At 46.2% G+C, this 512,849-nt stretch overlaps 6 protein-coding genes, 2 non-coding genes and 6 pseudogenes across 15 annotated transcripts in view; 7 read left to right on the top strand and 7 right to left on the bottom strand.

Annotated features, from left to right (window-relative positions):
• The window catches only part of SNRPC (small nuclear ribonucleoprotein polypeptide C), an 18,093-nt gene extending 8,627 nt beyond the window's left edge, over positions 1-9,466 (bottom strand). The window contains exons 1-3 of the mRNA XM_003278822.4: positions 9,327-9,466; positions 8,928-8,970; positions 3,869-3,977 (exon numbers count right to left, since the gene is read on the bottom strand). Of these exons, the coding sequence (XP_003278870.1) occupies positions 3,869-3,977; positions 8,928-8,970; positions 9,327-9,334 (160 nt within the window). The 5' untranslated portion in view covers positions 9,335-9,466. The remainder of the gene's footprint in view (positions 1-3,868; positions 3,978-8,927; positions 8,971-9,326) is intronic.
• A 13,971-nt stretch (positions 9,467-23,437) lies between these two features.
• On the bottom strand, positions 23,438-23,943 carry LOC100582233 (annotated as a pseudogene).
• Positions 23,944-53,984: 30,041 nt separating this feature from the next.
• On the bottom strand, positions 53,985-59,320 carry LOC101176502 (annotated as a pseudogene).
• Positions 59,321-73,544: 14,224 nt separating this feature from the next.
• Positions 73,545-196,756, top strand: ILRUN (inflammation and lipid regulator with UBA-like and NBR1-like domains). 3 transcript variants are annotated; one of them, XM_030803316.1, is made up of 5 exons: positions 73,562-73,962; positions 116,514-116,668; positions 124,611-124,808; positions 164,408-164,736; positions 196,234-196,756. In XM_030803316.1, the coding sequence occupies exons 1-5, from the start codon at positions 73,805-73,807 to the stop codon at positions 196,252-196,254; spliced, it is 861 nt and encodes a 286-aa protein (XP_030659176.1). In that variant the 5' UTR covers positions 73,562-73,804; the 3' UTR covers positions 196,255-196,756. The 3 variants fall into 3 exon arrangements, with proteins under 3 accessions (XP_030659177.1, XP_030659176.1, XP_030659175.1); XM_030803315.1 differs by lacking the exon at positions 196,234-196,756 and adding an exon at positions 182,231-185,550; XM_030803317.1 differs by lacking the exons at positions 124,611-124,808; positions 196,234-196,756 and adding an exon at positions 182,231-185,550 and having other exon boundaries at positions 73,545-73,962.
• LOC115832715 lies at positions 77,566-77,671 on the bottom strand. The gene has a single exon (XR_004028224.1). It is a non-coding gene; the product is annotated as a small nucleolar RNA U13 (small nucleolar RNA).
• Positions 87,689-87,793, bottom strand: LOC115832700. The gene has a single exon (XR_004028212.1). It is a non-coding gene; the product is annotated as a small nucleolar RNA U13 (small nucleolar RNA).
• LOC100581897 lies at positions 154,046-154,874 on the bottom strand (annotated as a pseudogene).
• On the top strand, positions 196,193-196,756 carry LOC101178335 (annotated as a pseudogene).
• A 19,778-nt stretch (positions 196,757-216,534) lies between these two features.
• On the top strand, positions 216,535-235,092 carry SPDEF (SAM pointed domain containing ETS transcription factor). Of its 2 annotated transcripts, XM_003278818.4 has the most exons (6): positions 216,539-216,939; positions 228,389-228,853; positions 231,704-231,901; positions 233,319-233,366; positions 233,485-233,631; positions 234,435-235,092. In XM_003278818.4, exons 2-6 carry the CDS (start codon positions 228,418-228,420, stop codon positions 234,611-234,613), a joined length of 1,008 nt encoding a protein of 335 aa, XP_003278866.1. In that variant the 5' UTR covers positions 216,539-216,939; positions 228,389-228,417; the 3' UTR covers positions 234,614-235,092. The 2 variants fall into 2 exon arrangements, with proteins under 2 accessions (XP_003278867.1, XP_003278866.1); XM_003278819.4 differs by lacking the exon at positions 233,319-233,366 and having other exon boundaries at positions 216,535-216,939.
• Positions 235,093-236,633: 1,541 nt separating this feature from the next.
• Positions 236,634-306,919, bottom strand: PACSIN1 (protein kinase C and casein kinase substrate in neurons 1). 2 transcript variants are annotated; one of them, XM_003278816.4, is made up of 10 exons: positions 306,641-306,919; positions 246,432-246,557; positions 245,307-245,463; positions 243,919-244,154; positions 243,244-243,399; positions 242,955-243,130; positions 242,434-242,554; positions 242,210-242,337; positions 241,013-241,200; positions 236,634-240,432 (listed from the first exon to the last, which is right to left on the bottom strand). In XM_003278816.4, the coding sequence occupies exons 2-10, from the start codon at positions 246,492-246,494 to the stop codon at positions 240,323-240,325; spliced, it is 1,335 nt and encodes a 444-aa protein (XP_003278864.1). In that variant the 5' UTR covers positions 246,495-246,557; positions 306,641-306,919; the 3' UTR covers positions 236,634-240,322. The 2 variants fall into 2 exon arrangements, with proteins under 2 accessions (XP_003278864.1, XP_003278865.1); XM_003278817.4 differs by lacking the exon at positions 306,641-306,919 and adding an exon at positions 257,811-258,040.
• A 39,290-nt stretch (positions 306,920-346,209) lies between these two features.
• RPS10 (ribosomal protein S10) lies at positions 346,210-355,088 on the top strand. 2 transcript variants are annotated; one of them, XM_030803314.1, is made up of 6 exons: positions 346,210-346,297; positions 347,109-347,258; positions 347,441-347,612; positions 350,748-350,825; positions 354,124-354,179; positions 354,994-355,088. In XM_030803314.1, the coding sequence occupies exons 2-6, from the start codon at positions 347,109-347,111 to the stop codon at positions 355,033-355,035; spliced, it is 498 nt and encodes a 165-aa protein (XP_030659174.1). In that variant the 5' UTR covers positions 346,210-346,297; the 3' UTR covers positions 355,036-355,088. The 2 variants fall into 2 exon arrangements, with proteins under 2 accessions (XP_030659174.1, XP_004087157.1); XM_004087109.3 differs by having other exon boundaries at positions 346,260-346,533.
• Positions 355,089-381,532: 26,444 nt separating this feature from the next.
• On the top strand, positions 381,533-498,500 carry NUDT3 (nudix hydrolase 3). The gene is made up of 5 exons (XM_003278814.4): positions 381,533-382,345; positions 433,594-433,704; positions 480,786-480,830; positions 484,347-484,431; positions 489,220-498,500. Exons 1-5 carry the CDS (start codon positions 382,247-382,249, stop codon positions 489,396-489,398), a joined length of 519 nt encoding a protein of 172 aa, XP_003278862.1. The 5' UTR covers positions 381,533-382,246; the 3' UTR covers positions 489,399-498,500.
• Positions 481,254-482,301, top strand: LOC101177995 (annotated as a pseudogene). Its single transcript, XR_177775.3, has one exon. The product of XR_177775.3 is annotated as a 40S ribosomal protein SA pseudogene (transcript).
• A 12,517-nt stretch (positions 498,501-511,017) lies between the features above and the next one.
• LOC100606970 lies at positions 511,018-511,576 on the top strand (annotated as a pseudogene). Its single transcript, XR_004027907.1, has one exon. The product of XR_004027907.1 is annotated as a 60S ribosomal protein L35 pseudogene (transcript).
• The last annotated feature ends 1,273 nt before the right edge of the window (positions 511,577-512,849 follow it).

Raw genomic sequence — 512,849 nt, 5'->3', positions numbered from 1 at the left:
GTTCAAGACCAGCCTGGGCAACAAAGTGAGACACCATCTCTATAAAAAATTTTACAAAATTAACCTGGCATAGTGGCGTGCACCTGTAGCCCTACCTACTCAGGAGGCCAAGACCAGAGGATCACCTGAGCCCAGAAATTTGAGGCTGCAGTGAGCTTTAATTGCACCATAGCACTCCAGTCTGGGCAATAGAGTGAGACTCCGTTTTTTTTTTTTTTTTTTTTTGAGACGGAGTCTCACTCTGTCGCCCAGGCTGAAGTGCAGTGGCTCGGTCTCGGCTCACTGCAAGCTCCACCTCCCGGGTTCACACCATTCTCCCGCCTCAGCCTCCAGAGTAGCTGGGACTACAGGCACCCACCACCATGCCCAGCTAATTTTTTTGTGTGTGTTTTTAGTAGAGTCGGGGTTTCACTGTGTTAGCCAGGATGGTCTCGATCTCCTGACCTCATGATCCGCCTGCCTCGGCCTCCCAAAGTGCTGCGATTACAGGCGTGAGCCACCGCGCCTGGCCGAGACTCAGTTTAAAAAAAAAAAATTGTGACTGGGCATGGTGGCTCACGCCTGTAATCCCAGCACTTTGGGAGGCCGAAGCAGGAGAATACTTGAGGTCACGAGTTCAAGACCAGCCTGGCCAACATGGTGAAACCTCATTTCTACCAAAAATACAAAAAAAATTAGCCAGGTGTGGTTGCGTGCACCTGTAGTCCCAGCTACTCGGGAGGCTGAGGCAGGAGACTCGCTTGAACCCAGGAGGCAGAGGCTGCAGTGAGCTGAGATCACGCCACTGCACTCCAAACTGGGCAACGGAGCAAGACTCAATCTCAATAAATTAAATAAATAAATAAACAAAATAAATTTTAAAAACTGGGACAATGTCTGAGGTTTGCTCCATAATAATCCAGGAAGGAGAAAGGGAGTAGATGACAATATTCAGTGGCTGTCTTGGCCAGAAACAATTTTGCCTCCCAGGGGCACTGTACAATGCCTGGAGATATTTTTAGTAGTCACAACTGGAGGTTGGTACTGGCATCTAGTTGGCAGATGCCAGGGATGCTGTCAAACATCCTGCAATGCACAGAAAGACCCCCACAGCAAAAGATTATCCAGCCTTAAATGCCAACAGTATCAAGGTTGAGAAACTTAGAATAAATGGAACAAGAGTGCTACAGCTGAGCAATGAGAAATGAAGGGTGAGGAAATTCAGAATGGGAGGTTCATTAAGCTTGTCTATTTTTTTTTTCTATTTTTTTTTTTTTTTTGAGACGGAGTCTCGCTCTGTCGCCCAGGCTGGAGTGCAGTGGCGTGATCTCGGCTCACTGCAAGCTCTGCCTCCCGGGTTCACCCCATTCTCCTGCCTCAGCCTCTCCAAGTAGCTGGGACTACAGGCGCCCGCCACCACGCCCGGCTAATTTTTTGTATATTTTTAGTACAGACGGGGTTTCACTGTGTTAGCCAGGATGGTCTCGATCTCCTGACCTCGTGATCCGCCCACCTTGGCCTCCCAAAGTGCTGGGATTACAGGCGTGAGCCACCGCGCCCGGCTTTTTTTTTTTCAGAGTCTCGCTCTGTTGCCCAGGCTGGAATGTAGTGGCGAGATCCCTGTTCACTGCAACCTCCACCTCCCAGGTTCAAGCGATTCTCCTGCCTCAGCCTCCCAAGTAGCTGGGATTACAGGCATGCGCCACCACATCCAGGTAATTTTGTATTTTTAGTAGAGACAGGGTTTCTCCATGTTGGTCAGGCTGGTCTCAAACTGCTTATCTCAGGTGATCCACCCACCTCGGCCTCCCAAAGTGCTGGGATTACAGGCATGAGCCACCACGCCAGGCCCCCGCTTCTCTATTTTATTTGAAAATTTCCATAATAGTTTTGCCTTTTTATTATTTACTAATTATTATTATTTTTTTGAGACGGAGTCTCACTCTGTAGCCCAGGTTGGAATGCAGTGCAGTGGCGCAATCTTAGCTCACTGCAACCTCCGCTTCCTGGGTTTGAGCGATTCTCCTGCCTCAGTCTCCCAAGTAGCTGGGGCTATAGGCATGTGCCACCATGCCCGTCTGAATTTTTTGTTTTTTGTTTTGCTGTTGTTTTTGTTTTTGAGATGGAGTTTCCCTCTTGTTGCGCAGGCTGGAATGCAATGGCGCGATCTCGGCTCAATGCAACCTCCGCCTCCCAGGTTCAAGCAATTCTCCTGCCTCAGCCTCCCACATAGCTGGGATTACAGACATGCACCACCACGCCCGGCTAATTTTGTATTTTTAGTAGAGATGGGGTTTCTCCATGTTGAGGCTGGTTTTGAACTCCTGACCTCAGGTGATCCACCCGCCTCACCCTCCCAAAGTGCTGGGATTACAGGCGTGAGCCACCACGCCCGGCCAATTTTTCCTATTTTTAGTAGAGATGGGGTTTCGCCATGTTGGCCAGGCTGGTCTCGAACTCCTGACCTCAGAGGATCCGCTCACCTCCTCCTCCCAAAGTGCTGGGATTATAAGCGTAAAGTAAGCCACCATGCCCGGCCAGTTTTGCCTTTTTATTATTTTTTAATTTTTAAAAAAATTTTTGGCCAGGCATGGTGGCTCACGCCTGTAATCCCAGCACTTTGGGAGGCTGAGGCGGGTGGATCATGAGGTCAGGAGTTCGAGACCAGCCTGGTCAAGATGGTGAAACCCTGTCTCTACTAAAAATACAAAAATTGGCCAGGCACGGTGGCACGTGCCTGTAATCCCAGCTACTCGGGAGGCTGAGGCAGGAGAATCGCTTGAACCTGGGAGATGGAGGTTGCAGTGAGCCAAGATCACACCACTGCACTCCAGCCTGGCGACAGGGTGAGACTCTGCCTCAAAAAAATAAATAAATAAAAATAAATAAAAAATAAATAATTTTAATTTTTTTTTGAAACAGTCTCACGCTGTCACCCAGGCTGGAGTGCAGTAGTGCAATCTCAGCTCACTGCAACCTCCACCTTCTGGGTTCAAGCGATTCTCCTGCCTTAGCCTCCTGAGTAGCTGGGATTAGAAGCAGGTACCACCACGCCCTGCTAATTTTTATATTTTCAGTAGAGATGGGGTTTCACCATGTTGGCCAGGATGGTCTCCAACTCCTGGCCTCAAGTGATCTGCCTGCCTCGGCCTCCCAAAGTACTGGGATTACAGGCATCAGCCACTGCACCTGGCCTACTGCTTTTTTAAAAAGGCACATCACAAAGCCCCTATTTGCTTGCCAGCTTGGAGTACAATGAATGATTAAGAAAGGCCATGATTCAAATATACCAGGATGATCTAAAGTAAAAATGCAATATCTCCTTCTGTTAGTGTCCTGGACCCAACAAGCCAGAACAAAATGTTCCTAACAAAAAGAGCATGGGAGGTACAACAGGGGTCCAAAACATATCCAGACTATTTTGTTACATCAAGTAGTTTCTTTTTGACTAGTACTCTGTCAGGACTACAAATAAGAAATCTAAATACAGTCTCAAACTATTTGGGGAAAACCACAAACCCACTCCTCACCTGCTCCTATTAGAATAGGAACATACTTCTAAAACCTATGGATTACTACAAAGGGGCTTTATAGAAATTTGCTACAAAATCTGGTCTGTGCCAATAGATAAATATTAAGCATCTCCACTCTTCTCTGCTTCACTTCCCTATCTAACCTTATTGCTGTCTCTGATTGCTCTATCCTCAATAATAAATATTAATGTGTTCTTATATCCTTGGGAAACCAATGACCTTCTACTTCTTTCATTCGACATATCCAAATGTTCCTATTTATCATTCAGAATGAGTTGCCTCTGTGAAAAACACCAGAGACGGACAAGAAAGAATAGGACCATTTTACCACAGCAGAACAAGAGACTGAAACATACTTGTTTTGTCAATCAGGCTCTGAGCCTGCTCTTCCATCCATTTCTGATAATAGTCTTTCACATTCTCTTTGTGTTTCCTTCCACTGCAATGTGTCTTTCTCACAGATGGCTGTAAAATAAAAAGATCATATCAGATGTAGAAACAAATGTCCAACACTAAAAATTTAATAAAATTTTACCTTTATATAAGTAGCGTGTCTAGTATCAGCAGCATTAGCTGGCTGCTACAGTATTACTTAAAAACATTATCCAGCAACACACTCTGATAATTTTTTTACTATATTATCTAGACTAGAGGTCTAGTCCAAACTATGCCCCATTGGCCAGCCACTGGCTTTTGTGTTTAAAAAAAAAAAAAAAAAAAAAAAGTATTGGAACACAACCACATTTATCTCTATCTTTTTTTTTTTTTTTTTTTTCTAACAGCGTCCTGCTCTGTTGCCCAGGCTGGAATACAATAGCACGATCTCGGCTCACTGCAGCCTCAACCATCCGGGCTCAAGCAATCATCCCACCTCAGCCTCCTGAGTTGCTGGGACTAGAGACACAAGCCACTATGACCAGCCAACTTTTTAATTTTTTGTAGAGATGACATCTCACAATGTTGCCCACGCTGGTCTCAAACCTCTAGGCTCAAGTGATCCTCTCACCTTCGTCTCCCAAAGTGCTGTGAGATTACAGGTGTGAGACACAGAGCCCAGCACATTTATTTATATATTGGCTACAGCTTCTCTCTACAAGGAAAAGTTGAGTAACTGCAGCAAAGGTGGTGGTCCCAGCTACTTGGGAGGCTAAAATGGGAAGTATGTTTGAGCCCAGGAGATCAAGGCTACAGTGAGCCAAGATCACTCCACTACACTCCAGCCTTGGTGACAAAGCAAAATCCTATCTCCAAAAAAAAAAAAAAACTGTTCCTGGCTGGGCGCAGTAGCTCAAGCCTATAATCCCAGCACTTTGGGAGGCCGAGGTGGGTGGATCACAAGGTCAGATCGAGACCATCCTGGCTAACACGGTGAAACCTCGTCTCCACTAAAAATACAAAAAAGTAGCCAGACATGGTGGTGGGATCTGTAGTCCCAGCTACTCAGGAAGCTGAGGCAGGAGAATGGCGTGAACCCAGGAGGCGGAGCTTGCAGTGAGCCAAGATCGTGCCATTGCACTCCAACCTGGGCGACACAGAGATACTACGTCTCAAAAAAAAAAAAAAAAAATTGTTCCTTGTCCTCCCAACCACTGCTTACATTAATACAATGATGCCTTAAGCCTAATAACAAAATCATGACTAGCAGCCGGTTGCGGTGGCTCACACCTATAATCCCAACACTTTGGGAGGCCAAAGCTTGTCGATCACCTGATGTCAGGAGTTCAAGACCACCCTGGCCAACAAGGCGAAACCCTGTCTCTACTAAAAATACAAAAATTAGCTGGGCATGATGGCACGTGCCTGTAATCCCAGCTACTCGGGAGGCTGAGGCAGGAGAATCACTTGAATCTGGGAGGTGGATGTTGCAGTGAACTGAGATCACGCTACTTCACTCCAGCCTGGGCGACACAGCGAGACTCCATCTCAAAAAAAAAGACTAAAAATCAACCAAAGTCCAAAAATTACAGCACTGAATGTTTTTACACATTTCTTTCTTTTTTTTGTTTTTTTGCTTTCTTTTGAGACGGAGTCTCACTCTGTCACCCAGGCTGCAGTGCAGTGGCGAGATCTCACCTTACTGCAACCTCTGCCTCTCAAGCGATTCTCCTGCCTCAGTCTCCTAAGCACTTAGGACTATAGGCACGTGTCACCACACCCAGCTAATTTTTTTGTTTGTATTTTTAGTAGAGATGGGGTTTCACTGCATTGGCCAGGCTGGTCTTGAACTCCTGATCTCGTGATCTGCCCACCTTGGCCTCCCAGTGCTGAGATTACAGGTGTAAGCCACCACACCCGGCTGTTTTTACACATTTCTAAGTCCACTACAGGGATCTGTAAAATCAATCAGCACAGAAATTTTCCGTTTTTGCAAGACATCATTTTAGAAGGAACAAGCGTTCATGACATTTCTCATGAAAAGATATTTATAATATAAAGAAATACTTTTCAGTTCTCTGAATTCTGGCATTAGCAAGAAGGTGAATAATAGGTATATTAAACTATAATGCCAAAAAAGGGCAGAAAGGCACAGCGCCCCCATTAACAACTTCCAAAAATTATGTCGAGGGGTTTTACCTAGAGAGGGGTAAAAAAAGGACTAGGGATCTATAAGCAAGAACTGACTAGCTACTAAAAATACCAATTTATCAGAGCACTCTGCTCCAGGACAATGTATGATAATACACAGAACTTGGCCGGGCACAGTGACTCACTCCCAGCACTTTGGGAGGCCAAGGTGGGACCATTTTTTCATAGTAAAACCCCATCTGTACTAAAAACACAAAAACTAGCCAGGTGTGGTGGTGCAGGCCTGTAATCCCAGCTACTCGAGAGACTGAGACAGGGCAATTGCTTGAGCCCGGGACGCGGAGGCTGCAGTGAAACAAGATTGCGCCATTGCACTCCTGCCCGGGAAATAAAGCAAGATTCCATCTCAAAAAAAAAAAAAAAGATAATATACAGAACTATAATAACGTCTTCAAGAGGAACCACCCAACTTAAATGTTCCACATCTCTATTAATGCTATACTACATCTGACCAGATGTTAGAAAGAATTTCAAATAAAGTGACAATAGAAAAGTCACTGGCCAGTTTCTTCCAGCTACTATTCAAGATGATCAAGAGTTATAATTTAGACCAGCCTGGGAAACACAGTGAGGCCTCAGCTGTAAAAAGAGTTGTGATTTAATCAGATTTCTACAGAGGCAGCAAAGCACAGAGCTGCAGTGTTCAAGGTATGCTTCACAGACAGCCATCTAAGGGTCTCTGAGACTCACTCACGAGGTCTGCAAGATCAAAGTGTTTTCATAATACTACTAAGCCATTACTTTCCTTTTTCACTGTATTGACATTTTCACTGACGATGCCAAACTCCTGGTACTTTAGAATGAATCAAGGCAATGGCACCCTACTGTATTAGTGATCACTGTATTCTTCAACGTATGTACTCACAGGGGGAAAAAAAAGCCAGTTTCACTGAGTGTCCTTAATGAAGCAACAAAATTATTAATTTTTATTAAATCTCAACCTGTAAGTTCAAGTCTTTTTAATATTCTGCGTGACAAAATGGGAAGTATAGACAAAGCACTTGTGTTGCACGCCAAAATATGATGCTCTTTCAAGGAAAGGCAGGCATATAATTGTTCAAATTGTGAGTTCTACTAGCTGCCTCTCTTGAAGTCCTGGGCTCAAGCAATCCTCCTTCCTCGGCATCCCGAAGTGCTGGGATTACAGGCATGAGCCACCATATCCAGCTCAGCTGCCTCTTTGATGGAACACCATTTTTATTTGAGAGTGACTGAGACACAAACCGTATATTCAGACTTCTCAAAAATGAATGGAGTGAGCCTGTCACTTCAAGAAGAGCAATGGAAAGTATTGCCAACGATAGAGTTTGAGCTATTAAGCAAAAATCAGAATTTTGGAAAATCTTATTTGCCACCACAAGCTTGACAGCTTCCCAATACTTAAAGGTGGTTCTGATTAGATTGTGACATTAATTAACGTGGGTTTTCTCTTTTTTTTTTTTTTTTTTGAGACGGAGTCTCGCTCTGTCGCCCAGGCTGGAGTGCAGTGGCGCGATCTCGGCTCACTGCAAGCTCTGCCTCACAGGTTCACGCCATTCTCCTGCCTCAGCCTCCCGAGTAGCTGGGACTACAGTCGCCCGCCACCGCACCCGGCTAATTTTTTGTATTTTTAGTAGAGACGGAGTTTCATCGTGGTCTCGATCTCCTGACTTCGTGATCTGCCCACCTCGGCGTCCCAAGGGTTTTCATTACATAATCAAATGTGTCTACATTTGAAGCCTGGCACTAACTCAAGTCCATCAACATTTTCCAAATAACCAATGCACATTACAAAATCATGCATGGTAAAAGATCCACTCAAGGCCGGGCGCGGTGGCTCACGCCTGTAATCTCAGCACTTTGGGAGGCCGAGGCGGGTGGATCATGAGGTCAGGAGATCGAGACCATCCTGGCGAACACTGTGAAACCTAAAAATACAAAAAAAAAAAAACTAACCGGGCGCGGTGGCGGGCCCCTGTAGTCCCAGCTACTCGGGAGGCTGAGGCAGGAGAATGGCGTGAACCCGGGAGGCGGAGCTTGCAGTGAGCCGAGATAGCGCCACGGCACTCCGGCCTGGACGAAAGAGCGAGACTCCGTCTCAAAAAAAAAAAAAAAAGAAAGAAAAGAAAAGATCCACTCAAGTGCTCTTAAGATAGACCACTAAATGTTTTTTTTAAGAAACGGAGTTGGCTGGGCATGGTGGCTCACGCCTGTAATCCCAACACTTTGGGAGGCCGAGGCGGACAGATCACCTGAGGTCAGGAGTTCGAGACAGCCTGACCAACATGGAGAAACCCCAACTCTACTAAAAATTCAAAATTAGCCGGGCTTGGTGGCCCATGCCTGTAATCTCAGCTACTCGGGAGGCTGAGGCAGGAGAATCGCTTAAACACGGGAGGTGCAGGTTGCAGTGAGCCGAGATTGCGCCACTGCACTCCAGCCTGGGCAACAAAAGCGAAACTCCGTTTCAAAAAAAAAAGAAAAGCACTAACAAAACATTCTACTTTAACTGTTGTTATTATTTGATAGGCAGTTTTTTTTGTTTTGTTGTACAGGCTGGAGTGCAGTGCCTGATCATGCCTCACTGCAGCCTGGACCTCAAGCGATTCTCTCACCTCATCCTCTTGCGTAGCTGGGACTACAGGCACACCACCATGCCTGACTTGTTAAGCAGTTTTTAATCAAAGTTACTGTAAGGGTGGGAAAATAACCTCCAATTATTTTCTCCAAAGAGTAGACCTTAAACCTCAGCAGGTGGGAAAGCACAACTTGCATCTTTAAAAAAACACAAAACTCATTTAATTATTACACATAAGGCTTTTTGAAACTATGAATAGATATGCCACTTACAGAGTCATGGGTGAGGTATGTATCGCAGTAGTCACAATAAAACCTGAAAAGAGGTGAAAAGAAGAGAAAAAGAAGATGACAACCAGCTAGATGCCCATCCACGGAAACGCTGTTCATGGAAGATAAAAACAAAAAAACAAACAAAAAGCCAGACCTCCTCACGACTCAAGAGCGTCAAAGCGTCGACACATAAACCAAGCTTTTTTTGTTGCCTTACGCGGGATCCATCTACACTCTAAAATAGGGTGTCTAGCGCTCTCCATCGCCCTACCTCCGTCCACCCGTCCCAGATACTCTCCTGTCCCTCGAGGTTTCAGAAACCAGAACCCGCTCTCCGCTCCTGCATGGGGGCCACAACTAGTGACTACGATCACCCTCAGATTTCGGGGCCCCACTCACTTGGGCATGTTGCTCTGCAGGCCGTTGGCCACTCCGTTAAGTGACGCCCGGAAATGACGCGCACAGCCAGCGACGACACCGCGGAACCCCACGAGACTAGCGTGAAGACTTCCGAAGCCCTCGCCTCCAGCAGCCGAGCGAGGGGCGGGGCTTTTCCTTTTCTTCCTTTCATTTATAGGATGGCGGGAAGGAGGAGTACTACGGGTCGCTACGAGGTTCAATCCAAGCTCATTTAATCTTATTTCTCGATGCTTCCGGAAGAGCATATTTAATCTTTCTTTTTTTTTTTTTCTGAGACGGAGTCTCGCTCTGTCACCCAGGCTGGAGTGCAGTGGCGCAATCTCGGCTCACTGCAAGCTCCGCCTCCCGGGTTCACGCCATTCTCCTGCCTCAGCCTCTCCGAGTAGCTGGGACTACAGGCGCCCGCCACCACGCCCGGCTAATTTTTTGTATTTTTTTTAGTAGAGATGGGGTTTCACCGTGGTCTCGATCTCCTGACCTCGTGATCCGCCCGCCTCGGCCTCCCAAAGTGCTGGGATTACAAGCGTGAGCCACCGCGCCCGGCCGAGCATATTTAATCTTTCTATAAATATTTAATGATTCTCTGCTACGCGCCTGGGGCTGCTATAAATGCTGAAAAAACAGCAGTGAACAAAACAGATAAAAATTCTTGTCCTCGTGGAGTTGAGATTCTAGTGGAACAAGACAGATATTAAAACCAACAGGAGCCGGCGCCGTGGCTCGCGCCTGGAATCTCAGGTACTCCGGAAGCTGAGACGGGAGGATCACGTGAGCCCAGGAGTTGGAGCCCAGCCCTGGGCAACATAGCGAAACTCTTGTCTCTACAAAAAATTTAAAAACTAGCCAGACGTTGGCCCGGCGCGGTAGGTCACGCCTGTAATCCCAGCACTTTGGGAGGCCGAGGCGGGCGGATTGAGGTCAGGAGTTCGAGATCCGCCCGGCCAACCTGGTGAAACCCCGTCTCTACTAAAAATACAAAAATTAGCTGGGCGTGGTGGCGGGCCCCTGTAGTCCCAGCTACTCGGGAGGCTGAGGCAGGAGAATGGCTTGAACCCGGGAGGCGGAGGTTGCAGTGAGCCGAGATCGCACCATTGCACTCCAACCTGGGCGACAGAACGAGACTCTGTATCAAAAAAAAAAAAAAAAAAAAAATTGGACGTGGTAGCGCGCGCCTGTGGTCTCAGCTACTCGGGAGACTGAGATGGGAGGATCGCTTGAACCCAGGAGGTCGTGGCTATAGTGAGTCGTGATCGCGCCACTGCACTCCAGGCTGGGTGACAGAGTGGTACCCTGTCTCAAAAAAATGGTAAATATTTATAGTAGTGGGTTAGGTGGAGCAAAGTGAAGCAGGGAGGAGGGGAGTCCAACTTTACAGAGGATAGAGAAAGGTTATCTCGTCTTTCTTAAATTTATTTTTTGTTTTTGTTTTGTTTTTTGAGACGGAGTATCACTCTGTCTGTCAGGCTGGAGTGCAGTGGCGTGATCTCGGTTCACTGCAAGCTCCGCCTCCCGGGTTCACACCATTCTCCTGCTTCAGCCTCCTGAGTAGCTGGGACTACAAGCGCCCGCCACCACGCCTGGCTAATTTTTTTTATTTTTAGTAGAGACGGAGTTTCACCGTGTTAACCTGGATGGTCTTCAACTCCTGACCTCAAGTAATCTGCCCGCCTCGGCCTCCCAAAGTGCTGGGATTACAGGCGTGAGCCACTGCGCCCGGCAGGTAATAATTCTTGTAGGGTTCAAGGAAGAATTACATGTGAAGATCCTTGTAAGTGTTTAATACAATATACACACTAACCCTTCCACTAAAGGTAATTATTACATAGGAGGAAACTGATAGAAGTAACTTGTCCACAGATATCATATGTTCTAGCAACAAGGCCAAACTTCCAGCCTGGTCTATCAGACTCCAAAATGGCCTTCCTCCTTTTAGAAAAGGGAAATATTAATAAGCATTGGGACCTGAGGAGAGGGAGTTTTTGTTCTTCTACCCTATGTTCTCTGATGGTAGAATTGCAACCAAATAATAATAATTGCTAGTTTATTTGAATGTTTACTATGTCATAGGTTCTTTAAATGCATTGATTTACTTAATCCGTTCAACAACCCTATTTATTCACATTTCAGATGAGGACACTGACCTTTAGAAAGAGTAAATACCAATAGATTACTTCCTGGTCCTAAGGGGAAAGTTAACTGTGCCCAGGCTCTTACCACCATAACACCGTGGTAAATCTTAACATAATTAATGGCAGAACAGCCGGGCGCGGTGGCTCACGCTTGTAATCCCAGCACTTTGGGAGGCCGAGGCGGGCGGATCACGAGGTCAGGAGATCGAGACCACGGTGAAACCCCATCTCTACTAAAAATACAAAAAATTAGCCGGGCATGGTGGCGGGCGCCTGTAGTCCCAGCTACTCAGAGAGGCTGAGGCAGGAGAATGGCGTGAACCCAGGAGGCGGAGCTTGCAGTGAGCCGAGATTGCGCCACTGCACTCCAGCCTGGGCGACAGAGCGAGACTCCGTCTCAAAAAAAAAAAAAAAAAAAAAAAAAAAATTAATGGCAGAACAACCAGATATTATGTGTCTCCTGCTGGGATGGACAACATTAAGTAGCTACCATTAACTATGACATATTCTTTTTTTTTTTTTTTTTTGAAAGAGGGTCTCACCCTGTTGCCCAGGCTGGAATGCAGTGGTTCTATCACAGCTCACTTCAGCCTCAACCTCCCGGGATCAAGCAATCCTTCCTCTTCAGCCTTCCAAGTAGCTGGGACTACAGGCACCTGCCACCATACCCTTGTTAATTTTTTTAATTTTTTGTAGAAAAAGGGTCTCAAACTCCTGCCTTGAAGCAATTCTTCCACCTCAGCCTCCCAAAGTTCTGGGATTACATGTGTAAGCCTCTATACCCAACAACTATAACATATTATAAAAAATGTTTACTACCCACAAAAATTAAAAATAATTTTTAAAAAATGTTTAACTTAGATCTAATCAAGTTAACAGGATAGGCTATAGGATCAGCTAAAGGAAAGCAAAAGGCAGCAAACAAATTCTGGCAGTATGATGTTGTAAGGACAACTGGCCTCTTCACCAATTTAGGAAAAGGTATTTTTCTAAATTTAAATATTAAGAGACATAACAACCAGATGTAGTGTATCATCTACATCTAGATCCTAGTTTGGACAAACCAGCTATAAAGGACATTTTGCAGAAAATGCCTGGGTCTTGATGTTGCATTTCCAGAAACCCACCTTTGTCCAGGTACCTTCAGTTGATTTTCCTCAAGGGAATGGATTCATCAGTTATGTTGCTTATTTTGTTTTTGTTTTTGTTTTTTTCTGAGACACGTTCTCACTGTGTCACCCAGGCTGGAGTGCAGTGGCACTATCTCAGCTCACTGCAACCTCCGCTTCCTGGGTTCAAGAAATTCTCATGCCTCAACCTCCCAAGTAGCTGGGATTACAGGTGTGTGCCACCATGCCCGGCTCATTTTTTTGTATTTTTAGTAGAGACAGGGTTTCACGTTGGCCAGGTTGGTCTCGAACTCCTGACCTCAAATGATCTGCCAGCCTCAGCTTCCCAAAGTGCTGGGATTACAGGCATGAGCCACCATGCTCGGCCCATCAGTTATGTTTTGATTTCCTCCTGATTTCCCGCTGTGCTGACCCTGGCCTTTTTTGCTTTCAAGTCTATTCTTCACTTTTCCCCTGCTCTTTTCAAAATGGCAGTGGAAGCCAGGTTCAGTAGCTCACACTGGTAATCCCAGCTACTCAGGAGGCTGAGGTAGAAGGATCACTTGAGCCCAGAGTTGGAGGCTACAGTGAGCTATGGTCTGGCCACTGCACTCCAGCCTGGGCAATGGAGCGAGACTCCATTTCTATTTAAAAAAAAAAAAAACGGTCAGGCACGGTGGCACGCACGCCTGTAATCCCAACACTTTGGGAGGCCGAGGCAGGCAGATCATGAGGTCAAGAGATTACGACCATCCTGGCCAACATGATGAAACCCCATTTCTACTAAAAATACAAAAATTAGCTGGGCATGGTGGTGCGCGCCTGTAGTCCCAGCTACTCGGGAGGCTGAGGCAGGAGAATGCCTTGAACCCAGGAGGTGGAGGTTCCAGTGAGCTGAGATCACGCCACTGCACTCCAGCCTGGCAACAGAGTGAGACTCCGACTCAAATTTAAAAAAAAAAAAAGTCAGTAGTGGACTGACTCCATGAAGGCTGCATGGGCTGGACTCCTATGCTGGTTGACTTCCAAGCTGAATTGCTGGGCTCCATCAATTGGAGGCATTTTCTGGAGATTGGAAAGATCGAGGAAAAAGCCAGAGTATCTCCTACCCTGACACCACCTCCAAGCCAGAGTATCCATCCTCTCCCCACGCCCCAACATCAGGCTGTCTCCTACAACCTACTTGGATCTAACTTGTAGCAGTTGATCCTAGACCCTGAGCTCTGGTAGCACAGTGTTATCCTTCTGTCCCTCTAGTGTAAGGGTGGCAGTAGCTTCTTGCTGTCACTCATCTCTGTCTGGGCTATTTGACTATTCTGTTTGGCTTTTTGTCTCTGCCAACACCTGTATAAACCATTTATCTGGATTAAGTTCCCTATGTTTTAAAGACTTAGAATGGTTTTCCAGGTTGGGCCTTGACATATATGTATATATACGTATATATATATGCTCAGAGTGACCTTATCTCCAAGTCCCAAGGGGTATCTCCATCATGTCCTGCCCATAGGCCCTGTTATCTTGTAAAGCAGTGCTTTTCACACTTTTTCTCTGAATGTCCAAGGCCACTGAGAGAGTTCATTTGTCACCCTCATTCCTCTAGGTCTATAGCCAAAATCCCAAGTGCCCACCTGAGCTTGAAATGCCCTTGAACTCTTGTGCTCTTGTGTGGTGTCTTAAAAACTCACAATGTTAGTAATCCACTTCATAAAACATCTATGTTGTTCTTAAGGTATTTAACATTTAAAATGTATTTTATTTACTTATATTTGAATAGGTAGTATATACACATGGTAGAAAATTAGAAAACCACAAAAATGTTTCCCAGCCACACCCTTGTTCCAAGTTTCTTTCTCTTTCTTTCTTTTTTTTTTTTCTTTTGAGACGGAGCCTCGCTCTGTCCCCCAGGCTGGAGTACAGTGGTGCGATCTCGGTTCACTGCAACCTCCACCTCCCAGGTTCACGCCATTCTCCTGCCTCAGCCTCCGGAGTAGCTGGGACTACAGGCGCCCGCCACCTTGCCCAGCTAATTTTTGTATTTTAGTAGAGATAGGGTTTCACTGTGTTAGCCAGGGTGGTCTCAATCTCCTGACCTCGTGATTCACCCAACTTAGCCTCCCAAAGTGCTGGGATTACAGGTGTGAGCCACCATGCCTGGCCTCTTTTTTTTTTTTTTTTTATAGAGACAGAGTCTCACTCTGTAGCCCAGGCTGGAGTGCAATGGTGCGCTCTTGGATCACTGCAACCTCAGCCTCCCGGGTTCAAGTGATTCTCCTGCCTCAGCCTCGCCAGTAGCTGGGACTACAGGTGTGCACTGCCACGCCCAGCTAATTTTTGTATTTTTAGTAGAGACGGGGTTTCACCATGTTGGCCAGGCTGATCTTGAACTCCTGGCCTCAAGTGATCCACCTGCCTTGGCCTCCTAAAGTGCTGGGATTACAGGCGTAAGCCACTGCACCCAGCCCCTTGTTCCCAGTTTCTTACATATCTTTCCAGAAAAAGATTATCCATATGCAAACAAAAATATGTTTCCTGGTTCTGTTTTACAGATGCATAGTATTTCGTTGTGTAGATGTACCTCCATATATTAATCAGTCCTTTATTGATGAATGCTTAAATTGTTTCCTGTCTCTTTCTAATTTAGTGATGCTGCAGTACATCATTAATTCACAGACATGCAATATGTTTATACGATAAAGTTTGGGCTGGGCACTGTGGCTCAGACCTGTAATCCCAGCACTTTGGGAGGCCGAGGCAGGTGGATCACCTGAAATCAGGAGTTCAAGACCAGCCTGACCAACATGGTGAAACCCTGTCTCTACTAAAAGTAGAAAAATTAGCCAGGTGTGGTGGCACGCACCTGTAATCCCAGCTACTTGGGAGACTGAGGCAGGAGAATTGCTTGGAGCCAGGAGGTGCAGGTTGCAGTGAGGGGAGACGGCACCATTGCACTCCAGCCTAGGTGACAGAGTGAGACTCTGTCTCAAAAAAAAAAAAAAAAAAAAAAGATTGGCTGGGTGTGGTGGCTCAGACTTGTAATCCCAGCACTTTGGGAGGCCAAGGTGGGTGGATCACTTGAGGTCAGAAGTTCGCAACCAGCCTGGCCAACATGGTGAAACCATGAAAACATAGTGAAATATTCTCTACTAAAAATAGAAAAATTAGCCAGGCATGGTGGCACACACCTGTAATCCCAGCTACTTGGGAAGCTGAGGCAGGAGAATCACTTGAACCCGGGAGGCAGAGGTTGCAGTGAGCCAAGACCGTGCCATTGCACTCTAGCGTGGGCAACGAGCAAAACTCCATCTCAAAAAAAGAAAGAAAAAAGAAGATAAGCCTTCCTTCCTTCCTTCCTTTCTCTTTCTCTTTCTCTTTCTCTTTCCCTCTGTGGCCCAGGCTGCAATCTACTCAGCTCGCTGCTGCCCGCGCCGCGGACTGCCTGGGACTGCCGCCGCACACCGCCGCTGCCTGCTTTTTCTCCTTTGGCTGCAGGCGCGCGGTCGCCATGTTGGCCGCGCTGCTCGCCAGCTCCTGACGCCGAGTGCTCTGCCCGCCTCAGCCTCCTGAGCCCCTGCCCGGCCACCGCCCCGTCTGGGAAGTGAGGAACGCCTCTGCCCGGCCGCCCCGTCCGGGAAGAAGTGAGGAGCGCCTCCGCCCGGCCACCCCGTCCGGGAAGAAGTGAGGAGCGCCTCTGCCCGGCCGCCCCGTCCGGGAAGAAGTGAGGAGCGCCTCTGCCCGGCTGCCCCGTCTGGGAAGTGAGGAGAACCTCTGCCCGGCCACCCATCGTCTGGGAGGTGAGGAGCGCCTCTGCCCGGCCACCCCGTCTGGGAAGTGAGGAGCGCCTCTGCCCGGCCGCTCCGTCTGGGAAGTGAGGAGCGCCTCTGCCCGGCCGTCCCGTCTGGGAAGTGAGGAGCGCCTCTGCCCGGCCACCCACCGTCTGGGAAGTGAGGAGCGCCTCTGCCCGGCCACCCACCGTCTGGGAAGTGAGGAGCGCCTCTGCCCGGCCACCCACCGTCTGGGAAGTGAGGAGCGCCTCTGCCCGGCCACCCACCGTCTGGGAAGTGAGGAGCGCCTCTGCCCGGCCGCCCCGTCTGGGAAGTGAGGAGCGCCTCTGCCCGGCCACCCACCGTCTGGGAAGTGAGGAGCGCCTCTGCCCGGCCACCCATCGTCTGGGAAGTGAGGAGCGCCTCTGCCCGGCCACCCATCGTCTGGGAAGTGAGGAGCGCCTCTGCCCGGCCACCCCGTCTGGGAAGTGAGGAGCGCCTCTGCCCGGCCACCACCGTCTGGGAAGTGAGGAGCGCCTCTGCCCGGCCACCCACCGTCTGGGAAGTGAGGAGCGCCTCTGCCCGGCCACCTATCGTCTGGGAGGTGAGGAGCGCCTCTGCCCGGCCGCCCCGTCCGGGAAGAAGTGAGGAGCGCCTCTGCCCGGCCGCCCCGTCCGGGAAGAAGTGAGGAGCGCCTCTGCCCGGCCGCCCCGTCTGGGAAGAAGTGAGGAGTGCCTCTGCCCGGCCGCCCCGTCTGGGAAGTGAGGACCGCCTCTGCCCGGCCGCCCCGTCCGGGAAGAAGTGAGGAGCGCCTCTGCCCGGCCGCCCCGTCCGGGAAGAAGTGAGGAGCGCCTCTGCCCGGCCGCCCCGTCTGAGAAGTGAGAAGCGCCTCTGCCCGCCCACCCACCGTCTGGGAAGTGAGGAGCGCCTCTGCCCGGCCACCCACCGTCTGGGAAGTGAGGAGCGCCTCTGCCCGGCCACCCACCGTCTGGGAAGTGAGGAGCGCCTCTGCCCGGCCACCCACCGTCTGGGAAGTGAGGAGCGCCTCTGCCCGGCCACCTCATCTGTGAAATGAGGAGCGCCTCTGCCTGGCCACCTATCGTCTAGGAGGTGAGGAGCCCTCTGCCCGGCCGCCCCATCCGGGAAGAAGTGAGGAGCGCCTCTGCCCGGCCGCCCCGTCCGGGAAGAAGTGAGGAGCGCCTCTGCCCGGCCGCCCCGTCCGGGAAGAAGTGAGGAGCGCCTCTGCCCGGCCGCCCCGTCCGGGAAGAAGTGAGGAGCGCCTCTGCCCGGCCGCCCCGTCCGGGAAGAAGTGAGGAGCGCCTCTGCCCGGCCGCCCCGTCCGGGAAGAAGTGAGGAGCGCCTCTGCCCGGCCGCCCCGTCCGGGAAGAAGTGAGGAGCGCCTCTGCCCGGCCACCCACCGTCTGGGAAGTGAGGAGCGCCTCTGCCCGGCCACCCACCGTCTGGGAAGTGAGGAGCGCCTCTGCCCGGCCACCCGTCTGGGAAGTGAGGAGCGCCTCTGCCCGGCCGCCCTGTCTGGGAAGTGAGGAGCGCCTCTGCCCGGCCGCCCCGTCTGGGAAGTGAGGAGAGCCTCTGCCCGGCCGCCCCGTCTGGGAAGTGAGGAGCGCCTCTGCCCGGCCACCCACCGTCTGGGAAGTGAGGAGCGCCTCTGCCCGGCCACCCCGTCTGGGAAGTGAGGAGCGCCTCTGCCCGGCCGCCCCGTCTGGGAAGTGAGGAGCGCCTCTGCCCGGCCGCCCCGTCTGGGAAGTGAGGAGCGCCTCTGCCCGGCCGCCCCGTCTAGGAAGTGAGGAGAGCCTCTGCCCGGCCACCCATTGTCTGGGAAGTGAGGAGCGCCTCTGCCCGGCGCCCCGTCTGGGAAGTGAGGAGCGCCTCTGCCCGGCCACCACCGTCTGGGAAGTGAGGAGCGCCTCTGCCCGCCCCCCGTCTGGGAAGTGAGGAGCGCCTCTGCCCGGCCGCCCCATCCGGGAAGTGAGGAGCGCCTCTGCCCGGCCGCCCCGTCTGGGAAGTGAGGAGGCCTCTGCCCGGCCACCCTTGTCTGGGAAGTGAGGAGCGCCTCTGCCCGGCCGCCCCGTCTGGGAAGTGAGGAGCGCCTCTGCCCGGCCGCCCCGTCTGGGAAGTGAGGAGCGCCTCTGCCCGGCCACCCCCGTCTGGGAAGTGAGGAGCGCCTCTGCCCGGCCGCCCCGTCAGGGAAGTGAGGAGCGCCTCTGCCCGGCCACCCACGTCTGGGAAGTGAGGAGCGCCTCTGCCCGGCCACCCACCGTCTGGGAAGTGAGGAGCGCCTCTGCCCGGCCACCCCGTCTGGGAAGTGAGGAGCGCCTCTGCCCGGCCGCCCCATCTGTGAAATGAGGAGCGCCTCTGCCCGGCCACCTATCGTCTGGGAGGTGAGGAGCGCCTCTGCCCGGCCGCCCCGTCCGGGAAGAAGTGAGGAGCGCCTCTGCCCGGCCGCCCCGTCGGAAGAAGTGAGGAGCGCCTCTGCCCGGCCGCCCCGTCCGGGAGAGGCCCCGCCGCCCCGTCCGGGAAGAAGTGAGGAGCGCCTCTGCCCGGCCGCCCCGTCTGGGAAGTGAGGAGCGCCTCTGCCCGGCCGCCCCGTCCAGGAAGAAGTGAGGAGCGCCTCTGCCCGGCCGCCCCGTCTGGGAAGTGAGGAGCGCCTCGGCCCGGCCGCCCCGTCTGGGAAGTGAGGAGCGCCTCTGCCCGGCCGCCCCGTCTGGGAAGTGAGGAGCGCCTCTGCCCGGCCGCCCCGTCTGGGAAGTGAGGAGCGCCTCTGCCCGGCCACCCATCGTCTGGGAAGTGAGGAGCGCCTCTGCCCGGCCACCCATTGTCTGGGAAGTGAGGGGCGCCTCTGCCCGGCCACCTATCGTCTGGGAAGAAGTGAGGAGCGTCTCTGCCTGGCCGCCCCATCTGGGAAGTGAGGAGCGCCTCTGCCGGCCGCCCCGTGTCTGGGAAGAAGTGAGGAGCGCCTCTGCCTGGCCGCTCCGTCTGGGAGGTCTACAATGGAGGCCAGAAGCAATGTGGGGGCTGGACGTGGTGGCTCACGCCTGTGGTCCCAGCACTCTGGGGGGCGAGGCGGGTTGATCACTTCGGGCTAGGAGTTCGAGACCAGTCTGGCCAACTTGGCGAAACATGAAAAATACAACAGACAAACCAACCAACCAACTCAGTGACAACAAAACAGGTCTACCCTGGAGTCATACTCTAATTTTTTCTATTTTCCTCCCTTTCTGATCCTTTATCCCACTTTCTTTTTCTTCCTCTTCCTTCTCCCTCTTCTTTGTCAAATAGAGGATTGAGTTATTATCACTGATCCACATAAAGTCCCTCTCTACCTTATTTTAACTCCCACCCCCCATTTCTATTCCCCGACTTCCCATGTGTAACCTTCCTAATATGTTTGATACGCATCTTTTTGTTTGTATGTATTTTTAGAAAATGTTTATTGTTTTTGTGTGCAAAAAAAAAATTAAAAAAAAAAAAAAAAAAACCTGCTTAGGTAAATAGGATATAGAGGCTCAGAAAGCTGGGACATTGAAGGGTAGATTTATCCTCAGGTGTGATTGACCTAGGGCCTGAAATAATGTCACTCGGTCTCTCTCCTTTTCTCATCTCTGCTTGTCTGCTTCTCTTTGCACACTGGCCCCATCGTCCCACGTTGCAACCTGGTTTCCTCCACACAGATGGGACAGCCTCATTTATCTCCAAACTTCCATTCTTCTAGCACATAATGCCAGAAGCCAGGGAAGGACCTAAATGGGCACACTTATACATCAAGAGTCCTCCTTAGTTGGGGATGAGTGGAAAACTGTGATTGCCAGTTCCACTTAAACCTCAGGGAGAGAAGGAGGAATACCCAAAACTTGGGGGAGTACTGTTGTCAAAGAAGAAGTATAAAAACGCATCCTGGGCCCAAAATGGTATGTACGGCTGCAACCACTGGTCTTGCCTAACCCAGTCTGCAAAGCCTAACTCAAAGGAGGTACCAGTTTAAGGTGGTAATTTCCATTGTCACCACCAGAAGACTTGGTCCTTAGTTCCATAGTAACCTACACTTTCCTCAACTCTCTTAATCTTTCCACAATGCTGAAACACAAAAAGTAATACTCAGTTATTCAACAAATGTTTACCGAGCATTCTCTTTGTGTTCAGGTCTCTGTTGGCCACCATTAATAGGAAAATGAGTAACACGCTGCACCCATCATCAAGTTTAGTGTGGGACATAAGCATTTAAACAAAGAATTACAGCCTTTTATGGTAAGGACTATGATAAGACAACTTTATCAAAAGGCAGTAGCACAATGGTCATGAGCACAGCCTCTAAGTCTGCCTGTGTTTGAATCCCAGTATCACCACAAGCTGCTGCTTTGATCTTGGGGAAGTTGCTTAACCTCTTTGTGTCTCAGCTTTCTCATCTGTAAAATGGAGATGATAATAGTACCTCCTTCAGAGAGTCATGGCTGTGAGGGCTGATTAAGATCATTCTCATAAAGCACTTGGCCGGGTGTGGTGGCTCATGCCTGTAATACCAGCACTTTGGGAGGCCAAGACAGGCAGATCAGGAGGTCAAGAGATCGAGACCATCCTGACTAACACGGTGAAACCCCGTCTCTACTAAAAATAAAAAAAATTAGCCGGGCGTGGTGGTGGGTGCCTGTAGTCCCAGCTACTCAAGAGGCTGAGGCAGGAGAATAGCATGAACCTGGGAGGCGGAGCTTGCAGTGAGCCGAGATGGTGCCACTGCACTCCAGCCTGGGTGACAGAGCGAGACTCTGTCTCAAAAAACAAAACAAAAACTAATAAAGCACTTAGCACTGCATGGTAAGCATGCAGTAATTGGTGGATAGTGTTGGGACTGTCAATAAGTACCCAAAACCTAGGTCTCTTGAATTCCAAATCCAGGAATCCCTCCAAGCCTCTTCAGGGTCACACAGGGGATGAGCTGTGGACTTGGAGAGGCATTTTTCTTCTCCCAATAAGATACTTCAGCTTCATTTTTTTGTTTTGTTTGTTTTTACAACTTGTTTCTACTCCATCATATCAGCTTCACTTTGTAGCCATCGTTGGCTGGTGACTCCTCCATCTGTTAGGCACTCTTCAGAATCTACAATTCTTAGTTCCATTGCCAAACCTCAGGGCCCTGAAGTGCAGGGGAGAGGCTGAATTCCAAAGACAGACTTGCCTCTGTACTCTGAGTGATACTTCCAGAGCTGTTGATCTGTTGATGGATGCCTCACTGAGAAAGATCATACCATTGTGGCCTTCCCTGCTAACTTTTCATTTTGAACTGAGAGCTTGTGGCCATAAGTGGACTCAGAAGGCTAAAACTGGATCTTTCTATTTGGAAACAACAGCGGGATGTAGAGTTGTAAAAGCTCACGCCAGGCCTCCCAGGTAGGTGTAAACATAGCTGTGGCTAGGAACTCATGACTGTGGCTGGCAATCTTCATCCCACTCTACCCTGCAAGTGAAATCGCTTGGGAGGTGACCTAGCTGCTGCTTTCCAAGGCCATGAGTATCTGGAGACAAAGCTTTCTCCACCTAGCCTGGGCAAATGAGAACAACACTAAGACTACGATGAGGATGCCCATCTGGCACCTACAAGGTGGTGGCAGACACCATCCATCTTTGCCTGGCTATGTGGGAAGGAAATAATTATTCATTAGTTCTGCTGTTACTGTCCTGGCTCCCTCACAGTAAACAAAGGGCTCACTACTGGGAATAGAAAAGGCCAAAGTCCCAGGGCCTGGGGAACATGTTCTTTGTTGAACGTCTTTGTTAATCTAAAGCTGTTGGACCAACAGGTTGTGGTGTTAGGCGGAAGCTGGGCAGGGACTAATCACTAAGGCAGAAGAACGGGTTTGGCAGGGTAGTTTTGAGTAGCAGCTTACTGGAAAGGTGTTATTACTCACTTTTTTATTTTTTGAGACAAGTTCTCAATCTGTCACCCAGGCTGGAGTGCAGTGGTACGATCTCAGCTCACTGCAACTTCTGCCTCCCAAGTAGTTGGGACTACAGATGCATGCCACCATACCTTTTGTATTTTTTTAAGAGACTGGGTTTCACAATATTGCCCAGGCTAGTCTTGAACTTCTGGGCTCAATCTATCTGCCCACTTCAGCCTCTCAAAGTGTTGAGATTACAGGCATGAACCACCCCGCCGGCCCTATGACTCACTCTTGAAATGTCTTTTCTTAGATAGATATGATCTTTGGTCAGGGACTATTCTATTAGTGCAGGAAGCTTTCAGTCTGACTCTAGGGGTGCCAAGCTGGAAACAGGAACATGAGTGGCCTCTATATGGCTTCATACTCCAGCAGAACCCGAGGTTGTGGTTGGGAATGAGACACGTACAAACACACACACACACCCACACACATACGCCATTCTCTGCCCTATGGCGTGTTATCTTTTAGTGGCTTGGCTTTTACTGGGAGAGAAGGGAAACTAATATTTATTAAGCACCTAGTTTGTGTCAGCACTAGGCAATGTGCTTTCATTATGTTATCTGATGGGATTTGATTTTGAAGCTTTTTTTACTGATAAGAAACAGACTGAAAGAGATGATATAATCTGAACAAGATTGCATAGTTAATACGTGGGAAAAAGAGAATTTGAGCTCAAATAGAGTCCAGTACTTACCCACTTTCTGTTGAACACACTGCCTGTACACCTGAGACCTCCACAGTCCAGGCCCAAGTGCAACCTGCCCCAAGTAACTCCTTTGCTGCAATGGCTGAAGCTCATTTTTTTCAGATAGAGACTTCAAATCACCAACATGTAGACCCAGCTGGAACGCCTTCCACATAAAAGGGATAGCTCCCCTAAAAGGTATATCTTTTATGTCTTTTTTTTAACATTTTTTAAGATGGGATTTTTATGTTGCCCAGGCTGATCTTGAACTCCTAGCCTCAAGTGATCCTCCTGCCTCAGCCTCCCAAAGTGCTAGGATTATAGGAGTGAGCCACCACACCTGGCAAGTGTATCTTATTGTATGTAAATTATACCCCCATTAAACCTGACTTTTTTTTTTTTTTTTTTTTTTGGCTATAAGTTTGTTCAACGCAAAAGAATCCTCTCCAATTTTACTGAGGTAGCTGACCACGTCCACAACCAAATCCGCCTCTAAACTGGAATTCGGTTGCTGACCCAGCCCCAGACTCGGCTTTCTTGTCGGCACCAGGTGGCACAGCACTCCGTCTAGGTATCTCTGTCAGCTTCCCCTCTTGTGAGTCTCGCATGTTACTCACCCTCCAGACCTTTAGGCCGAGGCCTGCCAGTCTCTGGATGGCTACGGAGTAGGGTGACAGGCACAATCTCCGGGGGCAGATAAAGGTAATTGCGGAGATACTGGATACCCTCATTGGTAAGGTACCAGTAGAAATGTCTCCAGGCAAACTGTTCCTTCACGTAGCCTCGGGACTTGAGAGACTGCATGGCCTTCATGACACGAAGGTTGGGCACATTCTTGTCTGCCAGCTTTGGGTGCTTAGGCATGTGGACATCCTTCTTGGCCACCATGACTCCCTTCTTAAAAAGGAGTTCATAAATGGCAATCCGGTCCTTCTTAGGCATCAACATCTCTGCGGCTGCAGGGGCCAGGGCCAGGGCTGGAAAAGCTAAACCTGACTTTTTATTTTTATTCATGTACTGATTTAGAGGCAGGGTCTCATTCTGTTGCCCAGGCTGGGGTATAGTGGCATGATCATGGTTCACTGTAACCTTGAACTCCTGGGCTCAAGCAATCGTCCCGCCTCAGCCTCCCTAGGAGCAGCAGCTGGAACTACAGTCACACCACCACGTTTGTTTTTGTTTTTTGTTTTTAGGATTTTTTTCTCTTTTTTTGAGACATGATCTCACTGTGTTGCCCAAGCTGGAGTGCAGTGGTGGGATCGCAGCTCACTGCAGCCTCAACTGCCTGGGATCAAGGAATTCCCCTACCTCAGCCTCCTGGGTACCTGGGACCACAGACGTGTCACCATGCCCAGCTAGTTTTTTTTATTATTTGTAGAGAGGAGGTCTCACTGTGTTATCCAGGCTTGTCTTGAACTCCTGAGCTCAAGCAGTCCTCCTGCCTTGGCTTCCCAAAGTGCTGGGATTACAGGAGTGAGCTACCACTCCTGGCTGGACATCCAGCTAATTTCTGAATTTTGGGGATTATAGGCATGAGCCACCATCCCAGCCTATTTATTTAAGTGTAGTCAAAGCAGTGAGGAAGGAGTAAAGAGTAGAACAGCCAGGTGCGGTGGGTCACACCTGTAATTCCAGCATTCTGGGAAACTGACATAGGAGGATCACTTGAGCCCAGGAGTCACCAGCCTGGGCAACATAGGGAGATCTCTTCTCTACCAAAAAAAAAAAAAAAACAGTAAACAAGGAGTTTGATCTGTAACTTAGTGGGAGCAATCGATTAAGGTAACTCACTACCTTGGGACTAGCCTGACTTTTTTTTTTTTTTTTTTTGATATGGTGTTTCGCTCTTGTTGCCCAGGCTGGAATGCAATGGCGCGATCTCAGCTCACGGCAACCTCTGCCTCTCGGGTTCAAGCGATTCTCCTGCTTCAGCCTCCCAAATAGCTGGGATTACAGGTGTGTGCCACCATGCCTGGCTAATTTTGTATTTTTAGTAGAGACTGGGTTTCTCCATGTTGGTCAGCTTGTCTCCAACTCCTGACCTCAGGTGATCGGCCTGCCTTGGCCTCCCAAAGTTCTGGGATTACAGGCGTGAGCCACCGAACCCAGCCGGGACTAGCCTGACTTTTTTTTTTTTTTTTTTTTTTTGAGACGGAGTCTCGCTCTGTCACCCAGGCTGGAGTGCAGTGGCGCGATCTCAGCTCACTGCAAACTCCGCCTCCCGGGTTCACGCCATTCTCCTGCCTCAGCCTCTTGGGTAGCTGGGACTACAGGCGCCTGCCACCACGCCCGGCTAATTTTTTATATTTTTAGTAGAGACGGGATTTCACTGTGTTAGCCAGGATGGTCTTGATCTCCTGACTTTGTGATCCGCCCGCCTCGGCCTCCCAAAGTGCTGGGATTACAGGCATGAGCCACCATGCCGGGTCTAGCCTGACTTTTTAAAAGATGTTGGATATATTATATAAGAGCTCCTACAAAATAACAATAAAATTACCATCAACTCAATAGAAAAATACAAATGAAAAGGAAATGTATATATAAATGTCCTTTACACATCTGAAAAAATACTCATCCTCACTACAAGATGAATTTAAAAATTACTGAGATACCATTTATCACTTACTGGATTAGTAAAAATCAAAAAAATTGATATCACTTTGAATAGCCATGACTATAGGTAAATAGGAACCGTCATACATGTGTAAATTGAAACAGTTCCTGTTGAAGACAGTGTGACAGTGTCTACGAAAATTCCCTGTATATATACCTGGTAACTCACCAATTCCATTTCTAGGAATTTATCCTACAGTTATAGTTACAGGATTGCAAAATGATGTGTATACAAGATTACTCACTGAAGCACTCTTTGGAAAAAAGAGCAAAAGTCTGTAAACTTAAATCCCCATCAACAAGGGCCTGGTTAAATACATTATGGGACATGCATATAGCAGAATAGTACACACCTATAGGAAACAATGAGAAGTATCTGTGTATACTGACATGAAGAACTCTCAAAGATATATTAATTGAAGAAAGCAAGGTGCAGATCAGTGTTTATAGTAGATACCATTTATATTAAAAAGAGAGATACTATTTATATTATTTTATAAATGCATTACAAATCTCAAAGGATCACAGAGCTTTGGGAAGCCAAGGTGGGAGCATCACTTGAACCCAGGAGTTTGAGACCAGCTTGGGCAACATAGGGAGACCTTGGCCGGGCGCGGTGGCTCACGCTTGTAATCCCAGCACTTTGGGAGGCCGAGGCGGGCGGATCACAAGGTCAGGAGATCGAGACCACGGTGAAACCCCGTCTCTACTAAAAATACAAAAAATTAGCCGGGCGTGGTGGCGGGCGCCTGTAGTCCCAGCTACTCGGAGAGGCTGAGGCAGGAGAATGGCGTGAACCCAGGAGGCGGAGCTTGCAGTGAGCCGAGATTGCGCCCGCCACTGCACTCCAGCCTGGGTGACAGAGCGAGACTCCGTCTCAAAAAAAAAAAAAAAAAAAAAACAACAAAAAAACAAAACATAGGGAGACCTTCATCTCTACAAAAAAGTTTTGGGTTTTTTTTTTTTGAGACAGTCTTGCTCTGTTGCCCAGGCTAGAGTTCAGTGGCATGATCACAGCTCATTGCAACCTCTGCCTCCTGGATTCAAGTGATTCTCCCACCTCAGCCTCCCAAATAGCTGGGATTACAAGCACGTGCCACTATGTCCAGCTAATTTTTTTTTTTTTTTTTTAGTAGAGACTGGGTTTCGCCATGTTGGCCAGGCTGGTCTGGAACTCCTGGCCTCAAGTGACCCATCTCCTCAGCCTCCTAAAGTGCTAGGCTTATAGGTGTAAGCCACTGCACCCAGCCCAAAAAAGTTTTTTGTTTTTTGTTTTTAATTAGCTAGGCATGGTGGCACATACATGTAGTCCCAGCCACTTGGGAGGCAGAGGTGGGAGAATCACTTGAGCCCAGGAGTTCAAGATTACAGTGAGCTATGATTGGACCACTGTACTCCATCCTGACCCTGATCCAGTGAGACCCTGTCTCAAAAAAAAAAAAAAACTCTCCAAGGAGCTAAGAAACTAGAAATAGTGGTTATCTGTTGTGAAGGGTAGAGGTGGGAGGGATATATTTCACTCTATACTTTTTCAAAAGTTTGATGTTTAAACTATGAATTTTAAAAATTAAGTTAATCATTGTTAAACAATAAAGAAAGGAAATAAAAAGAAAATGACATGGTGGGAGGGGCCCACCACATGTCATGGCTGCCATTGTGGGACCATTTCTCAGAACCACACCTTACAGGCCCAGCGTGGTAGCTCACGCCTGTAATCCTAGCACTTCGGGAGGCCGAGGCAGGGGGATCACTTGAGGTTAGGAGTTCAAGACCAGCCTGGCTAACATGGCGAAACCCCATCCCTACTAAAAATACAAAAATTAGCCGGGCATGGTGGTGCACACCTGTAGTCCCAGCTACTTGGGAGGCTGAGGCAGACGAACCACTTGAACCCAGCAGGTGGAGGTTGCAGTGAGCTGAGATGATGCCACTGCACTTTAACCTGGGTGACAGAGCCAGATTCTGTCTCAAAAAAAAAAAAAAAAAAAAAGCCACACCCTACAAACTGCCTTCTTCGTCAGACAGGCTCATCATTGGAAGAAGTGACATGCAGTCTCCCAGACTGGCAACCTTGTACTCACTCCCAGACTGGCAACCTTGTACTCACTCCCAGACTAGCAACCTTGTACTTACTGCCTGCTCTTCCCAAATCCTTGCAATTGTGCAATGGGGCAGGGCTGCTTTGTTGGGTCAGCAGAGTGCAGGTAATTCAACTTGGTTGATGACTCTAATCTAGGCTGTGTCAGTGACACGTGAGGATTATTCTGCTTGGGAAAGGAGGCAGTGAAATCAACCTTAGATTTAAGTCCCGAGAACCCCAGGCTCTTGTTCCTAACCTTCTTGGATGTCCTTTAAAATCCTTCATTTGCTCACCAAAGAAGTCTGTTGGGACTTCTCGACCCCTGAGTTTAAAGAAGTGGGTGCTTGTTTGATTCGACACTAATGTGAAGTACTAGGGACCTGTAATCTGAGGGTAAGCAAAGATTTCTTAGGACATAGAAAACAACAGTCATCTGAAAATTGGATAAATTAAACTTCATCAGAATCTATTAATAAAACTTCAGCTCATGACATAGACTCAGAAAATATTCATAAACAAAGGAGTTGGATCCAGAATATATTTTTTAAACTCTTACAAATCAATGAAAAAAAAAACATAAAAAGTTTTTAATGGGAAAAGACTTGAACAGGCCGGGTGGAGTGACTCATATCTGTAATCCCACCATTTAGGGAAGCCAAGGAGGAAGTATTACTTGAGCCCAGGAGTTTGAGATCAGCCCAGGCAACATGGTGAGACACCATCTCTACAAAATAAAAACAGATGGGAGGATCGTTTGAGCCGCAGAGGTTAAGGCTGCAGTGAGCTGCGATTGCGCCACTGCATTCCAGCCTGGGCAACTGAGCAAGACTCTGTCTCAAAAATAAAAAATAAATAAAAAGACTTGAACACTTCACAAAAGAAAATATGCAAAAGGCCAAAAAGCCCATTTAAAAAGCGCTTGAAAAGAATATTAATCATTATGGAAGTGCAAAGCAAAACCACAAAGAGATATTATCACAACCATAATGGCTACAATTTTAAAAATAGAAAGTAGGGGCTGGGCGTGGTGGCTCACGCCTATAATCCCAGCACTTTGGGAGGCCGAGGCAGGTGGATCACCTGAGATCAGGGGTTCAAGACCAGCCTGGCCAACATGGCAAAACTCCGTCTCTACTAAAAATACAAAAAGTTAGCCGGGCATAGTGGTGCGCATCTGTAATCCCAGCTACCAGTAGGGACTGAGGCAGAATTGCTTGAACCCAGGAGGCAGAGGTTGCAGTGAGCCGATATTGCGCCACTGCACTCCAGCCTGGGCGACAGAGCAAGACTCATTAAAAAAAAAAAAAAAAAAAAAAGTAGGGCTGGGCATGGTGGCCACTAGCTGTGTCTGGGCTGTCAACTGGGAATGAACACTAGGGAAATTGCTGAGGTAATGGAAATTATGGAAGTGTCCTATATGTTGATAAGAGTATGGATTACATGAAGGTAGGCATTTGTCAAAACCCATCAAATTGTGCACTTAAGATTTGTGCAAGCAGGCCAGGCCTGGTGGCTCATACCTGTAATCCCAGCACTTTGGTTGGCCTAGGCAGGCAGATCACCTGAGGTCAGGAGTTTGAGACCAGCCTGGCCAGCATGGTGAAACCCCATCTCTACTAAAAAAATTGGCTGGGCGCAGTGGCTCACACCTGTAATCCCAGCACTTTGGAAGGCCAAGGTGGGAGGATCACGAGGTCAGCAGTTTGAGACCAGCCTGGCCAACATGGTGAAACCCCGTCTCTACTAAAAAATACAAAAATGAGCCAGGCATGGTGGCATGCGCCTGTAGTCTCAGCTACTCAGGAGGCTGAGGCAGGAGAATTGCTGGAACCAGGGAGGTAGAGGTTGCAGTGGGCCAAGATCAAGCCACTGCACTCCAGCCTGGGCAACAGAGTGAGACTCCGTCTCAAAAAAAAAAAAAAAAAATTAGCGGGGCATGGTGGTGGGCACCTGTAATCCCAGCTACTTGGGAGGCTGAGGCAGGCGAATCACTTGAACCTGGGAGGCAGAGGTTGCAGTGAGCCAAGATTGCGCCACTACACTCCAGCCTGAGCAACAGAGCAAGACAGAGCAAGACTCTGTCTCCGGAAAAAAAAAAAAAAAAAAAAATTGTGCTGGTGTGGTAGCTCAAGCCTGTAATTTCAACATTTTGGGAGGCTGAGGAAGGAGGCTTGAGCCCAGGAGTTCCAGACCAGCCTAGGCAACATAGTGAGACCCTGTCTCTACAAAAAAAAAAAAAATGTTTTAAAAATTAGCCAGGTGTGCTAGTGCATGTCTGTAGTCCCAGCTACTCAGGAGGCTGACCAGGGAGGGTCACTTGAGCACAGGAGGTTGAGGCTACAGTAAGTTGTGATCATGCCACTGCTTTCCATCCTAGATGACAGAGCAAGACCCTGACTCAAAAATAACCAAACCAAACCAAAATAAAATGTTACTGGAAAAAGGGTCCAGGTCCAGACCACAAGAGGTCTGGATCATGCACAGAAAGGGTTCAAGGTGAGTTGCAGAATGCAGTTAGAAGAGATGGTTTATTGACAACTACTGAGTTACAGCATACAATGCCCTCAGAAAGCAGGAAGAGGAACTTCTGGTTTTAAACTTTTTTTTTTTTTTTTTTTTGAGAAAGAGTCTCACTCTGTCACCCAGGCTGGAGTGCAGTGGCACGATCTTGGCTCACTGCAACCTCCGCCTCCCAGGTTCAAGCGATTCTCCCACCTCAGCCTCCTGAGTAGCTGGGATTACAGGCACCCGCCATCATGACCGGCTAATTTTGGTATTTTTGTGGAGATGAGGTTTCACCATGTTGGCCAGGCTGGTCTTGAACTCCTGACCTCAGGAGATCCTCCCACCTCAGCCTCCCAAAGTGCTGGGATTACAGGTGTGAGCCACTGTATCCGGCCTAAACTTTTTTTTCTTTTTTTGGGACAGGGTTTTGCTCTGTCACCCAATCTGGAGTGTAGTGGTGCAATCACAGCTCACAGCAGCCTTGGCCTCCCAGGTCCAAGCAGTCTTCCCCCCTTAGCCTCCTGAGTGGCTAGGACTACAGGGCACATGCCGTCAATGCAGGAATTTTTTTCTTTTTCAGATGGAGTCTCACTCTGTTGCCCAGGCTGGAGTACAGTGGTGCCATCTCAACTCACTGCAACACCCCCCTCCCAGGTGCAAGCAATTCTCCTGCCTCAGCCTCTCAAGTAGCTGGGATTAGAGGTGCCCACCACCCTGCCTGGCTAATTTTTTTGTATTTTAGTAGAGACGGGGGTTTCACCATATTGGCCAGGCTGGTTTCAAACTCCTGACCTCAAGTGATCTGCCCCTCTCGGGCTCCTTAAGTGCTAGGATTACAGGCATGAGCCATTGCACCCGGCCTAGGAACTTTTTCTGGGTCACTCTGTAAGCCGGGGACCTCTGGCCGGCGATGCCCTGGCCAAGCCTTGCTTGGGCACGCTCCCTGCTGCAGGAGACAGCCCGCTCATTTGGCCCACCCAGGCCAGGTCTGGCTTGCACACTGGTTCCCAACTTCTTGTCATGCGCCCAAGAAGAATGAGGATGCGCTGACAATCAAAGAGTGAGCAAGGCGGGGAGTTTTATTGAGTGATGAAACAGCTTTCAATGGAGAGGGGATGTGGGGGTGGTCCCCCTACCCAAAGGCAGGAAAATCCCCGTGTAGCTGGGTCTGGGGCATTTTATGGACTTAGAATGGGAAGTGCATGCTGATTGGTTTGTGAGCATGCAAAAAAGGTTAAAGTGAAGACACCACTCAAAGGTGGGCGTGACAGTGTAGAAAACCAATTAGGAAAGGGTGGGTATATGTAAAATAGGTGAAGGGTGGAGGTCAATCAGAGGAAGGCACACCAAACTGGAAGACAAGCTCTCAATTTGGTCTGAGGATTTAACTTGTAGCTTGGCTTTCAGACTTTAAACTCTTCAGGTTGGAGGTGGGGTTTCACTGGGTATCTGCCCCTATCTGCCTAGGCATTTGGCTGCCTCTTGTCGCTATCACCACTGCACCTGGCTAATTTTTTTTTTTTTTTGTAAAGACGGGGTCTTGCCATTTTGCCTAAGCTGGTCTTGAACTCCTGGGCTCAAGAGAGCCTCCTGCCTTGGCCTCCCAAAGTGCTAAGATTACAGGTGTAAGCTACTGTGCCCGACCTATAATTTTATTTATTTATTTATTTATTTATTTATTTTGAGACAGAGTCTCACTTTGTTGCCCAGGCTGGAGTGCAGTGGTACGATCTTGGCTCACTGCAACCTCTGCCTCCCAGGTTCAAGCAATTCTCCTGCCTCAGCCTCCTGAGTAGCTGAGGATTACAGGCACCCTCCAGCATGCCCAGCTAATTTCTGTATTTTTAGTAGAGATAGGGTTTCACCATGTTGGCCAGGCTGGTCTCGAACTCCTGATCTCAGGTGATCCGCCTGCCTTGGCCTCCCAAAGTGCTTGGATTACAGGTGTCACCCACCATACCAGGCCTATAATAATAATAATTATTATTATTGTTATTGAGATGGAGCCTTGCTCTGTCGCCCAGACTCGAGTGCAGTGGCGTGATCTTGGCTCACTGCAACCTCCACCTCCCGGGTTCATGCGATTCTCCTGCCTCAGCTTCCTGAGTGGCTGGGATTACAGGCGCCTGCCACCACGCCCGGCTAATTTGTATTTTTAGTAGAGACAGGGTTTCACCATTTGGTCAGGCTGGTCTTGAACTCCTGACCTCATGATCCACCCACCTCGGCCTCCCAAAGTGCTGGGATTACAGGCATCAGTCACCATAACCAGCGGATGGAGTCAGTTTTTAAAGTGGTGTCACCTTGGCTCTCCTATGCTCCTGTTTCCCTAACATAATCCAAAAAACTAAAAAGATTTCTCCACTTCATGTCCATCTGCCCCCACAAAAAGGCCCTGTAAATAAATATTGACTATAGTTGGTAGATTAGGCTTGAGTAAATGAGAAGACATACTGAAGGTAATGGAAACCAGTGTTCCTATTGTTGGAAAAGGAAGTTACAAAAATGGGGAGAAGGAAAGTACTATGTGACGCTGGATTAGACTTGGAGGTATCAATATGAACTCTTGGCTTTATACAAATTTCCTGGCTTTGTCCACTGACAGAGCCTACAGAAGCAGCCACAGAGCATACCTAGCTCCCAGATCTTGGTTTCTGAATTCCATTCTCCAACAAAAGGAACCAGGGCTTCTGGGAGAACAGACTGCTGCAGAGAAAGTGTAAGATGAATCTGAAATACCTTCTTATGCTACAAAGTAAGAAAATGCTCAAAGAATGTTGGAGATATATCAAAAGAACAAAGAAGCCAGTTTAAGGGGCTCCTGCTCGCCAAATCTGGGACAATCTGGCCATCAAAAATAAAAGACAATCCAAGGCCAGGTGCAGTGGCTCATGCATGTAATTCTAGCACTTTGGGAGGCCGAGGCGGGCAGATCACCTGAGGTCAGGAGTTCGTGACCAGCCTGGCCAACTTGGTGAAACCCTGTCTCTACAAAAATACAAAAATTAGCCAGGCATGGTGGCGGTTGCCTGTAATCCCAGCTACTCGGGAGGCTGAGGCAGGAGAATTGCTTTAACCCAGGAGGCAGAGGTTGCAGGGAGGCAGAGGTTGCAGTGAGCCAAGATTGCGCCATTGCACTCCAGCCTGGGTGACAGAGCAAGACTCCGTCTCAAAATGAATAAATAAATAAACAAAATTAAAAAAAGACAAGTCCCTGCAGTGGTTCATACCTATAATCCTAGCACTTTGGGAGGCCAAGGTAGGAGAATCACTTGTGCCCATGAGTTCAAGATGAGCTCTGTGGCAACATAGCGAGATTTGCTCTGAACAAAAATTTTAAAAAGTTGACTGGGTGTGGTGGCACATACCTGTAGTCCTAGCTACTCACGGCAGTTTGGGAGCTGGGTGAGATGGGGGATGACTTGAGCCAAAGAGGTCAAGACTGCAGTGAGCCATGATTGTGTCACTGCACTCCAGCCTGGGTGGCAGAGCGAGAACCCTGCCTCAAAAAAGTGAAAAATAAGGCCGGGCGCAGTGGCTCACGCCTGTAATCCCAGCACTTTGGGAGGCTGAGGTGGGTGGATCACGAGGTCAAGAGATGAAGACCATCCTAGCTAACCTGGTGAAACCCATCTCTACTAAAAATACAAAAATTAGCTGGGCGTGGTGGTGTGTGCCTGTAGTCCCAGCTACTCGGGAGGCTGAGGCAGCAGAATCGCTTGAACCCAGGAGGCGGAGGTTGCAGTGAGCTGAGATCACACTACTGCACTCCAGACTGGCAACAGAGTGAAACTCTGTTTCAAAAAAATAAATAAATAAATAAATATAAAAATCAATAAAAGATGGTAGTGAATTACAACCCAATTAATAAAATATAGATTTACAAATCTATTATGATATAAATAAATTAATAAGTAAATAAATGGCGAAAAAGGAAAAGATCTTCCTTATGGTAGACTTACATCTACTAACTATAGAAAAAACAATGGAGTTAGAAAATCATCATGGAGGCCGGATTTGGTGGCTCATGTCTGTAATCCCACCACTTTGGGAGGCCAAGGCAGGCAGATCACCTGAGGCCAGGAGTTCGAGACCAGCCCGGCCAACATGGTGAAACCTCCGTCTCTACTGAAAGTACAAAAATTAGCCGGGCCTGATGGCACACACCTGTAGTCCCAGCTACTCGGGAGGCTGAGGCTCGAGAATCACTTGAACTGGGGAGGCAGAGATTGCAGTGAGCTGAGATCGCTCCACCGTACTCCAGTCTGGGTGACAGAGTCAGACTCTGCCTCAAAAAAAACAAAAAAGAAAAAATAATCATGGATGCTAAAACTTGAGGGTTAAATCATAATGAGGAACAGCCTCAAGGACTATCCCCACAAATTACTTATTTAATTATATAGAGGAAATTAATAACTTTACAGAGAGCAATCTGGTAGCTCTACCATTAATCAAGTGATTAAAATCAACTATCAATTTTAGAACAAACCAACTTTATATACCTCCTGAAATGATATTATAGTCCTGTATAACCGCATAATTTGAACCTAAGGATGAGGAAACATTAGCCAAACAAAAATCGAGTGACATTCTGCAAAATAAATAGCTGTACCTTTTTGTGGCAGGGTCTTGCTCGGTTGCCCATGCTGAGTGCAGTGGTATGATCATGGTTCACCGCAGCCTTTACCTCCTTGGCTCAAGCAGTTCTCCTACCTCAGCCTCCTGAGTAGCTGGGTCTACAGGTGCTCACCATCACGCCCAGGTTTTTTTTTAGAGACGGGGGTCTCACTATGTTGCAGGTGGATCTTGAGTATTTTTAGTAGAGACAGGGGTTTCACCACATTGGCCAGGAACTCCTAGCCTCAGGTGATCCTCTCTCCTCAGCCTCCCAAAGTATTGTGATTACAGGAATGAGGCACCACACCTGGCCAATAGCTGTACTTTCCAAAAATGTCCAAGTCAAGAAAGACAAAGTAAGGCTAGAGAACTGTTCCAGATTAGATTAAAAACACATGATCCTGAATTGAAAAAATATGATCCTGAATTGAAGATTATCTTGAGAACAGAAATGGGTTAAATGAATGCTATTTAGACAATTGCCAAAATTTGATTATGGACTATATTCGTTTCCTACAGCTGCTATGTTGAATTACCACAAATTTGGTGGCTTAAAATAACACACATTTATTTTCTTATAACTCTGAAGGTCAGGAGGATGAAGCCAGTTTCACTGGGCTGAAATCATGATGTTAACAGGGTTGAACTCCCTGTGGACTGGTAAATCACACATTGTCTCCAGTTTACTCTTTTTTTTTTTTTTTTTTTTTTTTGAGACAGAGTCTCGCTCTGTCGCCCAGGCTGGAGTGCAGTGGCGCAATCTCGGCTCACTGCAAGCTCCACCTCCCGGGTTCACACCATTCTCCTGCCTCAGCCTCTCTGAGTAGCTGGGACTACAGGCGCCCGCCACCGCGCCCGGCTAATTTTTTGTATTTTTTAGTAGAGACAGGGTTTCACCGTGGTCTCGATCTCCTGACCTCGTGATCCGCCCGCCTCGGCCTCCCAAAGTGCTGGGATTACAAGCGTGAGCCACCGCGCCCGGCCTCCAGTTTACTCTTTTTGAGACGGAGTTTCACTCTTGTTGCCTAGGCTGGAGTGCAGTGGCATGATCTTGGCTCACTGCAACCTCCGCCTCCCGGGTTCAATTGATTCTCCTGCCTCAGCCTCCCAAGTAGCTGGGATTACCGACATGTGCCACCACATCCAGCTAATTTTGTATTGTTAGTAGAGGTGGGTTTTCACCATGTGGATCATGCTGGTCTCTAACTCCTGACCTCAGGTGATCCACGTGCCTCAGCCTCCCAAAGTGCTGGGATTACAGGTGTGAGCCACTGTGCCCAGCCACCAGTTTACTCTTGAATAATTCAGAAATACATACAAAATGGGGCACAATATAAACACGTGGGAAATCTAGGTAAAGGTACCATTTTTGCGACTCATCTGTAAGTTTGAGATTATGTTAAAATTTAAATGGATCAAAAGAATAAATATTACCAATAATACAGGCAGGGATATAAGCATGAATTTTCATGTCAGTTCTAAAGTCAGTGGGATGAGTTCCTAACTAGAGTCAGAAAACTCTGTTAAATAATAATACTTCTTTGCATTTGGAGGATGCTTATTTTCCAAATCATTTCACAGCTATTGCCTTATTTGCTTCTTGCAATAACCACAGGAAGTCAGAAGAGCAGATATTTTTATTCCTATTGGACAAATGAAAAAAAATGAAGCATGAAAGAGTTAATTGAATCACCTAAGATTCCACACACATAAGTGGCAGAGTTCGAGATTAGAAACTCTCTTCTGATTCTCCTATGCTAGGTTTAAGAGTAGTCAAGAGTGGTTATAGGTACAGCTTAAGACAGACCTGTACTGAAATCCACTTGAGTCCTGGCTACAATTTGTCTAGCTCTATTACTCAGGGTAGGCAAGGTTATGTAGTGGTGACAAATAAACCCTGAAATATCAACAGCTTAACAGAACAAAAGTTTATTTGTTGTTCCCATTTACAGTGTAATGTGGGCCCATCAGCTTTTTCTTTTTTTTGGACAGGGTCTCACTCTGTAGCTCAGGCTGGAATGCAGTGGCATGATCACAGCTCACTGCAGCCTCAACCCCTCAGGCTCAGGCAATCCTCCCACCTCAGCCTCCCAAATAGCTGGAACCACAGGTGCACACCACCTCAGCTGGCTAATTTTTGTATTTTTTGTAGAGATAGGGTCTCTCTGTGTTGACCAGGCTAGACAGTCAGCTCTCTTGAGTGGCTCTCCTCCAAGCAGTTACTCAGGGATTTAGGCTCTGTGCTTAGGAGGAGTGGCTGGGTTGGATCCTTTGTTTCCAGCTGTGCAGATAAGGAAGAGAAAGTGAAACTTGGTGTGGAATGTTTTAAACCTGGAAATGGGGCATAGCACATCTAAAATCTTTGGACCTGAATTCAGTCACAGGGGTCCACCTCCAAGCATGGAGTTCTGGGAAATGTAGTCTTTCTGTGTGCTCGGGGGAAAATAAAACAGTTCAGGCCAGGCGCAGTGGCTCATGCTTGTAATCCCAGCACTTTGGGAGGCCAAGGTGGGCGGATCACCTGAGGTCAGGAGTTTGAGACCAGCCTGGCTAACATGGTGAAACCCCATTTCTACTAAAAATACAAAAAAATTTGCTGGGTGTGGTGGCGCGTGCCTATAATCCCAGCTATTTGGGAGGCTGAGGCAGGAGAATCGCTTGAATCCAGGAGGCGGATGTTGCAGTGAGCTGAGATTGCACCATTGCACTCCAGCTTGGGCAACAACAGTGAAACTCCATCTCAAAAAACAAAACAAAACAAAACAACCCAGTTCAGTGCATACCTAAGTTTGACTCTGCCATACTAGCTATTGTAAACTTGAGTAATTTATTTAATCTCCTAAATATTCTCATTCATCAAATGCAGACAATAATACCACAGACAGTAGTTGTATTGAATGAAGGACAAAATGTACATGGCATGTATAGCACAGTGCCTGGCGCTGTAAATCATAAACGGGAGTTATTGGTTTCTGTTTGTTTGTTATTATTAAGACAGGCTCTCCCTCTGCCACACAGGCTGGAGTACAGTGGCACAATCACAGCTAACTGCAGCCTTGACCTCCCTGGCTCAAGTGATCCTCCCACCTCAGCCTCCTGAGCAGCTGGGACTCCAGGCACACTCCACTATGCCCAGCTAATTTTTTTTTTTTTTTTTTTTGAGACGGAGTCTCGCTCTGTCGCCCAGGCTGGAGTGCAGTGGTGCAATCTCGGTTCACTGCAAGCTCCGCCTCCCGGGTTCACGCCATTCTCCTGCCTCAGCCTCTCTGAGTAGCTGGGACTACAGGCGCCCGCCACCACGCCCGGCTAATTTTTTGTATTTTTTTAGTAGAGACGGGGTTTCACCGTGGTCTCGATCTCCTGACCTTGTGATCCGCCCACCTCGGCCTCCCAAAGTGCTGGGATTACAAGCGTGAGCCACTGCGCCCGGCCATGCCCAGCTAATTTTATTTATTTATGTATTTATTTATTTCTGTGGTGACAGGGTCTCACTATGTTGCCCAGGCTGGTCGTGAACTCCTGGGTTCAAGCCATTCTCCTGCCTCAGCCTCCCAAAATGGGGGAATTCAGGCATAAGCCACTGGGCCCGGCCAGTTATTAGTATTATAGAATTTCTCATGTCTCTTACAGTCCTGGTTATGTCAATTCCCTGGCCAGTAGTGGAGATGCCAAACTTTTCCACGTAGTATCCATTTGTTCCTTGCTCTCTGCCCACAATATAATGTACGTTGGTTTCATCAAAAAGAAAGATTAAGGACTTGGAGCAGGGCCCACTTGGCAGGATGTAATGTGAAGAGCAGTGGGTTACAAGTGTCATTTTGCAAGACATGCCCTAATGCAGAGGCTTGGGAACAGTGGAGGCACCCATGAACCCCCCAGGGGTGGCTGAGATGGCCCTTCTTGTTGTTCTTGACAACAGGTGTTGGCAGACTTCCAACAAAGCTGCCAAGGAGTCTATTCTCTCTGGAATTTAAAGGGAGAGGACAGGGTGGTGTCCACAGGAGGTGAGGGGCAGCAGCTGTCCAGAGCTTACAGCTTTCTCCATACTCAATGGCACTGTAATTTAAGTGGCTCAACTAAGGCCTGTCCAAAAAGGCCCACATAGGAACACCCTGCACCTCCCGAAAAACGGAACATGGAGATTCATGAGCAGGATGTAGGGTGGACTCCCTACAAAGAGTCATGCATGACCGTTTATTTTCTGCTGGGTAGAAATGTCCCTTTCAGTTTGGAAATGGAGACTGAGAGCCAGAATTTGGGAACCGAAGCCCTCATAGACTTTATCCCATTTCTGACACACAGACAAACCATGATTTGGCCCCTCAACACAGAAGGCTGCTTAACTTTCTAGTTCGTGACCAGAGTTGAGAAGTTCAGCACATTTGGCAAACAATGTAATTCATGCTGGTGTAGCCAAATTAATCCTCTTTTAGGTTAGTAGATGTCTAAGTTTTCTTTGTTTTACATACTAGCAGATTTGGGCTGGGCACAGTGGCTCGCGCCTGTAATTCCAGCACTTTGGGAGGCCGAGGCAGGCGGATCACGAGATCAAGACCATCCTGGCCAACATGGTAAAACCCCTTCTCTACTAAAAATACAAAAGTTAGCTGGGCATGGTGGCGTACACCTGTAGTCCCAGCTACTCGGGAGGCTGAGGCAGAAGAATCGCTTGAACCCCGGAAGCAGAAAAACTAGCAGATTTGGGAACACAGTAAAGTAAAAACTCAAGACTCTAGATCCATTTTTAAAAATTTATTTATTTATTTATTTATTTATTTTTGAGATGGAGTCTCGCTCTTGTCGCCCCGGCTGGAGTGCAATGGCACCATATCAGCTCACTGCAACCTCTGCCCCCCAGTTCAAGTGATTCTTCCACCTCGGCCTCCCTAGTAGCTGGGATTATAAGCACCTGCCGCCACACCTGGCTAATTTTTCTATTTTTTTTTTTTTTTTTTTTGACACTGAGTCTTACTTTGTTGCCCAGACTGGAGTGCAGTGGCATGATATCTTGGCTCACTGCAACCTCTGCCCCCCAGGTTCAAGCGATTCTCCCACCTCAGCCTCCTGAGTAGCTAAGACTACAGGCACGCGCCACCAGGCCCAGCCAATTTTTGTATTTTTAGTAGAGACGGGGTTTCACCATATTGGCCAGGCTGGCCTCGAACTCCTGACCTCAAGTGATCCACCCGCCTCGGCCTCCAAAAGTGTTGCGATTACAGTACAAGCATGAGCCACTGCTCTCAGCCTTAATTTTTATGTCTAAGAAAAAAAATTTTTTTTTTTTGAGACGGAGTTTCATTCTGTCGCCCAGGCTGGAGTGCAGTGGCAGGATCTCAGCTCACTGCAAGCTCTGCCTCCTGGGTTCACGCCATTCTCCTGCCTCAGCCTCTCTGAGTAGCTGGGACTACAGGCGCCCGCCACCGCGCCCGGCTAATTTTTTGTATTTTTAGTAGAGACGGGGTTTCACCGTGGTCTCGATCTCCTGACCTCGTGATCCACCCGCCTCGGCCTCCCAAAGTGCTGGGTTACAGGCGTGAGCCACCGCGCCCGGCCTAGAAAAAATTTTTTTTTCCATAGAGACAGTGTCTTGCTATGTTGCCCGGGCTAGTCTCAAACTCCCGGGCTCAAGCTATCTGCCTGCCTCTGCCTCCCAAAATGCTGGGATTACAGGCATGAGCCACAGTGCCCAGACTGCCTAGCACTGTTTTTATATGAATAGTGTGTTTATTTGGAATGGCTTGCTGCATAGGTAGACTAAAGCTGTCTCCAAGTCACCCCATGGTGCCACTGCTACCACTCATGACCAGGCATGAAAATAAATGTGTGGAGAGCACTGGAAATCAAAGGTTGTGCTGGGCACGGTGGCTCACAGCTGTAATCTCAGCACTTTGGGAGGCCAAGGTGGATGGATCACTAGAGACCCGCCTGGGCAACATGGTGAAACCCCATCTACTAAAAATACAAAATTAGCTGGACGTGGTGGCGCATGCCTGTAATCCCAGTTACACCAGAGGCTGAGGCATGAGAATCTCTTGAGCTTGGGAGGAAGAAGTTGCAGTGAGCCGAGATCGTGTCACTGCCCTCCAGCCTGGGTGACAGAGAGACACTCTGCTAAAAAAAATAATAATAATAAAATAAAAAATTAAAAATTAAATCAAAAGTTGTGGCACACTGCAGTTACCACCAGCATTTTCTGAAGAGTCAAGAAGCGATATAGCAGAAGTTGAGAGTACAAGGAAAGCGAGAAAAGTTAAGAAGAAAGAGGACTAACTTGCCAAAAGCAAATCTACATTTAAAGGCACTGAATCCCTCTCTACTGGTTCTGGGGAGATTGGCTAAAGAAACCCTGTTGTTAAAAAGGCTTTTCTGGGAGAAGTGTGCAACATGCGGCCATGAATCAATGACCCAACTTCACATTCTAAGACCTTCTAGTTCCATTTATGTAACTCTGAAAGTTTCCTTTTTTTTTTTGAGACAGAGTCTCACTCGGTCGCCCAGGCTGGAGTGCAGTGGCGTGATCTCGGCTCACTGCAAGCTCCGCCTCCTGGGTTCAAGTGATTCTCCTGCTTCAGCCTCCCGAGTAGCTGGGACTACAGGCGCGTGCCACTATCCCTGGCTAATTTTTTGTATTTTTAGTAGAGACGGGGTTTCACCGTGTTAGCCAGGATGGTCTTGATCTCCTGATCTCGTGATCAGCCCACCTCGGCCTCCCAAACTGCTGGGATTATAGGCATGAGCCATCGCACCCCGGCCTCCTATGAACATTTCTTAATAGTGACTCTCCTGATCTATCCATTAGGGCCAATGACCCAGACTACCTCACAGGGTTGTTGTGAGGTTCAAATGAGATAAGGATGTGAGTGTATAATAAGTGCTTTGGTTTAGTTTGGTATTTTAATTTCAGTTTACCTAAAAGCTTCTGAGCTTCTTGGAATTTCCAATAAAAAGTTTAGGGAAACTGACAATCATTTCAAATCCAACTTATTCCTTTCTAACCTCCCCTTCTTCTTCCCAACATATATCCCTGTCTAGAAAGTCCCTATAAGTTCCCTCTTATAATACAAACATCCCTGGTGAAAAGACAAGAGCTGACTTGTTTCCAGATAACACCTTAATGGTTCATATATGCTTGAGTTAAGAGCTGGAATGGTGTATGAGTTGGGCCCTTGAGAGGGAAGGGAGGACCCCCTGGAGGCTTAAACTCTGTAAAGAGATACAGAAAGCTGATGGCAGACTAAGCAGAAAGCAAACTTGGTCGGCTTCCCAATTTTTCTGAGGGAAAAACCTGACAGAACAGGGCCATATTTCAACAATTTTGTTGTATGTGCCAATTCCTATCTAAAGGGTTAGAATTGTTTATTTTCCTCTCTTGTAAGATATACATAATTTACAGATGTAAATGTATAAATTATTTTTAGGCTGGACATGGTGGCTCACCCCTGTAATTCCAGCACTCCGGGAGACTGAGACAAAAGGATCCCTTGAGCCCAGGAGTTTGAGACCAGCCTGGGCAATGTAGGGAGACCCCGTTTCTATAAAAAATACAAAAGTTAGCCGGGTATGATGGAGTGAACCTGTAATCCCAACTACTTGGGAGGCTGAGGTGGGAGGATAGCTTGAGCCCAGGAGGTCGAGGCAGCAGTGAACCAAGATCATGCCACTACACTCCAGCCTGGGTGGACAGAGTGAGACTCTATCTCAAAATAATAAATAAAATTTTTTTAAAAATCAAAATCCAAAAGAAAAAAAAAAGAAAGAAAGAAAAAAAGAAAAGAAAGCAAAGCAAGGGTGGATGATAATAGTCCCTCCCTAAAACTAACTCCCTCCTTGCTCAGGAATCAAAACCTAATTTTATAAGACTGATGAAAAGCCACAAGAATAGGATTATGGGAGGGGCCTGAACTCTGCTAAAATACAGGCACAGTTTCTATGAGCCCTTACTGCTCAGGGGTCATGTGGCCAGAGGTCACAAGATCTGTGACTTTCCCAATTGCTCCTATAGATAACATCACTATTGTAGAGCCTAAGATTTTTTTTTTTTTGAAATGTTTTTCAGACTGAACCTATCCAGAATTGTGATTCATAACTCACCAGATCCTGTGGCCCCCCATCCAGGGGTACACTCAGCACATGAGGACGCCTGTGATTCTGACCCTATGAGTTCATCCCCAACCAGTCAGCAATACCCAATCCCTAACCCCCTGCCCACCAAATTGTCTGGGAGACTAATTTGAGTGATAACTCCAGTTCTCTTGTGTGGGCCAGCCACGTATCAATAAAACTCTTTCTCTACTGCAATGCCATGGTCTCAGTGGATTGATTTTGTCTGTACACTGGGGCAGGAAGAACCCATCAGGTGATTACAATAGTATTTTGATGAACTGCTTTTCTTAGTTTTAATATAGTCCAACCTATCAATTATTCTTTTTATACTTGGTATTTTTTGTGTCCTGTTTAAGAAAACTTTGGCCTATTCTCACTTTTTTTTTTTTTTTTTTTTTTTTTTTTGAGACAGAGTTTCACTCTTGTTGCCTAGGCTGGAGTGCAATGGCACGATCTTGGCTCACTGCAACCTCTGCCTCCCAGGTTCAAGCAATTCTCCTGCCTCAGCCTCCCGAGTAGCTGGGATTACAGGCCTGGGCCACCACGCCTGGCTAATTTTGTATTTTTAGTAAAGACGTGGTTTCTCCATGTTGGTCAGGCCAGTCTCGAACTCCCAACCTCAGGTGATCTGCCCGCCTTGGCCTCCCAAAGTGCTGGGATTATAGGCATGAACCGCCATGCCCAGCCTATTCTCACTTTTTTAAAAATAGAAAATTATTATTTTCCAAGGTAAATTGTACTTTGGTAGACCGAGGTGAAACAATTGCCTGAAGCCAGGGCAACATAGTGAGACAAAAAATAGTTCTACAAAAAATTTAAAAAATTAGTCAGATGTGGTGGCATGGGCCTCTGGTCCTAGCTACTTGGAAGGCTGAATTGGCAGGATCACTTGAGTCTGGTGGTTGAGACTGCAGTGAGCCATGATCATGCCACTGTATTTCAGCCTGGGTGACAGAGGGAGATCCTGGCAAAAAAACACAAAAACAAAACAAAACAAAACAAAAAAATGTAAAAAATGTAGGGCATGGCCTGGTGCCTCGATACCTGTAATCCCAGCACTTTGGGAGGCCGAGGTGGGAGGATCACCTGATCCCAGATGTTTGAGACCAGCCTGGGTAACATAGTGAGACCTTATGTCTTCTTACAAAAAATAAAAACTCATAGACTTATAGATTATCAAAAAGAAGAAAAATAATCACCTATAATGCAACATCCAGAGACAGAAGCTTTATAAACATTTTGGTGCATATTCTAGTATTTATAAATGTTTATACACATACTTTATTTTTTCTCAAAAAAAAAAAAAACAAAAAAACATGACCTCTAATCCCCAGCACTTTGGGAGACCAAGGTGGGAGGATCACTTGAGGCCAGAAGTTCAAGAACATCCTGGGCAACAAAGTGAGACCTTGTGTCTACAAAAATAAAAATGGAAAATTTGCCAGGTACAGTGGTGTGCACTTGTGGTCCAAGCTACTCAGGAAGCTGAAATGGGAAGACTGCTGGAACATAGGAATTAGTGGCTGCAATAAGTTGTGATCACACCACTGCACTCCAGCCTGGTAGACAGAACAAGACTCTGTCTCTTAAAAAGAAAAAAGAAAAAAAAAAAAAGGATGATACTGTCCTTGCTTTCAGCAAACTTTTTTTTAAATTTTTAATTTAATTTTTTAAAAATGTTTATTTAGAGACAGAGTCTCATTCTGTCACCCAGGCTGGAGTGCAGTGGCGTGATCTTGGCTCACTGAAACCTCTGCCTCCCAGGTTAGCAATTCTCCTGCCTCAGCCTCCCAGGGAGCTGGGACTACAGGTACCCGCCACCACATCTGGCTAATTTTTGTATTTTTAGTAGAGAGGGGTTTTTGCCATGTTGGCCAGGTTGGTCTCGAACTCCTGACCTCAGGTGATCTGCCCTCCTTGGCCTCCCAAAGTGCTGGGATTACAGGCGTGAACCTCTGCGCCCAGCCAATTTTTTTTTTTTTTTTTTTTTTTTAAATAATAGACACAATCTCACTATACTGCCCAGGCTGTTCTCGAACTCTTGGGCTCAAGTGATCCTCCCACCTCAGCCTTCCAAAGTGTTGGGATTATAAGCATGAGCCACTAGACCTGGCCTAGTTAATTGTTTAAAACTTAACATTTTATCTAAAAATACTTATCTTCATAAATTTCAATGGTTGTATAATATTCCATTATAGGGATATACCAAAAGTGTCAGGCCAGGCACTGTGGCTCACACCTGTAATCCCAGCACTTTGGGAAGCCAAGGTGGGTGGATCACCTGAGGTCAGTAGTTCAAGACCAGCCTGACCAACATGGCAAAACCTCGTCTCTACTAAAAAATACAAAAAATTAGCCGGGCCTGGTGGTGGCGTGGGCCTATAATCCTAGCAACTCGGGAGGCTGAGGCAGGAGAATCGCTTGAATCCAGGAGATGGAGGTTGCAGTGAGCCAAGATCGCACCACTGCACTCCAGACTGGGCAACAGAGAGAGACTCCATCTCAAAACAAAACAAAACAGAAACAAAAACAAGAAATGCAGAAGTGTCCTTTTTAACTAGTAGATTTTACATAGTAAAATGTAAACAAGCAACATCAGTAACACTAAATGGAACTCTTTAGGAGTTTCCTTTAATTGAGGATCATTTGAGAAATCCACCAAGCCAGTTGTATATAGCGTCGGAATTTTAGGCTCAGTTATACTTCTGACTCCATGGCCATGGGAAAGTCACCTAATGTCGCTCTACCCTGGAATTCTCCATGTTAGAGAGGAGGTCTCAGAGCAAATAATCATTGAGGTTTGTTCCAACTCTGAATGTCTGAGGATTCACCCATAACTGAGGCTGTTGCAATGTGTCTTTTCCTTCTGTAGTGTTTTCGCTGACTCACTTGTGACCCAAATGCTCCATCAGGTCAGAGGAAACATGTATACATAAGAAAAACCCTTGGGAAACTCGGTGGCAAGGTAATCATGTCCTTGGAGCAGAATAAGTGCGAGGGATAAACAGCACAGCTTTGCTTAAAACCAGCTGCCCTTGTGTGACCTGAAGGGGCTTCCCTAGGGAGGAGCTAAGAGGTGAAGCTTTGCTTTTTGTAAGAAGAAAAGTGATTTGAAGAATTAAGGACTTTCAGGAGGGAAAATCACTGCTATGTTTAACTCTCAAAAGTTGAGGAGGCCAGACTTAGTGGCTCATGCCTGTGATGCCAACAATTTGGGATGCCAAGGTGAGAGGATCGCTTGAAGTCAGGAGTTCAAGACGAGCCGGGACACATAGTGAGGCCTTGTCTTTACTAAAAACAAACACAAAAACAGAAAAAAAAATCCACCAGCGGCAGGGGGTGGTGGTGGGGGGGGGAAGAATCCCAAATTAAAAAACATGCCATAAAAGGTACAAGGGTAAGGCATTGCAAAGACCTATTATTAAGGGGGTTGAGGGCCGCACACAGTGGCTCATGCCTGTAATTCCACTTTGGGAGGCAGATCACTTGAGCCTAGGAGTTTCAGCCCACAGTGAGCTGTGATCGCGCCACTGCACTCTAACCTGGATTGCAGAGTGAGATTCCATTTCAAAAAAAAAAAAAAAAGGAGTTGAGCAGAGGAAATACTAGGTGAACTCCACTCAGAAATGTCACCTTGAATTACCAGGATGATAGTCAAGGGTCTGTCTGATTTGGAAAGTGAGGGTCAGAAATCTGAATTTTGGTTGGTGTTTATTTGCTCACCACATTGCTGTGGACCAATCACCTCTTTGAGTCTGTGTCTCCATCTGTACCATCTGTAAAATGAAAAAATGATAGTATCACATAAGCTTGTCGAGATAATTATGGAGATAAGCGGCTTGAGGCAAGTAAAGTTCTTAGCCAGTCCTGGCATGTGGTAAGCGCTAAGGTTTTTTTTCTTTTGCAGTTAAAAACATTGAGGCCAGATACAGTGGCTCATACCTGTAATCCCAACACTTAGGGAGTTCGAGGTGGAAGGATTGCTTGAGCCTAGGAGTTCAAGACCAGCCTGGACAACACAAAGAGACCCCCGTCTCTAAAAAATAAATAAATAAAAATTATTTTAAAATTAAAATAAAATATCGAGATAAAATTCATAATCCAGACCAGGTGCGGTGGCTCAAGCCTGTAATCCCAGCACTTTGGGAGGCTGAGGTGGGCGGATCACGAGGTCAGGAGATCGAGACCATCCTGGCCAACATGGTGAAACCCCGTCTCTCTTAAAAATATAAAAATTAGCTGGGCGTGGTGGTGCGTGCCTGTAATCCCAGCTACTGGGGAGGCTGAGGCAGGAGAATTGCTTGAACCAGGGAGTCGGAGGTTGCAGTGAGCTGAGATTGTACCACTGCACTCCAGCCTGGGGACAGAGTGACACTCTGTCTCAAAAAAGAAAAAAAAAATTCATACACCATAAAGTTCATCCTTTAAAACTGTGCAACTTAGTGATTTTTCATATATTCACAAGACTATGCAACCATCACCACTAACTAATTCCAGAACTACCCAATTTTCATCACCCCAAAAAAGACTCTGGGCCCATTAACAGTCATTCTTCATTACCTTTGTTACCCCTAGCCCCTGGCAACCACTAATCTACTTTCTATCTTCATGAATTTCCCTATTCTGTATATTTCATATAAATGGAATCTACAACATGTGGTCTTTTGTAATGGGCATCTTCCATTACCATCAAATACTGGATATTGTTGTTGTAGTTATTCCTATTTCCTATATATTATTAAAAAAAAAATAGAGGCCAGGCGCGGTGGCTCATGCCTGTAATCCCAGCACTTTGGGAGGCCGAGGTGGACAAATTACAAGGTCAGGAGTTCGAGACAAGCCTGGCCAACATGGTGAAACGCCATCTCTACTAAAAACATAAAAAATTAACTGGGAGTAGTGGCGGGTGCCTGTAGTCCCAGCTACTTAGGAGGCTGAGGCAGGAGAATCATTGAACCGGGGAGGCAAAGGTCGCAGTGAGCCGACATCGCACCACTGCACTCCAGCCTGGGCGACAGACAGAGACTCCATCTCAAAAAAAAAAAAACAAAAAACAAAAAACAAAAAAAAAAGTTGGGCCGGGCGCGGTGGCTCACGTTTGTAATCCCAGCACTTTGGGAGGCCGAAGTGGGTGAATCACCTGAGGTCAGGAGTTCGAGACCAGCTTGGCCAATGTGGTAAAACCCGTCTCAACCAAAAATACAAAAATTAGCCGAGCATGGCAGTGGATGCCTGTAATCCTAGCTACTTGGGTGGCTGTGGCAGGAGAATCGCTTGAACCCAGGAGGTGGAGGCTGCCATCAGCTAAGATCACGACACTGCACTCCAGCCTGGGAGAGAGTGAAACTCCGTCTCAAAAAAAAAAAAAATTACTTTACTTTTTTTTTTTTTTGAGACAGTCTCACTGTCGCCCAGGCTGAAGTGCAGTGGAATGATGTTGGCTCACTGCAGCCTCAACCTCCCCGACTTCAGCAATCCTCCCATCTCAGCCTCCTGAGTAGCTGGGACTACAGAGACAGGTGCCGCCACAGCCTGCTAATTTTTGTGTTTTTTTTTTTATAGTGAATCCTCATTTTTTTTTATTAATTTTTTTTGCACACAAAACAATAAACATTTTCTAAAAATACATACAAACAAAAAGATGCATATCAAACATATTAGGAAGGTTGCACATGGGAAGACGGGGAATAGAAATGGGGAGTGGGAATTAAAGAAAATAAATGAGAGAGGGACTTTGTATGGATCAAATAACTCAATCCTCTATTTGACAAAGAAGAAGGAAGAGGAAGAAAAAGAAAGTGGGATAAAGGATCAGAAAGGGAGGAAAATAGAAAAAATTAGAGTATGACTCCAGGGTAGACCTGTTTTGTTGTTGCTGGGTTGGTTGGTTGGTTTGTCTGTTGTATTTTTCATATGTTTCGCCATGTTGGCCAGGCTGGTCTCGAACTCCTAGCCTCAAGTGATCAACATGCCTCGGCCTCCCAGAGTGCTGGGACTACAGGCGTGAGCCACCACGTTCAGCCCCCATATTGCTTCTGGCCTCCGTGGTAGACCTCCCAGATGGGGCGGCCGGGCAGAGGCGCTCCTCACTTCCCAGACGGGGCGGCCGGGCAGAGACGCTCCTCACTTCCTAGATGGGGTGGTGGCCGGGCAGAGGGGCTCCTCACTTCCCGGAAGGGGCGGCCGGGCAGAGGCGCTCCTCACATCCTAGACAATGGGCGGCCGGGCAGAGGAGCTCCTCACTTCCCAGACGGGGCGGCCGGGCAGAGGCGCTCCTCACTTCCCAGACGATGGGCGGCCGGGCAGAGGAGCTCCTCACTTCCTAGACGGGGTGGCGGCTGGGCAGAGGAGCTCCTCACCTCCCAGACGGGGCGGCCGGGCAGAGGCGTTCCTCACATCCCAGACGATGGGCGGCCAGGCAGAGACGCTCCCCACCTCCCAGACGGGGCGGCGGACGAGCAGAGGCTGCAATCCCAGCACCCTGGGAGGCCAAGGCAGGCGGCTGGGAGGCGGAGACTGCAGCAAGCCAAGACCACGCCACCGCACTCCAGCCCGGGCAACACCGAGCACCGAGTGAGCGAGACTCCGTCTGCAGTCCCAGCACCTCGGGAGGCCGAGGCGGGCAGAGCACTCGGGGTCAGGAGCTGGAGACCAGCCCGGCCAAGATGGCGAAACCGCGCCTCCAGCCAAAGGAGAAAAAGCAGTCAGCGGTGGTGGCGCGCGTCGGCAATCCCAGGTAGCCCGCAGGCCGGGGCAGGAGAATCACGGGAGCCGGAGGCAGGGAGTCTGCAGCGAGCCGATGAGATTCCAGCCTGGGCCACAGAGGGAAGAAAAGAAAAGAAAAAAGAAAAAGAGAGGAAGGAAGGAAGGAAGGAAGGAAGGAAGGAAGGAAGGAAGGGAGGGCGGGCGGGCGGGCGGGCAGGCAGGCAGGCAAATTTTTGTATTTTTGGTAGTGACAGGGTTTTGCCATGCTGCAGAGGCTGGTCTCAAAAAAAAAAAAAAAATTCATACGCCATAAAGTTCATCCTTTAAAACTATACAACTTAGGGCTCAAGCCATCCACCTGCCTCGGCCTCCCAAAGTGCTAGGATTATAGGCGTGAACCACCGTGCCTGGCCCCTACAAATCAAATAGCATAAACTTCAAATGATATAATAGATAAAAAACCTGCTTGTAAGGAAGAAATTGCTACGGAAATGTAAGAATTAATTTATCCATTGGGGAATTCACTCTTTTGTGGGACTGGAGAGGTGCCCGCAGGAACTCTCCAGAGGGAAGATAAAACCATACAATTCAGAAATATGACAGGACTGAAAATATCCTACTATTATTCAAAAATAAATTACCCATTTTAAAAATGTTCAGTTGACTTTTCTCCAAAAGCTTTTTATTTGCTAGACTAAGTTCTCTTTGTCATGAGACCTGCCACTACCCTGTCCAAGTCGACAGTTTCCCCCAAACCTTGGAGCCATGCTGGGTCTGGATGTGAAACACAGAGGCAGAGCCATGGAGGACGGTAAAAGGAGGCCACCAGCCCCTCCCTCAGGCCCAGCCACCAACTGTGGTCTTTGACGTGCCCCAAAGACACACACTGAATCCATCAATAGATCTTCCGGAGGCAGATATAACATTTGATTTCTAGTCTTAATTTTGCTCTTTTGTAATATGGAAAGAGCAGAGTTAATTTTTATTTCGTGTGTGGGTTATGACTCACTGGGGATTTGTCCATGCAAATGGTCCTGCCCAAATGTAGATAATAATTTAACAACAATCAAAACCCTCAGGATTATTAGCTCAGACTCTAAATGAAAAACTCTTCATTCATGGAAGTAATTATTCTCCTTTGCATTGACTTCCAGAGAATTTCTTAAAGACTTGAGAAGAGTCTTCTCAGTTTGCTGTTTGATTTATCCTTCTCATCACAAGTCATGGATATGTATGACTCTCAGAAGCAAAAGAAGATTAGGAAAGATTGTTGAACTGCCTTTTCGGCATACAGCCTGTTTGATGCTAGGCAATTTTACCTCCCTGCTCAGTACTGCCCTCTCCTTATATTCTTAAAATTTTGAAATATTTGAAGAGGAAGTAGGATATGGTTGTTAAGAGATGAAACTCTTGTTCTGGGAGTTACCAGGGAGAAAAATAAATAAAGTTAATAAGTAAAAGATTTTTAAAAATAAAAAAGAGAAAAATTATTGTTATTATTATCGTAAAAACAGGGTCTCACCATGTTGCCCAGGTTGGTCTCAAACTCTTGAGCTCAGTGATCCACCTGCCTCAGTCCCCCAAAGTGCTGGCATTACAGGTGTGAGCCACTGCACCCGGCCCAAAAAGAGAAAAATTAAAAAAAAAAAAAAATAATAAAAAGAAAAGATCAGACTCTGAAGCCAGACCATCTTCAAATCCCAGGATCACCACTTACTAGATTTGTGACATTGAGCAAGTTTCTAATCTCTGTACTTCAGTTTTCTCATCTGTAAAACAGAGATAATCATAGTAACTGTAGGGTTGTAGGGTTGTTGAAATGATTACATTAGTTAATACACATAAAGAATCTAACAGTGCCTGTCACATAGTAAGCATTTTCTGCTTATATACATATATACATATACATATACATATGTATGAAGAATAATATAACAAAATCTGAGTCTTTACACATAAATCCTAACATTAAGCCATATGTGCTTTAGCTATTTTTTAAATAACTAAAATATGGCCAGGTATGGTGGCTCATGCCTGTAATCCCAGCACTTTGGGAGGCCGAGGTGGGTAGATCACCTGAGGTCAGGAGTTCAAGACCAGCCTGGTCAACATGGTGAAACCCTGTCTCTACTAAAAATACAAAAATTAGCTGGGCTTGGTGGTGGATACCTGTAATCCCAGCTACTCTGAAGGCTGAGGAAGGAAAACCGTTTGAACCTGGGAGGCGGAGATTGCATTGCAGTGAACCAAAATCGCACCATTGCACTCCAGCCTGTGTGACAGAGCAAGACTCTGTCTCAAAAAAAAAAAAAAGGAAATAAAATATTACAGAAACAATTACACCCTTCTAGTATCCCTCTTTTATTACATTTCTTCTTTTCTTTCCTGAGATAACCATTATCCTGAATATTGATTATCCTGAATGTATGATTTATTATGAATCTATTACTTATCTTTTTTTTGAGACAGAGACAAAGCAGTGTCATGGGTGTGTGCATATGTCCAAACTCATCAGAGTGTACATATTGAATATATGCAGGTTTTTGTATATCAGTTACACCTCCATAAAGCTATTAAAAAATAATGGTATCGCCACTGCACTCCAGCCTGGTGACAGAGCGAGACTCCATCTCAAAAAAAAAAAAAGGTATCATATTGAGGGATCCTTTTGCCACCACTCTTTTCACTCAACTTTATTGTATTTACTCATGTTGCCACATGTAGCTACTTCAGCCAATTTAATTGGTGTAGGTGTTTCATTCATGACTATATCACAATTTATCTTTCTTGACTATATCACATTTTCTATACTATTGGACATTTAGAGTGCTTCCTATTGTTTGCTCTCATAAGCATTGTTGCAGTGTACATATTTTTAATTTAAAATAAAAATTTTTTTGAGACAGGGTCTTGTCCTGTCACCCAGGCTGGAGTGTAGTGGTGCAACCACAGCTCACTGCAGCCTAAACCTCCTGGGCTCAAACGATTATCCTACTTCAGCCTCCTGAGTAGCTGGGACTACAGGTGCACACCACTATGCCTGGCTAATTTTTTTATTATTATTTTTTTTTGTAGAGGGGGGTCTCACTATGTTACCCAGGCTGGTCTCAAACTCCTGGGATCAAATGGTCTTCCAGCCTTAGCCTTCCAAAGTTCTGGCATTAGAAGGGTGAGCCACCACACCTAGTTGCAATATACATTCTTATATGTCTTCTTGGGTACACGTGTGAGAGTTTTCTAGAGCATATACCTAGAAATAGAATTGCTGGGATGTAGGGAAAAACGCCTCTTCAACTTTCCTAAATACTGCCAAATTGTGGCTGTGCTTAGTGGTTGTCCCAATTTTCACTTTCCCAGTAGAAAATGAGCAGTTCTCTGTCTCTCCACTGTTAGCAATACTCATTAATGTCGTCAGTTTCTTCATCTGTCAAAGGGAAATCAATATCTATTTCTAAGGGTCTTCTATAAACAAATGGAATATCTGGTGAGATGTTGTTGCCCCCCCCCACCGCCGCCACTATGTTAGACATCATGCTAAGTGCTTTGCATACATTCTCTTATTTAAGTCTCTTTTTTTTTTTCTTTCCGAGATGGAGTCTTACTCTGTCACCCAGGCTGGAGTGCAATGGCATGATCTTGGCTCACCTCCGCCTCCTGGGTTCAAGCGATTCTCCTGCTCAGCCTCCTGAGTAGCTGGGATTACAGGCACCTGCCACCATGCGTGGCTAATTTTTGTATTTTTAGTAGAGATGGGGTTTCACTATGTTGGCCAGGCTGATCTCGAACTCCTGACCTCAAATGATCCGCCTACCTCAGCCTCCCAAAGTGCTAGGATTACAGGCGTGAGCCACCACGCCTGGCCTAAGTCTCATGTTAACTATAGAAGGCAGCTATTAGGAAACAAGACTTAAAAGGAGTAATTAATTTATCTGATGTCACATGACTGGTAGGTGACAGGGCAGGATTTGAACTCAAGTCTGTTGGACTTCAAGGGCCCTTTTGTTGCCCCAGTGCTGAGCTGCATACATAATCTGCAGAAATAGCACTACATCAACTTTTTGTTTTTGTTTTTTTTTGGAGAGAAGCAAGAATATTATTAATATTATACTTTAATTTTACATCAACAATGACACTGTGTAACCAGTAGCACAAGCAAGTGGTAGTGGAGAGAGAAGATGGTCTGGCTTCCTGTTCCTTAACTAGCCTTGACTTTAACAGCAGAGCCCAAGCAACCTAGGAGCGCCTCACCTAGCCTCTTAATGAAGTGGGAAGAGGTGGGAATTGGAAGTCAGAGGCTCAGAACTTAAAGGAGGTTGATGGCAAGCCTGGGGAGAGGCCTGGAAATGAGGGAGGGGCTTTGGGCTGTGAGGAATCCCCTAGCGTAGGTCTTTGGCAGAGAACATGCCCCTGGCCCTGCCCAGGATGGATTCCTTGGCAGTGTCATATGGGTGCTCCTTGGAGGGGATCTCCAGGCTGACTGGAATGGGGCACTGGTGGGTATCCAAGGCGTGCCGCACCATCTCTGTAATGTACTGGTTGATGAGGATGATGCCAGTGTCGTCCCATTTAGAAACTGCCGGAAAGTGTCTTTGATCTCACTGATGGTTGTATGCTTCTCCACCACCAGGAAATTGGGGTGGTAGTTCTTGTTAAGCTCCCCTATGCCGCCCCGCAGGAAAACAGTCACCATGTCCTGGTCTCCGAACTGTCTTTTTAGATGAGGAGTTGAGAACTGGAATGTACTTTTGTGTACATGAAAGTTATAGAGCTTGGCCGGGCACAGTGACTCACGCCTGTATTCCCAGCACTTTGGGAGGCCGAGGCGGGCAGATCACCTGAGGTCAGGAGTTTGAGACCAGCCTGTCCAACATGGTAAAACCCCGTCTCTACTAAAAATATAAAAATTAGCTGGGCGTGGTGGTGCATGCCTGTAGTCTCAGCTACTTGGGAGGCTGAGGCAGGAGAATCACTTGAACCCAGGAGGCGGAGGTTGCAATAAGCCCAGATTGTGCCACTGCACTCCAGCCTGGGTGACAGAGCTACAGCCAATCTAAAAAAAAAAAAAAAAGTTATAGAGCTCAACTAACAGTCTGGCTCTATGTTAATAGGGAGAGGTTGGGAGTGAGTGGGAGGTGTAGACAAAACAAGGTTGGCTGTCAGTTGATAATATTGAAGCTGGGTGACGCATACATGGGAGTGCATATACTATTCTATTCACTTTTTTGTTTGTTTCTTTGATACAGGGCCTTGTTCTGTTCACCTGGGCTGTAGAGCAGTGGTGTGATCACAGCTTGCTGCAGCATCAACTTCCCAGGTTCAAGCGATCCTCCCATCTCAGCCTCCTGAGTGGCTGGAACTACAGCTGCACACCACCACACCCAGCTAATTTTTTTTTCCTGTAAAGTTCTATTGAGTTAGTAAATTTTCCTTTTTCTTTTTTGTACAGATGAGGTTTCACCATGTTGCCCAAGCCAGTCTTGAACTTCTGGCCTCAAGAAATCTGCCTGTCTTGGCCGCTCAAAGTGCTGGGATTACAGGCATAAGCCATTGCACCCAGCCTACTTTTTTTTATTTTAAATAGAGTTTCTCTCTGTGCTCAGGCTGGAGTGCAATAGCATGATCATAGCTCACTGAAACTTTGAACTCCCAGGCTCAAATCGTCCGCCCGCATCAGCCTCCTGAGTACCTAGGATTATAGACATGTACCACCACAACTGGGTAATTTTTTAATTTTTTTTTTTTTTTGGTAGAGAAAGGGTCTTTCAGCCAGGTGCGGTGGTTCACGCCTGTAATCCCAGCACTTTTGGAGACCGAGGCAGGCGGATCACCTGTGGTCAGGAGTTTGAGACCAGCCTGGCCAACATGGTGAAACTCCACTTCTACTAAAAATACAAAAATCAGCTGGATGTGGTGGTGCACACCTGTAATCCCAGCTACTTGGGAGGCTGAGGCAGGAGAACCACTTGAACCCCGGAGGCGAAGGTTGCAATGAGCCCAGATTGCGCCACTGTACTCCAGCCTGGGAAACAAGTGCTAAACTCTGTCTCAAAATAAATAAATAAATAAATAAATATTTCCATAATAAAAAGCGAAAAAAATTTCCATAATAAAATAAAATTTCCATAATAAAATAAATAAATAAATAAATAAAATAATTTCCATAATAAAAAGGGAAAATATATTTTTAAAATATATATTTTTAAAATATATATTTTTAAAATATAATTTTTTAAAAGGTCTGGCATCATGTTTAATTTTTTTTTTTTTGAGACGGAGTCTCGCTCTGTCGCCCAGGCTGGAGTGCAATGGCGCAATCTCAGCTCACTGCAAGCTCCGCCTCCTGGGTTCATGCCATTCTCCTGCCTCAGCCTCTCCAAGTAGCTGGGACTACAGGCGCCCGCCACCACGCCCGGCTAATTTTTTGTGTTTTTAGTAGAGACGGGGTTTCACTGTGGTCTCAATCTCCTGACCTCGTGATCCGCCCGCCTCGGCCTCCCAAAGTGCTGGGATTACAAGCGTGAGCCACCTTGCCCAGCCTTAATTATATATTTGCAGATTTAGGTATTGAATGAATTTGGGTCTCTGATGTGAAAATCGAAACTTAGTAATACAACATCTTTATAAAACACTTTATAGTTGGCAAAGTATTTCCAGACTTTATCTCACAACTACTCTCAGAGGTAGATGGAGAGTACCTCTGAGATGATAATACTCCATTTCAGAGAAAAGAAAAGAGAAGTTCAAAGCAGTAGATCTGGGACCTTAACCCAGTTTTTAAACATGGAATTCAGTGATCTGCTCCTTTTATTCAAAACGGTTAAAGCCCTGTGCTTTTTCTGATTACAAAAATAAGCCTGGGAAACAGTGAGAACGTATCTCTACTTAAAAACAAACAAAAAATGTGGCTAGGCATGGTGGTCTGCCCCTGTAGTCCTAGCTACTCATGGGGTTGAGATGGGAGGATCTCTTGAGCCCAAGTGTTTGAGGTTACACTGAACTGTGATCATGCCACTGCACTCCGGCCTGGGTGACGGAATGAGACCCTGTCTCTAAAATAATAATATATGTATATAATTTTAAAACAATTTAAACAAATTACAAAGAAGAAAAATGTGACCTCACCACACAGAGATAGTATTGTTAACATTTTGTATATTATTCTTCAAAATTTTGTTTTTAATTTGTTTTTTTTTTTCTAGATGGAGTCTCTCTGTTGCCCGTGCAATTCTTCTGCCTCAGCCTCCCAAGTAGCTGGGAATACAGGTGCACACCCCCATGCTGAGCTAAGTTTTGTTTTGGACAGAGTCTTGCACTGTTGCCAGGCTGCAGTGCAGTGGCAAAATCTCGGCTCAATGCAACCTCTGCCTCCTGGGTTCAAGCGATTCTCCTGCCTTCGCTTCCCAAGTAGCGGGGACTACAGGCACAGGCCACCATGCCCAGCTAATTTTTTTTATTTTTAGTAGAGACAGGGTTTCACCATGTTGGCCAGGATGGTCTCTATCTCTCGCCCTCATGATCTGCCTGCCTTGGCCTCCCAAAGTGCTGGGATTACAGGTGTGAGCCACCATGCCCGGCCTGTTTTAAATTTCTTTTTACAAAAATAAACATATGACATAGTTTTGTAATCTTCTTTGTCTCTTGAACAATTGTAGTTTAAACATGTGCCCATGTCAATAAATTCAGATCTGCATTTATTATATGGCACTCTTGTAACTAATTTAACTGATCTCCTTTTGTTAAGCATTTAGATGGTTTCCAATTTTTCAAAATTATGAACAATAGCAAAGTAAACTTTCTTGTATCTTGGCTCATTCATTATTTCCTTAGGATTCATGACTGGGAGTGGAAAATCTGGGCCACAGCATTTAGAAGAATTTTGCTACATAATGCCACCAATCTCAGAAATTTATGGATTTATATTCTTAACCATCCAGTTGGGTTTTTTCCCCACCAATTGATTGTTGCTTTTATTGAGACAAACGGAATTCAAACACACCAGTGAAAATATAGAGTTTAATTTGCTGACTTGTAATCAAGTTGAACCGTTGAGCAAACCATTAATAAACAATTAACTGTGTTTGCCTAAAGTAATGATCTTCTGCTGGGCTCAGTGGTTTATGCCTGTAATCCCAGCACTTTGGGAAGCTGAGGCAGGAGGATCGCTTGAGCTCAGGAGTTCAAAACTAGCCTGGACAACAAAGTGAGACCTTGTCTCTACCAAAAATCAAAAAATTAGCTGGACATGGTAGCACGCACCTGTGGTTCCAGCTACTTGAGTCCAGGAGGTGGAGGCTGCAGTGAGCTGAGATCATGCCATTGCACCTCAGCCTGGGCGACAGAGTAAAAGCTTGTTTCAAAAAAAGAAAGAAAGAAAGAAAAGAGAAGAAAAGAAGTGGTAATGACCTTCAAGCTTTAAGGTGCATTAGAATCACATGGTGATTCCTGGGCTCTATTTCAGACACACTGACTTATACTGTAGGGGTCTGGGACCCAAGAATGTGCTTTTTTTTTCTTTTTCGAGACAGAGCCTTGCTCTGTTACTCAGGCTGGAGTGTAGTGGCACACTCTCGGCTCACTGCAACCTTCGCCTCCCAGGTTCAAATGATTCTCGTGCATCAGCCTCCCAAGTAGCTGGGATTACAGGTGCCCGCAACCGTGGCTCATTATTTTAATTTTAATTTTTAGTAGAGACGGGTTTTCAACCATATTAGCCAGGCTGGTCTCGAGCTCCTGGTCTCAAATGATCCACCCACCTCGGCCTCCCAAAGTGCTGGGATTATAGGCATGATCCATTGTGTCCGGCCAAGAATGAGTTTATTTATTTATTTATTTATTTTTGAGACGGAGTTTCACTCTTGTTGCCCAGGCTGGAGTGCAGTGGTGCGATCTCAGTTCACTGCAAGCTCCGACTCCTGGGTTCAGGCTATTCCCCTTCCTCAGCCTCCTGAGTAGCTGGTACTACAGGTGCCCGCCACCACACCTGAGTAATTTTTTTTTTTGTATTTTTAGTAGAGACGGCTTTCACCATGTTAGCTAGGACAGTCTTGATCTCCTGACCTCATGATCCGCCCACCTCAGCCTCCCAAAGTACTGGGATTACAGATGTGAGCCACCACGCCCGGCCAAGAATGGGCATTTTTAACAAGACCCACCTGCTCCCAAGTGACTGTGATTTAGGGAATTAGACTCTTGAGATACTAGCTTAAGGATACACACAAGGATAGGTCAATAGTGTGCTGATTATGGACCTGTTTAGCTTTTGGCCACATGAGGTCTGATGAGAGAAAGGAAATATTCACTTATTCTCTCTAGTGTTGGCCTCTTCCACCTCATTCTGTCTCTGTCTCTCGGACACACAGACACACACAGAGACACACAGACACACACACACACACTCTTGTGGAGGAAATGAGCATTTTACTTTTGGGGATGCCTTTACAGCAGGCTGCTATTGTCAGTTACAAAGAGTTGCTTTCTAGCGATTCCTGTTTAGGGCTTTCTGTTTTGTTCTGATTTGCTTTCTTTTTCAAGCAGGCATCTTCGATGTTCCTGACCAGTTAAGCACCTGACAGTCACTTGATTTTTCGTTTTCTGTAGAAACTCACTTTAAATCATCCCAGAAGTTCTGCAGTGTGAGATTCGAGGAGATTGGAGGCAAATGAGTCCAGTGAAATTCTACGGGGCCTCTGAGAGGAGGCCCCTGGGTTGTCATCACTTGTTAGCATGGTCCTTCAAAATTCAAACTGGCTTTCCAGGCATTTTCCTTTCCAGGATAGCTCCCCTTTGCCTAGCTTTAGGAAACAGCTTTTAATTTTCTCCTTGAAGGTCTATTTTTGACACAAAGGCTTCATTTTTCATAGAACCCTGCAGCTTTTCTATGTTTGGAGGCCTGGCAAAGGCGTCAGACATGTGACCCTCCTAGGCAGGTCTGCCCTTGAAAAATGTATGCTAAGGGGAGGGCTGAGGCCTTCCTTGCTCCCTGAGGCCTTGCCCCTACCCAGATGCCTGCCTGGGCCCACTGCCGAGGGCCCCAGCCAACTGTCACATGTCCAGCCAGAGCAGCACTACCCACGCATGTAGAGCCAACCTGTGTTTCATCTTTCCAGCGTCAAGTTCATGCAGACAATTTATTTTTCTGATAAGTGACTTCTATTACTGGGAAAGGACCAGATGACTGCCATTTATCCTTTAAAAAAAAAATATATATATATATATATATATATAAAATTATTCATTCACAGACATTTTCCATTTATGCCAAATGTTTATCTCTACCACATGCAGTATACTTCATGTTAACAGAACCAAAGGGCCAGGTAAAAAACAACTTTGTTGAAATATAATTTACATACAACAATGTTCACCCATTTAAAGTGTACAGTTTGGCAGGGCGTGGTGGCTCATGCCTGTAATCCCAGCACTTTGGGAGGCCGAGGTGGGTGGATCACTTGAAGACAGGAATTCTAGACCAGCCTGGCCAACATGGCAAAATCCCATCTGTACTAAAAATACAAAAATTAGCCAGGCGTGGTGGTGTGCACCTGTAATCCCAGCTACTTAGGAGGCTGAGCCTGGACAGTCGCTTCAACCTGGGAGGTGGAGGTTGCAGTAAGCCAAGATTGCACCACTGCACTCCAGCCTGGGTGACAGAGGGAGACTCTGTCTCAAAAAAAAAAAAATGTACAGTTTGATGAGATTTGATAAATGCATATACCCATGTAACTGTTACTACAATTAAGATATAGAACAATTCCATTAACCCAACCCAAAAGATCTACTCATGCCCCTTCCCAGTCAATTCTCTGGGCCCCCTCCAAGCTTCCCTGCACCACAAGGCACCATTGGGGTCACTTCATCACTATAGCTCAGTTTTACCTATTCTTGAACTTCATATAAGTGGAATTACACAGTATATATTCCTTTGTGTCTGGCTTTTTTTGCTCAATATGTTTCTGAAATTCATCCGTGTTGCTGTACCTATCAATAGTTTACTCCTTTCGATTACTGAGTAGTATTCCATCGTATGGGCATATTACAATTTGTTTATCCATTTGCTTGTTGATGAACATTTAGGTTGTTTCCATTACTTGAATACTGCAAATAAAACTGGTATGAATGGGCCAGGCGCGATGGCTCACACCTGTAATCCCAGCACTTTGGGAGGCCAAGGCGGGCAGATCACCTGAGGTCAGGAGTTCAAGACCAGCCTGGCCAACATGGTGAAACCCCATCTCTACTAAAAATGCAAGATTAGCCGGGTGTGGTAGCACATGCCCATAGTTCCAGCTACTTGGGAGGCTGAGGCAGAAGAATTGCTTGAACCCAGGGGGCGGAGGTTGCACTGAGCTGAGTTCGCACCACTGCACTCCAGCCTGGACAACAGAGCAAGACTCCATCTCAGAAAAAAAAAAAAAAAACCTGCTATGAATGTTCATGTATAAGTATTTGTATGGACATATCCTTTCATTTATTTTGAGTAAATAGATAGGAGCAGAATATCTGGGTTTTACAGTAAGCATAAGTATATGCTTAACTTTTAAAGAAATGGGGCATCAAAGCATGATGTAGACTGATTAAAAAGGAAATAAAAAGAAATGGGACAGTTAAAAACATCTCATTTTTTGTTATCAATTCTATATTATATGTCAAGAATGTCAACTCCTATTATATGTCAAGAATTGCAGCTTTCTATTCTTGTGGTTCATTTGGAAAGAGAACTGTTTTGAGTCAGAAGTCTGGGCCAGGACCCCTTGACCTCAGGAGTTCAAGACCTGCCTGGGCAACATAGTGAGACCCCATCTTAAAAAAAAAAAAGAGTCAGAAATCTGGGGCTTGGCCCAAGTAGCTTAGTTCTAGACCTGGATTTTGGAAAGAGGGTCATTTAGCTTTTTCAGAGCTTCAATTCCCTAATCTTTAAATTAAGGCTAATAATTTCTTATGACAATCAGAAATTGGAAGTAGTCTCAAACTTCATCAACAGGTCACTGGTCAAGGGAAATGTATCCTTAAATTGGAATACTATACAATCATTAAAAATAATAATGGAGCTGGGTGCAGTGGCTCATGCCTGTAATCCCAGCACTTTGGGAAGCTGAGGCAGGAGGACTGTTTGAGCCTAGGAGTTAAAGACCAGTTTGAGCAACATAGTGAGATCTCATCTTTACAAAAAATTAAAAAATTAGCTGAGCTTGGTGGAGTGTGCCTGTAGTCCCAACTACTCTAGAGGCTGAGGTGGGAGGATGGCTTGAGCCCAGGAGGTTAAGGCTGCAGTGAGCCATGATTGTGCCACTGCACTCCAGCCTGGGTTCCGAGACCCTGTCTCAAAAACAAAAACCAGAAAATAAACAAACAAAATTAAAATAAATATAAATAATGACATGCATATATATTTACTGATGTGGAAAGCTGTTGTCAGCATACTCTTAGTGAAAAAAAAGCAGCCTAGAAAGGCAGAGTATGATCCCATTTAGTCACATTATACAAATGGAGAAACAGATGAAAAACATATTTACTCAAATATTAACAGTGGTTATCTCTGAGTAGTGGGATTTAGGATGATTTTTACTTTCTTTTTTTACAATTTCTATATTGCTTAATTTTAGTTGCAACAAGCATGTATGAGTCTTTCAAAAATAATAAAGCTATTAAAAAATAAGCCAGTGTAATTTGTTTTTCCTGAGAATGAGATAAGAGAATATATGGATATATTGAAGAACTGTAAGGTATTACTAGTGACATGGCCAAAGAAAATAAAACATTGAAAAAATAAGGAAGGCCAGGCATGGCAGCTCACGCCTATAATCCCAGCACTTTGGGAGGCCTAGGTGGGTGGATCACTTTAGGTCAGGAGTTCGAGACCAGCCTGACCAACATGGAGAAACCCTGCCTCTACTAAAAATACAAAAATTAGCTGGGAGTGGTGGCACATGCCTGTAATACCAGCTACTCAGGAGGCTGAGGCAGCAGAATCACTTGAACCCAGGAGATGGAGGTTGCAGTGGGCCGAGATTGCACCATTGCATTCCAGCCTGGGCAACAAGGGTGAAATTCCATCTCAAAAAAAAAAAAAAGAAAAAATAAGGAAAAAAGTAAACTGTCAAGTGTTACATAAATTTAAGGTATTGGCATTTTTTTGTTTTGTTTTGTTTTGTTTGATTTTGTTTTTTGAAACAGAGTCTCACTCTGTTGCCCAGGCTGGATAGTAGTAGCACTATCTTGGCTCACCGCAACCGCAACCTCCACCTCCTGGGTCCAAGCGATTCTCCTGCCTCAGCCTCCTGAGTAGCTGGTATTACAGGCACATGCCACCACTCCCAGCTAATTTTTGTATTTTTAGTGGAGATGGGGTTTCGCCATGTTGGCCAGGCTGGCCTTGGCCTCCCAAAGTGCTGGGATTACAGGCGTGAGCCACTGTGCCTGGCCAAGGTATTGGTATTAATATTAGTATTTATTAGCTTAGTCTCCTCTAAAAGGATCTTGAAAATCGACAAAGTAATCCCATAAAAGAAAGTAATGATGGCTCCTTACAAACACAAGTAGGCTGAACACAGTGAAGATGTAAAATCCTTAGGATTGAAAGAGGCCGGGTGCAGTGGCTCATGTCTATAATCCCAACACTTTGGGAGGCTGAGGTAGGAGGATTGCTTGAGGCCAGGAGTTCAAGGCCAACCTGGCCAACATAGCAAGACTCTGTCTCTAATATAAAAATAATAAAAATTTGAACACGGTATTTAAACTTTTAATTTCTATTTCCTGATCTGCAAATTGGAGTAATAATAATAATGATCTCATTTTGTTGTGAAAATGAAATGAACCAAAGTACTTAATGTGATGGACTCTGACACATTGGAGATTCATTAAATATTTGTTCCCTTTTTTCTCCTTTTCTTTCTTAACTTTACCTGAGATGCAGACAGCAAGATGTTGTACACATTGGAACCCAGTTGGTAAAAAAAGAGTGAAGAGAATGATTATAATAGAATGGGAGAGGCTGTGGGTTTTTGTTTTTGTTTTTTTAACTTGAGGGAGAGATAAGGAGTTCATGTTTACTGGGAGGATGTTTGACTTGGCAAACTAAAGGGGCCAAGAAGAGAAGGGGGAAAAAAAAAAGAAAGGAAGAATGGACTACTTCTGGATGTATCTAGGCCAAGGGACGTGAGATAAAGACAGTCAGGTTTTCGTCTGCATTCTCCCATTCACCACAGTAGGAAAAAAGAGACCCAGGGTCTCAGATGCTTTGTCCAGAAGAAAAAATAGTACAATAGGATGGTGCCTCCCATTTGAGTATCTCTTGAGTAGGGTAGTAGGGTAGAAGAACTGGAAAAATCCCGAATGTGGGGGTCTGGTCCTTTCCCATCATGCTTTGGGAGGATATTGAAAGTGGAGGGCTGCTCTTCAACCTCACCTATTCACTTCCCAGAGAAAATATACCCCCCCAGGTAGAACTTAGATTGCATTTCCTTTTCCTGGAGTGACTTCTAGGTATGTTTTTGTGTTCAGTACAGAAAACACGAAGCAGCAAAAAGAGCCAGGTCTTGACTGGGCACAGTGGCTCACTCCTGCAATCCCAGCACTTTGGGAGGCCGAGGCAGATGGATCACCTGAGGTCAGGAGTTCGAGACCAGCCTGGACAACATAGTGAAACCCTATCTCTACTAAAAATACAAAAATTAGCCAGGTGTGGTGGCGGGTGCCTGTAATCCCAGCTACTCGGGAGGCTGAGGCAAGAGAGTCGCTTGAACCCGGGAGGCAGAGGTTGCAGTGAACCAAGATCACACCACTGCACTCCAGCCTAGGCAGCAGAGTGAGACTCTGTCTCAAAATAAGTAAATAAGTAAATAAGAACCAGGGTCTTCGAGCGGTTCAAAGCTTCTAAATGACTTTGTCATAATGCATTCCCTTACTAGCCTGTTCCTCAAACTCTGTGGAGAATCATCCAGGCCTCCTGGGTCATCTGGAAGGCATCTCTGGGCACCCCAACCTACCCTTTACTCTTCCTCCCAAGTCCTACAGCCTCGTTGTCTACTTCCCATTTGGCACTTGAACATATGCAGCTTTGCACAGTTGCCTGCCTTTATATAGTTATTTATAGAAATGTATGTCCTTGTCTCTCCCAATGTCATATAAAACTTTAATATTTTACATTTACAAGTGCTTATGCCTACCTCATTTAAACCTCCATTCCTGGGAAACAAACACAGAATGGAAATTTTGGCTTGTGCTAGTCGTAGCCATACATTACATTCCAAACTTTTTTTTTTTTTTTGAGATGGAGTCTCACTCTGTTGCCAGGCTGGAATGCAGAGGCACGACCTCGGCTCACTGCAACCTCCAACTCCCTGGTTCAAGCGATTCTCCTGCCTCAGCCTCCTGAGTAGCTGGGATTACAGGCATGTGCCACCATGCCCAGCTAATTTTTGGATTTTTAGTAGAGACGGGGTTTCACCATGTTGGTGAGGATGGTCTGGATTTCCTGACCTCGTGATCCACCCGCCTTGGCCTCCCACAGTGCTGGGATTACAGGTGTGAGCCACTGCGCCCCGCCCAAATTCCAAACATCTTTTTGGTTTTGTTTGACTTATTCTTTTGAAATTTTTACAGCATTCCCTGTATAAAGATGAGGAAACTAAGGTCTAGAGTGAAGCTGTATAATTTGGTCACAGTCACACAGCAAAAGAATAAGGGTTCTCAGGCCGGGCGCGGTGGCTCACGCTTATAATCCCAGCACTTTGGGAGGCCGAGGCGGGCGGATCACGAGGTCAGGAGTTCGAGACCACGGTGAAACCCCGTCTCTACTAAAAATACAAAAAATTAGCCGGGCGTGGTGGCGGGCGCCTGTAGTCCCAGCTACTTGGAGAGGCTGAGGCAGGAGAATGGCGTGAATCCGGGAGGCGGAGCTTGCAGTGAGCCGAGATCGTGCCACTGCACTCCAGCCTGGGCGACAGAGCGAGACTCCATCTCAAAAAAAAAAAAAAAAAAGAATAAGGGTTCTCTTTCCGGGCCACTGTCCCCAACTCAGCCTTTCTCATAGTAAGCCCGCAGCCATTTGCTTGCTCAACTGAATACCCCATCTGATTGTTAGCTGCTTCCTTGGCTTTGCAGCTTTTGAGGTTTCTCCCTTGACAGGGAAACTAATAAAGAATTAAAATGAACTGATGTTTGAAAAGCTCCCCAGGCCATCCAATTTTCTTTTCTTCAAAATGAAGTGTCTCTTTATGTTTTATTATATGATCATTAAAAAAGTACAGTAAAAAAGTATCAAAATATCCATCATTTTCCATACCTAGAGATTGTCATTGTTATACCTTGGAGTATATCCTTCCAGACATCTCTCTCACACTTATTCATGAACCTTAGAAACTGAATCATATGTAATACTACTGCTTTGTTAGATCTTTTTTTTTTTTTTAAGACAGAGTTTTGCTCTTGTTGCCAGGCTGCAGTGCAATGGCACGATCTTGGCTCATTGCAACCTCCATCTCCCAGGTTCAAGTGATTCTCTTGCCTCAGCCTCCTGAGTAGCTGGGATTACAGGCGCACGCCACCACGCCCTGCTACTTTTGTATTTTTAGTTGAGATGGGGTTTCACCATATTAGTCAGTCTGGTCTCGAACTCCTGACCTCAGGTGATCTGCCTGCCTTGGCCTCCTAAAGTGCTGGGATTATGGGCATGAGCCACTGCGCCCGGCTGGGTATCTTTTATCATTTAACAATACATTGTGAGGCTGAGTACGGTGGCTGATGCCTATAATACCAGCACTCTGGGAGGCTGAGGCAGCAGGACTGCTCAAGCCCAGGAATTCCAGGCTGGAGTGAGTTATTTTGCCACTGCATTTCAGTCTTGGTGGAAAAGCAAGACCCCAACTGTTTAAAAAAATTGACATGTAATTCTTGCTTCCCAAATAAAAGCTTTAAAGATCATCCATGTTAACAGAGATAATAGAGATAATTCTGTCTCATTATTCTTTATTTTTTTTTTTTTTGAGATAGAGTCTCAGTCTGTCTCCCAGGCTGGAGTGCAGTGGCACAATCTTGGCTCACTGCAACCTCTACCTCCCGGGTTCAAGCGATCCTCCTACCTCAGCCTCCCGAGTAGCTGGAATTACAGGTGCGCAGCACCACACCCAGCTAATTTTTGTATTTTTAGTAGAGACGAGGTTTTGCCATGTGGGCCAGGCTGGTCTCAAACTGCTGACCTCAGGTGATCTGCCTGCCTTGGCCTCCTACAGTGCTGGCATTACAGGCGTGAGCCACTGCGCTCGGCCTCTGTCTCATGATTCTTAGTGGACTAGCCAGTTAAAACTTTTTAAATATTTATTTTATTTTATTTTGAGATAGGGTCTTGCTCCATTGCTCCAGGCTGGAGTGCAGTGGCACAATCTCTGCTCACTGCAGCCTTGACCTCCTCTGTTCAAGAGAACCTCCCACCTCAACCTCCCGAGTAGCTGGGATTACAGGCGTGCACACCGCCCCCAGTTAGTTGTTCTTATGTTTTATTTTTGTCTCGCTATGTTGACAGGGCTGGTCTTGAGCTCCTGAGCTCAAGTGATCCTACTGTCTTGGCATCCCAAAGTGCTGGGATTATAGGCGTGAGCCACCTTGCCCGGTCCTATTTATGTATTTGGAGATGGAGTCTCCCTCTGTTGCCCAGGCTGGAATGTAATAGTAGGTTCTCAGCTCACTACAATCTCCGCCTCCTGGGTTCAAGTGATTTTCCTGCTTCAGCCTCCTGAGTAGCTGGAATTACAGGCATGCACCACCACACCTGGTTAATTTTTGTATTTTTAGTAGAGACTAGGTTTCACCATCTTGGCCAGGCTGGTCTCAAACTCCTAACCTCAGGTGATCTGCCTGCCTGGGTCTTCCAAAGTGCTGGGATTACAGGCGTGAGCCACTGCACGTGGCCATATTTATTTATTTAAATACAGGAAAGTATAAAAAAGAAAAGTAAAATTATTATTAATAATTATCTATTAATATTTCCAATATTTTGCTATGTGGATAAGTTCATATAGTACACTAAATGACATACTGTTTTATTCACTTAACGTAGCAGAGGCAAATCGTATGGTAAAAATTCTTCAATACATGCTTATTGTCAAAACTTGGAAAATGTAAAACAAACAAACAAACAGGGCCAGGTGCAGTGGCTCACACCTGTAATACCAGCACTTTGGGAGGTCGAGGCAGGAGGATAGCTGAACCCAGGAGTTCAAGACCAGCCTGAAGAACATGGCAAAACCTTGTCTTTACAAAAAATACAAAAATTAGCTGGGTGTGGTGGCATGCACCTGTAGTCTCTGCTACTCTGGAGGCTGAGGTGGTAGGATTGCTTGAGCCCAGGAGGTGGAGGTTGCAGTGAGCCGAGATTGCACTGTTGCACACTGCACACTCCAGCCTGGGCAACAGAGCTAGATGAAAAGAAAAAAAGAAAGAGACAGAAAAAGAGAGAGAGAGAGAGAAACAAAAGAGAGATAGAGAGAGAGGGAAAGAAGAAGGAAGGCAGGCAGGCAGGCAGGCGGGCAGGCGGGCAGGCGGGCGGGCGGGCCGGGCGCAGAGGCTCTGTAATCCCAGCACCTTGGGAGGTCGAGGCGGGCGGCAGATCACTTGAGATCAGGAATTGGAGACCAGCCTGGCCAACATGGCGAAACCCACCTCTACAAAAAATATAAAAAGATTAGCCAGGCATGGTGGCTAACGCCTGTAATCCCAGCTACTCAGGAGGCTGAGTGAGGCAGGAGAATCGCTTGAACCTGGGAGGCGGAGGTTGCAGTGAGTGCAGATCTTGTGCCATTGCACTCCAGCCTTGGCAACAGAATGAGACTCTGTCTCAGAAAAAAATAAAAAATAAAATAATAGTAAATAATAATAAGGCCGGGGCTGGTGGCTCACGTCTGTAATCCTAGCACTTTGGGAGGACGATGCCGGTGGATCACCGGAGGTCGGGAGTTCGAGACCAGCCTGGCCAACATGGTGAAACCCTGTTTCTACCAAAAATACAAAAAATTTAGCCAGGCATGGCGGCAGGCGCCTATAATCACAGTTACTCTGGAGGCTGAGGCGGGAGAATCGCTTGAACCTGGGAGGCAGAGGTTGCAGTGAGCCCAGATCGGGCCACTGCTCTCCAGCCTGGGCAACGGAGCGAGACTCTGTCTCAAAATAAATACATAAAAATAACATTTATTATTATTTTTTGAGACAGTCTCGCTCTGTCACCCAGGCTGAAGTGCAATGGCAGGATCTCAGCTCACTGTGACCTCCGCCTTTTGGGTTCAAGCGATGATTCTCCTGCTGCAGCCTCTTGAGTAGCTGGGATTACAGGCGCCTGCCACCATGCCTGGCTAATTTTTTTTTTTTTTTTTTTTTTTGAGAGCGAGTTTCGCTCTTGTTGCCCAGGCTGGAGTGCAATGGCGCAATCTCAGCTCATTGCAACCTCTGCCTTCTGGGTTCAAGCAATTCTCCTGCCTCAGCCTCCTAAATAGCTGGGATTACAGGCATGCACCACCACGCCAGGCTAATTTTGTATTTTTAGTTGAGACGGAGTTTCTCCATGTTGGTCGGGCTGGTCTCGAACTCCCGACCCCAAGTGATCTGCCCGCCTCGGCCTCCCAAAGTACTGGGATTACAGGCGTGAGCCACCACGCCTGACCAATTTTTTGTATTTTTAGTAGAGATGGGGTTTCACCATGTTGGCCAGGCTGGTCTCGAACTCCTGACTTCAGGTGATTCATCCGCCTCAACCTCCCTAAGTGCTAGGATTACAGGCATGAGCCACCATGCTTGGCCAATAGCTATATACTTTTACCTCACCAATAACATTTTAAAAAAATCATTGAAAATTTTATCCTTAAAAAAAAAAGACTTCTTTCATGGGGACAAAAAATAAAAATAAAAATAAAAAAATAAAAAGGGCCAGGCACGGTGGCTCACGCTTGTAATCCCAGCACTTTGGGAGGCCGAGGCGGGCGGATCACGAGGTCAGGAGATCAAGACCACGGTGAAACCCCGTCTCTACTAAAAAATACAAAAAATTAGCCGGGCGTGGTGGCGGGCACCTGTAGTCCCAGCCACTCAGGAGGCTGAGGCAGGAGAATGGCGTGAACCCGGGAGGCGGAGCTTGCAGTGAGCCGAGATTGCGCCACTGCACTCCAGCCTGGGCGACACAGCGAGACTCCGTCTCAAAAAAAAAAAAAATATATATATATATATAAAAAAAATAAAAAATAACTACCAAGTTAATACATACTCACTGTAAACATTCAAGCAGTATAGAAACTTAACATAAAAGTAAACATTCTCAATAGTTTGGGTTGCCAGAGTTAGCAAATAAAAATAGAGGACACCTAGTTAATGTATGGGACGTATTTATACTAAAAATACCTTGTTTATGTAAAAATGTAAAAATATGTAAGAATGATAATGTATCTTTGTTTTAATTTGCATTTCTTAATTATTCATGAAGTTTAAAATATGTTCATTCATTTTCAAGCCTTTAATATTTTTTTTTTTTTTTTTTTTTTTTTTTTTTGAGACAGAGTCTCGCTGTCTCCCAGGCTGGAGTGCAGTGGCGCGGTCTCGGCTCACTGCAGGCTCCGCCCCCCGGGGGTTCCCGCCATTCTCCTGCCTCAGCCTCCGGAGTAGCTGGGACTACAGGCGCTCGCCACATCGCCCGGCTAATTTTTTTGTATTTTTAGTAGAGACGGGGTTTCACTGTGTTAGCCAGGATGGTCTCGATCTCCTGACCTCGTGATCCGCCCGCCTCGGCCTCCCAGAGTGCTGGGATTACAGGCGTGAGCCACCGCGCCCGGCCTGCCTTTAATATTTTTAAGAGACAGAGTCTTCGCTGGGCAAGGTGACTCATGCCTGTAATCCCAGCACTTTGGGAGGCCGATGGCAGATCACTTGAAGTCAGGAGTTTCAGACCAGCCTGGCCAACATTGGTGAAAATCCGTCACTACCAAAAAACACAAAAATTAGCTGGGCATGGTGGTGCACACATGTAGTCCCTGCTACTTTCGAGGCTGAGGCGTGAGAATTGCTTGCACCTGGGAGGCAGAGGTTGCAGTGAGCCGAGATCTCGCCACTGCACTCCAGCCTGGGCGACAGAGTAAGACTCTGCCTAAAAAAAAAAAGGGAGACTGAGTCTTGCTCAGATGCCTAGGCTCCAGTGCAGTGGCACGATCACAGCTCACTGCAGCCTCAAACTCCTAGGCGCAAGCTATCTTCCTGCTTCAACCACCTGGAGCAGGTGGGACTACAGGTGCCTACCAGTTAACCCAGCTATTTTTAAAAATTTTTGGTAGAGATAGGGTCTTGCTAAACTGCCTGCCCAGGCTGGTCTCAAACTATTGGCCTCAAGTGATCCTCCCATTATTGATCTTTTTATTTTTATTGTAAATTTTATTTTACAATAAAATAAAATTTTATGGATCTTTTTATTTTTATATGTAAATTTTTTTAATTTTTTTTTTTTTTTTGAGACAGCATCTCCTGTCACCCAGGCTAGAGTGCAGTGGCAGGAACATGGCTCACTGTAGCCTCAACCTCCTGGGCTCAAATGATCCTCCCTCCTCAGCCTCCCATGTAGCTGGGACCATGGGTGAGCAATACCATGTGTGATCAGTTTTTAAATTTTTTGTGGCGTGGTGGTCCCACCATGTTGCTTATGCTGGTCTCGAATTCCTGGGCTCAAGCTATCCTCCCACCTCCTCATTGACCTTAATAGCTTTTTACTTATTACATAAAAATATTAGGGCACAGTGGCTCATGCCTGTAATCCCAACACTTTGGAAGGCCAAGGCAGGAGGATCTCTCAAGCCCAGAAGTTTGAGATCAGCCCGGGCAACACAGTGAGACCCTGTCTCTAAAGAAAGTTGAAAAAAAAAAAACCATTAGCCGGGCATGGTGGCACCCACCTGCAGTTTCGCCTTCCTGGGGGGCTGAGGTGGGAGGACTGCTTGATCCCAGGAGTTCAAGTCTGCAGTGAGCCGTAATCCTGCCATTGCACTCCAGCATGGGCAACAGGACAAGATCTTGTCTCAAAAAAAAAAAAAAATTGAATTATGTAGAGCGTTTAGGTGTGGGCTAAGACCTTAGTACTGTATGGGATTGACTGAGAGTTTTGAATTTTTCCCTGAATCAGCATTCTGATGGAGTCACCAGGTTCCAATAATATCTTCTTTTGGATCCTTGGTCAACACAATTTTCATCCATGGATACTGCAAGTTAAAACACATTCTAGAAGTCTATGGTCCTAACATCAAATTAGTTCTTGGGTCAAATTTTTAATTTTTGTGTAAGGCCCCAATTGAACTTAATGTAGAAAGGGAATGTAGCAGGGTATAGTGAATGGAGTGCTAAACTGGGAGTTTGGAACCCCCTTTCCAGCTGTGTAATCTTGGGTGAGTCATTTCCCCTCTCTCCATTTCAATGTCTTCATCTGTAGAATGGGGAGGTTGGACTCGACAGTCTCAGTTTCTTTCAGTTATTACATTGAGATTTTTATAATCTTTCTGTCTCTATTGCATTATCCAAAAGATTGGGACAAAACATGTTCACCTCTCAGTCCCAAATATGCATGGCTCCAGAACCTAGGCTTTTTTTTTTTTTTTTTTTTTTTTGAGACGGAGTCTCGCTCCATCGCCCAGGCTGGAGTGCAGTGGCGCAATCTCGGCTCGCTGCAAGCTCCGCCTCCCGGGTTCACGCCATTCTCCTGCCTCAGCCTCCCGAGTAGCTGGGACTACAGGCGCCCGCCACCACGCCCGGCTAATTTTTTGTATTTTTAGTAGAGACGGGGTTTCATCGTGGTCTCGATCTCCTAACCTCGTGATCCGCCCTCCACCGCGCCCGGCCAGAACCTAGGCTTTTTAAGCCACTGTAGTTTACTCTCTTTTGGTAGTGGGACAGAGGAGGTAGAATGCGTTCCCTTTCCAAAACATCCTGGCCCCCGACACATTACTACTTATTCCAGCTGTTACTGAAATTGTGGAAAACACACTTCATAAGGAACCAGAAATCTGGGTTCTAGTTTTGCTGCTCTGTATTTTTTGGACAACGCACGTAAGCTTACTTCCCTTATTTGCAAAACAGGGGGCTACTTGAAGGCAGAAGACCGTTTCTCACTCATCCCCCCCCAACCCCTCCCCGCCTTGGATCTAGCAGTGCTGGGCAATTCGCGATGTTTCAAAAACATTTTCTAACAGAAGAGGGTAGACAAGATAGTCTCTACGCTTCCTTTCTCATTCTTTGACAGACCTTGACCAGGAAGGTGTACAATATATACAGAAATACTTTGTCTTCTATTTTAAACACAGAACAACGCATGCGAAATTCTCATGACTTTATTTTGATAGGGTTGTTCCTGACGGAGTGGGTGGAAGGTTATGGATGTTTGTATCGAGACCTTTTTTATCTTCCGGAGACACGATGCTACCGTTGCATAACACAAACAGCACCGATAAAGTGTAGTAATAGGAAAGAGTGCCAGGGAATCAAGACTTTAAGGCAGCATCCCTTTGGGAAAGCGGCTCTTCAAACACGTCCTTCAAGCGCGAGTGGCAGACTCCTTGCTGGGAGGACTGAGTGCACTTTGCTACTTGACCTTGCCACTGTCTCTGCCTCTCCCGGGACTTCAGTTTCCTCACCTGCAAACTGGTAGAATTGTCATAAACGAAAGTCCCTCAACTTCTCCCGCAGCCCCAGGCTTTAACGGCTCTCCTTGAGGGTGGGGACGGGGCGGAGTAATGGTCTGGCCAGAAGCCTCCCCCGCCCCCCATGGCTGGACCATGTCTTTCCTCCTTCCTACTTTTCGCTCCATCGCCCCGCCGCGGTGAGGTCACGCGGGGACGTCACGAGTTTGTGACGACACTAAGAGGCGGGCCTCCGGGAGAGGAAGGGGCGGGGCCTAGGCGGGCGACGCTTGCGCAGTGGGCGCGGCGCGGGAGGAGGCGGAGGCGGCGGGGTGGCGAGAGGCGAGAGGCGGCAGAGGCGGCGGAGCTGGGGGGGGTGGGAGGGGGGGAGAGAGAGTGAGTGGCAGAGTGAGTTTACCCCTATGAGACTCTGAGAGGCCCGGGGCCTACCTCAAAGGAGCGGGGTCACGACGCTAGCTAGCAGCGGGCCCCCTCCAGGTCCCCGGGCCCGGCGGCGCGGCGGCGGCTCGGTTGTGAAGAGGCGGGGAAGCGGGTGTCCGGTCCCCGCCATGGAGGGCATGGACGTGGACCTGGACCCGGAGCTGATGCAGAAGTTCAGCTGCCTGGGCACCACCGACAAGGACGTGCTCATCTCCGAGTTTCAGAGGCTGCTCGGCTTCCAGCTCAATCCTGCCGGTTGCGCCTTCTTCCTGGACATGACCAACTGGTGAGCCGGCCCTGCCGTGCCAGCGCTGGCAGCGGCCTCGGGGCCCCGAGGGGAAGGGAAGGGACACTTGAGCTTGGCGGCAGGGCGAGCCAGGCGGGTACTGAGGGCCACCCCTTCCCGGGACGGGGAGGACGAGTCGGGGAGCCCCGGGGGCATAGGGAGAATTTGGGGGCTGAGCAGGGCTAAAGGAGAGTTAGGGGCCACGGAGGCAGGAGGGGCGGAAGGGAGATGGTGGGGGCGAGCTCCTAAGGTTTTTCTAGGATTAGGGGCCAAGGGACGTGGGATGAGGGGAAAAGACTTCGGCATCCAGGCATAGTGGGTAGACTTGGGAGGAAAAGGGTTATGGTATTGGCTGAGAGTAAAAAGCACAGGAGATCTGGGTTTGGGGAGTGGGGAGAAAGGTTGGGGTTTGGAGTGAGGGGCTGAGGATGCCAGGATTGGGCGGAAACTATAGGGGAGGATTAGGTGCTGTGGAACAACCTGAGCACTGGAGAAGCTTGGGAGTTAGGAGCTGAGAACAGATTAATTTATGTGTCTGTCTCTTTCCATCTGACGATAGATAGGGAAAAGGGGGTGATATTATGGGGGAAGACAAGGGGGTATGGTGAGGGAGATGACTTTCTTAAGAGTTATGCCAGGGAGGAGTAGGATCTACTAGTAAATCGACACATGGAGGACCCGGAGTGTTAGACTTGGGACAGGGCCTGGGAACCACCTTAGGAAAAGTGGGGGAAATGAGATGATCCTGGGGGAAGGAACTTTCTGAAGGGACAGGACTCCTGGCAGAGGGTTCATCTGGGGCCACCAGAATGCTGGGAATGGAGAGGGGCTTCTGTGAAAGAAAGCTAAGTTGACAGATGTTTGGGAAAATGGAGAACTTAGGCTGGGAGCCAAGTTCTTTTGGCTTCACCTCGTAGAAGACTGAATTGGGGCAGAAGACTACCCTACGTAAAGGAGTGTTTCTTGGCTTTGGAAGTAGCAGTTGCTGTTGTTGATAAGCAAGGCTTCCCCTTGTACTCTGAATAGAGGTTGTTGGATTCACTCAGAGGCAGAGTTGGAGTGGAGACGATTAGACTTTCTTTGAAAGGATTTCAGGTGAAGCAACTAATATTTCTTTGGGCAAAAGGCAAAAGGTTCAGTGCCCTTTGCTCTGTTGGGCATTCAGTCTCCTGACATGTGGAATCTTGTTTCTCTTGGCATCACTTGCACACCCAACCTCTCTTTTATTCCTTATCCACTGAATGCCTCAAGCAACGCTGGAAAAGAGGCTGTAAGTCTGCTTTTTATCCCACTCCTAACCTAGTTCTACCCTGGATGATGCTCATCTATTAGTAGGAGCCTTGTAGCCGTGGCTGCACCAAAGGTAATGTGTAAATTTTTTTTTTTTTGAGACGGAGTCTCACTCTGTCGCTCAGGCTGGAGTGCAGTGATGCAACCTCGGTTCACTGCAACCTCTGCCTCCCCAGCAGCAATTCTCCTGTTCAAGCAATTCTCCTGTTCAAGCAATTCTCCTGTCTCAGCCTCCCCACCAGCTGGGACTACAGGCGCACACCACCTCACCCGGCTAATTTTTTTGTATTTTTAGTAGAGATGGGGTTTCACCATATTGGTCAGGCTGATCTTGAACTCCTGACCTCGGGTGATCCACCCGCCTTGGCCTCCCAAAGTGCTGGGAACAGGTGTGAGCCACTATGCCCCGCCATTTTTTTTTTTTTTTTTTTTTTTCTGTGCATCATCTTTGATGGGTCCTACTATTTTATCTTTAAGGTCAATTATTACAGCAAGAGCAGGTTTAAATTTTTAGATGTTTATAAAACTCTTTGACTGGATGCAGGAGATAGTCTTTAGAATTAATCATTTGTAATCTCCATTTGTATCTGTTACTTCTGATGATCTCAAGCAGGGAATATAGCCTACTGTAGTTTTCTGACAGCTAACCTGTGGTGTTTAGTCAGAGAGACATGGGTTATTGAACACACTGAGAAGAGCTATTACTCTGGTGAAATTTAGAAGTAAAGTTATATCTTGAAGAGAGTTGTTCTCTTGCTTGACTGCTTCCCACCTCTGGCTCTTTTTCTTCCTTGTTTACTCTAGTTCAGCATAGGTAACTTGGCATATTGTTGCTGCTAGTTTGGTAGGAGACGATCATTATTTCTCCCAACCCCTTGTGAATTGGACCATTTAAACACTACCCTAATAAGTTTTAAGTTCTTTAGAGTCAGTCTTTATTAGTATAATTATTATGGCTACAAAAGCAGTGTAATGAATTTTATATGTTTCAGGTATGTATTTAATGTCTAAGATTTTTCTTAGTTGTTGTGGAAAGTGAATAGGTGAGGCCCAGTGTGGATAAGAAAAAAATAACTTAAAAGGCTGCACGCCTATAATCCCAGCACTTTGGGAGGCCAGGTGAGGCAGGAGGATCACTTGAGTCCAGGAGTTTGAGACCAGCCTGGGTGACATAGTGAGATCCTGTCTCTACAAAAAATACAACAAAATGAGCCGGGCATAATGATGTGCGCCTGTAGTCCCAGCTACTTGGGAGGCTGAAGTGGGAGGATCACCCTTGGGAAGCTGAGGCTGCAGTGAGCTGAAATCGCACCATTGCACTCTAGCCTGGGTGACAGAGTGGTGAGATGCTGTCTCAAAAAAAAAAATTAAAAATATAGTTGGATTATGAAGCTTCTATTTGAGGGAGGCTGAGGCAGGAGAATGACGTGAACCCAGGAGCTTGCAGTGAGCCGAGATTGTGCCACTGCACTCCAGCCTGGGCAACAGACTGAGACTGTCTCAAAAAAATAAATAAATAAATAAATAAATAAAACTTCTATCTGAGTTTTTATATAAAAAACTTAAGCTCAAAGCCATGGAGTAGCATATATGTTGATGACATGTTATTTCTGTATAAAAACAAGTTACATATATGAGCAAAGGAGTGAGCTGTTAAGAAAATGTGTTCTGGGCCAGGTGTGGTGGTGCGTGCGTGTAGTCCCAGCTACCTGGGTGCCTGAGGTAGGGAGATCACCTGAGCCCAGGAGGTCGAGGCTGCAGTGAGCCGTGATCATGCCACTGCACTCCAGCCTGGGCGACAGAATGAGACTCTGTCTGGAAAAAAAAATGTGTTCTGGCTTTAGAGAAATTGAGAAGTTGGAAGTCAGTAGCTTCTTAGAAATCCATGCAGTTAAGTGATAATTCAACTTTAAGTCACATTACCATATTTTTTGGCCATATAAGGCATGTTCTTTATTTTCTTTGATTATAAAATGAAAAATCATTTGTGAACTAAAAGCAGGCAGGCTTTTCATTTTTTTCTTTCCTATGAAAGATAGCGCCATAATCTAATACTGTATTTTTTGATTCCTATGTTTACCTAATTCATCTTGACAGATTTTTTTATTTTTTTGAGACAGGGTCTCATTCTGTCTCCCAGGCTGAAGTGCGGTGGCACAACCATGACTCACTACAGCCTCAACCTCCCAGATTCAAGCAATCCTCCCACCTCAGCCTCTTGAGTAGCTGGGACTACAGATGCGTGCCACCATGACTGGCTAATTTTTTTATTTTTTTACTTTTTATTTAATTTAATATTTTTCCTTTTTCTCATGTCAGGTGGGTAATGTGCACATGTTATATAACAAGATTCAAGGTTGGCATGTCTCATAGATGCATGTAAACACCCAATCATCATGCATATGAATTACAAAAGGATCAATTTAAAAATTTTTTTAGAGATGAGTCGCACTGTGTTGCCAGACCTAGTCTTGAACTCTTGGGCTTACCTGGCCTTAGTCTCCCAAAGTGTTGGGATTATAGACATGAGCTACTGTGTCCAGCCAAGATTTTTTTTTCAAACAAACATCCATCATAATTAATAAAATCTAGGTAAATACATATACACATAATGTGCATGCATGCATACTTAATCACAGTATTTGTATGTGTTGCTCAAGTAAAAATCTGAAGTCTAGACTTGTTGTTTTAAGCATCATTTAATTTCTAACTGGGCAACTGTTGACATAGTCATAATACAGGTTGACAAAAAAATCTGTCAACTTGCTCTGATGATTAACCTGTTGAATTGAAGATGATTAATCTTCCTGTGACTTCGTAAGTGCCAGCTTTGGGTTGTAATAAATACCATTCAGTTGTCTATTCAAAAATAGTGTGGTAAATTAAAAATCATGATTGAAAAGCGAAGACCCTGAGTCTTCTAAAATTAAACCTGTCTGAGTGCAGTAGCTCACGCCTATAATCCCAGCACTTTGGGAGGCCAGGGCAGTAGGATTGCTTGAACCCAGGAGTTTGAGACCAGCATAGGCAAGATAGGGAGACCTCCATCTCTACAAAAATAAAAAAATAGCTGGGCATGGTGGCGCTTACCTGTAGTCCCAGCTAAGTGGGAGGCTGAGGTGGGAAGATCAGTTGAGCCTGGGAGGTGAAGGGTGCAGTGAGCTGTGATTGTGCTGCTGCACTCCTGCCCGGGTAGCAGAGTGAGACCCTGTCTCAAAAATAAAATAAAAATAAAACCTAAGTTGGAAAGGTTATGCTTTTGTGATCAAAGGTAAGAATTTATTTTGTCATTGTTGAAAAACTGACTAAATGGAATGTTTTGGCCTTGTAAGTCTTCTACCCTGTTAACACATATTTTTTTTTTGGTCTTAGGTTGACAAAATTGTGTAGATATTTCTTTTTTTTTTTGAGACAGTCTTGCTCTGTCGCCCAGGCTGGAGTGCAGTGGTGAGATCTTGGCTTACTGCAACCTCTGCCTCCCAGGTTCAAGAGGTTCTCCTGCCTCAGCCTCCCGAGTAGCTGGGACTATGGGCGCCCACCACCACACCTGGCTAATTTTTGTATTTTTGGTAGAGACAGGGTTTCACCATGTTTGGCCAGGTTGGTCTCGAACCCCTGACCTCAAATGATCCACCCACCTTGGCCTCCCAAAGTGCTAGGATTATAGGCGTGGGCCACTGCACCTGGCCTCTATTTGTTAAATTTAGAACCAAATATTGTTTTCAGTTGAGCATGTTTGTAGGATTTATACCTGAGCTGGCAGCCATGCTGCTGGAGAATGATGGAACTGTCTGTTAACAGAGGTAGTCAATTTTCAGTTCCTAAGTGAGTATGTAAAGTGAATAAATGATATGGTGAAAGTAAACCCAATATCTAAAACCAAATTGAAATGACTCGTAGATTAATATCTGCAGTGTTCTATAGGTGGAATGTCTTTCAGAGATACTATTGGGCTGTGAATACAGAACTTGGAATTCTAAAACTGGAAACTGACAAGAGATTCTTTAGTTTAGGCCAGGCACGGTGGCTCACGCCTATAATCCCAGCACTTTGGGAGGCCGAGGTGAGCGGATCATGAGGTCAGGAGATTGAGACCATCCTGGCTAACATGGTGGAACGCCGTCTCTACTAAAAATACAAAAAAAAATTAGCCAGGCGTGGTGACGGGCACCTGTAGTCCCAGCTACTCGGGAGGCTGAGGCAGGAGAATGGCGTGAACCCAGGAGGTGGAGCTTGCGGTGAGCTGAGATCACGCCACTGCACTCCAGCCTAGTTTATTCCAAGTGTTCTGCAGGTTTGCATCCAGCCCTTCTAAGATAGCCATCTGTCCTATTCTTGTATCCCTACGGGCAGAGATTTGCATGATACCTTATTATAATGTTTAATTACTTTCTGGTTAGAATTATGTTAAATTCTACATACTTGCTACAATTTAAGCCTTTTTTGTTTGTGTATGTCCTCCTTGGAGATGGAGGATATCTAATAAACACTCTGTTAAGAGGTCAGAAAGCTTCTATTAATTGAAAGTACTGGAAGTTTTCAACTATGTAAAATTTAAACATGTTCAATTTAATGGGTTCATATTTTTTGATGTAGTCTGATTGCCTTTTTTTTATGGGAAACCAAGATTCAGAGGAGAGCTTACCTCACTTTTTAAGTATTTGTGGTAAAATATATATAACAAAATTTAACCTTTTAATCAATTTATTTATTTATTTATTTTTAATTTTTTTTGAGACAGTTTCACTCTGTCGCCCAGGCTGGAGTGCAGTGGCACAATCTTGGCTCACTGCAACCTCTGCCTCCTGGGTTCATGCGATTCTTGTGCCTCAGCCTCCCAAGTAACTGGGATTACAGGTGTGGGCCACCACGCCTGGCTAATTTTTGTAGTATTAGTAGAGTCAAGGTTTTGCCATGTTGGCCAGGCTGGTCTCAAACTCCTGACCTCAGGTGATCTGCCTGCCTCGGCCTCCCAAAGTGCTGGGATTACAGGTGTGAGCCACCATGCCCGGCCCGAATTTTAATCATTTTAAGGTGTACAGTTGAGTGTTACATTAGGTGTTCATTGTAAGTTGTTGTTTAGCATTAGTGATAAGAGTCAAATAACTCTTCTAGATTTTTATACATTAACTTAGGAGTTAGTACTGGCCTTATTTCTCAGTATAGCAGTAGATAAAATATCTTTTAATAGCATATAGACAATGTTTCTCTACCTCCTATTAGGCTAGTGCTGTGCAGTTGTGGTATTGCAACATCCTAGGTTGCCTGCAGGTATCTTCAGGGAGCAGTGTGTATGTTTTGGAATTCTACTTGCATCCACCATGGATGGAACAGATGTTTTCTAGAAAAGTAACTTGGGAAAAATATTTCTGTAAAATATGATGTCCTATTAACTTTCTCAACATTGTCAGAAACACCCTACTAGATAAAGATATAATCACAAATCAATGAAATTAGAATCTAAATATGAAAATCAGTTGTACCTCTTACCTGATCACATATTACCTTCTTTGCCTTGTTAATCCATTTCTCAGTCACCCGTGCTAAATGAGTTTCTCATCTACGCTGTGGTTTATATGTATAAATCTAGGAAAAAGTTCCTTTATGATGGAGATAATACTTCTATTAATACTGGTTTCCTTAAATAAATGTGTGTCAAACAGTAGTTTTAGGAAGAGGTTAAGGAAGGGCTACATAGCAGCGATAGAGTATTATGTACTCTATTGCATTTTTTAAAAGGTTTTTATTTTTGATTTGGAATATTGTTGATTTTTAAAATAAGATTGTGAAATTGATACGATGTAAAATTAACTATTTTATTTTTATTTATTTAATTTTAATTTTTTTAGCGACGTCTCACCATGTTGCCCAGGCTGGAGTGCAATGGCTATTTACAGGCATGATCATGTAGCACACTACAGCCTTGAACTCTGAGGCTCAAGTGATTCTCCCACCTCAGCAACCTGAGTAGTTGGGATTACATGTGTGCAGTACTGTGCCTGGCAAAATTGACTGTTTTAAAGTGAACAATTCAGTGGTGTTTAGCGCATTCACAGTGTTGTGCAACCACCACCTCTCTCTTTCTTTCTAAACTTTTTCATAACCCCAGAATGAAACTTTACACCCATTAAGCCGGCGTAAAGGACTATTCTCTCCTCAGCCATTGGCAACCAGCAGTCTGAGTTCTGTCTCTATGTATGTACCTATTCTGGATCTTTTCTTTTCTTTTCTTTTTTGAGACGGAGTTTCACTCTTGTTGCCCAGGCTGGAGTGAAATGACATGATCTTGGCTCACTGTAACCTCTGCCTCCCAGGTTCAAGTGATTCTCCTGCCTCAGCCTCCCGTGGATATTTCATGTAAATAGAATTGTACGATATTTGTCCTTTTGTGTCTGCATCTTGTTGTTGTTGTTGTTGTTGTCGTCCAGGCTGGAGTACAGTGGCGTGATCTCGGCTCACTACAACCTCTGCCTCCCTGGTTCAAGCGATTCTCCTACCTTAGCGTCCCAAGTAGCTGGGATTACAGGCGTGCAAGATCACGCCTTGCTAATTTTTGTATTTTTTGTATAGACAGGGTTTCGCCATGTTGGCCAGGCTGGTCTTGAACTTCTGACCTCAAGTGATCCATCTGCCTTGGCCTCCCAAAGTGCTGGGATTACAGACATGAGCCACTGTGCCTAGCCTTTTTTTTTGGTTTCTTTTAATGAAGCCTATAAGTTTCTTGCCATGGCATCTTTCATTTAGCATAATGTTTTCAGGGTTCATCCATGTTGTAGTATGTATCAGTACTTCATTTTTTTTTTTTTTTTTTTTTTTTTCTTGAGACAGGGTCTCATTCTGTTGCCCAGGCTGGAGTGCACTGGCGCTATCATGGCTAACCTTAGCTTCGACTCCTGAGCTCAATCCATCCTCCCACCTCAGTCTGCCAAGGAGCTGGGATATAGGCATGAGCCACCATGTCCAGTCAATTTTTGTGTTTTTTGTACAGACAGGATTTTGCCATGTTGCCCAGGCTTGTTTAGAACTCCTGGGCTTAACGGATCCACCTGCACTGGCCTCCCAAAGTTTTGGGATTACAGGCATGAGCCACCCCCCAACCTCCACCCCGGCCTCACTCTTTTTTTATGGCTTGATAGTATTCCATTGTATATGCATATCACAATTTGTTTTATCTATTCATTCATTGGTAGACATTTGGGGTGTTTCTGTCTTTTGACTATTCTGAGTAGTAAAGTTTTGAATATGTGCATGTACCTGTATTTGTTTGAGTACCTTTTTTTTAGTTCCTTTGGGTATGTATCTAGGAATGGAAATTTTGGGTCATATGGTCATTCTGTTTTTGAGGAATCACCAAACTCTTTTCCACAGTGGCTGAACCATTTTACATTCCCAACCGCAATGTATGAGTTGGTCCCAATTTCTCCACATCCTTGCCAACACTTGTTATTTTTCTTTCTTCTTTTAAACTTCCAGTTTAATGGAATATATATATTTTTTTTTTATATATATATATATATATATATTTTTTTTTTTTTTTTTTTTTGGAGATGGAGTCTTGCTCTGTTGCCCAGGCTGGAGTGCAGTGGCGTGATCTCGGCTCACTGCAACCTCCACCTCCTGGGTTCAAGCGATTCTCCTGCCCCAGCCTCCCGAGTAGCTGGGACTACAGGTGTGTGCCACCATGCCCTGCTAATTGTTTTTGTATTTTTAGTGGAGACGGGGTTTCACCTTATTGACCAGGCTGGTCTCAAATTCCTGACCTTAGGTGACCCACCCGCTTTGGCCTCCCAAAGTGCTTGGATTACAGGCGTGAGCCACCACGCCCAGCCAATATTTTTCTTTTTAAAACTATGGCCATCCTAGTGGGTATGGATTGGTACCTTATTATGATTTTGATTCTTATTTTTCTAATTACTAATTATATGAACATATTTTTATGTGCTTGTTGGCCATTTGTGTATCTTCTTTGGAGAAATAACCATTTAGGTCCTTTGCCCATTTTCTTTCCCCTACCCCCTGAGGAATTTTGTTGATGGCTCTAGTTTATTCCCTCCCAAAGACCAATAGCAACCAGATGAAGTGAAGTTAACTTCAGGATTTTATTGTCTTCATAATAAAATAAAAGATGACATTTAGAACTGTATCACTTGGTCCTTTCTCGTCTTATCTCCTCCCAGTTCAAAATGCTTGCATGTCTTAAAAGCTAGCATTCTTTTACATCTGCAGTTGGGTTCTGTGAACTCTAGCCTCAGCACAATCTTCTTTATAGTTTTAACCTTTTTCTGGGAAATTGGCTTAGTCTGCCCACCATAGCTACCCTGCTTCCTGTCATAATGCTGCTTTCTCTGGGCATTCAGAGAATTCTTGCCTTTCTTATACTGTGTCACTTTGTGGGGTTGGTGTTTGCCATACTTCTAATAGAAAGTCTGGTGGCTTTTAGGAATGTTCATTATGTTTGCTGGAGCACTGTCAGCACAAAAAGGCTTTGCCCATTTTTAAATTGGGTTGTCTTTTTGTTGTTCAGTTGTAAGAAGTCTTTTTTTTTTTTTTTTTTTTTGAGACGGAGTCTCACTCTGTTGCCCAGGCCGGAGTGCAGTGGCGCAATCTCACCTCACCGCAAGCTCCGCCTCCTGGGTTCACGCCATTCTCCTACCTCAGCCTCCCGAGTAGCTGGGACTACAGGCGCCTGCCACCATGCCCGGCTAATTTTTTTGTATTTTTGTAGAGACAGGGTTTCACTGTGTTAGCCAGGATGGTCTCGATCTCCTGACCTCATGATCCGCCCGCCTTGGCCTCCCAAAGTGCTGGGATTACAGGCGTGAGCCACCGCACCTGGCCTGTAAGAAGTCTTTATATATTCTAGATATGAAACCCTTATTGGGTATATAAATTGCACTATTTTCTCCCATTCTGTAGGCTGTCTTTTCACTCTCTTGACAATGTCCTGTGAGTCACAAATGTTTCTAATGTGCTGAGGTCCATATCAATTCTTTTTTTCTTCACTTGTGTTTTTGATGTCATATCTTAGAATTCATTACCAAATCCAAGGTCATGAAGATTTATCCCTTTGTTTTCTTCTAAGAGTTAGTTTTTATATTTAGGTTGTTGGTCCATTTTGTATATGGATATCCATTTTGTATAATTAATTTTTGTATATGGTATGAGGTGGGAACCAGCTTGATTCTGTGGAGCTTAATTTTGATCATGTTTCTGCTCTGGGATGGGCTTCTCATTAGCTCTGTATTAAATATATCCTTTACTTTTAGTAAATATATATTTTATTCTCTTCAGCCATCACTAAAAGTTGGGCCAGAAAAAAAGTGTGCAGGATTTTCTGGTTGGGGCAGAAAACTTATGAATATTCTATTGACATTCAAAACTAGATGTGTTTAAAAGGTCAGTTTGCCAGGTGTGGTGGTGCATGCTTGTAGTCTTAGCTACTTGGGATGCTGAGGCGGGAGGATTGCTTGAGCCCAGGAGTTCTGGGCTGTAGTGCGCTATGGCATTTGGGTGTCCGTACTAAGTTCGGTATCAGTATGGTGATCTCCCGGGAGCGGGAGACCACCAGGTTGCCTAAGGAGGAGGTGAGCCAGCCCAGGTCAGAAATGGAGCAGGTCAAAAGTCCCGTGCTGATCAATAGTGGGATTATATCTGTGAATAGCCACTGCACTCCATAGCAAGACGCAGTCTTTAAAAAAATGAAAAATCAAAAAAATTAAAAAATAAAAATAATAAAAGGTCAATTTATCCTTTTCCTTACTCCAGCCAGTTTTTGGTCTCCCAGAAATTAGACTTGAACTGAGTTATCTTTAAGGCCCTCTCTTTCCTGGACACCCCAGTTCATTTGCCAAATCCAGTTAATTTCCACCTGGATTTGGCAGTGTACTTCCCAAATGTCTCTTTTTTTCCATTCCCACTGCCACCGCTTTAGTTTGCAGATTATGTTACCAGTTTAACAGAGTAACATAGGCATAGTCCAAGTCGGGTTTTCTACACGTGGCTTTCTTCCTTCCAGTCTATTTTGTGGACATACCACTGCTAGATCAATCTTTCTAAATCACAGCTTCAATATAGACCCTTCTTAGAAACCTCTAACAGGGCCTTGTTGCTTACCAGATACAGAACAGCAAGCTTTAGCTTGACATTCATTCAGGACCCTGCAAAGACTGGTCCCAGTTTACCTACTTCTACCTTGCCTGGCATATCTTTGTAGTGAATATTCTGCTTTTCTCTGCTCTGTTCAAACTAGGCTGCTGCTCATTCCCACATAAACTTTTGCTCTCCCAATTTTAAACTTATTTCTCCTACTTAGAATGCTATTCTTTCCTTTCTACCTGAAGAAGTCCTATCGTTTTTCTGAAATTGACATACTGATCCTGTTCTTAGCCGTGTACTCTTCTTTGAACTCCACTCTTTCCTTTTTTATAGTGTTTATTATGTATAGAAACACACTTTTAAGAGGACAGTGCCCCCTAATAGCCTTTGTTTCTCCCTAAGCCTCTTATGCACTGCTTTGTACATAGGTGCTCAGTAAACATTTGTTGAAGTAATATGTAAGGGTAGATGGGAGAAAAGGCTTAATTTTTTTCTTATGCCTATGTTACTCAGTAATTTAGATGTGAATGGACAAAAATATTTTGTAAGCTCTCTAAAGTTCTCTTAGATCATTGCCATTGTGTTTCCATTGAGGAAAAACTTTAAAAAGTCATATAAGCGCATATTAAGTTCAAATAGTTTAGAATAGTTTAAACAGGGGTTGCAAACTAAAATATGTTTAGGTGCCAGATGGGTAACAATTGAAGGTGTGTGAACTGGAAAGCCTTGCCTTTTTTTTTTTTGAGACGGAGTCTCGCTCTGTCGCCCAGGCTGGAGTGCAGTGGCGCGATCTCGGCTCACTGCAAGCTCCGCCTCCTGGGTTCACGCCATTCTCCTGCCTCAGCCTCTCCGAGTAGCTGGGACTACAGGCGCCCGCCACCACGCCCGGCTAATTTTTTTTTTTTTGTATTTTTAGTAGAGACGGGGTTTCACCGTGGTCTCGATCTCCTGACCTCGTGATCCGCCCGCCTCGGCCTCCCGAAGTGCTGGGATTACAAGCGTGAGCCACCGCGCCTGGCCAGCCTTGCCTTTATAAAGAGCATGTTTGATACTTGCCTTAAATATTGCCCTGCTAGAATGGGGGCCCAGTGTTAGATTTTTCTATTTTTTTCAAGAGAAGTCAAAAATATAGGTTTTTATAGGAAATGTCCTGGTTTTGTTGTTTTTTTGGGGGGTGGGGTACAGAGTCTCGCTCTGTCACCCAGGCTGGAGTGCATTGGCAGGATCGCTGCTCGCTGCAACCTCCGCTCCCCCATATGCCTCCCTGGGCTCTAAGTGATCCTCCCACCTCAGCCTCCCAAGTGGCTGGGACCACAGGCACCTGCCACCATGGCCGGTTATGTTTTTGCATTTTTAGTAGAGACAGGGTCTTGCCGTGTTGCGCAGGCTGGTCTCAAACTCCAGAGCTCAAACTGTCTGCCCACCTTGTCCTCCCAAAGTGCTGGGATTACAGGCATGAGCCACTGTGACCGGCTGAAATATCCTGATTTTTAAATGTTGGCAATTAATTCAAGTATTTTAAAAACACTGAAGACCAAATATAAAGCACGTCTGTAGGCAGAATGTAGCCCTTGGGCTACTCATTTGTAACCCCTGTACTAAAGATGAGAAGCATAAACCCCTCCTGTTTCCAGATATAGCCACTGCTAACAATTTCTTCTGACCTTTCTGTGCATTATATTCGGAGCTGAGATTGCCCCATTGCACAGAATTTTCTGTGCCATATATATATATATATATATATATATATATGCGTATATATAACATAGAATTTTCTATGCATGTATATGTATGTAAAATTATATATATAAACTTTTTAAACAGCTGTGGTTATTGCTGTTGATTGTCTTTACTCTTCAGAGTGGTAGATAACAAGGCCCTTATACCCACATTGTTTGAGTGGGAACTGAATTTAGTTGTCAAAGTACTTGGATAGGCTGATCATGTATACATATATATACACATACACATATATACAAATACACATAAACACACATATGTGTATATTTATATGTGTGTGTGTATATATATATATATATATTTTTTTTTTGAGACAGGGTCAAAAAGGTAGGTTTTTATAGGCAAGGTCCTGATTTTGTTTTTTTTTTGTTGAGGTAACAGGTCTTGCTCTGTCACCCAGGCTGGAGTGCAGTGACACGATCATGGCTCACTGCAGCCTCGACTTCCTCGGCTCCAGCAATCCTCCCATCTCAACCTCCCGAATAGCTGGGACTACAGATGTGTGCCACCATGCCTGGCTAATTTTTAAAATTTTTTGTAGAGATGGGGTCTCCCTGTGTTGCTCTGACTGGATTTTTTTTTTAACTTTATTTTTTTTTCACATCAGAGAAATAATGTGCCAATGTCATAACAAGGTTTGAGGGAGGGCACATGTCTCACGTAAGTGTGAACACCCAATCATCACGCTTATGAACTACAAAAGGATAGACATTTTAAAGAATTAACAATGTGCTGGGTGTGGTGGCTCATGTCTGTAATCTCAGCACTTTGGGAGGCTGAGGCAGGCAAATTGTGTGAGTCTAGGAGTTTGAGACTAGCCTAGGCCACATAGGGAGACCCCAACTCTACGAAAAATACAAAAATTAGCTGGGTATGGTGGCATGCACTTGTAGTCCCAGCTACTTGGGAGGCTGAGATGAGAGGATCACTTCAGAAGACGGAGATTGGCCGGGCACGGTGGCTCACCCCTGTAATCCCAGCACTTTGGGAGGCTGAGGTGGGCGGATCACAAGGTCAGGAGATCGAGACCATCCTGGCTAACATGTTGAAACCCTGTCTCTACTAAAAATACAAAAAAATTAGCTGGGCCTGGTGACGGGCACCTGTAGTCCCAGCTACTCAGGAGGCTGAGGCAGGAGAATGGCGTGAACCCGGGAGGTGGAGCTTGCAGTGAGCCAAGATCGTGCCACTGCACTCCAGCCTGGGCGACAGAGCGAGACTCCGTCTCAAAAAAAAAAAAAAAAAAAAAAAGACGGAGGTTGCAGTGAGCTGAGATTACCCCATTGCACTCCAGCTTGGGTGACAGAGCAAGACCCTGTCTTAAAACAGACAAGGCTGGGCGTGGTGGCTCATGCCTGTCATCCCAGCACTTTGGGAGGCCAAGGTGGGCAGATCATGAGGTCAGGAGTTCGAGACCAGCCTGGCCAACATGGTGAAACCTCGTCTCTAGAAAAAATAAAAAATAAATTAAAAAAAGTAAAATAAAAATATAAGAATTAGTGGGGCTTGGTGGCGCGCACCTGTAATCCCAGCTACTCGGGAGGCTGAGTCAGGAGAATCGCTTGAACCTGGGAGGCAGAGTTGCAGTGAGCCGAGGTTGCACCACCGCACTCTAGCCTGGAAGACAGAGCAAGACTCTGTCTCAAAAAAAAAAAAAAAAAAAAAAAACAAAACTGTAGTGATGGGCTTTGGTCATTTGAAATATAGTAAAATCCTTTCTCATTAAGCAACAAATTCTTATCCAATAATTATGTATAATTTTATTAAAACTTAGTTTTGCTTTGTTAAGAAGTAAACTATCTAGTAGTAAGCTCATCTGACAATATCATTTACAATATTGTTTGAGAACAAGAAACCCAAAATGCAACAGGACTAAAACTGAAAAGGTTTAACTCTTTATTTTTATTTTTTTTATTTTTAAAATGAGACAGGGTCTTGCTATGTTGGCAGGCTGGTCTCAAACTCCTGAGCTCAAGCAATTCTCCTGCCTTGGCCTCCCAAAGTGCTGGGATTTCAGGCGTGAGCCGCCACACCCGGTGAAAGGGTTTAACTCTTTCTAAATCACCTTGTGCAGAGAAGATGAATACGTTTTTCACTTGTTGGAAGGGTAATTGATTTAGTAAATGGTGTTCTCATTTGCCAAAGTTAATGTTTGTTTTGGGAGGGAGAGCAGTTTATCCCCAAATATAGAGGATCAGCCCCACTATGTACTGAGGTTTAAAAAACCCACCTTTTAAAATGAATGGTTGTGCTTTTTTTAGTGTGTTTTGAGCCTGAGGTCTGTCAAGTGTTTCTGAGGGTTCACACTTGAATTATTGTGCTTGAGGTCAGTGATTCATAAGAGGTCAGCCTCTTATGAAGCAACTACCTTCTAATGGTTGATTGAATGATACATGATGTGCTTCTAAAGTGCTTTCTGGTCAGCATTTTATTTTCTAAAGTAAATTTTATTTTTTACTTTTTTTTTTTTTTAACCCTTTCGTAACAGGCCTTGAGAAGAATGGAAACCACTGGCTGGGTGTTGGGGTTTGCATACAACTGTGACAGGGAAGCCCTACCTTATTTTTAAATTTTTAAAATGATTGTATTTTGTTATGACATAAACAGCACTTGTCCTTCAAGTTGCCTGCTTGGGTCTCTTCCAGGTGTGCTTTTTCTTTCTTTCCTGTTCTAAAGCCTTTTAAAATAAACTTCCACTCCTGCTGTGAAGAAAAAAAAATGTTAGGATCTGAATGTTGGCAAAAAGTTAAAAAAATAGAAAGAAAGAAAAATATAAAAATAAAAAATAGGCCGGTCGCGATGGCTCACACCTTTGGGAGGCCGAGGCGGGCAGATCACTTGAGGTCAGGAGTTCGAGACCAGCCTGGCCAACATGGTGAAACCCCGTCTCTACTAAAAATACAAAATTTAGCCAGGTGCTTATAATCCCAGCTACTCAGGAGGCTGAGGCAGGAGAATCACTTGAGCCTAGGAGGCAGAGGTTTCAGTGAGCTGAGATGGCGCCACTGCACTCCAGCCTGGGCAGCAGAGCAAGACTCTGTCTCCAAAAAAAAAAAAAAAAAAAAAAAAGACATGATTTATGTATGTTCATTGCAGATAGATTAGAAAGAACTGGTAAACAAAACAAATAAAAAAAAAAGCAATAATAATGGGACCCAGAGATAAAAATGTTAACCTTTTGATATATGTATATTCTAATAACATATTTTGTGTGTGTGTTGTACCTGTGATTGCTTTATAAAAGTGGGGCATTTACTATATTCTAGATACTGTTTTAAGTGATTTATATTTAATATATAATTTAATACAATAATTCTAGGAAATGAATATTGTTATCCTCATTTTTTACAAAAGGAAAAGAGAGAGAGGTTAAATAACCTAAAGTCACATGGGTGGAAATGGAATTCAAACATAAGTAGCCTGTGCTTCCGATTACTGTGTTTCACACATTGTATGAGTTTCCTAGTGTTGCTTAAGAAACAACACAAACTGGGTGGCTTAAACCTACAGAAATTAACTTCCTTATAGTTTGAGAAACTAGAAGTTCCAAATTGAGAGTGTTAGCAGGTCCATCATCCCTCTGAAGTTTCTAGGGCAGCATCCCTTCTTGCCTCTTTTTAGCTTTTGGTGGCTCCTTCCAATCTTTGGCCTTCCTTGGCTTGTAGCTGTATCACTCTAGTGTCTGCCTTATTAGTCAGATGGCTTTCCTTGTGTGTCTCCAAATCTCCTTCCCCTTATAAGGATACCAGTCAGTTGGATTTAAGGCCCACCCTAATCTTGTATGACCTCATCTTAACTGATTACATCTGCAAAGACCCTGTTTCCAAATAAGGTCACATTCTGAGGTTCTGGAAGGACGTGAATTTTGGGGAGATACTGTTTAACCTATTGCCCACCTTGTTGTGTAATCTGTTCTTCACTGAATGATATAACCATTTTCCCAGTCTTAATAAATACAATTCAACACTTACCTTTAAAGGTTTTGTAGTATTCTATTACATAGATATGATTAATAATCTTTTTGTTGGATATCTAGATTGTTTAAAATTTTTTTTCAATATAAATTCAGTATTGAACATTTCTTGTAGTTAAATCTTTGCTTGCATCCCTATTTCCTTACAATTTATTCCTAGAATTAGATTGCTGGGCTGAGGATTGCTGGGCTAAATATAAACATGGCTTTTAATGCTCTTAATACTTAATTGCCAAATTGTCTTACACCTCATAAAGATTGGATGCATTTGTATTTCTGCCATTACCGTAACGAGTGAGTATTTCTTTGACCATCTCATCAGTGTAGCGCATAATATATTTTTTTTCCAATTTCATAGGTAAAAAATGTGATCCTGTTTTAATTTGTATTTTGCCATTTCTTTTTTTTTCTTCCTCCCAACTTTTATTTTAGATTCGGAGGTACACGTGCAGGTTTGTTATATGGATAAATTGCGGGTCATGGGGTTGGTGTACAGATTGTTACCCAGGTAATAAGCATAGTACCTGACAAGTAGTTTTTCGATCCTCACCCTCCCACCCTGTTTTGTCATTTCTCATGAGTACTTTCATGTGCTAAAGGTCTGTTTTATTTATCTTATGAATTTACTGAACTTGCACTTTTGTCTTTTTTCCATGAAGAGCTTTACCTTCTTGGGAAATGAAATTTCTTTTTTTTTTTTTTTTTTTTGAGACGGAGTCTGGAGTGCAGTGGTGTGATCTAGGCTCACTGCAAGCTCTGCCTCCCGAGTTCTCGCCATTCTGCCTCAGCCTCCCGAGTAGCTGGGACTACAGGTGCCCGCCACCACACCCAGCTAATTTTTTGTATTTTTGTATTTTTAGTAGAGATGGGGTTTCACCGTGTTAGCCAGGATGGTCTCGATCTCCTGACCTCGTGATCCACCTGCCTCGGCCTCCCAAAGTGCTGGGATTACAGGCATGAGCCACCTCGCCTGGCCGAAATTTCTTTTTTTATACTCAATTGTAAAAGTAATAATGCTGGATATAAAAACCCAACAAATTCAGAATGAAGCCCTATCGGATAGTACTATGCTCATTTTCTGAGTGATGAAATCATTTGTATACCAAACCCCAGTGACATGCAATTTACCCATGTAACAAACCTGCACATGTTTGTACTCCCTGAACCTAAAATAAAAGTTGAAAAATAAAAATAAATTAGAGCCGGGTGCGGTGGCTCATGCCTGATATCCCAGCACTTTGGGAGGCCAAGGCGGGTGGATCACCCGAGGTCAGGAGTTCAAGACCAGCTTGACCAACATGGTGAAACCCCGTCTCTACTAAAAAATACAAAAATTAGCCGGGCGTGGTGGTGGGCACCTGTAATCCCAGCTACTCGGAAGGCTGAAGCAGGAGAATCTCTTGAACTCAGGAGGCGGAGGTTGCAGTGAGCCGAGATTGCAGCACTGCACTCCAGCCTGGGTGACAGAGCAAGACTCCATCTCAAAAAAAAAAAAAAAAAAAATTAAATGTGAAATTAGGTAATATTAAATATGTCAATTCTCAGGCCGGACACAGTGGTGCATACCTGTAATCGCAACACTTTTCTTTTTTTTTTTTTTTTTTTTGAGACAGGATCTCACTGTTGCTCACGCTGGAGTGCAGTGGTGTGATCACAGCTCACTGCAGCCTCGACCTCCTGGGCTTAAGTGATCCTTTGACCTCAGCCTGTCAAGTAGCTGGGATTAAAGGCACGTGCCACCACACCTGGCTAATTTTTGTGTTTTTTGTACTTTTTGTACATAGGGGGTTTGTCATATTGTCCAGACTGGCCTCGAACTCCTGGGTGCAAGCAATCTTCCCACCTCAGCATCCCAAAGTTTTGGGATTACAGGCATGAGCCGTGGTGACCGGCCCTGTTTCGTTTTTAATAAATGGCATTATACTTTGGGGAACAACAACAACAAAAAACAGTAAAGCTGCTTGTAATACTAAAAGCTAATAACTTGTCAGTGTGTGTTCATATACATACATATATAGCTACTCATATGCCTATTATATATTTCAAATTGGAATATAACCATGTATACATACTGCGTTATAGCCTACTTTTTAACTTATAGTTATCTTTCCATATCTGTTTTTCATGACTCTTAGTGTCCCATTATTTGAGTATTCTGTAACTTCATCAGTCATTTATTGATTTTTTTCACTATTATAAATATTTCTGTTCACTTGCTTAATTATTTTCATCTCTCTCTCAATTCTTTTTTTTTTCCTTTGAGACAGAGTCTCCGTCTGTCACCCAGGCTGGAGTGCAGTGGCGTGATCTCGGCTCACTGCAGCCTCTGCCTCCTGGGTTCAAGTAACTTTCCTGCTTCATCCTCCCTGGTACCTGGGATTACAGGCATACACCACCATGCCTGGCTAATTTTTGTATTTTTAGTAAAGATGGGGTTTCGCCATCTTGGCTAGGCTGGTCTTGAATTCCTGACCTTAGGTGATCTGCCCACCTCGGCCTCCCAAAGTGCTAGGATTACAGACGTGAGCCACTGTGCCCAGCCTTCAATTCTTTTTTTTTTTTTTTATTGTGACATAAAACCCATGTATTTATTTAGGGCAAATTCTGAGAAGCAGAATTGGCAGGTCAAGGTATGCCCTTTTGAAGGTTCTTGATAAACATTGCCAGATTGCCTCCAAGAAGTATGTACCAATTAATTTTAACAGGCAGTAGAAAGCCTGATTTTGGATAATTATGTTTTTATCTTTACCAGGTAGATTTATCTGATAGGTAAAAGGTGTTACTTGTTTTATTTTGTGTTTCCTTGATTGCTGGTGAAGTCTTAATTCTTTTGTATGTGTGATGGCTATATTTTATATATGTATGGAAATTTTTATTTTCAAAGAAAGTATGTTTAGCTGGGCAAGGTGGTGTGCACCTGTAGTCCCAGCTACTTGGGAGGCTGAGGCAGTTGGATCACTTGAGCCCAGGAGGTCGAGGCTGCAGTAAGCTGAGATCGTGCCACTGCACTGGAGCCTGGGTGACAAAGTGAGACCTTGTCTTTAAAAAAATCTCTCTCTCTCTTTCCATATCTATTTCTCTCTCTCTCCATATACATATATGGAGAGAGAGAAAGGGTCTTGCTCGGTTGCCCAGGCTAGAGTGCAGTCCTAGAATCATGGCTCACTGCAGCCTCAACCTCCCAGACTCAAATGATCCTCCTGCCTTATCCTCCCTAGTAGCTGGGACTACAGGAATGTGCTGCCACGCCCAGCATTTTTTTTTGTAGAGACAATGTCTTGCTATGTTACCCAGGCTGGTCTGGAACTCCTGGGTGATCCTCCACCTCAGCCTCTCAACATGCCCCATGGGGTTACTGGGATGAGCCACCTGTGCCCAGCTCTATATATACTGTTCTCAAACTTGATTTTTAAATTTCACAGTATGTTATGGACAGCATGTTTTTTGTTTTCTGTTTTTGTTTTTTGAATGGATGCATTGTATGTCCATTGTGGTTGGTCATATTTTATTTAACCACTATTTTGTTGATGGACAAGAGTTTTGCTACACTCTTAACCAACTGAAGAGTTATCTGTATCTTTACCTTGTTGCTGGCCTGGTGGGTTAAAATGTATTCATTTTAATTTGTTTTTCTGTAATTATGAATGAGGTTGGATATCTCTCCATATCTTTATTGGCCTTTTGTATTTTTCTGTGACTTGTGTATTTTCCTCTCTACCTTTCTCAGATTGTCGTTCTTTTCTTCATTGATTTATGTGAGCTGTTTGCATATTAAGGAAAATAGCTTATTAGATTCTTTTTTTTTTTTTTTTTTTTGAGACAGAGTCTTTCTCTGTCCCCCAGGCTGGAGTGCAGTGGCGCGATCTCGGCTCACTGCAAGCTCCACCTCCCGGGTTCACGCCATTCTCCTGCCTCAGCCTCCCGAGTAGCTGGGACTACAGGCGCCCGCCAACATGCCCGGCTAATTTTTTGTATGTTTAGTAGAGACGGGGTTTCACCGTGTTAGCCAGGATTGTCTAGATCTCCTGACCTCGTGATCCTCCCGCCTCGGCCTCCCAAAGTGCTGGGATTACAGGCTTGAGCCACCGCGCCTGGCTAGATTCTTTTTTTTTTTTTTTTTTGAGACGGAGTCTCGCTCTGTCGCCCAGGCTGGAGTGCAGTGGCGCAATCTTGGCTCACTGCAAGCTCCGCCTCCCGGGTTCACGCCATTTTCCTGCCTCAGCCTCTCCGAGTAGCTGGGACTACAGGCGCCTGCCACCACGGCCGGCTAATTTTTTGTATTTTTAGTAGAGACGGGGTTTCACCGTGGTCTCGATCTCCTGACCTCGTGATCCACCCGCCTCGGCCTCCCAAAGTGCTGGGATTACAAGCGTGAGCCACCGCGCCCGGCCAATAGCTTATTAGATTCTTACGGTTCCTCCAGTTTGTCTCACTTGGTTTATAATGTTTTTTACTACGTGGCACTTTTTGGGTGAATTTTTATGACATTGACTCCAGCAGTCTTTTCCTTTTTGATTTCTGCTTTAAAGTGCGGCGGCGGTGTGTGGGGGAGGGGCGGTGGGAGGGGGAGAAATCTTTCCTTATTATATAAAATTCACTTCTGTTTTATTTATGACTGCACAGTTTACTTATAAATATTCTATGTAGCTGAATTTTTTTCAATGTTAGTACCCTAACATGTTTTCCAGATGATTAGTCAGTTTTCCCATTCATTGAAAAATGTACATTTCCCTGATGATTTGAAATGCCATCTTTATCATATATCAAATGCTTATATATATTTGGGCTTGTTTTGCACCTTTTTTGTTGTTGTTTTGCTTTTTATTTTTTTGAGATGGAGTCTCACTTTGTCACCCAGGCTGGAGTGCAGTGGCACCATCTCAGCTCACTGCAACCTCTGCCTCCCAGGTTCATGTGATTCTCCTGCCTTAGCTTCCTGAGTAGCTGGAATGACAGGTACCCACTACCACGCCTGGCTGATTTTTGCATTTTTAGTAGAGACAGAGTTTCACCATGTTAGCCAGGCTGGTTTTGAACTCTTAACCTCAGGTGATTAGCCCACCTGGGCCTCCGAAAGTGCTGGGATTACTTGTGTGAGCCACTGCACTTGGCCTGTTTTTGCACTTTTTCTTGAGTTGCATTGGTGCGCATGTCCAGTTTTTCAGGGCCTCAGTCAGAGTTTAATTAAAAAAATTTTTTTGTGTGTATGTGTGTGGAGATGGGGGTCTCACCAACTTGCTCATGCTGGTTGTGAACTGCTGGGCTCAACTGATCCTCCTGCATGGCCTCCCAAAGTGCTGGGCTTACAGGTGTAAGCTACTGTACCCAGCTGAAAGTCAGAGTTTTAATGTGTACTTAAAGGTGTTTTTAAAGGGGAAGTACATTTCCTTATTTAATTTTCATTTTATCCAGATTACAAATGTATGGTTTAAAGACTAAAGTAGTTCTGTTGGCTTGTTAAAAGCAACAAGGGGTTCTAGACCTTTTTCTTCCTTCCTTGACTCCCCAGAGGCAATTCTGTTTCATCCTTTCAACTGATTTTTGGGTTTTTACCTCTCTCTCAAATTTTTTTAACCTTTAATCATTATCTGTTGACTTTACACAGGGAGATAAGGATTTTGCTTTGTGATAGCCAATGTAGTGGTGAAGAGCAAAGTTCAAAGCCTCTGCTGTGGGACATATGGCAAGTTACTGTCTCTGTGCCTCAGTTTTCTCATATATAACATAAGGGCACCAGTTGTTAAATGGGAATTAGGTAAATTGATAGTATAAAGATTTGGGGGCCGGGCGCGGTGGCTCACGCCTGTAATCCCAGCACTTTGGGAGGCTGAGGCAGGCAAATCACCTGAGGTCAGAAGTTCGAGATCAGCCTGGTCAACATGGTGAAAGCCCGTCTTTACTAAAAATACAAAAATTAGCTGGGCGTGGTGGTGTGTGCCTGTAATCCCAGCTACTCCGGAGGCTGAGGCAGGAGAATTGCTTGAACCCGGGAGGCGGAGGTTGCGGTGAGTCATGATCGCACCATTGCCCTCCAGCGTGGGCGACAGAGCAAGACTCTGTTTCAAAAAAATAAATAAATAAAAAGATTTGGACCTCTGCCTGACCCATAGTAATTGTTAGTTTCATTCACCTCATTTCCTGTTCTCCCATTTTAGTTATTTGTAATTTGGCTAAATGAATTTTCATTTGTGTGTGTGTGTGTATGTGGTTGTTACTGTTCTTGAGACAGGATTTCTCTGTCACCCAGTGGCACGATCACAGCTCACTGTAGCCTTGACCTCCTGGGCACAAATGATCCTCTCACCTAAGCCACTCTAGTACCTGGAACTACAGGCATGTGCCACCACACTCAGCATTGCACTGTGTTGCCCAGGCTAGTCTTGAACCCCTGAGCTCAAACCATCCTCTTGCCTTGGGCTCCCAAAGTGCTGGCATTACAGGCTTGAGTCACCAATCTTACTGTTTATCTCATTATAATGTTTAAATGTTTATCAACACTTGAGCCATTAGTGTGCTTGGATTACTTTTCTTTCTCAGCACAATATTTTGCTGCCCTGAGGGTGATAATTGTCTTGATTTTTGGTTTGTTCAGTCTTTTTTTTACTATCCTCAAACTCCTTACTGACTATATATATATAAAATTTATTCTCAGTAGTAGGTTCTGACACTGTAGGTGTTCTGTCGGTTTTATCTTTTTGAAGAATTCTTTTCTAGAACGTTGGACCTACTCTGATCTGGACTGGTTGAGCTCTAGGTCTGCACACATCTCACCCCTGGGGTTTCTTTTAACCCTTCTTTGTTGGAACCTCTGTTTCCTGGACCCCAGTTTTTTTTTTTTTTTGAGACGGAGTCTTGCTCTGTCGCCCAGGCTGGAGTGCAGTGGCATGATCTCGGCTCACTGCAAGCTCCGCCTCCAGGGTTCACGCCATTCTCCTGCCTCAGCCTCCCGAGTAGCTGGGACTACAGGCGCCTGCCACTACGCCCGGCTAATTTTTTTGTATTTTTAGTAGAGACGGGGTTTCACCGTGTTAGCCAGGATGATCTCGATCTCCTGACCTCGTGATCCACCTGTCTCGGCCTCCCAAAGTGCTGGGATTACAGGTGTGAGCCACCGCACCCGGCCCCTGGACCCCATTTTTTTAAAGCTTCCTGAAAGTGCAAGAGAGATAAAATTGGAAACTTTTGCATTCTGAAATTTTTCTTGCCTTGATTCTTAGCTGATATCCCAGGTTTTGCTGGGGAGCAGTTTTTTAAGGTTGAGAATATTTTTCTCAGGTTTTGAAGGCACTGATCCTTTGTCTTGTGTTTTCAGTGGTAATGTTGAAATATTCTGATTCTTTTTTCTTTGAATGAATCCTGTTTTCTCCCCTCTCTGAAAACTTTTGGTAACTTTGCTGTGTCCCTAGTGTCCTGAAATTTGATGGTGATGCATTTCAGCATTCATTTTCTTATATTTTGTTCAGCTTTGGTGTGCCCTTTCAGTCTGGAAACTCCCTTCTCTTGTTATTGGAAAATTTCTTGAATTGATCCTTTAATTTCCTCTCCTTCCCTTTCTCTGTTCTCCTTTATTGGAGCTCCTGTTTTTCAGATATTGGACTTTCTGGTCTGGTTCTGTAATTATGTTTTCTTTTTACCTTTTGACAAAATGTTTGCTTTGTTTTCTGGGTGATCTCAGCCTTGTTTCCTTCAAGTTGCGTTTTTTTATTTATTTACTTTAGTTTTGTTTATTTCATATTAGATGCTTTACCATAAATATATTGTGGTTCTTGACTACATACACCTATTTAAAAAAATTTTTTTTTAAAGAGACAGGTTTTCTCTTTGTTGCCCAGACTGGTCATGAACTCCTGGGCTCATGAGATCCTCCCACCTCAGCCTCCCAAAATGCTGGGATTAGAGGTGAGCCACCACACCCGGCCCATAACATACTCCTATTTACGAGTGGAATACAAAAAGAGGATTTGGGTTGGGCACAGTGGCTCACACCTGTAATCCCAGCACTTTGAGAGGCGAGTGGATCACTTGAGGTCAGGAGTTCGAGACCAGCCTGGGCAATGTGGCAAAACCCCCATCTCTACTAAAATTACAAAAATTAGCCATGTGTGGTGGCGCACAGCTGTAGTTCCAGGTACTCGGGAGGCTGAGGCAGGAGAACCCAGGAGGCGAAGTTTGAAATGAGCTGACATTGTGCCACTGCACTCCAGCCTGAACGACAGAGCGAGACTCCATCTCAAAAAAAAAGGGGTGGAAGCTATGGGCATGACTATGACTATAGGGTGTAACTGTGGGCTTGACAGCCCCACCCATTTCCTCCAGGGTGGGGCAGTCCCTGAGCTATGCAGTGTTGTGACTACATTAGGGGATCTGAGACCTAACTAGTGGGTTTAAGCAGATGTATAACCTCTCCTGTTTTTGTACATGTGTTTATTCCTGAACTATTTTGGGATACTCATTGTTAACCAGGTTGCTACTCTACTTTTCCCACTGCTGGCTAAGGAAGATTCAACTTTTTCAGGTTGGCTAAGTCATTTTCCACTTATCTGCTTCCCAGTTCCCTTAAGTTGCCTCACTTGTTCATTTTGTCCTAGTGAATTCACGCCTTTTTCCCCCATCCCTGTATTTTAGGAGGGCTTAGGAAGGGAGCTGAGGCTAATGCAATGCATTCAGCCTTCAGTCTTTAACTGGAAACTGAAAGGAAGTACTGGATTTGCATCTAAAAGTTTTTATTCTGCCTTTCATTCTTATGATTTATATGGTTTTTTGGATATGATGTAACATTTTGGTATGCCAGTTGAATGATCCATTAAGTTTTAACAGTGTTATTGCGACATATATTATACAGATAACTTTCTTTCTCCAAATAGAATGAAAGGCTAAAGAACAAACTGTAGATGGTTATCTCTGGTTAATGGGATTAGTTGTTTTTCAGTTTCTTTGTGCTTTTACTTTATTTTTGCTTTTTTTGGGACAGGGTCTTGATCCTCACCCAGGCTTTAGCGCAGTGGCGCGATCACGGATCACTGCAGTCTCAACCTCCCAGACTCAGTTGATACCCCCACGTCAGCCTCCTGAGTAGCTGGGACTATAGGTGCATGCCAGCACACCTGGCTACTTTGTGTATTTTTTGTTGCCCAGGCTGGTTTTGAACTCCTGGGCTTAAGTGATCTGCCCACCTCAGCCTCCCAAAGTGGTGGGATTACATGCCTGGACCCCGGCCTCTGTGCTTTCACTTTAATTCATAAGTTTTTCTATATTGAATATGCATTACTTGTATAATTGGGAAAAATAGTATTTCAGTAGAGAAAAAATTGCTAGTTAATCAAATCCTTGGATGAAAGTTGGCTTTAGGGATCAGTGTGCTCCTCTGTTACTTAATCCTAAATATCTCAAGAGTTGTGCTGTGTCTTTTACCTCTTCTAGGTAATCTGCAATTAGAAGCACTAATTTTAGGGGGTATGTATATCATTTCTCCTTAACTTTTTTTTCTTTTCTTTTTTTTTTTTTTGAGACGGGGTCTCACTCTGTCACCCAGGCTAGAGTGCAGTGGCTCACTGCTACCTCTGCCTCCCGGGTTCAAGTGATTCTCCCACCTCAGCCTCCTGAGTAGCTGGGACTACAGGCACATGCCACCACACCTGGCTAATTTTTGTATTTTTTTTTTTAGTAGAGACAGGGTTTCACCATGTTGGCCAAGCTGGTCTTGAACTCCTGACTTCAAGTGATCTGCCTGCCTCAGCCTTCCAAAGTGCTGGGATTACAGTTGTGAGCCACTGCACCCGGCCCTATCCTCATCTTTTAATTTTGAAGATTTTCAAACCAAAGAAAAGTTGAGATACTAACACGGTGATTCTGTATACTCTTCACATAGATTCGCTGGTTATCACCATTTTGCCACATTTGCTTTATCTTTTAAGTACCTTTACTGAAGTATAATTTGCATACCATAAGTTAACCCATTTTAAATGTATAATTCAATGATTTTTAGTAAGTTTATCCGTCTGCAACCATCACCCCAATCCAGTTTTAGAACACTTTCATTACTCCGGTAAGATTTTTTTCTGCCTATTTACAGTTAATCCATACCCACCCCCCAGCCTTAGGCAACCACTAATCTTTTTTGTTTCTAAAGATTTGCATTTTTGGCCAGGCGGGGTGGCTCATGCCCATAATCCCAGCACTTTGGGAGGCCGAGGTGGGTGGGTTGCCCGAGGTCAGAAGTTTGAGACCAGCCTGGCCAACATGGTGAAACCCTGTCTCTACTAAAAATACAAAAAATTAGCTGAGCGTGGTGGTGGGTGCCTGTAATCCCAGCTACTTGGGAGACTGAGGCAGGAGAATCGCTTGAACCCGGGAGGCAGAGGTTTCAGTGAGCCGAGATTGCGCCATTACACTCCAGCCTGGGCAACAAGAGCGAAACTCCGTCTCAAAAAAAAAAAAAAAAAAGACTTACCTTTTCTCCACATTTTTTTTAAGTGGAAATCATGTACTATGTAGTCATGTATCTGGCTTGTTTCACTTAGCACAGTGTTTATGATGTTCATTTGTGCTTTAGCATATATCAGTATATCATTCATTTTCATTGTTGAGATGTGGTATGGATATACCACATTTTGTTTACTTATTTATGTTATGTTAATTAGTTTTGTATCATCTAGGTGTGTTAACTCTGAAGTCAGATGACTCAGTAGTAAATTTTATGTATGTTTGAATTTATGGTTAATTTTGAGGCCTTCACACGCAATTATTCGTGTAATTAATATTTAATACACAGGCAGTAATAAAAGTAACAACCACATTGATGGTTCCGGAGACCAATGTACAAGTCGTGTGGTTGTGGAAGTCTTTTGGCTGGCAATTGGTGGGAGGGATGTTTGTCGCTGTTTCTCTTGGGCAGAGCCTCCACAACAGCTGCCTTGTCAAAAGAAGGCCTCAGGCTGGGCATGGTGGCTCACGCCTTTAATTCCAGCCCTTTGGGAGGCCAAGATGGGAGGATCACTTGAGCCCAGGAGTTTGAGACCAGCCTGGGCAATAAAGTGAGACCCTTTCTCTACCAAAAAAAAAAAAAAAAAAAAAAAAGCTGGGTGTGATGGTACATACCTTTAGTCCCAGCTACCCGCAGGCTGAGGCAGGAGGATCACTCGAGCCCAGGAAGTTGAGGCTGCAGTGAACCATAATCATGCCACTGCCTTCCAGCCTGGGCAACAGAATGAGACTGTCTCATAAAAACAAAAGACTCATGCCTGTAATCCCAGCACTTTGGGAGGCCGAGACAGGTGGATCACCTGAGGTCAGGAATTCAAGACCAGCCTGGCCAACATGGTGAAACCTTGCCTCTACTAAAAATACAAAAAATTAGCCAGATGTGGTGGCGGGCACCTGTAATCCCAGCTACTCACGAGGCTGAGGCAGGAAAATCATTTGAATTCGGGAGACGGAGGTTGCAGTGAGCCAAGATTACACCATTGCACTCCAGCCTGGCGACAAGAGCGAAACTCCATCTCCAAAAAAAAAAAAAAAACAAAAAACAAAAAATTAGCCAGGCATTAATTTTTTTAAATAGTAGTCCCAGCTACTTGGGAGGCTGAGATGAGAGGATTGCTTGAGTGCAGGAGTTCTAGGCTGCAAAGAGCTAAAATCCTGCCACTGCACTCCAGCTTGGGCGACAGAGTGAGACTGTCTCCAAAAAAAGAAAAGAAGGTTTCAGAGTTCTTATAGGTAGCCTCTGAAGGCGCCTTGGATAAGGCTGGGTCTTGACTGTTTTTGTGATCTTTTGTAGATGGGCCTATTATTGTTATTTTAGCCACTTTTTACTTTTTATCAGTTTATTTTAGGTCTTGGGTGGCACCATGTAACAAGTAAAGTAGGTGTTATCATCTCAGTCTATTATGCATGTGTTAATCGATTTGAGGGGTGAACATCACTGTGGGCTGAATGTTACTTGATGTGAGGGACTATTTTGAGACATTAGGATCACAGATCATTATATCAATGTATAAGTTGATGTACATTTGCATTTTTACTTACTGACTCTATTATGAATAAAGCTGCCGTGAACATTTCACTTGTGAGACTGTGTGGACATATTTTTAAATTTATCTTGGGTAGATACATAGGAAGGGAATTGTTAATTTGTATGGTAAAGTTATGTGTAGCTTTTTAAGAATCTGCTAAACTGTTTTCCAAAGTAATTACCATTCTACATTCTTAGCAGCATTGTATGAGAGTTCTCTCAAGCTTTTATACTTTTTTTTTCCTGAACCATTTGAGATAACTTGCAAGGATTGTGAGATTTCACCTTTAAGCCCTTCAGCAAATATATCCTGGGAGAACAAGAGCATCATTCTACATGACTACAGTACCATTGTCACTCTGAAGGAATTTAACATGGAAACAGAAGTTTTATCTAATATATAGCCCATCTCTAAATTTGTCCCCCGAATGCCCTTTACAACCTTCCTTTTTTTAATGCAGGATCTTCTCAGGGATCTTATGTTATCTTTGGTTATCGTGTCTCTTTAGACTTCTATCTAGAACAGTTCCCTCGCCTTTCATGGGTATTCTATGACACTGACATTTTTAGAGTTCATGCCAGTCGGAGTGTCCTATGTTGTTGGTCAGTCGTGATTAGAATCGGATTATTTTGTTGGAAATAATACATAGATGATGCTGTGTCTTCTATTGCATCACATCAGGAGGCATATTATGTTAGTTTGTCCTATTATTGACTATGCTAAAATTGAATATTTGGTTAAGATAGTGTCCACCTGTTTTTCTCCTCTATAATTAATAAGTAATCTGTGGGGATGACTCTCAGACTGGGACTATCCTGTTTTCCCAATGGTCTTTCTCTCTACTATTTTAGTATCTATTGATGATCCTTGACTGAGTTGATACTGCATAGGTGGTTGCAAAAAGGTTATTATCTAATTTTGTTGTTCCATCTTCATTTATTGTTTGGCATTCTTCTGTAAATATATTAATTTTTAAATACAACATATCAAATTAGAGTCATGAAAGGAATTCATGGTGAATAAAGCCAAATTTTGGTCGTGTTTTTGTTTAACATTGTGAGCCTAAGTGTATTTGCCTTACCTTCAGCCATACAGGATCCAAAGAAGGGGTATTGAGAAAGATCTCCTTGACCTTTGTAAAGCTTGAACTACATAAACACCTTCATTCACTATGTTTACATTATTTGGGGATGTGTGCTGCTTTTCTGTCTTTGAGAGACCAAACTTTCTTTAAGGAAGAAGCAGAATAAACTATAGATAGATTTTTTTTCTCTCAGTTTTTAGTATCTTTTTCTTTGTAAACCAGATTGGATAGTTTTTTTCATGTATATTTGGGTGGCTTTATGATTTCTTGATGGAGGGGAAGGCTAGTAATTTTACGGGTGATAATTATGCAGTGTCATGTAAAGAAGCTATTTTTAAAAGTCCTTTTATTCTGGAATGCATAAGAAATGCCATAGTTGGATGGGCTGTCTTAAACCTGCTTGGTTGTCATCTGAAGAGTTGGTTTCCCAGAACATGAAAACATTAACAGAATACGTGAGATTGTTTGCAAGTACAACAGGACTTTTACAGGATATATTCTTTAAGTGTTGTATCCCTTGTTTGTGCTGATTAGTTATTAAAAATGATAGCATTCTCTTACATATCCCATATTTATACTGTCATTAGCTTGTAAAAGAAAAGGAGGCCTGTTACTCTGAGGCCTGTGAATTATCATAAAGTTTGTTTTTATTCTTTTTCCAGGTTCCATCTAGTTTTAGCCCCCTATTTGTAAGTATATAGCTTTTTTTTTTTTTTTTTTTTTCGAGATGGAGTTTCGCTCTGATCGCCCAGGCTGGAGTGCAGGGGCGCGATCTTGGCTCACTGCAACCTCTGCCTCCCGGGTTCAAGCGATTCTCCTGCCTCAACCTGGCAAGTAGCTGGGATTACAGGCATGCAACACCACGCCTGGCTAATTTTGTATTTTTAAGTAGAGATGGGGTTTCTCCATGTTGGTCAGGCTGGTCTCGAACTCCCGACCTGAGGTGATCCACCTGCCTTGGCCTCCCAAAGTGCTGGGATTACAGGCATGAGCCACCATGCCCGGCCAAGTATATAGCTTTTTAAAGGTACCTATATACCAGAAAGCAGCCAAATATGTCCACAGAGTACTTGGAGATACTGGCTGCAGAATGAGTAGAGTTGGGGGTCAGAGTTTAAATGCCATGTGGCATTCTTTGGTAGTATTAGGTAACATGACATTGTCTTTGCCCATCATATATTAGAATTTGGCTAAGGTTTATTTACCTTTTTGCTCTTGCGGAGAGAATAAGATAGCATAGGGCTATAGATTTTCTCTTAGATGTATATCCTAGGGTGCATTTTTCTGGGTGAAGTATGTTGATGGTATGGCCAGCATTTTTTTTTTTTTTTTTTTTTAAGCAGAGATGAAACTAAAGGTACTTTGGAGCACACTGTCAGGAAATCTCAAAGGCAAGAATTATTAGACAGTTGTAAAGTATTTTAATCAAAGGTGTATGCAAAAGTGTGGCATTTCTTTTTAAAGCCTGTGCATTTTTCACTGTATGCAGAAACAAGAGGATGGAATGTTGGTTCATAATTTTGGTTTTTTGGCAATTTCTTCCTTTTTAATAAATGAAGGCTGGGTGTAGTGGCTCATGCCTGTAATCCCAGCACTTTGGGAAGCTAAGGTTGGAGGATTGCTTGAGGCCAGGAGTTCGAAACTAGCCTGTGAAATGTAACAAGACCCTATCTCTATTATAATTAAAAAATGTATTAAAAAAATCAAAAACAGCTGGTCATGGTGGCTCACGCCTACTATAATCCCAACACTTTGGGAGGCTGAGGTGGGAGGATTACTTGAGGCCCAGCGTTTGAGACCTGTGTGGGCAACATAATGAGACCCCCATATCTCTCCTTCTCTCTCTGTCTCTTTTTTTGAGACAGCGTCTTGTCGCCCAGGGTGGAGTGCAGTGGTACAATAACAGCTTGCTGCATTCTTGACCTTGTGGGGTCAGGCGTTCCGAGTAGCTGGGACTACAGGTGTGTGCCACCAAGTCTGGCTAATGTTTTTATTTTTTTGTAGAAAAGGGGTCTCCCTGTGTTGCCCAGGCTGGTCTTGAACTCCTGGGCTCCAATGATCCTCCTGTCTCAGCCTCCCAGAGTGCTGGGATTATAGGCGGTGAGCTACCATGCCTAGCTTGAGACCCGCATCTCTACCAAAAAAAAAAAAGATAATAAGATGAACCAGATGTTGTGGTGTGCACCTGTACTTCTACTTGGGAGGTTGAGGCAGGACGATTGCCTAAGTCCAGGAGTTCGAACCTGCAGTGAGCTGTGAGTGTGCCACTGCACTCTCCAGCCTGGGTGACAGCACAAGATCCTGTCTATCTCAAAAAACAAAACAAAACAAAAAATTGCTGGTATTTTTTAGAAAATAGCTCTCTGACCAGGATGAGATACATTTGACTGCTACTGGTTTATGGTAAGTTCCCTGTTAGGTAACAAACTTTTGAAAGCCATACTTCATTATAGATTTATCTGATCATTTCGTAACTGCTATTTTAAACCATTTCCTAAAGTTTCATGAGGAACAATAAACCATAGACATTTTGTCTATAAAGATAGCTTTTTCTCAATCACATTTTGTTTGTCATTCTGGGACTTTTTGGGTATCATATATTTTCATGTCTCTCCTGGGCCAGTGTTCCAGCATTTTCAAAAATTAGTTAACACTGAACCTAGTGATTGTTTCCCATTTCGGGAAGTATCCATGACAGTTTAATTCAGGGGGCAACAAGAATGGGAGTTATTTCTAAATATGTATCTTTGATGGCAAATTGAGTTCTTGGAAGCAGAGTTATTATGAAGGAAATGACTCAGCAAAAAAACAGCACCATTTTGATCCCGGTGCTGTGCCATGCCCCTGTAATCGTAGCTACTCAGGAGGCTGAGGCTAGAGGAACCCTTGAACAGGAGTTTGAGACCAGCCTGGGCAACATAACAAGACCCTGTCGCCAAAAAACCCACAAAACCCCACCATTTTCATTGCAGTCTTTATTCTGCTTTCATATTCATAGTTTTTTCTTGTTATGATAAACATTTTCAAATATACAGTAAAGTAGAATAATACAATGTGTAACCATTATATTAGTTTTTGGTGCTGTGATACATTACCACAAACTATGTGACTTAAAAACACACACATTTATGATTTTAGCAGTTCTGGAGGTCACAAGTTCAAATGGTCTCTGCACTAAAATCATGGCGTCGTTGGCACTCTGTTCCTTTTGAAGAACCTTTTCTTGCCTTTTCCTGCTTCCAGAGGCCACAGGCATTCCTTAGCTCATGGCCCTGTTTCTCCTTCTTCAAAGCTGAGTCCTTCTTACACTGCTGTTTCTCGGTTCTCTCTTTAAATTCCCTCTTCCACTCTTAAGGAAGTGATTGCATTGGTTTCATCTGGATAATTCTGGATAATCTCCCTATTTTAAGGTCAGCTGATTAACACCCTTAATTCCTCTTTGCGATATAACAACATATTCATAGGTTCCAGGGACTGGGACATTATTAGGATGATGAAAATGTTCTGAAACATGATATTCTAAACATGGCGATGGTTGTACAATTCTGTAAATTTACTAAAAATCATTGAATTGTACAATTGAAATGGGTGGATTTTATGCTGCATAAATTATACCTCAGTAAAATTGCTTTTTAAAGAGACCTTAGCTGGACGGGGTGGCTCATGCCTATATTCCCAGCACTTTGGGAGGCCAAGGCAGGAGGATTGCTTGGAGTTCAAAACCAGTCTGGGCAACATAGTGAGACCCTGTCTCTCTCTCTCTCTTTTTTTTTAAGTTTAAAATTTTAAAGACAAAAATTTTAGAAACCTTTAGGTGCTCTCCTTTCATTTTAGGAGTAAATCCAAATTTCATTTTCTTTTTTGAGACAGGGTCTCATGCTGTCACCCAGGCTGGGGTACAGTGGTATGACAATAGCTCACTGCAGCCTCAACTTCCTGGGCTCAAGTGATCTTTCCACTTCAGCCTTCTGAGTAGCTGGGACTATAGGCACGGGCCACTATACCCAGATAATTTTTCAATTTTTTTGTAGAGACGGAGTCTCACTTTTTTTCGCAGGCTGGTCTTGAACTCCTGGCATTAAGTACTCCTCTTGCCTCAGCCACCCAAAGTGCTGGGATTCCAGGCATGAGCCGTCATGATCCTTTAGTGGTAAAACATACTTAACATTTCCTATCTTAACTCTTTTTTTTTTTTGAGACAGGATCTCACTCTGTCACCCAGGCTGGTGTGGAGTGGCATCATTAGGGATCACTGTAGCCTTGAACTCCTGGGCTCAAGGGAACCTCCCACTGCAGCCTCCCAAGTAGCTGTGACTATAGGTGCACACCACCCTGTGTAGTCCCAGCTTGGCTAATTTTTAATTTTCTTTTAAATTTTATAGAGACCAGGTCTCTCTCTGTTGCCCAGGCTGGACCAATCTTGGGCTCAAGCAGTCTTCCTGCCTTGGCCTCCCAAAGTGCTGGGATTACAGGCGTGAGCCACGATGCCTGGCCCGTCTTACCCATTTTTAAGTGTACTGTTCCGTAGGGTGTTAAGTATATTTACATCATTTTGCAACCAATCTCCAGGATTCTTTCATCTTGCAAAACAGAAACTATGTACTCATTAAACAACTACCCACTTTCCATATAAGTATTTGACCTTTGTGACGGACTTATTTCACTTAGCATAAAATCTTCAAGTTTCATCCATAATGTTATGTGTTTCAGAATTTTCTTCCTTTTTAAGGCTAAATAATATCCCATTACATGTATAAATCACATACTGTTTATTTGTTCGTTGGTCAGTGGACACTTGGGTTGCTTTCACCATTTGACTGTTATGAATAATGCTGCTCTGAACATGCATATTCTTTTTTAGAACTGCTTTCAGTTCTCTTAGATACCCAGAAGTGGAATTGCTGGATCTGAGTAAGTTTTAACTTCATGCTCCAGCTTCTCTTCTATGTCTTTTTCTTTTTTTTTTTTTTTTGAGACGGAGTCTTGCTCTGTCGCCCGGGCTGGAGTGCAGTGGCATGATCTCGGCTCACTGAAAGCTCTGCCTCCCGGGTTCATGCCATTCTCCTGCCTCAGCCTCCCGAGTAGCTGGGACTACAGGTGCCCGTCACCACACCCAGCTAATTTTTTATATTTTTAATAGAGACGGGGTTTCGCTGTTTTAGCCAAGATGGTCTCGATCTCCTGACCTTGTGATCCGCCCGCCTCGGCCTCCCAAACTGTTGGGATTACAGGCGTGAGCCACCGCGCCCGGCCTCTTCTATATCTTTTAATTGGCTTTGTACTTTCCATTCAAACTCTCCCTAGAAGCCATTATACAATTTTGAACTAATTTGGACCTATTATGTCGAAAATAACAAACTTACTTCAAACTAGATAATGATAAAAGGGTTTATTTAAGGATATTTTTATGTTACACAGAACCCAAAGACAGAAATGTGTTTGTGCTTCAGGAACAACTAGACTCAAGGACTTGAAATACCTTTAGGTTTCTTTCTCTGTGTGTTTTATCTAGATATTTGCAGTGGTCTTTTATCTCTGTTGAAGAGAGCCATGACTGTCCAGAGCTCTCAAATGCATAGTTTATAGACCAGATACTATGAGAGAAACTTTCTTAGTTCCAGTTCTAAATTTCTCTGTACCCCCACCTCCATGAGCCACCGTGCCCGGCCCTCACAGAACATTTTAAAGAGTTGTAGAGTGTATAGCCTTGTGCCTACCACCTAGATTCCACAATGGTTAACATTTTTGCCATATTTGCTTTCTTTATGTAAGATTTTTAAAAAATCATTTGAAAGTTGTAGACATTATACGACCCTTGATCTTTAAATGTTTCTGCATGTATCTTTTTTTTTGTTTCTGCATGTATCTTTTAAAAACAAGGATATTCTCATACATAACTATGTACTATTACCTAATACAATAATAAAACAATGCCACCACTTCCTTTCTTTTTTGTGGCAGAGTACTTAATTTTTATTTTCTACTTGGAAAATGGTATAGCTGCTGAAGACACAAGGACCAGTTCTAAAAAGTAAAAAAATTAATGGATCAATAAATAGCCAGGAAAAGAAGAGAGGAGAAACAATTTTAGACGCCATAGGGCTCTAAGAAGTGGGTAAAATGTTGATATTAACTTTGTCCCTCCTCTGAATGTAATTTTCCACAAATTCTTTTTACTAGTTGTCTTCACATATTAAAGAGTATCTACGAGTACATTTTTAGGTTGACAGTATTGACCGTTGCCTTTGCCCAACTCCAATTCCCTATTTGCAGTCATCTTTCTGTTTCAATGAAAGTCTTAGTTTCTTTCCAGGCTTTAAAATTCATAGTAGTTACAAGTATGTAATGTTTGGCCCCTCTTTTTGGTATTCCATGTTAGAATCCTCTCACATTGATGTTGGAAGGCCCTGGTTAAGAACATCTATTTTGCCGAGCCTTATTTCCGACCAAATTACCTTTTTGGTTATTCAGAGATAGTAAAGTCTTCTTGATTCTTGGTGGGTACATGGCTTTAGTAGCAATATTATTGGCATACCCCAGATGAGGAAAACCTCTTGTGGTTCGGGATAACTATCTCTTGAAGCCCTAAGATGCTGTTGTTCATGCCTGATAATGTGGGTTCATTATTCTGTTTCCCATTTTAATTTGTGTCCAAATAAGGTTGGTAGTTTTCTTTTTCTCATAAATAATTTGTGTTCTTTTGAGTTTCTCACTTGTTCAGAGAATGGAAAGAAAAGGTATCTAGTTTTTTTTTTTTCCTTGAGAATCTCAGCTAATGGCATTCCTTCTCTATTTCTGATTTTCTTTATTTTTTTGATAGGGTCTCACTCTGTTGCCCAGGCTGGAGTGCAGTGGCGCAATCTCAGCTCACTGCAGCCTCACCCTCTTGGGATCAAGTGATCTCCCACTTCAGCCCCCTGAATGGCTGGGACTGTAGGTGTACGCCACCATGCCTGGCTGATTTTTTTTTTTTTTTTTTTTTTTTTTGAAGAGATGGGGTTTCGCCATGTTACCTAGGCTAGTCTCGAACTTCTAGGCTGAAGTGATCTACCTGCCTCTGCGCCTCCCAGAGTTCTGGGATTATAGGCATGAGCCACCACACCTGGCCTGGTTTTAGCTGTTTTCTACTGCCATATTTTTGAATGTTTCTGGCCTCATATAAATATATAGATGATTTTTCTTCCTAAGACTGCCTTATGGGCCGGGCGTGGTGGGTCACACCTGTAATCCCAGCACTTTGGGAGGCCGAAGCGGGTGAATCACCTGAGGTTGGGAGTTCGAGACCAGCCTGACCAACATGGAGAAACCCCGTCTCTACTAAAAATACAAAATTAGCCGAGCGTGGTGGCGCATGCCTGTAATCCCAGCTACTCCAGAGGCTGAGGCAGGAGAATCGCTTGAACCCGGGAGGTGGAGGTTGCAGTGAGCCGAGATAGCACCACTGCACTCCAGCCTGGGGACAGAGTGAGACTCCGCTAAAAAAAAAAAAAAAAAAAAAAAAAAAACGAAAAAACAACGACTGCCTTATGTATGTGTATATACAACAAAAATAACTGTTCTATGTTTGTGAATATATGCAAGATCAATTCTTTAAAGAATTCAGTTTAATGGGGGTTACAATTCATTTATAGAATTCATAATGGTAATTAGTATGTTAAGAAAATCAGATGTTCAGAGTGTTATATAATTGGAAAATTCTGGGTAGGTTAAAACTTTTGAATAGGTGTGGCTCTAAATTCTAATAATTACCTAGCCTAGAGCAAATTAACCTCACCTGTCAGTGCCTCAGTAGTCTCATCTATAAAATGAAGGTTGGACAGAGTTGTATTTTATCAGGAAACTTGTCAGTGTTACCAAATTCTTCTCCAGTTCAGGTTAACTTCATTGTCTGTGCAGTTGAAACTGTGCTGTGTACCAAGCCCATCTTTCACCCTAAGCAGGAAAAGCTGCTTTGGGCCCATAGCCTCTGTGTGAGAGGCATTTGGAGTTACCTTTGTTTGAATGTCCCTGGTTAGCTATAGCCTATAAACACTGAAGGCAAGGGCCATGCCTGTCTTGCAATCTGCTGTATCCCTAATGCTCCAGGCCAGGTGCCTGGCACAAGGGTAAATGCTCGTTCATTAAATATTTGTTGAATGAATGACTGCCAACCAGGACATTTGCATACATTGCCTCTGCAATCTTCACAGCCAACATTATAATGAGATAGGTAGTATCAACCCAGTTTTGCAGAAGAGTAAAACTGATGGGGAAAGGCTTTAAGGCTGCTTGTTCAAAACCTCACAGCCAAGAGTTGGAGCTGACTCTAAAGATCACAGTCTTTTTTTTTCTTGAGTTGGAGTCTTGCCCTGTTGCCCAGGCTGGAGTGCAGTGGCGCAATCTCAGCTCACTGCAAACTCTGCCTTCCGAGGTTCAAGCAATTCTCCTGACTCAGCCTCCCAAGTAGCTGGGATTACAGGCACCCACCACCATGCCCAGCTAATTTTTGTATTTTTAGTAGAGACAAGGTTTCCCCATGTTGGCCAGGCTGGTCTCCAACTCCTGACCTCAGGCAATCTGCCCGCCTTGGCCTCCCAAAGTGCTGGGATTATAGGTGTGAGCCACTGTGTCCGGCCTAAAGACCATACTCTTTAAAAAAAAAAAAAAAAGAAAAATTATTTCATTGTAATAAAATCTGCATGACATGAAATTTACCATTTTAACCATTTTAAGTATACAGTTCTGTGGCATTAACTATATTGGCAGTGTGCGACTATTACCATCATCCATCTTTTTTTTTTTTTTTTTTTTTTTTGAGACAGAGTCTCACTCTGTTGCCCAGGTCAGAGTGAGTGCAGTGGCACAATTTCGGCTCATTGCAACCTCCGCCTCCTGGGTTCAAGCAATTCGCCTATCTCATCCTCCCAAGTAGCTCATTACAGGCATGCGCTACGCCCAGCTAATTTTTGTATTTTTTGTAGAGACGAGGTTTCACCATGTTGGCCAGGCTGGTCTTGAACTCCTGACCTCAAGTGATCTGCCCGCCTCTGCCTCCCAAAGTGTTGGGATTACAGGCATGAGTCACCACATCTGGCACCAGCATCCATCTTAATCTGTGCTTTTTTTCACTGTTAACGTTGCCTCTGTTTGTTCTTCAGGGTACTTTTAACCATCTGAAATTAGATTTAAAACTTTTTTGAGCAGAAACACTGAAGGAATCTGGAGGTTTAAACTTTCAGACTGCACTGAATGCTGGGTCAGTGTTTTCCCTTTCCCATCATCTCAGCCAGCTCCATTTCATGAAGAATTTCTTGTTGGCTAATAATAGCTGAGTATGTTGTTTTGAACAAGAATACCTGCTATCATGTCTACTTTCTGACACTGAATTGGAGCTGTTTGGTCTATGCCTGCTGTTGCTCAGCCTAGTGGGCCAGTAATTTAAATGCTCTGAACTCTGAGAAGCTGTGTACCCCACATTTGTAGCTGTGTACCTGCTTGATGGATTAGATCACTTGGGCTAAAGTCCACTTTCTGCCTTGTACTTGGGAAATGAATTTGCTTTGTCATCCTCTCCAGCTTCCTGCCAGGATTCCAGTTCGCTGCTTTCAGTTTCAGTTTGGGGTTTAAAAATGTTTCTTAATCTTTCTCTGGCTGAATTACCTGTATAATACACATACAAATAAGCTTTGACTGTGGGATAAGTTGGAAATGTGTGAAAGGAGATTTGAGGGTAGGAATGGATCTGCCTAAGTTGGGTAGCTTGACTTTCCCACTTACTAGTGTCCCTACTGCAGTGGTCTTGAAGTCCTGTCCTGATGGCAGAGCCAAAGGGTGAAATATGACACAGGCTGGGGATGAGAATTGGCAATTGTCCTGAGTGCACAAATAGTTTCTTCCCTCCAAAACATATTTTGCAGCCAAGTGAACAGAAAACAATTCAGCAGGCTACTTACTGAAGACCTGCTGCAAAAAAATTCTCTTTTCAAAAAGGTAGACATACAGCTTTTCCAAAATGTTTTCAAAAGAGCAAATTGCAAACTAGGCTTATTTTTCTCCCATATTCTCCCTGATCCCTAAGTGTAATGCTAATTCCAGATATACTTCTAAGCCTGTTTGTGGATGGTAGGGGCTGGATTTCCCCAAGTTTGACCAGTCACAAACATCCTTCACTTTAGATCACTGTCAGCTAGGCAGGAAACTGCTGAGAAGACTCAAGTCCAAGCTTTGTATTGAATAGTCAAGCAAACAGGTGCAGTTTGGCCCCAGCCCAGCTCTCTTTATGTAAATATTATCAAGCACATATACCATAGGCAGGCCATTGGTATTGTAATTTCAGTCATTACTGACTAATATGACAGGCCACCATTGCATGAGGCTTGACCTCAGGTACCTGCTCTAAATATAGCCTTCCTTTCTGGCAGCTGCAAGCACCTGGAGGAGCAGGCAGGCCCCCAGCAGAAAATTGTTTGCTGTTATTAGCATTTCTGTTGATCAGTTGTATACTGTCAGAGCTTGTTTCATGCTATGTTTATGTATAATTAAAAACAACTCAGTGGATTCGTTGGTTTATGGTTGGATTATGTTTAGAAACATGCAGTTTGGATTGTTATATAGTGTGGGAAGTGGAGATGATGTCATTGGTTTGAGTAAGACCAGAAGAGAAGCAGTTAATGTAATTACCAATAATTTCCTTGATCTCTGTAATGAACACAGCTTACTGAAACCCTTTAGTGGCCCTTGGTTTCTGGCACTGATAACCAAGCTGACAATCACGCGCTTCTGCTCAATTGGGAACTCTGGCTTATGTGCTTGGTAGTTCCTTCTGATGAAAGGGGATTTGTGAGTAATTAAAAAGAACACCAACATTTACAAAATGATACTTCCAAAAAAGAAACTACAAATGGCTCTTTTTTGTTTTGTTTTGTTTTTTTGAGACGGAGTCTGGCACTGTTGCCCGGGCTGGAGTGCAATGGTGCTATCTCGGCTCACTGCAACCTCCACCTCCCGGGTTCAAGCGATTCTACTGCCTCAGCCTCCCAAGTAGCTGGGATTACAGGCGCCCGCCACTGTGCCTGGCTAATTTTTTGTACTTTTTTTAGTAGAGACGGGTTTCACTATGTTGGCCAGGCTGATCTTGAACTCCTGACCCCGTGATCTGCCCACCTCGGCCTTCCAAAGTACTGGGATTACAGGCGTGAGCCACTGAGCCCAGCCTTTACAAATGGCTCTTAAACCTGTAAAAAGATACTCAGCCTCTCAAGATCTCACTGAGATGTATTTTTTTTAACCTGTTAGATGGGAAAATCCAAAATGTTAGAGAAACACCACTGATGAGCAAGTGGGGAAAATAGGCATACTCTTATGTTCTTGGTGGGACCACTAGCGTACAACTTTTGTTGAGGGAAGTTTGGATATATTTATTAAAACCACAAACTCTGGCACAGCAGTATCACTTAATAGGAATTTATCTCACAGATTGTATACACTTGCATGTATACAAAACTGTGTGCTTAAGCTTACTTATGGAAGAGTTAATGACTGGAAACAAACTCAAAAGTCGACTGGTTAAATGATCCATCTGTATAGTGGTTACAGCTGTAAAAAACAATGAGGATGCTCTTTATATACTAACAGATGTTTTCAAGATATAGTATTAAGAGAATAAAGCAAAGGGCATTGTATATTATGCTACCATTTGTATAAAAAAGGGGGAAAATAAGATTGTATATCATGTTTGCTTGAATGTGTATAAGAAAGTTCTGGAAGGATATTTAAGAAAGTAATATGAACAGTTATATCTGTGTGTATGTTGGGGAAAAAGAACATGGTTTTCTGTATTATGTGCACATATTAACTTTATTTTAAAAAGTGAAGCTTCTGGCTGGGCTCAGTGGCTCATGCCTATAATCCTAACACTTTGGGAAGCTGAGATGGATGGATCGCTTGAGCTCAGGAGTTCAAGACTAGCCTGGGCAACATGGCGAAACCCTGTCTCTCTCTTTTTTAATATTAAAAAATAATAATACAAAATAAAAAGTAGTGCTTCTTTGAATTCCGTAGTTATAGAGCTCTCTTTTAATTGATTTCTTTACCCATTCTTGTTTTCCTGTGGGTAACAAGGGAGATTTCCTCATACTGTTGCTGATGGTACTAATGTTTGTTACTTTCTATGTGGGAAGAAAGTGATACACAAATTTGTTGGTCCTGGTGTTTTTCCTATTGTTCCTTAGCCAGAATAGAAGGCTTTAAAGACTTGTATACCAGGAGCCTCAGGTTCTGTGACAAACCCTAAGAATCAGGCTTTTTCCTTTTGTTTAACAATTAGAATAATATCATCTGGACAGTACTGAAGTCTGTTGCCTTTTCTCTTTTTCTGTAGGAACCTACAAGCAGCAATCGGCGCCTATTATGACTTTGAGAGCCCAAACATCAGTGTGCCCTCTATGTCCTTTGTTGAAGATGTCACCATAGGAGAAGGGGAGTCAATACCTCCAGATACTCAGTTTGTAAAAACATGGCGGATCCAGAATTCTGGTAAGTACATAATGGGCAATCCTCGCTTGCCTAGTTTTCATTTTCTTAATAGTTAAATAAGAAGGAAATGTTTTAGCTTATGTATGTGATTGTGTAACTACGAGCTTTCTCTTACACATGATATGTAGCATTTTCTTGTACTGATGTGATGACCAAACATTAGTGAAATATCTCCTGCTCTAAAGTAGGAAGAAGAATTTATGTCTCATGCTTCTAAGCCAACTATAACTTAATAGCATCTAAACACAATCCAATATTGGTTTTGTTACTAGGAACTAGACTTGTATATGATGGGGTATTGTCTCTACCTGTACAGTTTTACTTCATCACTTTATTTCTGCTCTAATTAATCTTCCAGTCATTTCCAGCAGGCTAGAGGAGGTATATCCTTGAATAGAACAAGGTAGTTGGAAAGAGCTGTGAGCATCTGCTCTTTTGAAAGCTCTTTTTTTTTTTTTTCAACCACAAGGATGATTGTCTCTGAAATTTCATTAGGATATCTGAGACATTAATACCACTTTGAAAAATAGGGTAGGAAATATGGGAATTTGCTCAAAATGGGAGACAGAGAAATTGTTGGTTAAAGAAAAAAATACAGATCGGGTGTGGTAGCTCACACACAGAATCCCAGCACTTTTTTTTTTTGAGACAGCATCTCGCTCTGTTGCCCAGTTTGGAGTGCAGTGTTGTGATCATGGCTCACTATAGCCTTAACCTCTTAGGCTCAGGCGATCCTCCTGCCTCAGCCTCTCCCAAGTATCTGGGTCTGCAGGCGTGCACTACTGTGCCGAGCTAATTTTTTAATTGTAGAGATGGAGTCTTCCTGTGTTGCCCAGGCTGATCTCGAACTCTTAGGCTCAAGCTATCCTCTCACTTGGATAGCTGAGATTACATATGTGTACACTGCACATGGCCTCCCAGCACTTTGACAGGTCAAGGCAGGAGGATCACTTGAGCCCAGGAGTTTAAGACCAGCTTTGGCAATGTAGTGAGATCCTGTCTCTACAAACACTGAAAAGAAAAAAATACAAGAAAAACATTGTTTTGATGTACTGCAGCCTCTTTTAAGACAAACTAGAAATAAGTTAACCATAGGCTGAGCGTGGTGGCTCCTGCCTGTAATCCCAGCTTTGGGAGGCCGAGGTGGGAGGATCACTTGAGATGAGGAGTTGGAGACCAGTTGGGCCACCATGATGAAACCCCATCTAAAAATACAAAAATTAGCTGGGTATGGTGTTGGGCACCTTTAATCCCAGCTACTTGGGAGGCTGAGGCAGGAGAATTGTTTGAACCCAGGAGGTGGAGGTTGCAGTGAGCTGAAATCATGCCACTGCACTCCAGGCTGGGTGACAGAGTGAGACTCCATCTCAAAAAAAAATTAAATAAAAATAAATAAGTAAGTTAACCATAGTTCTTTGAAAATAGTGTGTATGTGTCTAAATTTCTTTCTTTCTTTCTCTTTCTTCCTCTTTCTTTCTTTCTCTTTCTTCCTCTTTCTTCCTCTTTCTTTCTTTCTCTCCCTCTCTCTTTCTTTCTTTTCTTTCTTTCTTTTCTTTTTCTTTCTTTCTCTTTCTTTCTCTCTCCTTCCTTCCTTCCTTCCTTCCTTCCTTCCTTCCGTCCGTCCGTCCGTCCGTCCTTCCTTCCTTCCTTCCTACCTTTCTTTTTTATGTAAGACAAGGTCTCACTCTGTCACCCAGGCTGGGAGTGCTGTGGCGCAATCTTGGCCTCCTGGGCTCAAATGATCCTCTTGCCTTGGCCTCCTGAGTAGTTGGGATTACAGATGTGAGCCGCTGCACCATGCCTGGCTAATTTTTTAAAGTTTTTGTAGAAATAGGGTTTCATTGTGTTGCTCAGGCTGTTCTCAGACTCCTGGGCTCACACGATCCTCCCACCTTGGCCTTCTAAAATGCTGGGATTACAGGCATGAACCACTGCACCTGGCCTTAAATTATTTTCTAGTGACTTTTGGGGGCAGGGGTTGGGTTTTGTATTTCATGTCACATCTAATGACAATTTATGTTGACTGGTTGAGGGTGTTTTAACTTTCTTATTATTAATGAGAACTTCAGAGAAAAATTCTGAGAGATGGAAAACTAGGCTAAAAATATGTGTTTGTGGGGGTGCCCTATCTAGCAAGTTAATTTTATATGAGATGATTTAAAACTCTGAGGACTCAAATAAACCTATAAAAGTGACCTTTTATTGATTTGGTTTACTTTTCAGTTCTTTACAATTCAGTTCTTTATGATAGGGAAAGACTGGCTAGACCAGCCTTTTATGTAAGAATGTACCAAATTGAATTGTTATTCTTAGTTTTTCTGGCATATTTAGAAGTAACTCTCCTTTGGAGGAAAGTTCAGTGTGTCATTGACCAAACACATAGTTTGGACTGACCCAATGTTGTGGATGACTCAGGACACCTGTGGCTTTGTAAAATTTAATTTGCCCCCTTTCGTTTTTAGTTATAACAGTTAGTTATAACAGTTAGTTTGGGAGGTACATGGTAACAGAGGAAAATAGCCATATTTTCTATTTTTCTTGAAATTCTTACTTGTTCAAAGTCTAATTTACTTTACTTTGCCTAATTTCTTCCTCACCTTGCTTGATTTTGCCTGCTTTTAAGAAAATATCAAGACAGTTTCTTCATTTTATAATAGCTTTTATTCGTCATGTTTTTATTCTGAATTTAAAACCTGCTGTGTTACTGATCAAAAATGCTTTCAGAGGCTGGGTGCAGTGGCTCACACCTGTAATCCCAGCACTTTGGGAGGCCAAGGTGGGCAGATCACTTGAGGTCAAGAGTTCAAGACCAGCCTGGCCAACATGGCAAAACCTCGTCTACTAAAAATACAAAAAATTAGCTGGGCATGGTGTTGCACGCCTGTAGTCCCAGCTACTCTGTGGGCTGAGGCACAAGAATCACTTGAACCCAGGAGGCAGAGGTTGTAGTGAGCCAAGATCGTGCCGCTGCACTCCAGACTGGGCAACAGAGCCAGACTCCGTCTCAAAAAAAAAAAAAAGTTTTTTGGAATCTACCAATGAGATATATATATATATAATTTTTTTTTAATAAATGAGGTTTGTTTGGAAAGTGTGACTCATTCAAGTTTTATTTGTTTATTTTAAAGCGAAGTCAGTACCTTGTTTACTTATAGTGAAAACAGTGAAAATGGCCTGGCTTTCTGTGAGCTCTTCAATGTTTTTAAATACTGAAAGTTGTTAGAGTACTGTTGAAATGTTTTAAATACCATGTTGTGGCAGACTAACCATTTTATATTTCAAAAAACCTCTTGATATATCTACTTACTAGACTGTTACTTGGGTTAATGGGGAGCTTGGGAAGGTTGATATGTAGTAGTTAGAATGTCAGATCAGAACCCTCAAAGCCTACCTTTGATGTTGACTTACAAAAATCTCTCTTGGTGGGCCTGACTGCTTTTCCCCTCTGCATTTGCTTTGTAACCTCAGTTTAAAACAGCTTCTGAATCTCTTTCCTTGTGTGAAAGGGCATTCTTGTGCCTGAACAGGTCTTGAAAGGTTAGGTAGCAGTTGCTAGAGATTTTATCTTTCAAGGTGCTTTGCATAAATAGGTTTTCTCTTCTGGAAGTTGTCCACCCAGCTGTAGAGTAGTTTTAATCTATAAATTGGATGTTTTCCATTTGGTTAAGGAGAATCTGGCCACCCATAACTGAGTATCAGGCATGTTATTTGAGAGAGGAAGAACATGCATGTGCACAGGTTCTTTGGCATCATCCTAGTCTGGCCTGAGTTATTTCTGTAAATAGAGTAGTAACATAGTAGGGCAGGCCTTGGCAATTTTTCCTCTGGCTGTCTTACTCTCATTCATAACCTCCCTAAGAAATAAGCACTCACTGAAAGAGCTACATAAATAATAATTTTCATGGCACTTTTGTCTTGTCATGTTTTAGGTGTGCTGGACATGCAGATATACCACAGATGAGATTGATAGGAATTGCATATAGTTGTTCCAGTAGCTTTCCTGAAGAAGGTGAATGTCGCACACTGTTTAAAATTAAATTCCTGGCCAGGCGTGGTGGCTCAACCCTGTAATCTACTTTGGGAGGCTGAGGCGGGCAGATCACCTGAGGTCAGGAGTTCAAGACCAGCTTGGCCAACATGGTGAAACCCCATCTCTACTAAAAACCCCATCTCTACTAAAACTACAAAAAAATTAGCCAGGCATGGTGGTGGGCGCCTGTAATCCCACCTATTCGGGAGGCTAAGGCGGGAGAATTGCATGAACCTGGGAGTTGGAGGTTGCAGTGAGCCGAGACCACGCCACTGCACTCCAGCCTGGGTGGCAGAGACTCCGTCTCATAAATAAATAAATAAAATTAAACTCCTAATATTTTTTAAGTCCTTAGATTTAGATTTGCAAAAACAGAACTGAGATATTTAATAACATAGATGCAAAATTCTAGGATTCAGACTTCTGTCACTGTAGAAGCACTGGAAGCTTAGTAAACCTGAGCAGGAAACTTTGGGAGTTAAAATGAAAATTTAAAACTGTCTCTCTAAAAATATGAGTAGACAGAATTCTCTTTACCAGCACCTAGAGCTTCTCAGTTGTTATACTACCATGCTTTGTTGTACAATTGTAGTGAATATTAAGCTGTGCATGTTATGATAACCCTAGTGTTTCTCTGACTTTGGTGAAATTTTTGTGATTGTCATATGAGAGGGTATCTTGGGCATATTGATCCAGAGTCGTCTTTAATTTTTGAACTTCATAGAAGTGAATATAAAGGGATGGGAAAAGAACTTGAGAAAGAACAATTATTTCCCCCATTTTTCTTTTAGTGCATTAAAATAGTTAGCTTTCTACCTTTCTCTTCAGTATGATTCTAGAGAAGATAATTTTGCTTCTTTCATTCAACACATTTTATTATGTTCCAGTCACTTTATTAGGTACAAGGGAGAAATGGTCACAAGATTGATGAAGGTTTCTGCTTTCATGGAGCTTAATATGAAATGCAGTGTCCACACTTATAAGGGTTAAAAAGGAGATCATCATTAAGGTTTGTCTTCTGCATTGCTATTTGGATATTCCTTACTGTCTCCAGACTATTTCTATAATTGTATATACTTACTAAGTCCCAGGATTTCTGGGACTGTTGGACTTTTGATTTTTGTGATGCTTGCTACCATCTCAAAATTGTAACATGACAGGGTTTTTTTTGTTTTTGTTTTTACTTTATTTAAAAAAATAAAGTGATATTTCATATCTGGAGAATTACAGCCTTAATTATATACTTGATTGTGATACTTAACTAGGAACGTCATAAAACACAGATTAGTCTTTCTTTTCTTCTAGATAGAAATCTATCCCCCATTAATCCACTTTGCAACTGAGACTTAATTTGGAGCCCAGTTCTATTATACTTCTCGAATTCAGATTTCAAGTATGCTTAGTGTAGTCCAGACAACTCGCTGGTATTTCCCTTCCTTCTGTGTCAAACATCAATATCTTTGACCTTTTCAGAGTTACTTGACCTAACAATTGTGACTATAAGAATTACATGTATCATTGATAACGCTCAGAAGGCAGGTGATTGGTTTTTCACTTCATAGCCAATGAACACTTCAGAGTTGTTGGTGGATAACTCTTCTAGCCCAGAGGTTCTTTAAATACTCCACTGAGAAGTAATAGGTATCTGGAGTACCAAGAAGGGCAGGACCCTAGCCAAATGCCAATGTTTAATGTTACCCATTTAATGTTTTACTGACTAACTCAGTTTCTCTGGAATATAGCAGCACTCCTTTTGCACAGCTACGATGACCCGATCATCTCAGCTGCTTGTGGTTGTGCCTAGGAGAGCTAAGTCTTTTTCACATCCAGGCTTGGTTTACCTTATTTTCTTATAAGTTCAAAAAACAGACACATTCTTGGGTTTTCATATAAACAGACATTATCTTGTTGCAGGTGTATGTGTATGTGTATGTGTGTGTATGTGTGTATCTTAAAGAATAGCTGTCAATTCAGCCCCATGACAGTAGTATAATTTTTCTCGTGGATTTTGGTCTTTAAGGAGACTGACATTTTGTAAGGTGCTTCATGTTAGCTACTATTCTGCTTGTTGTAAGACAAATAGGCTTTTGCCAGACCTCAGAAATGAAAAAGATAAATTGCGTGTATTGTCAGTATATCATCCACAACCTTTCCACCAGCAGTGGTTGCCCTTTATAGGGTTAACTTAGGACATTTTGTTGGCAAATTTTTTTAAAAGAAGATATGCTAAAACATAGTGGTCACTGCTTTAGCTGCTACACCTTAAGACCCAAGGAGCACAGAGGGTGCCATTCATAATGGAGCTGAGATCCCAGGAGTAGAACCCTGGTTGCCTTTCTCTGTCTGGTTTCTTTCCAATAGTGAGCCATCAGGTATGTCAAAACTGGGCACTTACAGAGCAAGGAACTGAGGCATCTTAGAGTACTGGTAGGAGATAAATGACAAGCACCCTCTGTTCTAAGAGTCCTACCATGTTCAACTTTTCACAGTGGTTTATTTTTATAATGAATGTATATAGTCCAAAAAAAAAGATATATAGAGGTTTCTGTCTACAGTTAAAAGGGAGTATATCAATTGCTGCATATTGGGGAGACTTCACAGGAAAAATCACATCTAGTCACTGTGTGGCTACCTATACCACTTGACTAGTGGGAACTAGTCAACACATAGATTTCTCATGAATTAGTTACATGAAAATAGGTACACAAGAGTGGGTACCGGCTGGGCGCCGTGGCTCATGCCTGTAATCCCAGCACTTTGGGAGGCCGAGGCGGGCAGATCACCTGAGGTCAGGAGTTCACGATCAGCCTGGCCAACATGGTGAAACCCCATGTATACTAAAAATGCAAAAATTAGGCCAGGTGCGGTGGCTCACACCTGTAATCCCAGCACTTTGGGAGGCTGAGGTGGGCGGATCATGAGGTCAGCAGTTCAAGACCAGCCTGGCCAACATGGTGAAACCCCATCTCTTGTAAAAATACAATAATTAGCCAGGCGTGGTGATGGGTGCCTGTAATCCTAGCTACTCAGCAGGCTGAAGCAGGAGAATTGCGTAAACCTGGAAGGCGGAGGTTGCAGTGAGCCAGAGATTGTACCATTGTACTCCAGTCCAGGTGACTCTTTACTCTAAAGAGTTACAGGTTAAATTTAACCTGTAACTCTATAAAAATCTATCTCCCTTTGACAGGTCTGATCGACCCTCCTTCCCATCCTTTCTGCAAGTACCTCCAACTGGTGCCATTGTTCCTGCGACCACAGTTCATTGATGTTATCAGGGGAGATCACCCCATTGTTTATATTTTCACCACCACCCAAGGTCTAAACTTTTACTGCCTTTTATATTCATGTGGTCTCTTGAGCTCTTGAGTATTTTATAGTTATGGACCCCAGAAGAAAAGTCATACCTCAGGCAAAAAGCAATTTTAAATTGAGAATAATACCATTGAAATTACTCCTTGTGTGTTTCATCCTCTTGTTTCTGTGGAAAAACTGGCAACAATCAGATATACTGTGAAAATGGACATATGTTACCTTTTAGTAGAGAGAGCTGTCCCCTAAACATGGCCCTGTGCTTCATCTCCATGGCTCTTCATGGACATCATTCTTAGGTTCTGCAGATTCAGTGTGACGTGTGGCCTTCCCTGGAGTCACCTGAAATACTCGTTGTCTTGAGGAACTGCCTTGCTTTTGCCTTATGTGCTTCTTCATAGGGTTAGACTATTGGTCAGAGGTTGTTGGTTCTGATAATTCCTTTTGATCAGTTGTGTGAGACAATATATGGCTCAGGTGTATGTGGTTAGGTTTATGTATGTATGTGAGAAAAAGAAAGGCCTCTTCTACAGTTTCATAATAAACTGCACCCAGCATAGGACCATTGATTGCCTAACATTTTTTTCTTTTGCTTGAACTCAGGGGCAGAGGCCTGGCCTCCAGGGGTTTGTCTTAAATATGTCGGGGGAGACCAATTTGGACATGTGAACATGGTGATGGTGAGATCGCTAGAGCCCCAAGAGATTGCAGATGTCAGCGTCCAGATGTGCAGCCCCAGCAGAGCAGGAATGTATCAGGGACAGTGGCGGATGTGCACTGCTACAGGACTCTACTATGGAGGTGAGTATGTCCTTGTGCAGCCCAGGGTAAAGGAACTAAGGTAACATCTTATAACATCCCCAGTGTTGCTCACAGAGCCTGTCAAATTGCATAACAGGGCATGGCCTCTTTTTAACAGTCACCCCATGCAGGTAAATGATTTGCATTTTATGACAAATTGATTTAGTCTAGTGCCCTTTCTTTTATCCTAGGAATATAATTTAGTGACCTGTATGAGGTATTATATTTTGCATTCTAAATAAATGTTTATTAGTGCTGTTGTTTTTATTATATAAGCTGGTAGATGCTGTAAGAATACTAAAGGCAGTCCTTGTTCTCAAAGTCTCTAGACACAAGTCATATAAAACAGATAATGCACAAAATGTGCATACTTCTTCCAACCTACTTGTCAAACTGCCAATATATCTCACTCCCTTCTCTTTATTGCCAAACTTTTTGAGCAGTGATCTATACTCACTGTCTCTTCTTTCGCGTTTTCCATTCACTCTTCAACCCAATTTATCCTTTATCCACTCCCCACTCCAATGAAAGTTAATCAGGGACTACCCTGTTTCCAAATCCGATAGCCTCTTTACAGTCTTCATACCAGCTGACCTTTTAATGATCATTTGGCACCATACTACACATGTTTTTTGAAATATGTACTTTCTTAGACTCATAGGACATCTCTCCTGTTTCTCTTCCTCTTCTCTGTTCTTTGTCTGTCTCTGTCTATTCTCAACTTTACCCTGGGATTCCTAGATTCTCAGTTGGGCCCCATTCATGGTTGGTGACCTCATCCACCTATGTGGCTTCAGCTGTCGCCAGTATACTATACACAGTGATGCTCAAATTAATATCTATAGCTGTGGCCTCTTTTCAGAACCCCACACCCATGTTTTAACTCGTTATGGGCAGAACTTTTAACATCTCCCGGACACAATTTATTATCTGCTGGGCATGGTGGCACACGCCTATAATCGCAGCACTTTGGGACGCTGAATTGGGAGAATTGCATGAACCCAGAGGCTTGAGATCAGCCTGGGCAAAACAGAGAGACCCTGTCTCTACAAAAAATAAAATTAGCCAGGCGTGGTGGGGTGAGCCTGTTGTCCCAGCTACTTGGGAGGCTGAGGTGGGAGAGTTGCTTGAGCCTAGGAGGTCGAGGTTGCAGTAAACCATGATCATACCACTGCACTCCAGTCTGAATTACAGAGTAAGTCCCTGTCTCAAAAAAACAAAACAAAACAAAAAAACCAACCTTATATCCTTCTCATTGGCACCCCCCTGAGATAATCGGGTCAGAAACCTGGGAGCCATCATTTGTTCTGTCATTCCTAATCAGAAACTGATTCCTATTGGTTCCACTATATCCTATGTCCTGGAGATCAAAAACAAATAAATAGTAAATAGTACTTGCCTTCAGGGAGCTCTTAACTGGACTCATGGCCTGTAGGCCAGTGGGACCTTTGGAGTTATTTCTAGACGTCCTAGAATTAATGATCTCATATATGTTTTTGGAGCCAGTGGCAACTTTAGAAATGTTAATATTAGAAAGAGTCTCATAGTGGTTATGTGACATCATTCTTTGCCTAAAGCCTTTGTACCTACTGTAATGAAGCTAAACTCCTTGGCACAGGATATAAAGCTCACGATCTGGCCTGGCCTCATTTTCACTCCCATCTTCGGTCATCCCCTAAGTCCCCCACAGTCAGTCCCCAAAGATGCCATATGCTTTTACTTCTCCATGCCCTTGCTCATTTCTCTCATTGCCTGAAATATCCTTTTATTTCATCAAACTCCTGCTCATCCTCAAGGCCCTGCCTGAGTCACCTTTCCTCCTTGCTTCCTCCCCCTTGCCTACTCTCCCCACTACCCTAAGAAAATTCATCCCTCCCCCTTCATTAATATCATGCACATGCTTGTTATTATATTTAACACATTGTATATTAGGTATTTGTTTTGCTTATCCTTTTATGCTACGAAATTGTGAACAATTTGTTGAATAATTGAATAATTACATATCAAAGTGCAGAGAGGTTATTTGTGCCTTCCCTGTAGGACTCCATTTTCAGGCAGTGTCTGCTAAGAATCCCCTTGACCTGGGATTGGAAGTTGTTTCTCCCACTGCTGGGCTCCTTTATATTAGCTCTTCACCTCTCACTCCTTTGTTTCTTCTCTTGGCACTTTACGTCTTTCTACCCATTTAATTTGATAAATGTCTCATGTCATCTTTAAAACTGAAGGTGACACATGTCTGGTTTATCTTTGTAACTCTCAAAAATGTTGAGCTTAATGCAGAATGGAGAATGGCTACTTAGTAAATTTTTTAAATACGTGCTACCATTTTTAAGGAGAGAAGAAGACAATATACATGACTTAAAAATAAAAAAAATCCCTTTGATTAAAAAATACTACTTCTCAATGTTCCCTAGTGGTTAAGAACACTAGTCTTGTTTTATGTGTGTGTGTTTTTAGTGTTAAATTTAAAATAATTATCACCGTGTGGGACATTACATTTTATACTCATAGCAACTCTCTCAAATTCAAAAGTAGTTGGAATATAAATATGGGGGGACTTTAAAAAGATCTTGGAAAAATGGAATTAAAAAACTAAAGGCCGGGTGCAGTGGCTCGAGCCTGTAATACCAGCACTCTGGGAGGCCGAGGTGGGCATATCACTTGAGGTCAGGAGTTCAAGACCAGCCTGGCCAACCTAGTGAAATCCTGTCTCTACTGAAAATACAAAAAATAGCCGGGCGGGTGGCTCACGCCTGTAATCCCAGCTACTCGGGAGGCTGAGGCAGGAGAATTGTTTGAACCTGGGAGGTGGAGGTTGCCGTGAGCCGAGATCGTGCCACTGCACTCCAGCCTGGGCAACAGAGTGAAGGCTTCATATATAAAAAAAAAAAAAAAAAAGATAAAAATAAGATATATAAACTTTATTTCTCAACATAAGCTTCATCAAGTTCAAGACACTTTTGTAAGTAATGATAACAGCCATTTAGTACATCCCAAAAGAACTGAGAGTCCTAGGAATTTAACCATGTAAATGCAGGTTTTTTTTACATTATTAACTGAAGAAAACTGGGTGTCCATTAAAGATTTTTAAGACTAGGAAACGAAAAGAAGGTAGAAGAAGCCAAATCAGGACTGTAAGGTGGATGCCTAATGATTTCCCATGGAAACTGTTAGAAAATTGCCTTTGCTTGATGAGAGGAATGAGCAGGAGCATTGTCATAGTGGAGTAGATCTTTTTCTGCTAAAGCTTTGGCTGACTTTCTTAAAACTAGCATGCGCACACACACACACACACACACACACACACACGCACACACACACTTTTTTTTTTTTTTTTTTTTGAGATGGAACCTTGCTCTTGTCGCCCAGGCTGGAGTACAGTGACATGATCTTGGCTCACTGCAACCTCCGCCTCGCGGGTTCAAGTGATTCTCCTGCCTCAGCCTCCCAAGTAGCTGGGATTACAGGCGCTCACCACCACACCTGGGTAATATTTTGTATTTTTAGTAGAGGCAGGGTTTCACCATGTTGGCCAGGCTGTTCTTGAACTCCTGACCTCAGGTGATCTGCCCATCTTGGCCTCCCAAAGTGCTGGGATTACAGATGTGAGCCACTGCGCCCAGCCTCTCTCTTTCTTTCTTTCTTTCTTTTTTTTTTTTTTAACTTGGTCACCTAGGCTGGAGTGCAGTGGAATGATCATAGCTCACTGCAGCCTCAAAGTCCTGGGCTCAAGTGATCCTCTTGCCTCAACCTCCCAAGTAGCTGGGACTACAGGCATGTGCCACCATGCCTTTTTTTTTGGTAGAGACGGGATCTCCCTGTGTTGCCCAGGTTGGTCTCAATTCCTGGACTCAAGTGGTCCTCCTGCCTCAGCCTCCTAAAGTGTTGGGATTACAGGCGTGAGCCACTGTGCCCAGCTCTCAGAACACTATTATTATTCTTTGGCCCTCTAGAAAGTTGACAAGCAAAATATCCTGTGGAGCCAAAAAAAAATTGTTGCCATGACCTTTGCTCTTGACTGGTCCACTTTTGCTTTGACTGGCCCACTTCCACCTCTTGGTAGCCATTGCGTTGATTGTGCTTTGTCTTTAAGATCACAGTGGTAAAGCCGTGTTTCATCTCCTGTTACAGTTATTTGAGAAATACTTCAGGATCTTGATCCCACTTGCTTAAGATTTCCATTGAAAGCTCTGCCCTTGTCTGCAGCTAATCTGGGTTTAACAGTTTTGGCACCCATTGATTGGAAAGTTTGCTCAACTTTAATTTTTTAGCCAGAACTGTGTAAGCTAAATCAGTTGAGATGTCTGTGGTGTTGGCTGTTGTTTCTGCTATTAATCATTGGCTCTTGTTCAGTTAGAGCATACACAAGATTAATTGTTTCCCCCAAAATTAATGTGGATGGTCCGCTGCTATGGGCATCTCCAGCGTCGTATTGTACCTTCTTAAAACAGGTTATCCATTTGTAAACTGCTGATATCTTTGGGGCATTGTCCCCATAAACTTTTTGTAAAGCATCAATGATCTTCCATAGTGGATTCAAACGTCACTATGAATTGGATGTTTGCCCTTGCTTCAATTTTAGCAAAATTCATATTGCTCTCATAGGGGTTTTTTTTAAACTGATGTCTTGTCCTTAGTGCCTCAAACTAGGTGCTGTTCAGATTTGTTATAATAAGCTAGTATGAGTTTATTTTGATGCAAAAAAATGTTGAAATCTATGCATAGTTTTTTCATAATACTCGTTTTCCATAAATTTTTTCTTTTTCTTTTTTTTTTTAATTTAATTTTGTGCTTACCCACCATGAACTTTTTGAAGATGCGTTGTATACTAGCCTTGGGGCAAAAACATTAAAATTTTAACTTAAAACCCCTAATTTTAACTTAACCCTTTATTGGTCTTAATAGTCTGTAAGTCGTTTCTCAGGACTTTGTGGAATCTATTGCCTTCAAGGGATTTTAATAATTCATCTGATTTTGTAGTTTTCAAGCATTTTTGTTAAGCTATGGAACCTTTTCCTTGACAGAAGTATATATGAATGCCTCCTTGTAAAATGGGAAAGGATAAAAATGAAATGTTTCGTTGAATTGGGGGCCCCCTTGGCTTATGTTTCCCAGCCCTTGTGTGTCTGGGATGACCGCTGGAGCTCTGTGGGGTATAGTTTGCCCACCTTTATCTGCCCCAGCGAACAGTTTAATTCCATTTTATAAAGCACTGTGTTTCATTGAATCCAAATTATTATTGGTTGTAAAACATACCCTAGTATCAGTAACAGAAAGAGAATAGATTATATATACAACCATAGCCATGAGCACATGGAAAAAAATAAACTTCCATAATAACCATGATTGGCTCACTCGGTTATTGAGTGTAATATAGTGGGTTAAGAGTGTGAACTGTGGGACTCTGTTGCCTAGGCACAAACTTGGACAAATTAGGTAACTTCTCTGGACCTCATCTTTCTGTTTTAACAACAAAAGATTGCTTTTTAGAGGTTTCTGTTTTTGGTGGAGTGGTTGTTTCTATAATTTTTTTTTTTTTTTTTTTTTTTTTTTGAGATGGAGTCTTGCTCTGTCGCCCAGGCTGGAGTGCAGTGGCGTGATCTCGGCTCACTGCAACCTCTGCCTCCCAGGTTCAAGCGATTCTCTTGCCTCAGGCTCCTGAGTAGCTGGGATTACAGGCACGTGCCACCATACCCGGCTAATTTTTGTCTTCTTAAGTAGAGGTGGGGTTTCACCATGTTGGCTAGGCTGGTTTTGAACTCTTGACCTCGTGATACGCCTGCCTCAGCCTCCCAAAGTGCTGGGATTACAGGCATGAGCTACCGTGCCCGGCTGCTTCTGTAATCTTTAGATGGTCTTCTTGAGAAAGAATCCACTCCCTTTAATTAATTCATTCATTCATTTGAGACGACGGAGTCTCGCTCTGTCACCAGGCTGGAGTGCAATGGCGTGATCTCAGCTCACTGCAACCTCTGCCTCCCGGATTCAAGCGATTCTCCTGCTTCAGCCTCCCAAATAGCTGGGACTACAGGTGTGTGCCACCACACCCAGCTAATTTTTGTATTTTTAGTAGAGACAGGGTTGCACCATGTTGGCTAGGGTAGTCTCAATCTCTTGACCTTGTGATCCGCCCACCTCGGCCTCCCAAAGTGCTAGGATTACAGACATGAGCCACCGCACCCGGCCCACTCCCTTTATTCTTATAATAACTCTTAGATTGTTTCAGTTCACGTTTCCTCTTAGAAAGAATTTTTGCTCTATTCAGTCATTTACAGGTCTCCTCCACCCTGTTTCAGCTTGGTTGTGCTCTCTCAGAGTTTCTCAGTGGGTGTGTTTTTGGCATGTGGTGTGGACACTTCTTCACTGTGTGGGGCATATTACAAGACCTCTGGCCTCCTCCCACTAAAGATCCGTGGCTTCATCTATTTATCTTGATAACAAACACTGTCCCCCACCACACAAATTTCTAGCTCGCTTGGTCCAAGACTAATAAGTGTCTGATTTTTGGCAGATTTATTTTCAAGCCCTAGCATTTTTCTTTTTTTTCCTCGACTTTGATACCCCTTCCCCCTCCACCCCACCAAAGGATTAGCTTCTTAGCTTTTATCTAAGCAGCAAATACTAACAAATAGTGGAAAGTACTAACAAATTCTAGTACTTACTATTTGCCAGGTATTATTTTGGGCTTTTTGCATATGTTACCTTGTGAAATATTAGCTGCATTTTATGGATGAGAAAACTAAAGACCAGAGAGGCTTAAGGTCTAGTAAAAGTTGTAAATTAGTTACGAATTATAGTTATAAATTAACAAAAGTAATTTTATTATCTTTGTCATTAATTTGGCTGTCACTACTATATGGGGTTCAGAAGGAAACTGGTTCTAGGGTGTTAATACTTGTTAGAGTTTAGTGAGGGTGGGGTATATGGTCCCAAAATCCTCTCTCTACTTCCAGAGTGAGTGGGCATTGAGGTGGAGTTGAGATTGACAGGGCTATTCTTAGGTAGTTGGGTGTCAGTTTTCCCCAGAGAGTTCCTGCCTGCTAGAAGATACTCAGTTCTATAGGACGTTGGACTCTGGGCAAAGGGTAAGCAGCATGAGTGATTGTCCCTGTTTTAGCCTGGATGCCAATAGTAATATGCTTCATCTCCTACTGACAGAGTGCCGCCTTCCAGATTTCCAAAGGGGAGATTTACCCTGTACCATGATGGTTTCCTCTGACTCTCAGAGTCCTAGTTGTGAAGTAAGCTAAGTCAAGTGATAGTCTGGTTATCTCGTACTTATGGGGGATTCCACTACTTGAAGTAGTTCTTGTTAAATACCTCATATGGGTCCCTAGGGACATTTCACATGTCGAGTAAATAACCTATGCATTATTCATTTGGTTTCTCAGAGTTTAGAAATGAAGCTCCCCTTATGAAGGTCCCAAACTACAATATATCCCACATGTTAGGAAACTTATTGGGTGCTCTATGTAAACTACACTGTTTATTTCCCAAAACCTTTGTGAATTCTTCCTTTACTTTCTCCATTTTATAGCATGTCCTCCCTCGTATTACCTCCCAGGTAATATGAGACTTTCCTTATTTCTTGCTTGTGTTTTAGTAACATCATGTTATAAAAGAAGCTTTGGTTTCATACAAACTTCTTCATACTAGAATCCATGTCTTCTACTCACATGCTATTCTGCCTGACATTTCTCCCAGTTACCTTGCCCTTTTGCCTATTAACCCCACCTTTAGAACATTGTTCTTTTATGTTGAACTCAAAAAGGCTTCATCTGCTTCTAGAAGATCCTCCATAAGATGCTTACTGTTTCAATTCTAATCTCTAGAATTCTCTAATACCAGAAATATGAGTAGCCCTTGAAAATAAGATTCCATTTTTGTTTTTTTTCTTTTTTGAGAGAGGGTCTTGCTTTGTCACCCAGGCTGGAATGCAGTGGTGTGATCACGGCTTACTACAGCCTCGACCTCCTAGGCTCAAGCAATCCTCCCATCTGAGCCTCCCAAGTAGCTGGGACCACAGGCATGGGTTTTTGTTTTTGGTTTTGTTTCGTAGAGATGAGGTTTTGCCAAGTTGCCCAGGCTGGTCTTGAACTCCTAGGCTCAAGCGATCCTCCCACTTCAGCCTCCCAAAGTGCTGGGATTACAGGCATGAGCCACAGCAACCTGCCAAATTTCATTTTTGATAAGAGAAATGCTAGGCCTAAGCTGTGACTCATATGGAAAATGTTTTAGAAGGAATGTTTCAAAATATAAATGAGATCTGTAATTCTAAAGTATTATGTTATGAGATATAGGCTATTTCAGCTTTGAAGAAGGAAACCTGCCATCAGTTGCACTGCCACCAGGTGCTGGTGATTGTTTGGTGGTCATTTCCAGATAGTTCTGTGTGAGTCAAAGTCAGTATGAAGACCCAGCATGGTGGGTCATGCCTGTAGTCCCAGCACTTTGGGAGGCCGAGGCAGGTGGATTGCCTGAGCCCAGGAGCCCAAGACCAGCCTGGGCAACATGGTGAAACTCCATCTCTACCAAAAGTACAAAAAATTAGCCGGGCATGGTGGCACGCACCTGTAATCCCAGCTACTTGAGAGGCTGAGGTGGGAGGACTGCTTGAGCCTGGGAGGCGGAGGTTGCAGTGAGCCGAGATCACTCCACTCCACTCCAACCTGGGTGGCAGAGTGAGACCCAGTTTCAACAACAACAACAACAGCAACAACAGCAGCAATGTGAAATGACTGTACTGTTCAGATTAACCTCTAAAATGCATATATGTGGGTCTTGAACCTTCTATGGGCCATCAAAAATTTGAAAATCAGATGAAACAGTGATCCTTTGTAAAGTGTAGTAATTAACAAGATATTGAATGTCCAGGCAGTAAAGCATCAAATGTTTTCACTGCCTAGTCACTCGGCTGTGAGTAGTGTTAATGTGGGCTGTTAGTGCTAATGATGTTTGCTTTAAAATTAATTTTCTTACTCCTCAACATACCATACACATGTATAGAAAAGGATTTGGTAGAGGGCAAAAATATAATTTGAAAGCTGCACCTTTTTTTACTCATAGTAGCCAGCGCCCTTCTGTTAAACAGAAGCTTCTTTAGTCTGAAATGTTGGATTCCAGAAATTCTGAATTCAAGAGAGTAGTGATATTTCCTTAAAGAATTTTTAAAACCAAGTACAGTTCTGTAGTAAAATACTAGCATACTTACTGTTAAAAGAAAAATAAATAGTTGTAAAACTATTGACTATTTTAAAGATTACATATTTCAGCATAATTTGTATCTTAATATAATCCTTAACTTTTTTATATATATGCATTAGTAAGGACTATAGCTTAGGCCAGATCTAGTTAAAGTGTTTTACTTATTTAGGGAATATAGCCCTGTCAGAGTATAACATTTGCAAACAGAACTTACTGCACTTCCCCATTTCTGAAGTGACAGTAATTTTAATATGCATCCTTGGTTTAACGATTACTTTCCTTGTAGGGGAGAGAGGAGGTAGAGCCACTGCCATATTAAATGAAAACATTAGATGGTCCATCTTGATTTCAGAGATATTAAACATTAATAAAAAGATAATACTTAAAAATTAGATATGTATGTTTTCTCTTTACAAAAAAAATATGTTGACATATATGCTGAAACCATTTCAGGTAAGAAATTCTTAAGAAGGTTTCACTGAATTGTTGTGTGATGGGAGTTTTTAGTAAGTGCCATTGTGTACACTTGCCCCTAGATCAGACTAGAACATGTTTCTTATAAATAAGGAAGTAAGCATAATTGACTTTTATTCAAATTATCAGTATATGCTATAAAACTAATATGTGGTTATTTTTTTAACATAATGATGATTGGTATCTTAAACAGTGTATAGGGCTTTTAAACTTTTATCTAATAGCTTAGTTTTTGATGCAGTTTATAGTCCTTAATTACTGTTCAGAATGTAGTCATAACTTCATTCTTAGAAACCTCACATTAGTCTGGGGATCTTTGAAGAGGATAATCTCCTATTGAAAAGCAGATTGCATTCTGTTCCTGTAATGATGGTTTGACACCAGCCTTATAATGATGTAATGGGTTTTACCTTGAAATGGCAAGGATATTTTTCGGTTAGAAATTAATTAGTTTGTTCTGTAATTTTTATTTTGAAAAAAAAATCTTTCTTTAGCTTTTTATTTTTCTCCTTTTATTGTTAAAGAGCTTATACTTTCCTTTATTTACAAAGGGAATGTCAGTGTTGGACATTCAGCCCCAAGAAAGAATGTTGTGAGCCTACCGGCCTCTGAATTTTTATTTTATTTTATTTTACTTATTATTTTGATATAGAGTGTCTCACTCTATCACCCAGGCTGGACAGTGTCAGGATCATAGCTCACTGTAGCCTTGAACTCCTGGGCTCAAGCAGTCCTCGCACCTCAGTCTCACAAGTAGCTGGGACTACCTACCTGGCTAATATTTTTAAAACCTTTTTTGTGGAGCTGGGGTCTCACTGCATTGCCAGGGTTGGTCTATAATTCCTGGCCTCAAGCAATTCTTCCTCTTTGCCTCCTGAAGTGCTGGGAATACAGATGTGAACCACTACGTCCAGTCTGGATTTTGCTTTGTAGTAACTAATGTCCTTCCAGTTTCTTAAGATTTCCAAGCCCAGCGTGGTGACTCACACCTGTAATCCCAGCACTTTGGGAGGCTGAGGCGGGTGGATCACCAGAGGTCAGGAGTTCAAGACCAGCCTGTCCAATATGGTGAAACCCCACCTCTACAAAAATACAAAAATTAGCTGAGCATGATGGCGGGTACCTGTAATCCCAGCTACCCGGGAGGCCGAGGCAGGAGAATCACTTGAACCCAGGAGGCCAGGAGGCAGAGGTTGCAGTGAGGCAAGATCGCGCCATTGCATTGTAGCCTGGACAATGCAACAGAGCGAGACTCTGTCTCAAAAAAAAAAAAAAATAAGATTTCTAAGAGTTTCTTTTCTTTCTTTCTCTTTCTTTCTTTCTCTCTCTCTCTCCTTTCTCTCTCTTCTTTCTTTCTTTCTTTCTTTCTTTCTTTCTTTCTTTCTTTCTTTCTTTTCTTTTCTTTTCTTTTCTTTTCTTTCTTTTTTTTTTTTTTTTCTTTTTTCTTTTGAGACAGGGTCTCACTGTGGTTGCCCAGGCTGGAGGACTGCAGTGGCAGGATCCTGGCTCACTGTAGCCTTGACCTCCTAGGCTCAGGTGATTCTCCCAACTCAACCTCTCAAGTAGCTGGGATTACAGGCATGCGCCATTACACTCGGCTAATTTGTATTTTGATTAGAGATGGGGTTTTGCTATGTTGCCCAGGGTGGTCTCAAACTCCTAGACTCATGCAATCCATCTGCCTCGGCCTCCGAGAGTGCTGGGATTACAGACGTGAGCCAAGCCACCGTGCCCAGCCAGATTTCTAAGAGTTTTGCTTATAGTTTGTTTTGACATGATCTTGAAAACAATTTAATTCTAAAGTGGGTTTGGTTTTGGCTCAGTAGATTTCACAGTCATTTTTACTTTTTATTTTCATAATTTCTCTTATATATTTAGAAATCAGAAGTGATCGTGAAAGTAAATTTTATTTCTGACCTGAGCCTTATTTGAGGACTTTAAAAAATATTTAATAATACATTTTATTTAACTGAATATAGCCAAAATATTTTTTCAACATGTGACTCTAGCTACATCCCAAGTACTCAATAGCCACCTATGGCTAGTGGCCAGCTCTTTTGGACAGTGCAGCTCTGTGGATGCTGGCTGATATGTTGTACCATTTTTTTTCTGTAAGAAATTTTATAGAATTGGTGTTATTCTTCTTCTAAAGAATTTCCAGCAAAACCATTCAAACCTGGAGGTGTTTAAGTTTTCAATTACTAGTTCAACTTATTTTCATAGTTATAGGTCTATTCAGGTAATCTATTTCATCTTGAGTGATGTGGGAAAATTTCAAGGAGTTGATCCTTTTCATCTAAGTTGAATTTATGTTCATAGAGTTGTTTGTAGTATCCTCTTATTATCCTTTTAACATCTATGTTTGATGATAATCCCGTCTTTCATTCTTGATATTTTGTCTCTTCTCTTTTTCTTTCTTTTGATAGATTTCCCAATTTTATTGGTCTTTGCAAAGAATTAGCTTCTGGTTTCATTGGTTTTTCTCTATTCTGTGTTCAATTTTATGTATTTCTGCTCTTAATTTTATTAATTCCTTCTTGATTTATTTTCTAGTTTCTTAAGGTAGAAACTGAGATTATTGCTTTGAGACCTTTCTTCATTTATAATATGTGTTTAGTACTATAAATTTTCCTCTAAGTGTTGCTTTTAGTTGAATCCCACAACTTCTGAAATGTATTTTTTTAATTTTTAGACACTGCAGTGAATGCAGAAATGTATTTTTATTTTCATTCAGCTCAAAATATCTTCTAATTTCCCTTGAGACTTCCTGTTTGACCTATAGATTATGCAGAAGTGTGTTGTTTAATTTTCAAACATTTGGAAATTTTTATCTTGTTTAGTTTCTTTTTTAAAATATATTTTTAATTTTTATTTTTATTTTGTAGAGATGGAGTCTTGCTAGCTTGTCCAGGCTGGTTTCATTCCTGGGCTCAAGCGATCCTTTTGCCTCTGCCTCCCAAAGTGCTAGGATTACAGGCATGTGCTCCCAGCTTTGTTAATAGTTTCTAGTTTAATTCCATTGTGGTCAGAGAATATCCTTTGTATGATTTCATTCCCTCCCTCCCTCCCTCCCTCCCTCTCTCCGTCTGTGTCTCCCTCCCTTCCCTTCCCTTTTCTTGCTATTCTCTTCTTTTTCCTTTTCTTTCCTTTCTTTTCCCTTTCTTTTCCCTTTCCCTTTCTGACAGGCTCTCACTCTGCCCAGCTTCCCAAGTAGCTGGGACTACAGGTGCGCACCACCATGCCTGTCTTGTTTTTTACTTTTTATTTTTTGTAGGGACAGGGTCTTATTTTGTTTCCCAGGTTGGTCTCAAACTACTGGCTTCAAGGAGTCCTCCCACCTTGGCCTCCCAAAGTGCTGGGATTATAGACTTGAGCTACCACACTGGCTGATTTGATTTTTTGTTTAATTTATTAAGGTATTTATGACCCAGGAGATGTTGTCTATCCTGGTGAATATTCCATGTGTACTTCAAAAGCATGTGTATTTCGCTTTGTTGAATTGAGTGTTCTATAAATGTCAGTTCGATCCAGTTGGTTGATTTTGTTGTTCAGTTCCTTTATATCTGTTGATTTTTGTTGTTGTTTACTAGTTCTGTTACTGAGAAGGGAGTGTTGAAAGGTCCAACTACAGTTGTGGATTTGTGTTGTTACTTTTTTTCTCCTTTCAGTTATCAGTTTTTAATTTATGTATTTTGAAGCTCTGTTGTGAGGTACATAACATATTAGGATTATCTTTTAGGTGAATTACTCATTTATTAATGTGTAATATCCCTTTTCTTCCCTGATAATTTTCTTTGTTCTGAGGACTACTTTGATACTAGTAGAGCCACTTTAACTTTCTTTTGACTAGTGTTTACAAGGTCTTTATCTTTTAGCTTTCAACCTACATGTATCATTTTATTTGGAGTTTCTTATAGATAGCATGTAGTTGGATCTTTTTTTCCTCCATTCTAACAATCTGTGTTTTCTAATTGGTGTGTTTAGACCATTCACATTTAATGTAATTATTGAAATGTTTGAATTTAGTTTTACCACTTTATTATATGTTTTGTTCTCTTAGTTGAAGACTTAAATCAGTCACATTGCTAAACTTATTAGTTACTTGTGATTAAATTGTTTTAAAAATGTATTTGCTCTGGCCGAGCGCAGTGGCTCACGCCTGTAATCCCAACACTTTGGGAGGCTGAGGCGGGCAGATCCACAAGGTCAGGAGATCGAGACCATCCTGGCTAACACAGTGAAACCCCGTCTCTACTAAAAATACAAAAAAAAAAAAAAAATTAGCCGGGTGTGATAGTGGGCGCCTGTAGTCCCAGCTACTCGGGAGGCTGAGGCAAGAGAATGGCATGGACCCAGGAGGCAGCCTGGGTGACAGAGCAAGACTCCATCTCAAAAAAAAAAAAAAAAAAATTATTTGCTCTGATAAAAAGAAATACATGATTTATTATAGAAAATAAAGTCTAAAGAGAAAAGGAAACATTTGTTGTGCCATCGAAATATAAACGCTTTTATTTTATTTTATTTTGAGAGGAAGTCTCGCTCTGTCACCCAGGCTGGAGTGCAGTGGTGTGATCTTGGCTCACTGCAACCTCCGCCTCCCAGGTTCACGCTATTCTCTTGCCTCAGCCTCCCTAGTAGCTGGGACTATAGGTGTGTGCCACCACGCTTAACTAATTTTTGTATTTTGAGTAGAGACGGGGTTTCACCATGTTGGCCAGGCTGGTCTCAAACTCCTGACCTCAAGTGATCTACCCACTTCAGCCTCCCAAAATGCTGAGATTACAGGTGTGAGCCACCGCGCCTGGCCTAAACACTATTAATGTATGCATTTCCACATAGTTTTTTAAAATCTATGTATTAAAAGCAAAAAACTTTTTTGTTGTTTAAATGTGGTATTGTGCCACATATTCTTATGTAACCTACTTTTTTCTCCCATTCACTAGTTTTAGAACTTCTTCCCCTTAACATTAAATACTTTAAAAACACAGTTTTTAGTAATTCCATACCATTCCACTAGATTACTATTAACTAAACTATAAACTATTATGGATTTTTTTTAATTGAGGTAAAATCCACATAATAATAAATCATTTTAAAGCATTCAGTTTAGTGTTACTTAGTACATTTATGGTGTTGTGCAACCGTTATCTGTATTTGATTCCAATGTATTTTATAACCCCAAAAGGAAACCTCATACCTGTTAAGCAGTCGCTCCCCTTTCCTGCCTTCCTGCAGCCCCTGGCAGCCACTAATGTTCTTTCTGTTTCTCTGAGTAGATACTTCTTTTTGCTGGGATAGGGCAAGATATATAAATAGTGAGCAAATAATAAAATGTATTAGGCTGTGCATGGTGGCTCACTCCTTGAAACTGTCTCTATCAAAAAATAGAAAAATTAGCTGGGCGTGGTGGTACATGCCTGTAATTCCTGCTACTCGAAAGGCTGAGGCATGAGAATGGCTTGAACCCAGGAGGCGGAGGTGGTTGCGGTGAGCCAACATCGCGCCACTGCCCTCCAGCCTGGGTGACAGAGTGAGTCCTTGTCTCAAAAAAAGGGGGGGGAATGGGGGACTGAGAAACACTGCTGAAGTTCATAGTCCAGGAGTGTAGGTTCACCAAAGGACTGAAACCTAATCACACCTTACCATTATATTACTACTGGCTTCTTTACTACAGTTTCTTTTAGCCAGTACATCCTGTCTACCTTTCAGCAGGGCATACTAAAAAGCAAGAAACACGGTTTGGAGAAATTGAATAGCATCAGAATCAGTTTTGGCAGGCGTGTTGGAATTATTAGGCCAGGAATTTTTTAAGAAACTATAAATAGTATGCTAAGTTCTTCAATGGAAAAAGTAGACAACATGCAAGAACAGATGGATAATGTAAGCAGGGAGATGGAAATTCTAAGAAAGAATCAAAATGCTAGAGATAAACTAACAAATGAAAAATGACTTTGATGAGCTTGTTAGTGACTGGACACAACTGGAGGAATAATCTCTGAGCTTGTGGATATGTCAATAGAAATTCCAAAACTGAAAAAGAAAGAAAAGGCCGAATAAAAATAGAACAAGCCAGGTACAGTGATGTGTGCCTGTAGTCCCAGTTATTTGGGAGGCTGAGGCAGGAACATTCCTTGAGCCCAGGAGTTCAAGTCCAGCCTGGGCAACATAGTGAGACCTCCTTGCTTAAAAAAACAAACCCAGGGTCGGGCGCTGTGGCTCACGCCGTAATCCCAGCACTTTGGGAGGCCAAGGCGGGCGGATCACGAGGTCAAGAGATCGAAACCATCCTGGCCAACATGGTGCAACCCCATCTCTCTTAAAAATACAAAAATTAGCTGGGCATGGTGGTACATGCCTGTAGTCCCAGCTACTTGGGAGGCTGAGAGAGGAGAATCGCTTGAACTCAGGAGGCGGAGGTTGCAGTGAGCTGAGATCGCGCCACTGCGCTCCGTACTGGCGACAGAGTGAGACTCTGTTTCAAAAACAAAACAAAAAAAACCCCAGAATACAGTAGCCTCCCCACCACCCTATCTGGTGGATAGGAAAGTTTCACTTTCCATGGTTTCAGTTACCCATAGTCAACCACAGTCTGAAAATACCAGATGGAAAATTCCAGAAATAAATAATTCTTAAGTTTTAAATTGCATTCCATTCTCAGGGGCGTTCCATCTTGCCCAGGATATGAATCATCCCTTTGTCTAGCATATCCACGTGTATGCACTATTCACTTGTTAGTCACTTAGTAGCCATCTTGGTTATCAGATCAACTGTTGGGATATTGCAGTGCTTGTGTCGAAGTAACCCCTATTTTACTTAATGCCCCAAAATGCAAGAGTAGTGATACTAGCATAGTGTTGAAATTGTTCTATTTTATTGTCAGTTATTGTTAACCTCTTACTGGGCCTAATTTATAAGTCAAAATTTATCATAGGTATGTATATATAGGGAAGAACATCGTATATATAGGATTTAGTACTTTCCATACTTTCAGGCATCCATTGGGAGTCTCGGAACTTATTTTCCATGGATAAGGAAGGACTGCTGTATCCATGAGCTGTGGGACAACTACAAAAGGCATAACATACACACATAATGGGAATAACAGAAGGAGGATAGAGAAAGGAACAGAAACAATATTTGAAGCAATATGGCTGAAAATTTCTCCAAATTAATGTCAGACATCAAATCACAGATCCAGGAAGCTCAGAGAACACCAAGCAGGATAATGCCCAGAAAATGACATCTAGCATATCATACTCAAACTGCAGAAAATCAAAGATAAAGAAAAATTTTGAAAGAAGCCAAAGGGAAAAAATATCTTACCTATGGAGGAGCAACAGTAAGAATTACATATGATTTCTCCTCAGAAATGCAATCAAGAAGAGAGTGGAATGAAATATTTTAAATATTGAGGCTAGGCACAGTGGTTCATACCTATAATGCCAGCACTTTGGGAGTCTGAGGCAGAAGGATCACTTGAGCCCAGGAGTTCAAGACCAGCATGGCCAACATAGGATAATTAAGAAATATTATGAGCAACTCTATGCCCACAAACTTGATAACCTAGATATAATGGAATAATTCCTTGAAATACACAGTTTGCCATAGCTTGCTCAAGAAAACATAGACAACTTTAATAGGCTTTTGTCTGTTAAAGAAACTGGATCAATAATTAACAAACTTCTGCAACAGAAAGCACTAGGTCCAAATGAGTTTTCTGGTGAATTCTACCAAGAATTAATGAAGAATTATACTCCTTCTCTTTTTATATTCCTTCCAAGTAGCTGGGACTACAGGCATGTGTCACCACACCTGGCTAGTTTTCTTTTGGTAGAGACAGCATTCCGCCATATTGTCCAGGCTGGTCTTGAACTCCTGGGTCAAGCAGTCTTCCTGTCTTGGCCTCCCAAAGTCATGGGATTATAGGTGTGAGCCACCACACCCAGCCTATACTAACTCTCTACAATTTCCTTCAGAAGATAGAAGCAAATGGAATACTTCCTGACTCCTTCTATGAGGCCAACATTACCCTAATACCCAAACCAGACAAAGATTACAGGAAAATTATAAAACTGTTTCTCATGAACTTAGATGCACATATCGTCAACAAAATATTAGCAGATTGAATTTCAAAAATGTGTAAAAAGGTGGGCTGGGCGCGGTGGCTCACACCTGTAATCCCAGCACTTTGGGAGGCCAAGGTGGGCGGATCACGAGGTCAGGAGATCGAGACCATCCTGGCTAACATGGTGAAACCCCGTCTCTACTAAAAATACAAAAAATTAGCCAGGCGTGGTGGCGGGCGCCTGTAATCCCAGCTACTCGGGAGGCTGAGGCAGGAGAATGGCGTGAACCCGGGAGGCGGAGGTTGCAGTGAGCCGAGATCGCGCCACTGCACTCCAGCCTGGGCGACAGAGTAAGACTCCATCCCCCCCAAAAAAAAAAGTGTAAAAAGGCCAGGCTCAGTGACTCATGCCTATAATCTTAACACTTTAGCGGGCTGAGGTGGGTGGGTCACCTGAGGTCAGGAGTTCAAGACTAGCCTGGCCAACATGTGAAACCTCATCTCTACTAAAAGTACAAAAATTAGCGGGGCACAGTGGTGTGTGCCTGTAGTCCCAGCTACTTGGGAGGCTGAGGCAGGAGAATCGTTTGAACCCGGGAGGTGGAGGTTGCAGTGAGTCGAGATTGTGCCACTGCACTCCAACCTGAGTGACAGAAACAATATTTGGAGTGAGACTCCATCTCAAAAAAAAAAAAAAAAAAAAGTATATGCAGGCACAGGGGCGGTGGCTCACGCCTGTAATCCCAGCACTTCGGGAGACTGAGGCAGGTGGATCACTTGAGGTCAGGAGTTCAAGTCCAGCCTGGCTGACATGGTGAAACCCTGTCTCTACTAAAAATACAAAAATTAGCCGGGTATGGTGGTGCATGTCTGTAATCCTAGCTACTCGGGAGGCTGAGGAAGGAGAATAGCTTGAACCAGGGAGGCGGAGGTTGTGGTGAGCCGAGATCACGCCATTGCACTCCAGCCTGGGCAACAAGAGCGAAACTCTGTCTCAAAACAAAAAAAAAAAAAAAAAAAAAGTTTAAAAAATGGGCCAAAGACCTGAACAGACATCTCATCAAAGAAAATGCACAGATGGCATGGCATATAAAAACTTATGAGAAATATTCACCATTATATGTTTTCAGGACAAGTTAAAGCGACTATGAGATATCACTATATACCTATTAAGATGGCCATAATTGCGAACACCAACAATACCAAATGCTGGCAGGAATGTGGAGCAACAGGAACTCTCATTCACTGCTGGTGGGAATGCAAAATGGTACAGCCACATTCTCTTACCCTCCTATCAGCAGCTGTGCTCCTTGGTATTTACCCAAAGATGTTGAAAACTTATATTCATACAAAAGCCTGCACACAGATGTTTATAGCAACTTTATCTATAATTGCCAAAATTTGGATGCAATGAAGAAGACCTTTAGTTGGTGAGTGGACAAATAAACTGTGGTACACCTGGACAGTGGAGTATAACTCAGCGCTAAAAAGAAATGAGCCATTAAGGCACATGGAAGAACCTTAAATGCGTATTACCAAGTGAAAGAAACTGATCTGAAAAGGCTACATAACTGTCGGATTCCAACTCTATGACATTTTGGAAAAGATAAAACTACGGAGACAGTAAAAGCATCAGTGGTTGTCAGAACTGGGGGCAGGGAGAGATGAATAGGCAGAATACAGAATTTTAGGGCAGTGAAAGTATTCTGAATACCTTTTTTTTTTTTTTTTTTTTTTTTTTTTTTTTTTTTGAGACGGAGTTTTGCTCTGTTGCCCAGGCTGGAGTGCAGTGGCGTGATCTCGGCTCACTGCAACCTCACCCTCCCGGGTTCAAGCAATTCCCCTTTCTCAGCCTCCCGAGTAGCTGGAATTACAAGTGCGTGCCACCATGCCTGGCTTATTTTTGTATTTTTAGTAGAGATGGGGTTTCACCATGTTGGTCAGGATGGTCTGGAACTCCTGACCTCGTGATCTGCCCACCTCGGCCTCTAAAGTGCTAGGATTACAGGCGTGAGCCCCCACACCCCGCCTGATATATTAATATAATGGGGGATACATGTCATTGTACTTTTGTCCAAACCCATAGAATGTAGGACATAGAGTGAATCCTAACATAAACTATTGACTTTTGGTGATAATGGTGTGTCAGTGTCGGTTCATCGATTGTAACAAATAATACCACTGGGTGCCGTATGTTGATAGGTTGTGCATATGTGGGGGAAATATCTCTTGGTTTTGCTGTGAACCTAAAACTGCTATAAAAAAAACACGATTGGGCAAAGTGGCTCATGCCTGTAATTCCAGCCCTTTGAGAGGCTGAGGCAGGAGGACCGCTTGAGGCCTAGGAGTTTGAGACAAGCCTGGGCAATATATTGGAAGACCCCCATCTCTACAAAAAAATTTAAAAATTAGCTAAGCGTGGTGACATGCACCTGTAGTCCTAGCTACTTTGTGGGCAAAGGTGAGAAGATTGCTTGAGCTCAGGAGGTCAAGACTACAGTGAGCTGTGATAGGACCATTGCACTCCAGCCTGGGCAACAAAGAGAGACCCTGTCTTGGAAAAGAGAAAAAAAAGAATCTGTTAAAAAATGCCTCCTGGCCGGGTGCAGTGGCTCACACCTGTAATCCCAGCATTTCGGGAGGCCGAGGCAGGCGGATCACGGGGTCAGGAGATTGAGACCATCCTAGCTAACATGGTGAAACCCCGTCTCTACTAAAAATACAATTAGCCAGGCGTGGTGGCGGGCACCTTTAGTCCCAGCTACTCGGGAGGCTGAGGCAGGAGTATGGCATGAACCCAGGAGGTGGAGGTTGCAGTGAGCCAAGATCGCGCCACTGCACTCCAGCCTGGGCAACAGAGCGAGACTCTTCTCTCAAAAAAAAAAAAAGCCTTTCAATAAGAAAAAATAATGAACAGTAAGAAATAATAACCTTTGAGGTAGGATAGGGTGGAAGGACTTTCCCAAATATGGGAAACTTTACCAAATTCAGTCTTTTAACTAAATTAGATTCATGTTTGGTGATTGGGAGAAGGTACTTCATTTCTAAACTGAAAGAAGGTGTGCAAAAGCATAAACACTGGTTAAGCATGACTAGTACACTTTGGGCATTCTGTGGGAAAGAATGGGAGATAGATTGGAGATTACAATACTTTTTGATGAAGATTAGCACCCACTGGTCATCTGTAAGAGAGTCGAGTAGCTAACCATCACAGATCAAGGTGTACAACTTCAGCATATCTGACCGAGAGAACATGTGTATACTCTGCACATCAGATGTGGGTGAGTGGTTTGACTGCCTTTTGTAGGATTGAGATGTCCAGATGGCCATGAGGGAGTTCTAAGTACCCCTATGAGAGACGTTGATAGACCTACTCAGTTTGGTGCTGAATTAATGCCCCCAAAGCTCTGTGCTCACATTTGAACCAGGAAAATACCTTGGCCCATGAAGGGCGTGTGGTGGAGATGAGAAGGAAGGGATGTTTGGTAAAGTTGGATAAGACCAAAGAAATGAAGAAGATAGTGGGAAGAAATAGGAAAAAAAGGGGGGAAGGGGGGAGGAGGGAAAAAGAAGAAACATTAAGGTAGTTCTGCTTTGTTGCTATATTCAACTCCGACTTCTGTCAGTGAATTTGATGACTAAAGTGCTAGTGTAGTTCTCTTTGGAGAGAATGTTGTTGGGGAGAGGTTACTATGTTATTTGTTCTGCTGGTTCTTGCACTGGTCCAGCTAGGTTTGTGATATCGATGGGGAGCAGTTTCCTTGAAGCCAGAAACAAAGCCTATCCTCTTTCAGGAGGAGAGGGAAGAGAGAGCAGAGTTAACACAATGTGTTATCTAAGATCTCTAGGAAGCAAAAGCTTTCACCAAGAGTAACTAGTTACCATCAGTAATGATGTTTTATACTTTTTGTTCTTAATTGTATCCAAGATAGGGTTTGAGTTTCTTTTAAAAGACCAATGAGGCTTATATCTTATTTTAATTGTTCAAAACTAACACATTAGCTCTGTAGAAGTTAAACCTCACCTTGGAAGATGTACCAGAGGAATGGGTGGTTGTTGTTTTTAAATGTTTGGAATTTAAAGTTGAATTAGGTGGCCGGGCACGGTGGCTCACACCTGTAATCCTAGGACTTTGGGAGGCCCAGGCAGGCAGATCACCTGAGGTCAGGAGTTCGAGATCAGCCTGGTAAACATGGTGAAACCCCATCTTTACTAAAAAAAAAAAAAAAAAAATTGCCAGGTGTGGTGGCGCATGCCTGCAATCCCAGCTACTTGGGAGCCTAAAGGCAGGAGAATTGCTTGAACCTGGGAGGCGGAGGTTGCAGTGAGCCGAGATCACGCTATTGTGCTCCAGCCTGGGCAACAAGAGTGAAACTTCATCAAAAAAAAAAAAAAAAAAAAGTGTAAATCAGGTAATTAGTTGGTAGTCTAGAATTTGACTTTCTGGTTATAGAATTAATAAATACCTAGAAGTATTTCTTCAATATCTTATTCTAAATTTTGCCCTTTGATGAAAATCTCACAGATATCAAGATGTACCAAGTATGTCCCAATTATACTGGTTGGTAAATTCACCACAATTGGTGAAGGAGGCTGGGCACGGTGGCTCATACCTGTAATCCCAGCACTTTGGGAGGCCAAGGTGGGCTGATCACTTGAGGTCAGGAGTTCAAGACCAGCCTGGCCAACATGGTGAAACCGCGTCTCTACTAAAAATACAAAAATTAGCTGGGCGTGGTGACAGGCACCTGTACTCCCAGCTACTTGGGAGGCTGAGGCACGAGAATCGCTTGAACCCAGGAAGCAGAGGTTGCAGTGAGCCGAGATTGTGACACTGCACTCCAGCCTGGGCAACAGAGTGAGACTCAAAAAAACAAAAACAAAAAGAAGTATTGGAGGAGTAAGAGTACCAGCCATTTGTCTTCCTATTTGCATATAAAATGGACAATATTTAAATTTTAAGCCTTTTTATCCAATGTTATATTTAAGTGCTTTTCAACATTAATGCCAAAATGATTTTATGCCAGCTGCATAGATTTGCCTCTTAATGTACTGTAGCTATCATTTTGATTTCCTGCATATCCTTAAACACAATTGTACTTTGAAATTTAAATTAGTAATTTAAGTTCTTAAGTGTAGTTTCCTACTATATTACGTTTTTTTGTGGTAGTGCTATTACCCACTCAGATTATGCTTTTTTTCGTAGGCTATAGAAGTTTAAATTATTAGGATAATATTTCCATCTTTTCTTCCAGGAAGTGTTTTCTCCATGAGTATTAGTTATTTTCTGATTAGTGGAAGTCTCAAAACTGACCAGGGGTGGGGTGGGAGTGTTGCAACATGTCATCACTAAGCACTAGACCAGGAGTGAAAAATATCTGACTTCTAATTCTAATTCTGCCACATAATAAATTACTGATTGGCCTTCAAGACATAACAGAATCAGTAGGCCTCTGATGTTTTTGTTTTGATTAATTGTGGTAAAATAACACATGCAATTTATTGTAACCATTTTTAAGTGTACAGTTCACTGGCGATAAGTATATTCACAAGCATCACCAGTATTCACCTCTAGAATTCCTTTCATCTTGCAAAACTGAAACTCTGTACCTATTCATAATTCTCCATTCCCCTTCACCCCAGGCATTGGAAACTGCCATTCTGCTGTCTCTGATTTTGACTACCTTAGGTACCTCACATACGTGGAATTATATAGTATCTGTCCATTTGGGATTACTTTATTTCACTTAACATTATCAAGGTTCGTCCATATTATATATAGCATGTATCAGAATTTCCTTCCTTTTAAAGGCTGAATAATATTTTGGTGTATATATATATATATATATACTACATTTTGTTCATTGATCTTTTACTGGACACTTGGGTTACTTCCGCCTTTTGGCTATTGTGAGTAATGCTGCTATGAATGAACATGGGTGTACAAATATCTCTTTGAGACCCTGTTTTCATATCTTTAGTTTATATACCTAGAAGTAGAGTTACTGGATCATTTGTCAATTCTATGTTCAATTTTTTGTGGAATCGTATTGTTTTCCATAGCAGCTGCACCATTTACATTCCTAACAGCACACAAGGGTTCTAATTTCTCCATGTCCTCACCAACATTTGGCATTTTCTGATGTCTCTAGTAAGCAAAAGCTTTCACCAAGGGCAACTAAGGATTTTTTTTTTTTTAGTAGTAGCCATCATAATAGGTGTGAGGTGGTATCTCATTGTGGTTTGATTTGCATTTCCCCGGTGATTAGTAATGTTGAGTATCTTTTTAAGTGCTAATTGGCCATTTGTATTTTTATAGAAATGTGTATTCAAGTCCTTTGCCCATTTTGAAATCAGGTTGTGTTTTCTGTTGAGTTGTAGGAGTTCTTTATATATTTGAGATATTAACCCCTTATGACATATGTGATCTGTACATATTTTCTCTCATCCCATGGGTAGCCTTTTCACTCTGTTGATTGTGTCATTTGGTGCACAGTTTTTAATTTTGATGTCTAATTTATTAGCTTTTGGTGTCATATCCAAGAAACCATTGCCAAATCCAATGTGATGAAGCTTTTCCCCTATGCTTTTTTCTAGGAGTTTTATAGTTTTAGCTCATATGTTTAGGTCTTTGATCCATTTTGAGTTAATTTTTGTATATGGCATAAGGTAAGGGTCCAACTTTATTCTTTTGCATGTGGATATGCAGTTTTCTCAGCATCATTTTTTGAGAAGACTGTCCTTTTACCATTGAATTGTTTTGGCACCCTTGTTGAAATCATTTGGCCACATACACAAGGTTTGTTTCTGAGCACTTTCTTCTATTCCATTGGTCTTATATATCTGTCTTTCTGCCAATACCACACTAGTGTTTTTTTTTTTTTTGAGCTGGAGTCTTGCTCTGTCACCAGGCTGGAGTGCGGTGGCACAATCTTGGCTCACTGCAACCTCTGCCCCCTGGGTTCAAGTGATTCTCCTGCCCCAGCCTTCTGAGTACCTGGGACCACAGGGGTACGCCACCATGCCCGGCTAATTTTTTGTATTTTTAGTAGAGACGGGAGTTTCACCATGTTTAGCCAGGCTGGTCTCGGAACTTCTAACCTCAACTGATCTGCCCGCCTCGGCCTCCCAAAGCGCTGGGATTACAGGCATGAGCCACCGTGCCGGGCCACTTGGTGATAAGTTTTGACATCAGGAATAAGTTAGTCTTCTTTTTCAAAATTATTTTCACTGTTCAAAATTTTTTAGCTCTTAGTGATGCTAAGATTAAAGGATTCAGGTGGTAACAGCCTGATCCCTCCATTGCAGAGGTCCTACCCATCAATCGATATTTTGCATAATTGTTTCATCAATTTGTGATGATTGGCTAAATCATTTCATTAGAAGTTACAAAGTACTAATTCCTTCTACTTTTATTAGCTAGAATTCTTTTGAAGTGGGGGAATCCTTTTCTTCCTCAACAGTGACTTATCTTGAAATTTAATTTCTACCAAAAAGGCTGGTTAAATGCTTAATTCTTTACCTTTAATTTTCAATTGTTAGAGTAAGAAGGTGCTTTTGTTGCTTTCAATGAAATTAATGAAGAAGAAGAATTAAAGATTTGGTTTGATTTCCCCCTTTTTGTAGGTGTCATTATAAACTCTTAGATTCTATATATGAAACCTGTTTTAGTTCATTGCAGATAGTGGCTAAGGAATATGTATTTTTAACTCAGAAACCACATGATCTTGATGGAGGTGGTTGGTCTGCAGAGCAGACTCCTATAAAGTAGTGTTATGGATTTTAAAACAGTTACTGTTTTGTTGTGTATGTCTTCCCTACCAAAGATGGTGTCCATTAGCAAGTTAGTGTCCGGTCTTATCAAAGGTAGATGTTATCAACATAATTTATCATTATTTTAAAATGTATCATTATTTTTGGGACAGGGCCTCACTTAGTCATCCAGGCTGGAGTGCAGTGGCACAATCGTAGCTTACTGCAGCCTCAAACTTACGGGCTCAAGCAGTCCTCCCACCTCAGCCTCCTGAGTAGCTGGGACTACAGGCATGTGCCATGATGCCCAGCTAATTTTTAAATGTTTTTTGTAGAGACAGGGTGTAGCTGTGTTGCTACATTTGTGGGCTCAAGTGATCCTTCTGCCTTAGCCTCCTAAGAGGCTGCAGACTACAGGCATGAACCATTGTGCTCTGCAATAATTTATATTTAAATTAGCAATATTAAATGTTAACACATCTTAGTAAGGAGGTATTTTCTGCCTTCAATTTACTGTCGTTGTTATAGTTCTCCAGGTTAAATTAGACATACCCGATCCTCAGACATTACCCTTAACAGTGACTCTAACTTCCAACAGGGCAACACAGTAAGCAGTTTTTTAATGCTACTTATGGTGCTAAGTACTTTCGCATTAATAATGTGCTCCTTATTGAGCACCTGCCTTGTGCCAGTCACCATCCTAGGGAATTTACTTATCTCCATTTTTACGGTGTCCCACCTTGACCTAATTTTATTTTTTGAATATGTGAAACATTTTATGATTCCTAAGTCAAAACTTATTTTACATAATATGTTTAGATGGATATAATATATATCCATCCCTGCTCCCTTCAGCTAGTCCCATCCTCCTGCTATAGGGTACTCATTTTTATTCATTGTTTTTTTCTTTTAGCAAACACTAGCAAATGTATATAAATTTGCCCCTTTTCTAACACAAACTTATAACTACAGATATTGATCTGCATCTTACTTTTTTTTTTTTTTTGAAACAGAGTCTTGCTCTGTCGCCTAGGCTGGAGTGCAGTGGTGCGATCTTGGCTCACAGCAACCTCTGCCTCCCAGATTCAAACGATTCTCCTGCCTCAGCCTCCCAAGTAGCTGGGACTACAGGCCCGCACCACCGTGCTCGACTAATTTTTGTATTTTTAGTAGAGACGGGGTTTCACCATCTTGGCCAGGCTGATCTTGAACTCCTAACCTCAGGTGATCCACCTGCCTCAGCCTCCCAAAGTACTACAGGCGTGAACCACTGTGCCTGGCCACTTTTTTTCACTTAATATGTGTATCCTAGAGAGCACTCTTAAAAGGTAATAGAGGCCAGATGTGGTGGCTCATGCCTGTCTTCCCAGCACTTTGTAAGGCTGAGGCAGGAGGATCACTTCAGCCCAGGAGTTGAAGACCAGCCTGGGCAACAAAGAGAGACCCCATTTCTACAAAAAGTAAAAAATTAGTCAGGCATGGTGGCAAGTGCCTACGTGTAGTCCCAGCTACTCAAGAGTTTGAGGGGGGAGGATCACTTGAGCCCAGGAGGTCAAGGCTGCAGTGAGCCATGATTATGCCACTGCACTCCATCCAGCCTGAGTGACAGAGTGAGACTCTCTGTCTCAAAAACAAGTTAATGGAAATCTTCATTTCTTCTGTGATATAGAAGAAATGAAGATCCTTCTATATATATATTCTGTGTACCTACTGATGAACATTTGAGTTGTTTTAAATTTCTTGCTGTTAACAAATAATGCGTATTCTTAATTCTCCTCTTCTAGCTTCTTCCTCATCTCTCTGCCCTCCATTGTAGCAAAACTTCTTTGCAAATGTACCAATAATAATTGTCTCCACCTCCTGATCTCTTACTCTCACAAATTCTATGTAGCTGTCTATCCCCATTACTCTGCTGAAACTGACTGCTTTTTTCAAGCTCTCCAGTGACCTTTGTTTTGCTACATCCAATGGTTTGTCCTTAGTACTCTACTGACTTGACTTATTAGCAGCACTGGACCCAGCTGGTGACTCTGTCCTCTGTCCTCTTGAAACACTTGTCACTAGGCTTCTAGAGCACCATAGACTCCTGGTTTTCCTTTATTGTCAGGGCTGTTCCTTCTCTATCATATTTTCTGATGCCCTTATTATTGAATGAATACATCTCTTCTCCTTCCTTATGGTATCAGCTGATGGCTGAGCCAGGTGAGCCCATTTCAGGGGAGGGCAGTCATGCAAAAGGGAAGACTGTAAGGAAAGGGGTGATGGGGTCTCTGCATCTATGAGCTGGAATGAGGAAGAGGAAGAGAGGAAGGCATCTAGGTTCAGAGATCATCAGGAACAAGCCTGTAGTCTGACAAAATCAGATTGTTGATGTGATGCAGTGAGTGAAGGCACTTCAGAGGAACTGTGGAATGCCATGGAACAGGAAGGAGGAGGGAAGCATCTTTTGTAGGGCTTGGGTTCTAGCTAAAGGATTCTGAGGAAGCTTTAAGGGATGCTTGGTGGGACAGGGGTCAGTTCTGGATTGGTTGCTGTTTCTGAGACAGGATTAGGTGAAACAGGAATAATTAGGGTTTTGGTGTTGACATGAAGCAAGGGCAGTTTAGCAATTGGGTATTCTCAGTAATAGATGGCTATAGCAAACTAGGTCTGGAAGCATTATTGGTACTAAGGCAGTAGCCACACAGAGAGGGTCATTAGGACATTTTACTGCTGCTGCATGACCTTGGGAGAAATAATATTTCCTCTTAACTTTGTACTTGTCTTTATCTGTGTCTGTCCTCCCAGTCCGATTATGGGAGAGTTGCTTTTTCCTTTTTCATTCTGAACAGATTTTCATTTTTCAGCCCCAGCCAGGTTTTTACTGTTAATTCCATGGCACTGATTTCCTGGATTTGGGAAGCAAGGATCCTTGTTTCCTAAGATTTGAGGGAAATAAGTGATTAAATGATTGCTGTACTCCTCCCTCCCCATGTTTAAGGGAAAATCTCATATTTTTGAAATAGGGCATAATGTGGAAAAATTGTGAAATAGGAATAGTTTCTTTGTTGTTTCCCCTTCAGTTCTCCTTTCAGTGCCTTTCTTAGGCTTCTCTTCTCTCCTGTGTGAACTTGTTCCCATTGGTTGATCTGATTTGTTGCTCTGATGATTAGATTTAAGGTAGCTTAATACGTTTTTTGAGGGGCATTTGCATTTTAAAAGGAAATTCCTGGGTATAATACTAAATACTAAGGAACAAGTTTCTAATGTACATTTGAGTTAAGAGGTGGTAGGGAATGAGAATGGGTAGGGATGCAGAGTTTCAGTAGAGGTTGTCCTTCAGCGGTACTCTGCTGCTGGTGGGGTCTAAGCCTCGGAAATCAGGAGGTCACTGAGAAGCTGATGAACTGGAGCCTATCTCTACCCTTTTCCCCTTTAGGTGCTGAGGTGTAGGTGGCATGTTGACAGATGTGGTGAAAGAATCTGAGTGCCCAGACATGTGTCAGGGGAGCATGGCTACTGTGCTGAGTAAATTATGTGGCAGTGCAGACTAGAAGTTGAGACTAGACAGATCAGCACTGGGACAACTGGAAGTTCCTTCTTTTCACAATGGTATGCACACACTGCTGCCTTAGCAGTTCTAAGAGACACACACACAGATGTTGAGACCTGCTCATAATACTGACTTTTTTTTTTTTTTCAATTTGAGAGCACATACTGTTTATTAACTGACTAGATTAGAAAAATAATCATGATAGATGCCTTAGTTCATTCTTCTAATAAACGTGTTGATCTGGTCCACCCTGTTGCCACCATCTCCACCTTCTACAAGATGGGTATTTTTTTCTTCATTCCACTTCATGCAGAAGATAATTTGAAGGGCCACAGGAAGTTATTTGCTTCTTTGAAGCATTTTCCAACAGTATAGATCTCATGATCAGATCCTCCATGCATGTGATGCCATATTTACCGAGAGGTCGAGCAATCAAAGTGTTGTCTGTCAGAGCAATTCACTTATTATTGATTTTGCCATAACCATGCTTGTAGATTAGTTCATTTACTGACTTCAGATTTGGGTACTCCTATGCAATATATGGTTCTGCAATCCTCAGCATGTTAATTGAAGCCTTGTTGAGCTTCACAAAAGTTCCATTAAAGATTGATGAAGGAAAAGAAGCTGCAACACCTTTCAGACCTTTGGGTTCACACCATTGATACCTCTGATCCTGATGATAAACGCCAGTTTAGGTACATAGAAGTTGCTAGCTTTTCTTGCCATCCTTGCCATTTGAATTTCAGTTCTGTGCATCTGCCTGTATTCCTTGTGATAGTGCTTTGATTTTTCATAGATAAGCTTCCTCCTTGCCTTTCAAAGCATATCTTTTGGGCAAACTTCTTTCTCAGGCGATTGATCTTCAGCTCTGCAAAATTCCTTCGCTTTTTCTTAAGGGTTTCTGGCACAGCAGGAACCTTCTTCTCTTCGACACCCTCCATGGTTCCAGCCTGAAAAGAGCGTAATACTGACTTTTGCACTGCCTACTGTTGAGGCACGTTTCAGTCCACTTTCAAGCCTTTCTCACTGAAGCTAGACAGTACATACCCAGCTTTTCTATAGAGATGAAATATAAGCCTGTAGCTTATAGCTCAGCAGCTGACTGCAGCCAGACCCCTTTTGTTTCTTAATCCTTAGGGGGATGTGAAGTTCCTGTTCTGCTTTGAAGATGGGTTGATCTTCCTAAAGATTTGAACCCACAACCTTCAAATCTGGAAGTGGCCTCCACCATAATCTTCATGTTGACCTTCACCAGGCTTTGCCTCCTGACGCCAGGACATTCATGTCTCACAACTCCCAGGCACAAGGAGTGGTGGTTGCTCTAAAGATCAGAAGTGTCCAAGAGTTTAGTCTCAGCTATACCTTTAACCACTGGGAGGTGTCCATGTATGTTAGGTTTTTGAAAGTGGTCCCTTCCCAAGTCCCCTGACCTTTCCCCTTGGGAAGCCCAGAACCAAGTGGAAGCCTATTGATGAAGCAGTTTATTGTTTGGCTTAAGTGGTTTCTCTTTACAACTGCTGGTCAGACACAGGCTCTGGGATTAGTCAAGCAGCCTCAGCCCAACATCCACATCAAGATGATGGTGGTTCGGTTGTACAGTCGTTGATGTAACCCTAGTTTCAAGACCGTTAACTGATCTGTAATGCTCTACTGGGAAAGGGAGTGTTTCCCTGCAGATAGGACTGGCTTCTGTCTTCAGCTGATAAAACGGTGTTTTTGAGGCTTCTGAAGGACTTGGGCGCATGATGGTTTCCTTTTTGCCCTGCTCAACGTTGTTCTACCCCTTGCTAGATATGAAAACACTGTCTTTTGCTAGTCAGTTCTCTCCATAGAGAGTGGTCTGCATCAGCTCTATTGCAGTTTTTGCTTTTGTTTTTGTTTAAGATGGAGTCTAGCTCTGTGTCCCAGGCTGGAGTGTAGTGGCATGATCTCGGCTCAGTGCAACCTGCCCCTCCCAGGTTCAAGTGATTCTCCTGCCTCAGCCGCCCCAGTAGCTGGGATTCCAGGTGTGTGCCACCATGCCTGGCTAATTTTTGTATTTTTAGTAGAGACAGCGTTTCGCCATGTTGGCCGGGCTGGTCTTGAACTCCTGACCTTAGGCGATCCACCCACCTCAGCCTCCCAAAGTTCTGGGACTACAGGCGTGAACCACCATGCCTGGCCTCTATTGCAGTTTTACCTGTTAATTTCTGAAATATGATTTTCTAATACTGTACCAATTTATTTTAGTAGACTTTATATTTTGTAATAATTAGTTTTACAGAGAAGTTGCAAATATAGAGTTTTATGTACCCAGTTTTTCCTATTGTTATCACCTTACATTATCATAGTAGTACACTTGTTAAAGACATCAACATTGGTATATTACTATTAATTAAACTCCAGACTTTATTTGGATTTCACCAATTTTTTCACTAATGACCTCTTTCTATTCCAGAATCCAATCTAGGCTACCACATTACACTTAGTTGTCATGTGTCCCAATCTCTTCTAGTCCGTGACAATTTCTCAGTCTTTCAGTGTTTTTCATGACTCTTGACTGTCTTAAGGAATACTGGCAAGTATCCTGTAGAATGACACGTAATCTGAGCTTGTCTGATGTTTTCCTCATGATTAGACTGATGTTACAGGCTTTAGGAAGAATACCACAGAGGTAAAGCACCCTATCAAGGGTACTTGATATTCATCAAATATCACTGGTGATGCTAACCTTGATCACTTGGTTAAGTAGTATGTTTGCCAGGTTTTTCTATTGTAGAGTTACTGTTTTTCCTTCTCCCTATTCAATTTTTTGGAAGCGAATCACAAGGCTAGCCCACTCTTAAGGAGGGAATGGGAGATGTATAGAATTAAGCTCTACCTCTTGGAAACAGGGAGTATCTACATATATTGTTTGGAATTCCTCTGTTAGGAAGTTTGTCTCTTCTCTCTGACTTATATGTATAACACTGTGGATCCATGAAAATATATATATATATATATTATTATATATATATATATATATATATATATTTTTTTTTTTTTTTTTTTTTTTTGAGATGGAGTCTCGCTCTGTCGCCCAGGCTGGAGGGCAGTGGCGCTGTCTCTTCTCACTACAAGCTCTGCTTCCTGGGTTCACGCCATTCTCCTGCCTCAGCCTCCCGAGTAGCTGGGACTACAGGTGCCCACCACCATGCCCGGCTAATTTTTTGTGTATTTAGTAGTGACGGAGTTTCACCGTTTTAGCCAGGATGGTCTCGATCTCCTGACCTGGCGATCCACCTGCCTTGGCCTCCCACAGTGCAAGGATTATAGGCGTGAGCCACCGCACCCAGCCAGGATTCATGTATGTTTATTTTATACTTTGGATTGTGACTTAAAACTATGTTATTTATTATGTTGCTCGAATTGTTCCAGCTTTGGCCAGTGGGAGTTCTTTCTGGTTGGTTTATATGTCCCTGTGACATGCCCTTATCCTTTTGTTCTTTGACCACTTTCTTTCTGGTACTATAGGATGTTTCAGATTCATCTTGTATTTTCCATGCGCTAGCTGCAGAATCAGCCATTTATCCAAGGAGCTCTTGTCCCTTTTATTGGAGAATCCTATATAGAAACCAAAATCTGGGCACTGGGTACGTTCATTGCTACTGGGGTGTCATAACTTCTAGTCCTTCTTGGCAAACAGAGCTAGATAATACATGTATGCACACCAACTTTTGTATATGGACATATCTACAACTGATTCTGTATTTCTTCATCTATTATAACCAGGAACTTATATTGTCATCTCTGACTTTAATTCAATACCACAGCATTCATTTTTAGAATGCCTTCCTTTCTTGCTTATATCTATAATATCTTCAAAAGTGAGAAACCTTGTTCCCACTATCTAACATCGTTTACTTATTTGTTCAGCCCCAGTATACATGGACAGCAGTTTCAGAATTATATCCCATCAGAAACAGATTTACCAGTTGGGAATGTTGCACTGATTTTTACTATTTGATTTTACTGGAGAAATTGTGGATGTGTATATGCTGATTATGATGTGATTTGACCTCTGATGCTAGCTTTTACATGTATGCAGACATTTTTTATCTGACCATAATCTTTGATGTCTTTGTATGTCAGTATGAATCGTTAAGATTATGGATGTGAGCTCCAAGTTAAACATTTTCCTTTTATTCTCTTACACTTATTTTAAAAATTTGTTTGATTGGTTTTGGATTTTTTTTGTTGTTGTTATTTTTTTTTTTTTGAGACAGGGTCTCACTCTGTCACCCAGGCCAGAGTGCAGTGATGCGATCTCGGCTCACTGCGACCTCCACCTCCTCCTAGGTTCCAGTGATTCTCATGCCTCAGCATGCTAGGTAGCTGAGACTACAGGTGCACACCACCGCATGTGACAAATTTTGGGGGTTTTGTTTTTTGTTTTTTGTTTTTTTTCTTGACACAGAGTCCCTCACTGTCGCCCAGGCTGGAGTGCAGTGGCGCGATCTCGGCTCACTGCAAGCTCCGCCTCCCGGGTTCACGCCATTCTCCTGCCTCAGCCTCCTGAGTAGCTGGGACTACAGGCACCCGCCATCACGCCCGGCTAATTTTTTTGTATTTTTAGTAGAGATGGGGTTTCACTGTGTTAGCCAGGGCGGTCTTGATCTCCTGACCTCGTGATCCACCCACCTCAGCCTCCCAAAATGCTGAGATTACAGGCGTGAACCACCGCACCCAGCCAAATTTTTGTATTTTTAGTAGGGATGGGGTTTCACCATGTTGTCCAGGCTGGTCTGGAACTCCTGACCTTAAGTGATCCACCTGCTTTGGCCTCCCAAAGTGCTGGCATTACAGGCATTTGCCACTGTACCTGGCCTCTTTTACACTTACAGTCCAAGATTAAGAAATAAGAAAGCTATGTTCTGTCTTTAGTAATTTATGATGTATTTTTACAAAAGGAAGTTTATACTATAATAATGAAGTTTTGTCATCTGTAAAGGGACAAGTTGAATGAGATAACATTTACAGTACTTTCTAGCTCTAATGTTCTGTCTCTGGTGCTTTTTATTTTTATTATTATTATTTTTTGAGACAGGGTCTCACTCTGTTGCCCAGGCTGAAGCGCAGTGGTACAAACTCGACCTCCCAGGCTCAGGCTATCCTCCCACCTCAGCCTCCCAAGTAGCTGGGTCTACAAGCATGTGCCACCATGCCTGGCTAATTTTTGTATTTTTTGTGGAAACAGTGTTTCACCATGTTGCCTAGGCTGGTGTTGCCATAGGCTGGTCGCAAACTCCTGAGCTGAAGCAGTCTGCTCACCTTGGCTTCCCAAAGTGCTGGGATTACAGATGTGAGTGGCCGTGACTGGCCTCAGGTGCTTTAAAAGAAAATCTCCTTAAGGCCAGACATTTTAAAATCAGGGTCTCTATTTGCTTACTAAGTCCTCATTGTGTTCTCATGGCACGTGATTTTACCTCCTTGGCTACTTCTCTGGGACATTTGGTGGTCCATTCTTCCTATTGGTGCCAAAGATCATATGTCTGTGGGTAAAGATACTATGGCTTGGGAAATGGGACTGACTTAACCATAGCTTTAGTTCCCTGGGTACTTGGGTTCCCACGTTCCTGTTAGGTGTGAGTTTTTAAAGCTATACTAAAAGCTGGGTGTTCTCAGTCTGCTTTATCTTGAATTATGACCTCGAGCCCATCACTTTTACCTCTAGACTTCAGATTTTTTAAATCTAGAAAATGAAGCAGTTTCATTGGATGATCTCTTCCACTGTGGTTTTATTATAACAGATGGTAAAGTATCTGGCTAGCAGCTAGTTCTTATCTCAGTAATCAAGGCATTCTGGTAAGAATTGGGAATGGTCATTGTCTATGAAACAAGCTTATTAGGCCATCTTTACCTTTACTTTTTCATTTGTTTGATTAAAAATAATACAGTTGGCAGGGGGTGAACGTGTTCTGGAATATAAGGTCTAGAAGTGGTACAGGATGACTGAGATTGTACCTTGTAGAAGGTGTATTTTGCTGTTCATGATGACCCATTGCAGCAGTAACTTAGGAGGGTCAGAACTGATACTTATTGTTGGTGTTTATAAATCAGTGGCTTCTCAAATGACTTTCCTTTTATAGCTACTATGTAGAATCTATGTACAGAGCTGAGCAATAGCCAATGCAAAGAGAGGGGGAGGTGGCTTAAGTATGATAAGTTGTGGTGAGTCATACTAAAGACATTTTTGGCCAGTGCAGTGGCTTATGCCTGTAATCCCAATACTTGGAGAGGCTGAACCAGGAGGATCACTTGAGCCCAGGAGTTTGACAACCTTGGCAACATAGTGAGACCTCATCTCTACTAAAAATTTAATTAAAAAAAAAAAAAAAGACATCAGAAAGAAAGAAAGAAAGGAAACGAGAGGGAAGGAGAGGGGGAGGGGGAAAGAAGTCTCACTGTGTTGCCCAGAATGGTCTCAAACTCCTGGGCTCAAGTGATCCTCCTGCCTCAACCACCCAGGGTGCTGGAATTACAGGTGCTAGCCACTGCACCCAGCCTAAAGACGCTTTAATTCTAAAGAGAGAAAAGGGGTGGTGGTAAGTCATTAGTCTTATTTATGGATAACAGCTTTCAGAATAGCTTTCTCATAAGCATTTAGTTTCCTGAGCTAAGAGAATGAAGCATATGACCTGTAGCTTAGTAGCTGTGTGCCAAATCTATCATGTACTTACAAAAGAATTTATTTTTAAAACAGATGGGTGGTAGACAAGAAGTAGGAGTAAAAGTACAGGTTGAGTATCCCTTATCTGAAATGCTTGAGACCAGAAGTGTTTCAGACTTTAGATTTTTTTGGATTTTTGAATATTTGCGTTATATCAGTTCATCATCCCTAATCCAAAAATTCAAAATCTGAAATGATTCAATGAGCTTTTCTTTTGAGTGTCAGATTGGTGGTCAGAAAGTTTTGGATTTTCAAATTAGGAATACTCAGCCTGTATTGTAGGGCTTATCTGTTTGGGAAAAACAAATAGTAGAGTGAAGGAATGCTGTCTTGTGTTAGAAAGCTAAGATAGGAGAGCATGGAATGATTCTCCCTCAGGCTGCCTGCTATTGGATTGACCCACTTCATTGGATTGATTTATGAGATTGAGCTTTGAACACAGGTCCTCTGACCCACTATTCCTGGCACTGTCCCAGATTTTCAAGGGAAGTGGCACACTACATGTGCAGTGTTAAGAGGTTTAACTTTTATGATGCTAGTTTACATGGGGATTTATATTTTCTTTCTTCTTTTTTTTTTTTTTTTTGAGACGGAGTCTTGCTCAGTCGCCCAGGCTGGAGTGCAGTGGCGCGATCTCGGCTCACTGCAAGCTCCGCCTCCCGGGTTCACGCCATTCTCCTGCCTCAACCTCTCTGTTAGCCAGGATGGTCTCGATCTCCTGACCTTGTGATCCACCTGCCTTGGCCTCCCAAAGTGCTGGGATTACAGGCATGAGCCACCACGCCCGGCCATATTTTCTTTAATGATAAGTGTATCTGGAATGAATGCACATTCCTGTGAGTCATACTAGTGCTGCTGGTGGTTTTAATTTCCTCTTAGAGGAGAAAGAAGTTGCTAATTCCAGGAGTGAACAGCAGATGTCACTGCATCTCCACTTACTAGGGTCTGACTCTTAGCTGTTTGGATACAACCAGTTCTTTTTTTTTTTTTTTTTTTTTTTTTTGAGACGGAGTCTCGCTGTATCGCCCAGGCTGGAGTGCAGTGGCGCAATCTCGGCTCACTGCAAACTCCGCCTCCCGGGTTCACGCCATTCTCCTGCCTCAGCCTCTCCGAGTAGCTGGGACTACAGGTGCCCGCCACCATGCCCAGCTAATTTTTTGTATTTTTAGTAGAGACGGGGTTTCACTAATACAGCTCCCAAACCTCTAAGTTTTTATGGTTGTATGACACTTTAAGATTCCACCCCCCCGCCGCCCGCTGCTTTTTTTTTTTTTGAGATAGGCTCCTACTCTGTCATCCAGGCTGGAGTGCAGGGGCGCGATCTCAGCTCACTACATAACAACCTCCGCCTCCCAGGTTCAAGCGATTCTCCCATCTCAGCCTCCCAAGTAGCCAAGACTACAGGCATGCACCACCACATCCAGCTAATTTTTGTATTTTTAGTAGAGACAGGGTTTCGCCATGTTGGCCAGGCTAGTCTTGAACTCCTGACCTCAAGGGATCCATCCACCTCAGCCTCCCAAAGTGTTGGGATTACAGGCATGAGCTACCGTGACCAGCCAGGCTGCCTTCTTTTGATATACAGCCCAAATTAAAAATTTAGAATAAACACAGACTAAGAGAGTTTTCCTTAGTTTCCTTCACTACTTGTTTTTAGTGTTTGTTCTAGGATTATATTATCTCTATTTCTAGGTAGCTAACTGATGGAATGCATTTGCCTTTTTCTATCAACCATTCAACAGTTATTTAGGAGCCTAGACAATTTTTCGTATTTGTGTTCAGTAGGGTTCACACAGTTAAAAGCTTCTTGGCCTTTCTGTATTTTGCTTTTTGAAAACCTTCCAGCAGGAATGTATGTATCACTGTTCTCTGGAGTGAGGTGCTGAACATCAAAGGTTCAGGAACCGCTACTTTCTTTTTTTATTTGAACCCTTAGCTTTGGCACTTGAGCAAATCAAGAGCCTGAACTGTGACCAAATGTCCTATGGTGCATCTATTTAAAAATACATTTATGGTTTAATTGTGGGTAGGTGGTAGAGTTTCCCTCAATAGTCGTGTACTGCATAATGAAATTTTGGTCAGTGATGGTAGTCCCATAAAGTTACAATGGAGCTGAAAAATTCTCATTACCTAGTGACACTGTAGCTTCCATAACATTGTAGTTTGTTTTTTAATGAATTTGGTGTAACCTAAGTGCACAGTGTTTATGAAGTCTACGTTAGTGTTTAGTAATATCCACATTCACTCACTCACTCACCCAGATCAACTGCCAGGCTTGAAAGCTCCATAGTAAGTTCCCTAGACAGGTATATCATTTTTTATCTTTCATATCATATATTTTACTATTCTATGTTTAGCTATTTTTTAAATTTTTAAATTTTTTTTTTTTTTTTTTTTTGAGATGGAGTCTTGCTCTGTCAACTAGGCTAGAGTGCAGTGGCACAATCTCGGCTCCACCTCCCAGGCTCAAGCAATTCTCCTGCCTCAGCCTCCTGAGTAGCTGGGATTATAGGCACCCGCCACTATGCCCAGCTAATTTTTTAATTTTCAGTAGAGACGGCGTTTCACTATGTTGGCCAGGCTGGTCTCGAACTTCTGACCTCAAGTGATCTGCCTGCCTCAGCCTCCCAAAGTGTTGGAATTACAGGCATGAGCCACCACCCATGACTGTAATTTTTTTTTTTTTTTTTTAAGACAGGGTCGTGCTATGTTGCCTGGGCTGGAGTGCATTGGTGTAATCACAGTTCACTGCAGCCTCTACCTCCTGGGCTCAAGTGATCCTCCCATCTCTGTCCCCCAAGTAGCTGGGACTACAGGCGAGCACCACCACGGCCAGTAAATTTTTAAATTTTTGGTAGAGACACGGTCTCCCTGTGTCACCCAGGCCGGTCTCAAACTCCTGGTCTGAAGTGATCCTCCTGCCTAGACCTCCCAGAGTGCCCAGGATTACAGACATGAAATCTGGCCTGGCCTTAGATACGTTTAGATACACATATACTTACTGTTGTATTACAGTTGTCTACAGTATTCAGTACAGTAACAGTACAGTAACATGCTGTAGAGATTTGTAGCCTAAGCTCAATAGGCTATACCATATAGCCTAGGTGTGTAGTAGGCTCTACCATCTAGGTTTGTACACTCTATGATGTTCACACAGTGATAAATTGCCTAATGATACATTTCTCAGAACATATCTTCTTCATTAAGCAATGCATGACTGTATGACAGAAAAGCAAAGCAGGTGTTAAATTGGGTATTTTAGAAAGTCTGAGGCATGCCAAATTCTTGGTGTCTTTTGGTCAAATAGATTGAGAAAATAGCCAGGGTGATAGTATCTTCCATTTTGTCTAGATAAGTGCTAGTCCTGGCATAATTATTAATAGGTCCCTCTTTTCACTCTCATTTGTCCTAGTTTGGACAACATATAGTCATTCTAAATTGCCCCCAAAGGGAAGAGCGTTGATAAAATTGTAATTCTCATAATTGTAAAATACATGTAAAATAAAGTGAAAAACCACAAAGAGATACTAATTCTAGGAAGAGTAACTTTTGATTTCTATCTATTGATCGTTCTCTGGAATAATGATTTCCAAAGATGACGGTGCATTGGCATCAACTGGTAAGCTTTTTATAAATAGAGTTTCATGGATCTCACCACAGACCTCTGCTGAATTTATACTAGAATTTGAATTTGACATTACCAAAAATGTAGCTATGCATGCAGTGCAAATGTACCAGACAGCTTTGTTAGCAAGCTTTTAAAACTAGCATATAGAAGAATGTTTCATTCTGTGGTTTGGATATTGTTTGGGGTTTTTGGTGGTGGCTATCTTGGGCCTTTAAGGGTAAGCCTGGCATTGAAATGAGTTACCTTTTTGTTTCAGATGTCATCTGGGTGATTCTCAGTGTGGAGGTGGGTGGACTTTTAGGAGTAACGCAGCAGCTGTCATCTTTTGAAACGGAGTTCAACACACAGCCGCATCGTAAGGTAGAAGGAAACTTCAACCCTTTTGCCTCTCCCCAAAAGAACCGACAATCAGATGAAAACAACTTAAAAGACCCTGGGGGCTCCGAGTTCGACTCGATCAGCAAAAACACATGGGCTTCTGCTCCTGACCAAACTGAGCAAGACCAGAATAGACTGTCACAGAACTCTGTAAATCTGTCTCCCAGCAGTCATGCAAACAACTTATCAGTAGTGACTTACAGTAAGGTAGGTGCCCTTGGAGAAGAGAAGGGGTAGGTGGTGGGCCTTGGGACTTGTGATACCCCTTCATGGCAAACCTAGAATCCTAGACTGCCGCTCCCCAGAGGAGGTTCTTTAAGACTGCTCAGCTCTCCTGCCAACAACAACAATGCAAAAGCTTACCCCTTCTCTGCTTTCCCCACCCCCATCTTCATGTCGTGTGGATGTTGTTTCATCCACATTTATAATTTACTCCTGTCTCTCTGCTATGGTTGGGTGTTGAAAGAGTGAAGTTCTTTACCTTTAGTATTTTAAAAAAAGAAAGAATGTTGCTCAGTTATTTATTCTAAATATTGTTGTTGGGCTTTGCTTTATTTACCCTGTTGACATGTCTTGTTGATGTCTTTTCAGTCCTTTATGGCCCACCGACTTCCTTATCCACAACCCAGAGAGGCCTCAGTGATATTTTGACTTTTCAAATGTGGTGAATAAGTGAGAGAATTGTTTGTTGAGTTAACTTTGATTTTAAATATTCTGATTGTTGTGAGGCACTCTTCTAGGTGTTTAATTTCTTGATCTGTTTTCTTCTATGCCAGTTGATTAAACAGTATCTTCCACAGTTTGCTAAGGTGATGATGGTTCCTGGTTGTTGGTTTTGGTCGGTTGAATAAAGCCCTGATGCTGGGAGTTCACTGTTGTAGGTGGTTCATGTGGTTGAGTCCTGTGAGCATTCCTGTGTATTCTTCTCTGAATAATAATGCTGCATAGTAAGCTTAGCATCCTACTCATATTACCACATAAACTGTTATGTCTATCCTGGCTTCAATTCATGTTGGCGTTCACCTTAAATTTTAAAAATAAAGTTTATGTTTATTTGAGGGGCAAGTGACTATGTTGTAAGAATGATATTTTTCTGACCAGTAGTTTTATTTTATTTTTATTTATTTTTTCCAAGATGGAACCTTGCTCTGTCACCCAGGCTGGAGTGCAGTGACACAATCTTGGCTGACTGCAACCTCCGCCTCCCAGGCTCAAGAAATTCTCCTACCTCAGCCTCCTGAGTAGCTGAGATTACAGGCGCCCACCACCATGCCTGGCTAATGTTTGTATTTTTAGTAGAGACAGAGTTTCACTGTGTTGGCTAGGCTGGTCTCGAACTCCTGACCTCAAGTGATCCTCCCGCCTTGGCCTACCAAAGTGCTGCTGGGATTACAGGTGTGAGTCACCGCGCCCGGCCCTCCTTTTTTGTTGTTGTTGGTTTTGTTTTTTTGTTTTGGAGACGGAGTTTCGCTCTTCTTGCCCAGGCTGGAGTGCAGTGGCGCAGTCTCGGCTTACTGCAACCTCTGCCTCCTAGGTTCAAGCGATTCTCCTGCCTGAGCCTCCCGAGTAGCTGGGATTACAGACATGTGCCACCACACCCAGCTAATTTTGTATTGTTAGTAGAGATGGGGTTTCACCACGTTGGTCATGCTGGTCTCTAACTCTTGACCTCAGGTGATCCACTCGCCTTGGCCTCCCAAAGTGTTGGGATTACAGGCATGAGCCACCGTGCCTGGCCTGACCAGTAGTTTAAATGTGGTCTAGATCAAGAGACAAATTAAGAAACCTGGTGATGTGAGTCCTCTTTCAGGTGGTCTAGTAGGAAAGACTTCATTCAGTAGTAATAGCATAAATGAAGGATTAGAGTCCTCTTTCACGTGGTCTAGTAGGAAAGACTTCATTCAGTAGTAATAGCATAAATGGAGGATTAATTTATTGGTTGATTGGATGTTCATTACAAAGGATTTTGTGGATTAGTGTTAATTGTATAGGATATAAGAGAAGTAAATTGGCAAGAGAGTAAATTGCCTGTATTTGAGGAAAGACGTTTCACATCTTAACACTCTTAATAAATAAAATATTTTCTTCTAAGCTCCTGTTTCTCTAGTATTTTTTCTTGAATTTAACCCTCCAGAGTCTGTGACTGTTCGGGGTGGTAAATGGGCCAGCCCTGGGCTAAGCATGCTTTGTTAGAATGAGAACTTGAGTCTGTTGGGTTTAATGGGAAGATGAACATTAAGGCAAAACAACCAATTGCTCCCGTGCTTTCTCTAATGGAAGCTGCCTCACCCAAATACGAGCTTTCTGGCTTGGCCATCACTGCAGTTTTAGGAGAGGGCTGCTGTTCTTGGCCAGGGCACTGTACTTGTCTTCCTGAATTGAGAGCCCATTAATTGTTTTCCTCCCCTTTAGGGGCTGATGCTTTTTAACCACCTCTGTGATGGTTGCACACAGTCATCACAGATGGTTGGGAATGGTGGGCTGGTGTTTTCTGCCAGCTTTAATTAAGGTCCTACCAGGGGTTGCTTCTTTTGGAAGGTCTGCACTATGGTGAGGTTATTGACTTATTTCTTGGAGTTGATGAACTCCTAGTGTTAATATGTTATCTAATTTTTTTCCTGGACTTTGTAGGATCATTTAGAAGTAGCATTTGCAAGAACTGTAGAGAAAAGCTTCCCATTAGAGATAATATCCAAAAAGACTGTTGACTATAATGCGTTGAAAATGTGTAACTTAGATGCCAAAGGGAAATTGGGGTCTCCTTTTTTTCCTAATCTAAGCAGAATATTAGAAAGCATTTATATGAAGCATCGAGCAGGTTCCCTGAAGGCATTTCTGTCTAAAGTTGAGTCAACTCCACTCTAGCTCTCAGGGCTCCTTAGAATAGGGTGTAGGAGGTAGTCATCAGTAAATATTCATACATCTGTGCACTGTTCAGAGCAGTGTACATCGTACATTAGGAGACTTGAAGAATAAAAGGATCCCTACCCACTAGGAGCCCGCAGTACAGTAGGGGAAATGAAACATGCACAAAGCAATTAGAGAGCAGTTCAGTCAAAATGAAGTATGAATTTGGTCAATAGAGAGCAATACAGTCCAAATATATAATTTGTGTTTTGGGTTTTGTGTGTGTGTATATGTATTGTTTTTTTGAGATGGAGTCTCACTCTGCCACCCAAACTGGAGTGCAGTGGCACAATCTCAGCTCACTGCAGCCTTGACTTCCTGGGCTCAAGCGATCCTTCATCTCAGCCTCCCGGGTAGCTGGGACTACAGGCTCACGACACTACAGTCGGCTAATTTTTAATTTTTTTTTGTAGAGATGGGGTCTCCCTATGTTGCCCAGGCTGGTCTTGAACTCTTGGACTCAAGTGATCCTCTTACCTTGGCCTCCCAAAGTGCTGAGATTATAGATGCAAGCCACTGCTCCCAGCCTGTATTGTATGTAATGGCTGGAAGGGTGCAATAAGAGAGAAGCAGAGATGAAATGGAGATGGAGTTGAAGGAAAGGGCTTTGCAGAGGATGGGTGAGATTTGGAAAGATGGACAGACAGCAAGGACATGGAGAACAATTGAAGTGCCAAGGGCAGAGTGAGAGTAAGGGGCCTGTGGTCACGAGATATGGGTGATGGACAGTGGGAGATAGGTTCAGTTGGTTGCAGTGTGTTTTTTTGACGAGTAGGGATGGAATAATTATACAAATGACGCTGAAAAGAATTAGTTATGTGGAGGACATCTGTCATAAATATGAGTGGACATCTATCATAAATCTTTGCGAAAGGTGAGCCTTAAATGCAGAGATAATCCTAAACATTTATATTTGGCTTGAGAATATGTAATTTATTTATTTATAAAGGCAGGCATGCTTGAGGTTCTGAAGTGTATACCTGACAAAGTGATGAGATCAGGTATATATCAGAATTATTTTTTTTTAACTATTTGTATGGGCTGGGCATGCTGCCAAGTACTTTACATGTATCATCTCATTTTTAGATGAGGAAACAAAAGCTCAGGGAGCTAAGTAACTTGCCTAGTATCACACGGCCAGTGAGAGGCAGAGCTGGAATTCAAGTCTAGGTGCCACATTACTAGGAGGTGTTTCATGGTAGGTGAACCTGAGCTTTCCCTAGATCCTTCTGTTGGGCTGGAGGTTGTGTTGAGGGAAAGCTTGTATTGAGTTGATGACCAGTAGTATCAGGGTGTGAATGAGGCAGAGTTTAAATAAGATACACAGCCCTTATATAACCTGATCATTGACTATGGCATCTTTCGAAGAGCTCCAGTGTTTGCTGGGTTTTAAAGTAGTGACTTCTTTTTCTGGTTGATAAAAAAGATAAAGTATTTTTACACTCAAAGTACACAAGCCATGTGGTGTTTATAGTAAATTAGCACCCTTTTATTTGTGAATGAGTGGAGAGGAAGAAAGAGACCTCTGGGGCTCTGGAATTGGGAATTATTTTCAGTTCAGCCCAGGTGCCATTTTGATGTTGTTGTTGTTTGTTTGTTTGTTTTTTGAGACAGGAGTCGCGCTCTGTTGCCCAGGCTGGAGTGCAGTGGCACGATCTCGGCTCACTGCAGCCTTTGCCTCCTGAGTTCAAGCGATTCTCCTGCCTCAGTCTCACGAGTAGCTGGGATTACAGGCACGCACCACCATGCCCAGCTAAATTTTTGTATTTTTAGTAGAGATAGGGTTTCACCATGTTGGCCAGGCTGGTCTTGAACTCCTGACCTCAAGTGGTCTGCCCACCTCGGCCTCCCAAAGTGCTGGGATTACAGACGTGAGCCACCGTGCCTGGCTCAGGTGCCATCTTTATTGGCTAGGGAGGAGGAGTGCCTGAGGTGCTAGTGTCAGGGATCACTGAGTTGGCAATAGATCTGATTAACTCCAGAGAGATCCCTGCTTGCCATCAAGGCTGGAAAAGAACGTGATGCTCTGGAAGCCTATGATCACAGTTTTAGTAGGCAGGTAGTTTCCTGCTGCCTCCATAGTTACAGTTTAACTTGCTAAGGTTGGTAGGATGAAGGTAAAAGATTGCTTCAGGCACCTGCACTATGAGGGCTGGGTGGATATGTCAACAGAGTGGCACATCTGTCAGTGCCAGGAAACGGACACCCTGGAGTCCTTCCCAGCTGTTCTTGAATCGTAAGCTCCCTGAACTCAGTGCTCCGTCCCTGGGGGAAACGCCTGCCCTAGCTGCATCCCACAATGCAAAGGGGTTTCTCCTTGTGGGAGAGCTGTCAGAAGGAGTCAGAAAAGTAAATATATGCAGACTCGCCTCAAAGATTCATAAATCTGGCTCCCTGCTTTTGTTAGAAATTGGCTGGCCTGATTGTCAGCTCAGTTGTGGCTGAACTGTCTGTCCCAGGTGAACAGTGAGATCAAGTACTGGTGAAGGCTAGAAAGTGTTTTAATTATCCCTTTTTATGTGATTAGCTGAAGAGCATCTGATGATCAAGTCAGGGTAGGATAGGTGCTCACTCTGTTGACTCAAGGCTAACCTTGCTGTGAATTCTAGCACTCTGACTCATCTCTGGGGGGCCAGAGTAGCTTCTGTTTGGACAGTGCGAAACTGATGAAAAACAATTCACAGAGATGTGGAAAGAGAAAAAAAAGTCCTGTTAAAGTTACGTACGCCTTTTTCTTATAAGCCAGTAATTTTTAAAATTTCACTGTTTTCTAAGAAGGCCTTTACAGAGCAATAAGACCCCAAATGGTCTGATTCAGGACAGCTGGGAATAAGAGTGTGGCTGGCAGAATTGAGGGGCTGTTCTTTAGGACAGCTACATGCTTTGCTTTCTTTCACTAAAGGAGTAATGATTTACACTGGGAGCTGAAGAGGACCCCAAATTCACTTATTTTGTTACTTGAAATATGGCTCTTATATTGTGTTTGTTCTTTCTTTTAAAAAAAGAAGTGTTTGAGGCTGGTATATGTCATATATTCCCACTTTAAACTGGATTACAGTCTGAGCCACTGTTATTACTTCCATCAAATGCTGGTTCAGAAGGAGAAACTTATTATTATCTTTGTGGGGAGGTTCATCCCGCTCCTCCAGAGCCATCCCTGCCAAGTGCCATCTGCTCGCGCGCTCGTGCTTGCTGGCTTGCTTATGTGCTTATTCTCTTCCCCCACCCCCACCCCTTTCCTCTCTTGACAGTCATCCTGTAGAGCATTTTGTATCTGGAGCTAGCAGGAGTCAGTCTGCTTCTGTTACATCAGAAATCAGCTTTTTCTCACCTGCTGCTATCTATGTTGACTAAGGCATAGAAGAGTTCTTTTCTCTCCATCCAGGTGAGGGTTTAGAAACAGTAGTGGGGGGTACTGGAGGAGGTTTGGAAAAGGCAGATCTTTTGTTCTGTGGGCCTGGCGATGTAATGGCTTGTGATCTATTATCTACTTTGAAATGGCCAAAAAGTTTAACATAATAATAAGGGAAGGGTTTGGGGTGACTTCATGGAATTGGGACCAACATTTGCCCAGGCAGTTTGACCAGAAGGCAGGTAGTTGGTGTCCTCAACTGGGCTAGTGCTTATGTGAGGCATTAAGAGAGCACCAGTGTAACCTTCCCACTGCCATGAAACCCTAGAGTTGTCTTCATTCTCACATGAAGATCCTCTCCATGAAAGGTTTAAAGATGGTTCAAAGAGAAGCTAGATGGAAAATCGGTGTCACTTGGCCCTCTGGCGAGGAACAGGTAGTAAGAACACACTATTCTCACTCCAATGAAAGTACGTTAATCAGAGCTGTAAAACTATCATTGATTGAGCACTTATGCGCCAGGCACTGTGCTGAGGACTTTTTTAAATTTAATTTTTATTATTAAAATTTATCAACCTACATAGTTTAAGGAACCAAGTAGTTCTACAAAGCTTATGGCAAAAAACTCCAGTCACCTCCCTGCTTCCCAGCCTCCAGTTTTTATTCCCCAGAGACAATAGGCTCAGTGCTTGACATGCATTACTTCATGTAGTCCACAAACAGTACCATGATAAAAGTATTGTTATTATCACTCCTTTACAGTTACTGAGACTGGTTCAGTGATTTGCCCAAGGTCACGTACCAGGATGATAAGACCAAGATACCAACAAAAGCAGTTATTTTTGACTTCTAAGCATGCTGTATTCGCTTAACATCGCACTGCATTGCTTCCCAATTGCAGTGTTCAAGTGCACATGTTTATTAGCTGGGCTGACATCTGTGGGCTTTCTTTTTTTTTTTTTTTTTTTTTTTTTTGCGACAGAGTCTCGCTCTGTCACCCAGGCTGGAGTGCAGTGGCGCGATCTCGGCTCGCTGCAAGCTCTGCCTCCCGGGTTCACACCATTCTCCTGCCTCAGCCTCTCTGAGTAGCTGGGACTACAGGCGCCCGCCACCACGTCCCCTTTTTAGTAAAGACTGGGTTTCACCATGGTCTCGATCTCCTGACCTCGTGATCCGCCTGCCTCGGCCTCCCAAAGTGCTGGGATTACAAGCGTGAGCCACTGCGCCCGGCCATCTGTGGGCTTTCTGTAATGTACAGCTACATTTTAAATGAGGATCAAGGCTATTGTTGACCAAATATTATGTGACTTTTTTACTATTAAACCTCTTCCCTCCACAAGCTATTGCTTTCTCTCTAGCCTCCAAGAAGGGAAAAGATTCCCTAGAAACCTTCGTAGTCACTTGGATTTAGGTTTTTGTTGGCATTGAAATTTTCATTAACTCACTCTTGTTACAGCAGCATCTGTACTTTTTGATGTCACACACAGAAAAACCAAACCTGTCTATATTCCTTGATAGTGGCCACAAGATACAGTCTCTGGGGTCTTATTTTTCTGGGACAAATTAAAAATCTCCCTTTGAATTTACTGAGTATTTTAGAATAGAACATACATAGGGGCTGTCCTACAGTTCCTTTAAAATCGAGTTTTGTTTCTGTAAAGCCTGTCTGGAGAAAGAATATTTTAGGCAGAGGACAACCAGTACAAGCCCTGAAGTGGAAGTTTGCCTGGTGTGTTCAAGGGATAGCAAGGAGGCCAGTGCCTGGAGCAGAGCCACAAGAGACAGAGTAGAAGAAGATGAAGTCAGGGGGCAGAGACCAGATCGTGGAGCGTTTTGCAGGCCCTTATAAAGCTTTGGGCTTTTGCTCTGAGGGAAAAGGGGAGCCTTAAAAGGTTTTCAATAGAGGGGTGATATATGTAACTTAATGCTATAAAAGGAGCACTCTAGCTCTTGTGTGGTAAATACAGGGCAAGGGTAGGAATAGGAGACCAACAGGGAAGCTAATGCCGTCATCCAGGCAAAGAGTAAGAGTGGTTCAGATCAGGTTGGTGGCAGCAGAGGTAAGAGAAGTGGTCCATGTCCGGATCTATATTGTGTAGCTAGAGCTAACAGGATTTGCTAATAGGTTGGAAGGGGATGTAAGAGAAAATAAAGGATAACACCAGGATTTTTGGCCTGAGCAATTAGAGGGATGGAGCTACCATCAATGGAGAGGGGAAAGGATGTGGTAGAAGTGGGGAGAGAACAGGGTTCCATTTTGGATGTGCTGGATATTTATATAAACATCTAAATGGAGGTGTCAAGTGGGCTGTTGCATATCCAAGTTGGATATCGAGTGTAGGAGAGAAGTCTAGGTGGAGATATAAATTTGAGAGTTATGTCACATGGATGGCATCTAATGCTATAAGACTGAATGTGATTCCCTAAATGATGAGAGGAGGTCAGGGTTTCTTAGCTGACTGATTAAGACTGTTGACATTTTGGGCCAGTTAAGTCTTTTTTTTTTTTAAAAAGACAAGGGTATATGTGTCTTAGGCATTGTACAGTGGTTAGCAGCATGCCTGGCCTTTTACCCACTAGATGCTAATAGTACCGCCCTCCCTCCCCACAGTGTAACAACCAGAAATGTTTCTTGACATGCCAGATGTCTCCTGGGGGGCAAAATTCCCCCACTGGTGAACCTCTGGCATAGTTAGAGGTCCAAGGACTGAGTTTAACACTGTCTGTCTAACATGTAAACCATTTCATACTATCCACAGTACCTTTACTGCTTTTATTCTTATTCTTCATTCACAACACACTTGTGACTTTCGTAGTTATAATCCTTGTTTGAAAAAATAATAGGGAAGTATTATAAGTAACTTGCACACATTCACACAGCAAATTGAAGGTGGGCTGCAGACTGGAACCCAGGGATCCAGTTTGAGTCTAATGTTCTAGACCACACTACAGTGAGGTTGCTGGCAAGTGAAGTTTGTTGGCTATTCTCTGAAGGTAGTTTATGCACTTAGTGTCAGGTCGTAGAGACCTCTTCGTTCATTTGTGGGAACTGCAAAAGAATGTGTGGCCGGTAAGAAGCAACACAGAGCAACCAAGGGACCTGTCCCAGTTGGCTGGCAGATTAGCACACTCTGTACCAGAAGGGACTTGCCAGGAGACTCTGGGCTTAATATTTTGATGATTCTCTTTTGAAAACCCAGAAGAGCCAGTAAAGTCCTCGCAGCCTTGCTGGTGTTTACATTGGCATGAATGTTGTGTGTATTTTTTAAATAAATTAAGCAAACATAACTATGGGCCTTAGAAAATGTCTTTTGTTGTTTGTAACATTACTATCTGACTGAGAATAAAAAGTATCTCCAGGAACTTTCCTTTTTGTTCCTCAGTAGCTTCAAAGCTGTCCAGCTCCATTTTATTTGCTTTGGGCTCTGAGCATTGTTTGAGGTTGTTCTGATGCTGTGCACTCTTGTGCCTGAAGCAGAGCTAATGTTCCCAAGATTGCCAGCATGTTTTATTTTGGTTATAAGGGCTCATTCTCTTCCCCATACTCTGAATTCAGCATTTTAATTTCTGATGAAAGTTCTCAAAGTAGGACTTGTGAAATTTATAGGTTCAAACAGATAAAGTATAATTCAAAAGTGTAAGAATGGCTCCTGGTATAGATGCTCAGGTTTCAAATGACTTGTTCTCAGCTAAGTCTGCTTTAATTGTGTTCCAGCAGGACCAGAACAAAATGTAAGGTTAAGAACTGTTGTATCTCAGGAAAAATGGGAGCTTCCTTAGAGCTGGGATGTTCCCCTGCAAAGGTTTGAGGGTCTTGAACTTTTTGCTGTGATTTCACTGCCTAAGGGCCAGTTAAAGCTGTTTGTTTTACACAGTCAATAGTATTGACTGATATTGTACAGTCAATAATTCTGACTGATATTATTCAGTCAGTAAGTGAGGTCTCCTGGGTGCTCAGCCACTAATCCCTATCTTCAAAGAATTTACTGTCTGATAACATAGATGTGACTAATCCATAGGAAAGAATAAGAGCCAGTAAAGATCAAGTATGTTGAATTCTAGTTGACTTTTAAGTGATAATAGGAATTTGGGGACGGCCAAAGCAATAAGACTGGAGTAATCAGGAAAGTGATCCCTTGATGGAGGATAGATTCAGACTGAATTGGAGGGAAGAAGAACCCCATGCAGGAAGGCTCAGAGGCAATCACAGGCAGGGTGTGTTCACAGGACACTGGCCAGCTTGACCGAGGTGAGTGAGGTGTGCTTAAAGAGGGTGGGGTGCATTTTGGAGGAAGACCTTTAAAAGCCAAGCAAAGGAGAGTTCACATTTAATATGAAAGGAGAGAGTGCCAGCAATGCTTTTGAGTAGGGGAGTTTCAAGACAAAACCAAATATAGCTGAAAGGAACCAAGAAGGAGACAACTTACTCTCTTCCCTTAATCCACCAGCCATTATGTGAGCTGATGTCTGTCAATTAATTATAAGACACACAGGCAAGATGATGGCTTGTAAGGAAAGGGTAGTTGACAGAAAGTTACAGGAGCTTGAATGGAAATTCTGAGAGAAAGTTGGACCAGCAGCCTTATCCTGTGTCCTAGCAGGGTGGCTACCTGACTAGGAACTTGAATTAGCTTCTCTCATGTTGGTGTCCTCCCCAGTGAGACTCTTACTGGTTCTTTCTTCCTGTTTAGAAATCTCCTCTACCCTAGGAGATGACCATGAAAGAGTTCTGTATAACAGCATCCCACTTGGATTCTAGCACACCTGCTGTTACATCAGATCTTTGGAGCTAGAATTCTGAATAACAAATAGCTTTTTTCTGAAATCTTTACTAAAAGGGGAAGTCAGATTCAGCTAGGATCCTCTACCTCCATGTAGAAATTTTGAATAATGCATTTTCATTCACAATTATGTTTGAGTTTTATTCTTCATGGTTTTTAAAAAATTTGTAAGAGGAGTAGGGGGTGAGTGAAGGCTGTGGGAGTTGCCTTTTTCCATGGGGGACTTTGGGTGGACAGGAGGATGGATGACAGGGAGGATGTGTGGAGGAAGGAGGGATGGAAGTATGGATGATAGAGGAAGGATGGAGGGATGGATGATGAAGGGTTGGATGAATGGGTGAAGGGAGGATAAATGGGTAGATGAGAAGTTCCTCAACAGGACTGTTGAGGTTAGTTAAGAGCAACAGAAAAACTATTACAGAGGCAGATATAAAAAGTTGTTTTTACAGAGCTTTAAAAATACATTCAGCACACTAATAACTGAGTTAAATGTTTTGGCACAATCAGAAGGCCTGGTTGAACTGAGCTTGCCCTGTCATCAGCCCTTGAGTGTAAAAGTAGGGTTTTTTCCTATTCTTTGGCTGGTTCTCACGCTCATTCTCAGCCAGTGCATCCGATACATCTTTGAATTTTGGGAAACTGTCACATGAAAGAGACTTGAACAGGCCAAGTGCGGTGGCTCACACCTGTAATCCCAGCACTTTTGGGAGGCTGAGGTGGGTGGATCACCTGAGGTCAGGAGTTCTAGACCAGCCTGGCCAACGTGGTGAAATCCCATCTCTACTAAAAATACAAAAACTAGCTGGGCATGGTGGTGCCTGTAGTCCTGGCTACTTGGGAGGCTGAGGCAGGAGAATTGCTTGAACCCAGGAGGTAGAGGTTGCAGTGAGTCAAGATCACGCCTCTGCACTCCAGCCTGAGCAGGAGAATCGCTTGAACCCAGGAGGTGGAGGTTGCACCTGTGCACTCCAGCCTGGGCGACAGAGCGAGACCAATGTTAAATCATCTTACAGAAGTCCTTCTCTTGTGCTGACGGGCCCTGCTGTGCCACCGGCAAGCCTCCCAGAGTAGTCAGAAGGCATTAAGGAAAGGGCCCTGGTTTGTACATTACTAAGAGAGTGCCCATTGCCCTGCTCATTACTCCAGTACAGACTTAATTTTATTTCTAGTTAATGAGAGACTAATGGGTTTGATCAGGGCCTACTCAGTTTCTGGCCCTTGGCAGCCAGGCCAGGCCTGTGAGCAGGGCCTCACCACACAATGTTTGCAGTACAGAATCACGACAGAACTTAGTACTAAACCCTGTATTCTTCTGTGTTTGCATTCAGTGTACATAAATGATACAAAAGGAGCACTAGGCGGAAGAAGCACTGACCAGGGCTGACCCAGGAAATGAGGAGGAGGAGGGTCCTCATGGTGTTATCCAATAATGCCATCAGTATACACCAAGAGAGCATATTATTTCTCAGCCATACAACAAACTTGCTTGTCTTTTTATTAACCTATGTGAACCTTCTTATTTATTTAAATCAAATCGCAAATAAAAGCAAAATAAAGACAGGTATGTGAAAGTCTTGTGTTGTGGTAATTTATCTAAACAGGCTTTCATATACAGAAAGAGTAATGCAAAAATCTCTCAGTGAGACATCCTTTTTTCATTAGGAATTTCAGCCTTCTTTTTTTTCCTGGAATGTTAAAAACGGGCTGACTCACCAGTCAGTGTATTTCATAATTCATTCATTCATTTTACTGATACCTGAGTCTACTGTGTGCAAGGCAGAAATAAGTATCAGGAACAGCTTCTGTCCTCATAGAAGGACAGCCTACTCTTCTGATAGCACTGCCCTGCCTGCTGATGAAAATAGGTGAATACAGTTAAAAAAAAAATCTAACTGAAATAGAACGATTGCCTGTTTTTTAGTACTTTGGCATACAGTTGATGTTTTCTATCAGCGACAGTTTTTTAGTACTCCTTTTTGGAAAGGTTATTTTGACTTCTGTATAATTTTAGGAAGGACTCTAAGATATTTCAGGTTTACCCTCACATAAGATAAGTGATAACCACATCACTGGCTAGGAATGATTGTTGCTATTCGACAGACACAACTATAAATGATTGTGTAAAACAAATCAGAGAAACAGTTATTTTTAGGTTTGCTTTGAGGACAGGATTCTAAGTACTAGATCTTAAATTTTCCTTTTAGGAGATTGATAAGGATGAGACTGAGCTCATCTTTATGTCTGTAAATGTTCTCTAACAATATTTTAGGGCTGAGCACAGTGGCTCATGCCTGTAATTACAGCACTTAGCCAAAGTGGGAAGATGACTTGAGGCCAGGAGTTCAAGATCAGCCTGGGCAACGTAGTGAGGACCACCCCCCGACCCCCAGAACAAAATTTTTTTTTAATTTTAGGAAATCAGCCAGATAATGGCTTGCTTGCAGTAGTTATTATTGCATTGTGGAAATGCAGTTCAGGACTTGGCCCAACTACTGTAATCAATCAGCTGGCCTAAGGCAAAAGTCTCTTCCCCATCACTAGTGAGCAGGAGGCGTTGCTGCCTTAGCTAATGACTGTGGAGCCTCTGCGCTTTAAGAAGGCTTGCCTGCTCTCTAGCCAGGTTGAACTTAGGTCCCCGTGCTCGAACCTATGATAGCTGGTCAGTGAAAGCTTAGGGAAAGCTGAGGCAAAACAAGCAACACCTCAGCCCCTATGGACCTGAACAGTTTCATATCCCCTAGCAGATGTGGGACAGTTCAATGTAGCCTTTGGAAACCCATTTCTGTGTAAGTGGTGTATGCCCTGGGCAACTGGCCTTTAGACCTGGAGTCAGATACCAGAGTTTTTTTCTGGGTTTGAGTATTTATACCCTCCATTAGCATGGATAAATCAGTCTTGCTGCTAGTCCCTATGTGATAGGACATGATTCTTCCTAGAGGGGAGTGGCTTTCTGCTCACTGGGTTTTATAATCAGGATGATGGCTTCGATTTTTGCTTGGGTCTGAGTTGAATTCAGGGTTCTGTGGTACCATCTAATGCGTATGCCCCTTGATCTGTTTTCCTTAGTAGTAGTGGTACAAGTATAAGAGAAGATATTTCATTGATTCCAGGTTAGCTAAAATATTTGGCATCTGTTTTTACTACAGATAAAAGTTGAAGAGTTGCTAGGCCCCAGAAGAGAGTGAATGTTATCTGTATTGCCAAATCCTACTTTTAGGCTGGGATTGTCGTTGGCTACCAGAGCCTGTTACACCAGGTCTTAGAACTCCAGTGAAATCTGAAATGTGGATGGGCCTCCCATTTTGAAAGTACCTCCATCCAGAAGGTACTGCCATGGTCTTCCTGCTTGGCCTACAGCCATAGGACTCCCCAGACAAGCTGTTCTTGGAATCTCTGCCATGCTTTTCCTCTACACCTGGTGTTATGTTGCCTGGGTTCTGTGATCCACATGAGACACCTATGATACTGTGTGGGGGGAGTCTAGATCGTAAAATAGCTTCCAAATAGAGTTGGCACCCTCTCTCTTCCTTGAAGTGATGGTAATTAATTTGGGGGTAAGAAAAATAGAGCTTGTTCATCACACTTTTTCTGTTCCAATTAAACAACAACAACTCTAATATGTAGTTCACTGGGTAAAAGAGAATTAGGTAGCATTTTTCTTCGTAAAAGGCTTGGAACATCAGTAAATAGAGGATCAACAATAACCATGATCTAAACTAGTTAAATGCCACACTGAATGGTCTGAGGGCCAGGGCACTCGAAGGAAATCTGAAAATGCACACGTCTTTATTCCTGTTTCTTCCTATTGCATAGAACCTGCTTTATTTATCCGTTACATGGGAATGTACAACAGCTTTTTGACAAAGTATTCTTCAAGTATTCTAGACAAATCATAAGGCCAGTACTTGCTTTATAAAGGCCCACATGAAGTGTGTAGAGCTTTGGACTGGAAAGCAGTTGAATTTAGGGTAAAGAGGTAAATATTTCATAGGAAGCAAATGCTGTTTGTTTTTTGAGTTTTCTTTTTTCTTTATTAAATTTATCATTTTTTTCCTAACCCTCAGAACCTGTGACTTTGTTTTATTTTTAAGAGAGAAGGTCTTACTCTGTCTCGCAGGCTGAAGTACAGTGGCACAATCATAGCTCACTGCAGCCTCGACCTCCTGGGCTCAAGTGATCCTCTGGCCTCAGCCTCCTGAGTATCTGGGACTACAGCCATGTGTCGCCATGTCCAGCTAATTGAAAAAAAAATTTTGCGTGTGGAGATGGAGTCACACTGTGTTACCCACACTGATCTCCCAACTCCTCACCTCAAGCAGTTCTCCCGCCTGGGCCTCCCAAAGTGCTGGGATAATAGACATAAGCGACCATACCTAGCCAGGTTTTCTTTTTGCTGTGCATTTTTTTTTCCTGCACAGAGACCTTTGAGCATTGTATTGGTTCTAAACCTTAAGGGAATTAAAGCTTTTGTTGCTTTCCTTGGGTAGTTCTAGATGAATGATTGTTGTTGGGAACTGCTGAGTCAGAGCAGCTTGTTTTAAGTTGCTTTACTTTCTATTAGGTTGGTGTAAAAGTTAACTGCATTTTTTTGCCATTAAAAGTAATGGCAAAGGCCAGGTGCAGTGGCTCATGCCTGTAATCCCAGCGTTTGACTCTGTCTTGAAAAAAAATAAAAATAAAAAAATTAATGGCAAAAACTGCAGTTACTTTTGCATGCATGAACTTGATACCTCTGATGTATGTGACCCCCCTACCAGGCCTTGCAAAATGGAATCTGAGAGCCCTTTGCTGCCCCAGCCCACACTTGCTTGAGTGGGTGGATGCTGTGGCTGCTGAGATGGTTGGAGCCATAGCTCGTCTGCTAGAGGCATGGTTGGTTCGGGCTGACAGCCATGTGGCATTTTGGCAAATGCCAGCTGCTTCCCTCACCAGTGCTGCTCCCTTAATCAGACTGCCTCACCTCTCTGAGCTTGGAGACCATACTTGTCTCCTTGGATCTTTGCGAGGGTTAAAGAGAACATGTTAGGTGCTACTGCAGCACCTGGCACGTAGTGGATGCCCCATTGGTATTGGCCTATCCATTCCCCAGATCATCTCCTGAGGATTTTTTGTTTAGTTTAGTGATACCACCAAGCAGCTAGAGATGTACTTCTGGTTTTGGGAGGCTTTATATGGAAAAACAAAAAGCAGGGATTGGGGAGGAAGCACACGTCATGGTCCAGCATGTTCATGGTTTGTGTAGCTGCCTTTGATGTTGGCACATCTTGGTGTGTCTTTCTTATAAGGGGAAGCAAGACTGTGAAGCTTCTTCCACTCAGCCAAGCAGCATAGAAAGTGCCTTTGGCAAGTTGGAATAAACCTTATCATGTGGCAAAGGAGAGCTAGCGTGGGAAGAAGGAATACTGCAGTCCATCAAATTTGGTTTTGAATCTTGGCTCTGCCTCTTACCACGTGGTTTTTTTAAAAAGATTGAGACAGGATTGGCCAGGCGCAGTGGCTCACGCCTGTAATCCCAGCACTTTGGGAGGCCAAGACGGGCGGATCACGAGGTCAGGAGATCGAGACCATCCTGGCTAACACGATGAAACCCCGTCTCTACTAAAATTAGCCGGGCGTGTTGGCAGGCGCCTGTAGTCCCAGCTACTGGGGAGGCTGAGGCAGGAGAATGGCATGAACCCGGGAGGCGGAGCTTGCAGTGAACTGAGATCGCGCCACTGCACTCCAGCCTGGGCGACAGAGCGAAACACCATCTCCAAAAAAAAAAAAAAAAAATTGAGACAGGATTTCACTCTGTTGCCCAGCCTGGAGTGGTGCAGTGGCGTAATCATGGCTTATTGCAGCTTCAACCTTCCAGGTTCAAGTGATCTTCCCACCTCAGCCTCCCAAGTAGCTGGAACCATAGACGTGTGCCACCATGCCTGGCTAATTTTTTTTAAAAAATTTTATAGGGATGGGTTCTGACTATGTTGTCCAGGCTAGTCTCGAGCTCCTGGGGTCAAGTGATCCTCCTGCCTTGGCCTTATGAGGTCCTGGGATTACAGGCGTGAGCCACCGCACTTGGCCTAACCACATAACCTTGAACAAGTCTTATTCTCTGCAGTAAAATGGGTGTCAGTGAAATAGGTGTTATAATACTCACCTGGCTTTTAGGGAAGAGGTGAGGATTAAAGGCAATGTAGGATAAGCCCCTAGTACTGTGCCTGGGACCTAGGTGCTAAGTAAATAGTTGCTATTTCTGTGTTTTTGCTGATATATGTGTCGTTAGCTAGCAGTAGCCTTACATCTGAAGTTAAGGTGCATAGAATGGCATATAAGGATCTTTAGCAGAGTGGTTGAGACATTTTTGTCAAGAAGGAAATAGGAAAGCTTTGTGGCCTGGGTGGAGGAAGGTTGGCATTGACTGATCTACCATCTGAAAGATGGGGGAGTTATCTCTCTACCCTCCCCTCTCTTTGGATGATGTGATTCAGTGAAAAACTTAGCAACTTGAAATGTACTGATCTTTGGCCTGCCGAGGTTTCGTGTGGCAAAGACGCTCAGGCCTTGTCTATGGATTGGGGCTTCGTTGTGGCTCACTGGGAACCATAGATCTTGCTCTTGGTTTGGTTGTCAAGTTGCACTGCTATGTGTACCATCACTGACTATCTTCACTCTCTTCCAGGGGCTCCATGGGCCTTACCCCTTCGGCCAGTCTTAAACGGGTGTCAGCAAGAAGAAAAATTAACAAAAGACAGAAGGCCTGACTTTGGGGGGTTAGGGCAAGGGGTTCCTCTGGATTGCAGACCACATCGCACAGACCCCTGGCTCTGACCCCCCTCTCATCCCGGAAGAAGAGGAAGAAGCAGAACAGACTAGTTTTGAGTAAACTCAGTATGCATGTGTGAATGCTGAATCACAGGAATGGTGTTGAGGCTACCAAGAAGAAATCCATGCAGCCACTTTGGGTTTTGTTATAGGCATCAGTCTAACAAGTCATTAGGTCACTCGGGAAGGGGGAAAAAGTTTAAAATGGGGGAAAAAAAGCCATCTTTTTAAACAAAAATTATTTTGCCTACAGAAAGGTTGTAGTTTTGAGTACATGTTAATTTTTTTTCCCTCTTTCCCCACTTTTATTTTTTTAAATAAGGGATAACATATTCTTTATAGAATAGTGCTTGCTCTGGAAGAGATTCAGGTGAAAAGTTGGCGTGGCATGTTTGAGGACTCTGCGGATCAGTGCTACAGGAGTACATCTGCCGTGCCACATGACTCCAGAAGTCTCTGACCCCATTTGTTTTTAATGGCATCAGCCAATGAGTTATCACCCTTTTCCTCCTCTTTTCTCTTTAATCTTCTGTTGATTTACACCTTTGACATTTGTATTTGTCAACCCTGTGGCTTGTTAGCATCAGAACCTCTCTGAAGACCAAACTTCCCTGTGTGGCCAGCAGAAGAAGCCTTGAGGATAGATCTCGGGTGACGTGGGATTTTCTAAGCCTGAGAGGTGTCCTTCTGCACACCGTTGTAACAATTAAAATTGCTTTTCTTCCATGTTTTTCTTGGCAGAGAGAAATGCCATCATGCTTACTGCTCTTTTGGATTCTTCATGCAGTGGCTTCCCATTTGCTGTGGGAACAGTGCCTCTGTGTTGGTTATATGTATGCACCACGTGTGCACACACGGGTGTTGGTGCAACTCGCCAGCAGGTGTGCAGCAGGCAAGCTTGAAGGTGGCCCATGCTTCTCTGTTGTCACACAACTCCTTTCCCTGTTTCTCTTCAGTTGTCCTCTGTGATATTTTCACAGCCTGTTAGTGGAGGCTGATCTGTAGAGGTATGAAAATACAGCCCCAAAGGGGGAATTTGTCCTGGGGAAGGGCCAGCCACTGACTACTTGATCTTGGAGACCACATTTAGATGGAAATGAGAGGACCTCCACAGCCCCGCCTCCCTGCCAGGATGCTAGGTTATTGGCTGGGAGGTGGGCAAGTGGCAGCCCAGCTGAAGCAAAAGGCTGATTGGCTGGCTGCTCACTCAGGCAGGTGGCCCCCCTGACATCCTGTAGATTCTGAGCAGGTTGAGATGTGGATATCTCCATGGGAAGCTTGAACCAGGCTAGAACAGCTGTCTGCCAAAGATACAAGAATATGCAAAGTCCCTCTTCTCACCCCCCTCCTTCCCTCAAGTCTTAGTTGGTTTGAGAGCCAGGGATATGGATCCAGGGTGCTGTTGCAGGGTCACCTGCCTGTTACCACACCCCCATCCAGCTGGGTGGTGGGTGAGGGTGTGAGACAGGCAGGGAGACCAGGTGATGAGTGGCTGCAAGGAGTCATATAGCCTGGGTGTGGGTGAGGGTCTGCCTGCCTGTTTCTGTCTGGGTGTCTGAGTTCCAAAAAATGTGTGTTGTTTGTTCCTCCTCATCCTCTATTGAGACTTGTTTTTCTAGAGCTTGATTGTGGGAGAAAAGCTTGTGTGAAATTCCCCCCTCACCTCCCCACCCCCCAAAAAATAAAAGGGGTCATAAACTTTATTCCACTGGAGAAGCCCAGGGGGTGGGTGGAGCCAGCCTGCTGAGAAGCGTGGTGCAGGTGGGTCTGGGACTTCACTAGAGCTTGCTCTGGAGCACCTATTTTCTGTGCACATGGGAGTGCTCCACTCCCTAGCAGAGCAGAGGGAAGTCTCTGCCAGGTGCCCACGCCATAGGCCTCAGGATGGCTTTTTGTCTGAGGGCCTCATTAGGCCCAGACTGCTGCTGCTGGTACCAGTCTCCTGAGACACTGCCTCCCTGTAGCCCATGCATGCCCAGCTGTTCTTACTGCTTAGTAGCCTTGAAGCAGCACATCTCCACTGTCCCTGGCAGGATTGTGGGAGGCTTCACAACCCCTGCTTTCCTGACTTCCTCATCTGCCCAACACTGGGTGCCCCTTCCCAGTTTCCCAGCAGGGGCTTCATGGGCCACCATCAGTGGGTCTGGGCCTGCCAGAGTCGTCTTGCTCTTCCTCTTGCTTCTAGGCAACCACACTTGGCAAGTTAAATGTCCCAAGCACCTTGTCTCCCTTCCCAAGAACAAACCATTTCTGTGCACATCCTTGGAGGCGAGGTGAGCTCCTTGCAGAGGGCCAGAGTAAGTGCAAGTCATGGAGTGCAGGCAGAGGGGTCCATGGCTTCCCCAGCCCAGGGAGGGTATCAGTATCATTCATTCTCTCTCCCCTCACTGGTATGGGTTCAGAGCAATGCCTAGAGCCCCTCTCTGCTCCCCTGCCTAGTGGGGTGGTAGTGGCTACCTCTCAGCCCCAATAGTCCCTGCTCCTCTTAGAATTTTCACCAAGTGGCAGGCCACCTCTGGACAGGACCACCTGCATCTGGCACCCAGGAGGTGAGGCAGACACCATGGTTAGGTGATAGGGTCTGAACCCAGTTGGGGAGACAGAGGGGTTCAGACTTGGGAAGAATCTGTCAGTGTGCATGGGGTGAGGTGTGTGTGTGTGGATGGATGTGCACGTGTGCATGCCTTTTTTCTTTTTGCCATGAGGACAGTTGAATTTGGGGCATTTTTCTACAAGAAGCAGTCAGCCTTCTCTCCCCCATAAGGACTGGCTGTAACCTTAAGCCCATCAAAGTTACTTCCAGCCTGGAGAGAACCTCACCAAACAGCTGGTGTGGCTTGAGGGTGGCCATGGTGGGAAATGGGCATGAGAATAAATACCTCCCCAAATTCAATCTGAGCCCAGCAGGAGAGGTTGGTAGGGTTGCCAGGGCTTAGAAGTGCAAGCTGATTACTCACCCCACCCCGCCTTGCCGCACCTTTCCCTTGTTTCTTTGGGTGAATGCAGGAGCAGCAGTGGCTGCCCTTCCCACCTGGACAGTGGTGTGTGTAGAAAGCCAGCTGAATGTTTATGGTGGGGCCTCATGGTGCCTAGGAGGAGATAAAGATGAGGAGGTTTTTCCTTATTGTATAAATGAATATTTGTATGATTAAATTAACACACACACCAAAAAAAAAAGCTGCTTTCATGTGTGTTGGTGAGTTTTATTGCACCCTCAAGCCTCCTGTAAACTTGTGTGGCCCCATAATGGCTCTGTGATGTGTACTGTTTGGTCTCTGGGCCTTTCTCTTTTGCAGATGGGAAAACTGAGACCCTGAGGTTCATTATATGTTTGGGAAATTAGTCCTGGGTTTATAATGGGATCTCCTGCCCTTTCTGGTGCCCAGTGACCAGGAAGGTAAGGAAACTGCCTCCAAATGACCTGTATCTCCAGCACAAAGAAATACCAGCCAAGTTAGCTGATCAGCCAGCAAGCATTGTTTGGTTCCCTGCCCCAAGGGCCTGAATGCAAGACTCTTCTTTCTCAGGGAGCAGCCTGATACAGAGCCCAGAGTGAAAGAGCCTGGGAGACTGGCCCAGAGACCCCTGGGCTGAGTGCCCTCACCCGTGACAGTGTACCTGCATCCTGCTTCCTTCCAGGTGCCCACAGCTGTTTGTTCTCTGCAGGGGAGCCCACCCCCCACTTCACCTGGGTCTTCTGGCAGCTTCAGACCCACTCCTAGGCCTTCCCCAACACCCCCACTGCTGAACAGTTATTTGCTTGGCAGAATCTGTTTGTCTTTGGGGCTGTAACCTGTCAAGGAGTCACCAGGCCCTGGGAGAAAGGAGCTAGTTTGATGGTAGCTCCTGGCCTGAGCCATTCCCACGGGGGCTGGGTGACAGGGAGGGGGCTCTCAGCTGAGTCTGGGAGATGGCAGGGAAGCAATTGCAGTGGTCCGGGCCCAGCCCTTCTGGCAAAGCAAACAGGCACTGTCAAGTCTCCTCTGTGCCTCAGCTCAGGTTGTATCTGGATGCTTCCCACCCTGTTCCTGAGAAGGCCCCTCCCTCAGGCCCTTCTCACGCAGGTTCCTGAGCAGGCCACCTGCTTGCTGTGACCTAGCCATTTCCCCGACATCACCTGGTGCCCAGCCCTGTCTTGTTGCCAAGAGAACAGGCATTGAGGGCACTCATGGCAGCCCCAGCTTTTGGAAATGGGGAAGGAACAGGCAAGACTGCTTAGAGATAGGAGAGAATATATGTGAGTTTGGTGGTCAAGGGTGTTCAGAGAATGGATTCTGGCCAGTGAGCATGACTGACTGAAGATGTATTAGTATAGAAACCAGAACCTGAAACTTAAAAAATACATATATATATGTATCCTTTTTAGCCCTTAGTTCTGAGACACTGTGATCTGGGGAAATGCTTTCCAATCTTCAATGTGTGAAAATGCAGATTCTGATTTAACAGGTCTTAGGGAAGGGAGCAAGATGCTGCATTTCTAGCAAGCTCCTATGGATGCTGCTGGTCCTCCAACCTCAGGGAGGTCCAACCCTCACCCCACCCCCCAGAATCCACCCCGCCTGTGGGATGCTAGCCAGGGGTGTGTTGGCCAGGCCAACTAGGACTTGAAGGAGCCAAAGTCATCGGGAACAGTATTGTTTAAAATGTGGGCAGTGGTTCCCCAGCATTTCCCAGGGTTGATTCAGGCTGTGATTTTTGGCTTAACCACGATTTCTGGTGTGCTGCCCTTCTGTCACAAACAACAAATGTCTGAATATCCACTGTAATTGTGGCAATATTGTCTGACCATTATTGGCCAATTCCTATTCAACAATGTATTTATATGAATCACCTCATTTAATCCACAGCCGTCCAGATGAGGCAATCAAGAGCAGATAAGCCTGGTGCCCAGTTTGTGAGCAACTAACACCTCTAAGTGTCTGGAGTCCTTACAAGTGGCAGTAAAGCTGCTTTGGGGAGCATGGAGTAGGAGACCTTAACTTAGTCCAAGGGTGTCTGGGAGACTTCTCTGAGGAAATGACACTGAAGCTGAGACCTGAAGAATAGGAGGATGGGACAGGGCTGGAGGAAACAGCCTGCAGGAAGATGGGAGAGGGCAGTGTACTGGAGAGGCTGAAAGGAGATCAGTGTCTCAGAGAATAGGGGCTTCCCAGTTATTGCCCCAGCCCGGCCTGGGAGAGCTCTGCCACCCTTACCTCTTGGCACTTTGTTAATTCATTCATTTACTGAACATCATTTATGTGCTAGGCACTATTCCAGGTGCTTGGGATATAGCAGTAACCAAAAAAGAAAAACCCCTGCCATCATGGAGCTGTGTTCTAGTTGTAGTAGACAGACAAGGAACACAAATGTAGTGTGTCAGGACGTGACAGGTACTATGGAGAAAAAGGATAGGAGTTCTGATGAGGAAGAGAGGATAACTATTTCATACAGGACAGTCAGGGAAGCCTTAACTAACACGCAGAGACTAAGCCTTGTGAATACCTGGAGTAGGAACGAACCTCCAGGCAGAGCGCAGCAGGTGCAGAGGTCCTGGGTAGGGGCAGGAGATGAGGTCAGAGCGCTGAAGAGGTCAGATTGTGTGGGGCCTTGAGGTGACTGAAGTGGCCTTGGCTTTCACCCTGGGTGAGATGGGAGCCATTGCAGGTTTGTGAGCGGAGGGAGGAGCACATCTGGAATCCCCCTAGCTGCCGTGTTGAGGATAAACTGTAGGGGAAAGGGTAGATGCAGATGAACTAGTAAGGTCGTTCCTGGGGAGTGACAGCGAAGGATGTGAGAAGTGGTTGGATCCTCATTACCTTCTGAAAGTGGAGCCAACAGTATTTGCTGATGGATTAGATATAGAAGATGAGCAGAGAGAGAGAAACAACCCCTGAGATTTGGGCTCAAGCAACTAAGATCTACTTACTAGATTGACAAGTTACTGTTAGCTAAGAGGCAGGACCACATGGACATGGGGAGCAGACTTGAGGGGAGAAATCAGGAATTCTTTTTGGACTTGTTCAGTGTGAGATGCTCAGCAGGCATCCAAGGAATGGGCCAGGCTGGCAGCGTGGATATACAAGGCTGCAGCTCAGGGGCGAGGTGGGGGAGTCCTCAGAGGGAGATGGAATTTAAAGCCTCAGCACTGGTTATCAAAGGAGTGAAACGTTGGACCTTATCTGTTGCTCCCTTAAAGCCTACTTTTTGCCCCAACTCCTTCTGCAAGGATCTCTGACCAGGAAGACCCCTCCTCAGACTCAGAGCTCTGTTGGCTGCAGTTGACCTCTCTTCTGTCCTTTTCCTTAGACTCTTGTGCCCCCACCCACTCCCTGCTGGTCACAGCAGACGGTTATGGAGTAGATGAGAGAATGGATGGTGTCCAGGCCAGGGGTGACACCGCCCAGGAACCAGGCTGCAAGCGCATGGAGGAGTGGAACCAGAGCCCCAGTAGGGCCTAGTTTAATTCCTGTGGTCCTTCCTCCCAAGCTCCAGTCTGGGGCTCTGGAGCCAAATCCTAGAAATTCCTCCTGCTGTGCTGTGAGGGAGAAGCCTGAGAAAAGAGGAGGACTGTGTCTGCCTTGGGGCCTAAGGAAAGAAGCCCTGCAGGGGCCATGTTCACCTGCACCAAGCCCCAGCCCTGGTCAACAATCAAGACACCCTGAATCCCTGATGGGCTGGGGTGCCACGGTTCAGTGCCTCTGAGCAGCCAAGGCATCCTCCTCTGCACCCTATTCCCGCCTCAGTCATGGGGCAGTGGGACACAGCAAGAGCCAAGGAGGAATTTCAGCCGAGCTGTGAGGAAATCATTGTCTCAGGCTATGGCTGCCCTAAGCCACGTTGTGGGAGCATGAGTGGTCCTTGGGGTGCTAGGAACATGGCTGCCTCAGCTGGTGGGGGGCGGGGGGGGGGGGGTGTGTGTTTATGGCCAGCAGAGGGCGCCATGGGGCCCAGACCTCACCTGAAAAGGATGAACACTGCCCTGGCCTGGCCTCCCCTGCAAGGGTTTCCCAAATTCCCACTCCTCAAGGACAAATGTTGCCCTGCCCTCCACCCAGGTGGGTGAGCTTCAGTTTGAATCTAGGCTCTGCTGCTTACCAGCCATGTGACTGTGGTCAGTTTACGTAGGCTTCAGAACCTCAATGTCCTAATCTGTAAAATGAGGATAGTTTCTACCCCAGAAGTATCATAAGAATTAAAACCATCATATAAATGTTTAGCATCATATACCTGGTACATGGTAAGTATCCAGTATGGGGTGACCATTGTTATATTATGACCTGCCAGAGATGTCAAGGCCTGGGCCCCAAAGAGAGGGGACTGGGACACTGGGCATTTGGGAGGCAGAATCAAAAAAATCTGTAGCCTGTTCAGGGGTCTCTCTCCGGACCACAGCTCTTATCTGAGGCTGACCCTTGCTTTATGAATATTTCTTGGTTTGGGGTGGGAGTTGGGATACAGAGATGCAGGAAAGGAGCATCCTGGAAGAGGGTCGAGGAGATCTGATTTACTTTTAAGGAGAGGAAGCTGCACTCAGCAACGGCATGCAGTGGGCTGTCAATACACTCTTGCTGAATGAAGAAGAGACTGGGGGCCTGCCTTCTGCAGTACCGGCCTGATTTCTGGAGGTGGACACTGCCCACCCCAGCTCAGACGGCTCAGCTCAGACCCTAGATAGTGTCAGGGGCTCCTGGAGAGGGGTGGGGGGTCACAGATGCACCTGTGGGTAAAAACGATAGCCCAACCGGGTGTGGTGACTCACGCCTGTAATCCCAGCACTTTGGGAGGCTGAGGCAGGTGGATCACGAGGTCAGGAGATCGGGACCATCCTGGCTAACATGGTGAAACCCCATCTCTACTAAAAAATATACAAAAAATTAGCTGGGCATGGTGGCAGGGGCCTGCAGTACCGACTACTCGGGAGGCTGAGGCAGGAGAATGGCGTGAACCCAGGAGGCGGAGGTTGCAGTCAGCCAAGAGTGCGCCACTGCACTCTAGCCTGGGCGACAGACGAAGACTCCGTCTCAAAAAAAAAAAAAAAAAACCCCAAAAACCTATGCCTGAGAACTGCTTTGACCACTGTGGTTTACCACTTCTGAGAGTGGAGTACAGGGGCCAACACATCTGCATCCAGGTGTCCACAAGGACCCCTGTAAGTACCAGGGCCAGGAATGGAGGCCAGGGCCACAGGTGGGCACCACCAACATGATATTTGCTGGTGTCGAATAGCACCCAGACCTTCCAAACACCTCCAGCTCTTGATTTCATGCTGTTTCCTTCCGTTTTTGTTTTTGGGACAGGGTCTTTCTCTGTCACCCTGGAGTACAGTGGCATGAAACAACTCAAACAGCTCACTGCAGCCTCGCCTGCTCAAGCAATCCTCCCACATCAGTCTCCCAAGTAACTGGGACCACAGGCACACTCCACTACGCCCATTTAAAAATTTAAAAAAAATTTTTTAAATTTTTTGTGGAGACGGGATCTCACTATGGTGACCAGGCTAGTATTGAATTCCTTGCTTGAGGTGATCCTCCCGCCTTGGCCTCCCAAAACACTGGGATTACAGACAGTGTGCCAATACGCCCAGCCTTCTTCACTTTTCCTCCTGCTTTCTCCCGCCTCTCTCCCACACATTTCAGCTTCGTGTTACTTGAGCACACTCTAACTATGGGCCCATGGCCATGGAGATGAAGGCTTGGGGTTGGGGGTGCCTGCAGAGAGGTGGTGGGTTCGGGGGAGTTTTCAGGGTGCGTTGGGAGGGAATCTCTATGTGTGCCGAACCCCTGCTGGGCCCCGTGATGTACGTCATCCAGGGCTGATGAAGACACATGTCCCTGATGGCGAGGCAGGACCTAGGAGATGGGAAAAGTGAGCACCAATAGGAAATCCAGGTAGGCTAAGGGTCCTGTGAGTGAGCCCCACAGCAAATATGCCAGGCAGGAGGGTCTGGGAGAGCCAGGCCTTGCTTCAGTGCTTTGGGATAGTACATTCGCCATTCAGAGCATCCCCAAAGATGAGACAGCATTACCTTCCCCAGAGTCCCACAGTCTATGTGGACCACTCCTAGCCCAGGCTTTCTCCACAATACCTGAGCCAGCAGGGAGAGCCAAGTCACCGCAGGGGGGAAAACATCAGTGACTGGTTGGGAAACAGGAACCGACTCCAGCTGGCTCCCATCCCCAGCCTGGGCAGCTAGGGTCCAGTGGGGTCCAATCATAGTGGTAGTGGTTGGGCCTGAGGGGAAGCAACCTTGGCTCTCAGGACTGGTTTGCATGGAGCAGAGGGTAATTTGCATCTTTGAGAAGTTGCAGCTGTGGGAAGGGAGGGGGAGCTGGGAAACTTTATCCAGGCCTTCAGTCTCCTGCTTCCTTCTGGATGAGGGAGAGGCAGGGAGCACACCCTGCTGCTAGCCAGCCCCTACTTTACTTCATGTAAGGAGCACAGCTGGGTCCCAGAGCCACTGGCTTGAGATTCAGGCTCTGTCTTGTGTAGAACATGCGGTTTCAGAGCACAGAAGCCTCCACATACCTGCACATGCACACAGCCATTCACAAGCATGTAATCCAGCATACCTGTGCAGTTCTGTGCACTGTTCACATGGGGACATAGGCACATGCAATACATGTGCATCCACATACTGACATCCAGGTGCGCAGTCATTACCGTCACCTTAGTTCATACGCAGACACATCACACCCACAGGGTCACATAATCTTACACCAACCACATAGAAGCTCACACATTCACACATGGACACATTCACACTGTATAGTCATTTTAAAACTGTTTTTCTGTAAGTCAGGCATAGTTTATATTCTTTCTATTCCATCTTCACAACCTCCAGAAGTTAGAATTAATTTTTCCTTGTTATTGAAGTATAATTTATATACAGTAAAGAACACAACTTACAGGCTCAGCTTGATGACTTCTCTCCTATGCATGCCCTGCATAACCATTGCCCAGGTCAAGATCTAGAGCATGCCCAGAGCCCCAGCAGCTCCTGAGTGTGCCCTCCTGGCCAACAGCTCACGCAAGCGGAGCTGTTATTCTGATAAGGTAAGTGCCATGGTTATTCTCATTTATTAGGTTAGAAAAACTGATGCTCAGCCCCGCAGTCACCCACTAAGTGGCCAGCCTGAAGTTCTCTGACTCCAGACCACTACATAACATAAATATCCAGTAACATACGTGTGTACACCTCACAGTAATAGAGGGCCATGATCACAAAGGCTTGGAAAAGCAGCCTTTGTTTTTTCTACAAAGAAAGCAGCAGAGAAAATTTAAGCTTTGTAGAGTGTTGCAAACCTTGGAATCAAAACACAGGTTCCATTCTGTGATATGAAACAGCACATCACAAAGCATTTTCACACAAGGCTTGTTTCTAGTTTTTAGAGCGGGATATTCGATTTTTCCTTATAGGCCTCACTCCTGAGCAAAGATGACTTGCTAGTTCCTCTCTAAGCAGATTTTCTTTTAGAATTCGTAGCTACTTTTGAGTATTTGACAATGAATAGACACCTAACAGCAGCACATATTTTGTCAACCATGCCCTTCTGAGGGTGCGTATTGGTTCATAAAGGATCAGCAAGGTCTGTGAGCTCAGGGGTTGCAGCTCCTGTCCTGGGGCAGCGGGTACAGGACACGATGGGCACACAGAGCACAGTGTGTCTACGGGGATGGGTTGTGCGTTCAAGGATGCTTCTGCACTGGAAGAAGCCACTCAAGCATTTTCATTATGCCCTTCACCTGTGGTAATACTATTGGCGAAGGTTGATACTCATTTATTTGTTCTGTTAATAAGTACATATTGTGGACTTAACCTACCTTGTGCCCAGCAGTGCCCTAGGTGCTGGGGATACAGCGGTGAAGCAGACAAAAACAAAAATCCCTACAGCATGGAGCTGATGTTCAGTAAAACATATGGTAAATCAGGTGATGAAAGATGATAGGAAGAAACAAGAGAAGATAAGAAAAGGGGAGTTGGGAATGCAACTTTAATCATTTATTTTACCTTTTTAAAAAATAGAGTCAGGGGCTGGTCGTGGTGGCTCACGCCTGTAATCCCAGGACTTTGGGAGGCCGAGGTGGGCAGATCATTTGAGGTCAAGACGTCGAGACCAGCCTGGCCAACATGGTGAAACCCCGTCTATACTGAAAATACAAAAATCAGCTCAGCATGATGGCACGTGCCTGTAATTGCAGCTACTCAGGAGGCTGAGGCAGGAGAATCGCTTGAACCCGGGAGGCGGAGATTGCAGTGAGCCGAGATCGCACCACTGCACTCCAGCCTGGGCATTAGAGTGAGACTCCATCTCAAAAAATAATAAAATTTAAAAAATAAAAACAGAGTTGGGGTCTCACTATGTTGGCCAGATTGCTCTTGAACTCTTGGCCTCAAGCAATCCTCCCACCTCGGCTTCCCAAAGTGCTGAGATTACAGGAGTGAGCCACCACATCTGGCTGGGAGTGCAGCTTTAAATGAGAGGTCAGGGAGGTCCTCACTGAGAAGGTGATGTTTGAGGTGGTGTGTGAAGCAGCCGAGGGTAGTGATCATCGTGGATATCTGGGAGAAGAGCATTTCAGGCAAGAAGAACAGCCAAAACAAAGCAAAAAAGCAGGTGTCCATTGTATTCAGATGCCAACTATGGATTTTGTACAGATTCTGGCACCTGTCCTGCCTTTAGTGCTGTGTGACTTCGAAGGAGCCACTCACCCTCTCTGGGCCGTCTCTTCACCCACATGATATGAGGTTTAGATAAAGAGCTGCCCTGTCCACCTGAGCCCTCTCTGTCCTCGCAGGCCTGTCCTTACCAGCGGGGGGGCCTCCGTGGCCATCCCTCCCCAGAGGTGGGGAGCCACAGACCACCTCTTGTCACAGGGCCTGACAGTTCCACAGCAATGCCTCTGGCCTGGTCACCCTCACCCCAGGGCCGCCACAGCATCAGTCCAGGGCTCTAACCCAAGGATGGCAATAGGGGAAACTCTGGCATGGTTTATGGACATTTAGCATTTTCTTTTTTCTTTTCTTTTTTTTTTTTTTTTTAGCTGGAGTCTTGCTCTGTCACCCAGGCTGGAGTGCAGTGGCGTGATCTCAGCTCACTGCAACCTCCGCCTCCTGGGTTCAAGTGATTCTCCTGCCTCAGTCTCCCAAGTAGCTGGGATTACAGGCATGCACCACCACACTCAGCTAATTTTTTGTATTTTTAGTAGAGACCGCGTTTTGCCATGTTGGCCAGGCTGGTCTTGAACTTCTGACCTCAGGTGATCCACCTGCCTCGGCCTGCCAAAGTGCTGGGATTACAGGTGTGAGCCACCACACCTGGCCAAGCATTTTCAAATATTGGCTGTGTGTACTTGGGAGGATAAGTAACATTACTGGAGATCTGATTGTGCCTCATATGTTCACTCCGTGCTCACATGTGCCTCACATGTTCATCTGCAAATTTATTTTTGAGGGGAATAGTGGATGAGAGCTGAGTCTGGGGTCCCTCCACCCTTCCTGGACACTCAAGTGGGAGGCCTGGGTCATCTCTGGAGGACCTCTCTCCTAAGTACTCCCGACCTCCTCTCAGGGTTGGCTCCATATCTCAGCCACTTCCCTTCCCTTTGTTCACTTTGCTTCTCAGAAGCCTCCTTTAAGGAGAAATAGTCACCTAAGACCATCTTAGCAAAGGAGAGGGCAAAGAAGGAGACACTGACAGACCCTCTTTTTGTTTTTTTTGAGACGGAGTCTCGCTCTGTCACCCAGGCTGGAGTGCAGTGGCGCTATCTCGACTCACTGCCAGCTCCGCCTCCCGGGTTCATGCCATTCTCCTGCCTTAGCCTCCCGAGTAGCTGGGACTACAGGCACCCGTCAACATGCCCAGCTTTTTGTATTTTTAGTAGAGGCGGAGTTTCCCCGTGTTAGCCAGGATGGTCTCGATCTCCTGACCTCATGATCCACCTGCCTCGGCCTCCCAAAGTGCTGGGATTACAGGCGTGAGCCACTGCGCCCGACCTAACAGACCCTCTTGAGTCACTTGGGAATTGCATTCAGCTGCAAGTAGCATGGTCCTGAGCAAGAGTGGCTTAGACAAGATAGGGATTTATTTTTCCCTCCTTAGATGTGAAGTCTGAGGGTACGTACAGGGCTGGCTTCCATCCTTAAGACAGCTACTGCAGCTCTAGACATCACATCCCCATTCCAGACACAGAAGAAAGACTGAATCAGCCCCCTTTATAAAGAACTGTCTTAGAATCCCCACCTGATGACTTCACGTATATCCTATGGGCCAGAACTTGGCTACTTGTTCCTTCCATCTACAAGAAATGCTGTCATTATTATATCCATAAAAGGAGGCTGGGTGTGGTGGCTGACACCTGTAATCCTAGCATTTAGGAGGCTGAGGAGGAAGGATTACTGGAATCCAGGAGTTTGAGACCAGCCTGGGCAACATAGCAAGACCTCATCCCTAATAAAAATTTAAAAATTAGCTGGATGGGATGACACATGCTTGTAGTACCAGCTACTCAGGAGGCTGAGGCGGGAGGCTCACTGGAGCCCAGGAGTTAGAGGCTGCAGTGGGCCATGATGGTGCCACTGCACTCCAGCCTGGGTAATGGAGCAAGACCCCATTTCTAAAAAAATAAATAATTTTTAAAAATAGAAGAAAACAGATACTGGGGAGGCAACTAGCACTCTCTTCCCTACACATGCCCTGTACTCTTCCATCTCTAATCTTAAAAACTGCATGCTGGACAAATGCCAGGAAGAGGAAACTGTTGAGAAAACAAAACTACTGGGGGAAAGGGAGGGCCCACTGAGAACCAACCCGACCACCACTGGTCTTCACTGGACACCATGAACCACATTGTCCAAACCTTCTTCTCTCCCATCAACAGCGGCCATCCCCCCAACTATGAGATGCTCGAGGAGGAGCACGAGGTGGCTGTGCTGAGGGCGCCCCACAGCCCTGCTCCCCCGACGTCCACCATGATCCACAGCCGCAGCGAGACCTCCGTGCCCGACCATGTCGTCTGGTCCCTGTTCAACACCCTCTTCATGAACTCCTGCTGCCTGGGCTTCATAGCATTTGCTTACTCCGTGAAGTCTAGGGAAAGGAAGATGGTTGGCGACCTGACTGGGGCCCAGGCCTATGCCTCTACCACCAAGTGCCTGAACATCTGAGCCCTGATTGTGGACATCCTCATGACCATTCTGCTCATCGTCATCCCAGTGTTGATCTTCCAAGCCTATCGATAGATCAGGAGGCATCATCCAGGCAAGGAGCTCTGCCCATGACCTGAATCCCATGTACTCCACCTTCCATTCCTCGCCTTGCCCCCGGAGCTCAGTCCTGTATCAGCCCTTTATCCTCACGCACTTTTCTACAATGGTATTCAATAAAGTGCACGTGTTTCTGGTGGAAAAAAAAAACCAAAACTGCATGCTGGCCGGGCGCAGTGGCTCATGCCTGTAATCCCAGCACTTTGGGAGGCTGAGGTGGGTGGATCACCTGAGGTTGGGAGTTCACATCCAGCCTGACCAACATGGAGAAACCCCGTCTCTACTAAAAATACAAAATTAGCTGGGCATGGTGGTGCATGCCTGTAATCCCAGCTACTCGGGAGGATGAGGTAGAATAGCTTGAACCTGGGAGGCGGAGGTTGCAATGAGCTGAGATTGCGCCATTGCACCCCTTTATAAGGAACTGGCGACAGAGCCTAGGCAACAGAGCAAGACTCCGTCTCAAAAAAACAAGCAAAAATAAAACTCATGCTGTTTTCTCCACCTCTGGAGCCCTCTACCCTCACCCCACCCAAGCTAGGTAAGGAGCCTGCAGCTCATTATCTAACCTGCTGGGGTTGCCAGTAACAGAAACTCCCCAGGGTTGCTGAGGTGAAAGGAGGAGGTTGGAGAACTCAGAACACCAACCTATGGTATCCATCAGAGGGGGGTGGAGGGGCGGGGCCTTGCCACGCCCCCACCCTCTCTATTCAGCAGGGACCGGAAGCAGGTGTGGATTCTCTAGGAAGCTGATTTGAGGGGCAGTGCTGCCCACAGCTGGAGACAACAGTGAACTAGCCAGGCCCAGTCCCTGCCCCCAAGGTGCTGACATTCTGATGCGGGGAGAGACAGGCATCGCACAGACCAAACCTAAGGATCGTTTCAGGCTCTTGGTGCCAAGATGAACAGCTTAGCATGGGAGAGGAAGCAGGTGGCTAGGGAGCACCAGGTGCACAGTCAGCAGCACTCGGGAAATGTGTACTGAAGGTAGCCCTCAGGAAAAGGGCCCGGAAACCCAGGGCTGTAGACCCTCAAGGGGCAGGAGAGGACCCCCCAGATCACAGCTCAGATGGAACACTCCAGATGTCAGGGACTGAGGCCCTCAGCCTGGGACCCGGCCCAAGCCTGGAAAAGGGAGGAGAGATCCCAGGGTGTGGGGGAGTCCTGCCCTAGTACCGGGATTGCCCAGAGGAGCTGCTGGGTCCAGAGACCCAGCAAATGCCAAGGGTCCAGGACTGTGGCCCCCTACACAGTTTTCCCTAGTGGGCTGGGCCCTGGGTGTGCAGTTGAGTGGTAAACTCCAAGATCTACTGGGGAAGGCAGGCAGGGCCCCCCGCACCCCAACATACCATGCCTGGGACAGGTCCTCCCGGCAGCTGTCTGGGTTTGGAGGGAAACCAGCCCTAAACCCAAACTGATTATGTGGGACGAGCAGCCCTTTCACCACCAGGGCACAGCCGCTATGCCCTGAGCATCCTTCTTGGTGGAGAAAGATGCCCAGCGTGCTGAGGAAGGAAGGACACTGGCCGGCTTCCCGAATTCTCTCCTTCTGCAAGTCCTGCAGCTCCCAACCTTGTCTCTGGACACAGTACCTCTGAGGCCCTTAAGAAGATGGAATGAACTCAGTGTTGAAGGTGTTGATGCTGTTATTATGTATTAATTTCTCACCTGCACAGGCCATGCGTGTTCTCAGGCAGGAACTCCCTGGAGCTTCACACGGACAGTCTATAGAGAATGTTCATCGCCATCTGACCCTTGAGAAGACTGAGACTCAGAGACGGGAGGTAACTTGCTCAACCCCCTGTCCCTGCCCCGGGAAAGGGGCTGTGGCTGCGGGGGTTGGGGTTGGATCCTGCAGCCAAGGGTCATCGATGTCGGTTGAGGACTTTGTCCTGTGGCAGCAGTGAGTGCTGTGGGGGTATCCTATACATCCCCATGATAAAAACCAGCAGCCCTCTCTCACACCCTCACATCCGTCCCTGGACTACTGTCTATCCTTCTAAGAGTGTGCGCAAATGCAATCTCCACTTTTCTCTCATCTGTCCAGAAGGAGTAGTATATTATCCCCCATTTACAGTACAGGAAACCGAGTGCCAAGGAGGTTGAGACCCTGCTCCAGGTTTTAGGGTGTCTGGGCTAGGTCCTCTGCCCCAGACCTGCCCTTTGCCCCCAGCACCCACGTATGGCAGTGCTGAGAGGTGGGTAGGACATAGGCTCTAATGTCACTTATACCTGGCCTGAGTTCATACCTGCTGGCCAGGTATGAACTTGGGCAGTTTGCTGATCTGCTGGGCCTCAGTGTTCTTACCCATGAAATGGAGCTACTTCCTGCTTCACAGGGTCACACTATGCTGGACTCAGGCTCACTGAAGCCCCTGCCCTCCTCTGGGGACCAAGCAACAGCTCGGGGGTGGGGGGGCAGCTCCACACTGTGCCTGGTGCCCCCTTCCCTGTCCTGGCCCTGTGCCAGCTAGGCCCGCCCAGGCCTCATCTTCCAGATGGCACCATAAAGCCATCCCCGAACCTGGCCTACCCAGGAACAAACAGCCCCTCCCAGGAGGCCACACCCTGCCGGAGACCACAGCAGCACGTTCCCCTTGAAGGATACCTCATGCCTGGGGACAGGTGTGAGGGGCAGCAGTTCAGAACGGGCTCCTCCTTTCTGGGAAGGGGGAGGGAAGCCAGTTTGGGCAGGGAGCTGGGAGAGCTGGGAGGTCTTGAGACCTCGGCCACCGTCTCGCCTTTCTCTTCCTCATCCTCCTTCCTCTCTCTCTTTTTTTTTTTTTTTTTTTCTGTCGCCCAGGCTGGGGTGCAGTGGCGCGATCTCGGCTCACTGCAAGCTCCGCCTCCCGGGTTCACGCCATTCTCCTGCCTCAGCCTCCCAAGTAGCTGGGACTACAGGCGCCTGCCACCGCACCCGGCTAATTTTTTTGTATTTTTTAGTAGAGACGGGGTTTCACTGTGGTCTCGATCTCCTGACCTTGTGATCCGCCCGCCTCGGCCTCCCAAAGTGCTGGGATTACAAGCATGAGCCACCGCGCCCGGCCTCACCCCAGCTCTTTCAGTTCTCTGGTCCTCCTCCTCTTCTGGAGAGGCAAACTGACCCACTTCCAATCAGCTGTGCGACCTTGGGCAGGTCAGTCTCTCTCAGCTCGAGTTTTTCCCTCTGAAATGGAAATGGGGATAAGCACTTGGCAGCCCCTCCCTTGGCTGGCTGTGAGGGCTGAAAGGATGCTTTGGGAGGCCCCAGCTGAAGGGAGGCCTTCTGTCCTCTCACTGTCTCCCGTTACTGTGTGAGTGAGGGGGCTAATCCTTCCTGGGGTGGGCAAGGGCAGGAAGCCTGGAGGGCCCATGTCCCCTCCTCTTGGCTTGCCAGGAACTCACTTGTCCCTTCAGCCAGATACCCTTCACCCTTCTTTTCCGAGGGCCCTGCAGGATGGAGCTTGGGCCTCAGTTTTCCCATCTGTGCAATGGGAACAACAGGGTTGGTGAGGGGGTTGGAGGTGGGCTGGGTACAGTGTCTGCCCCCTGTGCAGTAGGACCTGCAGCAGATCAAAAGCCTGTCCCAGGAGACCTGTGCCTCAGCCTGACCACCCCTGCCCACACCTCAGTCCCAGGGACTCGGGCTTTCTTCTCCCTTTGTGTTCTACTTTCCTCTGGTGTGGAGGGTCTGTCCTGTACAAGTTCCCTCCTGTCTGCTGTTGTTTTCCTTTGTTTCGTGTGGGTTGGGAGAGAGTCGAGCATGTGGTTCTCCACTCTGCTTTTGTGCTGTGCCACCCAAGAGGTAACAGAAACGCCCCCTTGCCTCAGTTTCCTCGCCTGTAAAGTGAGGGAGCATCCACCACCTGGGATCGATGCGAGGTTGATGTTCACCTACAGAGAATGGGGCCTCCCAGAAGGCAGGGCTCATGCTCCTTGGAGGAGCCCAGAAAAGCTCGCTGATGGAGCAGTGCAGAGGAGACGGCTGCTGCAACTCAGGATACACTCGCGCAGCCCCATCGTGGGAAAAGGCTGACCCAGGGAAAGACGGCGCTGAGAGGCCCCAGATCCCAGCCAGGTGGAGCAGCTCTGGCGGGTGTGTGGGTGACTGGCAGAGTGAGAGGCAGCCCATTCTGAAACCTCCCTCCGGCTGTGGGGGCTGAAGGACAAGCCAGCCATGGTCTCTACTAGGCCAGGGGGCCGCCTACCCTGGGAGAGGCAGGGGCATGGAGATTTTGGCCCCTCATTCTGCCCACTCACCTGTTCTCTGGGGGCTTTGGCTGCCCATTTACCTTCTCCGGGTCTCAGTTTCCTCATCGGTAAGTGAGAAATGAGACCTGCCTCACAACGGTGTATGCAGATGAAATGAGACAACATATGTAAAGAGCCTGTCCAGCCTGCCCAATGTGACAGTGCTGCTGGGGGCAGTGACAGACAGTAGATTGTGAGGGGCAGGTGGGGGCTTTCCCACATTGGGGGGCACCTGTGTGCATGTGCTGGGAGCGCCAACCAGGGACCTAGTGACAGACTAACACAGCCTCTTGACCTTTAGAAGACCAGGCTGACACCGAAGAGGGAAAGGAGCTTGAGGTTGCACAGCAAGTTGGAGGCAGAGCTGGGGCCAGAGCCAGGTTTCGACCCCTCTGGGGCAGGCTCTTGGACTGCGAGGTCTCCAGCCCTACGACACGCTGATCCCCAGACTTCCCACCCACTCTGGCCCCAAATGCTCTAGGATGCCTGGTCAAGCCGGCCAATCAGTTCTGCTACTGCGCAGCCCCTGCCCTGCCTCCGTTTTTCTGCCTCTAAATGGGTCATACAGCCAGGTGCAGTGGCTCACGCCTGTGATCCCAGCAGTTTTGGAGGCCAAGGTGGATGGATCACGAGGTCAGGAGTTCAAGACCAGCCTGGCCAACATCCCTGTCTCTACTAAAAATACAAAAATTAGCTGGGCGTGGTGGTGCACCTGTAATCCCAGCTACTCGGGAGTCTGAGGCAGAGGTTGCAGTGATCTGAGATCGCGCCACTGCACTCCAGCCTGGGCGACAGAGCGAGACTCCGTCTCAAAAAAAAAATGATTGTGAGAACTCGGCAGGCTACACAAGGCCTCCCCAGCCCTCACAGCACTCACTATGTGTTCTCTGCTGTCCACGTGTTCGTGCAAAGGTTGATCTTCAACCTAAGAGGTCAGCACTGTTGTTGTCTCCGTGCCTGAGGAAACTGAGCCTGGGGAGATGAAGGGGCTCTCCTGAGGTCACAGAAGTTGTCTGTCCGCCCCGCCTCATTCATGTATGTGCCTCACAGGTGAGAAACGCTCCACAGAATGCTCAGCACATGCTTGTTTCCTTCCCCTTCCTCACACCTCTCCAAGGCTTGGCCCAGTCTTTACAGCCCGGCTCCCAGCCTCCCAGCCTCTCAGACCCCCACCATGGCCCCTCTTCCTGCTCCTGGAGTTCTTCCTGTCTATCCCTGTCCCTGTTTCCCTGACACTTGCCGGGTGCCAGGTGCTGTTCTCAGCTCCCTAGTCAGACTGTGAGCTCCCAAGGTCACAGTGGCTCACACCTGCAGTCCCAGCTACGTGGGAGGCTGGTGCAGGGCAATGTAGCACGACCCCAACTCCACCAAACCAAAAAAAAAATTTTTTTTAACTAGGTGTGTGTGTACCCATGGTCCTGATTACTTGGGAGACTGAGGTGGGAGGATTGTTAGATCGCTTGAGTTGGAGGCTGCAGTGAGCTATGATCGCACCCCTGAACTCCACCCTGGGTGGCTGAGTGAGACCCGAGCTCAAAAATAAATAAATAAAAAGGAAATAACGAATGACTATGTGAGTGAGGGAGCGAGGGGGTGAAGGAGGAGGGTGGGGTGGTGTGTGAGGTTTCCTCACCTGCCGGTAGCGACACCTGGGAGGTTCGTGAGTGACACCCGAGATGCTGGGCGGGTCCTGCTTCCTGCAGCTGCTGCCAACTGCGTCCCAGACTGGGCACGAGGATCCTGGATTCTCTGACATGACGCAAAAGCCGTGTCAAGAGGGCAGAAGAGTTTAAGGGTCACCAGCCGGCGGAGGGTGGTGGGGGCAGCTTCTGAGGTCACGCAGGGCTGCTGGGTCAAGTGAAGGGCACAGATGGCAAGAGATCTCCAAAAGTGGAGAAAAGGGCTGGACAGAACAACCTTCCTGGGACCGACTGACCCTGGGACCCCTCATTCAAGTTGGCCCCTGTATGGGCAAGACAGAGTCATGGCCTGGCTGGCCTCGAGTTCTGGCTGTTTCTTATTAGCTGTGTGTCCCTGAGCAAGTTAATGAACCTCTGTGGGCCTGTTTCCTCATCTGCAGATGGGAGTATGATACCTACCCTATAGGGTTATTATGAGAAGTAATATGTAGAAAAGCATGAGTCCACAGTGACTGCACCACAGAAAGGGTTCGATAAATTCAAATAGTAATATTATTATTATTATTACGTTAATAAAGACACAGAGATCATGAAAGACCAAACTGAAGGCACTCAGCAGGCAGAAGCCAAGGCGAGACCAAGACTTCTACTTGGTGACTCCAGCTAGAGGCAACAAAGCATGGGGTTGTGCACGAGGCTCTGGAGCCAGGCTGCCTGGGCTCCCATATAGCTCTGCCCCACTCACAAGCTGTGTTACCTCAGGCAACCTCCTTAGCCTCTCTGTGCCTCAAAGTGTCCCCAGCTGTAGAATAGGGATCATAGTAGTGCACCTGCCTCATAGGGTTGTGGGGAGGATTCTGGAGTTAGTATGTGTGAAGCACATGGAAGAGTGCCTTGTACAAAGAAAACACTCCACAGGCTCAACAGACACAGGGCTGTGTGACCTTGAGCAAGCTTCTCTCCTCTCTGGGCCTCCACCACATCCCTGTAAAATGAATCATTAGACAGGTTCAGCCCGAGGCTTCTCGGGACTCTGAGGTCCGTAGTTCTGGGGAGGGGAGTCACAGTGGGTGCACACACCCCCTCCTATTTTTACAGTTCCCACATGCCTGAGGACAGGGTTCCCCCGCAGTCTCTGTCCTCCCTGTCTCCTTTCCCCTCCCTAAGGCTGGCAGCTGAAGGAGGGAGGCTTCCCTAGTGGTGAAGGAGCTGGGTAGTGGGTGTCGGTCGTACGGTTGGGGCAGTAGGGTTGGGAGAGGAGAGATGATGGATTTCCTCCTACCGGCCTTCTGTCCTGTTCCTGCTTCCACCAGTACCCTCTGTCCTCACAGCTGGGCCAAGCCCCTGCTCATCTGCAAGTGGGGTGGTGCCCTCACAGGCAGGCCTGGCTTGCCCCTCCCTTAGGAGGGGGGACCTGCAGAGAAGCCGTCTCCCCCTCCCTGGCCCCGTAGAGCTGGGCAGGTGCTGCCTGGGAATGAAAAGAGTCTATGAGTCAAGCTCTGACCCTGCTGTGTGACTTCAGGCAGACCCCTTACTCTCTCTGAGCCTGTCTTGGGGTCTGAGCACAGGGCAGGCCATGTTTCAGCCCCTCCTGTGGAGCTGGTGATAGGAGTCACCACCCAGGGAGGTAAGAGCTCAGTGTCCCCCAGCCCCAGGGCCTGACTTGGGTGGTCTGCATCCCTCTCCTCCCCTCTGCCCCTCCTACTCCACAAGGCCTGAGTCACTTCAGGGGAGTGGTGCCCCTGACTGGAACCCCAGGGTGAGGTGGAAGCGGTTAGAAACCCCGCACCAGGAAGCAAATCCTATTCCCCGTCACCCCTCCCCGATCCTCCTCCTTCCCACAAGCCTGTGGCCATTGTTGCCCAAGGTAATCAGATCTTACGTGGGAACCTAGCCCCACACCCTCTGCCCTCCTCAGGGACATTTTCAGACCCATCTCAGCCCCAGCCCTGACTCACCTCCTGCCTCACCATTGGTACCCCCGACCCCAGCAAAGTCCATCCATCCTGTTCATTCCTTCAGTCCACGCACAGCTATCTGCCAGGCACTGCACTGGGGTCCAAGGATGCCAGGCACGTGAGAAAGAACCCTGTCCCTATGGGCTCCCAGACCAGGAGACCATCAGACAGGGAGGACTGTTTCATAATGCTGGATATGGCTGGGCGCAGTGACTCACGCCTGTAATTCCAGAACTTTGGGAGGCCAAGGCGGGTGGATCACTTGAGGTCAGGAGTTTGAGACCAGCCTGGCCAACATGGTGAAATCCCATCTCTACTAAAAAAAAATACAATAGTTAGCCAGGATTGGTGGCGTGTGCCTGTAATCCCAGCTACTTGGGAGGCTGAGGCAGGAGAATGGCTTAAACCTGGGAGGCGGAGGTTACAGTGAGCTGAGATTGCACCACTGCACTCCAGCCTGGGCGACAAGAGCAAGACTCCGTCTCAAAAAAAAAAAAAAGAAAAAAGAAAAGTCTGGAAGCAAGAGCCACTGTCAGCCCTACGATGGCAGAGCCTGTTTTGTTGACGGTTGTATCCCCAGTGCCTAGAACATCTCAGTAAATGTTAGAATAAGTAAACGTTTGACGAGAGCTGCTGGCAGGCTCTAGGGCTGAACCAACACACATGGTTGTAAAGTGAAGCAAAATGGGCAACTGGGGCAGGATCACAAGGCCTTCCTGCCCCACAGACTCCTCGTGCTTGCTCACAGGGCAGGGGGTGCCATGGGAGATGGTTAGCAGAGGGGCAGCCCCCACCTCACCCTCCATTCCCTTCCCCTGACTGGCTTGATCCAGCGCATGGTCCTCCCCATTGTCCTTTCCTTCATCCAACAAGTCGGTACGTGTCGATTTGTTGAAATAGGCACATAGTAAACACCTACTGCATGCCGTTGTTGTGCCGTGAGCTGGAGGTGAGTCCAACAGTTCTGCCCACACGTTACCCACAGTCCAGGATGGGGACTCTGAATCTGGGGTTTGTGGAGGTGCTTTGGCTGGGCAGGGGGCAGTCTGTGAGCCCCTGGGATTGCGTGTGTGTGTGTGTGTATGTGTGTTCTGAGGTTCCATAGCTTTTAAGCAGATTCTGAAGTGACCAGCACCCACCCATATAGGTCAAGACTCGCATGTGTGGGGAAGAGGTTGCTTTCCCTGGCATTGCATGTGGACTCCAACCCTACCCCATTCCCAGCAGCAGGCGACAGCACCGAGCACTTCCCTGTAGTGGTGGTGCTGCTGTCTGGCAGGAGTGTCCTGCCCAGCCCAGGCCCTGTGGGGCAGCTTTAGCTGTATCGGCTTAGGATGGTTCCTGGGAACTCTGGCTGTCACTCTGTCTGGGAAGTCGCCGTGGGGGAGGGCAGGTCTCAGGCCAGGGACAGGGCAAGGGCAGTAGGATCAGTGGGTCAGACCAACACAACCAAAGGGGCACAGATGCTCCCTGAGTGTGGCAGCTGGCAGAGGGGCGTCTTTCAACACTGAGTCCCACCTTCCTTCCTTGCCCACTACAGTGCTCAGAGCCATGCAGTGATTTTTTTCCTTTAATGTCCCTTTCCCCCTTCCACCATCTTTATTTATTTATTTATTTATTTATTTATTTATTTCTTAAGACAGGATCTCACTCTGTCACCCAGGCTGGAGTGCAGTGGCGTGATCTTGGCACTGCAACCTCCGCCTCCTGTGTTCAAGCAGTTTTCATGCCTCAGCCTCCTGAGTAGCTGGGATTACAGACATGCACCACCACGCCTGCCTAATTTTTGTATTTTTAGTAGAGACGGGGTTTCACCATGTTGGCCAGGCTGGTCTCAAACTCCTGGCCTCATGTGATCTGTTTGCCTCAGCCTCCCAAAGTGCTGGGATTACAGGTGTGAGCCACCGCTCCTGGCTCATTTGTTCATTAATTTGATTTGTTTTGTTTCTTTCCCTCCCTCCCTTCTTTCTTTCCTTTCCTCCTCTTTTCTTCCTTTCTTTTTCTTTCTTTCTTTTTTGAGATAGGGTCTTGCTCTGTAGTGATCATAGCTCACTACAGCTTCAACCTCCTGGACGCAAATGATTCTCCCACCTCAGCCTCCAGAGTAGCGGGGACCCAGGCCACCACATTCAGCTAATTTATTTTTTAATTTTATGTAGAGATGTGAGTCTGACAATGTTCCCCAAGCAGGTATCAAACTCTTAGCCTCAAGCTATCCCCCTGCTTCAGCCTCCCAAAGTGCTGGGATTACAGGCGTGAGTTGCCACACTTGGCCCCTCATTTATTACTTTCATTTATTCTTGGGCACCACCTAGAAGGAAGACATGAGAGTGTTAGGAGCACCAAGCTCTTGTGTCACTGAGCAGCGTTGGGAGGTCACTGCGGGGCTAAGAGGAGCCAGGGGAGGCCCAAGCAGGCAGGGAGCACAGGGCCAGGCAGGCTCCTCCGTGACGCCCCCTCACCCTAGGGGTCAGCGTTGTGGAAGGTGGGGCCCTGCACGGGAAGAGGGGCTGGCTGGGATTTGAAGGGGCTACAGAACATGGCAGGACGCAGTGGAGGTCATATGATGATGTCATCCCTCAGGGTTCTGTTTGCCTGGAGCCCAGAGCAGCAGGAGTTGGTGGGAAGAGTGTACCCAGTGCACCTCAGCATCATCCCCCAGAGAGGATGCCCCGAACTCTCAATTATGCCTCAATTTCCTCTTCTGTAAAATGGGGACAGTGTAGACACAAACCTATAAGACTGAGAAGAAAAATAAGTGAGTTGATACATGTGACATTACTGGTAATAATCGTCATCTTGGGTTGCCAGTGGGCTCCCAGTATTCATTATATTATTAAAAATTAAAAGGTGGCCACGCGTGGATCCTGGGGAGTGTGTGTCATAAACCAAGGGTTATGGTTGATCCAGTGTGAACCTGAGGTCCTGAAAAAAGCCTCTGAAGTGCTTGTCACCTGCTGAGTGCCAGTCCGTATGGCCCTAAACTCTGGCTGTAATCAGGTGAGGGTGAGACGGAGGTCCCGGAGGGGAGACAGCCTGCTGTTGACAGAGTCCCGGTTGTGTGCCAGGCGCTGTGCTTCTCTTCATTCCCTCCTTACAGTATCCCTTTGAAGAAGGGATCCTTGATCCTCTTTCACCATGAAAGGAGACTAAGGCTGAGAGGGGAAGTGACTTGCCCGAGGACACTCAGCAAGAATGCAGCAGAACTGGGATTTGAACTCAGTCTCCAGACTCAGTGCTCTTTCTCCAGCAGCCTAACTGCCTTAGGCTTCTCCATCTCAATGGGAACACTGTCCTAAGGGCCTCTGAACACTGCCACCTCCCCAGGGCCCAGAGGTGACAGCACACACAGCAGCCCAGTAGCGAGCTCCCTTTAGCACCCACTTCTCATCTGTCTCCTTAAAGCTCATCCAGCAGGAGCCAGGCCCCTGGGGAGTGCCCATCCATCCTGGCTCATGACACCACCCTCCACCATGCCCAAGGCTGCTCCCTTCTCCCCTCCAGGCCACTTGTCCCTTCACAGGAGGGCAGGTTCATGTTGGGAGTGAGAGGGTGGGAGACGGGAGGAAGGGGCCATGGAAAGGAGCTGCTCCTGGAAGAACAAGCCCTCAAGGTCAGGCCACTGGTGGACTAGAAGTGAGGGGCACAGAGCAAGCAACACCGGGCAGGGGCTGCTGAGACTCTGAGGGGGCTGGGGTGCTGAAGCCAGGCCTCCCAGGTCACAACGCCATCCATGCAGTCCCTGCACCAGCACCTGAGCCCCAACTCTCAGCTCCAAACAAGTTCTGCCCACCCCACTAGGCTGTAAAAGGCAGTCAAATGGCTGTGGACATTTGCACCCCCATGCTCAGTTCCCTCACCCCTCATCCTGAGACAGCCAGAACTGTCTTGCCCAGGGCCCTGGCACTGCCCCAGCCTGGGGGCAGCAGGAATAGGGGGAAGAGTCCTGTTTGGGCCACCGAAATCCTGGGCTCTAACTCCTGCTTGGCTCTGCTGCCATCATGCTGGGTGGCCTTGGGCAGCTCACTGCACTCTCTGAGCCGCAGTAAAGACAGAAAAAAGGAAGCATGTTAGACTGGTGGATCTCCATCTCCTGGCTCTTCCCTGCTGTGTTTGTGATTCTAACTCCACAGTGGGACGGGGCTAGACTCCTTCGGGTCTTGAATCAAATGTCACCTGAAGGCCAGCGCGGTGGCTCACGCCTGTAATTCCAGCACTCTGGGAGGCAGGTGGATCACTTGAGGTCAGTAGTTCGAGACCAGGCTGGCCAACATGGTAAAACCCCATCTCTACTAAAAATACAAAAAAAAAAAAAAAATTAGCTGGGCGTGGTGGCTTAGCTGGGCGTGGTGGCGGGCCCCTGTAATCCCAGCTACTCGGGAGCCTGAGGCAGGAGAATTGCTTGAACCCAGGAGGCGGAGGCTGCGGTGAACTGAGATTGAGATGGCGCCACTGTACTCCAGCCTGGGCAACAGAGCAAGACTCTGTCTCAAAAAACAAAACAAAACAAATGCCACCCCCACGCTCCACCCAACGCACTTAAAATTGCCCTCGACGCTTTCCATGCTCTTTTCCTGCTTCATTCTGGCCCCACCACAGCAGTTCCCACCTCCTGACACTCTATATCCACTTATTTGTGTTTATTTACGCCATTTCCAGCACTAGCACGTCAGCTCCATGGGACAGCGAGATTGATCTGTCCTGTTCGCTGCCGTGCCCCCCATGCCTGGAGTATAGTAGGTGCTCAATAAACATTTGCTGAAGGTGTGACAGGGGTGGGGGGGCACGGGGGGTGCTAGGCTCAGGCCTGAGTTTCTGAGCAAGCTGGACAGGGGCATGAGGAGGGGGAGGAAGCTGTGCTCACCGCTTGGCTAAGAGAAGGATGAGAGTTGGGGGTGCTGCAGGCTTAGGGTAAGTGTGCACTGTTCAGGGCAAGGAGGGAAGGAGTGCCCGGGAAGTGCCCACCTGGCAGTGATGGGGCTGCCGAGGTCCATGTGTGTGACTGTAGGGGCCCCCTTAGGAGTTGGAGGGCCAGGCCCCTTCACCCCTACAAGTCCCCACCCCTTCCACCCCACTACCCTCCCTACCCTCAGATGTAGTCTTCTCTGGGCAGAGGCGGAAGGCAGCGGCTGGACACAAAGGCATAACAGCCCTCCCTCCGAAAGCTGGAAAGCTCGCACCTCTGATAAGGTGGGTAAATTTCAAAGGGGCTAATGGGCGGGGGGAGAAGGCTACTGATAACAGGGCCAGAGTGCTGCCAGCAGCCTCCCCCCCAACTTCCCACCACCCGGAGGGCCCAGCTCCTGAGCGGGCCTGTGAGCAAAACAGGTTCCGATTGTGCTCTTATCTGGGCCTGCGGTTTTGTAAGGCCCGGCTGGCTCTGCATTAATGGGGGAAAGGCAGCGGTCAGCTCTAGGGTGTGAGCAGTGATGTGGGGCCCCTCCACCCCCCACGACGGGCCTGCTGGGCTGGGGGGGTGCACCTGGTGCTCTGTGGCGGGGCGGGTCAGGGAGGGGCAGCAGACACACCAGACCATAAGCAGTGGTGGCTAAGAGTGGGGCTTTGCACCAGATCCTGGCTCCTCCCCTCATTGTGCAAAGTACTAAGCTCCTCCCCCACTCCCGTGCCTCAGTTTCCTCCCTGAGGTTAAAATAGGGATGCTAACGATAGGGTGCTACCTCAAAGGGCCATTAAGATAATTAAATGAGCTAACTGTTCTGAAGCAACCAGCATGGCACTTGGCTCCCAGTGAGCACGGGACAGGTGAGATGCCTGGCCAGGGGACCCGGGAAATGAGCGGCCAGGGCTTCAAGGCCCCCACAATCTAACTCCACAGTGCCTCCTCACTTCACCTCCCGCCACCCGGAATGCACACAGAGACCTGCAGAGCTCACACCCTCGCCTCCTTTGTGCCTTGCTCAAATCCCACCTCCCCAAAGGGATCTGCCCTGACCACCGTATTCAGCGCTGCTCCCACATCCCATCCACCGCTCCAGGCATCCTAGGCCCTTCCTGTCATGCATGCATGACCCACCAGTGTACTATGCAATTTATTCATTTACACCTTTGCTGTTGTCCGTCCTTCTCAAGAATGTAAGCCCAATGAGGCTCTGCTGTATGCAATGACCCATGCCTGGCCCCCAGTAGCCCTCCAGGACATCCCTGAGGAGGGAATAGATTCATGCAGGCAGGCACAGGCCACCCTGCTCCCCATCAGGGGGTGGAGGTGGTAAAGAGGATGCCATCTGTGTGTCCTGTCTGTCCCCCAAGCTAGGGCTGCAGGGTTCTCAGGCTTGGTGCCTAACTCTGGCACGAGCCCTGTCTGGCTGGGTCCACACGGGAACTCTGAGGACCCCAAGGGCTGGGGTCCTGGGATGGGATGCGGCCTCTTCAGATGGCCTCCCAGGTATGAATCGGCAGTGGGGGTGGGTACAGCTAGCCCTTGGCTACAGGAAGAAATGGTCCATTTGCTCAGCCCCCATCAGGAGCCTGGGGTCGTTCTCTGAGGAGTCAGTTTGTAGAGGGGTAGGAGATGGCACTGATGGAACGAGGCCTGAAGCTCTCCCACCTGTCATTTTTCCCTAGAATGGAGGGGGTCACTCACTGTGACAGCATCTAATAGGTGTTCATGAAACTAGTAAGCCTGCAGATGGCTACCCTTGGGAGTCATCACTGCCCTCTGAGGCAAGAAGACCCTGAGCAATTGCAGCCACCAGGCCTTGAACTATCCTCAAGAGCAGGCTGTGCCCAGCCACTGTGCCTGGCCACCCTGGCCTCAGTGCCTGTTTAGGGCCTGGCGGCACAGAGTAAGGTGCTGGTCTGGGCAGAGCAACATGTCGTGGCCAAAGTGTGCCCAAGGGAGGCCCTGGCATGCTGCAGTTGCTGGCAGTGCCTCATAGTATGGCCCTGAGAACACAGCCGCCACCCCCTGGGCTATTTTCCAGCCCCTTGTTCACCATCCAGCTGCAACACGGTGTCCTGGAAAGAGGATTCCAACAGATCCAGCCTGAATCCTTCCTCTGCCATTATCCAGGCTTGACTGGGAATGTCAGTGAGCCTCTTTTCCCTATCTGTGAGTGAGACAGGCAATGATCCCCTCTGGTGGTGGACTCGCTAGGATTGAATGAGATAATGCATGCCATGTGGGAGCACAGCTCAGGGTCTGGATTCAGATCCCAGCCCTGCTGTGTGTCCTTGGGCCTGGTCCCTAGCCTCTCTGGTCCCAAGGTCTTTGTACCACGAGACAGCTGGGTGGTTTCTGGGATGCCACCAACCAAGTTTCCTGCCCATCCTGTCCCCTATGGCCCTGTCTAGGTGACCAGCCTCAGGCTCTTCGCCCCTCAGCAGGGGGCACCCTCCCCCAAGCTGTCCAGCCTTTTCGCAGCTAGAGCCTGGGTCTGGGGGTGGGGCCTTGTGTCGGTCAGGAACTAACTGGCAGCTGCATGTCCCTGTGGCTGGCATACATCCCAACCTTGTCTCTGCCACCATCCCCAGTCTAGCTCATCAGAGAGCAGGACGCAGCGAGGATGGGAGCGCAGGCAGATGGAGGCAGAAAGAAAGCTAGGAAGGCAGGAATCCGACCAACAGACTGACTCAGACAGACTGCCCTTTCCAAAGCGTGTCCACTTCTGCTGCCACTTGACATTCGCTCATCACAGTGCTCCACCCACAAGGTCAGCAGGGCAAGTGTTATTATCTCCATTCACAGAGGAGGCGAGGGAGGCCCAGAGTGCTTGAGACTCGCTCATGATCCCGCCGCTCGTCAGTGGCAGCGCCGCACAGAAACCGAGACGTGGGCCCTGAGTTCCACCCGGTGCTCTCCACACTTGCCTCTGGTGGGCCAGTGGCCAGAGAGGACCAGTGTGGGGAGGAAGCTCAGGCCAACTGCTCCAGAAATTGGTGTGTTGGGGCTGATGCTGCCAGCTGCTCTAGAATCCCTGCCTTCAAGGAGTCAAAATCTTGGGAAGAAAGAAATAAGAAATACTGGGGAAAGAACTAGAGAACCAAGACTTGGGACATGTGAGGTCTACAAGGACTGGAGGGGACAGGGAAAGGCTTTCTAGAGGAAAGGGCTCTTGAAATAGGCCTCCGAAGGATGGGGGTTCCCTCCACCAAAATAGGAGGGACTCAAGTCCATTTGAACGACAGAAAAAGGGAATGCCTGCTTCATCCAGGTGTTCCCACAGCGATGTCAGGAGGGTGTCTGGCTCCCGCTGGCTCCTCCTCTTCTGGGCTGTCCCTATTCTCCCTGGGGGTAGCAGCTCCTGACTTAACACGTCAAGGCTTGGAAACTCTAGTGGCAAGAGATAATTTGTTATCTCAGTAGGTTGGAGAAAAGTTCCAGGACAGAGTCACACTGGGCCAACTGGGGTTGTGTACTGGACCCCAGATCTGGAAGGGGTGGACATGGAGCAGGCATCGCCCACAACAGATGAGTGGGGTCTGGATGGAGGGCAAACAGGAGGGGGCACATTTAACCTGATGAGAGCTGGCCAGAGGAGGATTAGAGAGGAGTCCAGCCCAGAGAGCTGGAGGCAGGGAGTCTGATGGACCCAGACAGCTGGAGGCAGGGAGTCTAGTGGACCCAGTGACCTGTTCCAGGGACCCGGGACTTGGCCCTGAGAGGACATGAGAGTAGCAACAGGGTTTTACTGGGCATGGGGCAGTCATGGAAATTAGGGATTTGAGTTTGAATCTGCTTCCCAGCTATGACCTTGGGCATGACATTTTAAATGTACGGCCTGAATTTCTTCACTTGAAAAATGGGCATATGCCTGGCCCAGTGGCTCACGCTTTTGGAGGCCGAGGCAGGTGGATAGCTTGAGGTCAGGAGCTCAAGACCAGCCTGGTCAACATGGCAAAACCCCGTCTCTACTAAAAATACAAAAATTAGCCGGGCGTGGTGGTGCGTGCCTGTAATCCCAGCTACTCGAGAGGTTGAGGCAAGAGAATCACTTGAACCTGGGAGGCAGAGGTGGCCGTGAGCTGAAACTGCGCCACTGCACTCCAGCCTGGGTGACAGAGCGAGACACTGTCTTTAAAAAAAAAAGAAAAGAAAAATGGGCATAGCAACATCTACCTGTAAGTGTTGCTGTGAGGAGTAAGATGGCATTTGTCAAACATGTGGTTGGGTTGGTGTTCAGCAAGGCCCTGGAATAGGGCAACCAGGTTCATGGAACACTTTGACCAGCATTTTCTCCCTCCTCACAGTAACTCTCAGGGTTCTCTGGATTTGGGAGGTGACTGTTCAGCAGATTTCAGACACTTGCCTAAAGTCACAAAGCTGGAAAATGACAGAATCAGGACATGTACTTGATCAAATCCCAAGCTGGTGCCAAGACACCATGCCCGGTGGATCAGGGTGTCAAGAGGATGTGTGTCACCCAGAGTTCCCTCATTGGGAAAGTTGGCCTTTCCTCCCTTGAAGCCCACCAGCATTGCCTTAGATGGGCACCCAACCCACCTTGGGCACACCACTGATGTCCACCCCAAGCAGCCTGTGGAGGCTGGGCCTGTGTGAGCCCAGCTGAGCAGATGGGGGAGACCTCCCTTGCTCCCTCTTGGTGGACATTTTCCAGCTTCCAGAGGCAACATTTGTTTCCCTACTCCAGGCTTAAATGGGTAGAGACCCTGTCCATAGCTGGTACAGCTTAGCTGGGCCCATCCATTCAGGAGACCCCTGTGAAGTGCTCCCTTGGGCCTTGAGTGAGGCCACACCAATAAGAATTCCCACTTAACAAAAGTGAAAAGTCCATTTCTCTCATAAAAGTCCTGAGGCAAGCAGTCTGCAGCTGGTATGGAGGTTTTACATAATCTTGAGAGACCTGGGCCCCTTCTAGCTCGCTACCCTACTCTACTATCTTGTCCTCACGGTCTAAGATGGCAGCCAGAATGCCAGCTATCACAGCTGCATTCCACCCAGCAAGATGGAGTGAGGATAAATAAGAATGGAGTTAATGGTAGTACATGCCAGCTTACTTTTAAGAAAGATTCCTAGAAATCTTGGCACATGACACTTTTGCTTGGTCATATAGTCACATCTGGCTGCAAGGGAGGCTGGGATAGTCTTAATTCTAGGTAGCCATGTGCCCAGCTAAAAACCAGGCCTTGGCCAGGTGCAGTGGCTCATGCTTGTAATTCCAGCACTTTAGGAGGCCGAGGTACAAGGATTGCTTGAGGCCAGGAGTTCGAGACCACCCTGGGCAACATAGAGAGACCCTGTCTCTATAAAAATAAATAAAATAAAAAATAAAAATCAAGCCTTGTTTACTGAGGAAAAGGGGAGAATGGACAGCTATCTTTGACACCTTATCCACTCAATACACATTTTGTTTTTGAGCTTCGCTCTGTTGCCCAGGCTGGAGTACAGTGGCACGATCTTGGCTCACTGCAACCTCTGCCTCCTGGGTTCAAGTGATTCTCCTGCTTCAACCTCCCAAGTAGCTGGGATTACAGGTGCCTGCCACCACACCCAGCTAATTTTTTTGTATGTTTAGTAGAGATGGGGTTTCACCATGTTGGCCAGGCTGGTTTTGAACTCCTGATCTCAAGGCCACCTCAGCCTCCCAAAGTGTTAGGATTACAGGCGTGAGCCACCGCACCCAGCCTCAATAAACATTTATTAGATATTCCTTGTACTTACCCTCATTATAGTACTTACAGTATGATTAATAGCTTAGCATCTCATGAGCATCGAACAGTGCCAGGCATACAGTAGGTGCCTGTTAAGCAGTGGTCATTATTATTAATGCATCATAATGCTGTGATATAAGCCAGGCTTCTGTGAGAGCGGGGAGGAGGGAGGCCTGGCCAACAGAGAAGCAGGCACAAAAACGCACTCTAGGGGAAGGAGATCCACCTGGAAACGTAGTGTGTCTTTCTTTATTGACCCTGGAGGGCTGGACCATTGGGGATTAGGAGTGGTCCAGTGTACCATTTCAGGACCTTGCGTTACCTCCCCTTCCTCCGCTCCGTCCTACCTCAACCTTCTCTGGGGGGTGACTGATAACTGACCCTCAACCAAGGTGCCAGTGACGATAACAGCCAAGTACAGGGCTCCCTGGGGGTGCAAAGTGCAACCTTACGTTGGAGAATGTGGGTATTGGTGAAGGTGAGGGGCTAGTTCTAAAGGCCTTGGGATCCCCTGTAGCCCCAGAATCCTCTTGCTCTCAGCAGTTACACAGTTACTCCTGAAACAAGAGAAAAATCAGCATTATCTAGAACTTTCTCCCCTGTCAGAATGGAGGTAGCAGGTACGTGGAGCACTTCTGAGATGATTTGGAGAAAGGAAGGCCCAGCCTCCAGGGACAACCCTCAGCCCACCTGGCAGGACATGGAGAAATCCAAAAGCTGGACTCTGTGGCCCCCACTGGGCTCATGGAGGTGGAGGGGCTGGGGCAGCAAGCGCTTGGTGGTGGGTACCTCTGTCCTGTGTGGTGTCCCTGCCATCACCTTTTGGGGCTATGGGAGAGCAAGTTGCTGCTGGCTGGCCCTCGACTGCAGGCATGGGAAAGTGAGCTAGGAGTCCTTCCTCACCGCCACTGTGTGACAGGTCTGCATAAGAACCCTGTGGGGCAGAGAGAACACAGTTCCCACCAGGTCATGGTTGGCCCACAAGCCTCGGGACCCCTCCCCAGGGTTCTCTGAAGCTCTCTCCATCCCTGGCTTGAGTAGCCAGACAGCACCTCCTCCAGGAAGCCCTCATTGATTTCCCTAGTTGGTGCCCACCCTCAGTGCCCCCTCAGCCCTCCATCAGGGCATGGGTGGCTCTGGATCTCCACTGCTGCTCACTTGTCTGTCCCTGGCCCTCAGCTGATCCATCTTAGAACCCCAGCCCTGGGCCCACTCGATGTATCTCTGGCGCCTTGCACGTAATGTGAGCTGAGTGGCTATGCAGCAACCAATGAACGAGTGAATGAGCGAGTGAATGAATGAGTCCCCTGGCTGTCAGGGCATGGATCCCCCAGCAAGGAGGGGGAGACCTGCAAGGGTTAACCAGGAGCCTGCCTGTGGTCTGAGGTAAGCAAGGAGTGTATTTGTTCAGGTAAATAAGGAAGGATTACTTATAATGGGAAATCAGGCCCTGGCCAACTCTTCATCTCGCGGCTGTCTGACTTCCTCCCAGCACATTCCTGCACTCTGCTGCGTCCACACTGCCCCACAGACCCAGTCCTCCAAGCCTGCTGCCAGCTCCCTGCAAGCCCCTCAGGTTGGGCCTTGCCACGGTGCCAGCAGGCAGCCCTGGGCTGGGGGTAGGGGACTCCCTACAGGCACGCAGCCCAGAGACCTCAGAGGGCCACCCCTTTAGGGTGGCCAGGCCCCTGGTGGCCAACCTGAGTGCTGCCTCTGCCACCAGCTCTGCTGGCCCCTGGTTCTGCTGGCCCCCCAGATGCCTGGCTGAGACACGCCAGTGGCCTCAGCTGCCCACATCTCTTCTCGGCCCCTGAAGTTGGCACTGCAGCAGACAGCTCCCTGGGCACCAGGCAGCTAACAGGTGAGTCCGACAGGAGATGGGGGTACCCTGGCATGGGGTCTTTCCCTGCCAGCTGGGGGGTGGCTCACTGCAGGCAGGACTTGGAGGGGGTGCACTTTGCCAGCTCAGAGCTCATCTCCCAGTCATCAGTGACCCTGTGACCTGGGTCCCTTTACCCTCAGAATTCCCTGCCCCTCCTCATGCTCCCCAGACTGCTTCTCTGGGCCAACTCTACATGCTGGGTGAGCCCCCTTGCCCAGCAAAGCCTGGGGTACCCCACACTGAGCCCAGTCTGCCCAGCCTGAGGGGAGGCCGCTGTGCAAATGCAGAGCCCTGGCCCCTGAGACCTAACCAGTTCTGCTTGGCTGGCAAAACACAAGCAGCTTTGCTGCTGCTGCCAGCCCAGCTGCTCTGCCGAGGAAAGGGTCTCCCTGGTGCCGGGCCACCAGTGGGCAGGGGCTTACTGGAGCCTGATGGGTCAGGGCTGAGGCTAAGGCTGGGTCCAGGTCGGGGCAGGGGAGACAGGTCCAGAGCCCAGGAGCTGGGCTGGGCAGGGATGGGCACAGGAACCAGGGGGCTGGGGTCACCGCCGAGCACACCCTCTGAGCCCTTGGACACTGGGGGAAGCTGAGAGCCTTGGGTCCTGGTCTTGGCACCCAAGGAAAGCAACAGTAGCAGTCCCTCGAAGGTGCTCATTCCTAAGATTTGCCAGATTCCTGTGGTGGAGAGAGGAAGTGGGTGGTGGGATGACAGGGTGGGAAGCTGAAGGGCCCGGGGGAGTGGGTGCCCCTGAGGCTGGTGAAGGTGTGTGCATGTGTGCGTGTGTGTGCAAGTGTGTGTGTGTGTGTGTGTGTGTGTGTGTGTGTGTGTGTGTGTATGGGTGTGCATGTTGGGGATGGGCAGGCCGAGATCCCTCACCTCACATATCATCTGGGGCCACCCAGCAGCCCCCACCCAGGCCACGAGCCCCGCGTAGCCTGTGTCCTTTATGACGGCCATGGGCTTTCTCCTCCTCCTCGGCCAGGGCTGGGACTTGCCTCATTTCCTGCCCCAACCTCCCCAATAAAGCTGCATCTCCCCATCACCAGCTGCTCAGCTGAGTAACAAAGCAAACAGGCGTCCGGGCTGCCCCAGGCCCAAGCTGGTGGGCAGGGATGGGGAGGAGACGCCCCACCAGACAGGCAGGCCCAGGCCATGGTTCAGCCAGGCCAGTTGGGCTGAGCTTTCCTCCACCCACCTGCAAGAGGGGCCAGAGCCTGCAAGAGGTCCTTGACCCCCAACTTGGAGTCCCACCACCCCAAACTCACAGACAAATGGTGGGGGGCATCCTCGGAGCTCCCAGGCAGGTGGGGCTGTGTGGAAGAGGTGGTCTCACTGCGTAGGGGACCCACTCTCGCCTTTGAGAGGCTGACAGTGCATGTACAAGCATTTCCTCTGAGCCAGGCCCCGTGGGGGGATCCAGAGCTGAAAACTATCAGACTTGCTTATTGGACACTGTCAGTTGTAAAACACTTCGGTTTTCACAAGGACCCTCTGAATTAGACAGGGCTTCTCTGTCAGCCAAATCTGAGGGAACAGGGCTGCACTCAGTAGGTGCTCAGTCAATGCTCAGAAAGTGTGTTGCTGGCAGGAAGTGCAAAAACTGGGAGAACCCACTTTTTAGCACTGAGGTTGTTGCGAGTATAAAGTGAATAGCCCTGAAACCATTAGAGCAGTTTTGTGCTAAATGACTTGTTGCAGCCTGAGTGTAACCCGGGGAAGTTAATTTAGGCTGACAGGGGGACAAAGACCCTCTAGGTGGAGGGCAAGAAGGAACAGGTGAGGTCCCACCATGTGGGACCGTGGGCGGGTCACTTTTCCTCACTGTACTTGCAACACCTTGTCTGTGAAACAAGAAGGTTAGACAAGGCTATTGGCTATTAAAGCAGGCTTCATGGAGGAGACAGCCTGGAGCAGGACCTTGAAGGCTGTGTAGGAGTTGGATTTGCCAGCCTGTCTCCTGGGCGTTGGGGGGTGGTGGCGGGTGGGGGGGGGGGGAAGAGGGTGGGGCAGGAATTCTAGGTTCTGGCTCCTCCTAGAGGGCAGGGAGGGTGGGTGAAGACTGCAGCTGCCTGGAATGGGCTAGAGAACAGGACAGGGCCCCAGCCTCCCTCACCACCATCCTCAGCTCACCCCAAACTCCACTCTCTGGCCCACTCCCTCTACTCCCCATCACCATCTGCTTCTTCCTTTGCTCCCCGGCTTCCTCACGCCATTCCCTCTCTCTTTTCTCTTCTCCAGCTGATCCCCTCACCTGTGCCCAGGGCCTCCCTCACCTGTGCCCAGGGCCTCCCTCACGTACACTCAGCCCATCATAAATGATTTCCATTCACCCTCAATCTCAATCTCCACAACCCCTTTAAGACATACTCTTGACAGCCCATTTAACAGACAAGACAACTGAGCCTCAGAGGGGGGCCGAGTCACTGGCCCCAGCCCCAGAGCCAGAGCAGAGATTCAGGGATCAAACCTGGTCTGGGACCCTCCCCTGGTCCCCACCCCCACCCCGTTCATGCTCCACCCTGTGCCCCCAGCCAAGCGAGTGGCCTGTCAGGTGGAACAACTCTTCCCAAAGCAAACTTTGCACAAGCTGAGTTGCCCTGGGCTCTTCCTGACATTTAATGCCAAGCTCCTTCTCCTGGCTAGTTTGCATGTTTTCAGCCTGGGAGGCGCCCCCTGCCAGATTCTGCTCTCCCACCTCTCAGCAGCCAGGGTCGGGGGTGGGTAGAAGGGAGCCTCCAGACTTGGGGAGGGAGAGGCTCATCCTTCCTCCCCAGCCAGGGACCTTAGTGTGACTGTGCTGGGGGTCGGATGGGACCAGGACCTCCCCAGGATTATGATGGGGCACCACCAGGATAAAGACCCCCCTCCTTCTCCCTCTAGCTCTGGCACAGGGGAGACGTGGCTGGAGGGACTGCCCAGCCCGGGGCTCCAGCACCTAAGACTGGTTGTGGGGCAAGGCCCAGGCCTCTCTGCTCCTGGGGCAGCAAGTTGCTTTGAGGGCTGCTGGGACCTAGCTCCTTCTGCCCCACCCCACCCTCTGTGCCAGGACAAAAGGGGGATGTGTCTCTGCTGACAGTTCACAGGTGGGAACCCGTCCTGGTAACCCCTTAATAACCCACTCCCACCCATCTCAACCTTGTTGGAAGCAATTTCTATTCTTAGCCTGTCAGGACAGTTCTTTCTGGACTTTTCTCATCTGTGATGTTGGAGTCCTTCACTTTGTCCTAACACCCCTGTCCAAGCCTGGAGGTGTGCTCCAGGGCCTGATCGCAGGAATGCTTTTTCCCTTCAGCCCATCAAGATTTTACAGATCAACAATCAGGTGTGTGGAGGGCCTCTGCCTCCCTTGGCCTGTGCTGGGTCTGGAGGGGGCCGCAGAAACACGGCAAATAGAGACAGCGGTCACCACTGTGGACACACACCTCTTGGGAGATGGTGAAGCCTTCTCACATAGCTGTCCTGCCTGGTGACTTCAGAATCCAGACACACAGCTGTCTTTATGAGTCCCCATTTCACTGTTGAAGAGGCTGAGGCCGAGAGGATCGGCCAAGGGGCCTCAGGCAGGAACAGCAGAGCTCCGGTGACATCCATGTGTTCTCATGCCCTCAGTGACCCTGCTGGGCAGGGCTGTGAGGAGCAAGAGACCCAGGAAACCTCACAGCCCCTGTCCTGCGGCAAGCTGGGAGGTGCGGCGTATGTGGGGCTGGAGGAGGGTAGGGAAGAGGGAAGGTGCTATGGCCGGCCCTTGGAGGAGTGTACGTGCGATTTGGGGGTGAGGACGAGACTGTGCCAGAGAGGGTCAGCCATGTGACCCAGGCTGCATCGTCGCAAAGCGGAGATGTGCAGGTGGTGGGGGCATGGCAGCCTTGGTGTGGCTAAGAGGCCTGACTGGGGCACTGAGAAGTGAAATATATTTATATACACATGGGCTCAACCAGGGCTGAAGGAAGACGTGAATGGCAATTTCTGGGAAGCCCTGAAAGTTGAGCGGAATTGTACTTGCTGTGGTGGGAAACTGGGTTCTGTCCCCGCACTGTCAGCACCACTCACTGCAAGCCCCAGGTTTGTCTGGGCTGGGGTCCTTGCTGGCTAGAGGAGGCAGGGAGGCGCTGCTGCTGGGGTGGGAGCCAGGCCTGACGGGCAGCTCGTGAGGTGCAGGACAGCCTGAAGCTGGCTCTGCTTCTTCAGAAGGGTGGGCTGAGTCTTTCAGAGCTTCCGGACACCAACTCCAGGGACAGTGAGGGACACACAGCCACATCCCTCATCCTGCCAAAAATGTCAGCTGTAAATGGAGTATGTCTCTGCTTACAAGGGGAGCCCCAGGTGTCCACCTCTGCGACCCCACCATCCTTCTTTAAGTCCCCAAAGCCAGGCTGATGGCAAGATGAGGGTCATGGATCGTAAAATCCAGACAGTGCCCGGGCTAGAAAATTCCTCAGAGATGACCTGGCCTACAGAGCAGGGGACTGAGGGCTGGAGGGACCAAGGACTCACCCAGGATCTCTCCTATGGAGGGAACAGGGCAGGGCGTCACCCGCATCTCCTGAAGTGGAGGTCTTCAGTTCTTTCCAGTCCACATCCTCCTTTGGAGTAAACTCAACCATGATGGTCCACTTGGGGCTGTGGTGGGCCTCTGTACCTCCAGGCTGCGGGCACCTGTGCCACCCACACCCCACCAAGGCGACCGCTGTGGGGCTGGGTTGGCAGGTGGCCTGAGCAGAGGCAAAGGGGAAGGTCAACAGGGGCGACCTCAGGAGCTAGAAGGTGCCAGGTCTGCCAGCACCAGCAGAAAGGAGGGTGGAGCCAAGTCTTGAGTTCAAGTCCCTGCTCGCTCACGCATGGACAGGTGCCCCGTAGCAGGTCACAGCGCCCTTGTCTGTCAAGTGGGAATAATGCTGGCTGCCCCAGCTGGGAGGCCCCGGCAAAGCAGTTTATTCAGTTTGACCTTCCTCCTGTCCCAGAAAGCCCTGGAAGTAGTGTCAGTGAGGGTGTGTGTGGACACCCGGGCTGCCCATGCAGCGGGGCACAGAGGAGGCTTCACTGATGCGATGTGTTCCTGCTGCCTGTGAGAACTGTGGGAAGAGCAAAATCACTGGGTTCCCCTGGCACTCCACTCTGGTTTCCTGTGCCCCGTCCTCCTGCTACGTGGTCCCGCCCCTGCTTCCACCTGCCTCCCACCCCACAAAGCCTCACCCACTCCCCTGTACTTCCCCCCACAGACCCCAGCTCCTGGGCCCACTGGCTGACTCTCCAAGGTGAAACTCACACAGATCAGGGCTCCTGCAAAAGTTAGGGGGACAGTTGGCCTGGACAGGTCTGTGCCCAGAGGAGGTGGGGAAAGCCCGGAGGTCTAGAAGAAACCCACCTCCTCTACTCATGCTGAGTCCAAGACAGCAAGGTCTCTCTCAGCCACCTCCCTGCTCTCTTCTTCTGCCCTTGGAGACCCTGGGGAAGCAGGTGCTTGAAGATGGCCACAATGGGGTGCTTGAGAGAGGGCAGGAGCTGCTGGCCCAGAGGTGGCAGCCTGGGCCCCTTTCCTGGTCAGCAGGGTGGTCTGTCCAGCGGGCAGAAGTGGTGCTCTGGGCAGTGAATGGAGGGCCGTAAGGAAGGGATCTGGCACTTCTCTTGGGTCCAGCTAGTTTGAAGAACAGTTTGAAGGGTGAGGTTGCAGCAAGGTCCTCCCTATGGAAGGGTTGGAGGAGCAGAGAAGGGGTGGGAGGAACGGCAGGGCAAGAGAGAGGCTGGGGCCCCGAGGGGATGGGGCAGGGTGGGGGTCAGGGTGTTCGGAGAAGCCAGACATGCTACTGTGGCTGGGCCTGGTCATGGCTTTGGCTGGGACTTCCTGCGGCCTGGGTAGCCCAGCTTTTCTCCAAGGTGCTGACCGGGGCAGGCCCATGTGGCCCCTGCCCACTCTGCATGGCTCCTGGCCAAGACCTAGCCCCACCTCCACAGCCCCTGACTCCGGCCCATTTAAGGGGGCCCGGGGTCTTGGATGGATGGAGGGAGGGGCTGACAGACAGCTCAGTAGGCCACGTGGGAAAGCCAGAGGAGGTCTGTTCCCTATCAGACCTCTTCCTTCTGCAGTGAGGCCGGCTGGGGGCTGAGCAGCAGGGCCAGAGTGGCCGTCTCTGTCACTCCCTCAGCGCTCTTCTCAATGGGGACTAAAGCCGGGGTCTTGGGCTCTGGGCGGTCTGGCATTGGGTCTCAGGATTGAGGTGGGGGTGAGGGTACATTTACCCCACACCACCATCCCCCCAGGAGGTAGGGCCTGAGAGCCGGGACCAGGCAGGATATGGAAGACAGGCTCCAACCCCTACAGCGACCTGAGTCCTTAGCAAAGGCCTCCCAAGTGACTCCATTCCCGGAAACTGTGGTTCTGGAGCTGTCAGGGAGGGCATCTTTTGCTGATGCCAGTTGGGGTGTGGGAGTGAAAACCTGGGAGGCAAAGGGTTCAAGGGGCACATTTCTAGCCCCAAGGGGTGAGAGTAGGCAGGGTAGTGGCAGGAAAAGCTGCACTAAATCTCTCCTTTTGGGTCCCTCTGCTCTCTTTCCTTAATCTTCCTTCCTGGGGGAATGGAAGGCGCTGAGAGAAGGGGCCCAAGGTGGCTAATCCCCCTGGCTGCCACCCCACCAATCTGCTCCTGTCTCTGGGCCTTGGCCTCCACCAGCTGTTACCAAACTTTCTTTGTCTGGAGTGGGATCCGGGGCCTCTGGAGCAGGAGGGAGCCAGGACACGCTGAGCCTTAATCCAGACACGTGGCTTAATCCAGAAGAGATCAACTCGAGGTTTGGGAGCTGGAGGCATTGCTCAGGAGACGGCAGCCCATGGGGCTGGCAGGCCAAGGCTGCAGGAATGCTGGGGCCTGCCATCTGAGGACCCTGGACATGGCAGATGCCTGGCACGTCCCAGGACCCTCAGCCTACAGAGCAGTGGCCTGAGTGTCAGGAGGCCTCTGGTCTGGCCCTGGCTGTGCTGTGTGACTGTGGGCACCTCCCTGCCACTCTTTGAGCCTCAGCTTTTCCAGTGCACATGTGTCCCCAAAGGCGGACCATCACTGATGGATTTCATCCTGGGCTGAATTGCATGGCACAGATGAGGCAAGCCTGGGAAGTCGCAGGGGGGAGCTACTAGGGAGGGCTCCCTGGGGGCAGGAGGGCTTTGGGATGAATTGTGATGAGAAGGAAAGGGCATCTTAGAAAATAGCCCTGTTGTGCCCACAGCACAGGGGCGGGTATGAAATGCCATTCTCGTTAGAGCTTGGATTTGTGGTCACTATGTCAATCCCTGGTTCTGGTCCGGACCCTGCTGCTGATAAGCACATGAATCCCTTCCCCACTCTGGGCTTCATTGTTCCCATTCTATGAAACAATCACATAATATATGGCCCCTTCCAGCTCTGATTATCTGGGCTAGATAGGAGGTGGACTCAGAGGTAGGCACCAGCCACTGGGATGGGGCAATGGGGAGCCATGGGAGATTCTTGAGCACAGGGGTGTCTGATGAAAGGGTGCTGCAGGGAAATGAACAGTGGGGTGGAATGAAGAGCCAACAGGTGGGGACAGACTTTAGAGCATCAAGGAGCCCAGTTGGTGGGTGGGCAGATCCCCTAGGAAGATGGGACTGGTCAGAGCACGTGCCTCTGAGAGAATGTGGTCCAGTGAGCAGAACGCACGCCTGGCCAGGAAGAACCCCAGATAAGCTGCACAGCCTCCCTGAGCCTCACTGTCCGCATCTATAAAGCAGGGCTCTGGAGTCCACGTCACCCTGGCTGTGGGTAGGAAAGCAGGTGATGTGGGTGAAAGCCTGGACGTGGCACTGGTGCTCACTGCCAGGGGCTCACAGTGCCGTTCTCTCTTATTCCCTCCCGAGGCCAGCCCAGACCTTGAGATGCCTAGTTGCTGGTTGGGCACACCAGCCCTGGCTCCCTGACCAGTAAGCCAAGCCCCCCTACTCCAGGCCTGGGCTGCCTTGGGGACGGAGCATTCCCCACCACCCCTGATCTGCGGACAGTCGAACCTTTCCTCCAGCCACACAGTTAACCATTAACTTATTTTTCATCAGGGAAGTGTTGGAGCTAGGACCGAGGCTTGGTGGGGAGTAGATTCCTTGGCATTTAGGTACAGGGCAAGGTCAAGCTGGAATGTGGGGTGTAGAAGGGGAAGGAGCCTGAGCCAGGAGTCAGAAGACCTGGATTTGGGGATTTACCTCTCTGCACCTTGACTTCCCCATTAGCAAAATAGGGATGAGAATAAGACCTGGGCCAGATGAGGTAGCTTGTGCCTATAATCCCAGCAGTTTGGGAGGCTGAAGCAGGGGGATCACTTGAGCCCAGGAGTTCGAGACCAGCCTGGGCAACATAGTGAGACCATGTCTCTACAACAGATTTAAAAAATTAGCCAGTCATGATGGCGCACACCTGTAGTCCCAGCTACTTGGGAGGTTGAAACAGGAGGATCGCTTGAGCCCAGGAGGTTGAGGCTGCAGTGAGCCATGATCACGGCCCTGCACTCGACAGAGCAAGACCCTATCTCAAAAAAAGAGAGAATAAGGCCTGTGCTGCCTTTCTCCTGGCAAGGGGATGGATGAGAGGGCTTCACATGCACTCAGCAAACGTGTCAAGGATGTGTCATTATATGCCTTCCTGGCAAAAGCTGCCACCTGCCCTGCCCATTCATCCCCACCGACCCTACACAACCATGCCGAAACACAGCAGCTGCCTCCCGTCCTACCTGTGGCTGAGGCCAAGCAAACAGGAGGGCCACAAGGGAAGCGAGTTCTGCTTCTTGGAAAAGCTTCTGTCTCCCTGGCATGGCGCCCAGGGTGTTGGCCGAGACTGTCCTAACGTGGCAGGCATGGGGGCTCTGGGGATATGGACGGGGCAGGAGGCAGGCAGGGGGTCATGAAGGAGGGGTGGGGGGCTGCGGAGGGGTCCCTAGGGGTGGAGCCACCTAGCGGGTAGGGCATGGGCACTGGGCAGGGTGGGGCCCAGGGGCAGAGTGAGCTGTTGGCACTGCCTGAGTAAATAATATGGGCCCACAGCACACACGAGTGTTTGCACAGAAGGACTTGAAATGATTCCAGGTCTGCCCTCTGTCCCCCACATCCCCAGCCCCGCCTTGGTCTCTGCCCACCCCACCCCATCCTGACCTTTCCTTCCTTGTCACTTAAAGGAGCCCTTGAATGGGAGAGTTGAAATCAAAGGGAACACCCTTCCCTCCTGCTGGCATTTTCTCCACCACAGGAAGCTGCAGGGCTGCCATGTAACACTGGGAAGGTTGGGCACTGCACAAGGAGGGTGGGCAGAGGAAGCTGAAATTCTACCTGGGCTCCATTCATCAAGCTATGCTATCCAGGGGGAAGGGATGTCATTTTCTGAGTTGTGTGAAATTGAATGGGCTAGCTGTGGCCCTACCGAAGTGGAGGTGCCTTCCAAACTGGGTTCTTTCCCTTGTCCCACCTGCAGAAGCAAATGCCAGCTGCATACAGAGGCTGTGCGGGTCAGTCTCACAGGGTAACTGGAGATGGATCAGGGAGCCCCCTTCCCTGCCCGCTGTCCCAGTAGAGCACCATAAATGTCACCCTTAGAGAGGACTTCAGTGCTTTGATTAAAGCCTCCCCCCCCACTGGCCAGTTGCCTTTAAAGCAAAGATGCTCAGATTTGAAGATGCACTAGAGTCACCCCGAGGCCAGTTAAACCAGACTGCAGAGTCTCCCCCCGAGCTGCTGATTCAGTGGCTCTGAACTGCCTGAGAATCCAAGTTTCTAGCAAGCGCCGAGGTGGCGCTGGTTCTGCTGGCCCAGACAGCATATTTTGAGAACCACTGCTTGAAACTATAAATAACCCTTGAGAAAGGACACAAATTAACTTGCCCTTAACAGGTTTATCTGCTCCTTTCCTCCTCCCTAACTGGTTCTCTATATTATTAGGAGCGTATATCTGTTGGTGATCTTCTGCCTCTGGCTTGATATATTCTTTGTGTGGTTTTATTTTCTTTTTCCGAGACGGAATTTTGCTCTTTCACCCAGGCTGGAGTGCAGTGGCACGATCTCAGCTCACTGAAGCCGCCTCCTGGGTTCAAGCGATTCTCCTGCCTCAGCCTCCCGAGTAGCTGAGACAGGAGAATCAGGTACTCACCACTTTGGCCAGCTAATTTTTGTATTTTTAGTAGGGACGGGGTTTCACCATGTTGGCCAGGCTGGTCTCGAACTCCTGGCCTCAGGTGATCCACCTGCCTCGGCCTCCCAAAGTGCTGGGATTACAGGCATGAGCTACTGCACTGGGCCTGTCTTGATGTATTCTTAAGTCTCAGGCCCCCACATCACTGCCATCCCAGAATGTCCTGGGGTTTCAGTGCTTGCGTACCTCTCCAGTCCGCCTTCTCACCCAAACTGTGCACTCTGCTATGGGGTTCGGGGAAAAGGGCCTGGGCAAAAACAAGCCTGGGCGGCCTGTGGGGAGCAAGGCCTCTGACTGCTTGTGTTGAGGCCAGATGGTTCCCCCTGGAGGGCCTTGGGGCAGCAGTGAGGAGCAGGTGGCTGAGTTGCTAAGGGTTTTAGGTGTTCCCTGGAGCCCTGCCCCATCTCACCACCACCCCGGCTCCCCCTGGAAAGCCTGGCATGTGGCACTGCCTCTGGGTGGCCGCATGCTCCTCCAGGCATCGGGGAACGTGGAGAGCACTGGGAGCTGGAAGGGGCCCTGGGGGCAGCACCTTCCAAGGGAGGGTAAGGGGAGGTGGGTACCATGCACCCAGCCTGGGGTATGGGGAGACGCACACCTGTGAGCTCTTGCTCAGTGGCCACCTAGAGAGTGTTGAGTTTACTTAGATCCCCCAGATAGCCCTGTGGGAGGACAAGGGCTGGCCTACTCCCCGGCGTGCGGGGAGGGTTTTTACCCCGCCTTGTTCCTCTCTTCTTTCCCCTGCTGGAAGATGATGGCCACCTTTACGATGGTGGCCTCTGCCTGCCACTTCCAATCCTATCCTTGTCAAAGGCAGAAGAAAAACAAGCTTTGCTACGTCAGGAAAGATTTGGACATTGAGGGCCCCTTGTTCCCACCTCATTTTGCTCATCCGCCAAATGGGGCAATCATGCCTTCCATTGTGAGGGCTGAATGAGGTCAGAAACCTCAGAAGGCTGTTTTAAGCAAAGTACATGTGTGGAGCTTTGCTGCTCCCAGCCAGCCTGGCTTCCTTGGGGATCGAGGGAGCGATCCATTTCTGGTCCTGCACCCACTCCCACCTCACTGTCTTTCCCAGCCAGAAGGCCTGTCTGCCCAACCATGTCCTGGCTGCCCAATGACCCGGAAGCCCCCAACTCTGTCCCAGGCCCAGCCCACTCTCCACAGGGCCCCTCATCCCCATAACCAGCTTAGCGGCCCCTACAGGGATGGAGAAGCAGTCAAACCTGAGTCCTCTTTCATTTCCGTAGACGCAGCCGCCAGCCCAAACAGCAGCGGCATGGGCAGCGCCAGCCCAGGTCTGAGCAGTGTGTCCCCCAGCCACCTCCTGCTGCCCCCCGACACGGTGTCGCGGACAGGCTTGGAGAAGGTAGCAGCAGGAGCAGTGGGTCTCGAGAGACGGGACTGGAGTCCCAGTCCACCTGCCACGCCCGAGCAGGGCCTGTCCGCCTTCTACCTCTCCTACTTTGACATGCTGTACCCTGAGGACAGCAGCTGGGCAGCCAAGGCCCCTGCGGCCAGCAGTCGGGAGGAGCCGCCTGAGGAGCCTGAGCAGTGCCCGGTCATTGACAGCCAAGCCCCAGGGGGCAGCCTGGACTTGGTGCCCGGCGGGCTGACCTTGGAGGAGCACTCACTGGAGCAGGTGCAGTCCATGGTGGTGGGCGAAGTGCTCAAGGACATCGAGACTGCCTGCAAGCTGCTCAACATCACCGCAGGTGAGCCCTCTCCATATGCCTGCTTCCGTAAGAGGGGTCACAGGCAAGGCTGAGGTCACTGGGGTGGGTCGGGGCACTGCTGGATGGACTCTGGCCACCTCTGGCCCAGCCTCGGGCAGCTTTGGGGATGCTGGCACTTCTACACACAGTCAGCTGTGAACCTGGGCCGGGAAGGTTTCTATCCATCTCCAGTGTCCCAACCATGCCAGCCTAGTGTCCCCACTGGTAGGCGCTGGATGATATGAATTCAAGCTCTGTGCCCCCCACCTCCTGTTGGACTCCACTCTCCCCTCATTCACTCTGCTCCCACCACACTGGCCTGTTTGCTGTTCCCACAACACTCGCTACGCTGCTGCTTCTTCAGCCTAGAACGCTCTTCCCCCAAAGATCTGCGGGGCTCACTTCCTTCAAGTCTTGGCTCAGATGGCACCATCCGCATGAGGCCTTCCCTGACCCCTCCATTAAAATTGCTGCCCATGAGCACAGGACATGGTAAAGAAAACAAACAAAAAAAAAAAGAAGAAAAATTTCTGCTCACATCCCTACCTGCTGTTCTCACCTGCTTCCTCTCATAGCACTTTTACTCCTCGGAAGTGCCGCACCATATCTGTTGATCTCGCTCACTCTCTGTGTCCTCCACTAGAATATACACTCCACAAAGGCAGGGATTTTCATTTGTTTTGCTCATCACTCCATCCCCAGATGCTAAGATAGCACCTTGAATATAATTGATGCTCAATAAACAGTTGTTCAACAAGAAACATTGCTTTTTCTTCTTCTTTTTTTTTTTTTTTTTTTTTTTTTTGAGATGGAGTCTTGCTCTGTTGCCCAGGCTGGAGTGCAGTGATGCAATCTCGGCTCACTCACTGCAAGCTCCGCCTCCCAGGTTCACAGCATTCTCCTGCCTCAGCCTCCCGAGTAGCTGGGACTACAGGCGTCCGCCACCACGCCCAGCTAATTTTTGTATTTTTAGTAGAGACGGAGTTTCACTGTGTTAGCCAGGATGGTCTCGATCTCCTGACCTCGTGATCTGCCCGCCTCGGCCTCCCAAAGTGCTGGGATTACAGGCGTGAGCAACCACACCCAGGCTCTTCTTCTTTTTTTTTTTTTTTTTTGACAGGTTCTCACTCTATCGCCGAGGCTGGAGTGCAGTGGTGTAATTTCAGTTCACTGCAACCTCCGCCTCTGGGTTCAAGTGATTCTCCTGCCTCAGCCTCCTGAGTAGCTGGGATTACAGGTGTCCACCACCACACCCAGCTAATTTTTGTATTTTTAGTAGAGACGGAGTTTTCACCTTGTTGGCCAGGCTGGTCTCGAACTTCTGACCTCAGAAGATCCGTCCGCCTTGGCCTCCCAAAGTGCTGGGATTACAGGCATGAGCTACCTCTCTGGGCCAAAAAGCAGTTCCTGATATGCCAAGCCTTATTCTAGGACTGGGGAATTGAGTGGTGAACACAACACAGCCCCTGTGTTCGTAGGGCTGACATGATAGTGAGGGAAACAGATCACAAATAGAAATGTGTCACTGTTTGGAAACAGATCACAAATAAATAGAGAAATGTGTCACTGTTCTGGTGGGACAGAAGGCCCCGATGAGGAGAGGACCTCCCAGGGCCTGGCATACATGTGTCTGTAGCCAGACCTGGAAGGTGTTATTATGGAGCTGATGCTGTGGGTGGCGGGGCTGCTGAGTATCTAGTCCTCTGTCCTGCTGTCGCCTCTCCAGCTTCAGGCAGGCCTGACCCATGTCCCTCGTCTTCAGGCCCTGGTGCTGCAGCATTCAACTCTGTGCAGATTTCCCTGGGAAGCAGGGGTCTTCACGCATCCCTCAGGCCCGGCCCCTACCCCCAAAGCTGCCCCGTTGATGTCCGCATTTGAAGCTGCTCCTGCCAATGCCCCAAGTTTCCCAATGCCCATGCCAGGCCGACTCCAGGAGTTCTCCCACAGATCTCCTCCCCACCCAAGGGCTAGGGAGGGGAGGGCCCTGCTCCCTCAACAATGGGAACAGAGACAAATGGCTTTGACATTGGGGAGGAAAATGGGCTTATTAAGTGGGGACAGCCCAGCCTGCAGGTCACCCAGCTGGGACACTGACTGGACCACAGTGTTCACTTGGAGGCCCCATTGTGACCATGCCCACCAGCCTATCCCCCGCACAGGCCTATGAGGCTCACCCCAGAGCAGTACCCCAGGGGGACATCTAGGACCTAGCCAAAGGCTCCCCTCCTGGCCTCTGGAGCCTGTGCCCGCCCCATGCCACCCTGTGCCCTGCCATTTACTTATTCAACACATGTGCCTGGAGCAGCTCCTGTGCGTCTAGCCCTTTATTCCGTGGAGGACAAGGGGATGGAGTGCCCTGTGCCTCAGTTTCCTCATCTGTGAGATACAGGGGCTGGAGAGAATGGTGGGGTTCTAAGACTAATTCCCAGGTAGGTGTTTCTCTTGTTCCTTGAGGGGTTTGGGAAAGGCAAGAAGTAGCTGATGGAGAAACCCAGGTGTTTCTGGTAGAGTGTCACTGTCCCTCCAGGGCTGAGGCTCCCTCGAAAGGTCCTTTGGAGAGGCTGGAGGGATCTGGGAGGACTCAAGCCCTGGGTGAGGCGGGCAGTACAGATGCACCAGGTTACGCTGCCCTGAACCAAGTTCATTTTTTAGGGCCCTGGTTCCTTCCTCTCGCCCCACTCTCTTCTTGGGTACCCACTTCCACAGGGGCCCTCAGGGGCCTGTCTGGGGCTGACTTAGCCCCATCCCCAGGAGCACACGGTCTCAGGCCACAGGTTCTTGTGGGTGCCCCATCACAGCAGGGTGGTGCTCTCAGGCCGCCCCTGAGCTGAGGGGATGCCTCTTGCCCAGATCCCGTGGACTGGAGCCCCAGCAATGTGCAGAAGTGGCTCCTGTGGACAGAGCACCAATATCGGCTGCCCCCCGTGGGCAAGGCCTTCCAGGAGCTGGCGGGCAAGGAGCTGTGCGCCATGTCGGAGGAGCAGTTCCGCCAGCGCTCGCCCCTGGGCGGGGATGTGCTGCACGCCCACCTGGACATCTGGAAGTCAGGTAGGATGTGGCATGGCTGGGAGCAGCCCCTCCCAGGCTTCACGCCAGGGACAGGATGCTGGCTAGGAGGTTGCCCTCTGCTGGGGCAGCAGCCCCTTGGCCCCCAGCTGGACTCGGCTCTGAATCTCAGCCCCAGTTTCAGCTGCCTCCTGGATCCTGGTGCACTCCTCACCCCAACCCACTCCCAGCCCTGGTCAAGGCCCCAGAGCTTTGGGACAGAGCACCTGGGAGGTTAAAAGGTAGAAGTCAGACTGTGAGGATGCAGGATGTCAGAGCTGGGGACAACTGTGGATACTAGGAAGTCCTTTTTCCTTTTAAAATTTTGTTTGTTTTTCTTTGTTTTCTTTGTTTTTTTATTAAAGAAGTAATAAATGTGCATGCTATAAAATAGACCACAGTGAAAAGTAGTGTACCATGAACAGTTTCCCCCTCCCGCTCCCGACCCCCAGCTTCCAACCCCCTCCCTAGAGGGAACCACTGTTACCAGTTTCTTGAGTATCTCTCCAGGGAAAGTCTATGAATATTTGAGCACATATACATGTATGCAGTTCTTTTATTCTTTTTTTTTTTTTTTTGACATAAATAGTAGCAGAGTATTACACTGCTCTGCACACCACAGTATGTCTTGGGTATTGCTCCTGTCCATGTACACAGCGGCCCTGTTTTAATTTTAGTTTTCATTTTTTGAGACAGGGTCTCACTCTGTTGCCCAGGCTGGAGTGCAGTGGCACAGTCACAGCTCACTATAGCCTTGACTTCCCAGTTTCATTGGATCCTCCCACCCCAATCTCCTGAGTAGCTGAGTCTACCGGTGCACCACCACACCCTGCTAATTTTTGTATTTTTTGGTAGAGACGGGTTTTCACCATGTTGGCCAGGCTGGTCTCAAACTCCTGGGCTTGAGCAATCCACCCACCTCGGCCTCCTGAAGTGCTGGGACTACAGGCATGAGCCTCCACACCCAGCCTGCCCTAAATTTCTAATGGCTGCGTGTCAGCCCCTGAGTGTCTAAATTGTCTCGATCTCAGTGGGCACCCACTGCTGCCTGCACAGGGCCAGGTGCTTTGGAGGAGGTGGTGCCAAGGAGTAAGAAACAGGACCCACTCGTAGGACCCTGTCAGAGACCAGTGCCCTGCCCCAGCCCAGGCAAGCCCCCATGTCAGATGTCCTCATCTGAACAAGGGGATGCATGCAAGCCCTTTACGGCCCCTCTTAGCTCTGAAATCCTGAATTTTCTTCCAGGAAGCAGCTTCTTGTAACCAGCTTGCCTCCCCAGGTTGGCAGGAGGCAGGGAGCCACAGGGGCAACCCCCAGCCACAGAGGGGCTCCTGTGGCCCCACAGTCCCACCCAAATGCCTCCCCCCCTTCCCCCTCGGGGCCTCTCCTGGGTCCCCAACCCCGTCTCCTTGCCCTGCAGCGGCCTGGATGAAAGAGCGGACTTCACCTGGGGCGATTCACTGCTGCGGTGAGCCAGGCAGCGGCAGGGTGGGGGCGGGGGCTCCGGTGGGGTGGAGGGGTGGGTGCCACTGAAGCAGGGACTGGCCTCCCCTTCCCATTCACCGCCACCCTCCCTGGCCACCCAGCCTTAACCAGTGAGGAGAGCTGGACCGACAGCGAGGTGGACTCATCATGCTCCGGGCAGCCCATCCACCTGTGGCAATTCCTCAAGGAGCTGCTACTCAAGCCCCACAGCTATGGCCGCTTCATTAGGTGGCTCAACAAGGAGAAGGGTGAGCAGGGTGCCCAAGGGGCGCTGCAGGCCCAGCAAGCATGGAGGTTGTGGGGTCTCCTGCCAGGCACGGTGCATGGGGGCGGGGGCGGGGCAGAGGGGTGAAGCTGATCCCCACCTTTGTCCCAGATGCCAAATATGCAGCTCTCATGGGACAGCCCTGGGGGTCTGTGTGCAATTTGTGTCCACATATGTCTCCTGCTAGACTCTGTCTCACTTGGGAGCTTTAGTACTGCACAGCGCCTGGAACAAGCTCCAAATCCACTCTCCCTCCACCATCTCATATTAATTAATCCTGCCAGAGAGGGCTGCACGGGCCGAACTGCCTGAGAATAGCAAAGAGGTCGTTTCAGGCTTGGGAACTACAGAGACACCTGTAATGGAGGAGGGGTGCTCTTGCCAAGTGAGCCGTGGGCACTGCTGGGAGCCACACAGGACTTTGCATTAGGTCATGCAAACCCCACACAGAAGCAGGGGTTGGCAAGGGCCAGGCCCGCAGGGCCCCAGGGAAACCACTAAGCTACACAGGCTCACCTGTACCGGGAGGTTTGTGATTCCAGAGTATTCTCCGCCATTCACTGGGGCCTGTGGCACCTGCTTTGCACACGTCTCTTTAACCCTCACCGCAACTACACCTTGGGAGTAGGCATTCGGGCCCCCACACCCCGCCCCACCCGAGCAGAGGGAGGCCTCTGCATGGGGTCCCTTGGTTCGCCACGAGGCTGACCTGGTGGTCTGCGTCTTTCTCCTTCCTGCCACCTCACTCATACTGCTGGCTGTCTCTGGGCCCTCCTGCTCTTCCAGGCATCTTCAAAATTGAGGACTCAGCCCAGGTGGCCCGGCTGTGGGGCATCCGCAAGAACCGTCCCGCCATGAACTACGACAAGCTGAGCCGCTCCATCCGCCAGTATTACAAGAAGGGCATCATCCGGAAGCCAGACATCTCCCAGCGCCTCGTCTACCAGTTCGTGCACCCCATCTGAGTGCCTGGCCCAGAGCCTGAAACCCGCCCTCAGGGGCCTCCCTCCTGCCTGTCCTGCCTCAGCCAGGCTCTGAGCTGGGGGAAAATGGGCAGTCTGCTCTGCTGCTCTGACCTTCCAGAGCCCAAGGTCAGGGAGGGGCCGCCCACTGCTCCCCGGGGGGATATGGGCCCTCTGGGGCCTTCGGGGCAGGGGTGCTTCCTCCTCAGGCCCAGCTGCTCCCCTGGAGGACAGAGGGAGCCAGGGCTGCTCCCCAACAAAGGAACCCTCCACCTGCCTCTGACCCCAGCATTTCCAGAGCAGAGCCTACAGAAGGGCAGTGACTCGACAAAGGCCACAGGCAGTCCAAGGCTCTCTCTGCTCCATTCCCCTGCCTCCCATTCTGCACCACACCTGGCATGGTGCAGGGAGACATCTGCACCCCTGAGTTGGGGAGCCAGAAGTGCCCTCGGGAATGGATAATAAAGATACTAGAGAACTGACATGTCCCTAGTGTCTGCGCAGTGAATGGCACAGCCCCGAGGTCATCAATAGTCAAATGTGGTTGTGGTCACAGGGCCTGGAGTAGTCAAGGGAGGTTTTCTGGAGGAGGTGGCTTTGGGCTGAGCCTAAAGGGCAAGGGATAATTGATTGGTAGATGCTTCTGGGAGAGAGACAGTGAGGCTTCAAAGTCAAGGAGGGGTTAGAACAGCCACCTCATCTTCCCTATCGCCCTTCGGGCTGACAGGCAGGTGGCAAGGTCGATGCTAAAGAGGTTCTACATGCAGGACTGGAGTGGGGAAGGCATCTCTGGCATCCTTTCGCTCTGTTGCAGAGCAGGGCTTTGCAGCTAACAGGGTGGAAGAGAGGTTGGTTGTCTCCTGTTTCTGTTTCCTGAAGGCCTCAGCAGTGCCATCTGTGAAGATGTGAGCTCCTGTGAGTGGGTGTGAGACCCCTGTGCGTGATGGGAAGAGGGTGTGCATTGGTGTCTGTGGGCATGCTGGGGGTGACCAGGACCCACCACCCACTCTCCTGGGCAAAGCAACTCATCCAGCTTCCTCCCACTTCCCTCACGTTTATCACCTGGCTCAGTGTCCTTATGGTCTACTATGTGCTAGGTGCTTTGTCATTTATCTTCCCAACAAAACTGTGAAGTAGGGGCTACTCCCCCATTTTGCAGATGATGAAACCGAGGCTCAGAGTGGTTAAGTGACTTGCGGATGGTCACACAGCTGATTGACAGAATAACTCATACCTGTCTCTCCCCAAGGACAGTGCTCTCTCTGCCCCTCCAGCCCTCCGGCTTTCTGACCGGTCATCACCCTTGGTCCTCTATCGCCCTTATCCTCTGAGGCCTGGCTTCCAGGAAACAGCAGGGGAGCCGGCACCACCCAGACCACCAAGGGTTAAATGCTACCCTGTACTGCTGCCTTCTGCCCTCAGCAATTTTATTGTCTTCAGAAGAAAGTTTGCTCCTGGCAGTGAGCAAATAGCACCTTGGCATCTGTCAGCTGGGATTGCACTGCAGGGAGGAGGGGGCCCTGCCCCAGGCCTGTGCTTCGCTGGGCCCCTGCTGTGTCTCACTCCCTTGGAGGGAGGAGTGTGGGGGGGGAAGACTGGGACCCTGGCCAGAACCAGGCTCTGCTGAACTGGTTTTGTCTCCAGCCAGCCTGCCCTGCTCCCAGCTGAGTCCCTGGAGACACTTGCTTGTATGTCCCCAGCTGGGCTTGGGCCTGGAAAGGCCTCAGATCTCAGGCAGGGGTTGGACAGGAGGATAGGTATGGGGAGTAGAGGCTAGGAGTACAAAGCTGGGGCAGCTCTGGAAAGGGTAGATCTGGGGGCCCGGGTGAGGCAGCTCCCATGAACCTTGGCAGACACACACCCATCCAGTGACACCTTGTGAGCTGGCAGCAATCTGCAGATTCCTCTCCCTCCTCCAAACACCTCCCCAGAAGAATCCCACCTGGCTGGGTATTCTCTGACCCTTCTCCATGGGACCCCACCCTCAGGGCTCCCCATCACTAAATGGAACAGCCTGTGCGGGTAAGACAATACAACAACCTTTTGTCTTTATTTGAAGATTTCTCTGTTTGGCTAAAAGCAGGGCTTCACATGGAGGTAAGTTTGGAGGAGTCAGGAAGATGGGGTGGCAAATAGATTCCATTTCCATCTCAACCTTTCTCCCTGCCTGACACACCCTGAGGCTGGGGGCAAGGGGTATCAGGGAGGGGGCAGGGGTATATTTGCCCTGAGTAATGGGCTTGTGTGACAGCCCTACCAGGCTGCCAGGGCCAGAGGACCCTCAGAGAGACATCTCACCAGACTGGGGAAGCTGAGGCCCGGGTGAGGGTGGGAACACAGTGAGCTGATGGCGGAACTGGGACTGGCCCTGGGATCCTGCGCTACCCCAGAAGAGATCCCCTGGGGCTGGGGTGCAGGGGGAGTCAGGGAGCCAGAGCAAGGGCTGGGCCTGGGGCTGGCAGAACAGCTGAGAACCCAGAGCTCTGGTCCTGCCCATGCCCCTGAGAAATTCTCCCCAAGAAGCCCTCCCACGGGTCCCACACAGAAATGCATTCGGAGCCAGGCGAGATGCAGGAAGGCATGGCATGGCCCAGCGTCACCACACAGGGAGCTTGACACTGTGGACAGCCAGGAACCATGGGCCTCAGCAGTCACTTTTAGAATTCTGCTTTAAAAAGCAAAACCTATTTGAGGGCCTCATTTACTCTTGATCCATGAGTGTGGAACCCTGAATGCCCCAGCTCTCCTGGTCAGGGCCTGTCACCAAGGCACCCGGAACCTGAATGGGCCAGAGCTCCAGGAGCCTCCAGTATCACCCTCCCCAGTCCAGACAAGACCCAGGCCCCTGCAGGGTGAAGGGACCGGCCCTCAGTGGCCTAGTCGGTAGATGGTGGGCCAGGACAGCACCCAGTCCTGCTCGGGCACCACCCCTACTCCCCTGCATCCCAACAACAAATAGCTTTCGGAGGGCTCAGAAACCCCCAGGACTGAAGAAGGTGCACAGACTCAAGATGACAAAGCGCAGCCAGGTTGACACAGTTCTGGATTTTATCCACAGTCACAACTGATATATATATATATATTTGTATTTATATACCTTTAAATTACACAATCATGTACAAAACAGGTGCATTGCTGAGACCACAGCACTTCTCGGAGTTTCACAAGTGTCGGAACTAATGGAGTCAGGAAGCCTAGGGCAGCAGACGGTGGGCGGTGGGGCAGCCCTGGTTCCTTGCAGAACCAGGCTGCAGAATGGTGGTTAACTGAGGACAAAACACATTACTCGCCGAGCCCCGCCAGGGCGGGCCCGTGCAGCATCGAGGGTGCGGGCAGGGGCTACAGGAGGAGGCTGTGGGCATGGCAAGGGGTGTGGCCCCCACGCTCGGTGGTGAGTGCCCTGACACCAGCACTGGCAGGTAGGGCTGGGCCCCGGAGCTCAGGGGGACTTCCAGGTAGGAGACCCTCCTGCTCTGGGGCCCTGAGGACCTGGGGACTGAGAGAGTGGTCCCAAACAGGGCCCTGGAGGTGGTTGCTCAGGACGGAGGGGGTTTCGAGTCCCTGCCCTGGAGTGGGCAGCTAGAGTGCTAAGAGGGACAGGCTGGAGTCCAGCTGGGGCTGCAGCCCCTCCCCAGGTGCTGGGAAGCCACTGGCACAGAGAGGGGGAGCCCAGGCCCCAAGGTGCAGATTGCCAGCTTCCCATCTTTCCAAGGTAAGCGATGAGGGACAGAGGCCCCCAACCCCAACTCCTGCCTGGGGAGAGGGTGGAGAGGCTTCTGCACTGGAGCTGGGAGGACTGCAGGCTTCCAAAAGCTTGCTTCAGGCTCTGAGGAGCCCAGGACACATCTCAGGCTGCAGCTGAAGCCTGGAGACCAGACAGTGATAAGGAAGGGGGTGCTGGCGGCAGGAAGGAGGTCTGCCTGTCCCCGGGGTGCCATTGCCCCTGGCCCTGAGGAAGGCCCGCCCCAGCTCAGGCCCTGCCAGAGTGTCAGGACCCTCCGCGCCCACATGAAGAAGGTCAGAGCCTTGAGGCTGGGGTCTACTACCTCCTAACAGTGGGCTGTTGGGAGAAGCAGCAGGAGCAAAGGAGGACTGAGGGGAAACAGGGCTGGGCTGGCTCTCTCTCTTTACCTGGAGGCCCAGGAGGCCAGGTGTGCAAGAGGGAGGAGGGCATCTGCGGTCCAGAGGCCTAGAAGTGGCATCCACTGTAAGCAAGTCTCACCTGGTGCTGCAGAACTTCTCAGCTCCTTGCCCCAGAGGTCCCCAAGACACTTTTCTTCCAGCTCCCCGCCCTCATGGGGTTTTGTCCAACCCTGGTCTGCTTCCCAAGCCCCCGCACCATCTTGTGCGGTACCTAGCACTCCGGCACCACTGCTTTCACCAACCAGCAGGTGGGCCCTTTGCTCCCACCCACCCCTAAAGATCCTTTCACTCTGACCCAGGTTTGGAGATATGGAAGGGCTGCCAGCAGGGAGAATGTTGTTCTGGGGGCCGTGGGGACAAGGAAGAAAAACATGTGACTATCTTCTTCCTGAGGGCCAGGGTTCCTCCTTTCTGCCAAACTCAGCTGCAGGCTGTCCCCTGATGTCTCAGGCTGGAGGCGCCCATGGGGCCTTCACGGGCTCCCCAGGCAGCCAGAGAAGAGGACAGAGGAATGGTTAGGCCAAGAGCCTTGCAGGTACAAGGCTTGGCCTCATAGAGGCTGATGTGGAACCCAGTGATTTTATGGTTTTTGGATGGACATGGAGGGAGCGTGGGGGGCCAGGGGGACAAGATGACCTCCTCCCCAGCAAATGGGAGGAGGCTGCTACTGTTGCTGGCTTTGCCGTGGGTTTGGGGGTCCCCACCCTAGGCCAGGGGACTTGTGAGGGGGGACAAGTCTTCTGCAAGTTGCTGAGGGGGTTTGGATCTGCTGAAGAGCCGATGCTCAGAGTGCTGATAGCTGGAAAGAAGGGCCTGCGTAACAGGGTCTTGGTCCCTTAGATGGGCCTGGGGCTGGGAGGGCTGGCACAGCCTGGGCTGAGGGCCTGCATGCCCTTCATTCACCCTCCTGTACCCCAGTGACACCATGAGTTCCTCCAGCTCACCCCTCTTTCATGTCTGGGGGACCCCTGGAAACCTCCCTGGGGGAGGAGAGTGACCGTTCCTCCTCCGGTCCCACCGGTCCCAAGGGACGTGGCTAGGAGTAGAAGGGCGCTCCCCGGGGCAGAGTGGAAGACTAAAGATGGGGAAGCCTCCCTGCCAGGGGTCTGGAGAGGAGGCCTTTGAGAGCAGGGTGGTGGAGGAAGGGAAGCAGGGCAGGGGAGGAAGAAGAGGTTAGGAAACCAGGCCAGGGAATGGGGCAGGTGCCGGCAGCCTGGAGTGGAGTGGGACGGAGGAATGAGGCAGGGTGGAAGGGTCAGGAGACATCCATCCCTCAGGGCTCAGGAGACTCTTTGGTGGAACCCGAAGAGCAGATGTTGTGATGTTGGGCTAAGTCCTAAGACTGTTACCTACCCTGGGGCCATCCCAAGCCCCAGCATCCCAGCCTCCAGGTGGCCCTGAAAATGCTCTGTCTCTGCATACTTTGTTTTGTTCTGTTTTGACTTTTAAAAAAATAAAAGCTTGATCGGAAAATATGTCTGGAACTCTATGGCGAGGGGAAGGAGACGAGAGTGGGACGGGAGGGGAGGCAGTGGGGAGGAGTGAGGGGAGTATGGAGGGAGGGGGCCTCTAGATAGCCTCCACGTAGTTGGCAGGGTAGAGGCCCAGCTGCCCGCTGTCCAGCCGCCCACGGCACCAGCCCTGTTCATCCTCCTCGCCCAGCTTGGTGAGTTCGTCTCCTGGGAAAGAGAACACAGGGAGCGGCTCAGAGAGAAGGCTGCCCCTCCCTCAACACACCGGCTGCTAGGGGAGCCCTCCAATACCCACCTCCCGATTACTGCACTGGGTCTTAGATTCTTAGGCCCCGCCCCTGGAAACCAGCCCCAGTCCCACGCCAACATTCACGTGCCACCCTTGGCATAGAGGTCTTGGCCTACCTCAGCCATTCACCTAATCTGGGTGTCGGGTCCGCCCCCAAAACCAGACCTCGCATCCACACTATTCTCAGGTTCTGACTCCGCCCCTGGCACCAACCAATCTAAATCTTGCCCCCACTCCCATCCTGGGCCCAGAACACGCCCACAACCCAGGCCACGCCCCATTTAGTTCCCTGCAAATCCTCGCAACCCGTCTTCAAATCCTGCCTCTACCCCACCACACACCCAATCCAGGCCCAAGCCTCTCTTTCAGGCACCGCCCCGGCCCCACCACACACCCAATCCAGGCCGAAGCCTCTCTTTCAGGCACCGCCCCGGCCCTACCACACACCCAATCCAGGCCCAAGCCTCTCTCAGGCACTGCCCCGCCCAGCTGTCCTACCAGCCTTAAAGCTGAGCTCGTCCTGCTCTTGGCCGTCATAGTCGTAGAGTGCCCGCACGCGCACTCCCTTGGAGTCGTCCTCAAAGGGGTTGGCGCCCCCGTTGGCCTCACTGCCCCCAAAGGGGTTCCCACTCTCGTCGTCTGACCACTCGGTGGCGTAGGGCTGGCCTCTGTCGTAGCTGCTAACGCTGAGACGCGGAGGAAGGAGCCAGCTTCAATGTCTCCCCGCACCGCACCCCGAGGGCTAACCACTCCTCCTAATCAGAGCCCTGACCCCGAATTCTACCAAGGCTAGAGCAAGGATTGGCCACATAGGAGGGGTGACCCTCATGAGCTCTTTAAACAGATGTTTAAATGCAGGACCATTTGCGTTATTTTTCAGCCCTCGAGGGAGAGGGCATTGAAGGGGACTCCGGGGCACATCTGAACCTTCATCCGGGAGGAGGAGTACCACCTAATGGTTAAGAGCAAGGATCCTGGAGTCAGACCTCCTGGGCATCATATCTGGCTCTGAGGTTTACTAACTAGCAATGTGATCTTGGGCAAGTCACTTAACCTCTCTAGGTTTCAGTTTCTTCATCTGTAAAATGGTAATATTTACGCACTTGAGCTTGAATGAGTTAACATATGGAAAGTGCATAGAACCGTGCCACACACAGGTGCTCTAGAAGGACACGCTACCACTATCTTTTAGAGAGGAGGCTTGGTTCCTGTGATCTAGACCAGGGGTCCCCAACCCTGGGGCTGCATACAGTCCATGGCCTGTTAGGAACCAGGCAGCACAGCAGGAGGTGAGTGACAAGTGAGGGAGCATTATCGCCTGAGCTCCACCTCCTGTTAGATCAGCTGCAGTGTTAGATTCTCATAGGAGTGCAACCCCCTATTGTGAACTGCGCATGCAAGGGATCCAGGTTGCACGTTCCTTATGAGAATCTAATGCCTGATGATCTGAGGTGGAACAGTTTCATCTGGAAACCACCCCCCTCCCATCCGTGGAAAAATTGCCTTCCACAAAACTGGTCCCTGGTCCCAAAAAGATTGGGGACGGCTGCTTTAGAGTGATGAACTACCACTATCTTTCAGAGAGGAGACATAGTTGCTATGTTCTAGACCATTTCTTGTCCTCTGAAGCAAAACTCAGCTGCCCCAGAGTATGGGTCCCTCTTGGCCCCAGGAAGCTCCACAGGAGGCACTCACCTGCCGCGGTCCCCAGCCTGGGATGTGGACTCTACCGCCCCAGTGGCATTGGTCAGCGCCACTCCCTCTGCCTTCTTAGGCTGTTTTTCCTTCTTGGTGGTGGTGTGAAGGAGGTCTGGGTTCCACTCCTGGTGGGGCCAGTGGAGCAGTCAGGCTGGGGGACTATGCCCTGAGGCACCTTTAAGCCTCTTCAGGCTCCCCTTCCCATCCCCACATATCCTCACCTCAAACTGGGGCCAGTTCATGGGCATGCCGGGGCCACTGGTGCTGCGGAACCATCTGAGGTCTTCCTGGGCGTCAGCCCCCCGGATGGCCTGCTCCAGCTCACGGTACACATGGATGTAGCTGTGCTCAGGGAGATGGGGGAGGTGGAGGGCACAGATTCAACATGGCCCCTTCACATCCTTGATGAGAGACCAGAGTCCACTCAGGGAAGCAGGGTGCTGGGCATGCTGCCCAGCCAGGAATCATGTGGGCTTTGCAAGAATAATCTCCGGGCATGCTCGGTGGACTCCTTTTCCCTCCCACCTTAGCCGTTCACCCATCATCCAGCATGTGTTTCTAGAGTACCCAGTGTGCGTCAGCTTGCACTCAACAGCCCCTGTGTTTGAAGCCTCATCCTTCTTGACCCCTGCAGCTCTGCCTCCCCTTCCTGTCACTGTGATGTAGGGCTGGGATGCCCTGCATGCCAGTCACACCATCTGCTGGCTGTGCCTGTGCCCTCAGTGCCTGCCAGCCCAGGTACCTGCTGTTCTCAGCCAGGTTGAGGTGCCGTTTGATGTCCAGCAGCACCTCCTTGAGGAAGACCAGCCGCTTTTCCTCGAATTGCTGGCACTGCTCAAACACCTGCTCCATGTTCTCCATGTACTGGGGTGTGGTCTTGCCCACATCTTCCAGCACTTTCTCGTACTTCTCCTGTGTCTGTGGGCACCAGAATGGAGAGAGGGTGACACCTAGCCAGGCCTGCAGCTCCCAGCCACCACCTTCTGCAAGGGGCCCCCAGACCCCTTGCTGCCATCCCTGCCCACCAGCACCTTCTGCACATCCTGCTTGCACTTGTCCACTTTGTCCTGCAGCTTCTTTTGCTGCTCAGGCGTGACCGATTGCTCCGTCTTGCTGTTCATCTCCCGTGTCATGGCCAGCTTCTCCTCTTTGCAAGCCAAATGGTAGGCCTTCTTGGCTGCCTCCAGCTGTGGGGAGGGGGGAATAGGGAGTAGGGTTTTCATTTGTGACCGGCAGCAAACATGGTCACCCATTAACTCCTTCCCTGCCCACTCCCTGGGAGCTGTGAGCCCACAATCTTAAGAGCCAGAAGGCATACAGGCCCTAGCTCCAGGTGTTTGGGAGCAGCGCTCCTCCATTTGTGGCTGCGTCTCTGCTTGGCACTGCCTGCTTCCCTGCAGATACCCTCCTGTCAGGCAGTGCAGTGTCCGCCCCATCTGGGGACCCAGGGGCCAATGTGCCCTTCTGCCCCTGCTGGTATCTTTCCTGGGGACAGTGCCCCTTTTTCCCCATGGGTCTCCTTACCCGATGGGCACTGCCTACCCATCTGTGAATATTTTTTCCTGGAAGGCAGTGCTGCTCCCCTGTGGGCACAATCCCAGAGGGCAGTGCCCAGCCCACCCATTCATAGATGCCCTCCCTGGGATCAGCACCCTCTGACCAGATGGGCCCACCCCACCCCGTCCATGGCAGCACCCACTGAGCACCTCCTTCATCTTCTTGGCCCAAGGCTTCTGGGCCTTGCGGAAGCCATCTTCAGCCTCCTTCGTCTCCTTGAAGCCACCCATGATCTGCTTGTGATAGGCGTCCTTCTGCCAGTTCTTCACCTTCTCCAGGTCCTCATTCAGCAGATTGTTCTTCACCTCCTGGTGCAGCTCACTCACCTTGTCTGCCTCTGTCATTATGGCACCCCAGGCCCGCTCCAGGCTGCCATACTGTGGGCCTGAGGGAATGGCAATAGGTCACAAGAACCTCACCATCCCTGCCCAGAGGCCCCCCCACACCTCCCTTCTCTGAGGCTTTCCCCTTCCTCCCATAGCAACAGAAATGCCCTCCTCTGCTCTACGTGGCCCCATCCTCTAGGGCCCACATCAGCCACCATCTCCAGGAAGGCTTCCTTGACTGCTCTGCCCTCCTGCCATGGCCAGCAGCCCTCGCTGCATTCTTCTCACAGTATCTGCACCTGTATCTCCCTCCTCCTTATCTCTCCTGTCAGCGTGTGAGCCCCATGGAGTGGGGTCGGAGGGGGGCAGCCTGGACCCTGTGAGCTCTGACAAGCCCAGCACAGCACCAAGCACACAGTAGGTGCTCCAGGAATGTTAGCTGAAGCTTGTGACAGATGCCAGGAGGCCACTGGGGACCAGTCATTCCACACTGACTTGTTGTTTGTGTACTGGCACCAGCTCTGTGCAGGGCACTGTGTTAGGTGGTGCAGGCCCAGCCCCTGCTCTCATGGGGTTTAGAGTATACTGCAAGAGAATAACATGAACAAGTATATGTAAACCGCAACTTCAAACTGTTTTAGATTAAAGGAACCTGAAGACACGATGCATAGAGGCAATGTGCGACCGCACTAGATCCTGGACTAGCAAGCACAATTGCCATGGTAAATGTGCGTGTGGGTCGTATTACATGTCCCAAATTTGATAGCTGAACTCTGGTTACTTAAGCAAGTGCTCTTGTTCTTAGGAGGTACAAGAAGAATTTAGGGGTAAACAGGGATAATGGCTCCAGCTTACTCTCAAATGGTTCAGAAAATATGCATATCAATAAACAGTCAGTGAGAAAACAAACATGGGGCCAGTGAGCCTGGGGGAAGGGTATGTAGGAATTCTCTGTGCTACTGTTGCAACTTTCACAAAGTTTGAATTATTTCAAGATAAAAAGTGTGTTTTTTTAAATCCAACCTAAAGTTGTATAAAATAGAGATGAACAGGTAGGCCTGGTTTGATCTAGGAGGGAACAGCGCCTGAAAAGGTCCTGTGTCTGGTAGATGGGGGGCATGGTGCATGCAAGTAGCCGGGGCTCCTAGGAACCAGACCGAGGGGGCTGGTGACGGCCTGGGGGCGCGCACGACGTGAGCCTGGGGGAGCACCTTTCTCGATGAGCTGGCGCCAACGCTTGGCCCAGTCGGTGAGCTGCTGCCCGTACGCCTTCTCGATCTTGGCGCGCTCCTGCACGCAGTTCATCAGGTCGTTGCATAGACGGTGGCCGTCATCGATGCGCTTCACGGTCCGCTTGTAGTTCCCCACCTGGCGGCCAAGCAGCGAGCACCAGTCCCGCGGGTTCCCCAGCGTCCCCAGCCCCGCCCGCCGCATCCAACACGGCCAAGCCCACTGTCTTCCGCCCGCCTCCCCGCTCAAGGCCTCGGGCCCCGGCCCCGCCCCGCCCCCGCCCCCCGCCCCGCGGCGCAGCGGCAACGCACCAGGGAAACTAACTTCCGGAGGCTCCAGCACCCTGCGTCAGGCCCCACCGTCTACACGCACCCTCACCCCAATTTAAACATGATTTCCTTGCTGCTACAAAATGCAGAAGGATTTTTAGAATTTGGACTTGGGCTGGAATGAATTATTCATTTTGTTTTTGCGAGTTAAATCTATTATATTTATATAGAGTCATATAAGCGTTGAGTTGAGCTGCAGCTTCTTGACATAATATTATGTTTTGTAGACATCTCATTAAACGCTTATTAATTTAGGTTTGGCAGTTTTCGTCTTGGGTTTCCGGAGCCAATAGCAATTTTTTTTTCTCCGGGTCTCAAATATTTCCGAAGGTTCTGAAAATGCTGGCTTCTGGCTGTGCCTCCCGCTCTGCGGCCCCATGGGGCTCTGGGAGCTCACGCCCTCTCTGTGTGTCCAGCGCTCCACCCCTGCCCACCTCAGGATGGGGGGTGAGTGAGGGAAATAGGAACAGCTGAGAAAGGCTGTGCTGTACCTGCCTCATATAAGTGCCACAGAGTCACAACGGGCCTGTTCCCACATTGTGAAGTGCCACAGGCTCTCTCTGGGGAAAGCTGTGGGGAGAGAGGGGCTCCTGGCTCAGTGGGCAATGCTCTTAGCCACTTCATGGCTACTGCTGCCTGTTGGACACCCAGGGCTTTGGAGGGGCCTGGGGGACTGGGGAGTGGGGCCTGAGGTCATGGGGTGAGTGATAAGGGAGCCTGGCCTCCAAACAGCCAGGCTGTCTGGTCCCCAGAACCTGGGGATCATGAGAGCCTCACCTCCCAGAAGCTGTCGGTGGTCTCCTCTGCAGCCAGTGAGGCCTCATCGTAGGAGCTGGACATGGTGTAGCCACAGGGGGATGGACAAGTGCGGAGCTGCGGTTAGCAGGCTGGGCTGCTCATGCGCTGGGAGGGCAGGAGAGAGATCCCTGGAGATGAGGGAAGGGCCCTCCACCCTTTGCGCCATTCCAGGCCTGGGTCCCCAACCCGATGGGATGGGGGCTCCATGGGAGGAGGCTTGCATTAGGATGCCAGCTTCCCGTCCAGAGACTAACTCACCAGACTTAGGGTAACCCCAAGAGTCGCCCTGTAGCACCCTCATGCCTAACTCCCCATCCCTCCTCCTTCCCCATCCCTGGAATCCATCCTCTATCCAGTATGAGCACCTCCGTTCAGAAGCCAGCCCCAGCCCGCAGAGCTGGTTCTGTCTCCTGGACTGTTGGAGCCCAGGCTCAGCGCCTCCTCAGTTATCTGAGCCCCTGGACCCTGTAAATGCCCTTCTGGCTGCCCTTGCTCCCAACCTCAGCAGCCCCCATTAGCTTCTTACAAGTCTCCTGGGAGTCCCAAATGTGTGGTGTCCTGGCCCACAGGTCACACCACCGAGATCTATGGGAGCGTCTGGGGTGGCTGTGTCTGCCCTGGATCTGTCGGCAGGCATCACGGTTATCCAATCTAGGCCGTGCGCTGCTCCAGGGCTGAGGTGGGTACTCCCCTCCTCCCTTCCCCTGGCCAGGCCTCGCTGTTACCCCAGGCAAGAATGGCTCAGTAGTCAGGAGCCAGGACTCAGAGGGCCAGGGGTCTGGTTTTCAAAGAGGCAGCAGAGTCCAGGCTGCGCCCGGCCCTGATACAAGCTGCCAGCCTCTAGCTGGATCCCGGCACCAGGGGATGCCTCCCTGCTTCTGCACTGCAGTCCCAGGACTGTGAACCCTGACAGTGTGGATGCTCAGGGAGGGCTGGCCTCTGCAAGATTCAGCCCAACCTAGGGGTCCAGGGGACCCCCAGCCCTTACCAGCAGCTGGCTCTCAGGCTCAGGGCAGGGGCAATAACATGTAAGAATGGTTGGTGGAGGATGTCCCTCCCCCTAGGGCTCCCCATCTGTCCAGGGCCTGGGGCTCTTTCCCAGTAATAACCCAGTATTGCCTCTTGCACCCTTCAGGCATCTAAACATATTTTGTTCCCTCCCTTTTAGAAGAACTACAGACAGACTTTCCCATAAACTCATGCACAGTGAGGGGTGGGTGAGAGGGAGGATGGCTGGATTTCATCAAGGGACAAAGAAATGAGTCTGAATTTTTCTTTTCTTAACTTGGCACTTTTCACTTATAAAGCAGTACTTGCTTCATAAGGAACGTTTTAAATTTAGATACAGAGAAGTAAAAAGCAGGGATGTTTAAGGAAGCATAGTCAGCCAGGTGAGATAGGTATCCCTGGGGCCACAGTCCCTTCTAGAACCCTTAATGTCACACAGAACTCTCCCGTAATGCATTGCTGCCAGGGGGCTGGTTGGGGGTGGGCAGGAGTTGGGTGGAGGGTAGAGGCATTCCCTTGTGGGAACAAAGGTAGAACCTGAGCCATTTGTCTCTTGCCCACGGTGATGGGAAAGTAACTTAATACCATACAATTGTTATTGATACAATTATGGGGTACACACCCTTTACCCAGGAACACCACTTCTATGAATTTACTTCCAGTCAGTCAGCCAGATGATGCACAAGATTATTTACTACAGTACTACTGGTAAACGCAAAAGGCTGGAAACAGCCCAAATACCCGTACACAGGGGCTGGGTCAGTAAGTTATGGTGCAGGGCTGTCTCGGAAGTTCTGCTCCTGAATGGAAGCTTCCCCAGACCACATCACTAAAGCAAAAAGAGCAAGGTGCAGACCCAGGTGGCTGGGGAAAATACATAAGTAGGGAGTGTTTTGGGAGGACCACAAGAGAAACTGGTGATGGCGACTGTCTTTGGGGAATGGGGTGACCAGGGGATGCAGGGGGAGGGAGACTTTTCTCTGTAGGTCCTTTTGTGCCCTTTTAATTTTGCCTCATGTGCAAGAATTTTTTAATGTGCCTCATGTATATATTTTTTAAACCCTCTGGCCTGTGTTGGGGGGGAGCTGAGGGAGCTGGGAACCAGGATGGGGTGTGCTGTCAGCATGGAGGGAAGGGACAGTGCAGCTGAGACCTGGTATGTCAGGCCAAAATGCCCGATGGCTGAGACCACTCTCTACCTCGTCCAGAAAAGGCCAGGCCCAGGGTTCTTGGAACTTGCTGGGGTCCACCCTTGGTATTGGCAGGTAATGTGCCTCTCCAGCTTCCAGATGAGGGAGCACGTGTAGTGAAACACCTCCAACCTCAGGGTCCCTGCTCTGCTAGCAACCTGCTGTGTGACCATGGGCAATTCCCAGGCCTCTCTGGGCCTTGCTGGGAAATGAGGATGATATGACTGACTTAAGGATTAGATGAGGTGGTGAGTGTCCAGCCATGGCAGACTCTAGGCCCTCCCAATTCCAACCTTGGTTCTGACTCACACAGTGGTGGGCTCAGGAAGAAGAGCCAGGAGACAGCATGTGGACCCCGTATCATGTGGCTAGACACACCTTCCCACCCTGCCTCTGCCTCTTCCAAACTAACCTCACACCCCCACCCTGGGGGCAGGCAGGAGGCTCAACTCTGGACAAATGCCATGTCCTTCCGGAAGGGCAGTTGGTACCTGCTGTCACTAAAAAGGCTGCATCTCTCATCGTCAGAAAGGGATGTGGCTGTCACCTGGCACTCCCTGTGGGCAAACTCAACATGCTCTTAGCCTTCCTCAACCCTTCAAAGGGGCACAAGGCCCATCTGCCTTCTCTCACCAGTGGCTGTGAGGCTAGCTCAGCCCTGAAGACACTTTAGTGTCTCAATAAATGACAGCTGGCATTGATTGGGCACATACCATTCACATGTCGAATCTACCTCCTCTAATCCTCACCACAACCTGACCAGGCAGATTCTGCTGTCACTCCCACACTGTAGCTGAGAATCCAGGGGCTCAGGGATGTAACAGGGACAGAGCTTGTCCAGGTACCATGGGAGAAGTGAGCCCAGGGCATCACAGCATCCCTGTGTGATCTTATGATTTAAGGCTATCACAGCAATGACAGTGGCCAGCAGGCAGTGAGGGCTGAATGTCCCATGCACAGTGCACAGCACTGCATGTGGGAGCTCAATGAATAGACAACGGCCAGGTGATGTCTGTTATAAAACTGTTACACTGTTTTATAAATGAGGAAACTGAGTCACAAAGCAGCAAAGTAATCTGCCAAAGGTTGCTCAGTGTGATGATTAATTTCAGGGGCCAGCTTGATGGGATTAGGGGATACCCGGAGAGCTGGTGAAGCATTATTTCCGGGTATGCCTGTGAGGGTGTTACGGGAAGAGGCTGGCATTGCAATCAGTGGACTGAGGAAGGAAGATCTGCCCTCATGCAATGTGGGCGGGCACCACCCAATCGGCTGAGGGCCCAGAGAGAAGGAAAAGGCAGAGGAAAGGTGAGTTCTCGCTCTCTTCTGGAGCTGACCCTCTTCTCCTGCCCCTGGACATCAGATCTCCAGGTTCTGTGGCCTTTGGACTCAGGGACTTTGCATGAGCAGCCCCTGAGGTCCTCAGGCCTTTGGTCGCAGATTGAGAGTTACCCCACTGGCCCCCCTGGTTCTCAGGCCTTTGGACTTGGAGCCCCGGTACCGGCTCCCCTGGCTCAGCAGCTCACAGACAGAACATGGGACTGCTTCACAATCACGTGAGTCAGCTCCCCTAATAAATCCCCTCTCATCCATCTTTCTCTACCTACCTATCTATCCATCTGTCATCCATCCATCCATCCACTCATCCATCCAATTGGTTCTGTCTCTCTGGGGAGCCTAATACACCCAGCTAGGGAAAGGTGCAACTGGGATTTGAGCCCAGGGTCTGCATCCAGAGCGCACACTCCTGGCCACCACACTATCATTACATAGAGAGGTGTTGACATTAACATTGGCTATCACTAGCTAGCGTTTACCGAGTGCCTACTGTGTGATGGGTACTGCTGTAGATGCTTTATGTGTGCCTTATTTTCATTTACAGATGGGGAAACTGAGGCACAGAGTGAATAAAATAGTGCACCCTTGGCCTTTGAGACAGTAAACAGCGGAGCTGGGGTTGAATCCTCGCTCCAGCCGAAGCCCCTGCTGCGTGGCCCCTGCTGAGCCTCATTCCCCGGGACCCCCTGAGGGAGAGCAGAAGCAAGGCTTACTGAGCACTTCCTCAGGACAGGCCCTCACACCCAGCACCTTGTTCATTCTCACAGCAATCCTCACAGAGAGGGGCTTCCTCTTTTTCTTCTTGTGGAGACCAAGAGTCAGAGAGGTAAGCCAAGATCACTTGGCTACAGATGGCAGAGTGAGGACTTGACCCTGGGGCCTGTGCAGCACAGAGTAGGATTACAACCCAGACTCTGGAGCCAAAGAATCTGGATTTGAACCCTGGCTGTCTCATGTATGGGCTGTGAGACCGTGCGTGGATCTCTCCCTCTTCCCAGGCCTCGGCGTCCTCATCTGTAAAATGGGCTGTTGCAAGGATTAAACGGAGCACTAGACCTCCGGCCACTGGACCTCGCCTGACACATGGTGAGCTCTCCACAGGTGTCGGTGCTCACTATCCATCCGCCACCGCCGTTGCCTGCAGTGGGGCAATAGCTCTATCTCAGGGGTGGCCCTCTCTTTCTGTGGAGCCAGGAAGGGTCTTGCCTTTCTTGTCCATGAGGATGATGCAGCCTGTGAAGTGCAGACCGGGGGGTGCAGGGCTCTGGAGCCGGCTCCCCCAACTACTACCAGTGAGACGTGGGCCAAGTCTGTAATGGAGGCCTCAGTGACAAAGGAGCCCCAGGGTGAAGGGCGTCTCTCCTCAGGCCCAGGCATCTCCTGACAGCTGCCTCTAGGAGACCCTGGAGGGCAAGGCCCTCAGCTGTGTTCCGTCTACTCCTGGCTTGAGGAAGGGACAGAGGAATTAAGAGCACAAGCCCGGAGAGGCCAGGCCTGGTGTGGACTAAGGCGCTGTGTGGATTCCTACCTCAGTGGTCACCAACCACAGGCCTGGGAGTCACCCAGCTGCTCCCAGCCACCAGCAGGTCCTGAGCCCCCACCTCCTCCCTGTCCTCGCCGTATTATTCTCCACAGCCCTCGTCACCACCGGACACGCCATCCACAGCATGGCATTCGTCACGTTGCGTGTCCTCCTTCCCACAGGAATGTCACTCAGTCCAGTCAGCGGTGTTTATCTGTCTGGTTATCTGCCGTATTCCCAGCATCCAGCGCAGTGCCGGCCACATAGTAAGTGCGCAGTGCACTTTTGTTGAATGAATGAATGGATAAACGCCAAGGACCTTCTGAACATTCACTTAATAAACAGCAGATATGATGAATTTTCTATCCCAGAGCCAGACACAGTTACCTGCGCACAGTGGGTGCCCAGCCAATGTTGACGATGATAACGATGACACAACCGGAACCAGGAGCCAGGAGCCAGGAGCCAGGAGGGGGTCCCGAGTCCCACCTGCCCTCTATCTCCAGCCTGGGCTTCTCCTGGAGAGCCCTTCCCTCCTCTTGGTCAGCCCTCAGGGCCTGGTTCCAGGGTCTCCTCCTCCCTGTGGTCCCAGGACCATCCTGCCCTCAGCATGGCGCCCTCCGTCCTCAGGGATGCTGTAGCACGCAGGCAGCATCAACGACACAACGATTTTTGAGCGCCTACTGTGTGCCATTGTGATCGCCTCCTCACACGCTTTACCTCCAAACCTCACAGCTCACTAAGATGACTGTTGCCTTCCCTGTTCTACAGATGAGTATCTGAGACTCAGAGAAGTTAGATAACTTGTCCAAGGTCACACAGCAGGGAGGAGTCAGAGCCAGACTCAGACCCAGGTGTGGTCCTTCCCCTGCCCCTTCTCCCAGCTCTCTGTGGGTGTCACTCCAGCCCTCCTGGCCTAAGGCCTTCTCCCCGAAGAACAGGCTCAGCTCAGGGACTCTGCCATGGGGAAACCAGAGTTTCCTGCCTCTCCCCCAGGGTCTGAGGTCCCACAGACATTCCCAGCAGTGCCCCTCAACCCACTCCTCGCCTCACCCAGAGATAGACCGACAGGCTCACAGCGCCTGGCTTGGGGCCACACGGGGACCCTGACCCATCTCTGCTGGGGCTCCCAATGCAGTGGGGAGGATTCGAGTCAGCTGAGATGCACCATGTCCACTAGAGCCTCTGCCCCTTTGCTCATGTCTCCCCACAACCCAGCCTCGGGCACATGCCATCCTCCCTCCCATCACTCACCCCTCCCCAAAAAACCCTTGCTTCCCTTCAAGGGCCAGCTCAGTCCCTGTCCCTCCAAGAAGCCTTCCCCAAATACCCCAGCCCTCGCCTACTCCTCCCCTCATCTGACACCAACACTATGGTGCCATTCTTAGGCATGCCCTGCCCTAAACAGTCTTGCTGGTTCAGGAGTGGCAACCTGCTGTCCCAAGAAGCTGATTAGCACAATAGCTAACAGCACCAAGGGGCCAGACAGAATGTCTGGAGATGAGGTTCAAATCCCTGCTCTGCCACTGACCTTGGCAAGTTAGTTAAACTCTCTGTGCCTCGGTTTCCTCATCTGCAAAAGGAGGTGATAACAGCACCTACCCCATGGGATTGGTATAGGAGGAAATGAGTGCCCAGTGCACAGAAGGCCCAGAGTTCACCTGCAGTATTATGGGTATTAACAGGTACAGAGCCTTCATGACAGGAGCCTCATCTCTCTGGATCACCTGGCTCCCCTTCTCCCCTCCTCAGCTAACACCCCCAGAGCCCTTCCAGGACTGTTGGGCCTCACCTGGGACCTTCAGGTCTCCAGGTCCCCCATGAAAGGAAGATCTCAGGCCTGGCTTCCTCTTGCTTTCTCTTTGAGTCTGAAAACCAGTCCCCTGGACCTCCATCCCCTCTGACCTGGGGTGTTCCAGGCAGTCCCCAGGGAGCCTGCTCATTAGAAATGATGATCCCAAGGTGAGGAGGAAGGAGGAGGATGGAAACACAAATGGGGAGACTCAGGGAGGCAGAGCTCAAACCTTACTCAAGGCTGGAGGGCTCCAGAGAGGCCCAGGGCAGAGGGGACCAGGTGAGCTCATCCCAGTTAGGAAGGGGCCCAAGGTACCCCTTAGTGGCCCACCTGTGAGAACAAGCCTCAGACACAGCCTCAGGCACCCCAGCCTCTGTGGCTGGCCCCTCCTCCTCCCTAGCCCACTCCTGGTCTGACCTTTCACCCTTCACCATCCCTGTGCTCTCCCTTCCTCCTCCGGCCACCCTCTTAAGAGCCCAGACCCTCTCTCTGTCCTCCAGAAAATCACCCCAAAAGGCCCACATCCCTCCCCTGCTCCCAAGCCAAGTAGACAAGACACCATTTTGCACAGCCCACATCTTTAGAGGGCCTCTAAGGCTGTTTCAGGTGGGGCAGGCTTATCAGGGAGTAAGACCAGCCCTTCCCTCATGGAGCTTACACTCCAGTGCAAGCAAAAAGCCAAGAAGAAAATACAATAAATATCACCACATTAGGTGGTGACAACAGTTCAGAGAAAATTCAGCCAGCGAGAGGGACAGGACAAAGGGTGGTGGAGAGCCACTGGAAGGTGGTGTATACATACCCGAGCTCCCCTGCCCTCCTGGACTGAGTCAAAGGTGTGTTCAAAACCCCTCCCAGAGCTCTCCGGGGGAGCGAGCTGAATTGCCCGCAGCGGTAACTTGCTTGGTAAAGCACCCTTTTTTGTCTCCCTGTGTCATTTTCCCATCCTCAGTGTTTCTGTGGACCACCTCCTAAATGAATCCTATCCTTGTCTTGGAGTTGGCTTCTGGGAGAGCCCAAAGTGAGATGCCCACAGTGGGGAGGCAGGGGCAGGAGCTTGTTGGGAAGGCAGGGCCCTCTCCTGTCTGCTCTGGGCCATCTCTTTTCTCAAGACCAGTTAGCACACACTTGGCCACTCTGCAGGGGTCCGTCTGTCTGTCCTGAGCCCACTGCCTCTGTGGCCACCTGGAGAGCAGGGGCCAGGCTGCCCCCTCTGTGGGCAGCACTCCTGGTGGGAGCGCAGCACGTTTTTGCGACATGGGGAACTCAAGGATGAGTTCTGACCAGGAAGAAGCGGCCGTGGCCCTCCCGCTTCAGTGGCTTGGGGTGGGATGCATGCAGCTCGCTCTCTTCCCGGGCCTGGCCGGGCAGAGCTGCTCTGGCCACAGCTGGAGTGGAGAAAAGGAAGATGTGTGGACCCAGTGCAGGCCCAGCGTCCTGTCCAACCCAATGTCCCTGAGGCAATGGCCCAGGTAGGCGGGCATCATCTTCCCCTGTGAGGACAGAATCATAGGCCCCCATGACAGCACAGATGCTGAGCCAGCCCCCGAGGGAGACACTCCTGGCTTTACACTGCAGCCCTGATTCTCAGGGGGCAGAGCTGGGCTACAGCAGTGAGCAAGACAGAAAACCCCCTCCCTTGTGGGGCTGACATTCTAGAGAGGCTAAGCAGGCAAGAAACGAGATAAGTAAGTGGTAATCAAGGATGTTAGAAGGTGACAAGGGCTGCAAAGGAAAGCAAGGCAGGGGAGGGGACAGGGAGGGAAGATGGGGGCGAGGAGTTGTGCTTTTTTAGGGAGGATGGTCAGAGAAGGTCATTCTGAGCAGGTGGCCTTGGAGCAAAGGCCTGAGGGAGGTAGGGAGGGAGCCAGGCAGAGCACTCAAGCAGCCCAAACAGTCCATGCAAAGCCCCGGGGCAGAAGCCGGCTGCCAGGGTTGAGGAGCAAGGGGGTCATGTGGCCTGCGCAGATGAGGGAAGGGGAGGGGTGAGGCTGGAGAGGTTGGGGGAGGGAACGGGGGAGGGAACTGGGGAGGGCCTTGTAGGTCAGAGGGAAGCCTTTAGCTTTTTCTCAGAGTGAGATGGGAGCCATTGCAGGGTTTGGGAAGAGGTGGGATGTGATCTGGCTTCTGTTTTAAAGGATCTGTGGCTGCTGGGGGAAGAGCAGACCATGGTGGGGCAGAGTGGGCAGAGAAGCTCTAGGAGGTGGCTGCAGTCCCCCAGGTGAGGGAAGATGGGGGCTCAGAATGAGGAGGTAATGTTAGAAGGAGCGGGAAGAGGCTGGAGTCTGGAAGTGCTGTGGCATTCCAGCCAACAGGATCTGCCGATGGTTTGGATGTGACAGTGAGATGAGAAGTCAAGGATGGCTCCTGCCAGAGCAGCTGGCAGACAGAGCTGCTGTTTGCTGAGCTGGGGATACCGAGGGAGGAACGGCGTTTGGGGGGATGGGAGCTCAGTTCTGGAGCCCTGAGATGCCCATGGACAGCCAGCTGGAGATACCTCCTCACCCTTGCCAGCTCCTGCACGGGGGTCGAGGGCAGTGAGGAGGGGCCAGCGGGAAGCCAGATTGTTCCTGTGTCCCAGGCCCCAGCCTCTGCTGAGCTCCAGGCCTCTCAGTGCTCCTGGGGCCTCCCTCAAGCTCCCTTTCACATGAGAAGGTCTGTCAGGGGAGGTCAAGTCTCAATCTGGCTTCCAGGCAGGTGCCCTGGGCTGTGGGCACGTTGTGTGCAATGAAGTGGGCCAGGGAAATGTGTCCCAGAAGCCCATCCTGGCGGGCTCACTGCCCCAGAATCTGGTGGCAAGAATGTGGGAGAAAGAGCAAGCACAGGCAGCCCTGAACCGACCTGTGAAGCAGCAACCTGACGGGGAGGGGCCCGGGCCTAGAGGAGGCAGGCCGGGGGTGGGAAGTCGGGGCCAGGCCTGGAGGGCCTGCTGAGTGGACAGACGCTCCTTCAGCTCTCATCCAAAGAACCTGCCCTCCAGGCCTCACCAGCCCCTGCTCCAGTGGAGGTGGGGGCGGCCACTGATGGGCAACTGAGGCCAGCAGGCCCGGCGGCAGGAGGTGAGGCAGGGCAGATATCAGCTCCCACCCTGGTCGGGGAGGAGGAGAGTGCGGGGTTCGGAGGAGCAGGGGCAGGCAGTGTTAGTGCGCACAGGCGAATCTGCATCCCATTTCTGCCATTCCCAAGACCTGCCCTTCTCCCTCCTAGGCCTTTGATCCCAAAGTGGGAGCCCCTGAGTCCAGCACTCTGTGAATGTGCATCTAACGTTTGCAGAAATGAGCAGAGCCATGCCAGCTTCTCAGCGTGTATTCCCCTACCCATCATGTGACCCCTCCTCAGCCCCTGCACCAGGCCCTCTGACCCGAGTGCCCATGGGAAGGGGACACCCCACACTGTGGTCCAGTGAAGGACCCAGCTGGGCTCTCAGGGGGTGCGGGAGAGAAAGCAGGTGGAGAAGAGCAGGACCTTAAGCACATCCATAGTTGCACACATCAACCTTCTGCCCCGCTCAGGCTAGCATCTCCTCCCTATGCCACCCAAGGTGGCTCAGCTCCATCCAGGGCAAACCTGGACCAGGTGTGCCCCACCCATGCACTCCTGTGGGCCCCCTCCAGCCCCCTCCCTACCCAGAGTTGGGGCAGAGGGCTCAGCTCCTCCCCTGCACCCCACCCTGCCCCCTCCTGAGCAGCCAGCAGAGGCTCCTCCGCAGTGGCAGTGCCCGAGAGCTCCCCCAGCAGCAGCGAGTCTGTCCCCAGGAGCAATGCAGCAGAGGGACAGAGAGCGCAGGAGGGAGGGCCACAGGCACTCCCCCCCATCAGAGGCCTGCTCCCTGGTACCCCAACTTGGAGATCCTGGGCTTGCTGGAGATGGGCACGGGGGTCCTTTGGGAGATGTGGGGTTGGGGAGAGTTCACTAAGTCTCCAGGGAGAATGAGGAAAGGGAAGGGCCTGAGGTTGGGGCAGGAGGTAGATGCCTCTGACCTGACCAGGGGGCTCTAAGCCCAGTGCCTGAGACCATCCAGGGCCACCAGGGAGGCTCTGGCGTCATCGGGGGTGGGAGGTGAGACTGCTTATCCCACATGGCCAGAGCCTAGCAGTGCCTTGAGTGGGGCGGGGGCATCCTTACTCCTCCCTGCCCTCTGCCGCCTACCCTGTCTAGCTTCAGACTGTGGGTCCCTGGAGGCTCCAGCCTCCCTCGGCCTGCTGCCCCAAGGAGGGGGCATGGCTACAAAGTCAGGACCTGTGGTGGTGGTGGTGGAGACAAGAGGTACAGAGGAGGAAAGGCAACAGGGACAATCCCCCTGATGAGGAGGATCAAGGTTCTGACGGTTCTGACGAGACCTCTCAGGATGCTGGCTGCGCCCCACACCCCGCTCCCCAGCCTGGTCCCTGGCCCAGCCCCTCCAGCTGGCCTGTTTGGCTCCTACCAGGTGCCGCTGGTAGGAAGGCAGGGTAGCCCTGTTCCCCACTCTCCACACAGCCTCTTCCAGCCATCGAAATGCCTACCTGGGCCCGTGTGGGCACCAAGCTGGGGGCAGGTAGGAGCTTACTGCCCCCGCTGGGCCAGGCCAGGGCCGGAGGGGCTGGCTGTCCTCCTTCTCCTCCGTGGTGGCGGGCGGAGGGGGCCTGGTGCCGGGCTGGGGGCTCTGTCCTCTAGGGTTCCCTCCACCGCTCACTCAGGAAGGCAGCAGCGCCAGAACTGCAGGAGCCAGCTCCCTCCACTGCTGCCTCCTCCCCACTCCCCGCTCCCGACCCGCCTCCTTCTCCAGCCACCCACCTCCTTCTGCTCGTTTCTATGGCAACTGGGCAATGCTCTGCACAGACAGCCTCCCTCCCATGTACAGCAGGGGACGCCCGCCTCCCGCACGGCGCCGCATCAACATGGGCACACATGCATACACTTCACAGTCACAGAGACGCTAGTGGGGACACAGGCTCGGCCGCCGCTCTCGACTGGGAAGCCCTGCTCCGTCCCCTTTCTTCCCTTTCTCCCCAAGATCCCGCCTCCCAACCGTCCTTCCAGACAGCTGCACCTTTCCATGCACTTTGCTTGGGTCCTTAAAATCTAAGCTCGTGCTGCTCTGTGAAGCATTTCTATTTGTTTAATCATTTATTCTCTCATTTGATGAAAATTCAAAATTTTGAGTTTTTTCTAGGCCAGGCTGAGTGTGAGAGATGCTCATGCACAACCTCGTGCCATAAGACTTCATACCCATTTGACAGATTGAAAGCTGAGGGCCACAGCTGTAAAAGAATTTGAGAGTCCAAGGTTCCTGGGCTAGCTGTCAGCACTGAGACCTTGTGATGCCAGTTCCGACGCTTCTCCCACAGGACATGGCTGCCACACACCACTCAAGGGCACACATGGGTGGCCCTAAGCGCTCATGTGTGTCCAGGACATGTGCACCCCAACAACACACTTACAGATACAAATGCCCATTACATATATTTGCACACATGCATTTCCACAAGTCTGTGTATCTTCCTACACATGCACCTGTAACACACACATGTAACTGTGACACTAATATCAGTATACACACATCTTTAAGACACGTGCACATACATCTACATGGATTCAGAACCTGTGACACACAAAACTCACTGCGGCACACACAAGCCCTGGTGCTAGCCTCATGGGCAGGGTTCAGTGATGGGAGTAGAAGTGTCAGGATCAAGGGGCTGAATAATGAGTGGCCTCCCAGGGGAGGATTTGCCTGTCTGCTCCGCCCCACCTGGGGATCAGGCACTAATCTGATCTCAGCAGTGTCTCAGCTCTGCTGCTGAAGGGGGATGGGGTGGGGGTGGAGACAGGGCCCACCCTCCCTAACTCTCATTCTGGAAATCCACACTAGATCCCCACTAGAGCCCCCTCAGCCTAGGGGGCCACACATATCCCTACTCACCCCTCTAGCATCGGTACTTGGAGTTATGACAGGGCACAGTAAAACAACTCTCCCAGAGGGGACAATTCCAAGCTTCACACAGGCTTCTAGACTTCTGCCACCCCCAGGAGGGACAGTGTGGGTGGTGGGTGGCAGGAGACCAGAGTGGGGACTAGGGCCCAGGACACATAGCATGCCCCACAGGACATGCTGTTCCCAGCCCAGCACCACTGCAAGGCCTCGGGCAAGGGTCACTGCAGCCCCTGTGCCCCAGGGTAATTCTCAGGGACCCCACACTCCCCAGAGAGGGCAGATACAACAGAAAGGAACCAGAAGCCACCACAAATTAAGCAAAAGGCCCTCTTGTAATGATAATGATAGCTCTTCCGTATTCGTCACTTCCAAGACCCCTCTCAATCACAAGGCTGCTGCCAGTGAAACTCAGACATAATTGCATGAAGCATCCCAGTATTAGAGATGTCAAGAGCTAAGAGAAAAATCATCTTGGGATACAGAAATGGGGCATTTCATCCATTCAACAGACACTGACTAGGCACCTACCATGTGTCAGAGATGGTTCTAGACACTGAGATACAGCTGTGGGCAAAACAGAGTCCCTGCCCTTGAGGAGGTGACGAGCTAGTAGGTTCTCGGAAAGCCTGGGTCTGTCTCAGGGGCTCTCCTGCAGTCTTTGGTTGTCACAGGGCCTTGCATGATGAGGCTACTGGGCTGATTAGGAAATAGGCTCTGAGAGATGGAGCAGTTTGTCCACAATGACAAAGGCAGCCAGTGGATAGGCTGGGATTCGAGCCCTCAGCCTGCCAAGCCTTTTCCAGTGCCTCACGTTGATTCTATTAAGAAAGATCTGATTGGGAAACATGGCACCAGCCACCCAGTTTCTAAAAGTTTCATAGCCAAGTTCGCTTCTATCCTTAGATCAAAGGCAGGATGAGATCGTAAGTACTTGAAGTCCCAGTCAAGTGGTGGGCACGAGGACCCCACAATCAACCTCAGAAGTGAATTCCAGCCTTGCCTTCCTTGGGCCAGAAGCCTGATGTCAGCCATCCCCAGGCCTGGACGTCCTTGGCAGGGAGTTCAGGTCAAGTCCTAGCCCAGGAGGGTGGGGACTCCCGGCGCCCAAGAGCAGAGGCTTCCTAGAGAGTGAGGAGGCCTCAGCTGGGGGACAGGGAGGGATTGAGTTCCCAGGTGCTGTAAGCAGAGCCCCCTGCCCACCTGCCGGCCCCCAGCCCCGGATCATCTTTCTCCTAAAGAGCCGGGCTCCATCCAAGGATACCAAAGACAGCTGCCCTCCCACCTACCCCTCCGTCAGCCTGATCCAGCCCCATCTGCTGCCAGGCAGACCCCGCGTCCTGTCCTCCCACACTCACGGATTCCAGACAGTCCCTGTGGAAGAAGCTGACCCCTTCTGTCTCCCCCTCCTTCCCCAGCACAAAGAGCATCCACCCCCACCCCACCCCCACTGTCAGCCTAATCTGGCCCCAACTGCTGCTAGGAATGAAGGCCCTCTACTCTCCCACTTGCAGGTCCCACACTGGCACAGGGACACCCCCTACATCATGTACACACACACACATGCACACACATACACACACACAAACATGCACATACGCATACACACACACGTACACACACACACACTCCATGCCCAACCTCAGCTCCTGTTCCTGGACCTTAGCCATGTTCCTGTCCCACAGGTGAGATCAGAGGTGGGTGTCTGGCCCACACCACAGGGCAGCGGCCCTCATGCCCCTGGGAGATGCCTACTCCTTCTGTCAGCCCCCTCCTTGCCTCCTTATCCAGCTCCCCAAAAGCATTCATTGTCCCCTCTCCCCAGCTCAGCACAGTTATCCCACGTGTTCCCCAGAGCCAGGGAAAATGCAATCAGTGCTCGTTAGCTCCTGCTTTGCATCTCATCTGCATAATATTCCCATGACTGTCAAAATGCCAGAATCCTCCCCAACCCCAGCCCACAACAGGCAGGGCTGGCCAGCTCTAGAGAAAGAAAATGGAAAGGCTTTAGTGGGAGTCTGTGTAGGCGGCTAAGCATGTGGGGTGGGTACTTGGGAGGGGGAAGATCGGGGGAGAAAATGTCCAGTGGCCCTGGCAGGCACCCGGAGCAAGAGCGACAAATATTACAATCACTGAGTCCCTGCTACATCTAGGCACTGTGCATGGTGCTTTATACCATATCCACTGTTTTTTCACAAGGAGCCATTATACAGGTGTGGAAACTGAGGCTCCGGGCAGTTAAGGCCTCGCTATCCAAGGCCCAGCAGCTTGGGCACCACCGGGAAGCTGGTCAGAAATGCGGCATTTCAGGTCCCACCCCAGACTTCCCCCATCAGAATCTGCATTTTCACAAGATCCCAGGTGATCAGAGTGTGAGACTCCTAGGCTAAGGGCCTTGCCCCATACTGTAACACACAGCTGCAAGATGAAGCTGGTGTCAATACTGAGGTGTCTGACTAAATCTCATGCTAGTTTCTTCGTGCATTTAACAAGCATTTCCTGACTGCAACTATGTGCAGCACTGCTCTAGCATGAAACACAGTAGATAAACAGACGACGTCCATAACCTCAGGTAGATTTCTTGCCAAAGGGAGACACATCATAAATAAATATGTTCAAATGATGAGCAGTGCTACCAAGAAAAATAATGTGGGCTGGGCGCGGTGGCACACGCCTGTAATCCCAGCACTTTAGGCGGGCAGATTGCCTGAGTTCAGGAGTTCGTGACCAGCCTGGGCAACACGGTGAAACCCTGTCTCTACTAAAATACAAAAAATTAGCCGGGCATGGCGGCATGCGCCTGTAGTCCCAGCTACTCGGGAGGCTGAGGCAGGAGAATTGCCTGAACCCAGGAAGCGAGAGGTTGCAGTGAGCCGAGATCGCATCACTGCACTCCAATCTGGGTGAGAGTGAGACTCTGTCTCAAAATAATAATAATAATAATGTGGGTTAAAGAGACAGAGTATGAGGCAGGAACATTTTAGAATCCCCCTTTGAAGAGATGAAATTTGAACAGAGATCTAAAAAAAGGGAGAAAGGGAGGTATGTGATGATTTGAAGGAAGAGTGTTTCTGGCAGAGGGAAGAGCAAGGGCAAATGTCCTAGAGGTGGGAGTAAGCTGAGCACATTGAAAGCAGCCCACAGTTGAATGCTGGTTGGGTGGATGGGAGGGCGGATGAATGGATGGTAGGTAGAGCAAGCCAGACAGAGAGAGGTGGCAAACGAGGTAGTGATAAAGAAGAGGCAGGCAGGGGCTGGCTCCCAGAGGCCCTTGTAGGCCATGGTGAGGACTCTGAATTTTATTCTAAGTATGAAGGGAAGCCATTGGTATTTTTTAGCAAGGGGAGAAAGGGATCCAAGTTATGTTTTCAGAAGATCACAGTGGTTTTTACATGGAGAAGTGATTAGAAGGAGACCAGGGCTGAGGCAAGGAGACCAGTTAAGAAGCTTTTGCAATATTTAGTGCTAATAGCCATGAAAACGCATGTCCAAGAATGTTCATAGAAGCTTCATTCTTAATATCTCCAAATTGGAAGCAACCCAAATGCCCACCCACAGAGGAGTTGACAAACAAATTGTGCAGTTTACTGTGTATAGTTGAGGTAGTTTGCTGTGTATGATTTCATTGTGTAAATTCTATTGTGTGGTTTGTTCACATAGTGGAATACTACACAGCAATGAAAAAAAATCCCACTACACATAATCACATGGATAAATCTCAAGACATCATGCTGATTCTGTACACTAATAACAAAGAATTTCTGGCAAATTCTGAAAGTTTTCTAAAATTTCTGAATTTCTGAAAAAAATTTAAGAAACCAATTCTATTTATAATAACATCAAAAAAGAATAAAATACTTAGGAATAAAGTTAACCTAGGAGATGAAATACTTGTAAACTGAAAACTATAAAATATTGATGAAATAAATTAAAGACACAAACAAACAAAAACATCTCATGTTCATGGATTGGAAGACTTAATATTCTTAAAATACCCATACTACCCAAAGCAATCTACAGACTCAATGTAATCCCTCTTAAAATCTCAATGGCACTTTTATAGCAATAGAAAAAAAATCTTAAAATCATAGGAACCACAAAGATCCCCAAAATAGCCAAAAAAATATTGAGAAGAACAAAGCTGGAGGCCCCATACTTCCTGTTTTCAAAACATATTACTAAGTTACAGTAATTAAAACAGCATGGTACTGTCATAAAGACAGACATATATGCATATTATGGTCACCAACAATAAATAAATAAATAAAGACATACAGACCAATGGAACAGAATGAAAAGTCCAGAAATAAACCCACACATATATGATCAACAGATCTTCAGTGAGGGTGCCAAGAATACACAATGGGGAAATGATAGGAAGGATGGTTCTTCTTCAACAAATGGTGATGGGAAAACTGTTGCTTTCTACATGCAAAAGAATGAATTTAAATCATCATCTTACACCGTAGACAAAAATCAGCTCAAAGTGGATTAAAAACTTAAACATAAAACCAGAAACCATAAAATTCCTACAAGAAAACATAGGGAAAAACTTCAGGACATTGGCCTTGGCAATGATTTCTTAGATCTGACACCAAAAGCACAGGCAACAAAAACAAAAATAGACAAATGGGACTACATATCAAACTAAAAAGCCTAAGCACTGCAAAGGAAACAGTGCAGTGAAAATGTAACCTGCTGAATGGGGGAAAAAAATTGCAAACCACATATCTAACAAGGGACTAGGATCCAAAATATATAAGAAACTCCTATAACTGGATAGCTTAAAAAAATTAAAAAATGAGCGAAGGGCTTGAACAGGCATTTCTCCAAAGAAGGCATACAAATGAACAACTGGTATATTAAAAAATGCTCAACATCACTAATCATTGTGGAAAGGCAAATCAAACCCACAATGAGATATCACCTCATACCTGTCAGGATGGCCATTATTTAAAAAGTAATAATAATAAAATAAGTGTTGACAAGGATGTGGATAAATTTGAACACTTGTGCACTGTTGGTGGGAATGTGTAATGGTGCAGCTGCTATAAAAAACAGTAAAAAGGTTTTTCAAAAAATTAAAAATAAGCTGGGCACGGTGACTCACGCCTCTAATCCCATCACTTTGGATGGTAGAGGCAAGAGGATTGCTTGAGCTCAGGAGTTCAAGATCAGCCTGGATAACATAGCGAGACCTCGTCTCTACTAAAAATAAAAATAAAAAAAAAGAAAATTAAAAAAATAACTACTGCCGGGCATGGTGGCTCACACCTGTAACCCCAGCACTTTGGAAGGCCAAGGCGGATAGGTCACCTGAGGTCAGGAGTTCGAGACCAGCCTGGCCAACATGGTGAAACTCCATCTCTACTAAAAATACAAAAAAATTGGCCAGGTGTGGTGGCACATGTCTGTAATCCCAGCTAATTGGGAAGCTAAGGCAGGAGAATTGCTTGAACCCAGGAAGTGGAGGTTGCAGTGAGCTGAGATTGCGCCATTGGACTCCAGCTTGGGCAACAAGAGCAAAACTCCGTCTCAAACAAACAAACAAACAAACAAAAAAAGAACTACCATATGATCCATCAATACCACTTCTAGGTATTTATCCAAAGGAATTGAAATCAGGGTCTCAAAGACAAATTTGTACTCCTGTGTTCATCGCAGCATTATTCACAATAACCAAGATGTGGAAACAATCTAAATATCCATCAATGGATGAATGGATAAAGAAAATGTGGTATATACACACACAGTAGAATAATATTTAGCCTTAAAAAAGGAAATCCTATCTCATGCCACAACATGGGTGAACCTTGAGGATATTATGATAACTTAAATAAGTCAGTCATAGAAGGACAAATACTGCATTATTCCACTTACATGAGGTATCTAAAGTAGTCAAATCCACAGAAACAGGAAGGAGAATGGTGGCTGCCAGGGGCCGAGGGGAGGAAGAAATGGGGAGATGCTATTCGGTGGGCATAAAGCTTCATCTTTGCAAGATGAAAAAGTTCCAGAGATCTGCTGCACAACATTGGGCCTATAGTTAATACTGTACGTTTAAGATTCTGTTAGAAGGGTAGATCTCATGTTATGTGTTTTTTTTTTATCACAATAAAAGTTTTTTTGAAAAGACATCATGCCGAGCAAGAGAAGCCAAACTTAAAAGGGCACACACAGTAGATTCTATTTATGTGAAGTTCAAGAATAGATGAATCTGGACTTCTGATTCTGAACAAGATGGAGTATACACACTTCTCCCCATTCCTCCTGCTAAAACCACCCCTATATATAAAACAAACAGAAGAAGACTCTTAAAGGTAGAGAGAAGAAGACAGACTGACTAGAGACTTCAAGACCAAACAGTGACAGAGCAGTGAGTTCCCTGGGTTTTGTTTTTGCCCAATATATGCCAGATTTGGAGCTAGAAGAAGTCAGCAACCCAGAAATACCAATAAACATAGACAAAAAAAGCCCCAAGAAAAACCTGCTCTTTGCTTCCTGCTGATAGGTCTAAAACATAATAAAAAAGAATAAAACAAAAAAAAAAAGAGAAAAAACCTGCTCTCTTTAGCCAAAGGATCAGCAGAGACCCAGCCTAGCAAGACAAAAACCTTTAAAACAATGACCTCCCTACTGTAGCCAAACACCATGGAAGAAACTACAGCCCCAGGCCCATGCTCCCCTGTGAGGAAAGGCCGGGTGGGGAGCTTTGCCTGGCTGTAACTAGGAGCCCCATCCCCCACCGCCAGGGTGACAACAGTGAAGAATGAGGGGGAGCCAGGACTTCCACTGCACCCAGCAATAACAAGATGCCCCTCCCTCTTCATGCTGGGTTGACCTTCACCCCCACCCAAGAGTAATAAGGTCAGTGGAGACCACATAGAAGCAGTAACAAGGCACCCTCCCTTCCCACGCAGGGAGGGATCACTGGTGCCAGAACTCCCACCACTGCCCAGAAGTAAGGAGGCACCCCTGACCCCCACCAGGGTGTCAACCAAGGTCAAGTAGGGGACCTGGATTTCTACCGGCACCTGGCATTAATAAGGCCCAGGGTTAAAAGACGCCTGCTGAAACAGATTTCAAGAAGATCCAGCATCTCATAACATAATACCCCAAGTGTCCAGGATATAATACAAAAATAATTTGTGGCCATGAGCAATGGCTCACGCCTGCAATTCTAGCACTTTAGGAGACCAAGGCAGGAGGATCACTTGAGGCCAGGAGTTTGAGACCAGCCTGGGCAACATAGTGAGACCCTGTCTCTACAAAATGAAAAAATTAGCCTGGCATGGTGGTGCATGCCTGCAGTCCCAGATACTTAAAGGCTTAGGTGGGAGGATTGCTTGAGCCCAGTAGGTCGAGGCAGCAATGAACTGTGATTGTGCCATTGCACTCCAGCCTGGGCAACAGAGCAAGATTCTGTCTCAAAAAAATAAAAAAGGAAAAAATTTTGTCACACCAAGTACCAGGAAAATCTCAACTTTAATGAGAAAAGGCAACCAACAGATGCCAACAACACCAAGACACAAATACTGGAATTATCTGACAAGGATTTTAAAGCTGCCATCGTAAAAATGCTTCAGCAAGCAATTATGAACATGTTTGAAACAAATGAAAAACAGAAAGCCTAAGCAAATAAATAGAAACTACAAAGAAGAACCAAACTGATAGAATTTTAGAAAGCTCACTGGATGGGCTCAACATCCAGTGAGCTTTCTAAATAGAATGGAGGCTGGGTGTTGTGCCTCACACCTGTAATCCTAGCACTTTGGAAGTCCAAGACAGGCAGATCACTTGAGGCCAGGAGTTTGAGACCAGCCTGGGCAACATGGTGAAACCCCATCTCTATTAAAATTACAAAATTAGCCAGGCACGTTGGTGCACACCTGTAATCCCAGCTACCAGGGAGGCTGAGATACGAAAATCGCTTGAACCAGGCAGGCAGAGGTTGCAGTGAGCCGAGATTGTGCCACTGTACTCCAGCCTGGTGGGTGAGAGAGTGAGACTCCATCTCAAAAAAAAAAAAAAAAAGAAAAAATTGTATGGAGGTAAGAGATAAAAAAAGTCATCAAACTTGAAGATAGAACAATAGAAATTACCCAATCTGAACAACAGAGAGAAAATGGCCTGGAAAAAAAAAAAAAAAGAAAAGGACAGAACCTCAGGAACATGTGGAACTAAAATAGAAGCTCTAACATTCATGTTTTTAGAGTCCAAGAGGAAGGGGAGAAAGAGTGAGGGCTGAAAAAATATTCAAAGAAATAGTAGCTGAAAACAATCCTGAACTTGGCAAAAGACAAACAATGGATTTAAGAAGTTAAGTGAACTTCAAACAGGTAAAACCCCAAGAAATCCAGTCCAAGGCACATCATGGTCAAACTCTTGAAAACGAAAGACAATAAAAAAATCTTGAAAGCAGAGAGAGAGAAATGACACTTTATTTAAAAGGGAAAAACAGGCCGAGCAACATAGCAAGACCCTATCTCTAAAAAAAAAAAAAAATTTAAATCAGCTGGGTGTGGTGGCGTGCCCTTGTAGTCCTGACTATTTGGGAGGCTGAGGCCTCCTGGGCCCAAGTATTACTTGAGCCCAAGAGTTCAAGGCTGCAGTGAACTATGATTGTGCTATGACACTCCAACAGAGACCTCATTCCTAAAAAAAACTAAAAATAAAAAATAATAATAATAAAAGGGAAAACCAAATTACAGCAGATTTTTAAAATCAGAAGCCACAGAAGCCAGAAAGAAGTGGCAAAACAGTTTTCGAGTGCTGAAAGAAAAGAACTGCCATACCCAGAACCATATATCCAGAGAAAATATCCTTCAGGAATGAAGGAAAATCGAGGTATTCTCAGATAAAGGAAAATTAAGATAATTTTTTGTTAGCAGACCTACCCTAAAAGAATAGTTAAAGGAAGTTCTTGAAACTGAAAGGAAAGATAAAAGAAGGAATCCTCCTGGAACATTGGGAAGGAGGAAAGAAAAATGGAAAGAGCAAAAATACAGGTAAATATGATCAAATTTCCTTCTCTTGAGCTTTCCAAATTATGTCTGAGTGTTGAAGCAAAAATTATAACATTACGGCTGGGCGTGGTGGTTCATGCCTGTAATCCCAGCACTTGGGGAGGCCGAGGCAGGTGGATCACTTGAGGTCAGGAGTTCGAGATCAGCCAAGCCAACAGGGCAAAACCTGTCTCTACTAAAAATACAAAAATTATCTGGGTGCGGTATTGGGCACCTGTAATCCTAGCTACTCGGGAGTCTGAGGCAGGAGAATTGCTTGAACCCGGAGGCAGACGTTGCAGTGAGCCTAGATAGCATCACTGCACTCCAGCCTGGGTGACAAAAGCAAAACTCCGTTTAAAAAAAAATATATATATATATATACACACACACACACACACACACATAACATTGTCTGATGTGCTTCTCAAAACATGCAGAGGAAATATTGATGACAATTAGACTATAAATGGGAGAGTAAAGGAACTTAAGGAGAAGTAAGTTTTCTGCACTTCACTTGAACTGGTAAAACACTGACACCAGCAGGCTGTGAATGGATGGATGGATGGGTAGATGGACATGGATATAGACAAATAGATATAGGCATGTAGATATATATGGTAATACCTAGAGCAACTACTAAAAAAAATCTATACAAAGAGATACACTCAAAAACACTACAGATAAATCTGGGACAGGAAAATCTAATTCATAGAGATTGAGGTCAGAACAGCAGTTGCTTCTGGGAGATGTCAACAGGCAGGAGCATGCCTCTGGGGCACTGGAAGTATTTTCTATTCTGATCCGAGTGGCAGTTTTCACAGGTGTAAAGTTCATTGAATCGCATGGCTAAGATGTGTTATACTTCAATTTTAAAAATATAACATTATAAGTCACACTTCAATTAAAAACAACAAAAAAGAGGCTGTTGCAACAGTCCGTGAGAGCACTGATAGTACAGTGGCAAAGGGTGGATTCAGGACACCCTCCGGAGATGGAGCCACAGGGCTTGCTGTAAGGTGGATGGAGTGACTTCCATGAGCACTCCCAGCCCACATTCTATGAGCACCCCAGCCCACATTCTCATCTCTGGTACCTGAGGAGAATTAAATAGGGCAAGCATACTCACAACCAGAGTCCAACATAGCAGCCTGCACCAGGCTCAGTACTGGGCATGCAGCAGTGTTCAATGCATGCTCCAGTGTGGCTAACGGTGCTGACGATACTCACTCTCATTTCTATCTGGTGTTTCCGATTCACAAAGCACTCTCCTCCCCATTGCTCTCTGGAGTCTTTACTCATCTCACACAAAGCACTGGAGTATGAAAGAAGCTAAGGAATTGTCCAAAGTCACACAGCTCCTGGGAATTTCAATCAGGCTTTTTTTTTCTTTTTCTTTTTCTTTTTTTTGACAGGATCTCGCCCTGATGCTCAGGCTGGAGTGCAGTGGCACAATCATAGCTCACTGCAGCCTTGAACTCCTGGCCTCAGGCAGTCCTCCTACAGACAGCCTCCAGAGTAGCTGGGACTACAGGTGCGTGCCACCACGCCAGGCTAATTTTTGGGTTTGTTTTTTTGTAGCGATAGTGTCTCACTATGTTGCGCTGTGCCTGGCCTGAATCAAGCTTTTGGATTCCAAATGCAGTGCCCCTTCCAGGGGTCTTCAGACTTTAGTAAGCATCAGGACCAACTGGAGGTTTGTACAAAATGGAGATTCAGGCCACAGCCACAGAGATTCTGATTCAGCAGGGGTTTCAGTTGTCTATTGCTGCATAGCAAAGCTCACCAGATTTTAGTGACTTAGAACAATGATGATTTATGATGACTCTGTGGATTGACTGGGCTCAGCTGGGTGGCTCTTCTCTTCCACATGCCCTCAGCTGTGGCTAAAATGTCCAAGATGGCGTCTTCGGCCAGGCACAATGGCTCACGCCTGTAATCCCAGCACTTTGGGAGGCTGAGGTGGGCGGACCACAAGGTCAGGAGATTGAGACCATCCTGGCTAACACGGTGGAACCCTGTCTCTACTAAAAAATACAAAAAATTAGCGGGGTGTCTTGGTGGGCGCCTGTAGTCCCAGCCAGTCAGGAGGCTGAGGCAGGAGAATGACGTGAGCCCGGGAGGCAGAGCTTGCAGTGAGCTGAGATCACGCCACTGCACTCCAGCCTGGGCGACACAGCGAGACTCCATCTCAAAAAAAAAAAAAAAAAAAAAAGAAAGAAAAAAGATGGCTTCTTCATTTACATGACTTATCTTCAGCTGGGATGGCTGCAGTAGCTGGCAGTTGGCTGGATGCTTGTCCCTGTCCCTTCCTCTGTTTCCCTCTGTTTCTCCTTCATTGTGGTCTCTCCAGCACAATAGCTGGACCCACTTAGATGGTAACTCAGGGCTCCAAAAGTGAGCATTCCAAAGGATAAGTTCCAGTGTGTGAGCATTTCTCTGTCAAGCCTCTACCTGTGTCATGCTTGCCAATGTCTTACTGGCAAGACCAAGTCATATTGCCAAGCCTCGTGTCACTGTGGAAAATGCTGCACCAGGGTGTGAATACCAGGAGACAGGGTTCACGGGTGGGTGTGAGAAACACCAATGTACTTCTCCATCCCAGCAAGTTTGTAGTGGGCCCCAATAATTTGCTTTTTTTTTTTTTTTTTTGTCTCCTGGGCTGGAGTGCAATGGTGTGATCTCGGCTCACTGCAACCTCTGCCTCCTGGATTCAAGAGACTCTTCTGCCTCAGCCTCCTGAATAGCTGGGATTACAGTTGTGCGCCACCACACCTGGCTAATTTTTTTGTATTTTTAGTAGAGGTGGGGTTTCATTGTGTTAGCCAGGATGGCCTCAATCTCCTGACTTCTTGATCCGCCCTCTTCGGCCTCCCAAAGTGCTGGATTACAGGCGTGAGCCACTGCACCTGGCCAAATTTGCATTTTTTAATAACCTACCTTTCTGAAAGTTCCCCATGCTGATATTGGTGTTCTATTGACTATACCTTGAGAACAGGTCCTATCTTATCACACCACCACCAAAGAGACTTTTAAACCTCCCCACCTGTTCTGGTCACTGATCAAAAAAAATGCTACAGGCACTGTCACCATCCTGGGGGAGCTGACAGCTTGGGGCAGACATGCACACATTGAGACCCAAGAAACCTGCCCACAACTGGCTTCTTCAACAAGCCCGGGTCCTGGCTTCTAGCCCTGACCTTGTCTGCTCCTAGGTAGGCTGCCTGGTCCAGGTGACTCCCCTCTCTGGGTGTAGGTCTGCTCCCCTCAAACTGAGGCTGTTGGATCAGATTAGCAATTTCTAACCTCTTCACCACCATGGGACCCTTTAGGTATTTCTTCACCCAAGAAATCCCTTGGCTTAAAAAAAGATTTTTGTCTACCAAACTACACATGCTAAGTAATTTTTTTAAAAATTGGAGGCCAGCCTCAGTGGCTCATGCCTGTAATCCCAGCACTTTGGGAAGTGGAGGCACCCAGGCTGGAGTGCAGCCAAGTTGTTAATGCAAAGAAAAAGTTCTTGAAGGAAATTAGAAGTGCTCCTCCAGTGAACACACAAATGATAAGAAAACAAAACAGCCTTATTACTGACAGGGAGAAGGTTTTAGAATAAACCTTCATCCCTAAATAGAAGATGAAAACAGCTACAACATTCCCTTAAGCCAAAGTCTAATCCAAAACTGCAACGCTTTTCAGTTCTATGAAGTCTGAGAGAGGTGAAGAAGGTGCGGAAGAAAAGATTGAAGCTAGCAGAGGCTGGTTCATGAGGCTTAAGGAGAGAAGCCATTTCTACAACAGCAAAGTACACGGTGAAACAGCAAGTGCTAATGTAGAAGCTGCAGCAAGTTATCCAGATCTAGCTAAGATCACTGAGGAAGGTGGCTACACAAAACAACAGATTTTTCCATGCCCATGAAACAGTCTTCCACTGGAAGTGGATGCCATCTTGGACTTTCATAGCTAGAGAGAAGTCAATGCCTGGCTTCAGTGCTTCAAAGGACAGGCTGACTCTCTTGTTAGGGGCTAAAGCAGCTGGTGATTTTAAGTTGAAGCCAGTGCTCATTTACCATTCCTGAAATTCTAAGGCCCTTGAGAATTATGCTAAATCTATTCTGCCTGTGTCTGTAAATGGAACAACAAAGCCTGGAAGCCTGGATGACAGCACATCCAGGTTGACGGCACAGTTTACTGAATGTTTTAAGCCTACTGTTGAGACCTACTGCTCAGAAAAAAAGATTCCTTTCAAAATATTGCTGCTTATTGACAATTCCACAGTGGCTGTACCAGTTTACATTCCCATCAGCAACATACAAGTGTTTCAATTTCTACACCTCCCTGCAGCACTTGTTTTTTTATGTTATTTTATTTTATTATTTTTATTTGCGAATCAGGCAGCCTCCCAAACCAGAGTAGGCTCAGAGACTCCCAACACTTGTTATTTTCTGTTTTTATAATGGCCATCACAATGAGTGTGAAGTGGTATCTCCTTGTGTTTTTTATTTGCATTTCCCTAATCATCAGGGATGTTGAACATCTTTTCCTGTGCTTATTGACCAACTGTATATCTTCTTTGGAGAAAAGTCCTTTACCTGTTTTTTAACTGGGTTATTTGTCTTTTTTGCCATTGAGTTGTAGAAGTTCTATACATAGTCTGGATATTAACCCCTCATTAGATATAGGATTTGCAAATATTTTCTTCCATTTTGTGGGCTGCTTTTCACCCTTTTGATAGTGTCCTCTGATGTACAATAGTTTTAAATTTTAATGAAGTTCAATTTATTTTTTCCCTTTTGTTGCCTGTGCTTTTGGTGTTATATCCAAGAAACGATTGCCAAATCCAATGTCATAAAGATTCTTCTCTATATTTTCTTTTTCTTTCTTTTTTTTTATTTTTTATTGAGATGAAGTTTCACTGTGTCGCCCAGGCTGGAGTGCAGTGGCACTGTCTCAGCTCACTGCAACCTCCATCTCCCGGGTTCAAGCAATTCTCCTGCGTCACCCTCCTGAGTACATGGGATTACAGGCGCCCATCACCATGCCTGCATAATTTTTTTTGTATTTTTAGTAGGGACGGGGTTTCACCACGTTGGCCAGGCTGGTCTCAAACTCCTGACCTCAAGTGGTCTTTCTGCCTCAGCCTCCCAAAGTGCTGGGATTACAGGCGTGAGCCACTGGGTCCAGCCCGTCCCTATATATTCTTCCAAGAATTTAAAATCTTTAGTTCTTATATTTATGTCTTTGATTCATTTTTGAGTTAACTTTTGTATATAGTATAACAGGAGTCCCCAACCCCCGGGCCACAGATTGCTACTGGTCTGTGGCCTGTTAGAAACCAGGCTGCACACCAGGAGGTAAGTGGTGAGCAAGGAACCTTGTATTTAGCCACTCCCCCTCACTCACATTACCGCCTAAGCTCCGCCTCCTGTCTGGCAGCATTAGATTCTGATGGGAGCGCAAACCCTACTGTGAACTGTGAATGTGAGGGATCTAGGTTGCACACTCCTTATGAGAATCTAATGCCTGATGATCTGTCACTGTCTCCCATCATCCCCAGATGGGACTGTCTAGTTGTAGGAAAAGCTCAGGGCTCCCACTGATTCTATATTATGGCCAGTTGTATAATTATTTCATTATATATTATAATGTAATAATAATGGAAATAAAGTACCCCATAACTGTGATGTGCTTGAATCATCCCCCAAGCCTCCCCTAACCCTGGTCTGTGGAAAACCACCCCCCAACCCCAGTCTGTGGAAAAACTGTCTTCCACGAAACCAGTCCCCTGTGCCAAAAAGGTTGGGGACCGCTGTGGTACAAGGTATGGATCCAATTTCATTCTTTTGAATGTGGATATCCAGTTTTCTTACCTGGGACACTTTTTTTTTTTTTTTTTTTTTGAGACAAAGTCTTGCTTTGTGGCCTAGGCTGGAGTGCAGTGGTGCAATCACAGCTCACTGCAGCCATGACCTTCCCAGGCTCAGGTGATCCTCCCACCTCAGCCTCCAGAGTAGCTGGGACTACAGGTGTGTGCCATCATTCCTGACTAATTTTTTTGTGTATTTAGTCAAGATAAGGTTTTGCCATGTTGCCCAGACTGGTCTTAAACTCCTGGGCTCAAGCAATCCACCTGCCTTGGCCTCCCAAAGTGCTGGGATTACAGGTGTGAGCCACTGTGCCCAGCCGGGACACTTTTAAAACTCCTCAAGACCAGGCTGCTGCATGGGAAAAAGTACTTGCAAGTCATATATCTGATGAGGGATTCATATTCAGAATATATACAGAACTTCTACAACTCAATAACAAAATACCAAACAACCCAGTTAAAAAACAGGCAAAAGGGCTGGGCGTGGTGGCTCGTGCCTGTAATCGTAGCACTTCGGGAGGCTGAGGCGGGTGGATCACAAGGTCAGGAGATCGAGACCAGCCTGGCCAATATGGTGAAACTCCGTTTCTGCTAAAAATACAAAAATCAGCCAGGCGTGGTGGCGTGCACCTGTAGTCCCAGCTACTTGGGAGGCTGAGGCAGAAAAATCGCTTGAACCCGGGAGGCAGAGGTTGCAATGAGCCGAGATCATGCCACTGCACTCCAGCCTGGTGACAGAGGGAGACTATGTCTTAAAACAAACAAACAAGGCCAGGTGCGGTGGCTCACGCTTGTAATCCTAGCACTTTGGGAGGCCGAGGCGGGCGGATCATGAGGTCAGGAGATCGAGACCACGGTGAAACCCCGTCTCTACTAAAAATACAAAAAAATTAGCCGGGCGTGGTGGCGGGCGCCTGTAGTCCCAACTACTCAGAGAGGCTGAGGCAGGAGAATGGCGTGAACCCGGGAGGCGGAGCTTGCAGCGAGCCGAGATCGCGCCACTGCACTCCAGCCTGGGTGACAGAGCGAGACTCCGTCTCAAAAAACAAACAAACAAACAAAACAAACAAACACAAAACAGGCAAAGGACTTTTCTGCACCCCAGAATCTCTGTGGTGGGGCACAGGCATCAGAACTCAAGGTTCCCCAGGTGATTCCCATGGGCAGCCCAGAATGAAACCATTGTCTACTACACTGAAATCTTAGTCCCAATTGTATTAGTCTCTATATTCTCAGTTTCTAGCATGAGGTGTGGCCCATGGACACATAGAATAGGGTGTACACTGGGCCCAGTGGGGACTTTGGGAGATTCTAGCCCTAGAAATTCTCAAATAAATGGGCCTCCCAGCACCATGCCATGCCCACTGCTTTGACAGGTGCATTCAAGAAGACGAACAAGAACTGACCATGGGTTCAGCCCCAGCAGACCGTGGGAGGGATCGAGAGCGACCACAGAGTCGGATGGCAACAGAGGGATGGACAGTGTGGGGCAGGTTGTCTGTTCACAGAATCAGAGAGGTGTGGCTGCCTGGGGGCAGGGCTGGGGCACGCACCCCCTTGGAGGAGATTCCAAGAAGGAGGAAGAGCTCGAGGTGAGCCTGCGAGGAGCCTTGTTGGAGAAGCTTCCCAACTGTTGCAGCAGATGACTTCTGCAGAAAGCCTATCTGCCCATGCTGTCCATGGTGCCTCCTCATCCTTAACCGGGGATGACAGCAGCACCTACCTCACAGGGCGACTGGGAGGATACCTGGGCTAAGGCATCAAAAGTACCTGGAACAGTGCCTGACACACAGGAAGCACTCAATACTGTCAGTTATATGTTCCATCATTATCTCCTTTAATCTCAACAACCCTAAGAGATGCATACCATTGGCTAGGCGCGGGGCTCAGCCTGTAATCCCAGCACTTTGGGAGGCTGAGGCGGGAGGATCACCTGAGCTCAGGAGTTCGAAACCAGCCTGGCCAACATGGTGATACCCTGTCTCTACTAAAAATAAAAAAAATTAGCCAGGCGTGGTGGTGGGTGCCTGTATTCCCAGCTACTTGGGAAGCTGAACCATTAGAATTGCTTGAACCCGGGAGGTGGAGGATGCAGTGAGCCGAGATTGCACCATTGCACTCCAGCCTGGGCGACAGAGCAAGATGAGACTCTGTCTCAAAAAAAAAAAAAAAAAAAAAAGAGAGAGAGAGAGAGAGAGATGCATGTCATTATCTCTATTTTTTTTTTAAGTTGAAACTGGAGCTCAGAGAGGTAAAGTCAATTGTCTAATGTCACACAGCAGAAATGAGCCAGGATTCAGACTCTGTTGTATCCAGCTCCAAAGCCCATGCACAAATCTTCCCCAACTTGGGGACCACAGGCTGGAGTCCTGGAATCCAGGAATCCAGAGTTGGAAGGGGCCACTCAAAGCCATTTTGTCTGGTCTAACCATTTCATTTGTACAGAAAGATGACCAGAGAAGGGAGCATGTCAGATGGAGGAGAGTGTGGAGCTGAGGCTTCTAAACAGACTGACAGGCAGGACAAGCCACGGCCTCAGCCTCAGCATCAGTCTCCCCACGAGTCAGCAAGCTCTGCCTCTCCCGTCTCCAGCCAGCGCAGCTGAAGGAGCACTAAGGAGCTGGGGTACCATCCAGGAGGAGGAGGCCGAGCAGCCTCTGCGCCAAGAGCTCACCCATCTGCCTCCCGCCTCAGGCTGGCAGAGATCACCCCAGAAGACCTCAGCCCCCACGCCCCTCAGCCTGGGCCTGCAGCCCAGTGACCCTCTGACAGGCCCCCACCGAAGCCTCCTCCCCACTGTGGGGAGGAAATCAGGCAATTACAGATGACCTTTGCAGGAGAGCAGAATGTAAACTAGAATCCATTTGCCTGTGCAATCTTCATAATTACCGCAGCAATTATCCCCAATGAGCCATTGTGACCAAGGCTTCACTCAGCCCAGGTGCTGGGCCTCTCCAGCCAGGTTTTGGTCCCTCACCCTCTCCATCACAGGCTGCCTTTAGTCCTGTGGCACAATCACCTGCATCTGCACAACTTGCTGCCTGTCTGCTCTCCAGCTACAACCACACAGGGGAGCAGCAGGCAGCTGGCTTCATTCCTATTGTAGGGATGGGGAAACTGAGGCTCAGCCTCACCAAGGATAAGGGGCCTGTAAACAGTTGAGTTCTGATAGGAGTTAGACCTTAACACCTCACCTACGCCCCATTTATTCCCACTCTACATTCTCTGGGCCTGGGCAACACAGAGGGACCCTTTGAGTAATCTCTCCTTTAGAAACGGGGGAGATGGAAACACAACTGGTACGATTTAGGGAAGTAGTTTCTAAACCTGTATGTCCGACAAAATATCCTTTAAAAAATGCACATTCCTGGCTGGGCACGGTGGCTCACGCCTGTAATCCCAGCACTTTAGGAGGCCGAGGTAGGCAGATCACCTGAGATCAGGAGTTCAAGACCAGCCTGGCCAACAGGGTGAAACCCTGTCTCTACTAAAAATACAAAAATTAGCTGGGCGTGGTGGCACGCACCTGTAATCCCAGCTACTCAGGAGGCTGAGGCAGGGGAATTACCTGAACCCGGGAGGTGGAGGCTGCAGTGAGCCAAGATAGTGCCACTGCACTTTAGCCTGGGTGACAGAGTGAGACTCCGTCTGGAAAAAAAAAAAAAAGCATCTTCCTGATCCCCACGTTGGAGATTCTGATTCTGCTGATCTAGGATAAAATCCAAGTGCTCCTGTTTTAGTTTTGACTTGTAAAGTTCCTTCATGTAATTCCAATCATTAGCCCATATATGGGAAATGTTAGGTGGTAAAGGAAAGAATTCCTGAATATTTCTTGTTCTTTCCCTCACTGTCACCATTTCCAATAACCAAAAGCTCCTTCTTTTGCACATCTAAATAACCACTGGGAGAGTTAAGGGAAGAGATGTGAGTCATTCACACTTTAGTATAAATAAGCTCACTCAGCTAGCTTTTTGCCTAATGCCTAGCTGAGATCCTGCCCATTTTGGAGGAGGAGAGGGTAGGAATTAGGAGTGTTGATGGAGGAGGAAAGAGAAGCGAGCCGGAAGAGGGAGGGAATAGAGGTGCTTCTGAGAGAGGTGTTAAGAGTGAGGCACCTTGAACTGAGCCAAATGACTTGAATGGTAAATACCATAATGGGAAAACCAGAGAGAGGCTTGGACTTACAGTAACTAGCACTAGTGCCAGAGTTCAGACAGCAACCAACCAGTGTTTGCCTGAGCTCTGAGGGAGAGGATGAGCACAGCATAAAAACCTGCCTATACAGCCGATAGCTGGGGGAGTGATCTAATGCCTCGATACTCAAAGTATGGTCCAAGGACCAGCAGCGCTGGCATGACCTGGGAGTTTGTTAGAAATGCAGGCTGTGGCTGGGCTTGGTGGCTCATAGCCTAGCACTTTGGGAGGCCAAGGTAGGAGGATTGCTTGAGCCCAGAAGTTCAAGAGCAGCCCGGGCCACACAGCCAGACACCATCTCTACAAAAAATTTAAAAATTAGCCAGGCATGGTGGTGCACACCTGTGGTTCCAGTCACTTAGGAGGCTGAAGTAGGAGGATTGCTGGAGCCCAAGAGGTTGAGGCTGCAGTGAGCTATGAATGCGTCACTGCACTCAGGCCTGGGCAACACAGCAAGACTCTCTCTCAAAAAAGAACAAAGAAAAGAAATGCAGGCTCTTAGGACCACCAGACCTACTGAATCAGAATCTTTTTAAAAGGCCCCCAGGAGACACCTGTGTGCATTAAAGTTGGAGAAGCTCTGGTCTAACATTTAAGCACAGAGAGCTCTGGGAATGACCTGCTTCTAGGAGGACATTGATGAGCAAGAGGTAGAGGCATACCATGAAACAAAGAATGGGGTGGGCACTGGGGAACTGGGCAGAGCAGGTTAACTCTACCAAGGAGCCAGCCTGAGTTGCTTTCTAAAGGAAGGGGAGGGTAAGATAGGCCAATAAAACTAACAAGTAGGTAAATTTTGTGTCCCATACTTGGAATCTACAGCTTGGTTTGGGGCTCACTTTTACTGATTTCTGTGTGACTTTGCCCAAGTAACTGGCCTCAGTTTTGTCTTCTGTCAAATAGAGCTGATATTCTGTTCTCTTGCTGCCTTTAGAGCTATTATGAGAACCAAAGGAGCTAAGATGAGAAAGTGCACTGGAGGCCATGAAACGCTGGACAGGGCAAGTCAAAGCAGCTGCTTCCTAGTGTCCACAGAAGCCTGGCCTCCCAGGCAGCAAAGCTTACCCCTGCTCCCTTCCCACATCTGATAGCTGGAATCCCATGCTGAAAGGAGCTGGACAAGCCTGGGCACTTGAGGATGTTACGATCTGATAATACTTTAATGTGTCTGCCAGGATTTGGTTTTGAAGACCCTTGGTATTAGAATCAGGTAGTCAAGTGGGGGTAGTCCAAGGGCTCCCCACATCTCATGTCCTCCTACCCATTGGGGAGCATTGGTTCCCCACCAGGCTTCACAACAGAATCAGTGATGTCTGGACCATCAGGGTGGCTAAAATGAAAAGACAGATAATATCAAGTGTTGACGAGGATGCAGAGTAATCACAACTCTCAAACACTGCTGGTGGGATTGTAAAATGGGATCAGCCATGTTGAAAACTATGCAGCAATCTCTACTGAAGTTCAGCACACATATCCCTTAGACCAGCACTTCCACTCTTGGGTTTACATGCAGCAGAAATGAGTGCCCAGGCCACCAAAAGACATGCACATGAATGCTTGCAGCAACCATATTCATAGTAGCCCCCAAACAACCTACATGTCCACCAATAGCTGAAAGACTAAGCAGATATACTGTGTACAGTGTTATGCCCTGTGCCACCCCAAAGCCCAGCATCAGGGTGAAGACACTCCATCCCCCAGCTGCAGGGGGTTTTCACTGCTGACAATTCTGAGAGTTGTTTTCCAAGAATTGCCCTCCTCTTGCTGGCCCCCTCCCAGGGGCAACTCATATCCAACAAGTACTTGACCCAGGCCTGGATCCCTTGCTTGATTTGGGACAACTCTGAAGTGTCCTCCCAGCCCCAGCGCTCCATATGGGATCAACTGAGGCCTGTGTTAAAAGGGCATCTTAGTTCACCCTCTCCCACTCTCTGCCCTATTCCACTTCCCTATGCTCTTTTCTCATGTATGTGGTTTTTATTTTTTTATTTTTATTTTTATTTTTATTTTATTTTTTTTTTTTGAGACGGAGTCTCGCTCTTTCACCCAGGCTGGAGTGCAGTGGCGCGATCTCAGCTCACTGCAAGCTCCGCCTCCCGGGTTCACGCCATTCTCCTGCCTCAGCCTCTCCGAGTAGCTGGGACTACAGGCGCCCGCCACTACGCCCGGCTAATTTTTTGTATTTTTAGTAGAGACGGGGTTTCACCGTGGTCTCGATCTCCTGACCTCGTGATCCGCCCGCCTTGGCCTCCCAAAGTGCTGGGATTACAAGCGTGAGCCACTGCGCCCGGCCGGTTTTTATTTATTTCTAACTTTTATTTTAGATACAGGAGTACATGTGCAGGTTTGTTACATGGCTATACATTGCACCCAGGTAGTGAGCAGACTATCCAATAGGTAGTTTCGTGACCCACAGCTCCCTCCTTCCCTCCTCTAGAAGTCCATGGTGGCTACTATTCCCATGTTTATATCCTTGGGTGCTCAATGTTTAGCTCCCACTTATAAGTGAGCACGCACTATTTGGTTTTCCGTTCATGCATTAATTCACTAGAATTATGGCCTCCAGGCTGGGCGTAGTGGTTCATGCCTGTAATCCCAGCACTTTGGGAGGCTGAGGTGGGTGGATCACTTGAGGTCAGGAGTTCGAGACCAGCCTGACCAACGTGGCAAAACCCCATGTCTACAAAATGCAAAATTAGCCGGGCATGGTAGCACGAGCCTGTAATCCCAGCTACTCGGGAGGCTGAGGCAGGAGAATCGCTTGAACCTAGGAGGCGAAGGTTGTGGTGAGCTGAGATTGTGCCATTGCACTCCAGCCTGGGCAACAAGAGCAAAACTCTATCTCAAAAAAAATAAAAAGAAATAAAAATTAGCTGGGCATGGTGATGCGTGCCTGTGGCTACGGCTACTAGGGAGGCTGAGGCAGGAGAATTGCTTGAACCCAGGAGGTGGAGGTTGCGATGAGCAGAAATTGTGTCGCTGCACTCCAGCCTGGGCAACAGAGTGAGATTCTGTCTCAAAAAAAAAAAAAAAAAAAAAAGAATTATGGCCTCCAGCTCCATCCATGTTGCTGCAAAGGACACGATTTTACTCTTTTTTATGGTTGCACAGTATTCCACAGTGAGATACCATCTCACACCAGTCAGAATGGCTATTATAAAGGTCAAAAAAGAACAGATGCAGGCAAGGCTGCAGACAAAAGGGAACACATATACACTGTTGGTGGGAATGTAAATGATTTCAGCCACTATGGAGAGCAGTTTAGAAATTTCTCAAAGAACTGAAAACAGAATTACCATTTGACCCGCAATCCCATTACTGGGGTATATACCCAGAGAAAAACAAATCATTCTACCAAAAAGAACATGCACTTGTATGTTCATCTCTACACTAGTCACAATAGCAAAAAAAGGGAATCAACGTGGTGGATTAAAGAAAATGTGGGGGCCAGGCGCTGTGGCTCACATCTGTAATCCCAGCACTTTGGGAGGCTGAGGCGGGTGGATCGCCTGAGGTCAGAACTTCAAGACTAGCCTGGTCAACATGGTGAAACCCCGTCTCTACTAAATATACAAAAATTAGCTGGGCGTGGTGGTGGGTGCCTGTAATCCCAGCTACTCGGGAGGCTGAGGCAGGAGAATCACTTGAATCCGGGAGGCAGAGGTTGCAGTGAGCCGAGATCGCGTCGTTGCACTCCAGCGTGGGCAACAAGAGCGAAATTTCACCTCAAAAAAAAAAAAAGAAAACAAAATGTGGTGCATTTACACCATGGAGCACACAGCCCTCTCCTCTTATACGTGGTGTTCCAAGGAGCACTTCCCAGCAGCGACCCTCCTGCACACAAGTCTCCAAGTCAGAACCTAATCTACCCCAGTTGGTGTCAGGACTGATTCTAAGAAGCAGCCTCTGAACACTGGGACCCAGAAGCTGGGTTGCCCACTCTTGCTGGTGCTAGGAGAGCTGGCACCCAGCAGGTAGCAGGGAAAGGACCGCACTGCAGGGACAAGAGCTCCCGAATTGGAGAGGCTGGGGAGTGGTAATTAATTATAAAGCCTGTGGAAGGAGATGGCTGTGCTGGGGCCCGCTTGCACTAGAGAAAGGCAACGCAAGGCTGAGTGTGACTCATCACTAATTTAAGGCCAAGTGAGAAAGCCAAGGGCCTCCTTAGCAGCAAATAGATCCTCCTCTCCTGCAGCTGGAGGACAGGAAAAAGCTGAGGAGCGGGCTCAGGGCGCAGTTATGAGTGGAGCATAAAACAGAAGAAGTTCAATGCTCAGACCACAATGAGTCAGCTGTGTCAAGGTCAGAACCTGCTTGGGAAAGAGTGAGGTGCAGAAGTGACCCCTGGCAAGCACTCCCCCTGCTCGAAGACTATGCAGAGGATCAGGGGCTGGCCCAAGGGCGGGGGTGGGACATCAAGTGGGATAAAGGAGAGTCAATCCCATAATAGGAGAATTAACACCCTGGCAAGAGGGCCTTAACGTGCTGCTTGGAGAAAACGAAAGCCCACAGTAGAAGCAGAAACGCCAGGGCTGCCGTGTCAGGCAGCGGAAGAAAGGATCCAAAGGCCTGGAGAAGGGGGCATGCTTGGGTTTCTGCCATGTCTGGCCAGAAACCCACTCACTATCTGTCTTCTGCAGGAAGGCCGGGCAGGCACCTCATTTGCCAGGGCCAATGGGAAAGCCCCTAAGAAGCCCAGGTGAATGTCCTCTGAAGACCTGCTAGTTGGAGCTGCAGTTACAGAACTGGGTGCCCTGACAACAGTGTGGATGACAGGATCCCGAAGGAAGAGGCCAGGTGGCGGCGCTTGGTCATCAGAAGGGCAGGCTCAGGAGTCATGAGGTGGAGGCAGTTACCACTGCTAGCAGCTGGGTCAGAGCTGCCGGACCCGCCAAGCCATGGAAATGGTTCATAGACTCCTGTCCCAGGGCAAGCCAGATGGACAGCCAACAAGGACACTGCCCACTGGATGCAATCAAAAGAGTCCAAGAGCTGGGCATGGTGGCTGACACCTGTAATCCCGGCACTTTGGGAGGCCTAAGTGGGAGGATCCCTTGAGCCTAGGAGTTTGAGATCAGCCTGGGCAACATAGGGAGACCCTGTCTCTACAAAAAAAAAAAAAAGGTTTTAAATCAGCCAGGTGTGGTGATGCATGCCTGTTGTCCCAGCTACTCAAGAGGCTGGGGCAGGAGGCTCACTTGAACCCGGAGGTCGAGGCTGCCATCAGTGAGCCCTGATCACACTACTGTACTCCAGCCTGGGTGACAGAGTGAGACCCTGTCTCCAAAAAAAAAAACAAAAAAGAGAGAACATCCAAGGCTTGATGATGGGGGTTGAGGGCAGCAACCCAGTGAAAAGTCCTGATCCTTTGAGAAGTTTCCAGACCTGAGTAAGGTTTCAGATCCAACTGACTGAAGGAGAGACCAGGTCCCCAGAAGGAAGTACCCTGCAACCCCAGAATCAGCACATGTGATGATGATTCCATCAGTCCCTCCTAAGAAGGGCTTACACGCCTTTTACGTGAGTAACCATATGTGGGAGAAAGATGAATACTCGGGCATTTCAAAGACTATCAGACATAGGGTCCACATGGACATTGGTCTGGGGACCCAAAGAGGCATTATGACCCCCTGTTAGGGCGGAAGCATATGGGGACAGGTGATGAGTGGAGTCCTGGCCCAGCTTCGGCTCACAGGGAGTCCAGTGGATTCACATGACATCCAGTGGTGGTCTCGCTGGTCCCTGAGCGTGTAACTGGAATAGACACACATTGCAGAACCCCCACACTGGTGCTTTGGCCTGCGGGGCAAGAGCTACTATGATAGCTCTTGGAAGCCTCTGAAACTGTCTGCCTCTGAAACTACCTGCCATCGAAGGAGGTGTGGCTGTGGGTTTTCGACGTGGGGGCCTGCCGGTCTCACTGTACACCACACCACCCAGCACTGCTGCCGGATGGGGTGATGCAACAGCCTTTTGGATGCAGCTAACCAAGAGCTCTACTGTACAGGATGGTGGCTGTAATTCATGACAATGTGCTGTATTGTTGAGCATTGCTACAAGAATAGATTTTAAGTGTTCTCACCATAAAAATATGTGAGGTCATGCATATGTTAATTAGCTTGATTTAGCCATTCCACAATTTCAAAACATCACGTTGCACACCATAAAAATACACTTTTTTTTTTTTTTTGAGACAAACTCTCACTCTATCACCCAGGCTGGTGTGCAGTGGCACCATCTTGGCTCACTACAACCTCCACCTCCCTGGCTCAAGCGATCCCCCTGCCTCAGCCCCCTAAGTAGCTGGAACTACAGGGGCATGCCACCACACCTGGCTAATTTTCGTATTTTTAGTAGAGACAGGGTTTCACCATGTTGCCCAGGCTGGTCTCGAACTTCTGGGCTCAAGTGATCTGCCTGCCTCGGCCTCCCAAAGTATTAGGATTACGGGTGTGAGCCACTGTGCACAGCCAATATAGACAATTTTTATTTGTCACTTTAAAAAATAATAGGCCAGGTGAGGTGGCTCACGTCTGTAATCCCAGCATTTTGGGAGGCAAAGGAGGGAGGATTGCTTGAGCCCAGGAGCTCAAGACCAGCCTGGGCAACAAATCAATCAATCAAATAAATAATAATAAAAAGATGCAGATCAGCTTGGAGCTGATCTCCTGCAAGGATGGTGAGCTGTCTTCTGGAACATGGCACACACTCTAATGACTACTGTATGGTGCTGAGTCCCTAATGGGACTAGAATACATGCATCTAAGAGCTACGGGGTAGAAGTAGGAGCAGCCCCACTCACCACCACACCCAGGGACAACTCTGGGCACTGCAAGTTTAGAAATTCTGGTTCCCAAAGGGGAAATAGTTCCACCAAGAGACAGCAAGAGTCACATTAAACTTTCAGCTATAACTGCCACCACTTCCCTTCAGGTCCCTTGTGGCAAGAAACCAGCAGGGAAAAAGAAACAACAGCACGGAGTCACCATCCTGGCAGGAATAACTGGCCCTGATCATCCACAGGGGCCTTCTGTAAAAGCCTCACACTGTATGGCAAGGGGCAGGGAAGAATAATAGCCTTGGCAGCCAGATAATTCCCTGGGACATTTCTTGGTGCTCCCTTGCCTGGTATTGATGGGAAATGGGCAAGGGCAATGGTCAGGGTCTGAGGAGAGCAGGATGGCCAGAGACTCAGACTCCCTCAGACATGAGGGGCCAGGTCCCCTCACAAGGGAAGCCACCTACACCAACAGAGGTGCTAGCCAAGGTCAGGGTCATTGAAGAGGGAGATTGCAAGTGTCTGTTGTGGCCCAGAGTCCTGCTGCAGCAGCAGGACTGTCGCTCATCTCACTGACCTTCTCCTTATAAGCCTCCCCAGGAAAAGAGACCAACCAGGACCCTGAAGAAGCTGTTCCCAGGTGGGATGAATTATTATAAGGGCTCAGATTTCCAAGTAGCATGAGGGGCAGGCTGCAGTGGATGCTGTAGGTTTGCCACCTCCCCAGGGTGAGGTCACTTTTGACCCCAGCTGTTGGGAGTGTTGCCTGCTCATGGTCCACGGCTGAGTCCCTCTCTGGGCATTGCCCTTGGCTGAAGGGAGCCACCTCGCCCAAGGTTATGCCTTCTCCCCAGAGACAGCTTGTGCCCAGTGACTGGTCAATGCGGAGGTGCAAAGCCCTGGCCCCTTGTCTTAATATGGTATGATGTTTACCCCAGCTTCAGGGTTCCACGTGGGGTCAGCTGAGGCCTCTACTGTGACTTCTCCTTCAGCCCAGTCCTCCATCCTTCAATCCTGTTGATTCCGAGAGCAACCTCCTGCATCCAAACCTCCTGCATCCAAACCTTCAGCTCAGACTATTTTTCCAGAGACTAGACCTACGCCAACTACACAGTGGTGGAGAAGGGCAAACCACTCAGCCCACCAGAGCTCGGGGGACGCTCACAGACAGAGCACTGAGCGCCAAACAGCACATTCCACGTGATTCCATGTCTGTGAAGTTCCATAACAGGCAAACCTGATCCTGACAGTCAGGAGAGTGGTTACCAAGGGCAGACATTAACTGGGAAGGGGCAGGAGGGAACCTTCTGGGATGCGGGAAGTATTCTGTATCTTGTTCTGTGTAGTGGCTCATGTTCACTAACGTGCACTTTGTACTTTAATTAATTAACTGATTGATTGAGACAGGGTCTCACTCCACCACCCAGGCTGGAGTGCAGTGGTGCAATCATAGCTCACTGCAGCCTTGACTTCCCTGGGCTCAGCTGATCCTCCCACCTCAGCCTCCTAAGCAGCTGGGATTACAGGCATGCACGACCACGCTCAGCTAATTTTTTTTTTTGGTAGAGACGGGTTTTCGCCATGTTGCCCACGCTGGTCTCAAACTCCTGAGTTCAAGTAAGTTGGCTGCCTCAGCCTCCCAAAGTGCTGGGATTATAGGTGTGAGCCACCACACCCAACTATATGTCAATTTAAAACAGGCCTCAGCCCAGTTAAATCAGAAAATTTTAATGTGCAGCCAGGGTCCAGAAGACCCTAGGCTAGGGTCTGCTGAAGTGGGGAAGAGGCACTGTCCCAACATGCAGAGCAACTGCACCAAGGCTCCAAGGCAGGAGGAAAGAGAGGGGCCCACGGAGGGCAGCCCTGCAGGGGTGACAGGGGTAGGGGTGGGAACAGAGTGGCCCAGGTGTGTTGTGCCCATAGAGCTTAGGGGAGGGAGGAAGAGGACCAGCGACGGCAATGTCACCTTTTTGCTGTCTGGCCTTGGGACATCACTTTCCCTGTCTGGACTCCAGTGTCCTCCCTGCTAGTGCAGCACTGGACTGAAATGGGAGGCGGGAGGGGCAGGATGTAGTCGAATCCCAGTTCCATACCCCGTGCCCTCCAGGCCCCGTTCAAACCTCAGTCCTGCCCTAGCTGGCAACTTACCTGGCCCCCTTCCTGTTTTCTCATCTGCAAAGCGGGGTTGATGGCACCTACTTCACCCGGTGCCTGTGAGAACTGCATTGGAGACAAATATTTTACAACACCTCCTCCTCCCTCCCTCTCAGCTGACAGCTGTGCTCTGAGAAAAAGGGAGGCACCTAGAGACACTGTGGCCCCAAACCCACCTCAGCCCACCCCTAGGCCCTGCCTCCCTCCCCCTGAGTTCCCAGGCCCCCTGTCCCTCCACCCCTCACCCCCTAGTCTGGGCACTCCTGCTGCAGGGCTGGGATGTGCTCTTCCCTCTCTCGAATGATCGCTTTTCCCTCACATGAGACTCTTTCCCATGCAGAGAGAATCATGCTGTTGTTTCTCTCATCTAAGAGACAGTCGAAAGGGCCCTGTAGACCGCCCAGTGCCCCCCATGTTGCGGGCCCATGTGTCTCCTCCCTCTGGTGGCAGAGGACACTCCTGGAAAGGCCTGTGCATCCTCTCCATCTCCACTCCCTCCGAAGCCTTTCCAGTTGGCCTCTGGCCCTCACCAGCCACCGCTGACCCCCATGGCCAGTCTCCAGTCCTCCTCCTTGGCAGCATGCTGTCCGCCTCCGGGCTCCTCAGACACCACACTCCCATTCTGTCACAGCTCTGTCTCCCTGGGTGGCCCTCACATGGCCAGGGCTCAGGTCTGGGGCCTCTTCTCTTCTCCACTCATGTCTCCTCCCTCTGGGATCTCATCGGGGCAGTGGCCTTAGATCCCCCTGAACCCCAGCCTCACAAATCCACCCGCCTCCTCAACGGCCCCACTTGGATGTGGGACAGGCCAACTTAACATGTCCCCAGATGACTGCCCCCTAGCCTGCTCCAGCGCTGGCCTTCGCCATCTCAGGACACAACACCACTGTTCACCCAAGAACTCAGGAATCTCCCTCACCCCACACCCCGCTGACTCTCCCTTCAAAATATACCCAGAATCCAGCCACCTCTCACCTGTCGGCCACAGATGCCAGGGTCTGCCCCCAGCCCCCTCTCCCACCCGGAGGGCTACATGGCCCCCTAATGAGCCCCCCTGCTTCCACCCTCGCCCCCTACTGTCTATCTGCCAGACAGCAGCTGCAGTCATTCTTTTTAAACATAAATAATGTCACTAAAGTTGCTACACAACCCCCCACTGCTAAATTTGACTGGCCTTTTTTAAAAATGAAAAATAAAAACATAAATGTAATTTCGACACATTACACCCCTGCTGAAACCCTCCAGTGAGTGACTCACCAATCTGAGAACAGGATCGCCGTGCCTCCGGGCCCCAACCTGTTGACTCATCCTCAACTCCAACCACTCCCCACGCCTCACTCCACTCCAGACCCCCTGTGCTTCCTCTTCCCTGAGTTGGGGCTAGCACCTGCGGCTTCCTGTCCCGAGATGCTCCTCCCTTGACATCTGCAGGGCGCATTTCCTTTGCTTTAAGTCTGATTCATGATCCTGACCCCCACTTTTGCCCCATCCAGAACAGCCAGCCCATGCCCCTCACCCCTTACTTAAACCCTCACCCCTGCTTTATTTTTCCTTTGTAACACTTATCAATTCCTCATATATATGTGTCAGTATGTGGATATATATATATTTTAATTAATAGATTTTATTTTTTAGAGCAGTTTTAGGCTCCTAGAAAAATTGACCAGAAAGTACAGAGAGTTCCCATACACCCCCTTCCACTCATAGTATCCACCCTTACTGTCCATACTGTGCGTCTCTGTGGTACATTTGCTAGCACTGATGAACCTACATTGACACATCATTATCACCCAGAGTCCATAGTTTACATTAGGGTTCACTCTCGGTGGTGTATATTCTATAGGTTTTGACTCATGTTGATGACATGTATCTACCATTGTAGTATCATACAGAAAAGTTGCCCTGCCCTAAAATTCCTCTGTGCTTTCTACCTATTTACCTCTCCCTGCCCCACCCCAATCTCTGATAACTACTGATCTTTTTACTATCTCCATAGTTTTTCCTTTTCCAGAATGTTATCTAGTTGGAATCATACAGTGTGTGGCCTTTTCATATTGGCTTCTTTCACTCAGTAAAATGCATTTAAGGTTCTTCCTTGCCTTTTCATGGCTTGATAGCTCATTTATTTTGAACACTGAATAATATTCCATTGCCAGGATGTGCCACAGTTTATATAACCACTTGCCTATTGAAGGACATCTTGATTGCTTTTAAATGTTGGCAATGAAATGTCTTGACATTCACAGGACACAGCAGCATGTTAAAGGCCCTGATGAGGCCTACCCTAAAGAGCACCCTTTACCTGGGTTGAACCCAAAAGTAAATTTCCCAAATTTGACCATGGACAATCTGTCCAGGTGCTACCTCCCACCTCCTGGGTGCCACAGGAGCTCATACTAGGAGGACAAGAACCCTCTCTCAGCTGGGACAGCCCATAAAGTCCTTGAAGGGGCTGAGCGTGGTGGCTAACACCTGTAATCCCAACACTTTGGGAAGCCGAGGCAGGTGGATCACCTGAGGCTGGGAGTTCGAGACCAGCCTGACCAACATGCAGAAACCCCATCTCTACTAAAAATACAAAATTAGCCGGGCATGGTGGCATATGCCTGTAATCCCAGCTACTCAGGAGGCCGAGGCAGGAGAATCACTTGAACCCGGGAGGCGGAGGTTGCAGTGAGCCAAGATTGCACCATTGCACTCCAGCCTGGGCAACAAGAGTGAAGCTCTGTCTCAAAAACAAAAAAAAAGTCCTTGAAGGAGAGAGACTGTGGCTAAGAGCCACAGAGCCGGGCACCAGAAACCACGTAAAGGGAGCGGTGGAGTTTGGAGGTTTGGAGCACATGCGCCCAGCTGGGGTGAGGACCCCTAGAGGAGCAGTAGGAACTGAACTGGGACCCAATTCTGGTGCCCACCGGCTACGTGGGCCTGCGCAAGCCAGTCCCCTCCTCTGTCCTGCAGCATTACTGTAAGATGAAGGGACTGGGCAAGGTTGGTCCTACATCCCAAGGTCCTTTGTCCAGAGCTTCAGAGGCTATTGGATGGGACCTTAGGTTGACTTCTAGAATTCAAAAATCTGGGCCGGGCATGGTGGCTCACACCTGTAATCCCAGCACTTTGGGAGGCCAAGGTGGGCAGATCACTCGAGCCCAGGAGTTCGAGATCAGCCTGGATAACATGGCAAAACTCCATATCTACCAAAAATAGAAAACATTAGCCAGGCATGGTTGCTCACGCCTGTAGTCCCAGCTACTTGGGTGGCTGAGGTGGGAGGATCACTTGAGCCCAGGAAGTTGAGGCTGCAGTGAGCCATGATCGTGCCACTGCACTCCAGCCTGGGCACCAAGAGTGAGACCTTGTTTCCAAAAAAAAAAAAAAAGTTAAACATGGAGTTGGCTGGGCGCGGTGGCTCACATCTGTAATCCCAGCACTTTGGGAAGCCAAAGTGGGCAGACCACCTGAGGTCAGGAGTTCAAGACCAGCCTGGCCAACATGGCGAAACCCCGTCTCTACTAAAAAATACAAAAATTAGCTGGGCCTGGTGGCAGGCGCCTGTAATCCCAGCTACTCGGGAGGCTGAGGTAGGGAGAACTGATTGAACCCAGGAGGTGGGGAAGGTTGCAGTGAGCCGATATCATGCCATCACATTGCAGCCTGGGCAACAGAGTGAGACTCTGTCTCAAAAAACAAACAAAAACAAAAACATAGAGTTACCATATGACCCAGCAATTCTACTCCTAGGTATATATCCAAGAGAAATGAAAACATATGTTCACACAAAAACATTCATATAAATGTTCTTAGAAGCATTATTCATAAAAACCCAAAAAAGTGGAAACAACTCAAATGTCCATTAATGGATGAGTGGATAAACAAAATGTAGTATATTCATACAATGGAATATGATTCAGCCATAAAAGGAATGCAGTAGTTACATGCTACAAAGGGGGATGAACCTTAAAAACATTATACTAAGTGAAAGAAGCCAAGGCTGGGCGCGGTGGCTCACACCTGTAATCCCAGCACTTTGGGAGGCTGAGGTGGGCAGATCACCTGAGGTCGGGAGTTCGAGACCAGCCTGACTAACATGGAGAAACCCCGTCTCTACTAAAAACACAAAATTAGCCAGGCATGGTGGCTGGCGCCTGTAATCCCAGCTACTCAGGAGGCTGAGGCAGGAGAATCGCTTGAATCCAAGAGGCAGAGGTTGCGGTGAGCCGAGGTCACGCCATTGCACTCCAGCCTGGGCAACAAGAGTGAAACTCCATCTCAAAACAAAAAACAAAAAAAGAAGCCCATCACAAAAGGCTTGTATGATTCAATTTATATGAATCTTCCAGAATAAGCAAATTTATAGAGACAGAAGGTTGTTTGATGGTTTCCAGAGCTGAGGGAGGGGGAATGGGGAAGTAGCTGTTAATGGATATGGAGTTTCTTTTTGGAGTTACGGAATATTCTGGAATTAGATAGTGGTTACCCAACTTTGTAAATATAATAAAAGCCACTGACGTGTACATTTGAAAACAGTAAATATTATGGTATATGAATCGTATTTCAATAAAAAATGTGTTTATATAAAAGATCCGCAGCTCCTTGGAGAGCTGGCTGAGTCCATCTCTGAGGAACGTGGAACATCTTCACACCAGAAAGCAAGGTATTTTCTTTTTTCTTTTTTCTTTTTTTTTTTTTTTAGACAGAGTCTCGCTCTGTCGCCCAGGCTGGAGTGCAGTGGCGTGATCTCGGCTTACTGCAAGCTCCGCCTCCCGGGTTCACGCCATTCTCTTGCCTCAGCCTCCCTAGTAGCTGGGACTACAGGCGCCCGCCACCACGCCCAGCTAATTTTTTGTATTTTTAGTAGAGAAGGGGTTTCATCGTGGTCTCAATCTCCTGACCTCGTGATCCGCCCACCTCGGCCTCCCAAAGTGCTGGGATTACAGCCGTGAGCCACCATGCCTGGCCAAGCAAGGGCATTTTCAAAGACCCGTGTGAACGTATGAAAAAGATGTCAGAGGCCGGGCGCAGTGGCTTGTCCATGTAATCCCAGCACTTTGGGAAGCCAAGGAGGCTGGATCACTTGAGATCAGGAGTTTGAGATCAGCCTGGCCAACATGGTGAAATCCCATCTAAAGATACTAAAGATACAAAAATTAGCCAGGCATGGTGATGCACGCCTATAGTCCCAGCTACGCGGGTAGCTGAGGCAGAAGAATCACTTGAACCCCAGGAGGTGGAGGTTGCAGTGAGCCGAGATCATGCCACTGCACTCCAGCCTGGGCAACAGAGTGAGACCTTGTCTAAAAAAAAAAGAGTCCATTTGAAGAAGTTCCCACTGGCCAAAGATGAGATAATTTGAGCATTACTGAGAATAATGATTGCAAGTGCTAAAACACATCAAATTTATAAAAATCCATAATGATAATGAAAACTAAATTCTAAAAAAAAAAAAAAGAAGAAGAAAAAGTCTGCTAGTAACCACATACCTGCAAGAACGTGGACCACTGGGATTCTGCACACACTGCTTTGTGTAGGTGTGATTTGGTACAAGCACTCCGGAAAACAGTTTCACATTATCTATAAGGTTAAAGATCACATACCCTATGACCTAGTGATTCCATTCCTTTGCATAAACCCTGGAGAACTGCATGCATATGTTTACCTGGGGATATGTATAGAGCAGAAACTTTTTTATCTTATCCCTTCATGGAAGCCAGGAGAACTTTTCATAGTAGACACAAATCAGAAAAAAACCCTGATGTCTGTAAACAGACTGGACAAGTATATCATGGTTTATTCACATATTAGAAACTATTATATATAATGAAAAATGAGCCAGGTACAGTGGCTCATGCCTGTAATCCCAGCACTTTGGGAGGCCGAGGTGGGTGGATCACCTGAGGTCAGGAGTTCGAGACCAGCCTGGCCAACATGGTGAAACCCCATCTCCATTAAAAATACAAAAATTAGCTGGGTGTGGTGGCATGCGCCTGTGGTCCCAGCTACTATGGAGGCTGAGGCAGGAAAATCACTTGAGCCCAGAGGCGGAGGTCACAGTGAGCTGAGATTGCACCACTGCACTCCAGCCTGGGCGACAGAGCAAGACTTTGTCTCAAAAAGTAATAATAATAATAAAATTAAAAACAAAATAAAAAAGAACAGACTTTAATGAATACATAATTCATTACTTAAAATTCAAAAAAACCAAGTGTGGTGGCTCCTGCCTGTAATCCCAGCACTTTGAGAGGCTGAAGCAGGAGGATCACTTGAGCCCAGGAGTTCAAGTCCAGCCTGGGCAACACAGGGAATCCCCATCTCTCTAAAAAATAAAATAAAATAAAAATAAATTTAAAAGGTAGCTGGGCATGGTGGTGCACTCCTGTGGTCCCAGCTTCTCAGAACGCTGAGGTGGGAGGATTGCTTGAGCCCAGGAGGTTGAGCCCAAACGGGCCAAGATCACGCCATTGCACTCCAGCCTGAGCAAGACCCTGTCTCAAAAAAGAAAGAAGAAAAAGAAAGAAAGAAAGAAAGAAAGAAAGAAAGAAAGAAAGAAAGAAAGAAAGAAAGATCAGAAAATTCAAAAAGAAACAGAACTCTTTGGTTTTGGATGCATACTTACGTGGTAAAACCAAAAACAAAGCAGTGAATAACCCTAACTATTTAGAATGGTGGGTTCCAGTGGGGGAGGGAGGGGCTTGTGATAGGAAAAGGTCTGAGGGGGTCCTTTGGTGCTGTGGCAATGTTCTGATTTTTTTTACCTACATGATGGAGACATTGGCTTTATATTAAATTTGTTAAAATGTTGCTATGGTTTGAGTGCGTCCCCTCCAAAACACATGTTGAAATCTGATTCCCAATGTGGCTGTGTTGGGAGGTAGGGCCTAGTGAGAGGTGTTTGGATTTTGGGGCACTGCCCTCATGACTAGGTTAATGCCACCTTGCTGGAGCGCTGTGGGAATGGATTAGTTCCCACGAGAGCAGGCTGTTACAAAGTGAGCCCAGCCTCTCATCTGTGTCTCTTTCGCACTTGACCACTTGTCGCTCTGGCACCTGCTCCTGCCGTATTAGAATACAGCCAGGTGGTCCTCACCAGAGGCCAAGCAGACCCGGCGCCATGCTGCTTGGACTTCTCAGCCTCCAGAATTGTGAGCCAAATAAGCTCCTTGTCCTTTTAATTTACCTGGGCTCAGGTATTCTGTTATAGCAACACAAAAAAGACTAAGACAAATATACAAATGTACAACTTATTTTATATGTGTTTATATTTTTTTAAAGGAAAAAATATTCACTGGTCACCATTGGAGGTTGCTACAGCACCAACTTATTTCTTTAAAAATGGATAAATAGGCTGAGCGTGGTGGCTCACACCTGTAATCCCAGCACTTTGGGAGGCCAAGGCAGGAGGATCACAAGGTCAGGAGGTCGAGACCAGCCTGACCAACATAGTGAAACCCCATCTTTACTAAAAATACAAAAATTAGCCAGGTGTGGTGGCGCGTGCCTGCAATCCCAGCTACTCAGGAGCCTGAGGCAGGAGAATCACTTGAACCCGGGAGGTGGAGGTTGAAGTGAGCCGAGATCATGCCACTGCACTCCAGCCTGGGTGACAGAGCAAGACTCCATCGCAAAAAAAAAAAAAAAGAAAAGATAAATAGGCTCCGCGTGGTGGCTCATGCTTGTAATCCCAGCACTTTGGGAGGCCGAGGAGGGTGGATCACGAGGTCAAGAGTTCAAGACCACCCTGGCCAACATAGTGAAACCCCATCTCTACTAAAAATACAAAAAATTAGCCGGGCACGGTGGCACGTGCCTATAGTCCCAGCTACTTGGGAGGCTGAGGCAGGAGAATCGCTGGACCCTGGGAGCTGGAGGTTGCAGTGAGCCAAGATAACGCCACTGTGCTCCAGCCTGGGTGACAAAACGAGACTTTGTCTCAAAAAAAAAAAAAAAAGGATAAAGGGGCCGGGCATAGTGGCTCATGCCTGTAATCCCAGCACTTTGGGAGGCTGAGGTGGGAGCATTGCTTGAGCCCAGGAGTTCAAGACCAGCCTGGGCAACATGGGAAGATCCTGTCTCTACAAAAAAAAAAAAATGGCTAGGCTTGGTGGCACACAGCTGTAGTCCCAGCTACTGGGGAGGCTGAGTTGGGAGGATTGCTCAAGCCCAGGAGGTTGAGGCTGCAATAAGCCAATATCATGCCACTGCACTCCAGCCTGGGTAACAGAGTGAGACCCTGTCTCAAAAAGCAAACAAACAAAAAAATGATAAAGTGAAGGAATGGAACCTTTATCCTCCAGTATGCACCGTGTTTCAGAATAACAAAATAGGTGAAGAGGAATAGTTCTTTGTAGAAGTCTAGCTCATAAATGCAAACAAAACGATCAAATTAGAAAAAAAATAACCATCTGGAGAGGAGAAAATATGATGGAAATCGGACTTGTGCTTGCAGTAAAGATGAGATGGCCAGAGCCCTTAGGAGTCCTCATCTTTCTGTGCCCCTGGTCCCCCAGCTGTTGCAGGGAGTGCCTGTTCCCTGCAGACCACAGCACCCCAGCAGGCCACACCCACAGTGAGATGGACATGATTTCCTTTTTCTTTCTTTCTTTCTTCTCTTTCTTTCTTTCTTTCTTCTTTTTCTTTTTCTTTTGTTTTTAATACAGACAGCATCTCCCTATGTTGCCCAAGTTGGTCTTGAACTCCTGGACTCAAGCGATCCTCCCGCTTTGGCCTCCTAAAGTGCTGGGATTACAGGCATGAGCCACCATGCCCGGCCTGGACATGCTTATTTGCATATGTTTCGCATACAAAATTCACACAAAGATTCCCGAAGTTCTGCCGAGAGAGGCACAGTCCCTCAGTGCAGCCCCTGGAGGAAGCCCTCAGGGCTGAGGTTTGGAACAGAGTGCTGGCCTCCTCTGCCACAGCCCAAATGAGCAATGGTCAGAGAGGCCTGAGGGCCAGGGAACGAGGGCGTCCTAAGGAGAGAAGGGAAATCCCGAGCTGACACAGGCCTGGAGTACCCACCCCCGAACTACTGCCTCATAGATGCCCATTACCAAGGCAGTCCTGAGGGGTGCCCTCTCCACCCTTACATTCCTCAGGTGGCAATTTTGTGATTTGGTTGCTCCCTGTCAGGATTGTCTTGGCCCTGTTTGGCAGGAAAGAAGGAAGTCCCCTGTGATTTGCCACCCGCCCCTGGCCCTGTCCAGGGGCCCCCAAGCCGAGCCAAGCCAGCTTTGCAGCTTACCAGGCCAGCTGGTGCAAGGGGGAGGGGCCACCAACACCCAGGCCATGCTGGGGCTGGCAGAACGGCCCACCCAGCTGTCAGGGCCAATGACAAGGGGCTGGCAAGGGGGCAGAGGCAGGGATCCTGGGCCCTGTAGGGTAGGGGAGGCCTCCTATCAGAGGTGCCCCATCTGGGGCAGGGCCAAGTGGGGCAGGTGAGATGGTGGCCAGTCATCCAACACCTGGGGAGCAGGCAGCAGTGGCAGCCCAGTGTCTGATGGAGCTGATGATAGAGGTGACACCAGATATCCTGCTGGTGGAGGGGGGAGGGAGTGTGGGGAAGGCTGGGGAAGGGGCTGCAGGAAGCAGGAGAGCCAAATTCAGCCCCGTGCTTTCGAATCCCAGCTCTATCACACGCTTGCTGAGAGATCTCGGCTGGGAGCTGCAAGTCCCTCTGCAGCCTCAGCTTACCCATCTGAAGATGGGGTGCTGTGACGGCGAAGGGGAGCCTGGCACAGTGCTAGCACATAGTTCATGCTCAACAGACATGGTGTTGTCATTATGGAAGCTGGGACTCCTGAGGGCTCAGTAGGGGTAACCACGGTGGTGGCAGCTAAATACTGGGCAGATCCACCAACTGACAACTCCAGGGACAAGGACAAAGTGTGTGTCATTCACTGCTGAATGGCCCGGCGCCTAGTTCAGCACACAGCACACCACACGCAATACATATTCACTTAACATTCAAAAGGATGAACGCGTGAGAGTAAAACTACAAACCAGCAGCCACTAAGACGATTTGCCAACTAACCAGAGGATCCCGTGTAAGAATCTGAGCTTAAATATAACCCCTTCCTGGCTGTGCAACCTCAAGCAAGTCATTTCAGCCCTAAGAACCTCAGCTTCCTCCTCTAGGAAATGGGAATAATGATCATTAATAAATACCATCCCCACAGGCTTGTGGCAAGGCTCAAAGCAGAAATGGATTTGGAAGTAGAGGGGGTACTGCCAGTGTCGTTCTATCAGGTGGGGTACCCATCTCTCAGCAGCTGTGGGTGCTGGCTGCTAACAGCTCACAGCTGCCTCCTTCCCCTGAGAGCTGCCCTCGGCTTACAGGAGCTGCCTCACCTGGAGATGCAGGGGGAGGCTAGGCCCTTCCCTGGGAGCAGCTTGCAGACAATGACCACCCGCTAAGGGGCTACAAAGGCCTGGCCTCTTGTCTGGAGGAAGGTAACCCTGTGAGACTTGCTGTTCACGATCTAGAGCTCTCCGTGGGATCCTAGCTGTAAGCACATCTTTTCCCGCTCTAATATGAGCATGCATGCAATAAATCATTTGCCCGGGAATCCTTGTCTCAGCTCTGCTTCTAGAAGACCAGACCTGAGACAGGAAATATTTTGTAAACAATGACACACTAGGCACAAATATGCGTTTAAAAAAATTTTTTTTTTAATTTTAGGAAACATTGAAAGTAGAGGAGCTAGCAATGTGAGAGGAGGAGGCAGTCAGCTCTGTGGGCAGGGGTGAGGGACAGGGGAAGTCCAGTCATGCTGCTCTGCCCCCACCCAAACCCTGCCTTCATGGAACGCTTGGACAGGTAAAGGAGACAGACAAGAAACCAACAAGAGCATAATGTCAGGGATCAGTGCTATGAAGATGATAAAGTAGAATCAGGGGATGGGGGACAACGGGCTGTTTTTGATGAGGTGGTCTGGGAGGCCTCTCTGAGGGGGTGATGTAGGTGGAGATGTGAACATCATGAGCCATGCAGGCCTTTGGGGAAGAGAATTCCAGGCATAGGGAATAGGAGTGCAAAGGCCCTGGGGCAGGGTGTTTGATGGGTCCAAGAAATGACCTGGGGATCAGTGAGGCTAGGATGTAAGAGAGAAGGTCTGAGGTATTGGGCAGCCGGATCACATAGGGCCTTGTAGGCTATTATAGGGCTTTTTTTTTTTTTCTGAGACAGAGTCTTGCTCTGTCGCCCAGGCCAGAGTGCAGTGATATGATCTCAGCTCACCGCAACCTCCACCTCCCAGATTTGAAGGATTCTCCTGCCTCAGGCTCCCGAGTAGCTGGGACTACAGGTATGTGCCATCGCGCCTGGCTAATTTTTGTAATTTTAGTACAGATGGGGTTTCACCATGTTGGCCAGGCTGGTCTCAAACCCCTGACCTCAGGTGATCCACCCACCTCGGCCTCCCAAAGTGCTGGGATTACAGGTGTGAGCCACAGCATCTAGCCTGTTATAGGATTCTGGGCTTTATTCTGAATGGGAGGGGAGTCATTGAAGAGCTTTAGCAGAGGAAGGATGTTATCTGATTTAAGTTTTAAAGGACCTTTGGCTGGTGAGGCAAGGACGGGGCAGGAAGACTAGGTAGAGGCTGCTGCAAACATCTAGGAGAGAATAGTGGAGGCTGAGAAGGGAAGGCAGCAATGGAGGTGATAAGAAGTGGGTGGATTCTGGGTGTTTTGAATGTAGAATTGAAGGACTTGTTGATGACTAGATGAGGTGTCAGAGACAGACAAATGCAACTCCCAATTTACAGAGAGGACAGAAGAACATACTAAATAACACCACAGGGATGCAATCAACAAAATCCAGTCTGCAGGAAACACAGCAGGACAAACCACCTGCTTTTTCCCATAGATAAACTGCAAAAGAATAAGAAAAGATGGAGAGGAGAACTGTGGATTCAAAGAGACTAAGACATATCAACCAATCACAATGTGTGAACCTTACCTGGAACTTGATTTAAACAAACTATTTAAAAAACAAAAAGACATGTCTGAGACAATAGGGAATGTGAATACTAAGTGAATATTTGACTATATAAAGGAATTAATACTTCTTAGGTGTAATAATGGTATTGTGATTACATTAGAAAAAGTCCTTATCTTTTAGAGAAATATCTTGATTGAGAGGAGACTGGACATGTGTTGGTATCTGTTGATGCTAAGACATGGAGTATATGACTGTTATATGACATTTTCTCTACCTCTGTAAATGCTTATAATGTTTCACAATAAAAAGTGTGCAAATAAAAGAAGAGGAAACAGAATCCAAGGGAGGGGGTTGAGTGGCCCTAGGCCCCTCAGTGAGTCAGTGTCAGGGCCAGGACCTCAGCCTGGACCCCCAACCCCCAGCCCTCCAGCCCTACCTTGGCTGCCCCTCTTGTCCTCAGTGGCTGGTCAAGGCTAGACCCCGGGAACCGAGTGATGAAATGTGTGACCTCAGGGAAGGCCCAGATTGGGCAGAGTGGGGCTGAGGGATGCAGGGTCTTTGCCAGGCCCTGCAAGGAGAAGCAGCCCTGGGCCACCTGTCCCACTAGGTCCAATGAGGCTGATCATTTAAAATGCCCTGCAGCAGCAATCCAAGCTGGCTGCCCCACCAGCCTCACGGCCCATGTCCTCCCTCGTGTTCCTATGCTGATTTCCTCCCCAGCCCGAGCCCACCACTCACATTCCAGCCTTTGCATCTTTGTCCCTGCTGTCACTCTGCTGTCACCACCCCCTGCCCCCGACCCCATCTCTGGATCTGACCATCCTTTCCTTCCAGGTCTGCCTTCTGCAGAAGACAACCCTCCTTCAGTCTTCCAGAACACACTTGCCTCCGGTCTCTGAGACAAGAGATTATCCCTATTCCTCGACGACAGGTGCTGAGGCACAGAGGCTCACAAGCACAGCTTCTGGAGCCAGACTGCATGGCTGTGAATCCGGCTCAGCCACTTACTCACTGTGTAACCTCAGGCAAGTTACTTAACTTCAGTTGCCCCATCTGTAAAATGGGGATAACCCCATGAGGTTACTAAGAGGACTAAATGAGTTATAAATATGGATAAATAAAAGAGTGCCTGGCACATGTCAGGGATCCCTGGCCCCTCCTTTGTGCCCCTACAAGACTCCCCAGGGCTACGCAACCACCACTTTGCCAGATACCCCACTTCTCCCATACTCCTTCTGCAGCCCTCCTGATACCCAGATGTTACCTTACCTTACCCCCTTTCCCATCCTGCCAGGTTTCAGGCACCACAAGTCTGGAGGATGGAGAGGGGAAATAAGCCCATGAGGGGACCAGTTAGGAACCAGCCACAAATAAAAACTCTCCAAACACACGTGGCAGCATGTGACTCAAATGCCATCAGATTAAGGGGAACAGAGTTTATGTGCTCATTTTTTTAGCTTTCTAAGAAAAAAATTTCCAGTATCATCAAGTGCAGTTTTAATTTTTTTCTTTAGGAGTAATGATATTTGTTTATAAAATGCAAACAGCACAGAATGGCTGAAACAAAGAGGACGCATTCTCCCTCCATCCCAGCAATAGGCCTCCCCCCAGAGGTAAGCTCTAATCACAATCAGGTATGCAGCCTTCTACACATTGTTATGTAAATATGAACACAGAGGAACATATGTACATGTGCTTTAAAAATTGCATCATACTACACACATTGTTCTACAAAGCTACTTGCTTTAACTTATTAGTACTTTGTGACCATATTTACACACTGGTAATAAGCTCCGCCCCGTCTTGTCTTAGTGTCCCCAAGCACCTAAAGTGGTGCCTGGCAGGCAGCGACATTCAGAGATCCGTTGACTAAATCCCAGAACGAACAACTGCCTGAAATCACAGCGTACAAAGAGGTCTTGACTTTGTCACTGGTCCTCCTGACAGACATCTAGCTTCGCTACACTGACTGTCTCTGCCCAGCTAATCTTTGCACACTGCTCAGAGTGTACCTGCGGGATAAGTCCCAAAAAGTGGAATTGCCAAGTCAAAACTGTGACCGCTGTTGCCAAAAACACAGCGCTAACGTATGCTCCCCAACTGACGTGAGAGTTCCAGTTTCCCACGCCCTCTGCCAAATGAGAGCTTTCTTAGGATGAGGACTTTTATTTCTTAAATGGATTAACCCTTTTTAGTGATTCCACCCTTGATCACCACATCTCCCTTTGTCTCACTTGCATAAACGAGAAAACTATTGTTTTATTATTTCTCAGCAGCACCAAGGAGCCAAAATCCATAAATAAGGGGCTACTTTCTAGCCAGTATAGAAAGTTAACAGATGGGAAATTTGGAACAGCTCACCTGTTTCTAAAAATGGATGTGTTAACGTTTTAAAACTGTCAACTTCAAACAAGTATCTATTGATTCTTCCCCCACACTCAAGAAGAGAAAATTCTCACCCTCTCTTTCCACTCCTCCCTATCCCAGCCTACAGTGGCCACATTTAGTCAATAAAAATTCAGGGCCAGACGCGGTGGCTCATGCCTGTAATCTCAGCACTTTGCAAGGCTGAGGCGGGCAGATCACTTGAGTTCAGGAGTTTGAGACCAGCCTGGCCAACATGGCGAAAGCTCATCTCTACTAAAAATACAAAAATTAGCTGGGTGTGGTGGCAGGCACCTGCAATCCCAGCTACTCAGGAGGCTGAGGCAGGAGAATTGCTTGAACCTGGGAGGCAGAGGTTGCAATGAGCCTAGATTGCAGCCTTGCACTCAAGCCTGGGCGACAAGAGCAAAACTCCATCTCAAAAATAAATAAATAAATAAAAATAAAATAAAATAAAAATTCAGGACACCTAGTTAAATCTGAATTTCAGATCAATGACAAATACAGTTTTTTATTAAAAATATGTCCTATGCAATGTTTGGGACATACTTAGACTAAAAAACAACAAAAACACATTTGTTGTTTTTCTGAAATTTAAAATTACCTGAGTATCCTGCATTTTATATAGAAAGACTACCCTAGCCCCTACCCAGCATTTTAATATCAAGTTATTTTTAGCCTGGACAACAGAGTAAGACCCCATCTCTACAATAAAATTGAAAAATTAGCCAGGCATGGTAGCACTCAGCTACTCAGGAGACTGAGGTGGGAGGATCCCTTGGGCCCGGGAGGTCAAGGCTGCAGCGAGCTATGATGGTGTCACTCACTCCAGCCTGGGTGACACAGCAAGACCCTGCCTCTAAAAAGAAAATAATAATAACAATATCTAGTGATGTTAAAATAATAGCCAAGGTAGGCCGGGCATGGTGGCTCACGCCTGTAATCCCAGCACTTTGGGAGGCCAAGGCGGGTGGATCACGAGGTCAGGAGTTCAATACCAGCCTGGACAAGATGGTGAAACCCTGTCTCTACTAAAAATACAAAAATTAGCCGGGCGTGGTGGTGAGCGCCTGTAATCCCAGCTACTCAGGAGGCTGAGGCAGAGAATTGCTTGAACCCGGGAGGCAGAGGTTGCAGTGAGCCGAGATCGTGCCACTGCACTCCAGCCTGGGCCACAGAGTGAGACTCCGTCTCAAAAAATAATAATAATAATAATAGCCAAGGCCTCCCCTGCCCTCCCAGTTTTCAGGTATCCTGCAGCCCCTCACACCCAAGGTTGAGGTCTTCAGAGGCAGCACCCAGGGGAGGGTGGAGGGGAGCCCCTGACCCCAGTCTCCAGCCCAGCCCTCCCCTCCAAGCCACCCTGTCCCTGGCTGGAAACCAGCCACAAGGTGTCCACAGCAGGTGGGTCTGAAGTGGCTAATGGGTTTTCTTCATTTGGCTTTCCAGTACATTCTAAATTGCTCCCCACAGACACGCTCCCTTTCTGGAAACGGCACCAGCAACTTCCCTGGCATTAGAGGTCCTGTCTCTCCAGAGCCAGCTGAGGCCAGGCTCCAGTTGATCTTGTCCCTTCAGCCCACCTCTGGGTTCCTCCCAACCCATCTTTCCTGGTGATGAACACTATCTGTTGCCCCAGGGGGTGGGTGCTGTCAGCAGGCGACCTCAGTGGGCAGATGCTTCAGGGACTGCTGCTACCACAGAGCCGCCTGCCGGAAGGCATGCCCAAACCCAGTGCCTGATGGGCACAGGATGCTGGGGTCTAGGGCCTGAATCTCACAAGCAAATGCGCATGAACTGAAAGGCCACTCTAGCCCCAGGGCACCCTGTTGCCTGTTGGGACTACATCAGAGTCCACTTCCCCTTCATCCAATCCCACTTCCTTCCCTGCTTTCCACAGTGAAGCTCCGGGACCCCTCCTCTACCTGCCTGCCAATCCTCACGGCTACTTCCTGGGACCCTGACCTGCCCCCCAAGTCCCCAGCCCAGACCTCCCCTCCAGTCCATCCTGCCCCTGGCTGGAAACCAGCTATGAAGTGCCCATGGTGGGTGGGTCTGATGTGGCTAATGGGCTTCCTTCATTCGGCTTTCCAGTATATTCTAAATTGCCCACAGCAAACCTATATTACTTTGGTAATAAGAAAAAATAATAAAAGCTATTTTTCTTTAAGAAAAATGTAAAACCAAACCAAGCAGCATCCTTCTTATCTGGTATACCCACTCCTCCCCCAACCCCTCCATCTGGTTCCCCAGGGAGGGTCCCCCAGATCAGTGAATGCCCCCCACCCCTAATGTCCTCTCCTGTCCCTTCTGTCCTTCCAGACCTGCAGCCAGTTTCACTTCTCCAGGGAAGGCTTCTCATTCTTGCTGTAGGGATACCTGCAAACTTCTGAATGGGTCCCTCATCTCCTAATGGGAGAAGAATGCAAAATATGTCCTGATATTGGTGAGGAGAGAAAGTAGATGATGGGACCAACAGTCACTCACTCACTCCACAAGCCAGAGCTGGGTCTACTCTGTGCCAGGCCATGGGGCCACTGGAAATAGCACATAGACTCTGCCCCTACAGACCCCACAGCCCAGCAGGGAGAGGACACTGCATGATGGCAGGGTTCCCAGGGGAGGCAGCCAGGCTGTGGGGAGGGGATCACGGGTGGGGCTCCCAGCCCAAGCTGGGGAAGCTTCTGGAGGGAAAAGGAGTCTCAGTGGACTCCCGAGGGTGAGAGGTTTGGGTGGGAAGGAAGAGGGAGAGGAGGAGACAGGAACAGCCTGTGCAAAGGCCTGCAGGTGACAGAAGCCCCACTTGCTTGAGGAACTGAAAGCAGCTCAGGGCAGCCAGGGGGCAGAGGGAGGGCAAGAAGGGAGAGTCAGCCTGGGTGTGGGAATGGTGGCAGAGCCACGTCAGGGAGACTGCATGGCTGTCAAATAGCAACGCGGGCCACTGTGGAATGAATGAATGATTGAATGACTGAATGTGAACTCTGGGAAATAGCTGGCAACCTGAGGGAGGGGGTTGAGTCCCCTCTTGGGCTTTCCCTCTATTCCCCAGGACCAAAGAGCTACGCAAACCAGACAGTTCTCTTTAGGCCCCTCCTAAGCCTGGAAATCTTGATGTCCTTCATAGACACAGGCCTGTGGCTAGGCCAGAACCCTTGTTGGCAGCCTCTTCCTGTGGAGTGGGTTTGCTCCTCCACACACTAGGGTCATGAGACCCCTGAGAGCTTGCTATGAAGACCCTAGAGGCCGAGGAAGGCCAGGCTTGGGCCTTCCCAGCTTCCCTGATGTTGACCTGGATTTTCCCAAGGGCTGGGACAGAGGCAGAGACTTTGGTCTAAAGTTGGCATCCCAGGAAGAAAGTGCCAACCCAGCGGCCTGAGGAGAGCCAGACCTTCACATCAGGCCTTCCCTCAAGCCAGGACCAGGCCTGGACACTCAAACCAGGGGCCCATAAGACCCTCTGGAGCCAGCAGGTTGCAACACTATCTCCAAAAGGCATAGCTGCCCATCAACTCCAGGCTTAGGAAGGGCCTAGCCGGGCATGGTAGCTCAGGCCTGTAATCCTAGCACTTTGGGAGGCCAAGGTGAGCAGATCACCTGAGGTTGGGAGTTCGAGACCAGCCTGACCAACAAGGAGAAACCCCGTCTCTACTAAAAATATAAAATTAGCCAGGCGTGGTGATGCATGCCTGTAATTCCAGCTACTCGGGAGGCTGAGGCAGGAGAATCGCTTGAACCTGGGAGGCAGAGGTTGTGGTGAGCTGAGACTGTGCCATTGCACTCCAGCCTGGGCAACAAGAGTGAAACTCTCTCTCTCAAAAAAAAAGCAAGGGCCTACTAAAGAGAACCACCTGGGTTGAGTGGCTCTTTGGTCCTGGAGAATACAGAGAAAGCCCAAGTGGGGGCTCGACCCCCTCCCTCAGGTTGCCAGCTATTTCCCAGAGTTCACATTCATTCATTCAATAAGTCATTCATTCCACAAATTACTTGGTGCCAAACCCTGCTTTGGTGCAGGGGCAATGACAGAGATGAATCAGATTCCCAGCCTGAAGGTACTTCTGGTCTAGAAGGAGATGAACAAGACAAATAACCCAGCCACAAGGCAGTCCAAGAACATAGGGCAGGGGGCGAGGATCTCACCTGGGGTATCAGGGAAGCTGCTGGAGGGGGTGGCTTGAGAGTGATGATTTGGACTTGTGATAGAAAGGCCAGGATGGAGGATGGAAGAAAAATCACTGACAGTCCTGTTTGCACCCCAGCTGTGCCAGGGGCTGGGGCAATATGGGTTATTTATGGTTGTGCCTAGAAATAAGCGGCCATATGTGTCACTGCCTATGTGGTGCAGAGCTGTGCTGTTGTGGGTAGGGGCAGCTGGGGCTTGAAGCTGGGTCTGGCCAAGCTCCCAGGTTTGCCACCACGTCTCCTACACCCTGATGACCCTTTAACCTTTTCACAGCCTCTTGTAAGGTGAAAATAAGGGGCAGAGACAGCTCTAACAGGCAGCAAGTGGCCTGGGGCTTGCAGGGGAGGGCAGTGCCCAGCAGCCCATGGCTTCTCTATCTGCGGGTCTTTTAGCATCATCGCCTCCTTCTTGCCTCCTCCCCCCTCCCCGCTCCCATCCCAGCTGTGGGGGAAGGGGTAGGGGACAGAAGGAAATACCTTTAACCATAAGCCAGACAGGCATCAGCTGCTGTGTTTCTCCCCAGCCCACTCTGATCCATAAATAGCCTATGCACCAAGCTGCCACCAGCCCACCCACCCCTTCTGGTAGCAGTCCAGAGACCCGGACCGCCCGGGCCCAGGCCCCAACTTCCCAAGGAACCTATTTCCGGCCCTTTTCCTGGGGTAAGGGCCTCCGTTGCCGGCTCGCTCCCCCAAGGGACCCAGCGCAGGGCATCCTGGCACTGCCTGGGTGATGCCCGCGAACTCCGTCCCCTGAAGGCATCCCTGGACGCGCACCCGCTTCTCTCCAGGCAACTGCCCAACCCTGCCCGGGCTCTGGCCCAGGGAGATGTCAGTCCCGGCGCCCACTTCCAACACGCACTCCCTAACTGGACACCCGCACACACAACCCCCCCGCCCTCTATTCAAGGGCCAGACCCCCTACCTGGGAGCAGGAGCGCCGGGCACCATCGGCGGCGCCTCGGGGCGAAGCGGTACGTCTGGGCCCGGCCTCAAGCCCGGCCGACTTCCCGGGGGAGGAGGGGGCTGGCGCTGCCGCCGCCACCGCGTCGCTCTGGGATCTCGCCGGGGCTGCGGGAAGGAGGAAGGTCAGAGCCGAGGCGGAGTGGGGGGAAGGATGAGGAGGAGGCGTGCACAGAGCAGCGCAGATTAGAGAGGCATTTTTAGCGAGCCAATGGTAGCGCGGGCAGGGCGGCGCGGTGGCTGCGCAGGTGGACGCGCCGCGGCTGCCGGGGAGGCAGCAACCAGTTTGGCAGGCGCCGGGGGTGGCGGGTGGCGGGTGGCGGGTGGCGGGTGGCGGGTGGGGTCAGGCTCCCCGCTGCTTCAGCCGACCCCTGCCCCAGCAGTCTTGCCTGGCTCCCTTTTCCGGGGGCTGCCCGCGGCTCCGCGCGTGCCAGGAGCCCTCCCGTGCGCCCTCCTCCCCAGCCCTCCCAGCTGGCGCGCTCGGAGCCCGGGATGTTGCTCCCTGCCTCTCTCCCCATCTCCCCATCGCCTTGGCCTTTCCTCCTCTTCCAAGCCTCGGCGTCCCTTGGTGCGTGCGGGTGCCTGTGTGGTGGGTGTGTTGAAGATGTGCGTGTGAGCTGACTTGGGAGCGACACCCTCTGCACCACCGCCCCACTGATGCCCACCCCTGCCCGCAGCTTCTGCCCTGTGACCCCATGGGGCAGGGTCGCTAACCCTCATGTCCTAGTTCCAGCAGGACCGGCTGTCGCCAGAGCAAACTCCAGGCCATGTCGTTGGAGCTCTCTAGGGGGCTTGGGGCCTAACAGGGGACCCTCAACGGCCTTCACTCTTCCGAACTTGAGCCCTGAATGCTGCCTGGAGCCTGGACGCTGCAGGGAAGAGCGGGGCACATACCTATTGAAGACCTGTTCTGTATCAGGCACTGATGAGGGGCTGGGCTGCAGCAGAGGACAGAACAGACCAAAACTCTGCCATCTCATAGTTCACATGTGTGAGGGAAGATAGATACTCAATATCAGCAGCTAAGAGTGTTTTGTTTCGTTTTTGTTGTTGTTGTTGTTTTGTTTTGTTTTGAGACGGAGTTTCACTCTTGTTGCCCAGGCTGGAGTGCAATGGCACGATCTTGGCTCACCGCAACCTCCGCCTCCCGGGTTCAAGCGATTCTCCTGCCTCAGCCTTCCGAGTAGCTGGGATTACAGGCACGAGTCACCACACCCAGCTCATTTTGTATATTTAGTAGAGATAGGGTTTCTCCATGTTGGTCAGGCCGGTCTCGAACTCCCGCCCTCAGGTGATCTGCCCGCCTCCGCCTCCCAAAGTCCTGGGATTATAGGCAGGAACCACTGTGCCAGGCCAAGCGTGTATTTTAAAGTGGTATGCACAGAGTGGAAAAATAAAGCCAGAGCCGAGAGCGGTGGCTCACGCCTGTAATCCCAGCACTATGGGAGGCCGAGGTGGGCGGATCACGAGGTCAGGAGATCGAGACCATCCTGGCTAACATGGTGGAACCCCGTCTCTACTAAAACAAAAAATTAGCCGGGCGTGGTCGCGGGTGCCTGTAGTCCCAGCTACTCTGGAGGCTGAGGCAGGAGAATGGCGTGAACCCAGTAGGCGGAGCTTGCAGTGAGCCGAGATCGCGCCACTGCACTCCAGCCTGGGCGAAAGAGCGAAACTCCATCTCAAAAAAAAAAAAGAAAGAAAAAGAAGAAAGAAAGAACGAAAGAACGAAAGAAAGAAAGAAAGAAAGAAAGAAAGAAAATAAATAAAAATAAAAATAAAGCTGTAAGAAGGGAAAAGAAGTGAAATTGCTCAGGACCAGAATGGGTCCCTGCCCTTTACATGTGTAGGGATTAGGGGGTGAGGGTGGTGGCTGAATTTGAATGTGAGCCCCTCAGGTAGGCATGCAGACTCTAGTTTGCCACAGAGCTTACTACTCCCTATTGTTTGAGCCTGGGATAATCACATGTTTATATTTCCTGACTTCCCTCTCCACACACTTCACCAGAGGCACTGAAATTCATGTCCCAGTGACCCAGGGCAATGCCTGAATGCAGTATTTATTCGTGCAATAAGAATTCTCTGAGCACTGACTGCATGTTAGGTGTTGGAGCCTGGGGCAACTCAACACCTAGCTGGGGAGGCCAGATGGTAGTATGTACCTCAAGGCTGACTAGGACAGCCAAGTGAGTGGACAATGTTCTGGAGAAGGTCAGTATAAGGCTCTGGTTTAGGGCCATCCAGGAAGGCTTCCTGGAGGAGGCAGCATTCCAACAGGGTGACAAAGGTTAACTGGGATTATGATGAGCCAGACAGGGCAGGAGGCAGGGATGGATTGCTGGGAAAGGTCAGCAAGGCCAGGGGACATTTGGCAAGTGGCTAGGGCCGGGTCGTGGAGCACTGCTGGACACCCTCTGTGCAAGGGGTATGCTGTTTGTTTCAGGCTGGTGAAGCCCCACCCCCCACTCCCACTCCAGCAGGTCCTGGTCCTAGCTGCCCTTACCCCAACCTAGAATTTCCCAGTGGCCCCAGAAGGAGGTGTGACGAGCATGTGGGTGGGTGGGGGGAACATCAACTTCACTCAGTTGCTTGCTTGCTGGGTGAACATGGACAGGTAACTCAACCCCTTGAGATTCAGCCTTTTCATCTTAATAGCCATGGCAAGTTGGCATGTGGCAAGTTGCCTACTTGATCTGTTCCTTGGTTCCCCGGCTTGGAAAATGGGCATGGCAACAGCACCTACCTCACAAGACAATTAGGTGAACTGCTTAGCACATACGTACTCAGTTAATTTTGTTGTATTTATGATGATGATGATGATGATGATGATGATGATGATGATTACACTTGCCTCATAGGGTTATTGCAATTAGACAAAGAATGTAAGTCACCTAGCATAGTGCCTGGGACTCAGTAGGTGTGCCAAAATAATGGTACTATTATTATCATCAACTACATGCACCCCAAAATTTCTCCCTTTCTGATCTACCACAGTGGTATGAAATACCCCTCTTTAGACAGAGCTTTTTTTTTTTTTTCTTTTTTCAGACAGGGTCTTGCTCTTTCGACCAGGCTGGAATAAAGTGGTGCAATCACAGTTCACTGCAGCATCGACTTCCTAGGCTCAAGCAATCCTCTTCCACCTCAGTTTCCCAGATAGCTGGGACTACAGGCGCATGCCACCACACCTAGCTAATTTTTAAAAATTATTTGTAGAGACAGGGTCTCCCTATGTTGCCCAGGCTGGTCTTGAACTCCTGGGCTCAAGTGAGCCCCCCACCTCAGCCTCCCAAAATGCAGGGATTACAGGCATGAGCCACCGTGCTTGGCCTACAAGGACTTTCTTAATGTAAAGAAGCTAATTCCCCAAGAGGCTCTTAAAGGACAATCTAGGTTGGATAGACTAACAATTGGCCCCTCCCCTACTAACACATTAGCCTGGCTCAATGTGTCATCAGGAGCTTTGATGTAGATGGAATGAAGCCCAGGCCTGGAAGGTTTTGAAAAGGCAGTGAAGTCCAGAGCACAGAACACTGACTGAGAGAGGACACTCAATGTTCCTCGGCAGCAGGCATTCGGTGGAGGATGGCAAGAGCAGGAAGAGGACGTTCACAGGGGACAGGGTATAATGCAGAGGGCACAGGGAGGACTCTGCCTTCACAGGGGCGGAGCCACTTGGGGACAGTGTGGAAGGGCAATGGCTGGTCAGACCTGATTGGGCAGAGGTAGGGAGAGGGAGGAGGTGGGTGGGGAGAGGGGTGAGGGAGAAGACTGAGCTGGGCTTACTCCTTTAGGAGTTGAGGCTTCCCTAAAGCTGAATTCAGACATTCGCAGCCTCAAGCCCTGAAAAAATTAGAGTGGAACACACACACACACACACACACACACACACACACACACACCCCTGTCCTGTGTAATCTAAAATAAACTGTTATTTTAGGAATTGACACAACTTCCATGCTTCCTAAAATTAAACTAGCTTTCTTCTAGATTTTCTGTCGGCAAAACTTAACGTTCATCAAAGATAAACTTTCTCTCTCCCTCTCTGTCTCTCCTCTCACCTCTTTCTCTTATTGTTTTGTGCCCCGCTCAGAGAATAAGACTTTCTCCCTTTTGCACAGCACTTTTCACCTTTTTTTTTTTTTTTTTGAGACGGAGTCTCGCTCTGTCGCCCAGGCTGGAGTGCAGTGGCGCGATCTCGGCTCACTGCAAGCTCCGCCTCCCGGGTTCACGCCATTATCCTGCCTCAGCCTCTCCGAGTAGCTGGGACTACAGGCGCCCGCCACCACGCCCGGCTAATTTTTTGTATTTTTAGCACTTTTCACATCTTTTTTCTCCTCAATACACTTTTTTTTTTCTTTTTTCCGAGACAAAGTCTTGCTCTGTTGCCCAGGCCGGAGTGCAGTGGCACGATCTCGGCTAACAGCAACCTCCGCCTTCCAGGTGCAAGCAATTCTCCTGCCTCAGCCTCTGGAGTAACTGGGATTACAGGCACGCACCACCATGCTTGGCTAATTTTTGTATTTTTAGTAGAGATACGGTTTCACCATGTTGGCCATGCTGGTCTCGAACTCCTGACCTCATGATCCGCCCACCTTGGCCTCCCAAAGTGCTGGGATTACAAGCGTGAGCCACCGCGCCCGGCCTCAGTGCACTTTTTCTCAGTCCCATTAAGATCTGACTAGCCTCAGTTTCCATGGTACCTTCCTTCCCACTGAGAGCTTCGAGCCCTCCCTCCATCAGAAGCCTCCTGTGTTGGGCTGTCTGTACCATGGAGGGCAATGAGGCAGGCCTACAGACCTCCCCAGAGGAGCTTTCACACGCAGATATAACTTGTGGAAAGGACAGACCAGCACTGGACAAGCCTGTGAAGTCAACCAACCCATAAATGAATAATGGATGCTAATTAATATTGAATGTTTAGCCTAGGAGAGCAGGAGGGTGGTGGTAACGCTGTGAGTTCCCTTTTGTTCCACCCAACGTGAAAGGCTTCAAGGAGGAGGTGGAGTTTTGAGGAGTTTCTCTATTCTTACCACATTTCTGGTTAAAAAGAAAGGACGTGGATTTTTTTCCTGAATTTTGGCAGAGCAGGACTCTGAAGCCCAGAGAGGGAAAGTGACTCATTCAAGGTCACACAGCACATCCGTGACAGAGCTGGGGCTAAAAACAGATCTCCTGACTTCTGGTGCTGTCTTTGCCACATGATTCCTCCCCCGCAAACCTGCATGGAGGTGGGCAGGTCAGAGCGTGGAAAGCAATTGGCCCAGTCACCCATTGTGGTGTTTTATTTTGCGAGCTGCCTTTCAGCAGCACGCAGGGACATGAGCAGGACACCTCCGAGGCACAAAAGTACTTTAAAAACAGTCTCACAGCTCCTTCTGCCCTCGCCTTATCCTCCCACCAGCTGGCTTCACACTTGCAAACTGAGTGCCATCACCTGCCTGGTGGACAGAGGCTGTTGCCAGCTGTGTCCTGAATCCTGAACCAGGATGTCAGGAGCCTCAGAACTGTGCCTTCCTCAGTCCATGACTCATGGCTGGGAAGTTAGAAACTCCCTGAAGATGACATCGCACCTTGACAAGGCCCTCAGTCTTGGAAGGTGCCCAGAGTTAAGACCCAGACTCAGCCTACTCACCCCAGGACATACAGACACTGTGGCAAACATAGCCCTTTTCTTGGACCAGGTACTTTCTTTCTTTTCTTTTGAGACGGAGTTTCACTCTTGTTGGCCCAGGCTGGAGTGCAATGGCATGATCTCAGCTCACCCCAATCTCTGCCCTCTGGGTTCAAGCGATTCTCCTGCCTCAGCCTCCCAAGTAGCTGCGATTACAGGCATGCGCCACCACGCCCGGCTAATTTTGTATTTTTAGTAGAGATGGAGTTTCTCCATGTTGGTCAGGGTGGTCTCAAACTCCCGACCTCAGGTGATCCGCCCACCTCAGTCTCCCAAAGTGCTGGGATTACAGGCGTGAGCCACCGCGCCCGGCCGTGGTACTTTCTAAGCTTTACACATGGAAACTACAGGGATGGGTCTGATTACCAGCCCCCATTTCACAGACAGGAAAACGGAGGCCCATAGAGGTTAGGTAACTTGCCTGAGGTCACAAAACCGGTAGGTGATAGAGCTGGGATTCAAACCCAGGCCGTCTTGTTCCAAAAGCCATGTTCATACAGCTAAGAAATCATACAGTTAGGAAAGAAGCAAATATTTACTGAAGGCATTACTATGCACAGGAGGAGTTTACATACTTGCCCTCATTTTACAACTGAGGAAACTGAGGCTCAATGGGTCCTTCGGGGGTGCCTCTCTCCAAGTATAAAAAGAGGACACTTGAGATTGTCCTTGGGGTAATGGCTCTGGAACAAGCCTCTATGGCCCAGATACCATTGCCACCTAGTGGCGTTGTACCTTAAACGCAAGCAGAATACCTAAGTGAAGGCTGGCCAGCAGGTTCAACACGTGACAGATTTTGTAATTTTTGTTTGCTTGTTTAGGATGCCAGTTAATTTTAACTTTCTTTTTTTTTTTTTTTTTTTTTTTTTTTTTTTTTTTTTGAAACGAGGTCCTGCTCTGTCTCCTAGGCTTGAGTGCAGTGGCACAATCATGGCTTGTTGCAATCTTCGCCTTCCAGGCTCAAGCAATCCTCCCATCTCACCCTCCCGAGTAGCTGGGACTACAGGTATGCACCACTGTGCCCGGCTAATTTTTGTATTTTCAGTAGAGACGGGATTTTGCCATGTGGGCCAGACCGGTCTCGAACTCCTGGCCTCAAGCCATCCACCCGCCTCAGCCTCCCAAAGTGCTGGGATTACAAGTGCGAGCCACTGCGCCTGGCCAATAATCATCTTTTATATTTAAGATGTGGTCTTGGGCAGAGTTCATCGTTAGTAATGTCATCCTCAAAATTAATGGTGGTGGGGGGCAGGGGAGAATCTGTACAAAGTATTGATTTTTCAGTTTTCCAAGAGCCTCCACATGCATTGTTACCTTTGACTCTTACCACACCAAACATTACTTTGACTCCTACTTGTTTTTTTTTAAATGAGAAAATGACTCATCCAAGGGGCATCAATTGAGCTGGTCTTTGAACCCAAGCCTGATGGCCGGAACCGGTATCTTGTAACTGGAGAGGTCCCACTGGGTCAAGCTCCCATGTCCCAGGCCCAGAGAGGCTGGGTGAGCTGCCCAAGGGTCCCAGTGGGTCCATGGCCGGCTTAGGCCTTAAGCCCTGGTCTCCAGAATTTTAGGGCTGAGTTCCTCTCCAATCCTGGGCTGTATTTCAACTTCTACTTCCTCCAAAGCAAATGCACCCAAGAAGAAAACAAGAGTTAAACAGAGGCACTGCCATGAAGCCGTTGGGCTGAGCAAATGATACCCCGGAGTATGACACATTGGCAGGTTAAGTACTTTGAACTAAAGGAAAGGCCTCCAAAGCAGCTTCAGAAACAAAGTCTGTCGCCCTTCTCTTGTGAGCTCCTGTCTCTCGCCCCTCTTTCTCCCCTGAGGAAGTCATAGAAACCAGAATTCCTATTCTCCAAGGTGAGAGATAGAAACTAGAACCCCTTTCCCCCAAAGCAAGCCATAAAACCTAGAAAGGTCACTCTCTCCCTTCTCTCCTGAAGACCCTCCTTCCAGAAAGGTCCTGCCCCAGACCCTGGGGGAAGGAAGGCTACACAGAGAGACCAAGATGAATCTGAACAGAACGCCTTGCTCGTGTTACAGGATCTTTGGGGTGTCGATTTTCTGGCCAGACACGGTGCCTTTGCCCGAGTTCTCATCCTGCAGTACACAGACAAGTGAAGGGTGAACGAGACGAAGATGAGCTTACTGAATGTTACAACAGCTCAGAAGAGACCCGCAGTGGGTAGCTCATCTCTGTAGGTAGGGTATCCCTCAGTTAAGTGTTCAGTTCTAAGCAGAGAGGAGGCCCTAGAGGGGGTAGCAGCTTTCAGCAGAGAGAGGAGCACCTCTCTGCAGCTGGTCATCGAGTCATCTCCAGCTATCAGCAGACAGGGTAGTTCCTCTTGTCTCCAGCTCTAAGTAGAGAGGGTAGCTCCTCTCTGCAGCTGGTTGTGTCCCATCATATCTCTGACCTCTTTGTTCTCTGGCTGTCCTCTGCCCTGCTCTGGCTGAGCCCAGGGCTTTTATAGACCTCAGAGGGGAGGAAGCACCTGCCGATTGGTCCAAGGGTGGCCATGGGTGGGCCGGAAGAGGCACCATGAGTCCCCACTCCAGTGTGCCGGGACTGGCAGCCTGGCCTCCAGCCTTCAGGCCCTCCCTAGCCTGAAGGTAGGGCCTTACCAGGAAACTGCCCCCGTCTGCCCAGGCTTCCTGCTGCCATTCATGGCCCTAGGGCTCAGCCCCAACCCTGCTCTGAGATCAGAGCAGGTGCCGGGAGAGGAGAGAGGCCAGGCAGTGGAAGCAGCAAACACCCTTGAGCCTGCAGGGACAGGGCGAGGCTGGGGGGCCTTCCTGGGGCCCCTGAGGGTGCAGGCTGCAGAGACTCCTAGGTCCTGTGCTTGGAAGGGCAGCAGCTGCAGCTGTACCCTGGAGCTCCCAACCCACCAACTCGGAAGAGGCGGGGTTCCTGCTTGTCCCCAGGGAGCGGGAGGCCCAGGTCTGCAGCTGTTGGTCAGGAGGCTGCAGCTGCACCCAGGAGGGCAGATCTTGCCTGCTCCTGGCCCCCTCCAGGAGCACAGGGAGGCTGGGATCCACAGCCGCAGTTTGGGTAACTGTAGCCCTGCCCAGGAGGGCAAGGGTTCCTGCCTGCTCCGTAGAGCAGGAGGCCTGGGTCTGCAGCCATGGTTTGGGCAGCTGCAGTGTCACCCAGGGAACTCCTGCCCCAAATCAGAAAGGGTGGGACCCCCACCAGCTCCATGAGTGTGCAGCCCCAGCCACGCCTCCCTGCTGCAGCCGGTGTGAGGGCAGCAGCCACTGCCATCACTGGGCTTCCCCTTTCAGTCTGTTACCACTAGATCATGCCCTTTTGTCCAATCCCATTTCTGCATGGCTGTCCATTTTTCTACCTAAGCTTAAAAACAGACCATTTTCCAGGGGTCTTTGGCCCTTCATTTCTGAAGGCTTTGTCAGTTTATGTGACAAAGTTTTATGTCACATAAAACCTTGATTAAATAAATGTGGTATGCTTTTGTCTTGTTAACCTGTCTTTTGCTATAGAGTGTTGGCATGATCCCTAGGATGGGTGAGGAAAGAGATCACACCTGTCTGCTCCTACAAGGCTCACAGCTGCAAAGCACCCCTTCCAGCCCATAATCTCTTTGCTGCTTTTCAGTCTGGGAGCACAGGGTCTTCTTTCCAGCTGGGCCTTTTTCATCATGCAGCCAAGCATTAGGTCAAGGAGGAGAAAACCACAGTTCAGGCAGATCAGCCTGCTCATGCCCTGGCCCTCCTGCCTTCTGTCCCTTTTCCATGCTCCCCGTCTTCTCAGAGTCAGGAGGGCCCAGCCCAGATGAGATGGAATACATCACAGAGTTTAGACCCAGGGGCTGCATCTGATTCTGGTTCCGCCGTCAACTCACCACGTGACCTGGGATGGGACATCACCTCTCAGCCTTGGTTTCCTCACCAACGCAATGAAGGTGGATCGCAGCACGATGTGTTGGAGCTGAAGCCTGAAAACCACCTAGGGCCAGGCGCGGCGGCTCAGAGCTGTAATTCCCAGCACTTTGGGAGGCCGAGGTGGGCAGATGACCTGAGGTCAGGAGTTTGAGACCAGCCTGACCAACATGGTGAAACCGTGTCTCTACTAAAGATACAAAAATTAGCTGGGCGTGGTGACACACACCTATAATTAATCCCAGCTCCTCGGGATGCTGAGGTAGGAGAATTGCTTGAAACCAGGAGGCAAAGGTATTGCAGTGAGCCGAGATCACGCCATTGCACTCCAGCCTGGGCAACAAGAGTGAAAGTCAGTCTCAAAAATAAATAAATAAATTAATTAATTAATTAAATGAAAATAAAAATAACTCACTTTGGGCTGGGTGTGGTGGCTCACGCCTATAATCCCAGCACTTTGGGAGGCCGAGGTGGGTGGATTACCTGAGGTCAGGAGTTGGAGACCAGGCTGGTCAACATGGTAAGATGCTGTCTCTACTAAAAATACAAAAATAAGCCGGTTGTGGTGGCACGCACCTGTAATCCCAGCGACTTGGGAGGCTGAGGCAAGAGAATCGCTTCAACCCAGGAGGCGGAGGTTTCAGTGAGCCAGGATTGTGCCACTGCACTCCAGCCTGGGCAACAGAGTGAGACTCCGTCTCAAAAAAAAAAAAAGAGGAGGGTCTGTTCTCCATCCCTTTCCAGTAGGGTGCTGTGACTACTTTGACCAACAGAAGATGGCAGAGTGGCGTTGTGCTAGTTCCCAGCCTAGCCCTTAACCAGCTGGCAGTTTCTGCTTCCTGCCTCATGTGGATACTCCTTTCAGCAGCCCTCTGACAGCCACCACCAACCAGCAGCCGTGACAGAGAGAGGGCTGTCCTAGACTTCTAGCCCCATCAGGGAGAGGGCTGTCCTAGACTTCTAGCCCCATCAGGCCTTCAGAGACTCCAGCCCCAGCAGTAACCCAACTGCAAAAACACAAGAGACTCCACCCAGCTGAGCTGGGTCAACCCACAGAATCAGGAGAGATACTCATACATTGTTGTTTGATGCCACTAAACTTCGGGGTGGTTTGTTATGCAGCAAGGGACAGCCCAAATGGAGGCTTTAAAGTGAAGTGACTTACTGGGCATGGTGGCTCCCACATGTAATCTCAGTTACGCAGGAGGCCGAGGTGGGAGGATCACTTGAGCCCAGGAGTTCGAGACCAGCCTGGGTAACATAATGAGATCTTGTCCCTAATTTTTGTTGTTGTTGTTGTGGAGACAGACTGTCACTCTATCACTTAGGCTGGAGTGCAGTGGCATGATCTCGGCTCACTGCAACCTCCGCCTCCCAGGTTCAAGCGATTCTCCTGCCTCAGCCTCCTGAGTAGCTGGGACTACAGGCACACACCAACATACCTAGCTGATTTTTGTATTTTTAGTAGAGATGGGGTTTCACCATGTTGGCCAGGATGGTCTTGATCTCCTAACCTCGTGATCCACGCGCCTCGGCCTCCTAAAGTGCTGGTATTACAGGTATGAGCCACTGCACCCGGCCACCTAAATTTTTTTTAAAATGAGATCATTCATTGTGGGTCCCAGGTCTTGGCTGTGGTTCTGTTGGTTAATAGTGTTCAGCTGGGCAAAATGGTGGGCGAGAAAGCAGAGACCCCAGTCAGGCTGTTCAGTGTCAGCCTCCAGCAACAACAGCTATTGTAAGGTGCTGGCTCAAATGTTGTCAAAGCTCCGCCTCCTTGTCTGTTTTGGTCTCTCCTTTTGCCCTGATGGTCTGTGTAGCACCATTAACACCATTTCTGGTCGTACTGACAATGTTCTCTGCTGCCCTTAAGCCATAAGTCACCATTTTGTAGTATCAGTAAATCAAATACAAAAGCCGAGGCTGCTCTGCTGGCTACCTGTGTCTCCCTGGCAAAACTGGAACTCCTAGGAACTTGGCTCATCCTCAGTGTGCAGTGGGATGGCTTGGCCCCATCATTTGGGCCCTGGACCCTTCTCTCTCTGGCATTGTTTCTCTCTGTGTGTCTCAGAAGGTTCCTCGTGATTTTACCCATGGACCAACCAAGAGACAAATTCAGACCATCAGTGTTCTATCCAAGTCATTCAGTTCAGTACATTCTTCTCATGTACTGAGAGCCCAATGTGTCCCAGGCACTGTTCTAAGTGCTGGGAATATGGCCATGAACAAGACAGACAAAATCCCTGCCCTCATGGGGCTCACAGAACTGGGAGGAAAGAAAGATGATAAGCAGATAAACAAATAAATATAAATAACATCAGCTGGTGATAAATGCTACAAAGCATAACAGGGGATTGGAGAGCTAGAGAATAATAGGAGATATTCTTTAGAGGGGAAGTCAGTGAATGCTCCCAAGAAATCATCAAGACAACATATAAGTGACTGAAGAGCCGGGCGCAGTGGCTCACGCCTGTAACTCCCACACTTTGGGAAGCCAAGGCAGGTGGTTTGCCTCTGAGCTCAGGAATTCAAGACTAGCCTGGGCAATATGGTGAACCCTCGTCTCTATTAAAATACAAAAAATTAGCAGTGTGTGCTAGCACACACTTGTAGTCTGAGCTACTTGGGAAGCTGAGGGACAAGAATCACTTGAACCTGGGAGGTGGAGGTTGCAGTGAGCCGAGGTAGCACCACTGCACTCCAGTCTGGATGACAGCACGAGACTCTGTCTCCAATAAATAAATAAATAAATAAAAACATTAAAATTGAAAATGGCCAGAAGAAAGAATTAAAACATCTCAAAGAAATTTGAATCTGCAAAATTTGATTAGAGAAATGATACCTGGTAAAAATAATGGCCACAAAAAATACTCACAATTAGAGGAAATTTAAACAATGAAACTTGCTGTGTACTCTCCCCCCAGACCCCCCAAAAAGTCAATAACTCACATGGGATTTTAAAATTTGTTAGAAGAGAATTGATCCCAGTGATAGTAATCTCAGCAACATAAAAATCAAAATGGAAAAAAGTTACTGCATGCTATAGAAAATTACTTAAGGAATTATCTTGTTTAATACTATTCACTCCAGAAAATATTTTCTCAATGAAAATTGATAATGAAAATAAATCTGATTAAAATTTTATTTTTAAAAATGGGGTCAATAGGCAAATTCATAGAGTCAGAAAGTGGATTCGTAATTGCCAAGGGCTGAGGGGAGGGGTGAACGGGAAGTGACTGTGAATATGGGGTTTCTTTTGGGGGGACAGAAATATTCTGGAATTAGGTAGTGGTGATTGTTGCACAACACGATGAGTGTAATAAATGCTACTGAATTGTACACTTTTTTTTGAGACAGGGCCTCACTCAGTCACCCAAGCTGGAGTGCAGTGGCGCCATCGTGGCTCACTTCAGCATCAACCTCCCTGGCTCAAGCAATCCTCCTACCTCAGCCTCCTGAGTAGCTGGAACTACAGGTGTGTGCCACTACACCCAGATAATTTTTTCCTAGTTTTGGTAGAAACGGGGTCTCCCTGTGTTGCCCAGGCTGGTCTCAAGCTTGTGGCCTCAAGAAGTCCTCCCCCTTGGTCCCCCAAAGCACTGGGATTACAAGCGTAAGCCACCGTCCTGGGGAATTGTATGCATTTTAATTAAATTAATTTTTATTTATTTATTTATTTTTGAGATGGAGTTTCCTTTGTCGCCCCGGCTGGACTGCAGTGGCACTAATCACAGCTCACTGCAGCCTTGATTTCCTGGGCTCAAGAAATCCTCCCACCTCAGCCTCCCTAATAGACGGGACCACAGGAGTGTGCCACCATGCCTAGCTAATTTTTTTATTTTTTATTTTTTATTTTTGTGGATACGGGATCTCCCTTTGTTGCGAAGGCTGGTCTCAAACTCCTGGGCTCAAGTGATCCTCCTGCCTCAGCCTCCCAAAGTGCTGGAATTACATGCATTAGTCACTGCACCTGGTCCTGTAGTTTTGAAATCAGGAAGCGTGGCCAGGCCTGGTGGCTCACGCCTGTAATCTCAGCACTTTGGGAGGCTGAGGCGGGCAGATAACGAGCTCAGGAGATAGAGACCATCCTGGCTAACACGGTGAAGCCCTGTCTCTACTAAAAATACAAAAAATTAGACGGGCGTGGTGGCACGTGCCTGTAGTCCCAGCTCTTCAGGAAGCTGAGGCAGGAGAATCGCTTGAACTCGGGAGACGGAGGTTGCAGTGAACCAAGATCATGCCACTGCACTCCAGCCTTGGCAACATAGCAAGCCTCCATCTAAAAAAAAAAACAAAACAACAACATCAAAAAAAAACCAAGCCAGACCAGGGGTGTGCTGTGGCTAAGTTCCCAGACCCATCAGACCGTAAGGGGCCAAGACCCATCAAACCCCGCTGTGCCTGACTGTGCCCCCATCACAAGCACCAGGAGCAAGTTTGCAATGACAGTGTCCACAACTCCAGATGCACCTCCAGAAGTGGGGCCTCTGATTCACCCTGTTCCCACCCCATTCCTCCATGCTGCGGAGTGAGCCTCCCTCCAGAGGCCTCCCCTCCTCCGTCCAGGGGGATATACTAAGAAGCACAGGGACCTCAGAGTCTGTGCATCATTCCCCAAACTCATGCAAAAAATATTCACTGGCCATCTCCACCTCTGAATGCAGTTCCCTCATTTGACAGCCTCTATCATTGCCCCTACTTTACAGAGGATGCTGAGACTCAGGGAAGTAAAATGCCTTGCCCAGAATCAATACTAGTTGGCAGTGACCTGAGGCTAGAATATAAAATGACCACCTGTCTCACCCTCCTTTTTGCTAGTTCCTGTGCAGTGGGCCAGATGGTGACCCCCAAAGATGTTCATGTCCGAATCCCCAGAACCTGTGAATATGTTGTGTTGCATGGTAAAAAATTTTTCTAGACGTGATTAAGTGAAGGATTTTGATATGGGGAGATTATCCCAGATTATCGGGGTGGGGGCAGTGTAATCACAAGTGTCCTCATAAAGGGTGCAGGGGGAGATTGAGTACAGAAGAGAGGATGGCAATGTGACAACAGAAGCAGAGACTGGAGTGATGTCGCCTGTGCCCAAGGAATGCAAGAGAAAGGGCAAAGAACAGATTCTTCCCTGGAGCTGTCAGAAGGAGACAGCCCTGCTGACACCTTGATTTTAGCCCTGTAGGACTTATTTTGGACGTCTGTCCTCCAGAGCTGTAGGAGAACGAATGTACGATGTTTCTAGCCACTAAATTTGTGGTAATTATTGTAGCAGCAGTAGGAAATTAACACACCCTGCTAGACTCTAACTCTTGCATCAGCCTTGCAAGGTAATGGTTATTTCCATCTAACAGATGGAGAAACCAAGGCTCAGGGAAGCTAAGTGGCTTTCCCAAGGTCACACAGGTGGTAAGCAACATAGCTGGGGTTTTGACACAGGCCATTCCAATAGACCTCACTGCACCACTACTCAAGGTAAAGATGGAACCAAACCCAGCCCTCAGGATGCCTCCCAGGCTTATTGCACTTTACCAGCTTTATGGCTTGGTGTGAATTGGTTAAGCTCTTTGTGTCTCAGTTTCACCATCTGTAAAATGGAATTATAACCATAACAGAGCTGGCATATAATACACAGGCAACCTGTTCTGTTATTGTTCTTAGTGTTATACTAAACTTTCCTTAGGTTGCATTTGTTTGTACAGTTATTCCACAGGACCAGGGAGCCTCTCAGAAGGCTGTGCTCCATATACTTCTGTACCAGTGCCATCTCATGCTGCTGACACCATCCCTAGTAGCCAGGACATCAGGCAATATACCCACAGCACCTCCAGCCCCATTGCCAGTGTCCCTGACTTTCCTAAAGTAAGCCCTTGCCCTGTCTGCCAGGGAAACGGGCTAATGCAGGGTTGCTTTGGAAACATCCTGGGGAAAGGCAAGTGAGTTCAGTTTGTGTCTTTCCGCAGTTTGTCATTGTCACCACCCAGTCCAGGCTGGGTCCTGAGGGACTGAGGCCCAGGACAGCACACATGGCAGGTGAGCCGGGCATCTGACCTGGGTCTGGGCCCTCCTCTGACTCTGGCACCACACTGATGAGAGAATTTAGATGGGCACGGCCCCTCTCCCGGCCTCCTCCTTCTGCCTTTGGACAAAACAAAGTGCTTGATCATCATAATGATCATATATGATTGTTATCTACATTTAACCCTTACCACACTGTGGGTAAGTGCTGTTATCATTCCCATTGTGTAGATGAGAAAACTGACACACAGAAAGAACAAGTTGCTTTTCTTTTTAATATATATATAACTTATTAATTAATTTATTTATTACTTTTTTTTTGTTTTTGAGATGAAGTTTTGCTCTTGTCGCACAGGCTGGTGTGCAATGGCACCATCTCGGCTCATGACCAACTCTGCCTCCTGGGTTCAAGTGATTCTCCTGCCTCAGCCTCCTGAGTAGCTGGGATTACAGGTGTGCACCACCATGCCCAGGAGTGCACACCTGTAAAAATACAAAATAATTTTGTATTTTTAGTAGAGACGGGGTTTCACCATGTAGGCCAGGCTGGTCTCAAACTCCTGACCTCAGGTGATCTGCCCATCTTGGCCTCTCAAAGTGTTGGAATTAGAGGCATGAGCCACTGTGCCTGGCCTATTTATTATTATTATTATTATTATTATTATTTTGAGATGGAGTTTTGCTATTGTTGCCCAGGCTGGAGTGCAATGGCATGATCTCTGCTCACTGCAACCTCTGTCTCCCAGGTTCAAGCAATTCTCCTGCCTCAGCCTCCCGAGTAGCTGGGATTACAGGCTTGCGCCACCACGCCCAGACAATTTTGTATTTTTAGTAGAGACGGGGTTTCTCCATGTTGGTCAGGCTGGTCTCAAACTCCCAATCTCAGGTGATCCGCCCGCCCCAGCCTCTCAAAGTGCTGGGATTACAGGCATGAGCCACTGCACCCAGCCTATTTATTATTTTTTTTAATGGAGACAGGGACCTCTGTATGTTGCCCAGGTTTGGCTCAAACTCCTGGACTCAAGCAATCCTCCTGCCTCGGCCTCCCAAAGGGCTGGGATTACAGGCATGAGCCACCTGGCCACACAAGTTGCTTTTCTAGGCTGGTTTGCATGCTAGGCAGTTTGGTTTCGGAGCTCATTTTCTTAATGCCATCAAAGACAAGAAAGGTTAAGGAATCACCAGAGGGCTTGTTTAAAATGCAGCTTCCAGTGCGCCTCTTCTCTAGGGATTAGGATTAGTCAGGCCTTGGCGAAGCCCAGGAACCTGCCATTTTTTAAAGCTTTCCCCAGGTGATTCTCAGATGGGACCCAGGCTACACTTTGACAATCAGAGCTCTAAAATGTTTTCCTGTTCCAAAAAATGCAGTGACACTGAATACAGGGAGAACAGGGACTACAAGATGCCAGCAGCACAGAGCTCTCGACTTCCTCCCTCATCCTCTCTCATCTTTGCGCCCTCTGATCCACTCTGGCACACTGGGAGCCTGACAGCAAAAATATCTGGGGAGTTCTGGCAGGTGGAACTCCCCGTTTCTGCTTCCTAAGGATAAAAGGGACAGCCTGTGGAATTTGACCTGAGGCAGAAAGTCAAATCTCCACCTTGAAGGGAGACAGTCAGGCACAGAAGACAGCAGGAGTGAGGCTCAGCGCCTGCTCTCCAATTTGCAAAGATCCAGTTCCATGGCTGAGGAAGTGGAACCGCCATATGGCATCAGCCTTGCCAGTGCTCCTAGCCAGCCCCAGAAAAAGAGCTGAGGCATCAGAGAGGAAAATGCCTGCCCTTCGGTCCATCAGAATGTCAAGGCCCCAGGTGATGGCTCTTCCTCACATGCACTCATGCACCTCCCCCTAGCCGGGAGGGAACAAAAGAATGGCTTTTGGAGTGGCCCTGATACGTCAGATTATCTGCCTTCCCACTGCAGGCTGCAGGGAGCCGTTATGCCAGGTGGATTAAGACTTTCAGGCCAGAGACAGGGAGGGCTGAGGCCCTGACACTCCATGGCTGATCAAATGGGTCTGCAGAGCTGCCACCCACACCCAGGAGCATTATTTATGGTGCCGGCCACAGGGCTGATTTGTGCTTTCCTCCTTCTCCATCTGGCTCTCCCTGGCAGGGCTCCCGGCTTGACTTACCACCGATAGGGCCATATGCCCTGCCAGCCCTGGGAGGGCCTGCAAGTGACAAGGGTAGAGAGGAAAGATGGGAGTTAATTCCTTTCCACAGTGCCAGTCCTGTGCCAACCCCTGTGCTCCCTATAGCCCCAGGTGGAAACTCCATACCTACGTGGAATCCCGTAGTGGACACACCAGGAATCCTTTCCCTCCCTTGCCCCACCCCTTAGCAACAGCTAAGGTATAGTGTTCATTTGGCCTGCAGCAAGCTTCCTAAGGGATGGCACCTGCTTGGGCTCTGGGTCAGACAAGGCTGAGCTGGCATCTCTGAAGATGACACTATCCACCCCTTTCTGCCTATGTGCACCTGCGGCTCCTCCCACTGGGAGGCGGAGTCTGTGTTCCTGTCCTTGACTCTGGGCTGGTCTTGCCACTTGCTCTCAGTACCAGAAGGCGGTGGGAGTGACCGCCTGACCTTTAGGAAACCTAGAAGCTTCTGCTTTTGTGCTTTCAGGGAAAGCCACCGCCGTGCTTTTAAAAAGCTCAGATTACTGCATGACAGGGAAAGCTGAGTGAAGTTTTTGTGGCCCTTCCAGCCTAACCCAATGAGCAGCTGAGTGAATGAGCCTAGCCATCTCCAGAAACCACTGGACAAGGTTTATAACACAACTGGTGGCAAGCTGTGTCCGCGAAGCCTAAAATATGAGTGAATGAGGACAAAACACTGACAGTCACAAGACTTGTGGGGGAGGAAGGAGAGGGAGGCAACCAGGGTAGCATAAGGTGGACCTGAAAACAGGAGGATCCTAAAATAGGCAGCAGACATTCAGGAGAAAGCTGGGCAGCGAGTTTGAGAAGAGCAGCTGAAACTGGGTGCAGCCAAGCGCAGGGAGCTTGGAGGGGCTGAGGCAACATATGGGGTTGATCAAGCTTCTCTACATCCTGAAACAGACCCTCCAGGGCTCCCTGTTCTGTGCAGACAGGACCCGGCAGAAACCGCTGGCCATGGAATAAAATTAAGTAGCAGAACGGGGACCATAGAAACGAAGGCCAGAAAGGCCAGAAAACAGTGGATGTGTCAGTTATTTATTGCCTCTCGGTTTCAACCTCTCCCTCTTCTTCCTCATATCAGATGAGCTCCCAAATAAGTACATTATATATATTTTCTACTTTTTTTTTGAAATGGAGTTGCCCAGGCTGGAGTGCGACAGTGCGATCTTAGCTCACTGCAACCTCTGCCCCCCCAGGGTTCAAATGATTCTCCTGCCTCAGTCTCCCAAGTAGCTGGGACTACAGGTGCACGCCATCACGCCCCACTAATTTTTGTATTTTTTTTCATAGAGACAAGGTTTCTCCATGTTGACCAGGCTGGTCTCTAACTCCTGATTTGAGGTGATCCTCCCATCTTGGCCTCCCAAAGTGCTGAGATTACAGGCATGAGCCACCGCGCCTGGCCTGTATTTCCTACTTTTGTCCACCAAAAAGTCTAACCCAGTAATGACAGTAGCATCCCCAGAGCCTGGATTGTGGTCTTGAAATATTGTTTCAACTGGGGCCTGGGCACAGTGGCACGCCTGTAATCCCAGCACTTTGGGAGGCCCGGGTGAGAGGATTGCTTGAAGCCAGCAGTTCAAGTTTGCAGTGAGCTATAATGTCCTAAAGCCTGGGCAACAGAGCAAGATCCCATCTCTTAAGAAAAAAAAAAACAATCAGGGCATCTTGGCAAAATGCTTTGCTTCAAGTCTAGAGCAGGATCACCTTTACATACCAGCTTGCAAGGCAGCTCTCAAAGACTAATAGGATAACGTCAAAAAGACTCAGAAGCCAGTTTGAAGAGGCTCCCACTAGACCATGTGAGCTTTAATAACGACAAGAATTGCAATGAGTTCAAGTCAGTCAAAGAGGTTTAAATCCATGGGTTCACAATGCTGTTAAAAAACAACTGGTCACCAATATATTTATCTTGAAAACTGGTAAATAAGTGATTCAAACATTTATCCTTCCTTCCCTATATGAACTAGACTTAAATAATAGATGAAGGAAAGCATCATCGTATAAAAATATTACAGGCTGTGCACAGTGGCTGATACCTGTAATCCCAGCATTCTGGGAGTCCGAGGCGGGTGGATCACCTGAGGTCAGGAGTTCGAGACCAGCCTGACCAATATGATGAAACCCCATCTCTACTAAAAATACACAATTTAGCCAGGTGTAGTGGTGTGCACCTCTAGTCTCAGCTACTTGGGAGCGCACCTGTAGTTCCTGCTACTCACGAGGCTGAGACAGGAGAATTGCTTGTACCCGGGAGGCAGAGGTTGCAGTGAGCCAAGATCACTCCACTGCACTCCAGCCTGGGTGACAGAGCGAGACTCCATCTCAAAATAAATAAATAAATAAATAAATAAATAAATAAAATGAATAAAAGAAAAAGAAAGAATAGGATTAGAATACCATAATTTTGCTGCCCCTAGTTAATTAATTAATGTAGGCATTAAGTCTCAATAGCCACTAATATCACCAAAAGACAGATGCTATGTGCCTCCTGCGTGAAGACCACACACCACCACCTAAAATGTTGCTAACAGGATCCAACCTGAGCCTGATCAGTTCTCTGTGTCCAGCTGCCAATTCACCAGAAATGCAGAGAACAGAGGAACATGCTGAATTGCACCAGGAGTGTACAATTAGCAAAATCCAGACTATAGGAAACTCTACAGGTTATACAGCCCAGGTACGTTGACAAATTTGTTGTAAAGAATGGAGGGAATGAAGAGTGTGACCAACACACCCTAACTGACCCCCAGTGGATCCTGCCCTTGTGTAATCCCTTCCTCTTGAGTGTGGGCAAGAACTGTGAGTTGCTCCTGGCTCACAGAGTAGGGCATATGTGATGAGATGTGACTTACGTGCTCATGTTTTTTTATAGATTTCATCTTAACCGACTGTGGGGAGAGATGCTCCTGCTAGTCTTGAAGAAGCAAACAGCCATGCCATGACCAGCTTATGGGGAGGGCCGTGCAGCAGGGAACTGTGGGTGGCTTCTAGGACTCTGGGACCTGAGGGTAGCCTCCAACCAACAGCCAGCAAACATCTGGCTGTTATCAGTCATCCAACCACAAGGAAATTCATTCTGTCAACAACCCGAATGGTTTTGGAAGTGGATTCTTCCCTTCGTGAAACCTCTAGATGAGAATGCAGCCCAGATAACAGGTTAATTTCAGCCTGCAAGTTCCTGAGCAGAGGATCTAGCTAAGCTGTGCCACAGCTTTTTGACCCACGGAAGCTTTGAGATGACAATTGTGGTTTGTTGTTTTTTTTTTTTTTTTTTTGAGACGGAGTCTCGCTGTCGCCCAGCTGATGCAGTGGCGCTATCTCAGCTCCTGCTCCCCCCCCGGGTTCACGCCATTCTCCTGCCTCAGCCTCCCCGTAGCTGGCTGCAGCGCCGCCACCTCCCCGGCTAATTTTTTTTTTTTAGAAACGGGTTTCACCTGTTAGCTAGATGGTCTCGATCTCCTGCCTCGTATCCGCCCGCCCGGCCTCCAATGCTAGGATTACAGGCGTGAGCCACCGCCCGGCTGTTGTTTTTTTTTTTAATTCAGACAGGGTCTCACTCTTTTGCTCAGGCTGGTCTCCAACTCCTGGGCTCAAGCAATCCTTCCATGCAGGCCCCACAAAGTGCTGGGTTTACAGGCATGCTCGGCCTTGTGAATTTCAAAAACTTTATTTGAACGAGTTTTTTGTTTTTTCATTTGTTTGTTTGTTTGTTTGTTTTGAAACAGAGTCTCTCTTTGTTGCCCAGGTTGGAGTGCAATGGTGTGATCTCAGCTCACTGCAACCTCTGCCTCCCAGGTTCAAGTGATTCTCCTGCCTCAGCTTCCTGAGCAGCTGGGATTACAGGCATGTGGCCCACACCCAGATACTTTTTGTATTTTTAGTAGAGCCTGTTAGCCAGGCTGTCTCCAACTCCTGACCTCAGGTGATCCACCCAACCTGGCCTCCCAAAGTGCTGGGATTACAGGTGTGAGCCACTGCGCCCAGATGAGCTGGTTTTTAAGTTAGAGAAAAGTTGCAAGCATAGTAGAGTTTCCTTATATCTTTCAACCTGCTTGCTTAGTATTAATATCTAGTATCTTATATAACCAAAAATAGGAAGTTAATATTAGTACGTTATTATTATTATTATTATTATTAGAGACAGAGTCTTGCTCTGTCGCCCAGGCTAGAGTGTAGTGGTGTGATCTCGGCTTGCTGCAACCTACGCCTCCCGAGTTCAACTGATTCTCTTGCCTCAGCCTCCCAAGTAGCTGGAATTACAGACGTGTGCCACCACGCCAGGCTAATTTTTGTATTTTTAGTAGAGATCGGGTTTCGCCATATTGGCCAGACTTGTCTTGAACCCCTGACCTCATGATCTGCCTGCCTCGGCCTCCCAAAGTGCTGGGATTACAGGTGTGAGCCACCGCGCCGGGCCAATATTATTATTATTATTGAAACAGGATCTCACTCTGTCGCCCAGGCTGGAGTGCAGTGGCACGATCTCAGCCCATTGCAACCTCTACCTCTCAGGCTGAAGCCATCCTCCCATCTCAGCCTCCTGAGTAGCTGGGATTACAGGCATGTGCCACAATGCCCAGAAAATTTTTATATTTTTTGTAGAGATGGGCCCTCACTATGTTGCACAGCCTGGTCTCGAATTCCCGGGTTCAAGCAATCCTCCTGCCTCAGCTTCCCAAAGTGCCAGGAGGCATGAACCACTTCTTCCAGCCTCAATATTATTTTTATTTTCAAGACAGTGTCGCTCTGTCGCCCAGGCTGGAGTGCACTGGTGTGATCTTGGCTCACTGCAACCTCAACCTCGTGGGCTCAAGCAATTCTCCCACCTCAGATTCTCAGGGAGCTGGGACTACAGGTACATGCCATCATGCCCGGCTAGTTGTTTTTTGTATTTTTTCTAAAAGAGACAGGGTTTCACCATGTTGCCCAGAGTGGTCTTGAACTCCTGGACTCTAGCAATCTTCTCCCCTCATCCTCCCAAAGTGTTGAGATTATAGGCATGAGCCACTGCTCCTGGCCAACAATATGATTAATTAAACTGTAGGACTTACTTGAATTTCGTGAATTTTTTACTAATGTCCCTTTTTGGTTCCAGGATGTGATCCAGAATCCCACTTTGCATTTAGTTGTTATTCCTCATTAGTCTCCTTCAATTGTAAGTCTTTCTTTGTTTTTTATGACACTTAGCAAGCTTTGAGTTTTTGTTTGTTTTTGTTTTGTTTTGAGCAAGCCAAAATGATTTCATGATTTCTTAAAAAGAACAAAGGCTTATACCACCTGATTTCCAGACTTCTGTAAAGTTTGTGTTAAGAAACTGTGCTATTTGACCAGATGCGGTGGCTCACACCTGAAATCCCAGCACTTTGGGAAGCTGAGGCAGGTGGATCACGAGTTCAGGAGTTCAAGACCAGCCTGACCAACATGGGGAAACCCCGTCTCTACTAAAAATACGGAAATTAGCTGGGTGTGGTGGCATGCGCATGTAATCCCAGCTACTCAGGAGGCTGAGGCCGAAAATAGCTTGAACCCGGGAGGTGGAGGTTGCAGTGAGCAGAGATCACACCATTGCATTCCAGCCTGGGCAACAAGAGCGAAACACTATCTCAAAAAAAAAAAAAAAGAAAGAAAAAGAAACTGTGCTATTCATGTTAAGGATAGACCTGTAAATCAATGGAACAGAAAAGAGAGTCCAAGAAGTAGATTCACAAATTCATGGTCTGTGGTTTATTGATTTTCAACAAAAGTGCCAAGGTAACTCGATGTGGTAATTCAATGTCTTTTCAACAAATGATGCTGGAAGAACTAGGTATCCTTTTTTTTTTTTTTTTCTTTTGTTGAGACAGAGTTTTGCTCTTATTGCCCAGCTGGAGTGCAATGGCAGGAGGCTGAGGTGGGAGGATCACTTGAGCCCCGGGAATTTGAGGCTGCAGTGAGCTGTGATTTTGCCACTGCACTCCTGCCTGGCCAACAGAATGAGACCCTATCTCAAAAAAACAAAATTATAATAATAAAAAATAATAAATTTGGCGAGGTGCAGTGGCTCACGCCTGTAATCCCAGCACTTTGGGAGGCCAAGGTGGGCAGATCACAAGGTCAGGAGGTCAAGACCAGCCTGACCAACATGGTAAAAGCCCATCTCTACTAAAAATATAAAAATTAGCCAGGCATGGTGGTGAGTGCCTGTAATCCCAGCTACTCAGGAGGCTGAGGCAGGCGAATCGCTTGAACCCAGGAGGTGGAGGTTGCAGTGAGCCGAGATCACACCATTGCACTCCAGCCTGGGTGACAGAGTGAGACTCCATCTCATAAATTAATAATAATAATAATAAATTAGACTTGATCAAAATATAAAACCCTGGCCTTCAAAAGACACTGTCAAGAAGATGAAAAGCCACAAAGTAGCAGAAAATATTCATAATACAAATATCTGAAAAAAGAACGGATATCCAGATTATATAAATAACTCCTACACTCAACAAAAAGACAAATGGCCCAGTTTTTAAAATGGACAAAAGACTGAAGAGTAGGCTGGGCGCAGTGGCTCACACCTGTAATCCCAACACTTTGGGAGGCCCAGGTGGTTGGATTGCTTGAGCCCGGGAGTTCAAAACCAGCCTGGGCAACATGGCAAAACCCTTTCTCTACAAAAAATACAAAAATAGCAGAGTGTGGTGGTATGCACCTGTAGACCCAGCCACTTGAGGGGTTGAGGCAGGAAGTTTGCTTGAGCCCAGGAGGTCGAGGCTGCAGTGAGCTGTGTTCATGCCACTGCACTCCATCATGGGTGACAAAGTGAGCCCCTGTCTCAGGAAATAGAACGAGAGAAAGAGAGGAAGAGAGGAAGAGAGGAAGAGGGAGAGAGGGAGAGAGAGAGAGAAAGAGAGAAAGACTTAAACATGATTAAGATGGTACATTTTAATTTTATTTTTATGTATTTGTTTTTTATTTTATTTTATTTTTCAGATAGAGTCTCGCTCTGTCACCCAGGCTGGAGTGCAGTGGTGCAATCTCAGTTCACTGCAAGCTCTGCCGCCTGGGTTCACGCCATTCTCCTGCATCAGCCTCCTGAGTACCTGGGATTACAGGTGCACGCCACCACTCTAGGCTAATTTTGTATTTTTAGTAGAGACGAGGTTTCACTATGTTGGCCAGGCTGGTCTTGATCTCTTGACCTCAGGTGATCCGCCTGCCTCGGCCTCCCAAAGTGCTGGATTACAGGCATGAGCCACCGCGCCCTGGAGCTCTTATATATTGCTGATGAGAATGTACAATGGCACAGTGTGGTGTCATTTTACATATATATGTTAATATGCACTGGCTTCCTCCATGGTTCCTGGTTTGTAACTCCGATAGCCCTTGTTACAATCTTTTGTTATAATGATGGGTGCTGTAGGCCAGGTGCGGTGGCTCACGCCTGTAATCCCAGCACTTTGGGAGGCTGAGGCGGGTGGATCATGAGGTCAGGAGTTCAAGAACAGCCTGGCCAACATGGTGAAACCCCATCTCTACTAAAAATACAAAAATTAGCCAGGCGTGGTGGCAGACGTCTGTAATCCCAGCTACTCAGGAGGCTGAGGCAGAGAACTGCTTGAACCCAGGAGGCGGAGGTTGCAGTGAGCTGAGACTGCGCCACTGCCCTCCAGCCTGGGTGACAGAGCGAGACTCCATCTCAAAAAAATATGTATTAAAAAAAATAATGCTGGGTGCTGTAGGCCTCAGAAGCAGACCTCAGGAAACAGAATCTCTTTGATTTTCTCCTGCTTTCTTTTACCTACCCCAAGGCAGAACTCTAATCTTCCTCCACCTTTCTGATTGTGGGACGTAGGACTCTCATTCCAGAGAGGGTCTGCCCTATGCCCTGGAGGCCTTCATTTCAACAAGGTTGTCTATAAAAACCCAAGAGGACAGGTTTCAGAGAGCTTCTGGATAGCTGAACTCGTAAAGATTCCGGGAAGGTGCTGCACCTGGGGAGGGCCTAGAAGCTCTGTGCACCTTCCCCCAATACCTCGCCCTATGCATCTGTGTCCGGACTTGGTTCCTTCTGGTGGGTTCTTGGTCTTGCTGACTTCAAGAATGAAGCCGTGGACCTTCGCACTGAGTGTTACAGCTTTTACAAGTGGCATGGACCCAAAGAGTGAGCAGCAGCAAGATTCATTGTGAAGAGCAAAAGAACAAACCTTCCACAGTGTGACAGTGTGGAAGGGGACCCAAGCAGGTTGCCGCTGCTGGGGGGGTGGGGGGGGGCAGCTTTTATTCCCTTCTTTGTCCCCACCCATGTCCTGCTCATTGGTCCATTTTACAGAGTGATTGGTCCATTTTACAGAGTACTGATTGGTGTGTTTACAATCCTTTAGACACAGAGTGCTGATTGGTGCATTTACAATCCTTTAGCTAGACACAGAGCACTGATTGGTGCATTTTTACAGACTGCTGATTGGTGCATTTACAATTCTCTAGCTAGACACAGAGCACTCATTGGTGCATTTACAATCCTCTAGCTAGACAGAAAAGTTCTCCAAGTCCCCAGTCAACCTAGGAAGTCCAGCTGGCTTCACCTCTCATCTTCAGTGGTATCTTTTGTAATAGACTTTATAATGTTACTGGAAAACAAGACTCTATAAAGTATTTTAAAGAGGTTTATCCTTAGCCAGTATGATTGTTCCCCACGGCCTGCGGAAAGTGAGGAAGTGTACCCAAGGTGGTCAAGTTAGTGTACATTTATACATTTTAGGGAGAGGAATTGTAGGTAAAATCATAAATCAATACATAGAAGGTGTACATTGGTTCAGCTGAAAGAGGTGGGACGTCTTGAAGGAGAGATGAGCTTACAGATCAGTGTGTCCAGAATTGGTTCCTTCTGGTGGGTTCTTGGTCTCGCTGACTTCAAAAATGAAGCCATGGACCTTGGCGGTGAGTGTTACAGCTCTTAAAGGTGGCGCAGACCAAGCGTGAGCAGCAGCAAGATTTATTGTGAACAGCAAAAGACCAAAGTTTCCATGGCACACAGGGGAACCCGAGCAGGTTGCCCCTGCTGGGGGAGAGGAGGGGAGGTGGGGGGGGGGGGCGTTCAACTTTTATTCGCTTATTTGTCCCTGCCCATGTCCTGCTGATTGGTCCCTTTTGCAGAGAACTGATTGGTCCATTTTACAGAGCACTGATTGGTCCATTTTACAGTGTGCTGATTGGTGCATTTTACAAACCTCTAGCTAGCCACAGAGCATTGATAGGTGCGTTTTACAATCCTAGCTACAGAGTGCTGATTGGTGCATTTTACAATCCTCTTGTAAGACAGAAAAGTTCTTCAAGTCTCCACTGGACCCAGGAAGTCCAGCTGGCTTCACCTTTCATTAGGTGGATTGGAAGATTTTTCTGATTGGCAGTTGGTTGCAAGAATTAAAGCTTTGTCTAAAGACTTGAAGTTAGCAGAAGGAAATGACTGAGTTCAGATAAGGGGGATTGTGGAGGCCAAAGTTTTTTTTTTTTTTAATATGGAGTCTCACTCTGTTGCCCAGACTGGAGTGCAGTGGCATGATCTTGGCTCACTGCAACCTCTGCCTCCTGGGTTCACGCCATTCTCCTGCCTCAGCCTCCTGTTCAGCTGGGATTACAAGCACATGCCAACACACCCAGATAATCTTTTTATTTTTAGTAGAGATGTGGTTTCACCATATTGGCCAGGCTGGTCTCGAACTCCTGATGTTAGGTGATCCACCCACCTTGGCCTCCCAAAGTGCTGGGATTACAGGCGTGAGCCACCGCGCCAGGCCCAAATTTCTTGTTATATCGATGAAGCCTCATAGGTAGCCCCTTTCAGAAAGACTAGATGGTAAATCTCTTTTCAGAACTTAAATGTGTCAGGTTCTAATTTAATCTCTCATAGGTCCCACAAAGGCCTAGAAAGGGAAGCCTGGCTGCATTAATGGAGATTCTCTACGGATGCAAATTTCCCCCACAAAAGATGGCTTCACAGAACTATTTCAAAATATATCAAAGAAATATACTTTGGCGTGAAATATTTTTATTTCCTTTAGGGTAGCTATCTGTCTCATGATGCTATACCAGAGTAAGGTTGTAATTTGGTATCCTATTGCCCCGAAGAGCCTGTTCTGTCAGTATTAAGTCTTATTTCTCTATTTTCATGTTAATGCTGGTCAGTTGTGCCTAAACTCTAAATGGGAGGGAGTGTGACCTCTCTTCCAGTCTTGGTCAGGAATTCAGTTTTTCAGGTTTCTCTGGGTCCCAGAAGGGGTCTGTTCAGCTGTTCAGTCAGTTGGGGAGCTTAGGATTGTATTTTTTTATTTACAGTAATAAATTGGTAAACATAAGTAAACGTTTCCCTGAGTTCTGTGAGCTGCTTCAGCAAAGTAATTGCACTCAAAGATGGGGTTGTGGGAACCCCAATGTGAAGCCAGTTAGAAGTTCCTGAGGCCCAGACTTGCTACCGGTATTGAGAGACGACAAAGTGCTAGCAGCCCTCACTCATTGTGGGCGCCTCCTAGGCCTCGGCGTCCACTCTGGCTGCAATTGAGGAGCACTTCAGCCCGCAGCTGCACTGTGGGAGCCCCTCTCTGGGCTGGCCGAGGCCGGAGCCGGCTCCCTCTGCTTGCAGGGAGGTGTGGAGGGAGAGGCCAGGCGGGAACCAGTGCTGCGCTCGGGGCTCGCGGGCCAGCGCGAATCCCGGGTGGGCGGGTGGGCGCGGGTTTGGCGGGCCCCGAACTCATAGCGACTGGCCGGGGCCACTGGCCCAGGGCAGTGAGGGGCTTAGCATCCGGGCCAGCAGCTGCAGAGGGTGCACCGGGTCCCCTAGCACTGTGCTGCTCGAATTCTTGCCAGGCCTCAGCCACCTCCCTGCAGAGCAAAGCTCGGGACCTGCAGCCCGCCATGCCGAGGCACTTTGTGGTTTGTAAATGCACCCATCAGCATCCTGTCAAAACGGACCAATCAGCTCTCTGTAAAATGGACCAATCAGCTCTCTGTAAAATGGACCAATCAGTTCTCTGTAAAATGGGCCAATCAGCAGGATGTGACAGGTGGGGTGAGATTCGCGAATAAAAGCAGGCTGCCCGAGCCCACAGTGGCAAGGTTCTTGGGTGGTGGTCAATACTTTGGGAGCTTAACGCGTTTGCAATGAATTTTGCTGCTGCTTACTCTTTGGTTTTGCACTGCCTTTATGAGCTGTAACACTCAACATGAAGGTCTGCAGCTTTACTGCTAAAGCCAGTGTAGACCAGAAACCCACCAGAAGGAAGAAACTCTGAACACGTCTGAACATTTGAAGGAACAAGCTCCAGACACACTGTCTTTAAGAACTGTAACACTCACCCCAAGGGTGCGTGGCTTCATTCTTGAAGTCAGTGAGACCAAGGATGAACAACTCCAGACGCACTGCCTTAAGAGTTGTAACAGTCACCGTGAGGGGCTGCGGCTTCATTCTTGAAGTCAGTGAGACCAAGAACCCACTAATTCCAGCCACAGTATCTGGAGGGGGGTGGCAGGGGTAGTGTTGGAGACTGAGCTCCAAATATGTGGAATCTGACACTAACTCCAGGTAGATAGTGTGGGAATTGGCGCCCAGTTGGTGTGTGCTGCAGAATTGATAACTTGCTTGCTGGTGAGAAGTCCCCGTATGTGTTGGGGTCATGGAAGTCTTCTATATTGATTGTTGTATTGGCCCAAGGGTGGAAGAAAAACTCAGTTTGAGAGTTTTTTGTGAATACACAGGCATTTTGGAAAAGTTTGACAGTTGTGTATAAATTTTAACACATATCTCCTATAAAGCTTAGCAATCCTACTCCTAGGAATTTATTTACCCAAGTGTATGTCCATACCCAAGCATATATCCATACAGAAGCCTGTATCTGATGCTGCTAGCAGCTTTATTGGTGATAGCCAAAAACTGATAACTCAAATGTCCATCAAAGAAGAATGCATAAACTATTTTGGTATACTTATTCAGTGGAACACTTCCTGGCAATAAAAAGGAAGGCAGGCCGGGCGTGGTGGCTCACGCGTTTAATCCCAGCACTTTAGGAGGCGGAGGTGGGCAGCTCACCTGAGATCAGGAGTTCAAGACCAGCCTGGACAACATGGAGAAACCCTGTCTCTACTAAAAATACAAAAATTCGTTGGGTGGGGTGGAGTGCACCTGTAGTCCCAGCTACTTGGGAGGCTGAGGCAGGAAAATTGCTTGAACCCAGGAGGCGGAGGGTGCAGTGAGCTGAGATCACGCCACTGCACTCCAGCCTTGGCAACAGAGCAAGACTCCATCTCAAAAAAAAAGGAAGGAAATACTGAACAGGGATAAATTTCAAAACTATTAGTGAAAGAAGCTGTACCCAAAAGAGAATATAACATGATTTTAGTTATATAAAATTTTAGAAAAGGGAAATCTAATCTATAGCAACAAAAAGCAAATTAGTGGTTGCGTGGGCCCAGGACTAGGGGAAGGGGAGCGGGTATAAAGAGGTACAAGGGAATTTTGGGAGTGATAGGTGGTTACATAATTGTCTACACCTGTCAAACTCATCAAAATTGTGTCCTTAAAATGGATGGATTTTATTAGATGTAAATTATACCTGAATAAAGTTGTTTTTTTAAATGGATAAGACTGAAGAATGGTGTCTAGAGATGCACTCTTGGGTGACGAACCCCGCTGGAAGCGAGTCCTATGAGTCGGGATGGTGGGCTTAGTTGGAGGGAGCCAGGGACTACACTTGGGATGCGGCACGGAAGGGCTTCTATGGGGGGAGAGTGCGGGCGATGTCAAGGTTCTAGTTCTTGACTTGGGTGGTGATTACAAGGGTGTCTGCCTTATAAAAGTTCACTAAGCTGGATGGGCATGGTGGCTCACACGTGCACTCCCAGCACTTTGGAAGGCCAAGGGGGCCAGATCACCTGAGGTCAGGCATTCGAGACCAGGCTGGCCAACGTAGTGAGACCCCGTCTCTACTAAAAATACAAAAAATTGGCTGGTGGTGGTGCACGCTTGTAATCCCAGCTATCTGGGAGGCTGAAGCAGGAGAATTGCTTGAACCCAGGAGGCAGAGGTTGCAGTGAGCCAAGATTGTGCCACTGTACTCCAGCCTGAGCAACAGAGTGAGACTCCATCTCAAAAAAAGGAAAAAAAAAACCGGGGGGGCGGGGGGTTGGGCAGGCGCAGTGGCTCGTGCCTGTAATCCCAACACTTTGGGATGCCAAGGAGGGTGGATCACCTGAGGTGGGGAGTTTGAAGCCAGCCTGACCAACATGGAGGAACCCCGTCTCTTCTAAAAATACAAAATTAGCTGGGCATGGTGGCACATGCCTGTAATCCCAGATACTCGGAAGGCTGAGGCAGAAGATTCACTTGAATCTGGGAGGTGGAGGTTGCAGTGAGCCGAGATCGAGCCACTGCACTCCATTCTGGGCAAGAGCAAAACTCTGTCTCAAAAAATAAAAAATGAAAAAAAAGTTCACTAAGCTGTATCTTTGTTTTTTGTAGTTTCTCGTATCTGATTTTAGTTTATAATTAAATGTTTACAAATAAATTTTAGGCTGGGCGCAGTGGCTCACGCCTGTAATCCCAGCACTTTGGGAGGCCGAGGTGGGCAGATTGCCTGGGCTCAGGAGTTCGAGACCAGCCTGGGCAACACAGTGAAACCCTTGTCTCTACAAAAGTACAAAAAATGAGCCAGGCATGGCGACGTGTGCCTGTAGTCCCAGCTACTTGAGAGACTGAGGCAGGAGAATTGTTTGAACCTGGGAAGTAGAGGTTGCAGTGAGCCAAGATTGCACCTCTGCACTACAGCCTGGGCGACAGAGCAAGACTCTGTCTCCGAAAAAAAAATAATAATAATAACAAAACAATAATAATAATAATTGTGGCCGGGCATGGTGGCTCATGCCTGTAATCCCAACATTTGGCAGGCCAAGGCGGGTGGATCACCTGAGGTCAGGAGTTCAAGACCAGCCTGGCCAACATGGCGAAACCCCTCCACTAAAAAAATACAAAAAATAAAATTAGCTGGGTGTGGTGGTGGGTGCCTGTAATCCCAGCTACTTGGGAGGCTGAGACAGGAGAATTGCTTGAACCCAGGAGGCAGAGGTTGCAGTGAGCCGAGATCATGCCATTGCGCTCCAGCCTGGGTGATAATAATAACAATAATTATTATTATATGTCTCAAAAGAAAAGACAGTTAAAAAGAATCTAAGAAGTAGGATAAATGCTCAGAGGTTTATACCTTGAGCATAGACTTTGATAGCAATATGATGGCCTCCAATATGGACCACCTCCACAGCAATGTGGATCGTCTCCTCAAGAGTGAGGCCCAAAGCAACAGATCCAACAGGCTATAAATATGTGACATTCCCTGGACTCTGTTTTCACTTTGACACTGGTCATAATCAAATAATTCAGGAAAATAATCACAGCAGCACCAGGAAGGTGAGGTCAGAGGAGTTGCACCAAACCACAATAGGAAAAGAGGTGGCCCACCGAAGGGGAGGGGACATCCCATGTGGAGAGGAGCAGGTGCCATTTAGAGGAGAAAACAGCCCTTCAGCCCATGGCGTCAAGTGTGTGTGTGTGTGTGTGTGTGTGTGTATGTTCGGGAATGTATCAGTAGCCATCTACCTACATCCGCAGACTCACATATGCCGTGCGAGCTACAAATGAAGATTGCAGCACAGATGGCTCTTTTGAAGGGGTTTCTGGATGAGTGGGAAGAGATAATGTTCTACAGGATTAGGAAGCTATTTTAGGTGTGGTGCCAGGAGATGGGGGAAGAGGTGAGGCCCAGGGTGTCTCCTGAGAATGTCTGTTTTAGTGTTCTTACAGTCAGTGCATCGCTGTACCGGGGCCATGAACTGGTATCCTCAGCCCTATCCCCAGAGCCCAGGAAATAGAGAAATCTCCTGGCTGCAGTGCTGGCCACAGAGGGCACTGCTCCTCTAGGTCTCCCTCCACTCCTGCTGCGACACCAGAGATTTTATGAAAGACCCAGGAATCTCAAAAGGCAAGGGACTGAAACTTGAAAATCTTTAGAAACCACAGTTTACTCTTTTTCAAGCTGAGGAGATCCCCAGGGTCGCTGGGGACCTAAACCCTGGCTTCTCTTGGTGTTCATAGGTTCCTCAGAGTCACTGGTTCACAACTGTGGCTGCTTTAGAAATAGTCATAGCCGGGCGCGGTTGCTCACGCCTGTAATCCCAGCACTTTGGGAGGCCGAGGCACGCGGATCACGAGGTCAGGAGATCGAGACCATCCTGGCTAACACGGTGAAACCCCGTCTTTACTAAAAATACAAAAAATTAGCTGGGCAAGGTGGCGGGCGCCTGTAGTCCCAGCTACTCGGGAGGCTGAGGCAGGAGAATGGCGTGAACCCGGGAGGCGGAGCTTGCAGTGAGCCGAGATCGCGCCACTGCACTCCAGCCTGGGCGACAGAGTAAGACTCGGTCTCAAAAAAAAAAAAAAAAAAGAAATAGTCATTTAGGCCGGGTACGGTGGCTCACACCTACAATCCCACTTTTGCAGGCCGATGTGGGAGGATCACATCATGAGCCCAGGAGTTCAAGACCAGCCTAGGCAACATAGTGAGACCCATCCCACACTCCTTACATCTCTATACAAAAGTTTAAAAACTAGCTGGGCATGGTGGTCACACCTGTAGTCCCAGCTGTACGGGTGGCTAAGGTGGGAAGGATCACTTTAGCCCAGAAGGTCAAGGCTGCAGTGAGCTGTGATCACACCCCTGTGCTCCAGTCTGGGGGAAAGAGGGAGACCCCGACTCAGAAAAAAAAAAGAAAAAGAAAAAGAAAAAGAAAAAGAAAAGGCCGCGCACGGTGGCTCACGCTTGTAATCCCAACACTTTGGGAGGTCAAGAAGGGGCCGATCACTTGAGGTCAGGAGTTCAAGACCAGCCTGGCCAACATATAGTGAAACCCCATCTCTATTAAAAAAAAATACAAAAATTAGCTGGGTGTGGTGGCATACACCTGTAATCCCACCTACTTGGGAAGCTGAGGCAGGAGAATCTCTTGAGCCCAGGAGGCAGAGGTTGCAGTGAGCCAAGATCACGCCACCACACTCCAGCCTGGGTGACAGAGCAAGACTCCATCTCTCAAAAAAAAAAAAGAAAAAGAAAAAAAAGAGAAAACAGCTGCTGCTCCATACCTATGTCCACCAAAAGACACACACAAGAACATTCTTAGCACCTTCATTTATAAATAGCTAAACCCTGGAAAAACGTAAATGTCCATCAGCTGGTGAATGGATAAACAAATTATGTTATAGCTTTACGGTAGAACACAGCTCAGCAGCAAAAATTAGCTACGTACATACATGATCCTCACAGAGAGGGAGGGGCAAGTTGCCGGACAGCAGTGCGTACTGTGGCCATATCGGTCAAAACATGTGCCCTTGGGAATGCAGGTGGGGGGACTGTCTGCACAGGAGATTCTTGGGGTATTAGCCATATTCTGTATCTTGGTCTGGATGGTAATTAACATGGATTTATACACACACACACCTACATGTAAAAATGCATTGAGTTGTAACCTAAAGATCTGTGCACTTTCCAATATGTATAATATATGTATTTTCTTGGTGTATAACCAAGAAAAAATAAAAAGTAAAATATTGACGCCTGGGTCCCATCCTAAGGTATCTGTCTACATCAGTCTGGCGTGTGGCCTGGGTGAATGAAGTTTTAAAAGCTTTCCAGAGGATTCTATGGGCAGCAAGGGTAAGCCCTCCTCTCCCTGCTCCACACCTTGGGCTCTGGCTCCCTGGCTCTGGCCCTGGCTTCCACAGGGGGACCTCATTGCAAAGGGACGGTGTAGAGCCGCGGCAAGCCTGCAGGCTCTCCAATCAGAGCCCAGTTCCATCACTTATAACTCTGTGATCTTGGGCAAGAAACATCCATGTCACTAAACCTCAGGGGGATTTTGTTTTGTTTTGCTTTGTTTTTTGTCTTTAACGCCTGGCAGGTGGTTATTCCTACATGTCATGGGACATATTAATATCTCCTGTACAATATGGAGTGGGAGTGGAAAGAGTGGGGTTGGTCACTGTAAAAGTAATCTCGGCTGGGTGCAGTGGCTCACGCCTGTAATCCCAGCACTTTGGGAGGCCGAGGCAGGCGGATCATGAGGTCAAGAGATCGAGACCATCTGGCCAACATGGTGAAACCCCGTCTCTACTAAAAATACAAAAATTAGCTGGGCATGGTAGCCCATGCCTGTAGTCCCAGCTACTAGGGAGGCTGAGGCAGAAGAATCGCTTGAACCTGGGAGGCGGAGGTTGCAGAGAGCCGAGATCGTGCCATTGCACTCCAGCCTGGAGACAGAGCAAGACTCTGTCTCAAAAAACAAACAACAACAACAACAACAACAAAAAGTAATCTCTTGGCTGGGCACAGTGGCTCACGCCTATAATCCCAGCAATTTGGGAGGCTGAGGCGGGTGAATCATTTGAGGTCAGGAGTTCGAGACCAGCCTGGCCAACATGGTGAAACCCCTTGTCTACTAAAAATACAAAAATTAGCCAGGCATGGAGGCACATGCCTGTAATCTCAGCTACTCGGGAGGCTGAGGCAGGAGAATCGCTTGAACCCAGGAGGTGGAGGTTGCAGTGAGCCGAGATCATGCCATTGCACTCCAGCCTGGGTGACAAGAATTAAAGTACATCTCAAAATAAATAAATAAATAAAAGTAATCTCTTTAAAACATAATTGAATCCTGTCACTACTGCCTGAAACCTTTCCACGGCTTTTCGTTGCACTTTGAATAAAATCCTGATGCCTTCCTGACGTCGATGTGCGGTCCAGCTTCACCTTGTTACCATGTCCTAATCATCCTGGCTGCCTTTCAGCTCAAGCTCTTTCCTGCATCGGGGCCTTTCAGAGGCCCTGTTCCCCCTTCCCAGTTCTCCTCTCAGTTCTCTGTAGGTTTCAGATCAAACATCACCTCCTCACTGCCCATTACTCTTCATCACCATGGGCTGATCATTTTCTCCATAGCTCTCAACACATGACAGAAGTATACATTGCTTGTCATGGGATCCCTGTGTGCTCATGTCCCCAGTCAGCCCCATCATCTGGCCCAGGGCTAGGGACCTAGTGCCTAAGTGTGGAATGGAATTTGGCAAACTCCATGAAGCACTGGCATCTCAGAAGATTTTGGTAATGGCAGAGATAGTATTACTCACTTCTTTCCTTAGTCAGTCATTGTTGGGAGCAGGCCCCCCAAAATCTGGCCATAAACTGGCTCCAAAACTGGCCATAAGCAAAATCTCTGCAGCACTGTAACATGTTCATAATGGCCCTAACGCCCACGCTGGAAGGTTGTGGGTTTACGGGAATGAGGGCAAGGAACACCTGGCCCACCCAGGGCGGAAAACCGCTTAAAGGCATTCTTAAGCCACAAACAATAGCATGAGCGATCTGTGCCTTAAGGACATGCTCCTGCTGCAGTTAACTAGCCCAAACTATTCCTTTAATTCGGCCCATCCCTTCGTTTCCCATAAGGGATACTTTTAGTTAATTTAATCTCTATAGAAACAATGCTAATGACTGGTTTGCTGTGAATAAATATGTGGGTAAATCTCTGTTCGGGGCTCTCAGCTCTGAAGGCTGTGAGACCCCTGATTTCCCACTTCACACCTCTATATTTCTGTGTGTGTGTCTTTAATTCCTCTAGCGCTGCTGGGTTAGGGTCTCCCTGATCGAGCTGGTCCCAGCAAGTCATCATCTTTTGTTTCCTCCACTTGCCACGCGGTTACTGTTAATTTTGAAACTTTTATTAACTAACATGTGAGACACCATGCTAAATGCTAGAAAGGACACTGAGAGAGGGGAAGCCATGGTCCCTGACCTCGGGGAGGTGCCATCCAGGATGGAGACACTAAGGGAACGCTATCATTCCAGGGTGAGCTGGGCAGTGCTGTGGAGCTCCTCCTTGTCTCCTCCTCACTCCTTATCCTTTCTAGGTGACCTCAGAACCTCACAAGGTCTTAGATGATGCCTTTCCCTCATCTGACCCAGCTCTCTTCCACAGGACACAGTCAGAACCCTTTATCTAAAATTATACTGCACATTTGCACCAGTGTGTCTCATGGGAACCTCGAATGCAACAAAATCTAAAACTGAATTCATCTCTCAGAAACAATTTAGTGGTATTTCAGATAAATAGAAGCATAGCTCATTGGGGAAATGGTATTGAGATACTGACTAACCCTTTGGAGGGAAAATGTTTTACATCAGAGAACATTCCAGGAGGATAAAAGATGTAAAAAAAAAAAAAAAAGAAGTCAACCAAGCATGGTGGCTCACACCTGTAATCCCAGCACTTTGGGAGGCCGAGGTGGGCAGATCAGTTGCGCTCAGGAGTTAGAGATCAGCCTAGGTAACATGGAGAAACCTTGTCTCTATTAAAATACAAAAAAAAAAAAAAAAAAAAAAAAATTAGCTGGGCTTGGTGGCACATATGTAATCCCAGCTACTTGGGATGCTGAGGCACAATAATTGCTTAAGCTGAGATCATGCCACTGCACTCCAACCTGAGTGACAGAGTGAGACTCTGTCAAAAAAAAAAAAAAGGACTGAGTATTTTTTCAAGTGAACTGGGGAGCCATTAGCGGGATTTAAGCAGGGAAGTGACATGGTCTGATGTTGCAGCAGGATCGCCATGGCTCTAGGAAGAGAAGAGAACTGGGAGACTATATTTCAGTTGACTGCATCCCAGCGTTGCTGCTGGGAAATGGGCAGTCACACTGGTCTTTTCTTACTGGCTGCTTTTAAGATCTTCCCCAAAGTCATCCCTCTGGTCAGGTGCAAGGGCTTATGTTTGTAATCCTAGCATTTCGGGAGGCCAAGGTGGGAGGATTACCTAAAGTCAGGAGTTTGAGACCAGCCTGGCCAACATGGTGAAACTCCGTCTCTACTAAAAATACAAAAATTAGCCAGGCGTGATGGTGCATACCTGTAATTCCAGCTACTAGGGAGGCTGAGGCAGAAGAATCGCTTGAACCCCGGAGGCAGAGCTTGCAGTGAGCCAAGATTGTGCCACTGCACTCCAGGCTGGGTGACAGAGTAAGACTCTGTCTTAAAACAACAAACAAAACCAAAGTCCTCTCTCTGGTCACTGAGATAAATGCGTATCTGATTGTCTCCTTTGGAAAGGCTAATCAGAAACTCAAAAGAATGCAACCGTTTGTCTCTCACCTACCTGTGAACTGGAAGCCCCCTCCCTGCTTTGAGTTATCTCACCTTTCTGGACCAAGCCAATGTTCATTTTACATATGTTGATTGATGTCTCATGTCTTCCTAAAACGTATAAAACCAAGCTGTGCTCTGACCACGTTGGGCACATGTCGTCAGGACCTCCTGAGGCTGAATCATGGGTGCATCCTCAACCTTGGCAAAATAAGCTTTCTAAATTAACAGACCTGTCTCAGATTTTCAGGATTCACATTGTCTTCCAATAGTTCTGGAAAATACTCTGACAGTGTTTCTTTCCTTTCTCTGTTATTTTCTTATAAGACTTCACCTAGACATCTATTAGACTTTCTCACTCTATCCCTCATGTCTCATCCTTTCTTTCAAATATTCCATCTCTTTAGCTGGGTGTGGTGGTGTGCACCTGTAGACCAAGCTACTTGGGGGCTGAGGCAGGAGGATGGCTTGAGCCCCGAAGGTCGGGGCTGCAGTGAGTCATGACTGCGCCACCACTCTCCAGCCTTGGCAAAAAAGGGAGACCCTGTATTAAAAAAACGACAACAAAAAATCAATCAAATATTCTTTCTGTCTCTGGACTATATTGTGTATATCTGTATGTACGTTTTCATTTCTACTTTTAATCTCACTGATTTTCAAGTGTGTCAGTGTGTCAAATCTATTGTTTAGTCTTTTTGTCTGTTTTTTTGTTTTGTTTTGTTTTACTTTCTTGGAGTTTTTTTTTTTTTTTTTTTTTTAGAGAGGAGGTCTTGCTATGTTGCCCAGGTTGCTCTCCAACTCCTGGGCTCAAGTGATCCTCCCACCTCAGCCTCTTAAGTAGTTAGGACTACTACAGGTTCACAGCACACCTTACCTGGCTATTTAATCTTTTTTTTTTTTTTTTTTTTGAGAAGGAGTCTCGCTCTGTAGCCCAGGCTGGAGTGCAGTGGCATGATCTCGGCTCACCGCAACCTCCACCTCCCGGGTTCAAGCGCTTCTCCTGCCTCAGCCTCCCGAGTAGCTGGGACTACAGGCACCTGCCACCACGCCGGCTAAATTTTTTTGTATTTTTAGTAGAGACAGGGTTTCACCATACTGGCCACGCTGGTCTCAAACTCCTAACCTTGTGATCCGCCTGCCTCGGCCTCCCGAAGTGCTGGGATTATAGGCGTGAGCCACTGCGCCCGGCCTCTGTTTTTTTATTAAAAAAAAAAGTCTACTTGTGTGAGTGCATATGAGTTTGGAAAAGTGTATACCACAATGTTAATAGCGATTCTCTTTGGTTGATGGGATTATGTTTTTAGTCTTTTATCGTCATCTGATTTGTATGTTCTCTCTCTTTTCTTGCTCCAAGAGCATATATCACTTGCATAATAAATTTTGGGCGGGAAAAAAAGAAAAAGCGTTTCTAAAACGACGGCACAAAATAAGTGACCCTGTATTGATAGAGCACGCAAGCTCAGAAGTTCCCCGCGGCGGTTTCCTAGTGTGTGTGTGAGTCCCTCAGGCGGTCAAGCTCTGCGGTCAGATCCTCCAGTCCTTCAGGCACCGCCGAGGCCACCCCAGGCTCTGCGCGGGTCCTGGCGGGGGGCGGGCCCACGCCAGCCCGGAAGAGACGCAGCACCGCGCATGCTCCTTCCTTTCCAGCCCCGGCCCCGGACCCTGCAGCTGCAGAGGTGAGTTTCTGTGGAGTTCGAGTTCCATCGGCTCCCATCCAGGCTATCCTGCCGCCTTAGCGGCTGCTCCTCCCCAGGATGCGGGCAGCGGGCCTCTCTCCCACTTCCCAAGCACCGATTTCTGAGTAGCTACAGGGGCTGGAGGCTTATTTTATGGGGTAGGGGGCCGCTGGTAGGCGAAGATTGTCCGAGGGAGAGGGGGAGGATGAAGCCAGTGCGTGGCGGAGACCTGCCAGGTGAGACTAGGGAGACAGTGTCCCACCGACACGCTTTTTCCTTGGGAACAGGACTCCCCCGACTGCCTCCTTGTCTGGCACTGGAGTTCTAGTTTGGGGGAGAAGTGGTAGGTAGGAACCGAGGGTGCGAAGGCCGTAGCCCTTCTGTTTGGGGTCTGCCGCCTTCAAGAAGCTGGGGCTTTACCCTTCCGGGCCTTCCCTGCGTACCTTATGGTACAGCCGCGCGATTCCGCGCTGGGTACAGTCCCTGATGGCCTGCAACTGCTCCCGATAATACAGGGTCTGCTCCTCACCCCACCCATTGACCTTTGTAATTGATGAGAACTTAATGAAGTTTGGCGCGAATGTGCACCACTATCCTGGTTTTAACATACTGGCAACTTTTCCACCTGATTTGTTTTTGGGGGTGGGGACGGACGGAGCTGGCCTCTGCCGAATCTGTTTTGTGGAGTTGAGTCTTCCCACCGACATGTTGTCCACGGTTTTCTGTGGGTCACTTTAGGATCACGAACTTAATTACCGGGCCCCGGCCTCGTTACTCAGAAGTGCTCTTGACAGTCGTCTCCTTCTTGCAGATGTTGATGCCTAAGAAGAACCGGATTGCCATTTATGAACTCCTTTTTAAGGAGGGAGTCATGGTGGCCAAGAAGGATGTCCACATGCCTAAGCACCCGGAGCTGGCAGACAAGAATGTGCCCAACCTTCATGTCATGAAGGCCATGCAGGTAGGAGGGTGAGGAGGAAGACTGGGATGGGATGGAGGGATCTTCCCCTAACGTTCAAGGCAAGTTCAAAAGGGAAGGTCAGGACTGCCGGGGCTGCTTGCTAACTTGAAGGGCTGGCTGGGACTGGAGATTTGTCTAGGATGATCCAAGCTTCTACTTAACAGTAGTTTTCTGCCTTACAGTCTCTCAAGTCCCGAGGCTACGTGAAGGAACAGTTTGCCTGGAGACATTTCTACTGGTACCTTACCAATGAGGGTATCCAGTATCTCCGTGATTACCTTCATCTGCCCCCGGAGATTGTGCCTGCCACCCTACGACGTAGCCGTCCAGAGACTGGCAGGCCTCGGCCTAAAGGTATGTTTCCCAAACAAATGACTTTAGCTATTTGAAGATAGTTTGTTTTGTGTAAGGGACAAAAGCATTCTTAGCTGATGTCAGCTTTAGAGGGCTCTGGCCTGCAGGTATTTGGTCAAGTGCTAAAACCTTTGTCCCGTGGCTTGGGACTTGGAATAGAACTAGACTCAGTTCTTCAGGCCATCCATGAGATGGCCTTAAGCACAGAGAGTCTGTCACTTTCTTCACCCACACCTGTACAAACATCCAGACACATGGCTGGGCGCGATGGCTCATGCTTGTAATCCCAGCACCTTGGGAGGCCGAGGTGGGTGGATCACGAGGTCAGGAGATCGAGACCACGGTGAAACCCCGTCTCTACTAAAAATACAAAAAATTAGCCGGGCGTGGTGGCGGGCGCCTGTAGTCCCAGCTACTCGGAGAGGCTGAGGCAGGAGAATAGCCTGAACCCGGGAGGCGGAGCTTGCAGTGAGCCGAGATTGCGCCACTGCACTCCAGCCTGGGTGACAGAGCGAGACTCCATCTCAAAAAAAAAAAAAAAAAAAAAAAATCCAGACGCATGTGGTAAAGTTACATTGAGTAACATTTCCAGCAGAGTGCGTTGTACTATTCCCGAGAAGTCCAAAGCAAAGCCATTTACCACCTCGAAAGAAACAAGAGTGTTGTAGTTTTCTTGCCAACAGGAGAAAAAAATTAGAAACTGGAGTGGAGAACGGATGGTGTATACCACGATGTGAAAGGATATGCATGCATGTGTGGTGCGAGGAGAATTATCTTCTGATTCTTGAGATCATTGCTGGCTCACAGTTGGTTTTTTTTTTTTTTTGAGACGGAGTCTTGCCCTGTTGCCCAGCCTGGAGTGCAGTGGTAAGCCACCGTGCTTGGCCTGTATTTTGTCTAGGTTTGTAGGAGCTGCAGAGAGCATAGGTTGAGGTGACAAAATGCGCAGATTCCTAAACGTGATCATCAGAGGGCCCAGGTTCCCTTGGAGAGTTACTTTATGGAGCTCAGGAATTTGTTATGAAAGCTCCCCAAGGGATTCTGGTGATTAGGTAGACATAATTTTTTGAGACAGAGTCTCACTCTGTTGCCGAGGCTGGAGTGCAGTGGTGGGATCTCAGCTTACTGCAACTTCCACCTCAGTGGAAGTCAGTTCTGTCTCAGCCTCCTGAGACTGGGATTATAGGCACCCAGAGCTATGCCCAGCTAATTTTTGTATTTTTAGTGGAGATGTGGTTTCACTCTTTTGGCCAGGCTGGGCTCGAACTCCTGACCTCAGGTGATCCACCCACCTCAGCCTTCCAAAGTGCTGGGATTACAGGCGTTAGCCACCACGCCCAGCCCATAATACGTCTTTTTAGCAAAAGTTGTTTACTACATCTTGGAATCTCCTGGGGGAAAAAAATACCAGTGCCTATCTGTGCTTGATATATTCTGATTTAGTTGGGCCTGACATTTGTTTTTGCCGCTCATTACATGATTAATTTATTTCTGCTGTAAAAGGAGTTCATTCTGCCTGAGTGCAGTGACTCATTCCTGTAATCCCAGCACTTTGGGAGGCCAAGGCAGGAAGACTACTTGAGTCCAGGAGTTTGAGACCAGCTAAGGCAGTATACTGAGACTCCGTCTACAAAAAAATAAATTAGCCAGGCATGGTGGTGCACACCTGTGGTTGAGCCCAGGAACTCCAGGCTGCAGTGAGCTGTGATTGTGGCAGTTGCACTCAGCCTGACCAACAAAGCAAGACATTGTGTCAAAAAAAAAAAGGAGACATAGTTCATATTCTAATCATATGGACTCCGGGTAAGTTCCAGGGTAACTGGCTAGAGAAAATACTTGATTAAACTGTTACTTATTGTGTTTGTTTGTTTGTTTGTTTATATTCTGTCACCTAGGCTGGAGTGCAGTGGCGCAATCCCAGTTTACTGCAACCTCTGCCTCCCGGGTTCAAGTGATTCTCCTGCCTCAGCTTCTTTGTGGCTGGGATCACCAGCGTGCACCACCAAGCCCGGCTAGTTTTTGTAATTTTAGTAGAGACAGGGTTTTACCATGTTGGCCAGGCTGTTCTTGAACACCTGTCCTGAAGTGATCACCTGCCTTGGCCTCCCAAAGTGCTGGGATTACAGGCGTGAGCCACTGCGTCTGGCCATTTATGATAATTTTTTTAAGATAGCTCTTAAAGTTTGTGCCTTAGGGTGTGGTGGCTCACACCTGTAATCCCAGCACTTTGGGAGGCCAAGGCGGGAGGATCACATGAGACCAGGAGTTCAAGACCAGCCTAACATGGTGAAAACCTGTCTCTACTAAAGATACCAACCAAAAAAAAATTAGCCTGGGCATGGTGGCTCACGCCTATAATCCCATCACTTTGGAAGTCCAAGGCGGGTGGGTCACTTGAGGTCAGGAGTTGGAGACCAGCCTGGCCAACAGGTTGAAACCCCCTTTCTACTAAAAATACAAAACGTAGCCGGGCGTGGTGGCACGTGCATGTAATCCCACCTACTGGTGAGGCTGAGGTGAGAGAACTGCTTGAACCCAGGAGGCAGAGGTTGCAGCGAGCCAAGATTGTGCCACCGCACTCCAACCTGGGTGACAGAGTGAGACTCCGTCTCAAAAAAAGATAATAATAAAATTACTGCCTTAGTATATATACCACAGCCTAACAGGTATGTGAAGAAGCCCAAGAGGAACTAAACAATTCTTGGTAATCCCTAGATTATGTACTTAATATTGGAGTTGGGACTTTCAGCTTAGGATGCTTCCTTTTCCGTTTGCGTATACTAAGTTTTCCACTTAACGTGGGTCAGATTCAAAAGTTTGGCTATTCAGATGTTCATAGAAATAGCTAGATACCTAGATTGGTCCAATAATTGGAACATGGTTTTATGTTGAAACAAAATGGAAGCCTTTTTTTTTTTTTTTTTGCAGATTTGCGGCCAAGATTGTCAATAAGTTTCTATGGAGAAATAATTATTTCTAGCTGACATTGTAGGTTTAAGGAGTTCCTGTCCCCATTAACCCATCTTAACCAAGTGGTTGCTGAGTGACAACAGGAGAGCAATGCCAGTTTTCTTGGCTTTAAGGGACAGAGTTCTCACATTGCCCTGTGTTCACAATGTGGTTTGATTTACATAGGTCTGGAGGGTGAGCGACCTGCGAGACTCACCAGAGGGGAAGCTGACAGAGATACCTACAGACGGAGTGCTGTGCCACGTGAGTAAATGCATCACCTATATTAGGGGTGTTGGGGTAAAATGTCTGCATTCTCACAGCTGGCTCTGGCTGGGTGGGGCTCAGCCCTTGATGATGACAAAATGACCAGGAAAGATTCTTGGTTTCACTCTGCAGAGCATCAGAACAGCTGGAGTCCCTTGTGCTTCTTTCCTTATGCAGTGATTTCATAGATGAGAATTAGGAGGAGGCTGGGATTTTTTAAAAAACAAAACTCAGGCCGGGCTCAGTGGCTCATGCCTGTAATCCCAGCACTTTGGTGGGGGGTCCAAGTGGGCAGATTACTTGAGGTCAGGAGTTCAAGACCAGCCTGGCCAACATGACGAAACCGTGTCTCTATTAAAAATACAAAAATTAGGGCGGTGTGGTGGTGGGCGTCTGTAGTCCCAGCTACTTAGGAGGCTGAGGCATGAGAATTGCTTGAACCTGGGAGGCAGAGGCCGCAGTGAGCCGAGATCATGCCATTGTATTAGATCTATGGCTCACATTGGGCACAAGGATAGGGGGAGGAAAGCAAATGCCAATAACAAATATGGTTTCAGTAATCGTTTAAGTTGTCACTCCAGCCTGGGTGACAGAGCAAGACTCTGTCTCAAAAAAAAAAAAAAAACTCTTCTGTAAAATGTGGAGCCTTTGTTAGTATTTTTGCAAAGGAATAATAGGATTCAACTTGTTTTTTTTTTATTTTGTTTCGTTTTTGAGACAGTGTTGCCCTGTCACCCAGGCTGGAGTGCAGTGGCAAGATCTTAGCTCACTGCAAGCTCTGCCTCCTGGGTTCACGCCACTCTCCTGCCTCAGCCTCCCGAGTAGCTGGGACTACAGGCGCCCACCATCATGCCTGGCTAATTTTTTTTGTATTTTTAGTAGAGATGGGGTTTCACCGGGTTAGCCAGGATGGTCTGGATCTCCTGACCTCGTGATCCGCCCGCCTCAGCCTCCCAAAGTGCTGGGATTACAGATGTGAGCCACCGCACCCACCCGGATAAAGTCACCCATTGTTGATTGTGATACAAAAGCAAGGTGTACAGGAAGAGTTTACTAACTTCTACCACTCTTAGCTTCCTTCTGTCATCTTTTGGAGAAGTGACCACTTGACCTGAGTACCATACAGGGTAGTAGAAGGAATGAATTTCTCCAGCCCTTGGTTCAGAGGAAGTTGGTGATACTGGAAGTTTAACGATTATGGGCCAGGCACAGTGGCTCATGCCTGTAATCCCAGCACTTTGGGAGGCCGAAGCAGGTGGATTACTTGAGGTCAGGAGTTCAAGACCAGCCTGGCCAGCATGGTAAAACCCCATCTTTACTAAAAATACAAAAATTAGCCAGGCGTGGTGGTGTGTGCCTGCCTGTAATAATCTCAGCTACTCAGGAGGCTGAGGCAGGAGAATTGCTTGAACCTGGGAGGTGGAGGTTGCAGTGAGCTGAGATCATGCCACTGCACTCCACCCTGGGCAACAGCAAGACCCTGTCTCAAAAAAAAATTTTTTTAATGATTACTGAAACCATATTCATTATTGGCATTTGCTTTCCTCCCCCTATTCTTGTGCCCAATGTGAGCCATAGATCTAATACAAAATTTCCTGGTAGCCACACTTGAAAAAGCAAGTGGAAACAGGTTATTTGAGTACTAATGTCTTTTATTTAATCAAGTATTTGTAAAAGTGAGTTGGGAATGGTGGTATGTGCCTATAGTCCCAGCTACTTGGAAGGCCAAGGCGAGAGGATTGTTTTGAGCCCAGGAGTTTGAGATACGGCGAGCTATGATCTTGTTGCTACATTCCAGCCTGGGCGACACAGTGAGACCCCCCCCCCCCCCGCCCCGCCCCGCCAACTCAAATAAATCAGGGCCGGGCGCGGTGGCCCACTCCTGTAATCCCAGCACTTTGGGAGGCCGAGACAGGCAAATCACCTGAGGTCAGGAGTTTGAGACCAGCCTGGCCAACGTGGTGAAACCCCGTCTCTACTTAAAATACAAAAAATTAGCCAGGCGTGGTGGTATGTACATGTAGTCCCAGCTACTCAGGAGGATGAGGCAGGAGAATCGCTTGAACCCAGGAGGCGGAGGTTGCAGTGAGCCGAGATTGCACCATTGCACTCCAGCCTCGGACAAGAGTGAGACTTTGTCTCAAAAAAAAAAAAAAAAAGTAAATCGGTTTAAAAAATATCTAAACGTGTTAATTTAACATGTAATCAGTATAAACACTAGTGAAATATTTTACATTCCTTTTTTCTTAAGTCTTTGTAATTGCCTGGGTGCAGTGGCTCACACCTGTAATTCCAGCACTTAGGGAGGCTGAGGCAGGCAGATCACTTGAGCTCAGGAGTTTGAGACCAGCCTGGGCAACATGGCAGAACCCCATCTCTACAAAAAATATAAAAATTAGGGCTGGCGCGGTGGCTCGTGCCTGTAATCCCAAAACTTTGGGAGGCCGAGGCGGGTGGATCACTTGAGGTCGGGAGTTTGAGACCAGCCTGGAGAAAGCAACATGAAGAAACCCCATCTCTACTAAAAATACAAAAAAATTAGCCATGCATGGTGGCACATGCCTGTAATCCCAGCTATTCAGGAGGCTGAGGCAGGAGAATTGCTTGAACCTGGGAGGCGGAGGTTGCAGTGAGCCGAGATTGCGCCATTGCACTCTAGCCTGGGCTACAAGAGTGAAATTCAGTCTCAAACAAACAAAAAAAAATATAAAAATTAGCTGCCTGTAGTCCCAGCTGAGGTGGGAGGATCGCTTGAGCCCATGAGGCAGAGGTTGTAGTGAGCTGAGATCGTACCACTGCACTCGACCTTGGGTGACAGAGTAAGACCCTGTCTCAAATAAGTAAAAGAAAACTGGTGAATTTCGCACACGTCTCCAGTTGAACTGTGACTGGGATATAGGACCAGGCAGCATCTTGTCTGCTTTTCTCCCATGGTGGTAATTAAGGGGGGCCCTTCCCTTTACATGTTAGTTCTTCGTAATGACACTCCCTTTGTTATCTAGATGATGCTCTGAAGTGGGTAAGTCAGTCAGTGTGATAGGAAGTAGGAATCCTTTGGGAGGATTTACAGTTTGGGCTGTGAGTATTGAAGGGTGACATAAGGAAGGCTGAGAAGGGTGCCCCAGGAGAGACAAAGGTGGCTCAGAAGGTATTCTCCACCACTGGTGTAATTTGCTTATATTTAATGGTGTGGTAGGTGGCTTTTCCTGCAAGATTGGAGTCGGTGATTTGTCTTCCCTTGTTCTGTAGTAGATTAGATCATATGATGATTCCAAATCAATGTTTCACGTTCTAGCTGGTGCCGACAAGAAAGCCGAGGCTGGGGCTGGGTCAGCAACCGAATTCCAGTTTGTGAGTATCTTCCTATTTGTTTTCCATGAGCCATCACTTGTTCTGGCCTCAGTCTGGTTGCTCTGCAAGTTGTAGGGATGTCACATAGTATGGGTGGGTCCTGTCAGCCAGTTCCCTCCTCCCACTTTTTTCCAGATTCCAAATTTTACATTGAGTTGTAGCATGCAGACTTTTGTAAATACATAAATTACTGAAGTGAGTCTCAGAAATCAGTACATGTGGCCTACTAGTATTTTCTGTTTCATTAATGCTTGACATTGAACTAAACACTGGAAGGTGGGTGGGCTTAAGAACCAAGATGGTATGAAATCAAATCCTCTTTTTTCAGTTGATGTAATGTTAGGTAGGTTCCCCTCTGCCTCAGTTTCCCCACCTATAAAATAGAGGTGATAATTACAGCTACCAATGTAGTTGTGAGATTAGTTAATCCAGGCATAGTACTGGCATATCACTTTTGTCCTGTGGCAGGTCCTCATAGCACACGATTGCTCTCAGATAATGTCATTTGTAAAAAGCATGTACAGTAGAAACGGTCCAATCCTGGTGCCGGATGCTTTCATAGGAGTATGTATGAACACACTGTGGGTGAGTGGCCATACTCCCACTTTACCAATGAAGAAATGGGCCTAGATGTTAGATATGGCCCCACATCCAGTAAGGGGCAGTGCTGGGATTTATAGCCTGTACTCAGCTCTCTCCCAGCTGTTTACATTTGGGGGCCTCTGGAGTTATAATGAGGCCTGAAAGTTAGCAATACCTCGAAAGATGAAACCAGAGTGCTGCTCATGCTGATGTGATGTGCTTTCTCTTACAGAGAGGCGGATTTGGTCGTGGACGTGGTCAGCCACCTCAGTAAAATTGGAGAGGATTCTTTTGCATTGAATAAAACTTACAGCCAAAAAACCTTAATCTTGTGTCCATTTTTTTGCATTGTGCAGCCTGAACAGAAACAGTTTAAGCGTCAGAATGTAAATGGGGCAGTACAGGCTTGGTTTGGAGAGTTGTCATTGTCCTGGGTGACACCGGCTGCTGCTGTACTTGTCTTTGGCGTGTGCCCTGCTTTCTCTAGCCAGTGCCTCCCTGCAGAGTGGTGTCCCATATGGTGCTTGCTGCAGTTGGAAAACTGGGTCCCTTCTCTAGACCAGCCATGCTGCCTCAGCTCAGCCTGGTGGGAAAGTTGCTGGTTGGCCTGGAGTCGTGATTTGTGCCTGCTGTCAGGAACTATAAGAAGTACTGAGGAGGGAGGATGAAAGGTAACGACCAAGGAATCCTTCAATTTATGGGGAAGAAGCACAGGAATGGTGTTTAGGCCAACATTACTAATCTAAGTCTTCAAGGCTCAGTGTTTGTTGACAAGAATCAAGGGAGAAAACAATGCACAAAAACCGCTGTTCACAGTGGCTAATGCCTGTAGTCCCAGCTACTCAGGAGCCTGAGGCAGGATTGCTCGAGGCTAGGAGTTTGAGACCAGCCTGGGCAACATAGCAAGACCCTGTCTCAAGTACCAAAACATTTGAAAGTCATCTGAAATTTTTTTTTTTGGGGGGGGTGGGGGGGTGGGGATGAAGTCTAGCTCTGTTGCCCAGGCTGGAGTGCAATGGTGTGATCTCAGCTCATCGCAACCTCCACCTCCCAGGTTCAAGCAATTCTGCCTCAACCTTCCGAGTAGCTGGGATTAAAGGCATCTGCCACCACGTCCAGCTAATTTTGTATTTTTAGTACAGATGGGGTTTCCCCATGTTGGTCAGGCTGGTCTTGAACTCCTGACCTCAGGTGATTCGCCCACCTTGGCCTTCCAAAGTGCTGGGATTACAGGCGTGAGCCACCGTGCCTGACCAACATTTTTATGTCTTAATAGGGACAAATATTGGGCAGTAGGAGCTTTGCTGTCCAGGTTCCTTTAAGGAAGGAATAAGAGTTGTAGTTTTCCTAGGACTCCAAGTGGTGATCTATCATCTTATGGCATGACTAAATGGACTAGAGGTGTGTATACAGTTTTCTGGTAATCAAGTGTGATCTTACCATGGGTACAGGAAAGGGACTGCAAATATACACCTGGCACAATGCCAGAAGGGAACCTTGGCATAGCCCAGTGAGAGCTGAGACAATCCTGTGGACTTTTGCTGGGCAGGACACCAACCTTGGCTTGCAGATCAGTCACCATGACCATCTGCTTGCAGTAAATACAAGTTACTGGGATGGAGGTGGTTAAAGCATTTGAGATACCAGCTCTGAACCAACCAGTGGCTCAAGACAGGCCCAAGGTAATGTTTTCAGCCAGAAAAGCTGGTAGCTAATTGGAAGTGCATCTTATGGGTATGGGGACTTGGGAATCATATTTGTGGAGTACTGTGGGGTAAGCATTGTGTAGAAATGGACAATAATTGGTTAAATGGGGCCTGGCATGGTGGTTCACACCTTTAATCCCAGCACTTTGGGAGGGCAAGATAGGCGGATCACTTGAGTCCAGGAGTTAAAGACCTGCATGGGTAACATACTGAAACCCTGTCTCCACAAAAAAAAAAAAAAAAAAAAAAAAATCATCCATGCATGGTGGTGTTCACCTGTAGTTCCAGCTACTTGGGAGGCTGAGTCAGGAGGATCGTTTGAGTCCAGGAGGTAGAGGTTGCAGTGAGCTGAGATTGTGCCACTGCACTCTAGCCTAGGTGACAGAGCAAGACTCAATAATAATCACTGGTCTCATGAAGCTGAGCACCGTGGCACACACCTGTAGTCCCAGCTACTCAGGAGGCTGAGGTAGAAGGATCACTTGAGCCCAGGAGTTCGAAACCACACATTGTGAGACCCAATCCCCCCCCCCAAAAAAATTAAAAAATTGGTCAAATGAGATTGATGATAATTCTAAACTACACAGATGACAATTCTAAACCACCTTCAGTATTGATAGGCAGTTGTAATGTAGACCACGAGGTGGCAGCTGATGGCAACTCCAAATATGCACTTAACTGTTAGTCCTGGGAAGTGAACTTTGGAATCTGAGCCACCAATAAAATAGAAGCTTGCTTTGGCAGAAAGAAGCAGTGTTTGGGGAAGCTCGTTTCAGCACGGCCTTGGCTCGTTTCAAAGATTGCTTTTTATCCAATTTTTCTGCTGGCTCGAGTGATGTCAAGTGGTTTGCCTATGTTCACACGCTTTGTGATTGTTTAACCTGGATTCCACTGTGAAATGTTAGTAGCTCCTGCCTTTCTGTTTCCCACTGAGGCCAGCTAGTGAATAGGTTTCCTCTACGACCTTAGTGATTTTCTGGCCCTAAAATGTTACCTTTTCAGCTAGGGCTCTTTGCCAACTTCTTTCCTGGTGATTGAAATTAGTTCCATAATATATACTCCAAGATCACCCATGGACTCTGGGGAAACCCGAGGAATCTATAAAAGAGCATGTGAATAAAAACATGCAGGTAGAAGTGATCTTGGTGCCTGCCAGCTCTGTCCCTACCTTGGTAGATTAAAACATCCCTTCCAATCAATAATCATTCATTAGCTGCTCAAGGATCATTGCTAATAAGAGCTCTGAGAAACACGGCTCAAAATTTGCCCTTAGGCGCCTGACAGTCGAGTTGGGAAAACAAAACCAAAGCTATATATTAAGAGTCCAGAACAATGACTATAAGTGGTAAATCATTTCCAGACTGAATTCTAAGGAAGTGTAGGGCAAGGGAGTTGAACGAAGGCTCAAATGGCCCAGAGGTGAGTTGCGGGGCAAGGGAGGGGTGATACTAGTCAGGGCATCTTGAAGAAGTTTTACTGGAAAATAAAAATGTCAGGTGGTGTCAGGTTATGAAACTGGCTGATGTCAAAAAATTAAGTTATTTTTTCAAGCAAAGCTAAAAAGGAACATTTTAAGTCCCACTACACGTGCCTGAGGAGGTCACTTGGAGAAGGTGGGTTAAAAGGGACAGCGGTGGCTGCATGCGCCCAGCCATCACTCAGGGAAAGCTTTGAAGAGGTTTAACCCATCTTCCAGGGTTGGTCTCCAGGTGCACCATAGCCTCGAATCTACCCACCAGCCCAGTGGTTCATCAGATAATCCCGACCACCACTACTACTACCAAAGGGTTTTTCAAAGGATTTTGGAAGCTGCTAGCTCAAGATACATTTTCCTAATTTAACATAAACTTCCTGATAGGGACACAAATCCCCTTCCCTGAAAAACAGAATCCCCTAGCAGCCAGTGCCAACAACAGCTTTAAGTCTCAGTGACTCTTTTGAAGCACCTCTTCTGTTTTGATTAATAAACAGACCAGGAAGCAGCTATCGTGTAGGTATGTTAGATGCTTGGAGACAAGATAGAGCAGCTTAAAAGATCCCCTAAGAGGCCGGGTGTGGTGGCTCACGCCCGTAATCCCAGCACTTTGGGAGGCCAAGGTGGGTGGATCACCTGAGATCGGGAGTTCGAGACCAGCCTGACCAACATGGAGAAACCTGGTCTCTACTAAAAATACAAAATTAGCCATGCGTGGTGGTGCATGCCTGTAGTCCCAGCTACTCAGGAGGCTGAGCCAGGAGAATCGCTTGAACTCGGGAGGCAGAGTTTGTGGTGAGCCGAGATCGCACCATTGCACTCCAGCCTGGGCAACAGAGCAAGACTCTATCTCAAAAAAAAAAAAAAAAAAAAAAAAAAAAAAAAAAAAAAAAAAAACCCCCCTAAGAGGCTGGGTGCGGTGGCTCATGCCTGTAATCCCAGCACTTTGGGAGGCCAAGGTGGGCAGATCACAAGGTCAGGAGTTCAAGACCAGCCTGGCCAGCCTGGTGAAATGCCGTCTCTCCTAAAAACAGAAAAAATTAGCCAGTCATGTTGGTGCATGCCTGTAATCCCAGCTACTCAGGAGGCTGAGTCAGGAGAACGACTTGAACCCAGAAGGTGGAGGTTGCAGTGAGCCAAGATCACGCCACTGCACTCCAGCCTGGGCGATAGAGCAAGACTGTGTCTCAAAAAAAAAAATAAATAAATAAATAAAAAATAAAGATCCCATAAGAGACTTGTTTTTGAGGAGGTAGCCCTGTAGACATGTAGCTCTGTAGACACAAGGGCTCACTAGAACACTCCTTACTTGGTGCCTGGCATGGGTGGGCCTCCTGCAGGGCAGTGTGTACCCACTGAGGCTAGGGATCGTTAGGATAGTTTGCATTTTCTAGAGTTTTATATAAATGGAATCATACGGTATGCATTCTTTTTAGTCCAAATTCTTTTGGCATAATTGTTTTGAGATTCATCAGTGCTGTGTGTATCAGTAGTTCCTTCTTAGCGCTGGGCAGCATCCCATTGTGTGGCTATACCATGATTTGCTTATCCATTTACTTATACTTGGGCATTTGGATTGTTTCCAATGCTTGGCTATTGTGACTAATGTTGTGAACGTTTGTGTACAAGCTTTTGTGATGACATGTGTTTTCAGTTCTCTTGGGTATATACCTAGGAGTGAAGTTGCTGGGTCATGTGGTAACTCTATGGTTAACACTTAGAGGAACTGCCAAACTGCTTTCCAAAGTAGCAGCATCATTCTACGCTCCCTCCAGCAGTGTGTGAATTTCAATTGCTTCTCATCTTCACCAACACTTGGTACAATACGAAGGTGGGCGGCGGACAGTGGACGGGGAAAGGGTAGATATTGGTCAACGGGTACAAAGTTTCAGATAGGAATAAGTTTTGGTGTTCGATTGCATAGCACAGTGACTCTAGTTAATAATACTGTATTGTATACTTCAAAATAGCTAAAAGAGAGGATTTTACATGTCCTTACCACAAAGAAATGATAAATATTTGAGGGGATGGACATGCTAATCAACCTAATTTGATCATTTCACAATATGTACATCACATTGTACCCCATAAACATATACAATTATAAATAAAACTTAAAAGCAATATGGAGGTGAGGACTGACACGACCAAGAATGCTGGATGCTTGGGAAATCCTTGACCCCACACTGCAGAATACTGTAGGCTGGATTGGGTCTGCGCAGTGACCACACTGGGGCAGCGAGTGCTCATGGGTAAGCCACTTGGTCAGTGGTGACTACAATACACATTCAGGCTGCTACCGGGAAAGGGAGGGGACAAAATCCATCATTTGATTGCTCAGTTTTTGAAAGGGAAACTAGGACAGAATGAGGGCAGCAGGGGGGGAATGAAAGGAATTGTTTAAAAAGTTACAGCCCATAGAAAGCAGGGAGCCTATTTCTATTGAAAAGTGCTTTATTGGAAGCCCGTGATAAATGCATGGCACCAGACCAAGAGAACAGCCACTTGAAAAATAAGCCCTGCATGGTTTACTGACATATCAAAGAGCCCATTGTGAGGAAAAGGGCATCTTTAAAAATGAAGAAATATTAAATGAGAGAGGATACCCAAGCTGAGGGAATTAAGGAGGCCTCAAAATGGGGCAAAATTTATGAAAGTAACAAATCAAATGACAGTAAGAAATTCTGAAGAGTATCTGCAAGAAATGTCAAAGCAAATAGTTTATTTAAGTTCTAGTTTATTTAAGTGTGTGAAAAGCAGAAGGTCAGTTTGAGACTCTACAGGCATCCATTTATTAATGTGCAAAAAGTACACTGGGAGGCTGAACAGTCAACTGACTCTTTGACATCTTTGCCTCTGTCACACAGAGATTTCCCCTTCCACTAAAATAAAAAAACATTTAGTATGGAAAACTTCAAACATATAAAATAAACATAAAAGTATAATAAACCAAGGTCAGTCATGGTGACTCACACCTGTAATCCCAGCACTTTGGGAGGCTGAGGCGGGCGGATCACCTGAGGTTGGGAGTTCGAGACTATCCTGACCAACGTGGAGAAACCCCGTCTCTACTAAAAATACAAAATTAGCTGGGTGTGGTGGTGCATGCCTGTAATCCCAGCTACTCGGGAGGCTGAGGCAGGAGAATCACTTGAACCCCGGAGGCAGAGGTTGAGGTGAGCCGAGATCATGCCATTGCACTCCAGCCTAGACAACAAGAGTGAAACTCCGTCTCATAAAAAAAAAAAAAGTATAATAAACCACAGTGTACCCATCACTGAGCTTTAATAGTCATCAGCATTCTGCCATTCCTTTTTTGTTTGTTTTGAGATGAAGTCTCACTGTGTTGCCCAGGCTGTACTCAAACTCCTCACACCTCAGCCTTCCAAGTAGCTGGGACTACAGGCACGGCCTCTGCCATTCTTGTTACATTGATACCTACGCCCACTCCCCACCCCTAATTTGATTATTATTTTAAGTCAGGTTTATTGAGGTATAATTTACATACAGTAAGATTCACTTTGCTTTTTTGAGACAAAGTCTCACTCTGTCATCCATGCTGGAGTGCAATGGCACCATCATGACTCACTGCAGCTTCTACCTCCCAGGCCCAAGTGATCCTCCCATCTCAGCCTCCCAAGTAGTTGGGACCACAGATGTGCACCACCATGCCTGGCTAATTTTTTACTTTTATTTTTGTAGAGATAGGGCCTCTCTATGTTGCCTAGCTGGTCTCAAACTCCTGGGATCAAGTGATCCTCCCACCTCGGCCTCCCAAAGTGCTGGGATTACAGGCATGAACCATCACATCTGGCCAAAATTCACTTTTTAGATATAGAGTTCTGAGTTTTGATAGAAAGATATACACCACAGTGAAGCAATGGAGCTTTTCCATCACCCTAAAAAGTGTCACATGCTGCCCCTTTGTGGTCAACCCCCTGGCAAACACTCTTCTTGGTCTTTAGTATAATTTTGCCTTTTCCAGAATGTCAGATAAGTGGAATCATATTGTATGTACTCTTGGGACTAGCTTCTGTTGCTCAGCATGGTGTTTTGAGATTCATCTATTATGTTGCATGCATCAATAGTTTGTTCCTTTTTATTGCTGAGTAGTATTCTGTTATGTGGATGTATTACAGGGTTTTTTTGTTTGTTTGTTTGAGATGAAGTCTCGCTCTAGTTCAGTGATGCGATCTCAGCTCACTGCAACCTTCGCCTCCTGGGTTCAAGTGATTCTCCTGCCTCAGCCTCCTGAGTAGCTGGGATTACAGGCTCCCGCCACCACGCCCAGCTAATTTTTGTATTTTTAGTAGAGACGGGGTTTCACCGTGTTGGCCAGGCTGGTCTCAAACTCCTGGCCTCAAGTGATCCGCCCACCTTGGCCTCCCAAAGTGCTGGGATTACAGGCATGAGCCATCGCATCCAGCCCACAGTTTGTTGATTCTTTTTTTTTTTTTTTTTGAGACAGAGTCTCACTCTGTCGCCCAGGCTGCAATGGCATGATCTCGGCTCACTGCAAACTCCACCCCCTTGGTTTGAGCAATTCTTCTGCCTCAGCTTCCCGAGTAGCTGGGATTACAGATGCCTGCCAACACGCCCAGCTAATTTTTATACTTTTAGTAGAGATGGGTTTCACCATGTCGGCCAGGCTGGTCTCAAACTCCTGACCTCAAGTGATCTGCCCGCCTTGGCCTCGGTAAGTGCTGGGATTACAAGCGTGAGTCACTGCACCCGGTCTGTTTATTCATTTTTTATACAGGCATTTTTAAGTCAAACTAACATTAAAATACACAAATATTAACTCTACCCTTTGATGATGGATACAACCATGTAACTCATACCCCTGAGAAAGAGAAAAGCAGCCCCTAATGTCAGGAACTGGCCTGATCCTTACAGCTAGGCCTTGGCATGTTTGAAGCTGGCCTGGCGCTCACAGCAAGGCCATGCTATTCTCCTGTGGACATAAACAACATCATCAAACATCAACAATCAGACAAGGTCGCTTTGTGACCCTGATAAAGTGCACCAAAAATATCAAGACTGCCGGGTGCGGTGGTTTACGCCAGTAATCCCAGCACTTTGGGAGGCTGAGGCAGGTGGATCACATGAGGTCATCCAATCCAGAGCAAAGCCTCAGTCCCTTAGCCTTCCCCAAAACCACCTAACACAAGTCCAAATCCTATATCCTTCTTACCACCTTCTTTGAGACACCCTATGCTTTTCCATGATACGTATTCTCTTTCATGACAACCAGCAAAAAACCAACTTTGTTCAACGACAGTTATGCTTCTAATCTTTGCCTGGAAGCATTGATCATTGATGTCCCCGTCAAGATACAAAATATTTCACTTTTTTTTTTTGAGACAAGGTCTCACTCTGTTGCCCAGGCTCGAATGCAGTGGCATGATCTCAGCTCACTGCAACCTCTGCCTCCCAGGTTCAAGTCATTCTCCTGCCTAAGTCTCCAGGTAGCTGGGATTACAGGCGCATGCCACCACACCCGGCTAATTTTGTATTTTTAGTAGAGATGGGGTTTCACCATGTTGGGCAGGCTAGTCTTGAACTCCTGACCTCAAGTGATTCACCTGTCTTGGCCTCCCAAAGTGCTGGGAGTACAGGTGTGAGCCACTGCACCAGGCCAAAATATTTTACTTTCCCGTAACATTCTCTCCTCTGTCTTCTTAGTTAATCCCCCAACCATCACAGACAGGCATGTATGTTGTTTGGCTAGTATGAATAAAACTGCTGGCCAGGCACAGTGGCTCATGTCTGTAATCCTAGCACTTTGGGAGATTGAGGCGGGCAGATTACCAGAGGTCAAGAGTTCAAGACCAGCCTGGCCAACATGCTGAAACCCCGTCTTTACTAAAAATACAGAAAAATTAACTGGGTGCAGTGGTGCGTGCCTGTAATCCTAGCTATTCGGGAGGCTGAGGCAGGAGAATTGCTTGAACCTGGGAGGCAGAGGTTGTGGTGAGCCAAGATCGCACCACTGCAGTCCAGCCTGGGCTACAGAGTGAGACTTTGTCTAAAACAAAAACAAAAACAAAAACAAAAAACAAAAACAAAACAAAACAACAACAACAAAAAAAAACCTGCTATAAACATTTTCCACATCTTTTTGTCAGCATCTGTTTTCGTTTTTGCTGGGTGCATTCATTTCCTATTGCTGCTGCAACAAATTATCAGAAACTTAGTGGCTTAAAACACTTATTTTTTAATGACAGAGTCTTGTTCTGTTGCCCAGGCTGGAGTACAGTGGTGTGATCACAGCTCACTGCAGCCTCAACCTCCTGGGCTCAAGCAGTCCTCCCACTATAGCCTCCCAAGTGCTGGGACTATAGGCACATGCCACCATGTCTGGCTGATTTTTTAATTTTTTTGTACGGGGGGGTCTCACTATATTGCCCAGGCTGGTCTCAAACTCCTGGGCTCAAGTGATCCTCCCACCTCAGCCTCCCAAAGTGCTGGAATTACAGGCATGAGCCACCATACCCAGCCTATTACGCCATTTTAAAATTGAGTTGTCTTTATTATTATTATGTAAAAAAATTCTTTTGTGTCAGGGTCTTGCTCTGTCACCCAGGCTGGAGTGCAGTGGTGTAATCATAGCTTACTGCAGCCTCAATCTCCTACGCTCAAGCAGTCCTCCTGCCTCAGCCTCCCAAGTATGTGGGACTACAAGTGTGAGCCACCATGTGTGGCCAGTTTTTTTTTTTTTGAGACGAAGGCTCGCTTTTGTCCCCCAGGCTGGAGTGCAATGGCATGATCTCGGCTCACTGCAACCTCTGCCTCCTGGGTTCAAGCAATTTTCCCGCCTCAGCCTCCCGAGTAGCTGGGATTACAGGCGCCCGCCACCACGCCTGGCTAATTTTTGTAGTTTTAGTAGAGACGGGGTTTCACCATGTTGGCCAGGCTGGTCTCGAATTTCTGACCTCAGGTGATCCGCCTGCCTTGGTCTCCCAAAGTGCTGGGATTAGAGGCGTGAGCCACCGTGCCCGGCCAGTTTTTAAAATTATTAAATGGCTAAAGTCCTTTATATATTACCGGTTATAAGTCCTTTGTTAGTAATAACTCTTGTGAATGTTTCCTCAAAGTGTGACTTATAACTTGGTTATTTATTTATTTATTTATTTATTTTGAGATGGAGTCTCACTTTGTTGCTCAGGCTGGAGTGCAATGGCATGATCTGAGCTCACTGCTATCTCCTCCTTCCAGGTTCAAGCGATTCTCCTGCCTCAGCCTCCCAAGTAACTGGGACTACACGCATGTGCCACCACACCCCGCTAATTTCTGTATTTTTGGTAGAGACAGAGTTTTGCCATGTTGGCCAGGCTGGTCTTGAACTCCTGACATCAGGTGATCCGCCTGCCTTGGCCTCCCAAAGTGCTGAGATTACAGGCTTGAGCCACTGTGCCTGGCCTATTTGTTTTCTTAAATATATCTTTTGATTAGCAGAATTTTAAATTTTTGATAAAGTCTAATTTATCATATTTCTCTTTTTTTTTTTTTTGAGACAGGATCTTGCTCTGTCACCCAGGCTGGAGTGCAGTGGTGCAATCATGGCTTACTGTAGCCTGCTGGGCTCAAGTGATCCTCTCACCTCAGCCCCCTAAGTAGATGGGACCACAAGCATGCACCACCACACTCAGCTAACTTTTTATTTTTTGTAGAGATGGGGTTTCACCATGTTGTCCAGGCTGGTCTCAAACTCCTGGGCTCAAGCGATTCACCGATATTGGCCTCCCAAAGTTCTGGGACTACAGATGTGAGCAAACAGGCCTGGCCTAATTTATCGTATTTTTTTTTTCAAGATGGAGTTTTTGCTCTTGTTGTCCAGGCTGGACGCCTACAATGGCGTGATCTCGGCTCACTGCAACCTCCTTCTCCCGGGTTCAAGCGATTCTCCTGCCTCAACCTCCCGAGTAGTTGGGATTACAGGCACCCACCACCAAACCCAGCTAATTTTTGTATTTTTAATAGAGACGGGGTTTCACCATGTTGGCCAGGCTGGTCTCGAACTCCTGACCTCAGGTGATCTGCCCGCCTAGGCTTCCCAAAGTACTTGGAATACAGGCGTGAGCCACCGTGCCTGGCCCGTATTTTTTTTTTTAATTGTTATTGTTTTCTGAGTCCTGCTAAGAACTCTTTGCCTACCCCCAAGTCCTGAAAATATTCTATGATTTCTTCCAAACTCTTCACAGTTTTGTTACAGGACCAACAGGTTTCTGTGCCCATTCTGTGCAATAACAGACCCATTCTGAGACAGCAGAAATACAGCAGAGAGAGAGCTTAATAATCACAGGGCGCCGAGGAGATGGAAGCAGATGCTCAATTCCAACTCCCCAGGGAGTTCTAGGTTGGGATTTTTAAGGGGATGATGGAGGGTGAGGGGCTGAGAAACTGAGGTTGTTGATTGGTCAGGGCAAGGGGATGAAATCATCAGGATGTGGAAACTGCATTCTTTGGTGAGTCAGTTTCTCATGGGGTTCTTCAGACCAGCTGTGTCAGTAATTTCATTAGTATGCAGGACCTGAAGGAATATCTCAAAGGCAAAACTTAACATTTCTTTTTTTCTTTTTTTTTGAGATGGAGTCTTACTCTGTCACCCCAGCTGCAGTGCAGTGGCGCGATCTCTGCTCACTGCAACCTCCGCCTCCCAGGTTCAAACGATTCTCCTGTCTCAGCCTCCTGAGTAGCTGGGATTATAGGCGCATGCTGCCACACCTGGCTATTTTTTGTATTTTAGTAGAGACGGGGTTTCACCGTGTTGCCCAGGCTGGTCTCAAACTCCTGAGCTCAGGCAATCCGCCCACCTCGGCCTCCCAAAGTGCTAGGATTACAGGCATAAGCCACCGCGTGCGCCCGGCCAACATTTCTTAAAGTTCAAGTTGTTATCTATAGAGCAGCCGAGGGCAACTGCAATCTTGTAACAGCGTCTATGTGATTCTAAGACAATAGGCACCAAATAACCATGAGGAAGCAGCTCAGAGAGCAAGCTGACCTCGTGATTAATAGTGAATGTGTGGCAAGCTTGGCTGATTTTCATTTCTCCCTCTTCCTTCTTCCCTGATTAATTTTATAAAGTTTAAAGGGATGTTTTCAGTTTTAACTTTTACATTTATATTTATGATCTATCCCCAATTAATTTTTGTGTGTAGTGTGATGCATGAGTCAAGGTTCATTTTTTTCCACATGAATATCCAGTTGTTCTAGCACCATTTATTGAAATAGTTTCCCTTCCTCATTGATTTGCTTTAGCATTTTTGTCAAAAATCAATTGACTATGTAAGTGTGGGTCAATTTTGGACTCTATTCTGTTTCACTGATCTATAATCTATATGTCCATTCTTAGACCAATATCACATTGTCTTGATTACTACAGCTTTAGAGTAAGTCTTTTTCTTTTCTTTTTATTTTGAGACAGGGTCTTGTGCTGTTGCCCAGGCTGGAGTGTGGTGGCGTGATCATGGCTCACTGCAGTGTCAACCTCCTGGGCTCAAGTGATCCTCCTACCTCAGCCTCCCAAGTAGCTGAGACCACAGGCACACACCACCACACCAGGCTAATTTTTAAATTTTTTGTAGAGACAGAGGTCTCGTGCTATGTTGCCTAGGCTGGTCTTGAACGCCTGGGCTCAAGTGATCTTCCTGCCTTGGCCTCCCAAAGTGCTGGGATTGCAGGTGTGAGTCACTGTGCCTGGCCTAGAATAAGTCTTAAATACAAGTCAAGTCTCCAGCTTTGTTCTTATTGGAGATTGTTTTGGCTATTCTTTTGTTTGCGTGCATGTGTGTGTGTTTGTGTATGTGTGTGTGCGTGTGTGTGTTGAGACAGGGTCCTGTTCTGCCTCCCAGGCTGGAGTGCAGTGGCTCACTGCAGCCTCAACCTCCTGGGATCCCTTGAGATTAAGCGATCCTCCCTTCTCAGCCTCTCCAGTAGCTGGGACTGCAGGCCTGTGCCACCACACCTGGGTAATTTTTAAGTTTTTTGTAGAGACAAGTCTCACTATGTTGCCCAGGCTGGTCTTGAACTCCTGGGCTCAAGCATTCCTCCTGCCTCAGCCTCCCAAAGTGCTGGGATTACAGGTGTGAGTCACTGTGCCCAGCTTCAAGTTAATTTTTATTTAATTTTAAAATTTTAATTTAAATTAAATATACGTATTTTTTGAGACAGGGTCTTGCTGTGTCACCCAGGCTGGAATGAAGTGGCTCACTGTAGTTTCAAACTCCTGGGCTCAAGTGATCCTCCCATCTCAGCCTCCTGAGTAGCTGGGATTACAGGTGTGCACCACCATGTCTAATTTTTTTTTTGACACAGTCTTGCTCTGTTGCCCAGGCTGGGGTGCAGTGGTGTGATCTTGGCTCACTGCAGTCTCCATCTCCTGGGTTCAAGCGATTCTTTTGCCTCAGCCTCCCAAGTAGTTGGGATTACAGGCACCCACCACCACACTCAGCTAATTTTTGTATTTTTAGTAGAGACGGAGAGATGGGGTTTCACCATGTTGACCAGGCTGGTCTCAAACTTATGACCTCAAATGATCCACCTGCCTCGGGCCTCCCAAAGTGCTGGGATTACAGGTGTGAGCCACCACGTCTAGCCCCGATTTTTTTTTGAGACGAGATTTTTGAGACAAGAGCTTGCTCTGTCACCCAGGCAGGAGTGCAGTGGCACAATCTCAGCTCACTGCAGCCTCCAGCTTCCCTGGCTCAGGTGATCCTCCCACCTCAGCCTTTTTTTTTTTTTTGAGACAGGGTCTCTGTTGCTCAGGCTGGAGTGCAGTGGCACAGTCTCAGCTCACTGCAATCTCTACCTCCCAGGCTGAAGCGATCCTCCTACCTCAGCCTCCCGAGTAGCTGGGACTACAGGTGCACACCACCACACCTGGCTAATGTTTTTATTTTTTGTAGAGATGGGGTTTCACCATGTTGTCAGGTCTGGTCTCGAACTCCTGGGCTCAAGCAGTCCTCCTGCCTTGGCCTCCCCAAGTTATGGCATTACCTGTGTGAGCCCTTGGGCCTGGCCACTGATTTTTAAATTTTTAGTAGAGGTGCGTTCTTCCTATATTGCCCAGGCAAATCTTGAACTTTTGGCCTCAAGCAATCCTCCTGCCTCTGCCTCCCAAAGTGTTGGGATTAAAGGTGTGAACCATGATGCCTGGCCTCATCTACCTGTTTTTTGGAAGCAAGGTCTCTTTCTGTTGCCCATGCTGGAGTGCATTGGTACAATCATAGCTCACTGCCCATGCTGGAGTGCAGTGGTATAATCATAGCTCATAGCAGCCTCGACCTCCCAGCCTTTAGCGATCCTCCCACCTCAGCCTTCTGAGTAGCTGGGACCACAGGCATACACCACCATGGCCGACTAATTGAAAAAAAAAAAAATTACTTGTAGAGACAGGGTTTTCCTATGTCCTCCTCTACCTTTTAGTCATGAAGATGGCCTATGTTTTCCACAAAAGTCTTGGTTTTGGTTTTTATGTTAAAGTCTATAGTCTGAAGTCTTTAGTTTTATGCTAAAGTCTATAATCCATCTTGAATTAATCTTTGTGTATGATGTGAGGTAGGAGTCATGGTTCCTTTTTGTCCATATAGATACCCTTTATTCCAGCACCATTTGTTAAAAAGTACTTGTCCTTTCTTCACTGGATTGCTCTGGTGTCTTTGTTGAAAATAAATGACCATGAAGTGTGGGTCTGTTTCTGGGTTCTCTATTCTGTTCCATTATCAATTAATCTATCCTTACACAAATGTTACACTGTCCTGGTTATCATTTTTTTTTCTTTCAGACAGAGTCTCCCTCTGTCACCCAGGCTGGAGTGTAGTAGCGCAATGTTGGCTCACTGCAACCTCCGCCTCCTGGGTTCAAGCGATTCTCGTGCCTCAGCCTCTCAAGTAGCTGGGAGGAGGCGAGTGCCACCACACACTGATTGCTGTCATTTTATAGTAAGTATTAAAAATAGGTTACATAAATCCTCTGACTCTGTTCTTTTTCAAGCTTTTTTTTTTTTTTTTTGCTATTTTATATCCTTTTCATTTTCATATGCACTTTAGAATCGTTTTGCCGACTTCTTCCCAAAAAACTGCCAGAATTTTTTTTTTTTAAGACAGGGTTTCTCTCTTGTCGCCCAGGCTGGAGTGCAGTGGCGTGATCTCTGCTCACTGCAACCTCTGCTTCCCGGGTTCAGGTGATTCTCCTGCCTCAGACTCCCAAGTAGCTGGGACTAAGGCACCCGCCACCATGCCCAGCTAATTTTTGTATTTTCAGTAGAGATGGGGTTTTACTATTTCAGCCAGGCTGGTCTCGAACTCCTGACCTCGTGATCCACCCGACTTGGCCTCCCAAAGTGCTAGGATTACAGGCGTGGTCCACCGCACCTGGCCCAGAATTTTTATAGGAATTGTGTTGAATCTATATGACAATTAGGGAGAATGGACGTCTTTTTAGTGCTGAGTTACCTAAACCATGAATATAGAGTATGTCTCCATTTACTTAGGTCTTCTTGAATTTCTCTCGGCAACATTTTGTAGTTTTCAATATACAGATCTTACATAATTTTTTTTAATTTATTTTTTATTTTTATTTTTTTGAGACAGTCTTGCTCTGTCCCCCAGGCTGGAGTGCAGTGGCACAATCTCCGCTCGCTGCAAGCTCCGCCTCCTGGGTTCATGCCATTCTCTTGCCTCAGCCTCCCAAGTAGCTGGGACTACAGGCGCCCGCCACCATGCCCAGTTTTTTTTTTTTTTTTTTTTTTTGTATTTTTAGTAGAGACGAGGTTTCACCGTGTTATCCAGGATGGTCTCGATATCCTGACCTCGCGATTCGCCCGCCTCGGCCTCCCAAAGTGCTGGGCCTTTCTAAATTTTTTTTTGAGATGGGAGTTTTGCTTTTGTTGCCTAGGCTGGAGTGCAATGGCATGGTCTCGGCTCACTGCAATCTCTGCCTCTTGGGTCCAAGCAATTCTCCTGCCTCAGCCTCCCAAGTAGCTGGGATTACAGGCACCCACCATGTGTGGCTAATTTTTGTAGTTTTAGTAGACACGGGGTTTCACCATGTTGGCCAGGCTGGTGTTGAACTCCTGACCTCAGGTGATCTGTCTGCCTCAGCCTCCCAAAATGCTGGGATTACAGGAGTGAGCCACCATGCTGGGTCTTTTTTTTTTTTTTTTTTTTTGAGGAGTTTCACTCTTGTCGCCCAGGCTGGAGTGCAATGGCACAATCTCCACTCACTGCAACATCCGCTTCCTGGGTTCAAGCGATTCTCCAGCCTCAGCCTCCCGAGTGGCTGGGATTACAGGCACCCACCACCACGCCCGGCTAATCTTTGTATTTTTAGTAGAGACAGGGTTTCATCATTTTGGCTAGGCTGCTCTCGAACTCCTGACCTCAAGTGATCCGCCTGCCTTGGCCTCCCAAAGTGCTGGGATTACAGGCATGAGCCACCGTGCCCGGCCTTTTTTTTTTTTTTTTTTTTTTGAAACAGAGTCAGGCGGGCACGGTGGCTCACGCCTGTAATCCTAGCACTTTCGGAGGCCGAGGTGGGTGGATCACCTGAGGTCAGGAGTTTGAGACCAGCCTGACCAACATAGTGAAACCCCATCTCTACTAAAAATACAAAAAATTAGGCCAGCCGTGGTGGCTCATGTCTGTAATCCCAGCACCTTGGGAGGCTGAGGTGGGCAGATCACCTGAGGTCGGGAGTTTGAGACCAGCCTGACCAACATGGAGAAACCCCCCGTCTCTATTAAAAATAACAAAATTGGCTGGGCGCAGTGGCTCACACCTGTAATCCCAGCACTTTGGGAGGCCAAGACGGGCACATCACGAGGTCAGGAGATCGACACCATCCTGGCTAACACGGTGAAACCCCGTCTCTACTAAAAAATACAAAAAAATTAGCTGGGCGTGGTGGCGGGCGCCTGTAATCCCAGCTACTCAGGAGGCTGAGGCAGGAAAATGGCGTGAACCTGGGAGGCAGAGCTAGCAGTGAGCCGAGATCGCACCACTGCACTCCAGCCTGGGCGACAGAGCGAGACTCCATCTCAAAAAAAAAAAAAAAAAAAAAAATAGCTGGGCATGGTGGTGCATGCCCGTAATTCCAGCTACTCGGGAGGCTGAGACAGGAGAACTGCTTGAACCCAGAGGCAGAGGTTGCAGTGAGCCAAGATTGTGCCATTGCACTCCAGCCTGGGGCACAAGAGCGAAATGCCATCTCAAAAAAAAAAAAAAGAAGTTACGGTGAAAGGACTCAAAGTCATACATAAAAATAAGGCATATTTGTATACACTAGCAACAAACAATTGCAAAATTAAATTTAAAACAATGCTATTTATAATAGTATCAAAAAATATCAAATACCTAGGAGTAAACCTAACAAGAATTGTGTAAGGCACGGTGGCTCACGCCTGTAATCCCAGCAGTTTGGGAGGCTGAGGCGGGCAGATCACCTGAGGTCAGAAGTTCAACACCAGCCTGGCCAACATGGTGAAATCCCGTCTCTACTAAAAATACAAAAATTAGCCAGGCATGGTGGTGGCTGCCTATAATCCCAGCTACTTGGGAGGCTGAGACAGGAGAATCACTTGGACCCAGGAGGCAGAGGTTGCAGTGAGTCAAGATCATGCCATTGCACTCCAGCCTGGGCAATAAGAGCGAAACTCCATTTCAAAAAAAAAAAAAAAGTGTCTGGTGCTCTGTCACCCAGCACCCAGGCTGGGGTCCAGTGGCATGACCTCGGCTCACTGCAACCTCTGCCTCCCAGGTTCAAGCCATTCTCCTGTCAGCCTCCCGAGTAGCTGGGATTACAGGTGCCTACCACCATGCCTGGTTACTTTTTGTAGTTTTAGTAGAGACAGGGTTTCACCATGTTGGCCAGGCTGTTCTCAAACTCCTGACCTCAGATGATCCATCCGCCTTGGCCTCCCAAAGTGCTGGTATTACAGGCATGAGCCACTGCACCCAGCCTAATTTCACTTATTAATATTACTATTTTGGGTATTTGGCTAGTACCTACCTTTGGATTTTCTACTTAAAAAATAGGTTGTTGGCCAGGCGTGGTGGCTCATTCCTGAATCCCAGAACTTTGGGAGGCCGAGGCAGGTGGGTCACTGGAGGTCAGGAGTTTGAGACCAGCCTGGCCAACACGGTGAAACCCCTTCTCTACTAAAACTACAAAAATTAGCTGGGTGCAGTGGTGCACACCTGTGTCCCAGCTACTCGGAAAGCTGAGGAAGGAGAATCGCTTGAACCTGGGAGGTGGAAGCTGCAGTGAACCAAGATTGCACCACTGCATTCCAGCCTGGTTGATGGAGTGAGACTCTGTTTCAAAAATAAATAAATAAATAAATAAAAATAAAAAATAGGTTGTGAATAGCAACAATTTTACTTCTTTGCTAGTCTTTATGCTTTCTATTTATTTTTCATGTCTTATTTCACTAGCTAGGATCTCTAATACAATACTTAATAATAGCGGTGACAGGAGATATTCTTGCCTTGCTTTTGATCTTAATGGGAAAACATTCATTCTTTCACCATTTCACCTGTTGTTCATAGGTGTCCTTTATCAGGTGGGGAATGTTTGCTTCTATTCCTAGCTTGCTGAGAGTATTGACTGTGAAATAATAATTTTATTTAAAAGTCCAGTGCTTTTCTAGGATCAAGACAATCATATAGTTGTTCTTTTATTATGTTGATGTGGTTTATTTCACTGAGTTTTGTAAAGTTAAACTAACTTCATATTCTTGTATTAAATTTTTGGTCATAATATATTTCACTGTATATATTGCTGGATTCTATTTATTGATATGTTCTTCATGATTTGTGTGTGTGTGTATTCATGAAGGATACAGGTCTGTAACTTTTTTCTTGTAATTATCAGACTTTCATATCAGAATTATTTCAGCTTCATAAAATAAGTTGAAAAGTATTCTTTCCTCCTCTGTTTTCTGAAAAAGCTTGTGTAGAATTTGTATCCCTTCTTTCTTGGGTATTTGACAGATTTCACCAATGCTACCACCTGGCACTGGAATTTTCTTTATGGCAAGTTTTTTTTATTAGACTTATTTTAGAATAGCTTTAGGTCTATAGAAAAGTTGTGAAGATAGTAGAGTTCCCATGTGCTCCACACCCAGTTTTCCTTATTGTTGACATCTTACATTAATATGATACATTTTTCAGTATATTATTATTATTATTTTTGAGATAGGGTCTTGCTCTGTTGCCCAGGCTGGAGTGTAGTGGTGCAATCTTCGCTCACTGCAACGTCTGCTTCCAGGGCTCAAGCTCTCCTCCCACCTCAGCCTCCCAAGTAGTTGGAACTACAAGTGCACACCACCATGCTTGGCTATTTTTATTTTTTACAATTAAGCTTTTCAAAGAACCAACTTTTGGCTTTGTTGTTTCTATTGTTTGATTTATATTTCATTGATTTCTTCTCTTTTATTAACTTCTTCCTCTACTTAATTTGGGTTTACTTTTTTCTAGCTTATTTTATTTAATTTATTTGAGACAGGGTCTTGCTCTGTTTCCCGGGCTGGAGTGCAGTGGTGTGATCTTGGCTCATTGCAACCTCCGCCTCTCAGGCTCAGGTGATCCTCCTACCTCAGCTTCCTGAGTAGCTGGGACTACAGGTGCCACCACATCCAGCTAAGTTTTGTATTTTTCATAGAAACAGGGTTTCACTATGTTGCCTAGGCTGGTCTCAAACTCCTGGGCTCAAGTGGTCTGCGTGTCTCAGCCTCCTAAAGTGCTAGGATTACAGGTGTGAGCCATTGCACTCAGCCTTTTCTCGCATCTTAAGGTGGAAATTTATATTATTGATTTTAAGCTTTTCCTCCTTTCTAATACTAGTTGAAGCTATTTATATCCTGCTAAGCACTGCTTTTTTTTTTTTTGTAGAGATGGGGTTTCACCATGTTGTCCAGGCTGGTCTCCAACTCCTGGACTCAAGCGATCTGCCTGCGTCAGCCTCCCAAAGTGCTGGGACTACAGGCGTGAGCCATTGCGCCCAGCCTGCTTTAGTTAAGCCTCATAAATATTGGTATCAGTTGGAAACATTTTATCTTTTGTGACTTTTGTTTCATGGTTACTTAGATTATTTAATTTACAAATATTTGAGCCTTTTCTAGATATCCTATTATTGGTGTTTTCTAATTTAAGTCTTTTTCCCCATGAACATATTCTATGCAACTTCAGTCCTTTAACATTTATTGAAGCTTATTTTATGGACAAGCTTATGGTCTATGTTGACAGATTTTTTTTTTTTTTTTTTTTTTGAGACGGAGTCTCACACCGTCCACCAGGCTGGAGTGCAGTGGCGCAATCTCAGCTCACTGCAACCTCTGCCTCCCGGGTTCAAGCGATTCTCCTGTCTCAGCCTCCTGAGTGGCTGGGATTACAGGCACGCACCACCATGCCTGGCTAATTTTTGTATTTTTAGTAGAGATGAAGTTTCACCATGTTGGTCAGGCTGGTCTAGAACTCCTGACCTTGTGATCCACCTGCCTCGGCCTCCCAAAGTGCTGGGATTACAGGAGTGAGCCACTGCACCCGGCTTTTTTTTTTTTTTTTTTTGAGACAGTCTTGCGCTGTTGCCCAGGCTAGAAAGCAATGGTGCGATCTCGGCTCACTGCAACCTCCCCCTCCCACGTTCAAGCAATTCTCGTGCCTTAGCCTCCTGAGTAACTGGGATTAAAGGCGCCACCATGCCCAGCTAATATTTTGTATTTTTAGCAGAGATGGGGTTTTGCCATGTTGTCCAGGCTGGTCTCAGACTCCTGAGCTCAGGCAATCTGCCTGCCTTGGCCTCCCAAAGTGCTGGGATTACAGGCGTGAGCCACCGCACCTGGCCTATGTTGGTAAATGTTCTATGTGTACTTCAAATGTGTATTCTATACTTGTTGGTTATAGTGCTCAATAAATGTCCATCGGGCCAAAATGGTTGATAATGTTCAGATCTTTGATATTCTTCCTTTTTGTTGAGCTGTTGTATCAATTACTAAAGAAGGGGTAATATAATCTCCATCTAAGACTATGGATTTCTATATTCTCTCAGTTCTGGTTTTTACTTTATGTATTTTGAAGCTCTATTTTTGAAGCAGAAGAAACTATATAGTGGCAAATACAGTGGCATGAAAGTAGACAGGAGGCATGGGCCAAAACTTGTGACTGAACCCTGGAAGAAATGAGTAAGCATGTCCAATTTCCCAACTCTATTTAAAAATCTCTTCTTAGGCATACCCTGGGACTTAAAATATACTTATTAGAGCTTTAGCCTAGACGGCTTTTGACAAATTGAGCATTTTTAGTAGAATGACATTTGGATTCATTTTTTGACTTAATCTATTATGATCCACTATCACCTATGGAAGGATACCTTCTTCCCCCCAAGAACTATCTTTCACCTCTGTTGAGCACATTGTCTGGGTATAGGGAAAATGGATGACTGAACCACAGACCAAGTAACTTCTATGGGAGGTGTGGTAAGAAGGTTCTAACATGGCCTCCAATGCTCCTTACCTCCTGGTATTCATGCCTGTGAGTTATCTCCTTCCACACTGAATCAAGGCTGACTTATGTGAGCAAGAGAAAGCTATGGAATTGATAAAGTGTGACTTTCAAGGCTAGGTCATAAAAGGCAATGTAGTTCAGTCTTGGAATCTTGTATCATTCACTCTGAGGAGAATCCAGGCACCATACTGTAAGGATGCTCAAGTAGCTCCATGGAGAAGCCCACATGCAAAGGTACTGTGGCCTCTTGCCAACTGACAGCCATGGGAGAAGCCACCTTGGAAATGGATCCTCCAGCTGCAGTAACAGCTTCAGATGACCACAGCCTCAGCCAATACCTGACTACAACCTCACGAAATACTCTAAGCCAGAACAAACCAGCTAAGCTGCTCCATGATTCTTCAAATTTTTTTTTTTTCTGAGACAGAGTCTCACTCTGTTGCCCAGCCTGGAGTGCAGTGGCGTGGTCTTGGCTCACTGTAGCCTCAGCCTCCCAGGCTCAAGTGATACTTCCACCTCAGCCTCCTGAGTAGCTGGGAGTACAGGAATGTGCCACGACACCCAGCTAATTTTTTGTTTTGGTAGAGGCTGGTCTCAAACTACTGGGCTCACGTGATCTACTCCTCTTGGCCTCCCAAAGTGCTGGGGTTACAGGCGTACACCACCATGAGTGGTCTTTAGAGATAGGGTGTCACTTTATTGCCCAGGCTGGACTTGAACTCCTGGGCCCAAATGAGCCTCGTGACTCAGCCTCCCACATAGTTAAGTCTACAGGTATGCACCACTGTGCCTAGCTCACCCCAGGATTCTTAACCTACAGAAACCATAAGAAATAACAATTCATGTTTTAAGCCATAAAATTTTGGGGGAGACTTATTACCCAGCAGTAGGTAACTAATACAAAAGCAAAGATCAGAAATAGAAGGTGCTCCTGGGGGACTTGATGGGATATAGCAAGGTAGGCTGAGGGAGGCGGGAGCAATGACAGGCATGGTAAGGGAGCAAAGTGGAGTAAGGAACCTGTGAAAATCAATCTGTATTTTACTCACCATTTCATCCAGGATTGGCTCTAAGAAGTTATTACAGATGGTCCCTGAAATGTAGGATCAGGAGAATGTTGTGTGATCTTTATTTGGAAGACAGATTTTAGGTTGTGCCAGGTGGGGGTGTTCCTATAGACAAGTTAGTCTTATTCCATCCTGAATAAGTGATTGGGCTTTACAATAAAGTTCAGGTTCTGGAAGGGCAATAGCTTTTTTTTTTTTTTTTTGAGACTGAGTCTCACTCTGTCACCCAGGCTGGAATGCAGTGGCATGATCTCGGCTTACTGCAACCTCCGCCTCCCAGGTTCAAGCGATTCTCGTTTCAGCCTCCCGAGTAGCTGGGACTACAGGCGTGTGCCACCATGCCCAGCTAATTTTTTGTACTTTTAGTAGAGACAGGGTTTCACCATGTTAGCCAGGATGGTCTCAATCTCCTGACCTCATGATCTGCCCGCCTTGGCCTCCCAAAGTGCTGGGATTACAGGCGTTGAGCCACTGCACCCGGCCCCCTTTTTTTTTTTTTTTTAATTGAGATGGGGGGTCTCACTATGTTGGCCAGGGTGGTCTTGAACTCCTGGCCTCAAGCAATCTTCCTGCCTCAGACTCCCAAAGAGTTGGGATTACAGGCGTGAGCCACTGCACCAAGCCAATATCTGTTCTTTAACAAAACATTTTTTCATTTGTTTTATGCTAGGCCCTGGGATAACTGCTGGGTGAACTAAGCAAGGATAAGTGAGTCACAGACTCTGCCTTCAATAAGTTTGACAGGTGTAGGGGAGATTATCAAGAAAACGACAATACTATGTTACAAATAGTATAAGGCCAGTCACGGTGGCTCATGCCTGTAATCCGAAAAAATTTAAGAATTAGGTGGGTATGGTAATGTGCACCTGTAGTTCCAGCTACCGGAGAGGCTGAGGTGGGAGGATCATTTGAGCCTGGCGGGGGATGGGGGGTTGAAGCTGCAGTGAGCTGTAATTGCACCACTGTACTTCAGCCTGGTTAACAGAGAGACCTTGCCTCAAGGAAAAAGACAAAAACCATATGATTAATCAGGACAAACCCAGACCACTAGGATGAACAGAGGTAGTCAGGGAGAGCTTTCCGGAGGAGGTGACTTTTGAGTTTTGAAGGATAAATATGATTTGGCCTCTCTCTGGGTGAAAGGAAGGGATAGGACAATGGAGTGTGGGATGGTCTTGGAAGAAAAGCCTTCTTGACACTAGAAAAAGCATACATGGAAGGTTCTCTAGAGGTTCAAGAAACTGTAGGTAGTTCTGAATGCCTAGAATATAGGAAATGAAGGGAGGGGTGAGGTCAGCAGGGACCTAATTCCTACAGTCTTATATTTTCTGGTAGGGTTTTAATTTTTGTCTTCAAAGCACTGAAGAACAACTGTAGTGTTTTAATTGGGGGCTTGACCTAATCAGATTTGCATTTGGGAAGAATTTATCTTGCTGCAGTGGGTAGATGGCACTGAGGCAGGCTGGACAGGAGCCAAGATGACCAGATATAAGGCCACAGTTCAGAGGGAAGAGTCCCAGTGAAGTAATGACAGAGGGCAAGGCAGGAAAGGGCTGGGCCCAAGGATGTTGAGAGGGCAGAAGCAGTGAAGTTTATTATCAACTGGATAGTGGGTAAGAACGTGTCAACCATGCCTCCCAGTTGGCTGGGCATGGTGGCTCACGCTGAGCACTTTGAGAGGCTGAGGCGGGTGGATCATCTGAGCTCAGCAGTTTGAGACCAGCCTGGCCAACATGGTAAAAACCCGTGACTACTAAAAAAAATACAAAAATTAGCCAGGCATTGTGGCACACACCTGTAATCCCAGTTACTGGGCAGGCTGAGGCAGGAGAATTGCTTGAGAGGTGGAGGTTGCAGTGAGCCAAGGTTGTGCCACTGCACTGCACTCTAGCCTGGGCGACAGAGTGAGACTCTGTCTCAAAACAAACAAAAAATGCCTCCAGGTTTCTGGCTTAGCAAAATGAATAAATAAGCTATTAGTGTTTTCTTACGGGACTTTTTTATTTTATTTTTTTAAGAGACAGAGTCTTACTCTGTCACCCAGGCTGGAGTACAGTAGTGGCATGATCATAGCTCACTGTAGCTTTGAATTCCTGGACTCAAGTGATCACCCTGTCTCAGCCTCCTGAGTAGCTGGGACTTACAGGCATCTACCACCAGGCTTCTTGTAGGACTTCTGGAGACATATTTAAGTGGAATAATGTTAAGTATAATTTTTTTTTTTTTTTTTGAGACGGAGTTTCGCTCTGTTGCCCAGGCTGGAGTGCAATGATGTGTTCTTGGCTCACTGTAACCTCTGCCTCCCAGGTTCAAGCGATTCTCCTGCCTCAGCCTTATGAGTAGCTGGGATTACAGGCACGTGCCACCACGCCCAGCTAATTTTTGTATTTTTAGTAGACATGGGGTTTCACCATGTTGGTCAGGCTGCTCTCGAACTCCTGGCCTCACATGATCTGGCCTCACATGACCAAGACCCGCCTTGGTCTCCCAGAGTGCTAGGATTACAGGCTTGAGCCACTGCACGCGGCCAAGTATAATTTTTTTAAACAAATTTAAATGTACTACTTACCCATTATCTTCAAGGAAAGGACAGAATCCCTTGGTTAATGCTCCCTGAACAAAGACAAAGTAATTATTACACAGTCAAGGGATCTGGGAGTAATCTTGTGGGCTCTTGAAACTAAACATGCCCATGGGCTGGGAGCAGTGGCTCATGCCTGTAACCCCAGTACTTTGGGAGGCTGAGGCAGAAGGACTGCTTGAGCCCAGGAGTTCGAGGCCAGCCTGGGCAACATGGTGAAACCCTGTCTCTACAAAAAAATACAAAAGTTGGCTGGATGTGGTAGTGCTCCAGGCTGCATGACAGGCGCCTGTGGTCCCAGTTATTTGGGAGGCGGAGGTGGGAGGATCGCTTGAGCCCAGGAGGTCTAGGTGGCAGTTGAGCTGGCTGAGATTATGCCACTGTACTCCACCTTAACTGACACAGCAAGACTCTGTCTCCAAAAAACAATCAATCAAACAAAAAACCCCAAACAAAAACATGCCCATAAAAAGTCAGGGTAAGGAATTAGAAACCAAAAGAAAACCTCCATCTATCTGTTCATTCAACATTTACTGAACTCTAATTTTCTTTTCTTGAAGAGAGGAAAATTTAATAGGCAAACAAACTATTAATAGCATCTGGGGTGCCCTGAGTGCCTGCTATGTGCCAGGGCCAAGTAGATTTATCATCTCTATTTTGCAGAAGTTAAAATATGATGTAATCGGGTGGTATGAACATTAAAAAAATTTAATTGAGGTTACAACCAAGGTGTATTTGGTTTCAAATCCAGATCTTTTGGACTATGCTAAATACAAGCAAATTCAAAAAGGGGAATTAGCCGGCCACGGTGGCTCACACCAGTAATCCCAGTGCTTTGGGAGGCCGAGGGTGGATAGCTTCGAGGCCAGGAATTCCAGACCAGCCTGGGCAACAAAATGTTAAATAAAAAAATTTTTAAAAATTAAATAAAAAAATTTAAAAAACCAAAAAGGGTATTAAACAATTCACAGACAGATACTGCACAGGATTTTTGGTACGTTTAGGGCATCTGCATGGTACTTGGTTTGTTCTGGGTTGCTGAGAACATTCACAGGTCATACACCAGTTTTCCTTTCTGCAGAGCTTCCGTCTGTATATCTTTTCCTGGAGAATCTGTTTGACATCCACAACACACACTCCTCATTTATTGCCAGAAACGATGATGTTTTATGATTTACATTATGTGTGTACATACACACACAGAGACACACGCACGCGCGCGTCTTCCTTTCTGGTCCTCTTGTTTACCATAAGAGGAAGCAATTGCCTTTAGCATCAATAAAAGATTGCAGAACAAATATTTGTTCTTTGTAATGGGCGACATGCACCAGCCCCTAAGACATCCTGAGGTTCAGGCTATCAACGCAAAGTGCACACTCCTCCCATGCCCCGTTTCCTTGCAGTTCCAAATCCCAGGTGTCTCAGGCTGCAGCTTCCGTTGCCTTTAACTACATCCTACTTTTTCCTCCAAACCTTCCCCCTCAACCCCTTCGACACCGACCTGCAGGGCCCAGGGGCGGGTTGCATGACCTTGGTTCATCCTCGGCCGCGGAGACGCGGCGTGACCTTGGCCAAGTCCCCGCTTCCCCATCCGCTGACTTGCGCTGCTGGACCGCTCGGTCTCCGCTCCCGCCGCTAGGCGTCCTGCGCCGCTCTCCCTATCTCCCCCGGCTTCCTCCGCGCGCCTCACCAGTTCTACGCCTACGCTGCCGGCGTAGCGGCCGCCTGGAGTCGCGCGGCCCTCTCTTTTCAGACGCTGGTTTCCGCCGCGCGAACTGGGAGGGCGCGATTCGCGAACGCGGCCTGCGCCGCGAGCGCGCGGCCGTCCCGCAGGCCGGTGCGGCCTTACGCCGCTGACGCAGCGCGCCCAAGATGGCGGTGCGGTCGTCGTCGGGGGTGGCGGCGGCAGAGGGGGCGGCGGCCCTGGCGGCAGCGGAGACGGCAGCCGTGACGGTGGCAGCGGCGGCGCGGGACCTGGGCCGGGGGGAATGAGGCGGCCGTGGCGGGCCAGCGGCGGAGCCGTGTAGCGGAGAAGCTCCCCCTCCCTGCTTCCCTTGGCCGAGCCGGGGGCGCGCGCGCACGCGGCCGTCCAGAGCGGGCTCCCCACCCCTCGACTCCCGCGACCCGCACCGCACCCCCACCCGTGCCCGGAGGATGATGAAGCTCAAGTCGAACCAGACCCGCACCTACGACGGCGACGGCTACAAGAAGCGGGCCGCATGCCTGTGTTTCCGCAGCGAGAGCGAGGAAGAGGTGAGGCGGCAGGCTGGGCGGGCCGGGGTCGCCGGGTCTCTGGCCCCTTTGGGTGGAGGCGCGAGGGGCGCGGCCGCCGGAGGAGGGTGTGCCAGGGCCGCCCCGCTCGGGCAGAATGAAGTTCCGACGGAATTTCCTGAGGCGAAAAAGCGGGGAAGGAGAAAGGACGCTGGGGCTGAGGGGAAGCGGGTTTGAGTGCGGCCGCACAGGACGCGCCTGGCGGAGGGGGTAGCCGGCTTGCGTCCGGGGCGCTTCGGTTCGGCCGCCTGTTATCGGGGAGAGCGGCCGCGGGAGAAGGCAGTGGCCTGGGAAGAGTGCGGCTTTCGGTCCGGGCCAACGGCTTTGATCCTGGAAGGGCCTCTCCGCAGTTGTCAGCCAGGCACATGTGTGCGGAGGCCGGCGTGCACGAGGCGCGAGCCGGCCTTTGTGGCAGAGAAATAGTGCACTTCATTGGCAGGTTTGGGGTTTGCCGAGGAAATTCTATGTCTGTGAGCCCAAAGCCGAGGGGTGGGGGTGGGGGTGTCTTCGGAAGGTTTAGGGCGTTGTGCATAAGCCACAGCCAGCTGTTTATTTTACAGTGTGTTGGGTAGCCTTTCTGGTGTAGTCTGAGAAGAAAGGACATTTGATATCATGATCTTTGTGTGCTGAAAATGTTTCATATTAATTGGGAAGACCAAAAGCGGTATTTAACATTTTTGCCCTGACGTTCCTCCACTGCCTTGTGGGAAGACCCTTAGGATTAAATTAGCTAGGAAAATAATGTTTTAGAATCAGTTTCTTTTTATAATAGGTAGGGTACTTTAAAAAAAAATCTCGGCTTCCCAAAGCCGTTTCTGTGGTGATGAAGGGAATTCAGAGAAACACATGTTTTGTAAATCCACAAAGAATAGCTGCTTTGGAAATTCATAAGATGCCTGTGGGAATGCATTTCTCTTGTGTGCATGGTGGTAAAATGGCAGTTAAACTGGAAACAATGAAGGACAGTGAAATCCAATATGTTATATTGCATTCAGCAGTGGGCTATGGTGGCAGGGCCGCAGTACAGTGCATAGTGTCGAAATGGGGAAAGGAACTTGACCCGTTAGTTATGAAAAGAAGCTGTGGCGAAAGAGACAGATGGATTGCCAGGAGTTGCTGTCCAGAGGTATTTAGGAGGAAGTGGGAATTTGAATTACTGCCTGAAGAAAATTAGTTAGTGAATTGTGCTGTTAAGGGATCCCATGTGTGCTCCCTTTCAGCAAAACACAACGAAAGGAGATTTGGAAACGTATGCTTTGTATCCTACCATATATTGTAAAAGTCCCCAAAACAGATGCATTGTAATAGCTAACCAGGGCCGTGCTGTTAATTATATACTGTTTTGGAATGCATATTTGAGTAAAGTAAAATTATTGGTGGTGCTTACTGCTCCAGAGGCTTTATTCTCTTCATTATCATATCATGTTATGGGAAATCAGATGGGATCACAGGCTCTTAACTGAAGGGAAAACTAATTAGCATAATAGCATGTCTTACTACACTAGTATGCATAAATTTGTGAGCACCCCAATTGTAAGTATAATTTAGTTGTACGAATGATGCAAGACTGTTTGTTTTAAAAAAAATCACACCAGGCCGGGCGCAGTGGTTCACGCCTCTAATCCTAGCACTTTGGGAGACCAAGGTGGTGAGGCCAAGAGTTCGAGACCAACCTGGCCATCAACATAGACCTCCATCTCTAAATTAAAAAAAAAATAATAAATCATATTAGAAATAGAAAATGTATTTTTGATAAATTGAAAACTATAGATCATAAGCAAACTAGCAAAGGCTTAATTTTCCATTTTCTGTTAAATGTTTTATTATGCACTGACATTAGCAACATTAATGTTGAAAGCTTACTTGTCTGTTTAGGCTACCTCACGGCATCTTACAGGTCAGACCAGGCGTAGGACTTGCCTTCTAGGAGCTTACTTTTTTTCTTTTGTTTTGAGACAGAGTCTCGCTATGTCGCCCAGGCTGGAATGCAGTGGCCCGATCTTGGCTCACTGCAACCTCTGCCTTCCAGGTTCAGGCGATTCTAGGAGCTTACATTTTTATTTTTAAAATTTTATTTATTTATTTATTTATTTATATTTATTTATTTTGAGATGGAGTCTCGCTCTGCCTTCCAGGTTCAGGCGATTCTAGGAGCTTACATTTTTATTTTTAAAATTTTATTTATTTATTTATTTATTTATTTATTTATATTTATTTATTTTGAGATGGAGTCTCGCTCTTTCGCCCAGGCTGGAGTGCAGTGGCGTGATCTCGGCTCATTGCAACCTCCACCTCCCGGGTTCAAGCTGTTCTCCCTGCCTCAGCCTCCCGAGTAGCTGGGATTACAGGCACCTGCCATAATGCTTGGCTAGTTTTTGTTTTTTTTTTTTTTTTTGAGACAGAGTCTTGCTCTGTCACCCATGGTGGAGTGCAGTGGCACCATCTCGGCTCACCGCAACCTCCACCTCCCGGATTCACGCCATTCTCCTGCCTCAGCCTCCTGAGCAGCTGGGACTATAGGTGCCGGCGACCACGCCTGGCTAATTTTTTGTATTTTTAGTAGAGACGGATTTTCACCGTGTTAGCCGGCATGGTCTCAATCTCCTGACCTCGTGATCCACCGCGTTGGTCTCCCAAAGTGCTGGGATTGCAGGCGTGAGCCACCGTGCCCGACTTTTATTTATTTATTTTTTTTGAGGCAGGGTCTTACTGTGTCACCCAGGTTGGAGTGTAGTGGTGTGATCATGGCTCACTGCAGCCTCAACCTCCTGTGCTCAAGCAGTCCTCCCGTCTCAGCCTCCCAAGTAGCTGGGACTACATGCACAAGCCACCACACCTGGTTGATTTTTAAATTTTATGTAGAGACAGGGTGTATTAGTCCATTTTCACACTGTTATAAAGAAATACCTGAGACTGAGTAATTTATAAAAAAGAGGTTTAATTGACTCACAGTTATACATGGCTGGGGAAGCCTCAGGAAACTTACAGTCATGGCAGAAGGCAAAGGGGAAGAACCTTCTTCACAAGGCAGCAGGAGAGAGAGAAGCGAAGGAGGAACTCCCAAACACTTATAAAACCATTGGATTTCGTGAGCACTCACTAGCATGAGAACCGCATGGGGGAAACTCCCCATGATCCAGTTACCTCCCTCACTCAACACATGGGAGGGATTACGGGTCCATCCCTCCACAGGTGGTGATTACAAATCGAGGTGAGATTTGGGTCGGGACACAGAGCCATAGCATATCACAGGGTCTCCCTTTGTTGCCCAGGCTATTGTCAAAACTCCTGGGCTCAAGAGATCCTCCCATCTCAGCCTCCCAAAATGCTGGGATTATAGGCAAGAGCCACTTTGCCAGGCCAGGAGCTTAAAAAAATTTTTTTTTTTTTTTTTTTTTTGAGACGGAGTCTCGCTGCGTCGCCCAGGCTGGAGTGCAGTGGCGCAATCTCGGCTCACTGCAAGCTGCGCCTCCCGGGTTCACGCCATTCTCCTGCCTCAGCCTCTCCGAGTAGCTGGGACTACAGGCGCCCGCCACCACGCCCGGCTAATTTTTTGTATTTTTAGTAGAGACGGGGTTTCAGCGTGGTCTCGATCTCCTGACCTCGTGATCCGCCCGCCTCGGCCTCCCAAAGTGCTGGGATTACAAGCGTGAGCCACCGCGCCCAGCCAGGAGCTTAAAATTTTAAACTGTTAAAATGAGTTTCTTTAATGCATTGAGTTTCCTTTATTGAATTTCTTTTTGAACGTTGGTTAATGAGCAGAGGAATCATGCAAAGCTTTAAATTACAGATTCAGTGGGTGTTACAGCTAAAGCCTGGGAAGAAAAATAAAATGAGTGAAATATGTCCATTTTAGATTGGTTCAGTTCAGGCCGGCGCGGTGGCTCACGCCTGTAATCCCAGCACTTTGGGAGGCCGAGGGGGGCGGATCACGAGGTTAGGAGATCGAGACCATCCTGGCTAACACGGTGAAACCCCGTCTCTACTAAAAATACAAAAAATTAGCTGGGTGCGGTGGCGGGCGCCTGTAGTCCCAGCTACTCCAGAGGCTGAGACAGGAGAATGGCGTGAACCTGGGAGGCATAGCTTGCAGTGAGCTGAGATTGTGCCACTGCACTCCAGCCTCGGTGACAGAGCGAGACTCCGTCTCAAAAAAAAAAAAAAAAAAAAGATTTATTCAGTTCAACAAACGTATTAAAAACAACAAAAAGCACGTATTAAAGAGCCTACTATGGCTGCAGCGCTGTGTCATGGAGAATCTAAAGATTAGCATCCCTTCTTGCGGACAGAGTTGAGTAGTTTTAGATGAGATTCCTTAATTGGGAGGGATTTTGGACCACAGAATAATCTCTAGGGTGCTTTTCAACTCTGAGATTATATAATTGTGTTGGAAGGGAAGTAATTTGTTAGTTCCAGGAGAACTTTTATGTTCTCAGTAGATGTGCCAGAAGCATTAGCTGCCACACATTGTGGGAATGTAAAATTCAAACCGAATAAGGCATTCAACCCGATTAAAAAAAAATTTTAATGGGCACTAATGGCCTTAATCAAGATAGCATAGTTTACAGAATATTATTAGCATTAATACAATAGTAATGTAAGTATAAACAGGATCTTGATTTATAAATTTAAGCAGTGTCAAGAGGCATACATGGAATGTGAAGAGATGAAAATATAGCCATGTGTTGCTTAACATTGGGGATACATACTGAGAAATGCATCGTTAGGTGATTTTGTTGTTGTGTGAACATCATAGAATGTACTTACACATACCTGGCTGGTATAGCCTACTGCACATGTAGGCTGTATGGTATAGCCTATTGCCCCTAAGCTGCAAAACTGTACAGCATGTGACTGTACTGAATAAATAGGCAATTGTAACGCAGTAGTATTTGTGTATCTAAACATATCTAAACAAGCAGAGTACAGGAAAAATACGGTACAAAAAATAAAAAATGGTTCACCTGACTAGGACACTTATTATGAATGGTGCTTGCGTGACTGGAAGTTGCTCTGGGTGCATCAGTGAGTGAGCGGTGAGTAAATGCGAAGGCCTAGGGCATTACTGTACACTACTGTAGACTTTAGAAACACTGTACAGCTTAGGTTGCACTAAATCAAAAAATTATTTTTCTTCGATAATAAATTAACAGCTTACTGTAATTTTTTTACTTTATAAACTTTTACATTTTTTAACATTCTGACTCTTTTGTAATACTTAGTTTAAAACACATTGTACAGCTATATAAAAATATTTTATCTTTTTTTCCTGTCATACTAAAATCACTTTTTTTTTTTTTTAAAAAGAGACGAGATCTTGCTCTGTTTCCCAGGCTGGTCTTGAACTCCTGGGCTCAAGTGATCCTTCCACCTCAGCTTCCCAAGCAGCTAGGACAACTGGTGTATGCCACCATGCCTGGCTAATGTTTTCTTCGCTATATCTTTATTCTAGAAACTTTATTTAAAAATATTATTTATTATTTATTTGTTTTAATTTTTGTTCCTCTGCCTACCCATGTTTTACTTTTTAAGCTTTTTCTTTTTTTTTTTTTTGAGATGGAGTCTCGCTCTGTCACCCAGGCTGGAGTGCAGTGGCGCAATCTTGGCTCACTGCAAGCTCCGCCTCCCGGGTTCACGCCATTCTCCTGCCTCAGCCTCTCCGAGTAGCTGGGACTACAGGCGCCCGCCACTATGCCCGGCTAATTTTTTGTATTTTTAGTAGAGATGGGGTTTCACCGTGGTCTCGATCTGCTGACCTCGTGATCCGCCCGCCTCGGCCTCCCAAAGTGCTGGGATTACAAGCGTGAGCCACCGCGCCCGGCCTAAGCTTTTTCTTTGGTTGAAAACAAAGACACAAACACACATTAACCTAGGCCTACACAGGGTCAGGATCATCAGTGTCACTGTCTTCCACCTCCACATCTTATCCCACTGGGAGGTCTTCAGGAGATTAACAGTTGTGGAGCTGTCATCTCCTATGATAACAATCCCTTCTTAGACTGTTTTACAATTAGCTTTTTAAAAAAATAAGTAGAGAGAATACACTCTAACATAACAATAAAAACTACAGTATGGTAAATACAGAAACCAGTAATAGTCATTTACTATCAAGTATTATGTACTGCACATAATTGTATGTGCTACATTTTGTTGTTGTTTTTTTCAGACAGGGTCTTACTGTGTTGCCCAGGCTGGAGTATAATGGTGTGATCACGGCTCACTGCAGCCTTGACCTTCTGGGCTTAAGTGATCCTCCCACCTCAACAAGTATCTGGGACTCCAGGCACACGCCACCATGCCTGGCTAATTTTTGTATTTTTTTGTAGAGATAGGGTTTCGGCATGTTGCCCAGGCTGGTCTTGAACTCCTGGACTAAGGCAGTCTGCCTCCTCAGCCTTCCTAAGTGCTGGGATTACAGGCATGAGCCACCGTGCTAAGCTGTGCTAGACTTTTATATGGCCGGCAGCACAGTAGGTTTGATTGTGTACTCACCATAAAACATGAGTAGTGCATTGTGCTGTGACACCACAGCTATGATGGGATAGGAGTTTCTCAACTCCATTATAATCTCTTGGGACTACTCTTGTATATGTGGTCTGTAGTTGACTGAAGTGTTATGTAGTACATGACTATATTAGAAGGTAATAGATCATGGGTAGCCAAACCTATCATTCTAGGTTTTTTTTTCCCCAGCCCCAGAAAACTTTATTTATAGACCAGCAATGAGAGGCTGAAATTCTGATCCAGGTTAGGATGTGTCAACATAGCAAATTTATTGAACACTCATTGAGTGCCAAGTTCTGTGATACCGTTATGAAGGAGACAGACATGCAGGGAGCTTAGAGTCTAATGGGAGAGATGGAAGAACAAACAGACCAAACAGCGTGATGAAAATGATTGCCTTTTCTCTTTCTGGCTTCTCTTCTTGTTGATAAACAAAAATTAACAGAAAAAAATCTCCCACGTAATAAGTTGTACTGATTGTTATTGATATGTTGATAACATCTTTAAATTGGGTATTTGTGGTAACTAACATTTATTACAGTAGTTTGAACCTGATACACAGTTTCTTAACCAACCACCACTTTAACCAGCTTGGTACACTGAATGCTTGGCTGTTACACAGCAGGCTGCTGGGTCTGGTGTACCCCAACCAGGTGGCCTCCCAGCTGCAAATTGTGTGATTACAATTAGTTACCTTTATTCCTTTATCTGTTTATGTTCATTGTACTTGTTATGGTAATTGTTCACCTTAACCAGTGAAATTTGAGTTCAGAAAAGAACAAGGCTCAGCATGGTGGCTCATGCCTATAATCCCAGCACTTTGGGAGACCAAGGTGGGCAGATCACGTGAGCCCAGGAATTTGAGACCAACCTAGGCAATATGGTGAAACCCTCTCTTTACTAAAAATACAAAACTAGCCAGGCATGGCGGTGTGCAGCCTGTAGTCCCAGCTACATGGGAGGCTGAGGCACAAGAATTGCTTGAACCCAGGAGATGGAGGTGGCAGTGAGCCAACAGCACGCCACTGCACTCCAGCCTAGGTGACAGAGTAAGAGTCTGTCTCAAAAAAAAAAAAAAAATGAAATTACTGCTCACTTATATGGACAAACTGAGAAGATTGGAGAGGGGATCTTAAACGTCTAGAAGGACTCTGCACATCGATTACTTCATGAATGTTTTTAGGTTTTTGTTCTTTATAAAAACTAGGACTGGAAAACATATGTCATTCATTATGGGTGTGGCATATGAAAGAAAGACAACTTACAATTCAGTAGACTCATACTCAAAACAAGATCTTGGCCCTACTAAGATTAGCAAATAAATACATGTTTATATACATATAAAAGATTTATTTGCTAATATGTAAAATATGTAATATGGTCTTGAACTCCCGACCTCAGGTGATCCGACTGCCTCAGCCTCCCATAGTGCTGGGATTACAGGCGTGAGCCACTGCGCCTGGCCATATTTCTTATTTTTTGTAGAGATGAGGTCTCATGTTGCCCAGACTGGTCTGGAACTCCTGGCTTAAGTGATCCTCCCTACTTGGCCTCCCAAAGTGTTGAGATTATAGGCATGAGCCATCACATCTGGCCTGTTTGATTATTTAATATTTTCATTTGCTTCCTCTTTGCAAACAATATATAATTAGTAATATATAAAGTATGTATATATAAATGTATATTTATCTGCTAATCTTTGTTCCTAGGGCCAAGATCTTGTTTTGAGTTTTTTTTTTGGAGGCAGGGTCTTGCTCTGTTGACCAGGCTGGAGTGCAGTAATGCGATCTCAGGTCGCTGCAGCTTCCACCTCCCAGGCTCAAGTGATTCTCCCACCTCAACCTCCCAAGTAGATGGAAGTACAAGTGCACGCCACCTTGCCCAGCTAATTTGTGTGTGTGTGCAGACAGGGTCTCACTATGTTACTCAGGCTGGTTTTGAACTCCTGAGCTCAGGCGATCCTCCCACCTCAGTCTCCCAAAGTGCTAGGATTACATGCGTGAGACACCGTGTCCAGCCTACATTTATGTTTTTTAATCAACCTTATCCTTCACTTGATACTTTATCATAAACTGTGTAGAAGACTGTAATTTCTTGAGTAAGATTTTATTATCCAAAATTGGGTAATATGATATTCATCTGTCATATTATTCAACTTTGGCCCTGCTGAAGTACTTCCAGTGAGATTATCCCTCTTCCCCCAGCCTTTCCTTTTTTAGAGCCTCTGTGAGGAGAAGTGAGAGACAGGGATGGGCTTGTTTGTACTCTTAGAAAGGCCAAACGATACAGAACATACAACAAATGACATCGCAGTGCCTGGGAAACTTAAAGCTGCTCCTAACGGGTCTGTTTTTACCCAGGGAGAAAAATGACTACAATAGCATTGTGTGAGTTAGATTTCCCTGTGCCTTAAAGCTGTTTTAATAAAGAAAGGATGAAGCTGTTCCTAAGTTGCTAGGTTCATTTGCTGTACTTTTCCACTAGAAGCCCTATATCTCTTGGCAAAGGGGAGCTGCTTCACATTTTCTCAGATCCTTCAGCTCAGCAGGTTGGAACGGAGAGATGATTGACATTGGAGCTCTTCAGTGGGCAGAGACTGGTGGCCTGTTTGTCTGTAAAATGCCCCAGAGGAGCAGGTGGACTGATGTCTCTGCAGACTGCACCTTCCAGAAGGCTCTAGAGAAGGGAGTAGGACACAGGTAGCAATCCCAGAGGCAATAGTCATGACTGGAAGATCTATTTTACAGTAGATCCCAAGGTGGTTAGGGAGTCCTTTTGTAACACATCTTGGTCACTGTTCAATATTACATTGCTGTAAGATCATGATGGGTTCATTGATCCCGTCATGGCTGGACATTTCTGCTCCTCATTTCTCAGAATCTTTCCCGGTAGCTTTTTTCCCCTGCTTCCCCTTCTGTTTGCCTAATACCAGTTAGTCATTTCTTCCATTACGTTATTTTTTGCCTCCTTCCCAAGGTGTGAATTCTGGTCTCAATTCATACTGCAGTCTCCATTCTTTATGTCCTTGCCCTAATCCTACTTCTTTGCTTCTGCTTTAGTTCTCATTTCTCAATAAAAATAGTGCTGCACATCTACTGTGTGCTGTGTGTGGAGCAATCTATATCTTCATAGCCTAGTATGGAAAGGAAGGGCCCTTGTTAAGGAATACGATTGTTTATTCATTTCTTCAGCATACATTTTTGGAGTGTCTGTGTAAGACCTTGGGAATACATGGACAAATAAGACTGTTCAGCATTTTGGGAGGCCTACGTGGGAGGATCGCTTGAGCTGGGGATGTCTAGGATGCAGTGAGCTGTGTTTGCATCACTGCACTCCAGCCTGGGCAACAGAATGAGAGAGACCCTGGCTCTAAAAAAAAGAAAAAAAAAAAACCACCATAAAATGAAATGATCCCTTAAATAGACTCTCTTTGTTTACAATTAGTTGATCTCTTTGTTCATAGAACAGTAAAGTCCTTTTAAAGAACTGCTTAGAAGATCTTTTCTTTGGCTTAGTTATTTAACATATTTCTAATGTGTTTTGTAAGAGCAGCTTAGCAATGATGAATAAAAATGAGTATGAGCTCAGACATAGTGCTTATGCTTTTCTTAAAAGGAGGAAGGATTGTGATTTTTCTTTTTTCCTTTTTTTTTGTTTTTGAGATGGAGTCTTGCCCTGTCGCCCAGGCTGGAGTGCAACGGCGCCATCTTGGCTCACTGCAACCTCCGCCTCCCAGGTTCAAATGATTCTCCTGCCTCAGCCTCCCACGTAGCTGGGATTAGAGGTGCCTGCCACCTCACTCGGTTAATTTTTGCAGTTTTAGTAGAGATAGGGGTTTCACCATCTTGGTCAGGCTGGTCTTGAACTCCTGACCTTGTGATCCACCCTCCTCAGCCTCCCAAAGTGCTAGGATTATAGGTGAGAACGACTGCGCCCAGCCTTTCCTTTTTTTTTTTTGAGACAGGGTCTTGCTCTGTCATCCAGGCTGGAGTGCTGTGATGCAGTCATGGCTCACTGCAGCCTTGACCTCCTGAGCTCAAGCGATCCTCCTTCCTCAGCCTCCCGTGTAGCTAAGATTACAGGCATGCCCCACCATGCCTGGCTAATTTATTTTTAGTAGAGACAGGGTCTTGCTATGTTGCTCAGGCTGGTCTCAAACTCCTGGTCTCAAGCAGCAGCCCTCCTGCCTTGACCTTCCAAAGTGCTGGGATTACAGGTGTGAGCCACTATACCTAACCATGATTTTTCTTTGAATATTTAGGAATCCTAATAAAATGTACATTAAGAAAAGTTACAAAACAAACAAAAAAAGAGAAGTTACATTGTGCTTATACTTCGAAATTTGTTTGTTTGTGTTTTGAGACAGGATCTGGGTCTGCCACCCAGGCTGGAGTGTAGTGGCGTGATCATAGCTCACTGCAGCCCCAACCTTCCAGGCGCAAGTGATCCTCTCACCTCAGCCTCCTGAGTAGCTGGGACTACAGGCATGTGCCACCACACCCTCCTAATATATATTTTTTATTTTTTGTAGAGATGAGGTTTCATTATGTTGCCCAGACTGGTCTGGAACTCTTGGCTCAAGTGATCCTCCTTCCTTGCCCTACCGAAGTGTTGGGATTACATGCACAAGCCACCACATCTGGCCTGTTTGATTATTTAATTTTTTTTTTTTTTTTGAGATGGAGTCTTGCTCTGTCACCCAGGCTGGAGTTCAGTGGTGCGATCTCAGCTCACTGCAACCCCTGTCTCCCGGGTTCAAGTGATTTTCCTGTCTCAGCCTCCTCAGTAACTAGGGTTATAGGTGCCCACCACCAACCCCAGCTAATTTTTGTATTTTTAGTACAGCTGGGGTTTCACCATGTTGGCCAGGCTGGTCTCGAACTCCTGACCTTGTGATCCACCTGCCTCGGCCTCCCAAAATGCTGGGATTACAGGCGTGAGCCACCGTGCCCAGCCGATTATTTAATATTTTTATTTGCTTCCTCTTTGCAGAAATGATTTGATTGCTAGACTTATATTCAGCCATCATTAACCAAATGTGCTGAGCCCTGACTCAGGGCTTTTACATCTATCACTGTGGTATTGATTTCTTTCTAGGAGGCTTTGCAGTTTGGGTCATCTGCCTTTAATAATAGTAAGACAAAACTTAGATTTTATTGCCAATATGAGTTAGGAAAACAATCCAGAGAGTTTCTGTATATAATAATTGTATTTCTGTGGGGTTTTTTTGGTAGGTTCAGTAACTATTTTAGCGGGGCACAATCATCCTTCTGCCAGGGTGTATGGGTCATTTTTTTTTTTCAAAAGGGAATTATTATTTTTGGTTACAAAAGTAATTGTATTGTGGTATCTATAAAGAATACTTCAAACCGAAGAGTTTTAAAATGTGTAGAATACAGAATCTGAGCTTCAGTCTACTGGCAAGATGCAATTTAGGCGATGTGCAGTGGCTCACACCTGCAATCTTAGCACTTTGGGAAGCCGAGGGGGAGGATCGCTTGAGCTCAAGAGTTTGAGACAAGGCTGAGCAACGTAGTGGGACCCCGTCTCTATAAAAAAATTAAAAAATTAGCCTGGTGTGGTGGTGTGCGCCTGTGGTGCTAGCTACTTGGGAGGCTGTAATGGGAGGTCAAGGCTGCAGTAAGTCATGGCTGTGCCACTGCACTTCAGCCTGGGGGACAGAGTAAGACCCTGTCTAAAAAGCAAAATAAGATGCAGTTTGGAGCGTAAAATAGAGAAGTATGGAGAGAGGTGTTTATAGGAATTGGAGAAGCCTGTGAAGAAAGATGAGCTAGAGTGTCAGGGATGACTTTATGGAGCAGGCTAGACCTGAACAGCTTGGTTGAGTATGGGTAGTTGAAGAATATCCTAGGTGAAGGACACTGGGCCAGCTAAGTCAGAGGCCCAGATATGCAGCCTTTGGAAGCCTGTTTGTATCAATGTATTGTGGATAAAGAAAGCTGTTATTCCCTGCTTGTCCCCCTAATCTGTGCTGAGAGAAAGAGTAAGAGGTCCAATCCAGTGTCTGAGAGAGTGATGACCCTTTTTCTCATCCCCAAGGACATGAAAACAAAGATCTCAACAGAGAATTCTATCCATTTTGAACTCTGTAACTAACAGTGAAATCAACCAGGGAAATCCTTCATGATTTCACCTACTTTTCATTTCATGGTATGAACACTATATACCACTAAAAATTAGTACTTTAGCTGGCTGCAGTGGTTCTTGCCTATAATCTCACCTACTCGGGAGGCTGAGGCAGGAGGATTACTTGAGTCTAGGAGTTTGAGGCTGCAGTGAGCTGTGGTCGTGCCACTGTATTCCAACCTGGATGACAGAGCGAGATCCTTTCTCTTAAAAAAATAAATAGGGCTGGGCGCTGTGGCTCGCGCCTGTAATCCCAGCACTTTGGGAGGCCGAGGCGGGTGGATCACCTGAGGTCAGAAGTTCAAGACCAGCTTGGTCAACATGGTGAAACCCTGTCTCTACTAAATATACAAGAATTAGCCGGGCGTGGTGGCGGGCACCTGTAATCCCAGCTACTCGGGAGGCGGAAGTTGCAGTGAGCTGAGATCGCGCCACGGCACTCCAGCCTGGGCAACATGAGCGAAACTTTGTCTCAAAAAAATAATGATAATAATAATAATAAATAAATAGATAAAAATTAGTACTTTACTGCATAAAAGAAAACTGATTTAGTATTTACTTTTTTTTTTTTTTTTGAGATGGAGTTTCACTCTTGTCCATGCTGGAGTATGATGGCTTGATCTCGGCCTTTTGCAACCTCCGCCTCCCAGGTTCAAGGGATTTTCCTGCCTCCACCTCCCACGTAGCTGGGATCACAGGCGTGTGCCACCACATCTGGCTAATTTTTGTATTTTTAGTAGAGATGGGGTTTCACCATGTTGGCCAGGCTGATCTCGAACTCCTAACCTCAAGGGATCTGCCCACCTTGGCCTCCCAAAGTGCTGGGATTACAGGCATGAACCACTGCGCCTGGCCTAGATTTTAAAATATAATCTTTGGGCTGGTGCAGTGTCTCAAGCCTGTAATCCCAGCACTCTGGGAGGACAAGGTGGGATGATCAGTTGAGGCCAGGAGTTCGAGACCAGCCTGGGTAACATAGCAAGACCCTGTGTCTGCAAAAAAACTTCTGTGGATTACTTTTTTTTTTTTGAGATGGAGTCTCTCTCTGTCGCCTAGGCTGCAGTGCAGTGGTGTGGTCTTGGCTCACTGCAACCTCTGCCTCCCAGGTTCAAGCGATTCTCCTGCTTCAGCCTCCCAAGTAGCTGGGATTACAGGCACCTGCCACCACACCCAGCTAATTTTTGTATTTTTAGTGAAGATGGGGTTTCGCCATGTTGGCCAGGCTGGTTTCAAATTCCTGGCCTGAGGCGATCTGCCCACCTTGGCCTCCCAAAGTGCTGGGATTACAGGTGTGAGCCACTGTACCCCACCATGGATTACTTTTATAATGAGTCATAAAAAGTATAAAAAGTCCATACTTTCATACTATGTCACACATTTAGCAAATCTAAATTTTATTTTGAAACATTGAAAACTAAACAAATATTGATATAGGTGGACTTTTCTATTTTCCATGAATCTATACAGATCATGGAGCTGTTGTGCTAATGAAAAGAAAACTAGAACTATGTTGCTGTGGGTGAAAGAAGAGGGGAGATGAATTCTTCTTGGGTTTGATAAAGGTGTATGACTGGGAAGGTCTTGACATAGGACTTGATCATGGACTTGGAGGAGGGTGTGCTATGGCCAGACTGGGCAGAAGAGGCCAGGGATGGTAGAGGCAATAAGCATACACAGTGGTGCCACTAGAGAAGAGTTTGGGTGGCTGTGGTGCAGGGATGTGGAGTGTATTGAATGATTTATTTTTCTGGCATAAAATTAGAAGAGTACCATTCTTTTTGGAAAAAGCCCTTCTTGGAGAGAAGGAGGGACCCATCCTCCACCTAGCCCTCTTCTCTAGTGTGGCCATGTGGATGCGGGACTAAGGCTTCACCAGTTGGAGGCCTGAGGAGGCCAAAGGGATGGGTGGGGCAAGGCAGTGACTGTGTGCCGACCAGATGTTTGTGCTATAGACCCAGGCTGTGGCTTTTGCTGCCACCTCTGGAGTGCTCATGGTGTGGGCCTGTCTTCCAAGCCTGGTCCTATAGTCCTTGCCACTCCAATATTCTGAGCATTTGATATTTTTTCCAGTAAGTTCCTTTTTGGCTTCAGACAGCTGGCTTTGTTTTTTTTGCTTGCAACCAAGAACTTTGCCTAACATATCACTTCGGTAGTTTTTAAGATAGCCTCCTCAACTAATCCAGTGCACCAGAAGAAACGTATACATGTTGAGTCAGAAGTTTTTTTGTGTGTGGGAGAGCTTTTCATTTTATTTATGAAGCAAGCTTTAACATTTTTCCTTTTTTTTCCCCCAAGTCAGGATCTTGCTTTGTCTCCCAGGCTGGAGTACAGTGATGTGATCATGGCTCCCTGCAGCCTCATCCTCCTGGGCGCAAGCAGTTCTCCCACCTCAGCTTCCCAAGTAGCTGAGACTACAGGCATGTGCCACCTCATCTGGCTATTTTTTTTTTTTTTTGGGTGGGAGAGACAAGATCTCGCTATGTTGCCCAGGCTAGTCTCAAACTCCTGGGATCAAGCAGTCCTTCTGCCTAGACCTCCCAAAGCGCTGTTATTACAGGTGTGAGCCGCTGCACCTGGCCATTTTTCCACTTTTTATGGTAAAAATTTCTTCATGCTAAAGTTTGTAAAGTTGATTTTAAATGGCAAAAAAGTAATTCAGTCAAATCAGAGCAAATCAGAGCACTGTAACTAACAGTAGCCAGAACGCCAGTGTTTTTATAAAATGCTTATCAGCATAGTCACGCTCTCTCCACACTTTTTTTTTTTTTTTTTTTGAGATGGAGTCTCCCTCTGTCGCCCAGGCTGGAGTGCAGTGGTGCAATCTTGGCTCACTGCCACCTCTGCCTCCCAGGGTCAAGCGATTCTCATGCCTCAGCCTCCCAATCAGCTGGGGTTACAGGTGTGCACCACCACACCTGGCTAATTTTTGTATTTTCAGTAGCAATGGGTTTCACCATGTTTGCCAGGCTGATCTCAAACTCCTGGCCTCAAATGATCTGTCCGTCTCAGCTTCCCAAAGTGCTGGGATTACAGGCATGAGCCACCGTGCCCTGCCCTCTCCACACTTTTTAAATTCTCTTTTTAGAATTATCTTAAATAATATTTGAGAATATGTGAATTTTTAATGTTTTAAATGTTGGGGGTATCAAGGACAAGATTTTTTTAAATGAATTTTTAAAATCCAAGTTTGTGAAAACAGTACGATGCTTCTTAAAATACACATATTGTAGTCTCCAAGTTCTGTCTTTGTTAGCAAGAATTTATTGAGGCTTCACTTTTTGCAAAACACTATTCTCGGTGCATTGATGATTTTAAAACTGTAGACATGTCCACTGCTCTCCAGGAAGGATGCTTTTCTAAATTGATGAATTAATTAAATTACCATTAGGCATTTCAGTACAGTTGAACAAGTGGCTGCATTATGTGCCTTGGGTGGGATCAGACAGAAAAATTAAAGAAGTGGGACATAAAGTACATGGAGCAGTTAGAAAAAATGTAGGAAAGGCTGTGCTTCCGGAGTGCTTCATTTTGGATGCAAAATACAGAAGTAGTCAATCTTGGGCTCTAAGAAGTTGATAGGATTTAGGTAGAAAGGAGGGGAAAGAGTATGTTAGGAGAAGGGGACCCAGCATAACTGAGGGTGGGAATGTTTATTGCATTCCAGAGACTCTGAACTTATGAACCTGGGTCTGGCGTAGTGGTGTGGCAGGGTATCGATGGGGAGTGATAGGGGGTGTCAGCTGGCTGGGAGCTAAGGGTATAGAGCCTTGATTTGAGATAATGAGGAGTTTGGGTTTGATCCTACAGTGGGGAACCACAGTTGTCCTTCAAAGGGTTGTGGAAAGGTTTGTGTGAGAGTAGAATGCAGGGTGAACTCAATGGGGGCTACCAGAGGGAATGATTGGGAGAATGATGTTCTATTCTGGAAGTGAGAGCCATGGTAGCAGCAGAATGGAATGAAGTATTGAGTTAAGTGACACTGTAATCAAAGGGTGGACAGGTTTGGTAACAGATGATATGTTAAAGATAAAGGAGGCCATGCATGGTGGCTCACGCCTGTAATCCCAGCACTTTGGGAGGCAAAAGCAGGAGAATCACTTGAGTCCAGGAGATCAAGACCAGCCTGAGTAACATAGGGAGACCCCATCTCTACAAAAATTAAAAAAAAAAAATTAGCTGGGCATGGTGGTGCATGCCTATAGTCCCAGTTACTCAGGAGGCTGAGGTGGGAGGATCACTTGAGCCTGGGAGATTGAGGCTGCAGTAGATGCCATTGCACTTGAGCCTGGGAGGTCAAGTGGCATGATAGTGCCACTGCACTCCAGCCTCAGTGACAGAGTGAGACACTGTCTCAAAAAAAAAAGAAAAAAGATGAAGGAGCTCATGGCTGAAGATGACTTTTAAATTTTGATCCTGGGTGACAGGAAAAATGGAAATTTAGAAGAGAGGTTGGTTTCGGAGAGAAGATGGAACTTTGGTTTTGTCACGTCGAATTTGAAGTGATGAACTGAATTCAACTGTTGATAGTTGGAGATGTGGGACTAGAAGGGGAGTAAGAAGTTAGGACTATAGATACAGTGTGGAGTGTCAGGGACCTTGGAGAGGGAGAATAGAAAGCACGAGAGAAAGTACAAAGAAAGCAAAGCTGAGGGTAGGGCCTGAGCTTGGGGCATCATAGCACTCAAAGAGGCACTGTCATAAAAGCGGAGGTGGAAGAACATTTCACAAAGATGTGATGGGTAATAGGTCACACCTAGAGCCATCAAGTATAATGAAGACGAGATGTAGCAACAGATTTAACGATGACTTTATAAAACTGTTAGAAGGATGCTAAGATGGTTGTGTGGATTTGGGTTGATTAAATCAGGCTTTAGGAAAGAAGCACATTTTCTTCGGAGATTGGAAGGTGGATAAATGAAAAAACCCAAGAGTCTGAATTATATTGACATGAATTCGAGAAAACCCCTTCCAGATGGATCTATTCTGAGAAGGAGAGTTGTTCACCGTATTTACTCTTCCAATCGATATACTGATCTGGTGATTTGAGAGGCAAGAAAAAGTCTGGCAGAGTTACTGTGGTGTGGTCAGCATTGAAGTGGTGTGGTCAGGATTGAAGTGATAGTTTTATAAGGGGGTACATTTGGAGGCTGAATGGTATTTATCCTCACAAACAGTTGTGGGCCTTCTGTGTACAAAGCAGCATGTAGACTCCACGGAGGATAAACTATAAGCAGGAGAGACTGTTTTAGAACTCTGGTAACTTTTTTATTTTTATTTATTTATTTATTTTTGACACGGAGTCTTACTCTGTCGCCCAGGCTGGAGTTGCAATGGCACGATCTCAGCTCACTGCAACGTCCACCTCCCGGTTTCAAGCAATTCCCCTGCCTCAGTCTCCCGAGTAGCTCGGATTATAGGCGAGCACCGTCACACCTGGCTAATTTTTGTATTTTTTAGTAGAGATGGGGTTTCACCATGTTGGTCAGGCTGGTCTCGAACTCCTGACCTCGGGTTATCCTCCTGCCTCGGCCAAAGTGCTGGGATTACAGGCATGAGCCACTGCGCCCGGCCGAATTCTGGTACTTATAACCTAGTGGGCTCAAAAGGAGATGGAATTTATATTGTTTAAGTTTTGTATATTTCCTTATCCCTTTGCATATAGACGCTGGAGAGGGGAAAGAGAACGGTAGAGATGTCCCAAGATTGGGGACTGATTCAAGAGCATGTTATAAGGTCAGAAAAATCAGAAAGTTGACTGAGAGTCAGTTTTTTTGTTTGTAAAATGGGAATAAATAATACCTAATTCATGAAGTTGTTAAGAGACTTGAATGAAGAAAGTAAAGTGCCTCCCAGATAACGTAGTTGGTGCTGTAACGAAGGCAGGAACCACAGAAGGAATCACACTAGCCAAGAAATGATGATAATACAGTGAAATGAGTGCTGTAAAAGAACCCTCTCCGAGTGCTTTAGAAATGGAAGAGTAGACAAATGCTGGATTGAGAAGTCAGACACAGTGCAGAAGGACTAGATCTGAGTGTTGAAGGATGAGTATAAATTTGCTGCTACTCCAATACAGATTGTGCAGGCATTAAAAAAAAATCAGATGCTGATCATAACAGCGTCACAAAGACAGACTGGTATGTGATCTAAAAAACCTAAGAACTGGGAAAGAAAGGAAAGATTCAGTCCAGTAAATAGTGCTCTGTGAATTTACTGTGAAAAGGCTTTTATGGAAAGAGAGGAACACCTGAAGTTATAGAATCTTTACGTTTGTGAACCTGGAAGTAAACATAGACATGATCTATCCAGCCACGTCAGTGAAATAAGGGAACTGGAACCAAAAAAGTGTTGAAATCTGTCTACTGTGATAATTCTGGTAAAATAATATGTACAAAGATAACACAGTTTTCTTCTGACAGATCCACAAAAGGAGTTAAACAAGTAGAACGCAATTTTTTTTTTTTTTTTTTTTTTTTGAGAGGGAGCCTTGTTCTGTCGCCCAGGCTGGAGTACAGTGGCATGATCCCGGCTTGCTGCAACCTCTGCCTCCTGGGTTCAAGGGATTCTCCTGCCTCAGCCTCCCAAGTAGCTGGGACTACAGGTGCGTGCCACCATACCCGGCTAATTTTTGGTATTTTTTAAGTAGAGACAGGGTTTCACCATGTTGGCCAGGCTGGTCTCAAACTCCCGACCTCAGGTGATCCGCCCACCTTGGCCTCCCAAAGTGCAGGGATTACAGGCGTAAGCCACTGCGCCCAGCCGAATAAAAATATATTTCTAAAGCAGACTCCCAGTACTAGTATTTAAAAGAACAAAAACAGGTGGAATGAAAGGCTGTAACACAATTATAGAAGTGTAATCTATACCAACTTCAGCAGCATCTATTGCTGTTGTCACTGTTAGCTGAAGCTGCTCACGAATCCCAGCACCAGTGCATGTGTGTTGTGGGAAGAAGCTGAATTTGTCAGAAACGTGGATATTTTTGGCACATTTTGAATGCCATAAAATGTGGCATTAAGGCAGTTTTAGTAGTCTTCCTTCCATTATAAAGATGTTCTACATTCACCATAGCAAATTTGGAAAATATCCTCTTTTGAGCCCATTACGTTATAAGTTACCAGAGTTCTCTCCTGCTCATAGTTTATCCTCTGTGGTGCCTACATGGTGCTCCATACACAGTAGGCCTACAATTATTTATGAGGATAAATACCATTCAGCCTCTAGTTTCCCCCAAAATGTATGAAGGAAATTATTCTCTTTAATCATTCTGGCTTTAAATTTTATAACATTGTGTTTGATTTATATACAGTTCCTTCCCCCCTGCCCCCCATGGGACCTCTCTTTGTTGCCCAGGTTGGCCTCGAACTCCTGAGTTCAAGTGATCCTCCCATCTCAGCCTCCTGAGTAGCTTGGGCTACAGGATTAGATTATATACAATTTGATAATTTGTTTTTTCACATATAATATGCAATTTATCCTAATTTGAATTCTGCATACACTTTTTTTTTTTTTGAGACGGAGTCTTGCTCAGTCGCCCAGGCTAGAGTGCAGTGGCGCGATCTCAGCTCACTGCAAACTCCGTCTCCTGGGTTCACGCTATTCTCCTGCCTCAGCCTCTCGAGTGGCTGGGACTACAGGTGCCTGCCACCACACCCGGATAATTTTTTGTATTCTTAGTAGAGACGGGGTTTCACCATGTTAGCCAGGATGGTCTCGATCTCCTGACCTTGTGATTCGCCCGCCTCAGCCTCCCAAAGTGCTGGGATTACAGGTGTGAGCCACTGCGCCCGGCTATATATATTTTAAAGCCTGTCAAATTTAGTGGGGGCGGGGATGGGGGGTAGATGACAGTGTTAAGCCAGAAAAGAAGGTAGTATTATTGACCAGTAATTGATAAATTATTGGTTTATTTTTCTCCAACCTCACAAGGTTTACTTTTTTTTTTTTTTAAAGATGGAGTTTCGCTCTTGTTGCCCAGGCTGGAGTGCAATGGCATGATCTGGGCTCACCGCCTCCTGGGTTCAAGCGATTCTCCTGCCTCAGCCTCCCGAGTAGCTGGGATTATAGGCATGTACCACCACACCTGGCTAATTTTGTATTTTTAGTACAGATGGGATTTCTCCATGTTGGTTAGGCTAGTCTCGAACTCCTGACCTCAGGTGATCTCCCCACCTCGGCCTCTCAAAGTGCTGGGATTACAGGCATGAGCAACTACACCTGGCACAAAATACACTTAAAAAAAAAAAGTGACACTTGGCCATCAGAGAAATGCAGATCAAAACCACAATGAGATACCATCTCACACCAGTTAGAATGGTGATCATTAAAAAGTCAGGAAACAACAGGTGCTGGAGAGAATGTGGAGAAATAGGAACACTTTTATGCTGTTGGTGGGACTGTAAACTAGTTCAACCATTGTGGAAGACAGTGTGGCAATTCCTCAAGGATCTAGAACTAGAAATACCATTTGACCCAGCGATCCCGTTACTGGGTATATACCCAAAGGACTATAAATCATGCTGCTCTAAAGACACATGCACATGTATGTTTATTGCAGCACTATTCACAATAGCAAAGACTTGGAACCAACCCAGATGTCCATCAATGATAGACTGGATTAAGAAAATGTGGCACATATACAACATGGAATACTATGCAGCCATAAAAAACGATGAGTTCATGTCCTTTGTAGGGACATGGATGAAGCTGGAAACCATCATTCTGAGCAAACTATCGCAAGGACAGAAAGCCAAACACCGCGTGTTCTCACTTATAGGTGGGAATTGAACAATAAGAACACTTGGACACAGGGTGGGGAACATCACACACCGGGGCCTGTCGTGGGGTGGGGTGGGGGGAGGGATAGCATTAGGAGATATACCTAATGTAAATGATGAGTTAATGGGTGCAGCACACCAACATGGCACATGTATACATATGTAACAAATCTGCACGTTGTGCACATGTACTCTAGAACTTAAAGTATAATACAAAAAATATTAAAAAAGTGACACTTAGCCAACCATCTTAAAGAATTATAATTCTCATCTTGCCAGTCTATTTCCCCAGTGCTCATTAATAAGAACTAGTGTGATTCTCTATTCTAATCAGTGAACCACATAAACTGACTGATATCTCTAATGGTTTCAGAAAGGATCTCATAAGGAATCAATAACAATTTAGTAGTGATTGTACTTTCCTGTTTCTCACATTGAATCTGCATCTGCTGAGTGTGAGACTTGCTATCTTCAAAGCATTTTTTTCTTTTTTTTTGAGACAAAGTCTTGCTTTGTCAGTGGCGTGCAGTGGCACAATCTCAGCTCACTGCAACCTCCATGTCCCAGGTTCAAGCAATTCTCCTGCCTCAGCCTCCCAAGTAGCTTGGACTACTGGCACGCCACCACGCCCAGCTAATTTTTTTATTTTTAGTGGAGACGAATTTCACCATGTTGGCCAGAATGGTCTCGATCTCTTGACCTCATGATCCGCCTGCCTCGGCCTCCCAAAGTGCTGGGATTACAGGCATGAGCTACCACGCCTGGCCCAAAGCATTTTCAGTAGCCATAAAGTTGCTCTTTAAAGACACGGCAAAGCGGTATTAGACTTTTTTTTTCTTTTTTTGAGATGGAGTCTTGCTCTGTTGCCCAGGCTGGAGTGCAGTGGTGCGATCTCGGTTCACTGCAACCTCTGCCTCCCAGGTTCAAGCGATTCTCCTGCCTTAGCCTCCCGAGTAGCTGGGATTACAGGCACGTGCCACCACGCCCAGCTAATTTTTGAATTTTTAGTAGAGACTAAAAATTTAGTTTCACCATGTTGGTTAGGCTGGTCTTGAACTCCTGACCTCAGCATCTCAAAGTGCTGGGATTACAGGTGTGAGCCACTGCGTCCGGCCAGTATTAGACATTTTTAATGCATTTTTTCTTTGTTGGTGATTGTCATCAACAGTACAACAACTATAACAAAAATCGTGTTTATGTTTTAGCCAAAGAAAATATGTGAGAATTCACCCAGAGGTGCTGGACTTCACTGGCTTGATGGTCAGCTTAGTCTAAAATAACACCATTGTTCAGCTTGTCAAGTCCTGTCCAGGGAAGGAAGTTGGACATTGGTTTCCCATATTTGGCTCAACCAGTGTGTGACAGACACTGTTGTTTGGCTGACCCCACATCCTGAACCCTCTTTTCGCTAAATACTCATTTCCCAGTTTTCTATGCAATTAGGAGTGGCTGGCTGACCCAGAAGCAGAAGTTTGCTGAAGAACAGATGTGACTGGCACTATTACTTCCGTCATCTGCCTTGGACGTTGACATCGTATCTGGAGTTGTAGCCGCCACTTTGAGGCCATGAGGAGGAAAGAGAGAGTGCAAAGATACAGAGTCAGGGCCTTGATGGCATCAAGTGGTCAGACCAGCTCCAGTAGCTGTCTTCCTCAGATTTCTGTTAGTGAGAAAAGTAAGTTCCTATTTATTTTAGCCAGCATTATTCAGGTTTAGATTCATAGAGCATAGTGGAGATGACTTGTAGAATGGTGCCAAGAAGGCAGCAGAAACTATCCATTAGGGCAGGTGCAAATGGTCATAAATGTTCTATGGATAATCTGTTTGGATTTTGAGTAATAACTTGCCATATTCTTTGAGGAGTCACCAATTCTTAAAAATAAATCAAGAAAAATGTAGTGTTTTCTAAATATTATGTTTCAGGGCTTTATTCAAATATAACTTTAAAAAATTTGTTTTCAGGTAATAGACATTATAAACTGCCTCTAGGAAACCTCAGATTTGTCCCTAAGATTATGAATATTATGTACCTTTCACCAGTGGCATGTGTTAGTCATACTAGGAAGAGTCAGGATTAGGGTCTCTGGGTCCTTGGAGTTTCTACCAGCCAGCTGCCTAATACTGCCAAGTTTCCTGAGAAGACCCTCCAGGCACCTGCTCTGTTTGTGGTTTATTCAGTTATAATAAGTTATAATATTCAGTAGAATTTTAAAAAATCTTTTCATTGTACTGAAGTAACATGGTAAATGACTTTAGATCACAGTATGTTGATTTTTCTTAGATAAAGGCTTCCTTGTCTTTGATGTTGCCCTCTTAAGTCACACACTGTCACATCATGGTCTTTAATTTCCTTCCTAGTACCTATCACTGTTTGACATTATCTTACTTACCTGTTTACAAGACCCCTCTCCTTAACTGTGACTTCATCAGAGCAGCCATCTCCTCTGTCTTGCTTACCATCATAACCCCATCGCCTAGACAAAAGTCTGACACACGTCTTAATGTTTGGAATTTTTGCCTTTGAACTTTAAGAAAACTACTGGCTTATTTCATATTTTTAGATTAATTTTGTTTCTGAATGATGAAAGAAGAGAGATTTCAGGATGCTTTTTTCAAATATCCTTTTGTAAATACTGTTGTAGCTATGAGTAACTTAACCCCCAGTAAATAAAAAGTCAAGATGGAGATAGTCTTCATTATATATTTTTCTCTTGTGTAGTCATTTTGGTGAGTTGAATTTAACGTACAAATCTGGTAGAAATCATTTTGAAAGAAATTTGCAGAATTGTATTTATGTTCCTTGTTAACATACATTTCTATACAAGTTTTCCTTCTATATCTTGTGTTCAACCAGTGGTCTATTACAAGTACCCAATAAACAGTATAGAACGAATTCAAAATCAGCTAGGCTGCTAAGGGAGTTGAACTGTGAGGAAGCTTCTCAAGATCCACTCCAGAAAACAGACAATGAATTACTTATTAAACAGAGCTACTGTTGAGCTGGGCGCGGTGGCTCACTCCTGTAATCCCAGCACTTAGGGAGGCCGAGGCAGGCAGATCACGAGGTCAGGAGATCAAGACCATCCTGGCTAACGCGGTGAAACCCGGTCTCTGCTAAAAATACAAAAAATGAGCCAGGTGTGGTGGCAGGCGCCTGTAGTCTCAGCTACTCAGGAGGCTGAGGCAGGAGAATGGCGTGAACCCAGGAGGCGGAGCTTGCAGTGGGCTGAGAGCACGCCACTGCACTCCAGCCTGGGCGACAGAGCAAGACTGTCTGAAAAACAAAAAACAAAAGCAGAGCTACTGTTTCATACGTCGATGCTTAAACCTGGGCGTTTGTGAGCCACCAGTTGAAAATTGCTGTCTGAGATTCATCTATACTGTGTTTTTGTTTTTCCCCTGTACTATGTTTTAATGATATGATTTAATGACAGCCAAATAAACCAGACTTTCTCTCCTCCATGCCCTGGAGCCCAGGGGATTGTATGCTGCTGCACTTCTTTGCTTTATGAGGTCTCCTGGCCCGTGCCTTTCCAGATCAGTTATTCCTCCAAGAGTTCAGGTCCCTTCTCAAGCTTGTAAAGAGGTAGGCCTTCTCGGGCTCCAGCTACTTGGTAGGGAAGAAAGAGAGGAAAAAAAGCAGCTTGAAGTAGTCCTAATATGAAAACATCCCAAGAAAGAAACACCCGAAAACAATATTCTTTATGGAAGATGCAGCTTTCTTTTTTCTGAGATGGAGTCTCCCTCTGTCGCCCAGGCTGGAGTGCAGTGGCATGATCTCAGCTCACTGCAACCTCTGCCTCCTGGGTTCAAGTGATTCTTCTGCCTCAGCCTCCCAAGTAGCTGGGCCTACAGGCGCATGCCGCCACGCCTGGCTAATTTTTGTATTTTTAGTAGAGGCGGGGTTTCAGCATATTGGCCAGTCTGGTCTCGAACTCCTGACCTCGTGATCCGCCTGCCTCAGCCTCTCAAAGTGCTGGGATTACAGGCGTGAGCCACTGCGCCCGGCCAGGATACAGCTTTTAACCTCTCCATTCTTTTGGCAGTCCTGAGCTTTCCCCACTCCCCAGAATGGTAGCCAGTTTTGCCCATGGCACAGCTCTTCCTTCTCCATCTTTTCTTCTTTCTAGGGTATGAAGCAATGCTCTGAGCTTCCTTAGAGCAGCAGTGTCCAAATGCAAGGCTAGAAGCAAGTTTTTATTTTATGGTAAAATGAGAAAAAGAAAGCCAATGTATGTATAAGTGCACTGGAAAGTTGCCACTTGTCTTTTGTTCTGAAATTAGGTTTGTCCTAGTGTTTTTGGTACTAAAATGTTCTTTATGAACTGGATGGTCATGCTGGATGGTACTTATGTTTAATCTTTTATTTACTTACATGACAAAATATGATATTGGCAACTATTAGTACCTTATTAAATTTTTTTTCTTTTTTTTTTTTAATGAGATGGAGTCTCACTCTTGTCGTCCAGGCTGTAGTTCAATGGTGCGATCTCGGCTCGCTGCAACCTCCGCCTCCCAGGTTCAAGCAATTCTCTTGCTTCAGCCTCCCGAGTAGCTGGGATTGCAGGCACACGCCACCACTCCCGGCTAATTTTTGTGTTATTAGTAGAGACGGAGTTTCACCATGTTGGCCAGGCTGGTCTCGAACTCCTGACCTCAGGTGATCCACTCACCTCAGCCTCCCAAAGTGCTAGTATTACAGGTGTGAGCCACTGCGCCCGGCCAATTTATTAAAGTGTTTTTAGGTCAGGCATTGTGGCTTACACCTGTAATCCCAGCATTTTGGGAGGCTGAGGCGGGCAGATTACTTGAGGAGTTCGAGACCAGCCTTGCCAGCATAAAAAAATCCTGGCTCTACTAAAAATACAAAAATTAGCCAGGTATGTGCTCGCCTGTAATCCTAGCTACTTGGGAGGCTGAGACAGGAGAATCGCCTGAACTCAGGAGACAGAGGTTCCAGTGAGCTGAGATTGTGCCACTGGACTCCAGCCTACGTGACAGAGCGAGACTCTGTCTCAAAAAAAATTTTTTTTAATTGTGGTAAAATATATGTAATATAAAATTTGCACAACTTTAGCTATTTATAAGTGTACAGTTCAGTGGCATTAAGTACATTCACATTGTTGTGCAACTATCACTTCTGTACATCTCAAGAACGTTTTCATCTTCACAAACTGATACTCTGTACCTATTAAGCAATAAGCCCCAGCCAGATATGGTGGCACACCTTGCAGTCCTAGCTGCTTGGGAGGCTGAAGGGCAAGGATTGCTTTAGCACAGGAGTTCGAGGCTGCAGTAAGCTATGATCATGCCACTGTACTCCAGCCCGGGCAACAGAGTGAGACCCTGTCTCTAAAAAACAAAACAGTAAGTTCCCATTCTGGTCTCCTCTCTGCCCCTGGCAACTACCTTCCCTCCCTCCCTCGCTCCCTCCCTTCTTTCCCTCTCGCTCTTTCTCTCTCTCTCTCCTCTCTCTCTTTCTCTCTCTCACTCTTTCTCTCTCTTTCCTTTCTTTCTCTCTTTTCTTTTTTCAACAGGGTCTTGCTCAGTCACCCAGGCTAGAGTGCAGTGGCAAAATCATGACTCACTACAGTCCCAACCTCCTCAGCTCAAGTGATTCTCCCACCCCAGCCCTCCCCAGTAGCTGGGATTATAGGCATGCATCACCATGCCCAGCTACTTTTTTATTTTTATTTTTGGTCTTCCCATGTTGCCCAGGCTGGTTTTGAACTCCTGGGCTCAAGTGATCTGCTGGCCTTGGTCTCCCAAAGTGCTGAGATTACAGGTGTGAGCCTGACCCATTCTACTTACTTTTAAAAAAATGTTATTTATTTATTTATATATATTTATTTATATATATTTTTTGAGACAGAGTCTCACTCTGGCTCTCAGGCTGGAGTGCAGTGGCGCAATCTTGGCTCACTGCAACCTCTACCTCTGGGGCTCAAGCAATTCTCCTGCTTCAGTCTCCTGAGTAGCTGGGATTACAGGCTTGCACCACCACCCCTGGCTAATTTTTGTATATTAGTAGAGACGGGCTATCACCATATTGGCCAGGCCAGTCTTGAACTCCTGACCTCATGTGATCCACCTGCCTCGGCCTCCCAAAGTTCTGGGAATACAGGCGTGAGCCCCGTACCCGGCCTGTATTTATTTTCAGAGATGAAGTCTTGCTGTGTGACCCAGACTCGTCTCGAACTCCTGGCCTCAAGGGATCCTCTTGCCTCAGCCTCTTGTATAGCTGGGAATACAGACATGAGCCACTATGCCCCCATTCTACTTTCTATCTCAATGAATTTGACTACTCCAGGTATCTCATAAGTGGAATCATATAATTTTTGTCTTTTTGTGACTGGCTTATTTCACTTAGCGTGATGTCTTCAGAGTTTATTCATCTTGCAACATGTGTCAGAATCTTATTCCTTTTTAAGGCTAAATAATATCCCAGCACTTTATTTATTTATTTATTTTTGAGACAGAGTCTTGCTCTGTTGCCAGGCTGGAGTGCAGTGGCGCGATCTTGGTTCACTGCAACCTCTGCCTCCCAGGTTCAAGTGATTCTCCTGCCTCAATCTCCTGAGTAGCTAGGACTACAGGTGCCTGCCACCATGCCTGGCTAATTTTTGTATTTTTAGTAGAGATGGGGTTTCATCATGTTGGCCAGGCTGGTCTCAAACTCCAAGGTGATCCACCCACCTTGGCCTCCCAAAGTGCTGGGATTACAGGTGTGAGCCACCTTGCCTGGCCGATTTATTTTAAAAACTTGTCTGTGAAATTTTAAAAATCTGGAAATTACTTAACATCGTGTCCTGGATGGACTAATATTTTACTGATTGGTTCTTTTATTTTTTTATTTTTTCATTTTTTTTTTTTTTGAGACGAAGTCTCGCTCTGTCACTCAGGCTGGAGGGCAGTGGCGTGATCTCAGCTCACTGCAAGCTCCGCCTCCCGGGTTCATGCTATTCTCCTGCCTCAGCCTCCCAAGTAGCTGGGACTACAGGCGCCCGCCACCGTGCCCAGCTAATTTTTTGTATTTTTAGTAGAGACGGGGTTTCACCGTGGTCTTGATCTCTTGACCTCATGGTCCGCCCACCTCAGCCTCCCAAAGTGCTGGGATTACAGGTGTGAGCCACCGCACCCGGCTGATTGGTTCATCTAATAATTATTTGTTGCACTTCATATGCACTCTACTGGATGCTATTGGATGCTAATCACAAACCCTGCCTGAGTTTGTGATTTATGATGTGAGGTAAAGCTTCACTTACTAAGGTAAAGGTTGGGCAAAAGATACTGTATTTGTGAAGAATAGAGAGGATTTGTGTATGACTTCCCATTGTTTAGATTCGTTCTGTTGTTGTTGTTGTTGTTGTTGTTTTAATATCCTAGGCCATGGCAGACCATTGTTTAGATTTAGAAACTGTCAGTAGCACTTGTATTTTTAAAATCAATTTATTAAAAAAAAATTCTGCAGAAGGCAAACAACAGGTTGAGCTGCTGTCGGATATATTGGAAATGATAAGGGAGTTTTATAATGCTAGAGTACAAAGGGCTTGGCTTGTAGATGAGGACAAAACCTTAGTAAGTTTATTTATGTTCAGTTATATTTACAATAATTTACAGTAAGACAACTTGTCAGCTGTTAACTGTTTCCTCCACCAGTCATGTTTTCTGACTTTTTACAATCATGTTACATGTTTCTTCATTCTTAATGCCCAACAGAGGTAGGTAAAAACAGCCGTTGTAATATAATAATTTGACAGCAATAGAAAACAGCAGCAGAAAAATTTGTTACTTAAAACAGAGCATGGTTAAGTTTAGTCTTACTTGAGAGCTTGACACAGTCTGGTTAGTTAGCAACTAGCTTCCTTGTTAGCGTCTCTGGAATAGAGGAGAAACAGACGTTGGATGACAACCATGGTGAAACCCCGTCTCTACTAAAAATACAAAAATTAGCTGGGCATGGTGGTGGGTGCCTGTAATCCCAGCTACTTGGGAGGCTAAGGCAGGAGAATCGCTTAAACCTGGGAGGAGGAGGTTGCAGTGAGCTCAGGTCGCACCACTGCACTCCAGCCTGGGTGATGGAGCAAGACTCTATCTCAAAAAAAGAAGAAAAAAATTACTGCTGGGAACTGATTATGATTATTTCTATTGTGAGGATGATTGTGGGGGTAGGAGGAACTTTTCTGACATTTCAGAAGGCTGGCTCCTTAGTGTTGAACTGGACATGGGAAAGTTACAAATGTGCAATTACTAAAAATACATGCTGATCAGAACTCTCACCTAACCCATGCTTAATACATCTATTTTGGGCCCTGTTTCCCACTGCCAAGACTCTCTAATCTCTCACAACTGCTGAGTTTGCTTCTTACCCTTAAGTGACAAGCCTGCTTCCCTTACTCCCCTTCATGAGTTAGGATAAAAATTCAGTCATTTTTCAGTAATGAGGTAGATGAGCAGTTAAGTCTGCCCTTTATTTACCTTTGGTTATTTGCCATTTCTGCTAATCTCTTTTGCATAGTTGCCTGCCTTTAGTGAAAGTGACTAAATGCCAGTACTTGTTAACTTGCAAAGGAACTCAAGTAATCTTTTATCCTTCATGAGTTGAGATATGGATCTGGAGCACCCCCAGACTCTGCTGCCCTAGAACCCAATAAACTCTGGTGTGGCTGTTAGCATATTATGCAACCTCTCAGTTCATAAACCAGCTATGAATGTCTGTTAGCTTTTGATTACCCAGCAAAGTAGAGGGGAAAACCACGTCCTGGCAGGTTTGAGTGTTGTGCTCAATCGTTAACTGTATATTCTGAGCACATTTTACTAGTCTAAGCTGTTAGAATCCATGTGCCATATAGAACTGAAGCTACCAAAAGCTCTTTATTCGGATGCAAATTCTCAGGACTATCATGAGTGTTAGCTCATGGTAGCTAGTGCTGCAGCAGTCAAATGGAGACAGGTGGTGTATGGAAATAATGGCTTTAGAGTCACATCTGAAGTTCAGGTCTGAATTATCCTCTTTAAGCCAGTTTCTTCAAGTGTAAAATAGAAATATATCCACTAATACCATCTGATTCCTAGGGTTATTGTGAGAATTTAATTAGGTTATATTTACATGAATAGAACTTGGGGCTGGGCGCAGAGACTCACAGAGACTCACGCCTGTAATCCCAGCACTTTGGGAGGTTGAGGTGGGGGGATCACTTGAGGTCAGGAGTTTGAGACCAGCCTGGCCAATATTGTGAAACCCTGTCTCTACTAAAAATGCAAAAATTAGCTGGGCATGGTGGCAGGCCCCAGCTACTCAGGAGGCTGAGGCAGGAGAATCACTTGTTACTAATAATTTTTTGAGTTTACATTGAACCTTTAGTGATTTGTTGAGGTAATCTAGCATATAATTTAAAAATATTTTTAATCCATGAGCTAGCCCACTAGCTCATACCTGTAATCCCAGCACATTGGGAGGCCAAGGCAGGAGGATCTTTTAAGGCCAGAAGTTTGCCACCAGCCTGGGCAATGTAGCAAGACCCCATCTCTACAAAAAATAAAATTAGCCAGGTGTGGTGGCATGCTCCTGTAGTCCCAGCTACTCCGGAGGCTGAGGTGGCAGTGAGCTATGATCATACCACTGCACTCTAGCCTGGGGTACAGAGCAAGACCTTGTCTCTCCTTCTCTGTGTGTGTGTGTGTGTGTATATATAATGAATGTATGTTTAGTACTTTTAAAAATAGACTTTACTTTTTAGAGCAGTTTTTGGTTCATAGCAAAATTGAGTATAAAGTACAGAGTTCCCATAGGTCCCCTGCCTCCACAGGCAATCTCCCTCACTATCAGCATCCTGAACACAGTGGTACATTTGTTACAGTCAGTGAGCCTACCACGACACATGATTATCACCCAAAGCCCATACTTTACATTAGAGTTCTCTCTTGCTGGTGTACTTTCTATGGATTGGACAAATGTATGCACCAGACAGAGTAGTTTCACTGCCCTAAAAATTCTCTGTTCTTTCTCCACCTATTCATCCCTCCCTCTCTGCTCACCCCTAACAACCACTGATCTACTGTCTTCATAGTTTTGCCTTTTCCAGAATGTTATTTAGTTGGAAGCATATAGTATGTGGCCTTTTCATGTTGGCTTCTTTCATTTAGTAATATGCATTAAAGTTTCCTCTATGTCTTTTCATAGCTTGATTGAGTACTGAATAATATTCCTTTATGTGGTTGTACCACACCTTATTTATCCATTCACCTACTGAAGGACATCATGGTTGCTTCCAAGATTTTGGCAATTATGAATAAAGCTGCTATAAACATACATGTGCAGGTTTTTGTGTGACTTGTTTCTAACTTTTTGAGTTAAATACCAAGAAGTATGATTGTGTTATCATAGAGTAAGAGTATATGCAGTTTTGTAAGAAACTGCCAAACTGTTTTCCAAAGTGGCTGTACCATTTTGTATTCACCCCAGTGAGCAAATGAGTTTCTGTTGCTCCACATCCTCACCAGCATCTGGTGGTGTTCAGTGTTCTGGATTTTGGCTATTCTAATAGGTGTTAAGTAGTGTCTTCTTCTTGTTTCATTTGCATTTCCCTGTTGACATATGATGTGAAACATCTTTTTATATGTATTTACCATCTGCATATGTTCTTTTACAAATTATTTTTTAGAGACAGGGTCTCACTCTGTCACCCAGGCTAGAGTGCCAGTGGTGTGATCATAGCTCACCGTAACTGAACTCCTGGGCTCAAGTGATCCTCCCACCCCAGCCTCCCAAGTAGCTGGGACTGCAAGTGCACACCACCACACTGGCTAATTTTTAAAATTTTTTATAGAAATGGGGTCTTGCTATGTTGCCCAGAGTGATGTCAAACTCCTGACCTCACGCAGTCCTCCTGCCTCAGCCTTTCAAAGTGCTAGGATTATAAGTATGAGCTATTGCTCCTGGCCCCATATATATGTATTTCTTCATGAGGTGTCTGTTCACTTCTTTTGCTCATTTTTTAGTTGGGTTTTTTAATTGTTGAATTTTAAATGTCTTTTGTATATTTTGGATGAATCCTTTATCAGATAAGCCTTGTGCAAGTATTTTTTTTCCATCCTGTGGCTTGTGTCTTCTCATTGACTTGGTATTTAGTACATTTTAACTTATTTTCCAGGGGGAAAAAAGCTAGTTATTTGAGCTTTTTCTGCATGTGTGTCTATGGGAGAGGGAGAGAGAATAGGAGTAACATTTTCCAGTCTTACTAAATGGTCATTCTGCTTTCCTTCAAAAGTTAAGTAGTTATTATAGACAATCTTTTTTTTGTTTGTTTTTGAGATGGTGTCTTGCTCTGTCACCTAGTGGCACAATCTTGATGATCTCGGCTCACGGCAACCTCTGCCTCCTGGGTTCAAGTGATTCTCCTGCCTCAGCCCCCTGAGTAGCTGGGATTACAAGTGCCCACCACCACACCTGGCTAATTTTTGTATTTTTAGTAGAGACAGGGTTTCACCATGTTGGCCAGGCTGGTCTCGAATTCCTGACCTCAGGTGATCCACCCACCTTGGCCTCCCAAACTGCTGGGATTGCAGGCGTGAGTCACTGTGCCCGGCATTTGTTTTGTTTTGTTTTTTGTTTTTTGTTTTTTGTTTTTGAGAGAGGGTCTCACTCTGTTGCCCAGGCTGGAGTACAGTGGCACAATCACCACTTACTGCAGCCTTGCAGCCTCGACCTCCCCAGGCTCAGTTGATCTTCCTTCCTCAGCCTCCTGAGTGGGTGGGACTACAGGTACGTGCCACCATGCCTGGCTAAATTTTTGTATTTTTTGTAGAGATGGGGTTTTTCCATTTTGTCGGGCTGTTCTCCAACTCCTGGACTCAAGCGATCTGCTCGCTTCAGCCTCCCAAAGTATAGACATTCCCAAAACTAGTTTTAGCATGTCACACCCACTAGAGTGGAAAATAACAAGTGTTAGTGAGGATGTAGAGAAATTGGATACCTTATACATTGCTGGTGGGAATGCAGAATGGCTCAGCTGCTGTGGAAGTTTAGTGGGTCCTCAGAAACTTAAATGTAGAATTATGTTTGATCCAGCAGTTTCACTTTTAGGTATGTACTTAAAGGGATTGAAAAGCTTGTACTCAGACATTTGTAGAGGAATGTTCAGCACTGTTTACAATAGCTAAAAGGTAGAAACAACCAAATGTTAACCAGTAGATGAATGCATAAACACATTGTGGTATATGGTGTATACATAAATTGGAATGTTATTCAGCTATAAGGAATGAGGTAGTGATACATGCTACAATGTGGATGAACCTTTCAAATATGCTAAGTGAAAGAAGACAGACACTAAAGGTCACATATTTATTGTATGATTCCATTTATATGAAGTATGCAGAATAAGCAAATCCATAGGTACAAAAAACAAATTGATGGTTGACAGGAAGTGGGAGGGTGGGGACAGGGACTAACTGCTAAATGGGTATCAGGTTTTTTTTTGGTTTGTTTGTTTGTTTTAGACAGTCTTGCTCTTGTCTCCCAGGCTGGAGTGCAGTGGCACGATCTCGGCTCACTGCAGCCTCCACCTCCCAGGTTCAAGCAATTCTCCTGCCTCAACCTCCGGAGTAGCTGGGACTACAGACACCCGCCACCACACCTGGCTAATTTTTTGTATTTTTAGTAGAAACGGGGTTTCACTGTGTTAGCCAGGATGGTTTTGATTTCCTGACCTCGTGATCCGCCCGCCTTGGCCTCCCAAAGTGCTGGGATTACAGGCGTGAGCCACCGCGCCTGGCCGAATTCTCAATCTTAAATGTAGTTGTTACCTGGCTTTTTCTATGTTTCATTGTGATAACTCCTTATCTTCCTAAATTGAGTAAATGTTATTTCTAGTAGAATAAAACAGTCTGATGGTTAAATTTAATTCATTTCAGAACACAAAAATTTGTGAAATGGTACTTGAAATTACATAAAAATATTTTCCCTGCAATAACTATCTTTCTATCTTAATTTTCTCCTGTATAGTTGATGTATTATTCCTGGCCCACCATATGATTGGCTCTTTTTTTCGTTCTCATGTTTGTAAGAACGATAAACTTGAATTTATACATCTGTGAAGAGCTGTTTGTGCCCTGTCTACTCTCTGGTTATTGCTCCTCTGCCCAGCCCTAGCTCTGGCCCCCCTGTGAGGCATGGGTTTCATATCTCATGGCTCTAGCTGGGCATCTGGCCAGGCCATCATGGTTTACAATCTATTGGTATAAAGTAAAAATTTCTTTTTTAGTTTAAAAAATAATTTCCACATAATCACTTGATTGTGCTTATGTGTGGAATTAGTATTTTAATACTAACCTGTGAAAATTTTCTGTGTCTCCTTTGAAATAATAAGCCATAGGATGGAGTTAGGAACCCATTATAACAGTAACAAAAAAGAATAAACTTAAGACGTAGATAAGGTCTGTGCAGAGAAAACTTTTTAAATGTTACTGAAAAAACTTGAAAAAGTATCTTGCTCTTAGGTGGGAAGTTTCAACATCCTGTCGATTCTTGTAAATTAATCTATAAATTCAACTTGATTCTTGTAGAAATTACAAGGGGGGTGTGTGTGTGTGTGTGTGTGTGTATGTGTGTGTGCGCACGCGCGCATATGTAAACCACTCATGCAGTTTCTGATTTCAAATGGATAAGAAACCTTGGAGGAAAAGCCAGTAAAACTCTGAAAAAGAAGAGTGAAGGGCAAGTATGGTGATGTTAGCCCCATGAAACCATATTGCAGACTGTGGTACTTAAAATAGAATGTTACTAAGCTGGATCATGAATTGGCAAATGAATCAATAGAACCGAATAGATAGTCCAGAAGTAGACTTCAATGCATATAGGAACAACTAGCAAATACCTGGAAAAAAGTATAGTTGGATTCTTTCCTCATATTTATAATCAGAATAATTTTTATATAGATGGGAAGTACAAACATTAAAAACTACGGCCATAAATTACTAGAAGAAAACCTGGGATAATTTCATTGTAATCTTGGACTGAGGCAGGACCTTCTAATTATGCTAATTCAAGTTATAGAAGAAAAGATTTGAAGGACCTACATGAATGAAAAGCTATACCTTGCTTATGGATTAGAAGACTTCAGTTTTTTCTGAAATCTATTTGGTTTTATAATACGAATCAAAATCTCAGCAGGTTTCTTCTTTTAAAAAATAATAAATTCATTCTAAAATATATGAAAGTATAAATGGCTAAGAATAACCAATGCATTAAATTTTTTTTTTTTTTTTTTTTTTTTTTACAGGGTGCAGGGGATATAGGGTCTTGCCCTGTCACCCAGGATGCAGTATAGTGGGATGATCACAGCTCATTGCAGCCTCAACCTCCCAGGCTTAGGCGCCCCTCCCGCCTCAGCCTCCCTAGTATTGCTGAGACTACAGGTGCTCACTACCATGCCCCGCTAATTTTTTAGTTTTTATAAAGATAAGGTTTTGCCATGTTGTCCAGGCTGGTCTGGAACTCCTGGGCTCAAGCAGTCCACCTGGCCTCCCAAAGTGCTAGGATTACAGGCATGAGGCACCATGCCTGGCCTAAAAAAAACCTTTTATTATGGAAAACTTAAAACTTCTTCCGAAGTGGACTCAGTAGTATAGTGAACTCCCATGTACTCCTCAGTCAGCTTCAACTGTTACCAGCTCATGGCCAATTTTGTAGGATGTATATTTGTAATCACTCCTCCCCCTCCACTATTATTTTGGGTCAAATCGTAAACACCATATGATTTTATGTGTAATTTTTCAGTAAGTGCTTCTAAAACAGAATACTGTCTTTAAAAAATAACCACAATTTGGCCGGGCGTGGTGGCTCACGCCTGTAATCCCAGCACTTTGGGAGGCCGAGGCAGGAAGATCACGAGGTCAGGAGATCGAGACCATCCTGGCTAACACAGTGAAACCCTGTTTCTACTAAAAATACAAAAAATTAGCTGGGCATGGTGGTGGGCGCCTGTAGTACCAGCTACTTGGGAGGCTGAGGCAGGAGAATGGCATGAACCTGGGAGGCGGAGCTTGCAGTGAGCCAAGATCATGCCACTGCCCTCCAGCCTGGGCGACAGAGCGAGACTCTGTCAAAAAAAAAAAAAAAAAAAAAGAAAACCCCACAATTCCATAATTATACCTACAAATAATTATATAGAGAATACAAAGTAAATGATTGATTTTTTTTCCCCCTCAATTTGTCATTATTCCCCAAGTTAGTGAGTTGGTTCGTTGGCATCCTTCAGTGGTTACCAGTTCTGTTTTTATTTCTTAAAAATTATCAGTATAAACTCATGGATTTAAATATATTTGATATTCTAGTCTGTTGCAGTTATTCTTACTGGCCCAGTTTTGACCAGCGTGAGCCTTTTCACGTTAACTCCTGAATCCTTTTGATACAGTCCTGGTGGGTTTTGATAGCTTCTTCAGTATCTGATTTGACAAGATGTTTTAGACTTATATTGTATATTTCCTGTTGGTCATGGAATCAGCCATATCAGGAATGAAAGTATTCTGTAGAAAGAATCAGTATTGGTTTTACAGATATCGAAAGGATAGTAAGGGAATATTGTGAACAACTATAAGGCAGTCAAATCAGTATTTTCAATGAAATGGTCAAATTTCTTTTTTAAATGTAATTTTAATTTTTGTGGGTACGTAAGATATTTTGATACAGGCATACTATGAGTAACAATAACATCAGGGTAAATGGGGTATCTATTACCTCAGGCATTTATCCTTTCTTTCCAGGGCTTTCTTACATTGTTAAGTATCTGGTTCCTAAGATGTCCAGTATCACAGACACAGCCAGGAACAGTGTGTCCTGCATTTAAAATACACAGTCCCTTCGTGGCTCCTATCATGCTTTTCTCTCTTGAGATTGTCCCATTCTACTCCTAAACAGGGTTTTATGTTTGCTGGTTCATTATAAAGGATATTGCAAAGGATACAGATGAAGAGATGCATAGGGGAGGTATGGGGGAAGGGGACCGAGCTTCCATGCCTTCCCTGGGCACACCACCCTGTAGGGACCTTCGCATGTTCAGCTGTCTGGAAGTTCCCCAAACCCTTTCCTCTTGAGTTTTTAATCCAAATTTCTTGAAAGGTACAAACTACTAAAGCGTCCTTAAGAAGAAATAAATAAGCCTATATCTATTAAAGAAATTGAATTTGTAGTTAACCGCCCCCCCCCCCCCAAAAAAAAAAAAAAAAGCTGTAGGGCCAGGTGGCTTCGCTGGTGAATTCTAACAGATCTTTAAGAAAGAAATAGTATCATTCTACACAATTTCTTTACTTTTTAGAAAATAAAAGAAGTATAATTTCTTTATTTTTTAGAAAAGAAGAGGGAACATTTGCCCATTTTATAAAGCCAGTATTACCTTGATACCAAGATGGTACATTACAAGAAAAGAGAACATCAGACACCGTATCCTTCGTGAACAGAGACCCCAACCCTAAACTAGACATTAGCAACTTGCATCCAGCAATATACAAAAAGAATAATACATCGTGACTGACTGTGATTTATTCTAGAAATACAAGGCTGGTTTAACATTTAAAAACTGGTCAGTGTAATTTACCACACTGACAGACTAAAAAAAAGAACCACCATATCATCGTATCAATAGATTCAGAAAAAGCATTTAACAAAATCCAACGTCCATTTATAATAATAATTTAAAAAAAATCTCAGCACTAGGAATGGAACTTCCTTAACCTAATAAAGGGCATCTACCCCAAACAGCTAACATTATACTTAATATTGAAATAATGAATACATTCCCCCTAATACTGGGAATAGATAAGGTCGTCTGCTCTTACCACTTCTATTCAACATTATTCTGGAAGCCCTAGCCAGTACAGTAAGGCATGAATGAGAAATAAAAGACATATAAATTAGAGGGGAAGAAGCAAAACTATATTTGCTGATAACATGATCATCTATATAGAAAATCCTAAGGAATCCACCAAAAAGCTACTAGAACAAATGAACAAATAAGTGAATTTAGTATGGCATAGAATATAAAGTCAATATAAAATATAAAAAAAAAATATATATATATATATATATATATATATATATACTTTGTCCCCCCGAGATAGAGTCTTGCTCTGTTGCCCAGGCTGGAGTGCAGTGGCGCCATCTCAGCTCACTGCCTCCTGGGTTCAAGCAATTCTCCTGCCTCAGCCTCCCAAGTAGCTGGAACTACAGGTGCCTGCCACCACGCCTGGCTAATTTTTGTGTTTTTAGTAGAGATGGGGTTTCACCATGTTGGCCAGGCTGGTCTCGGGCTCCTGACCTCAAGAAATCCATCTGCCTTGGCCTCCCAAAGTGTTGAGATTACAGGCGTGAGCCACTGCGCCCAGCCATGTGTGTGTGTGTGTGTGTATTTGAAATGAAATCTCACTATACTGCCCAGCTGGAGTGCAATGGCTGTTCATAGGCATGATCATAGAGCACTGCAGCCTCAAACTCCTGGCCAGGCCCAGTGGCTCATGCCTGTAATCCCAGCACTTTGGCAGGTTAAGGTGGGTGGATCCCGTGAGTCCAGGAGTTCAAGACTAGCCTGGGACCAAGTGCAGTGGCTGACGCCTGTAATCTCAGCACTTTGGGAGGCCAAGGCGGGCGGGTCACCTGAGGTCGGGAGTTTGAGACCAGCCTGGCCAACATGGTGAAACCCTGTCTCTACTAAAAATAGAAAAATTAGCTGGGCTTGGTGGCAGGTGCCTGTATTCGCAGCTACTTGGGAGACTGAGGCAGGAGAATCTGAGGCAGGAGAATGGCTTGAACCTGGGAGGCAGAGGTTGCAGTGAGCCGAGACCACGCCATTGCACTCCAGCTTGGGCAACTCCGTCTCAAAAAAAAAAGAAAAAAGAAAAAGACTAGCCTGGGCAACATGGCGAAACCTTGTCTCTACAAACAAGTATTAGCCAGGTATGGTGGCAGGTGCCTGTAGTCTCGGCTACTTAGGAGGCTGAGGTGGGAGGATTGCTTGAACCCGGGAGGTCAAGGCTGCAGTGAGCTATGATGCGCCACTGCACTCCAGCCTGGGTGACAGAACGAGATCCTGTCTTAAAAACAAAAAAGCAAGGCCGGGTGTGGCTCATGCCTGTAATCCTAGCGCTTTGGGAGGCCAAGGCAGGCGGATCACTTGAGGTCAGGAGTTTGAGACCAGCCTGGCCAACATGGTGAAACCCTGTCTCTACCAAAAAAATACAAAAATTAGCTGGATGTGGTGTCACGCACCTTTAATCCCAGCTACTCAGGAGGCTGAGGTAAGAGAATCATTTGAGCCCCGGAGTTGGAGGTTGTAGTGAACAAGACTCTTGTCTCAAACAAAACAAAACAAAACAAAACACTTTGGAGTTGTGTATAGTTAAGTAAAACAAGATTGGCAAACATTGATAGTTACTGAAGCAGGACAGTGACTACTTAGGAATTCATTATATTTTCTGTCTGCTTTTATGCATGTTTGAAATTTGTGTATAACAAATAATAAGTTTTAAAAACATACCCTGTGGTTATTTAAAAAAAGGAAGGGGCTCTCAGAATGTACTGATAAAATGATCTCCAGGATTTAAGTGAAAAGGCAAAGTAGAACAATGTGTATAATGGGTTACTTTTGGGGTTGACAAAGGGGAAAGAAAAGAATAAATATGTATTTATTTATACTCATATGTTAGAATATCTCTAGAAGTCTTCAAAAGAAGTACCTCTTGGGACAGAGTTAAGAGAAAAGGCTTGCTTTTCACTATGTTTTTTTTTTATACCCTTTGAATATACACATTATGTACTATTAAAAAAATAGATGTTCGAAAAGAGTAGAATTAGGAAGACGAATTCTAGACACATGTACCTGTATAAATTTAGAATGATAGAATATTAACACTGAAAGAATTTTAGAGATTTGAACCATCTCATTTTAAAACTAAAAAAGCTGAAGTCTAGAGAGATGTAATATTTTCATTGCATTTATGTGACTGATTGGTGTCAGAGGCAGACCTGTAACCCAAAGTCTCCTGACTGTCCTCCTCTACAAAGATGACAGTGTACATTTGTGGTTTAAACTTTGGCATCTTAAATTAGACTGAATTGTGGTTAATAAGTTGATGCTACCTTGGGAACACAATACCTGCCCTTGAGTTTACAGTGAATGTCTTCTGTTTGAGCATGTATTATGGAGGCTATCATTTGGTACATGGCTCGGCAAAATCAGCATATTGATGAGCAGGGATTTTACAGTGTATTCCTATAGTTCTAAGACTGTGGGAAAATTATGCAATTCATGGATGTCAGGAAATGTTGTTGCTGTGGCTTTGTTTATTAAAATAAGCTCAAGGCCAGGGATGGTGGCTCATGCCTGTAATTCCAGCACTTTGAGAGGCTGAAACAGATGGATTGCTTGAGCCCAGGAGTTTGAGACCAGCCTGCGGGACGCGGTGAAACCCTGTCTCTACAAATAATGCAAAAATTACCCAGGTGTGGTGATGCACACCTGTAGTCCCAGTTGCTGGAGTGAGTGGGGGGTGTTGAGAGGATTGCTTGAGCCCAGGCAGTTGAGGCTGCAGTGAGCCAAGATGGCACCAGTGCAGTCCAGCGTGGGCGACAGAGTGAGACCCTGTCTCAAAAAATAATGATATAATAAAATAACCTCAAGAAACTGGAGCATTTTAAATATTTCATTCACTTTATTTGGCTTTCAGAATTTTCCTAGGAAATAATGTTTGGCATTCTTCTTGGCCAATTATAAGTCTTTTTTTTTTTTTTTTTTTTTTTTTTGTAGAGACGGGACCTCGCCATGTTGCCCACGTGGGTCTTGAACTCCTGGGCTCCCACAGTGCTGGGATTACAGGTGTGAGCCACCATGCCCACCTCCATTTATACATCTTAAGTGTTTGTTCTAAAATATTCAAGCCATACTCAAGGTTTTAAAGTAAAACACCTCATCCTTAACATTGCCAATTGTACTGTACAGAGGCAATCTCTGTACACCCTGGGGACTCACTTAAGAATGATACATCTGTGTGTATATATATATATATATATTTTTTTTTGAGACAGGGTTTGACTCTTGTCGCCCAGGCTAGAATGCAATGGTGCGATCTCGGCTCACTGCAACCTCCACCTCCTGGGTCCAAGCAATTCTCCTCCTTCAGTCTCCCGATAGCTGGGATCATGGGATTATAAGCGCCCACCACCACGCCCAGCTAATTTTTGTATTGTTAGTAGAGTCAGGGTTTCACCATATTGGCCAGGCTGGTCTCGAACTCCTGACCTCAGGTGACATGCCCGCCTCGGCCTCCCAAAGTGCCAGGATTACAGACATGAGCCACCGCGCCCGGCCCTCTAATTTTTTTTTTTTAAAGAGTCTTGCCTTATTGCCTAGAATAGAGTGCAGTGCACAGTCATAGCTCACTGTAACCTCAATCTCCTGAGCTCAGATGATCCTCCTGCCTCAGCCTCCCAAATAGCTGGAACTACAGGCATACGCCACTAGGTCTGGCTAATTTTTTTTGTAGAGACAGGGTCTCTCCATATTGCCTAGACTGGTCTTGAACTCCTGGCCTCAAAAGATCCTCCCATCTTGGCCTCCCAAAGTGTGTGTTTTTTTTTTTTTTTTTTTTTTTGAGGCAGTGGGGTGTAGAGACGGGGCCTCAATGTGTTGCCCAGGCTGGTCTCAAACTCCTAGTCTCAAGTGATACCCCCACCTCAGCCTCCTAGAGTGCTGGGATTACAGGGGTGAGCCACTGCGCCTGGCCACCAAAGTGTTTTTTTTTTCTTTTTAAAATTTCTGTCAGTGTGCATCCCAAAGTGTTGAGACTGCAGATGTGAGCCACTGCGCCTAGCCCCGATATCTGTGTAATAGTTTGTATCTGTGGAAACCTTTTCATATTGTTCTTAAAATAATCTTGTTGCTCCCAAGATAAAAACTGTCAGAATATCTGTTCATAGCACAGTATGGTGTTTCTTTGTACTAGGCAGGGAATTTCCTCTTTGGTTAAATAAGCAGCCTGATAAGCTAACTAAGGTGAAGCAATGTTTATAAGGCATTTTGTAAATTGACTGCTTATGTCTAGGGGTTCCTTCTTTTAGCATTTTTTTTTAGTTCCTCTGTAGCTAAAAAAAAATAGTTTTAAATTTTTAAAATAACTATTAAAAATAATAAAATGGCTTTAAAGCTCTAGAAACTGAAACTTCTGTGCTTGGCCCTGTGATAATTTATTGCTTTACTTTCAGCAAGTTATTTAACCTCATACTCAGCTTTACTCATCTTTTAAACATTTTATGGGATCATCATGCACAAGAACTTGTGACAGCTGTTCTTTAAAACATTGTGTAAAATATAGTAAACATCCATTTATCTGGAATCCAAACAAGTACAGATAATTACTCACTTTCATCTTGGCCTTATTTTTACGAAGGGACACATAAATTATTTAAAGAGCTCATCTGAAGATGCAATTTGCAGAGCATATCACAGATTTGATAGGATCTGGTCCTGGTGCCATCTGGGGTACCAGCAGAGCACTCTGGTAGTATTGGCAGTGCTGAGGGGCTTGTCAGATGTCAAGGGAATTGCATTGTTGGAAACAAGATCATGTTGAGTGCTTTACTGCATGCAATTGATTCTCCAGAAATCAGTAATATGTCCAGTCATGTAGTTTGTTAATCAAGATTTCCTGTGGCATAGATTATCACCATAGATAATCTAATTTCTTTTCTTTTTTTTCTTTTTTTTGAGACGGAGTCTCGCTCTGTCACCCAGGCTGGAGTGCAGTGGCGTGATCTCGGCTCACTGCAAGCTCCACCACCGGGGTTCACGCCATTCTCCTGCCTCAGCCTCCCAAGTAGCTGGGACTACAGGCGCCCGCTACCATGCCCGGCTCATTTTTTGTATTTTTAGTAGAGACGGGGTTTCACAGTGTTAGCCAGGATGGTCTCGATCTCCTGACCTCGTTATCCACCCGCCTCAGCCTCCCAAAGTGCTGGGATTACAGGCGTGAGCCACCGTGCCCAGCCTAGATAATCTTATTTATTTAAGGAGAGTATTTCCAGAACTTTAACCTAGGATCTCTGGAGTATATCTGTGCCCACTATACCCTTGGCAGTAGGAATGGAGACTTGTCTGATACCAAGGTGGATGGTGGGTAGATAGGGAGAAAGGGCTCAGATCCTCTGGCCAGAGCTTTGCAAATGCCCATGTTCACCTTGTGTTCCTCTCATTCTGGCTGGAAGATTCTGATACCATTGTTTCCAAAATCACCGTCGGTTTCCCTCTTAACTCCAGTCCCACATTCATATTATTTCTCACTAGAAATACTCATTAGATGTCTCACTGAACCCTCAAATTCATATGTTCAGAGGATGATTTCACAACTCCTCCCTGTGGTTCCCTCCTCCGGTGACGCCTCCATATTCTCCTTGGAAGGCTGCTACACCATTGACCCAGCCCATATCCAAAGAGTCATATTCCCACGTCCTGTCAGTCACTTGGTCTTATAGACTCCTCTTTCTATGTATCTGGAAACCTATCACTTCCTTCCGCTTCCACCTCCTACTATCTTAATCATTTCTCAACCTGAATTACTGCAGGAACCTGCTCCATTAGCATGCTTTCCCATCTCCAACATATGTCAAAGTAACCTTTCTAAAACTCAAATTGGGTTTTAGAGGCCAACTCAGGAGGATCCGTTGAGCCCAGGAGTTCAAGACCAGCCTAGACAACATGGCAAAACACCATCTCTACAAAGTAAAAATAAAAAATATTAGCCAGGCTTGGTGGCGCATGCCTGTTGTCCCGGTTACTTGGGAGGCTGAGGCAGGAGGATCACTTGAGCTCAGGAGTCCAAGGCTGCAGTAAGCTACGATTGCACCACTGCACTCCAGCCTGGGCAAAAGAGCGAGATCCTGTCTAAAGAAAAAAGAGAAACTTTCCCATATCATTTCTCCGTTATGATCCATCCCCTACTCCCCAAGTCTGACTTGTTCTTTTGTTTCTTTTTTTTTTTTTTTTTTTGAGACGGAGTCTTGCGCTGTCGCCCAGGCTAGAGTGCAGTGGCGTGATCTCGGCTCACTGCAAGCTCTGCCTCCCGGGTTCACGGCATTCTCCTGCCTCAGCCTCCCGAGTAGCTGGGACTACAGGCGCCCGCCACCACGCCCGGCTAATTTTTGTATTTTTAGTAGAGACGGGGTTTCACTGTGTTAGCTAGGATGGTCTCGATCTCCTGACCTCATGATCCACCTACCTTGGCCTCCCAAAGTGCTGGGATTACAGGCGTGAGCCACCACTCCTGGCCTGTTTCTATTTTTTTTGAGACAGGATCTTGCTCTGTCACTCAGGCTGGAGTGCAGTAGTGGGATCATAGCTCACTGCAGCCTCGACCTCCTGGGCTCAAGCAATCCTCCCAACTCAGCCTCCCCAGTAGCTGGAACTGTAAACGTGCACCACGACGCCTGGGTTTTTTTTTTTTTTTTTAAGGTTTCTGTTGTTGTTGCTCTTGTTTTTTGAGACAGGGTTTCATTCCCATTGCCCAGGCTGGAGTGCAGTGATGTAATCTTGGCTCACTGTAACCTCCTCCTGGGCTCTAGCAATTCTCCTGCCTCACCCTCCTGAATAGCTGGGACTACAGGCTCACACCATCGTGCCCGGCTATTTTTTTTTTTTTTTTTTTTTTTTGCCGTTGTTTGTAGAGACGGGGTCTTGAACTCCTGAGCTCAAGTGATCTGCTCACCTCAGCCTCCCAAAGTGCTAGGATTAGAGGCATGAGCCACTGCACCTGGCCTAATTTTTTATTTTTATTTATTTATTTATTTTTTGGTAGACATGGGGGTTTTACTATGTTGCCCAGGCTGGTCTTGAACTCCTGGGCTCAAGTGCACCTCCTACCTCAAGCCTCCCAAGTAACTGGGACTACTGGGTTTACAGGTATGAGCCAGTACGTCCGGGCAGGTATCTCTTTTCATTATCACTGTGGTATCCTCAAGCTAAGTATTTCTCACTCTGTATAATTACTCTTTTTTGGTCTTTCACTAGATACTCAGTTCCTGTAGGGCAGGGACTATGGGTTTCTTTTATATTTAAAAAATTTGTATTAAGCACTATTTAGCAAAAAACCCCACAACAATTTCGAAGAAATAAAACAATGGTGTTCCTGCTGTATTTCTCCCTCCCTTCATTAGGTTTATCATTCCCACAGATTTCTTTATCATTTCACTGCACACATGTTGCTAATCAATACAATGTTTTTTCTTCTGTGCCCGTGTGGAAAACAAGTTGTCACTGCACCACCTGTTGATTTCTGCCTGCTCTACAGAGCCACCTATATCATGAATCCAAGAGTCTATCTATGGGTGGGTGTGTTCTGTGGGTCTGTTTATCCACCTCTGCATAGATATCACCTGTCTCAATGACTAAAGCTTCAAAAAGGTCTGATACCTGGTCAGCTGGTTTCCCATTTTGATCTGCCTGCAAACTGCAGTGTATTTAATCTCTTCATCTCCAGTTCCTGGCTCATGATGATACTTAATGAACATTTGTTGAGTAGGTAATTTTTCCCCTTAGTGTGTTATTTTTGAAATCTTTTTGGAGCTTTTGCACTTCATTTCTTTTTCAGATAATTGTATATGTCAAAATCAAACTTCAGAATAAGAATTTACTGATCAGAACACCATTTAGTACTTTATATGATAGGAAGGAGTAAAACCCCACTGGCTAAAGTAAAAAATTTTTGTGGGTGGGCACAGTGGCTCATGCCTATGATCCTAGCACATTGGGAGGCCGAGGCAGGAGGATTGCTTGAGGCCAGGAGTTCAAGACCAACCTGACCCACATAGTGAGACCCTCATCTCTAAAAAATGAAGTTTAAAAAACTTAAAAATTAGCCGAGCATGGTGGTGTGTGCCTATAGTCCCAGCTACTCGGGAGGCTGAAGCTGGAGGATCTCTACAGCCCAGGAGTTTGAGGCTGCAGTGAACTTTGATCCTGCCACTGCGCTTCAGCCTGGGCAACAGAATGAGACCCTGTCTCTACAAAAAAAACAAACAGAAACTTTTTTTTTTTTGTAGTAAATTTTCAAAAGGTTGTCAAGGAAACTTACCGAGGAGAGTTATTTACCAGTAACAGTGTTTGCTTTGAAGTGTGGCTACAAACTAACGAGGCTTGCTTCCTTCAGCCTCATTATTGTAGTCTTAGTTTATATAGTCATGGTTGAATGTGCAAAGCAGTAACACTTGCTGGATTTACTAATTAGTATTTCACATTGATTGAAATTTAGAAATTGAATACTTATACTTTGTCAGAGGTTTCCTTTTCTTTGCTTTATCTTTGAAATATTCGTGCAAAGGTTTTTCTTTTGGACTGTAACTTCATTGGATGGCCTTAGTCAGCCTTTGAAGCAATGCTTAGGTTTATAATGGCTGGCAAACACTTTACCAGGAAGTAAGGGAAGAAAGACTATGTGTTGTTATTTATACAACAAGTCACTGGAGGATTAACCCATTTTACTACTTTTTCTTCTTGAATCTTTTTGTAGTTGGACAAATATGATTTAAATGCCTTTGTCTAGAGTCTTTGGAGGGCTTTTTTTTTTAACCTTGTAATTCGAATTAACTTACATGCTTATATTTGGGTTTATTTTCTTTTGATAAGGAATGTTTTAAAATGTAAAATTGGTCACAGTTACTGAAGAGAATGAGTGTGGCAGTAGTTTTATGATTTAGTAATATAAAACTTGGCCAGGCGTGGTGGCTCACACCTGTAATCCCAACACTTTGGGAGGCCAAGGCGGGCGGATGACCTGAGTTTGGGAGTTTGAGACCAGCCTGACCAACATGGAGAAACCCTATCTCTACTAAAAATACAAAAATTGGCCGGGCATGGTGGTGCATTCCTGTAATCCCAGCTACTCGGGAGGCTGAGGCAGGAGAATTGCTTGAACCCGGGAGGTGGCGGTTGTGGTGAGCCAAGATCACGCCATTGCACTCCAGCCTGAGCAACAAGAACAAAACTCTGTCTCAAAACAAAACAAAACAAAAGTAAGGATAACCTTCTGGAAGATTACTCCATTGAGGTGTAGACTCTGAGGGAAAAAAGTAGTAGCACTGACTCCCTTCAGCTTTTTTTTTTTTTTTTTTTTTTTTTTGAGACAGAGTCTCACTCTGTCACCCATGCTAGAGTGCAGTGGCACAATCTCGGCTCACTGCCAGCTCCGCCTCCCAGGTTCACGCCATTCTCCTGCCTCAGCCTCCTGAGTAGCTGGGACTACAGGCACCTGCCACCACGCCCGGTTCATTTTTTGTATTTGTAGTAGAGACAGGGTTTCACCGTGTTAGCCAGGATGGTCTCGATCTCCTGACCTCGTGATCTGCCCACCCCCCCAGCCTCCCAAAGTGCTGGGATTACAGGCGTGAGCCACCACGCCTAGCCAACTCCCTTCAGCTTTTAAAAAATGACTGTGATCAGCTGGGCGTGGTCGCACACCTGTAATCCCATCACTTTGAGAGGCCGAGGCGGGTGGATCACCTGAGGTCAGGAGTTCAAGACCAGCCTGGCCAACATGGTGAAACCCCGTCTCTACTAAAAATACAAAAAATTAGCCGGGCGTGGTGGTGGGCACCTGTAATCCCAGCTACTCGGGAGGCTGAGGCAGGAGAATCACTTGAACCCAGGAGGCAGAGGTTGCAGTGAGCCAAAGTTGCGCCACTGTACTCCAGCCTGGGCAACAAGAGCAAAAGTCCATCTCAAAAAAAAAAAAAAAAAAAAAACTGTGATTGCAAAACTAATTTTCTTTTTTTTAATTGAAATGAAATTCACATAACATAACATTAGCCATTTCAAAATGAACAATTCAGCTGGGCACAGTGGCTCACGCCTGTAATCCCAGCACTTTGGCAGGCCGAGGCGGGCGGATCATGAGGAGATCGAGACCATCCTGGCTAACAACGATGAAACCTCATCTCTACTAAAAATACAAAAAATGAACCAGGCATGGTGACAGGTGCCTGTGGTCCCAGCTACTCGGGAGTCTGAGGCAGGAGAATGGTGTGAACCCAGGAGGCATAGCTTGCAGTGAGCCGAGATTGCACCACTGCACTTCAGCCTGGGCAACAGAGCAAGACTCCATCTAAAAAAAAAAAAAAAGGAGCAATTCATTGGCATTTGGCAATCGCCGTTTCATATCTACTTTCTGAATACTTTCATTTTCCCCAAATAAAACCCTGTACCTGTTATGCAGTTGCTGCTCATTTTCCCCTTCCCCCAGTTCCTGGTAACCACCAATCTGGTTTCTGTTTCTCTGGATTTGCTTATTCTGCTTATTTCATATACATGGAATCATACAATATGTGGCCTTCTGTGCCTGGCTTCCTTCACTTAGCATGTTTTCAAGGTTCATCCATGTTGAAGCATCTATCAGTAATTCATTTTTTTAATGGCCACATTTTGTTTATTCATTCACTCTTATTGGATATTTGAGTTGTTTTTACCTTTTGGCTATTGTAAATAATGCTGCTACAAACATTTGTATGGAAGTATCTGTTTGAGTACCTGGTTTTAGTTCTTTTGGTTATATACCTAGCAGTGGAGTTACTAAATCTAATGGTAATTTTATGTTTAACTTACTGAGGAACAACCCAATTGTTTTCCACAGTGGCTGAATGAACCATTGTACATTCCTGTGAGCAATGTACGAGGGTTCCAGTTTCTCTCTATCCTTGCCAGCACTTCTTATGCTCTGTTTGGTTGACTGAATTATAGCTATCCTAGTGGGTATGAAGTAGTATCTCATTTTGGTTTTGCTTTGCATTTCCCTAATGACTAATTATGTTTAGCATCTTTTCATGTGCTTATTAGCCATTTGTATATCTTCTCTGTAGAAATACTGTTTACCTTTTTATTGTTTTAGATACTGGACCTGTATTAAATATATAATTTGCAGATATTTCCTCCCATTGTGTAGGTTGTCTTTTCACATTCCTGATTGTGTCCTTTGTTACACAGAAGTTTTTAATTTCAAAAAAGTCCAATTTATCTTGTTTGCCCTTTTGTTGCTCATGCTTCATATCTAAGAATTTGGCGTATCTTGCCAAATTCAAGATCATGACATTTTACCCCTGTGTTTTCTTCTAAATGTGTTATAGTTTTAGCTCTTACATTTAGGTTGTTGGTCCATTTTGATTTTGTATGAGGTCTGAGATATAGTCCAATGAGAGGATTTTTTTTTTTTTTTTTGAGACGGGGGTCTCACTCTGTGGCCTAGGCTAGAATGCAGTGGCTTGATCATAGCTCACTGCAGTCTCGAGCTCCTGGGCTCAAGCAGTCCTCCCAAGTACCTGAGACCACAGGGTGCACCACTAAGCCTGGCTAATTTTTTTTTTTTTTTTGTAGAGACGAAGTCTCATCATGTTGCCCAGGCTGGTCTTGACCTCCTCCTGGGCTCAGGCAGTCCTCCTGCCTTGGCCTCCCGAAGTGCTGGGATTACAGGTGTGAGCCATCACACCTAGCTCTTGTAGTATCTTTTAGCTGAGTATATATACATATAAACCAAAAACTACTGTGGATTTCATAGTATTTTAAATTATTTTGCATTGTATTAAAGCAGAGCTTATAAATATGTTTGAAAAATAGTACTTGTAAGTTTAAGACAATTTTTCAGTCCATGGCGTATATATTAGTGACTGAGTATGGATTCATGGATTTCCTTCCCATAACACCATGATCGTCTCTGAATCTACAGATGACATATTTTGTAGATGAGCATCAGAAGAATCTCTTATGACAGGAACAAGAGGGACTGAGGATGAAGGCAGAGTTTCCAAGGGTCCATAGCTGCAGAGACCTCAAGGAAGAGGCTGGCGATGACTGGAATGTCAGTAACTAGAAGTCAGTGGTGGAATCTCTAAGGGCCAGAGAGGAAGTAGCATTTCATTTGAGGCAACAAGGATGGTTGCAGAGTTTGGTTTGTAGGCTCACAGGTCATCATCAGAAAGTAATGGTTTTTAGGGAGCAGTTGAAGATTCCTTTAGTTTTGGAAATAATGCCAACTCAACTCAGCCTCCAAACAGGGAGTCCAACTGACTTTGTTTAGCATCTTTCCTACAGAGAGGGGTAAGTAAGGAAAAGGAACTAGGCAAATTCTAGATTTTTATTTTAACTCTGACCAGAATGCTGGCTAAGTCTTTTTAAAAAGTCCAGTTTTATTTTAGCTGAAAATGTGATGAAAGGAATTTTTCTACTTCTCATGTGGCCAAGAGAATTAGGGTCCCTTAGAGTCTAGGGTGCTGTACTGTATTGGCCTGTGGCCATCTGATGGAGCAGGAACTGGGATAGAGCTCCCAGTTCATGGGTGAGAAACTTGGAGGGAAAATGTTGGACCACGATGGCAATCATGGCCAAGGGCCTTTTGTCTTCTGGCCAGCTTTTTCAGTGCTGACAGGCTCATCAGTGACAATCCTTTTTTTTTTTAAAGTGTTTTATTCACCTTGTCAGGTCTGTGTTCAAAGGGCTCTAGCAAAAGGAACAAGGAGGGAATAAATAGAGAAATAGAGCAGGTGATTGAGTGTCTGAGGGGAGTGTAGAGATAATGGTCTTCAGATGCCCTTCTGCTTTTACTGGCTGATTGCCTACTTTTTCAAATAGAAACGAAAGCTACTTTGCAAGAAGTGATTTGGGAAGGCATAAACAAAGAATGGGTCTTGGTTACTTTGATGTTTGTGGTGTTTAAACTCTGAATTTGTGTGGATGTGTCTTTTTGAATTTTTAATCCCCCCATGCAACCTTTGTGACTTAACAGGTGCTACTCGTGAGCAGTAGTCGCCATCCAGACAGATGGATTGTCCCTGGAGGAGGCATGGAGCCTGAGGAGGAGCCAAGTGTGGCAGCAGTTCGTGAAGTCTGTGAGGAGGTATGCATGGAGAAGAGAGGGCACAGCTGTGCCTCGTCATCATGAACTTGTCCTATCTGTGTAGTTCTTTAATATATCAGCACTCACTGAAGAAATATACAGTCACAGAAAAAGGGCAATGAATGGTTATCCGGTCCCTCCTTTATTACCGGGTGATGGTGTTGTGACATGGTAATGTTAACCGGCACTCTATGCCAGACTTCCCATGACTTTTTATGCCAGACTTTTGTTACTTCCCATGGATTTCTTCCAACACTGCCTGTTTCCTGTGGCACAAAATCAAGAAGCAAATAGTTCCTGACCTCTAAGGAGTAAGAGGAACAGGCAGCATTAGTATAAATGACTCATTGTCATTAAGCTTTGGAGGAGGCCCTTGTTTTCCTGTGCTTACTGCATCCTAGCCATGGAACTGTGGCTAAAGCAGTGATTCTGTTAGCCAGATACTATTAATGGTACAACTTGAGAGAGAATAGTATCTTCTTTTTTATTTAGTCACATGATGTTCCACATACATGTGTTGAGTTCCTGGGCCATGATATCCTACTAGATACTCCAGAATAAATAGAAGAAGTAAAGTCATGGACCCTTAGTTCTCTTATTTCAAGAATTTACAGTCTGGGAGAAACTGAGAAACAGATTGCAATTCAAAACCCAGAGAAACGAACTATTGTTTTTCCATAGCCTCTTGTGGTGACACCATGCTCTGCTCTTCTTGTTATCTCATTTAGGACTCATAACTCAGTTGTGTAAGCTTTATCACCCCAGTTTACTCGCCCTGGCCACATAGGTAGTGCTTTTGAAATCCATTTCCTTGTTCCAGAGGGAATATAAGATTGATTCTAAGAACATATAAAAAAGCACTTACAACAAGTCTAATTCTTATGTTTCTTTTGGATCCAGCTTTTGGTGAAGTGCTCTTAGAATAATCTTACACTTGAAATATCCAAGGAATTCTTTCCTCACTCTGAATTCCTACACTTACATTTGCTTATGTCACTCTCTTCGTAGCATCTGTTTTACACCCATAACTAGATTGTTCTCTCTGAGGGCAAAAATCACATTTCCCATCAAAAATCCTTACTTTCTGTGCCTAGTACACAGCTAGGTGAACAGAAAGTAATTAATACATGCTTCTTTGATAGATGGAACAATGGTTGAAACAATGCAGATGCTGAAAAATACCCTAAATGGAAATTGTCAGAGTATAGAAAGTGATAAACATTGACAGAGAGGATGTGAGAAGGCATTCTTACAGTGGGTGGTAAGGAGGCTAAGCCGGGTAGAACCAAATGGAATCAAGAGAGGGTGTAATGAAAAGAACATTGACGTGGGAATCCTGGTTTCTGTTACTGTCAGTTAATAGCTGTGTGACCTATGAGAAAATAACTTTAAACACCCTGGACTTTTGTCCTTCATTTGAATATCTTCCTTTTTACTCCATCATGGAGGGAGGGGCGGGGAGTATGAGGTTCAAATGAGAACATGAGTATGAATGTCCTTTGTGAATTATGTATCACTCTACCACTTAGGATGTATGCAGCTGAAAATAATACTATACCCCTTACTGTTCTGTAACAGGCGTATTATATCACATAATAAGAAGTCCCAGGTTGGCTGACTCAGCAGTATTAAGAGCCCAAGTGCTTCCTGTCTTTCTGTTCTGCCATCCTTGGTACTTTGGCTTTTGTTCGTGGGCTTGTCTCCTTGTAGTGACAAGATGGCTATCACAGCTCTATCCTTACACATTCTTTTCAAATGCAGGACACACAGTTTCACCTCATGGGTCTCTTTATTTGAGAGAAAAGAAATTTTCCCCAGAAGGTCCCCCAGCATCCCCCAGAGTTGCTTCACATGCTTGTGCTTAAACTTCCTGGCAAAGGGAAAGTCAGTTCCATGTTTAAACTACTAGAGCCTTCACTGTCTAGGATTTGACTTTGAGAAACCTCTTAGACTTTAAAGCAATTTAAAAGCATGGCCAATAAGAGAAGATAAAATGTTTATTTTGTTAGAAATTTAACTTATATTGGAATGTGCTAATATATGTTTACTCTAAAAAAGAATGGATAGATAATATATAATTTTAGAGTGAGAAAAAATTTATTATACAGGCCATACAGTCTCTGTCACAGCTATTTAACTCTGCCATTATAGGGCAGAAGTAGCCATAGACAGTACAATACATAAACAAATGGGCCTGGCTATGTTCCAGTGAAGCCATATTTATAAAAACTGTGGTGAACCATAGATAATCCCTGGTTTAAGCTCTTGCTACTCAGAGTGTGATTGATGGACCAGCAACATCAGCATCAGCCAGGAGCTTGTTAGAAATGGAAAATCTCAGACCCCAACACAGATCTACAGTATCAGAATCTGATTTTAATAGGACCTCTGGTGATTTTGAGATCCTGCTGCAGTAGAGTATTGAATTCTTACCAACGAGTGTTCTGAGAATTCCTCCTGATGGATCTGTGGAGAGAAATGCTCTTTGAGGGATGAACTGTGGTTTGGTGGTCTCCACACCCATTCCAATACTCTTCTGACATGGAGAGACTAGAAAGCTAAAAAGCACTTTTCCTGAACTCAGGTGAGGAATGCAACTAAGTCTCCTTGATGATATTTAGATATCCCCAATACAAAGCACTTGTACAAGATTGCTTTAGTTACAAGGAGGGCATGTTCCGAGAGCAGCAGGCCCATCTGTTTTAGTGGCACGCATTTAGACAAAGGAGATAATGGTTTTGGAATTGGCAGCTATAGTGTTAACTTCCTAATTTGGCTGGTGGCTTTTATTTGGAAGCTTCCTGATCCACCCCAGAGATAGCAACTCCCTTGGCAGTCCAGTTCTGCAATGTGGTTTTAAGAATTGTTCTTGGAACCTTGGCCTGTGTTTCTTGAGCTCTCCCAGTGATTCTGTAAAGTATTTTTATCCCTTAATAAATCATTATCTTAAACTAATCAAGTTGGATTCTGTTGTCTGCAATTAAGAATCTTGACCCAACCAGATTCCCTGTGAATGATAACAGCTGCTTTAGTTATATCAGACATTCTCCTCTGCTTGGCCTTGCTAACCCATCAAGGAATTGAGATGTCTTTGCAAAGCATCCCCCTCTATAGAAGAGTATCCAGTGGCCTGTGAGAGAGCTGTCTGACCTACAGTGTGTCAGTAGTTTAATCAGGCAGACCTGTTTCTGTGGGAAAGTGAAGCTGTGACAGAATCCAGTTCAGAATCTGCCTTCCTCATAGCTGTTTACTGATTAAATGTTATTTGTCCGTTCAACAAATATTGAGTGCCCATCCATCTTGCACAAAACACTGGGCCACAAATTGGGGATACAGAAATTTGGGTGTTGCCATCATCACATAGACTTAGCATCTCACCAAGAATACAGAGTTAATAGGAAACTATAATTTGAAAATTAAACTTTGAGGGAACAGTTTGTACAGCATGCCGGGGTACTTGTTGGCAGAGTAGCCAACTCTGGCACAAAAGACTGGCTCCTAGGAGAATGTCTGGATGGTTATAGACCTGCTCATTTAAGATTTTCCCATTTTGGAGGGACTTTGGGGATGCAGTAGGTAGTGTGATGATGGTCTTATATATGATATCCCCACATAAGGGAGATTAGATAGAGGAGGGGTGAAGTAGCTGGTGAGCTTTTCTTTACTCTGAAGCAGAATTGGGTTCCCACTTTCCTGTCAGACCTGGGATAATGCGGAATTAGAAGGGTGTAGACACGCCCTGAAGGGCAGGTATGATTCTGTACTTTGCATCCCTAGACCTGAGGGCACCAGAACCTTTGCCTGACTCTTTCTGTAGGAACTCAGAGTTTGACTGTTCAAATAAGTGTGGTAGGGCCAGTTGGTGGGCCGAAACTGAATAATTTTGATTTAAATCCAGTTGGCTTCTGTAGGTGCTAAGGTGCTTAAGGCAAAAATGGTGTTTGTGAGTGACCATGCAGTTGCGTATTCAGACAGATTGTTACAAGACCTGAAATGGAATGATGGTTCTGGAGTAGAGAGAGAGGAAAAAGTTCAAAGACCTTGTGCAGAGACTTGATACTTGGTTTTGGGAGTTGTGGTTGGAATATCTCTGGCAGTTCTACTTTTGTAGAGCACATTTGGAATTTGTGTCTGCTTCAGGAAAGCTGACCTTATTTGTTGTCACTGTTGCTGTTCTGTTTTTGGGTGTTACAGTTGAGAGTTGTCCCTGGGTTATACAAGTGCAGCTAAGATATAGAAAACCAGATGTTTGCAACAGGAAATGTATTGAGGGAGTAGGAAGGATATAGGGTACTGTACTTTTGTTTCCTGGAAATTGCATACTATCCTGTAGGTCAAAGGGAGAATAGTGTGAAATAGGAATAAAATGATCGTGAAGCAAGGAAAGAAAGATGCAGCACAGATAATTAAACTACACTCCTCATGTTTAGTATCTTACCTAGCTCCTCTCTTGAAGGAATCCTGATCTTGAAACTTTATTCTCTCAATAATACTGGAATAAAGTATGGGATACGATGATGTGATTCTTCTCTGACTGCAGGCAAGCTCTGCCTGCCGTTCTCAGCCTTAAAGAATCCTTCCTGACTTTGAGCTAATTTTTTTTCTGCAGTCAGAGGAGAATCATATCATCATATCCCATATTTTATTCCAGCATTATTGAGAGGATAAAGAAATGTCTGTGAACTGCTTTAAACTTTAGAATAGGTATCCAAATAAAATGTACAAACAATAAAAATAAGGGAACATGTCATTACAAAAACAAACAGTTCAGTGGCTTCCATCAAAACAGAATGAAAGAAGTGGATTTTCCAGTTTTATCAACAGAGAATTAGACTTGAAATCAGAGACTCGAAATATTGATAGATGTCTTTTATTGTCCTTGAAGGGAAGCTTTTGTAAACAAAGCACTATTTAGAGATTTGCTTAGTTTTCAAGATGTTTATGCTTTCAGATCTGATTTTTTATTTGTAAATGTAGGAGTTTTTTTTTTTTTTTTTAAGACAGAGTCTTGCTCTGTTGCCCAGGCTGGAGTGCAGTGGTGCGATCTCGGCTCACCGCAAGCTCCGCCTCCCGGGTTCATGCCATTCTCCTGCCTCAGCCTCCCGATTAGCTGGGACTACAGGCGCCCACCACCACGCCCGGCTAATTTTTTTTGTATTTTTAGGAGAGACGGGGTTTCACCGTGGTCTCGATTTCCTGACCCTGTGATCCACCCGCCTCAGCCTCCCATAGTGCTGGGATTACAGGCGTGAGCCACCTTGCCTGGCCAAATGTAGGAGATTTTAATAGCCACTTTTTGAGGGGCTTTGTGGATAATACCTCTATACCAATTAGTTGAAAACCTTCAGATGTTTCAGATTGCATTTATACATTTAATATATTTGATTTTTTTAAGAACTTCAGTTGTCCTACTTAAAAAAAAACTTTATAAAGCTCTTCGATGAAAAAAAGTCTTGTGAAAAACTACTACAAGTAAACACGGGGGGAAGCACTTTAGGACATTGGTCTGGACAGAGATTTTATAGGTAAGACCTCAAAAGTACAGGTAACAAAAGCAAATACAGACAGATTGTATTGTATCAAACTAAAAACCTTACGCACAGCAAAGGAAACAACAGTGAAGAGACAGTCTACAAAATGGGAGAAAATATATGCAAAATATTCATTCAACAAGGGATTACTATTCAGTATATACAAAGAACTCAACAGCAAAAAGAATCCAGTATTAAAATGTGCAAATGATATGAATAAATGTTTCTTAAAAGAAGACAAATGGCCAAAAAATACATTGAACAAGGCAGGGATTAGGAGCAGCAACACCCCTCCCAAACTCCCCCACCCCACTCACATGTGTATATAACCTTTTGTTTGTTTGTTTTGAGACAGAGTCTCGCTCTGTCATCCAGACTGGAGTGCTCACTGCAACCTCCGCCTCTGGGTTTCAAGCGATTCTCCTGCCTCAGCCTCCCAAGTAGCTGGGATTACAGATGCCCGCCACTATGCCCAGCTAATTTTTGTATTTTTAGTAGAGATGGGGTTTCACCATGTTGGCCAGGCTGGTCTAAAACTCCTGACCTTAGGCAGTCCACCCGCCTCGGCCTCCCAAAGGGCTGGGATTACAGCCATATTATGCCCAACCAGATTTATCATATATTGTATACATGTAGCAAAATGTCACTGTACTTCATAAATACTTAAAATTATTATGTGTCAATTAAAATTAATAATAAAAACATTTATAGCCAGGCCTGGTGGTATGGGCCTGTAGTCCCAGCTACCGGGGAGGCTGAGGCAGGAGGATCACGTGAGCCCAGGAGTTTAAGACCAGCCAGGGCAACATAGCAAGACCTCATCTTAAAAAACAAAAAAACAGGCCGGGCGCGGTGGCTCACGCTTGTAATCCCAGCACTTTGGGAGGCTGAGGAGGGCGAATCACGAGGTCAGGAGATCGAGACCATGGTGAAACCCCGTCTCTACTAAAAATACAAAAAAAAAATATTAGCCGGGCGTGGTGGTGGGTGCCTGTAGTCCCAGCTACTCGGAGAGGCTCAGGCAGGAGAATGGCGTGAACCTGAGAGGCGGAGCTTGCAGTGAGCCGAGATTGCGCCACTGCACTCCAACCTGGGCGACAGAGCGAGACTCCGTCTCAAAAAAAAAAAAACAAAACACGGCATTTTCAAAGAAAAAAAACTCTTTTTTAACAAACTCCTGTAAATCTCATATATTACACTTAGAAATAAGATGTTTTAGAGTCTTTAAATATTCCCATGCTATCTATAAGCTTCTTAAGATTTTTAACTTAAGAGTCAGAAATAAATTATTCAACTATATTTTTAAAATTTGAGGCCACAGGACTGCCAGCCATAATAGGTAACATTCTTGTAAGCATTACAAAATCTTAGATTATGTCTGGTCTCCTTAACACAAAAATACTTATGTGATACTAAACATTACACTATTTAAGACTAAAATATTATAAATTATAAAATACTTATTGATTCCCTTAAACATATTTATATTTAATTCTAAATGTTTCTAGGATTGAAAGATGCTTACCTGCTGAAGAAACTGAGCCTTCCTATTAAATGAGGCCATGACTCTTAGGTGACCTGATAGGGCACGCTGACCCTGTTCACCTTTGCTTCATCAAAACTCCATAACATCACAAGGCTGGGGGTCATGGAGTTCACACAGCATGAATCAACATAGCAAATTTAGTGCATCAACATGAAGGTTACTTCATTCATGAAATCTTTGTGATTCCTTCTAGCAGGTTCACTCATGCTGTATGTTTCCATTGCAGTCTATTTCTAGCACTGTAGTATTGTTCATGCTTTATTGATGTTGCTTGTTTAATTATCTGTCTTTTGTGCTAGACTTCATACTCGGTGTAGTCTTCCTTCCTTCCTTCCTTCCTTCCTTCCTTCCTCTCTCTCTCCTTTGTTTCTTTTTCTTTCTCTCTCTCTCTTTCTTTTTTCTCTCTTTCTCTCTCCTTTTTTCCTTTTTCTTTTTCTTTTTCTTTCTTTTCTTCCCAGGCTAGAGTGCAGTGGTGTGGTCATAGCTCACCGTAACCTCAAACTCCTGGGCTCAAGCAATCTTCCTTCCTCAGCCCCCTGAGTAGCTGGAACTACCGGTGCATGCCAACATGCCTGGCTAATTTATTATTATTTATTAGAGACAGGGTCTTGCTATGTTGCCAAGGGTCTCCTAGCTTCCAGCCCCTCCTCCCTCAGCTTCCCAAAGTGCTGGGATTACAGGTGCAGGCCGTTGTACCTGTTCCCCGTTTTTTCTTTTTTCTTTTTTTGAGATGGAGTTTCACTGTTGTCGCCCAGGCTGGAGTGCATGATCTTGGCTCACTGCAACCTCTGCCTCCTGGGTTCAAATGATTCTCCTGCCTCAGCCTCCCAGGTAGCTGGGATTATAGGCATGCACCACCATGCCTGGCTAATTTTGTATTTTTAGTAGAGACGGGGTTTCACCATGTTGGCCAGGCTGGTCTCTAACTCCTCACCTCAGGTGATCCACCTGCCTTGGCCTCCCAAAGTGCTGAGATTACAGGTGCGAGCCACCACCCCTGGTCCCGTTTTTTCTTGCTCATTGTCGAATCTCCAGTGCTCAACACGTATCTCAAGTGCTTAATAGAGTGCTACAATTATTGACCTAACTATTAGAACAGCTACAGAAATGCAACCGCAATGTGCCCTTTTAGGTTGTCAGAAATAGACATACTCTCCAAATGCCTCAGTTAAGTGAGGAAAACATGACATTGTCACAGCAATTGCCCAGCCAAGGCTGTACAAAGCTGGAAACTTGGGTCACAGTGCACAGGCAGGCATCACTCGTGGCAGGTGGAACAACAGTGGAAATGCAGAGTGGCTCAAGGAGCCTGGTCACACGCCAATGGCTCAGCCCGCCACCCTCTTCCACTGCGGAGGACCTGCCTATCTCATCTCTTCTCAGCCTCCTAGCTTACTGCTTTTATTTTGTGTTTTTCGTGTCTTATGCAAAACTTACCTGTCGGTTGACTCTGTATTCAGCCTTCCTAAGAGAGGACCTGATTGGTTTTGTCTAGTGACAACTTCATGTAGTATACCCCTTTGAGCAGAGCTGCCAGGTCACATCATCAGCTTCTGGCTATTTTGAAAATGTCTACCTTACCTTTGCATTAGTTGCTGATTTTTAATTCTCTTAGCTGTGCTCGGAGTAGTGAAGTCACGTGCTATAAAAGCATGGCAATCCATGGTTAAGTACCATCTGCAGCACCTTTTCCAAAGGTCCTGTGTATGTAGTAGGAACTGTTACTATCTACATTTTACAGGAGAGAAAAGGCTGAGGTTGAGTGATTTGCCCCAACAAGTTGTGTCCAGCCTAATATGCTCAAGATAAGATTTGAATCCAGGACATCTTTCGTCCCTGACACTCCTAATGTTATGGCTCCTTGAAAGATGTCCACCAAAATGTTTTCAGTGGTTATCTTTATGTTAGTTCATAGGTTATCAAGTTCTCTGCATTGAGCGTATGTTTCTTTTGTTACTAGAAAAAGTTTTTATATAAACATGAAAGGATTGAGATTATTCAGTAGTTTATCATGGCATTGTCAGTCCTAGGTCTCATTAAATTCCACCTGTTCTAAAGCTTTGTTCAGCCGAGCTTAAAAATTTTAGCATATTGGCTGAATTTCAGAAACAGATAAATCTGAAGCATTTGACACATTAGCAATCACATTTAAGGAGAGGGCTAAAATATTCCCTTTTGCAAATTAGCTTCCTTTTTTAGCTGCTTGTGGTCAAAATCCTATTAGAGTGACCCCTTACAGGGTTAGGGGAACAGGCTTGCTCCCATGGCCTGCCATGGGCTTTAGTAACAGTGCCTCTTTAGACTAGGGCAGCAGAAGCTGTGTGAGCCAGCCATGTGATAGTCTTTCTGTAATAAAAAAGAAAAGCACCTCTTTGTATGATCTCAGAGCTATTCTTTCTTGCTAATTCAGTGGGAAAGGTAAAACTCTTGTCTGACGGGAAAAAAGGGAAGCTGTGTCTGAAACTGTTCTGTCTTCTCTTCGTCTTACATTCCCATTTCCTTTACCTTTTCTCACCTCAGCCATCCCAAGAGTATTATCACAAGAACAGAGAACATCCAAAAACAGAAACAGGAGGAGAAAATTATGTGCGTAAAGTATAGCCATTCCTTGGTATCCATTCCTTGGTATTGGTTTCAGGACCCTTGGTGGATATAAAAATCTGCACATGCTCAAGCCCCTTATATAAAGTGGCAGAGTATTTGCATATGACCTACACATATCCTCACATATACTTTAGATCATTTGTAGATTACTTATGCTACCTCATGCAATGTAAACACTATGTAAATACAGTTGACCCTTAAACAACAGGGGATTGAACTGCATGGGTTCATTTATATGTGGATTTTTTTCCAGTAAAAGTTACACCATTATACTGAGTGTGCCTGCCTTTCCTGCTTCCTCTTTTACCTCCTTCACTTCTGCCTCTGAGGTGGCCCCTGAGACAGCAAGACCAGCCCCTCCTCTTCCTCCTCCTCTTCCTTAGCCTACTCAATGTGAAGATGACGAGGAAAAAACCTTTACCAGGCTCCGCTTCCACCTAATGAATAGTACATATTTTTTCTTCCTTATGGTTTTCTTAATAACATTTTCTTTTTCTAGCTTTAATATAAGAATATAGTAAACAATACACACAACATACAGAATATATGTTAATCAACTATTATTGGTAAGGCTTCTGGTCAGTAGTAGATTATTAGTAGTTAAGTTTTGGGGGAGTCAAAAATTACATACCCACCGGGCATGGTGGCTAGAGGCTAGGAGTTTGAGAACAGCCTGGGCAACATAGTGAGACCCTATCACTACAAAACACAAAAAATTTAAAAAAAAAAATTAGTTGGGTGTGTTGACACATACCTGTAGCCCCAGCTACTTGGGAGGCTGAGGAGGGAGGATTGCTTGAATCCAGCATCAAGGCTGCAGTGAGCCATGATTGTGCCAGTGCATTCCAGCCTGGCTGACAGATCAAGACCCTGTCTGTTAACAAAAAAAAAGTATACACAGATGTTTGACTGCGTGGGAGTTGGCACCCTACCAACTTGTTCAAGGATCAACATTATTCAAGGATCAACTGTAGTTATACTGTATTGTTTAGGAAATACAAGGGAACAAAGTCGGTACGTGTTCAGTACAGATAAAATTTTAAAAAAAAATTCTCGATCTGCAGTTGGTTGAATCCACAGATGTGTAGTGCACAAATACGGAGGGCCGACTGTATTTGTAGTCAGCCTGATAGTTTGTGACACAGCCATTGCTTTTTTAAAAAGTGTGGTTAGTTCTCTGTGACTTCTTCACTTCTATCCTGATAGTACTTCTGTGCTACTCCTCTGGCTCATGCCACCTGTTGTTTTGCCATAGAAACAGTCCATCTTCAGGTTGGTGATGTCTGCTTAGATTTCCCTGTATCTTTGCTGCCCTCCCTCAAGTTTTTGTACAAGTTACGTATGTACAGTGTTATACATAAAATAAAAATTCCACAGCATGTTTTACTTAATTAACCTTCATTAAAGAAAGTTGTAAAAGAAAAAAAGAAAAATCCAGCAGGTCATGGACAACTTAAAAAGAAAGTGGAAAAAAAAAAAAAGGAAGTTTGAAAGTCTAAATATCTTAATGTAGAATAATTGAGGTTGCCTTCCTAATGGCACCGCAAGAGTTCAGAGCTGCTCAATTATCTCTAGCCTCGTTAATCTATCCGCAGTCTATCAAGAAGTTATTTTAGGCCAGGCGCGGTGGCTCACCCTTATTATCTCAGCACTTTGGGAGCCCAAGGTGGGTGGATCACTTAAAGTCAGGAGTTCGAGACTAGCCTGGCCAATATGGTGAAACCCCGTCTCTACCAAAAATACAAAAGTTAGCTGGGTGTGGTGGCATGTGCCTGTAGTCCCAGCTACTCAGGAGGCTGAGGCAGGAGAATTGCTTGAACCTGGGAAGCAGAGGTTGCAGTGAGCCAAGATCGTGTCATTGTACTCCAGCCTGGGCGTCACAGTGAGACTCCATCTCAAAAAAAAAAAAAAAAAAAAAAACCCAAAAAAAGTTATTTTAACTCTTCTTGATTCCATTTGTATTTTCTTTTCTTTTTCTTTTTTTTTTCTTTTTGGAGACAGAGTCTTGCTCTATTGCTTAGGCTGGAGTGCAGTGGTGTGATCTCAGCTCACTGCCACCTCCACATCCCTGGCTCAAGTGATCCTCCCACCTTGGCCTCCTGAGTAGCTGGGACTACAGGTAAGCATGCACCACCACCCCCAGCTAATTTTTGTATTTTTTGTAGAGCCGGGGTTCCACCATGTTGCCCAGGCTGGTCTCGAACTCCTGAATTCAAGCGATCTGCCCACCTTGGCCTCCAAAAGTGCTAGGATTATAGGCATGAGCCACCACGCCCAGCACCATTTGTATTTTCTAATAAGAATGTGGAAAATGCCATAGTGAACTTTATTTTAAAAATATGTATCTTCTACATTTATGCAGCCAACAGACACATGAAAAAATGCTCATCATCACTGGCCATCAGAGAAATGCAAATCAAAACCACAATGAGATACCATCTCACACCAGTTAGAATGGTGATCATTAAAAAGTCAGGAAACAACAGGTGCTGGAGAGGATGTGGAGAAATAGGAACACTTTTATGCTGTTGGTGGGACTGTAAACTAGTTCAACCATTGTGGAAGACAGCATGGCAATTCCTCAAGGATCTAGAACTAGAAATACCATTTGATCCAGCCATCCCATTACTGGGTATGTACCCAAAGGATTATAAATCATGCTGCTATAAAGACACATGCACATGTATGTTTATTGCAGCACTATTCACAATAGCAAAGACTTGGAACCAACCCAAATGTCCATCAATGATAGACTGGATTAAGAAACGTGGCACATAGACACCATGGAATACTATACAGCCATAAAAAAGGATGAGTTCATGTCCTTTGTAGGGACATGGATGAAGCTGGAAACCATCATTCTGAGCAAACTGTCAGAAGGACAGAAAACCAAACACCACATGTTCTCACTCATAGATGGGAATTGAACAATGAGAACACTTGGACACAGGGTGGGGAACATCACACACCGGGGCCTGTCATGGGGTGGGGTGGGGGGAGGGATAGCATTAGGAGATACACGTAATGTAAATGATGAGTTAATGGGTGCAGCACACCAACATGGCACACGTATGCATATGTAACAAACCTGCAAGTTGTGCACATGTACTCTAGAACTTAAAGTATAATAAAAAAAAATTTTTTTTTAAATGTATCTTCTTATCCTAATTCCTGTACCATGTATTCCCTGTCCCTGCAAAAGAATGGTTGTTCTTGGCTGGGCACGGTGGTTCACGTCTGTAATCTCAGCACTTTGGGAGGCCAAGGCAGGCGGATCACCTGAGGTCAGGAGTTCGAGACCATCCTGGCCAACATGGTGAAACCCTGTCTCTACTAAAAATACAAAAATTAGCCAGGCGTGGTGGCAGGCGCCTGTAATCCCAGCTACTTGGGAGGCTGAGGCAGGAGAATCGCCTGAACCCAGGAGGTGGAAGTTGGAGTGAGCTGAGATCAAGCCATTGTACCTCAGCCTGGGGGATAAGAGCGAGACTTCATCTCAAAAAAAAAAAAAAAAAAATGGTTGTTCTCTTTTATATATATATATATTTGTATATATGTGTGTATATCTATGTATATATGTATTTTTATGTATATCTCTCTATATATATACACACACATAGCAACCAGAAGGCTCCATATGGTATCTCAGAACAGTATCTAACAGGAAAGCAAAATTTCATGTTTCATGTTATACAAGAGTAGAACACTTAAAAAATCTGTGACTACTTGGGAGTAATTTAAGATAATCATTGTTACCCGTTTTTTAGTTCATAAATGTTTGGCTCTGGAGTGGGGAAAAAAAGTGAAGGCACAGTATGACTGTTTTGTATTTTCATCTGTACCTTTTACTCAGCCTGAGCAGTTGTGAATAGAAAGTGGAGTGTAGGCTATCCTAGGATTTATCAGAGAAATAACATGCATTTTTAAAACCCAGAACTTTAATCACAAAATATATATCATTTAGTAGCAAAACTTTATGAATAATATATTAAGGATACTTTTGATCATTTCAACATAAGTAAAGCAGTTTGGGGAATTATGAGGAAGTAATATGGTCAGGGGTCTGCAGCTCATAAACTTGTCAGGAAGGGGACAGGCGGTTGACAGTAAGTACACCTCTGACAAGGTGGGTATAGCTGTAGTCCCAGCTACTTGGGAGGCTGAGGAGGGAGGATTGCTTGAGCCCAGCATCAAGGCTGCAGTGAGCCATGATTGCACCAGTGCATTCCAGCCTGGGTTACAGATCAAGACCCTGTCTGTTAACAAAAAAAAAGTATACACAGATGCTTGAATTAGGATAATATACAATCTTCTTTGTACTTTCCGTTTTTTCATTCTACTAGGAACATGTATTATTTTTATAATCGGAAAAAAATGGTAAGCTATAGTGGGCACTAGCTTAATCAAGTGATCAAACTTGGCTACACTAATACACTAATGGTAGTTAAGTCCCAATATGTATCCATACATCAAAACATCATGCTGTACACCATAAATGTATACAATTTTTATTTGTCAGTTAGACCTAAATAAAGATGGGGATGAGGGGAAGACCCAGTGTGATTAGATCCTCTGATGTTTCAAGAGAAACTTGAAAGCTGGATTCTTGGCCGGGCTTGGTGGCTCACTGTGGGCAGAAGATTACCCAGGTGCCGAGGCAAGAGACTGAAGGCACAAACTGTTTCAGTATAATAAAGAAAATAGTTAGAATAAGAATTGTTATCATACAAATTAGATATAGAGATGATCGTGGACATTATCAATCAGCATAAGCATTATTAATCATTAGCTTTTAATATTACTGTTTGTTGTATTACTAATATAACCAAGGAATAACTGGTGGATATAGGGTCAGGCGCTGAAGGGACATTGTGAGAAGTGACCAAGAAGGCAAGAGGTGAGCCCTCTGTCACGCCCGCATAAGGACTGCTTGAGGGCTCCTTGGTCAAGCAGTTACGCCAGTGCCTGGGAAGACACCCGTTACTTAGCAGACCGCGAAAGGGAGTCTCCCTTTCCTTGGAGGAGTCAGGGAACACTCTGCTTCACCAGCTTCTTGTGGGAGGTTGGATATTATCCAGGCCTGCCTGCAGTCATCTGGAGGCTTAAACCCCTCCCTGTGGTGCTGTGCTTCAGTGGTCATGCTCCTCGTCTACTTTCATGTTCCTCCCATACTCCTGGTTCCTCTTTGAAGTTCTTAGAAGATAGCAGTAAAAGAAATAGTTAAAGTCTTAAAGTCCTTGATCTTTCTCTCTCTTTTTTTTGAGACGGAGTCTCGACCTTATTGCTAGGCTGGAGTGCAGTGGCGCGATTTCGGCTCACTGCAACCTCCACCTCCCAGGTTCGAGCGATTTTCCTGCCTCAGCCTCCCAAGTAGCTGGGAATACAGGCACGTGCCACCATACAAAAAAAAAATAATTTTTTGTATTTTTAGTAGAGACAAGGTTTCACCATGTTGGCCAGGATGGTCTCGATCTCTTGACCTCGTGATCCACCTGCCTCGGCCTCCCAAAGTGCTGGGATTACAGGTGAGCCACGGTGCCGGCCTGTCTTTGATTTTTCTGATAAGTGCATAGAAGAAAACGCTGACGTATGCTGTCTTCCTTCTCTGCTTTGGCTACCTGTAAGGGAAGGGCCCCCTGTCCTATGATCATGTGACTTGCTTGACCTTATCAATCACTTGGATGACTCACCCTCCTTACCCTGCCCCCTTGTCTTGTGTACAATAAATATCAGTGCACCCAGCCATTCAGTGCCACTACCGGTCTCCGCATCTTGGTGGTAGTAGTCCCCTGGGCCCAGCTGTTTTCTCTTTATCTCTTTGTCGTGTGTCTTTATTTCTTACGCTCTCTCGTCTCCACACACAGGGAGAACACCCATCAAGCCCTGTAGGGCTGGACCCTACATTTCACGCCTGTAATCCGAGCACTTTGGGAGGCCACAGCAGGTGGATCACCTGAGGTTAGGAGTTCAAAACCAGCCTGAACAACATGGTGAAACCCTGTCTCTACTAAAAATATGAAAATTAGCTGGGCGTGGTGGCGGGTGCCTATAATCCCAGTTAGTCAGGAGGCTGAGGCAGGAGAATTGCTTGAACCTAGGAGGCAGAGGTTGCAGTGAGCTGAGATCACGCTGCTGCACTCCAGCCTGGGCGGCAGAGCAAGACTTTGTATCCAAAAAAAAAAAAAAAAGCTGGATTATCATGTAAGATCTTCTGATTTTTCAGGCCGGGCGCGGTGGCTCACGCTTGTAATCCCAGCACTTTGGGAGGCCGAGGCGGGCGGATCACAAGGTCAGGAGATCGAGACCACGGTGAAACCCCGTCTCTACTAAAAAAAAATACAAAAAAAAATTAGCCGGGCGTGGTGGCGGGCGCCTGTAGTCCCAGCTACTCGGAGAGGCTGAAGCAGGAGAATGGCGTGAACCCGGGAGGCGGAGCTTGCAGTGAGCCAAGATCGTGCCACTGCACTCCAGCCTGGGTGACAGAGCCAGACTCCGTCTCAAAAAAAAAAAAAAAAAAAAAAAAAGATCTTCTGATTTTTCAATGTGGGCAACCAGTTTAAAAAATCGGTTTTTAAAAATGTTAGAGTAATATCTACATATGGATTAAAAAGACAACAACAGTAGTAGGACTGAAAGGCTCATAGTGAAAAACAACCAAAGTATGTGTTAATTAAATGAATGAGCTGTGTTCCGAATTTTAACTTTATTTTAAACTGTAAATTGATAAACTCCAACCTCTTAGAAGATAGTTTTTCTTTTTTTGTCTCTGAAAGCAAATAAAGGTTTTTAACCTTGGGAATATTTTACTGTTAAATAAAAATGTTAAAATTAGAAAGTGTATCTAGATGTAAATTGCTGTAAGTCAGGAGAGACCATGAGTTGCTCCCGTTTGTTTAAAAGCAGGCTTTATTTAGATGGCATTCTCGAACTTCCATTATTTAATTTTTAAAGGATTTTAAATCACATGAATATGAATTCCTAATAACAATGTACATGTATGGCCTATGGCCTATGGCTTTATCTTTAAAATCAGAACTAAAATAGGCAAATAATTTTTCTGTATGTTTGACATTATAGAGTTGGGGAGAAAATAAGCATAAATACTTATTATATACCAGCTATATTCAAGTTCCTGAGCTGGAAGCTACAAGGGACGGTGATGTGATAGATGCCACTTTCCCTAAGACAGATTATGTGTTTGTCAACATTGCCATATCTGTCAGCACTACCGTGTCTTTATTTTTACTTGGTAAGAAGACAGATATTTTTAGCTCCTTTGGTCACAGCACTACAATATATAAGAATCATTGTGTCTTAGTACATTATATGTGAGGATCTTATTCTGATAATTTATTCTTTTTAAAGGATTTAGTGGGAAATGTGGCTCCGTAGTAAAAATTTCAGGAAAGCCTTTGTTCACCTAACATGAACATATATTTTTGTGTGAGGAAGCATCTTTATTCCGCCCTCCTAGGAAAACTCATACACAAAAATACAGCAAAAGAAGTTAAAAGCTTATCCTTAGAAAAATAATTTTGTCTGGGTGCAGTGGCTCACGCCTATAATCCCAGCACTTTGAGAAGCCCAGGTGGGAGGGTCACTTGAGCCCAGGAGTTTGAGACCAGCCTAGGCAACAAAGGGAGACCTTGTCTCTACAAGAAGTTTTTAAAAATGAACCGGACATGGTGGCTTGCACCTATAGTTCCATCTACTCAGGAGGCTGAGGAGGGAGGATTACTTAAGCAGTTTGAGGCTGCAGCAAGCTATGGGCAACAGATCAAGACCCTGTCTCTTTAAAAAAAGAAAAAAGAAAAAAAATTGATTATATAAAGTGATCAGAGAAAGCATATCATGTTTTAATGTAGAAGGTGGTGTGAGGCAGTTTTACATTAGAAGACAGAATGAATCCCATAGATCTCTGGCATTACCTTTCAAGCCCTTAAGTAAATCGGTATTGAATCTCCTGTTTCTGGCAGCTGAAAACTCAGAAAGGGCCTTCCCTCTCAGTTACAGTTCGGGGATGAAGGCAAACCTTGACATAGACATAGCTTCCAGTGAAGGGCCTGGCTGAGATGCAATTGTGATGATTCCTGTGCTCAGCTTTTGCTCTGTGCTCACGTGGCCGAGTGTAATTCAACACTGGCTCCAGAGCCATATTCCTAGTAGAACTGCCTCTCTCTCTTTTCAGAGAAACATCTCTGCTCTGAGGCTGTTAGTAAATGGTAAATGGCTGCCCCTGGGTTATTTCTATGATTACTTCTAGAGTCATCCTTAATATGATTGACTTTTTAGTGACTGTCATTCTGGTGTTTGCAAAAATTCATAGTAGATACTATTGACTATATGAAAAGTGGTATTCATAATGTTATTACATATTTGTGTTAGTGACCATTTTAGTTTTAAATATATAGGTGCTTTTGACTAAGACCATTAGAGTGATTTGTAAAGTTTTAACCCTAAAAATGGAGACATGCTGGGTGCAGTGGCTTATGCTTGTAATCCCAATACTTTGGGAGGCCAAGGCAGGAGGATCACTTGAGGCCAGGAAGTCAAGATTACAGTGAGCTATGATCATGTCACTGCACTCTGTCCTGGGCAACCAAGTGAGACCCTATCTCAGAAACAACAACAATAACAAAAAACTATATAAACAAGGCTCTTATTCTGAAGGCTTTTTTTTTTTTTCGGAAGCGTAGTGTCGCTCTGTCGCCCATGCTGGAGTGCAGTGGTATAATCTCAGCTCACTGCAACCTCTGCCTCCTGAGTTGAAGCCATTCTTCTGCCTCACAGTCTCCTGAGTAGCTGGGATTAGAGGTGTGTGCCACCATGCCAGGCTAATTTTGTATTTTTAGTAGAGATGGGGTTTCCCATGTTGGCCAGGCTGGTCTCAAACTCCTGACCTCAGGTGATCCGTGCACCTCGACCTCCCAAAATACTGGGATTACAGGTGTGAACCACCATGCCCAGCCCACTCTGAAGGCTTTTAAGTGCTCCTTGTAAGCACTTAGTGATGCTATTAGTGTATTAGTGTAGCCAAGTTTGATCACTTGAGTAAGCTAGTGCCCACTATAGCTTACCATTTTTTTCTGTTCATAAAAATAATACGTGTTCCTAGTAGAATGAAAAGACAGAAAGTGCAAAGAAGATTATATATTACCCTAATTCCATGGCTAATTATTTTTTCCGAACTTTTCAATCATGAAAATTTTCAAGCATACAAGAAAGATTCAAAAATAATACAGTAAACACTATACCTTCTTCACCTTCTTTTAAATATAATATCTTTTGACCTTTTGCATACTCGCTTTTCTATATTGTTACTTTTTTGGCTATTCCGTTTGAATGTAGAGTTGTAGATAGTGTGACACATCACTCTTAAATTCTATTCTTTAGCATGTATTTCTTTTCCTTTTCTCTTTTTTCTCTTCTCTTCTCTGTTTCTTGTTTCTTTTCTTTTCTTTTTTTTTTTTTTTTTTTTTGAGACAGGATCTCCCTGTGTTACCCAGGCTGGAGTACAGTGGCGTAATCTCTGCTTACTGTCACCTCTACCTCCCAGGCTCAAGCAGTCCTCCCACGTTAGCCTCCTGAGTAGCTGGGACTACAGGCACAAGCCACCACACCCAGCTAATTTTTGTATTTTTTGTAGAGACGGAGTTTCACCATGTTGCCCAGGCTGGTCTTGAAATTCTGGGTTCAAGAGATCCACATGCCTTGGCCTCCCAAAGTGCTGGGATTATGGGCCACTGTGCCCAGCCTGTCTTTCTTTGTGCCCGCCCACCCCTCCTCCCTCTCTTTCGTTCTTTCCATTTTAAAATTTACATGTGCACATGGGTATATTGCATGTTGCTGAGGTTTTGGCTTCTAATGACCCTGTCACCCAAATAGCAAACATAATACCTGATGGGTCGTTTTTCAACCTCCCCCCACCCCACTTTTAGAATCCCCAGTGTTTATTGTTCCCATCTTTGTGTACATGTGTACCCAGTGTTTAACTCCCACTTATAAGTGAGAACATGCAGTATTTGGTTTTCTGTTTCTGTGTTAATTTGCTTAGGATAATGGGCTCCAGCTGTAACCATGTTACTGCAAAAGACATTATTTTGTTCTTTGTTATGGCTGCATAGTATTCCCTTTTGTATTTGTACACTTTCTTTATCCAGTCCACTATTGATGGGCACCTGGGTTGATTCCACCTCTTTGCTATTGTGAATAGTAGCATGCATCTCTTTGGAATAAGGCCAGTCTCCTACATAACCAGATACCGTTATCACATCTAAGGAAATTTGTAATAATTCCATTATATTATCCAGTATTGACTCTATATTCAAATGTCCCCAGTTATCATGAAATGTTTGTTATGTTTGTTTCCTCACTCGGCCTTAACCTAGGTTCACACATTACTGTTGCTTGTATGTCTTTTTAAGCTGTTTTATCATAGAACTATATTTCCATTCTTTCCATATGCCTATCCCCAAAGATACTGACTATTTTATAAGAGTCCAGGGGCCGGGCGCAGTGGCTCATGCCTGTAGTCCCAGTACTTTGGGAGGCCAAGGCGGGCGGATCACAAGGTCAGGAGATCAAGACCATCCTGGCTAACACAGTGAAACCCCATCTCTACTAAAAATACAAAGAATTAGCTGTGCGTGGTGGCGGGTGCCTGTAGTCCCCGCTACTTGGAGAGGCTGAGGCAGGAGAATGGCGTGAACCCAGGAGGTGGAGCTTGCAGTGAGCCGAGATTGCGCCACTGCACTCCAGCCTGGGCGACAGAGCGAGACTCCATCTCAAAAAAAAAAAAAAAAAAGAGTCCAGGGTAGTTGTCTTATAAAATGCCTCACATCCTGGTTTTGTTTGATTGTTTCTTCCTGGTTTCCTTTAACTTGTTTCCCCATCCTCTGTATTTCCAGCAACTTAGTCTAAAACAGTGCCATCCAATAGAACTTTCTGAAGTGAAGGAAAAGTTCTGTATCTTCGTTGTTCCGTATGGCAGCCACTAGCTGCCTTACGTGGCTAGTTAAACTAATTAAGGCTTTCTGGGCACACTGCCTATGGGATAGTTCTGCTTCACAAGAAGCAGTGAAAACAACAACAACAAAAACAAACTAATTAAAATTAAATAAATACAAAATTCAGTTTCTTAGTTACACTAGCCACATTTCAAGTGCTCAGTAGCTACATGTATATCATGGTCACCATTTTGAACAGCCCAGGTTTGGAGGCTTGATTAGATTTAGGATAAATATTTTTGTTGAGTTGCACATAGGTATGCTGTGTGCTTCCTGATGCTCATGTCACTTGAGGAGGTTCTAGTACCTGGGCGCCTTGGTGAGAGTGTAGTACTGCTCAGTGACTTGCATACCCATGGAATGGATTGGGAAAGATAGTGGTGGTCGATCTTCCCTGAGATTTACCACTTCTAAGCAGAGAAGAAATAATAAGTGAAAAATATATATATTATACCTCACTGATTATCAGATGAATGCAAATTAAAGCAAGCTGGTATCTTGCTCTTACTAGATTAGCCAAGATTTTAAAACTAATTCTATTAATGATGAAGGAGACAACACATTATTATTATTTTATTATTATTATTATTTTTTGAGATGGAGTCTCGCTCTGTTGCCCAGGCTGGAGTGCAGTGGTATGATCTCGGCTCAGTGCAATCTCTGCCTCCCAGGTTCAAGCGATTCTCCTGTCTCAGCCTCTTGAGTAGCTGGGATTACAGGTGCGCACCACCACGCCCAGCTAGTGTTTTGTATTTTAGTAGAGGTGGGGTTTCACCATGTTGCCCAGGCTGGTCTTGAACTCCTGAGCTCAGGCAATCCACCTGCCTCGGCCTCCCAAAGTGCTAGGTTTACATGCATGAGCCACCGTGCCTGGCCTGAGACAGCACATATTATAACCTTAAGGATGTCTGTGCTATCTCAGACCCTATGTGCCAGTCATTCTAACTGCTTTCCAGGACCCCAAACATCTGACATAATGCATGCGGTTCCCTCCTATCCCTCCTGCTAGAAACCATGCCCTATCCTTTTGCCACCTAGAGACACCTCTTTGGGTTTTCAGCTTAGTCACTACATTCTATCAAAGCTTTTATGACTTTCCATGCTGATATAGAAGTGCTTTTTTCACCATCTCATTGTAATGTAAATTTCAAGTGTGTTTTTCCTGTATATTTAATGTGGACTATTTATTTATTTATTTTGAGACAGGGTCTCACTTTGTCCCTGCTGGAATAGAGTGGTGTGATCATATCTCACTGCAGCCTCGACCTCCTGAGTTCAGGTGATCCTCCCACCTCAGCCTCCTGAGTAGCTGGGACCACAAGTGCATGCCACCACGCCTGGCTAATTTTCTTGTATTTTTTGTAGAAATGGGGTTTCACCATGTTGGCCAGGCTGGTCTCGAACTCCTGGGCTCAAGAAATCCACCCACTTTGGCCTCCCAGAGTGCTGAGATTACAGGCGTAAGTCACTGTGCCCAGCCTAGTGTGGACATTTTAAAAGCAGAAAAGTAGGCTGGGTGCAGTGGCTCATTCCTGTAATCCCAGCACTTTGGGAGGTCAAGGTGGGCAGATCACGAGGTTAGGAGTTAGAGACTAGCCTGACCAACATGGTGAAACCCTAGCTCTAAAAATACAAAAATCAGCTGGGCGTGGTGACAGGCGCCTGTAATCCCAGCTACTTGGGAGGCTGAAGCAGGAGAATCGCTTTAAACCTGAGAGGTGGAGGTTGCAGTGAGCCGAGATCACACCACTGCACTCCAGCCCAGGCAACCATACAAGACTCCGTCTCCAAAAAAAAAAAGAGCAGAAAAGTAAAAAGAACAAAATTTAAAATTTTCATGCTCGCCACTGGTAACATTTTGATGTATTTCCTTCTGTGTGAGTTTTCGCCTATGAACAGCCCTTCCTTCTTGACTGTGGGCTTTTCAAGAGTATTTTCAAATATTGGATACAGAAGTGAACTAGGAGGTTCATGTAAATTATTAAAAAGGAGACAGAAGTTTCTCTTTACTGTTGTGATGTTGACACATATATATATGTTTTTGTCTCAGGTTCCTGGCTCCTAACTGTCATAGCCTTTTGGAGTTAACAGTCTTTTGTTATAATGTTGGAGCACTTTAGGCCTCAGGAGCAGGCCTCAGAAAACAGAATCTCTGTCTCTGACTTTCTCCTGCCCTCCTTTTACCTGCCCAAGGCAGGACTCTGATCTTTCCCCGCCTTTCTGATTGTGGGTCACAAGATCCTCATTCCAGAGAAGGTCATGCCCCATGTGTTAGAGGAAAAAATCCTGCACAGAAAGGCCAAGAAGAATCTGAACAAACAGGCCTTGGCTAGGTTTTCCTACTCAGTCGATTAGTATTAACTCATACCCTTTGTGTTCAATCACATTTCAACATGGTTGTCCAATCATGCCTATCCAATGAAGTCTCCATAAAAGGCCTAAGAGGACAGAGTTCAGGGAGCTTCTGGGTAACTGAACACGTGGAGGTTCCTAGAGAGCAGCACACCCAGGGAGAGCATGGAAGCTCTGTGCAGCTTCCCCCAACCTCGTCCTGTGCATCTCTTAATCTGTATGGCATATATTCATTGTAATATACTGGTAAATGTGAGTTTCCCTGAGTTATATGGGCTGCTTTAGCAATTGAGCCCAAATAGGGGGTCGTGGAAATTCCAACTTGAAACTAGTCGGTCAGAAGTTCCAGAGGCCCGGACTTGTGACTGGTAGGAAGGCGGGAGTTGTGGGACTGAGCCCTCAACCTTGGTTTCTGGGGCTGTCTTCCGGTAGATAGCTTCAGAATTGAGTTGGATGACACCCTGCTGGCATCCACTGCAGAACTGATCCCTGCTTGGTGTGGGAGAGGAAAACCCCCACACATTTTGTTACAGAAGCCTTCGGTGTTGATTGTTTGGTGTGAGAGCACAGAAAAAACATGGTTTGAGTTTTCCTTGCCTCACAGCTGTCATTTTCTACCATCCCAGCACCTTTTTTTTTTTTACTGTCCCAGCTCTGTTTTCCTAGAAGAGCCCTATCTCTCCTCTCTTGCCACAGGCTTGGACACATTGACCAAATCTTCTGACTTTCTGTGTCTTTTGGTTATATCTTGTGTTTTGGTTATATCTCACCCCAGCATTTTCACTTCTAAGTATATGCTGAGAAGTGCTTATTTATGAGCACAAAGAAGCATGTACAGGCTGGGCATGGTGGCTCACACCTATAATCCTAGCACTTTGGGAGGCCACGGTGGGAGGATCATTTGAGTCCAGGAGTTTGAGACCAGCCTAGGCAACATAGTGAGACTTCATCTCCATTTAAAAAAAAATTTTTTTTTTAAAGAAGCATGTACAAGAGGTTCATCACAACTTTATTTGTAATAGCAAAAAATTAGAAACAGTGTAAGTGTCCACCGATAGGAGAGTGGTTGTGTCAAATATGACACATTCATGTTTTTTATTACCATCCAGCAGTTTAAAAATAATATAGGAAATCTTTATATCCCAACAAGAGCGTCCTGTAAGACATATAGTTAAATGTTTGTTGAAGATAAGGTTAGTTGGCAAGCGTGATCCCATCTGGGTAAAATAAAATGTACGAAAACATATTTGTGTGTGTTCATATATATGTAAATATATAGAGTGGAATCTGGCAGGGAAAATATTAAACTGATTAGAGTGATTACCTCTGGGGAAGGAATTGGGACTGGAAGGAAGCCATGGAAACTTTTACTTATCTAAAGTTTAAAAAATTTTTTTACAACCCCATCATCTTTTCCAGAGTCTGGGCAGAAATGTGAAGCAATCGAGCAGTTGTAAAAGTTAGTATTTAAAGTGCTTAAGGATACAGCCACCCTTTCCCCCAAGAATTCTAAAGGGATATATTTGAGCTTAGAAAAGTTAAAATTAGAATTGCTGAAATTCCGTTCTATATTGTCTTCTCCTTGGGTACAAGGAAATGAAAGCAAAGATGTCTCTGGGGGCAGATGGCAGAGCTTCAGTTAGGTTTTTGCTTTTGATGCAAGTTTATTTTCAGCTTTTAAACCTGACCTTGCTATTCTTAGAGTTTTAATTTAAATTAAAATGTTTTGTTTGTGAGGATAAGATGAGTTGGGAAAGAGATGGTTCACATGGAGATCATTGAGATAGCTGACTATGTTTCCAAAGGACTGGGTTAATCTTTAAAGGGGTAAAAGACACTTTGACTAGAAGTAATCCATGAAGAACTATCAGATATGTTAATCAGCCTGAGAACTAGAGAATATTGCTCTTGTATATATTTATGTGACTTCTGTTGGTGATGCTGATTTTTATGTATTGAGACATGATGAGTTATCTGTTGCTACCTAATAAAACTTAAAATAAGGATAATCATTTGTTATCTCATACTTTCTGTCAGACATGAATTCAGACAAGGCACAGCCATGTACCATGTTGTCTAGGGCGTCAGCTAAAAGAATCAAAGGCTGAGAGCAAAATACTGTGGGGGGAGAAAAGCTTGAATACCTTTTTCCAGCAGGCTTCCAGTAGGTTTTTCTCCTACATCTGAGTTGTCTTTGCTCATTTTTCCCTCTCTCTCCACCTCTTAACATTAGATGCCTTGGGATTCAGTCCTTGGTCTTTTTTTTTCTTTGTCTGCTTCTTGTTTATTCCTTGGTGATCTCTCCCAATCTGGAGGCTTTAAATACAGTAGGTAGGTGGTTGGATTAGTGGGTAGGTAGGTAGTTAAGTGGATGGTTGAGTAATCTATCCCTAACCACTGCTGTTCTTAACTTGCCTACTTGGTATTTCTATTTGAATGTTCAATAGCCATCTGAAACTCAGTATGTATAAGCCTTGATTCTACTGCCTTCCCCCAAACCTGCTTCGCCAGCAGTCTTCCCCATCTCCGTAGTGGCAATCCATCCTTTAAGTTACTTAACCCAAAAACCTAGAAGTCATCCTTGATTTTTGTTATTTTCTTACACCTAATATCTAGTTCATCAGCAAATCTTGTTGGCTCTACCTTCAGAGTACGTGTGTCTAGATTTCAGCCACTTCTCACCATCTTTTTCACTATCCCCCTGGTCCAAGCCACCATCACCACTCACCTCGATTCCTTAGCTACATACACCCCCTGCACCCTTGCCTTCTTCAGTCTACTACTTTCAACACAGTAGGCAAAATGATCCTGTAAAAAGAAACCAGGTCAGATCATGTCACTCAAAGGTTTTCTAAGCTGAAGCCCTCAGATTGGCCTATGATCTGTCTCCCTCTGGGACCTCAGTTCTCACTCCCCTCTCTTTCTCACTGTGCTCCAGCAATACTGGTAGCCTCCTTGCTGCTCCTGTAATACCAGGCCTTTTCCCTCTTAGTGCCCTTGTGATTGCTGTTCCCTCTGCCTAAATTACCGTGGTTGGAAATACAGTCTTACATTAAACCTGGAGGATAGAGACTTCATCTTGTTGCTTTTTAAGTGCCTTTTATTGGTGAAGAAATGCCGTGGTACTGAGGATGGGAAATTAAGTTTCAAATAACAGAATGTGTTTATACTAGAAGTAGCAAGTCCAAGCATTCACACCTATGCCAGATGAAATACTGTTTTTCATCCATCTACCTGCCATTCTTGCTCATTTATATCTCTTCTATATGAAGCAGTACTGTCCTTTAGACAAGGCGGGAATTTCTAGGAGACTCTCTAATGCCACTAAAGTGTTCATTTCATTTGGCTCCATTTTTGTTCCTCTTTACTACCTTTTGTGATTGAGGGGGAATTACAGGGCAGTCTGGGATGCCACCTGAATAACTGATTCTGTCAGTTAAGAGACTTGGTAGGGGTCCACATCAGGCCCTAAAATAGATAAGGTTTTGGTTTCAAAATCAGCCATAAAAACACTCTCAAAAGAGCCAAGCTTTTGGGCCAGGTGTGGTGACTCACACCTGTAATCCCAGTGCTTTGGGAGACTGAGGTGGGAGGATTGCTTGAGATCAGGAGTTCAAGACCAGCCGGGGCAACAGATAGACCTGTCTCTACGAAACAAAGTGAAAAGAGCCAGGCTTTTGAAGTGGGTTTCTAGAGTGGATAGTAAGGCAGTCAAAGAGGGGAAGAGATTGTTTTTAACCAGGATGATGAGAGCTCCTTCATGACATGCTTTATCGGAGATTTATGGAATCAGGAAGAAAGACAATCAGCTGTTTATGGCCGTGTAACTAGCAAAGCTGTGGGCGTAAAACTGAATGAGGACATCACTGAGAAAATCCTTAAACTTGAGAAGCCTAAGGTAGTATGCCTGTTGTATATAGAGACTGTGATATTAAGTGGAATTTATTTTTATGGGGTCATAGAATCACATTGTTGAAAGGATGTCAAGAGGTTATCTAGTTTAAATCTATACTTTTGGTCAAGCAGAAACCTATAACTGCATGCCTTCAGTTTTTCTTTTGAATACATACTTATAACAGATATGTCTGTACATGATCTAAATGAGTAAACTTTTTTTGAGACAGGGTTGTGCTCTGTCTTAAAAAAATTTTTAATGAAATAAATTACCTTTAATGCCATTGAATAGTGAGATGCCACTACATACCTATTAGAATGTCTAAAATAAAAAATGATGTCATTTAGCAGATTGAGAATAAGAAAGGTAGATGCAGCTTGTTGCTGCTTTCAAATAAACCGTTCATCTCTGGTGAGTGAATAGAATAGATGTGATATTAAATGTTTCAGAAAGAACAAGACCACCTTTGTAGTGGTATTTGGCAAAGTTGAATTTTTTTGTCATTTCAAACTGAAACTGCCAGTTCTGCCTTTAAAATGAAAGCTAGAAAATTGAGGAGCCTTTCAGGTAATAAGAGAACCAGAATCACTTAAGACTTGCAAAACCAGTTTTTCTTAAGTGTTTGTTCCCCCCACTCCCTTTTTAAAGCTGGTCCTTAATACGGATTTTTCAGGTAGTCTAGAAGGCGAAAGATTTATGTAATACCCGTGTAGTAACTGCAAATTCAAAAAATAATTTAATGTTCCATTTAAATAAACTTATCTCCCCTGCAGAAGGTGTCCTGATTTATTTTCCCAGCAGCAGAGATCAGGAGGTTGGTACCTGTATATGCTTTAAAATCAAAGACACCTAGGTTCTAATCCTGGTGCTGATGTTTAACTGCATAGTATTGGCAAATTATTTATCATCTCTAGATATCAATTTTCTTGTCTGGAGCATAGATATCATGATATAATACCTGCTTCACAGGTAGACATTTAGTAAGAACTCAAATGCTAGGTATTATTATTACTAGAAAAACAGACTAATTTGCCCTGAATCACACAGTGACTTGTGACCTGAACCCTCAGGGGTGTCTCCCAAAGCCCTGGGCTTTCATCTTCTCTTTTCTCCTCCCATCACCCTATTACCGTTGTCAGGAGAGAGACTTCATCCTGTTGCTTTTTAAGTGCCTTTTCTTGGTGAAGAAATGCCATGGTACTGATGTTAAGTTACATAGTTAAGTTATATAGTTACATATAAGGTATATAGTTAATGAACTATATAATGAACTGTATAATGAACTATATAAATAATTTTAGCTTCCTTTATGTAGTTAGGAAAGAAACTACTTTTGGCATTAGGGTTTATTTATTTATTTTTTTTGACAGAGTCTCACTCTGTTGCCCAGGCTGGAATGCAGTGGCGGGATCTTGGTTCACTGCAGCACCCACCTTCCAGGTTCAAGTGATTCTTCTGCCTCAGCCTCCCGAGTAGCTGGGACTGCAGGCGCGCACCACCATGCCTGGGTAATTTTTGTTGTTTTTTTTTTTTTTAGTAGAGACAGGGTTACTCCATGTTGACGAGGCTAGTTTCAAACTCCTGACCTCAGGTCGTCCACCCACCTCAGCCTTCCAAAGTGCTGGGATTACAGGTGTGAGCCACTGTGCCTGGCCTTATATTTTCAGTAGAGATGGGGTTTCACCATATTGGCCAGGTTGGTCTCAAACTCCTGGCCTCAAGTGATCCACCTGCCTTGGCCTCCCAAAGTGCTGGGATTATAGTCATGAGCCACCGCCCCCAGCCAGGGTTTAATTTTTTTATGCTCACACTTTTTTTTTTTTTTTTTGAGACAGAGTTTCACCCTTGTTGCCCAGGCTGGAGTGCAGTGGTGCAATCTCGGCTCACCACATCCTCCGCCTCCTGGGTTCAAGTGATTCTCTTGCCTCAGCCTCCCGAGTAGCTGGGATTACAGGTGTGTGCCACCATGCTTGGCTAATTTTGTATTTTTAGTAGAGACAGGGTTTCTCCATGTTAGTCAGGCTGGTCTCGAACTCCCGACCTCAGATGATCCACCTGCCTGGGCCTCCCAAAGTGCTGGGATTACAAGCGTGAGCCACTGTGCTTGGCATAATTTTTTTGTATTTTTAGTAGAGATGGGGTTTCACCGTGTTAGCCAGGATGGTCTCGATCTCCTGACCTCGTGATCTGCCCACCTCGGCCTCCCAAAGTATTGGAATTACAGGCGTGAGCCACTGTGCCCGGCCTTAACTTTTTTTTTTTTTTAAGCCGTTGTAGGTTCACAGCAAAATTGAGTGCAAACCACACAGAGTTCCCATATACCCACCGACCCTACGTGTGCATAGCCCCTATTATCAACATCTCACACCACAGCAGTACATTTGCTACGGTCAATGTACCAACACTGACACATCATAATCACCCCGAATCCCTAGTTTTCATAAGGTTCCCTCTTGGTGTTGTACTTTCTTTATATTTGTGGAAAGGCATAATGACATGTATCCAGAATTACAGTATCATACAGAATAGTTTCACTGCCCTATAAGAGCACCCTCTGTGCTCTATGTATTCATCCCTCCCTCCCCTAAATCCTTGACAACCACTGATCTTTTACTGTTTTCATACTTTTGCTTCTCCTAGAATGTCTTATAGTTGGAATATACAGTATGTAGCCTTTTCAGATTGACTTCTTCCGCTTAGTAATACGCATTTAAGATTCCTCCATGTCTTTATTTTATTTTTCTTTTTTTTTTCTGAGACAAGCTCTCGCTCTGTCACCCAGGCCGGAGTGCAGTGGTGCAATCTCAGCTCACTGCAAGCTCCGCCTCCCAGGCTCAAGCAGTTCTCTTACCTCAGCCTCCCTAGTATCTGGGACTACAGGCTTGTAGTCGTGCGCCACCATGCCCAGCTAATTTTTGTAGTTTTAGTAGAGAAGGAGTTTCACCATGTTGGCCAGGCTGGTCTCGAACTCCTGACCTCAGGTGATCCACCCACCTCAGCCTCCCAAAGTGGTGGGATTATAGACGTGAGCCACCATGCCCGGCCCCCTCCATGTCCTTACATACATAACTTGATAGTTCATTTCTTTGAGCACTGAATAATAATCCTTTGTGTAGATGTACCACACCTTATTTATCCATTCACCTACTGAAGGACATCATGGACTCGGACATTGCTTCCGAGTTTTGGCAGTTATTAATAAAGCTGCTATATAGTAATCCAGACAGTGTGGTTTTAGTAAGAGACACATAAATAAATGGAACAATAGTGAGCCCAGAAATAGACCCACACTGATATGCAAGTTTTTACATGGACATAAGCTTTCACCTCCTAATTTAGGTAAACACCAAGGAGTGCAATGGCTTTATATGGTAATAGTATGTATAGTTTTGTAAGAAACTGCCAATGTGGCTGTATCATTTTGCATTCTTTCCAGAGAGCAAGTAAGAGTTCCTGCTGTTCCACATCCTCACCAGCATCTGGTGTTGTCAGTGTTTTAGATTTTAGCTATCCTTTTTTAAATTTTATTTCATTTTATTTTATTTTATTTTATTTTATTTTTTTTTTTGGTAACGAGTCTCACTCTGTTGCCCAGGCTGGAGTGCAGTGGCAAGATCACAGCTCACTGCAACCTCCACCTCCCAGGTTCAAGCGATTTTCCTGCCTCAGTCTCCCAAGTAGCTGGAATTATAGGCGTGCACCACCACACTCAGCTAAATTTTTGTATTTTTAGTAGAGACGGGGTTTTGCCATGTTGGCCAGGCTGGTCTTGATCACCTCAAGTGATCCACCCGCCTCAGCCTCCCAAAGTGCTGGGATTACAGGCATGAGCCACCCACACCCTGCCAATTTTAGCTATCCTAATAGGTGTTTTCTATTTTAATGAAGTTCATCTTGTCAATTTTTTCTTTCAGGTATTCTGCCCTTGGTTTTGCATCTAAAAATTCATTGCCAAACCAACGGTCATCTGTATTTTCCCCTGTGTTATCTTCTGGGAGTATTATAGTTTTATGTTTTACATTTAGGTCTGTGATCCATCTTGAGTTAATTTTTTGAAGGGTATAAAGTTTGTGTCCAGATTGATTTTTCTGCGTGTGGATGGCCAGGCAAAAACGCCAGCATCATATGTAGAAAAGACAATTTTTTTCTCCATTGTATTGTTCTTATTCCTTTGTCAAAGATTTGTATATTGTATTGATGTGGGTCTATTTCTGGGCTCGCTATTGTTCCATCTATTTATTTATTTGTCTCTTGCTAAAACCACACTATCTTGATTACTGTAGCATTATAGTAAGTCTTGAAGTTGAATATCCGTTCTCCAACTTTGTTCTCCTTTCTTACTGAGTTGGCTGTCTGGGCTTTTGCATCTCCTTATATAAACTTTAGGATCCCTTTTTCAATATTCACAAAATAACTTTCTGGGATTTTAATTGGGATTGTGTTGAATCTGTAAATCAAGTTGGGAAGAACTGACATATTAATAATGTTGAGTCGCCCTATTCATTAACATGGATTGTTGCCATTTATTTAGTTTTTCTTTGATATCTGAAAGTTTTGTGGTTTTTCTTATATAGATCTTGTACATGTATGTTTTAAATTTATACCTAATTATTTCACTTTAGGAGGTGCTAATGTAAATGATATGTTTTTAATTTCAGATTCTGCTTGTTTATTCTTGGGATGTAGAAAAGCAATTGACTTTTGTATATTACCCTTGTATCTTACAGCCTAAAAACAAGCTAATTGTTTTAATTTCACATTTTTTTGTCAATCCTTTTGGATTTTTAAAAAATTAAGATCATGTCATCTGCAAATGAATACAGTTTTGTTTTATTCTAGTTTCTCACCATTAAGCTTCTGGTTTCTCACCATTTAGCTTCTAGTTTCTCACCATTAAGCATGATGTTAGCGATAGTTTTTTGTACTTATTCTGTATTAAATTGAAGAAGTCTCCCTCTGTTCCTAGTTTGCTCAGAGATTTTTTTTTCTATGTCCAACTGTGATTGGAGGTTGAGAGTTTTTTTTATCATGAGTAGGTATGATTTTGTTACATGCTTTTTCTGCATCTGTACCTGATCATGTGACTTTTAGCTTGTTGATGTGATGGAATACATTAATTGATTATTGAACATTGAACCAGCCTTGGGAGAGATAAATCCCACTTGGTTGTAGGTGTAATTATTTTTACACATTGTTGGATTTGATTTACTACAAGATATTGGTCTGTAGTTTTCTTGTGATGTATTTGTCCTGTTTTGGTATTAGGGTAATGCTGGCCTCACAGACTAAGTTAGGAAGCATTCTTTCTTCTAAAAGAAATTGTAGAGAATTGGTATAATTTTTTCTTTAACTTGTGGAAATCACCAATGGCCCATCTGGGCCTGCTGCTTTCTGTTTTGGAAGGTTATTATTATGGTTGTGGTTGTTGTTGTTGTTGTTGTTGTTGTTGTTGTTGTTGTTATTATTTGAGACAGAGTCTCACTCTGTCGCCCAGGCTGGAGTGCAGTGGCATGATCTCAGCTCACTGCAACCTCCGCTTCCCAGTTCAAGTGATTCTTCCGCCTCAGCCTCCAGAGTAACTGGGATTACAGGCATGTCCCACTGCGCCCGGCTAATTTTTGTATTTTTAATAGACACAGGGTTTCACTATGTTGGCCAGGCTGGTCTTGAACTCATAACCTCAAGTGAGCCTCCTGCCTCGGCCTCCCAAAGTGCTGGGATTACAGGCGTGAGCCACCATACCCTGCTTTTGTTATTATTTTTGAGACAGGGTCTTGCTCTGTCACCCAGGCTGGCGTGCAGTGGCACAAACATAGCTCACTGAAGCCTCAAACTCCTGGGCCCAAGCAGTCTTCCAGCCTCAGCCTTCTGAGTAGCCGGGACTACATGAACAGGCCACTATGCTCAGCTAATTTTTTTATTTTTTGCAGAGATGGGTCTCACTGGTTTTGCTCCTCCTTGTCTCAAACTTCTGGCCTCAAGCAATCCTCCCACCTCAGCCTCCCAAAGTGCTAGGATTACAGGCATGCACCACCGCACCCAGCCAGTTATTAATTATTGATTTAATTTCTCTAATAGGTATAGGCTTATTGAGATTGTTTTTTCTTATGTGAGTTTTGACAGATTCTACTTTTCTAGGAATTGGTCATTTCATGTAGGTTGTGAAATCCATGGGCACAGGGTTGTTCATAGTTTTATTTTCCTCTTTTTTGTTCATGATATCTTTAATGATGTCTCCTCTTTCATGTCTAGTATTAGTAATTTGTGTCTTCTTTTTTTCTTAGCCTGGCTGAAGACTTACCAATTTTATATGATTTTATTTTTATTATATATATATTATATTATTATATATATATTTTATTATATATTTTAAATGTATACTTTTAGGCTTTTTAATTTTACTGACCTTTTAAATAACCAGTTTTGGGTTATGTTCATCCTCTCAATTGATTTTCTGTCTCAATTTCATTGACTTCTGTTCTAATTTTTAATTATTTTCTTATGCTTACTTGGATTTAATTTGCTCTTTTTCTAGTTTCCTAAGGTAAAAGCTTAGATTATTAATTTTAGATCTTTCTTTTCTAATATATGCATTTAGTGCTAAAGTTTTCCTCTAAGTACCATTCTCACTGCATCCCACAAATTTTGATGTTATATTTTTATTTTTATTCAAAAATTTTCTTGAGATTTCTGCTTTGATTCATATGTTATTTAGAAGTGTGTTGTTTCATCTCCAAATATTAGGGGATTTTCCAGCAATCTTTCAGTTATTGATTTCTTTCTTTTTTTTCTTTTTTTTTGAGATAGAGTTTCATTATGTTGCCCAGGCTGGTCCCGAACTCCTGAGCTCAAGCGATCCTCCCATCTTGGCCTCCCAAAATGCTGGGATTACAGGTGTGAGCCACTGTCCCCAGCCAAGTTAATTGATTTCTTAACTCCGTTCTGGTCTGAAAGCATACATTTTTATGATTACTGTTCTTTCAGATTTGTTAAGGTGTGTCTTGTAGTTCAGAATGTGGTCTGTCTTGTTGAATGTTCCATGTGAGCTTGAGAGTAATGTATATTCTGCTGTTGTTGGATGAAGTGGTCTATAGAGGTCACTTATGTCAATTTGATTTTCTGCCACCTAGATGTGCCTGTTTCTGATAGAGGGGTATTGAAGTCTCCAACAGTAATAATGGATTCATCTACTTCTCCTTGCAGTTCTGTCAGTCTTTGCTTCATGTATTTTGATGTTCTGTTGTTAGGCATATACACATTAAGGATTATTATGTCGTCTTATAGAACTGACCCCTTTATCATTGTGTAATGTTTTTCTATTCCTGATAACTTTTATGCTCTGAAGTCTGCTTTTTCTGAGATTAGTGTAGTTAGTTACTCCTGCTTGCATTTGATTAGTGTTAGCATGGTATGTATCACTCTCCATCCCTTTACTTTCAAGGTATGTGTTTTTATACTTAAAGTGGGTTTCTTGTAGACAACATATTAAACATATTGGATGACTCTTGTTTTGTGATGCACTCTGACAGTCTGTCTTTTTTTTTTTTTTTTTTTTTTTTTTGAGAGAAGATCTCACGCTGTCTCCCAGGCTGGAGTACAGTGGTGCAATCAGTGCTCACTGCAGTCTCGACCTCCCAGGCTCAAGCTGTCCACCCATCTCAGTTTCTTGAGTAGCTGTGATTACATGTAGGCACACACCACTATGCCTAGCTAATTATTTATTTCTTGTAGAGAGAGGGTGTCCCTATGTTGACCAGGCTGATCTTGAATTTCTAGGCTCAAGTGAGCCTCCCACCTCCGCCTCCCTAAGTGCTGGGATTACTGGTGTGAGCCACCTGGCACCTGACCTATCTTTTTTTTTTTTTTTTTTTTTTTGAGACAGAGTTTCTGTGTCTCCCAGGCTGGAGTGCAGTGGCACGATCTCGGTTCACCACAACCTCTGCCTCCTAGGTTCAAGCCATACTCCTGCCTCAGCCTTCTGAGTAGCTGGGATTACAGGCATGTGCCATCATGCCCAGCTGATTTTTTTTGTATTTTTAGGAGAGATGGGATTTCATCATATTGGCTAGGCTGGTCTCAAACTCCTGACCTCAAGTGATCCATCTGCCTCAGCCTCCCAAAGTGCTGAGATTACAGCTGTGAGCCCCTGCACCCAACCCTGTCTTTTAATTGATGTATTTAGACCATTGATGTTTAAAGTGATTATTGATGTAGTTGGATTAATATCTCCACGTTTGATAGCTTTTTGTCCATTGCCCCTTGTTCTCTGTTCCTGTTCTTCCATTCTTTCTCTGCCTTTTATGGTTTTAATTGAGCATCTTATGTTATTTCATTTTTCTCTTTTGTTCTTATCCTTCATTTTAATGGGTTCCTTGGAAGAAGAGATAATATACGTAGTCTACCACTACATTTTTTGTTAAAATTTTTAGAGACAGGTTCTCCCACTGTTGCCCAGACTGGAGAGCAGTGGTGCAGTCATAGCTCACTGCAGGCTCAACCTCCTGGGCTCAAGCAGTCCTCCCACCTCGCCCTCCTGAGTAGCTAAGACTACAGGCGTGCCACCATGCCTGGCTAATTTTTTTTATTTTTGTAGAGATGGGGTCTTGCTTTGTTTCCCAGGCTGGTCTTGAACTCCCTCCTGGCCTCAAGCCATCCTCTTGCCTCCACCTCCAAAAGTGCTGGCATTGCAGGCATGAGCCACCACACCTGGCCTCAACTTTTAAGTTTTAGAATTTTTTATTATTATTATTTTTAGAGACAGGGTTTTGATATGTTGCCCACGCTGGTCTTGAACTCCTGGGCTCATGCGGTCCTGCTACCCAGCCTCCCAAGTAGCTGGGATTACAGTTGTGTACCATCACACCCAGTGTTTCAGAATTATATCTCTTTTTTCTCCTTTGACTTGAAAATAATGATATAAATGTTTTTGCTTCTCTAAGATACTACACAGGAGTATCTTGCTTTTAATAGACCCCTCTTCACAAATTGCGCATAGGCCACATTGTTGTAAATTCACTCATTTCTTTGTATAATTTATCTCAAAAGCTAGTAGCATTTAAAAAAGAATTGCTCCTTAGTCGAGGAACTGATATTTCAAATTCACTAATTTAAAGATATTTTGCTGTTAGCACACTTTTAGTACAAATAACTACCCTAAATTACTTTTTAACCACTTTTTAACAACTGGAATTAAAGATATCTTTTTACTCAGTTTAGTGGTCTGTGTTATAATACACTGAATGGTACCCATTGACAAATAGTAAGTTTAGTGGCTAAGTGAACAGATTAGAATGTGCCCTGTTAGAGAGAATATAGTACTGTATTTGAGCTGGTTTGTGTTGGAACCCTGAATAGAGGTGGAATTACTGGGACAGGAGCCAGTCGCCTTCTGCGAAATGAACTGAGTCCAGAAGAGTCTTCCAAAACAGTTGTGTTTGCTTTCCTATCCAGCTCCACATTCCAGGAAAGGATTTTTAGTCATTAGGAAATATATCCACAGCTTACTTTCCATTGACTTCAATATAATTAACAGTGGTTTCGGCAAACACTAAATGCAACCCTTGCCTCTGGAGATTCCACAATCGTTAAACTACCAACAGCTGCTGGATTTAGAAAAATCTAACTTATCTGGCCTTGTTGCCACTTAACAGCTTTCTCTTAATTCCATGGACTTAAGAATACAAGCTGCTTATCACAAAGCTTGCTACACAGGAAGTAAATTTAAGGACTGCCAAGACAGTATGGTAGTCATGAACTTATGTACACCTAGTAAACCTTCATCAATATAAAGTAAAAATTATCAGAGTTATGGGGAAAGTCGACAACTCAATAGCCATATTGAAGACTTCAAAACATCTCATTTTGTGCTTGATAGTCCCTATGAAGAACAATAAAATCTCATTTAGAAAGTGATTGAAAAAGTGGCAAACAGAAAAATAGATGTTAAATAACACCATTAACAAGATTGAGCACGTAGCTGTGTTGAGAGATAAGCTTCCACCCAACAAAGAATACTTAATTTTTTCAAGCGTGCATGGAAGGAGAAGAACATAACCACATGTTAAGTTGTACAGGAATGGTTAAAAATTCCAGAGCATCAGTATTATAGACTGTATATACTCTGATAGAATGCAGTAAAATTAGAAATCAACAACAGAGCCAGCTTGAAAGAGAGAGAAACATAGGTTTGGAAACAAAAAAATGTTCTAAATAATCCATGAGTTAAATCATCATAGAAATAAGCAAATAGAGCTGAAGAGCTGTGAAAGCACTTCACATCATGACTTATGGGATACAGCTCAGTCAGTTCTTTGATGTTTAGATGCTTATATTAGAAAGTTAAATGGACATTAAATAAATTGAGCAATCAACTCGAGAAGCTGGAAAAAACAAGAGCAAGCCCAGAGGAAGTAAAGGGACAGAAATAACAAGGAAAGGGGTAGAAATTAATAGAAAAATAGAAATGACCAACAAAACCAAAAGTGGGTTATTTTTATTTGTCTAATAAAATAGATAAATTTCTGGCAAGACTGATAAATAAGACAGAAATAAATGAAGAACAAAAAAGGGAAATAACAGATTTATAATAGAGGTTTTTAAATTATAAGAATGTTACAAAGAGCTACAAACAGAAAGATTTGAAAACTTTCATAGAAAATTTCCAGAAAATCCTACCCAAATTTTCTTTTAAAATAATTCAGGCTGGGCATGGTGGCTCACACGCCTATAATCCCAGCACTTTGGGAGGCCAAGGCGAGTGGATCACTTGAAGTCAGGAGTTCCAGACTAGCCTGCCAACATGGTAAAACCCCATCTCTACTAAAAATTTAAAAATTAACCGGGCATGGTGGCACGTGCCTGTAGTCCCAGCTACTAAGGAGGCTGAGGCAGGAGAACTGATTGAACCCGGAAGATGGAGGTTGCAGTGAGCCAATATCACACCATTGCACTCCTGCCTGGGCGACAGAGCAAGACTCTATCTCAAAAAAAAAAAAAAAAAAAAAAAAAAAAAAAAAAAAAAAATCCAGACCGGGCACAGTGGCTCATGCCTGTAATCCCAGCACTTTGGGAGGTGAAGGCAGGAGGATCACTTGAGCCCAGGAGTTCAAGACCAGCTTGGGCAATATAGTGAGACCTCATCTCTACCAAAAAAAAAAAAAAAAAAAAAAAGTTTTTAATTAGCTGGGCATGATGGCGCACCCTGTTGTCCCACCTACTCAGGAGGCTGAGGTGGGAGGATTGCTTCAGCCTGGGTGGTCAAGGCTGCAGTGAGCCATGATCTGCGCCACTGCACTTCAGACTGGGAGATAGAGTAAGAGCCTTTCTCAAAAAACAAAAAAAAAAAGGAAAAAGAAAAATTTGAAAACCTACACATAGATCATTAGTCCTTAAATTAAGTAGTAATCACCTTCCTTCCTGCCAAAAAATACCAAGATCAGACTAGATTAATTTTACTAAAAATTTTTAAATATGTATATTCTTGAAGACTATTTAGAGGAGGATAGTTACGTACCTTTTGTAAGACTGATAAGATCTTGATTAGTGATTAGCAAACTCTTTCTTCCTGTCCTGTCCTGTCCTGTCCTGTCCTGTCCTGTCCTTCTTTCGATATGGGGTCTCAACTATGTTGCCCAGGCTGGTCTTGAACTCCTGGGCTCACAGTCTTTCCACCTTAGCCTCCCAAAGTGCTAGGATTACAGGTCTGAGCCACCATGCCCACCGATAGCAAACTTTCTTTTTTTTTTTTTTTTTTTTTTTGAGACAGAGTTTTGCTGTCATCCCCCAGGCTGGAGTATAGTGGCGTAATCTCAGCTCACTGCAACCCCTGCCTCCCAGGTTCAAGTGGTTCTCCTCCTTCAGCCTCCCGAGTAGCTGGGATTACAGACATGCGCCACCACACCCAGCTGATTTTGTACTTTTAGTAGAGATGGGGTTTTCACCACGTTGGCCAGACTAGTCTCGAACTCCTGACCTCTGGTGATCCACCTGCCTTGGCTTCCCAAAGTGCTGGGATCACAGACATGAGCCACCGTGCCTGGCCTCTTAGCAGGCTTTCTATAAAGGGCCAGATAGTAAATGTTTTAGGCTTTAGAATTCATATGGTATCTGTTTTAGCCACTCAGCTCTCCTGTTGTGATGTGAAAGCAGCCATAGACAATACTTAAACAAATGACATAGCTATGTTCCAGTAAAACTTTATTTACAAATACTGATGGCAGGATGGATTTGGCCTATAAGCTGTAGTTTGCTGACCCCGATCTCAATAATTAAACTAGAAAAGAACAGTAAATTGTCATTTATGAATGAGAATTTGCACAAATTCTAAGTAAAAATTTATTAAAATTCAACACCTATTCATTATAAAAACTATTAGCAAGCTAAAAATAAAAGGAACTTCCTTAACTTGATAGAGTATCTAATAAAACCAATAGCAAACATCATATTTTTGAAATGTTCAAAGCATTCCCATGACAGATAAGAATAAGATAGTTATGCTTGCTATTATGCTAACATTTAATATTGAACTGCGATCCTAGCCACTGCAATTAAGACAAGAAAAATAAATACAAATTGTAAAGATTCCAGAGACAAAATTGTCGTTATTTACAGAAGATGTGATTATTAACTTAGAAAAACGAAAGAAAAACAACAGGAACTATTAGTAATAGAATTAGTGAACACATTTAGAAGGATTGCAAGAGATAAGATTGATATCTAAGAAAACCAGCTGAATATTTCTGGTTCTGACTAGCCTGGGCAACATAATGAGAACCCCAATTCTACCAAAAAAAAAAAAATGCCAGGTATGGTGACACGCATCTGTGATCCCTGCTAATCAGGAGGCTAAGGAGGGAGGATCACTTGAGCCCAGCAGGTCAAGGCTGCAGTAAGCTGTGTTTGCACCACTGCCAAAATATCTGAAAAAACTGATTTTTGGCATTTATATGGATGGATAAAGGTACAAAAATGGCTTAGAAGTTTTTGTTAAAGAAGAGCAGAGAAGGGTATTCCAAAAGTTGTATTAGTTAAAGTCATATGCATATGCTATTAGTACATAAATTAACAACTAGATTAGTAAAACAGTAATATCTATGGCTCTATTCTGGAATCTCTAGACCATTGGCTATTTGGAAATAAATTACAGATGGATCATACGATAAAACTCTCAGATAATTAGAAAAGATATGTGACTGTAATTTTATGCCATAGGAATAGGGATGTGTGGTTTTTTTTGTTTTTTTTTGATTTTTTTTTTTAGATGGAGTCTTGCTCTGTCACCCAGGCTGGAGTGCAGTGGCACAATCTCGGCTAACTGCAATCTCCGTCTCCCAGGTTCAAGCAATTCTCCTGCCTCAGCCTCCCGAGTAGCTGGGACTACAGTCACATGCCACCACACCCGGCTAATTTTTTGTATTTTAGTAGAGACAGGTTTCACCATATTGCCCAGGCTGGTCTGAAACCCCTGAGCTGAGGCAGTCCGCCCACCTCGGCCTCCCAAAGTGCTGGGATTACAGGCATGAGCCACCGCACCCGGCCAGGGATGTGTTTCTTCCCTGGGATGTGTTTACACAAAAGGTAAAGATAGGTAAAATAAACTGTGTCTAATAAAACATGCTCAGCAAAGAACATTGAAAACAAGGGTAAAAGACAAGTGCCAGATTGGGAGAAAATATTTACCACAGAGCATAAGTATCAAGAAGGAAGCTGAAATGGGAGAATTGCCTGAGCCCAGGAGTTTGAGACCAGCCTGGGCAACATGGCAAAACCTCATCTCTACCAAAAAAAAAAAAAAAAAAAAACAGTTGTGATGGCACGTGCCTGTAGTCCCAGCTACTCAGGAGGCTGAGGCAGGAGGATTGCTTGAGCCTGGGAGGTCGAGGCTGCAGTGAGCCATGATTGTACCACTGCACTCCAGCCTGGGCTACAGAGACTTGTCTCTAAATAAATAAATAACAAACATACAAAGAACTGCAGATTCATTATGATGGTCACTTGTCAAATAAGAATATGAATATATAATTCCCCAAAGAGGAAATCTGAATGTTCACTGAAGTAGGAAAAAGTGTACAATTTCAGTTAAAAAATAATATAATACAATTTCACACTCATATTGACCCAAAAGTGGGGAGGGAAAATGGCTAACAACAAATACTAAGTATTGAAGAGGAACAAGAGTGATGGCAACTCATGCACTGCCTGTGTACTTTGGAGAGTATATCAGTTTGCTGTATAGCAAACTATTCCAAAATGCAGTGGCTTAAAATAGTACTTATTGCTACTTACAAGCCAAGGTCAACTTCTGGTGTCAGCCGGACTCTTCAGATGTCTGCAGCCAGCTCTGAGTTGAGTAGGCAACTCTGCTGATCTTGGCTATGCTCTCACACAGTTTGGAGGTTAGCTGGCTGTAGGCCACTCAGCCTAGACAGCTGTGGTCTTTCATCCTTTAGGAGCCTAAGCTCAGGCTTATTCATATGCCGATGGCAGAGTTCCAGGAGGAAAAGTGGAAACTACAAGGCCTCTTGAGGCCTAGGCTTGGACCTGGTAAACCATTCTTCTACATTCTGTTGGCCGAAGGAAGACACAAGGCAAGTCTAGATATAGGGATGGGTAAGTAGATTCTATCCCTTGATGGAAGAGCTGCAGAAGTAATGTCAAAGGATATGGATGTAGGGAGAGGTGGAGAATGGTTACTATATCTGCAGTTGATCTACCAAAAGAGACCAACTTGAAAATATCTGGAGGTACTTATCCTCTGTGGCTGAGAAATTTGACTTTTAGTATAAATCTTAGAGAAACTCTTTTACTTGGTACCAAGGAGATAGATTAGATCTACAAGAGAGTTTTTTGCAGCATTTTTAATAGCAGAAGTAGACTGATGAGTAGATTAATAAATTATGGTAAATTCCTAAAATAGATAACTGTTCAACAATTAAGATGAATTACCTAGAACTACATGTATCAATATAGCTAAAACTCTGAAACATAATACTGAGGGAAAAAGTTATAGAAGGTAAAATACCTTTTTTTAATTCAGTAGAGAAACTTGCAGCAAATACTGTTAATAGTGGATACATACCCAAGTAGTGAAAGTATAAAAACATGCAAGAGAATGATAAACACCATTTTCAGGTGAGTAGTTGTCTCTTGCAGGGAGTGGGGAATACAGTTCTTGGTCTTCTCAGAGAGCTACCTTTTAAATCAAGGGAAGAAGTAGCAGGAACCTTTCAGCTACGAATAATAACAGAACACCTGACTAAAAGTGGCTTCAGCATCATCAGTTATGTGAGAAATATGAAAGGCCCAGACGCTGGCCATTATTACCTCATTGCTTCACAGCTCCACAGCATCAGGGCGCTGGGTCAGCTTCTCACTAGATTTCTTTGGCCTTCCCGTTATGATCAGATGATGGTAGCAGCTCCAGCTTTCACATCCCCACTTGACAAGGAAGTACAGGGTTTCTTTTTGTGCTGTCTTTTTATCGTGGTTGGAAATCTTTTTCAGAAGTCCCTGAGAGACAGCCTTTAAGGAGCTGTTGAACATACAGCACCTCTGAACCAGTCCCTGCAGAGGGGAGCAGAATTTCCTATGCCTTGCTTAGGCATGCCGTCTCAAAGTACGCCACAGCCCCCACCTGGACAGAATCTGGGTCTCCCTGGTAGCAGCAGCAAGGGAAGGGAAATGCCTGTGGGCTGGGCAGACATCATTGTCGGTCAAAATGTCCACTGTAGAGTGAAAAGCTGGTTTCAGAAGATGACGGTCCACTTTGTGCCAACAAAGTCAGGATTCCTTGTGGTAGATCATTTTAGGCACAGATTCGAAGGGCTGTCACCCACATTAGTGCCTCTGCCTAAGCTTTTGTACATACACAGGGAGACTGCCACAGAGCAAGATGGGATCCAGCCTTTTCCAGAGAAATACCTCAATCCCAGTAGAACACCTCATAGGAAAAAGAGACACTTGTGTTTTTTTCTCTTATTAAAGCAGGGCCGGGCAGGTGGCTCACACTTGTAATCCCAGCAGTTTGGGAGACCAAGGTGGGAGGATCGCTTAAGACCAGGATTTCAAGACCAGCCTGGGTGACAGAATGAAACCCTGTCTCTCAAAAAAAAAAAAAAAAAAAATTGTGTGTTTTTAGTAGAGATGGGGTTTTGCCATGTTGGCCAGGCTGGTCTTGAACTCCTGACCTCAGGTGATCCACCCGCCTCAGTCTCCCAAAGTGCTGGGATTATAGGCGTGAGTCACCACACCTGGACTTAAAAAAAAAAAAAAATTTTAAGAAAGTACCCGCTCTTGGTGGCACATGCATGTAGCCCCAGCTACGTGGGAGGCTAAGACAGGAGGATCACTTGAGCCCAGGAGTTAAGGCTGCAGTGAGCTATGACCATGCGCCCTAGCCTAGGCGACAGAGTGAGACCCTGTCTCTTAAAAAAAAGAAAAAGGGTAGGCAATTGTTCAGATTATTTTTGTTAACCAGGCCTAAAGTACTAGAAAAGGGTGAAAGAACTATCTCTATTAAGATGGATTTTTAAATAAAGACTCCCTCTCTAGATTAGTGGCTTTTGACATATAGATTGAAATTGTAACTGCTTTCATATCATTTTGCAAAAGACAGATCCATACCAGCATCCTGATGGGACCAAATTTAATATACCCTTGAATTCAATCTTATCCCCAAATGTGTGAGCCAAATATCTGTCAGATGTGGCCCTGACACATATCCCGACCTGCATGCAGGAATCATGTGACAGATAAAAATAAGCCACTCTCAGATTGCTTGTGGCAGCATTTGAGAAAAAACTAGGAGATGAAAGTTGGACTCTGAGTCTGGGAAAATTGTGAAAAAGTAAGATAGTTAAGGTAAGCTGTCTGGGAGAACCTTTGCCTGTGAGAAATTTTTCTTTTTTGTCAGCACTATGACTTTAAAGAACTGAAATCCTTTTACTAAAGGGGGGACCTCTTCCTGAGAAAAGTGCTGAATTCCAATTTTTAAAATTGGTAAATAGGGAAATATTTATTTGCTTTATACTATAGAATTATTGGTAAGATCACATTAAATAGAATTCTGCTAATTAGATCCCATAAATATTATGAAAGAAAGGCTAAGGAACAAATAAAAAGTATCATTAGCCATGTGTGGTGGCATGCACCTGTAATCCCAGCTACTCGGGAGGCTGAGGCAGGAGACTTGTTTGATCCCAGGAGTTTGAGGCCGGCCTGGGCAACATAGACACCATCTCTTTAAACAAACAAACATCATTAGTTTCTACATTCTACAAGGTGAAAGACTAATTAGAAGTGAAAAATACCATTGAAATGTTGGTGTACAAATGGCAGCATAATTTGATTTACACTAGATTTTACACATTTGTGTCTTTCAAATAGGTACTTTTACATTTTTCTTAACTGCATCTGACACAGAGTGAATCATAGATATATGTTGGTGTCGAAAGCAGAGGTTACTATTATTAAACGAAATTTTGTGTTTTGAAGTTATTTTGTTTTGTTTTTTTGAGACAAGGTGTCTCTGTTGCCCAGGCTGGAGTGCAGTGGTGCAGTCATGGCTCATTGCAGCCTTGACTTCCTGGGCTGGGGGGATCCTCCTACTTCAGCCTCCTGAGTAGCTGGGACTATAGGCATGTGCCACCATCCCCAGCTAATTTTTTGTATTTTATAGAGACGGGGTTTCATCTTATTGCCCAGGCTGGTCTCGAACTCTTGGGCTCAAGCAGTCCACCTACCTCGGCCTCCCAAAGTGCTGGGATTACAGGCTTGAGCCACCGTGCCCAGCCAAACAAAAGTTTTAAATTAATTATATTGAGTTGTCATAATGTTAAGTTGATTTGTGCCCTAAAAGTTTGGAGATTGTTTTATAAACTTCTAGTTTCTTTAAGAAAAAAATAATTGGATAGTAGCTGCTAAAGAGAATTCTTTCTCTCTCCTTTGTGGAGGAGAAAGGTGAATGATCGCCTCTTAAATCTTTTCTCGGGCCGGGTGCAGTGGCTCACACCTGTAATCCCAGCACTTTGGGAGGCTGAGGCAGGCAGATCATGAGGTCAGGAATTCAAGACCAGCCTGGCCAATATGATGAAACCCCGTCTCTACTAAAAAAAATGTATGTTTTTACATTAGCCGGGTGTGGTGTTACGCACCTGTAATGTGCCTGTGGTCCTAGCTACTCGGGAGGCTGAGGCAAGAGAATCGCTTGAACCTGGGAGACGGAGGTTGTAGTGAGCCGAGATCACGCCACTGCACTCCAGCCTGGGCGACAAGAGTTTAAAAAAAACAAAACAAAACAAAGACTTTTCTTACCTCTGTCCCCCAAGGCCTTCATCTGCCCCAACAGCTCTCCTTCCAGACCCTCAGTGGAGGCTTGTGGCAGGAGCACAGGTGACATGTCTCAAGAGATGAGTGGAGTGTATTCAGGCTGCCTGGGATCAGAGTACAGAACTGGCTTTCCAACCCAGGCTGGCCTGGCAGCTTGTCCCACTTGTCAGGCAACTTCACTGGTTAATTCATGAAGTATAAGCTAGCTAGTTTTAGCTGGCTGTGGAGGGCAGTTATTTATAAAAATGTAGAGAAGCAACTTACTATTTTCTTATTTAAGAAAAGGCAGGCCAGGCGCGGTGACTCATGCCTGTAATCCCAGCACTTTGGGAGGCTGAGACGGGCGGATCACGAGGTCAGGAGATCGAGACCATCATGGCTAACATGGTGAAACCCCGTCTCTACTAAAAAATACAAAAAATTAGCCGGCCATGGTGGTGGGTGCCTGTAGTCCCAGCTACTTGGGAGGCCGAGGCAGGAGAATCGCTTGAACCTGGGAGGTGGAGGTTGCAGTGAGCCAAGGTCGCACCCCTGCACTCCAGGCTGGGTGACAGAGCGAGACTCCGTCTCAAAAAAAAAAAAAAAAAGAAGGTCTAACCACTGAAGTTGTCCCTCTTTCTGCCACTCCTTGTCATCACATCACTCTGTGTATTTCTGTCATGATACTTACCCGTAGCAGAATTACCATGTTTATGTTCTTGTTGATCTAGGCTTTCTTGAGTTCTTGCAGGGTGCCGCACTCTCTTCCAGCATATTGTATACAGACAGTCAAGTCAGACAAGGGTCTTAATCCCATGGGATCTTGCGTTCTAGCCTATTCATTGTTATACCTCTGGCACATATACTGTTTTCTGGTTCAAATTAGGCATTTAGTATATATTTGTTGAATGAATAAGTGAATGAAGTAATCTATATATGTATGTATGTATGTATGTATTTACAGATAGGGTCTGGCTCTGTCACCCAGGCTGGAGTGCAGTGGTGTGATCTTGGCTCACTACAGCCTCCACCTCCTGGACCCAAACAACCCTCCCACCTCAGCCTCCCGAGTAGATAGGACTACAGGCGTGCACCATCACACCCAACTAATTTTTGTATTTTTTGTAGAAACAGGGTTTCACCATGTTGCCCAGCCTGGTCTCGAACTCCTGAGCTCAAGTGATCCACCCGCCTCAGCTTCCCAAAGTGCTGGGATTGCAGGCATGAGCCATAGTACCCAACCAATTAATTAATTAATTAATTAATTTTTGAGACATGGTCTCACTTTGTCACCCAGGCTGGAGTGCAGTGGTGCAATCATAGCTCATTGCAACCTTGAACTCCTGGGCTCAGGTGATCCTCTCACCTCAGCCTCCCCAGTAGCTGGGACTATAGCCACATGCTGCCATGACTGGCTAATTTAAAAACAAATTTTTAGAGGCAGGGTCTCGCTATGTTCCCCAAGCTGATCTTGAACTCTTATCCTCAAGCGATCCTCCCAGTTCAGCTTCCCAGAGTGGCAGTGCCTGGCCTGAAGTAGTCAATACCTCAGAATATTTTTGGTGTGGTGGCTTCATGGCCTGATGATCTTGCTCTGCTTGGCTAGCTTTGCAGTAGGGAGAGAGACCAGAAGAAATGAAAGACATTCTAACTTCCCAGAGCATACACTGCTGTTAGCAGTCGGTGACACACAGGAAACACTGGTATCACCTCACAGATATGGAGTCTGCCCAAGCTGTGTCCTCTTGTTTTTTGTTTCTATTTTATAAACTGCTTAAGAAGACTCAGAATGAGACCAGCAATATAATACTATCAGGGCATTAATTGTTCTTTTCACTTTCTAGGCTGGAGTAAAAGGGACATTGGGAAGATTAGTTGGAATTTTTGAGGTAAGTCTGTTAAAATCTTTGGTACAAATGATATGTATTAATAACCACACAGATATTAACATAGGAAAAATGCCATTTCTGTTTCAGCGGGTTTTTTTTTTTTTTTTAGTTATTTTTAACTTTTTGAGACCAGGTCTCACTCTGTCGCCCATGCTGGAGTGCAGTGGCACAATCACATAGCTCACTGCAGCCTTGAACTCCTGGGCTCAAGCAGTCTCCTGCATCAGCCTCCCGGGTAGGTGAGACTACATGGATACACCACCATCCTTCCAAATTTTAAAATTTTTTGTAGAGACAAGGTCTTGCCATGTTGCCCAGGCTGGTCTCAAACTCCTGTGTTTAAGCGATCCTCCTGCCTCAGCCTCCCAAAATGCCGGGATTACAGGCGTGAGCCACTATGCCCAACCTCGGTGAGTTTTTTAAAGAAAGCAACACCAGCCTTTCCGCGCTACCTATAGAGGGGTCCATACGGCGTTGTTCTGGATTCCCGTCATAACTTAAAGGGAAACTTTCACAATGTCCGGAGCCCTTGATGTCCTGCAAATGAAGGAAGAGGATGTCCTTAAGTTCCTTGCAGCAGGAACCCACTTAGATGGCACCAATCTTGACTTCCAGATGGAACAGTACATCTAGAAAAGGAAAAGTGATGGCATCTATATCATAAATCTGAAGAGGACCTGGGTGAAGCTTCTGCTGGCAGCTCATGCTATTGTTGGCATTGAAAACCCTGCTGATGTCAGTGTTATATCCTCCAGGAAATCTGGCCAGAGGGCTGTGCTGAAGTTTGCTGCTGCCACTGGAGCCACTCCAATTGCTAGCCGCTTCACTCCTGGAACCTTCACTAACCAGATCCAGGCAGCCTTCCGGGAGCCACGGCTTCTTGTGGTTACTGACCCCAGGGCTGACCACCAGCCTCTCACGGAGGCATCTTATGTTAACCTACCTACCATCGCGCTGTGTAACACAGATTCTCCTCTGCGCTATGTGGACATTGCCATCCCATGCAACAAGGGAGCTCACTCAGTAGGTTTGATGTGGTGGATGCTGGCTCGGGAAGTTCTGCGCATGTGTGGCACCATTTCCCGTGAACACTCATGGGAGGTCATGCCTGATCTCTACTTCCACAGAGATCCTGAAGAGATTGAAAAAGAAGAGCAGGCTGCTGCTGAAAAGGCAGTGACCAAGGAGGAATTTCACGGTGAATGGACTGCTCCAGCTCCTGAGTTCACTGCTACTCAGCCTGAGGTTGCAGACTGGTCTGTCTGAAGGTGTACAGGTGCCCTCTGTGCCTATTCAGCAGTTCCCTACTGAAGACTGGAGCGCTCAGCCTGCCACGGAAGACTGGTCTGCAGCTCCCACTGCTCAGGCCACTGAATGGGTAGGAGCAACCACTGACTGGCCTTAAGCTGTTCTTGCATAGGCTCTTAAGCAACATGGAAAAATGGTCGATGGAAAATAAACATCAGTTTCTTAAAAAAAAAAAAAAAAAAAAAAAAAAAGCAACACCAACAGAGAAAATAACATGCTTTAAAAAAAAAAAAAAAAAAAAAAAAGAAGGAAATCCCATAGTCTTGTCCCCTAAACTACTAGAATTATTTATAAGTATTGTTTTACCCCATTCCTACCTTTCTCTGTCTCCTACCAAGGTAGGAGGAAGGGTAGCTAAGTGTAGAGAGACAGAAGAAAAATAGAAGATAAGTAACTATAACAAAGAGAGGAAAAACAAGGAAGTAAGCTGGATACAAATTTGAAAGAAGGCAGGGAAAAGTGAGAAATCAGGAGAAATAAAGATGAGCAGATGCTGGGCATGGTGGCTCACACCTATAATCCCAGCGTTTTGGGAAGCTGACACAGGAAGATCTCTTGAGGGTAGAAGTTCAAGACCAACCTGAGGGCCGGGCGCGGTGGCTCACGCCTGTAATCCCAGCACTTTGGGAGGCCGAGGCGGGCGGATCACGAGGTCAGGAGATCAAGACCATCCTGGCTAACACAGTGAAACCCCGTCTCTACTAAAAATACAAAAAAATTAGCCGGGCGAGGTGGCAGGCGCCTGTAGTCCCAGCTACTCGGGAGGCTGAGGCAGGAGAATGGCGTGAACCCTGGGGGGCGGAGCCTGCAGTGAGCTGAGATCGCGCCACTGCACTCCAGCCTGGGCGACAGCGAGACTCTGTCTCAAAAAAAAAAAAAAAAAGACCAACCTGAGCAACAGAGTGAGACTCTATCTCTACAAAAAGTTTCAAAAATAAAAATATCAGAAGAAAGGTCTCTGATGAAAAAATAGATATGTAAATAAATCTTTTTTTTTTTTTTTTTTTTTTTTTTTTGAGACAGAGTCTTGCTCTGTCACCCAGGCTAGAGTGCAATGGCGCAGTGTCGGCTCACCACAACCTCCGCCTCCCAGGTTCAAGCGATTCTCCTGCCTCAGTCTCCCAAGTAGCTGAGATTACAAGTGCCCGCCACCACATCTGGCCAGTTTTTGTATTTTTAGTAGAGACAGGGTTTCACCATGTTGGCCAGACTGGTCTGGAACTCCTGACCTCAGGTGATCCACCCACCTTGGCCTCCCATAGTGCTGGAATTACAAGCATGAGCCACTGCCCCTAGCAATAAATAAAATTTTTTTAAAAAGTGGCTGGGCACTGTGGCTCATGCCTATAATCCCAGCATTTTGGGAGGCCAAAGTGGGAGGATCACTTGAGCCTAGGAGTTTAAGACCAGCCTGGGCAACATGGTGAAATCCTGTCTCTACAAAAAAATACAAAAATTGGCTGGGAGTGGTGGCTCACATATGTAATCCCAGCACTTTCCCAGGCCTAGGCATGTGGATCACTTGAGGTCAGGAGTTTGAGACCAGCCTGGCTAACATGGTGAAACCCTGTCTCTACTAAAAATACAAAAATTAGAAGGGCATGGTGATGTGCACCTGTACCAGCTACTCAAGAAGCTGAGGTGAGAAGATCACCTAAGCTCAGGAAGGTCGAGGCTGTGGTGAGCCATGATCATGCCACTGCACTCCACCCTGGGTGACAAAGTAAGGCCCTCTCTCAAAAAAAAAAAAAAGTGAGTGGGGTTAGTGGGAAAAGGGGTGTGTGTGTGTGTGTGTGTGTGTGTGTGTGTGTATCACACTCAGCTTGTTTGCCTTGCTGGGGTCACTGAAGTTTGAGACCTCTGTGGTAGCCCACCCATCCCCAGTCCTCTCCCTGGTGGTCTAGCTAGTTAAATTTACATGATGCCTTTTTCTTGAGTCACAGTATTCCTGTGAAGTTGTATTTAGGGGAAGGGGAAGAAAAACCAATATAAATACTTGGTTTTAGAAGTCCAGCCAAAGAGCACACCCTCAAATTCAAGTGTGGCCTGTTTTAAATCATGTAGCTATAACTGTAGGACCATAAAAAGTAAAAGTTTAGAATCTTTGTGTCCAAGCTCTCTGGACATATGCATAAGAGTGTGTTTCATTTAAGTAATTCCAGCTTTCTAAGGAAAAACTCTCTCTATCCTTCTCTCTTTGCCCTTCAGAACCAGGAGAGGAAGCACAGGACGTATGTCTATGTGCTCATTGTCACTGAAGTGCTGGAAGACTGGGAAGATTCAGTTAACATTGGTAAGCCATCTCCAGACAGCCTGGAAAGGGCTCCTCACAACCAGCCCTTGCCATGCCACAGGTCATTACCAGAACCAGAAACAAGAGCATGCCAGGCTCAGTGGCTCACACCTATAACCCCAGTACTTTGGAAGGCCAACACAGGAGGATCACCTGAGCCCAGAGTTCGAGACCAGTCTGGGCAACCTAGTAAGACCTCATCTCTACAAAAATCAGAAGAATTAGCTTGGCGTGGTGGCACATGCCTGTGGTCCCAGCTTCTCAGGAGGCTGAGGCAGGAAGATCATTTGTGCTTGGGAGTTTGAGGTCACGTTGAGCCATAATCATGCCACTGCACTCCAGCCTAGGCAGCAGAGTGAAACTCTGTCTCAAAAACAAACAAACAGAACAACAAGAACTGGATAAAGAATAGAAATAATTGAAGGATGTGTATAATAAAACAAGCATGTACATTTTGAACCTGATAGGATTTTGAAAGGTTTAAATGGAATCTGAAGTGAGTACATAGTCCACAAATAGAAGCATGACCCCTAAAAATAAGAAATGTTGCTTCTAAAATCAAACTGAGTCCTTCCCAAAAAGGCTATATACTTCTGCACCTCCTGAGCAGATACTGATTGAGGGCCTCTACCATGCCAGGCTCACTGCTGGCCATGGGGACCATAAGTGAGAGCAGGACCCTGGTCTTGTTCCTCATGACATTCATATTGTTGAGAAAACTGTGTTGGTTTGGTGGTGTGAGTCCTTCCAGAAATCATTTAGTAGATGCAGAATAGTGCAGGTGGTTTCTAGTTTTATTCTTATAAAATATGAATGTATCTATAATATATATTTTTATATTTTTTCATATTTATATGAATATAAAAATGATAAAATTTATGAACTTTTATAAAAGGGTGCTGGGTGCACCCTTTAGGCACACCCAGCTTTCTCCCAAAGGAGCCATTTTCTTTGATCGCAGATGGCTATTACGTTTACATCTTTGGAACTATAAACTGTGGTGGTACAAAGGTTGGTTCACAGTTTGATTATTTACCTCTGAAGGAAAGTATATTCTAGAAAGGAGAACACTAATTTCCGTTACAAATTGGCAGACAGATAAAATTTACGTGACAACATTCTCCCTTTAATGTTAGTGTTTGCCTTGCCGCCATGCCCCTCACGTTGTTACTCTGGGCAGTTCATAGCCCTTTGGCTCTTGATGGCTTTGTGTCTACTAATAATGCAGGGTGCTCAAGGAAATAAATTCAGTGTGGATATACTGAAAACAGACTCCCTGACAGCTGTGCTAGCGCTTGAAAAGGAGACTGCAGTGGATGTGTGGTGTGGCCCTATCCTCAGAGCACTCTCTGTTAGGCAGGAGTCATACACTTGTGATATTAATTTTTTTAGGTACCATTACTCTATTAACATTCAAACAAGCCTTTCACCTTGTACTCCCACTTCTGAGAATTGACCCTAATGAAATAATCTAAAATATGACAAGCTATGGAGCCTTCCTTCAGATGATCTTACTATCATTATTCTTACTGGTTAAAATTTGCATCTTAAATGTATAACTCAATGACAAATCAATGAATGACATGTGTCTGATGGAATGTTATACAGCTATTAAACACCATAGTTTAACACCACCCAGTGCAGTGACTCACACCTGTAATCCCAGCACTTTGGGAGGCTGAGGCAGGCGAATCACTTGAGGTCAGGAGTTCGAGACCAGTGTGGCCAACATGGTGAAACCCCGTCTCTACTAAAAATACAAAAATTAGCCAGGCATGGTGGTGCACACCTGTAATTTCAGCTACTCAGGAAGCTGAGGCAGGAGAATAACTTGAACCTAGGAGGTGGAGGTTGCAGTGAGCCGAGAATACACCAATGCACTCCAGCCTGGGCAACAGATAAGACTCTGTTTCAAAAAAAAAAAAAAAATTTGTCAATGTTAAAGAAAAGCTAGGCCGGGCACGGTGGCTCAAGCCTGTAATCCCAGCACTTTGGGAGGCCGAGGCGGGCGGATCACGAGGTCAGGAGATCGAGACCATCCTGGCTAACACGGTGAAACCCCGTCTCTACTAAAAATACAAAAAATTAGCCGGGCATGTTGGCAGGCGCCTGTAGTCCCAGCTACTCGGGAGGCTGAGGCAGGAGAATGGCGTGAACCTGGGAGGCGGAGCTTGCAGTGAGCCGAGATTGCGCCACTGCACTCCAGCCTGGGGGACAGAGCAAGACTCCATCTCAAAAAAAAAAAAAAAAAAAAGAAAAGCTAATATTGGCAGGGATGTGGTGAGACGGACATCCTGACACACACAAGCAGGACTGGGGATCAGTGTCGCCCTTCTGTAAAGCACTTTTGCAGTATAAATCAGAAGCCCTTGAAAGTTCAAAAGCTCTATTTTTGTAGTTCTTGTGCTAGATATCTTTCCCTAGAAGGTTAAAAAGAAAGAAAAAACGAACATTTTAAAAAAATAGCATTATTTATAATAATTAAAATCACTGGGCATGGTGGATCACGCCTGTAATCCCAGCACTTTGGGAGGCCAAGGTGGGCGAATCACTTGAGGTCAGGAGTTCGAGACCAGCCTGGCCAACATGCTGAAACCCCATCTCTACTAAAAATACAAAAATTAGCTGGGCGTGGTGGTGTACACCTGTAGTCCCAGCTACTTGGGGGCTGAGGCAGGAGAATTGCTTGAGCCCGGGAGGCGGAGATTGCAGTGAGCTAAGATAATGCCACTGCACTCCAGCCTGCATGACGGAGTGAGACTCCGTCTCAATAAATAAAAATTAGCTGGGCGTGGTTGTGGGTGCCTGTAATCCCAGCTACTTGGGAGGCTGAGCCACGAGAATCACTTGAGCCTGGGAGGCAGAGGTTGCAGTGAGCCGAGATCACATTGCTGCACTCCAGCCTGGGTGACAGACTAAGACTCAGTCTCAAAAATAATAATAATAATAAAAATCACAGACAATTGATGTCCAGTGATATGGAAATGGTTAAGTGAATGATAGTACATCCATACTAGATATTATGACATAATGCAGCCATAAATGTCTTTAAAAAAAGATGGTCTCACTCTGTTGTCCATACTGGAGTACAGTGGCATGATCACAGCTCACTGCAGCCTCAACCTCCTGGGCTCAAGCAGTCCTCCTGCCTTAGCCTTCCTAGCAATGGCAATGTCATATTTTTTTCATAACATAGATTGCTTAAGAAATAGTGTGACATAGGACAGGTGTGGTGGCTCATGCCTGTAATTCCAAGTACTTTGGGAGGCTAAGGCAGGAGGATCACTTGAGGCCAGGAATTTGAGACCTCATTTATACCAAAAAAAAGAAGAAGCAGGTGTGGCACGTGCCTGTAGTCCTAGCTACTTGGAAGGCTGGGGCAGGAAGATCCCTCGTGTCCGGGGGCTTGAGTTTGCAGTGAACTATGATCATACCACTGCAATCCAGCCTGTGAGATCCTATCTCTGGAAAAAAAAAAAAAAAGAAAAAGAAAAGAAAAAATAATGTGAAGTAAAAAAGAACCAGTAACAAAAATTAAAAAGCAAATTCAGCAGCACATTCTTTTAGCAGCCAGGTACTCTTCAGGTGCTTTGCATACTAATAGTCACAACAGACTTGTGAGATAGGCCCTATTTATTGTCTGTTTTATAGATGAGGAAAATGGAGCAGGAGCACAGCTACCCAGGCTGCACAGCTCATTGGAGCCATTTATGTGATTGGAGCCCAGCACTTTGGCTTCAGAGTCCTTGTTCCTGACCATAACACTCTAGCAGAGCTGATCAGGATTCAGAGCACCTGAAAGCATGATCCAATTTTGGTTGTCTCAAGATTGTTTCTTTTTCAAGTATATGAAAAAAGGGCAGTTGTGCTAGGGTATTGAGAGTGGTCTTTTCTGGTTTATAAGGTAGTTATTACTTTTATAAGAGAAAAAATATAAAGGATTTTAAAGCATGGACTAGAAAAGAGTAAGAAAATAGACTGAAAAATAAAAGTGTGATTGTATTGAGATTATTTTTACTTCTTTTAAAAAATATTTTCTATTATGTAGATAAATTCACTCTTATAAGAAAACTTTTAAATGAATTACTGATTACAAACCAGCCATCCTAGTAATTCTGGAAGCTGATGCTCATGTTGGTTTTTTTCCCCCCTTTGGACAGGATCTCACTCTGTCATCCTGCTGGAGTACAGTGGCGCTATCACAGCTCACTGCAGCCTCAACCTTCCGGGCTCAGGTGATCCTCCCACCTCAGCCTCCTGGGTAGCTGGGACTACAGGCACGTGCCACCATGCCCAGCTAATTTTTGTATTTTTTGTAGAGACAGAGTTTTGCCATGTTGCTCAGGCCGGTCTCAAACTCCTGGGCTCAAGTGATCTGCCCACCTTAGCCTCCCAAAGTGCTGGGATTATAGGTGTGAGCCACCTCATCCGGCCCTCATGTCAATTTTTATAGGAGATGGGGATGCTGCTGGGCTTTGATCCCTGTGTATGTGCAAGCAAGGAAAGCTCAGAGACCCAGGAGGGCAGGAGGAAAACACTAGCGATAGTTCTCTCTGGAGGGCAGGTTTTACACAATTACTCTTAGCTCTTCAGTTTTCAGGTTTCTCACCTTTCTACATTAGACATTGATATAATATTTGAAGCATATGAAGTGTGCTTGAGTTACTTTTTGTAAGGAAAAAAAGTGTTAAGAAACATTGCTTTAATGTTTTCTACATTTTCTCAAAAGTTCTAGGCTCAGAAACCTTATTGCTCTTGTACTAGTTTCTTTTCTCTCTGCCTCCACAGGAAGGAAGAGGGAATGGTTTAAAATAGAAGACGCCATAAAAGTGCTGCAGTATCACAAACCCGTGCAGGCGTCATATTTTGAAACATTGAGGCAAGGCTACTCAGCCAACAATGGCACCCCAGTTGTGGCCACCACATACTCGGTTTCTGCTCAGAGCTCGATGTCAGGCATCAGATGACTGAAGACTTCCTGTAAGAGAAATGGAAATTGGAAACTAGACTGAAGTGCAAATCTTCCCTCTCACCCTGGCTCTTTCCACTTCTCCTCACAGGCCTCCTCTTTCAAATAAGGCATGGTGGGCAGCAAAGAAAGGGTGTATTGATAATATTGCTGTTTGGTGTTAAGTGATGGGGCTTTTTCTTCTCTTTTTATTGAGGGGTGGGGGTTGGGTGTGTAATTTGTAAGTACTTTTGTGCATGATCTGTCCCTCCCTCTTCCCACCCCTGCAGTCCTCTGAAGAGAGGCCAACAGCCTTCCCCTGCCTTGGATTCTGAAGTGTTTCTGTTTGTCTTATCCTGGCCCTGGCCAGACGTTTTCTTTGATTTTTAATTTTTTTTTTTATTAAAAGATACCAGTATGAGATGAAACCTTTCAAGAATTTGTCCTATAATGTGCTGTACAGTTGAGTAGAGTGGTCACTTTCACTGCAGGATACATTTATCTACACATTATATATCGGACATATAATATGTAAATAAATGACTTCTAGAAAGAGGAATTTGTTTAATTTTCCAAGGTTTTTTTCTCTTTTAATCTGGATTTCTAGAATTGAGAGCCTCACAATTAATATACCTTTTTGTTTTTGATGCTAGTGGCTGGGCAGGTTGCCCTGGCCTCTCGCTATTTCCCAGTCATCGACTGTAGATATGGGAAGAGTTTAGCGCCTTCATAGTGCTCCCAGGACTCATGGCCTTTCCTTCTTTAAGCTGTATTTCCCTGCCAAGAAAGAAACAGGAAGAAACCTTTTTTAATTTTTTTATTTTTTTTTTAACCGAGCAAGGAGCAAATGGCCTCAGCCCAGATCTGTAAAAACAATGATAGAAATTGAATTCTGCCCTACATGTTGACAGTAGAGTTTGAACTGGATTCTTGGGATTACTTATCTAAAAAACTGGAGCATCAGGTACCGTTTCTGTTCTGCTGGTTTGGAATCTTTTCCATAATGCTATTTATTGCCAACAATGGCCTCTCTTTGTGTTCATATATGCCTTACACCGTGCTGACCTGGGTATCATCCGTGTGCTCTGAAGCATCCAACTTTACTTTGCAGATGCATCAATGTAGTCCTGTCCCCGAACTGGGTAACCGTGTTCCTGAAAAGTACACTGGGGAAATTCACCTGCTTGCTTGTCTTTGTAATGGCATGGCACTTGTGAGCATGCTCAGAGCTATTAAATTGGTCTCCCATCTCCCACCAGGATATGAAAGGTCCATATGGGAAGCCACGTAATCACTTATTGCAGTGGTTACATAATACACTGGCTCACTGCAGACTCTGTTGTTGTTTTTTGATACAGGTTTCACGCTGGCTTCATTCGCCAATTGTGTTGTTTAGTTCGGAAGTAAGAGGGTCTTGAGATTGAGGGGTAGGGAGGGATACACTGACTGATCCCTGGCTTAGGACAGGAGATTATCTCTGTACTCCAGTGGCATCTCCTTAGCCAAGATGTGAAATTAAAATCGTAGTTTGCCTTATTTAAAAATTCTAATAAAGCACTCAAACTTTGAAAAGCTTTTACTTTTCCCTCCTACTAAAAGAAATGTATGTACCTCATAGCCCTGTATTATTTAGTGTTCAGCACTTTTGGGAACATCAGTTGGTGAACTTTAAATTTTGCTGTCTACTCACCGGGCACGGTGGCTCATGCCTGTAATCCCAGCACTTTGGGAGGCCGAGGCAGGTGGATCACCTGAGGTCAGGAGTTTGAAACCAGCCTGGCCAACATGGTGAAACCCCGTCTCTACTAAAAATGCAAAAAGTAGGTGGTGGCAGGCGCCTCTAATCCCAGCTACTCAGGAGGCTGAGGCGAGATAATCGCTTGAACCCGGGAAGCAGAGGCTGCAGTGAGCCGAGATTGCACCACTGTCGTCCAGCCTGGGCGACGAGTGAAACTCCATCTCAAAAAAAAAAAAAAAAAAAAATTTTTTTTTGCCATATAGTCTTAGTTTACGTCCTCTCTCCCAATCTTGAAACACAGAGCCAAAGAGCAGTTGTATTCTTGGGATACCATGATACCTCTGGGAAAGGAATTATATCCCCAAGGAGAGGTCCCATTGGATAAGAACAATACCATGGGACTTGAGGCTGAATGCCAACTTACTGTTCACACATCCTTCTTAAAAACGAACACACTGTTTCTTATCCTGACCTAGAGCATTCTAAAGTTCTGTTCAAATAAATAAAGGGCAAAATAAAGTAGATTTAACCAAGTGCTAAGTGGAATTCAAGAAACACATTCTTCCAGATGAATTCTACCTTTATGGTATGGATTTGAAAGTACTTTGCAGGAAAACAGTACTCTTTAAAAAGGGACTGCAGGGCCGGGCGTAGTGGCTCACACCTGTAATCCCAGCACTTTGGGAGGCCAAGGCAGGTGGGTCACTTGAGGCCAGGAGTTTGAGACCAGCCTAGCCAACACGGCAAAACCCCATCTCTACTAAAAATACAAAAATTAGCTGGGTGTGATGGTGCACGCCTGTAATCCCAGCTACTTGGTAGGCTGAGGCATGAGAATCGCTTAAACCTGGGAGGCGGAGGTTGCAGTAAGCCAAGATCATGCCACTGCACTCCAGCCTGGGCAACAGAGTAAGACTCTGTCTCAGTAAATACATAAGAAAATAAAACGCAACTGCAGTGCTAACAGTATATTTATACATTTTTAAATGTTCTGAGTATGTTTTGACTGGGCTAGTGTAACAGTATACTACCCTGAAAGTGCAGTTTTGATTGTTGTTGGTGTCTTTGGGTCAGGAAAGTGAACTGTGCCAAGAAGTATTTTTCAGTGACATGAATGGATTCCTGTTAATGCAATTGACTGACAGATTGTGCTTATGCTTTCTTAACTGACAAAAAGAGGCTTTGTCCAACATCAGAATTGTTGAAACTGGTGCCGTTTTCTGTTGCACTGGGATTCTGATGATCTGGGATTTTCCCTCCTTGGCACAGTAAACACCATGGCTGTCTTTACTGAGAATGTCGTCACAGTCCTTTAGTGATAGATTAGTTAGACCCATGGTTGCAATACCTTTATCTCCCCAAAGAAAAGAATCAAAAGAAAGCACAAAAACTACCCTGTTTGCAGAATATTTCACTGACATTGATTTGTCATTAATTCTACCAGTGCTGACCTCATTCAGGCTTGATAGAGGTTCCTATGTTTAGGGCAGATCCCTAGCCTCTTGCTCACAGTGAATTTGCATGTCCTGGATTCTGGTTATTGCTAGAGCATCCATTAAAGTCTGCCAAACTCAGGACAGTAGAAGATAGCAGTGGATTTTTAAAAATTTTTAGTTTATAAATTACAGTCATTGGGGAAACACTAGTAAGGTCATGTGATCTTTTGGACCAGGATTTTCTCTGTCCTCTCTCTCTCTGTGTGTGTGTGTGTGTGTGTGTGTGTGTGTATGTAGACAGAAGGGCTACCAGGAGGTGTCAACCATGTTAGATTTTTCTGTAGCCTTCCAGAAACAGTGCAGCCCATAAAACAGGAATCTTAATTTTCCTCATAGCAAATATAACAGGATGGAACAGTTAGCGTTTTGTTTTTACAAGTGTCCACCACGCCATCTGCCCTGCATGGAGAGAGCTCTCTCACTGCTAGGTCTAGGCTGAGCCATCTGGAAGGATCAAAGGGTGTGGGAGTATCACCCCCCTCAGGCTGCAAAAGGTCTCGAGGGTGGCGTCACAGCAGGATTTCCGCCTTCTGCATTGCACTGCACAGCCCCATGGAACATGAGGCACTTGAGGCCTTGCTTCTTGCAGCCTCTGGGGAGCAGAGTAGGTCACTGCCCTCTGGGAGTGTTTTGCAGTAGTTTTGTAAATGTGTTGCTACACAGTCAAGTTCCTTTGTGGCAAAGAAATATTTTGTTTTGATATTAGGAGCCAGCCCATGTAATGCCTCTTAGGCTTGCTTGCTTAGAAGAAAAAAGTCACCCTTTGTGGTTTTTAAGAAAAAAATTCTGTGCAGATCTGTTCCTCCTCCTGCTCCTTCCCTTTTCTCTACATACAGTGCTCATTGGAGGCTCCTGCTAAACCTTCTTAACCAGAGAAGTAATAGGTATTTGTTAGACCTGAGTGTACATTTCACATGTTATCCTTCACATATTCCTCATTTTCATCTAGTACTTTCTTAATGCCTTTGTTGGAGTCCCCATCCTCATCTTTAAAAAAAAAACAAAAAACAAAAAAAACAGCTTAGCCTAAGCCACATTCACTTTTTTTAGTTCACAAAAAGGATTTAATAGCCACAATGTGATTTTTGCCACAACTGTGTGATTTTAATATTCTCTGATATCGAGGGTGGATTTAGAATTGCAGGAAATACCTGGAGAAATCACAGTGGAATGAATTTTTGCTTTAAGAGAAATGAGAGTTGGCTCTAATTGATATAGCTTCATCCTAGTCCCATCTGTATTTCAGAAAATAACCCTCATCTTTACAAAACACAGGACACTTGTGGGACCGTTAACTCAAGCAGCTATGGGGAGGGAGGAGATTATTGAATGGTGATTAAATAATGCAAATGGCCCTTCTGTTTCTTAGAGACTATGGAAGAGGTCAGACTGCCCAGTTGAGGTGGGCAGTTCATAACTGCCCAGTTGAGGTGACAGTCATTTATTCTGAGTCTTGTTGGATAGAGCCTATCTCCTCGAGGCTACAGAGGCTTCCAGGATATGGAGCTGTCCGTGTTAATGGCTCAGCCTTGCCTCCATCAGGGCACCTACCTAACTTGGAGCAAGTGGGAGAGCACCCCAGAGTCATCCTCTGTGCTCTTTGGTGAGTTTTGCAGCGGAGACTTCACCATCCAGGGGAGCTGTGTTTCTGTGTCACTTGGGATATCACCTAAAAATGAAACATTTGATATTTTAAGGTGTATATATATATAAAAAAAAGTAAATTGGGGAACATTGGCTGCAATCCCTAAAAGATACTGTTGTCCGTGCATCAGGTTGGCTTGAGGTCACCACAGGTCCTGGGAGTCCAGAGAGTTTAGGCATACTCTCCTTTGGAGGCCAGCAGCCTTTCACAAACCCTGCCTCTAAAAGGGCAGTTTCACATTTGACCATGTTTTTGCATTAGCCTCAGGAACTCTTGTCTTTAGCTGATAATCTTTGAGGGATGTGAGAAGCCTAGTTGGAGCATCTGAGAAAATGATACCTCTCACCTTCAAATTAATCAAATAGTTTGTCCTTCTAGTCCCCTTATAAATTAATAAATGGAGGGCCAGGCACGGTGGCTCACGCCTGTAATCCCAGCACTTTGGGAGGCCGAGGCGGGTGGATCACAAGGTCAGGAGTTCAAGACCAGCCTGACCAATATGGTGAAACTCCGTCTCTACTAAAAATACAAAAATTAGCCAGGTGTGGTGGCACACTCCTGTAGTCCCAGTTACTCAGGAGGCTGAGGCAGGAGAATCGCTTGAACCCAGGAGGTGGATGTTGCAGTGGGCCAAGATCCCGCCACTGCACTCCAGCCTAGGTGACAGAGCAAGACTCCGTCTCAAAAAAAAAAAAAAAAAAAAAAAAAAGAAATAGGAAGAGAATCCCATTTTGTGATGATTTGGGCACACTACTTGAGCTGAGGCTAGCAGTCACATGATTTTGGCTGTCTCTGACCTGAAGCTTTTGAAGTAAGAGTTATGTCTCTTCCCTGAAGCTTTGTTTACAGTGGTAATTTGGTGAGTTTGAGCTTTGAGCTTGTCTTAGAAAATAAAACTGTCCACCTGGGGAGGGGAGCTTATAGGGAACCCGTGTTAACTCTGAATGCTGAAGAAAGTGCTTTTAGCCAACAAAAGTAAGATTACTATCTAGAAGGTGGAAAGAAGTCATTGCTTCTGTTCCTCCAGCAGTCAGTTGACTCTAGGTTTCCTTTGGTTTATATCCCCAGTTCTTAATACTGAAACTTATTTGACTTCCTATCAGGAAGCACACAAAAAAAACACCATTTAAAACCCTGGATATAGGCTTTAAAGGATACAAAAACAGCAGCATTGTCATTTTGCCAGGTTCATCACCATTTTGATGTGCTACCCATCCTTCCACCCTCCCTTTCCTGCCCCCAAGCCTCCCAGCCAGGCCAGATGTGAAGATTCTATTAATCACTGTTTCAGAGAACATTAATTCTTGTATAGAATAATTATCTACTAAATTGCTTATTATCTGTGACTACCTTGCAGAGAACATCTCAACAGTGCAGTAAAATAGCTCTCCTAGACTTGAGCTTCCAGCCAGGCATTTAGATCACTCTTAAGCCTTTGTGGAATTCTGAGGAAAAAAAGCAAGATGCCTCAGTGCCAATGCTGGGCCTTAAGATTCTACTCCCCTCCCTGTAGGGTGGGGCAAGTGGCTCAGCTTTGGAAAACCATTTTGCCAGTGAGATTGCCTGTGAATCCCTTTAAGAAGTCGTCCTGATCTGAGCCTGTCTTCCTGAGCACTTTGGTGCTGAATTGAAAATGGTAAGCTAAAGCAGTGACAGATCCACGTAGCCTCTTTAACCTCTTTATTGTCTTGCCAAAAAAAAAAAGTTTCTCAGGTTAAACCTTGGTCTTTAACCTCCCTTTGTTGTGGAGAAAATGTGTCACTAATCAGTGGTCCAAGGGATGTCTAGCTTTGGTTACTCCGTTCCTGCAGCATAACAGATATGACTTATGCCAGGGAAGGTAGAGGCTGATTATGGGGACACCCAGGAACAGGAATAAGAAGGGATAGGTCTGCTCCACGTAGAACCTCCCCAGATCTGAAGTTAAGTCTTGGAGAGTTTCCAAAGTGCTGAAGTAAAAAGGAGACTTGGAGGGCCTTTGCTTAATGAGCAAGAGGCTTGTGTCCTCCCAAGAACATGAAGGAGTTCAGAAGGGAGCTATAGCTCACAGACAGAAACCTGCCCGCCCACCCCGTCCCTCGTGACTGAGAGCATTTTTGCTCAGAGTTTTCTAAGGAGACTCTCCCTTCAAAAATCCAATTTGCTACCAGAATGTTGTTTAGCCTCTGAGAATCTCACTCTTTAACTTCCATCTGTGAATGGACGTAGATGTGTTGCTCAGGGATCAGAAACATCAGAGTCCAGGGACAAGTGGTATGGTGTTGCATTAGTAGTTAGAAAAGTAATTGGTCAACTCTACTGTAAAAGAAATAAGTATGTAGTACAGTTTTGTAAATGTCAGGTCTGTTCTATTGTTTTGTGATCTGAAGACTGTCAAACTGGTTGATAAAGAAAAGGTTGGTGGTTAGAATAAGTAAAATTTCAGTTAGAACGATATAGCTTACCAGTCTTCTATGTGCTTAAGGAAGTCAAGAGTATTTCAGGATGTTGAGAACTGTTGTAAAATGGAATTGAAGCAAGTGTCTCTCACCTTCTTAGGTGTATCAGAGAGAGGAAGTGGAAGGCCAGTAGTAGCATCTTCATACTTACGTTTGCCAGCCCAGCCTCCATTTCAAAGACTTTGTCTTCCATCCTATCCAATGACATGGTCAGGGATGGGCTCTGAGGAGGCAGCGAGGCCCCACCTTGGTTTGCTCCACTGTGGTGTGTAGTCTCCAAACAGCTTAAGGGTTTTTAAGGAGTTTTCTCACATGATTACCTCCACTCCACTCATCTACCATCAGCATCAGAAAGGTTAATATCCCTGGGACCATTCTACTTATAAAAGAGATGAACTAGTGTGCTTTCTCCCCTTTTCCAGGTGTGCCATCCATATACAATCTCCTCTTGGCCAAGTTCAACAAATGTTTCCAGGGAACCCTGTGGGTTGAGGCAAAGTAGCCAAGATGTATTGAGTTAGGTTTTTCTAGAGGACGAAAGTATTTCTTGTCCCTTTTCCCTCATGCTCATATGTTTTAGCTGAGGCTTAAATGGCCAGTTGAGTAATGTTTCTGGAACTGAGACAGAGAGCCAGGGACCCATGTACCCAGGGACCAGTCCCCTGGGGAATCACACAGTGGCTCAGACTAGACTGCTGTATCCCACCAGAACTCTGCTGCTGTTCATTTCCATCAGGACCACCCAGGAAAGCAAATAAGTTAGCTGTCTCATCATTAGGTCACCTAATCTCTTGGGCTGCAAGATGAGAGCATATATAGATCTCCTGTTTAGAGAGTGTGTTCATAAAAGGGATAGAAAATGGAACAACCAAGAGGCTGTGTCATTTTTGAAGAGGATGGCAAGGACGACCTCAAATGAGCTCAACAAAACTGGGAATCCAAGGAATGGTGCTTGTAGGGAAAGAGAGGTCAGTTGTGGTCCTTAAACCTCTTGGCACCTTGCGTGGGTTATAAAACAAGGAGCTGGAGTAAAATTGCCCTTACCCCCAATCCAAATGCTGTCCAGGATTTAGGAGCTACCCAACCTGTGGGTATATGGTGTTGGTTTCCATTTTTTGTTTGTTTGCTTGTTTCCAAAACAGCCTTGCTTGGTACTGCATGGAAAGTTCAAGCTTTTCTTCTTGCCTGCTCAGGACTACATTTCTGGGCTGGCCTCTTCCCCGTGTCTTCACAGCGTCCCTAAGGAAGATTTTTGCAGCGCTTTCTGGAGCTGAGGGGAGTGAAATTTGGTCCAGAGAAGGTGGAAGGAAATAGTTTTCCTGTTTCCTTTTCTTGAGGCGGATGTCCTCAGGCTTCCTTCACACCTCCTTCCCATGGATGCGGCTGGCAGTACAGTCAGGTTGTGGAGGAGGGCTGAGAGGAAAGGGGCACTGGTCCAGCCCCAGGTTTGGTCTGAGACAGGTACACAGCAGATACCATCCCACCTTCCTCTCTTAAGAACAGGCCAGCCACACATACAACCCTTTCCCTACTTTACTAATGTGTCCCTTATGTGGTACCAGCAATGGAGGACAGGCAGACTTACCCCCTGCCATCTAGAGAGAATGTTGTTACTACCCATAAAACTTGACCACTCCCATATCCCACTCCTTTTTGTAAAAACAAATGCTTAAACCTGTGAGCCTGCCGTTCCTTTCTATGTGTTAATCAGTTTCCTTCCATTTGAGCTGTGTGGGAGGGAAGGGCATTGAAATTGTAGGTTGTAATCTTGTGCCAACCAATAAAAACCAGTATTTCACACACATCCCTTTTAGTGTCTGGTCTCTTCTTTCCAGAGGTTTCCCTTGAGTCCTTCATGTCAGTCTTTTGATTTACCCCACTCCTCTGCTAGATTCTTGGGAATTGCCCTAGAGGTCAAGGGTGACCCCATGGAAGATTTGTTGTGCGGGGCATTCAGGTGAGAAACGAAGTGGAGAAGCCAGAGGCTATTAAAATCAGCATGTTGTTGTATCTTGCCGTCCTTGCTACCAGGTGCCGAGAGAGAGCCCTGGTTAGATGGTCAGTGCCCAGTGCTGAGAGGGCCTGTCCCCCTTAGCCAGGGAGGCTTTCTAGGGGACCCAAAGGAGCTGGAAGGGGTAAGAGGTGAGCCACATCCAGAATAAGGAAGCATTGCAAGAAGTTGCTTTCCTCTATGTGGGGTGGAATCAGGAAGGGCGGAGCCATTTTTGAAGTTGTGAGTGATAGGGCTTGCAGGCAGAGAATGGGTGGGCGTCATCAGTGGGAGAGCAGCATTAAGTGAGCTCTGTGCCCTGGTCCCAAAATGGAAGGAACAGTTGGAGCTGTAATGGAAAATAAAGACTGATGAGATCAAATTATGGAAAGCAACAAAAACCAGTCCAGAGAGTTTGGTTTTATGCATGGGCATGGTCCTGAACAGGGCAATCATGTGGTATCAACCATGTCTGAGCAGGAGCCAGCAGGAGTTTGGAGTGGAGCAGTCTGGAAGCTGTTGTGATACCATGCTTGAGGCTCTGCAGACTCAAGGAGTGCAGTGGAAACGCAGAGGGGGATATAGAAACAAGAATGAACAGCATATCACAGAGAAACACCCATCCTCCAAGACAAGCTGGCTTCTCTAGGGTGGGACTCTGTTGGCATCACCACTGGTCAAGTATTTTAAGCCAAGAAACCTGATGGAATCAGTGGGAGAGAGTCACTTCCAGGAACAAGACTCACACAAATCTAATTCATAGGAGACTAATGTATGTGCCTACATGCTAATCGGCTTATTTATATGATGGTAAACATCAAAGTTACCTGGTTTGTGTACTGGCTGGCTGTATGGGAAGCCAAAAATAGGCAGAAAGTTGGTTACTGAGCAATAATAATGGCCTATTGACTTCATTCCACCACAGGACAAATTCCCTATCAGTTGGTCAGAGAACGCTCCCCCCTAAAATTCTGATTCTGCAGGCTTGTCCATTCCATGATGATCACCCTTAATTCCTCCATCAAAGGATTCTTCCTTTTGCCAGATATAGTGTGTATGATGAGGCTATGAGCTCATACATGCTGATACAGGTGATGTACTCAGGAAACCACCAACTGGCAACCTCTAATTGGGATTTGAGTGTTCTGGAAACTTCCCACTCGCCCATGTCAGCTCATTATGGACCTTCTAAAGCTGATCCATCATCACATTTACTACATGATTCTGTTTCATTTGCAGAGGGTAAATGGCAAAGTTCAGATCACCTTTCTGCAGCCTAGTCTCCCAATGGCCTGCAGGACTTGTGGCTAGAGAGAAAAGAACTCTAAAGAGATGCCTCAAAACTTCGGATGTGGGTGGAGAGAGGAAATCAGCCCAAAGGACACCATTGCAGCTCATATCATGGGGACCAGCATTGCACTTCCTCCATCCTTTGTTGACATGCCGGGTGGTAGCACTGACTGTCTAAGCCAGTTTGAGTTGGTAGAATAACTGCTCATCCCCAGTCAGGGTGGCTTCCATCTCTGGACACCTGATAACTGTTCCAACAAAGCCTGGTGTTACAAGCCATGGCCTTGCTTGCTTTCTGGTTTCCAACAGATTTAGGCTGTGAAGGGTTTATTTATGTCCGTGATCTTGTGACACCCAGCTAACATCTCAGCATCTGAGGATGTAGCCATGAGGTTCCATGTTCTATGTTCTGAATACCAGCAATGTGCTAAACCTAGGACACACAGTCCTCACAGAGGCACCTGCTTGGGTGACAGATGGCATGAAATGGGAGAGGTGACAGCCTGGGAAAAGTAAGCCATGTGGCGGGGTGAAGTAGGAAGGAGCAACATCAGAGAGAGCTCGGGTGGGAGGACCATGGAACGATGAGACGGAGATGATAAATTCAGAAAAGGGAAGAAGGACAGTCATTCATCCGAAGGCTGCCTGGTGTAACAGAAGATATGAATGTTGGGAATTAGCCCAGGTCTCTGCTCCGCTGCTGACAAGCTCTGATCTTGAACAAATTACCATCCCTGCTCCCTCTTGTTCAGTGGGGCAGAAGTCTACTTTGCAGGATTATTGTGTTAAGTGAAGAAGTGTGTGTGACACCAAAGTCAGGGTGTGATTATCAAATGGTGGCACCTCTTTGGAAATGCCAAGGCCTGTACTGAGTTCACTAAATAAGACACAAAGTCACAACAGACAAGTAATCACAGTGCAAAGCGATACATGCAATACAAGAAGCCCGAGGGAGTGCCTAACTCCTCAAAGGAGGCATCGTCTGAGAGGATCCATGAGGGATGCGTGGGATCCCAGCGTGAAGGGACAGCATGTTTGAGGGCAGAGCACTGTGTTCAGGGAACATGACAGGGATAGTGGGCAAGGAGGAGGGAGAGGCAGGAGATGCCATGGGAAAGGTTAGCTGGGGTCAGGTGGCTTAGCAAGCTGTGTTTGAACTTTGCATGCCTGGGAAGCCAACAATGTTTTTAACAGAACAGTGACTGCATCAGGTTGGGCATTTGGGGAAGATGATACTATCTACTGAGTGTTTCTTGTGTTCCTGGCCAGGTGTTCACTGTTTGACACTTAAGTCTTTGCAGTCCTGTGAGGCATAGGTCATGGTAAAGGAAATGGAGGCTTAGGGAAGCCAACTGTTTTCTAAAGGACCTAGACAAACTCGTCTAAAAACTACAGGGTAAAGCACCAAGGATGTCCAAGACAATTTGGAGAAACTGCCAGGGAAAACACAGGACTACAATGGAAGTCCTATGTTCAATCAGTATCAAGACTTAATATAAAGGTACAGTAACTAAATGTGATAAATGGAATAGCTGGATAGAAATAGAAATCAATTAGACAATAAAAGTGACCAGGGGACCAAAAAGCAGACCTGTGCATACATGGGAATATGGTAGGAGCCAGAGGAACCATGCACCTGAGTAGGGAAAGGAAGGGATCTTTAGCAAGTGGGGTTGGGACAATCAAGTAACCAAACAGGAAAAAATGATATAGCGGCCAGGCATAGTGGCTCACACCTGTAATCCCAGTGCTTTGGGAGGCAGAGGCAGGAGAATTGCTTGAGCCCAGAAGCAGGAGGCAACAGTGAGCTATGATTGCGCTAGTGCACTCCAGCCTAGGACACAGAGGGAGACCTGGCTCAAAAAAAGTCACAGTGGCTCATGCCTGTAATCCTAGCACTTTGGGAGGCCAGATCACCTGAGGTCAGGAGTTCAAGACCAGCCCAGCCAACATGGTTAAACTCCATCTCTACGAAAAATACAAACATTAGCCCGGCGTGGTGGCAGGTGCCTGTAATTTCAGCTACTCGGGAGACTGAGGCAGGAGAATCACTTGAACCTGGAAGGCAGAGGTTGCAGTGAGCCGAGATCATGCCACTGCACTCCATCCAGCCTGGGCAACAGAGAAAGACTCCGTCTAAAAATAAAAATCCCTACCTCACACACCATTTATGAAAATAAATTCACAAATATGAAAAAAGTGATTTGTGAAATATCTAAGCTAAAGGAACTATAAATGTGGACTTTTTAAGCCTGATTCTTCTTTCACTTACATTTTGTTCTCAAATAAAAGGAAGGTTTTTCAAAAAAAAAAAAGAGTCATAACGTTTAGAAGAAAATGTGGAAGTAACATATCCAAGGTAATAGAAGAACTGCAGTTCAGCATGGGGGTCTGGTGCACCAGAACCTGCCCACTTGGCAGTTCTCTCTTGGTCCCTTCAGACTGTAAGCTGGACCAGGGCAAGGAGAAACTGAAGGTGGGGAGGGGTGAATGAGGGCTGGATTTGCACCTGGTCCCTACACACCTCACAGGAAGGGTTGCAAGGGAGGCAGAGGGAGGGACTTCCTCATGACATCACCATCACTCAATAAACAGGCAGTGGTGATGGGCCTAGATGCTGGCAGGTGTCTTTTGTGAGAGAGACCATCAGGTACTCCACACAAACATCTATTGAGGGCAGATGGGTGGTCATTATGCTTAGGTAGGTGTGAAGAGGATGCAGATAATAGCAGTGAATCCTTGCATGATAGAGCAGGAAGGATTTTAGGGATCTAGTCCAATCCTCTGTTTCACAGATTTAGAAATAGACACAATGAGAAGGGATTGCACCAGTATTCTAATTTGGAACTCTAAGTGGAAAATACAGATCACTGGCCATGCTGTAAATAGCTAGCTGCTCTGTTTCTATTGACATGAAAATCTTTTTAAAAATGGTTATCCTGGCTGGGTGTGGTGGCTCACACCTGTAATCCCAGCACTTTGGGAGGCCAAGGCAGGTGGATCACTTGAGCTTAGGAGTATGAGACCAGCTTGGCCAACATGGCAAAATCCCATCTCCACTAAAAATACAAAAAAATTAGCAGGGTGTGGTGGTGCATGCCTATAATCTCAGCTACTCGGGAGGCTGAGACACGAGAATTGCTTGAACCCAGGAGGCGGAGGTTGCAGTGAGCCAAGATCGCACCACTGCACTCCAGCCTGGAAGCCAGAGTGAGACTCTGTCTCCAAAAAAAAGGGTTATCCCACTCTGGCCGCCAAACTCTATCAGCCAGTGCCACATCAAGACTCATGCCCATGACTTCATCACTCATTCACCATTAATTACTTCATCTTTCTTGTCCCCATGTCCGTCCAGTGTAGTCTCCCTCAGAATCCCAGACCTGAATTAATCCATCCTTTTTTTTTTTTTTGAGACAAAGTCTCACTCTGCACTCTGTCACCAGGCTGGAGGGCAGTGGCATGATTTCGGCTCACTGCAACCTCCGCCTCCTGGCTTCAAGCAGTTCTCCTACCTCAGCCTCCCAAGTAGCTGGGATTACAGGCACATGCCACCACACCCAGCTAATTTTCATATTTTTAGTAGAGACGGGCTTTCACCATGTTGGCCAGGATGGTCTCGATCTCTTGACCTTGTGATCCACCCACCTCGGCCTTCCAAAGTGCTGGGATAATCCATCCATTTTTATCCCCTCCTATGTGAGAGCTGAACCTACCCAGAGAAAACCATATATACCATGGGGTCACTATGGGTTCATGCCTCCCCTCCACTCAGCCTCCAATGCTTCCTGTCAATGGCCAGTGACTACCACATTGACAAGTCCAAAAGGTCATTTGTCAGTTCTCATTTGACCACTGACCACTGGCTCCCAAATCCTGTGGTGTCCTTGGCAACATTTCTTGTTCTCTTCCTACCCATAGCTTTCAGGGTAAGGTTCCACCTCCTTAGATTAGTACCCAATACCTTTTGTGAGTTGGCCCCTGCCCACCTCACCAGACTAATTTCTTGCCACTGCCTCATCCTTGTTTTCTCCTGGCCTCATAGAACTTCTTGCAGTTCTCCAAATGCATCCTACACCATCACACTGTTTCACAATTCACACATTCTGTGCCTTCCTTTGGGAAAGATCTCTGAGATACTTCTCCCTGCACTGGACTGTGTGTCCGCTTGGACATGTCCCTGTTCTGAAGGTGCCTTCTGAACGAAGGGAAGATATTTCTCCATTGTGGTATCCAGCTAAGTGGTACAGAGCAGGTACCCTGGAAATGAAATATGGGTTGGAACAAGCAAAGAGCCAAATGACATTTTGGGGATGTCCACCACACAAGAAATGTGTGCCAGTGTCACCTGGTCCCCTCAAACCCCTCCCTCCAAATACCCCTTCACTTCCCCCAAACCCTGGAAGCAAATGCAAGGTCCCCTGGGACCTGGTGTGGGAGACGTTTGGAGCAGGTGGAGGAGGTGGGGAAAACCATGTAAAGAGGCTCTTTGGGGCAAGGGTGACATTCAAACAGTGTGGCACCCACTGACCAGTCAGAACGAACACGTGATGGAGGCCTCTCCTGTGAGGCCCCTTCCCCAGGTTTCTCTTCCTGCCTTGAGTCTGGAGGGCAAGGGAGTAGTAGGAGTAGGTGCTTTTCTAGGGTGAGGAAACCTTCAGTTCCTGCCAGTCCTCTTAGCTCAGCAGCCTGTGAACTCTCCCAAACCTGGGGCAAGAGCTAACGGGAGGCTGGTCACTTCCTGCCAGGCCTGTGCCCGGGACAGGCAGAGGAAGCCAAGTTTGGGTGAGCCTGGAAAGGAGGAGAAGAGGAGGGGCAGTTATGGGGGCTTGCAGTTTATGGGGTGGAGTTGAGGGAAATTTGTTTTGCTTGGGGCAAACTCCATCTGAGGAAGTTGAGTGGACCAATTATAATAGCTAATATTATTTTTCTAGTGTTTTTCAACTTATAAAACACCCTCCCGGCGGGCGCAGTGGCTCACGCCTGTAATCCCAGCACTTTGGGAGGCCAAGGTGGGTGGATCACAAGGTCAGGAGTTTGAGACCAGCCTGGCCAACATGGTGAAACCCTGTCTCTACTAAAAAACACAAAAATTAGCCAGGCATGGTGGCTAAAGCCTGTAATCCCAGCTACTCGGGAGGCTGAGGCAGGAGAATCGCTCGAACCCAGGAAGCGGAGGTTGCATTGAGCCAAGATTGCACCACTGCACTCCAGCCTGGGCGACAGAGTGAGACTCCGTCTCAAAAAAAAAAAAACAAAAAACAACAGTATTGAGCTATAATTAACATACAATAAGCTGCACATATTTAAAATGCATAACTTGAAAAGTCATGACATGTTTGCCTATGAAACTATCACTACAACCAAGATAATATACATATCCATCACTGCCAAAAGTTTTTGTGCCCCTTTGTGTCCTCTCTCCTGGCCCTTGGCCCCCTAACCTCAGGCAGACACTAATCTGCTTTCTGTCACATTGCATGAGTTTGCATGTTCTAGAGTTTTCTATAAATGAAATCATACATCATAGATGTTGTATATGTTGTGAGGTATAGAGCCAAATTGATTTTTTTCCATGTAGATATCCAATTATTCCAACACCATTTGCTGAAATCCTTATTCCTAGTTTGCTGATTTTTCAGTCATAAAAGGGTGTTGAATTGTCAAATGCATTTTTTTGCATCCATTGAGATGATCATGGCTGGCACAGTGACCCACGCATGTAATCCCAGCACTTTGGGAGGCCAAGGCTGGAGGATTGCTTGAGCCCGAGTTCAAGACCAGCCTGGGCAACATAGTGAGACCCTCCCCCATCTCTACAAAACATTTTTGAAAAAGGTTAGCTGGGCATGGTGGCGTGCACTTGTAGTCTCAGCTACTACTTAGGAGGCTGAGGCGGGAGGATCACTTGAGCCCAGGAAGTTCACGCTGCAGTGAGCTATGATCATACTACATAATCCCACTGCACTCCAGCCTGGGCGACAGAGCAAGATTTTGTCTCAAACATAAATAATAAAATATTTTTATTAAAAAAGAGAGAGACGATCATGTGGGCAGTCTTGTTTCCCACCATCACACTGCCTGTGCTCACCCTTGCCAGGTTGGCATGGAGTACCCTGACCCCACTACTCACTACCCTTGGAGCCTCCAGTCACTTAGTACCTTAATCTCAGAGTCCCTAGCTTCAAAATGGAGCTAATGACATCTACCTCATAAAGATTATTAGTAGATTGAAAGAAATAACATACACCAGGTATGTTATTGTCTCACTGTCCTATTAATGTGGTGTATGACATTGAGTTTCTTTTGAACGACCCTTACATTCTTAGAATAAATCTTTGGTCATGGTATATAATCCTTTTTGATGTGCTACTGGATTTTTTATACTAGTTTGCTAGTAGTTGGTTGAGGGTTTTTTTTTGTTTGTTTTGTTTTGTTTTTTTGAGACAGGTTCTCACTCTTTTGTCCAAGCTGGAGCGCAGTGGTGCTATCACGGCTCACTGCAGCCTCAACCTCCCCGGGCTCAGGTGATCCTTCCACCTCAGTCTCCCGAGTAGCTGGGACTACAGGCGCATGCCACCATGCCCAGCTAATTTTTTGTATTTTCTGTAGAGACGGGATCTCATCATGTTGCCTAGGCTGGTCTTAAACTCCTGAGCTCAAGTGATTCTCCCCTCTCGGCCTGGCAAAGTACTGGGATTACAAGCATGAGGCTGTAATCCTAGCCTCGAACAACTGTCTTGGCTCAGTGTCCCAAGTGGCTACGACTACAGGCATGGGCCACCACACCTGGCTAAAAAATTTTTTATTTTATTGATTGATTGATTGATTGATTGCAGACAGTGTCTCACTCTGTCGCCCAGGCTGGAGTACAGTGGCACAATCATAACTCACTGCAGCCTCGAACTTCTGGGCTCAAGGGATTCTGCTGCCTCAGCCTCATGAGTAGCTAGGACTATAGGTGCTTGTTGAGGATTTTTGTATCTATATTCATAAGGAATATTGGTCTATCATTTTCTTGTGGACTCTTTCTCTGGCTTTGGTATCAAGGTAATGCTGGCCTAATAGAATGTGTTAGGAAGTGGATCCTCTTCAATTTTTGCAAGAGGTTGTGTAGGGTTGGTAATCATTCTTTTTCTTTTCTTTTCTTTTCTTTTCTTTTTTCTTTTTTTTTTCTTGAGTCTTGCTCTGTCGCCCAGACTGGAGTGCAGTGGCACAATCTCTGCCTCCCAGGTTCAAGCAATTCTCCCACCTCAGCCTCTCAAGTAGCTGGGATTACAGGCGTGAGCCACCACGCCCAGCTAATTTTTGTACTTTTAGTAGAGTCAGGGTTTCACCATGTTGGTTAGCCAGGCTGGTCTCGAACTCCTGACCACAGGTGATCCACCCGCCTCGGCCTCCCAAAGTGCTGGGATTACAGGCATGAGCCACTGGACCCCTACTTTTTTTTTTTTTTTGGAGACAAAGTCTGTCCCTGTCAACTAGACTGGAGTACAATGGTGTGATCATAGCTCACTGTAACCTTAAATTCCTAGGTTCAAGCAATCCTCCTACCTTGGCTTCCCAAAGTGTCAATATTACAAGCATGTGCTACTGCACCTAGCCTTAATTTTTCTTTTTCTCTTTTTTTTTTTTTTTTTGAGATGGAATCTCACTCTGTCGCCAGGCTGGAGTGCAGTGGCACAATCTCGGCTCACTGCAACCTCTGCCTCCCAGGTTCAAGTGATTCTCCTGCCTCAGCCTCCCAAGTGGCTGAAACTACAGGCATGCGCCACCACACCCAGCTGAATTTTTTTGGTATTTTTAGTAGAGATGGGGTTTCACCATGTTGGTCAGGATAGTCTTGATCTCTTGACCTCGTGATCCACCCACCTCAGCCTCCCAAAGTGCTAGGATTACAGGCGTGAGCCACTGCGCCCAGCCCTTAATTTTTCTTTAAATGTTTGATAGAACTGACCAATGAAGCCAACCTGATCCTGGACCTTTCTTTGTTGGGAGATTTTTTTTTTTGAGACAGAGTTTAGTTCTTGTTGCCCAGGCTGGAGTGAGTGCAGTGGCGCCATCTCAGCTCACTGCAACCTCCACCTCCGGGGTTCAAGCGATTCTTCTGCCTCAGCCTCCTGAGTAGCTGGGATTACAGGCATGCACCACCACGCCCGGCTAATTTTGTATTTTTAGTAAAGACGAGGTTTCACCATGTTGGCCAGGCTGGTCTTGAACTCCTGACCTCAGGTCATCCAGCTGCCTTGGTCTTCCAAAGTGCTGGGATTACAGGCATAAGCCATCGTGCCTAGCTGTTGGGAGGTAATTTTGAGTACTGATTCTATCTTTTATTATAGGTCTGTTGAGATTTTTTATTTCTTCTTGAGTCAGTTTAGATAATTTGTGTGTTTCTAGGAATTTTTCCATTTCATCCAGATTATCTTATTTGTTGGCATACAATTGTTCATAGTATTTGCTTATAATCCTCTTAATTTCCGTAAGGTCAGTAGCAATATTTCTGCGTTTATTTCTGATTTTAGGTATTTGCATCTTCTCTCTCTTTTTCTTAGTCTAAAGTTTTTTCTTTGGTCTTTTCAAAGAACCAACTTTGGTTTTACTGATTCTACTCTTTTTTTTTTTTTGATGGAGTCTCACTCTGTCGCCCAGGGTGGAGTGCAGTGGTACGATCTCGGCTCACTGCAGCCTCCGCCTCCCAGGTTCAAGCAATTCTCCTGTCTCAGCCTCCAGAGTAGCTGGGACTACAGGCGCATACCACCATGCCCAGCTAACTTCTTTGTATTTTTAGTAGAGACAGGGTTTCACCATATTGGTCAGGCTGGTCTCGAACTGCTGACCTCAGGTGATCTACCCGCCTCAGCCTCCCAAAGTGCTGGGATTACAGTCGTGAGCCACTGAGCTCGGCCAGTTCTACTTTTTAAAATTCTCTACATCATTTATCTGTTATCTAATCTTTATTGTTTCCATCCTTCTGCTGGGTTTAGGTTTTGTTTGCTCTTCTTTTTCTAGTTCCTTAAGGTGTAAAGCTAGGTTGTTGATTTGAGATCTTTAGGCATTTACAGCTATAAATTTTCCTCTGAGTACTGCCTTTACTACATCTCATCAGTTTTGGTATGTTTTCATTGGTCTAAAAGTATCTTATATTTCCCTAGTGGTTTCTTCTTTGACTTGCTGGTTTAAGAGTGTGTGGTTTACTTTCCACATATTTGCAAATTTTCCAGTTTTCTTTCCATATTTGATTTCTAGCTTCATTCCACTGTGGTCAGAGAAAGTACTTTGTGTGAGTTTAGTCCTTTGAAATTAATTGAGAATTCTTCCATGGGCTAACACCTATGTTAGTAAGGGATATTGGCCTGTAGTTTTCTTTTGCACCTTTGTCTGCTTTTGATATCAGGGAAAAACTGAGTCAGAATGAGTTAGAAAATATTCTCTCCTCTCAATTTTTTGGAAGAGTTTAGGAAAGATTGGTATTAATTCTCCTTTAGATGTTTGGCTACAAAAAAAAAAAAAAAAAAAAAGATTGACCAGTGAAGCCATCTAATTCTGGGCTTTTCTTTGTTGGAAGGTTTTTAAGTTTATTAAGATCTGTTTTGTGGCCTAACATATCGTCTATCTGGGAGCGTGTTCCATGTGCACTTGAGGATACTGTATAGTCTGCTCTTGCTGAGTGGAGGGTTCTGTATATGTCTGTTAGGTCTAGTTCGTTTATACTGGTTTTCTTTTCTTTCTTTTTTTTTTTTTTTTTTGAGACAGTTTCGCTCTTGTTGCCCAGGCTGGAGCGATCTCAGCTCACTGCAACCTCCGCCTCCCAGGTTCAAGCGATTCTCCTGCCTCAGCCTCCTGAGTAGCTGGGATTACAGGCATGCACCACCACGCCCGGCTAATTTTATATTTAGAGACGGGGTTTCTCCATGTTGGTCCAGCTGGTCTCGAACTCCCGACCTCAGGTGATCACCTGCCTCTGCCTCCCAAAGTGCTGGGATTAGAGGCATGAGCCACCATGCCCGGCCTGGTTTATACTGGTTTTCAAGTCCTATGTTTCCTTATTGATCATCTCTGTAGGAATGTATTCCACCATTATTGAGAGTAGGGGATTGAAGTCTCCAACTAGTATACTATTGAACTATTTCTAAACAAATACCTCATGTTCCTATGTATGTGGAAAATAAAACAATCAAACTCATAGAAGTGAAGAGTATATTGGCCAGGCGCGGTGGCTCACGCCTGTAATCCCAGCACTTTGGGAGGCCGAGGCGGGTGGATCACGAGGTCAGGAGATCGAGACCATCCTGGTTAGCACGGTGAAACCCCGTCTCTACTAAAAAATACAAAAAATTAGCCGGGTGCAGTGGCGGGCGCCTGTAATCCCAGCTACTCGGCAGGCTGAGACAAGATCGCGCCACTGCACTCCAGCCTGGGCGACAGAGCGAGACTCCGTCTCAAAAAACAAAGAAGCAAAGAGTATATTGGTGGTTACCAGAGGCCACAGGTAGGGGGAATGGAGAGATGTTTGTCAAATGGTATAAAGTTTATAAAGTTGCAGTTAGACAGGAGGAATAAATGATAAGTATTTAAGGAGATGGATATGTAATTAGCTTGATTCAATAATTCCAAACTATAAACATATATAATAATATCACTTTGTACCCCTTAAAGATGTAAAATTATAATTTGTCAAAAAATTAAAAATTTTAAATAGTAACTAAATAAAATAATGCTGCTATAGGCCAGGCGCTGTGGTGCACGCCTGTAATCCCAGCACTTTGGGAGTCCGAGGTGGGAGGATCACTTGAATCCAAGAGTTCTAGACTGGCTTAGGCAATATAGTGAGACTTCACCTCTACAATTTTTTTTTTTTTTAATTAGCCAAGCATGGTGGCACACACCTGTAATCCCAGCTACTCAAGGAAGCGAAGATGGGAGGATCACATGAGCCCAGGTTGCGAAGGCTGCAGTGAGCCAAGATAGCGCCACTGCATTCCAGCCTGAGTGACAGAGACCCTGTCTCAAAAAATAATAATCTGCTATAAATATTTTTGTACACATTTGTTGAAGACATATATTTCCATTTTTTTCTGGGAGTGCACTTGCTGTATCATTAGGTAAGTTTATATTTAAATCTATGCTCTTTCCCTCGGAGCGAGCGGCGTGGCAGCGTCGGCGGCCTGTGCAGCAATGGCCAAGATCAAGACTCGAGATCTTCGCGGGAAGAAGGAGGAGCTGCTGAAACAGCTGGACGACCTGAAGGTGGAGCTGTCCCAGCTGCGCGTCGCCAAAGTGACAGGCGGTGAGGCCTCCAAGCTCTCTAAGATCCCAGTCGTCCGCAAATCCATTGCGCATGTTCTCACAGTTATTAACCAGACTCAGAAAGAAAACCTCAGGAAATTCTACAAGGGCAAGAAGTACAAGCCCCTGGACCTGTGGCCTAAGAAGACACGCGCCATGCGCCGCCGGCTCAACAAGCACGAGGAGAACCTGAAGATCAAGAAGCAGCAGCAGAAGGAGCGGCTGTACCCGCTGCGGAAGTAGGCCGTCAAGGCCTGAGGGGCGCATTGTCAATAAAGCACAGCTGGCTGAGAAAAAAAAAAAAATCTATAAGAAAATTCTGAACAGTTTTCCAAAGTGGTTGTACCGTGCCACACTACTACCAGTGATGCATGAGAATTTCAGTTGTGCCATATTCTCTTAAAAATTAAATATCTTTAATTCTTTTTTGAAAACTATTTCTCCCCTCAACTCTGCCAATATTTGCTTCATATATTATGGGACTCTGTTGTTCAACATGTATATTATTATACTTGCTGTATCTTCTTGATGAATTGACTCCTTTATCATTATAAAATGTCTTCCTTTATCTTGTGTGACACTTTTTTACTTAAAATCGATTTTGTCTAATATTAGTATAGCCATTTTTGCTCTCTTTACACTCTTCATGGGATACCTTTTCCATGCTTTCACTTTCAATTTTTTTTTTTTTTTTGGTTTTGTTTTTTTTTTTTTTGAGACGGAGTCTCGCTCTGTCGCCCGGGCTGGAGTGCAGTGGCGCAATCTCGGCTCACTGCAAGCTCCGCCTCCCGGGTTCACGCCATTCTCCTGCCTCAGCCTCTCCGAGTAGCTGGGACTACAGGCGCCCGCCACCACGCCCGGCTAATTTTTTTTTTTTTGTATTTTTAGTAGAGACAGGGTTTCACCGTGGTCTCGATCTCCTGACCTCGTGATCCGCCCGCCTCAGCCTCCCAAAGTGCTGGGATTACAAGCGTGAGCCACCGCGCCCGGCCTTCACTTTCAATTTATTTGTGTCTTTGGGTCTAAAGTAAATTTCTTTTCTTTTCTTTTCTTTTCTTTTTTTTTTTTGAGACGGAGTCTCACTCTGTCACCCAGGCGGGAGTGCAGTGGCGCAATCTCGGCTCACTGCAAGCTCCGCCTCCTGGGTTCACGCCATTCTCCTGCCTCAGCCTCCTGAGTGGCTGGGACTACAGGCGCCCGCCACCACGCCTGGCTAATTTTTTGTATTTTTGGTAGAGACGGGGTTTCACTGTGTTAGCCAGGATGATCTCAGTCTCCTGACCTCGTGATCCGCCTGCCTCGGCCTCCCAAAGTGCTGGGATTACAGGCGTGAGCCACCGCACCCGGCCTAAAGTTTCTTATAAACAGCATATACTTAATGTACTTGGAAATTTTTTTTTTTTTTTTTTTTTTGAGACAGAGTCTTGCTCTGTCGCCAGGCTGGAGTGCAGTGGCATGATCTCGGCTCACTGCAACCTCCGACTCCCTGGTTCAAGCGATTCTCCTGCCTCAGCCTCCTGAGTAGCTGGGATTACAGGCACGTGCCACCATGCCTGGCTCATTTTTGTATTTTTAGTAGAGACAGGGTTT

Source organism: Nomascus leucogenys, chromosome 22a, assembly GCF_006542625.1.
Source record: "Nomascus leucogenys isolate Asia chromosome 22a, Asia_NLE_v1, whole genome shotgun sequence".
Lineage (NCBI taxonomy): Eukaryota > Metazoa > Chordata > Mammalia > Primates > Hylobatidae > Nomascus > Nomascus leucogenys.
Note: the sequence above shows the minus strand (reverse complement) of the source record. Positions and strands in the feature narration are given on the sequence as shown.

Bases quoted from the DNA above. Each gene is read 5' to 3' on its own strand.
- RPS10 (XM_030803314.1), top strand. From the start codon at position 347,109: ATGTTGATGCCTAAGAAGAACCGGATTGCCATTTATGAACTCCTTTTT. The intron at 347,259-347,440 runs GTAGGAGGGTGA...TCTGCCTTACAG, and splicing joins ATGTCATGAAGGCCATGCAG to TCTCTCAAGTCCCGAGGCTA. The intron at 347,613-350,747 runs GTATGTTTCCCA...TGATTTACATAG, and splicing joins TGGCAGGCCTCGGCCTAAAG to GTCTGGAGGGTGAGCGACCT.
- PACSIN1 (XM_003278816.4), bottom strand. From the start codon at position 246,494: ATGTCCAGCTCCTACGATGAGGCCTCACTGGCTGCAGAGGAGACCACC. The intron at 244,155-245,306 runs GTGCTCCCCCAG...CCATTCCCTCAG, and splicing joins GCGCCAGCTCATCGAGAAAG to GCCCACAGTATGGCAGCCTG. The intron at 243,400-243,918 runs GTGCTCAGTGGG...CCCTCCCCACAG, and splicing joins GGGCCAAGAAGATGAAGGAG to CTGGAGGCAGCCAAGAAGGC.
- NUDT3 (XM_003278814.4), top strand. From the start codon at position 382,247: ATGATGAAGCTCAAGTCGAACCAGACCCGCACCTACGACGGCGACGGC. The intron at 433,705-480,785 runs GTATGCATGGAG...TTCACTTTCTAG, and splicing joins TTCGTGAAGTCTGTGAGGAG to GCTGGAGTAAAAGGGACATT. The intron at 484,432-489,219 runs GTAAGCCATCTC...CTGCCTCCACAG, and splicing joins GGAAGATTCAGTTAACATTG to GAAGGAAGAGGGAATGGTTT.
- ILRUN (XM_030803315.1), top strand. From the start codon at position 73,805: ATGGAGGGCATGGACGTGGACCTGGACCCGGAGCTGATGCAGAAGTTC. The intron at 73,963-116,513 runs GTGAGCCGGCCC...CTTTTTCTGTAG, and splicing joins TTCCTGGACATGACCAACTG to GAACCTACAAGCAGCAATCG. The intron at 164,737-182,230 runs GTAGGTGCCCTT...ACTCTCTTCCAG, and splicing joins CAGTAGTGACTTACAGTAAG to GGGCTCCATGGGCCTTACCC.
- SPDEF (XM_003278818.4), top strand. From the start codon at position 228,418: ATGGGCAGCGCCAGCCCAGGTCTGAGCAGTGTGTCCCCCAGCCACCTC. The intron at 228,854-231,703 runs GTGAGCCCTCTC...CCTCTTGCCCAG, and splicing joins GCTGCTCAACATCACCGCAG to ATCCCGTGGACTGGAGCCCC. The intron at 233,632-234,434 runs GTGAGCAGGGTG...CTGCTCTTCCAG, and splicing joins GTGGCTCAACAAGGAGAAGG to GCATCTTCAAAATTGAGGAC.